Raw genomic sequence first — 432,500 nt, forward strand, 5'->3', positions numbered from 1 at the left:
GGCCTTTTTGCTTTACCAACCCCAGCCTTCTGAACGTGTCGATTTTCCCCTACAGCAAAGCGAGGCGTGGGCGCGACACGTGGTGTGTCGAAAGAGAGGCGTCGACACCAACGAGGTCGACCTTAGGGGCTTCAGGGCCAACGATGGCATAAGGCTTCAGGAGCTGACCCGGGCAGCAGTTCTGTGCTATCGTTGGAGAGCAGTATGGAGCCATGTTTTGAAGGAACTGAGATCATACAAAGGTAAGAGTCGAGGGATAGAGTACATGCTTGGATGCCTGTATCTCTGTCTACCTGTATCTCTGTTTACCTCTATCTCTGTCTACCTGTATCTCTGTTTACCTCTATCTCTGTCTACCTGTATCTCTGTTTACATCTATCTCTGTCTACCTGTATCTCTGTTTACTCTATCTCTGTCTACCTGTATCTCTGTTTACATCTATCTCTGTCTACCTGTATCTCTGTTTACCTCTATCTCTGTCTACCTGTATCTCCTGTTTACATCTATCTCTGTCTACCTGTATCTCTGTTTACATCTATCTCTGTCTACCTGTATCTCTGTTTACCTCTATCTCTGTCTACCTGTATCTCTGTTCTATCTATCTGATCTCTGTCATCCTGTATCTCTGTTTACTGTCTTTGTATCTCTGTTTACCTGTATCTCTGTCTACCTTTATCTCTGTCTACCTTTATCTCTGTCTACCTTTATCTCTGTCTACCTGTATCTAAAATCCAACCATTGTTCTCTGGTTTTGGGTAGTGCCATAGCCTCTGTACCATGGTCTTCCACTATCTTGGGTTGGAGTTCTCTTGCTTGAGGGTACACTCGGACACGCTATTCTATATTATTTCTCTTCCTCTTGTTTTATTAAGTATTTATAATATATATATATATATATATATATATATATATATATATATACAGTATTTATATATATATATATATATATATATATATATATATATATATATGAAATATTTATTTCAATGTTGTTACTGTTCTTTAAATATTTGATTTCAATAGCTAATTGTTTTTTTTTTGTAGTTTCCTTTCCTCACTGGGCTATTTTCCTTGTTGGAACCCTCTGGCTTATAGCATTCTGCTTTTCCAACTCGGTTTGTAGCTTAGCAAGTAATAATAATAATAATAATAATAATAAGTAAATTTTATAAAGGAAAAATTAGTTTCATTAATTCTCATTTGTTTTTGAAAAAGAATTTAGTATCTATCTGTGTGTGTGTGTGTATGTGTGTGTGTGTGTACCGTCATGCACCTGGATTGCATGTGTGAAATTCCGGGAGCAATTACCGTGTTCAGTAGCTCGCTTGATCGGTGCACGTGCTCTTCCCCAAAAAAAAAAAAAACCACTGAAATAGGAAAAAAAATGTAAATGTGAAATTATGAAGAATTAATGATAATGAATTATGATGAGAGAGAATTTTCGTATATAAGTTTTTGAAAACTTTCTAAATTGAATAAAATAGGAAAGAATAGCTGCTAAAATTCTTTCCTAGAATCTCGCACCGAGCCGTATATATTATCTCTCTCTCTCTCTCTCTCTCTCTCTCTCTCTCTCTCTCTCTCTCTCTCTCTCTCTCTCTCTCTCTCTCCTTTTGTAGACCCAGAAAGACAAAGTAGGAAGGTTTCCAAATTTTCCTATAATGACACACGTAGTTTGGAAATCTCTCTCTCTCTCTCTCTCTCTCTCTCTCTCTCTCTCTCTCTCTCTCTCTCACACCTAATTACTTGAGAGTGGTTTTACCATAATAATGCCAGGCGTTATTAACTCAAAGTAGCGTAGAGCATGTTTTAACATTTTATTATTATTTATTATTACCTGCTAAGCTACAACCCTAATTGGAAAAGCAGGATGCGATAAGCCCACCAAAAGGGAAAATAGCCCAGTGGGGAAAGGAAACAAGGAAAAATAAAATATTTTAGGAATAGAAACAACATCAAAGTAACTATTTCCTATAAAAAAACTATAAAAACTTCAACAGAACAAGAGGAAGAGAAATAAGATAGAATAGTGTGACCGAGTGCACCTTCAAGAAAGAAAACTCTACCTCAAGCCAGTGGAAAACCATGGTACAGAGGCTATGGCACTACCCATGAATAGAGAACAATGGTTTGATTTTGGAGTTTCCTTCTCCTAGAAGAGCTGCTTACCATCGCTAAAGAGTCTCTTCTACCCTTATCCTTAAGAGGAAAGTAGCCACTGAACAATTACAGTGCAGTAGTTAACCCCTTTTGGGTGAAGAAGAATTATTTGGTAATCTAAGTGTTGCCAGGTGCATGAGGACAGAAAAGAATCTGTAAAGAATATGCCAGACAATTCGGTGTTTGTGTAGGCAAAGGGAAAGTGAACCGTAACCAGGGAGAAGGATCCAACGTAGTACTGTCTGGCCAGTCAAAGGACCACATAACTCTTTAGCGGCAGTATCTCAACTATTTTGAGCTGAATTCAGACTTGAAGTCACTTTCGTTTCTTTGCTAAAAGTTTCGCTTTTTTTATTTTACCTCCAAAATATCTTTTCCATCACTCATACTAAAGGTTGTTAGTCCTTAATGGGATCCATCACTATTCCATGACTTGAAAGTTTTACCTTCAACTTGAATATCCTTCTTCACATACCATCTCTTTATTCCATCTTCGTCTCCATCACTGACAGAGATGAATAAACTTAAATCTAAATCTGTTTTATTTTAGTTTTAATTGATTATGGTGAAACTCGTCCCGTTGAGATACTACCGCTAGAGAGTTATGGGGTCTTTTGACTGGCCGCACAGTACTACATTGGATCCTTCTCTCTGGTTACGGTTCATTTTCCCTTTATCTGCACATACACCGAATAGTCTGGCCTATTCCTTACAGATTCTCCCCTGTCCTCATACACCCGACAACACTGAGATTCCCAAACAATTCATCTTCACTCAAGAGGTTAACTACTGCACTGTAATTGTTCAGTGGCTACTTTCCTCTTGGTAAGGATAGAAGAGACACTTTAGCTATGGTAAGCAGCTCTTCTAGGAGAAGGACACTCCAAAATCCAACCATTGTTCTCTAGTCTTGGATAGTGCCATAGCCTCTGTACAATGGTCTTCCACTGTCTTGGGTTAGAGTTCTCTTGCTTGAGGGTACACTCGGGCACAATATTCTATCTTCTTTCTCTTCCTCTTGTTTTGTTAAAGTTTTCATAGTTTATATAGGAGATATTTATTTTAATGTTACTCTTCTTAAGATATTTTATTTTTTCTTGTTCCCTTTCCTCACTGGGCTATTTTCCCTGTTGGAGCATCTGTTCTTATAGCATTGTGCTTTTCCAACTCGGGTTGTAGCTTAGCAATTAATAATAATAATAATAATAATAATAATAATAATAATAATAATAATAATAATAATAATATAGTAACCAGCATAATATTTGTTGTAGCATCAAAACTCCATTAGATTAATCCTCTTCATTACAGCAATGCAGAAACAGCGATGCCAGAGATGTGTCGGCAGTGATAACATATCCACCCTAACCTACATAACAAACAATAAGTGCTCCGTCCAAGAAAACCCCAGCGACCTGTCCTACGCCTCGCTGTCACGGCAGAATACTCCTTCTCCGCGGTTCAACCAAGAGACCAGGGTTCCATACCAGTACCATTCGGCGACAAGGACCTACGAAGTCTACGAACGATCCCCGCCTGGTTCCCTCTCACCCAACTACCGAGAGCCGAACATTTACCCGGAAGTCTACGCTCAGCGGGTGGAGATCGAACACGCGCCCCACGAACCTCCGCAATTGATCTGTCTTGAGACTAATCACCGGAAAGTTGCATATCGCAGTGACCTCCACCACTCGCATCCTACACCTCGGCCGTTAAAACCCCTTCCGGCCCTCATCTCCATAGACGAACTGGAATCTGGCACCTTCATCGATCACGACGAGGGTCATAATATTCATTATTCTCACTCGGAGAAGGGTCCGGAGATAGAGGAAGATCTGTATGAGAAGAAGCCCTCCTACACTCCCCCTCCCATCACGATATACACCCAAAGTCACACTGTTTACTCACCTTATTCCAACGCCTCTGAAGGCAATGGCGGCCACTCCCTTCATACGAACTTGGATGTCAGTGACCGATATCACACTCATGTCATCCAACACTCGCACGACTCGCATGACCAGTACCCGGGAGAAGTGTATGTGCAATCGCAGCACTGCCCTGAGTATCGTAACTTCAGTCGTCCCTCCATTATTCCTTCCAAGAATTCCTCGGAATCCGATGATGACGAAAACGAGCCGGGAAGACTTGTAATTGATATCCCAGAAGATACCCCGGAAGATCATGAAATGGGTAAGTTAGATTCTCTCTCTTTCCCCTGGGGGCTGTTGTGTTGCTCTCCTCTCCAGCACCTTCCTGCTAGGGGAGACATCTTAATGATATATAGCTTACATATATATAAACAAAGCAGGAATTACCACCACATTTCTTCTTTTATAGCTGTTTATTATGGACGAGTCCCACGGTAGAATGTTTTCACATTAAACACTTAAAAGTGATGCAGATAAACCTTATTAGCAACTTGCCGAGCCTTTTCACTGAGCAGACCCACATGATCTATCCCATCCCATCAATTAATACTACCTTGGTATCCTCCTGGGTTCATCTATTATCCTTACAGGTCCAAACCATCTCACAACGCTGATCCATCTCTTCACCTAAGCTGAAATTTAAAATGCCTTTCATCTTCTGTTTCTATTAATGCTCTTATCCGAAAAATACTTTGCAGAGTTCCTGCTACCTTGTGTGTCTGACTTATTATGTGACTAGTCGCTTCTCCTATCTTGCCGTACACTTTCACATATTCTTACCATCGCTATAATTTCATGATTCTCCAGTCCATATTGACGTTCATTTCAACATCTTTATCACTCATAATTTACATTTATACTAGTATTGTGATCAGAATTTGCTTCTTGCATATCTCCAAAATTCTTTCATTAAACTCTTCAGCTCCTCTTCACTATCACCAACCAATTCCATACTCCCCCCATAGCCTCATGATTTTGCTTCAAGATTTAACCTACATTCCTTGGGCTCAATTTGACTTTTGACATCACTTCATCCTTAAAAATGGTGTTAGATAACACGCTTGTCTAAGGGTAATTTTTATTATAAAAAATGCCTTTCTATATATCTAAGGGCTTCATTATAGCAACCATTCCTATTCAAAACTCCATTTGTCACTTTTACTAGTCACTTCTCTTCTCGACCCTTGTGATATCAAACAATTACATTAATGTCTGTTTGGTGGAACATTTGTGTTTTACTCATATGCGTCTACTGAATAGTCATTTAGTTCTTTTAAAGAAGATGGAAGCTTATTTGACTTATATTTTTCCTTTCCTGCAATACTATTTCTTAAAGATCCAGCTGTGAACAAGTTGTGGAATGATCTTCCTAATCAGGTAGTTGAATCAAGAAATTTCAGAAGTCTGAACTTGCAGTGAATGTTTTCATGTTGAACAGGCTGACACAAGTCTCCCTTTATAATTTATATATGAAATATATGTTTTAATGTTGCTACTGTTCTTAAACAATGGAACTTTAATTGTTAATTACTTCTCTTGTAGTTTATTTATTTCCTTATTTCCTTTCCTCACTGGGCTATTTATCCCTGTTGGAGCCCTTGTGGTTATGGCAGCGTGCGTTTCCAATTAGTGTTGTAGCTTAGCTACTACTACTACTACTACTACTACTACTACTACTACTACTACTACTACTACTACTACTACTACTACTAATAATAATAATAATAATAATAATAATAATAATAATAATACTCATTTCAGAAGCGGAAGACTCCAAGTCCCCCCAGGAGGGCAACAGAACCGTCCCCCACCTCAAGAAGATCCCAACCAAGAGAAAAAGAGGTGAGTTTCTCTCTCTCTCTCTCTCTCTCTCTCTCTCTCTCTCTCATGGATGCATTTATCTCCACTAAAAAAGAACCTCTCTCTCTCTCTCTCTCTCTCTCTCTCTCTCTCTCTTTTCCTCCACCTTGGGCTAGAAAAAGGAGGCTCCTCTCTTGCCATTGGGCCCCTCTCCATCCTTGAACCTAACACACGTCCCTTATCCTACAGATCGCGGCCCAAAGTCCTGGGAGTTCCTGATGCGCCTCCTGGCTTGCCCCAGGACCAATCCTTCGATCATCCGTTGGGAGAACGAAGTCGAAGGAAGCTTCAGGCTGGTCCAGCCGCAGGAGATAGCCAACATGTGGGGACTCAGGTCGAACAAGGAAGACCTCTCCTACAATAATTTCGCCAGAGCTCTTAGGTAAGAAGGACTCTCTCTCTCTCTCTCTCTCTCTCTCTCCTCTCTCTCTCTCTCTCTCTCTCTTAGATTATTTTCATTATGTCTTTATAATGTAACTCCTTAAATAGTTTAGTTATTAGCCAGCATGACCTTCCACTGTCTTGGATTAGAGTTTTCTTGCTTGAGGGTAGCCTACACTCGAGCATGCTGTTCTATCCTATTTCTCTTCCTCTTTTTTTATCTCTTTATAGTTTTTATTTGAAAGATTCATTTTAATGTTGTTACTGTTTTTAAAATATTTTATTTTAATTACTAATTCTCTTGTAGTTTCCTTATTTCCCTTCCTCACTGGGCTATTTTCCTTGTTGGAACCCTCGGGCATATAGCATCCTGCTTTTCCAACTAAGGTTATAGCTTAGCAAGTAATAATAATAATAATAATAATAATAATAATAATAATAATAATAATAATAATAATAATAATAAAATATGTCTAAACACGTCCACACTGCAATTCCTATTAGGTATTCTTAACTCAACAACCAATTCTACTACACATTTCACACACGTCCCTCCTTCTTCCCAGGCCTGACCTACAAGGTGGTTAAGTAGAGGTGAATTCGGTAGGTAGGCAAACTTTCACTTCTAGGAAAGGGAATGAAATTATTAACGGATTGGAGAGTTCGTGTGATCTCTTCAGATTACGTGGTGAAAGGGTTTGTGTAATGCAGTGATCAGCAAGGCAGTGCTAAGTTAGGGCCAGCCATACTAGGTAGGTTTGCTGCTAATGATCAGGCTAGAGTATCCCACCATCACCAGTCCTTTTCCACACTGGGTTATATTCCTTGTTGGGGCCCCTGGGCTTATAGCATCCTGCTTTTCCATCTAGGGTTGTAGCTTAGCAGGTAATAATAATAATAATAATAATAATAATAATAATAATAATAATAATAATAGTGACTAAGGACATGTCTGAGGCCTTTGTCTTCCAAAGCACTAAAAATTAGTGCATTTGTAGTGTGTGTGTATATATATATCTATATATATATATATATATATATATATACACGTTTTTTAGTTTTTGACGTTGTTACTGTTTTTAGAATGATTTATTGTTAATTTTTTCTCAGAATTTATTTATTTCCTTATTTCCTTTCCTCACTAGGCTATTTTTCCCTGTTGGAGCCCTTGGGCTTATAGCATCTTGCTTTTCCAACTAGGGTTGTAGCTTTGCTAATAATAATAATAATAATAATAATAATAATAATAATAATAATAATAATGTGATCAATGAGTCATGTTTAATACTTGGCTTTCATTTGATATATTCACAAAAATAATGACATTTATTCATCTTGTTACATAGTTCAATATCAGCAAAATGAAGATTTATTTAATTTAAAGAAAACAAGAGGTCTACAGTATGTGCAGTTTTGTATTCATTAATAATTTCATTTTAGATTCTATGAAAGAACTTTAAATCTACATTGTCTTGACTATGTTTTGTTTTCGATTTTTATAATTAATATCAAAGTCTTTTTAGACTAAAGGTAGAAATCACAGAGATGGAAATATTACAATATGTTTTATGTTAAATGATTAACAAGAACAGTCTTTTCTTCTCTCTCTCTCCCACAGGTATCACTACAAGACGAAACTCCTTTTCAAAATTTCCGAGCGACAGCTGGTCTACGGGTGCGGACCAGTCGCCTTGTCCTTCTACCGAGAGTTGCTGAAGGAGCAAAACACCTCGCTAGATGGCAGCAGCAGTATTGGGTGACGAAGAAGTTAAAATGAACTAAAAATTCAATGAACTTTCTTCAGATTGAAGAGCTTTTGCACTTACTACTAAAGCTTCTAGTAGTAATGTGCAATGAGGAACTTAGAATAGTTTGGGTGTTAGAAAAAAACACCGAAGAAGATGAGTCTCTCGTATATCGATAGAAGAAGAAGAAAACAATGACTCACAGATTGTGATGTTAGAGACTATAAACTATTCTTCATCACGTTAAAGACAAAATGAAAAAGACGTTATGAATAACAATAAATAATAAAAATAATTCTTTTCAAAGCTTTCACATTTGTCTACTCAAAACTGCCTGTTATATACGATTTTTCACACTTTAAACTCTCTCTCTCTCTCTCTCTCTCTCTCTCTCTCTCTCTCTCTCTCTCTCTCTCTCTCTCCTCTCTCCCTCTCTCTCTCTCTCTCTCTCTCAGCTAATTTATTACGTCCATATTAACCCGAGAAATTTTCTTTTTCTTCAGAAAATTTCAATCTAGTCAAACGATTATCTATAATATTTAAGGAGCCATAATATATTTCTGCTATTAACAAAATACTTTGAGTTGGTATCTGGAGAAGCCTGCGTTGGCCGGTAAATAATATATGTATATAAATGCATAACAAATATATGAAAATAAATCTTTGAATACACTAGTGTTTCCTTAATAACCAACTTTATGAAAGAAAATGTTCTTCTTCTTCTTCTTCTTTTCCATCGTTGATAGCACATCCAGTGTAAGTTTGACAAAGAAGGCAGGTGTAGGTTAGGTAAGGAGGGCAAATATGGTCACTAATAACAAAATGATCAACAAAAGAAACTATGGGAAAGATGGATTGAAAGTATGTAGAGATTATGTGAACGGTGCCTGCAAAAGAGGCCAAAAATGCTCATTCAGGCACTACAACATTAGAAATAAAGAAACCAGATCAGAATTTAGAGGAAACGAGGAGCAGTATAAATATACAAAGGAGGGAAAAGTAAAGAATCACGTAAGCAACGGTCCAAGTGAAAAAGGTATGGAAAACCAAATAAATTTTTTAAGTTCAAGAATGGAGGAAATGGAGAGATTGATACAAGAAATAAGGTACGAGAAAACGTACAACCCGAGTCAACACAACTTGACGTGGGCAGAAAGGGCAGTGGGAAACCCCAACATAGCCCTAGGAATGGACCACATGATACCACAGGGGGTCAAGGAAGAACAGGCCGTTGCCTGTAAAAAGGGAAGAGAATAGAAGAAATAAAATGAGAAGAGGAAAAAAGAAAGCAAAATTTTACAAAGCTTTCAAGATCTATTACATTAACATAAGGGGCATAAAATCAAAAGTGGACTCGCTAGAGGAAATAATAGAAAAAGTTAAATCAAGTGTTATTAGCGTCCCAGAAACCCATCTGAAGGAGGAAGAAAATTTGGAGATAGCTGGTTATAGGGTCTTTAATAATAACAGAAAATCAAACGGAGGAGGAGTGTTGATTGCAATCAAAAAATGAATTGGAAAATGTAACGGTGAAAATAAAAAGCGAAAACCAGGGTCATGAGTCTCAGTGGGTAAAAATTGATAATGGGAAGACTAAAGTTAGATTAGGAGTAATTTATGCCCCACAAGAAAATAAAACAAAGTCAAGCCATTTAGAAAAGATGTACAAGTCTATAAAAGACAATATAATGATAGCAAATGGCAGAGAAGAAAAAGTAGTTGTAATGGGAGATTTCAACTGTAAAGTAGGAAGCATAATAAAAAACAATAGTAATGAGATTACAAAATCAGGCAAAATGTTAAGAGATTTGGCAGAGGAGTACAACATGATATTTGCAAATAGCAACCCGAAATGCAGAGGGACTTGGACGAGAATTGAAAAAGAGAAGAAATCAGTGATAGATTATGCTCTAATTAGAGAAGAAGACGAAGAAGGTATTAGTAGCATGGTAATTGACGAAGAGAAAGTGATAACACCCTACAGAATATCAAAAGAGATGGTGTATTCTGATCACTGTGCCATCCTACTTGAAATGAATTGGTTGATCCTAAACAAGAAAGAAAGAAAGGTTAGATACAAAATAGTCTGGAACCATTTAATAGTCCACAAAGCTAAAAAGGAACTTATAAAGATTGCCAAAGAAAAAGCTAGTGTAAGAATAAAATATTCAAAATGGCAAGAAAAAAGTGCAAGAAATAATAAGAAAATGTAGTGTAAAAGAGACAAACAAAAAGTCCTAAGAATTAAGGAAATTAATGAAACTTAAAAGAACCTTAAAGAAGAATTGTATTAATCTTGGAAAGGAAAACAATGAGGTCAAGAGAAGAATTAAAGTAGAGGAGAGCCTCGTAGACCTATACATACAAGAAAAAAAAACAAAAAGAGGAAGGTTTAAGAATAATCAAGCAAGTAGAAGAGATCAAAGCAAAAGGAGGTATGAACAACACAGCCTTCTGGGAATTCAAGAAGAAAGTCGATGGAAAAAATGCCAGCAAATGTAGAGGGAAGGATGGAGAAATAATAGAGGATGTTGAAGAAATAAAGAAAGAATATGAGAAATTCTACAGTGATTTATTTAAGCTAGAAAATCCCTAAAGTGAAGAAGAGTCCCTGGCAGAAGAAATCAACAACATGTTTGATAAATGGCTGTCAGGAAGTGACAGAGTGAGATCCAGCAAGGAAGAGAAAATAACATATCAAGAAGTAGAAGCCATCATAAAAAGCCTGAAAGACAAATACACAATGGACAGGCAAGGATTGAACAATGTTGTGATTAAAATGATGGGGAAAGAAATAATAGAAAGTCTAAAGCTGATCCTAACAGAAATTGACGAAAGCATATGTGTAATAATTATTATTACATGTTTAAAACACATGACGTAATATGTCATTTTGGATGAAGATGCTAGCCGTGGGACTTGCTGTAGTCACTCAAATCATAAACAGGATGTACAATGCAGTCTCAACAATGTAACATTTTTCTTAAACGTCAACACCAATGCATCAGCGTGTGAAAGTTTATGACGTCACCGGATGCAGGTGTCTTCCGAGTTTGTGACAAAATTACTATATCAACTAAGCATACGATATCTGTGATATCGATAATTTCGTCAGTTCATATCTATACTTCACCAGAATTGGTCATCTGACCAAACCAGCTCCCTCCTGAGATGGAGATGTTTAACTCTGATGTTTTTAACAAATAAATACTTTTAAAGCTAATAAGATGTACTTCGTTATCCAGCTTTACACATCTTAAACAACACATACTCAATGTGTGCTTATAAAAGTAGCACACTTATAAATGGTGGCAGCGGTTAAACTCTAAGAATTAGAGAAAGATCTTCAAGACTTCAAAATAAAAGCTGTAAAACCAGAGAAAGATCTTCAAGACTTCAAAATAAAAGCTGTAAAACCAGAGAAAGATCTTCAAGAACTCAACGTTATCTACATATATCTACAATTTTGACTAAGTAATATAGTCCATCGAAATATTTAACATTAATGAATGTTATGAATACAAGAGATGAACTGGATCTTCAATCAACATCCTAGGAAACCCAAGGACTGACGTTCAACGTTTGCAAAACATATCCAGGAAGCACTACATTCAACAAGAAACTCGAACGATACATCGCTAACAAAACATCAAGAGAGAGAGAGAGGATGTGTCGACATCACACAGAACCATATATAAGCTAAGTACAAATTTTTGAATTCATTCCAGTTTAGGCAGTGAAGTGTAGTTATCACGAGTCGTTAGTCGACTATTACTGGGGTGAGTGAATTGCTAATCTTTTGTTTCCGTTCATTAAAGGAAACTGTGTTCAACTCCGAATTCTCATCTAGAATTTTTCTCTCTTTGTGCTAATTCCTTTTTCTTTCAGAAATTCTCGGGAAATGTCTTGGGATTAGTAACATTGTTTGGGGAATTATATTATACATATGCGTTTACGCAGTGGACGTCTGTGCTCATATAGATATTTTGATAGAATTGCAAGGGGTCGAAGAGATAGGAAAAGAAATACAGCAGTCATGACTCCCCCTGTGAGCCCTACCCCTGGACCTAGTGGCGTAGGCCAGACTAATCCTCCTCCAATTGTGACGCTTGTAAATGCCAGGTCAGCAATCCTTCCTTTTCAGGGTCGGGTCAATGGGTTCTTGCCACAAAATGTGGAGTCATGGATTTCATCCGTCGATGCCCATTTAAATGCCAAACAAATCGTAGACCCTTTTGTATAATTACAAGAAGCTAAAAGTTTTATAGATTTTTCTAAGGGGGATGCGAGTGCGTATTTAAGAGGTGTTTCATTTCAAGAAGCAGTTACCTGGGATGATTTCAAAGTTAGGTTACGCGCGGTCTATGGGGGTGAGGAAGCCTTGGATGTAGTATTAATGTTACGAAATACACTTAATCAAGCCACTATGAATCGGCTTAATGTTATTGAGAGAGCAGCTCTCATAGCTGATAGGCTTAATGAATATCAGGACATTTTAGGTAATTCCACTTGGGTTACTAGGGATAACATCTCCGTGAAAGATTTTTTACGATTAATGTATTTAACTTGCATGACACTTATGTTGCCTGAAGCTTTAGTGCGGTGTTTTGATAAGAAGTTAACGCCTGCAAGTACGGAATTGGATGTATATAAACAGATAAAAAAACACATGTCCAAGTGTCCAGATCTTGATCCCGTGTTAACTCAAGTTTTTGCAAAGAATGAAACAAAGCCACAAACAGTGAACGTAGTTAGTAGTCAAGTAGTGGGAATGACGTGTTATAATTGCAAACGTCAAGGTCACTTAAGCGCGGACTGCAGAACGAAATTCTGCTCGATTCATAACAGTGCAACTCATTCATATAGCCAATGTTACTCGTGTAAGACACAACAGAATCCCAGAAATACACAGTCAATTCCACAGTCAGTTCCATATGGAAATAAAAAGAAAAATCCTCATTTTAACAATAAGAAGAAACAACCAAATGTCAATGCAGTTCAGAGTCCAAAACAAACAAACACTTCTTCGAATATAGCTGAGCCTGGGTCGTCAAACCAGACCTCGCAAGGTCAGACTAATTTTCAGAATGTGCAGAGCAAAGCAAATACCACATAGTTAACTCCAGAGGGGAAGAGAGTGATGTTGGGTCAAGGTCATTCATGTCAACATCAATAGTATTGAATAATCAATTTAATTTTTTATCAGATAATTGTGAGACAATAGATTTTCCTATGAAACACACGGCCGAATTAAGTAAAACAGTGCATGCTCCCGTAGATTTGCAACGAATTCATACAATAATAAGCCAAAATGAGTTACTGCCAACCTTATATGCTGTAAATTTAGAACACAAATCCTTTACGTTATTTTTTGACTCTGGTAGTCCACGTAATATCATGGATTTGAAGACACATCATTTGTTGTTTTCGAACTTTCCGATTGAAAAATCCGGAATTAGACTTTCGGGTATAGGAAATAATGAATTAAATGTCATAGGCATAACTCATGTTCAGTTCAAAGTCGGTAAACGCACGTTTGCCGATACATTTGTTGTTGTAAAAAACATTAATATGTATCCAGCTGTAATTATAGGATACCCATCTATGGGAAATCAAAACATTATCTTAGCCCCTGCCAAGCACGGCGTGTATATCAAAGGGAAATTCTATAAGTCTTCTAATACCTTAAAATCATGTTTTGGATAAAAAGGAGACGACAAATGTAACCGTAACGTACGTTGAAGAACCAATAACTTGTCTCACTAATAAAGAAATAATATACGCGACCCAGCAGAATTCTCGTTCACCCGTAATATCATCTTGCACGCAATCTATCGAACCAAATGTACCTTCGAATTTAATAGTGCAAATAAAGAAAACATTACCGGGATCTGAAATATTAATCCTTTCCCACACTTTGAAAACTAACGGATTGTCTGTCACACAAGCTATTTATACAGTAGGCTCACATCAACAATGTAATATTGAAGTCTGTAATCATTTAAATAACACTTTAGTAATTCACAAAAATCAACATATCTTGGATGTAGAAGTTTATAAACATCGTATTCTTACCGTTGCTGAGATCAATCACTCTCAATCAGTTGCGGATGAATCTCTTTTGCGATCTATTAAAAATAAAATCAATAAAGACATTCAAGACGAAGAAATTCATCAGAAAATTTTTGAACTTTTAACTAAATATCATGATGTTTTTTCCACTACGGATGGATCCTTAGGAAAAACAGATGTGATCGAGCATCAAATAAGGTTAAAGGACAAGCAGAAAATTATCTATGTACCCTCGTACAGACTCCCTATGAAATTCCAGAATGAAATAAATGATGAAGTAGGTAAAATGCTAGAAGAAGGAGTCATTAGGAAATCAAACAGCCCTTATAATTTTCCTTTAATAGTTGTACCGAAAAAAAGATCGAACATGGCGTATCTGCGTCGACTTTCGTCGTCTAAACGAGGAGACGATCCCTGATCGATTCCCAGTGCCATGTACTGACGATATTTTGTCTTTGTTAGGTCAGAATAAATATTTTACCAGTTTGGACTTACTTAAAGGCTTTCACCAGATATCATTAGAAGAAGATAGTATCCCATACACAGCCTTCAGCACAGCCAGGGGACATTATGAATTTTTACGGATGCCTTTTGGTTTACGTTGTGCTCCTATAACATTTACAAGAATGATTAACATAGTGTTTGGAGACTTGTTAGGGGATATATTGCATGCCTATATGGATGATCTTTTAATCTTTTCCAACACCTTAGAAGAACATCTACGTAAGTTAGAACTAGTACTACAGAGATTAAGACAACATAACTTAAGGGTAAAGATTAGTAAGTGTGAATTTTTCAAAACAGAATTAATATATTTGGGTTTCATGGTGTCAAGCCAAGGTCTTAAAGTAGTCCATGATAAGGTGTCGGCTATACGTAATTTTCCCATACCTACTAATGTCAAGGGAATACAGCAATTTCTGGGTTGTAGTGGATATTACAGGCGTTTTATACGCAACTATTCAATAATAGCCGCTCCTTTAACTGATCTTACGAAGAAGGGCGTAGATTTCATATGGTCTGAGCAACATCAACAGGCGTTTAATACTTTGAAAGATGAACTGTGTAGTTCTCCTATCTTAAAATTTCCTGACTTCGGTAAGGAATTCTTCATTGCAACAGACGCCTCAGACTTAGGAGTAGGAGGGATATTGCTTCAGCAATATGATAAAAAAATTTTCCCGATAGCTTTCTATTCTCAAAAATTGAGAACTTCCGAAAGTAAGTATGCAGTAATAGACAAGGAAGGGCTAGCTATTGTTAATTCACTAGTGCATTTTAAGTTCATAATTTACGGTTATCCCGTTAAGGTTCTTACTGACCATAAACCACTAACAGAGTTCTTTAAAGGCTTCAACCACAGCCCTAAACGAACTCGGTGGCATTTGATCATTCAAGATTTTGGCGCAAGAATCGGGTATTTACCTGGGAAAGCAAATACCATTGCGGATGCATTATCACGCAACCCCGTGTCATCTTGTACGGAGCCTTTAGCTGAATTAATAGATATATCAACATCCATGCCTATTGTAAAAACAATATCTGAACAAGAAGATTTAGGCTGGAGCGCTGAATTGTTACAGACTGAGCAAAGAAAAGATCAGAAAATAGAAACAATTATAAATGCTTTGAAAGGCAATCATAAGGAAAAGGAATATATAAAGTATAAGCAGCAGAATTATATAATCAAAGATAATATTCTGTGTAGGACTGTGACAAGGAAAACCCGCAATACACCACATGTAACTAACGACCAGGTAGTAGTACCAATCTCACTTATTTCCACTGTCCTGAATTGGTTGCATTCAAATCCATTACATGGACACCCGGGGTTCTCATTAATGTCACAGAAAGCCAAATCATTGTTTTATTGGCATACGATGCTTACAGATATAAAAAGACACATAGCTAATTGTCGCACATGTCAGGAAAACAAAGGGCATACGAAAACACCTGTCAGCCTAGGAGCTTATCCTGTGCCCAATCAACCCTTTGAAAGAATACATTTAGATTTGTTAACAGGATTTTACGAGTCAGACAGAGGAAATAAGCACCTCTTAGTAATTATAGATGCTTTAACTCGATATACAGAACTAATAGCGCTTAAAACTAAAACTGCGATTGAATGCGCTAGGAAGTTTTACGAGTGTTACATTTGTAAACATGGAATTCCACACATGATAATCTCAGACTCGGGTGATGAATTTAATAATCACTTTCTTACCTCATTGTGTAAATTCCTCAGCATAAAGAAAATAAATACCATGATATATCACCCAGAGTCGAATGGGCTAGTGGAAAGAGCAAATAGGAAGATATTAAATATATTAAGAGTAACACTAGGGGGATCCGACCCCAACTGGGATATTGCAATACCGGCGGCACTGAGTACTCTGAATCATTCATATCATATATCAATTAAAATGTCACCGCATGAAGCATTGTATGGTACCCCAGTTAGAACGCCTTTCCATGTATTAACGCCTACAACTAATCTATCAAATCCTTTAAAAGAATGTATAAATGCAAGTATAAGTCGATATGATATCCTTCGAAAGAATTTAGAAGAATCACAAATCATAATGAAAATGAATCATGATAAAACAGCGAAACCAACTAAAACATATACCGTGGGTGATAACGTATATATTCAAATCAATGTACAAAAAGGGCTCAATTATAAACTAACACCTAAGTTTGAAGGCCCATTTAACATTTTGGAAACATTAACGGCCAATAGGTTTAGAGTTCAAAACGTATCCCAACCCACGGATGAGAGAATAGTACCATTGGCTCACATAAGAAATCAAAAAGAAAAGAGAGGGAAAGAAGTGAGGGAATTTTTTTTTTTTATTTTATGTGATTAAAAGTTTTCTTTTTAATACAGGAGTAATTACATATATTTTTCTCGTTACAGGTTTCCAAGATGAATTTTTTGTTGTTGGGAGTGATATTGTTCGCTCAGACATTTTTCTCGTGTGGGATGAGCTCTAAAACTAAAAGTATAAATTTTAAATATGGCACTATAGTTGAAAGACAAGAAGACGTTTTTATTAAATCAACCAACGTAGTTGTAGAAGTGAATATGCAAGCAATTTTTCTTCAAGAGAATGATGTCACTAGCTTAAGAACTGCCATTTCAAGGTTTTCTGCCTCATTGGATGAGTTGCATAGAAGACATTTTCATTTGACTACAGAGAGTTTGCTTGGATCAACATTAAAAGTTGCAGAGATGCTATCTGATGACTTGAAAAATAAGACTGACGAGACAGGATCTTTGGCTTATGACCTTTTGATGTGGACTGTAGGACACAAACATAAAGAAAGACGAAATCCGTTTATTTATGCTGCATTAAACATCTTTGGGTCTATTGCAAGTTTAGGTTTAGGAATTTCCAATCGTATTAAAATTAGTAATCAAAATAAGAAAATTGAGTTCTTGACTCATGAAGATGAATTGATTATGTCAGAACTAAGGAATCAGTTAGCTTCAATCAATAAAATTATGGATTTAGTAAATGAACATTCAAATAATATCATTCAGATTATGGAAGTACAGGATTTGTTGGCAACGTTAACGTATTATGATTCAAAGATAGATCACATACATAACAGAATTGCACATTTCATTGAGAAATCCAAGGATTATGTAGAAGCTATCACGTTAGCAACTAAAGGTGTACTGTCGCCCCATTTGTTGCCTATAAATTACTTAAAGTTAATTCTGGAGAACGGAAGGGATAAACTAGGCTATGTTCCTTTGTTAGACGAACATAGGTTAGAATTTTATTACATTCTAATTACAGTAAACGTTGATAATAACAAGATTAGGATTACAATTCCCTTTGATTCTTCTGATGCCTGGCAATCTTACAGGATATCACCATTTCCGACTTTCATGACGAATCACTCAAATCCAGTAATATCCAGTTTGACAGGACACGTATTGATTTCCCCAGACAAGGAAACATATACGGTCATTAAAGACTTAAATCAATTAACTCACTGTTCAGACGCAATGGATAGAAAAATATGTACAGCTGACTCATTTGAATTCCATAAAAACTTAATGGATTCATGCGAGTTAGGTATAGTGCTAGACGGTGCTCTCTCCCATACAAGTGAAAATTGTCTGGATAAGCTTTATCCCTTTGACAATAATGAGTTCAATTGCAGACTGAACAATGGCTCGTGGATACGATACGACAAGGACGGCTTCAATGTATCATGCCCTGACGGATCCACGTCCTTCGCCCACATCTTCGTTGCAGCAGATGGTTGTATCGGGACTTCCCCTAATTCCATGGTGACTGGTCTACGGACACTCATCAGAGAACGAGCCTACTTCGCGAACTTCACGTGGACCTCTAAAATGCCAGCACTACCTCTCCCGTACAACAGACAGGTTGCCAAGCGGTTGATGAAGCTAACCGAAATGGACTACCTGTCACCGACTTATAAGGAAATCCTTCACCCCATACTACTAGCAGGACTGGTTCTCACGGTGATGATATTTATCGCCGTGAACATCCTTGTTTGGCGTAGGTTACGGCACAGCAGGCAGCTACAACAGAACGTTTCGCCATGTCCAGACAAAACTCCTTATTTAATTCAGTTTAAAGCCGTTTGAAGTGGCCACCTCATTTGCTAAAGGAGTAAATTGCTCTGGAAAGTGTGTTTGTAAGAAAAGCTGTTAGTACGCTAGTAATATGTAATTGAAGAAATTATCTACATTGCATTGTTAAAAATACATTTAAAACAACATTTAAAAAAAAAATATATATATAAATCATTTTTTCTCTCGGCATCTAATAAAATATATAAGCCGGAATGTTAAAAAGAAAAGAGAAAAAAAAATTAAATTAACAGAATCTATGGGCATCTAATAAAATATATCAGCCCTATATATATATATATATATATATATATATATATATATATATATATATATATATATATATATATATATATATATATATATATGTACGAAACCGTGGTACGTGTACGTACCAGGAATTCGTGTTTGTGCACTAAAAAATTAAATTTTTACCAAGGTAACAAATATTTTTATTAGTTACCGTATTATATTAATCTATGTTTCTGACAAAGGTAACAATTATTCTTTAACAAGTTACCGAATCATATGTAAGTCAGTAGTTTTTTTTTGGTACCATATAATCATTTGCTAGCAATGTACCATATATGTGATCTTTATTTTATCATGCATTTTTTTTCTTGGCTTTGGTAATATCTTTTCATATGCATTATTGTTATTATTTTTCAATGTGCCTATTTGGACATTCGTCCTCGTTTGATTATGGCTAAAGTTAAACAAAGAATAATACATATGTCCAGTCACGCCTAGTAAACATGTTTTGGCTTGTTGTTAAATTTTTTTTGAAAAAATTGAGATAGCTGGCCGAGCTTATGTAATAATTATTATTACACGTTTAAAACACTTGACGTAATATGTCATTTTGGATGAAGATGCTAGCCGTGGGACTTGCTGTAGTCACTCAAATCATAAACAGGATGTACAATGCAGTCTCAACAATGTAACATTTTTCTTAAACGTCAACACCAATGCATCAGCGTGTGAAAGTTTATGACGTCACCGGATGCAGGTGTCTTCCGAGTTTGTGACAAAATTGCTATATCAACTAAGCAAACGATATCTGTGATATCGATAATTTAGTCAGTTCATATCTATACTTCACCAGAATTGGTCATCTGACCAAACCAGCTCCCTCCTGAGATGGAGATGTTTAACTCTGATGTTTTTAACAAATAAATACTTTTAAAGCTAATAAGATGTACTTCGTTATCCAGCTTTACACATCTTAAACAACACATACTCAATGTGTGCTTATAAAAGTAGCACACTTCTATATGTATCCCTAAAGAGTGGGAAGAGATGTGGATACTTTCAATCCACAAAAATGGAAATAAAATGGAACTAGAAAATAAAAGAGGCTTATTGATCACAAGCATAATTAGTAAAATATACGAGAAAATAAGGATGAAAAAATATAAGGACAGATTCAAAGAAGAGATGAGTCGATTCCAGTGTGGAGGCATTGAAGGAAGATCTACAGCCGATCATCTGCTTACACTAAATGCAGTAATAGACTATAATGCCTATTTGGGAGGGTCGACATACGTATGGTTCTGTGATGCGTATAAGTGCTTCGATAAGCTAGACCTAAAGGATTGTATGAAAGAAATGGGAAAAATGATAGGAAGGAAGGAAGCATTGATGGTTAAAAAGATGAATGAAAAAGGTAGAGCAGCCATCAACTGTCCAGCAGGTACAATAGGAGATATAAAGATTGAAGGAAATGTGAGACAAGGAACAATATACGGACCCAAGCTATGCAGTATCGCAACTGACAAAGTCAATAGCATTAGTAGAAAAAATATCACATTGATAAGAAATATTGAAATAGAATCACTGGTATTTGTAGATGATATAATGTTTCCCACAGGAAGGAAAGAAGGTATAAAAAGTGCCATAAATAATTATCATATCTTGGAGACCCTAAAGCAATTCACTATCAACACCAACCCCCAAAAATCGGGTGTATTAAGAATTAACAAAAGAAAGAATGAGAAAGAGGAGGAGATTGAAACAAAAGTGAAGAACGGACAAGTAAGTTTAGTTAAGGAATATAAGTATCTGGGTGAATGGTACACAGAGAAGGGAAACAAAGAATTGAGTATCAGTAAAAAAAAAAAAAAAAAAAAAGCCAGAGGGTCGCATATATGACCCAAGAAATAAGAAAATATCGGGATACGAGAAAAGTAGGAAAGATGGCATTGGAAGTCAGAAAGAAAATATATGAAACAGTAGTAGTACCAACAATATTTGCCAACGTGGAGACCTGGAGTGTAATAAGGGACAAAGATATGAAAGATCTGGAAAACCTCCAATATAAGATAATAAGAAACATGTATGAACTACCTGCGAGTACTCCATATTGGGGCATACTTGCAGAAACAGGAATATGGTCGGTGTCTTGCAGACTAGAGTATAATAAATTAATGCTTTTCCATAATATCATAAACTCCGAGGAAAAAAGATTAGTAAGAGAGATAATTGAGGATCAGTTGAAGAACCCGTATGGGAAGTGCTGGAGCAAGAGCGTAGAAGAAATCTGCAGTAAATATGGGATGGAAGTGGAAGAAATAAGAAGTTGGGGGAAAAGGACCCTGAAAAAAGAAATCAAGAAAAGAATTACGGAAAAAATAGAAGAAACTACTGAAGGAAAAAAGAAAGTAATGAAAAAAATTAATATTTATTAAAGGAAATGGCCCACAGCCTTACATCAGAGAAATGAATCTGGATAAGGCATCCCTTGTGATGAAAGCAAGATTAAATATGCTCAACTTAAAAGCAAATTTCAGGGGAAAATATGATGACAATTTGTGTGACTTGTTCAAAGAGGAAGAAGATACTACCGAACATTCATTTTTATGCCCAAAATTAGGACAGCTAATGAATGTAGACATAAGTTTAGGTACGCTGAAAAATCCTAGCATGGATCTGGCTGCATTTATAGGTAGGGCAATGCATATAAAAGAAGAATTTAAGAAGTCCAAACTGATTACCACAATAGGTTGCCAAAACTGACGATAGCAAGGTGTTATCATATCCAATTTCAAGGTAGAAGGGAATAAAAGTAAAGATTGAGAACCTAATTACGATATTAATTTATTTAAGGCACAGGTAATATAAACTTAATAACAATAATAAGCATAAGCTTAGAAGCTTTGCACCTATCTATAAAGAGATAGAGTGCCCGCAAACTTATTTTGCGGAGTGAGCAATAAGGAACCAGGAACCAGGAAGGGGTCGGTTGCCTGATGCGCCCTCTACAATGCCATCTATCAAAGACATCCTCTTCCACCAAATATCTTCTCTCCATATCATCCTCCACCTTATCTCGCCATCGAATTCTTGTCCTCTCTCTCTCTCTCTCTCTCTCTCTCTCTCTCTCTCTCTCTCTCTCTCTCTCTCTCTCTCTCTCTCTCTCTCTCTCTCTCTCTCTCTCTATATATATATATATAGGCTATATATATATATATATATATATATATATATATATATATATATATATATATATATATATATATAGATAGATAGATAGATAGATATATAGATATATATTGGTAATAAGAAATTAGTTGACCTAGAATATGCTGATGACACTGTCCTTATTAGCAGAACACCACAGAACTTGCAAAGCTTGCTTACCAGAATGCATGAAATAACTCACGAGGTTAAGAACGGAATGTGCAATGGGAGATGGAATATCATTGGAAGGAGAAAGGATTAACGAGGTGGAATCATTTAAGTATTTAGGAACTATGATCTCCTATAGGGAATCATTAGAATTCGAGTTTAGTGAAAGATTGAAAATAAGAAAATCAGACAATGGCAAAGTTAAGAAATTTGGAAATCAAATCGCCTGAAATTACATTTAAAAATCAGACTATATATCAGTTCCACTGAGATCAGTGTTACTCTATAGACATGAGTCATATTATGACAATGAAACAATCTACAATAGATTTAGTAGATTTGAGAACAAATCCCTCAGAAGGATATTGGGAGTTAAATGGCAGGACAGCATTAGAAATGAAACTATAAGAGAGATTACTCGAGTGCCATATGGGGGTGAGATCATGATGATGGGTGGGTAGATGGAGATGGTTTGGGCATGCTCTTCGCACTCCAAAAGAGAGATTAGTTCACTAAACGTTCAGCTGGGCTCCACAAGGCACTAGAAGAATTAGAAGACCCAGGCCTATATGGCTGAGAACTATGAAACGTGACATGGGAGATGGTGAGTGGAGAAGTATTGAATTAAAAGCTCAGGATATAGACGACTGGCAAACTCTAACCGAGGCCTTTTGCGTCAATGGGCGTAGGAGGTGATGTTGATGACAACACGAGTCTCTCTTCATAGTCTATATAAGGTAGGTCTATTTTAAGATATTATATATTCTCTATTCATTACTTCTCATATATAGTTGTTTCCTTCCTTTCCTCACTGTGCTATTTTTCCTTGACGGAACCCTTGGGCTTATAGTATTCTACTTTTCCAACTAGGGTTGCAGCTTAGCTTGTGATAATAATAATAATAATAATAATAATAATAATAATAATAATAATAATAATAATAATAATCCAATTCCCCAAATCAAGGCAAATTCATACACACTGCAAATGAGCAAGCGATATTAACCACCTTTGACTATTTCAAGGTAATGTTTCTCGTGCAACAGACGAGGATTTATTTCTGATCAGTGAGATCTTAAATACTTGGGTTGATTAAACAAGTGTCCCGAAGGGGAATATTATTATTACTACCTAAGCTACAATCTTAGTTGGAATGTAAAACTGCTACAAGCCCATGAACTCCAACAGGGAAATTATCCCAGCGAGGAAAGGAAATAAGGAAACAGATAAAATAGCATGTCAGGGTGTACCCTCAAGCAAGAGAACTCTAGCCCAAGACAGTGGAAGACCATAGTACATTACATGGCTATGACACTACCCAAGACTAGAGAACAATGGTTTGTTTTTGGAGTGATCTTCTCCTAGAAGAGCTGCTTACCATAGATAAAGAGTCTCTTCTATCCTTACCAAGAAGAAAGTAGCCACTGAACAATCCACTTATCAATTCCCGAAGGCTCCTATAAAGATAAAACAAGAGGGTTTATGATAAATTTTACAAAACGACAAGGCATAAAATGGATAAAAAAAAGAGATTTATAGAAGGGAATAGATGAATATTGATAAGGCAATCCATGTAATGAAGGCTAGGTTGAATATGCTAAAAGAACATTTATTTCTATGCACAGAATTAGGAAAATTAAAAGGTATCATCCCAGCTAATTTCAAGGGAGAATTGGATGAGATTAAAACTTAAGCTTTTCTTTAAGACTGTTGTTTAGGATAACAGGAAAAAGCTGAATGTTAATACTCAGTGTAAGCTTAGACCCCTTGCCCTCAAACTTATCTTGCGTAGTGAGCAGCTATGAACCGGGAACAAGTGGAGGTGACAATTTTGAAGCAGGTAAATTTCACTTGGAAATTCACACTAAGATCTATAACTTGACAATTCTACTTATTTTGTCAAATCTCTCTCTCTCTCTCTCTCTCTCTCTCTCTCTCTCTCTCTCTCTCTCTCTCTCTCTCTCTCTCTCTCTCTCATTTAAGTCGCCTGAATTTTTATCACAAATGAATCTGGCTAAGAATTTTTGAATTTCTTTATGATGACGACCTATTGGTAAAATGAAAATTTCATTCAATATCCCAAATAATTCTTGTTCATCTTAATTGTGAGAATTATCATAAATTCCATAACTAATGTATATTGATTTTGTTTTTGTTTTCGTCTAACCAAATGGAACGAATAATTGGAATGTATCAATTTGATAACACAAATTTCGGACAAAATATGCAACACTATACCAATAAATTTCACTTTTCCTTTTAACGCAGGAAAACAAGTTTTAAATTTTACGTTCCCTACGTTGAAACATCCCATTTTCCAAATATAAACTATCACAGTAATTTATTTATATTATAAAGAGTTATAGAATAAAATTATAAATGTATTATATACAGAATTACAGTTATATACAGGAAATATGACATATATCAGACGGAATAGACATTGTAAACCGCAAAGACCAACCCCAAGAGCAATCCAGCCACCAGTCAGTCAGTGTGACACGCCATCTACGGGTGATCCAGGACACACGTCTTATGAGTGCCAAGTGTGGTCCAGGCACTCTGTTTAACCATGGCAGAACTGGATGAGCAGGAGCGAAAGGTCGTCACGGAATTCTGCCATCTGCTGGAGAAGTCGAAACAACTATTTAATGGCCTTCGGTAAGTGGCAGAGGAACCCCATTTTGGAGTCTCCCGTAGATTTCGTCTGCTGCAATGTTTACATTTTGACAGCGCGGGAAAGCAGACGACGCAGACGCTTCCCTGTGTAAAATGACAATATTTAGATGCTTATTAAAGTTTCTGATGATTAATTGTGCCTGAATTAAGTTTCTTTGGTTTATGAATATCCTCTCTTGCATTTTGAGTTTGTGCGTTTCCTCCATTAGTTGTTAAGTGCTTATCTTTGCTCTGGGCGAGGACCGTTGGCCCTGCCCATCCCTCTTGGCTAAACTCGGTACAAAAGTAGACGTGGACGAATACGGAATTCTTTCCCTTATTTGTTTTTATGAATGATTTGTTTGATATGTCAGTCTATAAAGGTCAAACCTCGTTAGCTCTTCTCGATGATCAAGCTAGTAGACCTATTAGTTGGTTAACCACACCCACCAACACTGGGAATAGCTATTAACTCTATCTCTTTTGGGACTTTTTTGTGAACTTTGTCTTCTCTTTAACCTTCTTCATTTATAGCTACTGGTTTATCAGGTGATGTTAGTGGTTGGTCATGTAGTGGGCATGGGTTAGGGAGCCTTTGTATATCAGCGGCCAGTTCCTCACACGTTCATTAAAAGTGGACATCAACTAACCTAAACTTTCCCCCCTAACCTAACCTACAAGCCGTGTCCTTATCTATTTACCTAACGGGGGGCTAACGCTCCCCTGCAACCCCCCTTACACTGCTGTATTCTAAGTTAGACAATAATGCTTACAGGTGGCCATCATCATACATACACCCCTGGGTTAGTATCATTAACATTGAGAAAATAATGATTAATAAACAAAACCATGCAATGTTAAGCTTAAACAGGTTTTTCTAATGGTGCGGGAGAAAGAATAATATCATTACGATGTATGAGCATGTATGAAATTCACGTGCATTGGATAAATCTGATCCCATAGGTCTATTAAGTTTTCAATATTAATCTTACCCGATAATCATGTAGCTGTCAACTCTGTTGCCGACAGAAATCTACGGTCGGGATACGCCAGCGATCGCTATACAGGTGGGGGTGAACACCACAGCGCCATCTGTGGTCAGGTACTCCAGTACTTCTTGTCAACACCACCTCAATTTTTCCTCTGTCGTGCCTCCGGCTAGACCTACATGGATACGCTGTTGATTCTGGAGTTATTGCTCACGATTTGGTGATGTATTTGCTCTAGAGTTTAGCCTTCGCTATTCAGGAAGCTTTATCATTAGCTATAGCAAGTTTTTGGAATTAATTTGATTTAATTTTGGTGACGAAGAGAGTATGAACTCTCTTTCACTTTTAATGGCCGACCCTTCCCTTAGACGGAAGTGTTGGTGTCGAAGAGAGTATAGACTCTCTTTCTTAATTTTGCTTAACAAAAGTTATAGATTTATTTTATATCTCTCCGCCTTTTATAGGCCTCTTCGATTAACTTCCTTTTATTATAAACTTATTAAAATTAATTTTTATATTTGTTTATATTCGACCTTTCCTAATAGTAGGCGGTCTTTTCTTGGAACCGAAGTTAATTAACATTGAGCCCGTCATTTCGTTTTTACCTGTTAACATATTATGCTATTTTAATGTTTTTGAAAGAATTTCTTTGATAGTCTCGTACTGTTTTCAAAGTTGAACTAACGTTTTGTTTTGTCTCTGCAGTTGTTGACGTTCAGAACGTTCAACTTGCGCTCTATCGTTACGATAGAGAGAGAGTATTCACGGTGTCACGTTGCAGTAAGAGTAGAACGATTCTATCGTTTTGTTCATTCTTTCTTAGCTTAAATGGTTTTAATTCTAATAAAGGAACTTTTTATTTGGGAAATCTTTCAGTTTTTTTCCTTTAACAATAATATGTTTTAACGATATATATAATTGGGCTCATCTCTCAGGTTCTAAGTCAAGAGAGAGAGAGAGAGATAGAGACGGAGGGAGAGAGAGGAGGATAAACGTTTCGTTCAAGCGGGTAACGTTGTTATCGTTTTTGCTCTTCTCCCTAGTCTCTTTAGGGGAAGAAGGTAAACGTTTCTAGAGTTTTATTCTTGTTCTCAGGCTTTATGCGGTGAGAGATTTTAAACGTAGTTTATTTGATCTAGTGTTTAGTCTCTTTTCCAGCCACTGAATTATTTATCTTTCATTATGTTTTTCTGTTACATTGTAATACTGTTTTCGCAATTACTAACTTTTAATGAAGGATAGAATTGCGTGTTTCAGGTACAAACCACTTAAAGTTTCGAGTTCAGTGAAATAAGTGCAAACAGAAAATCAAAAGTGATAAAGTGATAAGCGCAAAGTGTTACAGTGTTGCGTTCGAGGGTTCGTCTGTTCGTGCCAGTTGTTCGCCTAGTCTGGGACCTCTTACAAGCTCCCAAGCAGGGGAGAAGTAACGTCGAAGGACTTATGGGTTCATCAGGCCTTGATCGACGAACAGACGTTTCCCTCCGTGGTTTCGGGTGTAACCAACTCACGTAGCCGACGTGATCACCCCACCCACACAAAGACGAGAGAGCCCTTTTATTCCTCGTCTGCGGAAGAGGTTTCTCGCAGAAACCATGGACCAAATCTTGCAGCTTTTAAGTGCAAGTCGGTCCCTTCCGCGCAAGTCCAACTCCTAGGTGGTGCCATTAGCACTGGGTCAGTTCGGACTTGCTGCAGTACGACAACTGCACACCTCCCAGAGAGGCAAAGTGGTATCGCAACAGGCAATAACTCCGTCTTTTGCCGCACCAGCGGTTTTAGACGCTCAGTCTCAACGGACAGTAGCTCCGTTTGTTGTTGTCTTTCTTAAACTCTAGTGGTCTATGCTGCAGACAATGCAGTCTCAGCTTGCGGTGTTGATGCAGGAGTTTCAGGCAGAGAAGGTTAGCACAACTCCTCCTGCGAGCGCTCCTCCACCTCTGCGCAGTCCACCCTGCCAGACGTATGATGTTGAGGCTCCTCCTGCCTCCATGCGTGAGCTGCCGCATTGGGAGTTGCCAGGTACCAGCGCTATGCAGCAACCTCCACTTTCCTTGAGGCAGGAGCCTCATGCTATGCGGCAACCGCCTCAACTCTTGAGGCAAGAGCCTCAACTCTTGAGGCAAGAACCTCAACTCTTGAGGCAAGAGCCTCAACTCTTGAGGCAAGAACCTCAACTCTTGAGGCAAGAGCCTCAACTCTTGAGGCAAGAACCTCAACTCTTGAGGCAAGAGCCTCAACTCTTGAGGCAAGAACCTCAACTCTTGAGGCAAGAACCTCAACTCTTGAGGCAAGAGCCTCAACTCTTGAGGCAAGAACCTCAACTCTTGAGGCAAGAACCTCAACTCTTGAGGCAAGAACCTCAATTCTTGAGGCAAGAACCTCAACTCTTGAGGCAAGAGCCTCAACTCTTGAGGCAAGAGCCTCTCTCTGCGCAGCCACCTCCTCAACCCTTGAGGCAGACGCAACTCTTGAGGTAGGAACCTCATGCTATGAGGCAGCCGCCTCAACGCATGCAGCAACCGCATTCTTCACAGCATGAGCCTCTCTCTGCGCAGCTACCTCCTCAACCCTTGAGGCAGACGCAACTCTTGAGGCAGGAACCTCACAGGAGCCTCATGCTATGCGGCATCCTCCTCAAACCATGAGGCAGGAGCCTCATGCTATGCGGCATCCTCCTCAACCCATGAGGCAGGAGCCTCATGCTATGCGGCAACCTCCTCTACCCATGAGGCAGCCTCATGCTATGCGGCATCCTCCTCAACCCATGAGGCAGGAGCCTCATGCTATGCGGCATCCTCCTCAACCCATGAGGCAGGAGTCTCATGCTATGAGGAGCCTCATGCTATGCGGCATCCTCCTCAAACCATGAGGCAGGAGCCTCATGCTATGCGGCAACCGCCTCAACCCATGAGGCAGGAGCCTCATACTATGCGGCATCCTCCTCAACGCATGCGGCATGAGCCTCATCCCTTGCAGCATGAGCCTCATCCCATGCAGCATGAGCCTCATACCATGCAGCATGAGCCTCATCCCATGCAGCATGAGCCTCATCCCATGCAGCATAAGCCGCACGCCATGCAACATGCTCTGCTTACCTTACAGCATGCTCTACATACAGCATGCTCTGCATACCTTACCGCATGCTCCTCAGTCACACATCTTTGGTTGTTGCCAACTCACTAGACTGTCAAGCAGTTTCATAACGTTGCCTTCTAGTCTGCTGCTTTTGCACCAGTGAAACCCTCACTGAGAGAACTTAGCTTTTCTCGGATATGGTTCCTGTAGATGAGAAAGTGCTATTCTCCCTCCTTCTGATATTCCCTTGAGGACTCTGTCATTTGGAGAGGAGCCTTTAGCTGCTTAGCCTCCTATGGACTTTTATTTAAGCATAACATGCTTCCAGGGAGGGTAATGGTTCCACTTCAGTCGCTAACCCCGTCTGTTACCACACCTGCTCCCATAGACCTTGAGCTTTGTTGCAAGACATGCAGTCCAAGCTTAGTCCTTGTTAGAGGATTTTTTGTTTACGGAGTCAGTGTGTCACTGGGAAGACGTTCAACAACCAGCAGAAGTGACTTGTTGTGACGCAGTGCGGCAACCTCAGCAACCCGATAAGGAGTTGTCTGTACGACCCAGACAGTCTAGACAGCTTCGGGTTGTCGCTGTACTTCCTCGCTTCCCCATGGTTGACAGTTCACAGACTGTGCAGCAGTACCATGATCTTGTGTCCGGCTCCGTCAGACGACTAGCTTTTAAGAGCTCCCACAAGTCGTCGCTGTCTGGAGATTCTCAGATGGACTATGGATCTGACCAAGGAACTGGGCCTCCTGGTCAATTTTGAGGAGTCCCAGCTCGTCCCATCCCAGACCATTGTCTACCTGGGTATGGATCTTCAGAGTCGAGCTTTTCGGGCTTTTCCGTCGGCCCCAAGGATCTACTAAGCCCTAGATTGCATCCAGAGCATGCTGAGAAGGAACCGATGCTCAGTCAGGTAGTGGATGAGTCTAACAGGGACACTTTCATCGCTGGCCCTGTTCATCGAGTTAGGGAGACGCCACCTCCGCCCCCTTCAGTATCATCTAGCGGCTCACTGGATAAAGGACATGACGCTAGAGACGATCTCAGTTCCTGTTTCCGAAGAGAGGAGGTCTACTCTCACGTGGTGAAAGAACAGCTTTCTTCTCAAGGAAGTCTACCTTTGGCTGTTCAGAAACCCGACCGCCGTCTCTTCTCTGACGCATCAGACACGGGCTGGGGTGCGACTTTGGACGGACAGGAATGCTCGGGAACATGGAATCAGGAGCTAAGGACACTTCACATCTATTGCAAGGAGCTGTTGGCGGTTCATCTGGCCTTGATAAACTTTAAGTCCCTCCAGCTTAACAAGGTGGTGGAGGTGGACTCTGACAACACCACAGCCTTGGCTTACATCTCCAAGCAGGGAGGGACTCATTCGTGGAAGTTGTTCTAGATCGCAAGGGACCTCCTCATCTGGTTAAAAGATCGAAAGCTCACGCTGGTAACGAGGTTCATTCAGGGCGATATGAATGTCATGGCAGATCGCCTTAGCCGGAAGGGTCAGGTCATCCCCACAGAGTGGACCCTTCACAAGAATGTTTGCAGCAGACTTTGGGCCCTGTGGGGTCAGCCAACCATAGATCTGTTCGCTACCTCGATAACCTAGAGGCTCCCGTTGTATTGTTCTCCGATTCCAGACCCAGCAGCAGTTCACGTGGATGCTTTTCTGCTGGATTGGTCCCATCTCGACCTGTATGCATTCCCGACGTTCAAGATTGTCAACAGGGTACTTCAGAAGTTCGCCTCTCGCAAAGGGACACGGCTGACGTTGGTTGGCTCCGCTCTGGCCCGCGAGAGAATGGTTCATAGAGGTACTGCAATGGCTGGTCGACATTCCCAGGACTCTTCCTCTAGGAGTGGACCTTCTACGTCTACCTCACGTAAAGAAGGTACATCCAAACCTCCACGCTCTTCGTCTGACTGCCTTCAGACTTTCGAAAGACTCTCAAGAGCTAGGGGCTTTTCGAAGGAGGCAGCCAGAGCGATTGCCAGAGCAAGGAGGACATCCACTCTCAGAGTCTATCAGTCTAAAGGGGAAGTCTTCCGAAGCTGGTACAAGGCCAATGCAGTTTCCTCATCCAGTACCACTGTAACCCAGATTGCTGACTTCCTGTTACATCTAAGGAACGTAAGATCCCTTTCAGCTCCTACGATTAAGGGTTACAGAAGTATGTTGGCAGCGGTTTTCCGCCACAGAGGCTTGGATCTTTCCACCAACAAAGATCTACAGGACCTCCATAGGTCTTTTGAGACCTCAAAGGAACGTCGGTTGTCCACTCCAGGCTGGAATCTAGACGTGGTCCTAAGGTTCCTTATGTCATCAAGATTTGAACCTCTCCAATCAGCCTCTTTTAAGGACCTCACATTAAAAACTCTTTTCCTCGTGTGCTTGACAACAGCTAAAAGAGTAAGTGAGATCCACGCCTTCAGCAGGAACATAGTTTTCACATCTGAAACGGCTACATGTTCCTTGCAGCTCGGTTTTTTGCTAAAACGAGCTTCCTTCACGTCCTTGGCCTAAGTCGTTCGAGATCCCAAGCCTGTCCAACTTGGTGGGGGACGAACTGGAGAGAGTACTTTGCCCAGTTAGAGCTCTTAGGTACTATCTAAAAAGGTCATAACCTTTACGAGGACAATCAGAAGCCTTATGGTGTGCTATCAAGAAGCCTTCTCTTCCAAGGTCTAAGAACTCAGTTTCTTACCTATTCAGGCTCCTGATTAGGGAAGCACATTCTCATCTGAAGGAAGAAGACCTTGCTTTGCTGAAGGTAAGGACACATGAAGTGAGAGCTGTGGCTACTTCAGTGGCCCTCAAACAGAACCGTTCTCTGCAGAGTGTTATGGATGCAACCTATTGGAGAAGCAAGTCAGTGTTTGCATCATTCTATCTCAAAGATGTCCAGTCTCTTTACGAGAACTGCTACACCCTGGGACCATTCGTAGCAACGAATGCAGTAGTAGGCGGGGGCTCAGCCTCTACATTCCCATAATCCCATAACCTTTTTAACCTTTCTCTTGAATACTTTTTATGGGTTGTACGGTCGGCTAAGAAGCCTTCCACATCCTTGTTGATTTGGCGGGTGGTCAATTCTTTCTTGAGAAGCGCCGAGGTTAAAGGTTGTGATGAGGTCCTTTAGTATGGGTTGCAGCCCTTTATACTTCAGCACCTAAGAGTCGTTCAGCATCCTAAGAGGACCGCTACGCTCAGTAAGGAAGACGTACTTAATAAAGGCAGAGTAATGGTTCAAGTCGTCTTCCTTACCAGGTACTTATTTATTTTATGTTATTTTTGAATAACTAATAAAATAAAATACGGGATACTTAGCTTCTTTGTTAACATGTATGCGGGTCTCCACCCACCACCCTGGGTGTGAATCAGCTACATGATTATCGGGTAAGATTAATATTGAAAAATGTTATTTTCATTAGTAAAATAAATTTTTGAATATACTTACCCGATAATCATGATTTAAATGACCCACCCTTCCTCCCCATAGAGAACCAGTGGACCGAGGAAAAAATTGAGGTGGTGTTGACAAGAAGTACTGGAGTACCTGACCACAGATGGCGCTGTGGTGTTCACCCCCACCTGTATAGCGATCGCTGGCGTATCCCGACCGTAGATTTCTGTCGGCAACAGAGTTGACAGCTACATGATTATCGGGTAAGTATATTCAAAAATTTATTTTACTAATGAAAATAACATATTTGGCCTATATTCTTTAATGGCTGAAAGTTTCGGTTTAATTATAAAATGGTACAATATTAGTTTGGACATTTGGGTTGTATGTATGATAGCGGCCACCTGTATGTATTATTATGTCTAACGTAGAATATGGCAGTGTAAGGGGGGTCACAGGGGGCCGTAAGCCCCGCCCCCGTTAGGTAAGTAGGTAAGGACACGGCCTGTAGGTTAGGTTGGGGAGGGGGAAAGTTTAGGTTAGTTGATGTCCATTTTTAATGAACGTGTGAGGAACTGGCCGCTGATATACAAAGGCTACGGTTTTTCTAATAGTGCAGAAGAGAAAGAACAATCGCACTGCAATGCATGAGGATGTAGGAAATTCACATGCATTTAACAAATCTGATCCCATAGGTCCATTAGGTTTTGACCTATATCCTTTATTGGCTGAAAGGTTCGGTTTGGTTATAGAATGGTACAATATTAGTTAGGACATTGAAACTTGCATAATTGAGTAGCTCTTTGCAAATACACTACAGTATTTTGAATCCCATATACTACTGGCAGAAATCTCTAGGAACCTTTGTATATCAGCGGCCAGATCCTCATGCGTTGATTAAAAATGTGCATCAACTGACCAAAACTTTTCCCCCTAACCTAACCAACAAGCCGTGGCCTTACCTACATACCTAACGGGCCCATGCAACCCCCCTTACACTACCGTATTCTAAGTTAGCCATTATAATACATACAGGTGGCTTCTATCATACATATACCCCAATCTCTTAAGTAAGTTATAGATTTTATTAAAAAAAATACCTGTTTTGCTCCATTTGTAATCTTGGCACAGGCCACAGGAACCTTCTTCCACCCGGTAGTTCAGAAAAACACTGAAAATTGATGCTTCTGTCCTAAGTTACTTGTTTGAACAGCATAAGAGGCCCAACGTTTTATAATCTGAGCCTTCTAGTTATTTCTAGTCAACGTTGGATTATGCAATAAAATCATAGGACTTTTTTTTATTCATCATGTTAATAAAAGGTTAAGGTAGAAACATGCGTTTGATATATTTAGTCTGATCATTGAAAATGGAAGCCAATTTCATGTTCGAACAGATGCTGGAGCACGAAGCTATAGTTCACCCCTGTATTCACCCCTTTAAGTGTGTGTAATTGATAATTAATGCCGAGATACTATCCTAAGGGGCTAACGCACGTAGCAAATCATGTTCCGCTTGCCAGATAATGTTTAATCTCGAGCGAAGTGAGTATACGGCATGGCAAAAACCAATAAATCATCAGCTCAATTAAGTAAGGAGTTGCAGTATTTGTAATAATATTATGATGAACACACCTACGAATGACTCTATAGAAAATGGGATGGAAAATCCCGTTTTCTATGCGTCCGGAAGAAGTCCTGGCAAACAAAAGCTCCAGTGGCTCATTACCTGTATTGTTACTCAGTTTTGATTACGGTGACTTTTTTTATTACGATGACTGTTTATATGAATATAAACACAATTACTGTAGACAGGTACACTGTATTTTAGGGTGTTTCAAATGTAATTGATGACAATATCTAGTGCAAAGCCATAGCTTTTTCAGTTATGGTAGTCGACCCAACATCATTCATAAACTGTGTATTTCCGCCAGGAATCATTATAGAAAACGTTTAAAACACCACATATTGCACTAAAAACCAGTCATATGTTCTACAAACTGTTTATTGGACCATGCTATAAATTTGCCGGCCTGAAATAAGTTTCTTGTAAAAAAGAAAATTAAAATATTAGGTTTAGACTCTTTTTTTCAGCTAATTTTGACGGATCAGATACAGCACACGTTTAGTCAAATCTCCAAGTAGATAACGATGCATTCACAAAGTTAGGTTAGGATTTGAATTGTTTTAGATTTGTTACTTTAGAATGTGTATAGAATACAGAGCTGATAACCTCTGATCATCAGACACTCATAAAATTCGTTTCTCAGGGGAACTTGTAAGCCACAGGTACAAAGTATAAATACCATATAAGTGCCACGGTACACCTCTGTTGTGATTACAGTCAGCCCTCGCTTTTCGGGGGTCGTGGGAGGTAACAGAGACAGGCATGAAGATCGAGAATCTGCGAATATTTGCTGCCTTAGGGTAGGGTAACTCCTAACACTACCAATGTCCATTGCCTACTCGCTGCTGATTAACACACCAAGTACAGTACTGCCTAATATTGTTGGTTTCTATCACAGTATAAGTATCCTGTAATTGAATTAAAATATTTCTGGAAGTGTACAGTACATGTGCACACATGTACACTGTGTACTGGACACTATAAATCTTCAGTACAGTACCATACATAACACTATGGTAGTCACCAGGACACTTACAACAACAAAACACTGTTGTTGCTATTTGATGTCACACTTGCCGATACTGTAGTGTGTATTACTGTTTTATTGTACGGTAATATTTCTATAGTACTGCTTAACTTTACTTTGTTCCGACGCTATATACATACCTTACGCTCCTTACATAGCAGTGTTATTTCTGCGATAGCTGAAACCAGCCGTTAAAGTTTTGTGAGGTATTACTACCCTCTGTTGGTTACCAGAGGGGGTAGACCAACCACCCCTCTTAACCAAGCACTAGTAAACAAACATCACTTTTCATCTCGGCCCGGCAGAGTATTGACATAGTGTTTCTCGCCTGTGTACTTTAAAGTTTAAAAATTCTTTTTCTTTCAGAGCTACCTTCCTTGGGGCTTACCGGTTCCCTGTGCAAGGCAAAGTAGCAATAGTGGTTGATTTTTCCCTCTAAGGCTCCGAAGGTCTTGCCCCACTCAACTGTTTTGGCCTCAGCTTCTGCTCATCCCGGCGCTAGTTCTGTTTGGCGGGCGGGCATGAGCAGTCGCTGACAAGGACTCCTCAGAATGACTTGTCGGGTAACCCCTTCAGGGAGTACCCATAAATGAGCTTCGGCTACGTTTTACAGGAAACATTTGATGCCGATTATCAACATAAACAAAGCAGTTTGTCCAGGTGTTGGACAATTTTCTCTTCCGAGGGAGAGTTGCCCTCCACCAGCTGCTGTCTAGCAAGCTTTCCGCAAGCTTGCGGGGAGAATTGTCAACAGGGGTTGGAGGCCTTTTCTGTCTACGGGAGAAACTGTCATTGCTTGAGGGGGTTTTCCACTCGGGGTATTCCTCTGGCCGGAATTGGATTCGTCTATGCTTCGCCCTTGCTCTTTGGAGCAAAGCCCTTCCGAACTTGGCAACGAAGGAGTTAGGTTACTTCTTGCACTTCCTGCGCATCGCCGCTGTGCCCTCAGGGTTCAAAATGATGGTGATGACTGATGACTGCAGTCACTGCCTGTCTCATCAACGAGTCTTGTGGGCTTTAACTCTTTGGGGTTATTGCCAACATCATGCCTTTGGACACAACAAAACTCTTAGTTTTGTGAGACCAGGTCCTTCGGGATCTGTGCCCCATGGTTTCCTCCTCTTTCGAAGGAGAAACTACTTGTAGGCTATAATTCTTTGGAGTTATTTTCTACATTATGCCTCCTGGGGTACAACAAATCTCTTGGAGCTTCATGAGGCAAAGCCCTTCTTGACTTGCACATCAGGGTTTCAACCTCTTACGAATACAGCCTTTTTTCGTTCCCTTTTGAGGGGACGACATAAGGCTACTCACCAACACTCTTTGGGAGTTAGAATGAGTGTGAGTACAGTCAGCTCCTGCTTTACGCGAGCTTATTCTTTGCAATTTCGCTCGATTGCGACATTGAGAACTGTATAACCTAATAGATAAAAAATAAAATATTTGTGAGAAATATTCTTGTGTCGCGACGATTTCAAACAGCCCACGCTCCTTTACACTTGTCTCATTTCGCGCAACAAACCACTCCGCGCTGTACAACATCCCATCTCACTCTGACTAATCACCAAAGTTACCATTTCAGTCCCTTTCGAGTTGCGGTGAATTGTCAAATAGTCAAATCTTCCAAACGAAAACTGGACACTTAGTACAGTTAAGCTGTATTGTAGTGATAGCACTGTACATTTATTACAGTAATATACACTAGAGTATCAGCGAACGTTATACAGTATTACTAGATAGGAACAACAGTGTTTTGTTGTTATGTTGTAAGTGTATGGTGTCTACTGGGAAAATTTATAGTTCCAGTCATGGCAACAGCTACTGTAGTGTTTTGTATTGTACTGTAGCCTTACTGTGTCCAGTACGTAGTGTACATATGTGCACATGTACTGTACACCTACTGATATGCCTTCATTTGATTATAAACTACTTATACTGTGAGAAGAACATTAGGCAGTACTTGGTGTTAGTTATCTAAGAGTAGGCAATGGTCAGTGAGTTGAGGTTAGTTTAGGATTTATCCCACCCTAGGTCAGTAAATATTCACAGAATTGTGCTTTTCGTGCTTGTCTCTGTTGCCTAACTCTTGCAAAGAATGGTGCTTGACTGTACTTCGCCCAACTCTCCAGCGTGCAGAGCTTCTGCTTAGTGTTACCTTAAGTGTATGGTAGCACACACTTACTCACATTACCTGTATCCATATCTACAGGTGAGATGACCTTTCTCCTGCAGGAGATACGGCAAACGGGAGAGTTTATCTCCTGAATGCACTCCCGAGGGAGTGCACAGACCACTCTTGGGTGGACAAATCACGCGCAGTATTGCATGCCTTACCTTCTTGCCAGTAGATAGGGCGAGCCCGTCTGCTTGAGTCGGACAAGCGTGCCACACCTTATTAGCGCGATGCTCCTATTCGCGAGTCATTCTGTCGGGACTTATGAATTCTAGACATCTGTTCTGGTACAAAGGCAAGCTTTAGCTCAGGTAGAAGAGCACATTCACAGTGAGCGCATACAGGTATACACCTTACCTGGGAGAGCTGAGAAAGGCTCACATTCTTAGCTCTCACCTTGCGAGCGCGCACAGGTAGATCAGTTACCTGTACGAGCTGAGAGAGGCGCAAGCCAGTGGGCTTTTCCAGCTCCCACCTCGTGAGCGTGCGCTCAGCTGGGCGAACTGGGACAAGTGCGCAAGCCACCGCACTCTACCAGCCTTCACCTCGCCAGCTTGCACATGTTGGTTATACCTCACCTGTATGGTGTGAACAAAGCGTCCATGCCAGCGCACTCAATCAGCCCTCCCCACCATTGCGCACAGGGAAGGTGGAGAGGCAAGGGATGAGCCAGTGCGCGCAGCACTGGCTCATCCCTTGCCTCTCCATCGTCCTCGATAGGTTAGACAGCGCTCTCTTATGTCGAGAGCAAGTGCGTGGCGCAATCAGGAACTACTTCGTTTTCAAAAGACCCCCTTGGTTTCACGATCTAGTTCTGGCAGTGAAGCAGGCAGTCGTAGTTCTGACTGACCTACCACCTAAGGTTCCTTCTCCGGGGATTCCCCGCATTCTGTTGGAATCCTTACATCGAATGCAATCTACCCTTGCCAGACAACCTCCTCCAGTCCCTTTCAGGTCTCTGAGGATGTGACCAGGCAGGATGCCCATTGGGAGATGTTAGGCGTGATTTCTATTTGCTCCACTGCGGACACGTGTCCGGAGTGCGTAAGCTGGGACAACATACAGTGGGTACGGTACAGTACCAAAAAGAAGAAGTCGTCTAAGCGTTCCCCCAGGAAAGTGAGTGGCGTGTCTTCTTTACCGTCGGTCAGTGATCGGTGCGACGAAGCCTTGGCTTCTCCGTCTCCTTCGCAGAGGAGTGGGCAGCAAGCCCCCAGTGTTGTGATTAGCCATAGCGTTCTTCCCGGTGAACCCAGTGTGAGGGAAGAACCAAGGGCAGGCCCCTCTAGAGATAACGGAGGGTCCGGTAGTGCTTCGGGTGAATCAGGCCACGTGGCAGGGGATCACGCGTCCTCAGAAGACCCCGTATGGGGCAGTGTCGTTATTTCGGAGTCCCCACCGCCCTCGTGGGCCGGTGCGTCGGGCTCTCCCCCGCCAGAGGACAACCACTCTAGAGTTCGCCGCCCGAGTAGCGATGCTTTCGGGTGGAAGCTGCCGAAAACTCCGGGGAGGTCACCGCTAAAGATGGACGTGACCCTGGACCTCTGGCCCCTGGCATGGATAGAGTAGACTCAGTACCCACGATCTCCACAGCGGTCCCCGAAGACTTCCTCCAACATCCAGTCTCGGCCGCCCGACGGCGAAGAGCTTCCCCCATGCATCACGCGGGCAGCCGTTACGCGAGGAACGTGGCGCCCTCAGACTCGTCAGAGGTGGATTCATCCTCCGGGGGAGAAACGGCACCGGAAGAGAGAGCGGGCCGAAAGCGATCGTTCCCGCTCCAGGTCAAGGTCGCGACACAGCAGGAAGCGCCCCCGCACTCACTCCCGTAAGTATAGGAGAGATGCCTCTCCCGGCGGCGAATGGGTCTTCAGGAGAGTCCAAGAGGCTCCACTCTCCAGACTCTCGGTCCAGTGAACGAGCCTCTAGGCTGCCGCTCCCTACGCACAGCCTAGAACCGCTCGACCTGCCACGCAGGAAGGACCTCGCTCTTAAGCATAATTCCTTGAGGCCTTCGGTTCACCCCGCCCAGCGGGGGGAAACGCGCTTCCTTGAAGGCAGCCTGACCGAACCAGCCCAGCTGGTGCGGTCATCGAGCAAGAAGGACCGGTTCCCGTTGTCGGGTCATCCCACCGGGACCGTGTCCTCGGCTTCCAGAGCCTTGGGGCAGCCGAGGGCCCTCCCTGAGCCGGTGGCACACGCCTTACGGCGAGATCCACCCTCTTACGGAGCGCCCTACGGTTACGGGTCGACCTCCCTGGACCCAAGAGGAGGACGCCCGGTCTACCGTCCAAGCAACCCTGCTCCCCCACGCCAGGCCGAGGGCTCGGCCGACGGAGGCGAGGCTCCCCCGTCGGAGGACTCCGCGTACAGAAGGGTGGTAGGTCTCATCAGGAGGCTCCATGGGATCGCAGAACCCTCGACTCCTAAGGTGAATTCCTGGAGGTCGAGCCTCCTGAGATTCACTCACCACGACGCCCTTCCGAAGTCCTCCCTGGCCCTTCCTCTTGCCCCAGACCTAGTACTGGGACAAGAGTACATAGATAACTTGGTGGCCAGCAATGCGGAGGCCCCCAAGTCCCAGAGTGCCTCCAAACTACTCCAGGGCCTCAAGACGCAAGGGAAGGTGTATATTCCTGAGGGGCGGCGCCCAGGTCCCTGTAAAGTGGACCCAGCCTTAGACATCCTGGGACAAGGCGGCTCGGACGAAAGGGCCTCTTCAGCCCCTGTTTCCTTCTCACCCACGGAAGCCGCCATGATGGCGGAGATGTCAAGGGACCTGGTGAACGTCTCCTCATGGCTGGACTGGTGGGCCTCCACAAGCCTCCACAGACCCCGAAGATCCTGAGCAACAGAGTCTCCTGACGGACCTTCTCACCTCCGGGGGGAAAACCCTCAAGTTTCTGGCTTACCAAGCACTCTCCTTGACGGCCAACTGGGTGCTTAGAAAACGGGACACAGTGCTCTCTAAGTTGTCAAGGAAAATCCCGGACAGGGAAGCCCGAGTTGTGCGTAGCCTACCCTTAGGGGGTGAGTCTCTGTTCCCTCTGAAGGAACTGGAAGTGCTAATGGAGAAGGTGTCCAAGAGGAGAGAGACCAACGTCCCCAGACAAGCATCTTCCAGAAGGCCGCCATACAGGAGATCAGTCTCGGATAGCGCCGTGACTCCTCAGGCCGCCCCCAGCTCTTCGAGGAGGGACGCCCCTTCCTCCTCCTGGACAACAACCCCGCAGCCCTCCAGCAGGGGAGCACCAGCTTCTGCCAGCTCCTTCAGGTCGGGTTACTCCGCCTCGAAGAGAGGCAGATCAGGCCGCCCCTCTAGGAGAAGGTAGAGGGAGAGGCCCCCTACTCCCGCCCAAGCCTCGGGTTGGGGGATGCCTCGGACCTCATTGGCAAGCATGGAAAACACAAGGGGCGGATACTTGGATGGTGTCCGTCCTGAAAGAAGGCTACAGGCTCCCCTTCATAGCGGACCCACGCCCTCTTATTCCAGCCACCCAGACAGAATGGTTGGCTCCCAGGGACCCGTTGAAAAGGGCCACCCTTCAAGGAGAGGTTTCCTCCATGTTAGAGAAGGGAGCCATGGAAGAAGTCCTTCTCCCAGGCCCAGGCTTCTACAGACGCCTGTTCCTGGTACAGAAAGCAACGGGGGGGTGGAGACCCGTGATAGACCTGTCGGCCCTCAACAAGTTCGTCAAGAAGACGGACTTCAAGATGGACACCCCGAAATCCGTCCTGATGTCCTTGAGGGAGAAAGATTACATGATGACGGTCTACCTCAAGGACGCGTATTTCCAGATCCCTGTTCACCCGTCGAGTCGGAAGTTCCTCCGGGTGAAATGGGGCTCCCAGATCCTGCGGTTCAAGACCCTTTGCTTCGGCCTGTCGACGGCCCCTCAAGTGTTCACGAGGGTCTTCGCGACGGTCTCAGTGTGGGCTCACGAACGGGGTATCCGTCTCATCAGATACCTAGGCGACTGGTTGCTCCTTTCCAACTCAAAGGCCCTCTTGGAAGAGCAAGGGAGGAACCTCCTCCAGTTCTGCAGGAATCTGGGAATCATTATCAATCTAGAAAAATCGAACTTAACGCCATCCAACAGAATGGGGTACTTGGGTATGACGTTGGACACCGTGCAGGGGAAGGCCTTCCCCTCGGAAGACAGGATACGGAACCTCAATCACATCATTCAGCCGTTCCTGTCAGAGCATTCCAGGAGGGCGAAAGACTGGCAGAGGCTAATAGGTCACCTGGTCTCATTAGAGAAACTGGTTCCCCAAGGGAAGATGCGGCTCAGACCCGTGCAATGGAACCTCAAGGGCCTCTGGTCCCAGACAGGCGCTCAGAAGGCGTTGATTCCTGTCCTTCCGGACACGAGAACAGCCTTAGAATGGTGGCGCTGCCAGTCGAACTCCCTCAAGGGGATGCCCCTCGGGTCCTGTCCCCCCGAGTACCTCCTGTTCACAGACGCCTCCAGCCTAGGGTGGGGAGCCCACCTTCGGGAGGAGACAGCAAGCGGTACCTGGTCGGAGACAGAAAGACATCTCCACATCAACGTCCTAGAGCTAAAAGCAGTCCAGAAGGCATGTCTGCACTTTGCAAGTCGGTTGAGGGGAAACACCGTGGCCTTAATGTGCGACAACGCCACGGTGGTAGCCTACATAAAGAAGCAAGGGGGCATGAGATCGAAGGAACTGTGCGACCTCACCATAAACATCCTGCATTGGGCGGACGAGCAACAGGTGGTACTGCTAGCGAGGTTCATCCCCGGGAAAAGAAACGTGCTAGCCGACGGCCTCAGCAGAATGGGTCAGATAGTAGGGACAGAGTGGTCCCTACACCCAGAAGTAGCCAGACTCATCATTCAACGCTGGGGCTCCCCTGTGATGGATCTCTTTGCAACAAAGCTCAACGCCAAGCTACCGGTCTATTGCTCCCCGGTGTCAGACCAAAGAGCAGCCCTAGAAGACGCCTTCCAGCACAAGTGAGACAACTTGGACGTACAGTATACGCTTTTCCCCCCTTCACGCTGTTAAGGCAGGTACTCAACAGAGTAAGAGCCTCCCAATGACTTTGGTAGCGCCCTGGTGGCCGGAGAGGGAGTGGTTTGCGGATCTAAAAGACCTGGCAAGCCAACCGCCTTGGCCTCTGCCCCCCAGGTCAGATCTGCTGCGTCCACGACAACCCTCTCTCTCTTCGCCTTCACGCCTGGAGACTATCGAGCGGCTCTTGAAGAAGGAGGGGTACTCCTCCTCCACAGCTAAGAGGATGTCCCTATACCTAAGAAAATCCTCTACCGTGGTATACCAGGCGAAGTGGGCCGCCTTTACGAAGTGGTGCTCAGAGAAACGCATAAGACCTCTTAAAGCTTCAGTCCCTGACATAGCTGAGTTTCTCGTGTACCTTAGGGATGAAATAGGGATGTCAATCCCAGCCATTAAAGGAGTACGGGCAGCCTTAGGCCAAGTCTTCCTCCTAAAAGGCATCGACCTGGGGACCTCAAGACACATAGCGATGCTGATTAGGAGTTTCGAGCAGTCCTGCCTTCCTCAAGGTAGGAGAGTGCCCAGATGGGACCTGGCCAAGGTCCTGAAAATGCTAAGTCGTCCTCCCTTTGAACCCCTCAAAGATATCGGGGACAAAGACCTCACCCTCAAGACCGTCTTCTTGCTAGCCTTGGCTTCAGCTAAGAGAGTAGGTGAGATCCATGGTCTGTCTTACGACGTTGCGCACTCCAAAGGGTGGAAGGAAGTGTCCTTCAGGTTCGTACCCTCCTTTGTGGTGAAGACTCAGAACCCAACAGTCTGGGACCCGAAGTTTGAAGGTTTCTCAATTCCGGCCATTCCCAGGACAGGTAATACGGAAGACTTGAAATTATGCCCAGTAAGGACGCTCAGGAAGTACCTGGAAAGGACGGCTCATCTCCGACCAGGTGCCAAGAACCTCTTCGTCTCCACAGGTGTTAATAAGAAGCAAGTCTCCAAGAACACCATTTCCTTCTGGCTGAGACAAGTCATCGCTAGAACTTATGAAGAGGATAAGATGGCAGTGCCAGGCACTCCCCGCCCCCATGACATCAGGGGCCTGAGCACTTCCTTGGCCTTTGAGAGAAACATGGCGGTGGGACAGATCCTACAAGCTGGCACTTGGTCGCACCAGTCGACCTTTACTGCCCACTATCTCAAGGATTATTCAAGAAAATCCTTGGATGGATTCTCCATTGGGACAGTCATCGCCGCCCTCCAATCTGTGTAGCGGTAGGCTAGAAGATGTCCCCAACGGAGAATAAATTCTTCGCTACTTCATCAGGAGAAAATTCAGCAGAGAAAATTTTAAGAGGTGAGTCTTAAATAATAGCGTAAGGTTCCGCAGTTACCCTCTCTCCGCTCTCTGATAGACCCCGCATTCCTTAGCCCTCTAGGCACTATGTGCCGAACCAAGTGGCAGAATGGCACTCCCGCCTCCTAAAGTATAAGTCTCCACAGGAAAGTAGTTCTCGGTGAGTATTTGTGTCGGAACAAATCAAAAATTTTAAACAATTTTTATTTTTCCTAACATACTCACCGAGAACTACTTTCCGGGTAATGGCCCTCCCTTCCGTCCCCGAGTGCCATCCTTCCATTGCCAAGTTGGGCTAAACGTCGAACTTAATGGCGATGCTGACCCGGAGAGGCAGTGACCTGCCCTCAGGGCGCATCCTGGCGGCGGGGGTAAAACCTATATAGAGCGGGGTAGGGGGGTAACGGCGGGAAAACCTTGGTCGAGATTGAGAGGTCACCAAGTGACTCCACAGGAAAGTAGTTCTCGGTGAGTACAGTATGTTAGGAAAAATAAAAATTGTTTAAAATTTTTGATTTTTCCTATGCAAACCTGGAGCTCTTTACAAATACTGGTCCACGCTTCGCCTATCCTCGAGAAGTCCTGCCACAATTGCAAAGTGACGGTCAGTCGCTAGTGCCGGTGTGATCGGGGAGGTTAGCCTATCCTACTACTCCCCCCCCCAAACTAGCGAAGGTTAGTTAAACCTCACAAAAGCTTTAACGGCTAGTTTCAGCTTCACTTGAAATAAATGCTCCTATGTAAAGAGCTCCAGGTCTGTATAGCTAGGAAAAGTACAAATTATCTACAGATTTTTCATTTCTGAACACCATTCTTATTAGCCAGGGTCTGGTAGAAGTGATTCTCCTCATCCTCCCTTTACAAGGGAGAGTGGTGCAATGAATGCCAAAACATTGCCCTTTTTTGTGGTAGGTATTTCATTCCATAATGCATCTCCCCTGTAGGGAGGAAAGATTCCTACCAGGTACTAATCAAGTACTGACCAGGGCCTAGGAGATTGCTGAAGTCATCCCCTTTGCTCCTGTATAGGACAAGGAAGAAAAATAACTGACCAGTTTGGTTTTAGGGTGACTTCCTGCCCCACTAATAAATGAGTCTCCCTATTATACAGGACAGAAAGTTTGTATGCAGTATGAGTAGGAACAAATAAATATAAAAGTGATTTGTATTTTTCCCAACTATACAAAACCCGAGTCCTTTAAAGTTAAACCTCCTACTTCAAACCAACCCTCTCAGTCTTTGAGCCAATGATCACAAGTGAAGGGCCTTTGAATGGAATGTCGACGGTGGCGTGCCTACACTCGCCACCTGTCATTAACTACCTCGTTAACAATTTCAGCAGCCGCTCCGTCTCTGCTGAAGACTATCTTTATTTTGAAGCCATTAGGTTTTTACAGTTAGGAAATATAAGATTAATTTTTGAAATTTGTTATACTGTATTTGCAATATTTAAAGTTAAGTCGTATGTACAGTGTTTTAAATTAAGAGGGTGAGAAATAGTGTTAGTTAATGGTAACATAGATGTGAAGTACTGTATAGTAGAAGCTCACTTTTGAATTGTTTCTGGTATTACAGATTTAACCATTGCAAAAGTGGATATGTCATGGCTTGCTTTTACTTGTATTTTTCAAATTGATGATGAATTATTGCATTTGAACTATCACAGTACATTTTGAAGGCTAGTGGAATGAAGACTGTACTTAATATTGCAGTTGCACTAATTCTAAGACAGTACTGTAGATTAATTATACTGTACTGTATAGTAAGAACTTAGCCAGCTTAAAAGCATGTATGGTAGAGAAGTAGAGAATTTCTTGTGGATTCTAGGTATTAGACAGGGATAGTTCTTCTGACTTTCGCTTTGGTTTCTCATGTTTGTACATTCCATGCTTTGCTTTTCCTTTCGACCCACAAGATACCCGAAAACTTCAACTTTTTCATTTGAAACCACAAACAAATCCAGCTGATGATAACAAGTCAGTAGTAGATTGCTTTGCACTTGAATTTGTTCCAACACAAATACAAACCTGAGGCCTTTACTTAAAGGAGTAGAATAACAGTGAAAACTGGAATATGGCAGTTGAAACTTTAACAAGGTGTAAACAACCAGCAGATAATTACCCTGGTTGCAGTGGGGAGGCAATGGCCATCCTCCCAGTGGGTACTGTGTGGCAGGAGTAAGAAGAAGGTCAAAAGGTATTCTTCGCCTTCGGGGTCTTCCTCGAAGTCTAAGAAATCCCAGCCAGTTCTCTCTTCCCCCGGGAACTATCCCCTCAGACTCCACTTGCGGCCTCCTCCTCCTCCTCCGGAAGGCACTCAGAAGAGTGATTGTCCTTTATCACTTGGCTAGGCCCAGGTGTAGGGAGACCCCATTGTTTCCCGTGAAATGATGATGGCTCCTCCTCTTGGAAATTTATTCACCGATTCTACCTTTCAGAAAGATGATGCCCTTTGCCCACATCACCTGCTAGCAGATGCTTCTGGTGGTTCTCTCCCTCGTCAGTCCATCCCTGCGGCAGCTAATGCCTCTGCAGATCACTCTTTGACGCATGCCCCTTTTGGAGTCGCTTCCTGTCAGAGGTCTCCTTCGGATACCGCTCGTCTGCCTTCAAGGTTATTATCGAGGGAACCCAACAGCTCGTCGAATTGTTGGCGCTATATCTCCTCTTTGGAGGGAGATCCCAGCCCCTCTCGCAGTCGGCCCCTTGGACTCCTCCAAGTCAACACTCCTCGCTCTTCACGCATTAGGCTCTCACCCTTAGGGGATCATCATTCCTTGAACAGAATCGGACCTTCCTCCTGTTGCAAGTCTGCTTCATCCTTGCTACCTTGATGGCCTTCAGTCAGGGACCCTTGCCCTTCATGCATGTGCTTCGGAACATCCCCAGAGAGGTCACCACTGCGCTGTTTGGATTGTAGGATCACAGACGGTACACATACGCCTCATTGCAGTACAGCCGTCCATTTGCCTTCTCTCCAGACGCTCCTTGCCGTCACGCTCCAGATGTTCTATGCCTTTGCGATTCAGGCTTTTGTCTCTTGTGCATCACCGGCATTTTCCTTTGTCTCATCGTAGGTGGCCGTCAGTATGATCCTTGCGCTCTAGACTTTGTCTTCATTACTCTCTAACCGCACCATTCCATTTTGCTCCAGACATGCTTCTTCCAGGGCTTTGTGGTCTCTTTCATTACGCAGAGTTTGCATTGCCTTCTCACGCTAATCAGGTTTCACCTTTGCACACTACTCCTCCTCGTTACGAGACAATCAGGGATCTGTCAGCTTCGAGTTTGACCTCCACTGCCACGTCAAGACCCGCTTCTTGCTGCCCCATTTCCCCTTGCTTCAAGGAGTGTTCATCGTCAGGTGTAGGAGGTCCGTAATTAACCTCCTCTGCCACTCCCTTCCCAGTGCCAAACCCAAGTTGGAGCTTCTGTGTACCTTGATGGCCAAGGATGTCCTGTGAACAGTGGAAAAACAGGTCTCAGGGGGAAAAAAGACCCTCTAAGATCAATTAATTCTTCACATTTGGTCCTTATTCCCTTACCAAAACAGAAGAAATACTACTGCATAAGGTCCTCTAGGCCAATCCATTGCCTCTCTTGGTGGATCATGCTGTGGCCAAGTTGACGCTAGGCTGTCTTACATCAAAGTCTCCTATTCTCAAGTAGAGGCGGCCAATATGGAAGCGGTCACGATGAACTCCATGCAGAGAGCCTCTTAGATAAACAACTAGTCGGACGCAGTAGGATACCTGGCGAACATGAGGACCTCTCGGACTCCAAAAAGAGAGAGACACTGAAGGACATCTTCCTCACAGTTACCAGAGCTGTCGAGTACTTGATGCTTCAAGTTACTGCTGAGTGGGTGTTCAAGCAGCATGAGGCCATCACTTACATACTGTATGCACAAGAGGATTAGCAAACAAGATCACTCATGCCTAAGGAACGCCCTATTGCTTCAACCATCGCTGTTTCATGTGGAAGCCATAACTGCTGCCACTGAATAGGGGGGAATAAAATGCAGAACTCAGTAATGCAGAGAGTAGTGTCTTTCAAACAGCCGCAGCCCTCAACATCGTCATAACCTAGATCTTCGGGTACAGCGAAGCCCTGCTCCAGCACATTCCATCCTGAAAAGGGCCTCCCTGTCTTTCCTGGGCTGCCAGAGTCAGGGTCACACCAGAGGAAGAGTGAAGGGGAAAGGAAGATGTCTCCGCTAAGACAGGCATTCTTCTGGTCAACCACTAGTGGGGGGATGCCTTTAGACGGGATACTTCTGTTAAGAGAATCAGGGGGTCCTTTGATTGCCCAGACAGTACTACATTGGATCCTTCTCTCCTGATTACGGGTCTTTTGGTCCTTGCCTACACATACAGCGAATAGTCTGGCCTATCCTTTACATATTCTCCTCTTTCTTAATACACCTGACAACATAGATTACCAAACAATTCTTCATCGCTTAAGGAGTTAACTACTGCATTGTAGTTGTTCAATGACTACTTTCCTCTTATTATTATTATTATTATTATTATTACTAGCCAAGCTACAACCCCAGTTGGAAAAGCAAGATGCTATAAGCCCAAGGGCTCCAATAGGGAAAAATAGCCCAGTGAGGAATGGAAATAAGGAGATAAATAAATGATGACAACAAGTTAACAATAAATATAAACTATTTAGGTATGGTAAGCAGATCTTCTAGAAGGACACTCCAAAATCAAACCATTGTCTTCCACTGTTTTGGATTAGAGTCCTTTTGCTTGCTTGAGGGTACACTATTCTACTGTATCTTATTTCTCTTCCTCTTGTTTTTTTTCAAGTTTTTATAGTTTATATATTAAATATCTAATTTAATGTTAATACTATTCTTAAGATATTTCATTTTGATTGTTCATTACTTCTCTTGTAGTTTATTTATTTCCTTGTTTTTTTCCTTTACTGGGCTAATTTTTCCTGTTGGAGCCCTTGGTCTTATAGCCTCTTGCTTTTCCAACTAGGGTTGTAGCTTGGCTAGTAATAATTATAATAATTGGAGGTGATGTTGGTTCCATGGGACAGAGGACTGGACTATCTAGGTCCACCGATCCGGGTACCACCACCTGCTCACCAGCTCTCCCCCCTCCTGTAATTCGTCCACTTATGATATTGCCATCCTATTGCCAGAAGCACCAAGCGCTGTTTCAGGAAGTTTGTAATATGGTCTACATGGATGCCCCGGAGAAAGTAGAAGTCAGGTCTCCCGGCTTCTTGTAAAGAAGACGTATGGAGAATGGAGACCTGTCATTGATCTCCCATCTCTGTCAGAGCTGGGAACTTCCTGATTACAGTACTGTATTGTTATTATTATTATTATTATTATTATTATTATTATTATTATTATTATTACAAGTTAAGCTACAACCTCAGTTTGTTAAAGCTGGATGCTATAAGCTCAAGGCCTCCCCGCTGCAAATAGGTTACAGTAATTACCTGTCAGTTGTTTACACCTCGTTAAAAGTTGCAACTGCCCTATTCCAGCTTTTGCTGTAATTCAGCTCCTATAAGAAAAGGACTCGGGTTAGTATAGTTAGGAGGAAATACAGATTATTTAAAAATATTATCATGTTCATGAATTATATTAAAGAAAATTATCTTGAAAAGTAGTACATTACAAAGTAATTGATGGTTGAGAATTGGCTGTATAGTGTTTGATGGTTCATATTCTTTCAGACTTGTTGCTGCTAGTGGTTTGTTTGTGTACCCTTTCTGATAGGGTGTTTCCACTGTACATTATATAACATCTTCAAGAGCTGGGCTTGATTAATATCTTTGCATTCGTGATTTGTGCATGCGTACCTTAAGATGTACAAAAATCTTATTTGACTTGAACTATACTTCTCAGAATAGTATGGTCTTACTCTTAGCCAGAAATTGAAACATCAGCTTTTGAGTTTTTCTTTTATTAAAGGTGATGTCACAGTTGTTTGTAGCTGCTTTGCCTAACATGTGCATTAGCTCTTCTTTTAGACATTTTAGATGCAGAACAAAGCTGAGGTTCTGAAAGTTTAACTTTAGGTTAGGGAGCTAAGCATAGCTTTTTATTTACGTAGTCATAGATGCTCACTATTTTCAAGAAGATTTTGTTTTCCTCTCTCATTAGGTACATATTGTCTATAGTATCTTATTATCTTGTTAATGTAAATAGATAAGGGTACGGAAATATTTATAGTGATTTGAATGCTAGTTTCTCATTTGTGCTTGATTATCATTGAGATTGATCAGTGTATATATACTTTGTATATGAATATATATTTTTCAATATTAATCTTACCCGATAATCATGTAGCTGTCAACTCTGTTGCCCGACAGAAATCTACGGTCGGGATACGCCAGCGATCGCTATTCAGGTGGGGGTGTACACAACAGCGCCATCTGTGGTCAGGTACTCTAGTACTTCTTGTCAACACCACCTCAATTTTTCCTCTGTCGTGCCTCCGGCTAGACCTACATGGATACGCTGTTGATTCTGGAGTTTTTGCTCACGATTTGGTGATGTATTTGCTCTAGAGTTTAGCTTTCGCTATTCAGGAAGTTTTATCATTAGCTTAGCTAGCTTTTGGAATTAATTTGATTAATTATGGTGACGAAGAGAGTATGAACTCTCTTTCACTTTTAAATGGCCGACCCTTCCCTTAGACGGAAGTGTTGGTGTCTAAGAGAGTATAGACTCTCTTTCTTAATTTTGCTTAACAAAAGTTATAGATTTATTTTATATCTCTCCGCCTTTTATAGGCCTCTTCGATTAACTTCCTTTTATTATAAACTTATTAAAATTAATTTTTATATTTGTTTATATTCGACCTTTCCTAATAGTAGGCGGTCTTTTCTTGGTACCGAAGTTAATTAACATTGAGCCCGTCATTTCGTTTTTACCTGTTAACATATTATGCTATTTTAATGTTTTTGAAAGAATTTCTTTGATAGTCTCGTACTGTTTTCAAAGTTGAACTAACGTTTTGTTTTGTCTCTGCAGTTGTTGACGTTCAGAACGTTCAACTTGCGCTCTATCGTTACGATAGAGAGAGAATTTTCACGGTGTCACGTTGCAGTAAGAGTAAACCGATTCTAGCGTTTTGTTCATTCTTTCTTAGCTTAATGGTTTTAATTCTAATAAAGGAACTTTTTATTTGGGAAATCTTTCAGTTTTTTTCCTTTAACAATAATATGTTTTAACGATATTTATGATTGGGCTCATCTCTCAGGTTCTAAGTCAAGAGAGAGAGAGAGAGAGATAGAGACGGAGGGAGAGAGAGGAGGATAAACGTTTCGTTCAAGCGAGTAACGTTGTTATCGTTTTTGCTCTTCTCCCTAGTCTCTTTAGGGGAAGAAGGTAAACGTTTCTAGAGTTTTATTCTTGTTCTCAAGCTTTATGCGGTGAGAGATTTTAAACATAGTTTATTTGATCTAGTGTTTAGTCTCTTTCCAGCCACTGAATTATTTATCTTTCATTATATTTTTTCTGTTACATTGTAATTCTGTTTTCGCAATTACTAACTTTTAAGGAAGGATAGAATTGCGTGTTTCAGGTACAAACCACTTAAAGTTTCGAGTTCAGTGAAATAAGTGCAAACAGAAAATCAAAAGTGATAAAGTGATAAGCGCAAAGTTTTACAGTGTTGCGTTCGAGGGTTCGTCTGTTCGTGCCAGTTGTTCGCCTAGTCTGGGACCTCTTACAAGCTCCCAAGCCCAGGGGAGAAGTAATGTCGAAGGACTTATGGGTTCTGCAGGCCTTGATCGACGAACAGACGTTTCCCTCCGTGGTTTCGGGTGTATCTACACACGTTGCCGACGTGATCACCCCACCCACACAAAGACGAGAGAGCCCTTTTATTCCTCGTCTGCGGAAGAGGTTTCTCGCAGAAACCATGGACCAAATCTTGCAGCTTTTAAGTGCAAGTCGGTCCCTTCCGCGCAAATCCAACTCCTAGGTGTAGCCATTAGCACTGGGTCAGTTCGGACTTGCTGCAGTACGACAACTGCACACCTCCCAGAGAGGCAAGGTGGTATCGCAACAGGCAGTAGCTCCGTCTGTTGCCGCACCAGCTGTTTTAGACCCTCAGTCTCAACGGTCAGTAGCTCCGTTTGTTGTTGTCTTTCTTAAACTCTAGTGGTCTATGCTGCAGACAATGCAGTCTCAGCTTGCGGTGTTGATGCAGGAGTTTCAGGCAGAGAAGGTTAACACACCTCCTCCTGCGCGCTCCTCCACCTCTACGCAGTCCAGCCTGCCAGACGTATGATGTTGAGGTTCCTCAAGCTACCTCCATGCGTGAGCTGCCGCATTGGGAGTTGCCAGATACCAGCTCTGTGCAGCAACCTCCACTTTCCTTGAGGCAGGAGCCTCTTGCCACGCGGCAACCTCCTCAACACTTGAGGCAGGAGCCTTATGCTTTGCAGCAACCTCCTCTACCCTTGAGGTAGGAGCCTCATGCGTTGCGACTACCTCCTCCATCCTCGAGGCAACAACCTCTTGCGGTGGACAACCTCCACCATCCTCGAGGCAGCAACCTCAACTCCACCTCTGCGCAGTCTACCCTGCCAGACGTATGATGTTGAGGTTCCTCAACCTACCTCCACGCGTGAGCTGCCGCATTGGGAGTTGCCAGATACCAACGCTTTGCAGCAACCTCTTGCGTTGCGGCAACCTCCACCATCCTTGAGGCAGCAACCTCAACTCTTGCGGCAGCCACCTCCACTCTTGAGGCAAGAACCTCTACTCTTGAGGCAAGAGCCTCAACTCTTGAGGAACCTCATGCTTTGAGGCAGCCGCCTCAACGCTTGCAGCAACCGCATTCTTCACAGCATGAGCCTCTCTCTGCGCAGCTACCTCCTCAACCCTTGAGGCAGACGCAACTCTTGAGGCAGGAACCTCACAGGAGCCTCATGCTATGCGGCATCCTCCTCAAACCATGAGGCAGGAGCCTCATGCTATGCGGCATCCTCCTCAACCCATGAGGCAGGAGCCTCATGCTATGCGACATTCTATGGGCTCTCGTGGCATGGTTGGTTTCGACCTGGCCTTTCATTAGAAGGGGCTAGTGTTCGATCCCAAGTATGAGGTAGAAATTTATTTCTATTTTGAACACGATGTTGTGTTGATATTTATCCATATTGACTCATTAGGGGTAATTTGAATGAATTACTACCAATTGTGTCACGTGGTGGCCCGGGGAAATCTGGTAAAACTCGCTGGTAAAGAGACTGATGTCTCACCAGGTAAATCCTCGGACAGCTAGATTAGTGTCAGGTTCAGATTTCTTTTAAGCAGCATGAGCCTCATCCCATGCAGCATGAGCCTCATCCCATGCAGCATAAGCCACACGCCATGCAACATGCTCTGCTTACCTTACAGCATGCTCTACATACAGCATGCTCTGCATACCTTACCGCATGCTTCTCAGTCACACATCTTTGGTTGTTACCAACTCACTAGACTGTCAAGCAGTTTCATAACGTTGCCTTCTAGTCTGCTGCTTTTGCACCAGTGAAACCCTCACTGAGAGAACTTAGCTTTTCTCGGATATGGTTCCTGTAGATGAGAAAGTGCTATTCTCCCTCCTTCTGATATTCCCTTGAGGACTCTGTCATTTGGAGAGGAGCCTTTAGCTGCGTAGCCTCCTATGGACTTTTATTTAAGCATAACATGCTTCCAGGGAAGGTAATGGTTCCACTTCAGTCGCTAACCCCGTCTGTTACCACACCTGCTCCCATAGACCTTGAGCTGTGTTGCAAGACATGCAGTCCAAGCTTAGTCCTTGTTAGAGGATTTTTTGTTTACGGAGTCAGTGTGTCACTGGGAAGACGTTCAACAACCAGCAGAAGTGACTTGTTGTGACGCAGTGCGGCAACCTCAGCAACCCGATAAGGAGTTGTCTGTACGACCCAGACAGTCTAGACAGCTTCGGGTTGTCACTGTACTTCCTCGCTTCCCCATGGTTGACAGTTCACAGACTGTGCAGCAGTACCATGATCTTGTGTCCGGCTCCGTCAGACGACTGGCTTTTAAGAGCTCCCACAAGTCGTCGCTGTCTGGAGATTCTCAGATGGACTATGGATCTGACCAAGGAACTGGGCCTCCTGGTCAATTTTGAGGAGTCCCAGCTCGTCCCATCCCAGACCATTGTCTACCTGGGTATGGATCTTCAGAGTCGAGCTTTTCGGGCTTTTCCGTCGGCCCCAAGGATCTACCAAGCCCTAGAATGCATCCAGAGCATGCTGAGAAGGAACCGATGCTCAGTCAGGTAGTGGATGAGTCTAACAGGGACACTTTCATCGCTGGCCCTGTTCATCGTGTTAGGGAGACTCCACCTCCGCCCCCTTCAGTATCATCTAGCTGCTCACTGGATAAAGGACATGACGCTAGAGACGGTCTCAGTTCCTGTTTCCGAAGAGAGGAGGTCTACTCTCGCGTGGTGTAAGAACAGCTTTCTTCTCAAGGAAGTCTACCTTTGGCTGTTCAGAAACCCGACCGCCGTCTCTTCTCGGACGCATCAGACACGGGCTGGGGTGCGACTTTGGACGGACAGGAATGCTCGGGAACATGGAATCAGGAGCAAAGGACACTTCACATCAATTGCAAGGAGTTGTTGGCGGTTCATCTGGCCTTGATAAACTTCAAGTCCCTCCAGCTTAACAAGGTGGTGGAGGTGGACTCTGACAACACCACAGCCTTGGCTTACATCTCCAAGCAGGGAGGGACTCATTCGTGGAATTTGTTCTAGATCGCAAGGGACCTCCTCATCTGGTCAAAAGATCGAAAGCTCACGCTGGTAACGAGGTTCATTCAGGGCGATATGAATGTCATGGCAGATCGCCTCAGCCGGAAGGGTCAGGTCATCCCCACAGAGTGGACCCTTCACAAGAATGTTTGCAGCAGACTTTGGGCCCTGTGGGGTCAGCCAACCATAGATCTGTTCGCTACCTCGATAACCTAGAGACTCCCGTTGTATTGTTCTCCGATTCCAGACCCAGCAGCAGTTCACGTGGATGCTTTTCTGCTGGATTGGTCCCATCTCGACCTGTATGCATTCCCGCCGTTCAAGATTGTCAACAGGGTACTTCAGAAGTTCGCCTCTCGCAAAGGGACACGGCTGACGTTGGTTGGCTCCGCTCTGGCCCGCGAGAGAATGGTTCATAGAGGTACTGCAATGGCTGGTCGACATTCCCAGGACTCTTCCTCTAGGAGTGGACCTTCTACGTCAACCTCACGTAAAGAAGGTACACCCAAACCTCCACGCTCTTCGTCTGACTGCCTTCAGACTTTCGAAAGACTCTCAAGAGCTAGGGGCTTTTCGAAGGAGGCAGCCAGAGCGATTGCCAAAGCAAGGAGAACATCCACTCTCAGAGTCTATCAGTATAAAGGGGAAGTCTTCCGAAGCTGGTACAAGGCCAATGCAGTTTCCTCAACCAGTACCACTGTAACCCAGATTGCTGACTTCCTGTTACATCTAAGGAACGTAAGATCCCTTTCAGCTCCTACGATCAAGGGTTACAGAAGTATGTTGGCAGCGGTTTTCCGCCACAGAGGCTTGGATCTTTCCACCAACAAAGATCTACAGGACCTCCCTAGGTCTTTTGAGACCTCAAAGGAACGTCGGTTGTCCACTCCAGGCTGGAATCTAGACGTGGTCCTAAGGTTCCTTATGTCATCAAGATTTGAACCTCTCCAATCAGCCTCTTTTTAGGACCTCACATTAAAAACTCTTTTCCTCGTGTGCTTGACAACAGCTAAAGGAGTAAGTGAGATCCACGCCTTCAGCAGGAACATAGTTTTCACATCTGAAACGGCTACATGTTCCTTGCAGCTCGGTTTTTTGCTAAAACGAGCTTCCTTCACGTCCTTGGCCTAAGTCGTTCGAGATCCCAAGCCTGTCCAACTTGGTGGGGAACGAACTGGAGAGAGTACTTTGCCCAGTTAGAGCTCTTAGGTACTATCTAAAAAGGTCTTAACCTTTACGAGGACAATCAGAAGCCTTATGGTGTGCTATCAAGAAGCCTTCTTTTCCAAGGTCTAAGAACTCAGTTTCTTACTATTCAGGCTTCTGATTAGGGAAGCACATTCTCATCTGAAGGAAGAAGACCTTGCTTTGCTGAAGGTAAGGACACATGAAGTGAGAGCTGTGGCTACTTCAGTGGCCTTCAAACAGAACCGTTCTCTGCAGAGTGTTATGGATGCAACCTATTGGAGAAGCAAGTCAGTGTTCGCATCATTCTATCTCAAAGATGTCCAGTCTCTTTACGAGTACTGCTACACCCTGGGACCATTCGTAGCAACGAATGCAGTAGTAGGCGGGGGCTCAGCCACTACATTCCCATAATCCCATAACCTTTTAACCTTTCTCTTGAATACTTTTTATGGGTTGTACGGTCGGCTAAGAAGCCTTCCACATCCTTGTTGATTTGGCGGGTGGTCAATTCTTTCTTGAGAAGCGCCGAGGTTAAAGGTTGTGATGAGGTCCTTTAGTATGGGTTGCAGCCCTTTATACTTCAGCACCTAAGAGTCGTTCAGCATCCTAAGAGGACCGCTACGCTCAGTAAGGAAGACGTACTTAATAAAGGCAGAGTAATGGTTCAAGTCGTCTTCCTTACCAGGTACTTATTTATTTTATGTTATTTTTGAATAACTAATAAAATAAAATACGGGATACTTAGCTTCTTGATTAACATGTACACTGGTTTTCACCCACCACCCTGGGTGTGAATCAGCTACATGATTATCGGGTAAGATTAATATTGAAAAATGTTATTTTCATTAGTAAAATAAATTTTTGAATATACTTACCCGATAATCATGATTTAATTGACCCACCCTTCCTCCCCATAGAGAACCAGTGGACCGAGGAAAAAATTGAGGTGGTGTTGACAAGAAGTACTAGAGTACCTGACCACAGATGGCGCTGTTGTGTACACCCCCACCTGAATAGCGATCGCTGGCGTATCCCGACCGTAGATTTCTGTCGGGCAACAGAGTTGACAGCTACATGATTATCGGGTAAGTATATTCAAAAATTTATTTTACTAATGAAAATAACATATTTCTATTTATTTTATACAATACCAATACTCAGAATGAAGTATTTTCCAGCTCCCCCCAAAAAAGTCACAGCAGGTCACTGCCCCATTCATACTTACACATTAGAATTGAGAGTGAAACACTCGGGCCGATGTACAGAAAACTTCCTCGGCCACTTTGTATTCCTATCGACTTTTTCAACTTACAAATCTCGACTCACCAACATTCTGAGATACAAACGCAATTCTAACCAAAATCATAAATACCAGATGATGCTGTAATAAAACAATATTATATGATTTAAAGCAGTAAGACGACATTTGCTATGTGAAATAAGACCATCCGTTGATTTCTGCAGCTTAAGATCAAGAGGTATGCGAGTTAGGTGAAGTCTACCATAGGCCAAAATATAACAAAATTTGACTAACACAAACAACTCAACATACAAACAATTCGGTTTACGGGAAAAATTTGACTTAAAAACATTTAAACTTAAAAATTTGACTTACAAACTTTCCAACTTACACACAATTCAATTTAAAAACAATTTGATTTACAAACAATTCGACTTGCAAATATTTCAACGTACAAACAATTTGTCTTACAAACAATTCGACTTGCAAATATTTCAACCTACAAACAATTTGTCTTACAAACAATTCGACTTGCAAATATTTCAACGTACAAACAATTCGACTTGCAAATATTTCAACGTACAAACAATTCGACTTGCAAATATTTCAACGTACAAACAATTTGTCTTACAACCAATTTGACTTAAAAACAATTTGACTTACAAACAATTCAACTTAGAAACATTTCAACTTTGAAACATTTCAACTTACAAACAATTTGGCTTTCAAACAATTCAACTTACAAACAATTTGACTTTCAAACAATTCAACTTACAAACAATTTGACTTTCAAACAATTCAACTTACAAACAATTTGATTTACAAACAATTCAACTTAGAAACATTCCAACTTTGAAACATTTCAACTTACAAACAATTTGACTTTCAAACAATTCAACTTACAAACAATTTGAGTTACTAACAGCTTGAAACTGATTAAGTTTGTAATTGGAGGACCTTTGATACACAGACTTCACACACACAACATTTTTCACCTCAATCTTGCACATGGTCCCTTGCTTCTTCTTGGTTATCAATGTTTTATTTATCCAGCTCTTTCTGGGTCTACTTTTCATCCTACCTCATTAACACTTCTGAAGTGCACTTTCTTTTGACCAGTTTACCATTCTTTCTACTTGACCAAACTATCTTGAAGTACTGATTCAGCCTTTCACTAGTGCTACCCTCTGTACCCCCTTCTACGTATCTTCACATCTGCTGCCTGTTGAAACATTTTTTATATTATGAAATATATACTGCTCAAATAGAATACTTTAATAGCTTTCATTTTTTTAATCAACATCCACACTTTACTGCTCTAAGGGTTAGTTGGCTCACCAATCTTTTGCTCTAAAGGTTAGTTGGCTCACCAATCTTTTGCTCTAAAGGTTAGTTGGCTCACCAATCTTTTGCTCTAAAGGTTAGTTGGCTCACCAATCTTTTGCTCTAAAGGTTAGTTGGCTCACCAATCTTTTGCTCTAAAGGTTAGTTGGCTCAACAATCTTTTGCTCTAAAGGTTAGTTGGCTCAACAATCTTTTGCTCTAAAGGTTAGTTGGCTCACCAATCTTTTGCTCTAAAGGTTAGTTGGCTCACCAATCTTTTGCTCTAAAGGTTAGTTGGCTCACCAATCTTTTGCTCTAAAGGTTAGTTGGCTCAACAATCTCCATAAATTCCAACCAGGACTTTCATATCAATTGAATTTTTTTCTTAATCTTTTGAACATATCTTACTACCTCTGTGGCTTTGCATATTCTATGACACAGTTCATCTAATTTGTCATATTGTTCCATGTAGTTGGTTTCTATTAACCTTGTAATCTTACTCATTTTCATATTTACTCTTGAATTCTTCCTTTGCACACATTTGGGAACTATTGGAGCTGATGTATATTACATGCAAATATCTATTGTTTCATGATTAATTTTAGATATGTTTATTTTATTCCACAACTTTTCACTTATACATCTATTCTTTTTCTTACTTAAATCCTCTTCTGCGTGAAACAAATTACGCTAATCAACTATGTATTCTAAAACCTGCTTTATTCTCAAAATCTTAACTATACTGTACCATATATTCTCAACACTTTATAATGCCCAGCTATTAATTCTGTTCTTAGATTTTCCTAGATTTATATGTTCTAATATAGTATAGTTATTTCCCTTTACCTTTTCCAAACTTACATTTCTCTTCTATCTACTAATCTCTCCTCTGTCAATTTTTCAATCAGAATTCCACTACACTATCCATGGTTTAATAGTTTAAACCTTTCTCATCCAAACCCTGATCAGCTGTTATATCTTCCTATCGCAAGCGTAACACAGCATATCGTGTAACTCCGTCAACGTCTGTTCTTTCTCTAAATTGTTGCCTTTGTTTCCTCATCAGTATCTTCTCTAAGCATGACACTAACCCTTTCCACTCTTGTATCGTTCATCTCTATTTTGCCTCTCTCTTCCATATTCAAAAAATCTTCAGGATACCCACTATGTTAACCCAAGACTATTCGCTTTGGACACCGTCTTTTAATCTATCTACTTAATTGCGAGGTCCATCACTTCATAAATTTATTTTCTTTCTTTCTTAATAACTTTTTATTATCCCTAAAGTTCTAGTTCATCTTGATCACTTTCTCCCGTCTTTATTATTTAACTTTCCGTTATCTCTCAATTTCTTTTTGGTTATATAATTCATCATCCCATATCATATACCTGCACATAATCGCTTGTTATACAGCAGAATCTCAATTGGACTGTTTTATTTGTTTCCAAGCGCCCTTTTCTGTCCCTATGACCTTACCCTAGAAATTCACAAGGTCTTCATTTACCCTTTCTATTACAGTATTTGTTTCTACACAAATGCAAACCATTTAACGAGATAGTTTACTACTAGAAGGTAGTGAAGAAGCCCCTGTCACTCAGCTAGACATTCACTTTTGATTTCGCCTTTTCCATCATGAGGCTCAATACTATACAGTATTCTAGAATTTTCAATATTAAACTTAGCCGGTGATTATATAAGCTGCAGCTCTGCTGCCCGACAGAAAAACTCTACGTTCAAAATACGCCAGCGATCGCTATGCAGGTAGGGGGTGTACATCAACAGCGCCATCTGTCGAGCAGGTACTCAGTACTCAATGTAAACACAGAACTCAATTTTCTCTCTGTCGTGCCACCGGCAAGACCTACTAAATTCGCTGTTGCTTACTGGATTGGTTTTCACATATTTTGGTGAAGTACACATTTCTAGTTTTGAGCTTTCGCTTTGCAGACGTTATCTTCAATACATCCTTGCATTCTTTTATTGATTTTGGATTATTTGTTGACGACTTTGGATAGATTTTGAATTCCCCTTTGACTAATTCAAGATGGCTGACCCTTCTCAAGTCCCTAAATTCAGGAAATGTAATGCTAGGGACTGTTCAAGGCGTCTTCCGAAGGCCTCTATCGATCCTCACACCGTTTGTTCCAATTGTCGGGATAAGACCTGTCAATTGGAAGATCGATGTGAGGAATGCGTTGGGCTTATCGAATTCCAGAAATACACACGTAGGCTAGAGAGAGATAGAGTCAGGAGAAGTTCATCTCGCTCCGTTGATTTTTCCTCTCCTCATGCCCCACAACCTATTCCTTCCCCTGTAGTGGTTGCTCCTGATCCCCCTTCTAGCACTCAACAACCTTCGATGGCAGATATGATGCGTGCCATCCAGGCTCTGGGTGAGAGAGTCGAGTCATTGGCGAGTGACCGTAACCAACTCATGGCAGACGTCAAGGAGTTGAAGTGTAAGAGTGCAGTGGGTAGTGACAAAGTGAGTGGTAGTGTTGTGGAAAGTGTTGTAGATAGTGTTGCGCTTGAGGGTTCGTCTGTTCGTGCCTGTCGTCCTCCCAGTCCGGGACCTTTTGCAAGCTCCCAAGCCCAGGGGAGAAGCAATGTCGTACGACCAAAGGGTTCGAGAGGCTTTAATCAGCGAACAGACGTTCCCTCCGTGGTTTCGGACGTATCTAACCAAGATCGCCCCACCCACACGAAGACGAGAGAGCCCATTTATTCCTCGTCTGCGGAAGAGGTTTCTCGAAAGAAACCATGGACCAAGGTCTCGCGGCCTCTTAAGCGCAAGTCGGTCCCTTCCGCGCAAGTCCAACGGCCCAGTTGTAGCCACTGGGTCAGTTCGGACTCGCTGCAGTCTTCCGATGACTGCACACCTCCTAAGAGAGGCAAAGCGGTACCGCATCAGGCAGTAACACCGTCTGTTGCCGCACCTGCTACTGTAGACCCTAAGTGGTCTTTGCTGCAGACCATGCAGACACAGTTAACGTCATTGATGCAGGACTTTCGTGCGGAGAAGGTTGACGCTGCACCAACCGCTAGCCTACAACCACCCACGGTTGTGCGTCCAGTGGACGCTGAGGCTACCTTCTCCCGCACTCCAGCTGTGAGAGTCCCGCCACCCATGCGTTCCAGTGTACCCTGCCAGCCGCATGTTGACGTTCAGCGACGCACGGAACCTTCCGTTGACGTTCGCGAGTTACAACAACATCCTAAGTTGTTTTGTTTTGACGCGGTGCGTCAACCTCCGCAACCCAGTGTGGTTATCACTACTCGCCCACAGCAGACTAGACAGTCTGGAGTAGACGCTTTGCGCCCCCGCGCTGCTATGGTTGTTGCCAGTTCACAGACTGAGCAACAGTTCCATGACGTTGCGTCCGGTTCAGTCACGCATGCACCCGTGCTGCCGGACTCAGCTGACCAGCCGATTCCTACTCCTTTGCCGCTTCCTCCTCAGTTTTCAGATGATGGACTCTCTGATGATGACGACGCTGCACACATTGACGACCCGCATACGGACATCGACGAACCCAAGACCACGCAACCCTCCTTGGACTTTAGGAAAGTTCTTGCACTGTTCAGGGAGATGTATCCTGATCAGTTTGTTTCTGCGGCCCCACGCCCTCCTCCATCTGAGTTCGCTTTAGGCACGCAGTCATCCGCGCCTGCCTTTACGAAGCTCGTCCTCGCCCGCTCGTCTAAGAGAGCTTTACGATTGTTGGGAGAATGGATGCAGTCCAAAAAGAACCTTGGGAAGACAGCATTCACGTTTCCCCCTGCAAGACTCTCTTCCAGATCGAGCGTCTGGTATGCCACGGGAGAAGTTCTCGGCTTGGGAGTTCCTGCCTCTGCCCAGGGCGACTTCTCAAGTCTAGTAGACTCTCCCCGCAGGCTAGCCATGAGACGCTCTAAGATTTGTTGGTCTCCTTCAGACTTAGACCATCTGTTGAAAGGAGTGTTCAGAGCCTTCGAGGTTTTTAACTTTTTGGATTGGTGTTTGGGAGCGTTGAGCAGGAAGATCTCCCCTTCTGACAAGGAAACTTCCATGCTCATTATGTCCTGCATGGACAAGGCCATACGGGACGGTTCCAGTGAGCTTGCGGCTTCGTTCGTTTCCGGGGTCCTCAAGAAACGGGAAAACCTTTGCTCCTTCTTGTCAGCTGGAGTAACACCGTGTCAGAGATCGGAACTTATGTTTGCTCCTCTCTCAAAGTGCCTTTTCCCAGAGGAGTTGATAAAGGAGATTGCTGCCTCCTTGATTCAAAAAGACACTCATGACCTGGTTGCGTCCTCTGCCCGCAAAGCCACCCCTTTGCCTACCTTGTCTAGACCCAGGATGGACACTCCAGCGTCCAGATTCATTCCGCCCTTTCGTGGCAGAGCCTCCAGCAGAGGAGGTGCTCGTGCCGAAGGGAGACGTGGGAAGAAGAAAGGTACCAAGTCCTTTAAGGGCAGAGTCTGACTGCCACCTTCTTCAGACAGCAGTGGGAGCCAGACTCAAGAACTTCTGGCAGACCTGGGAGAAAAGGGGCGCAGATGCACAATCTGTGAAGTTGCTCAGAGAAGGGTACAAGATCCCGTTTGTACGCAAACCCCCTCTAGCAACGTCTCCCATCGATCTCTCTCCCAGGTACAGAGAGGAGGACAAGAGACTAGCTTTGAAGCAAGAGGTGTCTCTCTTACTAGAAAAGGGAGCGGTAGTCAAAGTCCGGGACCATCAATCCCCGGGCTTCTACAACCGTCTCTTCTTAGTGGTAAAGAAGACAGGAGGGTGGAGGCCGGTGCTAGACGTCAGTGCGCTGAATGTCTTTGTCACAAAGCAGACGTTCGCCATGGAGACCACAAAGTCTGTTCTAGCAGCGGTCAGGAAGGAAGACTGGATGGTCTCTTTAGACCTAAGGGACGCTTACTTTCACGTTCCCATCCACCCAGATTCCCAACCTTTTCTGAGGTTCGTGTACGAAAAGGTTGTCTACCAATTTCAAGCCCTGTGCTTTGGCCTAAGCACGGCTCCTCTTGTCTTTACGAAACTGATGAGGAATATTGCCAAATTCCTGCATTTAGCGGATATCAGAGCCTCCCTCTATTTGGACGACTGGCTTCTAAGAGCTTCTTCCAGTCGTCGCTGTCTGGAGAATCTAAGGTGGACTCTAGATCTGACCAAGGAATTGGGTCTCCTGGTCAGTATGGAAAAGTCCCAACTGGTCCCATCCCAAACTATAGTGTACTTAGGGATGGAGATTCACAGTCAAGCTTTTCGGGCTTTTCCGTCGGCCCCCAGAACAAGTCAAGCCCAAGGATGCATCCAGAACATGCTAAAGAAGGACCAATGTTCAGTCAGACAGTGGATGAGTCTGATAGGGACGCTTTCATCCCTGGAACAGTTCATTTCGTTAGGGAGACTGCACCTCCGTCCCCTTCAATTTCACCTAGCTGTTCACTGGAAATAGGACAAGACGCTAGAAGCGGTCTCGATCCCCATTTCCGAGAAGATGAAGTCATCACTGACTTGGTGGAAGGACAACATCAACCTCAGAGAGGGTCTGCCCCTGGCTGTTCAGACCCCCAACCACGTTCTCTTCTCGGACGCATCGGACACGGGCTGGGTTGCGACAATAGACGGTCGGGAATGCTCGGGAACTTGGAACTCGAATCAAAGAACGTTACATATCAACTGCAAGGAGCTACTGGCAGTTCATCTGGCCTTGAAAAGCTTCAAGTCCCTCCTTCTAGGCAAGGTGGTGGAGGTGAACTCAGACAACACCACGGCCTTGGCGTACATCTCCAAGCAAGGAGGGACCCATTCTATGACGTTGTACGAGATCGCAAGGGACCTCCTCACCTGGTCAAGAGATCTAAACCTTTCTCTAGTAACGAGGTTCATTCAAGGCAACATGAATGTCATGGCGGATTGCCTCAGTCGGAAGGGTCAAATCATTCCAACAGAATGGACCCTACACAAGGATGTGTGCAAGAGACTATGGGCCACATGGGGCCAACCTACCATAGATCTCTTTGCAACCTCGATGACCAAGAGGCTCCCAATTTATTGCTCGCCAATCCCGGACCCAGCAGCAGTTCATATAGATGCCTTTCTACTGGATTGGTCCCATCTAGACCTTTATGAATTCCCCCCGTTCAAGATTGTCAACAAGGTACTGCAGAAGTTCGCCTCTCAGGAAGGGACAAGGTTGAAGTTAGTTGCTCCCCTCTGGCCCGCGAGAGAATGGTTCACCGAGGTACTTCAATGGCTGGTGGACGTTCCCAGAACTCTTCCTCTAAGAGTGGACCTTCTACGTCAGCCACACGTAAAGAAGGTACACCCAGGCCTCCACGCTCTTCGTCTGACTGCCTTCAGACTATCGAAAGACTCTCGAGAGCTAGAGGCTTTTCGAAGGAGGCAGCCAGGGCGATTGCTAGAGCAAGGAGGACATCCACTCTTAGAGTCTACCAGTCGAAGTGGGAAGTCTTCCGAAACTGGTGCAAGTCGGTATCAGTATCCTCAACCAGTACCTCTGTAACCCAAATAGCTGACTTCCTATTATACCTGAGGAAGGAAAGATCTCTTTCAGCTCCCACGATCAAAGGTTACAGAAGCATGTTGGCAGCAGTCTTCCGTCACAGAGGCTTAGATCTTTCTAACAACAAAGATCTACAGGACCTCCTTAAGTCTTTTGAGATCTCGAAGGAGCGTCGTTTGGCTACACCGGGTTGGAATTTAGACGTGGTACTAAGATTCCTTATGTCAGTAAGGTTCGAGCCACTACAATCAGCCTCCTTTAAAGATCTCACTTTAAAGACTCTTTTCCTCGTTTGCTTAGCAACAGCTAAAAGAGTCAGTGAGATACACGCCTTCAGCAGGAACATCGGATTTTCATCTGAAACGGCTACATGTTCTTTACAGCTTGGTTTTCTAGCCAAAAACGAGCTACCTTCTCGTCCTTGGCCGAAATCGTTCGATATTCCAAGCCTTTCAAATTTGGTTGGAAATGAACTAGAAAGAGTCTTATGCCCTGTTAGAGCTCTTAAGTTCTATTTAAGACGAACTAAACCTTTACGAGGACAGTCAGAAGCTTTATGGTGTGCTATTAAGAAACCTTCTTTACCTATGTCAAAGAATGCAGTTTCCTATTATATCAGACTGTTGATACGAGAAGCTCATTCCCATCTGAATGAGGAAGACCATGCTTTGCTGAAGGTAAGGACACATGAAGTTAGAGCTGTCGCAACTTCAGTGGCCTTTAAACAAAATAGATCTCTGCAGAGTATAATGGACGCAACCTATTGGAGAAGCAAGTCAGTGTTCGCGTCTTTTTATCTTAAAGATGTCCAGTCTCTTTACGAGAACTGCTACACCCTGGGACCATTCGTAGCAGCGATTGCAGTAGTGGGTGAGGGCTCAACCACTACATTCCCCTAATTCCATAACCTTTTTTAATCTTTCTCTTGAAATGTTTATTTTTTTTTGTTGTTTTTTGGGTTGTCCGGAAGGCTAAGAAGCCTTTCGCATCCTAGTTGATTTGGCGGGTGGTCAAATTCTTTTCTTGAGAAGCGCCTAGATTAGAGGTTTTGATGAGGTCCTTTAGTATGGGTTGCAACCCTTGATACTTAGCTCCTAGGAGTCGCTCAGCATCCTAAGAGGATCGCGAGGCTCAGTAAGGAAGATGTACTTAAAAAAGGCAGAGTAATTGTTCAAGTCGACTTCCTTACCAGGTACTTATTTATTTTATGTTTGTTATTTTGAATAACTGCTAAAATGAAATACAAAATACTTAGCTCATAATAATGTAAACAATTAATGCTGGTCTCTACCCACCCCCCTGGGTGTGAATCAGCTTATATAATCACCGGCTAAGTTTAATATTGAAAAAAGGGATTTTGACGAAGGAAAAATCTATTTCTGGGGAGAGACCTGTGGCGCCCGGTGAAAAGAGTCCTTCTTATATACCTTTTCTGATAAAACCTTCCAATTATACCAGAGAAAGATAAAAGCATGGAATGCTGAGGTTACAACCCTCGCGCGAGCACCTTTAGGGTGTCGTGTATAAAGCAAAGGCGCGTGAAATCCACTATTCACAGGTTGTCTTCCATTTAGTTAATTCCTTCGTCAAAGGGATGGGCCGATACAAAGGCCCTTGCCAACCACCAGCGCCACACCACCCACGCCACGACGCGAGCGCCATCTGAACAACATCCTTCTGTATTGGCCATGATGGCTTGGAAAGGAAAGGGTGGGATTGTGTAAAATAAAGGGGAAGGGTTTCACCGGGCGCCACAGGTCTCTCCCCAGAAATAGATTTTTCCTTCGTCAAAATCCCTTTTCTGGGTCGATCTGTGGCGCCGGGTGAAAATGTACCAGAGAATGCCTTCCAAGCCCAACAATAACTAATTTAAAGAGGGGAGAGAAACAACACCATGTAAAGAAAATCATAAATAATTAAGGTAAACAAACATGATAACAGGGAAGCCTCCGAGTATCAGAGGAAACATGCTACAAAACTGACATGGCTAAGAATATCCCAACCCTGTAACAACGGTAATCAATAATAGTTACAAACATAACCTAATATGTAATAAACTTAGGGCTAACGAACCACCAAGGAAGCGGCGTCGTGGTGCGAGTGGCGGGTAGGAGGGAGAAGAAAAGAGATGGATGAAAGGAAGAACAAAAGATCACTGGGGAGAGATACGGCTCCCAGCTGCAACTGTTGGGTATTTAAGAGCCTGTAAGTTCATTAGATAGTGGCGTTTGAAGACCATAGGAGATTCCCAACCCGTGAACTTTATAAGGTCATCAAAGTCCATCTTCTGGGGGAAATGATCCCGGATTGGCTTGTCAAACGAAGTATAGGATCTATAGCCTAATACCACGTATGGGAATGGTACCTCCTTGTTCCCTGATAAACAAGGGGCCAGACGATCGGGTAGCAGTCGTGGCTAAAAAGGCCCTGAGAGTGGTGACCGGACATAGAAAAGTATCTTGGAGAAGAGGAATAACTTTCCAAGGGGACCACCTATTTTGGGGGTTAACGGCCGAATCATATTGGCGAATTGTCGAGTCCCTTTTGACTGATTCGAGTAAGAAATCGTTTTCCGGTTCAATGTTCGAGTCTCTACGAGCTGCCAACTTCCTGTAGTCCACAAAGTTAGGGTTTTGGACATCCTTGAGTAACCTGACACAGTGAGTTTGGAATACTCGGGTCAGTTTGAGGAACGGAATCCGGATGGGACGGAGTTTCCAACCGAGGAGGAGAGGAAACCAACTGTTCTTGGGCAGTGAGGTGGTACTAAAACCACTGCGCCCCGGAAGGAGCGCAGTCGGTGTTAAAGTTTTTAGAAGATTCACTGGGAGAGATAGGGAAATCTTCCTCTAATGATTCCAATCCCGGGGTAATGCGTCCATGGCATGAGCCCGAGGGTCCAGGATTGGGGTCACATAACAAGGAAGTTTGTGATTGATCTGAGATGTGAATAGATCTACCTGGATGCCTGGAACGAACCTGAGTATCCACCGGAGTGAAATTCTGACTCCAGGGAACTCGTCCTGGATAGTGAGCCCGTTCTCACATCCTGGCCTCCCGCTAGGTGAGGTGCTGACAGGAACCAGTTCTTTTCTGTTGCCCAGGCGAAGAAAGTGACCAGGATCTGATTCAGGTTGGGTGACTTGGATCCTCCCCTGTTTCCGTAGTGTACCTCGTCTGTGTTGTCTGACACTACTCTGATGTGGGTCGACCTCGGAGGAGTCTCTCTCTTCAGGGTCAAGAACACTGCCATGGCTTCGAGAACATTGATATGGGACTGTTTCATGGCTAGTGACCAAGAACCTGAAACATCTGATGTTCGGAGAAATCCCCCCATCCACTTAGAGACACGGCTGAATGGAATGTCACTTGTGGAGGTGGGAATTGTAGAGGAACCGCTTTGGAGAGGTTCTTCGGTTCGGACCATGGGCGTAGTCTCATTTTCCCGACAGAGGGGATCTTCGAGACCTTGTCTTCTTATAGGTACTGTAGCTCTCTTTCTCCAAAATCGATTGATGTCTTGAGTTTGGCTTTTATTAGGAGATCTGTTACTGAAGTGAATTGGGAAAGGCCGAGGATACTTTCTAGGCTCTTTGGACACCTGTTTGTGCTTGAGAAATTCTTGATCTTGGAACCTATTCCTCTTACTTTTGGAAGGGAGAGACAACGTGTGCTTCGAAAGGTCCCACTGAATGGCTAACCATTCTAAGTGGCCTGATGGTCGCAGGCGAGACTTATGGAGATTGACCCGAAATCACAGGTTGTCGAGCGATCGAAGAAATTCCTTCGTAGCTCTGTTACCTTCTATGGCCGGCCGGGCCCAAATGAGCCAACCGGCCAGATAAGCAATGATCTGTATCTCTTGGTTCCTGAGTTGTTCTAACACTGCCTCTCCCAGTTTCGTGAATATCCTGGGATCAATGTTGAGGCCGAAGGGCATGTCTTGAACACAAAGGCTTTCCTGCTTAGGTGGAAACCCAGATAAGAAGAGAAGTTTCGAGCTATAGGCGCAAGCTAATAGCGGTCGGTAAGATCGACAGAGGTGGTGACGGTCCCACGGGGAAGTAAGGTCCATACCTAAGAGATAGTCGTTTGATTGCTTTTTCTTGAGTAACCCTGTGGTGTACTCTTTCAGGACGGGAGTGTATTTCTGGGAGAAGGTCACTGGCGGAGGAGGAGGACCTTGAGGCCATTTTCATCTCAAACCGTTAGAGACTATGCTATGATCCCACAGACCGAGTCCAATGGTCACGAAAGTGGTAAAGTCTTCCCTCTACCAGGACCACCGCGTTGTGAGGGAGTGAATCTAGGTCCTTCCCTTCTCCGAGCCCCCTTTTTCCTAGGTCCGCCTTGATGTCGGGACTGTCTTCTACTCCTGTAGCTTCCTCTCTGGTGTCCATGAAAGGAGCCTGAGGGTTCGGATCTAGGGCTGCATGCAGGCAAAACATCCCAACGGAGTTGGACTGTGTACCTGGGGAATCAGTGAGGTAGACCACCTGATGATGGGGGGTCAGATACAAAATCGTCGAACCAGAGGAAGGCTGTGATGACGAGTGGGAAACTGACTATCAATTCCTGTCTGATAGAGGTCTCAGACAGAACGTACTTCCCACAACTGACCCGATCAGACCAACAAACGTGTAGGTCGAACTGGAAGGGCAGAGCCTGGAATTATCGTACCCCCCAGCTGACAACATCCTGGTCCAGACAGATCGGGCCTGCCCTTTAGGAAATAATACCGTTACCTTCGGTACCTTGTCTAAGCTAACCAAGGCAATCTCTTTCAATCGAACGAATCCGTTGAATGGGAATTCTAGTACCTGGGAGTAAAATCTAGGTCCCCCAGAGGGAGGACGTCTATGCCCTCCAGATTTATGGTACCACCTATATCCGAGTTCCTGAACGGCACTGACTCACCACCCTACCTTAGAGCTCGTCATAGCCCCTTGGATTTCCTTAGAATGTGTTGCTTTTAGCCGTCACAGTCTATGCAGGGTAACATGAACATTAGGATCCTTTAATGGTCATAGGTCGGTGACGTAGGTAATTGCAAAGCTGAAGGCTCAAAACTCATCCCCACATACCTGCCCGTCCATGGGGTCGTTGTCCAACCTTAGAGAGGACACTCCGAGGAGATAGGGACCTCTAGATGGAGCATTCCTTCCCAACTTCGATACCCAAGGGTGGAGAGCCTCTCTTTGCAGGCCAGAGAGAATCATCATCATCCTGATGGGAACCATGCAGGCGAACCTTCTGTAACACAAAGGGGACATAAGTCTGGATGTTCCTTGAACTTTGGTTAGCGATCCTATTCACAGGCTGGGATCAGCTGTATACTCTTAAAAAGCCATTTTAAAGACAAGTTATTTAATGTATTATCTTCTGGGGTATAGTGCGACACTTGTATTCATGAAATGTGACACTGTTGGCGCATTCGCCACTGGGTGGAAATTTATTTCTATATGAACACTATGTTGTATGGATATTTATCCATATCTAGACATAGTTAGAATTGACTATGCATAAATATAGGCATAATTAATGTATTTCTATTTGAACACTATGTTGTATGGATATTTAGCCATATTTAGACAGTTAGGATTGAATATGCATAAATATAGGCATAATTAATTTAATTCTATTTGAACACGATGTTGTATGGATATTTATCCATATTTATACATAGTTAGAATTAAATACATGCATAAATATAGGCATAATTAATTTAATTCTATTTGGACACGATGTTGTATGGATATTTATCCATATTTATACATAGTTAGAATTAAATACATGCATAAATATAGGCATAATTAATTTAATTCTATTTGAACACGATGTTGTATGGATATTTATCCATATTTATACATAGTTAGAATTAAATACATGCATAAATATAGGCATAATTAATTTAATTCTATTTGAACACGATGTTGTATGGATATTTATCCATATTTATACATAGTTAGAATTAAATACATGCATAAATATAGGCATAGTTACGTTCATAAATAATTTTTTTTTTTTATTTATTTTTTTTTTTTTTTTTTTTAGGTAAAACAAAAGATTGGCCACCCGTGGTCTGAGTGATCTCCGACTGTACCGGATCTCCGGTAACCATCCCCGGTACAAACAAAGGTCCGTCATAGTGACAACGTGAACCAGAGGAAATCTAATATTAACCTCAATGCTGATCGCCTGTACGATATCCGGTTAAGCCGGAGATTCGATGAAAAAGAAACCGTAATAATGAAACTGTGAAATCCTCATCGGTATCACATTGTTAACTCCGGTTCTGGACGTCTGCTTGATCACTGTTTGTATGGGAGATCCGGTAGCAAAGGCTAGTCCCCGTGAGATCGTGACCGTCACCGGTACGATAACATTAACCTCAATGAATGTTTGAGTTATCTCCAGCGTAGCCGGAGATTCGATGAAAAAAGGGGCCGGAAAGGTGTAATTGAGATCAAACATGACAAAGGTTCGTGTGCAAAAAGGTCTCAGCCGGAGTCTGAGTGCCGGATTTCACCGTTGCACTCCAAATATCTGACTAGTTCTCACCCAATGAGTATCCATTATAGCGGCGTATAACTCAAGGCGGAGCTAAACATAACTCAAGGCGGAGCTAAGGGTGTCGGTATAAATCGAACCCAATTAATGACTCATACACCAACGTTCCTACTAATAGTGTTAGCTATATTAACAGTAACCACATCAATAAAACGTGTATAACATTAAACGTACTATCATCAACTCTGATAATAAGAGGAGGCCTGAATAACTCGTGAACGTATAAAAACGGAGAACGGGAAAATCACCTCCCTTACTCGAGCTAATAAACGAGCACCCTATGTTCTCACTCTCAAGGTTACATAATAAAAGCTAACATCACACAATAATATAAGGAAAGTAAAATAAAACTGATTGTTTTTATTTTATTTTTATTTTTCCTTTTTCTTTTTAATTTTTAGTCATTGTAATAACCAAAAACGAAGAATAACGACAACGTAACCAATAAATAAGGATATAGTCTAAATCGAGCCTTCCTGGGGCGAGTACAAACTAACAGACTAAATCGCAAACGTTTAAATCGCTATTCGGCCAAAACCATTGTTGGCACTATAATATCCAAATGTTTGTATATTTGTAATTTACCTAATGTCTGATAATGACATAAGGATAAATAACTTAAAGCAATCTGCCGACCTGCAAGGGTCGGGGAAGCAGTGACATGCCCTTAAAATAAATATAAACACCAGCCTTAGCTAAAGGCAAGGCAAATATAAGTGTTAAGTGTATGGGCGACCTCCGGTGAAGCCGGAGCGTAATGAGATGTCCTGAATAATGCCGTCTTAGCCAAAGGCAAGGCAAATATAAGTGTGAAGTGTATGGGCGACCTCCGGTGACGCCGGAGGATAATGAGATACCCTGAATAATTCAATTGTGGCTAATAATTCAATTGTGAAGATATAAAAGCCAAGCCGCAGCTAAAGGCTAAGGCTTAGATCATAGCAAAGCGTATTTACAACCTCCGGTGAGGCCGGAGGGAGAAGAAAGGTCCTGAATAATTATTGTGAATAAAAACACAATTGTAATAACAATGGCTATTGTGGATATGGCCGTGGCCTGAGACCGCAGTAAGGGCCACCGGAGGGTCGTATCTAAACAATATGAAGCCCGTCCCATGTAGTAAACAATATATAAATATAACAATAGAACGAAAGTCATTGAGAATCCCTCAAGCCGGAGTAGAACTCAAGGCGGAGTGGAAAACGTTCATAAACTACTCCCGAGCCGTAACGGGGAGAGGACGAACACGGACCAAAATAACGCTAACAATTGAAAAGTCACGAAAAATAAATAACTCGTAAGTTATCATCCACCCCGAGGGGGAGAGGTGAGGGAGGGAGAACCCGTTGAACGCACAAAACGGAAAACGGGAAATCCGCTCAACCACCAGAGCAAAGAAAGAAAACGAGATAAAGGGGTAACTCGTGACTGCGAACAGAAAACGGGGACCCCAATCTCTCGCTCTCTTGGACACAAAAACAGGACTAAAAATCACACAACACTATTATAAACGTATAAAATAAAAATGTACATCCATATAACACTACGATCGAAGAATAGCATCTGCTAAAACTTTAAATAAATAGCACAGTCGAGTGACGAACGCCTCGGGCGGTTACTAAACAAAAACAAAGCTAAATCGCTATCTCGTTCGTAGGCTGGACTTACTAGCAAAAAGTACCATGAGCATAAATACACAAAAAAATAAAAATAATAACGGTTCTAAAGGCATAAGGCCAGGGACTTAACCAAGAACCTAAGTGACAGAGTACTAAACGGGCAGATAAAGATGAATTCCCAAACAAGTGAACAAACAATGGCCGCCATGAAGGCCAGACGGGAATAATAAAACAGACTATACTGGATATAAAACAAAAGCCCGGTACAATAAAATACTGTCAAAACAAACTATGGTACTTAACATTGGAATGTGTGAAGATGGAGCTTCGGACATGACAAAATAAATCCATGACTGTTAAAAACGATCGAGAGCACCACAAATTACACACTATTCTATCAGTCCAAAAAGAAGGATGTTGTTCAGATGGCGCTCGCGTCGTGGCGTGGGTGGTGTGGCGCTGGTGGTTGGCAAGGGCCTTTGTATCGGCCCATCCCTTTGACGAAGGAATTAACTAAATGGAAGACAACCTGTGAATAGTGGATTTCACGCGCCTTTGCTTTATACACGACACCCTAAAGGTGCTCGCGCGAGGGTTGTAACCTCAGCATTCCATGCTTTTATCTTTCTCTGGTATAATTGGAAGGTTTTATCAGAAAAGGTATATAAGAAGGACTCTTTTCACCCGGCGCCACAGATCGACCCAGAAATGTTATTTTTATTAATAAAATAAATTTTTGAATATACTTACCCGGTGATTATATATTAAAGGACCCTCCCTTCCTCCCCAATAGAGACCCAGTGGACCGAGGAGAAAATTGAGTTCTGTGTTTACATTGAGTACTGAGTACCTGCTCGACAGATGGCGCTGTTGATGTACACCCCCTACCTGCATAGCGATCGCTGGCGTATTTTGAACGTAGAGTTTTTCTGTCGGGCAGCAGAGCTGCAGCTTATATAATCACCGGGTAAGTATATTCAAAAATTTATTTTATTAATAAAAATAACATGTTTTATTCCGGCTGTGACCAAGTTGTGGAATGATCTTCCTAATCGGGTAGTTGAATCGGTAGAACTTCATAAGTTCAAACTTGCAGCAAATGTTTCCATGTTGAACAGGCTGACATAAGTCTTTATCGTTTATATATGAAATATCTGTTTTGATGTTGTTTCTGTTCTTAAGATATTTTATTGATTGTTAATTATTTCTTATATTTATTTATTTCCTTATTTCCTTTCCTCCCTGGGCTATTTTTCCCCGTTGGAGCCCTTGGGCTTATAGCATCTTGCTTTTCCAGCTAGGGTTGTAGCTTAGTTAATAATAATAATGGAAAAGCAGTACACTCTTACTCTTGCTGCCTCTCTAATTTTGGCCGTATTAATTTCTTTGCTTTCTCTTTCTTGAGTGAATGGACAATTATGAAAACAGGATGATTTGTTTGATCAATAAATTAAAGGAGAAGAACAAGGATATGTAGTTGTTTCTGGATAAAGCCACAAATGTGTGACACCTTTATGTGCAAACATGTCTTTGAATTTATCCTCTTTTTGTTCCGACAAGATACAAACTCTATGATCTTTACTATGGATATAGATGTTAGTGCAAGCTGTCAAACGGCTAGAAAGCTTTGAACGAGGTGTCAACAACCATTCCGGTTATTACGAGTGTTGTCCCCCCCCCTTGTCTCACTCATACCTTCTTCAAATCACTGACTATGGCAAATGAAACTTTTTCTCTAGGGATTTTTTCCCGTTGACACTTGCATCTTGTGGAATTTTTACTTGAGTTGGAGACTTCATTAACCCTTTGGTTGGTGACAGGAAAGTAACTGTTACCCAGGTTTACCTTTACCACTTTGGAATTAGACTTCTCTGCAGTCTTGGGATCAGAAATCCTCTAGAGAGAGGAAGTCTGTTCCATCTGTGCTTGCCAATTCATCGGTGGAAACATGAGCAACTTGCATCCCAGGGAATGGGATTGATTAGCATTTCAGCCTCGCTTCTTGGAAGCAGTTGCTTTGCGACCGATCCCCTGACTTAATTGGTGAGTTAAAATGTTCACATTTTAAGCTACGTCTCGGTGCTCTCCACCACCGAAGTAAAACTTAGTCTTTCACTTGAGAGATATGCCTGCCTTTTTCTCCCTCTGAACCCGCCAACCCTTCAGGGTTTTCGGTAGAGGCAGTCGCCAGCATGATCTGCTGTCATAGCCTAGTAACTTATCTATCCAGGCAGCTCAGAGGCATTCTAACGTTTTTGACACAACTGCACCCTGGCTCTTCGGAGTTATTGGGAGAACTAGGTGGCTGTCTCAGTGCCCGTTGGCGTCAAGGTGAAAGCTGGCCTTTCACTTGAGAGTTTGCTTAATACAAGTGATCTCTCACCTCCTCATGGAGATGTTGGCGCCAAAGGTGAAAAACCTTCTGGGAGTATTATTTGGAACAAGCGAACACGGCATCTTGTAAGATGGGCTCGCAGTGAGCCCAGATTGCAGCACCAAAGACACGGAATAGTTTGGTTTAAAACAAGTAATGTACATTGCATGCGATCCAGTCTAGTACGCAACTCAGAATCGCAGCCTGATCCTGACTCACAGCAAACCTAGATCACACTGCTGCTCTTTAAGCTAGTGACTGTTGGACTAGGCCCCTAACATTCATGAAGCAGATACTTAGGAATCTAAAATAAGTGGTTTTACCGCTACACGGACATCACTCAAGCCTTTGAGGTCAAGGTTGTTTTTCTTACGAGAAACTTGTGTTCCTGCGATAGCTAATTGTAAGCTTGCATACGCTATCCATTGTTAACATTTTAAGAAAGTGTTTATGGGATCAAATTCCTTTGAGAGCCTGAATCTCGACTGTCGCAAGGCAGGAATAAATTTTTTGGGGATTTGTCTTTTTCTATTAATATCTTTCTCTCGTAAGGTTGCAATAAAAATCCCGGGTTAGCCTGTAAAGGTTCCAAAATTTTTGGATGGATTGACTCAGGAATTCAGAATTCAGTTGTATGAAGGAATACATATTGCTCTAGATTTGTAATGTGTCTTTTCGTGAATGCATGATTATGATCGTGCATTTGACTATCTTAGAGAAAGCAGCAAGAATTCATACTGTATGTACTTGTGTAAGACAGTAGCTGCCTTCACAGAGTTTAGAAACAATAGAACGCACAAGTACAATGGATCACATTTGCCTCGCATTACTCATGGCATGAGATCAACCGTGTTTCTATCTGCTACTTCTCTTTCATTCAGTTTCTTGAAAGTTTTATGCAGACAGATTTCTTTTGGACAAACTATTGTTCGCACATCAAAGTTACCTGCTCATTGAAGTCTCTGTCAGTTGATGGCGATTGAACTGAAGAAAATGGGTCCATTTTCTTTTGTGTAAGTATATACAGTAGTCTTTAAAGACCGTTCTGTCAGAGGTTCAATGAATACTCTTACTGTTCTTTTCTTTTTCATTTGAAGAAAAAGGTTTAACCAGCCCTTCATTGAGTTGGAAGAAACTATATTAGTTGAACGCTGTTGAGTTTTCTTCTTAAACAATCCGCGATTGCGATCTTTTAGCTCTTGCCACTCTTACTCCGGGCGAGCGAACATTGGATCGATACTGCGCGACAAGCAGTTCTGGAATATTTATATGCAACAGATAGTACCATTGTCATCGGAATGTTTTCCACCTGTGTCGTTTTCACTAATCTGTTTAGTGGTTTACCACTATTTTTGTAGCTCCTTCTCTAGTTCGCTTTCTCAGAAGAGCTACACTAGATGGGCTGGTAGGGTTCACATGTTTTAAAGAGAATGGCATGACAGTAAATGTTCACAAGTTTTATTCCCTCCCCTGTCTGCCCGTGGGAGTGATCCATCCAACACCTCTAAGCGGGTTAATTAGTGGGTGAAAAGTAAATTGATCCTAAAAGTACAGACCTGACCAGGTGCTTAGGTTAGCAATGCATTATTGAAGGCAATGCATTTACTTCCCAAGGTCTCTTAACAGGAAGGGAGCTAATAGAGTAGAAATAGGAGCTGGCACCTTGGGCACCAACAGATCCTCTTCCATTCAAGGATCTGCAGGATAGTGCTTACGAGAACGCTCCTCTCAGAATGAGTGCATTCGGTGAACTTTCTTAATGTGAGGATAGGCACCTTTATCCTCACCCCTCTGAGCTTGTCAACCGTTCGGGATCCTTAGCAGACACTGGCTCACATTCTCAGCCCAGATTTCGTGGTCTCTTTCATGGCCTCTGTTTTACGAGGTAGAAAGGTCTCATTCAAGAACATGTACCAGTGGCGAATTTCATCCATTAGCTTGTGCCAGGGGCAAGTCTCGTTTCGCAAGCGCTCACCACGAGGGAATCTTGTGTCACGAGCGCATAGTAAAGGCGAGACTCAAGCAAGATTGCGAACTAATGGTGAGTCGCAATCCTGATCTATTTTGTCTCCAAGCATGATGGCTCCTCAAGAGCTAAACTCTCAGGAGCTCACAGTTATTTATACGATCCTCATGCTACCCAGTGCCTCCTTACTGGGGTCAGCCTGGTTCACCATCCAAGCTTGTTCTCTGCCCTCAAGGAAGTACTAAAGTCTTTTCTACCCGGAAAGATATTGTCTCCATTATCGAGCATGCTTCTCGAGTTTTGCCGCGATCCACCGACCCATGGTAAAACTTGGAGAAATCCTTTTTCGAACCCAGAAGTGACTTAGTATTTCTTGAAATGCAGACAAACACAAGGGAAAGTTTTCTCGTTGCTGGTAGAATCGTAAAATTCAAAGAAGTGGCTCGTCAGTTATTGGTGCAAAGCTCGCTACGAGCCCGTCTGTGGCAGTTCCTGCTGGGTCGGTCACCTGGCCCAGTCAATGTGTTTAGTGGCCAACAGTATCCTTTGCATGCGGTCACTGCAGTGGCAGCTGAAGACCTTTGGGTGTCAGGCCAGGTATTCTGGAATGCTAATTCTGGGGGCAGTTGGAGCAAGGGGAGACCTGAATTGTTGGATCTTGGATCCAAACCTTTTCAGAAGGGTGGATCTTTCTCCCTCTCTTTAGTTGATGCTCTTCATGAATGCATCAAAAGAGTTGAGGGGGGTTTGCCCACCTGCTGCAGTACAGGTCCTCCGAACTGTACCAAGTCAGATCGGCACTGGCACATAAACCTCCTGGAGTTGAAAGCAAGTGACCTAGCTTCTTAGCAATACCATTTGGGTTACATCCAGACAAGCAAAGAGATTTTGTTTCACAGCATCTTTGCATCTAACCATTGAAATGCTGCAAAGGACAGATCTTAGCTGATAAACTGAGCAAAAAGTATCAGGTAGTTGGTTCTGAGGGCTCAGTGGACCTTCTGATAGCAGACAAAGTTTTGACTTTGATTGGTTTGCTGATATAGACCTGTTCTTGACGTCCCTCAACCGGGAGTTTTCAGCACAGTATACTGTCTGCCAGTACCGTACGCATAGGTAGCGCTTCAGGCAGCCTTCCAACTTCCATGGGACATCAGGGATATCTACTTATTCCCATGGTTCTGCCCAATGAGGAATTCCTCATCAGGATAAAATCTGTAAGTAACCTATCCTTGATGTGGATAGTCCTGTTACTGTATAGCTATGTGCAGAATTTTACCTGACCTTCTTTTACTGCTAACAGAGGTTCTAGGTAAGCTTCCTTTCTCCCCACGACTTGTTACACCAACCACATCTTTATATTTACAATCAAATAGTGGGATCCCTACAACTCCATGCATGGAGGTATCCAGCATCTCACTTAGGGAGGGTTTTTGAAACTAGTAGTGAAACAGATGTCTTGTCACCTCGGGAGGTCCCTGACCTCAGTCTACCAGGCAAAGTAGGCAATCTTGTGTGTGGTTAGCATTACGGAAGGGTGCCCTCTCTACTCTAAACCATGCTGCCCCTAATCGTGGAATTCTTACCTTTTTTCTCCGAGAGGAAAACTCTGCTCAGTCTCAGCTGTAAAAGCTATTGTTCAGCCTCAAGCCAAGTCTTTGGACTGAGATGGGTTGCTAATTTCTCCTTGGTAGAGCTGTCCAAGCTCATGTGGAGTCTGAACAAGCTTGTCCTCAGTCGGAAAGAAGAGCATCTTTAAGGAACTTTATCCTTTCCTAGAAAGCAGCACTTTCAACTGATATATAACTCACAAAATTGTTCGTCTTGCTCTAACCTCTGCTAAGGAGTTAACGATTTGCATCGTTTCCCCCATGACATCCCCCATACAGTGGAACCTCTACACACGAACGTATCTACATCTGAATTTTCCAACATCCGAAGTAAAATTCGAGCAAATTTTTTACTCTACACCCGAATTTTATTTCGACACACGAAGTAAGCAATTTTCGTCGTACCGGTTGTATGGTTGTATCCGAATTTTTCTACACGCGAAGTACAATTCGAACACGTTCCTACTCTACACCCGAATGTTTTTTTCGACACCCGAAGTAAACAATACTCGTACGCATAGTCGGTCCTCATAGCGCCTGAAGTGTTTTTTATTTCCGCCGATAGAAGGCAGCACTTCGACCTCGGAGGGACCCTCAATTAGCGCGGCTTGGGTCAGTCCTCTGTGCTCGTCGGCTTCTTGCGGTTGTGCTCTGTGCGTTCTGCTATTAACTGTTTTAATCGTGATTTTTTACGTGCATCCTTTAACGGTAATTTACGTAAAGTATGGGTCCTAAAATGCTAAGTTTTGCCAGTGGTAGTGGTAGTGGTGAGAAAAGGAAGAAGGAAATGCTTTCTTTAGACGTTAAGCAGGAAATTATTGAAAAACATGTCTGTGGCGTCCGCGTGAGTGAACTTGCTAAACAGTATGGCCGTAATATGTCGACGATCTCGACAATCCTTAAACAGAAGGAAGCTATTAAAGCAGTGAAACCTTCTAAGGGGATCACCATAATTTCAAAACGCCGTAGCCCTATCATAGGAGAGATGGAACGACTTCTGCTAGTGTGGATCAAGGACAGAGAGATCGTTGGCGACACCATCACCGAGACCGTCATCTGCGAGAAGGCGCACGCCATCTTTACGGACTTGAAGGAGGAGAGCTCTGGGGGTGATGCTGGGGAGAGTTCAACCGAGCCTTCCTCAGATGATTTCAAGGCATCTCGTGGCTGGTTTGAGAAATTTAAGAAACGGTCCGGGATTCATTCAGTTGTTTGCCACGGAGAGGTTGCTAGTGCGGACACAAAGGCTGCAGCTGACTTTGTCAAGAACTTCGAAAAGATCGTGCAGGAAGAAGGCTACGTAGAGCAGCAAGTGTTTAATTGTGATGAAACCGGGCTGTTTTGGAAGAAGAGGCCGAGTCGAACCTACATCACCACCGAAGAGAAGAAATTGCCTGGGCATAAGCCAATGAAGAATCGGTTGACTCTTGCCCTATGTGCCAACGCTAGCGGGGACTTTAAAGTCAAGCCCTTACTGGTTTACCATTCAGAGAACCCTAGGGCCTTTAAGGCACACAACGTCGATAAGGATCAGCTTCATGTTTTTTGGTGATCCAACTCGAAGGCCTGGGTCACTAGGCAGTTCTTTGTGCAATGGGTTAACCAAGTTTTCGGCCCTTCTGTGAAGAAGTATCTTCATGAACAGAAATTGCCTTTAAAGTGCCTGCTATGCCTTGACAATGCACCCGGACTTGAAGATTATATCTTCGATGAATTTAAGTTCATAAAGGTGCTGTATCTTCCACCGAATACCACCTCTATCCTCTAGCCCATGGACCAGCAAGTCATCTCTAATTTTAAGAAGCTGTACACCAAGCACTTATTTAAGCAGTGCTTTAATGTCACGCAAAGCACCAACTTAACTTTGCGTGAATTTTGGAGGAGCCACTTCAACATCGTGCACTGCTTGAAGATCATAGATCAGGCTTGGGTGGGATTAACTCGACGGACCCTCAATTCTGCCTGGAAGAAGCTGTGGCCTGATGCAGTTTCTTCCTGAGATTTTGAAGGTTTTGACCCCGAACCTGATCCCGTGGTGGATGCAGCGTAAGCCGTAGAGGAAATCGTCTCCCTTGGCAAGTCCATGGGTCTGGAGGTCGACGCAGATGACGTTACGGAACTCGTCGCCGAACATCACGACGAACTTACCACGGATGAGCTCAAGGAACTCCATGCTATGTCTGAGCACATGAGTGATGACGAGGAAGGGAGCTAGGAGGTAGAACATGTGTTAGGTTCGGCGCATATAAAAGAGGTGTTAGGAAAATATCAAGACGTGGTCGACTTCATCGACAAATACCATCCAAAGAAATTGCAGGTTTGTCGTGTAGTTTCGCAGTTCGATGATGTTTGCCTAACTCACTTTCGAAACATTCTGAAAAGCCGTACCAAGCAATTATCTATCGATAATTTCTTTAAAAAAACTGCGAAGCGAACTCGTGATGAAGAGGATGTAAGTGATTCGAAGAAAACGGCAAAGAGTGAAGCGGAAGAAAGTGAAACAAAGAAAACGGAAAAGAGTGAAGCGAAAGAAATTCAGTCAATTTTAAGTGTAGAGAGTGAAAGTGATTAAAATTACGGAATCATCAAAAAGAAAAAAAGAAAATGTAAAAAAAATATAAAATATTAAAAAAAAGAAAAAAAATAAGCTAAGTTATGTTAAAGTTCACTTAGTGTAAGTTGGAATAAGTTACGGTAGTGTATGTTTATCGTAGTTAACCTCTCTACCTCCTCGCCGCCCGTCCGTCTCCTCTCTGCGTAGCAAGACTAACAACACTTGCGCTGGAGTTTCTAAGGTAAAGTGACTCTAAAAACCCGTTTCTTATTTATAATTTTTTGCTAATTCTTCTTATTTACATGTCTATTATCTAATTTAGTGTGCATTATTCTCATGGGAAAATTATGTGTAGTAGTTTATTAAGAAGTTATCATAGGTTTTTGGGCTCAACCACGGATTAATCCTATTTCAATGTATTCTTATGGTAAAATTCGTTTCTACATCCGAACATTTTCTACATCCGAACATTTTCTACATCCGAAGTTGGTTCTGGAACGGATTAAATTCGTATGTAGAGGTACCACTGTACATGGGCATGGGGATAAGTCTCTCAAATTCACTCCTGAGTTCATTGTTATACTCAAATTCAGAGCCGACAATCTTTGTCGTCTGCTTTTGTGTTCTGTAAGAACTCTGTGGCGCTACTTAGACAAACTCAAGTATCTCTCCCACGAATCAAGCAGATTCAAAAAGAACTTTTCTGTTATGCACGTGCTTCTGATGTAGCCCTGGAAGGGTCAGTCTCCCCTCACTACCCACTACTTACAGACGTACACATAGGGCCCTATTTTGATTGGACTTATGGTAGCTGCATAGTAAGTGGATTAGTTACCTTAGCTCCTATCAGGACTATTAGTAGTCGTTCGAGTACCAAGGTTACGTTGTTAGTCTGGGATGAATGAAAAGGCATTGACTATCCTTTTTCTTTTCTTCAATCTTCCCCGCTTTTGGGGTACAGCATCCAAAGACCCTGTCAGACAGTACTACATTGGATCCATCTCTCTGGTTACGCCTTAATTTTTCTTTGCCTGCACATACACCGAATACACTGGCCTATTCTTTCCACATTCTCCTCTGTTCACATGCACTTGACAACACTTAGATTACCAAAAAATTCTTCTTTACTCAAGAGGTTAAGTACTACACTATAATTTTTCAGTGGCTACTTTCCTCTTGGTAAGGGTAGAAGAGACTCTTTAGCTATGGTAAGCAGCTCTTCTAGGTGAAGAGCACTCTAAACTCAAACCATTGTTCTCTAATCTTGGATAGTGGCATAGCCTCAGTACCATGATCTTCCACTGTCTTGCGGTAGAGTTCTCTTGCTTGAGGGTACACTCAGGCACATTATTTTATCTTATTTTTCTTCCTCTGTTTTATTCAAGTTTTTATATTCTATAAATGGAAGATCTATTTTAATGTTGTTACTGTTATTAATATATTTTATATTGTTCATTATTTATATCGTAGTTTATTTCCTTATTTCTTTTCCTCACTGAGCTATTTTCCTTGTAGGCCCTTGGGCTTATAGCATCCAGCTTTTCCAACTAGGGTTGTAACTTAGCAAGTAATAATAATAATAATGATAATAATAATAATAATGCCTCATATCACCAGAATATATGCTTTTCTGGGCTCCGACCTGTGCCGCCCAGTGAAATGCTCCTTTTACATCATTTCTAAGGTAAAAACTTTTATAGCAGTTTTTACCTTAGAAATGATGTAAAAGGAGCATTTCACTGGGCGGCACAGGTCTCTCGCCCAGAAATAGATTTTTCCTTCGTCAAAATCCCTTATTTATTCCTTGTTATGTCCCCAATCTCCTTACGAGGGTGAGTAGGGACATCTGGTCCCTTTTGTGTATATTCAAATACCTGTGAATCATACAAAGACCATGACAATCGCAGTTACATTCTTATGCTCATAATCACTTTCACATGTGCCTTTAACCCACTGGTATTGTCAGGCCATTGGTGTACTAGGTGTTAGGATGCTCATGCCTTGCATCATCATGCTCGGATGTAGCGATCCAGGGGGAAAAAGTTTCTGGTTTCCACTCATCTAAGAGGTGAGTCTTCATAGTAAAGATGCGAATGGTTTGTATTCGTGTCAGAACAAATGAAAAATTAGGAAGTCATTTGTATTTTTCCTAACCACACAAACCTGAGTTCTTTACTCATACTTTACATGACTTCACCTAACCCCGAAGAAAGTCCCGTGTGCGATCAAAGTGAAGAAGGTATGAGTGAGCAGGGTGTCATTCCTTCCCCTTACTACCAACGGTTGGCATCTCGTTAAAAGTTTTGTAGCCATTTGCCAGCTTGCAATAACATCCATACCCATGGTAAAGATCCCAGGTTTGTATAGTTAGGAAAAAATACAAAGTACCCCCAAATTGGTCATGTTTCTGTTTCGATAAGTATGACTGTTCATTCTTGAGTCCTTGCTATATGAGGCGATCTGATGATGCCAACCTTAATCTTAGTGACTTTGATTTTCTTAGGACATTGTTGGTGTTCCGTCTGCATGAAAAGGTCTATCGGCTGCTGTCAGTTTCTCTAAGGCTACCCTTACAATGTCTTCCAATTCCTGCTTCACCTATGGAGGCACTGAAGGATGTGACGCCTGATTGTTTTGTCTCTGTTGCTGTGGCTTCTTCCTCTGTGGGAGTGTCGCTTTTGGTTTCCAGTACTCCAAAGAAGGGGAGCAAGAAGTGCTCTATTTTCCTCTGCCTTTGTTAGATTTTTTATATGCTGCTACTTATAAGTAGAAGAAGCAGATGATATTATTAAAGAATTTTTAGGAAGACAGGGAGACAGGCAGTGCGGTACCAAGAACCAACCCAAACTGGGAAGGTTTCTAGGTATGCAGTACAGTAGTGTTGCTATCGGTACTTGGTCTCGTACTGAACATAGGCGGGCACTGTCAGTCGAGATGAAGGGATGTCAGGATGCCAGAAAACTTCAAATCAATCAATCAATCAATCGAGATGAAGGGCAGTGTCTTTTTTTTCCCTCTTTATGGACAAAATCTCTCTCTCTCTCTCTCTCTCTCTCTCTCTCTCTCTCTCTCTCTCTCTCTCTCTCTCTCTCTCAGTCCCAAGAACCAACCCAGACTGCGAGTGTCTTGGTAAAGGGGCTTATGTCTGGCTATTGTTGCTTGGTTTTGTACCCAATCTAGCACCCGCGCTATCGGTTGGGATGAAGGGTGCTACCCTTCTCCCCTTCTTTTTGTGCAAATGATTGAAGTACAACTCAGTCTCTCTCCTTAAGGTTACTAAATACTTTATTTCTGAAAAGAGAAAAATTTGCTCGCAGTGAAGTGAGAGGAACCACTGATAGGTAGCCTTTCTTTTACGAGCGACAAGACATTCCATCACGTAAGGGTGATTGGGAATACGATCCTCAGTTCCCTTGTGATCAATCCGTGACTTTCTACTGGTCACTCCCGAGCCACCACCTCCCGAGTATGGGAATGAGATCCCCTATCACCTGTTCTCTCTCTGAGAAGTTAGTCAATGGGGAGGGACATTTCCGAGCACTCATGCTTCCGGAAACAAGAGCAATTGACCATCCAGTATCACGTAATTGGTGGTGAGGTTCTCCATTATCAAGTAACCAGAATACATGTGACGTAACTGTTTGGCTCCCACTACCACGTGCTCTTTTATGCTCCAGTGGCTAAAGTATACAATTCACTACAAAAGTCAATGGTATTGTGAGGGCTAAAAGTAGTTCTGCTAATATAAGGAAGGGTGATCAATGATTGGACCTCCATTCATTCTCTTCAGGGTACACTCTTGGTTCCCTTCCTGGTTCAGATGGTGTATGCTTTGTGGGAAAAAAGGCCAACAACATCAACACCTCCCCTGAGACTCCTTTGGAGCTTGTGCAAGCAACCTCAGCCCTCCATCCGCGGGATCCTCCTCCGAAGATGCTTATACGACCAACCCTTAGCTTGACCTTGGTGTTGTCCGTCAACCCTCTCACAATGACATTCTCCCTCATCCTGAGCTCGCCCATCGGCCGATGATCTTCTCTAAGGATAACTCCTTTCTCGTCCTAAGTTAGATTTGCCCCATAGTGGGTAATCCCCCCCTAAGAGTTTGGAGTACTCATCTCTTTTCGACAAGGACAGAGACTCCACTGCTCATTCACCCACCTGTTGAGGTGTGAGGGTGGTTCTCTAATTTACGCAAATCCAAACATCTGGTCAGACTCTCAGACTTGGGCCTTACGTATTTTTGGCAGAACAACTTGTTTCATCAAGGTATCTCCGAGCTTCTATAGTAAGTTCTTTCCTATAGAAGTCTCCAGTTTTCATCCTCTCCGGCTGGAACAAGTTAATTCATCAAACTCTGTTTGGCAAGAAGGCATACAGTCAAACAATCAGTTAGTCCACAGGACTTCCTGAATATGTTCGACCACTAGAACTCATACTCCTGGATTCCAGGACATCCGTCATTAAGGAAGTATCTTCGATCATACAGGCATACCATGTGAAGGTGCAGTGCTTTGGTTTCGACAGCACCTCAGGTTATCACGAGAGTTTTTACCGTACTGTTAACCTGGGTCTACAGGATTGGCTTCATTCTTCGAAGACTTCGGGACGACTGGCTGATCCTAACAGACTTGGTGGCTTACCTTCGTCACCACCGAGACAACTCCTTGAGTTTACCGTGATCTATGGATTGAAGTAAACTCGAGAGATATCCCTGCTTTATTATCAGAGACGGTTATTTTTAGACATGTTCATCATCATCAGACTGCAGCAATTTTTTGCAGAACAACGGGGTCCAAGGTGGAAGATGGCGGTAGTCTCTTCCTTCTACAAGGTGCACTTTCAGCCAGCAGTGGTTACGTCTCATAGGTCACCTTTTCACTCTGGTTTGTCAAGCCCGCATCGGACTCTTTCAAATCCAACTTCTTCTGGGGAAGCTAGATCCCAAGTGGTTCAGCTTGAGGGATCTATTTTTTCTCTGGTCTCTACGGGATACGGGCTGGAGACATAGCTAAAGAAGATGATTGACAGACTAGAATCTCCGCCAAGGAGGGGTGCCACATGCTGTACCTCTCGGCCTCCAGCCTCTGGTCAGAGTCCGAATGGTACCATCATTTGAATCTCCGGGAGATGAGGGCACCCTTCCTAACCCTACAGCAGATACCTCAGTCCCTGGTGGGTTACTTGGTGGTATTGGCAAACAACAACATCAGGGGAGTAGCTCACGCAAAATAGACAGTGCGGTACCTGTTTTTGAAGCTCCTGTGTTTTCTAGCATGGGAGCTACTCAGATAGTGGTCCCCGAATGGTCTTTGTATGATCCAATGACCTACAAATTCCTGACTTTGAGGGGTTTCTCGACAGTGGATCTCTTTGTGACGTCCCTTAATAACGGCATCGGCTTTACTGTTCACAAGCCCCGGATCCCCAGACTCTACGGCAGGAGGTATTCAGGAACAGTGGGTCATTGGCGTTTTAGCCCTTTTCCCCCATACTGCTTAATAATAATAGTGCTTAACTAGGAAAAATCATCTGCAACCGGGCAATGATCCTCTTAGCTCCACTTATCATCTGCGGGATGGTTCCCGTACCTTCTTCAGCTGCTGACGGAAATCCGGAGCGAACTCCCTCCCTGACATGGTCTATTCAGACAGCCACATATGATCATCTTCCACAGAGCCGTAGGTCCCCTACATTCTTCACACCTTGACATTTTCTAACATCTTACACAGAGAAGCTTTCACAGCAAATTGCGAAAGGGTGTTCCAGATACCGTACCTGCGGAATTCTCCAGTTCCAGGCTAACAGGCTAGTGGGCTACGTTCGGTGGTTAGTGTCGTGGATGGGTAATTCCCCCCCTTTGTTGCCACTTTCCAGTGTTGCGGAGTTTTCTTGGATACATTCTGGGGGAAAAATCCTCTCAGTCTCAGCGATGTATAGCTACCACTTGTCTCACTTCGCCTTCAAGACAAAAGGAATTAACCTTTCCTCTGTGTCGGTAGTCTCTCCTCATACGGAGTCTTGAGCCTACCTGCCCTCAGTCAGAAGTTAGACCTTCTCCACGGAGCATAGTTCGCATCTTCCGATTCTTAAAGGGGGCCCGCCAAGGAGCTAGTACACCAAACAGCAGCTCTTCACCTGACCTTGCAGACTGGTCTCCCGTTCGTGTTGGCTGCAGCTGAAAGAGTTGGTGAATCCCATGGTTTGCCTTGGATGTCTCATTTACGGCAATGGGCAAGGTAATACAGTACTCGACTTTGTTCCTGGCAGCTCGGATCCCAGATTTGTGCCATTCAGATTGGGAGTCCTTCATAGCGTGACCAATAATCCAGATCAACAGCTACTATGCTGAGTAAGAACTTTAGGTGCTACCTTAAGAGACCTGCTGGAGCTTGCTCCCAAGTGTCAGCACTCTTTGTCAGCTTAGGGAAGGTAAAGAGAAAGACCACTAAGAACACGTTTTCGGCTTGGATTTGCAAGTTCATTGACTGGGCATTGAATTTTGATCCTTCCCCTCAATAGAGGAGACCTAGAGCTCATAACGATATGTACAGGAGTAAGTCCCTAGCGTTTAAAAGGAACTACTCTGTGACGCAAGCTTTGCGAGAGAGCTTGTACAGGAAACGTCAAATGACCTTCACCGCCCACTTCTTGCAAGCTATTTATAGAGATGACTCGGCCAATCAACTGGCTGATCTTTGACCCGAGGTTTTCCCGCAAATGCTCCGCACATAATAGGGAGAAACCTTAACACCTCGCTAAATTTGTGCATAGAACGGTTAGCGGCCTGAGCAATCTGTGTGATTGTGTGACTAGTCTAGCTAAGGCTTCTCAGAAACGAAGGAATCTTTGAACCACCCATAGATGGTGCCATAAAAATGAAGATATTGTTAATGAAAATCAAGAATAATTTTGGATAGCTCCCAGTTGTCCCTTCAGTTCCTTATTTTTTGAGGGCAGTCAGCTGTCTGTTTAAGCACTACCTTAGTTTGTATTTACTACCAATGAAGGATTTGAAAGCAAAATTTAACCAGAGATCGGACATCTTCAAAAACACAAAACATCACAGAGCTATGAAAAACATGTCTGAACCTTCGCTGGTGCTAAGGAGGAATGAGGGAGGGAGCGTGGGGAGGGGTAAGGGTGAGGGGAGGATGGTCGTAGTAGAAGGCAGCAGTCGGGTGTAGATCGGCACCTCGTAGTTCCGGGGGATGTTGAAGAAGGAGAGGTCTAATTGAGGGACCTATGGTCGTGGTTCTAACACACCCCAGTTACTATACCGACACTCATTAGAGTGAGCGAGCTGGGTTTATTCCTGGCATTCCATGCAACTTTTTCTCTGGTATATTTAGCAATATTTATACCTTAGAAATGGTGCTATAAGGAGCATTTCACTGGGCGACACAGGTTCCTCGCCCAGAAATAGATTTTTCCTTCGTCAAAATCCCTTTTTTAGCTTTGTTGCTGATACCCCTACCCCACTGTTATGTCAAAGGTGTCATAACTACACAAGAAGTGTGGCACTTCGTTACAGGGAGGTTTTGAAGGAGGAACCATTGAAGCATTTTTTAATCTACAATGGTTAACAATAAACTCATTTATTCCTGGATATTTTAGAGTGCCTGGTTTTGAAAAATATGTAAGAATAGTCTGTGCAAAATTTAATGAGTCTGTGTAGTAAAATTAATACAATTATTTAAAATTATTTTTTATAGATTTTTTATGGGTTCTGTGACACCATTCTTTTCAATTACTGTCCCCTCCCTCCTCTACTGATTGAATCAGTCAAACACTGCATAGCTTTACTATTGAAAAGAGTAAGAAAATATAGACTGATCATATTTACTGAAAAAATAAATTTGCTTTATATGGGTATCGGTTTAACCAGCAAAGAATACCAGCGAGTGACATAGCAATGATTTTTATCTAAGGAACATTATATTCTAAAACTGGATGTACTGGACTGTATATTAGAGTTTTGTTTCAAATAAAGTTTGATATGAGGTTATTATGCATTTTTTGGTATTAAACATGATCTGCTCTTATCAGGCAGACATTGGCATAAGACTTGGACTTTTGCATTATGACTTTGTACGTAGGCTTATCTACTTAGAATAAAGATCTGTTTTGTACACTTAGAACAATTTAGCAAGTAGCACAATTCATGATGTGCATTTTATTCTTTAGATTGCATTATTATCAAGTCAATCTCTAGCATGTCGTAGCAGTAGACGATGCTTAGCAACTATAGGCTATTATAGTCTGCCATTCTCCTTCTGTCAGGCTCTCTTATTTTAGGTATGTCTACTCTACCTTTCAGATCCTTTTTTTCCAGGGACCTTCCTCAGTATGGTCACAAGCAGTGGCAAGCTTATTTTGGTCGCACATTTGATATATATACAAAACTTTGGAAGTTTCAGCAGCAACATCGGCAAATTCTAGACTCGAAGTACGGGTTGAAGCGATGGCAGATTGGGGAAATTGCCTCCAAGATTGGACAGCTGTATTACCATTATTAGTAAGTATGATAATACTCTTACTGCAGGACTGTAATCTAAACAATAACTTAGTTTTCATTATGTTTCTTATTGTAATACTTAATGTAAATCAATATTATGATTTTAATTAGGAAAAATATATTTAGTTTAGCTGAATGATCATTGCAGAATAATCATGATTTTAGGCTTAATACTTTTATGTATGTACTGCATATTTTATATTTTTGCTCTTTACAGCTTGAGAACAAGTGAAACAAATTACCTCAATGAGGCATTTTCGTTCTATGCCGCCATCAGAGGCCGGGCTTACTACAGCAGAACCAGCAAAGATGATCGGTCTGTACAAATGTAAGAACGTGTCTACTTGTAGAGCCTTGTCACATTCCAATTTAGAATAGTAAAAATTAATTACCCTTTTCTTTCTTCAATCTTCTCGTCACAAAGATGGGAGCTTGGTCTACATATGCTTTATTCAATTGGTAACTTACTTTACTTACTTTGATGGCTGCTTTTCCGGTCCCATATAGCAGGGGAACCCCACTCTCTACAGGACCTCCATTGTCATTTTACCTTGTTCGTTCAGAGTATTTAACGTTTCATGTCTCATATTCTGCATTTATTGTTAAATCGTCACTGTCAAAAGACTCATGAAATAAGAAAGTCTTCAGTTTCCTCTTGAAAGCCTTAATGTCTTCAATCATTCAAATGTTTCGTGGGAGCTTATTATATAGTCTCGGGGCTGCATATTTAAAGGCTCTGGAGCCTACAGTAGACATATATCTAGTTTCCAATAATGAGAATTGATGGAAAGCCAGAAGGGACCCAAGATTTTTTTCTAATTGGCCTTTAAACAGAAATATTACGTTAATCATAATTTATCTTAGCTTTGCCAAGACCATTTGGTTGTGGTTCTGTTTATGAAACAATGTGATATGGAAATGTATTCTTAAGAAGTGTAAACTATTTTACGACTAGAATCTGTTACCATGGAATTTGAAGGGCATTTTAATATACAATTTACCTATATGATGTAGCTCTTTCAAAGGGAATTGATAAATTTCCCTATAGTGGAGTATAATCCTCACACCACTTTCCCCCAACACTCTCAGTCTGATGATTTTGCTAAAGCCTTATCTTTCAATTGGTTGAAATACAAATTCTATTCCCTTCTTATTAGTCATTGTTAATATTCATCTGCTTTTGTATATTTGCTGATTGAAGTTTGAACATTTTACAATTACTGATATGATTCTGCTGTGATAACAGTAACCACCAGCTCAGTTTTGGGCTTTAGTGTTTGGTCAGTCATATTTCATATAGTGCAGAGACTTTACCTGCCGTCGATTCAATGTTCTTGGAAACAGTGATGGCTCCAAATCCTGGGATCCATATTCAGGAGGTTCATGGTAATCTTAGTTGGTGGGTGGATGACAATAACTAACCATTTGGAGATGCTTCTGTTCTCGATGGCATCAAAAGAGGTATTGTTCTATTGTTGATAGGTAAAAATATCAGCGTTACTTCTACCATCGTAAGTACCTGAAAGAAAAGAAATATCGAAACGTAAGAATACAGAAAAGCTACCTTTAGAGACTTAGCAGTTTTTCTCTTAACGTTAAATGAAATACAGTTTGTTCCAATACCTAATACAAACCATTTCACTCTTTATTACGGATATATATTTCAACGAAAGCTGAAACTAGCCATAAAACTTTTAGCAAGGTATAACTGCCCGCAGCTAGTAAGTGGGGCTTGGGCTGGGAGTAGACCAGCCACCCTCCTCACACACACACACTGATGATATGACGTCACTTCATTTTGGCTCGGTAGAGAACAGACATGCTGTCTCTCTGTCCTTAACCCTTATGTTGTTCAATATAAACTGGCTGTTTCTTTATTTCATTTTCTCTTGCTGGAGCATATGTGATTCGTGAGGATCACTACGATACGGATTTGTCCTGTCGTGAAAGGTTGCCCTTGTAGCACCTTCATGTTGCCTGCAGATACTGTCCTTGTGCCCTTTTCCTGCGTGCAGAGGCCATTCTTGCTTGCATGAGTCTCCTTGTAAAGAATGTTGAGAGTGTCCATCCCCCCATTGAGTGATGGAAGAAACCCAAAAGGGATTCTTCTCCTTTGGGGTCTTTCTCGAAGGCGAAGAATTCCCGACTTCTTACTCCGGTGTCTCCTATCCTCCCTGGTGACTGCTCGGTTGGTCTCCAGAGGATGATTAAGAGTGGTGGCTGTTTAACCCCCAAACAAACGTTAGGTTCAGAGAACTCTGTCACTTCCCCTTACGAAGCGTTGCCGCCCATGGCCTTAGGGGAGTCTTTTACAGAGTCGGCTTTTGCCTTCTTAGGGATCTCGGGATCCCCCTCCAAGTAACAGTCTTTGGAAGCACTATAGCTAGGGACACAACAGGAGTGCACATCTGCTTTCCCAGGGGTCAACTATGGTCTTCCTCCTCGAGACACTGTGGTAGGTGACTTGCCAGAGCTTCTCGTGCCTTTAGCTGCTGCTGCTGCCTCCGCTTCTGCTCTTCCATCCTTCGTTTGTGCAGCTCTGGCGTACAAACGAGAACAGTTGCAGACTGTTTTTGCCTGTACATACACCAAATAGTCTTTATATATTTTCCTCTGTCCTCATACACCTGACAACACTGACATTACCAAACAATTCTTCTTCCTTCAAGGGGTAAACTAATGCACTGTAATTGTTCAGTGGCTACTTTCCTCTTAAGGGTAAGGGTAGAAGAGACTTTAGCTATAGTAAGCAGCTCTTCTAGGAGGACACTCCAAAATCAAACCATTGTTCTCTAAGTCTTGGGTAGTGCTATAACCTCTATACCATGGTCTTCCACTGTTTTGGATTAGAGTCCTTTTGCTTGCTTGAGGGTACACTCAGGTACTCGGTTCTATCTTATATCTCTTCCTCTTATTTTTGAAGTTTTTATAGTTTATATATGAAAGGTCTATTTCAGTATTGTTACTGTTCTTAAAACATTTCATTTCCATTGTTTATTACTTCTCTTGTAGTTTGTTTATTTCCTTATTTCCTTTCCTCCCTGAGCTATTTTTCTCTGTTGGAGCCCTTGGGCGTATGGCATCTTGCTTTTCCAACTATGGTTATACATTAGCTTGTAAAACTAATAATAATGATACAGTAGACCCCCGGAGTACGGCATCCCCAGCTTATGTTTTTTTCACGTCCCCTCATTACGACATTTATCCCCACCTAACGGCATCGAATTCCAAAACTCAAACTTGGCGGTTTTTACGCGTATGACTGTGCGAGTCACTAGCCTACCACCACGCTCATACGTCACTGCCTACGTCACTAAGAAGCTGGTCTGCTATTGGTCGGTGTCACGGCGTCACTAAGATGCCGATACTGTACGCTATTGGCCAAAATTCCTCCCACAATGCCTGAGAGAGATGCTGCCTCTCTCTCTCTCTTTGTTATATGCGCCCCCAGTTCAGAATCTCGTGTGCGTTTCGTAAAGACTTGATCTCGTGTGAGTGCTTACGATATTGTATTTTTTGTGCATTTTAGTGCTTAATTATAACTTTAATTCGTTAGCCAAGGGTCCCAAGATTGCTAGTGATGCTAAAGGGAGAAGTAAGAAGATGATTACTATGGAAACGAAGCTGGAGATCATAAAGAAATACGAAGAAGGCATGCGCATCGTTACCCTCGCTAGTATGTATGGCCGTAACCAGTCTACGATTGGTATAATTATCAAGAACAAGGAAGTCATTAAAGCAAGTAAGTCTTCTAAAGGCATGACTGTCCTTGCCAGTGGAAGGACCTCAATCAATGACGAGATGGAGAGACTCCTTCTTCTATGGATTAAAGAGGAGGAAATCGCTGGTGATACACTCACGCAATCGGTAATTTCGCACAAGGCGAGCGCCATCTTCGTCGATCTTGTGGAAGCCCAGAGAGACGGTGGAGACAAAGGAACGTCGCAGAAAGCTCCCCAAGAGTTCAAGGCTTCTCGTGGGTGGTTTGATCGTTTTAGGAAGAGGACTGGTATTCACTCAGTCGTCAGGCATGGAGAGGCGGCCAGTTCTGACTAGAAAGCAGCAGAAGAATTCCTCAAGAAGTTTGAGAAAGTAATTTCCAGAGAAGGCTACATTCCTCAGCAAGTGTATAACTGTGATGAAACTGGCCTTTCTGGAAGAAAATGCCCCGCCGTACATATATCACAGCTGAAGAAAAGAAACTTCCTGGCCATAAACCGATGAAGGACAGACTTAACCTCGCATTTTGTGCAAAGGCCAGTGGGGACTTAAAAATTAAGCCCCTACTGGTATACCACTCAGAGAATCCTCGTGCCTTCAAGGCACAAAATATCACAAAGGAGAGGCTCTCGGTAATTTGGAAGTCTAATGCCAAGGCCTGGGTCATGAGGACCATATTTATTGAGTAAGTAAACGTCTGCTTCGGTCCTGCTGTCAAGAACTATTTAGAAGAGAACAATCTTCCTCTCAAATGTCTCCTGGTACTGGACAATGCCCCTGCTCACCCTCCTGGCCTCGAGGACATCATTCATCCTGACTTCTCCTTCATCAAGGTTTTCTATCTGCCACCAAACACCACCCCTCTTCTCCAGCCTATGGACCAGCAAGTGATTGCCAACTTTAAGAAGCTTTACACGAAGCATCTGTTCAAAAGATGCTTCGAAGTGACCGAAAGCACTCAACTCACCCTGCGTGAATTTTGGAAGGGGCATTTTGACATCGTTCAATGCCTGAAGATGATCGACAAAGCTTGGAATGAGGTTTCACGGTGCACCTTGAACTCTTCATGGAAGAAACTGTGGCCAGCTGTTGTGGCAGAACGAGACTTGGAAGGTTTCGATCCCTCAACCGAAGACGAGGCCATTGATGATCCTGCCCCTGAGGGTGATGTTAAGGAAATAATTTCAATTGGGATGTCCATGGGGCTTGTTGTCGATGAGGCTGACGTCCATAACCTTATCGAGGAGCACAGGGAGGAGCTTTCGACTGAAGACTTGAAGGAGTTGGAGGCAATGCAGTTGACCATCATTCAAGAAGAGCACAGCTCTAGTGGTGGCGAGGACGGGGGGGAGACTGAAGAAACGACATCGGCAGAAATAAGGGAAGCTATCGGTTGGTATGAAAACCTTACGAGTTTCACTGAAAAAAAAAACACCCAGAAAAACTTCACACAGGTCGTCCTATGGAGAGTGTTAATGACTAGAGTATGAGTCATTTTAGAAATATGTTGAGGAATCGTCAGAAACAGGCTTCTTTGAATAGATATTTCTCCAAAAGAGAAGTGTCAGAAAGCAAAGATGATAATAGTGATTCTATTAAAAAAGCTAAAAAAGAGTAAATTTTAAAGTTCCAAAAAAAAAAATAAAAAAAATTTCAAAAGACAAAAATAATAAAAAAAAGCATTTTGAATTTTAAGTGTTTAATAGTAAGAATAAATTTATTATTAAGTGTACATAACATAATTAGCATTGATACGTTTTATATCTACCGTCTCCTCCCCCCCTCTGCCTCCACCCACTACCAGCTCAAGTCACGTCACTCCAAAGGTAAATAAAATTTAATTTTTCCTTTACAGTACAGTATATAATTTTTATTTATCCTGTAATGTTTTTGATTATATATTGTACAGTACATGTATATTATATATAAGTATACTGTAGTACAGTGCTTACTATACTATTTTGTTACATACTAATTTTCAGTGTTTTTACCAGGGGTTTTGCACGTACAGTGAACCCTCGTTTATCGCGGTAGATAGGTTCCAGTCGCGGCCGCGATAGGTGAAAATCCGCGAAGTAGTGACACCATATTTACCTATTTATTCAACATGTATATTCAGACTTTTAAAACCTTCCCTTGTACGTAGTACTGTTAACAAACTACCCTTTAATGTACAGAACACTTAATGCATGTACTACAGTACCCTAAACTAAAACAGGCACAAATATTAAAGGTGATTTTATATCATGCATTTCCTAAACATGCTAAAAAGCACGATAAAAAATGGCAACCAATGTTTTGTTTACATTTATCTCTGATCATAATGTAGAAACAAACTGGAGGTAGAGCTTTGCTTATTACCCAGACATATTTCCCATACTTTTCCCTTAGAACTACATCACATCTTCCTACTTTAGATATATAGATATAGATATATATATATATATATATATATATATATATATATGTGTGTGTGTTTGTGTGTATATATATATATATATATATATATATTTATATGTATACACATATACATACCAACATATATACATAAATACATGCATACATATATATATATATTACTGTATATATATGGGTTATGGAAAAAATCCGCGAAGTGGTGAATCCGCGATGGTCGAACCGCGAAGTAGCGAGGGTTCACTGTATAGGCTATCCTATTGCCCGCCATACGACATTTTCACCATACGATACCAACTCTGGAACGGATTAATGTCGTATGGCGGGGGCCTACTGTACTAATAATAGTCCCACAAATCTAAAACCTAGCTTCTGGTTGAGTCGAGCTGGGGATATCCCTTCGCATGATGTTCCCAAGTTTCAACCAATGCTACTTGGCCGTTAAGTCACTGAGGTGCCGAATTTGTACGCGTGCGTCGTCACCCATAATATGTATGTGTGCATCTGTGTGAACACCACATATTGTTATAAAGTACATGATGTGAATTGATTTATAACATGGACATCAACAGTAATTTTCCATGCTCTCTCTCTCTCTCTCTCTCTCTCTCTCTCTCTCTCTCTCTCTCTCTCTCTCTCTCTCTCTCATTATAAGTTTATTTTTCTTTAATATGCTAAGATATTTACGTTCATGTTGTATCAGTAATGTCTTTGACCTAAATCAGATAATTGGTGCATCACTAGTTTAGAAAGCAAGGCAACGGTGTATGTGGGTAAATCCCCGCCTTAACTCCATCAGAACCTTGGTTTTAGATTGCTGAGTGCGTTGGGGGACCCGCAGTATTTGAAGCACTGAGGTTCTCCATCCTGTGTTGACTGCCTTTCTCGTCTGCAAGCAAGGCCCTCCTCACCCAAGTAGTTGCCCCTCGTAGGGCTTTAGGAAATGAGTGCTGGATTTGTCCATGCGTCGTTCCAGATCTTGGCAGTATTGCTTCTTAGGGCATAACATATGTGGTACGGAGACTGTTTACAGTCCCAGCCTCACGCCGTCGTGTCCCTAGGACTCAAAGTGCTTTGTGAGGCCAGGACCTTCAGGACCAGCCCCTCGGGCTTTTTTCTCTCATGAGTAAGAACCTGTTGTTACTGTTGCGCTTTAGCCTTGGTTGTCACCATACGAGCGCACGCCTCTTCCTCTAACAGTGTACAAGGTTACTCCCCAACCTTCTGCTGGAGCGCTGGTGAGGGATTTTGCTTTACCTCACGTCGCTTCGGTACATGGGTGCATAGGCCCTAGGGTCACAAGTGAGTCTTGTGCATTGTTGCGCACCCAGCCACTAAACATTAGCGAGGGGGGTGTGCAAGTTCCTCTTGTTGACGAAGGTCTGTGCGCTACTTGGTCGTGAACTTGTAGCGAGTTTCCAGCATCCTCACACTCCCAAGCTCGCTATGCTTTGGCTGCTATACAGCAGTCACAGATGGGCGCAAACAATCTCCTACTTGCCCCACCATGGTAAAGTGGTGGCGCTCAATGGTGCGGGCCACTTCGGTTGTGTGCCAACGATCTCCTATTCGTCACTGATCTCCTACTTGTCAACAATCTCATACTCACCAATGATCTCTTACTCGCTAACGATCTCTTACTCTCCCTACTGTGGTAAAGTAGTAGTGCTCCACTTCGGTAGTGCACCCTCTTTCACCTATTCACACTACTTTGGTAGTTCACAAGAACGCTTCAGCTCGCGTTACCTCAATGGCGTGCGGTCACCCTTGGAGCGTTCATATCTCTCTAGCGAGTGCGACTTCTGGTCATGCTCACCATTTCCTGGCTACATGCAGAAAAAGAACATTAGCACTCACTCCTCACTCTCACAGCACTTCAGTGAAGGCTTTTTTGTTTACGAAGGATGGTTAAGACAGTTCAGCAGGTGGTTTCCAGATTGTCCCCATTATCACCTGTTGACCGTTTGCTGGTACCTCTCTTATCCCTCTCAAGGCATCATAGTCATATTGGAAGGGTAGTCCACCCTGATACCTGAAACATAGAACTATCGCGGGGATCCTCTGCCTACTGCTTGTCGCTCTCCTCTTCAACAGCGGTCATCCAGATATCAGGGGTACCAGACTCTAAGGCCTCCAACACAACCCTTGACCCTCTGTGGGAAAAACTGGGGATTGTCCCGATCAGCCCACAGAAGAAAAGAAGAGGGCAATGACAGCCAACGCATCCCCTAGTGGATACTCTGTAGCCGAGAACTTGCAGGGGCTTGAGGTTTCGTGAGAGATCTCATTCACTGGCAGTTTCTGGCTCTCATCAAACGAAATTGTCTTGTCCAAACCATCCTTTCCTCCCTCATATGCAGTGGTTCCTCCTCCTGTACCCCTGAAAGTCTCATGACCAAAGGACGTTATGAGGAAGGAATCATACTCACTCCTTGAGGGTTTTACAGCTTACCCCGAGAGTTGAAGTACACGAACACTAAGACCCTTCCGATAAACTAGACCTCAAGACCCGAGGCTCCAGATCTGTGGAAGGGCATTTTTGGTTCGGCGTCAGCCTCAGCAAAACCAGGGGACAGGGGAATGTGGTTTACCTCCCAGGTCTTAAGCCCCTGTTAAGGATTTAGCTGACAACTTTGACCCAACCCGGGCTCCTATGGATGCAAGCTTGTAAATGGATGACCCTTTTGACGAGAGTTCAGACCATTCTGATGGCATGCTCCCCATGTCTGCCAGCCCTAAAATTTCCCCCTTAGAACTGGAGTCAGATCATGTCTTCTTACAGGTCCTATCCTGTATAAGGAAAATTAGTTCCTTAGGCAATCCAGCTTATGTTCCTCCCGATAGAAAGGATACTGTCCTGGACCCCTTCTGTGACATTCCCTGACCCTCAAAGACTAAGTTAGCCTTGTCTTAGTCTAGGGGTGTTAAGGGAGCCAAGAAGAAGGTCCTTGCTTAGGTAGCAGGAGTGTCCCTGTCCCTCATGGTAATGAAATCGTCTAATCTGCTTCCGCTGCCGTATGTTCAACAGAGGAAGTATTACGAGATAGTTGATAATGATCCGTCTCCTCTGCCGTTAAATCCAGCTATTCTGGCTCTGACGCAGAGCACGACCCATGAGAAGCTGGAAGCATTACCAGGGATTTTCTCAGCGGGGGATGTTGCAAACATGAAGCAGGTTACAAAGTGTTTTTCTGGTGCCAGGACAGTGGAGTTCATGACACATAACATGGTGAATGAGTGGATCAACTGAATTCTGAGATGACGTGACTCTGTCGTTCCAAGATTCCAAAGACGTGCCAAGGAGAGAAGCCCTCATGCTGTGCAATGCTTCGATGGAGGGTCCTTCCCTGTTTTGAAGAGGTTGCCGAATGCTAGAGTAAGGTGAGTCAATACTCCTTCCTCCACAGGCTGATGGTATCACGCCCTTACTCCTCAGCACCACCCCCACAGATTGTCTACAGCAAGATGACAGGGACATAAGAGAAGGTTGCATGCCCCAAAGCAATCATCTTTTAAGAATCAAGGCCCCAAGGAGCCCTTTCATGCTATTGGGTCACGAGGCAGAGGAGGTAGACGGGCTGCCCGCTAGCGGTGGGCATTCCTGCTCCCTGTCCACCGATTGGAGGATGCCTACAGAGCAGGTAGCAGTGGTGGATGATACATAGAGCCGAACCTTGGTCGGTTTTCTGTCCTTTGCGTGGGCTACCATGTCCCGTTCACTCTCTCTCTCCTCCCTTTGACTCGTCATTCAATGACATCATGCTCCTACGCTAAGGAATCCACGAAGGAATAGACCTTTCAGGCCGAAGTCCAAACCATGCTGGAGAAAGACGCTCTTCAAGAGGTTCTAGACAAGTCCCTAGACTTCTACAGTCGACTCTTTCTTGTATTAAAGGCGTCTAGAGGCTGAAGATGAGTCATCGATCCCTCTGCCCAGAATGCGTTTGTTCAACAAATTCCGTTCAAGATGGAGGTGGCAGAAACGGTCAGACAGGCCCTCTAACCAAAGACTTTATGATAACACTGGACCTGAAAAATGCATACTTCCAGATCCCAACCCATCCATCGTCAAGGAAGTACCAAAGATTCATCCTGAATGAAAGAATATATTAGTTCAAGGTGCTGTGCTTCAGCCTGTCAACAGCCCCCCAGGTGTTCACTAGTATCTTTTTCCTTGTATAAACCTGGGCTCACAAAAATGGTATTTGTCTATTACGTTACTTAGACAATTGTCTGATTCTAGCAGACTGTGGAGAACCTTCTCCTACATAGAGGCAGGCTGCTTGAGTTTTGCTTTGATCTGGGGATCGTCGTGAATCACGAGACGTCTTCTCTGCAACCAACCATCTTGGAAACTGGTATATCTCAGGATGCAAATAGATACCCAACTAGGCAAAGTTTTTTCCGTCCACTAGCAGAGTAGAGAGACTAAAGCGGCAGCACGCACCTTTCTAATGTAAATTGCTACCAGCACATCAGTGGCCTCCTTAGAGCATCTGGTGCCCAATGGCTGTCTTTGCATCTGTTCTCTCCAGTGGCAGCTGAAGACCAAGACCTTTTGGTTTCACCACAACGACCTCGCCAGAGCAGAAAAGAGACCTGGGTTGGTGGGTGCTAGACACGAATTCCTCAGGGCAGTAGACCTTCTCTCTCCTCCCCCAGATTTGATGCTCTTCACAGATGCATCAAAGAAGGGTGAGGACTAGTCTGTTGCAACACACGGCAGTCGGACTGTGGTCTTATTCCAAGCATCATTGCCACATAAACCTCCTGGAAAGGAGAGCAGCCTCTCTGGCTCTCAAACAATTGCAACAGGTCTTTTCAGGACACAGCATGGTGCTGATGAGCGACAATACTACGGTAGTGGCTTATGTAAACAAGGAAGGCGGTACCTTTTCACAGCAACTATGCCGTCTAGCTGTAGAGGTTCTAAGACAGACGGAAGACAATGTGGTAGCCCTATCAGCTTGTTTCATTCCGGGCAAAATAAACATCCTGGTGGATAAACTGAGCAGGAAGATTCAGATAATTGGCTCCGAGTGATCTTTGAATCGTCAGATAACTAACAAAGTCTTAACTTTGTGAGGTTCGCTGATAATAGACCTGTTCACAATGTCCCTCAACCGGAAGCTTCTGTTGTACTGCTGACCAGAACCAGGTCCTAACATGCCTTCCGACATCGGTCGGACAATCTAGACGTCTGTGTGTTCCTCCCTTTCTGCCTAGTAAGGAAGCTTCTGAGCAAAGTAAGGGCATGGCAAGATCTGTTGGTGACCCTCATAGCTCTAATGTGGCAACATGCAGAATGATTTCCAGACCTTCTACATCTAATCACAAAGGTGCTGAGAGAGCTCCTTCTACTTCCAGATCTACTCAAACAACCACATGCAAAGATTTACCACAAGGCTGTGGCTTCGCTATGTCTTCACTCCTGGAGGTTATTCAGTGTCTCCTTTTGTCGAGAGACTTTTCACAAGCAGTGACAAAAAGGATGTTTGGATACCTCTGGGAGTCATCTTGCGCCGTCTATCAGGTGAAGTGGACAATCTTTTGTGTTTGGTGTCATGGAAGGGGTATCGCTCTTTTTGACGCCACCCTCCCTGTGATAGTTACATTTTTGTTATACCTTCGGAAGGAAAAACTGCTTGATCTCGGCAGTAAGAGGTCACTGCTCAGCCTTGAGCCTTGCCTTTAGATTAAATGGAGTCGACATTTCCTCTTCGACGGAACTGTCCCCCTCTCATACAGAGTTTTGAGCGTACTTGCTTTCAGCTGGAAATCAGATTACCTCCTTGAAATGTAGATCCTGTACTACGAACCCTGAAAGAAGCACTTTATGAGCCATTGCGTCGATCATCAGACCACGACGTGACATTTAAGACAATCTTCCTTCTCTTACTGACCTCTGTGAAGAGAGTCAGCGACTTTCATGGTCTTTCTAACAACGTCGCCCATTCAAGGGTATGGGTAAGGTTACACTCGACTTCATCCCTGAGTTGATGTTAAGACGCAAAATCCGTCTGTAGCGAATCCTAGATTGGAGCCCTTCTGGGTTGAGAGTCTTCGTACTTCAGACTGGTGTTTGGAAGAGTCAGACGACCTTCACAAGATATAGCCCACAGGAACCAGGATAGGTCCTGAAGTGGCTGCACAACAAGTGGTTTAAGACACCTCAGCTCCCGTAGGACTAGTAGCAATCAGTCGAGGGCAGATGTTACCTGGGAGTTAGTCTGGGATGAATGACTGAGTGACTGGCCTCTTTGTTCTTCATCGTCCCCTCTCTTGGGGCTCAGCATGTACAGAACTCTGCAAGCTAGCCTCTTCCGTCTGTAGGTAAAAACCATATCCCATGTGAACCTGATTCATGAAATTTATTCATGTCCCCGTCTCCCGTACAATGGGGAGTCAGGCAATGTCTAGGTTAAGTTAGTGGAGTATATCACTCCAAAAATCCTTACCTGGTCAAGTCACAATGCTTAGTTCTCCCACAATCACATGGATTGCCCAGGCTGTCAGCGCTCCCACACATTCCAGAGTTAGCGAGGTGTTGATGCCTCTATTAAGCTTGTGCAAAGAACAGAGTCACCCGGGTCATTGTATGAGCCAGTTGGTTAGGACTTTCACCCTCCTAAGGGTGAGTTTCCATGGTAAAAAGTAAAATGGATTGTATAAGGAGTTGAAGCAAATGACAAATTTGAAAGTAGTTTGTATTTTTAAACATACGACTTACCTGGTATATATATATATATATATATATATATATATATATATATATATATATATATATATATATATATCTATCTATCTATCTATCTCTCTTACGTCCCTGACGTCACGGCAGAAAATTCAAAGCTTGCGCCAATCGCCGATTGGATAGCCAGGTGTACCACCTGTGCGCCCTAGCGAGGTACCTAGGAACCATTCCAGGATTCCTCATATCTTCTCTGCCGCCGCTAGCGGCAACATCGTTGGATATTCTCCTTGCTTATTACCTGATATTATTGCTGTCCCTTTGGTGAAGTACAATAATTTGATTTTTGATTCTCGCTTGATATGGATTTTCTATTGGATACTCTTGATTTATGTTTGGATATTGATTTTTTGACCCTTGCTGGTTGATCTCTCTATCAATTTTCAAAATGGCCACCCCCCCTTTAACGTTTAGAGTGTGTGTGAGTGGGTGTAAGACCCGTTTGGTAAAGGCCTCCATTGATCCACATTCGCTCTGCGTTAAATGCAGAGGTAAGGTATGCGAGCTGAATGATAGGTGTGACGAATGCATTCTATTATCTGAGCATGAGTGGCTAGAATTAGATCACTATACGCATAAATTAGAAAGAGATAAGTTGAGGCATAGTTCTTCTCGGTCTTCTAAAGATTATTCCTCTTCCCATGTCACCGAACCTATTCCTTCCCCTGTAGTGGTAGTTTCTGATCCCACAACAGTTACCGCTAATGAGCCTACACTTAAAGATATTATGTTGGCTATTCAGGAGTTGGGCGCGAAGGTTGAATCTATCGCTGCTGACAGGACGCAATTAATGTCCGGGGTTAAGCAGCTTAAAGGTGAAAGTGCGAGAAGTGCAGTGAACGTGTTTAGTGCAGTGGAGGGTACGCCTGCTCGGGCTTGTCGTTCTGCTAGTCCTAGACCTCTTCCAAGCTCCCCAACCCCTGGGAGAAGGAATGTCGAACGACAAAAGGAAACGAGAGGCTTTAGCTCCCGAGCAGATGTCCCCTCGAGCGTTCCTGTTGACGTTTCCCAGGACGTTCACCCTCACCATAGGAAAGGTGAGGTTAAGGTGTTTTATTCATCCTCGGATGACGCGGTTCCTAAAAGAGGCTGGCGTCAAGCATCCAGACCTCTTAAGAGGAAGTTGGATGATGTCAACCAGCGTCCTTCCAGGACACCGCAACTTCCGGGTTGTAGCCATTGGAGCAGTCCAGAGTGTTTTCCTTCCACTGAAGAAAGCTCGCCTGCCAAGCGTCCTGCTAGGACGTTAGATTCTGTAAAGAATCGACCAGTTGTTGGGCAGTTGTCTGAACCGGGCATGACCTCGGTTCATGCTCCTCCTCCACCATCAGATTGGTTATCACCCTCTGGATGTTCTGAGCGGTCTATGAGTGGCGTGGAGAGCGAACCTGTGATTGACGTAACGTCGCCTGTTTCACAAGTTAACCCGAATCTTAATATGTTGCAAGAGATGCAGCAAAGACTTTCGTCGTGTATGCAAAGCTACCAAGCTACAGATGGTAAAAGAGTAGCGTGCCTAGATCAAGCAGCTAGTCGTGACAGTGAGTGTCAAGTGTCTAGGCGCGTTGAGCGTTCAACAGCGCGTAGTGCCGAGCGTCCTGGTAAACGTGACGTTAAACGTCCTACAACACGTGATGTTGAACGTCCTGCCATTCGGGAAGTCGAGCGTCCTACAAAGCGAGGCGCTAAACGTCCTGTTAACAGTGATAGTGAACTTCCTACAGGAAGTGCTTTCGAACAGCCAGCAAGACGCGATGTCGAGCGTCCTCCAGAGCGAGGCGTCGAGCGTCCTTTTTGTAGCATTGAACGTCCTTCAGGACGTGTTCTAGATCATCCAGCAAAGCATGACGTTGAGCGTCCTACTATTCGTGACGTCGAGCATCCTAAGATCCAGGACGTCGAACGTCCAGCGAGGCGGGAGGTCGACCGTCCTCCAGGATGCTACGTCGAGTGGCGAGCAGCCAGGCAAGACGTTGAGCGTCAAGCGATACGTGGCGTCGAGCTCCAAGCAGGACGCGTTGTCGAACGTGACACTGAGCATCGAGCTTCCTTACATGAAAGTCCAGAAAGGACTTATGACTTTCATCAGGACGTTCTCAATCAAATTAAGAATCGAGATCTAGAACTCCTTAGCTCTGATCGCGTGGATTGCGAGCGTTTCCCAGAGCGTCAAGGGACTTTGTCAGAGGAAGAAGTTGATGATCACCTTTCTCCTGTCAAACTTTTTGAGGAGTTATCTGAAGGAGAAGACACTAAGTCGTTTTGTCCTTCAGTGGACTTAAAGAAACTCATGAAAGTCTTCAACGATGAGTTCCCAGAGTCTTTTGTTCCCGTTGCTCCACGTTCGCCTCCATCTGAATTCACGCTTGGGAAAACGGCGAAGAAGTCTCTGTTTACCGAAATGGTTCTGTCCCGATCATCGAAAAGAGCTCTTAAGATGATGGGAGACTGGATGGAGTCCAAAAAGGACCAAGGGAAAGCAGCTTTCGCGTTCCCCCCAACTAGATTAGCATCTAGATTCAGTATATGGTACGATACGGGAGAAGTTCTCGGCTTGGGAGTTCCTGCCTCTGCCCAGGGAGATTTCTCAAGCCTAGTAGACGCTCCCCGTTGATTGACCATGAGGAAGACCAAGATTCTCTGGTCTACGTCAGAGTTAGACCATCTGCTCAAAGGTATCTTTAGAGCCTTCGAGGATTTTAATTTCCTCGATTGGACTCTGGGAGCCTTGGGCAAGAAGGTTGCTGCACTTAAAGAAGGGGACTCTTCTAGTTTAATCCATGTCATGTCCTGCATGAGTTGGCAGCAATTTTCACAGCAGGCATCCTTAAGAAGAGAGCCCAGATGTGTTCATTTCTGTCGCTGGGGGTTACTCCCTTCCAGAAATCGGAATTACTTTATGCCCCGCTGTCTTCCTCTCTTTTTCCGCAAGATCTTATGAGAGAGATTTCTTCCGCATTGACTCAGAAGGCCACCCAAGATCTAGTATCGAAGACGGCAAGAAAGGTCTTACCATCTTCCTTCTCTACCCGCAGGCCTAAAGATGATATACCTTTGACTAAGTTTTCTCAGCCCTTTCGAGGAAAAACTTCCAGCCGGGGTAGCTCTAGACCCGATGGAAGGAGAGCAAAGAGGAGAGGATTTAGGACAGGGCGAAGCAGAGTCTGGCTGCTTTTGCCTTCAGGCAGTAGGAGCCAGACTACACATCTTTTGGCAGGTGTGGGAGAGGAGGGGTGCAGACCTATGTTCAACTTCTAAAGGAGGGTTAAAAGATCCCCTTCATAGGGAAACCTCCTTTGATTTTAACCACAGTGGATCTCTCTCCCAGATACAGAGAGGAGTCAAAGAGGCAAACATTACAACTTCAAGTGTCTCTCTTGTTGGAGAAGGGGGCCATAGAGAGGGTGCAGGACTTGCAGTCACCAGGGTTTTACAACCGCCTGTTCCTGGTTCCCAAGAATTCGGGGGATGGCGTCCAGTTCTGGACATAAGTGTTCTCAACACATTTGTCCTAAAGACGTAGTTCTTGATGGAGACTTCGAAGTCAGTTCTTGCAGCAGTAAGAAAGGGCAACTGGATGGTCTCACTAGACCTCCAGGACGCTTATTTTCATATCCCTATCCATCCGAGCTTCAAGCATTATCTGAGGTTCGTATTCAAGGGGGAAGTTTTTCAATTTTGAGCCCTGTGTTTTGGCCTCAACACCTCCCCTCAAATTTTTACAAAACTATGCTCAATGTAGCAAGGATTCTCCACTCAAGAGGCATCAGAGCCTCCCTGTATCTAGACGATTGGCTTCTCAGAACTCGCTCTTACGATCTCTGCCTGAAGGATCTTCAGACAACATTGAATTTGACAGAAGAATTGGGTCTTCTTGTCAACAAGGACAAATCTCTTCTGACACCATCACAAGAGATACTATATTTGGGGATGGTGATTTGGAGTCGGAGTTTTTCGGGCTTTTCCGTCTCCCTTAAGGACGGAACAAGCCATCTTGAAAGTACAATCGTTTCTAAAAGAGCAGAAGTGTTCCGCGAGGAAGTGGATGAGCCTGTTGGGAACCCTCTCCTCGTTGGAACAGTTCTTCTCTCTAGGAAGACTGAATCTTTGGCCTCTCCAATTTCACCTCAATTATCACTGGAACAGGAAGAAGGATTTAGAGACGATGTTTATTCCAGTCACGGAGTTCATAAAAAAATTGCCTTCAGTGGTGGAACGATCCAGTCAAGTTTCAAGAAGGTTACCCATTAGAACAGAAGAACCCGGAACTTGTGTTGCGTTCCAACACCTTGGACTCGGAGTGGGAAGCAACACTGGGCAAGTTGGAAGTTTCGGGGTTGTGGACGGAGGCTCAAAAGAACTTCCACATAAACCAAAAGGAATTGCTAGCAGTCCTGTTGGCCCTAAGAAGCTTCGAAGGGTCAGTTCTGAACAAAGTAGTGCAGGTCAATGCCGACAACACCACAGCATTGGCTTGCATTGCCAAGCAAGGAGGAACCCACTTGATTTCCGTTTACGAGACGGCGAGAAATCTCCTCATCTGGGCAAAGGAAAGAAATGTAGTTCTGATTACAAGATTCATCCGAGGGGAGAAGAATGTAATGGCAGGCAGCCTCAGCAGGAGAGGTCAAATCCTACCCACAGATTGGACGCTCCATCTAGAAGTTTGCAAGAGTCTGTGGCGACTTTGGGGTCACCCTTGCATAGACCTTTGCGCGACCTCAAAGACCAAGAGGCTAGAGACGTATTGCTCCCCAGTGCCAGATCTCGAAGCAGTACACACGGATATCTTTACAAGGTGTTACAAAAGTTTGTGTCAAGCGAAGGGACCAGAATGACCCTAGTAGCCCCCTTTTGGCCCTCAAGAGAATGGTTCACAGAGGTACTGGAATGGATGGTGGACACTCCAAGAAGCCTTCCATTGAGAGTAGATTTACTCAAACAGCCCCACTTGAAAGTCACCATCAAAGTCTCCCAAATCTTCAGCTAACTGCCTTCAGACTATCGAAAAACTCAGAAGAGTTAGAGGTTTTTCGAAGGAGGCAGCTAGAGCTATTGCAAGAGCAAGAAGGTCTTCGACCATCAGGGTCTATCAATCCAAGTGGGAGGTTTTTAAAGAATGGTGCAGAGTCAACTCTGTTTCCTCTTCCAGTACCTCTGTGACTCAGATTGCTGACTTCCTTTTATTCCTGCGGAGGAAGTGCAATTTTTCTTCATCCACTATCTAGGGATACAGGAGTATGTTGACAACTGTATTCAGGCACAGAGACTTAGGTCTTACGAATAATAAAGACATACAGGAACCTCTCAAATCTTTTGATACATCAGAGCAACGTCACCAGGATACACCAGCTCGGAATCTGGATATAGTCCTGAAGTTCCTTATGAGTGACAGGTTTGAGCCCTTGCACTCTACATCTCTTAAGGATCTCACGATGAAAACCCTTCTCTTGGTTAGTCTGGCAACAGCCAAGAGAGTTAGTGAAATCTATGCGTTCAGTAAGAACGTGGGTTTTCGAGATAACAAAGCTATCTGCTCATTGCAGTTGGGTTTTCTCGCCAAGAATGAGCGCCCTTCTCAACCTTGGCCTAAGGCTTTTGAGATTCCGAATCTTTCGGATGTGGTTGGCGATGAGTTAGAGAGAGTCCTATGCCCAGTAAGAGCCCTGAAGTTCTACCTGACAGAACGAAGGAATTGAGAGGCAAGTCGGAAGCCTTGTGGTGCTCGGTCAAGAAGCCCTCCTTGCAGATGTCAAAGAATGCCCTGTCATTCTTTATCAGACTTTTGATTAGAGAAGCTCATACACATTGCAGTGAGACAGACTTTAGACTTTTAAAGGTCAAGACTCACGAAGTTAGAGCTGTAGCAACCTCAGTGGCCTTCAAACAAAATAGATCGTTGCAAAGCATTATGGACACAACCTTTTGGAGGAGCAAATCTGTGTTTGCTTCACACTATTTGAAAAGTGTCCAGACTCTTTATGAGGACTGTTACACTCTGAGACCGTTCGTAGCAGCAAGTACAGTAGTGGGGGAAGGATCCACCACTACATTCCCATAATCCTAATACCTTTTCTTCTCTTGGAACTTTTAATTTGTTTTTTATGGTTGTCTTGTGGAGATTGCGACAGTCTTCCACAATCATTGATTGGTCAGGTGGTCAATTTTGTTCCTTGAGAGCGCCTGGAAGTGGGTATTAGAGGAAGCTCTGTCACAGAGAGGTGTGGGCACCGGTTTGACAGCTCCTAGAGAACCTCATCCCCCTGAGAGGATCGCTGGATCTCATAAGGAAAGTGGACATAATGGCAATCATTGAAGTCAGCGTCCTTATCAGGTACGAACCCTTAAGCTTGTTTTTTATTAACTCTTAAGCAGAATTCCAACTAGATTGGCTATCTCTAACCCTCCACCAAAGGTGTTAATCAGCTATATATATATATAACTACCAGGTAAGTCTTATGTTTAAAAATGTTATTTTCATTATAAAATAAATTTTTTGAACATACTTACCTGGTAGTTATATATAATTGAATTCCCACCCTCCTCCCCTCTAAGAGACTAGAGGCATGGAATATATGAGGGTTCCTGGAATGGTTCCTAGGTACCTCGCTAGGGCGCAGGGGTGGTACACCTGGCTATCCAGTCGGCGATTGGCGCGAGTTTTGAATTTTCTGCCGTGACGTCAGGGACGTAAGCTATATATATAACTACCAAGTATGTTCAAAAATTTATTTTATAATGAAAGTAACATTTTTCCTAACTATACAAACCTTGAACAATTTATTCATACTTGACCTGCCATCAATTGCAACCCTGTGAGTCTTGCCTGCAATCAAAAGTGATGTCATATCACTGGAAAGTGTGTCTACCCCCCCCCCCCCCTGCTACCACCGTTGACTAGCGGCAGGCAGTTGTACCTTACTAAAAGTTGTATAGCTAGTTTTAGCTTCTGCTGAGATAAATATCAATAGTAAAGAGCTGAAGGTTTGTATACTGTAGTTAGGAAAAATGCAAATTACTTTAAAATATGTGCTTTTTTCTTGTAAATACAAATTGCAAAGAATATGAAAGCAGTAGAATGATAAAGAAAACTTAATTGACACTGTGCATGATAAGTTATTAAAGTAATAACAGATTGTCAGTGGCCATTATGCTCGAAAGTGATGGCCTTTCTCCTCACATCCAACTTGCAACCCACTCCTGAGATATAAACAATGATACATGGGTAGTGATTCTGCCTAAAATGGGGTATGAAAGTGTATTACCAGCTAATATTTGACTAAGGTGATTAATTGAATGCATTAACACAATAGTTATAAATATATAAAGGTAACAAATAGAAACAATGAAATAACTAACACCATATTTTGGGTATGACCATAAAGAAACATTACACAAAATAAACAAAGTAATCTATGAAAGGGAGGATGGGGCACTTCACTTTTATTCAGCAAAAGAAGTTTGCTATAAAGAGAAAAAATCTGAAATGCATAACCATCACTTAAAGCAACATACATACACTTTACATATGTGACAGCACATCTATAGAGCGCATTCGTAGAAGACCCAAATACCTTAGCCGCGTGGACCACAAATGACCTTGATCCGCACATCAATGTAGTACTTGAAATGTGTTCAAGGACACAGATTCCTTCAGAATTCATGAGGTAATCAGATGAGAATAATAATCACCTATCAAAAGGTCAATCCTCTGTACCTATTTCAAGAGCCCACAAAGCCAGAGGAGTCACTCTGTGCCTCCTATCTAGGAGAAACTTCTCAGTTGCTTTGGCACTGGAAACACCTAACTATTATTTCCTCATACTTGAAGAATGATAGCCTCAAGTATTAGGACATGTTCTTCCTATGACTTTTGATGGCAGTTCAGCATGTTAGGGAGCTACTCAAGCTCATTTTGGAAAGGAAAGCATCTTTCTGAGGCTCTCAGTGGTGGTATGAAGTGAAAGTGTTGGCTTCTTTCTCTTTTACTCTTTTCCACCTCTTTTCTGTAGGCAGCCTGTTGCCATGGTTCCTGTTGATTTGGCTTGATACAGGTCATTTATGTAACATATTAACCCATTTAAAGGCTGACTCCTTTTGATGCATTTCTAATCTCCATTAGGCTACCATTTAAGTAAGCATTTATTGCTAGCTCAGGATCATCATATATTATTGCGCCAATGTCGAACCCACAGGAGGGCACTGTCATTCGCCTCTCTGAGGGCTTGATCTGAGCAATGAGGGCCCACTAGGCACCTTTGTAGAATGCGTTCCTTTGTTTGTAGTGTTACCCCACAGGGGCATTCAGGGTTACTGGCTAATCCCCATTTGTAGTGGTTCTCTCCAATTTTGTCCACTTTTATCCTTGCTCTGTTTAGGGTTACCCAATCCTTCCTGGTGAGGGTTGCTCCACTAGGCAGGCCTTCGGTTGGGCTGGGCAGCACCTCATTGGATGGCCATTGTTCACTTTCTCTAGCCTGTGAGCAATTGCCTATATAGTTTTAGTTCTTCCACTGGCATGAAGGTTTTGCGGGATTTCAGTCTTCACCTTGCTTCCTGATAATTGTGGAGTGAATGCCTTGGGTCTTTAATTTCTCCATTCTTATCAGATTTAGCTAGCATTTCTCGTTGAATGTCGGGTGGTGGGATAATGGCTATTTTATGTAAAGATGGTAGAGGTGTTGATTTTAAGAGTACCAGTATTAATCTGACAGGACTTACTTAGGTCTGGGTCTACCTTATGCACATGGCAGGATCTTGCCCTCACTGGTGCACAATACTCTACAGTAGATTAACAAAGTGCTAGGGATGTTTGTCTTCTTTAGAGTCTCAGGATCTGTTCCTCAGGTGGTGTTGGCAAGTGTGCTGAGGAGGTTGTATCTAATTGCTACTTATATTTGCTTTTATTTTTGTGCTCTTTAAAGGAGAGTGTTCTGTCAAGGGTGACACCTAAGTAGACTGCCCTTGTACAAAGACAGACAGATCTGCTATCTTTCACAACTATTATTATTCTTACTTACTAAGCTACAACCCTAGTTGGAAAAGCAGGATGCTATAGGCCTAGGGGCTCCAAGAGGGAAAATAGCCCAGTGAGGAGAGGGAATAAGGAAAAACTACAAGAAGTTTGAGAACAATAACAACATTAAAATAAAAATTTCATATATAAATTAGTTGGAAAAGCAGGATGCTATAAGCCCAGGGGCCCCAACAGGGAAAATAGCCCAGTGAGGAAAGGAAACAAGGAAAAATAAAATATTTGAAGAACAGTAACAACATTAAAATAAATATTTCCTATATGGGACTACCCAAGTCTAGAGAACAATGGTTTAATTTTGGAGTGTTCTTCTCCTAGAAGAGCTTCTTGCCTTAGCTAAAGAGTCTCTTCTACCCTTACCAAGAGAAAAGTACACTGAACAAATTGCAGTAGTTAACCTCTTGAGAGAAGAAGAGTTGTTTGAAAATTTCAGTGTTGTTAAGTGTATGAGGAAAGAATAGGCCAGACTATTCTGTGTATATGTAGGCAAAGATGAAACAAGCCGTACCCAGAGAGAAGGATCCAATATAGTACTTTCTGGCCAGTCAAAGGACTCGATAACTCACTAGCGGTAATAAACAACTCAAAATTATCATATATCCTCAATGGTGTAATCACAGTAGGAGAGCTCTTTTCTACTTTGGTGGTACTTTGTGATAAGGCAGTGGTTGGCAGAGAAGTAGCTCCAGAAGGTCCTTGCCTTCAACCAGTGTGTGCCCCAAGTATCGATTAACCCTCAACACTGCCTCTGTCCGTTCCATATTTAGATTTTTGTAAGTCCATATATGCCATGTACTTATTTATATCCTTCATGTATGAAATCTTTACAGACTAATGATATGTTTTATAGGTATATAAGGGGGTTTGTATCCCACTTCCAACTGTTTTGATTTGAGAAAGACGGGATAAGATAGGGAAGGTTACGTGTCATTTGAAGAGCATCTTAAATCTTGGTGGATCCTTTGTCAGTCGGTAACATCAGCAGATATGACAAGACCAAAGTCACAAGTAGTTTCAAACAGTAAGAAGTCAGGAAAATTAAGAAAGTAAATAAAGTAATGCTGAAGAAAATTAAGAGTTGGATAAATTATGGGGCTCTCTCTGCTAGGTTACCTGGATGTGCAAAAGGTTGATTTGTTTACTCAAGTAGCCCAGAGAGGTAGCTCAAGTTACCAGTGTCATTATTGCTTCTTCTTTTAATTTATATTTAAGGTCTAATTGATGGTCAAGCAAATTAGCTCCTGAATATGTACATGGAACTATAGCAGTTTATTCCCCTAAGCTTGTAGATCTGCAGTTGAAAACCAATAGGTATTGATGCTCAGAATACATTTCACAAGATGGTAACACTGATGATTTATATCGAACTAAACCCCACTTATCTCTCTGATGAAAATAGGATTTCTTTTCAGTTATTATTTTAATAACTTTATAACCTGTGTTTGTGGCTTGGAAAGAGTTTTCAATATTTCTATGAACCTCCCATGTTCATATTACTTTGTCCTTGAGGCTGATTCAGTAGTGACAGTACCTCCCATAAACTAAAGCTTTCCCATTCTTCCTTTTAAGAGGCATTAACCCACCAAGGTAGATCTGGTGACTTAAATAAAATTGTAAATGAAAGTGAGGCCAGGTCACACACACACTTATCAGTCTCTTACATTCTTACATGTCTGTGTCTGAAGAAGTTGATGTTTACCCCATATTAGTGGCTCTGTGAATTTCCAAAAGATTTTAGAAACCATGTTCTCAATCATGAATTAACATGTCCATTTTGAATGGAAGTTTATTTCTATACCTATACAAACATTTGAGTCAGTTGAATTTACTGTACTCCTATGTCAATTTTCTATGACCAGACAAAAAGAAAAGAGGGTTCAATTAGTAACTATAATAGGTTACTTGGTTACTCTACTCCTGGACAACGCAACGTACTGCTATAATGCAAGCTCGATTCTTCTGGTTGAGATTCTTTCCCTCTTCTGCTGCTTTATGACCAAGACTTCACTCCACAGCGGATTCAGAGCATGCCAAGAAGTTTTATAAAATGTAGGGTGGGAAAATGTAGGAATTAACAATAATGGGGAATACCTTAACAATTTGAGATTTCCTGTGATGATTGCCTTTGTGGCTCCTTCATGAGTCAAGGTCAATCAGCATCATCTCTGGCCTTTATGCCATAGTAAACGATGTTCTGTAGAATCTCCATGTGAGTATTATGGGAGAAACATTGTTCCCGTCGCAAGAAAAGAGTTAAAAGGGATCATTCCTGTTCCATGTATTCTTCTTTTGACAGTAAGAAACGTAAGCTCTTTTCTTCAGTGACGGATATTCCGTATTCTGATACTGTTTCCTTTGCCTGCAGGGACTCTGGTAATTGAGGGAAATTCCCATGATTTACCATTGGTTATTGATGATAATTTGTTGAATGAATTATCACCCCATGGGTGAGTAATCACGAGTCACTCCCAAGCTACGCTTCCGGTGCGTGATCCAGTCCCAGTGTCCTTCACCTCCCACTAGCATGCTTAGTGGTGAGTTTTTTATGGCAAGAGTTTCTGCAGAATAACTTTTCGCTTCTTGAGACATTGCCCGTAAAAGCGTCAAAAGTTCCCGCGCACAAATGACACACTCTCGAGTCGAGGTTGCCATCTCCCCACATACAGAGGCAGTCCCGTTAGAAAATCAATATCTCTCTCTCACTCGTCCCTACGAGCCTGGCTTGCCTTGTATGCCCAGGGGTCCTCAGCTTTGCTCTCCTCCTAGAATTCTCTGGGCTCATCCCAGAATTCCCCTACCACTAATGTTGACATTGTTCAGACCGCTTTGACTGAATTTTCTGAGTACCGTTGCTTTCTCTCCTTCCAAGGAAGCTAATCAGAAAACTAATGCAACAGCCATTGCTTCTCATGCGTATTACCTATTGTGTCAGCAACCAAATCACAGTTCCATCGCGTACACAGGCTGACATATCTGTATTTGCCGCCATTCCTATGCTTGCTGACATCACTGAAAGTGCCACCACTTCAGCACATGAGTGTATCCTTCCTTGCAATGGCTATGAAGCCATTTAATATAATGGAGATTCATACCCTCACCATGCTATCACTGCCCAACCACATAAATGAATGAATGAATCCTCCTTATGGAAACGTTTCCTTGTCAATTCAGTCTGACTATCAGGTAGTTTCTACCTCTAGACCTCAATTATCTCGTTTGGATTCCAAGTATCCAACAACCATTCATCATAAGAGTGACAAACCTGTCATTTTATTGCAGTGTGTGCAAACTATTACCTTGCCTATTGTTTATAATGCTTCACAGCTTATATACATTCTATGGAATAGCCAAGATATTCATTTTCACATAATTCCTCAATTCAGGTTTAGGATTTGTTTATATTAGGAAAAAGGGCGCCAGAGCCTTTACCTCCTTTTCCTTGAGTGGTACCCCCTTCAACTGCAAACAAACTTCCAGCTGGTAAACACCGTAGACACTGTCCTCGTAGGAGGTGACCTAAGGGGCCTTCTTCAGAGATATCATACTCGTCCCTCATGTAAGCTATTTATATTTACTGGGTAATGTAGTCCAGATGTATGATTCCCTACAGTTTTGCACAAAAGACGACACATCAGGAGTTGCGTCGTTCTTCAAGATTGCGTAGAACTCCGTACAAAAATTATTAGTGGTCTGTATGAAATATGTACACTTTGTTAATTTTAAATACAGTATCATTGTTTACATATTTTACAGTATAGTTTTACAGTAATATATAGTATTGTTTATTAACTATACTGTACAGTACAGTACTGTACATAAATTACTACTGTACTCTACAATATGAAAATGTAGGCTACGTGTGCGATAAATGTCAAACAGTGCGAGTGGTCCGAACAAAAATAGTGAACACTTACATACAATATAGTTAGCTGTACTGTACTGCAGTGACAGTACTGTGCATATATTACATAACCAGGTCATTTGTAAATACTCAACATCAGATTAATGAGACACCAGGCACACAGACAAAATTAATACGATTTAACATAACACAAGAGGACATCAGCAGAATGATCAAGAGAGCAAAGAAAAAGAACTGTGCGATCGATCCAGTGCCAATATCTGAAGTAATTGGAGAGAGAGACTTTTCTAGTCTAGCTGAAATAATAATGAGAATAGCAAATGCAAGCATTGATGAATGTAAGTTTCCTAAATCTGAGAAAATGGCTATAGTCACACCAGTTCTGAAAAATGCACTGAACTACCAGGAATTAAGCTCATATAGACCTATTTCAAATCTATCCTTTGTCTCAAAAGCGCTTGAATATGCAATTCTTAAACAACTAGTCAGCCACTTAGAAGTAATAGAAGCTTTGCTTGACAACCAATCTGCTTACAGAAAACTATACTCTACGGAGACAGCCATCTGCTTTGTTGTAAATGATATGCTGGAAATGATGGATGAAAATAAATGTGGTATTATATTACTCAATCTTAGTGCTGCTTTTCATACAGTGGTGCATAAACTCCTACTAAATGATCTACGGTCCATCAGCGTTGAAGATCAAGCCTTCGAATACCTAAAAGACTATTTGGTTGGTAGAAATTACTGTGTTCAAATTGGAAACTCTTATTCATCATATGAACCCTTAAACAGAGGGGTACCCCAGGGGAATGTACTTGTCCCATTCTTATTCTGCATCTATACTATTGGTCTATCGAAAATGCTACAAAGGCATGGTGTGAAGTTTAAACTATTTGCAAATGACACAGTTTTATTTATCCATAAATGAAATACATGACACTACTGAAACTCTAAATCGAATCCTTGATAATGTTAGAGAATGGATGACATTTAAACAACTAGAATTAAATGAGAACAAAACTGAATTCATGGTGGTGGGCAAGAGAAACATCGTGAGAAACTTAGGTGATATTCAAATGAACATAGATAATGACTCGGTGCCGATATCTAGTAAAGTTTGAGATCTAGGTGTATTTCTTGACTGTAGCCTGTCTCTAAATGCCCAAATAGGTAATGTAATAAAAACTGCTGGTTATCATCTAAGAAATATTGCTTTTATAAAAAAGTACCTGGACGAAAATTCTGTAAAGAAACTTGTGATAAACTGTGTTATTATCAGGATTGACTACTGCAACTCTATCTACTACAATTTACCAAAAGTGCAACTTAAGAAATTACAAAACATAATAAACAGAGGAGCAAGACTGATAAAAGGTGTCCGACCTAGAGAAAGGATCACCCCTATACTAATTGATTTACACTGGCTGCCGATTAAAGCGAGAATTGAATTTAAAATATGTACAATAACTCACCAAGTTATAAGAACTGGGCGTCCAAAATACTTAAAAGAATTGTTACACATTGCACAGCCAACAAATCGTGTCGACACGAGAATAGTTACAGATGTCTTCAAACTGTTGGAACCTAGATAAATGTCTACTTTAGGCTCCAGAGCCTTTAAATATGCAGCCCCAAGACTATTTAATAAGCTTCCACGAAACATTCGAATAATTGAAGACATTAAGGCTTTCAAGAGGAAACTGAAGAATTTCTTATTTCATGAGTCTTTTGACAGTGACGATTTAACAGTAAATGAACAATATATGATATGAAATGTTAAATACTCTGAACGAACAAGGTAAAATGACAGTGGAGGTCCTGTAGAGAGCAGGGTTTTCCTGCTGTATGGGACCAGAAAGCAGCCATCAAAAAAAAAAAGTAATATACACTACAGTATCAGCGAGTGTTATATTAGATTAGAACAACAGCGTTATGTTATTATAAGTGTCCCGATGACTACTGTAGTGTTATATACTTTACTTCAGAGTACAGTACAGTATTGTACCTTTGTGTTACTTCTAATTTGCCAGTCAGTAAGGATGTAATACGAACTTGAAGTGTGTAAAGAAATAAAAAAAAAATTTGCATTAAAATTCTATTTCTGATATGTTGCTAAATTATTTTTTTGAAGGTAATCTCAATCACTATAACTACTTATGCTAAATATGTCAGTACTGGACAGTATTTGGAAAATATTTACTTGCATTTTGTTTTATTTTACATTTATCTACTGCCTTTTAATAATGAACCTCTTCTTTTCAGGTCTGATTTAATGGTTAAGAAACTACGTTATTATGCCAGATTTATTGTTGTTTGTTTGTTACTGAAGAGGATGAAGTTGGTTCGGGATCTTGTCAGAGTACGTATAAACTTGCATTATTTAAAGCTTTAATGTATTTTTTTTATCATTAATACGCACGATAATATTTTGTACATTCTTATATGGCAGACCAAGGGATATTAGAATATCCTAAACAAATGGGTACAGTCTAATGGATGAAACCAGTGAAGTTTAAGCATTAGATGCAATGGTTTTCACAATAGCTGTCTCCTTCATAGAAATTCATGCGCATGATGTACCCATAAGTTTTCTTTGCACACTGCACATTTATTAACTGCTCATGTACTCCTAAGTGGATACAAACCTCCAAGTCATTTAGAAGTGTTACTCCTTGTTCAGTTTTCTATGCCGAGATAAAAAAAAAATGGGGTTCAATTAGTAACTATAACTGGTTACTTGGCAACTCCACTGCTGGGCAGCATTATGCACTGTTGTGATGCGTGCTCTATTCTTTACTGTACATGGTCACAATCCTGTTAAGAGCTCTCTTCTTATCTACGATCATGACTTCACACTCCACACTGGATTACCCTTATATTGCTGGGTGCTTTTATGTATTTTCTTGTGCTTATGTCTAGTGTCACTAGTGTTATGCAGACCTGCCCTTTCAGTGATGGTCGCCCTTGTGGCACCTTTATTGGTCGTTTGTTCCGTAACTGGAATACAAACCACGCTATTTAATAGGGGTATTACTTTCGGCGTAGCTTAAATGACGAGCCATTAATTTTTAACGAGGGTTTACTACTCACACCGCTAGTTAGCGGGGGGTAGGGGAGGGTAGCTTGTTACACCCTCCCCCCCCTCTCACACACCTGTGGTTGAGCTCACTTTGCTCTCGGCTCGGATGGTAGTCGGACGTGTCCGCTATCATCCTCGGCGTCATTTGGCAGCCATTTAATGCTTTTTTGCTTTTTCTTTTCTAGTTTTGTGTGTGAAGTTGGCCTCTGCAAATATGCGCACCTGCCCTGGATTTCTCGACCTCCCCTGTGGAACATTCATGTCAGCGGTCGAGACCGATCCTCACGCCCTTTGCCCTTCCTGTAGGGGCCAATGATGTGATAGTAATAACAGGTGTAGTGAGTGTAGGGAGTGGTCTACCTCCCAGTGGGAGAGGTTTTCGCGACGACGGAAGAAGAAGTCCAAACGGGATATTTCTCCTTCGAAGGTTTCTTTGAAAGGAGAAAAACTAAAGGCCTCTTCTTCCATTGCCCAAACCTCCTCCGAAGCTCCCACTCGATCGGTCTCTTTCGAGAGACCGTCAAGTGGTAGCATAGACCGATGTACTGTTTACCAAACTCGGGGCTCGAGAGATGATGTTGCTTCCCCTAGCAAAGCAGCTCCACCTCTCCCCCCGGGGGAGGATATGTCATTAACCTCCCTTTTCCAGCTTTGGTCCTCCTTGGGGCATACGGGTTCGCCCTCCAAGGAGGTTTTACTTGACTACATCTGATTCGGTGCCGCTGTCAAGCAATCGCCGTCACCGACAGAGGTTGATCCTCTGTCTCTTGTCGACGTTGTGGTGTCAGAGGTATCCAATGCGGTATCACCCATCACCTCTGCCTCTTCAAACCCTACGGTAGCTGACGGCTTAGTTTCTCCAGTTCCTGTTCAACCAACGAGGGAGAAACCAAGTCCAACAGTCTCTCCTGCAAGTGTTTCTTCCCCTGGAGGGAGTTCACTTACAGAGACTCCTCTTCGGAGGACTGCTGAAGGTCAGCTCGCTGATCCTACGGCCCCCAGAGGGTGCATTCGTCGCAAGACTCGCCTTCCTCTTCGCTAGAGAGGCCTTCCTTCACCTGCGGTGAGGAGGCGCCTCTTCGGTTCAACATCTTCGATGCAGTCCCCCGCAGAGGAGCTTCGACATCGATCACCAATCACTGTTCCTGTATTGGTCCTGGACCTTTCTGCAGATCGTTCGCGATCTCCTTCGGTGGAAGGTCGTCCTTTTAAAGGACACGCCGACCTTCCACTCGATAGACCTGCCGACCTGCCGTCACTGTTCTTATACAAACCTAATAAGGTTTCATCTGAGCACGCTAAGGCGCGCCAGCCAGATACATAGCTGACGAGCGCGCTATAGTAGCTCGTCAGGCCCCGTCAACAAACCCTAACACAGGGCATCAAGGGCGTATGTGCCAACACGCTCATACGTCCCAACAGGAGCCCAGCTCTTCTACGCGCTATGCACGCACTCTTGCACATAGGCACCCACGTTCTCCTGCGCGCCAGGCCTTGCCTGAGCCTAAGCATACGCGCCAACCCTCACCTTCACGCCAGCGCTTTCCTGCTCGTCGTCAACCTTCTGCGCGCCAGTGCTCTCCCACGCGCCAGCGCTCTCTTGTGCACCCACGATCTACTGATCTGGGCGCTACTGGGAAGTCAACTAGAGTGACTTCTCCCACGTTCCAGCTCTCGCCATCGCGCCAGCACTCTCCATCGCTCGCACGCATCCGCGAGGATACGCGCGCGCACTTTCCCATCCTCTCCTTCGGATTCGCGCCCACATTCTGACGCGCGCCCACGAGCAGCACAGACTTCAACTGCGCGCCAGCGCGCTAGGGGTCTTTCTCCTGCGCACGCGCGCCCTACGACTGGTACAGGCACGAGCGAACTCTCGCCCGCGCACCCGTGCGCTCAACGCCTGGATCCTGCGCGCCCGCGCGTGCGAATACTCTCCCGTGCGCGCGTACACGCCAACAGTCTCCCGCATGCACTCCTGTGCGCCCACAGTCTCCCGCATGCGCTCCTGTGCGCCATCCCGCGCGCCCACGCGCACGCCCGCAGTCTCCTGCGTGTGACTCCCGGTATTCTCCCCCGCGCGAGCACCATTACTCTCCCTCGCGCGAGCGTCAATATCCTCCCGCGCGCGAGACTGCTGAACTACGAACAGCAAGGTCGCCATCACCTCATTCCCCTTCCCGCAAGCGCATACCAGCGCGCATTGTGGGAGAAGGGAAACATCTAGAGGGGTCTAGGATCCCAAAGCCTTTTCAGGCAAACCCACCAATGATGAGATCTCCTCCCAGGGATCCCTCAATTCCTGTCCCTTCAAGGGGTATGTCTGACAGTGCGTCTGTCGGCCAACAGCCCTGGTTCGGTGCACTAATCTGAGCCGTAACGCAGGCGTTCAAGCCTGTCTTCTCTGAATTGGGGCATAGATCCTTGGCTGCTTCTACCCCTTTGAAGAGAAAAAGAGGAGTTCCGGACGCGGTTACTTCTCTAAGGGCAAAACTGACTCCACACATGCCTTCAAGGCAGGTTCCTTCTTTCCCCCAGACTGTCTCTCCTTCCCCTTCAGACGAAGATTTCCCGTCCTCGGGAATCACGCGAGGAGAGTGTTTCCCCCATCACACCAATGAGGGAAACCTCTCCTCGCGCCGAGATGTCTTCTCAGGTGGGGACTGAAAGGAACATGCCATCCTCGTTAATGTTGGAGTCCTTCATCCTTCCCAGGAAGGAATCTAAGGACTCTAAAACATAACCGAAGTCCTCTACTAGGACTAGGATGGAGCCAGCTAGCCACTCGGAGAACGTCCGCGACTCTCCCCAAGAAGAGCTTTTGGGGACAGGAGACTTCGCTGCAAGTCCTACATCCGGAGGAGACCAGCAAGAGTCAGAACATGCGTTTTGGCAAGTTCAGACTCTGATGAGGGCTCTCAACGGGTTTTCCAACCCAGAGATCCCTCCTCGAGAGGGCAAGAACACGGTCTTGGACCGTGTCTTTGGTACTCAGAAACCCTCCAAGACCAGTGCAGCACTGCCCTGGTCTCAGGGGGTTAAGAGTACCAGGGACAAGATCTCTCTACAGCTTTCCAAGATGTCCTCCTCCAACCGTTCCAGTGCCACCAACAAGCTCCTTCCACCTCCTCGCGTACAGCAGACGAGGTACTTTGAGATCCTTAAGGAGCCTTGTTTAGCTCTTCCTCTTCACCACTCGCTGGAAGAGCTTACCAGGGGAGTCCCTCTTGAGAGACTCTCCAACCGGCAGGTCTCATTCTCGGCAACCGAGATCCTTAACCAGGAGAAAGTTGTGAAGCGTGCTATGCAAGCCACTTCGTGGCTCGGCATCTGGTTGGGGACCTTAGGTATCCTGATACGTTCTGAGGATTTCTCCAAAGAACGTACCAGGAAAGCTATGGAGACTTTTCTTCTCTCAGGTACTCGCACGATCGAGTTTCTGGCCCATCAAGTCTCGAACTTGTGGGCAAATACCATTCTGATACGTCGGGATGCAGTAGCTGAGAGATTCCATCAGAAGGTCCCCAGCACCGATATCAATAGGCTCAGACATTCTTCTCTAGAGGGATCCATCTTGTTTGAGCCTAAGGATGTGGAACAGGCCGCTGAGAGGTGGAGGAAGTCTCATCAAGACTCCCTCCTTCATAGGGCTTTAACATCTAAGCCCTATAAGCCTCCAGCATCACAGCAGTCCCGTCCAGTCAAGATCGCTAAAACGACAACAGCAGCGAAGACCGTGGTGTCTAAGCCCTTTCCTGTCAAAGGAAGGAAAGACAAAAAGTCCTCCAGGGGAGGCAAGAATCCTAGAGGGAGCAGCCGAGGCCGCAAACGCTAGGATAGGCAGTCCCCCTGCATGTCCACCAGTGGGGGGATGCCTACAAAGTTGCTTAAACAAGTGGAAGCAACTCGGGGCCGATTCCTGGACAATCTCCGTGATCAGTCTAGGATATCGCGTCCCATTCATAACATCTCTACCTCCCCTGACGACGAATCCAGTGTCATTGAGCTCCCTTGCCATGGGATCGGAAAGGGGGCAAGCCCTTCGGGCAGAAGTCCAGACCCTGTTGAAGAAGGGCGCTCTCCAAGAGGTCCTCGACGAATCTCCAGGCTTCTTCAGTCGACTCTTTCTTGTAAAGAAGGCATCTGGAGGCTGGAGACCAGTCATCGACCTCTCAGTTCTGAACAAGTTTGTCAAACAAACTCCGTTCAGCATGGAGACAGCGGACACGGTCAGACTAGCAGTAAGACCGCAAGACTTCATGTGCACACTGGACCTAAAGGACGCGTACTTCCAGATTCCAGTCCATCCGTCTTCAAGGAAGTACTTAAGATTCAGCCTATACAACAGAAAGTACCAATTCAAGGTGCTGTGCTTCAGTCTCTCCACAGCACCACAAGTTTTCACCAGTGTTCACCCTAATATCATCTTGGGCACACAGGATTGGCATCCGTCTCCTCCGTTAACTGGACGACTGGTTAATCCTAGCAGACTCGGTATTGACCCTTCTTCAACACCGAGACAAACTTCTGAGACTTTGCCAGGATCTGGGGATCATGGTAAATCTCGAGAAGTCCTCACTGCTTCCCACTCAAAGACTGGTATACCTAGGCATGATTATAGACACCAATCTCCACAAAGCCTTCCCATCAGACGACAGGATAGCAAGGATGAGGAAGGTCGCAAGACCTTTTCTCAGACGAGAAGAACTTCCAGCCCAATTGTGGTTACGTCTCCTCGGTCATCTGTCATCGCTGGCCCGTCTAGTTCCCAACGGTCGCCTCAGGATGAGATCCCTCCAGTGGCGACTCAAGTCCCGGTGGAATCAAGGGTACGATTCCCCGGACATCCAGATCCCCATGGGACCTGCGGAACTGATGGATCTCCGGTGGTGGGTGGCAGACGAGAACCTACGAAAAGGAGTGGATCTTCTCGTCCTCCCCCTGGATTTAATGCTGTTTTCGGACGCTTCAAAAACAGGGTAGGGGTTCCACGTGCTGCACCACAAGATCTCAGGCCTCTGGTCAGAGTCAGAAAAGTACCTCCATATAAATCTCCTAGAGATGAAGGCCATCTTTCTGGCCCTTCAACAGGTCCAACAGTACCTGGCAAGTCACTCTGTGGTGGTGATGAACAACAACACAGTAGTGGCCTACATCAACAAACAAGGAGGTACTTTTTCGCAGCAACTATCCCATCTAGCAGTAGAGATATTGCGATGGGCCGAAGTCCACTCGATACCACTATCGGCATGCTTCATTCCGGGCAAAAGGAATGTGTTTGCTGACAATCTGAGCAGAGCTTCTCAGATAGTGAGTACCGAGTGGTCTTTGGATCATCTAGTAGCCAACAAAGTCCTGACTTTGTGGGGTTCTCCGACTGTGGATCTTTTCGCAACGGCCCTGAACTTCAGGCTCCCGCTGTACTGTTCCCCAGTCCCAGACCCCAAGGCTCTCTGGCAAGGTGCTTTTTAACAACGGTGAGACAACATCGACGTTTACGCCTTTCCCCCGTTCTGTCTGATGAAGAGGGTACTCAAGACCAGAACATCGGTCAATCTTTCAATGACCCTTATAGCTCCTCTATGGCATCACGCGGAATGGTTCCTGGACCTTCTGCAACTCCTAACGGAGCTACCAAGAGAACTTCCTCCACGACACAATCTACTCAGACAACCACATGCCAACATCTTCCACAAAGCCGTAGGTTCACTACAACTTAACGCCTGGAGACTATCCAGCATCTCCTCTCTGAGAGAGGATTTTTGCAACAAGTTGCTGTCAGGATGTCTGGAGACCTGCGAAAGTCTTCGGCAGCAGTCTACCAGGCTAAGTGGAAAGTCTTTTGTGGTTGGTGTCGTGGAAGGGGTATCTCTCCACTCGATGCCACTATTCCAACAATAGCGGAGTTTCTCATGTATTTGTGGGAAGAAATGCGCCTTTCAGTCTCGGTAGTGAAAGGCTATTGCTCAGCCTTGAGTCTAGCCTTCAGGCTGAAAGGAATGGACATTTCTTCATCGCTAGAACTGTCCCTACTCATACGTAGTTATGAACTTCCCTGCCCTCAGTCGGAAGTGAGACCTCGCGCATGGAACGTGGTTCGAGTTCTCAGGTCTCTTAGGAGACCTCCCTATGAACCATTACGCCAGGCATCAGATCGCCACCTAACTTGGAAGACATTATTCCTGCTAGCTTCGGCCTCGGCCAAGCGAGTCAGCGAACTTCATGGTCTCTCGTATGACATCGCCCGTTCAAGGGGATGGGGGGAGGTAACGTTCAGCTTCGTCCCTGAGTTTATTGCTAAGACTCAGAATCCTGGAGTGGCGGATACTCGATTCGACTCCTGGATTTCTAGTCTCCGTACTGTAACAGATGACCCATGACCATCTCTTACTATGCCCAGTACCTCAAAAGAACAGCTGCAGCCCGTCCTCATGTACCAGCTCTATTCGTCAGCACAGGAAGGACTAAGAGGAGGGTCACCAAGAACACCATCTCGGCATGGATTCGTAGGGTGATTCATTTGGCCCTGAATCCAGACCCTCCTCCATCACGTCGCCCTAGAGCACATGATGTAGGGCATAGCTACGTCCCTGGCCTTTAAAAGAAATTTTTCAGTGACGCAGGTTCTTCAAGCTGGGGTGTGGAAACGTCAAACAACATTCACATCCCACTACCTGCAAGACGTGACCCTCAGGAGACTCGATACGTTTGCTATCGGCCCTGTGGTGGCTGCATAACAGCTGGTTTAAAACCTCAAGCTCCTTATTGGACAAGTAGCAGAAGGTTGAGGGCATTGTTACCCGGTCTTAGTCTGCATGAATGAAAAGGTTCGACTGGCCCTTATTCTTTTCTTCATCATCCCCTCTCTTGGGGAAAGCAGCATCCTGGGTTCTCTGCATAGCTGACCTCAAACCACTGCAGGTAAACCGTGCTCCCTTGTGTTCCTAGTATTAAGATTAATACTTTTACGTCCCCATACCCTAACGAGGTGGTGTTGGGAGAGTCCTAGTCTACAAGTTTCCATCTAAAGAACTTCAGAAAAACTTCCTAGGACGAGTCACACTTCTTCATACCTTCACACACAGCTTGTGTAGGCCGCAGTCCTTGCGTAGCAAGGTTCTAGCGAGGTGCAGGGACTACTTATTTCTTGGGTGCTTAGACACTCAAATAACAAGCCCCCGGGCAAAGCCAAAATCCAGACTGGCTGGGACGTCCACCTTTCCTAATGGGTGAGTCACCCCCTATTAAATAGCGTGGTTTGTATTCCAGTTACGGAACAAATGACAAATTCGTAGATAATTTGTATTTTTTCTAACTATACAAACCTTAGCAATTTAACCAAATTTGCCCACCAGCCCTATCCCCCTTGAAGTCCTACCTCCAAGCAAGGTGAGCTCAAGCACAGGTGTGTGAGAGGGGGGGGGGGTGGGGGTTGTAGCAAGCTACCCTCCTCTACCCCCGCTATCTAGCGGTGTGGGTAGTAAACCCTTGTTAAAAATTAATGGCTCGTCATTTCAGCTACACCGAAAGTAATACCCTTATTAAATAGCTAAGGTTTGTATAGTTAGGAAAAACACAAATTATATACGAATTTGTCATATTGAGGTTGATCTGTCTCCCCATTACACCTCATGCCATGGCAAACGATATTATGTGGAGTCTCAATGCGAGTATTGTAAGGAACGGCCGTCCTCCGATTGGGAAAGATGTTCCCGTCATAAGAAACAACTTGAACGGAATCATTCCCCTTTCTCGTCTTTTTCTAGTAACGTAGACTTTGTTTTACCTCGATGACTGATATTCCCCATCTTGCGCCTTTCTTTTTTGAGTCCACTGGAGCTTCAGTTACAGAGAGTGACAGCCATGATTTAATTATTGATGATAATTCTGTGAATGTGTTATCAGCCCATGGGCCGAGCGATCATGAGTTACTTGAGACAGATCCCCTGACTACAGCAACTGCACTTCCAGTGCCCGATCCAATGCCAGTGTCCTTGGTCTCTGCTTATTTTGAATTACAAAGCATGCTGAGTGGTGAGCCCTTTATGGTGAAGTTTTTTTGGGATGACTCTTCGTTTCGAAAGGTTTCACCTGTAAAAGTGTCAAAAGTCTTCACTCGTTTCCATTCACATGCAGCACACTTGAGTTGAGATTGCCATTTCCCCCATTACTGAGGCAGCTCTATTGGAAGGTCCGTATCTATCACCCACTCGTACTTATGAGCTGGACTTGCCCCATACACCCAGGGGTATTCGGCATTGCACTCCTCCGGGGGAATTCTCAGGAGTCGTCCCAGAATTCTCCAACTGATTATGATGATGTTGTTTGGACTGCTTCAGGAGTGTCCACAACTGGGACTTCGGTTTGACTGAATTACCTTATTGTTGTTTCTTTACCTTCTAAACAAACTGCTATGAAGATGAGAGAGACAACTATGCATAGTGTTGGCTACATGTTCAGAAGCCCTGTCACATCCTTTGACTAACATAGCTGTACGCGCTGCTGTTTCTGTGTGTGCTGACGTCACTGAATGCGCTGCGATTTCAGATGGCGATGGTATTCATCTGCTCAATATCCATACACCAGTTGTGTGTGACCTATAAACTATCTTGCTAGAATTACTTTTTTCCCTTCTTTATGTACTGAAGATTCCAATAGAGAAACAATTTGCTTTATTTCTTTTATCTTATTGTTATCAAATTCATTATTCCACTGAGCTTGCCATTTTGTGGCCAAGAAATGCTTCAAGTGGGTTATATAATCCTTCCCGGGTAGTTTAAAAGTTTATTTTGGTAATTCGATTGCTGATTTAGCCGCAGCATCTTCTTTTGCATCACCCAAAACCCAAACAGAGGCAGGAATTCAACATATGTCTATATTTACCCCACGGGAGTAAAGTATGTCAAGGAGCTATTTAATTTTCAATACCAATTGATTCTTATGAATGTAACCATTTAGGGCTTCTATGGTACTTCTTGAATCAGTATAAATCACAAACTTATGCTTGTCCTATCTTCAATTATTTTAATAATCTCAGTTACTAATATAATGGCTGATAGTTCAGAGAATTGACTAATTTTGTCTGGGGACACTGCAGCACTCCCAGCATCCATTGAAGATTTAGAGCCATCAGTATAAATAGTATAATGAGGTCCTTTCCTTTGAATATGTTCTAAGGTATGTTGTTTATGGTGACTCAGAGTATATCTATGTTTCATGGACAAATAGAAAAGGTGAGAGCATATTTTCTTTTCTTTAAGGTCCAAGGTGGAGGAAATAGAGATGGCTGAATAATGTTCATTCTGATATTGATGGATTGTAATAGCTTGTTTGCTCTTATTGGGAATGGATGTTCATGATAGTGTATGAATTTGTCACTAACTTTGTTGGAGAATTGGTGGATTAGATGTTTAATGCACTCCGCATGGTTACAATATCTTGATGTAGGTGCAAGGTTGGTTCCCCACTTTCACATAGCACTGAGATATTTGGGGGAAGATCTAAAGGCTCCACTACTTAGTGTTAGAGCTCAAGTGTGTCTTGGATCTAAAGATTTCAAATTGGCTTCAGATCCTGATCCATATATTGGCCTCCCATGATCTATTCTTAATAACACCAATGCTTTATAGATCGTCAGTAAAGACGATCGCTTTACACCCCATATTGCATTAGACAACTTTTTCATAAGGTGTTGAGCATTATTACATTTGGGTTTGATGTAGGATACTTGAGCTTTCCAGTTGATGTGAGTATCAAATATTAATCCCAAAATTTTACCTTCTCTTTGAATAGGATTTGAGTGTTGTCTAATGTGAGGTTTATTTCTTGGTTTTGCTTCCATCTGATATTCTTGTAAAACATTATTGCTTGTCTTTTTGGCAGAAAGTCTTAAACCAACGGACATAGTCCAAACTCCTGTTTTCTGAATGGAATTGTTTAAAATTCTTTGTAGGTGACAAAGACTGTTTGACATGTAGGTTATTGGTAATCAGTGATTCATGATAATTGCTTGTTTTTAAAATCTCAGAAACTTTATCCCTCTTGATGAGTATCTGCCCTAATAGTTGTCTAACATTCACTCAGAATGGTGGTCTCTTACAGGGACTTTTATCTTATGATGGCCAACAAGCAGACCCTTACACTATACAGTATATTGGATGGTTTGAAATCCCTCTTGCCAGAGACTGTTTTACTGCATGTTTCAATACTGCTTTGTAGAATAATCAGAAGTCTCTTTAAGTAACTATAGTTACTGGATTGAATAGCATAAGTAAAATAAGATAACATTGTTGCATTTTTGGAACTTGATAATTGAGTTTTTTATTTAGAATGAGACTGCAGTTTCTCCCATTAATTCGAGTTCAATCTATTCCAGGAGTTGAGTAAACAAATAGACGAGTATACAACTACCTATGAACCTGAGGACCAGCTAGAGTGGTCTCTCGTACTCGGGGAGATCAAGTCGTTTATAGACGCTGATAATTCGGTTAACGTTTTAGACATGGATTCAAACACCATCGTTCTGTCGCACAGGTAAGGCTTATGCCCGTGACCCCTAATTGGTCAGGTGTGTTACATATGGTTATCCAATATCCTGTAGGATTTTTCTATTGAGAACGATTTCAGTAGGCTACTTAAACACTATAGGAAAAGTTTGATGAGCTTCCACCTTTGGGATTGAACTGTTACTGAAAATTCAAACTTTTTGTGGGATTTCCAGCGAATGTTTTTTTGATGAACAGGCTGACATGTCTTCATAGTTTATATATAACAGATCTATTTTGATGTTGTTACTGATCTTAAAATATTTTAGATTAATTTTTTGTTCCCTTTCATGTAGATTATTTATTTCCTTTCCTCGCTGGGCTATTTTTCCTGATAATGTGAGCATTGTTCGAAAATAAATATTCAAAAAGTATTTATTTGGATGGAGCATTGTTAGAATGAAATTTATTCGCAAAGACAATTACTGTATATGAAATGATAATTATTTAAAATACAAAACATATAAATGGTAAGAAAGAATATTACCTGTTTTTTTCCATGCCATAAGATGCTAAAAGTTGTAAAACGCACCCTATAATTAGCTTAGTAGTTTTCGTGAAAAAAGAAATATGATATTTTAATTATAAAATAAATTTTTGAATATACTTACCCGGTGAATATATAATAGCTGCAACTCTGTTGCTCGACAGACAAAAAACAGTAAAAACTCGCCAGCGATCGCTATACAGGTTGCGGGTGTGCCCACCAGCGCCAACTGTCGGCCAGATACCACTCTCTCGATGTAAACAAAGACTCAATTTCTTCTCATCCCACTGCGTCTCTATTGGGGAGGAAGGGAGGGTCGTTTAATTTATATATTCACCGGGTAAGTATATTCAAAAATTTATTTTATAATTAAAATATCATTTTTAAATATTTAACTTAGCCGGTGAATATATAATAGCTGATTCACACCCAGGGTGGTGGGTAGAGACCAGTTAAATATGTTTACATCGTATAAGCTAAGAGTTTTTTATTTCATTTTGACAGTTATCAATATAACCAAACCAAAATAAATAGGTACCTGGTAAGGAAGTCGACTTAGACGATTACTCTGCCTTGTAAGTACGTCTTCCTTACGGAGCCCCGCGATCCTCTTAGGATGCTGACAGACCCCCAGGAGCTGAAGTATCAAGGGCTGCAACCCATACAACAGGACCTCATCAAACCCCTAATCTGGGCGCTCTCAAGAAATGACTTTGACCACCCGCCAAATCAACCAAGATGCGAAAGGCTTCTTAGCCTTCCGGACAACCCATAAAAACATTAAAACATTTCAAGAGACAGATTAAAAGGATATGGAATTAGGGAATTGTAGTGGTTGAGCCCTCACCCACTACTGCACTCGCTGCTACGAATTGTCCCAGTGTGTAGCAGTTCTCGTAAAGAGACTGGACACCTTTTAAGTAACATGACGCGAACACTGACTTGCTTCTCCAATAGGTTGCGTCCATGATACTTTGCAGAGATCTATTTTGCTTAAAGGCCACGGAAGTTGCTACAGCTCTAACCTCGTGCGTCTTAACCTTAAGCAAAGATCGGTCTTCCTCACTCAAGTGTGAATGAGCTTCTCGTATTAACAATCTGATAAAACATGACAAAGCATTCTTTGACATAGGCAAGGATGGTTTCTTAACCGAACACCATAACGCTTCAGATTGGCCTCGTAAAGGTTTTGTACGAGCTAAGTAGAACTTAAGAGCTCTAACAGGGCATAAGACTCTTTCTAGTTCATTGCCTACGATCTCCGATAAGCTGGGAATATCGAAAGATTTAGGCCAAGGACGAGAAGGTAGCTCATTTTTGGCTAGAAAACCAAGTTGCAGAGAACAAGTGGACTTTTCTGACGAAAATCCGATGTTCTTGCTGAAGGCATGAATCTCACTGACTCTTTTAGCTGAGGCTAAGCATACCAGGAAAAGAGTCTTAAGAGTGAGATCTTTCAGGGAGGCTGACTGTAAAGGCTCAAACCTGTCTGACATGAGGAATCTTAGGACCACGTCTAAATTCCACCCAGGAGTAGCCAAACGACGCTCCTTAGTGGTCTCGAAAGACTTAAGGAGGTCTTGCAGATCTTTATTGTTGGAAAGATCTAAGCCTCTATGCCGGAAGACCGATGCCAACATGCTTCTGTAGCCCTTGATAGTGGGAGCTGAAAGGGATCGTCCTTTTCTCAGGTATAAGAGAAAATCAGCTATTTGGGCTACAGAGGTACTGGTCGAGGATACAGAAACTGACTTGCACCAGTCTCGGAAGACTTCCCACTTCGATTGGTAGACTCTAATGGTAGAAGCTCTCCTTGCTCTAGCAATCGCACTGGCTGCCTCCTTCGAAAAGCCTCTAGCTCTCGAGAGTCTTTCGATAGTCTGAAGGCAGTCAGACGAAGAGCGTGGAGGCTTTGGTGTACCTTCTTTACGTGTGGCTGACGTAGAAGGTCTACTCTTAGAGGAAGACTTCTGGGAACGTCTACTAACCATCGAAGTACCTCGGTGAACCATTCTCTCGCGGGCCAGAGGGGAGCAACTAACGTCAACCTTGTCCCTTCGTGAGAGGCGAACTTCTGCAGTACCTTGTTGACAATCTTGAATGGTGGGAATGCGTAAAGATCCAGATGTGACCAATCTAGGAGGAAGGCATCTATATGTATTGCTGCTGGGTCCGGGACTGGAGAGCAATAGATTGGAAGCCTCTTGGTCAGCGAGGTTGCAAAGAGATCTATGGTGGGTTGACCCCAAGTCGACCAAAGTCTCTTGCACACATCCTTGTGGAGGGTCCATTCGATTGGAATTACTTGACCTTTCCGACTGAGACAATCTGTTAGGACGTTCAAGTCGCCCTGGATGAACCTCGTTACTAGGGAGATGCCTCGATCTTTTGACCAGATGAGCAGGTCCCTTGCGACCTCGTACAAAGTCAGTGAGTGGGTACCTCCCTGTTTGTAAATGTACGCCAAGGCCGTGGTGTTGTCCGAGTTTACCTCCACCACCTTGCCTCGAAGGAGATTCTCGAAGCTTATCAAGGCCAGATGAACCGCCAAAAGCTCCTTGCTGTTGATATGCATGCTCCTCTGACTCGAGTTCCACAGACCTGAGCACTGGCTGCCTCCTTCGAAAAGCCTCTAGCTCTCGAGAGTCTTTCGATAGTCTGAAGGCAGTCAGACGAAGAGCGTGGAGGCTTTGGTGTACCTTCTTTACGTGTGGCTGACGTAGAAGGTCTACTCTTAGAGGAAGACTTCTGGGAACGTCTACTAACCATCGAAGTACCTCGGTGAACCATTCTCTCGCGGGCCAGAGGGGAGCAACTAACGTCAACCTTGTCCCTTCGTGAGAGGCGAACTTCTGCAGTACCTTGTTGACAATCTTGAATGGTGGGAATGCGTAAAGATCCAGATGTGACCAATCTAGGAGGAAGGCATCTATATGTATTGCTGCTGGGTCCGGGACTGGAGAGTAATAGATTGGAAGCCTCTTGGTCAGCGAGGTTGCAAAGAGATCTATGGTGGGTTGACCCCAAGTCGACCAAAGTCTCTTGCACACATCCTTGTGGAGGGTCCATTTGATTGGAATTACTTGACCTTTCCGACTGAGACAATCTGTTAGGACGTTCAAGTCGCCCTGGATGAACCTCGTTACTAGGGAGATGCCTCGATCTTTTGACCAGATGAGCAGGTCCCTTGCGACCTCGTACAAAGTCAGTGAGTGGGTACCTCCCTGTTTGTAAATGTACGCCAAGGCCGTGGTGTTGTCCGAGTTTACCTCCACCACCTTGCCTCGAAGGAGATTCTCGAAGCTTATCAAGGCCAGATGAACCGCCAAAAGCTCCTTGCTGTTGATATGCATGCTCCTTTGACTCGAGTTCCACAGACCTGAGCATTCCCGACCGCCCAGCCCAAGTCCGATGCGTCCGAGAAGAGAACGTGGTTGGGTATCTGAACTGCCAGGGGAAGACCCTCTCGTAGGCTGATATTGTCCTTCCACCAAGTCAGACAAGACTTTATCTTTTCGGAAATCGGGATCGAGACCGCCTCTAGCGTCTTGTCCTTTTTCCAGTGAAAAGCCAGATGGAATTGAAGAGGACGGAGGTGTAGCCTTCCTAGCGAGACAAATTGCTCCAGGGATGATAGCGTCCCTACCAGACTCATCCACAGCCTGACTGAGCAGCGTTCTTTCTTCAGCATCTTCTGGATGGAGAGCAGGGCTTGATCTATTCTGGGGGCCGACGGAAAAGCCCGAAAAACTTGACTGTGAATCTCCATCCCTAAATACAGAATAGTTTGGGATGGGACCAGCTGTGACTTTTCCAAATTGACTAGGAGTCACAATTCCTTGGCCAGATCTAGAGTCCAATTGAGATCCTTCAGACAGCGATGACTGGAAGAGGCTCTGAGAAGCCAGTCGTCCAAGTACAGGGAGGCTCTGATCTCCGATAGCTCGAAACTGGTACCCCACATTCCTGTGAACAAACCTCAGAAACGGTTGGGAATCCGGGTGTATAGGAATGTGGAAGTATGCCTCCTGAAGGTCAAGAGAGACCATCCAGTCGCCTTCCATAAATGCTGTCAAGACAGCCTGGTAGACTTCATCGTGAAGTTTGTCTTGACAATGAACACATTGAGCGCACTTGCCTCTTACGTACTCCTGCAGTGAACATGGCTGCCAAATCATGGAGCCATCCCTGAGGGACTTGTCCCTGCAGAGAACGTGGCTATCAGATCATTGGAGCCATCCCTGAAAGCCTTGTTTATGCATGACATAATTGTACAGCAAAACTTCAAAGGCTCGAAAACAGCTGTGAAGTTGACCTGTAAAATCTTGGAGCGTCTCCTGGCCAGGCGCCAGGGAGAGTCTACGAGATTTGAGAAGTCTATCTGGGCAGAGGCAGGAACTCCCAAGCCGAGAACTTCTCTCGTGTCATATCAGACTCTCGCTCTATAAGCCAGTTTAAAAGAAGGGAAAGCAAAGGCTGTATCCCCCAAACTCCTCCTGGTGATAAACCAGTCGCCTAGCAAACGTAAAGCTCTCTAGGAGAGCGAGAGAGCACTAGCTTATAAACAACGGCTTCGAAGTAGCTAGGCCTAGTGTAAGCTCTGACGTTTAGGCGAACGAGGAGCAGCAGTTACAAAAAGATCCGGACAAAGATCCTTAAAAATCAGCATGATTTAATTAAAGTCCATAGAGGGCTAAGCAGCTTTAGGCTCCTCTCCGTCTGAGAGTCCTCAAGGGAATATCAGTAGGAGGGGGAACAGCAACTTCCTCATCTAAAGGAACCTTGTCCGATAATAGCTGAGTCTCAAGCAAGGGAGAGACCTACCGTGGTGGCAATGCTTTACAAGCAGAGTCCACACGCACTGGTGCATTAGTAGCGGACCAGGACGCAACGTCATGTAACTGCTTGACAGTCTGTGAACTGTCAACAACAACAGGTGCGAGAGACCAGGACGCAACGTCATGTAACTGCTTGACAGTCTGTGAACTGTCAACAACAACAGGTGCGTGAGGACGCACAGCGTCCACTCGAGACTGCTTTGACTGCCTAGACTGAGCAGTCAAAACAACTCTAGAATGCGGAGGTTGACGCACAGCGTCAAAATAAGTCAACTCCGATTGTTAGCGAACGTCCTGAACGTCAACAGGAGCATCAGCAAGTGGCCTAACGTCCAAATGTGGCTGAAAATCCACACGAGACCGCATCGAGTGTGGTTCTAAACAACCTGACTGACGTGACTTAGCTACGCCAACGTCAACAGGACGCACAAAGGAACGTTAGGTTGGCTGAAAGCCAGGATCTCGATGAGATAAACGGCTAGGCTCATCGGACTAATCGGCAGAATAGTCTTCCATAAGGGAGGCAAGCTTATTCTGCATGTCTTGCCGTACAACCCATTTAGGATCAACGGAAATGGTTGCGGTAAGAGACGAGGGTAACGTCTGTGACCGCAACACTTTGCCAACAAAAAAGACTCTCGGAGTCTGTGTTACGCTTTTGTTAGGCGGCGAGCAGTTTTCCGATGACTGCATAGGGTCAGAGCTGTCCTAATGGCTGCAACCAGGACGCTGGACCTGTCCTGAAAGGACTGACTTTTGCTTAAGGGCCTCGAAACCTTGTTTCAGGTTTCTTATGCGAAAAGCCTTCGGATGACGAGGAGAAAATTGTCTCTCTCGCCTTATGGTAGGGGAGATCTTGGTAAGATACACCCGATACCATAGAGGGAAACGTCTGTTCGCTGATCAAGGCCTCTCGAACCCATAAGTCGTACGACATTACTTCTCCCCTGGGCTTGGGCGCTTGCAAGAGGTTCCGGACTAGGTGAACGACAGGCACGAACAGACGAACCCTCGGACGCAACACTGTAACACTGCGCAATATCACTTTATCACTACGATTTTCTGTTTTGCACTTATTTCACTGAAATCGAAACTTTTACTGATTTCTACCTGAAGCACGCAATTCTACCCTCATCAAAAGGTAGTAAATGCGAAATCAGTCGTATAATGCAAGCACATTAATACCAGCAAAAAAACAGTAAACATCTTTTAAGATAAAAAAATTCAGTGGTTGGGGAAGAGAATAAACACTAGTTCATTCAAAACTACGTTTTCAATCTCTCACCGTACGTTGCCTGGGGACGAGAATAAAACTAAAAACGTTTTATCCTTTCTCCCCGTACAGAGACTAGGGACGAGAGTAACTCGAGAACAACGTTACCCGCTTGAACGGAACGTTTTCTCTCCTCTCTCTCCCTCCGTCTCTATCTCTCTCTCTCTTGATTTCGTACCTAAGAGAAGAGCCCAATTACGTTTCGTCAAAAAAACATGTTATTTGACCAAAGGAAAAAACTGAAAGGTTTTTCAATTAAAAAGTTCCTTTAAAATAGAATTTAAAACATTTAAGCTTTGAAAGAAGAATGAACAAAACGTCAGAATCGATTTACTCTTTCTGCAAAGTGAAACCGTGATACTCTCTCTCTCTATCGTAACGATAGAGCGCAAACTGCGTAGCATAAATAAACTAAACGTTAGTTCATCTTTGAAAACAGTACGAAGACTATTCAAAGAAATTCTTTCATAAAATATTTATTAAAAATATTCATTTAAAAAGTTTTAAATCATTAGCTCTTTAAAAGCTATTTACGATTGAAAGGGCTCAACGTTGTTTAACTTCGGTTTCCAAGTTAGGACCGCCTACTCTCAGGAAAGGTCGCATATAAACAAAACATTAAAATTTATTTTTTATGTTTATTATAAATGGAAAGCTAATCGAAGAGGCCTAATAAAGGCGGTGAGATATAAAATATATAGAGGAAAATCTATAATTAATTTATAACGTGATAAGATAATTACTAAAAGCCTAAACACACTTCCGTCTAAGGGAAGGGTCGGCCATTTAAAAGTCAAAGAAAGTCCATACTCTCTTTGTCACCAAAAATTAAATCTATCCAAAACGAGTTCAAGATTTAAGATGAAGAAAAAACACCTGCACTGCGAAAGCTCAAACCAAAATGAAGTACTTCACCAAATATGTTGAGAAAACTCCAGGTTCTACAGCGAGTAAAAGTACGTCTTGTCGACAGAGAAGAAATTGAGTCTTTGTTTACATCGAGAGAGTGGTATCTGGCCGACAGTTGGCGCTGGTGGGCACACCCGCAACCTGTATAGCGATCGCTGGCGAGTTTTTACTGTTTTTTGTCTGTCGAGCAACAGAGTTGCAGCTATTATATATTCACCGGCTAAGTTAAATATTTAAAATGAGGATTTCTCAACATACCAGCAGTATTTCCTAGTCATCATCTCCACAGTGTAATTTTTCATCTGTCACAGTCAGTTTTTATATTTTGGATGTATTATGAAATGTATATTAATATTGATTGGCTGTACACTAGATATCCCATTTTTTTACATAACCAGTTTATAAAAAACCACTAAATCATAGTTGCCTCTACAATGGGTAACACATAACATGATGTTCAGGGTTGAGGCATAGCTTGTGCAACAGGGCCTCTAGTAATCTAGCAGTTTGCGTTAATCCTATTATATTCTTTTTCTTTTTCTCCGCTTCAGTTTAATATTTCTTTTTCTGCTATATATTTTTTCACTAAATAGAAGTGATCCTATTATTTTCTTTAGGTCTTCCTTGTAAGGTTGTTAAAGCTCAAATAATTTTTTTTTTTTTTTTTATATTCCTGGCAAAAGAAAAAAAAATGTGTCAAATAATCTTCCTCATTTATATTGTTTTGTTTAGCATACTGTATTAGTTTTAGCTCTGAAGTATATTACTTATGCAAATGTATTGTCATATATTTCTTCTTTAATTCATTTCTTCAACTTTCTCTATATTTCTAAGCTCCTTTACTTGACTTTCTAGTCAAGTGTCCCAAGCTCTGGTTTTGGGATTTTATTTCTGTCTTGGTCATTCCTCATATCTGCCATATATCTCAATTTAATTCCTCTAAGTACTTTGCTGGTTGTTTCCACCAAATACCTTCTTTTTCTTGACTGCCCAGGATTATTGTTTTCAGTATTAATTTCTTCCTATTAACCCTTTTACCCCCAAAGGACGTACTGGTACGTTTCACAAAAGCCATCCCTTTACCCCCATGGACGTACCGGTACGTCCTCGCAAAAAAATGCTTTAGAAATTTTTTTTTTCATATTTTTGATAATTTTTTGAGAAAATTCAGGCATTTTCCAAGAGAATGAGACCAACCTGACCTCTCTATGACAAAAATTAAGGCTGTTGGAGCAATTTGAAAAATATATACTGCAAAATGTGCTGAGAAAAAAATAACCCCCTGGGGGTTAAGGGTTGGAATTTTCCAAATAGCCTGGGGGTAAAAGGGTTAAAGTACCTTTAATGTACTGCAGCTTCCCATCCATCACCCTTGTTTACATAGAGGATGCCCTTATCTCTCACCTTATAGCATTAGCTGTACTTTCAGTGGCACCTAATATTTTCCCATGTACCCCATTCTCTACCCTTGTGGTTTCTCTACTTCTGTTTCCGTCAAGTTTATACTATTTGATCCATACAGAGTAGGTGGTAATGGAATACTTTTCCAAAACATTTTTATATGTTAATACTTGATGACAACTTTTCTCTATAACTGAATATGTTGACTAGTTTTTGTGCTTTTTTATCATTACCTTTTTCTAAGTTTTAAATATGTTCCTATTACCATGTTAAATTTTCTACAACTTTCATTCCTTCTATGTGATCTTGTTTTTCTTTCATGTTGTACATAACATTTTTATTTTTATTTTTTTTACCCACATTTTTACCAGTTTCTACTAAAAGTTGAATGTTATTCTCTATATCTTCTGCAAAGAATTGTGATCCTATATATACTGCCTGATTTTTAAAACCACATCTTTCCTCTTCTAGTATCTTCATAACTATATATGTAATTAGCTTAAAAAGTGAAGCTGAGCCTGGTTAACCCTGTTTTATTCCACTCGTAACCTCTATTCCTTGTTCTATATCTTCCCCTAAGTCTGTGTTTGTTGAATCTCCTTGGTAAATGTTTGCAATAGCATCTATAATTTTGTTGTGGGTTCTGTATTTAAAAAAAAATAATATTAATACCTCCCTATTTATTGAGTCAAAGGCTTTACTAAAATCTATAGCAGTTATTATAAGGGGTTTATTATTTTTATAGCTCTCTTCTACACAGTACTGTAGTATTAAAATGTCTTCTATTCTACCTCCTCTTGTAAATCCAGCTTGGCATTCATACCTTCCTCATTCATTCTTAGGTGATTTTCTATTTCCTCTTTCATCATCATCATGAATATTTTAAATGAAATATTCAATAGGGCTATAGGTCTTTGGCCATTGATCTTCTTTTCCAAGTATTTGTTTTTTCTTCATCTAACTTTTTTTGATAATATTTCTATAGGGTTTCAAGACATGTTTTGTTCTTTCCTAGTGCCTTATAGAGCTTGCAAAGCAGAACCCAGTTGCAATGAGTGCGACTGTATTTTAACTATAAAAAATATGTTTAGTGTTTGCAAAGCTTTTAAAAGAGATTTATATTTTGGTGAGAAAAATTTTATTGACATTTTTTCAGACTTAGTTTTTAGGATTTTAACTTTTTTCTTAAGAAAAATAAAATATGTTTTAAAAGCAAGATTTAAAGTTCAATATATCACATTATTTTACCTTGATTTATTGATTCTTATACATCATATTTGATACAAATTTAATTTATTCATTTATTTAACATTCGTATAATCAATATTTTTTCTTCCCGATGTTAATCAGGCAAACTCAGTAAGAGTCAAGTTTGACTCGTTGGGCTGGTTAATCTCTTTCCTTTTAATAATAATATAAGACCATCCGATCTTGCTGTTTTTTTTTTTTTTTTTTTTTTTTGGCCTTTATTTTTCCCAGACAATTCTTCATTTTTTTTCTACTGTGATTGTTGGATTTTCCATTGGTTTTATTATCCATTTGGTTGACTGACTAGACAGTACTACATTGGATCCTTCTCTCTGATCATGGCTCATTTTCCCTTTGCTAACATGCACACACCGAATAGTCTGGCCTATTCTTTACATACTCTCCTCTGTCCTCATACACCTGACAACACTGAGATTACCAAACAATTCTTCTTCTCTCAAGGGGATAACTACTGCACTCTAATTGTTCAGTAGCTACTTTCCTCCTGGTAAGGGTAGAAGAGACTCCTTAGCTATGGTAAACAGCTCTTCTAGGAGAAGGACATTCCCAAATCAAACCATTGTTCTCTGTTCTTGGGTAATGCCATAGCCTCTGTACCATGGTCTTCCACTGTCTTGGGTTAGCGTTCTCTTGCTTGAGGGTACACTCGGGCACACTATTCTATCTTATTTCTCTTCCTCTTGTTTTGTTAAAGTTTTTTATATTTTATATAGGAGATATTTATTTTAGCGTTGGGCGTTTGTCAGTGCGTATGGGCCAGGTAGTGAGAAAAGTGAAGAAGAGCGGAATGAGTTCTGGAATGAATTAACTAGGTGTGTAGAAGGACTGGGTAGAAGGAATTATGTAGTTGTCATGGGTGACTTAAATGCTAGAGTGGGCTCTGGAGAGGTAGAAGGTGTCATTGGGAAGTATGGCGTACCAGGTGAAAATGAGAGTGGTGAGAGACTGGTAGATATGTGTGTTGAGCAAGAGATGGTGATAAGTAATAACTTTTTCAAAAAGAAAGATAAAAATAAGTATACATGGGTAAGAGTGGCAAATGGAAGAGTAGTAGAAAGGGCATTAATGGATTATGTGTTGATAACTAAAAGAATGTTTGGAAGATTGAAAGACGTGCACGTGTTTAGGGGTATGGCTAACGGTATGTCTGATCATTTTTTGGTGGAAGGAAAATTAGTTGTAGCAAAAGAGTGGGGGAATAGAGTAGGTGGATGTAAAAGGGAGGTAGTGAGAGTTGAAGAGCTAATAAAACCGGGGTTAAAAGTAAATATCAGGAAAGGTTGAAAATGATATATGACGTAGTGAAAGTAAGAGAAACTGGCAATTTAGAGGAGGAGTGGAAGTTAGTAAAAGAAAATTTTGTTGGGATTGCAAGTGATGTGTGTGGAAAGTAGGTTGTTGGAGGCAGCATGAGGAAGGGCAGTGAATGGTAGAATGAAGGAGTGAAGGTAAAAGTGGAAGAGAAAAAGAGGACTTTTGAAGAATGGCTGCAGAGTAATAGTATAGAGAAGTATGAAAAATATAAAGAGAAAAATGTGGAAGTAAAGCGCAAGGTACGTGAGGCAAAGAGGGCAGCTGACCTAAGGTGGGGTCAGGGATTGGGTCATTCATATGAAGAGAATAAGAAGTTTTGGAAAGAAGTTAAGAGAGTAAGGAAGGCTGGCTCAAGAATTGAAGAGACAGTGTAAAATGGAAATGGAAGGTTGTTAAAAGGAGAGGAGGCAAGGAGAAGATGGGCGGAATATTTTGAAAGTTTACTGAATGTTGAGAATAATAGGGAGGCAGATATAATTGCTGTTGCAGGTGTTGAGGTGCCGGTGATGGGAGATGAGAATGAGAGAGAGATTACAATAGAGGAAATGAGGAGAGCACTAGATGAAACGAGAGTAGGAAAAGCATCTGGTATGGATGGTGTGAGAGCTGAGATGTTGAAGGAAGTGGGTGTGACTGTACTTGAATGGTTGGTGACATTGTTTAATATGTGTTTTGTGTTGTCAATGGTACCATTTGATTGGGTTTGTGCATGTATTGTACCACTATATAAGGGTAAGGGAGATGTGCATGAGTGTTGTAATTAAAGAGGTATTAGTTTGTTAAGCGTAGTTGGAAAAGTGTGTGGTAGAGTAATGATTAATAGGATCAAGGATAAAACAGAGAATGCAATCTTAGAAATACAGGGTGGTTTTAGAAGAGGTAGGGGTTGTATGAATCAGATTTTTACAGATAGGCAGATATGCGAGAAATATTTAGCAAAAGGTAAGGAGGTGTATGTTGCGTTTATGGATCTGGAGAAAGCGTATGATAGAGTTGATAGGGAAGCAATGTGGAATGTGATGAGGTTATATGGAGTTGGTGGAAGGTTGTTGCAAGCAGTGAAAAGTTTCTACAAAGGTAGTAAAGCATGTGTTAGAATAGGAAATGAAGTGAGTGATTGTTTTCCGGTGAGAGTGGGGCTGAGACAGGGATGTGTGATGTCGCCGTGGTTGTTTAACTTGTATGTTGATGGAGTGGGGAGAGAGGTGAATGCTCGAGTGCTTGGACGAGGATTAAAACTGGTAGACAAGAATGACCATGAATGGGAGGTAAATCAGTTGTTGTTTGCGGATGATACTGTACTGGTTGCAGACACAGAAGAGAAGCTTGGACGATTAGTGACAGAATTTGGAAGAGTGTGTGAGAGAAGGAAGTTGAGAGTTAATGTGGGTAAGAGTAAGGTTATGAGATGTACGAGAAGGGAAGGTGGTGCAAGGTTGAATGTCATGTTGAATGGAGAGTTACTTGAGGAGGTGGATCAGTTTTAGTACTTGGGGTCTGTTGTTGCAGCAAATGGTGGAGTGGAAGCAGATGTACGTCAGAGAGTGAATGAAGGTTGCAAAGTGTTGGGGGCAGTTAAGGGAGTAGTAAAAAATAGAGGGTTGGGCATGAATGTAAAGAGAGTTCTATATGAGAAAGTGATTGTACCAACTGTGATGTATGGATCGGAGTTGTGGGGAATGAAAGTGATGGAGAGACAGAAATTGAATGTGTTTGAGATGAAGTGTCTAAGGAGTATGGCTGGTGTATCTCGAGTAGATAGGTTTAGGAACGAAGTGGTGAGGGTGAGAACGGGTGTAAGAAATGAGTTAGCAGCTAGAGTGGATATGAATGTGTTGAGGTGATTTGGCCATGTTGAGAGAATGGAAAATGGCTGTCTGCTAAAGAAGGTGATGAATGCAAGAGTTGATGGGAGAAGTACGAGAGGAAGGCCAAGGTTTGGGTGGATGGATGGAGTGAAGGAAGCTCTGGGTGATAGGAGGATAGATGTGAGCGAGGCAAGAGAGCGTGCTAGAAATAGGAATGAATGGCGAGCGATTGTGACGCAGTTCCGGTAGGCCCTGCTGCTGCCTCCGATGCCTTAGATGACCGGGGAGGTAGCAGCAGTAGGGGATTCAGCATTATGAAGCTTCATCTGTGGTGGATAATGTGGGAGGGTGGGCTGTGACACCCTAGCAGTACCAGCTGAACTCAGTTGAGTCCCTTGTTAGGCTGGGAGGAACGTAGAGAGTAGAGGTCCCCTTTTTGTTTTTGTTTCTTTGTTGATGTCGGCTACCCCCCAAAATTGGGGGAAGTGCCTTGGTATATGTATGTATGTATTTTATTTTTCCTTGTTTCCTCTCCTCACTGGGCTATTTTCCCGTTGGAGCTCCTGGGCTTATAGCATTCTGCTTTTCCAACTAGGGTTGTAGCTTAGCAATTAATAATAATAATTATTTCGGGCTTCCTTCAATAGGACATGCTACGGTTCACTATTGAATAACAAAAATATGATCTTTAGGGACCCAGCTGGTATGCTAATATATAGGAGTATAAAGTAAAACACAAAATAGTGAAAAAATTCACAGAGCTTCGCATGGCAATGGAGAATGCGTATACGAAATATTTTGTCAAAATTCCTCTTACTTTCATTGTTACAGGGTAATTAGTAAAAGTAATTCAATAAACCAAAAACATTGTTCCCAACAAGAAAATGCAGTATTTCTTCTTCTGTCATTGTAAATTTTGATAATTAACGGATTTTGAGCGAAGCGAAAAATCTATTTTTGGGTGAGATGGCCATGTCGTCCTGATGGAAGTTCTTTAAAGTAGCTTCCTAAGGGATATATGTACTACAGTGATATTCCCAGAGAATTTTACCTTTAGGTATCCAGAATTCTAACTCCTGGCGCGAATATCCTTAAAATTTCTCCTAAGGATTTCACAATATCAGCGGACGCATTCTTGACACGCCTCCATAGCAATCTGCACCCCTAATAGCGTTTTCGCTTCGAGGAGGATGTGGCAAAATAAAGGGAGCCGTCCCAAGGCTATCCCCGCTCTCGTAATACTATTGGGAATACAACAGCGCCATTTCCACGATGGAGGATATTCCTTGTAGCATTGAGCGTGGTGTTACAGATACAGTACCACGGGAGGGATACTGTGAAGATCTTTTCTTTTAGAAGAGATGGGTGGGTCCATCAGGACGACATGGCCATCTCACCCAAAAATAGATTTTTCGCTTCGCTCAAAATCCATTTTTTGGGCTCAAGCCATGTTGTCCTGATGGAAGCATACCAGAGCATTAGTGTATCTGTGGATTTTTATCAGGGCCTTAACCTTATAGCAGCCTTTTCTATGGTCATGGGGACCACATGAGACAAGTGACGGTACCGTTATTCGTCATCATCACAAATCATAACCAATGTTAATGCTTCCTGCCTCCTACAGGGAAGAGTCATTCTAGACAGTAGAAAAGCGATCTTGAGGTTAACATACATAGTACGACCAAACATAAGTACACACTGAATATAAAAATAGTCTCATAGTTGTATATTTGCTAAAATAACATCAGTGTCTCTTATATCTATTATTTGATGCATACAAATATATGAGGGATACTTACTTTGGTAAGTTGAAGAACTCTGGCATGTATACATACAATTGTCTGGAGAAGGTGGACGCACTACATTCTAATAGACATTTATTACTAATAAATGACTAAAAGAGATGTTTAGTAAAACGAATGTAGTATGACAATGGGATTATACCTGTAACGAGTACAGAGACTATATTTCCTTCTTGAAGGAAGAAATGATGAGTGCCACTCTCAGACTGAAGAAAAATTATAAAACAATTTCTCTTCATAATTCCTGTACTGGTTACTTCTATCTGCACTGTGTACTTCGTACACCGGCACTAGTGCTATCTGTATAATTCCACACCTGGGATTTTGAACAGAGCTAGTGTTATCATGGTAACACTTAATCAAAAAAAGTCACACCTAAGAAGGATGACCTCTTCTCCCTTAAATTGACAGTCCCAGTCAATTAGCTGTTCATTGTAGCATTAGACGGCAGGTTAAATATTCTACCTGGCATCACCACATATTGCTTCAGATCATGGATTTGTCTAGCATAGTGTATGTAGAACACACTTGTTTTGCATAGTGTTTGTAAAACACTCTGGATGATTTCCATCCAGTGTATGAACGAAGGCGCTCAAAGTCCATATACTGAAAGAAGTTCAGTGATGAAGCAATCTTTCTCGGATCATGACCTGCGGGAGTACTGTCTGGATCCGCTCTACGAATAAAGCAGGTGAGCTTCGCCCTTATTTGTTTTAGGGAAAATTTGATCCAGAAGTTTCTCCTTTAAAGAGCTATCCTCCCCTGAAGTCCGAAGTTCTACGAAGATAGACCTTTAGACACTACAGGACATAGAGAGACATCTTCCTTCAGAGGGCAGATTCTCCAGGGACCCCACCTCTTAATGGGTAGCTCGTTTTTAGCGAGAAAGGATGGATCAGGAAAGAGATTCAGTTCTCCCACTTCCGTGAACTGAATGTGACCCTCATCTCTGGATAGGGCCACTATTTCACTAACTCTAGCCCTAGAGGCGATAGCAAACAGAAAAATAACCTTTTGGGTTAGATCCTTAAGAGAACAATCTTCATTGTTCACAGATGAGGCATAGTTTAAGACCTTGTCCAAAGACCAAGAGATGGGCTTTGGTGGTACTGCGGGCTTTAGCCTATCACATGCCTTCGGAATCTTATTAAAGATTTCATTTGCCAGATCCACTTGAAAGGCATATAGGAGAGGCCTAGTCAAGGCTCACTTTCACGTATTTATCGTATTGGCCGCCAGACTTTGACTATGAAGGTGGACAAAGAAGGACAGACAGAAGTTCATTGAAATTTCTTTCGGTCCTTTTGCTTTGACAAACGCAACCCACTTTTTCCAGGAAGACTCATATTGTCTTCTAGTTGACTTGGCCTTGTATTCTTCTAAGAATTCTATATTGTAGTGCCTTTTGAGATCCCAAACCTTTTTCTAACCGCTAGAGCGAGAAAATCATGAAATGAAGGGTTTGGGTTCTCTGTGATAAAACGAAGGCAGTTATTTTCTGAACCTTCGGAAATATACCTAGGATCAGAGCTAGGACCAGCCTCATCTAGTCTATCAGCCCCACTAGAGGATCTTCGTATGGGGCTATATAGCGAGGTAGTTTCTTGAAGACGCTCGTGATGAAGAGGTCGAATTGCAGTTCCGGGACTAGTTCCCATCTCGGAGAGAATATGTCTGCGTCCATGGACCATTCCAACTCTGTCGGTTTGGATCGAAATAGAGTATCCACCATCACATTGTGGATCAGTTGTAAATGAACTGCTGGTAGGTGCCATCCCTTTAAGATAGGGATGGGTAACTTCACCAAGACTGTATGAGACGTTCAAATGTGACGTCTTATTATCGCTTCGGTGTCCCAGATCAGTCGTAGGGAGCCTGATCTGTGTGGAGGGGGCTTCCCCACCCATGAAAGGACCAGCAGAGTCTTGGGACTTTCGTGCTGTAATTTCTGTTAGAGAAGCGATTAAAGAGGGACCGATCTCAGTCTTTTTTTATCTCTTCAAGCGTTTGATGCGTGTTTTCTCCAAGCTCTTAACGCATCTTTCCGTTGTGCCCTTAGCACCAGGTCTGTCACTATAGCGAACTGGGGAAAGTTTAGCGCTTTTTCCTGTTGGCGTTTTGGAAATCTGACTGAATACCTGAGTCTCTTGACAGACCTCACGAGCTCCTTTTATATTTCCAAAGGAGAAGAGAGTTTATGTGACTGAGGGCTTCGATGGTTTTTTAAACATCGAAACCCCTGAGCTGGAGAAAGTCGAGACTTCTAGAAGCTTATCTTGCATCCGTGATGCCCCGGGAACCGGGTCATCTCTTTGAATGCACATTGGCCGGACACTTCGGGTGCTGCCCACTCCAGCCTCTCGATCAGGTATATTAATACCTGAGCTATTTCTAGGCTTGACTTTGACGTGACTAAGTTCGTCAATCCTTTGAAGATACTTAGGACTGTGAGTCCGACACGTATCTTTCCTAAGATGGATGTTACTCTCTGTAACATGAATTCTAGATAGGAGGAAGAGGGGTGGTTGACTGGAAGGTTCTGAAGGACACCTTTCAGGTCTGACACGACTACGAACACCCCTAATTGGAACAAGGTCCATATGTTCAGAAGGATTAACATTCAGAACTTGCTGTTTTTTATGAACTTGTTGAGTGGCGACAAGTTCAGAATGACTCATTGATATCTTGAGTCCTTCTTGTGAACACAAAGCAGCCTTCCCTGGAACTCGATGAGCTATAGTTTTCTTACTACCTGTATGCTCTATAGCTCTCAGGTATACTCCTCCAGGAGGGTTTTGAACTGTAGGAGAAGGTAAGGAAATGATGGTAGGAACATTTCTGTTTCCCATCAATGGCTCATCTTGAATAGGCTTTGGACCGAAGGATCGAAGGTCCTGCGATCCTGAGGGAAAGTTCCTCCTAGCCGAAGCGTCTTTATGCTTCGAGTAGTCAGTAGGCTTAGACTTTTGACCATCTGCCTGTATCATTGTGGTCACTGGAATAGTGGGATGTTGTTGAGCAGCCCGGATATTTCCAGCATTTCCGATCTTCTTTTTAGGTTGGGGACCCACAACCACAGATGATTTTCTCTTTGAAGGACTGCCCCATTTTTGGAGAAGACCTATGTTCTCCATGGTGGCGTTCTTAATTACTTCCTTAGTGACCTCGTGTGGGAAGAGGTCTTTACCCCAGATGTTGGAAGATATTAGCTTCCTTGTTTCGTGTTTCACTGTTGCATCAGCTAACACAAACTCTCTACATGCTCTCCTAGCCTTCGTAAAGGCATGATCTTCCTAATCGGGTGGTTGAATCAGTAGAACTTCAAAAGTTCAAAGTTGGAGCAAATGCTTTTTTGTAGACCAGGCGGACATAGTCTTTTTATAGTTTATTTATGACATATTTGTTTTTGATGTTGTTGATAGTTTATTATATGACATGTCTGTTTTGACATTGTTTCTTATTTTAGAATGATTTATTGTTAATTTGTTCTCTTCATTTATTTATTTCCTTATTTCCTTTCCTCACTGGGCTATTTTTCCCTGTTGGAGCCCCTGGGCTTATAGCATCTTGCTTTTCCAACTAGGGTTGTAGCTTGGATAGTAATAATAATAATAATAATAAAGGTCCTTCACTAAGGTAGCCATATGCATTTTGGCTATGACCATGAGCATGTCTGGGGTATTTTCGTAGGTTGAACACAACTCTATGTAGTTTTGTAGAGAAAGGGATGTCGTAAGTCTCTCCTTTGACTCCTGTTCATTACACAAGAGCAACTCAGACAATTTAGGGAGACATACCTTGGATTGTCGACTTGCGACGTCCTTGTCTAATTTTCCTACTGAAAATGTCAAATGGACTTCCTTCCAATCCTTTTCCTGTCCGAGAAAAGCTGGTGACAAAGGCTTGCACTCATCGAGTGTGGGACATAGCTTACCCGCCTCTACCGCTTTGGCAACAGAAGTAAAAGCCTTCCCCATAAAGGGGAATGAGAATGAAGTAGGAGCAAGAAAGGAAGGATGTCTGTTATTCAGTGAGAATACCTTCGACTCTGAATAACCTGCCCTTTTCAGACTACCTGAATGGATAGTCTGTGCCTTATCATGGTCGAGAATCAAGACCTCCTTTGGTTCCGTTCCTTTTCTTGACTTTGGTTCGTACTTCAGTCGAACCCAACAATTAGGGAAAGCATCAAAGCTTGGCCGAAATTGAATTTTGTCCAAAGGAACAGCACCTATTTTCTCTGAGATGTAGAGATAGCCATTTGAAATCGGCATCTGCTCCGCAAACCTCCAGGGATTGGTTATGGAGCATGTTGGTAGGTCTTGATTCATGGGTCGTTTGACTGACCCCTGGGAAGTTACAAGAGAAACTTTACGAGGCTCTATCTTGCATTTTACTTCCTGTTTTTCGTTTTGTTTACGAAAGCTCTCTATTTGATTCTTCAGCTGGATACATAATTGTGCCACATTATCCAATAGAGGGGTAGAAGACGAAGATGTCGACATCGATGGCTCTAAAGCCGGCATAGGCGGAGGAAATTCCGACGCAACATTTTCCTCTTCTACCCTGAGGCACTTCTTGCCCGTAATCCTAAAGGTTTTCTGGCTGTCAGGGGATGTAGTTGGCTCATGAGGCACTACTGTTTCCTCACTTGCTTCCGAAAATAGTAGCTTACGCTTCCCATCATTAGATAGGAAAGGCCCCAGAGAGATCTTTTGAAAGCCTCTCACCCAGTTGCGTAATTTATATTGAGCTGTATCCCTAGTCTCTGTAGACTTGGGATTTTCAAAACCTTCGGACATTAATGTCCGACATATATTGCAAACCTGTGGGTTCCAATAATGTAGGGATCCGGAAATAATATTGCAGGAGGCATGAAACCTGCAAGTATTATGACCGTAAAAATACTTACTCTTGGCCTTGCAGAGGACTGCAGCACAAGGTATCTGGTGTTCCTCCTGTAAAGAAAGGAAAACCAAATGAGTATACAATGGATTATCTCCTTGACAATCAACATGCAAATGTCCTTTACAATAGAGTAGCTTAGGATAGTAAGCTATAAAGGGATAGTAGGAGATACATACTTGTGTACCCCTGTGAGCAAATACTGTTGCCTCCCCTTAGTATTAACTACATGGAGATTTCTCTATTGAGTAACTCCAAGTAAAAGGAATCTTACCCCTAGGGGTAGAGAAGTATCAAATCACTGTACCAAAATAATGTTAATACTGTGAGGTCAGGATGACTGATTCTCGATCAGAATATTGAAGAAAACTATTCATTCAATATATGAGCGGTACCAGCGGAATGCTCGTACAAGGGTACCCAAGGTATGTCAGAAATTACTACTGTATAATGGTACTGTAGTTTTCTAATTGCAGTAAGTCTATATTGCAATTTACTGGCTACTGTACATCATGTATTGTAGTCTAGTCATTATGCTGCCTTCATAGTAGCATATGACAGTACGGTCCATCTAGCATGAAGCCAGCTGGACTAGGAAAATAAAGACATATTTGTAAATCCCACTCAGCCTACTTGCTGTAGTCTTCCTATTATATTAAAATATAGAGTTTCCTGATCAGGGAGACTCAAGGAAAAAGGCTCCACCCTTCAAGGGTTAGGAGTGTATTACTCCTGCCTTGAAGTGTTTAATATTGTAGGGTAATCCTAATACTGATTTCTAATCAGGATATTGAAGAAATAATATTCATTCAATATAGGATTGGGCTCAGCAAATGCCTGTGTTGGATATCCAAAATATATTGGAAATAACTACTAGTATAAACTATATAGTAGTTTTCTATCTGCAGTATATTCTATACTGCAGATATACTGGCCACCTGTATAATATATACAGTAGTTCAGCCGACATGTAGCCGGCATACCCGGCATGCTAGCTAGAGAGAGAGAGAGAGATAGCATGGAAAAAAAGGCTACTCCTCACTGTGAATGTATACAGTAATTAAGGATGTAAAAGTCTAATTTGACTGCCTTTCTCCAGAAAGAAGGTTCTAACAGAAGGGGAGAATGTACCATTCAGGCTTCCATGCAGCTACAGTACTATTGCCGACAAGGTACTGCCGATACACTGCCGGCCGGCAAGTCCAGCAGTACCAGTACAGTCGGCATGCTGCCAACTGAGTCAGCACTATCTGTGCCGGCCTGGCCGGCAGTACTCCGGCAACAGGACCTGCAGCAGCAGTCCAAGGGAGGACTGAAGAACCTTGGGAACAGAAGGGACTTCCCACTCGCAGCCATCATGGCCGCCGGCAGCCGGCAGCCATCTTGGCTGCCGGCTTGGCCGGCAGTTGCCGGCAGATGATGTGGTTGGCGGCAGTATGCTCTGCCGTCAGCCAAAGTCATGGCTAGAGAGGCAGTCTGGCTGGCTCCGGCAACCTACCGGCAAAGAAAGACAATGGCTCAGCCATCAAAAGTGGACAGAGGGGTAGGGAACAGGGTCCTGTAACGAGTGTGAAAGGAACTGGCAAAAATTGTCAGTCCTACCACCTGTTAAAAGAAACTGTTTCGGTATCGGCAGAATCCCAGGGAACTGGAGAGACTCAGTTCTCCATCCCAGAGATTGCCGACACAGTTCAGGGGATGGCACTGCCGCCTCCTCTCAACAAAGAAGAAACAGAGTTCCAGTGCCACGTATCCTAGGCTAAAGAAAATTACTCTTCAGCCCAGATTACTGAGGCACAGGACCAGTCTTTTAGTTGCAAGGAGAAGATGGTATCCTACCATAACTTCAAGTGCGGCTAATGATGGCTAACCTCCATTGCCGGCCACCTAGCCGGCAGGGGAATGATGGTATCCTGCAACCCATTCGCCCTGCCGGCAGGTCGCCGACATAGGACTAAATACTCTGAGATTCTGACTACATCCCAAAACCTGCTGGTATACCACAACCAACGGTTAAGGGAAGAGGCAGGACAAACCCTAAGTTAGCCATGTCTGAATAAAATTCAAGGCACGGCCATTAGGATTGTAGCCTGAGGCTACACTCAGAGGGAAAGAGATTACCCTTAAATCTACTATTGAATACTTGTTAAAGGTTGCCAGTAATGTTTTTAGCCTTTCATTTAACATGGTATTTCTTTGAACTATTTCTAGTTGGGCTCCCAGCTTTTAATTTTACAATGTGCATGTTTTGCAAGTCCTGCTCTCTTATAAGAGCATCTAGGAACTTCCGTATTTTTGGATGATGCGATGACACAGTGTTAAAAAACTCTCAGCTGTCCTCTTAAGTGCATTTTTAATCCTAAGCAAATCATTTTTTATTTAATCAAAGCAAGAGTACATACTTATTTAAAATATAGGACTTTTCTATCCCTTCTTGCAGGATGACCAACACATGACTTTAAATCAATCCAAAACAGGATATTTACTATCAAAAGATTTATAATGACCAATACATGTCTTCAAAATTATTCAAAACAGGATATTTACTATCAAAAGATATATATTTAAATCTAATAATGTTTCAAATTATTCAGTAACTTTGTTTACAGGGTCAAAAGCTAGGGATAACACCATTAGAATTTTTAAAGTAAATTTGGAATCTGTATCATATTTTATCTACACAACACAATCACAAATCTTTTGATATAGGCACTGACCTAAGTGAAAGAGACATCCATAATGAGAAGTTGTGTTGAATTGTTCTCTATCCGCAGTTATAGTTATAAGTTAGTGTAAACTCGTAAATTTGGAACCATAGACTTAATTTTAGCAAGCAATGTTCTATAGGTTATAGCCCTTTTTTCTGGAATTAAGGCACAAGCTACCAGAATGGTAACATTTCTCTTTAGAGCATGTACTCAATATAATTGTTCAAATAGCTGAGAACCAGTTTTAAATGTCCCATCTTCATGTAAATGTTCACTGTTCTCAAGGACTGTACTGTTTACTCAAATTATTCCGAGTTGAAAAGATGAGTATCCTATCATCGTAAGGGCCCGAATCACAGCAAACATTGCTTCCCTTTATTAGTTTTATTTTGCTCATTAGTAAAAACAATTCCCATTCTGTGAACTGTTCTTTTCATAGAACTCATTGTTGGTAAAGCTTGCGTGGCACTTTCACTCAATTGGGATGTAGCTGTAAAAATGACATTATGAGCAAAATCAGAATTTTTTAGCACCATTTTTCACTATGTTGATAAAACTATGCACTTCGACATTTACAGCATAACCAGAATGCATATGTTCATGAGAAATTTTAATCCCTTCACCGTCATTAGTAATTGCTCTACTTTTGCAATACTATGCAAACTTATTTCACTTTCAGTATATCTTGGTATAGACTAGTTTGTCTTTCATGAATAAGAAACCATAAATTTAAAAAGAAACTTGCTTTTTTCACTTAACAGGCAGGTTTTAGAAGTAGGTATTCAAGAAGAAGAAGTTGATACTTGTAAGTTCAAGAGAATTGTATTTGGCCATCTTTGAAGGGTTGAAATATTCCAAGGAAATGAAGTCCTTGGCGCCGACAGGATGTCTGCTGCGGATAAAGTTCATTATAATTTCAAACAACAATTCAAATAATTATCACTTTAAACAATTACCCATTATAGCAATATTTTTTGAAACAATTTTCTATTCAAATAATGGTTTTCAAAATAATTGTTTTCAAATAATTCTCATGATACAACTTGGGCATATAGTATCTTGCTTTTCCAACAAGGGTTATTGGTTTGTCAGTAATAATAATGATAATCAAAAGTAATCAAGTTAATTAAATGTCATAGACATTACATTATACTTCACTGTCCTTTTACTTGCTATTAGCATGCAGTGTCTAGTTGTATAAACCTGCAGCTGAAATATATATCATAATGCTCCAGCCAAACACTGGACTTCAGTTATGACTGCTCCCAGTTTTTTATGACTTTGTTGATTGAATTTCTAGGTTTTTATTAGAAAGAATTCATCATAAAAGATTTTCATTACTGTACAATTACTGTACAATATTTTTTATTTTGTCCTTTTCTCAATTACAGGTTGAGTGGGCACAATACACCTCCCTTAGAGAAGACGCCTATGATGAATTTAACGTTACAAGAAATATTGATAGTTGGCAATTGTAATGACCAGGTAAGAATTTAGATTTTACTGTTTGCAGTCTTTGCTCTTCACATTTATTAATGTTTATTTCATAATTTTCTTTCTAAATAAAATCTGCCCTTTTTAAATCTTGTTAAAAGATGAAAGGGACATAAGTATAAATATAGAGGTTATGTCTTTGTGGATGTAGACAAGAAAAGGCAGTTGATGGAGGAAAGAAATAAAGGATAAAAAAGAATATAAAGGGAGAAGGAACGGTGATGGTCCCTTGTCAGTGATAGATGTAAAGTATTTAGTTAAAAAGATAGAAACAAGTTTACAAAGTGAATGTCTATACCTCTTAGGAGAAAGTTTGGTTAACAGAGTTCAATGTCAAACACTCTTAAGAAGGCCTTGGGGATATCAGGGGGATGACATATGGTTCTCTGAAGTCCTGCAAACAAAATGACCAAATATGAGTTCAAGAGTAGAAAAAAATAACAGCATAAAAGTCTTAGTAGCCAAGTTTATCTCAATAACTGTGGTTAGAACCTTGTTGGCTGGAATTCTCAAATGCAAATCAAAGAGAAATGTTTTTAGATTAGTCCATCTACATTTGACAGCACATAGTTTAGAATAACTCACAAATTGGAGGCAGTGGTCAAGATATGTGAGGAGGAGGAAGATTTGTAACAAAGATTCAAGCACAAAATCAGGACATAATCACGAACATTTGTTTGGTTACGCTTACGTTAGGAGTTTATTGAAAGATCATAGGTTAGAAAGCTCAATGTGTTGGTGGCAACACACTTGGCAAAGCTGAAAGAAAGCTGATAAAAATGTTCTGATACAAATGTTTTCAGGTATGCAGTACCTTGAAAAGAAAGACTAGTTAGTGAAAGAGTTTAGAACAGATAGAAGAGCAAGTTGAGATACATATGGTGAGAAGGGGAATGGTCATTATATGGTTGAAGTGAAAAAAAGAAGGTAATTTTGAAATGGAAGTGAGAATGATAGATATGAAGATTGAAGAAATTCTTTTAAAAAGGCACCACCATGTAAGGAGTACCTTATATGATGAGGTCACAAGGTCGGTTGGGAGTATTTGTAAATAAAGGCAAGCCAGACTAGAGAATAAAAATGTAGAATGAGGACATGGAAAGTTCAGTGAAGGAAAAAGGAAATTTTAATGAAGAAATCTATTTCTATATTTGATGATCATATTGCTTTGTTCTCCAAGCTTCACTTTTGTCCCCGCTATTCCAAAAGGCTAAAAAATGTCCTATTTTCTTCCCTTCAAGATGCCATGCCTCTTGCCCATCAAGGCAATATCTGGTCATTAATGGCCACCCATCTTCAGTCTTGAAGTCAAAACTAATATCCTATCCTGACATCATTAGTCAGTGGTGGTCATATATACATAAATATATATACATATATATTATAGCCACGGGAGGAAAAATAAAAAAGACTTATTGGAGTTCGTTCTTTTGTTCATTAGGGACATTAACAAACTCAACAATGAGAATACATATGCAAAGACATCGTATTTATACAGGAGAAGGGGATACCACAGCTGTCAGTTTTCCTTCCGAGGCTATTATGTATTTTATATTCATCACATGTCATCTTTCGTGATTTCTACACATATAAATATGTATGTAAAAGAACCTTAGGAAAAACAAAAAAGAAAATATAAGTTTAAATCCTGACTAGTTTAGTGTTCCTTCTTCAGAGGACTGATTTATTAAGAGAGGGCTTTTTACATTTTATATGGTACAGTGAGAGTTCAAACATATGTGCAGGTGATTGCAGAACAATATTTCACTGACAAACAAACTACCAGGGTTTATATTCTCAAGTGTGTGTATGAGTGGAGTTTTTTTTTATCATTAGCCAAGTGTCAGTTGGGGTAATTTAAGATTGCAGGTAATTTTTTTGTCTACCGATTGTTTCTTTTGCCTTGTCCATATAAATGCATAAACGTAATCATACATATATACCTGTTTCCATGCAAATGCATATACATAGATGTATGCACACCCATATACACGTTTACACACATGATTATCAGGCATATACATACTTATGCATATATAACCCTATCAGCATAAACATATCATTACATGTATATATACATATCAATGCATGTGTGTGTGTGTGTCATGAAGACTTTTTTTTCTATAAAGGGAAACATTTAAAATGGACATGGAAAAGCACAATGGAGAAATGAAAAACCAAATAGATTTTATTATCAGTGAAAAAGATTTAGTTGAAGATGTAACAGTGTTAAATAAGTTAAAGTCGAGAGACCGTAGAATGTTGAGAAGCAAAATTTTGTTTAGATCTAAGAAAAGAGTAAATTCAATTTTAAGAAAGAAAATAAACACTCCTGTAATAAGATAACAATTCTGATGAGTTTACTTTAGCAAAACAAAATATGTACCCCCAGCTACATTATTATTATTATTATTATTATTACTTGCTAAGCTACAACCCTAATTGGAAAAGCTGGATGCTATAAGCTCAGGGGCCCCAATAGGGAAAATAGCCCAGTGAGGAAAGGAAACTAGGAAAAATCAAATATTTTAAGAATAGTGACATTAAAATAAATATTTTCTACATAAACTATAAAAATGTAACAAAACAAGAGGAAGAGAAATAAGATAAAATAGTGTGCCCAAGTGTACCCTCAAGCAAGAGAACTCTAACCCAAGACTAGAGAACAACGGTTTGATTTTGGAGTGTCGTTCTCCTAGAAGAGCTGCTTACCATAGCTGAAGAGTCTCTTCTACCCTTACCAAGAGCGTAGCACTGACAATGACAGTGCTGTAGTTAACCCCTTGGATGAAGAAGAATTGTTTAATAATCTCAGTGTTGTCAAATGTATGAGGACAGAGGAGAATCTGCAAAGAATAGGCCAGACTATTCAGTGTATGTGTAGGCTAAGGGAAAGTGAACCATAACCAGAGAGAAGGATCCAATGTTGTACTGTCTGGCTAGTCAAGACCCCATAACTCTCTAGCAGTAGTATCTCAATGGATGGCTGGTGCCCTAGCCAACCTACTACATGATGAAATGGAAGCAAATAAAGAAGTAATGAACAGTAACCTAACAAAATTTGTATTGGAATCAATACAAGAGATTGGTGGAAAAGTTCCGAAACAAGATCAAGGAAAACTATTAGAAAAGACCAAAATCTTTATAAAGTCAAATCCAAGAGAGGTGAAATAGAATTAGCAGATTTATTCAAAACAATAAACTAAAAGCCCAGCACATTCGAAAACACAATCAGACCCAAATTGAGGAAGCACCAAATGAAGGAAGAAGCATCAAATTGATGAAAAGAGGACTTGGAACATTTATTTGCTTTAAAGGATGAAAGTAGAAATATTCACAATAGAGATGGAGTGATAAAAATGGCAGAGGATTTGTATACAATAGTGATATAAGAAATAACTTTGCCAATAAAAATAATGAAACTTTATACTAAGTAATTAAAGTTTCGTTTTATAAAGCTTGCAGATCTCTTTGCATATAGCCTAAATATAACAAGTTTAACTATAGAATTTTTCACATGAATTACATGTGATATTATATATATATATCCCTTTGCACTGTCAGGGAAATTTTTGAGGGCTATTTTTATTGTTACTCTTAAATAGTACATTGACATTAGTTTTTTAACAACTGGGGAATTTCTTTAAAAAAATTATTATATGGAAGTACATGTAGGTTCTGTGTATTATAGTTTTCCCTGTTATTACTGAAGGTCTTTTTTGTTGTTTTTAATGCAATATCAGGGTACTTCAATTTCTTGCCTATATTCTTAATTTCTATTATTTCATCTTCAATATATTCAGTTACAAACTTGTAATGCTCTTAGAAACATAGAAGTGAATTCAAATTTTGTAAGTTTGTTACTTTGATTTGAGTAGTAATGGTCATATACAGAGATATTCATTGGTTTTCAATATTTACTAGGCTCAAATATATTATTACATCCGAGGTTGCACCTTTCTATGACTCCTTTCTTCAACATCTTGGTCACTTCTCGTCTACCCAAGTCCTATGGCACTGGTTTTTGGCCTTGTGGTGGCCGTTCAAGTAGTTTTGTAGCCAACACAGCTGCCACATGGGACAGAAAACATCTTTTCTGAGTCTGGAGTGAAAGGTAGAATGATTGTCTCCTTTGATCTTTCTTTCTTTCCCATACCTTGTGGATAAATCAGCTGTACTTTTATATACACTGGATCTGACATTGATGTTGGTAGGCTATATTTTTTAGCACCATTCTTATTAGATTTGATCTGTAAGAAGCATTTTCCCCACATTTTCCCATAACAAGGGGGAGGGTTCTGGAATGAATACCAAACCTATTTGTCATCATACACTATTTACTTCATTTCAGACACCAGGATGCATCTCTCCTTCTGGGAGAAAGATCCTTTCATTGACTGAGTACCAAGTGCTAGTCAGACCCTATCAGCCTACTTGTCTCTATAATGGCCTGATAGGAGGCTGCTGGAGTTATCTCCCTCACCCCTGTACAGGACCAGCAAGGTCCTGTGCAGGGAAGAAACAGAACCAACCTGTTTTGTTCGAGGGAGAATTCCATCCACATAGAAGTCTTCCTATTTTATAGGACAAAAGTTAAGGAACAAATAATACATTTTACAAATCTTAGTCCTTTAAACTTGAACTTCTCACCACAATCACCCTTCTTAGTCCTGAGCTGAAGGTCAGAAGTGTAAAGTAGGCAGAGCTAGAAGCCCACGATCACCACCTGTCATTAAATACATGGTTAACAAAATCAACGGCTGTTTCAGCTCCTGAAGCTGATGATGAATCCTCACTTTAAAAGACTCAGGTTTGCATAGTAAGGAAAAATACAAATTATATACATTTAAAATTCTTAATATATATATGTAATTTTCCAGCCTTTCTTTCTGGTCTCCTCTGTTACTACCAATTATGCTACATTAACCCTTTTTATTGAATATCTAAACGAAATAAGGCTTTCATATCTTTTGCTGTTTTTTCAACTGTTGTATGCCATATCATTACACAACTTTCGCATTTGATAGCCATACCCTTTCAGAATCTGCGCTGTTTTCTTTGTTTTCTCAGCTCAAAATGCCTTCTAAAAAGAATCCAATGTTGAGATAAATTGTAATCCAAAGTTAGCAGAGCTAAACGGAAGTCGGCATTAAAGACAAAACTCGTATCATATTACATTCTAACACCTTATAACAAATTATGAAATGCAGAGAATATAACGAAAGTAAACCCATCACCTAACTTGAGGCCAAAATTTTTTGTTAGAGAAGCTAGAAAGCCAGATGACATCAGATGCAAATGAAGAGGAGGGGAGTATTAGAGTGATGACTATCATCTGAACAGAGGTAGTTTACTAACTAGCTTCCATAGCAGGAACTGATGGAAAATACTTATTGTTGTGGAGTTCCCTTGCTTGAAGGTATACTCGGGCACACAATTCTATCTTGTTTCTTTTCCTCTTGTTTTGTTAAAGTTTTTATCGTTTAAATAGAAAATATTTATTTTGGTGTTGTTGCTGTGCTTAAAATATTTTATTTTTCTTTGTTCCCTTTCGTCACTAGGCTATTTTCCCTGCTTTTCCAACTAGGGTTGTAGCTTAGCAAGTAATATTAATGATGAGGATAATAATAATAATAATATAGACTAAAAATTATACTGTACTGTATTGCATAATGAATCTGCAAATAAAGAAAGAATTAACAAGGACCTCAAAAAAATATACTGTGCAGTACTACTGGATGACTGCTATTATTCCTAAAAGGGAGTGAAGTATCGGAATTAAAATAAATTAGCTAATTTTAAGTAATAGGTTTGCTATTAAACAAGTTAAATTTTAATTTAGTGTTCATTCATATAAAATGGATTTTGAGCGAAGCGAAAAATCTATTTTTGGGTGAGATGGCCATGTTGTCCTGATGGAAGGTTCCTTCAGTAGCTTCCTTTGGGTATATATGACTACAGTAGATATTCCCAGAGAATTAAACTAAAGGTTTCACAGAATTCTAACTTCTGGTGCGAGTACCCTAAAGGTTTCCCTCTAGGATCTTATATATCAACAGGGGACGCATGCATCAACATGCCACATGGCTATCTGCACCCCACATAGCGTTTACGCTTCGAGGGGGAAAGGTGGCGAGGTAACTGAGGAGCCGTTCCAAAGTTACCCTCCTTCGTTACTGTTACGGTACTCGCAACGTAAACAAACAGTCCGCCATACTGTGTGACGTCACGTCCGTCCTCATTCCTAAGTCCAGCTTCCTACCGGCTTCCGTGATACAGTATAGCAAGGAGGGGCCTGGCAGTCTGAACTGGAACAGTTGGGCGGGTCCATCAGGACGACATGGCCATCTCATCCAAAAATAGATTTTTCGCTTCGCTCAAAATCCGTTTTTTGGGCTCAAGCCATGTCGTCCTGATGGAAGTGTACCAGAGAATTAATGTATCGTGGATTTTTTCCCATTTCAAGTGCCTTCTACTTCGACTAATATTCCAGCGGTCTGGTGACCGAAGAGACCGTGACATCTCCGTTAAATGTCACTACCAGTGGCATTACAATGACCTGGCTTCCAGCCCCCCTGGCAGGGAAGTCCTAATTGGACAAGAGGAACATCTCGAAGTAACCTGACGAAGATAGACTCACCTGGATGAAGAGATCGTGCCGGTCTCGAAGACAGATCAGAAGGTTAAATATTTGTATAGGAACAAATTTATACCATTAGGTGAGTGTATATCAGGTAGTAGGTACATTAATTATAATTAACCATGGAAATAGGATCAATAAAACAATAACAGCAATTTATTTTCATATGAAAGATAGGAGCGAAATAAGACGTGTATGGTAAATAAAATATTTTATTTGAAAATTGCATGGAAATATGGAAAATTATGTACAATAATAATATTGGATAATAGACATAGATTTTCAGTAAGACGGTGATGTGGAATCTGAAAGGGAAATATTTTGCCTTTAAGCACAAGTTCCCGGAGGAACGCCAGTCTTTAAAATCATTATACACTTCATGTCCAAGAACATGTGGCACACGTGTAAGAATCTATGTCACTTCACCTTGATGAAGAACAGTCTATTAGTGACACTAAGTGTCCTGTAAAATCACTGTATCGCACTAGGGTCAACACAGGCACCCGTTTGAGTTAAAGTCCCGAAAAAACTCACTGTTCTACGCAGCACTAAACAGCCCGTTTCATCACGCTACCTGCTGCCACCATGAATCGTTTCACTTCGTGCACCTGCTTCGCATAGTGTTTGAAGAATACTGTAGGTGACCTCCAGCCTGTGAAGGATCGGAGGCTTTCAAAATCCATTCCTTGGAAAAAGTTCAGGGAAAAGGCAACTTTCCTAGGATCATGACCTGTGGGTGTTCTGTCAGGATCCGCTCTGCGATTAAAGTAGGTGATTTTCGCTCTTAGTTGTTTTAGTGACAGGTCACTACCCGAAGTTTCTCCTTTGAATAGTTGTCCTCCACCAAAGTCTGAAGTTCTTTGAAGATAGACCTTAAGGCTCTCCACTGGGCATAGAGAGACATCTTCCTTCAGTGGGCATATTCTCCAAGGGCCCCATCTTTTGGTGGGAAGTTCATTTTTAGCAAGAAACGTGGGGTCAGGGAAGAGGGTAAGTTCCCCCGTGTTGGCGAACTGTATCTGGCCCTCTTCTCTTGATAATGCCACTTTGTTCCAACACGGAAACTTACCTCGAACTACTTTCTTAGGAGTACCTGGAAATCTCCTCTCATCCGACCAGAGTTTTGTGTAGTTTACCCTACTTCCGTTTTCTGTGAAGGCTAACCTCAGGCGGAAGGATACGTGCCCTGAGGCTAGTCCCGGGTCAGGGAGCATGCTAGCTTGGGTCTCGACCCTCAGTAAGTTCTCTGGTCGCGTCGTGATATCATCTCGACGCTCTCCTTATCTCAGTGCGACCCTTTGTGTCCCCGACTCCATTGTGTCCCGCGTGGTTCCCACGTGGTATCCCTGTGCTTTCCCTTTGTGTCCCCGTGCGGTTACCTTATCCTTCCCTTGTGTTCTCATATGTTATCCTTGTCCTTATTACCCTTTCTCGCTGCGTTCCTGTGTCTTGCGGTGTTGCGATAGTGCATGATGGAGCATCCCCGCCGTTGTCCTGGGCCTAGTGCCGGGAAGTCGTGTGGTGCGTTTCTTTCTAAGCCGGGGGTAGACCCTCATTCCTTGTGCTCGTCGTGCAGGGATAGAGTGTGTTCTCCGTCGGACACTTGTCCGGAGTGCGTTTCTTGGAGTGAGGTCCAGTGGGTACGATTCAGTGCCAAGAAAAAGAAGTCTGCCAAGCGTTCGCCCAAGAAGGCTAACACCTCTTCGCCCTTTACGTCTCCAGAGGGACTGTCGAGTAGGGTTTCCCTTCCATCTTCCCCTACCCAGAGTAGGGGACGAGGTAAGTCCGTGGCGGGGAAGAAGCCAGAGGTTCTTCCCCAAGAGTCTTTTATCCATGATAGTGGTGTAGCAGCATCTTTCCAGCCAAGTAGGGGGGCTGAAGGTGAGTTTAGTGGCGGTCCTAGAAACGATGCCCTGGTGCACGCGGGTCACGTCTCTTCGGATGACCCCATGTGGAGTAAAACTGTCCCTGTCTCTTCGCCCGCATCATGGGCAGGTTTTTCAGGTACCTCCGCAGCTGAAGGCGCCCCAGAGAAGGAAGACTCACCGGCGGCGGATCCCCTTGAATGGGTCCCTCCTAGGATGCCCTGTAGATCCCCGTTGAGGTTGGAGGAAGGCCTCGGATCCTGGTTCCCCAACGTAGAACTTCCACGCTCTCCCCCAGCACTGCCGTCGTCAGTTCCGGAAGTTTTCCTGCAGCACGCGCTCCCCGTAGGACAACAAGCCGTTCAGATGACCACTCTCCGGGCCCCGGCCCCTCGGACGGGTTATAAAGAGTCCTCCAATTCATCGGTTGCTACAACCCCCTATTCCTCGGAAGGAGAAAACCGGAGGAATTCCTGACGGAAGCGTGAGAGATCCCGGAGGAGGCACTCCCGTTCTTGGTCACGTTCCAGGTCTCGACATGGGAGGAGGCGCTCCAGGTCTCCTAGGAGAAAATTCAGGAGGAGCAGATCACCAGAGGAGGAATGGGTGGTCATCCCCCGCAGTAAGCTCGTGGACCTTACTTCGGTCCCGAGCACTTCAGGCTGGCGACCCAGAGACAAGTCTCCAGGAAGGTTCTTCTCCAGCCACAAGCTAGAACCACGGAGGGACCCGGCCTCGCGGAAATTCTACAACAGGCGTAAGACCGCGAGGGTTCCGACTCAATCCCCCCAGCGGAGGGAGTCGACCCCTCGGACGGGCAGCCTCGTTGTGCCCTCGAAAGTGGCACCACGGACCCTGGAGAAGGAGAGATGGCTTCCTCCGTCGGGCAAGCCCACGGAAGCCGCGTCCTCCATGACTAAGGACAGACGGAGGACGGAGCCCCTCGTCGCCACGGCAATGCCCGTTCTGCGTCCAGAGCCTTACGCGGAGGCATCCGCCTGTGGGATTCCCTCTAGAGAAGTAGGCCGCCAGACGGAGGACATCAACGACGACGTGGAGGTCGCCCCAGCGGAGGACTCGGCTTACAGGAGGGTGATAGGCCTCATTAGATGACACCATCGTATTGAGGAGCCTGAACCCTCAGACGAGGATCCCTGGCGCTCTAGCCTCAATAGACTAATGGAGGCCCCCGCCCAGCGGAGGGCTCCGTCGGCTCTTCCAGTGGCCAGAGACGTGAGGGTCGGTAGAGCTCACGTCAACAAGATTGTGTCTGGCAATGCCGAGGCCCCCAAGTCTCAGAGCTCCTCGAAGTTGCTCCAGGGACTGAGGTCCCAGAGTAAATTCTACCTTCTGGGGGCTCAACGTCCAGGGGCCTGCAAGTTGGAACCCTCCCTCGAAGTTTTAGGCCAAGGGGCCCCGGAAGACAGGGCCTCATCAGCCCCAATCTGCTTCTCCCAGTCAGAGGTGACTATGATGAAGGAGATGGCAAGAGACCTAGCGAAAGTTGCCTCTTGGCTAGATTGGTGGGCCTCCACTCTCGTAAGTGTTCAATCCTCCTACGACCTTTCAGTTCCGGGGAATCAGGTTCTCCTGAAGGAGCTAATCATCTCGAGAGGTAGGGCATTAAAGTTCTTGTCCTACCAGTCCCTAGCCCAATCAGCCAACTGGGTACTCAGGAGGAGAGACACTGTCCTGAGCAAGCTGTCGAGGAGGATACCGGACAGGGAAGCGAGGGCCCTGAGAAGCCTGCCCCTATGGGAAGACGTCCTTTTTCCCCTGAAGGAGGCAGAGGAGATCATGGAGAAGGTCTTGAAGAGGAAGGAGGTGAGTGTTCCTAGACCTCAAGCACCGAGGAGACCCATCCACAGGAGGCCCGCGTCCGATGGTCCTGCTACTCCTCGAGCCTCGTCTAGCCAGCACAGGAGACACTCCCCAGCTGCTCCTTGGTCACAGCCGTCTCAGCCCTCCCGTAGGGGAGCAGCATCAGCCCCAGCCTCCTTTAGAACTTCCTTCTCGGCCTCCAGGAGGGGCCGTACAGGTCGTTCCTCTAGAAGAAGATAGGAAGAGAGGCCCCCTACTCCTGCCCAAGCCTCAGGTGGGGGGATGCCTCAGACTTTTTTGGCAAGCATGGAAAAACCACGGAGCAGAACCGTGGACAGTAACAGTGTTGAAGGAGGGGTACAGGTTACCGTTTCTGGCAGAACCTCCGCCCCTGATCCCGGCCATTCGGGCGGAGTGGTTGGCTCCCTAGGACCCCTTGCAGAGAACAGCCTTGCAAGAGGAAGTTTCCACGATGCTGGCAAAGGGACCAATGGAAACGTTACGGGACCCGGGCCCGGGCTTCTACAGTCGGCTCTTCCTGGTTGAGAAAGCAACGGGAGGTTTGAGACTGGTCATAGACCTCTCGGCTCTCAACAAGTTTGTGTGCAAAACCGACTTCAAGATGGACACCCCGAAGTCGGTCCTAGAGTCCTTGAGGGAAGGGGACTTCATGATGTCCATAGACCTCAAGAACGCTTGTTTTCAAATCCCAGTCCACCCCTCCAGCAGAAAGTACCTTCGGGTGAAGTGGGGTGCCCAGACCTTGCAGTTCAGGTCCCTCTGCTTCGGACTATCCACAGCGCCTCAGGTCTTCACGAGGATCTTCGCGACAGTCTCAGTGTGGGCTCACGAACGGGGCATCCGCCTGATTCGTTACCTAGACGACTGGTTGCTCCTTTCATTCTCAGAGGAAGTTTTGAGGGATCAAGGCGTGAAGCTTCTGCAGTTCTGCAAGATTCTAGGCATCACCATCAACCTGGAGAAGTCTCATCTGTCACCCTCCACCAGGATGACTTATCTAGGGATGGTCCTGGATTCCCGTTTAGTGAGAGCCTTTCCGTCAGAAGAGAGGCTGACCAACTTGGACAAAATCCTCCGCCCCCTCTTGGCGGGACAACCCAGGAGAGCAAAGGACTGGCAGAGGTTAATAGCTCACCTCGTGTCATTGAAGAAACTGGTTCCCTAGGGGAGACTCAAGCTCAGGAGCGTCCAATGGAACCAGACGGATTCCCCCAACAAGGTGGTTCCAGTTCTGCCGGAAACGGAAGAAGTCCTAGTGTAGTGGCAAGACCGGACAAACACCCTCAAGGGGATGCCCTTCGCAGCTGAGCCCCCCAAGATGCTTCTCTTCACAGACGCTTCCAAGGAGGGATGGGGTGCCCATCTCCTCGGAAGGTCAGCAAGAGACAGTTGGATGGAGGAAGAAAAGGCACAACACATAAACATCCTAGAGATGAGGGCGGTTCGAAAGGTGTGCCTACAGTTCTTCAACCTTCTACAGGGAAACACCGTGGCGGTGATGTGCGACAACGCCACAGTAGTAGCATACATAAAGAAGCAGGGAGGACTGAAGTCGAGGGAGCTGTGCGATCTCATGTTGGAACTTCTGGATTGGGCCACGACAGAACAGATCATGATCGCAGCGAGGTTCATTCCAGGGAAAAAAAACGTCCTGGCCGACGGACTCAGCAGGATGGGTCAAGCGGTGTGAACCGAGTGGACCCTGCACTCAGAGGTAGCCAAACTCATCATCCAGAAATGGGGTTCGCCAGTGATGGATCTCTTCGCAACAAGACTGAACGCACAACTCCCCGTATTCTGTTCTCCTGTCCCAGACCCAAAAGCGGCATTGGAGGACGCCTTCCAACACCGGTGGGACAATCTGGACGTATACGCCTTTCCCCCTTTCGCGTTGCTTAGACAGGTGCTCAACAGGGTGAGGACGGCCCACAACCTAAAGATGACTTTGGTAGCGCCCTGGTGGCCGGAGAGAGAGTGGTTCGCCGACCTAAAAGAACTAGCGTGTCTTCCCCCGTGGCCTCTTCCAGACAGACCAGACCTGCTGCGGCAACCCCACTTTCAAAGGTTCCACGACAATCCTCGATCCCTCCGCCTTCACGCGTAGAGGTTATCGAGCATCTCCTGAGGAAGGAAGGCTATTCAGCTAGAACGGCCGAAAGGATGTCGGGATATCTGAGGCGTTCATCGGCAGCGGTGTACCAGGCTAAGTGGACCACCTTTACGAAGTGGTGCTCCTCCAGAAACATAAAGCCGTTGAGGGCCTCTATTCCGGACATTGCGGACTTCCTGGTACATCTCAGGGATGTAGTCGGTATGTCTATCCCGGCCATCAAAGGAGTCCGTGCAGCTTTAGGACAAGTCTTCCTACTGAAGGGCATAGATCTCAATGCTCATCAAGAGCTTCGATCAAGCATGTCCCCCTCAAGCCGTCAGGGTGCTGCAGTGGGATGTGGCGAGGGTCCTGAAGATGTTAAGTGAACCCCCATTCGAACCCCTGAAAGACATAGTGGACAGGGACCTCACCCTCAAGACTGTCTTCCTGTTGGCACTGGCATCAGCTAAGAGAGGGGGTGAGATTCACGGGCTGTCTTACGAGGTCTCACATGCGAAGGGTTGGCGTGAGATTTCCCTCAAGTTCGTCCCGACTTTTGTGGCTAAGACCCAGAATCCAGCAGTTTGGGATCCCAAGTTTGAGGGCTTCTCAATACCAGCAATTCCTCGTTCGGGCAATCCGGAGGACTTGAAGTTGCGTCCTGTCAAAGCCATAAGGAAATACCTGGAGAGAAATTCTAATCTCTGTCCTGGTATCAAGAGCCTTTTTGTCTCCACAGGTACAGTGAAGAAGCCGTTTTCGAAGAACACTATCTCCTTCTGGCTAAGACAGGTGATTATCAGGGCCTATAGCAGTGCGGGCGTTCCCCTGCCGGGAAAGCCCAGGCCCCATGACATTAGGGGTCTATTTACCTCCCTAGCTTTCGAAAGGAACATGGCAGTGGCGCAGATCCTAAGAGCAGGCACCTAGTCTAACCAGTCTACCTTCACAACGCACTACCTGAAGGAATGCTCAAGAAAGTCCCTAGACGGGTTCTCTATAGGAACAGTCATCTCCGCGCTCCAAGCAATTTAACGGTGTAGCCCCAGGTACAATCGTGGGCAGTAAGACCAAGAGAGACAGGTTCGTTTCCTTAAAAACCCCCTTGTTCTTCCTTCCCCCTCTTTCCCTTGGAGATAGACTCAGGTAGAGTCTGCACAAGACCTCAAGTCACAACATCATCAAAGGATACGTCTCCGAGGAATTCTTGCACAGGTGAGTTACTTAGACACTAACATGAGCTCTTTGTGTAGTTTTCTCCTACGTTTCGTTTTCTGACTGTCTCTGAACCTAGCCCCCTATCTAGGTTCCATTGCATCCTGCTTAGCTAGATCTAGGGGTCAAGAAGGACACTCCCACCTCCTAAAGTGTAAGTCTCCTAAGAAAGTAGTTCGAGGTAAGTTTCCGTGTTGGAACAAATCACAAATTTTAAGTAATTTGTATTTTTCCTAACATACTTACCTCAAACTACTTTCGGGTAATGGCCCGCCCTTCCGTCCCTGAGTGTCTTCCTGACCCTTTAGGTAATTAAACAACCAAGAACTTACTGATGGTCGAGACCCAAGCTAGCACGCTCCCTGACCCGGGACTAGCCTCAGGGCACGTATCCTTCCGCCTGAGGTTAGCCTTCACAGAAAATGGAAGTAGGGTAAACTACACAAAACTCTGGTCGGTTGAGAGGAGATTTCCAGGTACTCCTAAGAAAGTAGTTTGAGGTAAGTATGTTAGGAAAAATACAAATTACTTAAACTTTGTGATATTTCACTGACTCGGGCTCCCGAGGCGAGAGCAAAAAGGAAGATCACTTTTTGAGTCAAGTCTTTCAGAGGGCAAGATTTGTTGTCCAAGTTAGAGGCAAAATGGAGCACCTTATCCAGGACCAGGTGATGGGTCTCGGTGGAGGTGCTGGACAGAGTCTAGCGCACTCCTTTGGGAGTTTATTGAAGATTTTGCTGGATAAATCTATTTGGAAGGCGTACAGAAGTGGTCTAGTCAAGGCCGATTTGCAGGTGGAAATCGTATTGGCTGCTAAGCCTTGTCCATGAACGGGAATAAAGAAGGACACGCAGAAATCTATAGAGATTTCCGTAGGGTTTTTCGCCTTGACGAAGGATACCCACTTCTTCCAGGATGATTCATATTGCCTTCTGGTAGACTTTGTTTTGTATTCCTCTAGGAAATCTAAACTTTTCTTCGAGATTCCAAACCTTTTCTTTACGGCTAGGAAGAGAAAATCATGAGATGAAGGTCTTTGACTTTCTTTGATGAAGCGAAGACAGTCGACTTCTGCACCTGTTGGGAGAGAACTGGGCCTGGCAGGGGAATCAGCTTGGGCTGTAGCTCCAGGACTAGGGGGAACCAGTTGCTGCGGGGCCACTCGGGAGCCACTAGGGCTGCTGTCCCTTTGAAGGTTCTCAGTTTGGAGAGGACTTTCAGCAGAAGGTTGAGTGGAGGGAACAGGTGAATATTGGACCATCTGTTCCAGTCCAGGGACATGGCGTTCACTGCTTCCGCTTTGGGGTCCTCGTAAGGGGCCACATATCGAGAAAGTTGCTTGTTGTCGCTCGTCGCGAAGAGGTTGATCTGTAGTTCCGGGACTTGACGAGAGATGAAGGAGAATGATCTTGCGTCTAGGGACCATTCCGACTCTATGGGACTGCAGATAGGTGCCACTTCTTCCTGTCCGCCAGGCGGAAGATGGGTAATAGCACCTGGTTTATGTGGGGCGATCTCGAGCCCTGACGGTTGAGACATCTGACTACTACCGAGCTGTCCAGAGTTAGACGGATGTGTATCGAGGGACGCGGGGATAATTTCTTCAGGGTGAGAAGAACTGCCATGGCCTCCAAGATGTTGATGTGAAACGTCTTGAATAGGGGAGACCATGTTCCTTGAACTTGCCGTTGATGGGAGTGACCCCCCCAACCCTCCAGAGAAGCGTCCGTTTGGATGTTTAGCGATGGAGGTGGAGGTTGGAGAGGGATGGATCTTTTCAAGGTCCTTGCTTCTGACCACGGTCTTAGAAGGGAGCGAAGTCTGTTCGGTAGGGGTCTCTTGAGATCTCTTCGAGCGACGGATGCGTTTCGTCTCCAGACTCCTGAGGCATCCTTTAGCTGTGCTCGTAGCACTGGGTTTGTCACTGAGGCGAACTGTTGGGAGCCGAGTACTTGCTCCTGCTGTCGTCTTGAGATCCGTTTGGATTTGAGAAGTCTTCTGACAGACCCGGCTATTTCTTTCCTTTTCTTCAGTGGGATGGAAAGGCGGTGTGACTGAAGATCCCAATGGATTCCTAACCATTGGAACTTCTGAGCTGGAGCGAGGCGAGACTTCTTGGTGTTTATTTTGAAACCCAGATGTTCCAGGAACTGGGTCACTTTGCTGCAAGCTCTCAAACATTCTGGCGGTGTCGACCAGACCAGCCAGTCGTCGAGGTAGGCCATCACTTGGACGCCCTGAAGGCGTAGCTGGTGGATGATTGTGTCTGCTGGCTTGGGGAAGATTCTCGGAGCCACGTTGATCCCGAAGGGCATGGCTCTGAAGGCGTAGCTTCTTCGTTGGAGCCAGAATCCTAGGTAGGTCTATTGAGACCGTGTAGGCCTTGTGAGGCAGTAGGGCTCTTATTTGTTGAAGGGTCAGCATCTTGAATTTGTTGTTCGCAATGAACTTGTTGAGGGAGGACAAGTCAAGAATGACTCTGAGTTTGTCTGAGTCCTTCTTTGGAACACAAAATAGTCTTCCTTGGAACCTGGTGGACTTTACCCTCTTGATCACCTTCTTGTTCAAGAGTTCTAGGACATATTCTTCCAAGATGGGGGTTGAAGGCTGGAAGAACTGGTTGAAGGTTGGCAGTGGTTGTGTCTAGCTCCAACCCAGTCCCTTCTTGATGATGCTGTGTGCCCAAGGATCAAAGGTCCAACGATCCTGAAAGTGGCGGAGTCTTTCTCCCACCGGAAGCACTTCATTGCTTCTGGTTTCCCGAGGGTTTGCCACCTTGGCCGCTAGCTCCCCTTCCTCCTCTGCCCCTGGAGGGGCGGCGAGAGGAATCTCTGCCGGAGCCTCTACCTCTGGGACGAAAGGTAGTGGATAGTCGTTCATAGGCAGGGCTGAAGACCGGTGATTGGGACACCACCGGCTGGGGAACCAACTGAAAGGTCTGTTGTGGTTGTGCAACCACTTGGGGAGTAGCAGGAGCCGGAAACTGGCGTTTGGGTTGACGCTGCTGGGGTCGTGCTTTGGAGGATTTCCTCTTAGGTTGAGGGCCTTCTTCCTGAGAGGATTTCCTCTTGCGGGACATGCCCCATTTGTTGAGAAGGTTCCAATTCTCAGAGGCGGCTTTGTCCACGATCTCTTTCACCAGAGCTGTTGGGAAGAGATGCTTGCCCCAGATGTTGGAGAAGATTAGCTTCCGGGGTTCGTTTCACTGCCGCGTTGGCAAACACGAATTCTCTGCAGGCTCTCCGGGCCTTGATGGAGCTATACAAGTCCTTCATCACGGTCACTAGGTGGGTCTTTGCGAGAACCATATACAAATCTGGGACCCTAACGTCCTCGGCCATGACCTCAAGCTGAATTTGATGAGACAGGGAGGCGGCTAGACTCTCCTTGGTCTCCTGCTGCCGACGAAGAAGGTGGTCGTTCAGCTTTGGAAGATCCTCATTGAACTGACGGCCAGCCGCGTCAGGTTCCAGTTTCCCAACCGTAAAAGTGAACTGGATATCTTTCCAGAATCTGTCGTCGGGGGGAAGGGCGAGGGAGAGAGGCCTACACTGCTCCAAGTTAGGGCATGGTTTTCCTTCCTCCACCGCCTTCATGACCGCATGGAAGGCCTTTTCAACAAAGGGAAAGGTCGCAGAAGGGAGAGCAAGAAAGGACGGGTGCTTCTTGCTCAATGCTGGCATTTTAGAGTTGTAAAACCACGACTCTTAAGACACTCTGCCAGCATGGCTTGGGCTTTCGAGTGATTGAACACAATCACTTCTTTGGGTTCGGTCTCTTCCTTGGAGGCCGGTTCGGACCTGAGCCGGACGTAACAGTCCGGGTAAGCCTCAAAGCTGGAGAAGAACTCCACCTCTTCCAAGAGGATGGACCCAAGCCGATCATTAATAAAGATTTTACCAATTGTAATTGGCATATGCTCGGCGTACCTCCAAGGGTTAGACTCCGAGCAGGGGGGAAGATCCTTAACCGAAATCTGTTTCGGTTGCTTCCAACCCATGAAATGACGTTTGAGGTCCTCTTGATTCTTTCGGAGCCTTTCGTCCATCAGTGCCACCAGCGCCTGGATGGCATCTCCAGTGGCTGGTAGCACGGGCAGCGAGGCGGAGGAGGTAGAGGGGACTGGCTCCTCGACCACAACAGGGGTTACTGGAGGTGTTTGGGCGACCTCGTCCTCCAAATCAGGGAACTCCACCTGATCCTCTTCATCCTCCAGATCCTCACCCATGAGGGTCCTCTCAGTGTTGTCAGAGACTTCCGACATCTTCTCCACTTCGTCAAGATGACACTTTCGGAGTGTAGCCGAAATGTCGGGTTCAACAGTTAGTTGGACGCAGGGGATCTGATCCTGGGGGATCACAGAGTCCGACAGAGCTTTAGGGAAAAGCAAGGCCCTCATCTTCTCGTTTGGGAGATAAGGCCCAGTGGCGTTCTTCTGGAAACCGCGCACCCACTTGCGCAGTTTCTCTTGAGCATTGTCCCTGGCCTCCACGGACGGAGGGTTGTCGATTGCCTCATCAAGAAGGCCTTTGCAGGTTGAGCTGGACTGCGGATCCCAATACTTAAGGTTGCCCTTTTTCGCTGCACAGGGGGCGTGGGTGGGCACGCCTTATGCCCGTAGAAGTCCGGGCGGCGAACTCCGTAGAAGGAGCTCTCACACTTCACGTTCTCCTCCTGTAAAAGAAAGAGATCATGCGTACATGGAAGACATAGTTATGGCTTACATTACTCTTAAGATTAAGATTCACTAATCTATAGAATTGGTTTTTTATGTGAGCTCAGGATAGGTGAGCTAGAAAGGAAGTAGGAAGACACATACTTGTGAGTCCCGTCCAGCCAGTTACCCTGACCTTTCCTGCAGACAATTCCTTAGGACCTGAGGTTCTAGGGAAGGGAATGGTATCCCTATGGGTGAGCCAAACTTAGGCTCCCTTATAAAGAAATTGTCTACAGAGTGGAGAGGGTCTGAAATTGTTCAGAACCCAGAGAAAAGAAGGGGGAAAATGGGATAAAACCCCCTTTTATTTGGGTAAGTCCCGGCAAGAGACTGCACTGAGAAGCACAGAGTATGCTGTTTTTAAGGTATGAAATACCAAAGAAAGAGCGGTCAGGCTATCCAGCTGTATTAGATCGACTGCTGGCACGGGGCCGGCAGCCGGGGGAAGGGGTGCTTGTCCATGGAAGACACAGGAGCGTCGCCGGCAGGCCGGCGTAAAGCCGGAGGCTGGTCCGGCGGAGTGAATCCATCTAAGGCTACACACTGAGCAGCAGAGAGGTAGGAGACACCTATAAGGGCGACCGCCGGCACGGCGGCGGGTCGCCGACAGGGCGGTGGCCGGCGCTGGTGAACCTAGCTGGGTACATAAGATGGATGGTTGTCTGAGATGTCGGCGGCAGCGGCGGCAAGGGGCGGAGGCCCCCGGCAGCCGGCAGACTGTTGCCTTAGGTAATCCTCAGATAGGAACATCCTATGAAGTAGGAAGGTCACATGGGGTGCTGGCGGCTAGTGCCGGCAGGCGGAGGCAGCAGTGGACAGGCACCATGATAGAAGAGAGAAAGATAAGGAGGGAGTGGGGAAGGGTAATGTCCGATACCCGACCGGCTTCCCTCCGGAAGGAGTGCTCTCATGATAGGAGGGGATACGCCTATCATCCGGCGGCAGAGGGAAGCTGTTAGATGCTATACTACCCAGGTAGGAGAGAAACGCTCTCCAACCCTAGGGTAGGTTAGCTCAGAGTAGGCACAGCACTGGTGTACTGTCCTAAACTCTAATGAAACAGAATCCCCCAAAGTCTTCTCCTAGATTAGGGAGGGCTGGGAAGACATATCGCTAGGCCACAGGAGGAAGGGACGTGTCCCAACCAAGAGCAGTCTAGGAGGAAGGGCAGAGCCCTTCCACCTTCAGTCTCAGTCGATACCTAAAGGGAAATGCGTTCCCTAAGGGTGGCCTGGGATGAACGATAGGTACTCTGGGGTTCTGTCCGAGGTCCCCCCATATACTATGGTAGGGAAGAGGGAATAACGATCTAGCCTAACCTACCCGAAAATTATTCCGGGTAAGGGGGCTAAGATATAGCAAAGCTACCCAGAGGGAGGTTACCCAAAGGTAACGGGAGATAAGGAAGCATACAAGGGCCCCAACGTTGGGTTAGGGGATGTGACATGGATGGACCAGGCACGGTCCCTTGTATGGTCCCTAGAAGGCGAAAGACATATGCAACACTGAATCTTGTATATGTTTAAAAATGCCTATATCTTCATTAACATTAATAATAGGAACACTTATTATATCATGCAGAAGTAAACATGAACACTAGGCTGCGGCCTAGGCTAGGCTAGAAGTCTAGTATGGGGTCGGCTAACTAAGAACGCCGAAGAATACCATCGGCATAATATAACTAATTCCTAGCAATGAAGACTAAATAACTAATGATATTTAATTAGTTATAAGGCCGGGAAGGCTGTTCTGGCTAACTAAATAAATCATGCAAGGCGAACAGCGGCGTCATAAAATGGTGCCACCGGGCAAGGCACAGCTCTGCCACAAAACACAAGATTTGAGCGTAAAAAATCGTTACTTTACGGCCAGAGCTTATTTAAACAATACAAGAACCTGGTACTCAACTTTCCAGAAGAAGGCGAGGCTGAAGGTTGCGACATGGCTAAGGATGCAAAAGATAATTGGTGATCACTGGGAAAAACAAACCAATGTTGGAAGCCACAAGCTTAGGAATGAGGACGGACGTGACGTCACACAGTATGGCGGACTGTTTGTTTACGTTGCGAGTACCGTAACAGTAACGAAGGAGGGTAACTTTGGAACGGCTCCTCAGTTACCTCGCCACCTTTCCCCCTCGAAGCGTAAACGCTATGTGGGGTGCAGATAGCCATGTGGCATGTTAATGCATGCGTCCCCTGTTGATATACGATATCCTAGAGGGAAACCTTTAGGGTACTCGCACCAGAAGTTAGAATTCTGTGAAACCTTTAGTTTAATTCTCTGGGAATATCTACTGTAGTCATATAAGCCCAAAGGAAGCTACTGAAGGAACCTTCCATCAGAACGACATGGCTTGAGCCCAAAAAATATTAATACACTATCTACATAAGATATTTCTTTTTTAATTTGAGTTTTACATGATGTATATTTTTTCAACCCTATCTATCCTGTGATCGATATGGAAGATAACTTTAATGTACACAGTATTTTAAAAGAATTATTTACACACACACTTGAAAAACATGGTAAAATTAACGTGATGTCTTTTGACAGGTTAAATTCAGCGAATTGACGATTGACATGTTCCGTATGCTACAGACACTGGAGAGAGAACCACAGGAAGATGTCGCTCAGATATATGACGCCTCTCCTGCACCAAGCAAAATCCCCTTTGTATGTACGATTAGTATGTTCTCCAACTGATTAATTGGTTAAAGCAACTTTGAAACTAATTATTTGACTGTATGTTAATAAGAAACTGTATTTGTAGTTAGGGTTATGTGGTTGTTTGCTAACAGAAATATGTTCATACAAAGACAAAACCTATGCCTTTAATTAGACTTTGTGTCATTGCTTAGCCCCAGTCAGTGGAAATCAATCACAGTGACACACTCATACAATTTTTTAACCAATAATTTGCTTGAAAGCACCAAGTTATATTTCTTAGCTTGAGGGTGAGCTCCTGAACTGTACATCATTGTCTATCATTCATTGAGTCCTGTGCAATTACAAACATTCATTTGTCTTTTAGATAAATTGAGGTTTAATTTGTTTATATTACAACAGTAAGTTATTGTTATGAAACTCTCTAGGTGTTCATGTTGCTTCTATCTCGAAGCTGTTCAAATGTCAACACTTACCCCTAAATAGAAATTTCCCTTTCTGCAATCGGTGTCAATGACCTTCGATGTCAGGATGCCAGAGAACTTCAAATCAGTCAATCCCTTTCTGCAAAATACCTCCTCCTTTAGAAACCATTGCTCCTTCTGGCAGTTGAGGGCGACTAACTAGTCTATGAGGCCTTTCTGCCTTTCAGTTTTCTAATTAGCTGTTTTGATTCACACTTCTGTATTTCACGATGCGATTCAAATTGAGTTTTCAATTTATTTCCCTCAACTGGAGGTGTCTTTCTGATTTTCTATAAATACTGATTTCAGTAGTTCAGTATGAACTACTATAATCACAATGTGATTCTAGTTATCCCTGACTTTGTGTAACATGCTAGCCACAGTTTTTTTTTTTTTTTTTCCTTTTTATGAAAGAATGTTGTTCACTTGCATTCCCCCTTTATTTGGGTTATGTCAGTAGTTAGCTGATTGCTTTGATTGTTCAAGTGTGAAATAAATTAATGTTTAGAATACGCCTTTAATGTTTTGTATTGTTTGCATTTAGTTCAGGGAAAGTCCAGACAACACTGAGAACCTTATTCTAACTTGAAAAATATTCCTAACTTTTGCCGAGCAGTTGTGATTTCTCCTTTCATAATCTTTGCTAAGTTTCTCACCCTGTCAGCCTTTTAGACCACAAGGTTCTTGGGTAGTAAGTGCTTGTGTCCAAGCTTTTTATACTGTACCTTTATTATTGTATGAATGTTTTATAGATCCTGTTGTGTAGACCTAATTTTCAATATAACTTCAGGAAGCTAAATGTTGAATTAAGGGATTTTGACGAAGGAAAAATCTATTTCTGGGGAGAGACCTGTGGCGCCCGGTGAAAAGTCCTTCTTGTATATCTTTTCTGATAAAACCTTCCAATTATACCAGAGAAAGATAAAAGCATGGAATGCTGAGGTTACAACCCTCGCGCGAGCACCTTTTGGGTGTCGTGTATTAAGCAAAGGCGCGTGAAATCCACTATTCACAGGTTGTCTTCCATTTAGTTAATTCCTTCGTCAAAGGGATGGGCCGATACAAAGGCCCTAGACAAACCCCCAGCGCCACACCACCCACGCCACGACGCGAGCGCCATCTGAACAACATCCTTCTGTATTGGCCATGATGGCTTGGAAAGGAAAGGGTGGGATCGTGTAAAATAAAGGGGAAGGGTTTCACCGGGCGCCACAGGTCTCTCCCCAGAAATAGATTTTTCCTTCGTCAAAATCCCTTTTCTGGGTTGACCTGTGGCGCCCGGTGAAAATGTACCAGAGAATGCCTTCCAAGCCCAACAATAACTAATTTAATAAGGGGAGAGAAACAACACCATGTAAAGAAAATCATATATTATTAAGGTAAGTAGGCATAAAACCTAAACTAGCCACAGGGCATAGTGAGAGTAAGGTTAAACAAACATGATAACAGGGAAACCTCTGAGTATCAGAGGAAAACATGCAACAAAACTGACATGGCTAAGAATATCCCAACCTTATAACAACGGAAAACAATAATAGTTACAATCATATTAACCTAATATGTAATAAACTTAGGGCTAACGAACCACCAAGGAAGCGGCGTCGTGGTGCGAGTGGCGGGTAGGAGGGAGAAGAGAAGAGATGGATGAAAGGAAGAACAAAAGATCAATGGGGAGAGATAAGGCTCCCAGCTGCAACCGTTGGGTATTTAAGAGCCTGTAAGTTCTTTAGATAGTGGCGTTTGAAGACCATAGGAGATTTCCAACCCGTGTACTTCTTAAGGTTATCAAAGTCCATATTCTGGAAATAGTTGATGGAGGTAGCTATCGATCGGATATCATGAGCATGGGGAAATGATCCCGGATTGGCTTGTTTAATGAAGTATAGGATCTGTTGCCTAATGCCACGTATGGAAATGGTACCTCCTTGTTCTCTGATAAACAAGGGGCCAGACGATCGGGTAGCAGTCCTGGCTAAAAAGGCCCTGAGAGTGGTGACCGGACATAGAGAAGTATCTTGGAGAAGAGGAATAATCTTCCAAGGGGACCACCTATTTTGGGGGTCCTCGTTCTTAGCTAGGAACGCCCTGTCTGGTGAAAGAAGTACCTCACCTGAAGGGAGGAAATCCATGTTCTCTGAGTTTCGTGAGAGAGCTGCTAGTTCTGAGATTCTGGAACCCGAGGCCAAAGCTGTTAGAAATAAAGTCTTCCTAAGAAGAGTGATATAAGAGCAGGATTCGTTGTCCGTGTCGGAGGCCAGTTTGAGGACATCATTTAGAGACCAAGAGACCTTTTGAGGACGAACCGAAGGTCGAAGCCTAGCACATGCTTTTGGAATAGATGAGAAATAAGACTCCGCCAGGTTAATGTTAAACCCAACCAGGAAGACTTTCCTCAGAGCTGACTTAATGGTGGTTATAGTGCTAGCTGCTAGGCCTTTGTCAAATATGGACCTAAAGAAGGAGATGGCTAAATTAGGAGTCATAACCGAATGGTCTGAAGTCCTTAAGAAATCCGCTAGTTTCTTAACCGCCGAATCATATTGGCGAATCGTTGAGTCCCTTTTATCTGATTCTATAAAGAGGACATTATCTGGGTCGATGTTTGCGTCCCTACGTGCCGCAAACTTCATGAAATCCACAAAGTTAGGGTTTTGGCTATCCTTGAGGAATCTGACACAGTCCGAGTTTGGACCACCTGGGTCAGTTTGGGGAATGGGATCCGGAAGGGACGGAGTTTCAACTCGAGGAGGAGAGGAAACCAACTGCTCTTTGGCCAGTGAGGTGCCACTAAAGCTACTGCCCCGTTGAAGGAGCGGAGTTTGTGCAAGACTTTCAGTAGAAGATTCACTGGAGGGAATAAGAAGATCTTCTGCCAATGGTTCCAATCCAGGGTTAATGCGTCCATGGCATAAGCCTGAGGGTCCAGGTTCGGTGTCACATAACATGGGAGTTTGTAATTGAGTCGGGTCGCGAATATATCTACCTGGAGACCTGGAACCAGCCTGAGTATCCACCGGAAGGAGTGCATGTCCAGGGACCACTCCGATTCCAGTGGGCTCGTCCTGGATAATGAGTCTGGTATCACATTCTGGACTCCTGCTAGGTGAGTTGCTGACAGGAACCAGTCTTTGTCGGCTGCCAAGGTGAAGATAGTGACCAGGATCTGATTCAGGTTGGGTGATTTGGACCCCCCCCTGTTGAGGCAGTGGACTACGGCCGTGCTGTCTGAGACTACTCTGATGTGGGTCGACCTCGGAGGGGAGATTCTCTTCAGGGTCAAGAACACCGCCATGGCTTCGAGAACATTGATATGGAACTGTCTCATGGCGGGTGACCAAGAGCCCTGAAACATCTGATGTTGGGAGTAACCCCCCCAACCACTCAGAGACGCGTCGGTATGAATTGTCACTTGTGGAGAGGGGAACTGTAGAGGAACCGACTTGGAGAGGTTCCTCCGATCGGACCATGGTTGTAGTCTCATTTTCAAGACAGAGGGGATCTTCAAGGTCTTGTCTCTTAAAGGTATTGTCGCCCTCTTTCTCCAAACTCGATTGATGTCTTTGAGTTTGGCTTTTAATAGGAGATTGGTCAGTGAGGCAAACTGGAGTAGGCCGAGGATTCGTTCTAAAGCTCTTCTGGACACCTGTTTGTGTTTGAGAAAGTTCCTGACCTTGGAAGCTATCTCCCTCACCTTCTTGGGAGGAAGGGAGAGCTTGTGCTTTGAGAGGTCCCAACGGATGCCTAACCATTCGAAGAGGCTTGATGGTTGTAGGCGGGACTTCCGGAGGTTGACTTGGAAGCCCAGTTTGGCGAGAAAATGGAGTACCTTCGACGTAGCTCTGTTGCATTCCTGGTGCGACTGGGCCCAAATGAGCCAATCGTCCAGATAGGCGACGATTTGTATCCCTTGGTGTCTGAGTTGCTCGAGCACCGTCTCCCCCAGTTTTGTGAATACCCTGGGGGCAATGCTGAGACCGAAGGGCATGACTTTGAATGCGAAGGCTCTCTTGCCGAGACGGAAGCCTAGGTAAGGAGAGAAGTTTCGAGCTACTGGGACATGATAATAGGCGTCGGTAAGATCAATAGAGGTGGTGACGGCCCCACGGGGAAGTAAGGTCCGTACCTGAGAGATAATCAGCATACGGAACTTGTCGCAAAGGATGTAAGAGTTGAGCTTCGACAAGTCCAGAACTACCCTCAACGCCGACGAGTCTTTCTTCGGGACTGTAAACAGGCGGCCTTGGAATTTCAGGGATCGAACCCGCTTGATTGCTCTCTTCTTGAGTAACTCCGCCGTGTACTCTTCCAGGATGGGAGTGGGTCTCTGGAAGAAGGTCACCGGTGGAGGAGGGGATCCCTGTGACCATTTCCAACCCAAGCCCCTTGATATTATGCTGTGAGCCCATAGACTGAAGGTCCAATGGTCTCGGAAGTGATAAAGTCTCCCTCCTACCGGCATCACATCATTGGGAGGGAGTGAACTTAGGGCCCCTCCCTCCCCGGGAACCCCTTGCTCTAGGCCCGCCTCGTTGGCGGAACTGTCCTCTACCTCTGAAACTCCCTCTTTGGTATCCACGAAAGGAACCGGAGGATTCGTAGGCAGGGTTGTATGCAGGTGAGGGTATCCAAGAGGGGTTGGGCTGTGTACCAGGGGGAGCAGCGAGGTAGACTACCTGCTGAGGAGGCGCCTGTTGTCGAGAAGTCGAGGCCGCGGAAGGCTGTGGGGACGAGGTACCCCGGGCCGCCTTGTAAGGACTAAACCTCTGCTTCTTCTTGAAGAACGTGTGTCTCTGGGGTTCGAACCTCTTTTTGGCTGAGAGACCCCACCTTACCTGCAAATTCTGGTTTGCCCTCGCTGCGTCCTGAAGAACCTTATCCACCTCGGTCTGAGGGAAGAGGGTCTTACCCCAGCAGGAGGACGCTATCAGTCTGTTCGGCTCATGCCTGATGGTGGCCTCCGACAGAACGAACTTCCTGCAACTAACCCGAGCTGACCAGAAGTCATGGAGATCTATTTGGTAGGATAGCAGCTGGTTCTTTGTGGCGACTCTGAACAGCGTTTCCTCTGGGTAAAGAGATGCTAGGGACTCCATGGAGGTGATGGATTGGAGGGACCTAGCAAGTCTAGTACGGGTCTCGAACTCAGTTTTGAGAAGACTCTCTATTAATCTGGGAAGCTTCTCAGAGAAAAGAGTAGAGGCACAGTCCGGGTCTAGTTTCCCCACCGTGAAGGTAGAAGCCGCAGCATCCCAGGCTGCCGAGGTACCCGGAATAAGCAAAGAGGTGGGGTCCGTCTCCTTGAGAGCCGGCATGGAAGAGCCTTCCTTGATGGCCTGTATAGTCAGCTCTGTGACTTTGTCTATGAGCGGCAAAGAGATGGAGGCCGCTGTCGTAAAAATAGTGTAGGAACCTTTGTGTGGGGTGAGCTTGGAGTTAATACACCCCCACTTTGATAGTGTTCTGGCCCAGATAGCCTGGGCCTGCTCTTTTGGAAATATGACCGTTTCCTTCGGTACCTTGTCCATACGGACCAATGCATGTTCCTTTAACCGTACAAAACCATTGAACGGGAATGCTAGGCCCGGGGGATAGAACTCCAGGTCCTCTAGAGGGCGGGTGCCCATGCCCTCCAGAGTTAGGGAACCATCTACGAATGGAGCATGCAAGGCAAACCGCCAAGGATTGTTTTTATCGAAGGGCGGCAGCTTCGATGCGTCTGGGGCAGAAGGGGGAGGAAACTGAGTTCCGGCGCGGATCAGAGTAGCCATCATATCCTTAATCTCTGTTATTGCACCAGAGTGATGTTGAACTTGATCCCTGACCAATCATTTGATCAGTTGGATGGGGAGGAGATCAGCTCAGGGTACCTGAAAGTCACCCGTTGGTTTTTTCTTGAATTTGGTAGACTTAGACTTCTTAGGAGTAGTGGTTTTACGAGGAGCAATATGAATATCAGGAGCTGTCGAGGGTCCGGGGACCGGTGACGTTGATACTGGCAAAGCTGAAGTCTTATAAGTTCGAAGTGGCTTCACCTTGGGTCGTACGGAGGCAGAGGGATCCCGAGGAGAAGCCTTAGAGTTATCAAAACCTAGAAAGGAAGAGGTAGGAGAGGGAGTAGGAGAGAAAAGGGTTTCCACCAACTCGGCACCACTTACCTGCTCGTCCCTGGGTTCTACGTCTATATCCAGACCCGCCATGTCCATCGGTACGAGGGGTTCGTCCTCCACGGAAATGGTAGCCCTGACTTCTTCAATTAAAGGGGCAGCAAGGTCAAGGGAGACTGCAGCAGTAGTCGAGCCTGGGAAGAGACGGGAGGCCATGTCCCCATCGAGGAGATAGGGTGCGCCAGACGGGGCATTCCTGCCAAAGCCCAACACCCACGGACGAAGAGTAGCCCTTGCTGAACGAAGAGAGACATCATCGGCCTGTAAGATTTGCAGTGATTAGTGATGGAGGAGGGGTTTTGCCCTACCAAATATACTGTGTATATCATATTCATGTCTATATTAGTGTCTGCCAACGAGAAATAAGGAACAAAGGGAAAACCCACTTACATCATCATTCAGCAGAACTGACGACAGCTCGTAACAGAGCGAGCACAAATCCGGGAACCAAACTGGGTATTGGGCCTGTCCCGGTTCCTGGATAAAGGGAATGGAGCAGTGAGCATGAGACCGGCAGAGGTCATGCCCAACGGGGTCGCTGAACGAGGCAGGGCATCCTTCAGCAGTACAACGGGCCTTCTGTAAAAGAAAGGAGACATGAGTCTGGTGTTGCTTGAAACTCTGATAAGGGATAAAAAACCTATTTTTTAGAGTTCCGGCACTCACTGAATTCCCTAAGCACCCATATTGCATTGACCAAACAACCGAACATTAACTTTAAGATGATACCGCCCCATACCATTGTTGGCACTTTAATATTCAATTGTCTGTATATTTGTAATGCACCCAATGTCTGTTAATGACATAAGGATAATTAACTTAAAGCAATCCGCCGACCTCCAAGGGTCGGGGAAGCAGTGACATGCCCTTAAAATAAATATAAACACCAGCCTTAGCTAAAGGCAAGGCAAATATAAGTGTGAAGTGTATGGGCGACCTCCGGTGAAGCCGGAGCTCCGGTGAGGCCGGAGCGTAATGAAATGTCCTGAATAAAGGAGCCTTAGCTAATTAGCTAAGGCAACTATAAGTGTGAAGTGTTTGGGCGACCTCCGGTGATGCCGGAGGATAATGAGATGCCCTGAATAATTCAATTGTGGCTAATAATTCAATTGTGAAAGATAAAAAGCTAAGCCGCAGCTAAAGTCTAAAGCTTAGATTATAGTAAAGCGTATTTACGATCTCCGGTGAGGCCGGAGGGAGAAGAAAGGTCCTGAATAATTATTGTGAATAACAAACACAGTTGTAATAACAAAGGCTATTGTGGATATGGCCGTGGCCTGAGACCGGAGTAAGGGCCACCGGAGGGTCGTATCTAAACAATATGAAGCCCGTCCCATGTAGTAAACAATATAAATATAACAATAGAACGAAAGTTATTGAGAATCCCTCATGGCGGAGTATAACTCAAGGCGGAGTGGAAAACGTTCATAACTACTCCCGAGCCGTAACGGGGAGAGGACGAAACACGGACCAAAATAACGCTAACAATTGAAAAGTCACGAAAAATAAATAACTCGTAAGTTATCATCCACCCAGAGGGGGAGAGGTGAGGGAGGGAGAACCCGCTGAACGCTCAAAACGGAAAACGGGAAATCCGCTCCCCCACCGGAGCTAAGAAAGAAAACGAGAGAAAGGGGTAACTCGTGACTGCGAACAGAAAACGGGGACCCCAAGCTCTCGCTCTCTTAAACACAAAAACAGGACTAAAAAACACACAACACTATTATAAACGTATAAAATAAACCTGTACATCCATAAAACACTACGATCGAAGAATAGCAACTGCTAAAACTTAAAATAAATAGCACAGTCGAGTGACGAACGCCTCGGAGGGGCGGGTACTAAACAAATACAAAGCTAAATCGCTATCTCGTTCGTAGGCTGGACTTACTAGCAAAAAGTACCATGAGCATAAATACACAAAAAAATAAAAATAAAAATAATAACGGTTCTAAAGGCATAAGGCCAGGGACTTAACCAAGAACCTAAGTGACAGAGTACTAAACGGGCAGACAAAGATGAATTCCCAAACAAGTGAACAAACAATGGCTGCCATGAAAGGCCAGACGGGAATAATAAAACAGACTATACTGGATATAAAACAAAAGCCCGGTACAATAAAAAACTGTCAAAACAAGCTATGGTACTTAACATTGGAATGTGTGAAGATGGAGCTTCGGACATGACAAAATAAATCCACGATTGATAAAAAAGACCGAGAGCACAACAAAACAATTCAACACTTTGGATTCCAAAAAGAAGGATGATGTTCAGATGGCGCTCGCGTCGTGGCGTGGGTGGTGTGGCGCTGGGGGTTTGTCTAGGGCCTTTGTATCGGCCCATCCCTTTGACGAAGGAATTAACTAAATGGAAGACAACCTGTGAATAGTGGATTTCACGCGCCTTTGCTTTATACACGACACCCAAAAGGTGCTCGCGCGAGGGTTGTAACCTCAGCATTCCATGCTTTTATCTTTCTCTGGTATAATTGGAAGGTTTTATCAGAAAAGATATACAAGAAGGACTTTTCGCCGGGCGCCACAGGTCGACCCAGAAATATATTGATTGGCAGTGAGCCTGGCCCATTTTATATTTTTAACTAGTTTACTTTTCTCAGCTACTATATGCATTAATGTAAGTCTAGTACATTTTCTTCTGCGTGTGTTGCTTGCCTAGATAGGCTTAAAGTATACAGAAACTTACTTTGGTTGTAAATTATATCCAATTAAGTTACTTGAAGTAAGTTTTGGTACAGAATTTCTTATTGTTCCAAGTTGCTTGTAGATGTTCTCTAAGACAACTTATTTTCACAGTTTCAGTGATTTTATAAACAAATTGGCTAGGTTTTTGCATCAAGTGCAATGAAAGGTTTCTCCCTCTGTTCTCATTTAGGATTGAGACCTTGTTCATGAAAAGTGGAATTTCTTTAATATATTGCATGTAGAAAATCTTTGGGAATAGGCAAATTGAAAATGAAATAACTTGAAATTATCTCCCTCGTCTGTTAAAGGTGATGATGAATGCAAGAGTTGATGGGAGAAGCACTAGAGGAAGGCCAAGGTTTGAGTGGATGGATGGAGTGAAGGAAGCCCTGGGTGATAGGAGGATAGATGTGAGAGAGGCAAGAGAGCGTGCTAGAAATAGGAATGAATGGCGAGCGATTGTGACGCAGTTCCGGTAGGCCCTGCTGCTTCCTCCAGTGCCTTAGATGACCGCGGAGGTAGCAGTCGTAAGGGATTCAGCGTTATGAAGCTTCATCTGTGGTGGATAACGGGGGAGGGTGGGCTGTGGCACCCTAGCAGTACCAGCTGAACTCGGTTCAGTCCCTTGTCAGTCTGGGAGGAACGTAGAGTGAAAAGGTCCCGTTTTTTTCATTTGTTTGATGTTGGCTACCCCAAAAATTGGGGGAAGTGCCTTGGTATATAGATAGTAGATTTTAGAGGTATAAATTTACTATTATTTTGGATATCTTTAGATATGAATAAATCAACAAGGTGATTATGAATTATTCTGAGAAATTACTAGATTTGTATTACTAGTTACCATGAAGAATTCAATTCCGATTTTTCAACTTACTGTAGAGTGTATTTTTTCAAAATAATTAATTTTGCATTTATGCAAGATGAAATTTACTTTTATTTGTATTGGAAATCCAATTTTATATGATAATTCGATTAGTAGCGTATTGTCCAAATAATATTTTTGCAATTTAGTGTTATAGGTCCCAGTGCCAGGTCCTATGTCCCAAATCTCATATCACTCGTAAGCGTATTAGTCATTTACATGACTACAATATTTTGTTACATATTTAGATTTAGTTGTAATATCATTGGCATAATATACAGTAATAATTGCATTTACTCTTGGTAAGAATTCTCAGTTAATTTCTGCCATGTTGATAAATGAAAATTGGGAACAGATTGAAAGGGCAAAACAAAGAAGAAACTTGCTTTTAAAGGAAAATCCAAAAAGATCAGACTATTTGATAATACAATACAGTAATACCCTTCTTTACGTTGGTTCAGCATATGTAAGTGCCGTCACTTATCCTGAAATATTAAATACAAGAATAAGATCTGCGTCACGCTGTTTTACGCAACCTTATGTCAGTTTTATGTTGCACAATTGCAGTAGTACCCAGGGTTACGAGTTTAATTCGTTTTGGGTGTGAGGTTGTAACCTAAAGTGCTCGTATCCTAAAACCGTTTTTCCAATAAGAAATATATGAAATTGACTCGATGCATTCCACACGTTAGATGAAAATATACTGTACTCTAAATTTTAAAGGGTTTGTAATTGAAAACTATTTTTCAAATTATAATCACTAACAAAAAAATGAATAAAAATTCATAATTTTCAATTAAAAATTGAAATTATTGGAAAATTAACTTGCTCTTTACCTTTGAGAATAGTCATGGTTGGTGCCAAAGACACAAGAGAAGAGGAGGAGGAATTATTGGGAGTTCTTTCTTTTGAATGAGCTCCACTAACACTAACAGAATCACTTAATTCAAACTTTATGGACATTTGGTTGTGTTTATTTACACAGGTTCAATTTTCCCAAGGAACCTATCTATTGATGAGTTCTTTTACCTTTCCTTTAAAAAGCCATGGGAATGAGCTGCCAAATTCCTATCGGGGTGAACGCTGAGTTAGTGGCGTATCAGGACCGCATAACTGATTTCTGGGCTTCGCGTGATAGTCTAGTTTGTACTTGTTCACGAGAGATGCTGGAAGGCAGATGCAATACTTGTAATCCAGTTGAAAATTGTATGTTCATATTTAAATATAAACAAATTTATAGAATTAGTAGCTTTATATTTGTACTGCAATATCTATAATTGGTACAGTTACAATTCTGAACAATAAAAAGAATATAAAAGCATTAGATGAAGTGGAGCATATGCTGAGATTGACGGATCAAGGGCTACATGATCTTAACACTGAAAGTAACGTGTTTAGCTAGATTGATGAGAAGTGGTTAGAAGGTTGTATGGTTACCACAAAACACTATCTATGATAAAGCAATGATATTGGAACTGAATAAGGAGCATTACTGTATCTAGAGAATGCGGATATTTCATGTGAGGAGGAAGAGATGCTAAGTATGCAAGAAAGCACACAAAAAGTTATAAAAAAGATGCAGTTTTGTATGGGCAAGTACTGAATCTATTTAATAATACTGACAATAAAGGACAAAGCAGTGAACTATATAGAGGCTAGAGGCTCCTTGTCAAAACTTGACCTAATACAGTACAGTAGTGTAAGAAAAGATGACCAAGTGTCCAGAAAGTGTAACTTGAGTGATTCGGTTAGTGATAGTGAACACCAATCAAGAGAGAGAACTATTGATATTTTATCCAAAGTTTTCATTCAGGGAGATTCTCCCTCTAAGCAGTAACCTCCTCCTCCTCCTCCTCCTCCTCCTCCTCCTCCTCCTCCTCCTCCTCCTCCTCCTCCTCCTCCTCCTATGAAAATGTTATGATGGTCTTTCTCGACTTCTCCCGGTAAAGGAAATTTTTCGCTCTTTATCGGATCTGGGAAAAACTCCAGAAAATAGATTCCCAAGATATCTATACAATTCAATAAAGATGGAGATTAGGAAGCAAATCAATGAATTTTTTAGTAATATGAATGGATTTGAATAGTTTATTGAAATTTTGATTTCCTTTTGAAGAAATTATATCTGAAGGCTACAGACATTTAGGCCTTAACTGAGAAGCTAGTCTTACCAAGTATCCAGGTGAAACCCATTCTCTTCTGGGTAGAGGATATATTCATGGATTCTTACTTATAAAATCTTACAGTTGTTAGGTTAGTCTAGGGTAATCTAAGAGGTAATATTTCTTTTTAAAAAAGTTCAGTTATGGAATTTTTGAAGTTTACATTTTAAAGATTTCATAGATATAACAGTTTCCATTTTACCATTAGAAAATTGGTTATTAAAATCAGTACAGTATCTGATAAACATCTTGATAAACTACAGATCTTTTCCTGTAATGTGATTTTTAGGATGGGAGGAAGATTTTATCTGCAAATTTCAGCACTAATTATTTTGACACTAGATGTTAGAATAGTGTTCTACATGCACTTTTTGGGGAGGAAAGTCAGGGATACATCAGAGAATGTTTCCTTTGTTCTGTGAGAGCTGCAAAGTTATATGCTAAAAAGCCTTGAAATGTTGAGAGTAAAAGTTCTTAATTGGTTTATTAATTTAGACTTTCAGATCATCTTTTCTAAAATTACATTTGGTTTTTAGTTAACCCCTTCAGCACTGGTATGTATACACGTACGCGTTTTACCTTACAGTAAGAAAGAGAAGCAACGTACATGTCTACATAATTTTTTGTTCCTTAAACCCATCCAAATGTATAAAAACTGCTTTTCTTGGTTAGGAACAGAATATTATGTAGACATGTACGATGCGTCTCTTTCTTACAGTAAGGTAAAGTATGAACACGTATATGCAGCATTGCTGAAGGGGGTTTAGTAACAAGGTCACATAATGAGTTAGATTCCAGTCAGAGGAAGGACGTCAGGGTTCAAATTAACAAAAGAGTAATTCAGCTCCATCTCTTTGTGGAGAAACCTTTTTCTTTGGAAGGAGTTTTATCAGAAACTTTGTTATTCACAAAATCAGTTTTTGCAAGGCTTTGTGCAGAAAACGCCTGGTTATTGAAATTTTTTCTGGCATTAGTTGCTGTGCTAACAAAGATATAGTGTAAATAAGAATTTGTTGTGTATAATTAGTTCAAATTACACCTTTATTTTGCTCAATTAGAAAGTTCAAGGGTTTAATTATTATACAGTATAAGACTTTAGTTTTGAAAGGTGGATAGTTTTTATAGGTTTGGAATCCAACTGGGTAACTTGGATGATTACGAGTTTTCCCGAGTCTTTCACTATCAGACCTCCATCAGAGTGTATGATTCTGAAAGACAAATAATAAGAAATTTGTGTCATAGAAATCAACAGCCAGATTGTGCATTGGCCTCCATAAGGAAGAGGTATTTTACAGGGAGAGAGAAAGGGAAATATTTCTTTTGGCAGAGGCATTGTCTTTTGAACAACTTTGAGATAGAAGCAGTGGACATCAGGCAAGTGCAATAATAGTAAATGTTATCATTAATATGAGGTTGTTACAATGTTTTGGTTATTAATGATCATGATTCTAAGAAGTTACGTTAGGTAACCCAGAATCAGAAGGGCCAATTACCTTTTTTATCCTCAATTCCTTTAGGAAGGAGATCCTGAGGATTGTCAAAGCCTTGAGAGGTCACAGGAGGAAGTGATGGAATGGACAGGACGACTGTTTCCCCTGGACGCTGTTAGCAAGACCATGACTCCAATATGGCAGATACTTTTGACATTCTGGCAGCAGGTTACAGTCCCTCCTACTAACCTGAGGAGAACATCATAGGTACTTTCCCTCAAGACTCAATTTTCTCTGCTTCGGCAAGAGAAGGTGAGAAGAAGAGGTACCATGGTATTGTGTCGATCTCTCTTCCTCGTGGGAACAGTCCATACTCATAGGGAGGTTCGAGCAGTCTTGCCTATCCTGGGATTTGGGTCCAGGTGTGAGATAGTCTTGGTTGAGGTGGGTAGGTTCCCTGCCTCAACTGCCTTTGAGGCTGCCTTAAGCCCTTTGTCCATAAAGGGAAAGGCACGTTTGGGGTCAACAATGAAGGACGGGTGTTTCTTGCTGAGAGCCGGCACCTTAGAGCTAGTAAAGGCCCTCTCCTTTAAGGTGGTGGCATATAAGGCCTGAGCCTTAGAGAGTTCAAGGACAATAGTTTCCTTCGGCTCTGTCTCCTTTTTGGATGCAGGTTACGTCTTAAGACGGACATAGCAATCGGGGTAGGCCCCTTTGCTGGGCCAGAACTCAATTTCCTCCACTGGGACAGTGCCCAGTTTTTCTGAGAGGAAGATCTTCCCCCCCGACATGGGCATGTGCTCAGCGTACCTCCAGGGGTTAACGTCAGAGAAGGCGGGGAGATCCTTAACGTTTAGCTTCTTCAGGGCCAAACGTGTTGCAACTAGCTGATGCATTTCTGTCCGAAGAGAGGCCTCCTTCTCGGATGATTTCTTTTGAGTGTCCTGCACCATGGACAACAACGAGTGCAGTGTACTCGTGATAGAATCTAGTTGGGGTGCAGTGGAAGAGGTCGAAGGCACCGGCTCATTCACTGTGGCCGATGATACCGAAATCGTTTCGGGTCTCTCGACTTCTGTCTCAGGTGGAAAGTCATCCGCCTGATCCAATTCCTCCACTAGGAGATTGTTCAAGGTCTCCTCTGAGACAACTGACATGTTGTCCTCTAATTGGATGCTCTCTAAGGCATCCGAAACTTCAGATTCAACCGGAATCTGAACCAGGGGAATCTCAGGTTGAGCCTGGGGAATAACCGCATCCGAAGATGCCCTAGGGAAAAGACAAGCCCTCATCTTTTCGTTAGGAAGGTATGGGCCAGAAGTGTTCTTCTGGAAGCCCCTAACCCATTTTTGCAGCATTTCCCTTGCTGCGTCCCTTGACTCAGTGAACTTTTGATCGTCAAAAGCCCCTCTTACCAGTTTTTCACAAACGGTACATACCTGCGGGTCCCAGTACTTGAGAGCCCCCTTGGTGACTGCGCAGCGAGCATGGGCCCTGGGCCCTGCACATGCCGTGTCTGTAGAAGTTCTTACTACGGACCCTGCAAAAACTGTTCCCACACTCTGGATGCTCCTCCTGTAAAGAAAGAAAAGCATATAAGTATTCGGTGAAATTCTCAGATTTCAGCATACATAATATTAATAATATTAGCTTGGATAGGGTAAGCTAGAGATAGGAAAGACACCTACATGTGTTTCCTGTCCAGCCAATTGCTATGACATCCTCCAATATTGAAAGTAGAATTCTTAGGGGAAGATGATATCCTTTGATATAAAGTGTTTTCTTGACACAATCTTCCAGGTTCAATATTGGGGATTAAGGATAATAATGGATAATAACCATTAATGGAAGAGAGAATTGCTCTCTTATATGTGATGGTCTCACAATAGGCTGCCCATGAAGCACCTTGTAGGCTGGAAAAACTTTGGGCTACAGCACTGACTGTTGGTAACAAGTTGCCAGTCCTGTCAGGCCTGCCGGCCTATTCTGGGCTATTGAAGACAATTACTGTCTTCATAAAAATGGGTGGCAGGCCGCCGGAAACGGCTCTGCCGGCTGCCGGCGGCGGCACTGCCGGCCGGCAGCCGAGGATCCTTCCATCAAGTAGGATCCGGTGGCAGATGACCAGGTATGGGTGGCCGGCAGCTCAGCAGTCGGCAGCCGGTCCCTGAATGTCTATTGTCTTTGGGTTGTCGATCAACGACGTTCACAGTAAGCGGCGGCAGGGTAACTGCCGGCCGGCAGACAATTGACAAGGCCCAGTAACGAGAGTAAGAGAGAAAGAGAGGATGGAGGAAGACAAGGGCTCAGCCTTGCCGGCCTACATCCAGAATGAGGGTTCAGGTGGAAGGGGGAATTAAATTCGGGCTTCCACCCAACCATATCCCAGTCATAGGGGCTATGGAAGGCAGTCCAAGGGAGGACTGAAGAACACACTAAAGAATATGAGGGCACCCGCCGGCAGCCAGTCCTACAATAACCCTTAGGGTCAATGTAGAATGACAGCCAGGAGGGTGTTGGTTCATTCAACACGAAAAAGATAGAGGGGAGGGGGTAGGTGTCCTACAGGTAAGGTAATGCCCGAAGGCACTACTTAACCTAAGGGATTCTGGTCTCATGGAGTAACCTCAGGTAGGATAAATCATTTCCCCAGGTTGGGTTAGTCAAGTGAGAGAGCGTCCGTAGGATACCATCTCACAAGAGAACAGAATCTCGTGCCAGAGACCTTAGGCAGTGAAGAAGTCGTTTCTTTGGTCTAAGGTCTACCAGCACAGGACTGTCTGCTAGGCCAAAGAAGGGGGAATTGTCATACAAAAGCCCCCAAGTATGGATTAGGGAGGTCTAGCCTCCTGTAAGAGCAGCTTAACCTGACATGGGAAATCATTTCGCCAAGACTGGAAGATGCCTAACACAGACTTATTACTCTGATGTCCCGTTCTAAACTCAAAACCGACTCAGTGGTTAGGAGAAAGAAAACGGAACGTCTCGGTAAAACTTTGCCAGAACTCGGTTCACAGCAAAGAAAACTGAGAATAGCCTAGGCTAATCAGAGGGAAGGGGGATTGCTCTTAAATCTCCTAGGAGATAGTATCGACTTAAAAGGTATAGGAGGTGTCAGTCTCCCCTTAAAAGACAATACAAGAGAAATAGGGACATGTATGAAAGTATACTAAAGCCCCTAGCCTAGTAGCCTAGGAGCATTGAGAATCGTTCACCGAAACTCTGTATACTATCTTGGAAGAGGAAAGCATAATAAAGTAATATCATAAATGTGTAAAATATTGCCTGTGCTTCAATAAAACTTTACCAGGAAGGTTATATCATGCATGAAGTGTGTAGGTGCCTAGGCTAGGAAGCCTAGCACTCGTGAGGCTCGAAATAATTAGCCAAATCCACGACAACAATGACATAATATAAGAATCCCTAGCTAAAATTCTAAATAGCTAAAGTTATTAAAGCGAATCATACCGGGAAAGGGTCGTTCTGGCTAACTAAATTTACAGAAAGAATAACCGCGTCCATGACGCCATCCGGCTGGCAACAGCTCTTGTTACGTTAATTACGATCTCAATCGAAAAGCAAAAACTGGCAAGAGCTTACATTTACACAAAATAAAGATATTACTTAACTTTTCAGAAGCTGATGAGGCTGGTGAAGACATCATAGCGTTAAAAAAACTCCAAAATAGTTCGAGAGAACACGGGATAACTCTGGTCAACGAAGCTACGAGAGAAAGAATGGCTCGGTGGCGATTTGGCACACTATTTACAGTACAATAGGAGTGTCGCCTCTTTAACGACTCTCCTTATTATTGCTTCTCTTGCCCCTCAAAGTGAAAGCTCTATTGGGGGTGTAGATAGCCATGAGACGTGTCAAGAATACGTCCTCTGATATTACGCGATATCCCTTTTTAAAATTTTAAGGGATACTCGCTCCAGGAGTTAGAATTGTGGATACCTTTGGTAAATTCTCTGGGATATATCACTGTAGTCAAATATACCTAGGAAGCTACCTTTGAAGGAACTTCCATCACGACGACATGGGCTGAGCCCAAAAAGTCCTGGTTGAGGTGGGTATTATAGGGTTTTCCCCAAAAGACTGTCTCTCTTCTTTGCATTGGCAAAAGTGTAAGAAAGTTTCAGGTTCTTGATGGTGCCAAACATTTGAGAGATGGGATTTGTTTCCTTCTTCCTCTCACTGACTGTGTGATGAAGCTCCAGTATCATTTGCTCTTGAACATCAGTTTGGAGTTTCTTGATCATATCTCCTTGTGTAAGTTGACGTGAATTTGCCTGGTGTTACATCAGATCACTGCAGACTCGACACCTCTCATGCAAGTGTCGCACCCTCTCATTAGCCCAAGGAGGATCAAGAAGGAAATGTCCATACGCTGATCGTTCTTGCTTTCAGATGGGACTTTGGTCAGAGCGTACTTCTACCATCTCGAGTAAGAACTTGCAAGCCTAGGCCTGTTAGGAGCTTTACTTTAGGAAGCTGAACACAAACCTGTGGTCCCCTTTTTCTTTGGTCCTGAGGTGGCTGTTCAGTAGTTGTGGTACTTAATCGGCTACCTTACTCAACTTAATGTGCATTTCTTCTAAGATATGTTTAGCATAAATCTTGAAGATAGGTAAAATGACCGGCTCTCTTACCTCTTTTCCCCTCTCTATGGGATGCAGCAGCTGCAACAAATAAGTACTGATTATGTGTCTAATGTAGGTGAGTTACATGAAAAGATCTTTCTAGCAGATTATGTCTGCTAAGAGCAACTCCTCCATCCTCCTGGCAAGGGGGAGGATGGGGTGTCTCATCAGACCTTCTATGGATTCAACAGGAAAACAAGTTTTCTGTGTCCCACTCCTAGCTTCCTTTTAACCCAGTACTTCATGAAGCCATTACATCTTTTACATCCCTATGATTATCTGTTAGGAGATTGTTGGAGTCTTCTTTCTTACTCCTGTTTGTTAACAGTAAGGATTAATACATGTCCAGGGAGGAAAGGAACCTTCTAGTTTGGTTCTAGGGACTTCTTCCCACCAAAGAGTGCATCTCCTTTTTTCTAAAATAAGAGGTTTGTATTTTGCGTAGGAACAAATAACAAAGTTTATAAATAATTTGTACTTTTCACATTTATACAAACCGAAGTCCTTATGTAAAATTTCTCACCTAACCATGCCTCTTATTTCCAGACCCAAGGATAAAAGTGATAATTTGTGGCAGGTCTGTGGGCAGGTCTTATCTCTTGCTCCGCCTGTCATTAACTAAGAACCTTGTTGATGATTCTATGGCCACTGCAGTGCCGTTGAGGATATATCCTATGTTAAAGGACTCGGGTTATTATAGCTAGGAAAAACACAAATGAATAAACATTGCCTTGAGATAATTTATCTAGCCCTGAATCAAAATAACCTGCCCAATGTTTTACTGCCCCTTTTGTGAACCAGGACATGGAGTAGGCCTAGGAGGGGACAGGTCTGGGCGGGTGCCTGATGTTAAATTACCTAACAAATCCCCTTGTGTTCCTGTACAGTGCCAGAGAGAACCTATGCGGAGATAGAGGGTTTTGGATTAATTGTTAGAACTAAGTTTGTCTTCAATTCATAGCAGGGGGACTGAGAGGTTCTCTTTTGGGTCTATTGGGTTCATGGATGAATGATGAGGTTAGGAAGATTTGCGAATTAGTGTAGAGTTTATTCCTCAATTATGCTTTAGTCCAGTCTTCCTCCTTCCTTCTTTTGTTTATTTTCATAAGGGATTTTCTTGGAAGTTTCCTTTCAATTACTAATCTGTTATGCTTGTATTTATGCTCAAGAGATTCTTTGGTTGAACGTCTTATAAGGTCTCTATTTTCCCGCCATAGTGTTGTCCAAATGCAGGGGTTTGGAAAATTGGTCTTCATGATCTGTACCCAAAAAAAGTTTGGCTCATGCAATAAATATTTAGTGCTATTTGGTCCAGTTTCTAACAATTTCATTGACACCGGTTCATTTTGAATGTGTAATAGCATTATAACGATTGTCATAAATGCTTCGAAGAGAGAGTTTTGAAGCTTTCTGAGCAAATTTTTTCATCATTAAAAAGAGTTTTTTTATATATTCATCAAAATACAGTATATAGCCTCTTTTTCCCATTTTAATATTATCTAAAATCTGTTTACTTTACAAGGATTACAGTTCTTACCAACATAGGAATGAATCTTCCTATTGAGTGAGCAGATTCTAGTTAAGGATCATGTCCCTATAATTAAATTAGGGCTTTTTTAAGCTGGTGTGTGTACTATGAAATATTAAAGATATTTTAATAATTTATATATATATATATATATATATATATATATATATATATATATATATATATATGTGTAAAAAATTGAAAATTTGGATACCATTAGGATATGGAAACCTAAGGTAAATGAAGTTGTCTCTTCCCTTTTGCCATAGCATCTCATCTTGACTTTGTAATCGTTATTGAATCTTCATTGGTTATTTAGGTTTAGTTTTGGATGGCTTATTTATATGCTGTTGTCTAGGGAAAGTACTTTTAAAATACGGTTTGTATGTTATAAAATATTTGACTGACGTAAGCAGTGAAAAATAATATTTTGCAATAATTGAACCAAACGGTAATTAAAACTTTGACTATTGCCAATTGTGAATATATATATATATATATATATATATATATATATATATATATATATATATATATATATATATATATATATATATATCAAGGTTGAATATTCAGAGAAAGAGTTTAGTTGTACATGAGTGTGAATAATCATAGCTGTAATTAATCCTTATAACCAGTATCTAATGTGTCTGAAATTTGAGTTTCCCTTTGGGCCTGGGAAGCCAGTAACTATCATATCTCGGGCGAAATCCATGTTTGATATAAAAGGGTCTAAGTACGCATGGCTAGAATTGACAAATGTTTCCTTTTTTCTCTTGGCCATGTGAGAAAGGTTAGGATGTTGCATTTTTTTTTATACAACACACATCATTTTCTCATTTCTGCACCTTTTCATGTTTAATGTGAGATGTATTTTGACTGCAGACATAAATAAGGTTTTGCTGTTATTTTAAATACGAAAAATGTTAGGTACATGGGAGAAATGATAATCAAGAAGAGTTAACAAAGAATTATCAATAGGGACCTGAAGTCGTCACGTCAGTTACCATGGCACCGGTGAATCTGGTCCATGCACAAACAATTTTCGGAAGGATCCTCGTGCGGGATGATTGCGTTCAACATAGTGCAATTAATTTACTACTTTTCTTATAACAAAAAATACAAAGGTGTGTTAAAAACCACTACAATTCAGATCACGTACTGTCCTTTTCTTATTTAAATTGGATCATGACTGGAAAAGTCAAGTTAAAGAGTGCCTGTGTTAGAACACTGGCAAGTTCCTAGTTCCGTGAGCCCCTGAAGCAGTTGTGAACCTGCTTGTGGTAATTTGATGACCGACTTTGCCTCCCCATTGTAAGACCAGTGCTTTGGCTGTGTTGACCTTCAATCTACTTATGTGTTGAGGAAATGCCATGACTTTAACTCTTGGGACTAATCAAACTGAGCCCCTCTATGTGTTGAGGAATTGCCATGACTTTAACTCTTGGGAATAATCAAACTGAGCCCCTCTATGTATTGAGGAATTGCCATGACTTTAACTCTTGGGACTAATCAAACTGAGCCCCTCTATGTGTTGAGGAATTGCCATGACTTTAACTCTTGGGACTAATCAAACTGAGCCCCTCTATGTGTTGAGGAATTGCCATGACTTTAACTCTTGGGACTAATCAAACTGAGCCCCTCTATGTGTTGAGGAATTGCCATGACTTTAACTCTTGGGACTAATCAAACTGAGCCCCTCTATCAAGAACTACCATCTATAGTCACTTGATATAATCTGACTCAATCTTCTTTTTTAATCTGAATTTTAGATGTTATTGGTTCTTGGTCCTTGTGTAGCCCTTACTTCGTGTGTTACCAGTGATAGATATTTTCTTTCTTCAACCTTCACTTAGTGTTTCTGGATATTTTAAATTCCTTAGTGATGTAAATACATATTTTTTTTATTTCTTTGGTAATGAACCTCAAATTTCTGTAAAGTCTAAGTTGACATTAAACTTATTCCTTTTAATGAGCTAGTAATTAATTTCCCATGATTACTGTCTTGGTAATTTATCATGTTATAGCAATATTATTTTTATGCTGCTCAACGTCTGTTTTGGCCAAGAATTTAAGTCTTGCTTATGACCTGGTAGACTTTCCTGAAAAACATGACTCTAATGTCTTAAGAGCCAGGGATTGAATATTTGGTGGGCTCATCAATTTACTAGAGCTATTGCATAATCCCCTTGGTTAGTTTGAGTCGTGGCATTGGTCATATATGTACAGTATCTGTTTAGTCTCTAGAACATCAGATAGTGTAATGACCTGCCACTTGCCACTTCTGTTTTTGAGGTACCTTTAAACTTTGCTCTTGGTAAAGTTCACTGATCTTACCCTGTGGTAGGTGTGTAACAACACTACCATCGTATGTCCGGCGTTTCGTAGGAAGTGACTTAAAGGACAGCTGCTGCCTTGCAGACTTTCTATTTAGCAAAAGGTTAGAAGGTCCACTGCCAATAACTGAGGGAAATGGTGCCTTGTAGTTGAACTATTTAGTCAAAGGTTAGGCCCACCACCAATAACTGGGGTTGATGCCTGTAAGGGCACACGATCGTAAAAACCCTCTGCCAAATTGCAAACCGTGCCTCGTGCTATTAGAGGGTACATCAGGCACCCGACTCCTTAATGTAAGGATAACGGCCAGAAAGAAGAAAAAAGTTCACTTTAATCTCTTCCTACAATACTCTAATGTTTCTGGGGTCATCAATATTGGCTGTGCGCCTCACCTTTCCATTAGGTAATAGAAATCTTCTTTCTTCTGATGTTTTATTTGTATTTCTCTGTGGTGTAGCTGTGCTGCAGTGCAGTCTGACCAACCTTTTTATCCACAGATCCACTTATACACAGTTGACCTTTTGGCACAACAGTATTTTAGAAAATTATACACGAAAATTCACCTACACTGCCAAAAAGAAAAGTTGGCAAAAATAAAATATAAACAGATTTCAGTTTTCCGAGAACCAAAGAAAAGTCCTTGCCCTTATTGTCAGAATTATGGTATTTAAGAAAAGTAAAATTATCTGAAGTGAAACAAAAATTGAATCGAGTTTAATGTATTTAATCATCCTTCTCTATAAGCTTTTCTTTAAAAAAAAAAAGTGCAAGTTTTTTATTGATAGTTGTCTGATTATTAGAAATTTTATATAAATTCTAACTTCATTATTTTTCAGCCTGAGAGAGAGAAAATAATTTTATCTATGCATTTTATATTTTCAAATACAATATTGCATAAGCACATTGTATGTATTGGAAGTCTTTTTCAATAATTTTCATTGGTACCATCGTTATACAATATGGGTACGATATGACGTGACAGACCTAGCGTTGAAGAGTTTGTAAGTGTTGATGATAAAAGTTATTGTTTGGTTTTTAACTTATGTATTGTTAATATCATCATTATACTGGATAGTATCTTGTTATTACTACAACGATACGTAGTACAGTATACACTACTTGTATTCTTCATACTTAGCAAGTTAGCGTTGTACAGCTCATTAAAAGGCGTATATGTTTTGGGACACAATATGGCCAGTATAAGATTTACATGTACAGTACTGTTATCATCATTACAGTACAATAAATTCACTTCAGTGTAATATATAATCAAAATACAATTACAGTATTTGAAATACAAATACAGTTCTTGGGTAAATATTTAAAAGTTAAAAAAACATCTATACAGTTTACTTTACCTAATGATTAATAATTACGCAACCATGCCCTCACCCTACCGAAATATAATGACCGCAGATAAACAAGTCTTTATTTTTACTATACCTTTATATTTTCTTTAGTTTTTCATGCTTTGATGTTAACAATAGTCATGAGCCTTTATTTGAGATGAGTCAATCCAGCAGTGGAAAGACATTACCCTTTTTCTTACCTCCTTGATATTTGCCTACGTATCCTCATTAGTCGTAACTTCCATTCCCTTTTCCTCTTCCCTGCCGTCTAGCAGCGGTGTCATCCCCTCCCAGATGTGGGCATAATTTAGTCACTCTACGAGTGCTGCTTTCAAGTATTTTTGTCATCTGTATATGAATTTTTCCGGAGATCCGTCCGTATTGTCATAGCATTTATATAGACGACATGGTGGTGGTCAGGGTTATTTCTTGTTATTGTATGCAGAACGTCCTTAACCTACAAACATTTAGAGATACGAACACAAATCCAACAGAAAATAACAAAGATAAGATAAAGAAATACTGTAATAAAGCAATATTATTTATCATTTGATACAGTGAGCGAAACAACATTGTAATAACCTGATATCTATTTCATATGTAACCTGACAATTTGTAGACTTTGGTAGCTGGAAATCATAGGCATGTAATTCAGGTTAGGCTTAACCCAGGTTAAAATTTAACAAAATTGGAACCAATTAAGTTTGTAGGTTGAGGACTTTCTGTATGACAAATTCTAGAGATGAATTTTGTTGCCTTATTTCTCTCAAAGTGAATCTCAGTTTTCCGGGACCAGATTTACAGTACTTTTTGGTTACAAACTCCAAGTGACTAGTTTTAGATACCGCCAAGCTAGAGAAGATTCAAAAGGATATTTTATTCTAATTGTTTGGCAAACGACATTACTTACTGCTAAGCTAGAGATTGTTATTCATGATACTTTAGTTATATATAAATGCATGATATTTAAAAAGCGCCAATAAAAAAAATATAAGGATCTTTTAATTTACTCTACTTAAAATATCAATTACGGCCAAGTTAATTTCATATTTATATGTTTATATTTAAATAAGACAAATTTGAGATTATTCATATTAGGAAATCTTTATATTTTTTCATCATATAGCATCTAAATACCACCGAGCTTTTGAAGGTCATTGGTTATAATGGTGTTGCTTTTACCTCTCTCCAACCCTTATTTTAGATCATAGTCCAAATCTAACTTATGTGTCTTACAGAGACACTAAATGTCAAGCACTTACATGAGCCCTTTAGTTTGACTTAAGTTCTTCCTACATTGTGTCCCAAAACATTTCTGGGATCTGTTTCAACAGGGAAAAAGATTACTTTTTGAGTGAGAGAGAGTGTGTGTGTGTAGTTGTCCCTAGTAAATACATTCCTGGTAGTGATGGCAGCAAGAAGTAGACAAGGTATGCAAAACATCACAACATTTAATCAACCAAAGGAAAAAAAATGTTATTTGTTGGAGCAATATGCCTGGGCACTCAAACAAAGGTAGTACGAATGTCAGGTAGTGGAAAATATATTGTATAATAAACCATTTTTTCTAATTACATTTCTCTTTCAAGTAATGCTTTTAACATCACTCATGAAATGTTCATAGCTATCACCAGCAATCATGAAATTACTCTTGAACTTTTGTGTTCTCTCTCTGCTTAATCAGAACATGTGCATAAACAGTGACTGAGAAGAACATAGCCAATATCAATAGTCTAACCTTTCCCACATGACAGCCATTTGAAAAGGTGTGCTAATTCTAGTTTCTATTACCCAAAAGACTCGGAGTTTGTTTTAACTAGTATACGTTACTTAGCGAAAATTGCCTTTGGTAATTTAGAACGTCAGTCCTTGTGGAGTTACATATTTCACATGGTTATCCAAGTGTCATAAGTTGGAGCCCTTGTATGTGTCAGGAATAATTGTGGATTCATTCAAGTGTGAATTATGACGGTATAATTTTAATGACCAAGTTTACATTTATGTTAAATTTACCAATATTGTATTACCCTTGATAAAGGCTATCTTAATGTTGTGTAGGAAATAGAATTATATCTTTGCATAGTACCTGTTCATTGAGAAACTGTTATTCTATTATGTGGAAATGTTGTACTGTATACCAATTGACATCAGGTTATTAATGGACTGTCAAGATATAAGCTTTGTATTTGGTACCCAATTTTAAGAAATATATTTTGCAATGTCACAATTGTACCTTACAATTTAGTTGAGTAACTACAATTTTTTGATAAATGAAATAGCTTTTTTTCCACTCACACATTAGTTTAGTGAATATTTAAAGAAAATGTGAAAAATAGACTGTAGTGAAAATTCCTTCTTTTTTTGATGTTACGTGAGTGTTATTTTTCCCAGGAGAATGGAGATACCGGGGGTAGAACGTTAAAGAGAGAGAATCCTCACAAATATCTCCTCTACAAGCCAACTTTTTCTCAGTTAATGGTTTTTTTAGCTTCTGGGTTTAAGGAATTACCAGCCAATGGTGCAATGCTCCTTTATATCTCAGCCGATGGGGCTTTCACTTCGTCAAAACATCCTCAGGATCGTTAGTATTACTTTTACTTGCCAGTTATGTTGTTGGTGTTTTAGTTTGCTCATCAGAGAGTCTTTGATATGTGAGGACAGAAGATGGCTGCCTTTTTTTTAATAAATAAATCTCCTACTGTAGAATATAAATCTCTCTCTCTTTATTATGCTGCTATATTTTTGTACCTGTATAGTTTTCAGTGCGATATTCATTATGAGCTCCTTAAATCTGTCTTGGACACTGGGCTCACCCATGGCTTTAATGCAGCACAGATACTTGTGAAAGTGAAGGTTGTGATCAAGTTTAACAGTCCTTGTATGATTTTCCTTTGCTTGTTGTGGCTTTTATTTCATGTGTTACTAAATCACAGAAAGGTGTTCAAATTGTAGCTTCAGTGTACATTACTTGTATAAGATTATACATATTTTTTGTGTGAGTGTATGTGTCCTGTATAAGTTCTCTCAGTGATTGTTTTATTGTTTGGTTTGCCTTTTCTGCACTGTAGCTGTTGAAAGATGAAACACATCCACTATATGCTTTGATTTTCTATTGATGTTAGCACTGTATTATATTTCTAATATGAGGGTATCAGTAAGAATGAATTAAAAATGGAATATGATACCTATAACTGTAAATTACTTTAACTTGACAAGATATAGGATTGTATTTTTATGTTTATTATTTTTGCAAAGTATATCTAAATCATATCTCAATATCTCGATTTGATTCCAGTGAAGAAGAGTCACTACTATCATAGTTAATGTCTATAAATTTAATTGTTGTGACTTATTTAATACATCTAAAATTCTCTGTATTGGGTTACAGCCGCTTACGATTTTGGAGGTGTAGTCACTAATAGCAAAAGAGACTCAGACCACACAAATAAGCGAATAATGCAGCTGAAAGACATGCACTGCTTTTATCCGGGAGATTTGTACGCCTTCACGCGGAAGCCCCTCTTCATTGTGGTGGATTCTGACAACTCCCCCGTGTTTGCCAACATGCCACATTACTTTGGCCAACCTCTAGTTGTACTTATGTCAGCCCAGGATACACCATCGAGTTTTCAAGGTGAGGTACTACTAAGTTTCTCATAATTTCTGTAGTAATTACACAAAAGCACATGCCTATATACTTATTCTCTGCTTCATGGGTAAAGAGTTTACATCTCTTTACTTAAAAAGGTATTAGTTACATCATCATCATCTTTTAGATGTTTGTATCAGGTTTTCCTTCCTCAAGGATAGATATTAAATGGGATGCATCTATTCCCCTCTGCCATGGGCATTTTCTTTTACACAAATACAAATCGTTGTACTTTACTGTAGGAGATGATTAAGAGCAAAGGCTGGAATACGGCAGTTAAAACTTTTAACGAGGTGTAACATCCAGCAGGGTAGTTACAGGACGTCTAGCTCGGTGTAACCTCTCTTGGATTTCTGCTGTTAAGAGAGTGAACTTGTTCCCATCTGTCTGGATGTTTTTTTGGAAGTTTCTGCTTTTGAATTTAACTTGGAAAATTAGCTTAATGTTCTTTCTCTTTTCTGGCCTTGTTTGTTTGCGTGTGTCATCATACGGACATGTACTGGTTTGCCGCCCAGGGATTGCGGCATCTTTATGAGTAATGTGAATGATGATCCTCCTAGGTTGTGCCAGTCATGCAGAGTACATGTATGCTCAAAGGCTTCTCTTAGTGAGTGGCCATCTTCCCAATGGGTGTTGTTCAGCAGAAAGAAGAAGGCCAATAGGGATTTTTCACCTTTTGGGTCCTCCTCAAAGTCTAAGAAGTCTCAGCCTGCTTCCTCTTCCCTTGTACTCTTCCCTAGAGGCCTCTTCCAGAAGGCGTTCGGGAAAGAGTGATGGTTTACTTTACCTGGGGGTGGGAACTCTGCTGTTTCAGCTGTGAAAGGCTAGAGTTGCTAGACCAATAAAGATTTCCTCTACGTTGGACCTGTCTATGCTCTTATGGAGTTTTGAACAACCTTGCCCTTAGTTGGAGGTGAGGCATCCTCCCAGGAATGTGGTGAAAGTCCCTCTGTTCCCTGAAAGGAGACCATACAAGACTTTATGTCAGACTTCAGATCGTGACCTTACCTTAAAATGGTTTTTCTTCTCACCTTAACTTCTGCCAAGAGGGTAAGCGAGTTGCATGGGGTCTTGGTTGACGTAGCCCATTCGGTAAAATTATGGAATGGTGCAATAAACGGTTTGTAGAAAATAAGACGGATTTTTAATGTATTGAGTGATGTTTTGAACAATTTTGATAATGACTTTTGGAGGAAATCCATAGTTTTGAGTTATGGTGGGTCGACTACCATAACTGAAATGCTATGGCTTTGAGCTAGGTATCGTCATCAAAACTCCTTAAAATATAAGGTATTTTTTTAAACTTGTTTTCCACCAGTCATCATCCTAAACAAACAGTCATCATGAAGAAATAGTTTCCAATACAAAAACTGAGTAACAGTAATGAAACACTGGAGCTTTTGTTTGCCCGGACTTCCGGACACATAAAAAATGTGACTTTCCATCCCATTTTCTATGGAGTCGTTCATAACAGTTTTCATCATACTACCAATACGTCCTTACTTAATTGAGCTACAGTGGAACCTCTACACACGAACGTATCTACATCCGAATTTTCCAACATCCGAAGTAAAATTCGAGCAAATTTTTGACTCTACACCCGAATTTTATTTCGACACACGAAGTAGCAATTTTCGTCGTACCGGTTGTATCCGAATTTTTCGACACGCGAAGTACAATTCGAACACGTTCCTACTCTACACCCGAATTTTTTTTTCGACACCCGAAGTAAACAATACTCGTATGCGTAGTCGGTGCTCATAGCGCCTGATGTGTTTTTTATTTCCGCCAATAGAAGGCAGCACTTCAACCTCGGAGGGACCCTCAATTAGCGTGGCTCTGGTCAGTCCTCTGTTCTCGTTGGCTTTATGTGGTTGTGCCCTGTGCGTTCTGCTATTAATTGTGTTTTAATCGTGATTTTTTACATTCATCCTTTTACGGTATTTTACGAAAATCATGGGTCCTAAAAGGCTTAGTTTCGCAAGTGGTAGTGGTAGTGGTGAGAAAAGGAATAAGGGAATGCTTTCTTTAGAAGTAAAGCAAGGAATTATTGAAAAGCATGAGCGTGGCGTCCGTATGAGTGAACTTGCAATAAGTTCCGCGCAAATAAAAGAGGTGTTAGGAAAATATCAAGACGTGGTCGACTTCATCGACAAATACCATCCAAAGAAATTGCAGGTTTGTCGTGTAGCTGCGCAGTTTGATGATGTTTCCCTAACTTATTTTCGAAACATTCTGAAAAGCTGTACCAAGCAACTTTCTATCGATAGCTTCTTTAAAAAAACTACGAAGCGAACTCGTGATGAAGAGGAAGGAAGTGGTTCAAAGAAAACAGCAAAGAGTGAAGAGAAAAAAATTCAATCAATTTTAAGTGTAGAGAGTGAAAGTGATTAAAATTAATCATCAAAAAGAAAAAAAGAAAATGTAAAAAAAAAATATAAATTATAAAAAAAAAAAGCTAAGTTATGTTAAAGTTCACTTAGTGTAAGTTAGAATAAGTTACGGTAGTGTACGTTTATCGTAGTTAACCTCTCTACCTCCTCGCCGCCCGTCCGTCTCCTCTCTGCATAGCAAGACTAACAACACCTGCGCTGGAGTTTCTAAGGTAAAGTGACGCTAAAAACCCGTTTCTTATTTATCATTTTTTGCTAATTCTTCTTATTTACATGTCTATTCTTCTTATTTACATGTCTATTATCTAATTTAGTGTTCATTATTCTCATGGGAAAATTATGTGTAGTAGTTTATTTAGAAGTTATCATAGGTTTTTGGGCTCAACCACGGATTAATCCTATTTCAATGTATTCTTATGGGAAATTTCGTTTCGACATCCGATCAATTTCTACATCCGAAGTTGGTTCTGGAACGGATTAAATTCGTATGTAGAGGTTCCACTGTAATGGTTTATTTGTGTGTGCTCTGCCGTATGCTTGCTTCCCTTGTGATTAAACATTATCTAATGGCTCCTTTGTTATGGCAAGCGGAACATGTTTCACTTCACGCATTAGCCACATAGGCTAGTGTTTCAACGTTGATTATCAATTATACAATCTTAAAGGTTTAAATATACACTTAACAAAAGGATGAGCTGTAGCTTCGCGCTCCACCATCTGTTTAGACATGGACTTGGCTTCCATTTCCAGTGATCAAACTAAATATATCAAATGCACATTTCTACCATAACCTTTTATTATTAATATGATAAGGGAAATAAGAGCTATGATTATGTTGCATGTTCCAATGTTGAAAATAAATTAAAAGTGGTTTAAAATATAAAACATTGAGCCCTTTATTCTGTTCGAACAAGTAACTTTAGACAGAAGCCCCATCTATCAGTGTTCATCTAAACTACTGGGTAGTAGGAGGCTCCTGTGGCCTGTACTAGATTACAATGGGAGCAAAATAGGTTTGCTCCGTAACCGAAATACAAACCACGCTATTTACATAGAGTTTTCTTTCGGTGTAGCTAAAATGACGAGCAATTAGATTAACTCCCCTCCCGCTAGTTAGCAGGGGGTAGGGAAGGGGTAGCTTGCTACCCCTCCCCCCCCACACACCGGTGAGTTGTCTCACTTCACTTTTGGCTCGGACGAAGTACAAACGTTGCTGTTTTCGTCCTCGTTAATGACAGCGTTAATTTTTTTTTTTTTTTTTTTTGCTTTTTCTAGTTTCTGTGTGTTTGCAAGTTGGCCTCGACCGTTATTGTCGTTATGCGCAAGTGCCCTGGACTCGCCGGCCGCCCTTGTGGGACCTTCATGTCTGCGGAGGACACCGATCCTCACACCCTTTGCCCGCAGTGCCGAGGCCGACGGTGTGATAGGGAGAATACTTGCAGTGAGTGTAGGGAGTGGTCTGCCTCCCAGTAGGAGAAGTTCGGCCGTCTGCGCAAGAAGAAGTCCAAGAGAGACTGTTCTCCTTCAGGGGCAACCTTGAAGAAGGAAGGCTCTAAGGACTCCTCTTCCGCCGCCCGAACCTCCTCCGAAGCTCCCACTCGATCGGTCTCTCCTGTGAGACTGCCGAGTGGTAGCGCAGGCCCTAGTGGTGTTTCCCGACCTCGGGGTGCGGGAGAGGGCGTTGCCTCCCTTAGCGTGGCAGCTCCCTCTTCTCCTCCGAGGGAGGATAATTTGGAATTTGATGAATATGACCAAACTGTATCTAATAATGATTTGTTCCAGCTTTGGGCTTCCTTGGGGCTTAAGGACTCACCCTCCAAGGAAGCCCTGTTTGACCTGATCCAGTTGGGGGCTGCGGTCAAACAGTCGCCGGTAATACCGGAGGTATTCCCTTCGGATTTTGTCGACACTGTTTTGGCCGAGCCTTCCGACGGGTCTGGTCAAACCCATAATACTGCTCCTGTTGCGGACGTTGCTGAAGGCTCTCCGCCCCCCTCCGAAGATCCTCCGAGGGGGGAGGGGAGTCCCACGGTCTCTCCTGCGGGCGGGTCTTCCTCTCGGGGGAGCGTGCTGACAGAGACTCCTCTTCGGAGGACTGATGACCCGGACTCCCTTCTTCGTGGTCATATTCGACGTAAGGCCCGTCGGCCTCTCCACAGCAGAGGACTTCCTACTCCCTATAAGGTAGTTAAGAGGCGCCTCTTTGGGTCGTCCTCTCCTGTTCCTCCCCCTAAGGAGGAGCCTTCCCGTCAGGAGCAGACCGTCGCAGCAGCGCCCCTTGACCTCTCCGCGGATCGTTCGCGATCCCCTACGCCTGCCAGACCTTCCGACCTGCCTTTTCCGTTCCTGGCTGCAGTTGCGCTTTGGGCGCCTTCTCACCCTGTTATCCAACAGGAACCGATCCCTTCGGGGAAAAAGGACTCTACTCACGGTGTGGGTAAGTCTCTTGCGCGTCAGGGTTCCCCTGCGCGCCCACCTGCGCATTCACGTGCAGTAGCGCACAAGCGCTCCCCAGAGTTACAGTCTTCGGACTTAACTCTCCAGTGCTCTCCTGTTCGGCAGCGATCTCCTGCTCGCCAGCGCTCTCCTCCTCGCAGGTCTCCTGCGAAGCAGCGCCCTCATGTTCCTGATGTGCACAAGGCGCACCCACGTTCTCCTGAGCGCCCTCGTTCTCCTGTACGCAGCCGGGCTACTGCTCAGCCTGTGCCTGATGCGCGCCCAGCGCGCCAACAATCACCACCGCGTCCACGATCGCCAGATCTGGACTTAGGCAAGGGTTCCATACCGTTGCCTCGCCCACGCGCCTTTGCGCGCCCTTCTGCTCCGGCGCAACAGCGAGCCAAAGCTCCTGTTCGCGAGCGTTCACCTGCGCGTTTGTCTCCGTCCACCTCTTCTGATGTGCGCAGTAATCTTACTACGCGCCAACGATCTCCTGCGCGCCCACGCGATCACTCGCCTGTGCGCGAACGCTCTCCTGAGCACCATCGCCCTCTTAAGTCTGATCGCCCCAGGTCTCCGACTCGCCTGTGCACAGTCGTTCGCCCGTCCGTGGTACGCGCCGTCGTTCTCCGGAGCACACGCGTCATCGCTCGCCAACGCGCCAGCGCTCTCTGCCTGGCAAACGCTCGCGACTTGTTTCGCCCGAACATCGCCGGTCTCCTACGCGCCGCCATCGGTCGCCTAGTGCTCAGTGCACTCCTTCACCTACGCGATCACGTGCTCCTTCACGTGCGCGCCAACGCGACCGGTCGCCAACGCGCCATCGTGTCTCTTCGCCTGCGCGCCCCCTCGCCCGCGAGCCCACGCGCCCCCTCGCCCGCGAGCCCACGCGCCCCCTCGCCCGCGAGCGAACGCACCCACGCGCATTCTTCCACACGCGATTCCTCGAATGCCTTTTCGCGTGAGAGCCTCCGCGATCCCCATTCTCGCAGGGACCATCAGCGCGGCCAACTGATAGGGACGCGGACTTCCAGATCAGCCTCTGGATCACCACCGCGCAAGGACACGGTGCTAGACCAAGTCTACGGCACCTAGAAACCCCCTAAGTCCAGCGCAGCTTTGCCTTGGTCCAAAGGGGTGAAAGGGGCCAGGGACAGGGTCGAAGCCCAGCTCTCCGAGCTCGCCTCCTCCGGTTGTTCTTCTGCCGGGTTCAAACTTCTCCCGCCTCCTCGAGTACATCAGAGGAGGTACTTTGAGATCATGGGGGAGTTCAGTATGGCCCTTCCGCTCCACCATTCCGTGGAAGAGCTGACCAGGGGAACTCCTCTCGAGAAGCTCTCCGCCCGGCAGGTGACGTTCTCGGCGTCGGAGATCCTGAACCTTGAGAAGGTCGCGAAGAGTGCCATGCAGGCAACTTCGTGGCTGGACGTTTGGCTGGGATCTCTGGGCATCCTTTTGCGCTCTGAGGATCTGTCCAAGGAGAGCAATAGGAAGGCTTTGGAGACTTTCCTCCTCTCGGGCACGCGTTCGATCGAGTTCCTCGCTCACCAGGTTGCTAACCTGTGGGCTAACTCAATCCTCAAGTGTCGCGAGGCAGTGACCGATAGGTTCCATCCGAAGGTCCCCGCCGTGGACGTCTGCAGGCTCAGGCACTCCTCCGTCACTGGGAGGGATCTGCTTGAGCCCAAGGACATAGAACGAACAGCTGAGAGGTGGAGGAGATCGAATCAAGATTCTCTCCTCCAGAGGGCCCTGACATCTCGGCCCTACAAGCCTCCGGCGCCTCAACAGCAACAGCAGCCTCGCAAGACTCCGAAGCAGGCTCCGGCAGCTAAAGCAGGGGTGTCTAAGCCGCAGCCCTTTCAGACCAAGGACAGGAGGCGCGGTAAGTCCTCTAAGGGAGGAAAGAATCCTAGGGGCAGCGGCCGAGGCCGCAAGCGCTAGGAGTGGCAATCCCCCCGCGTGTCCACCTGTGGGGGGATGCCTTCAAAGTTGCGTGCACAGGTGGCAGCAACTTGGGGCCGATTCTTGGACGGTCTCTGTGATCGGCCAAGGTTATCGCGTCCCATTCACGACATCTCCACCTCCCCTGACAGCGAATCCAGTGTTGCTGAACTCCTATGCCATGGGATCGGCAAAGGGGTTAGCCCTTCGGGCAGAAGTCGAGACCATGCTCAAGAAGGATGCTCTCCAGGAGGTCGACGACGGCTCCCCAGGCTTCTTCAGTCGACTCTTTCTTGTAAAGAAGGCGTCTGGAGGCTGGAGACCGGTCATCGATCTCTCAGCCCTGAAAAAGTTTGTCAAACAAACTTCGTTCAGCATGGAGACAGCAGACACGGTCAGACTTGCAGTGAGACTGCAAGACTTCATGTGCACACTGGATCTGAAGGACGCGTACTTCCAGATCCCAATTCATCCGTCTTCCAGGAAGTACTTGAGATTCAGCCTAGACAGCAAGATCTACCAGTTCAAGGTGCCGTGTTTCGGTCTCTCCACAGCACCCCAGGTGTTCACCAAAGTGCTCACACTGATTTCGTCTTGGGCGCACAGGAATGGCATACGTCTCCTCCATTATCTGGACGACTGGCTGCTCCTGGCAGACTCGGAGTCGACCCTTCTTCGACACCGGGACAGGCTTCTGGAGGTTTGCCGAGATCTGGGGATCATGGTAAGTCTCGAGAAGTCCTCTCTGCTTCCTACGAAAAGACTTGGTATATCTAGGCATGATATTAGACACCGATCTCCACAAAGCCTTTCCATCAGACGACAGGATAGCAAGGCTGAGGAGGGTCGCAGAACCTTTCCTCAGGCGGGAAGAGCTTCCTGCCCAATCATGGTTACGTCTTCTAGGTCACCTCTCCTCCTTGGCACGTCTAGTTCCGAACGGCCGCCTCAGGATGAGATCCCTGCAATGACGGCTAAAGTCCCGGTGGAATCAGGGCTCCGATTCCCCGGACTTTCTGGTTCCTATAGGACCCACGGAACTGACGGATCTTCGGTGGTGGCTGAACGACATGAACCTTCGAAAGGGAGTTGATCTTCTCGTCCTCCCCCCGGATTTGACTCTGTTTTCGGACGCGTCAAAAGAAGGGTGGGGGCCCCACATTCTGTACCAAAGGATCTCAGGCCTCTGGTCAGAATCAGAAAAGTACCTCCACATCAACCTGCTAGAAATGAAGGCCGTTTTCCTGGCTCTTCAACAGTTCCATCGGACCCTGGCGGGCCACTCCGTGGTGGTGATGAGCGACAACACCACTGGCTTACATCAACAAGCAGGGAGGTACCTTTTCTCAACAGCTATCCCATCTTGCAGTAGAGATTCTGAGGTGGTCCGAAGCCCACTCGGTCACACTTTCGGCTCGCTTCATTCCGGGCAAGAGGAATGTGCTCACCGACAGTCTGAGCAGAGCGACGCAGATAGTGAGTACCGAGTGGTCTTTGGATCCTCAGATAGCCAACAAAGTCCTGACTTTTTGGGGTTCCCCGATAGTAGATCTGTTCGCGACAGCCTTGAATTTCAAGCTGCCCCTGTACTGCTCTCCAGTCCTGGACCCCAAGGCTCTCTGGCAAGATGCTTTTCAGCAGAGGTGGGACAACATCGACGTTTACGCCTTCCCACCATTCTGTCTGATGAGAAGGGTGCTCAACAAGACCAGACTATCGGTCAATCTCTCCATGACTTGTAGCTCCGCTGTGGCATCACGCGGAATGGTTCCCGGACCTTCTGCAGCTCCTGACGGAGCTTCCGAGGGAACTCCCCCCACGACACGAGCTACTCAGACAACCACATTGCAACATCTTCCACAATGCGTAGCGTCACTTTGGCTTCACGCCTGGAGACTATCAAGCGTCTCCTCACGGAGAGAGGATTTTCGCAACAGGTTGCGGACAGGATGTCTCGCCGCCTGCGCAAGTCCTCTATTGGAGTCTACCAGGCGAAGTGGAAAGTCTTCTGTGGTTGGTGTCGAGGGAGGGGTATCCCTCCGCTCGATGCCACTATTCTAGCAATAGCGGAGTTCCTTATGTATTTCTGGGCTCCGAGCTGTGCCGCCCAGTGAAATGCTCCTAAAGCACCATTTCTAAGGAATATAACTGCTATATATTACCAGAGAAAAATTTGCATAGGAATGCCAGGTTGAACCCAGCTCGCTCACCTATATAAGGTGTCGATATAATATACTGGGGCGTGATAATTCACAACCAGAGGTCTCGCACTATTTAGATATCTCCTCTTCAAAATCCCCGCCACAGCGAGGTGCCGATCAACACTACTACCACTAACCTAACCCACGCCAGTGATGTTACTCCTTTATAGCACATATTCTATGAACATTTGTATATTTTTCTCTTCGGTTTTTTCGTTCATATCTCATTTCTTTTTGCCGATGGCGGATTCCCTGGTCTCCATATCTAAGTTAAGTACCAGATCTATGAGTTTTGAGCTTTTGGGGGTAGCATTGCCATTAATTTTAATTTTATTCGAGGTTTTATTTTTTCCTCTTGTCGGACCGCTTGCGGCTCCCTTGCTGGCTTGCTACCGCCTTCGCTCGTTCTTAACGTATTACAATTGGTCTTCCATACTGATTGTTTTTCGTTTCGAACCTTATTTTGGAGGTTTTTCTCACCGATTACACCTCATCATTGTGCTTTGGATATTATTTTGATGTTATGATGATATACTACGTATCATAGTTTTGAACTCGGTTGGCAAGCCTGCCTTCGGGCACGGTCTAGTTGGTTTCGCTACCGCATTAAGTGTTTATATTATTATATTATTGATATTATATTGATCTTATTGATAATTATTGCGATTACCGTCTAGTTATCGCTTAGTTTGAGTGGGACTCTCGCGGGGCAGTTGTTATTTTATTTGTTTCCTACCGTTCGGCATCTACCCGAGGTAGAAGTTATGTTGGTATCCCTGTCCAGCGCGACTCCTCCCGCTCTGGAGGGCTGCCAGCTATTATCCCCCTGCCATTCCCTTGCGTCCTTCTCTTACTAATTTTATTTTAAGTTACGCATGCCTATAAACCAGTTCAATGTGTTACATCATTTAACATTATTGTACATTATTTTACACTATTTTATTGCTCATTCCGTTTATGATCATTCCGTTTTACTTATGTGGTTTCATCGGTCAGGTTGGTACTCCTGTCCTCCCTCATGCCCACGTGATCGCCTCCTGCCCTCTCATTGGTTAGTTCTCGTTGCCTCCTTCCCCCCCCCCCCCCCCATTATCCCCATTCAGGGATTCCTCTCGTCTCTCATGTTGCGTGAGCGGTTTGGCATTACGGATCGAGTCCTTCTCGTACCTCAGCCTTGCCACCACCTCCTCCCCCCCTCACACCATCCCTTCCTGGGATACCTTATGACTCACTAGTTGGTACCGAGAACTTCCACCGGGGTTTCAGTCTAGTACATTCATTCTCATGCCTTGTCGTAGCCTTTTTTCCCCTCCGCTCTGATTGGCCATCGGTCGGCTGGGGGAACTTGGTTGTGTATTGGTTATGTTTCGTTATGTAATGTATTATTTTAGTTTCTACTATAATGTAGAAATTTTTGTTCGTGGGGTATCACGGAGGAGCGGATATTTGTTGTTATATTATTTATTGTCGGTGTTCGTTTGGGTTCTTGTGGCTGGCGGGGAGTCATTGAACCCCTTCCTCCCTCCCCTTTTGACTCCCCCTACCCCGGTAGGCATGTTACGACCCCGGGGTCTCTCATAATTGTCTCCCCGGAGCCAACAGGTAGCATGTTATTATAACATTTTTATCCTATACTTCCCCAGTAACGACGGGATAGTATATCTCCTACTATGACAATATTATTTCATTGAATGATCATATCTAATTACAGAATTTTTTAACAGGGAACATGTTATTATAAGGTAGCATGTTATTATAAACCCTTTTTTATTTTATACCTCCCTGGTAATGACGGGATGGTATATTCCTCGCTATGACAATATTATTTCATTGATAATCTTAACTTATTACGGAATTGTTTCAACAATGTCAGTTAATTTTTGATCATTTTTTCCCCGGTTACTATACCGGTCCAAAATTTTGATCATAGCCTTTTGTCCCGATTTCATATCGGTCTATTTTAAGAATCCGGAACACCCGGATCTTTTTAGGTTATTAACCTATTATGGGATACTCATGTATCTTTATTTTATTCTATACTTCCCAAGTAGCGATGGGATAGTGTATTTCAAGCTATGACAATATTATTTCATTGATAACCTTAACTTATTACGGAATTGTTTTAACAATGTCAGTTTATTTATAAGTTTTTCCCCGGTTACTAAACCGGTCCTAGTGTTTGTTCATAGCCTTTTGTCCCGGTTTCATATCGGTCTACTTTAAGAACCCGGAACACCCGGATCCTTTTAGGTTACTATCCTATTATGGGACACTCACGTATCTTTATTTTATTCTATACTTCCCAAGTAGCAACGGGATAGTATATTTCTCGCTATGACAATATTATTTCATTGATAATCTTAACTTATTACGGAATTGTTTTAACAAAGTCAGTTAATTTATGATAAGTTTTTCCCCGGTTACTGTACCGGTCCGAAATTTTGTTCATAGCCTTTTGTCCCGGTTTCATATTGGTCTAATTTAAGAATTCGGAGCATCCGGATCTCTTTAGGTTACTGACCTGCTATGGGATACTTATGTATCTTTATGTTATTTTATACTTCCCCAGTACCGACGGGATAGTATATTTCTCGCTATGACAATATTATTTCATTGATAATCTTCACCTTTTATGGAATTATTTTAACAATGTCAGTTAATTTATGAAAGGTTTTTCCCCGGTTACTATACCGGTCCGAAATTTTGTTCATAGCCTTTTGTCCCGGTTTCATACCGGTCTATTTTAAGAATTCGGAGCACCCGGATCTTTTTGGGTTACTACCCTACTATGGGACACTCTGTAGGTGCCCCTGTCGTTACTATCTATAATTTTAACTTCGGATATAATCTTTTGGGATTTTCATTTTATTTCCTTTGTGATTGATCGATTTAAACATTTATTCTCGATCTAGTTATTTTACATTCCCAACGGAGTTACCTTGTTCATTAGTAACCATATACCCTCTTTCGGAGCTCGCAGTCTTCCATGACTTCTACCTTGGCGACTCTTTAGATCTTGGTTGGCGGGTTCGCCCGGAGTGTCAGGGCAAAGAGACCCTGTGTCTCTTCCTTTTAGGGGTTTTCAAGGAAGCAAGTGGCTGATGTCAGGCCACGTCCTGTTGTCCCTAAAGTTAAAGCTACCCGCCAGCCCCTATCAAAGACTCACAGGTCTTCCAAATCACCAAACCAGTTAAGACTTCTCTTGGGTCGAGAGCGAAGCCCGGCCTGAAACCTACGACCCCGGAGGCTCCCTTCGATCCAGCAGCCCTTTCAAGATTGATGCAATGGCCTCTCGTGGCATGGTTGGTTTCGACCTGACCTTTCATTAGAAGGGGCCAGTGTCCGATCCCAAGTATGAGGTAGAAATTCATTTCTATTTTTGAACACGATGTTGTGTTGATGTTTATCCATATATATATATATATGTATGTGCATGTGTATGTATATATATATATATATGTATATGTATGTGTATATATATTATATTGCAATGGGTTCTCTTGTTAGCACCCACACTGAGAGAGTGCTAAACCAGATAGCCTCGTACAGGGTCTCATTCGTTATGGGCTACCTCAACAGCAACAATACATCATCCCGGATGCCTCTAAGCTCCCGGAATTCGTCGAAAGCAATCCGTGGAAGGCGGCCTTGCACTCTCCCTTCAAAGATGGTATGTTAACCATCGAAGGGTTTGGCACCCGGCCTGGAGAAGATTTTGAATTCTACCCGCCGGGTCTACAGTTCCCTCTCTCTGGTTTCGCATGCCTTACTGAGGAGACACTCGTAAGGTTTGACAAGGTCCCCAAAGAAACCGAAATGTACCCGAAGGGGCAGGCTCAGTCCACCTGGGTCCGGCCCTTAAACGGGTGGGAGTGTGTTAACACCTCACAAGAGCCCGTACACGATGTTTGTAGTGGAGGAGTAAACCCCTACTCCGTGTGTCACTAAGATAGTGGACCTTGCTCAGCAGGCAATAAATGAGGACAAGCCGTTACTGCAACTGAAGGAAACGGATCCGACTTCCCTCCTGTCCCCGGGGGATCACGATTGCTGGACTAACGCCCCGGCGACCTTCACATCGGGTAAATTAGGCGCTGACTGTGCTTCCATTCAGTTCAGTGAGTGGCTACCCAGGCTTCCGGAATCCCTGATATTCCTCGAGTTCGAAGCCTGTATGCGCCTGAGTAGACCTATCAACTCGGCTACAATGGCAGAAAAGACCTCTTTAATGTATGAAGAAGAACCACCTTTTAAGGTCTTGCCGAAGTCATTACTTCAAACCTTACTGTCTGATTCCTACGACTTCTTTGCGGCCAGACGTCGTTGCTGTAGGCATGTCTTGTCTGAGGCCACTATCAGACATGAGCCTAACAAGCTCATTAAAGCCCCAGTCTGGGGCCCTGACTTATTCCCTGAGGATTTAGTCAACAACGTCGTCAGCGGAGCTGCTAGGGTCAATCAGAGCCTCAAGGTTCGATGGGGCTTAATCCCCAAGCGCAAGTTCGAACCGGCCAGCAACCAATCTCGAGGTAGAAAGAGTCTGAGATCTTTCCATTCCTTCCAAACCGGCCGTCCCAACAGGTGGTTCAAACCATCCCGGTGGCACAAGGGAGTCAACCTTTCACTTCGAAGGGTCAACCCCAACAGCAATACGTGCTGGTTCCTCAGTCCCAAGTAGCAACTACCTCCTATGCTACTTCCCCAGCCCTTAAGCCCACCTTTGAAACTCAGGGTGCTTTCCAGGGTTACCAGCGCGCCAGAGGCGCTAGCTCGAGAGGAACTTTTCGCAACAGCTACTCTCGAGGCCGAGAATTCCGCGGAGGCCGAGGAGGTAAATCCGCAGCAAATCATTGGGAGTTCTCAGGTAGGGGGAAGACTTTTCATCTTTCGGAACCGTTGAACGTTCAACATTTAGGCTTCCAGCATAATTTCATCAATATCCAACGGAAGAGCTAGTCTTATATGAAAACGATCTATTGCAAAAGAAAGCAATAAAGAAAGTAAATCACGTAATTTCAGGATCACTTGTTCAGCGGGCCAAAGAAAGACTCAGAATAGCGAAGAGTAATCCTGGACCTGTCGCTTCTGAATTCTTACATTCAATGCGACAAGTTTCACATGCTGACCATCTCTCAGGTGCGGACCTTGCTTCTCTGTGGGGCCGTCACCTCCTCTATGGATCTTGCAGACGTTTGCTATCATGTTCCGAAAGCAAGGCATTTTCGTCCGTTTCTAGGCTTCAACTAGGCAAAACTGCCTCACAGCAACTACAGAGTGATAATCTCTTACAACAGTTTTGGTTCCAAATCAACTTCGAGAAATCTCGTCTGGTCCCGAAGATAAGTTTCAATGGCTAGGATTCAATGGGGTCTATGCTCCCCCACACTGTGTCTCCCAACAGCCAAGAGGAACGATATAGCAAAACACAATACGTTTTCTCAAAGACAAATTGTCTTCCAGGAGAAATCAAGAGAGAATCCTGGGTGCCCTCCAGTTTGCCTCAGTAACAGATATACTACTGAAGGCCAGACTGAAAGATATAAGCCGAGTATGGCGCTCCAGGAAAACGAGTAATATCGAGACAAAGGGCTCGACTCCAACCAATTCTGAAGAAAAGACTTCAACCATGGACAAAGGTCAAAATCTGGCAAATCCGTTTCCTTACAATATCCACCCCAAGCTGGTCATTCACACAAACGCCTCCTTAACAGGGTGGGGGGGATACTCTCAGTACAAGAAAGTCCAGGGACTATGGTCGACAATATTCCGCCAACTTCATATCAATGTTTTAGAGGCCATGGCGGTATTTTTGACCTTAAGCAACCGGCTCCAGCCAAAAACCAACATATCAGGTTTCTTCTAGATAGCTAGTGGCGGACGCACTTTCGAGGACAACTCCGCTGGAGTCGGAGTGGTCACTAGACCCAAAGTCCTTCAGTTGGATTCTTTCTCAGGTTCCGGATCTCCAGATAGATCTGTTTGCAACAGAGTCCAACTACAAACTAGAGTGCTACGTAGCCCCCAACCCGGATCCTCGGGCTTACGCCACAGACGCAATGTCATTAGTCTGGAACACTTGGGAGAGAATTTACCTATTCCCACCAATAAATCTGTCACTGAAAGTGTTAGACAAGCTCAGGACTTTCAAAGGCCAAGTTGCTCTAGTAGCCCCCATCTGGCCAAAGAACAACGGGTTTCCCCTTCTGGTGGAACTGGGTCTCCACCTCGACAGATCCCCAATCCAATACTAACACAAGCAGTACAACTCGCTGTGTGTTAGCTTCCTCAAATTCAGAATGCCCTAACTTTATGGACTTTATGATATTTGCAGCTCAAGAGGTACAGATATTGATCCTCAAATATGCTATTTTTAGAATCAGATAAGAGGTGATCCACCCTTCGACAGTATGATTCGGCTGTTATGAAACTTGCCAGTTTTTAAGGGACTCAAAGGTTGAGACGATGACTATGAATCTGACAGTAACCTTCTTCAGAATTTTATTTGAATCAGACTTAGCGACTTGTACTATTACCACAAATTAAGTCAGCCTTGAAGATTTTACAATTGGTTTTAATATTGCCCTTACAGATTCATACTTCTCATCCATCCCGAGAACCTGCGCCAGATTGAAACCATCAACTCACCCTAGCTCAGTTTCCTGGTTTCTGAATGACGTACTTAAGTTGGCTTCAGACACTCTTAACGAGACTTGTCATTATATTCCATTGTTTAGGAAATCCTTGTTCTTAATGAACCTGACTTCTGGCGCCAGAATATCAGAACTTTCAGCCTTGTCAAGAGATCCAGGTCATATTGAATTTCTCTCGTCAGGGGAAGTACTCCTTTCCCCTGACAAAAGATTTTTAGCGAAAATGAGGACCCCCAGGACAGACGGTTCCCCTGGAAGATTGTCCCACTTCCGCAGGACCCATCTTTATGTCCAGTAAACACTCTGGAAGCCTACTTAAACATATCTCCCGTTCAGTCCTCGGGGTCCTTACCCATTAGAGAAGGTGAAGAACCATCATCCTGAAAGGACTCAGACAGAAGATTCTGCATTTCATTAACGGGCTACCTAGAATCATTCCCACATCACTCCCTCACGTCCATGATATATGAGCTGTAGCTACCTCAGTTAATTACTATGAACTTCACTGGACTTACTAAATATACAGGCTGGAAGTCTCCAACAGTATTTAAACGCCACTGCTTAAAACCTCTGGAAGCCTTATATTTGCTACAGTGGCAGCAGGGAATGTGATTCCTCCTGAACATAGTGAATCTTAATCAACTATGTCTTGCTATCCTCTTACCTGTTATTTTGGATTTTATTTTACTTCCTCAGGTATTGTTCCAAGTTTTGGGACCATTTCTCTTGTACAATTTCACTGGGCGGCACAGCTCGGAGCCCAGAAAAGGGATTTTGATGAAGGAAAAATCTATTTCTGGGCGAGAGACCTGTGCCGCCCAGTGAACCCTCCCTTGATTTCCCTCCCAACATGGGCCCCAAACCTTGGGTGCTATGAGGAGTGACGTCACTGGCGTGGGTTAGGTTAGTGGTAATAGTGTTGATCGGCACCTTGCTGTGGCGGGGATTTTGAAGAGGAGATATCTAAATAGTGCGAGACCTCTGGTTGTGGATTATCATGCCCCAGTATATTATATTGACACCTTATATAGGTGAGTGAGCTGGGTTCAACTTGGCATTCCTATGCAAATTTTTCTCTGGTAATATATAGCAGTTATATTCTTTAGAAATGGTGCTTTAGGAGCATTTCACTGGGCGGCACAGGTCTCTCGCCCAGAAATAGATTTTTCCTTCGTCAAAATCCCTTTTACGGGAGGAAATGCGCCTTTCAATTCCGGCGGTGAAAGGCTATCGCTCAGCCTTAAGCCTGGCTTTTAGGCTGAAAGGAGTGGACATTTCCTCTTCGTTAGAACTTTCTCTACTCATACGCAGCTATGAGCTTACCTGCCCTCAGTCAGAAGTAAGATCTCCTCCTTGGAACGTGGTTCAGGTCCTCAGGGCTCTGAAGAGAGCCCCATTTGAACCATTACACCAGGCGTCTGATCGCCACCTGTCTTGGAAGACGGCTTTCCTGCTCGATTTGGCCTCAGCCAAGCGGGTCGGTGAACTTTATGGTCTTTCTTACGACGTCGCCCATTCAAGGGGATGGGGGGAGGTAACGTTCAGGTTCGTCCCTGAGTTTGTTGCCAAGACTCAGAATCCTGGGGTGTCAGACCCTAGGTTCGACTCCTTCGGGGTAACGAGTCTTCGTTCTGTAACAAGTGACCCAGACCATCTGTTACTTTGCCCAGTGAGGAGTCTGAGGCATTACTTGAAAAGAACAGCTGCAGTACGTCCTCATGTGCAAGCGTTATTCGTAAGCACAGGAAGGACGAAGAGGAGGGTCACCAAGAACACCATCTCGGCCTGGATCCGGAAGGTTATTCAACACGCCTTGAATCCTGACCCTCCTCCGTCACGTCGCCCTAGAGCGCACGATGTCAGGGGCATCCCTACGTCCCTGGCTTTCAAAAGAAATTTCTCTGTGACGCAGGTCTTGCAAGGTGGGGTGTGGAAGCGCCAAACGACCTTCACAGCCCACTACCTGCAGGACGTGACCCACAGGAGCCTCGATACCTTCTCTATTGGCCCTGTGGTGGCTGCATAACAGCTGGTCTAACCTCAGGCTCCTTAATGGACAGGTAGCAGAATTGGGGGCATTGTTACCCAGTGTTAGTCTGCGTGATTGAAAGAGTATGTCTGGCCCTTACTTCTTTCTTCATTCTCCCCTCCCTTGGGGAAAGCAGCAGCCTGGTCTTTGCATAGCTGACCTCAACCTCTGCAGGTAAACCATGCTCCCTTGTGCTCCTAGTATTAGCTGTAATACTGTTTGCGTCCCCCATACCCTGACGAGGTGGTATTGGGAACGTCCTAGCCTAGATTTCTATCTAATGAACTCCAGGTCAACTTCCTAGGATGAGTCACAACTTCCTCCACACACAACTTATGTAGGCCGCACGTTCATAGCAAGCAACGATAAGTGCGAGGTGCAGGGACCCCCTTTCTCGAGTGCTGCTCACTCGGATTTCGGGTCCCCCGGGTAAAAGCCAAAGCCAGTAAGGCTGGGGACTTTCCGCCCTTCCTAAGGGGTAATTCACCCTATGTAAATAGCGTGGTTTGTATTTCGGTTATGGAACAAATGACAAATTCGGAGATAATTTGTATTTTTCCTAACCATACAAACCTTAGCTATTTACACATATTTGCCCGCCAGCCCTGTCCCCCAAGTCAAGTGTCACCTCTAAGTGAAGTGAGACAACTCACCGGTGTGTGGGGGGGGGGAGGGGTAGCAAGCTACCCCTTCCCTACCCCCTGCTAACTAGCGGGGGTTAGTTAACCCTCGTTAAAGATCTAATGGCTCGTCATTTCAGCTACGCCGAAAGAAAACCCTATGTAAATAGCTAAGGTTTGTATGGTTAGGAAAAATACAAATTATCTCCGAATTTGTCATATTTTTCTATTAAAACCTGTAACTTTATTAGTAGAGGTTTCTGCCAGTAGGATATGTGATTCAAAAGTATATTTGCAACGATCTATTAATAATGCGAGTTTCAATGTCCTAACTAATATTCCACTGTTCTATAATTGAACTGCCCATTCAAGGGGATGGAGACAAGTGACGTTCAGCTTCATCCCTGATTTCTTGGCAGAGAATTAGAATCTGGCAGTTTTTGAGCCCAGGTTCAATTCCTTCCAGATTTCGAGTCTCCGAGAAGTAACTTGTAACCTGGAAAAATTGTTGTTGTGTCCTGTAAGGGTGCTAAGGCGTTATCTCAAATGAACTCGAGTAGCTCGTCCTTAGGTCAGACACCTGTTCATTAGCGCTAGCAGGGTCAATAAAAGGGATTTTGACGAAGGAAAAATCTATTTCTGGGCGAGAGACCCGTGTCGCCCAGTGAAATGCTCCTATAGCACCATTTCTAAGGTATATAACTGCTATATATTACCAGAGAAAAAATTGCATGGGAATGCCAGGTTGAACCCAGCTCGCTCACCTGTATAAGGTGTCGATATAATACTGGGGCGCGATAAATCACAACCAGAGGCCTCGCACCATTTAGATGTCTCCTGTCAAAATCCCCAAACAGCGAGGCGCCGTTCAACCTCATACTACTACTAACCAACCCACGCCAGTGACATCACTCCTTTTATAGCACACAGTTTTTTAACAATACTTTGTGTTGAACACCATTTACCCTTGGAGTAGGCAGATTATTGACCGTGCCAGTAATCCTTCACCTTCGTCTCAAGGATCACAACCTAGAGTTCATGACGTCAAGGGCATCAGTACGTCCCTGGCATTTAAAAGGAACCTTTCTCTGACTCAGATTCTACAAATAGAGGTGTAGAAAAGAGAAACTACCTTCACTGCCCATTACCTACAAGATATGACCTACAGGTCCCTAGACCAGTGGTATTGCTGCCTTAGCTCCTCATAGGATCATCAACAGTCATTTGAGGACAGTAGTTAGTGTTAGTCTAGGATGAATGTAAAAGAAATGAGTGCCCTTTATTTTCATCATCTTCTCTTCTCTTGGGGCATAGCATCTGGAGACTTGTCAGCTAGAACTCTTACGACTGCAGGAAAGCCCAATTTTGACTTGGAGCTAAAATATATTGCATATATTCAAATCATGTTCCCAATCTCCTGGAGGAGGGGGAGTTGGAACATCGGTTCTCGGTATGTATAAATGTAAACTCGTTATTATATGTAGCCTTGATGGTCACAGTTGTGCTCTAACACTTGTACTCACTTCGCTTGGGTTGTGAACTCTTTTGATTTAGGCCACTGGTTAACGAGGTGTGGATGGATGGATATTGTAATCCCGGAAAACTTTTTAGTCAGTTAAAGGGACTTCACCCACCGAAGTGCGAGTCTTCTATTGTAAATAACTTGAGGGTTTCTATATTTTGGAGTAATTTGTGTTTTCTCTAACCATACAAACGTGTAGTTTTTTACACGTGCTTTTACGTGCCATCACCTAACCTACCGCTTGTTTACACCTCGTTAAAGGTTTGTATAGCTGTATTATAGCTGATTTGTTTCATATTGTAAAGAACTACAAGTTTGTATAGTTAGTAAAAACAAATTAGTGATTTTAGTTACTTTGGCTCCCTTACGGGACCAATATCTAGATCAAGGGCTAAGGTTACCAGTAAGTCTAGAATGAAAGGGAAGAGTGACTGGCCTTCTTTTGATTTTCATTTTATTCCCCTCTCTTGGGGTACAACTTGGAAAACCTCACCAGGTGGACTTGATCGTAGATAGGTAAGCTCATTTTGCTTTCGGCATCTGAGTGTGCAATCAATTTTGAGTCTTTTTCTACATTCCTTATGACGGGTGAATGTTATGTGATCAAGCAAACCTTCTACACTACGTTTTGATTGACCATTGACTTCATCTCACCTTCAGACTTTAGGTTGCAATGCAGTGTGTTCTAGCTTTCGCTCAAAACAACTCGTTGCTCGGGCTGTGATACCGGATATTTCATTGGTTCACGAGGTGTAGGAGCACAGGTTCAAGGATTCCCTCCTAAGGATGAATCACCTCTTATAGGTAAAGGATGATATTTTTTTAAGATAATTTGTATTTTTCAATATTTAACTTAGCCGGTGATTATATAGCTGCAACTCTGTTGCCCGACAGACAACTCTACGGTAAAAACTCGCCAGCGATCGCTACACAGGTTGCGGGTGTGCCCAACAGCGCCATCTGTCGTCCAGATACCCAGTACTCAATGTAAACAAAGACTCAATTTTCTCTCTGTCGAGCTATCGACAAGACGTACTTACTCGCTGTTGCTAAACTGGAGTTTTTTCACAACTAATTGGTGAAGTACTTTATTCTAGTTTTGAGCTTTCGCTATGCAGGTGTTTTATCTTCATCTTAAATCTTGAACTCGTTTTGGATAGATTTAATTATGGTGACAAAGAGAGTATGGACTTTCTTTCACTTTTAAATGGCCGACCCTTCCCTTAGACGGAAGTGTGTTTAGGCTTTTAGTAATTATCTTATCACGTTATAGATTTTCCTCTATATATTTTATATCTCTCCGCCTTTATTAGGCCTCTTCGATTAACTTTCCATTTATTATAAACATATAAATATAATTTTAATGTTTTGTTTATATAGACCTTTCCTGAGAGTAGGCGGTCCTAACTTGGAAACCGAAGTTAATCAACGTTGAGCCCTTTATATCGTAATTAGCTTTTAAAGAGCTAAGGATTTAAAACTTTTTAAATGTAATATTTTATGAAAGAATTTCTTTGATAGTCTTCGTACTGTTTTCAAAGATGAATTAACGTTTAGTTATTTATGCTACGCAGTTGTTGACGTTCAGGACGTTCAACATGCGCTCTATCGTTACGATAGAGAGTGTATCACGGTTTCACTTTGCAGTAAGAGTAAATCGATTCTGACGTTTTGTTCATTCTTTCTTAGCTTAAATGTTTTAAATTCTATTTTAAAGGAACTTTTTATTTGAAAAACCTTTCAGTTTTTTCCTTTAGTCAAATAACATGTTTTTTTGACGAAATATAATTGGGCTCTTCTCTTAGCTGCGAAATCAAGAGAGAAAGAGAGAGAGAGATAGAGACGGAGGGAGAGAGAGGAGAGAAAACGTTCCGTTCAAGCGGGTAACATTGTTCTCGAGTTACTCTCGTCCCTAGTCGCTGTACGGGGAGGAAGGATAAAACGTTTTTAGTTTTTTATTCTCGTCCCCAGGCTATGTGCGGTGAGAGATTGAAAACGTAGTTATATGAACTAGTGTTTAGTCTCTTTCCCAGCCACTGATTTTTTTTTTTATCTTAAAATATGTTTTCTGTTTTTTGCTGGTATTAATGAGCTTGCATTATACGACTGATTTCGCAATTACTACCTTTTAATGAAGGGTAGAATTGCGTGTTTCAGGTAGAAATCAGTAAAAGTTTCGATTTCAGTGAAATAAGTGCAAAACAGAAAATCGAAGTGATAAAGTGATATGCGCAAAGTGTTACAGTGTTGCGTCCGAGGGTTCGTCTGTTCGTGCCTGTCGTTCACCTAGTCCGGGACCTCTTGCATGCTCCCAAGCCCAGGGGAGAAGTAATGTCAAACGACTTATGGGTTCGAGAGGCCTTGATCAACGAACAGACGTTTTCCCTCTATGGTATCGGGTGTATCTTACCAAGATCTCCCCTACCATAAGACGAGAGAGACGTTGTTTCTCCTCGTCATCCGAAGGCTTTTCGCATAAGAAACCTGTCACAAGGTTTCGAAGCCCTTAAGCGAAAGTCAGTCCTTTCAGGACAGGTCCAGCGTCCTGGTTACAACCATTAGGACAGCTCTGACCCTATGCAGTCATCGGATAACTGCTCGCCGCCTAACAAAAGCGTAACACAGACTCCGAGAGTCTTTTTTTGTTGGCAAAGTGTTGCGGTCACAGACGTTACCCTCGTCTCTTACCGCAACCTTTTCCGTTGATCCTTAATGGGTTGTATGGCAAGACATGCAGTATATGCTTGCCTCCCTTATGGAAGACTATTCTGCCGATTAGTCCGTTGAGTCTAGCCGTTTATCTCATCGATATCCTGGCTTTCAGCCAACCTAACGTTCCTTTGTGCTTACTGTTGACGTTGGCGTAGCTTAGTCACGTCAGTCAGGTTGTTTAGAACCACACTCGATGCGGTCTCGTGTGGTTTTTCAGCCGCATTTGGACGTTAGGCCACTTGCTGATGCTCCTGTTGACGTTCAAGACGTTCACTAACAATCGGAGTTGACTTGTTTTGATGCTGTGCGTCAACCTCCGCATTCTAGAGTTGTTTTGACTGCTCAGTCTAGGCAGTCAAAGCAGTCTCGAGTGGACGCTGTGCGTCCTCACGCACCTGTTGTGGTTGACAGTTCAGTTGTTGACAGTTCACAGACTGTCAAGCAGTTACATGACGTTGCTTTCTGGTCCGCTACTAATGCACCAGTGAGTGTGGACTCTGCTTGTAAAGCATTGCCACCACGGTAGGTCTCTCCCTTGCTTGAGACTCAGCTTTTATCGGACAAGGTTCCTGTAGATGAGGAAGTTGCTGTTCCCCCTCCTACTGATATTCCCTTGAGGACTCTGTCAGATGGAGAGGAGCCTAAAGCTGCTTAGCCTCCTATGGACTTTAATTAAATCATGATGATTTTTTTAAGGATCTTTGTCCGGATCTTTTTGTAACTGCTGCTCCTCGTTCGCCTAAACGTCAGAGCTTACACTAGGCCTAGCTACTTCGAAGCCGTTGTTTTTAAGCTAGTGCTCTCTCGCTCTCCTAGAGAGCTTTACGTTTGCTAGGCGACTGGTTTATCACCAGGAGGAGTTTGGGGGATACAGCCTTTGCTTTCCCTTCTTTTAAACTTGTTTATAGAGCGAGAGTCTGAACATGCCTCTGCCCAGATAGACTTCTCAATTCTCGTAGACTCTCCCTGGCGCCTGGCCAGGAGACGCTCCAAGTTGTTTACAGGTCAACTTCACAGCTGTTTTCGAGCCTTTGAAGTTTTGCTGTACAATTATGTCATGCATAACAAGGCTTTCAGGGATGGTAAACGGTACCGCCTCAGTCGCTAACCCCGTCTGTTGCCACACCTGCTCCCGTAGACCCTAAATGGGCTTTGCTGCAAGACATGCAGTCCAAGCTTGCGTCCTTGATAGAGGACTTTAATGCGGAGAAGGTTGCTACCGAACCTTCTGGCCAACAACCTTCCAACCGGTCGGTTGTGCGCCCTGTTGACGCTGAGGTAACCTACTCGCGTCTGCCAGTTGAGGTGGTTCCTCCACCGATGCGACCCAGTGTGGGTTGCCAGCCGCACGTTGACGTTAAGCGACGCTCGGAGGTGGTTGTTGACGTTCAGGACGTTCAACAACCAGCAGAGGTGACTTGTTTTGACGCAGTGCGTCAACCTCAGCAACCCGGTAGGGTGTTGACTGCACAACCCAGACGGTCTAGACAGTCTCGGGTTGACGCTGTGCTTCCTCGCTCACCCATGGTTGTTGACAGTTCACAGACTGTGCAGCAGTTCCATGATGTTGCGTCCGGCTCCGTCACGCATCCACCAGTGCGACCGGACTCAGCGAGCCAGACGTTGCCCACTCCGTTGCCGTTTCCTCATCAGTTTTCGGATGAGGAACCCTCTGATGAGGACGTTGCTGAACAACAAGACGATCAGCCCCCAGAATAGATCAAGCCCTGCTATCCATCCAGAAGATGCTGAAGAAGGAACGCTGCTCAGTCAGGCTGTGGATGAGTCTGGTAGGGACGCTGTCATCCGTGGAACAATTTGTGTCACTAGGAAGACTACACCTCCGTCCTCTTCAATACCATCTAGCTTTTCACTGGAAAAAGGACAAGACGCTAGAAGCGGTCTCGATCCCGGTTTCCGAAAAGATAAAGTCTTGTCTGACTTGGTGGAAGGACAATATCAACCTAAGAGAGGGTCTTCCCCTGGCTGTTCAGACTCCCAACCACGTTCTCTTCTCGGACGCATCGGACTTGGGCTGGGGCGCGACACTAGACGGTCGGGAATGCTCAGGACTGTGGAACTCAAGTCAGAGGAGCATGCATATCAACTGCAAGGAGCTGTTGGCAGTACATCTGGCCTTGAAAAGCTTCAAGTCTCTCCTTCGAGGCAAAGTGGTGGAAGTTAACTCGGACATCACCACGGCCTTGGCGTACATCTCCAAACAAGGAGGTACCCACTCACTGACGTACGAGATCGCAAGGGACCTGCTCATCTGGTCAAAAGGTCAAGACATCTCCCTAGTAACGAGGTTCATCCAAGGCGACTTGAACGTCATAGCAGATTGTCTCAGTCGGAAAGGGCAAGTAATTCCAACCGAATGGACCCTCCACAAGGATGTGTGCAAGAGACTTTGGGCCACTTGGGGTAAAACCATCCATAGATCTCTTTGCAACCTCGCTGACCAAGAGGCTTCCAATCTATTGCTCTCCAGTCCCGGACCCAGCAGCAATACATATAGATGCTTTCCTCCTAGATTGGTCACATCTGGATCTCTACGCATTCCCACCGTTCAAGATTGTCAACAAGGTACTGCAGAAGTTCGCCTCTCACGAAGGGACAAGGTTGACGTTAGTTGCTTCCCTCTGGCCCGCGAGAGAATGGTTCACCGAGATACTTCGATGGTTAGTAGACGTTCCCAGTAGTCTTCCTCTAAGGGTAGACCTTCTACGTCAGCCACACGTAAAGAAGGTACTCCAAAGCCTCCACGCTCTTCGTCTGACTGCCTTCAGACTATCGAAAGACTCTCGAGAGCTAGAGGCTTTTCGAAGGAAGCAGCCAGTGCGATTACTAGAGCAAGGAGAGCTTCTTCCATTAGAGTCTACCAATCGAAGTGGGAAGTCTTCCGAGACTGGTGCAAGTCAGTTTCTGTATCCTCGACCAGTACCTCTGTAGCTCAAATAGCTGTTTTTCTCTTTTACCTGAGAAAAGGACGATCCCTTTCAGCTCCCACTATCAAGGGCTACAGAAGCATGTTGGCATCGGTCTTCCGGCATAGAGGCTTAGATCTTTCCAAACATAAAGATCTGCAAGACCTCCTTAAGTCTTTTGAGACCACCAAGGAGCGTCGTTTGGCTACCCCTGGATGGAATTTAGACGTGGTACTAAGATTCTTCATGTCAGACAGGTTGGAGCCGTTACAATCAGCCTCCCTGAAAGATCTCACTCTTAAGACTCTTTTCCTGGTATGCTTAGCCTCGGCTAAAAGAGTCAGTGAGATTCATGCCTTCAGCAAGAACATAGGATTTTCGTCAGAAAAAGCCACTTGTTCGCTACAACTTGGTTTTCTAGCCAAAAATGAGCTGCCCTCTCGGCCTTGGCCTAAATCTTTCGATATCCCCAGCTTATCGGAGATCGTAGGCAATGAACTAGAAAGAGTCTTATGCCCTGTTAGAGCTCTTAAGTTCTATTTAAAGCGTACTAAACCTTTACAAGGCCAATCTGAAGCTTTATGGTGTTCAGTTAAGAAACCATCCTTGCCTTTGTCAAAGAATGCTTGGTCAGACTTTATCAGATTGTTAATACGAGAAGCTCATTCACATCTGAGTGAGGAAGACCGAACTTTGCTTAAGGTGAAGACGCACGAAGTTAGAGCTGTAACAACTTCCGTGGCCTTTAAGCAAAATATATCTCAGCAAAGTATAATGGACGCAACCTATTGGAGAAGCAAGTCAGTGTTCGCGTCATTTTACTTGAAAGATGTCCAGTCTCTTTACAAGAACTGCTACACACTGGGACCATTCGTAGCAGCGAGTGCAGTAGTTGGTGAGGGCTCAACCACTACAATTCCCTAATTCCATACCCTTTTAATCTTTCTCTTGAAATATTTTTATTGTTGTTTTTTGGGTTGTCCGGAAGGCTAAGAAGCCTTTCGCATCCTGGTTGATTTGGCGGGTGGTCAAAGTCATTTCTTGAGAGCGCCTAGATTAGGGGTTTTGATGAGGTCCTGTTGTATGGGTTGCAACCCTTGATACTTCAGATCCTAGGGGTCGATCAGCATCCTAAGAGGATCGCGAGGCTCCGTAAGGAAGACGTACTTAAAAGGCAGAGTAATTGTTCAAGTCGACTTCCTTACCAGGTACCTATTTATTTTGTTTTTGTTATTTTGATAACTTCTAAAATGAAATAAAAACTCTTAGCTCATAAAAGTGTAAACATATATTGCTGGTCTCTACCCACCCCCCTGGGTGTGAATCAGCTATATAATCACCGGCTAAGTTAAATATTGAAAAATGTTATTTTGATAATAAAATAAATTTTTGAATATACTTACCCGGTGATTATAAATTAAAGGACCCTCCCTTCCTCCCCAATAGAGACGCAGTGGGACGAGGAGAAAATTGAGTCTTTGTTTACATTGAGTACTGGGTATCTGGACGACAGATGGCGCTGTTGGGCACACCCGCAACCTGTGTAGCGATCGCTGGCGAGTTTTTACCGTAGAGTTGTCTGTCGGGCAACAGAGTTGCAGCTATATAATCACCGGGTAAGTATATTCAAAAATTTATTTTATTATCAAAATAACATTTTTCTCAACTATACAAACCTGAGTCCTTCCCGCCATCACCAGCCCCCAACGTAAAGTCCCGGCTCCAATCCAAGTGAGGTACAGTTAGCTACAGGGTGGAGGAGGAGGGGGTGATAGCCTTTCCTCTACCAATAGGTATCTACCCTTCCAGTTATTATCCTTCGTTAAAAGTTTTAACTGCCGTTCCGTTGAGATGCTATCTCTAGAGTGTTATTGGATCCTTTGACTGGCCAGACAGTACTACATTGGATCCTTCTCTCTGGTTGCGGTTTATTTTCCCTTTGCCTACACATACATCAAATAGTCTGGCTTATTCTTTACATACTCTCTTCTGTCTTTGTACACCTGACAACACTGAAACTACCCAGCAATTCTTCTTCATCCAAGGGGTTACTGCACTAATTGTCCAGTGGTTACTTTCCTCTTGGCAAGGTTAGAAGATACTCTTTATCTATGGTAAGCAGCTCTTCTAGGAGAAGGACACTCCAAAATCAAACCATTGTTCTCTAGTCTTGGGTAGTGCCATAGCCTCTGTACCATGGTCTTCCACTGTCTTGGGTTAGAGTTCTCTTGCTTGAAGGTACACTGGGGCACACTATTATATCTTATTTCTCTTCTTGTTTTGTTAAAGTTTTTTATAATTCATATAGGAGATGTTTATTTTGATGCTGTTACTGTTCTTAAAATATTTTACTTTTTCTTGTTTCCTTTCCTCACTGGGCTATTTTCCCTGTTGGAGCCCCTGGGCTTATAGCATCCTGCTTTTCCAACTAGGGTTGTAGCTTAGCAGGTAATAATAATAATAATTCCATCATTTGCAAGTCCTCCATCTTCTATTGTAAAGGACTCGGGTTTTTATATTTAGGAAAGATATAAATTATCTTTTAAAGTTGTCATTTTTATCTTTTACATACTTTGCACTTTTGATATTGTTTCTATTTTCCTTCAGAATGTCTTGGTATCCTGAAGATTTCTTTGTTATTTTATTATTGGCTGTGTGGGAACTGTATTTCCACCCGACCAGCTCCTCTCTCTGTGTTTCTTAGCCTCCCTCCTCTTCTTCCTGTATTCATTGTTGTTTACTTCCCAATTACAGTGATCCCTCGTTTATCGCGGTAGATAGGTTCCAGACCCGACCGCGATAGGTGAAAATCCGCGAAGTAGTGACACCATATTTACGTATTTATTTAACATGTATATTCAGACTTTTAAAACCTTCCCTTGTACGTAGTACTGTTAACAAACTACCCTTTAATGTACAGAACACTTAATGCATGTACTACAGTACCCTAAACTAAAACAGGCACAAATATTAAAGGCGATTTTATATCATGCGTTTCCTAAACACGCCAAAAAGCACAATAAAAAATGGCGACCAATGTTTTGTTTACGTTTATCTCTGATCATAATGAAGAAACAAACGCATTTAGTGTACACATCTGTGTATAGTTTAGTTTTTGCATTGATTATATTGATTATACAGTATGTTGATTTTGTTATTACCAATGTTTTACTTAATTTTTCTTAGAACTTCCAAATGAAATGTTTTTCTTTATGACGCCGCCTGAAACGCCGGCGTCATAAAGTACGCTCCATCTTCGATCGTAATAAACAAACGAAGGCATTTAACGCGCATGATGAAAGTGATAAATTATGATATTACAGTAAAAGCTTTTAGAAAATGTTATTACAAATATTATTTACCGTATCTATATAAAATCATACATACGTAGCAAAGCATGAAAACAATTTACCAGAGAGAGAGAGAGAGAGAGAGAGAGAGAGAGAGAGAGAGAGAGAGAGAGAGAGAGAGAGAGAGAGAGAGAGTTTTTTTTACGTACGTAAATGTAAATTTTAAACAAAAAAATAGCCCCATTTCATATAAAATAGGTTATTACAAATATTTTATTTTATCATATTACAGTAGTCTGTATAATACTGTAAAGTTCAGTACAGTATGTTGTTGTTAGTCGTGGCGATGAAATTCTCACGAAACAAAAACACGGCATTCGATTACAGTACAACAGCTGATTCATTCTCTCTCTCTCGCTCTCTCTCTCTCTCTCTCTCTCTCTCTCTCTCTCTCTCTCTCTCTCTCTCTCTCTCTCTCTCTTCATGTTATACAATACTTACATATAGATGACGAAACTAAAATTAGTTTTCTTAGTGTCAATTAAATACAAAACGAAAAAATTATGCAGAGTTTACATCCATTTCAATCGATGCTAAAAATACGGCATCCAATTTCATCAGCAAACCACTATTTTTTGGGAAACATCATTTTATTCTAGAAAATTGCTACTCTTTAAATAGTTAATTGCACATTAAGAAAGCTTGTACTTTCGTTTTTAAATTTCGGGTGTGTTTTAAAAATCGAGTATTGTTGACTTCTTTTTGTTTTATTTTTGGCTGTGATCAGATCAGCTGACGTCTAGCTGCTGCTCTTGAGAGCATACGAATACACTAACAAAGTATCGTTTATACCATTTCTTAACTTATTCAAACCGTCTATACAGTTGATATTACATAAGCACCAATGTGTTATAACCTATCAAATTTTTTTGTTTATTACATTTAAAACAACACTCTCTCTCTCTCTCTCTCTCTCTCTCTCTCTCTCTCTCTCTCTCTCTCTCTCTCTCTCTCTCTCTCTCTCTCTCTCTCTCTCTCTCTCTCTAACAAATGATATCTTTGTTGCTTCCGGAAAATCCGCGATATATGTATATACATGCGTTATGAAAAAAATCCGCGGAGTGGTGAATCCGCGATAGTCGAACCGCGAAGTAGCGAGGGATCACTGTATCCATACCAAAGCTTGAAAACTCTCTGTCAATTCAGTTGTTTAAAGCAATTTTTGGCACAAGGTCATGTAATTTCTGACAAGTCATTTAGCTCCAGACATGACTTCTGTAGCACAATGTCAGAGGAACAATATATGATGGATTTGAGATGACAGCTAAAGTGCTGGATTAGGGTTCGAGACCCTCTCAAGGTCAATAGTTTCTTGTAGCGTCAGCAACCTCGCCATCCATGTGGACTAAGGATGATGGGTTAGAGAAAGCCTATAGGTCTACCTGCGGCCATTGACTGTCCCTCCCTGGTCCTACAGTAGTTTGAGTGGAGAGCGGTCTTGGGTGCTGGTCATATTATATATGGTCAGTCTCCATGGCATTGTCAGTGTCCTCTGATATGCCATGTATAAATGATTTTAAAAAACTTTAATGGGATACCTATAAGTACAATCTATCTATCTATATACCAAAGCACTTCCCCAATTTTGGGGGGTAGCCAATATCAAACAAATGAAAAAATGGGGGCCTTTCCTCTCTACGCTCTTCCCAGCCTGACAAAGGACTCAACTGAGTTTGGCTGGCACTGCTAGGGTGCCACAGCCCACCCCCCGTTATCCACCACTGCTGCTACCTCCGCGACTAGAGGAAGCAGCAGGGCCTACAGGAACTGCGTCACAATCGCTCGCCATTCATTCCTATTTCTAGCACGCTCTCTTGCCTCTAGAAATAGGAATGAATGGCAAGCAGCAGGAGGGGATTCAGCTTATGAAGCTTCATCTGTGGTGGATAACGGGGGAGGGTGGGCTCACTAAAATACTGCTAAGATATTCTGACAAATGATCTGTATCTTTGCCTACAAGGTTGAGGCAGGCAGAAATTGATGAGCTAATTACCTAGACTCCTTTTGATTGCAAAATCTAGAAGTTAAATCAATAGCCCCTTCCTCCTTTCAGCTGCTTTACTGTTTTCAGATTCTTGTATGACCAATTTACTGTGATGTGATACATTGAGGTTTTAATTCTATTTTTCAATATTTTCTTAGTACTTAGGCTTTCTCTTGACTTGACTGTAATGAGCATTGAAAAAGATGCACATTATCAGTTTTATTATTCTTTACCACAGTTCAGACTATGTTCATGCAAGATGAGTGGGAAGAAATTAGGTGGTTCTTGTTTTATTTGGACCTTACTTTTTCTGAAGGTTGATCTGAATGCTATCCTTAGGGTAAACGGAGTCCCTCTCATCAGTTTACCTTTGAGCATCTGGAAGCTTTGAATACCATTTTTGTATTTTTATTATTGTTTATTTTTACTATCATTTATCTCTTTTCTTTTATGCTTGAGTGAATTTGTTTTCCCTTTTTCCAGAATATTTATTATAGGTGACAAGCAACACTTATTCACTAACTCACATTAGAACTAACTATGGTTAGGTAATTCTTCTTTTCTTACATATCTTTCCTGTGCAACCAGACTCAGGAGGTGTAGTGGTAGAGTTTGTTCGTGACTGATCAACTCGCCTTGTTTTTACTTTGCTTCATAACTATGTGGGCCAATATTTTTTAGTGTAATTACTTTTACAGGATTATTCTTGTTTGTCATTACAACCACACTCAGCACCACTTGCAGTTCACCTTTTTCAGGTATTGGGGGTTCAAATTGACAAAATAATCCATGGGAACACAATTCTCCTTCCCAGCTTCCAATTACTCCATTACCATACTGTATTTGTCACTCTTGAAGTGTCCTTCCAGATATTTCAGTGGTTTCATGTACCCTGTCTTCACTATCATAAGCTAGTACTGTATCATGTGCAGACACCTGTCAATGCTCTGTTTATAATTCATGCTCTATACCCTTAACTCTCCCCACACTGCATCTTTAAGTGAACGTGTACCCTTCATCTCTCGGCCATCAAAGGCAAAGTATTCTTTGTCGTTTTCAATCACGAACACTTATCAGTTTTGTTTTCAGCTATAACATATTACTACTTTTCCACACAAATTCCACATATCTAAACATCCAAAATTGAACAATCAGACTCGACATTTTGTTATGAATATTCCCGACCATTTGGTGCTCCTCCAGGTCTCACTGGAGTGGAAAGGGGTTTGGTGGACGGTCGTACGTTTTTGTGTTTTGATTTCTGTGCATTGTTTCTGCTGCTCATTAGAGTTTGAAAATCTTCCAAATCAGGTTACAAAGGAAGCCCTTAGAAAATTGCAAACATTACCATGTTAAAATCATGACTTGAAGATTGTATTCTTCTTTTCCGCTGTCAATATCCCTACTTAATTGGTCGGTTGTTGCCTGATGTACCCTCTCCAATGCCTTCTATCAAAAGCATCCTCTTCCACCAAATCTCTTTTCTCCATATCATCCTTCACCGTATCTCGCCATCTAATTCTCTGCTTTCCCCTCGATCTTCTTCCCCTGACTGGTTCCTCCCAAGTCCTCCTCACTATCCATCCTCAACATGTATCCACATCATCTAGGTTGTGACACTCTTGGATATCGTATTCATTAAAATCTAAACTGGTTCTTTGTGGTATATATTTATATGAAATCACGTATGATTGTCATTGACGGATATTAAGGAGATAATTAGATCTATTGTCAATATTGTATACAGTAGCTAAAATTTAAAGCTTACGCCATTCGGTGGTGTTCCAAATGAATGAATCAAAATGGAACTACTGTACTGTAAACATTAGAAAGAAAAATGTATATTAAATGTTAAGACATTACATAAGGGATATTAAGAACTCTCAAGTAATCCCTGAAAGTTTTACTATTCTACGAGTAAAATTGTGGCCAGGAAGATGTTCATATGGGTAATAGTTAATAAGATTTTGTATTTTTAATGCGTTCATGCCATTTACGGGATTTCCAAGGTGTATGAAGTCATATTAACATGTAAAAGCCTAAAGTATACACATCCATTAACTAATCCAATTTATTACTTTCCCAGATGAACATAAATGCTTTGACTGATCCTCGTTTTATTCTCTCTAGCAGATCAGCACCACCGGGGCAACCTCTTCACTCTCTTTTTGCATTCGCCTTTGATGGGGATGTGTCTGGTGAGTCAGATATGTGATGTTCCTATGAACTTGTGGGAAAAGTGCCAAGGTCTTGTTGACAGATTTATCGCTGAAGCTTCCCGATTAGTCACCCGCGGTAGAAACGTTGGTATGTTGAATGGAACTTTTGAGTTTTCTCTCTTGTTACATTTCAAGGTTTTGTGACCAGAAGCCGTGCAAGTTATAGTATATGTCTGTGCATGGCATTTAATCAATAAGCTTAATTGCCTTTCAAACATTCTATTATTGAATTTATTTCATTTTAAACTTTTGTGTGTGAAATTAGTTTGATTTGAAATATTTGTGTATGACATTCACTTCATTTTAAATTTTTGTGTATGAAATTTGTTCCAAGTTAAACAATTGCATATCATATCAACTTCATTTTAAACTTTTGCATGTGATGAGAATGAATTCAAGTTTGTTCCGTAACCAAAATACAAACCACGCTATTTACATATTGTATTACTTTCGGCGTAGCTGAAATGACGAGCCATTAGATTTTTAACGAGGGTTAACTACCCTCTTGCTAGCTAGCGAGGGGGTAGGGGAGGGGTAGCTAGCTACCCCTCCCCCCGCACACACCGGTGAACTGCTTCACTTCGCTTTTGGCTCGGACAGTGGGCAGACGTCTCTGTCCCGTCCTCCCATGTCAGCCATTAATGTTTTGTCTTTACTTAATTACTTACTTTTCTTATACTTAATATATATGTAAACATTCTTATGTTTATGTATATATTTGAGTATATAAATACAGTAAGTTTCCTTTTCAGTGTTTGTGCTGTGTGTGTGTGTGTGTGTGTAGGAAGTCCACTCAATTGTACGACAACATCTCCGTGTGGTTCCAGGCCCCCACGGTGACATTTCATGGGTCGCGATCTCTCCCTTGGTCCTTTGGTCTTCCCTTCGGCGGGCGCCGTGGGGAATCATCATTGCTGGACTTTATTTATTAATCTGTTTCTCCGCTGTTCCTCCTTCCCTACGGGGATCTTAGTCTTCGGCGTAGGGAACATGGGAGTTTAGTTTGACTACGGTCTCTCTCTCTCTCTCTCTTGAGGTCGTTCACCCTTTTATTACTACTATGTATTACGGTAGCTTCCTTCCCGTTGCGGGTTGAGTTGCTACTCCGTTTATTTTGTCTCAATTATTTTTAATCAAATCTATTTGTATTTGTTAACTAATCAGCTTCTGTGTAGAACGCTTCCCTTCGGGGTTCATTCGTTCGTACTATTAGTGAACATTCTTAGATGAATTACATAATTATAATTGTTATAATTCTGTTTTTGTTACAGTTTTCCGCCTTCCCCCCCTTCCCGTGAGTGTCAGTGGGGGAGGAGGGTGCATTCCTGGTGCGTAATTCTTATGTTCTTTTCCCTCGAGGTTCCTCTTCGGAGTTCCCCCGGGGGAATAAATGTTAACTAATTATTTTATTTTCACAGTTAACTATCTAATTTTTTCGTTTGCCTAATGTGCCAACGAAGCAGAGCTGTCGTGTTTGGGCCTGGGGAGTCAGCTGTTGCCGCCGCCTCTACGACTTCGTCGTGGGCGTGTTCCCTTCTCCTAGAAGTTCTCCCGTGACAACTGTCAGCTCCTTAGTTCATTTAGAACGCTCAGGAGGTTTGCCTCCATGGGTGGGTAACTTCCCTTCCGAGGGAGGTTCCCTTCCAAGGTATGAGTTTTTTCCCCTTCAGGGGGGGGGGTGCAACTTCTCTTACCTTAATAATTCCTGGTTGGTTTTTCCTGGTCCTCGGGCGGTTATGCTCTTGGTGCTGAGCGACCGCTTTTGTAACCATGCTCTAGGGGCTGAGCGGTTGCAAGGCCGGACCATGGAATTTGTGCAATTATGCTCTTGGTGCTGAGCGGTCGCACTTGCAGCTACGCTCAAGGGGCTGAGCAGCTGCAGGAGCTCCTCTTTGGAGGGTTTCTCTTTATGGTCAGCTTGCTGATCCAACAGCCCTAAGGGGCGCCTTCATCAGTTCTTCTGGTCTCTTTTACGAAGTGTTCTCCTCTCTCGTTCGTGAGAGAGTCTCTCGTTCGCGAGAAGGACACTCATAGAGACTCCTCTTCGGAGGACTCCCCTGCTGTTGTTGCTGATGTTGCTGAAGGCTCAGTTCCCCCCTCCGAACATCCTTCGAGGGGGCAGCTGAGTCCAACGGTCTCTCCTTCGAGTGTCTCTCCCTCTCGGGAGAATTCACTAACAGAGACTCCTCTTCGGAGGACTGATGATGGTGCTCCTGTTCGTGATCGTCTTCATCTTCAGCCGCAGAGGATCCTCCTCGACGAGAACAGACCGTTACAGCTGCTTCGCTAGACCTTTCGGCAGATCGTTCGCGATCTCCGACACCTGCCAGACCTTCTTGTCTTCCATCTCTGTTCCTGGACGCAGATGCGCAGTGGGCGCCACTCCACCCCGTTTTCCGACGGGCACCGGTCCCTTCGGGGCAAAGGGCTTATCTCACAATGTGCCAGGTTTTTACCTGTGCAACCTCGTTCTCGCAAATACTCTCCTGCTGTGGACCAGTCTTCTGCTGAATCAACACTCCAGCGATCTCCTGTAGCTGAGTCTCGCCGTAGATCTCCTGATTGCCAACGCTTCTGGGACCTTCTGTGCGGCTACTCGCCTTGTGCACCAACGGTTTCCTGAACGCCACGATCGCCTGCTCGCCGGCGCACATCTGATCACCCTTTTCTGATGTGCGCAATGCGCGCCAACGTTCGCCCTCGCGCCCACGATCTCCGGATCTGGGCGCAAGCAGGTAGATTATTTCTTTGCTGAACTCCACGTTCACCTGCTCGCCAGCGCACATCTGCGCCCCCTTTCCTGATGTGCGCAATACGCGCCAACGTTCGCCCACGCGCCCACGATCTTCGGATCTGGGCGCAGGCAAGGAGTTTATTCCTTCGCCTCCTCGCCGACGATCTCTCTGGTTCTGCACCCTTGCTGATATCTTCTGGCCTCGCATATCTTCTGGCCACGCAACTACGCGCCTACGATCTCCCGGTTCCCGCCTCGTCGCGCACAGTTCAGGAAGTTCCTATGTTAGCTCACAGGCGCTCACAGGTTCTTCTGGACTCGCAGCGCCCTTCTGGAGTTTCGCGCCAAGCGCGCGGTTCAAGTTCCAGCGCGCCAACGCGCCAGCACGTTTCCACTTCACACCGCGCCGCCCAGGAGACACCTAAGCTAGCGCACGGGTGCTCACAGGCACCCCTGGGGTCTCCTTGCGCGCTAGCGATCTCCTAAGCGCCCGCGCAATTCTTCGCCTGCGCGCAAGCGTTTTCAACGCGCCCACGCGTTTACTCTCTTGTACGTGATCGATCGCTACGCGCCACCGCTCGCACACGCGCCATCGCTCGCCAACGCGCCTTCGCCCGCCTACGAGCCATCGCTCGTCAACGCGCCATCACACGCTTACGCGCCATCGCTCGCTTACGCGCCATCGGTCTCCCGGCCGCCTACGCTCTCCCTTACGACCACGCGTTCACGCGGGCGCGCACCCATGTTCACCCGCGCGCAAACCAACGGTTTTCCATCGCGCGAGCGCCAGCGCGATTTCGTCTGCGATTCCCGTCGGGTTTCGCAACACGGGCAACCTGGCGAGTCTTCTGGAGCACGTACCTCCAGATCATTGTTGGCACGATCTCTCACCTGTAGACGCAAAGCAGCGCATGTCCAGGAGCAGAAAGAAGCTTCAGAGAGGTCTGGGCAACATTCTTCTCCTTCTTTTCAGGCAGGCCCCATCATCTCTACTCCTCAGGATCATCCGATCCCCTTCCCTCCAGCGGGAGTCGCTGACACTGCGTCTGTCAGCTGTCAGCAGAGGAGGTACTTCGAGATCATGGGGGAACCTGGTTTAGCCCTTTCTCTCCACCATTCCGTGGAAGGGTTTTACCAGAGAATTTTTCTCTCGAGAAACTTCCGCCTGGCAGGTGACATTCTCGACTTCGAAGATCTTAAGCCAGGAGAAAGCCGCAAAGTGTGCCATGCAGGCCACTTCGTGGCTGGTCGTCTGGCTTGGATCTCTGGGCATCCTGTTGCGATCCGAGAATTTGTCCAAGGAGAGCTCCAGGAAGGTCATGGAAACTTTCATCCTCTCAGGCACGAGCACCATCGTTTCCCGGCTCACCAAGTTTTGAACTTGTGGGCAAACTCGATGTTGAAGCATTGAGATGCAGTGACCGAGAGGTTCCTCTCGGAAGTCCCAACCATGGATGTCGGCAAGCTCAGACACTCTTCCATCCTTGGAAAGACCTTGTTTTGAGCCCAAGGACGGGGAACGGACAGCTGAGAGGTGGAGGAAGTCGAATCACGATTCGCTCCTCCAAAGGCGCTTACATCCAGACCCTACAAGCCTCCAGCGGCTCAACAACAACAGCCTCGTCAGCCTAGGATATCGGAACCGGCCCCGGCAGCTAAGACAAGGTGTCTAAACAGCAGCCCCCTCCTGTCAGAGACAAGAAGGGCGGGAAGTCCTCCTGGGGAGGCAATAATCCTAGAGGGAGCGGCCGAGGCCGCAAACGCTAGGATTGGCAACCCCCCTGCATGGTCCCCAGTGGGGGAATGCCTAAGATTGTGCGTTCAGGTGGCAGCAACTCGGGGCCAATTCCTGCACGATCTCTTAACATCTCTACCTCCACTGACAGCGAATCCAGTGTCGCTGAGCTCCTATGCCATGGGATCGGCAAAGGGGCTAGCCCTTCGGGTAGAAGTCGAGACCATGCTTTAGAAGGATGCTCTCCAAAAGGCCATCTACGGCTCCCTCCCTCCGGCTTCTTCAGTTGACTCTTTCTTGTAAGAAAGCGTCTGAAGGCTGGAGACCTGTCATCGACCTCTCAGCCCTGAACAAGTTTGTCGAACAAACTTCGTTCAACGTGGAACAGCTGAGGTGATCAGGCTTGTGGTGAGACCACGAGACTTCATGTGCTCACTGGATCTGAAGAACGGGTACTTCCAGATCCCAATCCATCCGTCTTCCAGGTATTACTTGAAATTCAGCCTAGACAACAAGATATACCAGTTCAAGGTGCTGTGTTTTGATCTTTCCACAGCACCGCAGGTGTTCACCAGAATGTTCACCCTGATATCTTCATGCCCACACAGGAGCGGCATCCGTCTCCTTCGCTTTCTGGATGACTGGCTAATCCAGGCAGTCTCAGAATTGACCCTTCTTCGACACCGAGACAAGCTTCTGGGACTTTGCCAAGATCTAGGGATCATAGTAATTCTCGAGAAGTCTTCTCTGCTTCCATCTTAACAACTGGGATATCTAGGAATGATATTAGACTCCAATCTCCAAGCCTTCCCATCAGATGACAGGATAGCAAGGCTGAGAAGGGTCGCAGAACCTTTCCTCAGACGAGGAGAGCTTCCAACCCAATCTTGGTTACGTCTCCTAAGTCACCTTTCCCTCCCTGACCCGTCTAGTTCCAATCAAGACGATTCCCCGGACATTCTGGTCCCTTTGGGACCTGCAGAACGAATGAACCTGCAGTGGTAGTTGACCTACGGAAACCTTTGTAAGGGAATGGATCTTCTCGTCCTTCCCCCGCATTTGATGCTGTTCTCGGACTCGTCAAAAGAAGGGGGGGGGGAGGGGGGCACGTTCTGAATCAGGCCTATGGTCAGAACCAGAAGGGTACCTCCACATCAATCTGCTAGGAATGAAGGCCATATTCTGGCCCTTCAACACTTCCAACAGACCCTGGCGAGTCACTCCGTGAACGACAACTCCACGGTAGTGGCTTTTTTCAACAAGCAGGGAAGTACCTTTTCATAACAGCTTTCTCATCTTGCAGTAGAGATACTAAGATGAACCGAAGTCCACTCAATACCTTATCGGCTCGCTTCATTCCGGGCAAAGGAATGTGCTCTCCGACAGTCTGAGCAGAGCCTCACAGATAGAGTGTACCGAATGGTCTTCGGCCCCCCCTGGTAGCCAACAAGTCCTGACCTTGTGGACCTGTTTGCGACAGCCTTGAATTTCAAGCTGCCGCTGTACTGCTCCCCAGTCCCAAACCCCAAGGCACTCTGGCAAGATGCCTTCCTACAACGGTGGGACAACATCGACGTCTACGTCTTCCCACCGTTCTGTCTGTTGAGAAGGGGACTCAACAAGACCAGACTATCGGTCAACCTGTTGATGACTCTGATAGCTCCGCTGCGGCATCATGCAGAGTGGTTCCCGGACCTTCTGCATCTCCTGACGGAACTCCTGAGAGAGCTTCCCCCACGACACGAGCTACTCAAACAACCACACTGCAACATCTACCACAAGCCGTAGCATCGCTTCGGGTTCACGCCTGGAGACCATCGAGCATCTCCTCACAGAGAGAGGCGTTCCACAGCAAGTTGCGGAGCGGATGTCTCGACACCTGCGAAAGTCATCCGTAGGGGTCTACCAGGCGAAGTGAAGAGTCTTCTGTGCTTGGTGTCGTGGGAGAGGTACCTCTCCCCTTGATGCCACTTTTCCAGCATAGCGGAGTTATTGTATATCGGCGAGAGGAAATGCGCCTTTCGCTCTCGGCGGTGGAAGCCTATCGCTCAGCCTTAAGCCTGGCCCTCAGGCTGAAAGGAATAGACATTTCCTCCTCGCTGGAAATTTCTTCGCTCATACGAAACTACGAACTTACCTGCCCCCAGTTGGAAGTGAGACCTCCTCCATGGAACATGGTTCGGGCTCTTAGGGGTCTTAAGAGATCTCCTTGAGAACCATTACGCCAGGCTTCTGATCGTCACCTGTCTTGGAAGACGGTGCTCCTGCTCGCTCTGGCCTCGGCCAAGCGTGTCAGCGAACTTCATGGTCTCTCGTACGACGTCGCCCATTCAAGAGGATAGGTGGAAGTAACGTTCAGGTTTGTCCCTGAGTTGGTTACTAGACTCAAAATCTTGGAGTCCCGGACCATGGGTTCGACTCCTTCATGATTTCGAGTCTCCGTTCTGTAACAGATGACCCAGACCTTCTCCTACTATGCCCAGTAAGGAGTCGGAGGGGTTATCTTAAAGAACAGCTGCAGTTTGTCCTCACGTGCAAGCCCTGTTGGGAGCACAGGGAGGACGGAGAGGAGGGTCATCAAGAATGCCTTTTCAGCCTGGATTCAAAGGGTCATCCATCACGCCCTGAATCCAGACCCTCCTCCGTCATGTCGCCTTAGAGCACACGATGTCAGAGGTATCGCAACGTCCCTGGCCTTCAAGAGGAACTACTCTGTGACGCAGGTGCTACAAGCTGGAGTCTGGAAGCGTCAAACGACCTTCACAGCCCACTACCTGCAGGACGTGACCCACAGGAGCCTCGATACGTTTTCTATCGGCCTTGTGGTGGCTACACAACAGCTGGTCTAACCTCAGGCTCCTTAATGGACAGGTAGCAGAAGGTTGAGGGCATTGTTACCCAGTTTTAGACTGCATGAATGAAAGAAGTATGTCTGGCCCTTACTTCTTTCTTCATCCTCCCCTCTCTTGGGGAAAGCAGCATCCTGGGTTCTCTGCATTGCTGACCTCAAACCTCTGCAGGTAAACCTTGCTTCCTTGTGTTCCTAGTATTAAGTTAATACTGTCCCATACCCTGACGAGGTGGTATTGGGAACGTCCTAACCTAGAATTCCAGCTAAAGGACTTCAGGTCGACTTCCTAGGACAAGTCACACTTCTTCCCTCCACACACAAGCTTATGTAGGCCGCACGTTCCCTGCAGAGCAAGGAACTTGCGAGGTGCAGGGACTCTTTTTCTCGAAGTGCTGCTCACTCGGATTCTGAGTCCCCGGGTAAAGCCAAAGCCAGTAGGCTGGGGACTTTCCTTCCTTCCTAAGGGGTAAGTCACCCTATGTAAATAGCGTGGTTTGTATTTCGGTTATGGAACAAATGACAAATTCGGAGATCATATGTATTTTTCCTAACCATACAAACCTTAGCTATTTACACATATTTGCCCGCCAGCCCTGTCCCCCAAGGCAAGTCCTACCTCTAAGCGAAGTGAAGCAGTTCACCGGTGTGTGCAGGGGGAGGGGTAGCTAGCTACCCCTCCCCTACCCCATCGCTAGCTAGCGAGAGGGTAGTTAACCCTCGTTAAAAATCTAATGGCTCGTCATTTCAGCTACGCCGAAAGTAATACCCTATGTAAATAGCTAAAGTTTGTATGGTTAGGAAAAATAAAAATTATCTCCGAATTTGTCATATTTGTATATGATGCTGAATCAGTTTTGAACATTTGCTTATGGCACTAACTTTATTTTCAAATATTTACTTATGACACCAACTTCATTTCAAACATTTGCTATAACATTAACATCATTTCAAACATTTACCTATGACACTAACTTCATTTCTAATGTTTGCATATGGTATTAATTTCCTTTTTTGAATAATTTCATATGATATTGACAATTTTATACATTTGCATGAGAATTTTCTTATTTGAAAATAATACTGATTTTATTTTGAGTAATTTTTTTTATATAACCTTCATTCTAAACCAATTGACTAGACTTCAGAAAAGTGTAGGTCTTGTATATGTTCTTTCCTAAATGTGTTTGTTATGCATTTGCGTTTACATTAAAATGCAATGATTTATATTATACTGTTTATGTACTTATTTCTTTGTAATTGAAGGACTCATAGATATACGTAATGGCGGTCTTTAGATTCAAATGCTTGAAGAGATACACAGTTAATAACTGTGGCTGTAATCTGTTACTAACGGCTCCATTGGTTTATGCTATTTTGATTGACATTACTTTATAAGTCCTTATTCTCACTTTCTTATTTCTATTTTAAATGTTTGTTTTTTATATAAGCTAAAAAAATCCAGTTTGTTTGAATGTAGTTAGAATGTTTTTGAAGTGTAGGGCAGCAAAAGGTTGGTGTAATATTTTTATCTAATACAAGTACATGTGCACCAGCATTCATTCAGTTTTATAATTAATACAATGAATGTAAACTAAAGTGGAAAAAAGGGATTTTGACGAAGGAAAAATCTATTTCTGGGCTCCGACCCGTGTCGCCCAGTGAAATGCTCCTGTAGCACCATTTCTAAGGTATATAACTGCTATATATTACCAGAGATAAAAATTGCATAGGGATGCCAGGTTGAACCCAGCTCGCTCACCTATAAAAGGTGTCGATATATAATACTGGGGCGTGATAAATCACAACCAGAGGCCTCGCACCATTTAGATATCTCCTGTCAAAATCCCCGAACAGCGAGGTGCCGTTCCACCTCCCACTACTACAGTACCAACAATCCCACGCCAGTGATGTCACTCCTTATAGCACCCCAGATTGGGGCCCAATTAGGGAGGGACGGGTGGGTTCACTGGGCGACACGGGTCTCTCGCCCAGAAATAGATTTTTCCTTCGTCAAAATCCCTTTTCTGGGCTCCGACCCGTGGCGCCCAGTGAAATCTTACCAGAGAATGGGGACCCAATATGGCTAACTACCTGAAGAGAGAATAACACAAAATAACAGAGCTGATGAGTTTAATATAAAAAAAGAGGGATGTGGAAACCCGTAAAATTAGATGAACATGTATATGACAGTGATAAAAAGACATGGGAAACAATCAATAATGAAACCCGTAGGTAAAATGCAACAGATATGAATAGTGGGAATCCAGCTTGGTAATCAAAAACGCAAAATAAAATTAGCTCGGGGATTAAGAACAAGTGTAATGAAAACAATTCGTGAAATTGAACAATTGAATAATAAAATAATACATCATAAGGGTGTCTAGTAACAAAACAGGTAGGAACAACAGGTAAGCCAGGCAGGAGGGAAAGAGGACAGAGCAAGACGTTGTGATTAGGACTCAGTACCTTCAGGAGGAACTATATTCCCTGCAGCTACTGTGGCAAATCTAAGAGCTTCTAAAGGTTTTAGGTAGTGGCACTTGAAAACTTTAGGGGACCTCCAACCCGTATATTTAGAGAGCTCATCAAATTTCATAAGGTGGAAAAATTTAAATGAGGTAGCCACAGCTCTAATATCATGGACAAGTGGGAATGATGCAGGATTAGTTTGTTTAATAAAGTAAAGAATTTGTATGATTCCCTTAAGGGTAATAGTTCCTCCGTGTTCTCTAATAAATAAGGGCCCTGTGGTTGTAGTGGAAGTTCTACCTAAGTAGGCTTTCAGGGTGGTAACTGGACACAGGGATGGATCCCGAGGAAGTGGAACAATCTTCCAGGGAGACCACCTGTTTTGGGGGTTCTTCATTTTTAGCCAGGAAAACTTTGTTAGGAGAGAGAAGAACCTCACCCGAAGAGAGAAACTTTATATGACCAGGGTCACTAGATAAGGCTGACAATTCTGAGATTCTGGAGCTCGAGGCGAGGCTCAAAAGAAAAAGTGACTTTCTTAATAATGCCCTATAGTTATAGGATCCAATTTGGGTGTCAGAGGCTAGCTTAAGAACAGCGTTCAAAAACCAGGAAACTGCGCTTGGGCGAGTTGAAGGTTTTAGCCTGGCACAAGCTCTCGGAATGGATGAGAAATATGAATCCGTTAGATCAACGTCAAAACCAATATGGAAGGTATTTCCCAAGTCTGACTTGATTGTAGTAATGGTATTGGCTGCCAGGCCAGATTCGAAGAGAGTTCTGAAGAATGTCACAGTTAGGTTCAGCGTCATTGTCTCAACTTGGGAATCTTTCAAGAATTCATCTAATTTCTTGACAGCTGATTCATATTGACGGAGAGTAGAGTCCCTTTTGTCAGATTCCAGGAAAATAGTATTCAAAGAATCGATGTTTGTACCACGTTGGGCTGCAAACTTCATGAACTCCATAAAGTTAGGGCATTCAGGATCCTTGAGGAAGCGAACACGTCGCGAGTTTGCACTGTCTTTGTTATCACCGGATTGGGAATCCGCTGGGGGCGGAGACCTAGTTCTAGCAACAAGGGGAACCAAGTGCTCTTGGGCCAGTTGGGGGCTACGAGAGCCACTCGACCTTTGACGGATCTGAGTTTGTGCAGAACTTTCAGCATAAGCCTGAGGGTCCAGGTGACAGATGCCACTTGTGCATTGCCGCCATGGGAAAAAACTTCAACATGATGTGGTTTATCCGGGCTGATCAGGAGCCCTCTCTGTTGAGGCAGTGTACTATGCCTGCACTGTCGAGAACCAGTCTGATATGGAGATTCCTGGCTGGGGTGAGACGTTTTAAAGTGAGGAAGACTGCCATGATTTCTTGGACGTTGACGTGTATTTGTTGAAAGACCGGGGACCATAACCCTTGGACTTTCTTGTGTTGTAAAGGAACCAACTTGGAAAGATTCTTGATCTTTCCAAGTCTGCAGACTTTTTCTCAGGGTTGGGGAAAGGCGAGCACGTCTGTCTCGGCGTATTGCGGTTGCTCTGGAGCGCCACACCCTGTTTATGTCCCTGAGTTTGGACCTCAGGATGGTGTCTGTCACGGAGGCGAAGTGTAAAGAACCTAGGATCTACTCTCGGCTTCCTCGGAAGGCCAACTTTCCCCTGAGAAATTTGTTTGTATTCCTCCCTATCACCTTCCTTTTGGCTTTGGGGAGGCACAGCGTATGGGAGCACAGGTCCCCTTGTAGTCCCAGCCATTGAAACTTGGTCTCCGGGACCAGGTGGGATTTCCCGAGGTTGACTTGGGATCCCAGTTGCCGAAGGAAGGTGAGGACTTTGTCGTTGCTACGCCGGAAATCTGGGCATTGTCTGACCAGATTAGCCAATCGTCTAGATAGGCCACTACCTGTACCCCTGAGTCCCGAGCTCTTGAATTACTGTCTCTGCTAATTTGGTGAAGATTCTGCGTGGTATGTTGATGCCCAATAGCATCAGTTTGAATGCATGGGCTTGTTTGCCTAGCTTGAAGCCCAGACAGGACGAAAATGCCTTGCTATTGGAACGTGGTAGTAGGCATCTGTAAGATCGATGGAGGTGGTGACGGCCCCACGGGGAAGTAAGGTCCACACCTGCGAGACGGTAAGCATATGGAATTTGTCGCAACGAATGAAGGAATTTAAACGAGACAGATCCTGGATTACTCTCCGTTTGTCTGAGCCTTTCTTTGGCACGCTGAACAAGCGTCCATGAAATCTTAAGCGACGTATACTTTGGATTGCATTCTTTAGTAGCAGATCTTTTGTGAAGGAACGCAGTTCTTTCGTGAACTGAGACCGGTTGAACCACTGGCAGAGGTTGCCTGAATTGGGAAGATTGGAAGGGCCTCAATCTCTTCCTACCTCGAATTGGGGTACTAGTAGGCTCATACCTCCTCTTTGAAACCAGGCCCCACCTAACCTTGAGGTTTTGGTTGGCTCTAGCTGCCTCGCTAAGGACCGAGTTAACTAAGTCCCCTGGTTGAAAAGATCCGGACCCCAGACTGGAGCTTTGATGAGCCTATTAGGTTCGTCCCTAATCGTGGCTTCGGATAGAACGTGTCGTCGACGATGGGTCCTGGCATTTGCAAAATCATAGGCGTCAGCCATAAAGTTTTGCAAAAGTGACTTAGTGAGGACCTTAAGGAGGTCCTCCTCATTGTAAGTGGCGACAGTCAATTCCGAAAGGGCAACTGAATTAAGGGATCTGCTTAATCAACACCTCGATTCATATTCCAATTTAATGAGAGACTCCGGGAAGTTGGGAAGCCGTTCGCTGAAGTGCGTCGAGGCACAGTCTGGGCTCAACTTACCTACCGAGAAGGTAGCTGGGACGTTCCGCCAACATTCACCGTCTCCCGGAAAGAGAAGGGAGGGTAAGTCGGTCTCCTTGAGGTGAGGTAAAGGCTTCTCTTCCTTGATAGGCTGAAAGACCGTCTCTATGATCTTGGTCGCACATGGGGTAGGGGTCTGGTCGTCGGCCACAAACCTAGTATATGAACGTTCGTAGGCCGTAATCATAGTGTTCAAGCAATCCCACTCATTGAACACGCCGACCAAGACAGACCGTGCCTGTTCTTTAGTAAATTTAACAGTTTTCTCTGGGCCCTTAACCAATCGAATCAGAGCCTCTTCCTTGAGGCGAGTGTAGCCGGGGAAGGGGAATTCAAGACCCAGCGGGTAGAATTCATAATCCGCAATAAGCCGGGTACCGAAATCTCCGATGGACAACATACCCTCCGAGAAGGGGCATGCACTGCCAACCTCCAAGGGTTATTCTTATTGAAAGGGGGAAGCTTGGAGGCGTCGGGAATGGGGTATTGCTGCTGTGGCGGTGGCAGCCCCGAGCGCATGAGTCCCTTAACTAGGCTCTTCATAGAAGCTATCCTCTCTTGTGATTGTCGCGTATGAGACGATAGTATCGACTCAAAACGAGCAAACATCTTCCCGGAAAATACTCCGGCCAGATGATTCCGCTGGGGGGGGAAACAGGTGCCAGAACGGAGATACTCCGTGAGAGGTTGAAGGCACAGCAATTGGGTCTTAAGGGACTCTGGTGGAGGAAGATTTAGCCTTCGAAGCTGATGATTTCGAAGACTTGTGTTCCTTGGAAGACTTGTGGGTCGTATATAAATTCTTATGATGAGCCTTCACCTTGGGGATAAAAGGCCGGGGATTGAGACCAGTCCCGGTTGTCCCTGGAAAACCTCGAAAAGAAGAGTGTTCTGAAGGAGAAGAGAAAGCCGGGCTAGGGATAAGAATCGTAGCCCGGGAACCACTTGACTCACCTACGTCCCTACCTGCATCGGGATCGTCAAGAGCCATGGATTCCACATCGAGGTTGAGGGTAGAGACGTCTTCAGTTAGGGTGCCGCCCGTCTCTTCTTGGTCCGGGGCCGGAAGGAGGGATTCGAACTTCTCGATGAAAGGATCCGCCAATTCTTAGGGGACCGCAGGTGAAGTTTTAGCATGTGGTAGAGACAGGAACACCATTCCCAGGAGGATATAAGGCTGTGTGGCCTTCAGGTTGCGAGCGAACCCGTCAATCCAGATCTTGAGGGTAGCCCGAGCTGTATCTTTCTCAAGTTGGGAGCACTGAAAGAGAACAGACTATTAGCGAGGGATATTTGTGCCAAAGAAAATGAAGAAGTCCAAGGACTTCGTAGACACTAAGTGAAAGGCATGCGGGAAGTCCAGAGGACTAGTGGCCTTAAAATTAATATTTAGAATTAATGTTAACTCCCTAAAGTCTGCATCAATGAAAATGTACTCACCGAGTCAGATGTTAGAGTGGAGGTCATTGTATAGCAGACTACACAAGCGTCTGGATGCCATACAGCTAAGTCATCCACTCGGACAGAACAGTGGGCGTGTGAATGACACATGTCATGGCCGCAGGGTTGGAAGATGACAGCGGCACATGCCGTCAATGCACAGCATACAGTCTGTAAAATAAAAGATACATGAGTATCTTAAAGGAAAGCAAATTAGGGGCCTGGAGGCCCCGGTGCTTAAAATATATATATATATATATATATATATATATATATATATATATATATATATATATATATATATATATATATATATATATATATATATATATATATATATCATGATAAAAATGTTTTATATGTATTCATCAGGAATCCTGAAGGAAAGCAGATAGGGGCTCAGCCTCGGGTGCTTAAGTGATATCAATATCATGATAGAAGATTTATATATCAATATCATATCTTTTATATATAGCCATAAAGTGTCTTGAATGTAAGCAAATCGGGACCGTGGGGTCCGGATTGTTCAAGTATCAATACCAAAATAATGATATAAATCTATTATATATAGCCACAAAGTATATTAAATGTAAACAAATTGGGACCGTGAGGTCGGATTGCTTAAATATCAATACCAAAATAATGATATAAATCTTCTTTATATATCAAATAAATGATAAAAACTATTCATATGTAAGTGCCTTAAAAATTGAATGAAGGCAAATTAGGGGACCCCCCAGGGGACCCCGGTGTTTAAAAAATCAAATAACAGCTGTACTTGATTATAAAATTATTAAATTAAATTAAATTAATGAATTAAATTAAAGTCAAACCTTAGTCGTGATCTTATCATGAAAGGCAAGGTCGAGAACTAGGATCGTATATAATAGATAAACGTGACTAAAATATTAAGGGAATCCAAGTAATAATGAATAACGTTGGCTCCGGGGCTCAACTAAAAAACTCGACCAAATGGTAATGAATAAAAGCTACTCCCGGGGATCCCGTAAAGGAAGTCTTTAAACATATATATATATCTTTATGAGGTCCGTGAGGTGCGTGACAGAGGGGGGGGGGGGGGATCTTAAAAGGGTCCGTGAAGTGCGGGACCAAGAGGGAGAAGCCCGTACACAACTTAATATTAAATAACATAACAAGGTACCACGGAACGAATCGAAAACTCCCCGCCGATCGTCGGCCAAACGAGCGACGGAAAGAAAACGACTATGAACGGGTAGAGTAGTGGGGAAAAGTAATGTACGTTAATGAATAATATGCCTCACAGAACAACGGGAACCGCCTGTGTAAAGCGGATGCCCCCGGGAGGGGTACATTGCGCTATAAAGTGACTCAAACTCGATTGGAGGGAGAGAGGGGGGGAACCCTGGGGTGGGGTAACGGCGGGAGGAGGCTAGGAGTGGGGCGATAGCAGGTATACCAACCTGCCAGACCCACGATTGATATGATCACTCGGAAGGACTAATAACACTATAATAAACATAACGTAGGGTAAAATAAGGTAGGAAGGCATGCTGGATGATAATAATAATAACATAGTTAAACATCAATCGTAAAACAAACAAGGGAGCAAACACGAGACAGGAGAAATCAAGCCTGACAGCGCTGGGAGTAGGCAGGGCTACCAACGTAACATAGAGCCCCTGGTAGTAGGCAGGGCTACCAACATAACATAGGGTCAGTGAAGTTCTAACAAAATGAAAACTAATATGTAAAATCTGACTCATGAAAACCCCTCGAGCTAATGCAAGCAAACGAATGACGTTAAAAAGATAAGCAAGTCCGTGCCGTGCGAACGTAAGTAAACTAAGTAATGAAATGTGAAATAGAACGCCGAAGGCGATCAGGCATGCCAACCTACCGAAAATACGCACACGTATATGTAATTACTGTTATCATAAAAACCAGGTAATAAAAATTAAAAAGGTGTGTAAACCATGGATATCCGTAAGGTTCATAACAAGAAACAATCAGTATGGAGGACTTATTGAAAATCGCTAAGAACGAACGATAGAGAGAGAGAGAGAGAGAGAGAGAGAGAAAGGAGCCGAGCCCATCTGAGAGACCTACGAAAGGTCGTGAATAATAAAACTGAATACTATAAACAAAAAGGGGCAAGGCCCCCTCCAAAATCTCAAAACTCATAGATCTGGTACTTAACTTAGATGGAGGGACAGTGGAGTCTGACATCTTGAGGTAAATCCAGAAAAAACCCGGTAAATACACACACAAGGTAAATAACGGTTATCATAATTGCGTGCTAAATAGGAGTGACGTCACTGGCGTGGGATTGTTGGTACTGTAGTAGTGGGAGGTGGAACGGCACCTCGCTGTTCGGGGATTTTGACAGGAGATATCTAAATGGTGCGAGGCCTCTGGTTGTGATTTATCATGCCCCAGTATTATATATCGATACCTTTTATAGGTGAGCGAGCTGGGTTCAACCTGGCATCCCTATGCAATTTTTTTCTCTGGTAATATATAGCAGTTATATACCTTAGAAATGGTGCTACAGGAGCATTTCACTGGGCGACACGGGTCGGAGCCCAGAAAAATATATTTATATTAAATTGTGACTAAAGACTGCTGTCACATATTCCATTCATACCAAACCCATTTTTCATATAAATCTCTAATTTATGATTTTAATGTCCCCAGACATATATTCTGAAATCTTGATGAGGAAAGAAGTAAAAAGAAGAGTAGTTTAAAAGCCAATCTTTGTGCAATTACACACACGACCCCTTTGTAGGTGATGATTTCTACCTTTTTGTCTTGTGTGTCTGTGCTGTTAACATCAGTGGGAGAACAGTCCTATCTTAGTACTGGACTTTACCTCTGAAACACAGGAACAAGAATTGGGAAGCAAAGGAGAGCCTAAGGAAAGGTATCTCAAGGAAACTACTCTATGAAGCCAAAAGATGTTATTAACAGGTGCATGGCTGCCGTTTTTCTAAATGGAAACGCCAGTGACATCGAATGGGAACATCTTGAAGAGGGTGGCTACTTAGGCTACAGAATCACATCCAAAATTTTTTGGGATAGTGCAGTATTAGAGCCACTGGAATGGGACCCATCCACTAGGTAAGACAAGGGAGAAGAAAGAACCAGTTATTCCTCACTGTATCACGGAAGTACAATAAACCCTCACCTATCGCGGTTAATGGGGACCTGAACCGACCGCGATGGGTGAAAAACCGCGAAGTAGGTTCCCTCCCTATTTTTTTAATATGTACATTATTGTTGTGTACATGTACTTATATATATGATAACAATAAGTGTATATTAACCCTATAAATGCATATGTTATCATTAGAACATTAAAGAATCATGTAAATAAATATTGATGATATAGATTATATACTGTACATAAAATTAAGTACTGTACTGTATAAATACTGCAATATAAATACAGTATTTAATACATTACGTACACTGTATGTACATTTACACATAAATAATGTATAAGTAATATAAATAGAGTGTAAGTGTACATGTACATACATATGTATATATAAATAGTGTATGTGTATATACTGTAGATATGTTTTTAGAACTTTCATTCTTATAACAAGATACGTAACTCACCTCTAACAATGACGATGGTCTTGATAAATGGCGATGAAACACCTGTGCACTATGATGGAGGTGAAAAAGATGAAGATGATTTACTGCACAGGTTAATGAGAGCTTTACTGAGGTGACGCCTCATCGTCAGTTGATAGAGGCAGTGGATCGTCAACGACAGCTTCCCATAGAGCTGGAGAAACTGCAGGAGGCGGCGTAGTGGCTCGGTGGGAAGCCGGAGAGGCAGCAGGAGGAGTATCTGATGCTTCTGCAGAAGGTTTTCAGTGCACTAGGAACATCGTGATGGGAAGTTGACATTTTTTCATCTGAGCAAAGATGCTCTTGTACAACGCCATTACACCATCAATACGGTTACTAAATTCGATGGCTTTGACCATATTATCGTCGATTTCCTGCGCCCTTCGTTGCATAGCCCGTGCCATATTGCAGAGCTCTTGCAGGTTTTCCAAGGTAAAGCCACGTTCTTCAGCTTCGTCGTCATCGCCGATGTCGGCTGCCTCTTCTTCTTCCCCACTCGCTGATCTTGTCATTTCGACAAGGTCCTCGTTGGCTAGGGGCTCCAAGTGGCACTCGATCAGTGCGTTGACATCTTCCGTTGTCATGTCAGAGAAACCTTCGTTGGGAACCGTGCCAGCCTCACAGCCTTATCTACGGCGGAGTGGTGAACTTCGTCTGGCGTAAATCCCTCATAGTCATGAACAACGTTTGGCCACAATTTTCTCCAACTTGCATTCAGTGTTTGCTCTTTCATCTCATTAAGAGCTTTCTGAATGTTGGACAGGCATGTTGCAACATTATATTCCTGCCAATATCTCTTGAGGCTGAAGTCCTCGTCGCCTTCGTTGATGGTGGAGAAGAGGCCCTCAGTCGTGGACCTCGTGTAGAGGGCTTGTATGAGGGAAGTGGTGTTGGGGTGCAGGAACACCACTTGGACCCCGTCATAATGGAGATCTGTTGCATGTCCTCCAGCACAGTCCATCAAGAGGAGGGCCTTAAAGGGCAGCCCATTCTCCACGAGGTACAGCTTCATCTGCGGGATAAAGCAGTTCACAAACCATTCGAGTGTGAGGGCTTTGGTTATCCATACCTTTTTATTACTCATCCAGTAGACGGGCAGCAAGGCTTTGTTTTTGTTTTTCAAAGCCCGAGGATTCAATGACTTGTAAATTAAGCCAGGCTTGAGCATGAAGTCCGCGGCGCGATCTTTATGGGCGTTGAACCCTGCCTTCTTTACTTCGTCCTTGTAAAGGAACGTCCGGGACGGCATCCTCTTCCAGAAGAGGCCAATCTCATCCATATTGAACACCTGCTCCGGGAGATAGCCACCTTCTTTAAATAATTTCGGGAACTCGTCCTCGACGTAATGAAGAGCTGCCTTTTGGTCTGCCGAGGCGGCCTCCCCTATACAGTACAAAGGAACGCTGCAAAGGCCAAACCTCTTTAATTTCTGGAACCAGCCCTTGCTAGCAACAAAACCACATTTTTTCTCATGGGGCAGGATCATCTTCGTCGTCATCATCACCTTCGTCGTCTTTGTTCGATTTTCCTTCAGGAACGAGGCTATCATACAGGGTTTTGGCTTTGGTTCGAATCATGTTGGTATCGAGACTAACCTTCTTTTCCTCACAGTCCGACATCCACATTGATAATGCAGTCTCCATTTGCAAAGTCGTCTTGTTACGAGGAGTCACAACGCACTTAGTGTCCTTGGAGAACGTTTTTGAGGCAGTATGTAGCGAACAGTCGATTCATTCACTCCGTAAATGTGGGCAACAGACGCATAGCTACTGCCTGCCTCAAGCATGTCCAATAATTTCACTTTCTCGTTCACCGACATCATTTTTCTCTTCTTCTTGGATTCACTAGAGGATGTAGAAGGTAGGGGACATTTAGGAGCCATTTTCAAGGGCGTCTTAAGCACTATTTTACACTAAAAAAGCACAAGAAAACAGCTAAAAGTTCCACGCGGCAAGACTAAGTAACACAAGCGAAGCGAGAGAGAACAATAATTGCGATCTCCCTTCGCGGGGCTCATGGCAGGGAAAGACTCTGGGTAAAGCGTCTCGGCCAATCAGCTTGCGAGATTCTCTAGCCGAGATGGCCAGCGAATCAGAGAGGTGGATTTTGATTTGCACGCCATCTCTGTGTTGATACCTGATGTTCTACCGTACTCTCCCTGCTTTCTGCAAGCGCCCCCGTAACTTTCACACCATTTTTTTCTAATTTTTTATGAATATTCTTTAAAATCCACGATGCACTAAGGCCCCGAAACTTGAGCCGCAAAATGGCGAGGGATTACTGTAGTCTTTTCATAAGAATTAAAACAATATTCCCCATGGCTGCACAAATACCTGTCCTACTTCCGCTGATGTGAAACAAACTTGGATATCACGTACCTGAGTATCAAATCAAAATTTTTAGAACTAAAATGGTTATTTCGATACTTAACAGGATTTTACGTTCTATTCATTGTCAAAATGAAAAGGTTCAGACAAAATGAAAAAACAATTCTGCTTTGACATGTAAAAACCTTTTATTCCCACCAGAAAGATGCACTGGAGAGTAAAGCTCTCTTGCATACAATACTCTTTCCCAATCCACACCATTTTGCTCTCATTCTTTTACAGTCCAGAGGCTATGCCACCTGTATCGATGACAGCGGGGATAAAGATAAGTTTTTTTCTGTTCACTTCCTTCTTGAGAATTAGGCCAAGAATTTATGCAGGAAAATATATCCTCAATCAAAATGTGTTCATTGCCAAGCATTTGCATAATTTATACTTTCGGTTTACGTCTTTATTTGGAGATTTAATGCTTTTTCCATCTGAATCTAGTTGAATCCAAAAACAAAAGAAGCAGAAGCTAAACTGAAGATAGAGCAAAAATTATTACAAGGTCAGATTCATAAGGCAGGCTGCCCTCTTCCCCACCTATTGGGTCACCTACAGATTGTGAGAACCAATTGGAAGCATCCCTGACTGGTATTCTGCTGGACAGCAGTTCGGGACCATCTTAAGCTCGATGCTAATTATCAGGATTTTGATCTAAATTTTAACTTCCTTATTTTTCAACCTGAAATGATATATCGTACTTTCTGCAAATGAAAATTATTTAAGCATATGATAAATTATGAATGATTAAATTCCAGCAACTTTTACTTTTATTCCAAAGAAAAAGAGGGAAAGAAAAATGGCAAATCTTTTCTTATAGCTTATCACATAATGCAATAAAATCGATCTTGCATTTTATATTCTCAAAGATTACATGATTTGATAAAGAATTGTGTTAGGCTTTAGAGCCTCTTTTAATAATATTCATTGTTAATCTCTTCTTTTTAATATGGGTATCATAGGACATGAGCACCATATAGTTAGCAGGTGTTGGTGATGAAGGTACTATGTAGGTTGGTTTATTTATTACTGTTTACTATTATTATTGTTTTTATTATTATTATCATACAGTTTATTATCATGTTATTACAACAAAGCCTTCAGAAGGATATTGGGAGTTGAATGGCAGGACAGGATTATAAAACGGATTTTGAGCGAAGTGGAAAATCTATTTTTGGGTGAGATAGCCGTGTCGTCCTAATGGAAGGTTCCTTTAAGTAGCTTCCTAGGGTATATTTGACTACAGTGATATTCCCAGAGAATTTAACTTAAGGTCTCCAGAATTCTAACTCCTGGCGTGAATATCCTTAAAGTTTCCTTTTAGGATATCGCATAATATCAGGGGACATATTCTTGATATGCCACATAGCAATCTGCACCCCGCATAGCGTTTACGCTTTGAGGGGGAAAAGTGGCAAAATAAAAGAGGAGCCGTCATAAAGTTCCCTTCCTCCGTTACTGTTTGAATACTCAGATGGCGCCATAATCGCCGCCATCTTTATTCCTTGTAGCGTTGAGCCGGTACTTATACAGTATTATTGGGAGGGATCCTGCCAAGGCCTTTCATAGAACGGAGGGTGGGTCCATCAGGACAACATGGTTATCTCACCCAAAAATAGATTTTTGGGCTCAGGCCATGTCGTCCTGATGGAAGTTTACCAGAGTATTAATGTATGCGTGGATTTCCCACTTGTGCCTTAAACCTCAAGACAATATTTCCTTGGTTATTTAGACCTAGAGACCTATGACATTGCCGTTATATGTCATTTCTTCTAATCATATACTATGTTAGTGCTTCCTGCCCCCTACAGGGAAGAGTCGTGCCACACTCGGGAAAAAGTCTCGAAGTTTGCATATTTCATAAGACCAACCTAGTAACCAAAAGGGCGTACAGGTCTTACTGTATGCTTCAAGCCAAAGTTTGTATTTATAAACCCTACATGGGTACATGTAAGCCACCATAGCATCCAAGGTATATCAGCTTAGCTGTATACCACAGCAGACACATTTCTATCTGTATCAGAACAAGGTAAGCCAGGCCAGAAAAGGTTGGTTTACGTATAGGAACAAATTTACTATATTTGTTCGATGTAATTATGCAGAATAGTAAGGAATAAAGGTAATGCTCAGACATAACTTTATTTATATCTAAGTTTATATATATTTAGGGCGAAATAAGATGCCCAAATCCATTAGACATTTATTGTTAAACAATAAACCAAAATTCAGCATAGATTCCATACTAGTGTAAAAAATGCAAGTGAAATAGAATTTACAAACATAGATCAAACAAAATCAAATCAGATAATACTTGTTTTACCTGAAAACAAAATTTTTATGCCACTCATTTGAAAATTTTTAAATAATTTTCTAATGTCTTTCTGAAAAGTCTGTTTATTTACACTTGTGTAAAAACACACGGCACTAGTGTTAAGTCTGTTTTTTCACCTATATACACTGGAACAGTCCATAATGTCACTATGATGACATCTCACTTACCATGCTGCACCATAACGTGCCAACATGTACACCCTCTAGAATTAGAGTCCCAAATAATTCACTGTTCCTCGCAGCACTAAGCGACAGGTTTTCGTACACTACCTGCCGCCACCACGTATTTCTTTAATTCTTGGACTTACTTCGCGTAGTGTTTGAAGAACACACTGGATGATTTCCATCCAATAAACGAGCGAAGGCTCTCGAAATCCATGAGCTGGAAAAAGTTTAACGACGAAGCAATTTTCCTAGGATCATGACCTGCGGGTGTACTGTCAGGATCCGCTCTGCGAATAAAGTAGGTGATCTTCGCCCTTAGTTGTTTCAGGGATAAGTTTGAGCCCGATGTTTCTCCTTTAAAGAGCTCTCCTCCCCTGAGGTCTGAAGTTCTACGAAGATAGACCTTTAGACACTCAACTGGACACAGAGAGACATCTTCCTTCAGAGGGCAGATTCTCCAGGGACCCCACCTCTTAGTGGGTAGCTCATTCTTAGCAAGAAACGTTGGGTCGGGAAAGAGATTCGGTTCTCCCGTTTCAGTAAAATGGATATGGCCCTCCTCCCTAGAGAGGGCCACTATTTCACTAACTCTAGCCCCTGAGGCTAGAGCAAACAAGAAAATAACTTTTTGAGTCAAAGCTTTCAGAGAGCAATCTTCGTTATTCAAACTTGAAGCCAAATGTAGTGCCTTATCCAGAGACCAAGAAATGGGCCTTGGAGGTGCTGCCAACCTAAGTCTAGCACAGGCCTTAGGGATTTTGTTAAAAATATCATTAGACAAGTCTACTTGGAAAGCGTAAAACAAGGGTCTAGTCAAGGCAGATTTACACATTATCGTGTTGGCTGCTAATCCTTGTTCATGAAAGTGAATAAAGAAAGATAAGCAGAAATCTGTTGAGATTTCCTTTGGTTTCTTTGCCTTGACGAAGGCCACCCACTTCTTCCAAGATGACTCGTATTGCTTTCTGGTAGATTTTGACTTATATTCCTCTAAGAAGTCTATACTCTCTTTCGAGATCCCAAACCTCTTTCTTACTGCTAGGGAGAGAAAATCATGAGATGAAGGTCTTGGGTTTTTTGTAATGAAGTGAAGACAGTCGACTTCTGTACGTGTTGAGACAGAACTGGGTCCGGCAGGGGAATCAGCCTCAGCTGCAATTCCAATACTAGAGGGAACCAGTTGCTCCGGGGCCACTTGGGAGCCACTAGGGCTGCTGTTCCTTGAAAAGATCTCAGCTTGTTGAGGATCTTCATTTGTAGGTTGTATGGAGGGAACAGGTAAATCCTGCTCCAATTGTTCCAGCCGAGGGACATGGCGTCCACTGCTTCCGCTAGAGGGTCCTCGTATGGGGCCATGTATCGAGGAAGTTTCTTGTTGTCGCTCGTCGCGAAGAGGTCGATCTGCAGTTCCGGGACTTAATGTAAGATGAAGGAGAATGATCTTGCGCTAGGGACCATTCTGACTATCGGGGTTAGCCTGGATAGAGCGTCCGCCGTCACATTGCGGAACCCTTGAAGGTGAACTGCTGATAAATGCCATCTCTTCTTTTCCGCCAAGCGGAAGATGGCCAACATTACTTGGTTGATTTGAGGTGATCTCGAGCCTTGACGATTCAGACATCTCATTACCACCTCGCTGTTCAGAATCAGACTTATATGGACTGCAGGGTGAGGGGATAATCTCCTCAGTGTTAGGAAGACTGTCATGGACTCCAAAATGTTGATGTGGAAGGTCTTGAATAGAGAGGACCAAGTTCCTTGAACTTTCCGATGATGAGAGTGACCTCCCCATCCTTCCAATGATGCGTCCGCGTGGATGATGACTGAGGGTGGAGGCGGTTGCAGAGGTATTGACCTCTTCAAATTCTTGGCCTCCGACCATGGCTTGAGAAGTTATGTAAGTCCGATCGGTATTGGTCTTCTTAGATCTCTTCGAGGGTTTGATGCGTATCTTCTCCAGACTCCTGATGCATCTTTTAGCTGTGCTCTTAGCACTGGGTCTGTCACTGATAACAAACTGGAGTGAGCCAAGCACCCTCTCCTGTTGGCGCCTTGAAATCCTGTTTGATTTTAGTAGTCTCCTGACAGATCCCGCTATCTCTCTCCTCCTCTTTAATGGAATGGTGAGGCGATGTGACTGTAAGTTCCATTGTATACCTAGCCATTGGAACTTCTGAGCTGGAGACAGTCAAGACTTTTTGGTGTTGATTTTGAATCCCAGATGTTCCAGGAACTGGATCACTTTCTTGGATGCTTGCATGCATTTCGTCTCGGATGCTGCCCACACCAGCCAGTCGTCCAGGTAGGATATTACCTGGACACCTTTTAGGCGTAGTTGTTGAACGACTGCTTCTGCAAGCTTCGTGAAGATCCTTGGGGCTATGTTTAGTCCGAAGGGCATGGCTCTGAAAGCGTACTTTCTTTTTTGTAGCCTGAATCCCAGGTAGGAGGAAAGTTGGCGATTGATCGGAATGTGCCAATGGGCATCCGCCATATCTATGGAGACTGTGTATGCCCTTTTGGGCAGCAAGGCCCTTATGTGCTGAAGGGTCAGTATCTTGAACTTGTCGTTTTCTATGAACTTGCTGAGTGGCGACAAATCCAGAATGACTCTGAGTTTGTCTGAGTCCTTCTTGGGAACACAAAACAGCCTTCCTTGGAATTTGATGGACTTTGCCCTCCTTATTACCCCATTAGCTCAGGAGCTCTCGGGTGTATTCTTCCAGGACGGGGGTGGAGTGTTGGAAGGATTGAGGGAATGATGGTGGAGCTGTCCTCCAGCTCCAACCCAGTCCGTTCTTGATTAGGCTGTGGGCCCAGGGATCGAAGGTCCAGCGATCCCGAAATAGCTGGAGTCTTCCACCTACCGGAAGTATCTCATTGCTTCTGGTTTCCGGAGGACTTGCCTCCTTGACCGCGTCCTCCCCTACCCCCTCTTCCTCTCGAGGGACGTCTAGAGGAACCTCTGTTTGACCCTCTACCTTTAGGGTGAAAGTTAGTGGTCTGCCTCATAGGCGGGAGTGAGGGCTGGTGACTGAGTCACCACCTGGTGGGGAACCATTTGGTAGGTGGGTTGGGGCTGTGCCACCATCTGAGGCACCACGGTCATGGGAAGTTGTTGTTGTCTAGCAGGGCGAGAAGGCAACCTTGGCCTCTTTGTCTTCCGTTTCGGTTGGGGACCCTCATCCGGAGAGACTTCCTCTTGGCCGACACGCCCCACTTCTGGAGAAGATTCCTATTCTCCGTGGCGGCGGCTTTGTCGACTATCTCTTTGACCACTTCATTTGGGAAGAGGTCCTTCCCCCAGATGTTGGAAGATATCAACTTCCTAGGTTCGTGTCTTACCGCAGCCGAGGCAAACACGAACTCCCTATAAGCCAGTCTAGCCCTAACAAAGCTATAAAAGTCTTTAGTTAGGGTTGCCAAATGTGTTTTGGCTATGACCATGAACATATCTGGGGACTTATGTTCACTGGCCATTGCCTCCAGGGTCACCTGGAAGGACAGAGAGGCAGCAAGCCTTTCTTTTGTGTCTTGCTCCCTACGCAGGAGGAACTCGGACAACTTGGGGAGGTTTTCGCTAAACTGCCGTCCAGCGATGTCGGCCTCCAACTTCCTGACTGAGAAGGTAAGCTGAACATCCTTCCAGTCTTTCTGATCTGTCGGCAGGGCTAGGGAAAGGGGTCTACACTCCTCGAGTGTAGGGCAAAGTTTCCCAGCTTCCACTGCCTTGAACCCTCTTTCCACAAAGGGGAAGGCCATTGTTGCTGGAGCAAGAAAGGAAGGGTGTTTCTTACTCAGGCCTGGCACCTTAGAGTTGGTGAAGCCCCTGTCCTTCAGACTGCTGGCTAGCAAAGCTTGAGCCTTTGTATGGTCAAGCACTATGACCTCCTTGGGCTCTGTCTCCTCCTTGTAGACGGGTTCCGTCCTTAGACAAACAAAGCAGTCAGGATAGGACTCAAAGCTGGGCCAGAACTCAATGTCTTCAATAAGGACAGCTCCCAGCTTTTCTGAAATAAAGATCTTGCTGTTTGTTATTGGCATGTACTCGGCATGCCTCCATGGGTTTACCTTGGAGCACGAGGGAAGATCCTTTACGTTCAGTCTCCTATGAGACCCACGGGTTGCTGCAAGCTGGTGAATCTCCTTCCTTAGCGCAGCTTTCCTTTCTTCGCTCTTCTTCTGAAACATCTCCATCATTGCTTTGACGGCAGACAGGGTGTCTTCCGACTTTTCAGGTGGAGGAGCGGAGAACATAGAGGGGACTGGTTCTGGTGCAGGAACCGACGAAACAGACACTGTTTCGACTTCATCCTCTTCCGTCTCTGGAGCCAACGTAGACTCCTCTTCTTGACCTTCAGCTAGAAGGTCCATTTTGGTGTCCTCTAACACCTCTGACATCCTCTAATCATCTAGATAGATGTCCTTCGTCGCATCAGAGACATCCATGTCCTCGGCTGTTTGGACGCAAGGGATCTCAGGGTGAAGCTGAAGAATGACAGCATCCCCAGATGCTTTGGGGAAAAGATGGGCCCTCATACGCTCATTGGGGAAGTAAGGCCCCGTGGCATTTTTCTAGAAGCCACGAACTCATCTGCGCAGCTTGTTCCGAGCTGCATCCCTTTACTCTGTTGTCTTGGGGTTCTCAAAAGCCTCATAAACCAAGTCTTTGCACACAGTATATACCTAGGGGTCCCAATATTTGAGAGGTCCCTTGGTGATGGAACAATGGGAGTGTGTCCTACACTCCAGGTGGCCACAGAAATCCATGCTACGAACGTTGCAGAAGATGCTGCCGCACTTCACGTTGTCCTCCTGTAAAGAGAGGAAAATAAAATGAGTATATTGTAGTTCATCTCACTAGATAAAGTAATAAATATTATTACTAATATTTTCCATTTTATTTTATTGCATATGGCTTAGGATAGATAAGCTAGAAATGAATTAGGAAAGACACATACATGTGTTTCCTGCCCAGCCAATTGTTGTGACCTCCCTCAATATTAATCCTAGGGTTATCCTCCTCAGGAGGCCCGGTGGAAGAATCTAGCCTATAAGGATAGAAGAGTGTAGCCAACACCCACTTCCAAAATGATTAATAATGAGGGTCATTAATAACTGATCATTTATCAGTATATAGCAAGGGAAATCCTTTCCCAATCTTATAAGGTCTCAACAATAGACTGCGCCTGGACACACAGAGTATGTTAGAAAATTTAACTACTGTATACTTTTATACCATAGTTTTCTGTCTGCAGTATGTTCTATACTACAGATTTACTGGCTACTGTATATACATATACTGTAGTTGTCGCCGGCATACAGCTGGCAAGGCTAGTACCTAAGGGCACACTAGCCCAGACAGCAATCTATGTGACAGGGTAGTTGCCGATAGACCAAACTCGGCCGGCTCTTGCCGGCTGAGTCAGTTATGTCAGTGAATCATTGGCTGGCGGTCCACAAGTCTAGCCAGCATCTTGCCGGCTAGGTTAGTGGCCGGCAGCCACCAGTTATGTTAGTACCTGGCGGCACTAGCCAAGAGAGAGAGAGAGAGAGAAAGCAAGGAGTGAAGGCTGATGTAAGAACACTGTCTCACTTCCTTCCTCCGGAATGAATGTTCTAATGGAAGGGGAGAATATAAGATAATCAAGCTCCCACCCATCCACCTCCGTTGCCGGTCCCTGCCGGTCATAGGATGTGAATGGCAGCCCAAGGGAGGACTGAAGAACATTCCAAAGTTAATGGGTCTTCTGCCGGCAGCTGGTCCTGCCGACACAGCTATCCCGGAGCACTGTGTCCGATAAGGAAGCTGAACGACTAGGCCTTACAAGCAGAAGCCCAAGCCGGCCCTACAACCTGCCGGCAAGCGGCGAGATTGCAGGACAACGCCCAAAGGGATGTGATGGCTAGGCTATCACCAAAGGACAGAATGGGGAGGGTAAAAGGGTCCTGTATAAGGTGTGAGAGGAGCCGGCAGTAAGCCGGTCCTACCACACCTCGAAGAAACTCTTTCAGTATCGGCGCCATCTTAGGCGGACTGAGAATTCATTCCCCAGCCTAGTGTCTGCCAATACAGTAAGGGGGCCGACATCATCTAGCTGCCACCCTTTATCATAGAGAAACAGAGTTCCAGAGCCGGCACCATCCTAGGCAGCAGAAAATCTATTCTGCAGCCTAGGGTCTGCAAGCACAGGACTAGTCGACTAAACCGCAGGGAGAAGGGGGATCACATGACCCCTTCAAGCGCAGTCTATGGAGGCTAAGACTCCTATGCCGACAACCAAAGCCCAACAGGGGAATACATTCACCCTGTCGACCAGCTGCCGGCACACGACATATACTCTGAGGTTCTGACCTAAACCCAAAGCTTACCATCTGTAGCTAGGGGAAGGAGCAGAAAAACCCTAGCCTAATCTTACATGGATGACAACTTGAGGCAAGACCAACTAGGATTGTAGCCTTAGGCTACTGTACCAACCGTGTTTCACACAATTGTACATAATTCCTTTTGTATATATTATGCTTGTATCTTCGCTCTTCCCTCGCACTAAAACGAACATGAAAATTCATGTCTGGTTTTTCCTCTGTAATATTGTCTGTCTTGTGAACTTGTTATGTCCTGTTGCCTTGAGGTTTTGTATATAAGGAGAGTGTTCTACAATAATATAACTCAGTCGATTGCTTCCTGCCTTTTGAGTTCACAACCCTCTCTCGGCTCCGTCACATTGGTGACCCCAGAAGTCGACTCGCTCCCACTGCCTTCCACCCCCACCTCCCTCGCCCCTCCATCGTTAGTACTATGGCGGACTCTACTACAGCAGTTGGCGCTGCGGCCGCCCCATTGAAACTTTCACCGTTCGCCAAGAGAGAAGCATTTGCTTGGTTTCAGCGCGCAGAGGTCCAGTTTCGCATCAACGGCGTGACTCACTCAACCACCAAAGCAGATTATGTTCTCGCGGCGATACCCGAGGACACCTTCCCGGAAATATCCGACTGGCTTTGTGAACAAGGAGACACGCCAATAGCGTATGACGCCCTCAAAACATACCTTCTGCAGCAGTACTCGCCGTCGCCAGCCGCCCGTGTAGCAAAGCTTTTTCAGCTCTCGCAACAACCGTTGGGGGACCAAAGGGCTTCGCTTGCCCTCAGGGAAATGACCAGTATCGCTCGCCTTTAACCTGCCGCAGACGGCTCTCCTCGTGAGGTGAACCTACTTCGTGCCCTTTGGATACGCCGTTTACCCGGACCTATACGCGCTGCCATACCCGATGTCGATAGTTTACCCATAAAGGACTTGATGACCAAAGCCGACGCCCTTATGGAAAGCCACTTCAAGACCTCCATCAACGCCTCCACCCCTGACGAAGAGGATGCCTATTCAACGTCAACTGAAGCTGACATGAATGCCGTAGGACATACACGCCCACACCGTGACGTGCCGAAGCAGAGACAAAGCCGCCCACCACCCACCAATCGCTCGCGCCCCAACAAACGACTTCTACAGCCACTTACTACCTCCCATCCGCCGCAGTTTTGCTACTACCACTTCAGATTTGGGGCAACTGCGAAGAAATGTGCCGAGGATTGTCAGTGGCCAAAAAAACGTGTAAGTAGGCCATCGCTCGTGGCGATGGCCTCCCGTGTTTCTAATCTTTTCTTTTTACAGGATGCAGGAACGGGCGTGCGATTTTTGGTAGACACGGGTGCTTGTCGTTCTCTTTTGCCAAGGAAACTCTTCAAGACACGACGTAGCCTGTCTACATCTGCCGACGTCTGCTTGGTAGCTGCCAACGGATCTGCGATACCCACCTACGGTTACGAGAACCTCACATTATCGTTCGGAAACGGTAAATTCAATTGGAAGTTTCTCATTGCTGACGTCACATTGCCAATCCTCGGTGCGGATTTCCTCTCTCATTTCCACCTTCTGGTCGATGTCGCCCACCGACGATTGGTCAACGCAGACTCGTACTTGTCGACACCTCTTCAACCCGCCCCCTCTAACCTCGCTCTCCACATTAGCGCACCCACGGATGCCTACGCCCACCTCATCACGTCGTACCCAGAAGTTTTCCGTCCAGAACTTCGCCAAACGCCCACGGTTCCTGCCAAGCACGGTATTTATCACCATATCACGACGACGGGACCCCCAGTCTTCGCAAAATTCAGACGTCTGGCACCGGAACGATTGGCAGCCGCCAAACAGACGTTCGCCGAAATGGAGGAAATGGGCCTTTGCCAAAAGGCCTCCAGCCCATGGTCGTCACCCTTACACATCGTTCTGAAGAAAGACGGCTCCCTCCGTCCGTGCGGGGATTACAGGCGCCTGAACATGCAAACAGAACCGGATCACTACCCCCTCCCAAACATTGCCGACGTGACCTCCTACCTGCACAAAGCGAAGGTTTTCTCTACGCTCGATCTCCTGAAGGGGTATTATCAGGTGCCAATGAACCCAGAAGACATCCCTAAGACTGCCATCACCACTCCGTTTGGTACATACACCTTCAATTACTCCTGTTTTGGCCTTCGTAATGCTGGGGCGACGTTTCAACGTCTCATGGATGGCATCTTAGGGGACCTCCCTTTCTGTGTATGTTATGTGGACGACATACTTGTGTTCTCCTCCTCAAAAGAGGAACACCTCCGTCACCTGCGCATCGTGCTCGACCGCCTGCAACAAAACGGCCTTGTAGTCCGGTACGACAAGTGTACCTTTGGCGCCAACGAAGTATCGTTCTTAGGGCACCGCATCACTCCTGAAGGTGTCCACCCCCTCCCTGAGAAGGTAGCAGCTGTTCAGAACTTCCCTGTGCCCTCGACCGTCAAAGCTCTGCAGGAATTCTTGGGCATGATCAACTATTATCACCGTTTTTTGCCAGCCATTGCCGCCACTCTTGCTCCCCTCTACGCCTCCCTCAAGGGCAAGCCGAAGGACCTGAAGTGGGGTCCCCTTCAAGAAGCAGCCTTCTGCAATGCAAAGAAGGCCCTATCAACTGCTGCGGCTCTCACTTTTCCTATCCCACACGCCCCTCTCCTTCTCTCCACCGATGCCAGCGACGTCGCTATTGGTGCAGTACTCGAGCAGGTGGTCAACGGCTCGCCCCGCCCATTGGCCTTCTTCAGCAGAAAACTGTCCAAGGCAGAATCGGGTTATTCTACCTTCGATCGAGAATTGCTGGCGGTGCACTTGGCTGTCCGTCACTTTCGCCATTTCTTAGAAGGTACCCCCTTCGTCATTCGCACAGACCACATGCCTCTGGTGCTCGCCTTCACTCGACAGTCTGACACCTGGTCCACCCGTCAACGCCGACATCTCTCCGCCGTGGCTGAATACAATTGCACCCTCCAATACGTCCCTGGGAAAATGAATCCCGTTGCCGATGCCCTGTCAAGAAACACGTTGGCTGCCGTTCAACTGGGATTGGATTACAACGCCCTGGCTGAAGCCCAACGACAGGATCCAGAGTATCAAGCTTGTAGGACATCCTGCACGTCCCTCCGTTGAGAAGACTTTCCCTCGAAGACTCCAACACCACCCTCCTCTGTGACGTCAGTACTGGTAGACCGCGACCTTGGATTCCTGCTCCCATGCGCCGACAGGTGTTTGATTTCATTCACGGCCTTTCACATCCCTCGTGCCGTTCTACTGCACAGCTGCTGAAGGCAAAGTTCATTTGGCACGGCATTTCTAAGGATGCTAAGGATTGGGTCCGCGCTTGTACTTCTTGCCAAACTTCCAAAGTACATCGACACACGGATTCAGGAGTGGGCACCTTTCCTCAACCTCAGCGTCGTTTCGCACACATTCACGTCGACGTTGTAGGCCCCCTACCCACATCACAAGGACATCGTTACCTGTTTACCGTCATCGACCGCTCCACTCGTTGGCCTGAAGCCATTCCCATGGAAACTGCAACGTCCGCCTCATGTACATCTGCCTTACTCTCTGGATGGATTTCAAGATTCGGTATCCCTGAGAATATTACTTCTGACAGGGGAACCACTTTCACCTCTCAATTGTGGACGTCATTAGCGAATCTCCTGGGCATCACCCTACATCAGACAACGGCCTACAACCCCGCTGCCAATGGAATGGTTGAACGTTTTCATCGCACCCTCAAAGCAGCTTTGATGTCCCGCTGCAAGGATTGCAACTGGTTTACTCAGCTTCCCTGGGTCCTCCTGGGACTAAGGACCACTCCTAAAGACGCCCTCGACGTCTCGGCAGCTGAAATGGTGTATGGCGACCCGTTGGTCGTCCCTGCCGAATTTTTTCCTTCTACAACCTCCTCCGACGATCTCCAGCGCATACGCCACGTCGTGGGAAAATTTACTCCGTGCCGCCAGACTTACAAGCCCCCAGCGAAGCATCACATACCAACGGACTTGCACTCTGCAACGCACGTCTTCCTGCGCAACGACACCAGCAAGCCACCACTAATGCCCCCTTACACGGGCCCTTTCCTTGTGATCCGACACAGTCCGAAAGCATTCCTCCTAAACATTCGGGGCAAAGAAGACTGGGTCTCCATTGATCGTCTAAAACCTGCTTATCTTCTGCCAGATGACCCGCCTACAGTTCGCCTCTCTAGATCAGGGCGCCCTATTTAACATGTACAGTATGTCATTTTTAGGGGGGGAGCCATGTACCAACCGTGTTTCACACAATTGTACATAATTCCTTTTGTATATACAGTATTATACTTGTATCTTCGCTCTTCCCTCGCACTAAAACGAACATGAAAATTCATGTCTGGTTTTTCCTCTGTAATATTGTCTGTCTTGTGAACTTGTTATGTCCTGTTGCCTTGAGGTTTTGTATGTAAGGAGAGTGTTCTACAATAATATAACTCAGTCAATTGCTTCCTGCCTTTGAGTTCACAACCCTCTCTCGGCTCCGTCACACTACACTCAGAGGGAAGGAGGGATTACCCCATACATTAGGGTAACCGGGGAGATTGTATGAAAGTATACTAAAGCCCCTAGGCCACTAGCCTAGTGACAGTGAGATCAACTACCTAACTCATCGAAGCTCTCGTATACTATCTTGGAAGAGGAAAATTTTATATGCAATCAATATATCTTACATGTATAAATTGCCTAATATCTTCATTTAAATTTTATTAAGACCAGGAACACTTATTATATCATGCAAGAGAGTAAACTAAAACGCCTAGGCTAGGAAGCCTAGCGTAGATCGGCTACCTAATTCGCCGAACTAAATGAATACTATCGGCATAATAGAATTCATTCCTAGCAATGAAGACTAAATAGCTAAATAATTATTTAAGCTATTATACCGGGAAAGTCGTTCTTGCTGACTAAATAACTCATGCGTTACGAACAACAGCATCAAAGACGCCTCCGGTCCAGGCATAAGCTCTGCCAAAAATTATGTTTAATTCCTTCAGTTTTTTACTTTACGGCGAGAGCTATATTTGTACAGCATAAGAATTAAATACTCAACTTTCCAGAGGCAGAAGAGGCTGGAGATTGCATAATAAATCCAAAATCACGAGAGAGCACTGGGAAAACCACTGAGCGATATCGCTACAGAAAAAAGAATAAAGATGGCAGTGATTATGGGGCCATTTGAGTACTCAAACAGTAACGGAGGAAGGGAACTTTATAACGGCTCCTCTTTTATTTTGTCACTTTTCCCCCAAAAAACGTAAACGCTATGCGGGGTGCAGATTGCTATGTGGCGTGTCAAGAATACGTCCCCTGATATTATGTGATATCCTAAAAGGAAACTTTAAGGATATTCGCGCCAGGAGTTAGAATTCTGGAGACCTTAAGTTGAATTCTCTGGGAATATCATTGTAGTCAAATATACCCTAGGAAGCTACTTAGAGGAACCTAACATCAGGACGACATGGCCTGAGCCCAAAAATAAAACTATAAGAGAGATTACTTGAGTGCCATATGTGGATGAGATCATGATGATGGGTAGATGGAGATGGTTTGGGCATGCTCTTTGCACTCCCCAAGAGAGATTAGTTCACCAGACTCTCAACTGGGCTCTACAAGGCACTAGAGACCCAGGCCTATGTGGCTGAGGATTATGAAGTGCAAAGTACATGATGAATGGAGAAGTATTGATTTAAAAGCTAAAGAGAGAGACAACTGGCGAAATCTAACCGAGGCCCTTTGCGTCAATAGGCTTAGGAGGAGATGATGATGAATATATAATATACAGTACTGGTGAGTTTTATACTCAGCAGTTAGTGTAGTTAAGTACACTAAAAGGCCTATACTGTATGTATATGAAAGGGAGAAAAGGGATATGGGGAAATTAATGAGCAAGTTTATGATTTTAATGTACTGTACCATGTTATTATAGTACGATACATTGACTATTGATATTACCTTTTTAGCAACAAGTTTCCTTTTGCACTTAAAACTGCTAAATTGATCAGTAACCATCAAGACATACTTTTCCATGAGTGGTACTGAGAGTAAAATGTGGATTTTTTAATGCCATTGCTATCCTCAACTGTTTGTATATACAGTAAGCTTGTGTTGTGTTAATAAAACCAGTTCTGTGCAGCCCATCTTTCAGTTACGATGCTATGCTGCCTGCCACATTGGTGACCCCAGAGTTACCAATGTGGCAGGCAGCACAGGGTCTTGACAAAAAGACGGGCTGCACAGGACTGCTTTTATCAGCAGAACACAAGCTGAGTGTATATACAAACAGATGAGGATAAGGACATAAAAACTTTAACAATATGAAACATGCAATGGCGAGGTTAAATAGTTTTTCTATTATCAGTGTGGGAGAGAGAGATCAAGAGCAAGCGCATTACAATGTACGTATAAATCCTCTATCTATGAGCGTGTTTGAAATACATGTGCATTACAGAATTGCCGCTTACACAATAAACAAAGGGAATGTGGTTCATACTTGGGAAAAAAATCCTGGTTGGTGGCCTGTTATACACATGGAGTCTGTGCTTGTTGATCACTTAAAACAATGTGGAGAGTGCGGGATAGCAGCCAGTCAACAGATAACAGAAGACAAAGACTACCCTGAGGCGACAATCAGGCTTTTTGGTAACGATTCTAACTTTACAATTCAATACACAGTATTTCATTCTGTTTTCTGGCTCAAAATCTCTACAAAGCAATGTTTCCGCAGAGTTTGTTACTTTATCAACCTCTTCATTGCAATGTACAGTCCTCTATTCTGTTTGGTGACTTAAAATCTCTATAAACATGATGTTTATGCAGAGTTTGTTAGTATTTCTTCCTCTTCATTGCATTGTACAGTACCCGAATATCTGTTCTGCCTTGAAATTTCTATAGAAATTATTTTTCAGTAGAGTTTATTACCTCTTATTGCTAGAAGGTTCAGTTTCTTTGTCAAGGGCATGCATTTATTGAAGCAAAAGAAAATGGGAAGATTTTAACATTTTGAAAAATTTTACAGGTAAGTTTCAATTAAACCGAGCTTCTGGGGAAGGGCCAATATGGACATTCGGTGAATATAGAAATAAGGAATTTTATTATGAAACCCCTGTATCTTCTTATATTAATAATTATATGGTTATGAGGTGTAGGAACATGTATAGGTTCTGTATATGCAAACTGTATAAATCTTACAGCTGTACATTATATTTGAAACTAGTGATAATAAATCAGTCATAACAAGAGTGCCAAATTATTTCTAAATAGACCTTAAAAGATTAAGAGGAATAAATAATTGTTTGATTACCTTTCCATTGTTTTGTGCATCTCTCTGTGCAAATAATAACGGATAAAATTATTTCTTGTTAAGAGATTTATGGGGTCTTTTGACTGGCCAGACAGTACTACATTGGATTCTTCTCTCTTGTTACGGTTTACTTTCCCTTTGCCTACACATACACCAAATAGTCTGGAATATTCTTTACATATTCTCCTCTGTCCTCATACACCTGACAACACTGAGATTACCTAACAATTCTTCTTCACCAAAGGGGTTAACTACTGCACTGTAATTGTTCAGTAGCTACTTTCTTCTTGGTAAGGGTAGAAGAGATTTTTCAGCTATGGTAAGCAGCTCTTCTAGGAGAAGGACAATCCAAAATCAAACCAATGTTCTCTGGTCTTGGGTAGTGATATAGCCTCTGTACCATGGTCTTCCACTGTCTCTTGGGTTAAAGTTCTCTTGCTTGAGGGCACACTATTCTATCTTATTTCTCTTCCTCTTGTTTTGTTAAAGTTTTCATAGTCTATATAGGAGATATCTATTTATTGTTGTTAGTCCTCTTATAATATCGTATTTTTCCTTTTTTCCTTTTCTCACTGGGCTATTTTCCATGTTGGAGCCCCTGAGCTCATAACATCCTGCTTTACAACTAGGGTTGTAGTTTAGCAATTAATAATAATAATAATGATAATAATAATAAAAGGGAATGGAACATGTATCTAGAAGTACAAAAGTTAATATGAAACTGTAAAGAAAGGTTTTCTTGTTTGTACGTCCCATTAAATAATCATATTTAATTAAATAGTAGTTAATTACATTGAATTTTATCTTTCCAGATCCTTCATTTTTACAGTTCTTTGGTGACGACTTCCTAAGGTTATTGACATTACGGTTTATCTTCTGTTCTACTGTCTTAAGAGCGCATAGAGCATTCAAGGTATGTCTTGATACATGTGGAGGTCATTTCTTTCAAGATCTGGGTGAACTGTAGAGAGATTAACTTTTTAATTTTTATATCTTATATTTCATTTCTGAACCAAATATAATTAGATTAAAGGTGTTCAGCTTCAAAATGCAATCATAATTAGCTTTATATTATGAAAAACTACAAATTTTGAAAGTAATTGGTATTTTTCCTAGCTGTACAAACCTGAGTCATTTAATTGGGGTAAGCTTATGGTGCAAAAATAAAAGTAATTATTTCTTGTATGGAGATATCCTAATTTTCAGCTGGTGACTACTGTATGTCATGCATCAAAATTTCAGAGAATATGAATATCTGTTAACCATTTTACCCCCAAAGGACGTACTGGTACGTTTCACAAAAGCCATCCCTTTACCCCCATGGACGTACCGGTATGTCCTTGCAAAAAAATGCTATAAATTTTTTTTTTTTTCATATTTTTGATAATTTTTTTGAGAAAATTCAGGCATTTTCCAAGAGAATGAGACCAACCTGACCTCTCTATGACAAAAATTAAGTCTGTTAGAGCAATTTAAAAAAAATATACTGCAAAATGTGCTGGGAAAAAAATAACCCCTTGGGGGTTAAGGGTTGGAAATTTCCAAATAGCCTGGGGGTAAAAGGGTTAATTTCAAATCACTTTTGTAAAAAAAATCCCAAATGTCATGCAAGTTTCTATCTGATTATATAAAAATTTGAGTACATATCAATGCTTCGAGATATTTGGAGAGGTGTCCAAATATTTGTCTGTGGGAAATAACAATGATTACTTTTAGACAGCAATGTTTTTCTTTTATTGCTCTCTGAAAATGTATTGGCTCCTACGCAGATACAAGCCTGAGTCATTTTGGGTTAGCTTTTAGCACACCTTGTTATGACTATAATGATAAATAATGACAAATTATTCCTAAATTTGTAGTTTGTTCTTACGTGGATCAATCAGTGTAATTTCCTACAAACAAATATTTTGACACCTCTCCCAATATCTCAAAGCTTTAATATATATATTCCATTTTTTATATAATCAGATAGAAACTTGCATAACATTCTTAATGGTTTGGGAATTTTTTTTACATTCGTAACTTGATATAAAACAATATTTATATTCTCTGAAATTTAGATGCATGGCATGTGGGAGTGACAGGCTGAAAATTAGGATATGTCCATACAAGAGTTAACTACAGTACTTTTATTTTTGCCAAAACACACCAAAATGTTGAAAAGCCGAGTTTGAACTTATAGATTAAATAAAGTTGGGTGTTTTTCAGATAGAATCTCTGCTCTCACCTTGTGGAATTATTCTATTTTACAATAGATGACTATCTCATTAAGTAGGAGGCGAGGGGTAATTCCACCAACTGTTACGAGTATATTGGAATTTCTCTGGACAGACTTCTTTATTATCCTAAAGTAGGCGAACAAAACTATTAGATTAAACTTCTAAACACCTGCAACTCTAATGATTTTCTCCTCGATTAAATGGAAATTTAAGCAATTTGAAGTCAGACAGCTATATGGGAAAAGACCAAAGGAATAGAGAGAAGATCAAAAGCAAAAGGAACTTACTTTACTTTGACGACTGCTTTTCCGGTCCCATACAGCAGGGGAACCCCACTCTGTACAGGACCTCCACTGTCGTTCTACCTTTCTCGTTCAGAGTATTTAACGTTTCATATTGCGTATTGTTCTTTTACTGTTATATCGTCAATGTTGTATGACGGTTGAAATAAGAAAGTCTTCAGTTTCCTCTTGAAAGCCTTAATGTCTTCAATCATTCGGATGTCTCGTGGGAGCTTATTATATAGTCTCGGGGCCGCATATTTAAAGGCGCTGGAGCCTACAGGTAATGCATTTTGGGGTAAGGAAAGGCAGCAAAGAGCCTTCAGTACTGTCTATAAGGTATATGATCATCAGTTCATCTTTTTATGGTGATTACTAGGTTTTCCCGTTTGATCGTACACATTTGAGAATACAAACACAAATCTGACAGAAAATAACAAAAGTATGATTAAGAAATATTGTAATAAATCAATATTATATCATTCGATATAGTAGACAAAATAACATTTGTAATAACCTGATATTTATTTCATATGAAACCCAACTATTTATTGACATTTATAACTGAAAATCATAGGCATGGAATTCAGGTTAGCCCTAAACCAAAATTTAACAAAATTCAACTTCTTGGTACCTATTAAGTTTGTAAATTGAAGACCCTCTGTAATGATATAACTCAAAACGGTAATATTGACGCTAAGGGCTTCGGTTAGATTTCGCCAGTCGTCTCTATCTTGAGCTTTCAATTCAATACTTCTCCATTCATCATCATCTACTTCACGCTTCATAGTCCTCAGCCACGTAGGCCAGGGTCTTCCAACTCTTCTACTGTAGTGCCTTGTGGAGCCCAGCAGAACATTTAGTGAACTAATATCTCTGTTGGGGAGTGCGAAGAGCATGACCAAACCATCTTCATCTACCCCTCATCATGATCTCGGCGTCAATGACCTTAGATGTCAGGATGCCAGAAAACTTTAAATCAATCAATCATCATGATCTCATCCCCATTTGGCACTTAAGTAATCTCTCTTATAGTTTCATTTCTAATCCTGTCCTGTCATCTAACTCCCAATATCCTTCTAAGGGCTTTGTTCTCAAATCTACTAAATCATTGTCATATCACGACTCATGTCCATAGAGTAACACCGACATCACTAAACTGATATATAGTTTATGTACAGGGTACTTTAATTGGTTTGTTGATTTCAGCCTTGTTAAAATCCTACTCATTATCAAAGGACTATTTTATCAGTACTGCTCAGTACATTACAAACAGGGTTTACGAGAGTCTCAAAGTTCAAGTCATTGGTTTTAAGAAAGTACAGTACTTCATGAGTAAATGCTCTCATTTGGGATTCATGAAATGCCTGTGCAGCATTCTTAGTAGTAGCTCTGCTAGACTCCAGGATGGTCTCTCCCTGAAGGGGCTGTGACTCAGCCCCATTAAAACAATGTAATTTTCATACTACTTTTTGGTTCCTCGGTCAGTTTTTATTTAAATTCAAAATGTTATTTTCATTAGTAAAATAAATTTTTGAATATACTTACCCGGTGATCATATAAGCTGTCAGCTCTGCTGCCCGACAGAAAAACCTAAGGACAAAATACGCCAGCGATCGCTATACAGGTGGGGGTGTACATCAACAGCGCCATCTGTCGAGCAGGTACTCAAGTACTCCATGTCAACACAGAACCAATTTTCTCCTCGGCCCACTGGGTCTCTATTGGGGAGGAAGGGAGGGTCCTTTAATATATGATCACCGGGTAAGTATATTCAAAAATTTATTTTACTAATGAAAATAACATTTTTCAATATTAAACTTAGCCGGTGATCATATAAGCTGATTCACACCCAGGGGGGTGGGTAGAGACCAGCATTATATGTTTACATTTATGAGCTAAGTATTTTGTATTTCATTTTAGCAGTTATTCAAAATAACAAACATAAAATAAATAAGAACCTGGTAAGGAAGTCGACTTGAACAATTACTCTGCCTTTTTAAGTACGTCTTCCTTACGGAGCCTCGCGATCCTCTTAGGATGCTGAGCGACCCCTAGGATCTGAAGTATCAAGGGTTGCAACCCATACAACAGGACCTCATCAAAACCTCTAATCTAGGCGCTTCTCAAGAAATGACTTTGACCACCCGCCAAATCAAGTAGGATGCGAAAGGCTTCTTAGCCTTCCGGACAACCCAAAAACAATAATAAAACATTTCAAGAGAAAGATTAAAAAGGTTATGGAATTAGGGAATTGTAGTGGTTGAGCCCTCACCCACTACTGCACTCGTTGCTACGAATGGTCCCAGAGTGTAGCAGTTCTCGTAAAGAGACTGGACATTCTTAAGATAAAAAGACGCGAACACTGATTTGCTTTTCCAATAGGTTGCGTTGATTATACTTTGCAGAGATCTATTTTGTTTAAAGGCCACGGAAGTTGCGACAGCTCTAACTTCGTGTGTCCTTACCTTCAGCAAAGCTTGGTCTTCCTCATTCAGATGGGAATGAGTTTCTCGTATTAACAGTCTGATAAAATAGGATAAAGCATTCTTTGACATAGGCAAAGATGGATTCTTAACTGAACACCATAAAGCTTCAGACGGGCCTCGTAAAGGTTTTTAAATAGAACTTAAGAGCTCTTACAGGACATAAGACTCTTTTTAGTTCATTTCCAACCATACGATAAGTTTGGAATATCGAACGATATTGGTCAAGGCCGAGAAGGCAGCTCGTGTTTGGCTAGAAAACCAAGTTGTAGAACATGTAGCCGTTTCGGATGAGAATCCGATGTTCTTGCTGAAGGCATGAATCTCACTGACTCTTTTAGCTGTGGCTAAGCATACCAGGAAAAGAGTCTTTAAGGTGAGATCTTTCAGGGAGGCTGATTGTAGCGGTTCGAACCTGTCTGACATAAGGAATCTTAGTACCACGTCTAAATTCCAACCAGGTGTAACCAAACGACGCTCCTTCGTGGTCTCAAAAGACTTAAGGAGGTCCTGTAGATCTTTATTGTTGGAAAGATCTAAGCCTCTGTGACGGAAGACTGATGCCAACATGCTTCTGTAACCCTTGATAGTGGGAGCTGAAAGAGATCGTTCTTTCCTCAGATATAAGAGAAAGTCAGCTATTCGAGTTACAGAGGTACTGGTCGAGGATACGGATACTGACTTGCACCAGTTTCGGAAGATTTCCCACTTCGATTGGTAGACTCTAAGGGTGGATGTTCTCCTTGCTCTAGCAATCGCTCTGGCTGCCTCCTTCGAAAAGCCTCTAGCTCTCGAGAGTCTTTCGATAGTCTGAAGGCAGTCAGACGAAGAGCGTGGAGGCCTTGGTGTACCTTCTTTACGCGTGGCTGACGTAGAAGGTCCACCCTTAGGGGAAGTGTTCTGGGAACGTCTACTAGCCATCGAAGTACCTCGGTGAGCCATTCTCTCGCGGGCCAGAGGGAAGCAACTAGCGTCAACCTTGTCCCTTCGTGAGAGGCGAACTTCTGCAGTACCTTGTTGACAATCTTGAACGGAGGGAATGCATATAGATCTAGATGTGACCAATCTAGTAGAAAGGCATCTATATGAACTGCTGCTGGGTCCGGGATTGGTGAGCAAAATATTGGGAGCCTCTTGGTCATCGAGGTTGCGAAGAGATCTATGGTTGGCTGGCCCCAGGTGGCCCAAAGTCTCTTGCATACATCCTTGTGGAGGGTCCATTCTGTTGGAATTATTTGTCCCTTCCGACTGAGACAATCTGCCATGACATTCAAGTTGCCTTGGATGAACCTCGTTACTAGTGAAATGTCTAGACCTTTTGACCAGGTGAGGAGGTCCCTTGCGATCTCATACAATGTCAGAGAGTAGGTCCCTCCTTGCTTGGAGATGTACGCCAAAGCCGTGGTGTTGTCCGAGTTCACCTCCACCACTTTGCCTTGAAGGAGAGACCTGAAGCTTTTCCAGGTCAGACGTACTGCCAGTAGCTCCTTGCAGTTGAAATGCATTGTCCTTTGACTCGAGTTCCATAATCCCGAGTATTCCCTACCGTCTAATGTCGCACCCCAGCCTACGTCCAATGCGTCCGAGAAGAGAACGTGGTTGGGAGTCTGAACAGTCAGGGGAAGACCCTCTCTAAGGTTGATATAGTCCTTTCACCAAGTCAGACAAGACTTTATCTTTCCGGAAACCGGGATCGAGACCGCTTCTAGCGTCTTGTCCTTTTTCCAGTGAAAAGCTAGATGGTATAGAAGAGGACGGAGGTGTAGTCTTCCTAGTGACACAAATTGATCCACGGATGACAGTGTCCCTACCAGACTCATCCACAGCCTGACTGGGCAGCGTTCCTTCTTCAGCATCTTCTGGATGGATAGCAGGGCTGGGGGTTGATCGTCTTGTTCAGCAACGTCCTCATCAGAGGGTTCCTCATCCGAAACTGATGAGGAAACGGCAACGGAGTGGGCAACGTCTGACTCGCTGAATCCGGTCGCACTGGTGGATGCGTGACGGAGCCGGACGCAATATCATGGCACTGCTGCACAGTCTGTGAACTGTCAACAACCATGGGTGCGCGAGGAAGTACAGCGTCAACCCGAACTGTCTAGACTGTCTGGGTTGTGCAGTCAACACCCTACCGGGTTGCTGAGGTTGACGCACTGCGTCACAACAAGTCACCTCTGCTGGTTGTTGAACGTCTTCCTAGTGACACACTGAACGTCAACAACCACCTCCGAGCGTCGCTTAACGTCAACGTGCGACTGGCAACCCACACTGGGTCGCATCGGTGGAGGAACCACCTCAACTGGCAGACGCGAGTAGGATACCTCAGCGTCAACAGGGCGCACAACCAACCGGTTGGAAGGTTGTTGGCCAGAAGGTTCTTCTCTGCATTTAAGTCCTCTATCAAGGACACAAGCTTGGACTGCATGTCTTGCAGCAAAGCCCATTAGGGTCTACGGGAGCAGGTGTGGCAACAGAGGGGGTTAGCGACTGAGGCGAAACCATTTACCATCCCTGGAAGCCTTGTTATGTGTGACATAATAGTACAGCAAAACTTCAAAGGCTCGACAAAAGTGAGAAGTTGACCTGTAAACAACTTGGAGCGTCTCCTGGCTAGGCGCCAGGGCGAGTCTACCAGAATTGAGAAGTCTATCTGGGCAGAGGCAAGAACTCCCAAGCCGAGAACTTCTCTCGTGTCCTATCAGACTCTCGCTCTATAAGCCAGTTTAAAAGAAGGGAAATCAAAGGCTGTATCCCTAAAACTCCTCCTGGTGCAAAATCCAGTCGCCTAGCCAACGTAACGCTCTCTAGGAGAGCGAGAGAGCACTAGCTTAACAACAACGGCTTCGAAGTAGCTAGGCCTAGTGTAAGTTCTGACGATTAGGCGAACGAGGAGCAGCAGTTACAAGATCCGGACGAAGATCCTTAAAAAATCATCATGATTTAATTAAAGTCCATAGGAGGCTAAGCAGCTTAAGGCTCCTCTCCAAATGACAGAGTCCTCAAAGGAATATCAGTAGGAGGGAGAACAGCACTTTCTCATCTACAGGAACCTTGTCCGATAAAAGCTAGGTTATCTCAGTGAGTCTCTCACTGGTGCATTAGTAGCAGACCAGAAGGCAACGTCATGTAACTGCTTGACAGTCTGTGAACTGTCAACAACTGAACTGTCAACCACAACAGGTGCGTGAGGACATACAGCACTGGTGCATTAGTAGCAGACCAGAAGGCAACGTCATGTAACTGCTTGACAGTCTGTGAACTGTCAACAACTGAACTGTCAACCACAACAGGTGCGTGAGGACATACAGTGTTCACTCGAGACTGCTTTGACTGTCTATACTGAGCAGTCAAAACAACTCTAGAATGCGGAGGTTGACGCACCGCGTCAAAACAAAACAACTTAGGTTGTTGTTGTAACTCGCGAACGTCAACGGAGGGTTCCGTGCGTCGCTGAACGTCAACATGCGGCTGGCAGGGTACACTGCGCATGGGTGGCGGGACTCTCACAGCTGGAGTGCGGGAGAAGGTAGCCTCAGCGTCAACTGAACGCACAACCGTGGTTGGTTGTAGGCTAACGGGTGCAGCGTCAACCTTCTCCGCACGAAAGTCCTGCATTAAAGATGTTAACTGTGTCTGCATGGTCTGCAGCAAAGACCACTTAGGGTCTACAGTAGCAGGTGCGGCAACAGACGGTGTTACTGCCTGTTGCGGTACCGCTTTGCCTCTCTTAGGAGGTGAGCAGTCGTCGGAAGACTGCAGCGAGTCCGAACTGACCCAGTGGCTACAACTGGGCCGTTGGACTTGCGCGGAAGGGACCGACTTGCGCTTAATAAGCTGCGAGACCTTGGTCCATGGTTTCTTACGAGAAACCTCTTCCGCAGACGAGAAGTAAATGGGCTCTCTCGTCTTTGTGTGGGTGGGGTGATCTTGGGTAGATACGCCCGAAACCACGGAGGGAAACGTCTGTTCGTTGATCAAGGCCTGACGAACCCATAAGTCGTTCGACATAACTTCTCCCCTGGGCTTGGGAGCTTGCAAGAGGTCCCGGACTAGGTGAACGACAGGCACGAACAGACGAACCCTCGGACGCAACACTGTAACACTTTGCGCATATCACTTTATCACTTCGATTTTCTGTTTTGCACTTATTTCACTGAAATCGAAACTTTTACTGATTTCTACCTGAAACACGCAATTCTACCCTTCATTAAAAGGTAGTAATTGCGAAAACAGTCGTATAATGCAGCTCATTAATACTAGCAAAAACAGAAAACATATATAAAGATAAAGAATTCAGTGGCTGGGAAAGAGACTAAACACTAGTTCAAATAAACTACGTTTACAATCTCTCACCGCACATAGCCTGGGGACAAGAATAAAACCCTAGAAACGTTTTACCTTCTTCCCCGTACAGCGACTAGGGAGGAGAGTAACACGAGAACAACGTTACCCGCTTGAACGGAACGTTTTTTCTCCTCTCTCTCCCTCCGTCTCTATCTCTCTCTCTCTTTCTCTCTTGATTTTCGCACATGTTATTTGGCTAAAGGAAAAAACTGAAAGGTTTTCCAAATAAAAAGTTCCTTTAATTTAGAATTTAAACCATTTAAGTTAAGAAAGAATGAAAGAAACGTCAGAATCGATTTACTCTTACTGCAAAGTGAAACCGTGATACACTCTCTCTCTATCGTAACGATAGAGCGCATGTTGAACGTCCTGAACGTCAACAACTGCGTAGTCTAAAAAAACTAAACGTTAGTTCATCTTTGAAAACAGTACGAAGACTATCAAAGAAATTCTTTCATAAAACATTAAATTTAAAAAGTTTTAAATTCTTTAAAGGCTAAATACGATATAACGGGCTCAACGTTGATTAACTTCGGTTCCAAGTTAGGACCGCCTACTATCAGGAAAGGTCGCATATAAACAAAACATAAAAATTTATTTTTATATGTTTATAATAAATGGAAAGTTAATCGAAGAGGCCTAATAAAGGCGGAGAGATATAAAATATATAGATCTATAACGTGTTAAGCAAAATTACTAAAAACCTAAACACACTTCCGTCTAAGGGAAGGGTCGGCCATTTAAAAGTGAAAGAGAGTCCATACTCTCTTTGTCACCATAATTAAATCTATCCAAAACGAGTTCAAGTTTTGAGATGAAGATAAAACCCCTGCATAGCGAAAGCTCAAAACTAGAATAGTGTACTTCACCAAATAGTTGTGAAAACAAATCCAGTTAGTAACAGCGTATTTAGTAGGTCTTGCCAGTGGCACGACAGAGAGAAAATTGGTTCTGTGTTGACATGGAGTACTTGAGTACCTGCTCGACAGATGGCGCTGTTGATGTACACCCCCACCTGTATAGCGATCGCTGGCGTATTTTGTCCTTAGGTTTTTCTGTCGGGCAGCAGAGCTGACAGCTTATATGATCACCGGCTAAGTTTAATATTGAAAAAACCCTTTTTTAAGAGAATTTTATTTAAAGGTTGTAGATGAGAAATTTTCTCAAGTTTCCTAAATTTTTTTATACATGAATATAAGAAAAGGATGTTTTAATCATAAAACAAGTTGTTTTCATTAAAAAAGAAATAGCCAAAAATGCTATAATCTGAATTCTAAGGTTTCCATCTCTTGTGTCATGTCCTCCTATAGTAGACAAAAAACCACCTCTTTCTCTTCCAGTAAGTCATTGAAATCTGTTCCACAATAGTTATCATTATTATTATTCAAGTTTTCCCTGATTTTTCAATCGGATCGATAAAAACTCATACTGTGACTTTTTAAAGTACATCTCTATTTCCTTTATGCACAGGGCTGCTTTTCCTCTTTAAGTCTTGGGGAGTAGAATTCTACTTTTCCACTTGGGGATGTGGCTTGGCTAATAATTATATTAATGATAATAATAATACTTGAGTAGCAGACCCTCTTTTATGCAAGTTATTGAAGATAATGGCTGCCTCATTTTCTATTAATAATTTTTCTTCTTTTCAACAGCACTGAAACTATCAGGAACTGTGCTATTCACATTCTCAGAGAGGATATATATTCATTAGTCAAGGAATGAATTCTTTACTTCAAAAGAATATATCTTAACACAGGTTGATGTACAAAGTGTAGGGGCATTCCAAGGTCCAGTGATCTACTGTATCTTTCTTCATTGTTTTCAGGACTTGAGTCAAGTTTCAGTGTGTTTCAAGCAGCAAGGTAATTCTGCTTATCCTCATGCTTTTAGTTTAGGTGATAAATGAGTGCTTCCTGACTGTATTTACACGAATTCCGGTTGGTTTCATTCCGGGGTTTCGAATTCCCACTGGCTGTGAATCCCCCATTTGGCGAAGGTAGTAGCTGTGCCAGGAGTCGCACTCTAGGCCAAGCAATGGGCCTGGTGAGTCAGGTGTGTGAGATTCCCAGTTAGAGGAATCTGTTCTCTGCTTGGCCGTGGGGCTTGCTGGCAGAGACTCTGTCACAGGCAAGCTACTGGTCTGCTACTCATCAGTGTTATGACTGTTATGGCTGATCATAGTTGGGAGGGCAGTGCTCCTTCGGCAGGTAGTTAGGAGAAACATTTCCTGCTTGGTATTGATGATAGGTTTCTCATGCTGGATCAGTAGGTTTCCAGGATTCTAAGCCTCTTGCTGTCGAGGGTACTGCCCATGATTTTGGTATTCTTTACAACGTGTTCTTGCAATATGGAAGTATTGAGGATTTAATGACCTGTCCTAATGGCTCCTTTCTGGACGTGACAGGCGAGGCATTTAGAAACTGCATGGGGATCACCCTGATGTAATTGCCGGGGCATCCTCGGACAAGGCATTGGTATCGGAAGACCACATTAGTCGTCTTCAGACTGTCCTGCATGGTTTGGTGTGTGTACTTGAGGCATAACTCTTTCATCTCTGCCAAAACTAGTCATTCATCCAAATAAGTAATGACCTGAATTCCATGCAACTGAAGGGTTTGATCAGTGACTTTGCTTGTTTTGTAAAAACCCTTGGTGCAATTTTCAACCTTTACGAACCCCTCCTGAGCAGAAACCCCATAGGTAAGCTTGGAAGTAGGGAGCAGTAGGGACGTGCCCATAAACATCTCTGGAATCTATAGTACAAGCCCCTCGGTGTAATAATTGGTGGACATGGATGATGGTCGTCATCTTGATTGTCGCATGTGGTTATGCAGTGGTTAGCAGGCTGTTGCTGGCAGTCTATCGGGATGTCGACATCATTCCTCCTACTATACATTCTTCAAGGATCCAACCTCCCACTCCCACGACTTACTACCAAGAGTACACAGCTGCACGTACGTCAACTTGTTTCGCAAATACGACCGTACTCATGGTCAATGTCTCGCAAATACGACCTTACTCTTGGTCAACTTGTCTCGCAAATACGACCGTACTCTTGGTCAACTTGTCTCGCAAATACGACCGTACTCTTGGTCAACTTGTCTTGCAAATACGACCGTACTCTTGGTCAACGTGTCTCGCAAATACGACCGTACTCTTGGTCAACTTGTCTCGCAAATACGACCGTACTCTTGGTCAACTTGTCTCGCAAATACGACCGTACTCTTGGTCAACGTGTCTCGCAAATACGACCGTACTCTTGGTGCTGCTGATGCAGTAGTTGCTCAGGGTTCAGATGGGGCAGGCCAGAGGCTCTAACATCATTACAGTTTCCAAGGATGTGCTGCCTTCCCTGACAAAGGTAGTTGTGCACTAACTACCGCATTGCTACCACTACTGCTGCTGCTCCAACAGTTGCAGTTGCTGCTAAGGTTCAGATTATATACAGTGGCCACAGACAAACCCATCAGGAAAAGGAAATCAAAGCAAAACAGTGTCTTTCCAACAGGGAGTACTGTCTTGTTTTGGTTGCAGGTAAGGGACCCAACAGTAAGCTTAGAGCTTCCCTAAGATTTCTCCATTGGAACAGATATGGCAACTCGGGTAAGATTTTGTTTTTTATTTGAATACTTCGACTCAAGTTTAAAACATTGCAAAGGAATGGGTGATCTATGCAAAGGTGACCAGAAAATGCTAAATTATATATATAGAAATATTTATTTATAACAGCAAATTTTAAAGAAAAACAAAAGTAATGTCCTGTTATGGAAAAAAGAAATAAAAGGTACCAACTTATTTGATATAAAACTACAGTTTGGCAAAACTTCAGGATTCAGTGGTGTCTAATGTACAAGAAATTTAATTCATCACAATTTTCTTTACAATACTTTCAGTTTTCTAAATAGCTTATCGTTATCTAAATTCATTAGGGCACAATCAGATTAATACAGTCTCACATAAAATGTACACTGAATCAAACCCACAGTAACCCAAATTTTCTGAGCTAGCCTTCAAACCACATATTCACGGAGGTTTAAAATCATTCAATGCCTATGAATGTAACTGTGCGACACCACCAACTAGTCTTTGTATACCTTTGTGCTCTGGCTTTCACAACCCTATATTAGTCCTGAGACGGGAAGATTTAATGCCAACCCTAAGGATGGATTATCACTACCACCCATCAACAATATGCTAAATTTTGTTCACATTTTATATCCTGACCTTAAAATTAAACAATTTGTCTTTATAAGAATCAGTTACAAAAATTGAGGTGATATATGCAAACCAAGTCTTCTCTATAATCTTCAAGAAGTCTTCACTCATATGATGGGACTTCTCTGAGGTACCATCGTTCCTCTCACAATCTTCAAAGAAACACAGAAATAATGTGTTTACAGCAAACTTTCCACTTGAAAAACCAGTCTACAATTCACTAACATTGGGTGTGTCATCTTTCACCCTCTTGTACTAAGGGAATTTAGAATTAATAATTCTTACATCTTTTCAACTCTGTCCAGGTACCCTACAGGGAGTAGGGCCTTATGCCAGTCTGAAACAGTCAATTTTAAGATGATTTAAACATAAGTTATATGGGCAAATGAGGTTTTAGCAGAACAACAATTGAAAAAATATTTATAACAACACTACAATAAATTAAAAACAATTTATTTCCCCCAAATTAACATGGTCATTTCTACATTCTCAAGATTGGTAACATCACCCTATTCCACAACTATACATTCAAAATTTGCACTACAGAGTTTATGTTAATGACGCATTTGAAAACCTATCCATTACTGTGTTATAGTCCGCAGAAAAAAAACAATTACAGTGAGAGGATTGGATGACGAGATAAAAGGAAATGATTTTGTACATGAATAAACTGGACATAATTTATCCTCCCTGCCTTTGGAAACTGTGCAAATAAGCTTTACAGTCATATACAGTACATAAGTTCCTACAGAAAATGAAATACAAATAATACTCATTGTATTACAAATAAATTAGTGGAAGGATATATTAAAATGAACTAAGAAAACCTAGTTACTGTCATGGGAATAATACAGTACTGATGACAGTTAAACCAACATCTCTCTTCAGCATGTGTTAGACATAAATGACAGAAATATTAACCTAATAGTTTTTCATCACATAAGATGACACATTCCTTACTTTCAACAAATCTAATGTGGGAATTGGAGAAAAAAAAGTTACTAGTATATGAATAAAACTTTTAAGGTAAATAATGCTTCTGTACTTAATTCATTGGGAGATTTGTAGATCTTCCGAGTCTCAAGATTCTGTATCGGGGACACATGCCGGAATTCAGCAATCTGCTGGTGAGCAATTCTCCAGATACAAACAGGGTGTCTTTAACCGGTCGATAACCTTGCACAGGAGTTGGTATTTGCAGGTTAACAACATTCTCTGACATGGTCTGGAGACAGAATTCGTAGACTCGTAAAGAGACAGTACAGATCCTGAGAAATCAGATGATGATTCAAGGGATAGGTCTGGTGGAGAAGACCCAAACAGAGCTGTCACGTTCGTATTAGGTAAATCCGACTGTGCTACTTCAACCTTGAGTTCTGACCTGTTTCAGGCTTCCATCAAAATGCTGGAAAAGGTTAGAATTATGAGGAATCTCAGGAGTGGATGACAATTCCTCCTCCGCAGTTTACGTCTGATTCAAAGTGAGATGAGGCCTCCACTCCATAACTCAACGTTGAACTTTCAGGCAAGTCAAGAACGGGACCTTTGGACCTAGTCCAAAAGGGGACTGAATTTCCTTGAGATGGAATTTTCAGTCGTCAAAATAGGGTGGCAAAAAGCCAGAGAAGTCATAATCCGAATAAAAGGGCACTGCTGAGTCAGAAACAGGGCTTTCTATACTAGCAGGTCTTGACAAGTCTTGGCTGGAACTTTTGGAACCAGCATAGGGTTGTTCCAACAACAAAATACTGGGCATTTCCCAGAATTCCCAAATCCCTGAACAATGAATGACACCCTTCTGGACAGAGGACACTTAAAAAATGTGGTGCTGGGAATTCTGACGGAGTGAACCACCAATTCAGGAATTCAAAATTGGCATGTCACACATTTTATTAGAACTGTCCTCACACAGTTTGAGGTCCTTACAATCTTTTTTCTGGTGGATACAGTATAACCAAGCATCCAGTGCCCTCTTTCTCTCACTAGTCCTGGCTGACTCAAGGATGGGCTTTGGCTGAGTAAGACTTCTCGTAGGACTGTAACTTTGTCGTCGAGACTTGTTATGATCTTGAGACAAAACATATGATGCAACTATTGCAGCCACAACAAACAAGTTGCTATCACTACTGGAATCAGAACTATCAAAGATATCAGATAAAGTCATACTATTATCAACAAGTCTTGAACCATTCTGAGTCTCGGTTACCTGATCAAGACCCTTCGAATACCAGAGAAAAAACCTCCTAAGATAGACTGGAGCTTCAAGAAATGCTTTTAGCTGGATATGGTCAGCTTTTACCAGTTCATCATCAGACAGTCTCTTCAGCTTATAGGTGACATTATTCTTGTGTACTTTAGTTACACCGAGTACCCCCTCAAACAGGTTAACCTTAAGAACCAGAGAACCCTCCCTAAACGCTTTGTACCGAGGATGATCTTCAGCCTATAAGTCTCTCGTTTCTGCTGACAGCAATGGGATGCTATCAACATTGTGCGCACCTTTCAGTATGTTCTCAATTGGAGTACAACCATTCTGTGTGGTGGGAATGGTTGTAGCAGAGAACTGCTTGGAATAAATACTGGTCCCATTTCTGAGATTCCCCAGAAATCACCCTCAGTAACTCACCAATGGTATGTTTCACCAGCTCCACTGCGCCATTACTAAAGGGTTTATATGGAGTTGTTTTCAAATTGTACGGCTCCAACTTGGTAAATTCCTGGGAAATAGATTCAGAGCCGTTGTCAGTCAATATCCAGACTAGAACATGCGGAATAACAGGAAAAACAGTCTTCAAGCGCTTGGCATATTTTACTGCTCCTCTTATTCCTTACTTTAAATCATTCAATCAATCAATCTTATTCCTTATGGGTACTGTCGTCACCCACTTACAATAATGGTAGACTACCATCAGACACCCAATAAAACCAGTACTGGTTGTTGGGAGACTCACAAGGTCCATAGAGACCTTTCAAGGTTGTCAGGGCAACAACCTCCCTTGAAACCTTTCAAGCCTACCTTTCCCAACATGTTCAGCACATATCCCTGATTACACTAATCAAGGATTTGTGGCAAATGAGTCATTGGAGTATTGCAGTCATTTTACCAATTCCCCGGTGAGCATTATGCAAGTGTGTGTCTGCAACTAGGTCAATCAGGACATTATTATTATTATTATTATTACTTACTAAGCTACAACCCTAGTTGGAAAAGCAGTATGCTATAAGCCCAGGGGCTCCAACAAGGAAAATAGCTCAGTGCGGAAAGGAAAAAAGGAAAAATAAAATATTCTAAGAAGAGTAACAACAATAAATATCTCCTATATAAACTATAAAAACTTCAACAAAACAAGAGGAAGAGAAATAAGATAGGAGTGTGTGCTCGAGTGTACCCTCAAGCAAGAGAACTCTAACCCAAGACAGTGAAAGGCCATGGTACAGAGGCTATGGCACTACCCAAGACTAGAGAACAGTGGTTTGATTTTGGAGTGTCCTTCTCCTAGAAGAGCTGCTTACCATAGCTAAAGAGTCTCTTCTACCCTTACCAAGAGGAAAGTGGCACTGAACAATTACAGTGCAGTAACCCCTTGGGTGATGAAGAATTGTTTGGTAATCTGTGTTGTCAGGTGTATGAGGATAGAGGAGAATATGTAAAGAATATGCCAGACTATTCAGTGTGTATGTAGGCAAAGGGAAAATGAACCGTAACCAGAGAGGAGGATCCAATGTAGTACTGTCTGGCCAGTCAAAAGACCCCATAACTCTCTAGCGGTAGTATCTCAACGGGTGGCTGGTGCCCTGGCCAACCTACTACCTTAAAAGGTAGTAGGTGACTACAGGGCCTACTGAGCCATTTGAGCTCAGTTTCAGTGCACCTATATGGCAGATAGGAGGGTGGAACCCAAGATACAGGAACTCTGGCGTAGATAATCTTAATGACAGTTTTGATCTGTCGATGATCTCTCTGGATCTTAACCACCTGACTAAAAAACAGGAGAGCAGTGCCAGTCACCTTCAGGTTAATGGTCTCGGTAGGCAGCGATGAGACTTGAGAGTACCTTGAGAGACAATTGAAGAACAGCAGTGTTGTCATACACCAACTGTTCTCAGGGTGAATCCAGGATCAGGTAGGCTGCGTCCAGCAGATTTCTGCCAAAGGTACCACCCCATAGATAACACTGGAATTTTCCACCCACAGGGACACTTTACCTCTAACTGGAAGTAGCCTAGAATGCTAGTGCAGGTACCAGTCAACCCCTTTGTTTTCTGGTCTCCAGACAGTACCTGGTACTTTATGCCAAGCTTGCCCAGTACAGTCTCACTGACAAGGCAAACCTGTGCTTTGGTATCAACAAGGGCACAATACAAAATTTCTTATATCATTATTAGACCTCCTACCGAGTGTTGAGACACATGGCTACAACTGGACTAGTGAGGTGTCTCTTCAGTCGCGTACTGGATTACGGGACAATCCTCTGGTGCTTCATAATCATCAGCAGCCAAGTCTTCAGTATCAGACAAACGAGCTTTCACCTCCAGTTTATGTCTCAGAATCATGTCTGTTGGAGGAATGTTTTAATGGAGCTCACAATCAGACGATTAAAATGCACTCCAGATAAACACTGAAGATGCACACACTGAAGCTCACTGAGGGATCATGATAAACTACTGGACAAGTGAGACCAAAATGGACCCAGATTACCAAGTTTAATATCTCAGAAGCTGCCAAAAGCAACTCCAAAACTGGGAACAGTACCTGGAAACCACATTGCCTTCATACAGTTCCTATTAGTCTTGTCCAGTTTGAAACCTAGGCTACTGGTATTTTTCAGAAACTGCTAAACTAAAGCATCCCGGAGCTTGACTCCCTTCAGCTGAGAGTCAAGTACAACACCTGACCCTTCCATCCAGCAGCTCACAACTAGCTCCAAAGATTCTATGAGAGAACTGGACCACCACGAACCTCCTTATACAAGGCCAGTCCAGTAGGCAACTTGGGAGTGGTGGGTTCAGTAGCAACCAGACAGTCAGTTAATGCGGGCCAGCGGGATAACCAGTCTGCTGCGGCATTCTGATCACCTGGACAGTAGTTAACAATAAAGTTAAATTCGAAGAGGTCCTCCAGTGTCCATGCTAGACACCATCTTCATGTCTTGGAAGATACATGAGCAGATGGTGATCAGAATAGATCACAAGGAAATGGTCATAGAGGAAATCCCTAAAGGTTCTCACTTGCCATTGCAGCAGTAGTCAACTCACGCTCTGTGGTAGAGTCAAGAGTCGCACAGTCAAGGAAGGTCGTGAAGTCATAGGCTATCACTCGACACTCCCCTGGAGGCTCCAAGGACTCCTGGCACCGACAAGCACCAGCATCCTCATCTGAAGCATCAACAAACAGCTCCATGGGTTTTGCATCAGCGGAGTAGTCATGGTTCGACAATATACAGTAATGCCCTTGATCAGTAATTTCAGGTGTTAAAAACCACAGTCCATTTCAGTTTTCTGGTCCCTTGGGATGTGTCCTCCAGTTTTCATGGATAATGGTTTGAGTAGTGATCTTATTAGGATAAACTTCTGTTGGAAATTTACCAGTCCCAAAAAACCCCGTAGCTCACGTACAGTGGTAGGTTTAGGGAAGTCCTTCAATTTCTGAATGTATTTGGGTAGTTTACGCATGCTATAGCATCTAACCAGATGGCCCATATATCTAACCTCGGCTTAAACCTAAGAAGACTTCCCGAGTTTTATCTTGAGCCCGTGCTTCTGGAGAGTAGTCAAAACTCGTTATACCAGTTTCGTGTGTTCTTAGGAAGAAGCCCTAAAGATCAAGATGTCATCAGTGTAGACATTCTCCTTGGCTTTTGGAACACTGCAGGTGCCTCCTTTTTCAGTCCAAACAATAGGCTTCTAAACTGCTAGTGTCCAAAGGCGGTAGAGAAAGCCGTGTACTCTTTACTGCCCTCCGCTTACGACGGTAACTGGTAGTATCTGCTATGTTTGGCATCGGGAACTTATCAGCGACTGTCACCTTATTCAGTCTATGGTAGCCTACACACAACTGTATAAAATACTGTTGTCCTTGCAGAATAGAACAATGGGTGAAGACCAAGGACATATGCTGGTTTTAACTGAGCTTAGACAATAATGCCCAAGCTAACGAATGTAAGCTGCTTATATAGTAACCATGTAATGTCATATTAATTGAGAAACATCCTTATATCAGGCTATTGGATGCTAAAAACATTAGGCTATGCTAGCGGAAATGTCAACTAAAAGGGATTAGCAATTTAAGCCACCCGTTGAGATACAGTACTACCGTTAGAGAGTTGTGGGGTCCTTTGACTGGCCAAGCAGTACTACATTGGATCCTTCTCTCTAGTTATGGTTCACTTTCCCTTAACTTACACATACACCAAATAGTCTGGCCTATTCTTTGCAGATTCTCCTCTGTCATACACCTGACAACACTGAGATTACCAAACAATTCTTCTTCACCCAAGGGGTTAACTACTGCACTCTAATTGTTCAGTAGCTACATTCTTCTTGGTAAGGGTAGAAGAGACTCAAGAGGACTCTTTAGCGATGGTAAGAAGCTCTTCTAGGAGAAGGACACTCCAAAATCAAACCATTGTTCTCTAGTCTTGGGTAGTGCCATACCCTCTGTACCATGGCCTTCCACTGTCTTGGGTTAGAGTTCTCTTGCTTGAGGGTACACTCGGGCACACTATTCTATCTAACTTCTCTTGCTCTTGTTTTATTAAAGTTTTTATAGTTTATACTGGAAATATTTATTTTAATAGCACTGTTCTTAAAATATTTTATTTTTCTTATTTTTCCTTTCCTCACTGGGCTATTTTCCCAGTTGGGGCCCCTGGGCTTATAGCATCCTGCTTTTCCATCTAGGGTTGTAGCTTAACAAGTAATAATAATCCATCTAGGGTTGTAGCTTAACAAGTAATAATAATAATATTACTTGATAAGCTACAAGCCTAGTTGGAAAAGCAGGATGCTATAAGCTCAGGGGCCCCAACTGGGAAAATAGTCCAGTAAGGAAAGGAAACAAGGAAAAATAAAATATTTTAAGAGTAACAACATGAAAATAAATATCTCATGAATTAAAAACATTAACAAAACAAAAGGAAGAGAAATAACATAGAATAGTGTGCCCGAGTGTACAACACTATTAAATGGGTTTTGTCGTAGGAACAACCTGTTTTGGGTAAGTGTTGTGTGGTGTTCAAGATCTTTCCTGTGAAAGACTAGAACAGGGAATCCAATACGCCGTGATTATACCGAAGAAATACTGTACCAGGGCCAGTAGTATTAGGAAGGCTAATGAATTTAGGGTCTATTGAATCCATCACAGAATCTCTTATGCTGAAATACATCTGAAACATTTTCGAGGCCACCTGGTCGCTAGTATGTGCTCAACTATCTTTTTTAATTTTTCCAGTAAGGCTGATATACCTCACTTACCTATAAGTATGATTCTAGTGGTCTCAGAGGCCACACAACATTTCTCCACAAACAAGTTTTCCTTCATCAAAATCACTTTTTTGGGGTTTAATGTGCAGTGTGGTTGCCAAGAACTAACAACAGAGAAACAGAGCACAGTAGGTTTGTGTACCCTAACAGACAATTGTCTCCAACCAATCAAACTACTACAGTAGTTTGTGCATACTTGGTGAGCATAAAAGGTTGAAACCCAGCTCATAGGAAAAGATCCCTGGGAGGGGAGCTATATGCCCATCACGGGCCATCTGTTAACCCCACTGGTACGTTTCACAAAAGCCATCCCTTTACCCCCATGGACGTACCGGTACGTCCTTGCAAAAAAATGCTATAGAAATTTGTTTTTCTTATTTTTGATAATTTTTTGAGAAAATTCAGGCATTTTCCAAGAGAATGAGACCAACCTGACCTCTCTATGACAAAAATTAAGGCTGTTAGAGCAATTTAAAAAAAATATACAGTACTGCAAAATGTGCTGGGAAAAAAATAACCCCCCCGGGGGTTAAGGGTTGGAAATTTCCAAATAGCCTGGGGGTAAAAGGGTTAAGGGCCAAATTCAAAGGTTTCCTCTTCAGTCTGTTTACCTCTTGTAGGTGTCACATCCTAGCCGAGCACCATTCATGCACATTGTACTGTTTGGATTTGTTTCAAGTAATATCTTATCAATACTCCATATCCAGACCAACCCATGAAACTATGGCTTTTTTCTGGTATGCAATTTCAGGACATAATGTACAGTGAGGAAGAAATTTTTCTCGCATTGAGGGGTTTAGAGATGGATAGAGGGTTGGCCTTTTTTAAGAGGGAGGTCATTGGTATACAGATAACACCTGTTGGCTTGAGTATTTTGAAGCACACTACCTTCTGCAGGTGTGAATCTCTGCAGGTATGCCTGCAGGGTAAATACTGGACAGAGGTTACCATCCCACAACTGTAAAGCTGAGATATAGAGGATCCCACCTCTGGAGATGCTTTTCATTTTTGGTTAAAAATACGAGACTAGGAGTCAGAATCAAGAGGTGTCCAGGAGTGATAGTGAGGAACTCTTGTTCTCGGAAGGGGAACAAAATGCTATCCCTGATATGTAAAGGAAACGGCCTTGGAGAGAGAGAAGGCCATCTCCATCCAGTGTATATAAAATAAAAATTTAAAAAAAAGGCTAATGAATAAGTTTAGGATATTCAGTTATGAATTAAATCCTTCTTGCAGGTTAATTCCCCCAAGTAACCCATTGATGTGTGTAATCTATAGGTTCAAGGCACAAAAGTACTGTATTCCAAACCCTTGCTCAATGTAACTGAAGTTGGTCTTCAAGTGTTTATGTAATAAAATGTTAGCCTGCAAGGTAAATTGAATAAGTCCAATTTCCACAGTTATTTCATATAGGAATCAAAATGCAGTCATATCAAATGAAAGGCAAGGTCTCTATGAATCCTGCCACCAGAAGCTAAGGAGGTAATAAAATACTTGAACCTTTTATGTGGTCACAACATATGCAGAACATGAGTATGGTATACTTTGATAACTGTTAAGACTGGTATTTAGCCTAAAACGTTACCTCAGAGATCAGTCTTAGATTATCTAATAGATATATGACAAAATTGGAACATTCGTAAGTGAAATGGAGATAATATACTAAACCTAAACACTTATGAAACAGGCGTGAAAAAGAAAAAATGTAAATTGTTCCCAGCTATGACAAGTTCAAATCTAAAGACTGAGACTTACTCAAAAGAAGTAAAGAAAATGGACAAACTTTTAAAGCTAAACCCTGTCAGTTGCTACTTTCCTCTTAGTAAGGGTAGAATAAACTCTTTAGCTATGGTAAGCAGCTCTTCTAGGAGAAGGACACTTTGAAATCAAACCATTGTTCTATAGTCTTGGGTAGTGCCCTAACCTCTGTACCATGGTCTTCCCCTGCCTTGGGTTAAAGTTCTCTTGCTTGAGGGTACACTTGGGCACACTTTTCTCTCTTGTTTCTCCTCTTCCTTGTTTTGATAAACTTTTTATAGTTTAGATAGGAAATATTTATTTTAATATTGTTGCTGTTCTTGAAACACTAAATTTTTTCCCTGTTCCCTTTCCTCACTGGGCTGTTTTCCCTGTTGGAGCCCCTGGGCTTATAGCATCCTGCTTTTCCAACTAGGGTTGCAGCTTAGCAAATAATAATAATAATATGGTGTTGTGGAACAACCATCTAAGTGACTTCACACTGTAAGTAACAAAACCTGAAAGTAAGGAGAAGAATAAATGTGGTATATTTGTTACATTAACTGTATTGCTAAGAATAATGAATAACAAAATTGAAAGTTAACCTACTCTACTGTATTTGACTTATGGGATGAAGAGGATGTTCATCTGTCTGGTACCAGGAGAGTGCAGGAAAGAGCATCTTCGCATACTCAGTGACAAATTCAAAAGATGATGGTCGGGTGCATACTACCGACTAGGTATCCTAGGCTCCGATACCAGTCTTGGTTCTTGGCAATATATCATCTTCTGTCTGGCGTATTTCAGCATGAGAGGTACTTTGACAGATTCTATCGAGTCTGAATTCGTAGATCTTCCTCATACTCAATAAGTCCATGCTGCCCAACCTGATACACTAGCTATCGAACAGGAAAGACAATATCTCTGATATTTTCTTATCATATTGGATTCCCTATTCTAGACTTTCACAGGAAAGTTCTTGGAGACCACGTATCGCATTAATCTAAAAAAAGGAAATGATGAAGTTGAACACAAGAAATTAACTCCTTAAAGCACAGTACATAACTGGTGGAAAAGGAGAACTTTTTAATCTTCAACCTTGTTTATATAAGTATGAAATTCCTTTGGACTCTGAAATAACCCCCCTCTAGGATAGCTAATTATCCCCAAAGGGAAAAAGGCCATCAAAACGACAGTCTTAAGTCTTTTTTTTTTCATTTTCAATTAAATAAATTACATATAAAATGAAAATGATAACTTCATAGTACTGTAATGTCCCTTTGGCTTATTCATCACAAAGGTAATAAGACAGGAAACCCTAATTGTCTTGCATAGATTTTAGAGCTTAGCCCACAAGTACATCATAGAAGTAATGAAATATCCAGTTGATTTTAGAAATGCCTATGGTACACAAAACATAGCCTCAATTTAAGATGTCAGATATGCTTTAATTATTTTATAGTTTACTTTAAATATATTATTTAATCTCTTGTAATTTAAGGATAAAGCAGAAAAGCTTAAGGTAGGATCTGATAACTACTGTAGTTTGGTAAAATGGAATTCATTTTTTCATCAATATGTGTTGGTATCCTATCAACACATTTTGCTGGTCAGGGTTTGAACAGAAAGGCTAACTGGTGCAAATTAGATTATTTGCACAGAAATCTGACGTGAAGCCACTTCCTACTAGCAGAAAGGACAATTTAAAGCAGATAGTAAATATAGTTTCAGCATATGCCCCTCAGATGGGTTGCCAAGAACAAGAAAAGTAATTATTTAAACAAGTGTTTGAGGCAGCTAATAGAACAGTGAAAGAGAGGAGGAGGAGAAGCTAATCATAGGAGCAGACATGAATGGCAGAGTGGGGAAGAGAAGGGATGGATATGAGGAGGTACATGGAGGCCATGGGTTTGGAATTAGAAATGAGGATAGGAGTATGTATTAGAGATGTCTCAGAGTTTGTAATTGTCATGTATGAACACCTGGTTTCAGAAGCTGGATAAGCATCTGATAACCTATGAAAGTGGATTGGAAGGCCAAATTGATTCTATCCTGGTTAGAGGAGGTGACAAAAATAATGTGATGAACTGTAAAGTGATTTTGGGGGAAGCATGTGTTGAACAACGTAGACTGGTAGTGGTGGATTATAAAATGTGAAGTAGAAAACTCAAGAAGATAAAGAGGAGATCTAGAATTAAGGTTTGGGACCCTAAAGGAGAAAAGAGAGCAATTTAGGAGGATTGTGTGTGTGTGATAGAGACTGAAAGGAGAGTCTATTGGTATCTATACTTCAGCTGGTAGGGGATTTCATGGAATGCAGTAACTATAGTGGAATTAAACTAACAGAGCATGGTTTGAAAAATTTTGAGAGGGTACTAGATGAGACATTGAGAGAGGTTATAAAGATTGGGAAACAGCAGTATGGATTCATGAGGGAGAGAGGAACTGTGGATGCCACCTTTATGGTAAGGCAGTTACAGGAAAAGAGGCTAGAGAGAAACCAGAGGCTAATCTGTGCTTTTATAGACCTTTGAAAAGGCTTACAAAAGAATACTAGAGAAGGGATATTTTGGTGCTTGAGGAAGAGGAAAGTCCCAGAGAAGTTGGTTAGAATGGTAGAGATGATTTACAAAAGAACAAGGTCAAAAGTAATAACAGCTCTTGGAAAATCAGAAACCTTAGAAGTTAGTGTTGGATTACATCAGGGGTCAGCATTAAGCCCGTTTGTATTTGTAGTGGTATTGGATGTATTAAGTGAAGGGATCAGGAATGAAGAGTTGTGGGAGTTGCTATATGTGGATGATTTGCTGAAAATAAGGAAGACCTACAGAGAAGTGTTGTGGAGTGGCAAGAGACTTTGAAAAGGTGGGGGGGAGGGTCCTTGAGGTAAATGTGGACAAGATGGAAGCTATGGTGAGCAGTAAGGAAGGTTGGGATAAGATAGTTATACATCCAAGTAGAGGACCGGTTATAAAACAGATAGAACAGTCAAGGTACCTGGGATTTACTATAAATCAGGAGGGAGGATGTGAGGCTGAAGTTGAGAATAGGATGAAAGCAGCCCTGTGGAAAGGAGGAAGATAGCAGAAGTGGTATGTGATGAGAAAATGCCAATCAAGCTAAAAGACAAGATAAATCATTATTATTACTGGCTAAGCTACAACCATAGCTGGGGCCCTAATACAATTACAGTACAGTAGTTAGCCCCTTTGGTGAAGAAGAATTGTTTTGGTAATCTCAGTGTTGTCAGGTGTATTAGGACAGAGGAGAATATGTAAAGAATAGGCCAGACTATTCGGTGTAAGTGTAGGCAAAGGGAAAGTGAACCGTAACCAGAGAGAAGGATCCAGTGTAGTATTGTCTGGCCAGGAAAAGGACCCCATAACTCTCAAGGGGTAGTGTCTCAACGGGTGGCTGGTGCCTTGGCCAACCTACTACCTACAGTAATAATACCATTGTTAATATATGGATTGGAAATGTAGGGTCTAGGACAAAAAGAGGAAGCAAAGCTTGAGAAAACACAGATGAGAATTCTGAGGTGGATTATGGGAGTATGACTGCTTGAGAGAGATTGGAAAATGATGGAATGCAAAGGATGGCAGGTGTAGTAAAGATTACAGAGGTGATAAGAGTGTCACGACTGAGATGGTGTGGGAATGTATTGAGGATGAATGGTGAGGACGACTTGGGAGGAACCTGTTAGGGGGAGAAGATCAAGAGGAAGGCAGAGAATTAAATGTGGAGATAAGGTGAAGGATGATATGGAGAGAAGAGGTTTGTTGGAAGAGGATGCGATGCTTTTGATAGAAGGCATTGGAGAGGATGCATCAGGCAACTGACCCCTTAATGTAGGGATAAAAACAGTGGTAAAGAAGTAGATATAAGGCAGTGGTTTGTTTGTTGAAATTTATTTTGTATAAATCTTTATGTCTTTTTGTAAAAATGTTAAATCTGTATCGAGTACACTGTACAGTAATGTCTAAAATTCTAAAGATATTTGGTGAAGCTAAGAATTTGTTTTGTGTTTTTAATATTTCAGTACATGTACTATATGTCTCTTTTGTGTTGTAGGGTCGACAGTTTTACCCCCGCTGCCATCCGAGCTTGCCTGAAGGTGAAGTATTAGACCATCCTAGTTTATATGCCATTATCTTAGATTTAGCTACTACTCTCGATGTGTCACACTTATACTACGATACACATGACCTCCAATGACCTTCTGCCACGTGCTGACCCTCGGCTAGAGAAGGAATGCGACAAGGTGCAGCTTTTATCAGTGAGGTCACCAGATTAACTAGTTGGTTTGGATCTCTGTTAGTGAATCAGTCACAAGTGGAACAAAGAATGATGCACTACGCCACTAATCATGTCGCACAAGTTGGTGGCGATTGCAGCTATGTGGCTCATTCTAGGGTGCAAGGGAGTGTTGTGGCACGTGGCAGAACTGAAAATCATGTGGATTTCCATGCACAAAATGATGTTAAATTTATGACAAGAAGTCAAAGCAGTCCAGTTTCTTATCAGATGACACAACCCAAAGGAAAGCAGACAAAGAAAAGTAAAAATTCAAAAGTGAACACTGCCTCAACATCTTTGAGTCCTCCTCAGGCAGCCAGTTCAGATCTCAACTGGAGTCCCATCCCAAGAAGGCATTCATCTGCTCCCAGCAATCTCTGCGTTGCCCTTTATTGCGATGATGGATGGGATGAAGAGTGTGAAGACATACCAGTTAGGGTAGAAGCACAAGCATCAACTAGTCAATCTGTTCGCCCCCGCTTACCAAGTTTCAGCTCTCCAAAATTCCACCGGCCATCTTTACGGAGCCTTACGTTTGCCGACGAGCAAATAGACGACGAGATTCCAGACACCACTTCCCTCACGCCACCTCTAAGTCCTGCGTTACAGTTACGTCCGTACACCAACCCGAGGGACACTCCAACCCACCAACCTTCTCTGCTTCATAGCCCTTCTCATCGTATCGCACCTGTCCCGGCACACGATCTCACACTAGACTCCCTGCACGATCTCAATTGGTTGCATGAGATGGAGCCTGACGATCAAGTGATTCTTGAGGTTCACGTAATCTGGTCTATCTTAACTCTGATGGTTGTGCTGTTGGCCTGTTACACATTACATCATCAGCCTCTCACAGGGTGAAGAGAGAGAGAGAGAGAGAGATAGCTATATGCAATGAATTGGGGGGTAAATGGCTCTGTCTTTCCTCAGTGATGCCAACATTTGATAAAATATTCATCCAAATAGAAATATCACATAACAGTACTTGTTTCTACTTGTATAGTTCTGTATGTAAAGTTGCATACTGTAATTATAACATACAGATGAGGACTACATTTGACTGCCCATTTTATAACATTGATTAAGTAGTAGATAGTAAATTTCCTACTGTAAGGCAACGGTTGATTTACAAACAATATGTCACTATAACAAGGAAGACTTCTAAAAATCTCTCATTGGAAAGTATTGATAAAGATTTAAGCTTTTCAACAAAATAACACTTAAATTCTTAAGTAGTATAGTAGATTGATCTGTAAGATTTGTAGCTTAGAATCATAATTGGGCACTTTTTAAATCCTGTACATTAATGTGAACTTTAAAAACAATTAATTCTCTGCTTCTGATTTTATCGGGGAAAAATATTCTAATGTGACAAAACAGTGCAGCATGAAAGGGTTGAAAGAGTTATTATTATTATATCATACAGATGCAAACAAAGGTTTATTTTCCATATAATTCTTAGTTTAGGTAATCTTAGGGAGAATCTGGGACGCTGCAAAAGATGGCTATTGTCAATATGCTTAGAATTGGTATTATTGGAGGTACCGATATACTTAAGCAAGTGCTTTTCCTTCATTTCATTGGAAATCAATGTAGAATTTGGCAACTGCTTTTATTTTTGTGATTAATGCCACTGAGTTCTCACCTGGTGTCATTAATGAGCGTTATAGGTTACATGATAAATGTGGTCTTTCTCAGTGATATTTTAAGGACGCCTGTATTTTTCCCCAAGTGGCCAGTACAGATTACAAACAGAAACCAAACCAAATAAATGGCTTTCATGTAATATATAATTTTTTATATGCTTTATAAATGTCATGGGGTTTGGATAAAGTGAATAGTTGAGATTCTTTAAAAGTATCTTCTGTTAGTAAGGTTTTGCTCTTAGATTTAAGAGTCACGATAGCTGCTCTTGTGCAAGTGGGGGGTGCCAAGCTACCATCTCTTTATTTCTACAATTCCTCAGAGGACAATGTAGAGGTACATCTAGTCATTAAGAATAAGGGAAAAAAAATCTGCAAAATCTTGTAAAGTTCAATTTAGAATTGGACTAATTTATTGGTAATTTATTAAAGGAAAGAATTTTTGGCAAGAATATTGTTTTGGGCTTCTCTTGCAAACAGACTTTCCATACAAATTCTTTTGTTATACCTGAAAAATTTTAGAATGTATAATGCCTTCACATACAGTACTGTATTTAACCCTTTTACCCCCAAAGGACGTACTGGTACGTTTCACAAAACACATCCCTTAACCCCCATGGACGTACCGGTACGTCCTTGCAAAAAAACTGCTATTTACAATTTTTTTTGCATATTTTGGATAATTTTTTGAGAAATTTCAGGCATTTTCCAAGAGAACGAGACCAACCTGACCTCTCTATGACGAAAATTAAGGCTGTTAGAGCAATTTAAAAAATATATACTGCAAAATGTGTTTGAAAAAAAAATAACCCCTGGGGGTTAAGGGTTGGAAAGTTCCAAATGGCCTGGGGGTAAAAGGGTTAAGATGCACATTGTTTTATCTTATTCCTCTTCATTTACATTTGGCCCTCCTTATTTTGGATACTATGTTCAGATAGTAAAGGAAATGTTATTCTTATATTTAGGTTACAGTTATATTAATTGTATGCAAAAATTTCAGTACAGTACTGTATAATACTAATTATTCATTCTCTCACTCTCTATTGCCCTCTCTCAAAGCTTAAGCCTTTTTGTAAGTTTTATTTACTATAGATACCATATAAGAGGTTTAGATATATAAGGCACTGCACTAAATCGACTTAAACCACTTAATTTGAAACTAATCTAAAACTGATAATTTGTCATAACCATTTTCTTTGTTGCTGTAAAATTGTCCATTTTTTTCTTAAAATGAAACTAAACATAAAGTGTAAAGTAACTTACACTAGGATCATCAGATATGCCCAAATCTACCTACAATTTTTGGTATTTGACTCTTAAAGAATTATCTTTTCATAAAACTTTGTCACAACTCTCAAATGGAGTATATCCCTTATTCTCAAGGTAGTAGCTGCCTAGCTAACCGTCTGCACCGATAAGAACTATGTAAATAGACTTCAAAAAGACACTAGAAATGGAAATAATGTAATTAAAAGAGCCAATGTACATACGGTATATTACATTTATGTAACATTTTATACCATTATATTATAGATTTAAAAAATTCTGTATTAATAGAGTAAAAAGAGCAAAATTATTAATGTAACTCCTGTATTTTTGGTTGAATATCAACTGGTAAGATCGTAGTGGGGGATAATTCATAGAAACATAGGCTATAAAAGGCAATGATCCGATGATACAAATTTCTACTAATGCAAGAAATTTTAGATGTTAAATTTTACTGTCTCTTTCCTTTTTGCGTTATTACGAATATAAAATTTGATCGTTCTTTTGGATATTGTGCCAATGTGGTCTTATTTTGACAAGAGAATCTTAAAATCTTGACGGTCAAGCCATATGTTTATTGGCTATGAGGTTTAGACGTTTTCAAAGTAAATTTTCGTTAAAATTTCTTTTAATGGCCAGAATTGTTTTGTCAGAATTGATGGTACATTTTGTTAATTGATCTTTTATTTTACTGTACTTAAAAAATCTATATTTTAAGAACTATGTCAGAATTGATGGTACATTTTGTTAATTGATCTTTTATTTTACTGTACTTAAAAAATCTATATTTTAAGAACTATCACTAAAATATTTCTATTCTGATATTCAGTTAAGTAACATAGGCCTGAAGGCGTTGATCTATCTGTTCACATAAAATGTTCAACTTCTTTTTAGTTGTGTTCAAACTCATAGAATATATCTTTTACCAAGAGGCAGATTACATGAGAAGGGTATATTACTTATAAATTAATTTTATTATACAGATTCACTTCTGTGTATAAGAAATTAGTGACAACCATCTTCTATGTCGATCTTTTCTTAACAAATTAATTGTATACCTTTCAGTATAATGATCCCTGTGAAAGTTGAAGAAGTCAGAAATATTGTTGAAGTGTTGAAAGACTTATACCGGTGAATTTATTATTCAAGTAAATTTTATTTTTTGCAGATCCTGAGTCTGATGGCTGATTTTATTCATTTAATTAGAGCATAGACATTTTGTATCAAGGTTTTAGGGTTGAAAAGAATGATATATAAATAATATATATATATACAATATATATATATATATATTATTGTGTACAGTATGTATATACTTTAAGTAAGGTATTTACTGTACTGTTAGCTATAAGGTCTTGATGAAACTAGTTTATGTATCTATATATTTAAAAGAAAATCTTTTAATTATTATCAAAAAGTCTTTTTTAAGAAACTTACGAAGAAATTATTTTGAATATTTAAAATTGTATATTGGCATAAACTCAATTGTATTCAGCTTCTTAAAACTGGCGTTCAAGAACCCCACCTTCCCTTAAAATCAATTACTGGCAACCTTATCTTTCTTTAGTCTATAGTTGGGGCAATTTGTGGAGTTCCTCTGTACACTGTAACTTAAATGAATTTATTTACATTTATTTTCATATGGTTCTAGGGATTTAATGCAACATTTCAAGTTAGACTACATGCGGACAGTGAAGGTAACACTTTTTTTTTTTATCTAGAGCCGACAGGAATCGATTATGATATCTGCATTAGTCTGAGACTTTTTCCCTACTCTACCTGACTTATATTGAGAGCAACATCTTAAATTTGATTTTCGATACGTGATTGTTCAAGTTGAATAAGCTGTTGTAGCCTATCAGAGCCTATAGTCTATCTGCTGAGTTATCAGCAGCCATTGCCTGGCTCTCCCAGGTTCAAGGTGGATGGAGAGGGGCTCGGGCACTGATCAAATATATACATGGTCAGTCTCTAGGGCATTGTTCCTTCCTTCCGCCATTCATGAGTTGTAAAACCTTTAAACCCAATTTTTGACTCGCCTCTCAAAAAGGGTTCAATATTTAGCTACTTCCTATCCAGGACTTGTGGATAAACTAACTATATTAAACTTGAGTTGCTAGTGGAGATTAATGAAGACACATCTGTGTTAAAAGTGAGTTAAGTCACTGTACTTAGTTCTTGGTCACCAGTCATATTTTCTAAATACTGAATGTTCTTTTAAGAGCATGTTGGGTCTTATGTAAAAGACACAGCCACTTGAAATTTAGAGGAAAAATACATTACTGTACTGTATATCTATTTTCACTGTGTTTTCATACAATTAAGCCGACTGCACAGAGACTAAGGTGGGCAGGACATGTGGCCAGGACCGATGAGGATAGACTGATAAGCCAGATTACTAGAGGACAACCAGAGGGCAGACGACCTCCAGGCAGACCCCGTATGAGATGGTCTGATAATATAAAAAGGGACATGACAAAGCTTGGAGTGGATGATCCAGGGGATTGGTGGGATTTTGCGCAGGACCGTGGTCGTTGGAAGCTTCTTGTAGCGGCGGCAAAGAGCCATGGAGGCCCGCAGCCAGTGGAGACAGACAGACAGACAGGCATTTGAGTGGTACATATAGATTATCATTTTTATTATTGCTCACGGATCTACAACCCTATTTGGAAAATTAGGATGCTACAAGCCCAAGGGCTCCAGCAGGGAAAAATAGCACAGAGGAAATAAATAAACTATATGAGAAGTAATGAATGATTGATATAAAATACCCCAAGATCAATAAGAACGTTAAAACTGATCTGTCATATATAAACTATGAATAGAGAGACTCGTGTCATCCTGTTCAACATCAAAACATTTGCTGGAAGTTTGAATTTTTGAAGTTCCACCTATTCAACAGCCCAATTAGGAAGGTCATTCCACAATCTAGTCAAAGGGGAAATAAAATCCTGCTAGTCTTCGGTTAAGCCATTTGATAAGTTAGTCGTTCAAGTAAAATATCTTTCCATCAAAGTCTGTATTTCAAATAATCCTACACTTTGAACTACCAGTATTTGTCACATAGCCAAGGCCCTGATGTTTCTAACTGCAAAAAGTAAACAATGCCATTCTCAAGATCATGGAAATAGTTTCGTCCTAGAAAATTCACTTGGTAACTGCCAACGTCTCTTTACTTACTCTGGGGATATTTCCTCTTTGCAAATACTTTACTATCATGATCCTTGACAAGAAGTCCTGTATGTAGCAAGCCAGCTAGCTCTCTCTCATCCCAGACCATCTAAGACTGGAAGATGCATTAGCAACTCTGGTGGTAAGGCAATAAGGTGCTCTCTCTCTCTCTCTCTCTCTCTCTCTCTCTCTCTCTCTCTCTCTCTCTCTCTCTCTCTCTCTCTCTCTCTCTCTCTCTCTCTCTCTCTTCTCTCTCTCTCTCTCTCTCAATACACGAGAAGATGCATTAGCAACTTTGGTGGTAAGGCGCGCTCAATCTCTCTCTCTCTCTCTCTCTCTCTCTCCATCAGACAAAAGAGATGTCACTCATCACACTGTTGCCACATTCTTGATGGGATTAATGGTTGTGGGTACCAAGATTGGTATCAACTAGCATAGTACTGTCCTTGCTGTCCTCGTCTTTCTTTAACAACTCTCTTCCTGAGCAGTTGGTCCTAAATATCCTGAAAATGGCCTACTTTGGAATAATCATATCCTAGGTATTTACACCCCAGAGTGTACTATTCACCTTTGAAATAAGATATTCTCTGAATCTTTTGCGGGATCAACTTCTGACAACTCATATATTCACCTTTGAAATAAGATATTCTCTGAATCTTTCGCGGGATCAACTTCTGACAACTCATATATTCACCTTTGAAATAAGATATTCTCTGAATCTTTCGCGGGATCAACTTCTGACAACTCATATATTCACCTTTGAAATAAGATATTCTCTGAATCTTTCGCGGGATCAACTTCTGACAACTCATATATTCACCTTTGAAATAAGATATTCTCTGAATCTTTCGCGGGATCAACTTCTGACAACTCATATATTCACCTTTGAAATAAGATATTCTCTGAATCTTTCGCGGGATCAACTTCTGACAACTCATATATTCACCTTTGAAATAAGATATTCTCTGAATCTTTCGCGGGATCAACTTCTGACAACTCATATATCTCTCTCTCTCTCTCACAAAGTCTAATCTTTATACAAACATTAACTAAGTACAGTGTACAGAATTTATTTTATGTTGTATGAATATCAATGACTTACTTTTACTAAGGAACTTCTCAACCCCAAAATTGTATCTGATGTTAAAGTTTAGAGGCACAATTAACATCATCTCTTGGTTAAATGCTTAGATAATGTAAAAAGTATTTTGTTTTACGAAAAAACAAATTATTTTCCATTTTGTTATAGAGGTTGAATATAATTTATCTTAGAAAGTGGATAGAGACAGTAGAAGAACATTGCTGCCAGTAGCCTAGTAGCATCTACTAATAATTCTGTAAAGTTAGGCCTCAAAATAGGTGTATTTTGAAATAAAGGTAGAACAGCAAGTAGATGTACCTTGTACTGCCAAAGGGTAAAAGACTAACTCTCATGATGTTTGTCATATATAATAAAAAGAGGTTGCCAAAAACTGTTTACGCCTTAGTTTCAAAGGTAATTTCTGGCCATTCAAAAATAGGACAACTTGAGTTAGACTTTATATTACACCACTCTACTACTGACGCAATTTTCGTCTGAATTTTAACGTGGAAAAATAATTTCATGTCTCGTTAATCAACATTTCAGGTCGTGACAAGAATTATGAATAAATCAACTGGATTTAAAATTTCTGCCATATAGCTCTCTCTAACTTGCCAGAATGTAGGGAAGGTAGTAATGAAGTAATTAGCCAGTGTTGATAGATGCAGTAAAGTGAGTATTGATAGAAGTCTAGTGAAAGCTTAGCTAGATACTGAACTCTACTTTATCTCGGGAAGTATTGTAGGTCTATTTTGTGACGTGGCAATATCTCTCTCTCTGTAGGCCTTTGTGCCATGTACATGATAAGGAGATGGGTAATGCCTAAGCTTGTTCACATCCCCATTTAGGCGAAATTGGCTCTTTGCTTCGCTCAAGCCCTAAAGATTTTAATTGCCAGTCATCAGTTACACAGAGCATTTCCTGTAAGCTCTTTGTGATATTTTCTTTTATTTTCTGCACTGTGTGTGTGTGAGATATGTGATAATAGTAATATTTTCTGTAAAGTGCAATATGAGATGCACCCATTGTGTAATGTATGATACACCTTTTGCTCAGCAATTTTTTATTTGGACTAATTTCATTTTCATTACTTGTCATGTTTTTTTTCTGATGTCAATGCAAATATGAAGATATTTCTCATTAGTGTATTTTGCAATACAGTACATAGTAGCACTATATTATAATTAGTCAAATATATTTTTATTGCCATATTTCTCCTGGATGTTAAATTTAAAAGGTCGTTTTGTAAATACAAGAATCTCAAACGATAACTTTACTAAGTCTTCTGATATTGTTAATCACAGGAACACTTTATCATTTTGTTCACATTCTAAGACACTTTCTTGATGGTTTGCAAACAGAGTCCATTAACCAGGGTAATGTTCTGGATGATGTCTGACTTATACAATTCATGCAATATGTTGCTGCCATGTTTGTCTTACAAAGGATAAGACAGCGTACCCTCCGGGCGATGCACCGCTGCGTCCTAACCAGCAGGAAATTCATCTATTTTTCATTCAAAAGAAAGTAGTCCTGACCAGACAGCCGTGCATCTCCCGGAAGCATTGTAGAAGTAAAAGTGAGCGAAAGGCTTTAGACGCACGTTGTAGCCAAATGCAGTCTTTGAAATTTTTATTTTTTTCACAACAGTATTTCTCTTCAAATAAAAGACAAAGAATGCAACTACTAGTCATTTTTCTCTCAGTAAATGAGGTTGGCCAAACAATATAAGCTTTATATTTTGTGCCAAAAACCTTATTGTTATGTCTGTCTTTCCTGTGGCGAAGGAACCTTTGATCTTGAGCAATGAATTCTGTGAATACATTTGTGTACGATGTGTAACATTTAAGTTTTGCTTTTATTTGTTCCAACTTCCATTTTTTTTTTTTTTTATTATCTTCTCAACTACCTCTGATACTAATTTTTAGAGTGGAGACACTGTTGGGCAAGCTTGAGTGTGTTATGTTCACATTTATATTTGTAGATTTTAAGATAACATGAGAATTATAGTTTTTTACTTCTCGTTTATTTGGTGCAATTTTGTCATAAGTTCAAAGGATTATTTCTCTATTCGTATGTTCATCTTTATAGACTTGTTTGCCATTAATTTTCACAGATACCTTTTAGGCTAAGCTACTACAGTATAATACAGCATATTTTCAACTGAAATGTCTCTCTTTCTTTTTTATAATGACAGTGCTTTGGTAATGCTGTTTATTTTATACCATACTCTAGTTCCCAGCACTTGCCCTTCTAGACAGTGAATATATCATAGTATTACGGAGGTAACGTGACCCTTAATAAGATACAGGAGAAGACCCTGAGTTCTAAAACAGGACATATTTTGGCACAGGTGAGCAGCCAAGTCTGAAGGTTTAGAATTTGGACTCCGATCTGCCTTGTGATGGCCAAATGAGGCTGACAAAAATTGTGCAATAAGACTAAGAAATGAAAGCCCGAATAATAAACATGAGCCGGAAGAGTTTTCATAAGAGAACTGCCTTTTCCTTCACCTCAGTGTACCGGCTGTGCTCACGTGCCATCTTTCAATAGGGGAACCAAGCATTAACCTCATTCATTTTAAGAAGGTACAAAATATCAGAAGTTTTTAATTACATTTAGTGGATCAATTTTGTTGTAAACTAAATTGCAATAATAGGGTATAGCATATGAAAGACATAGTAGTAGTAAGATGCTGTCCCCGTCAAACTAAAAAAGACGTTTATAAAATTCCCTGGATCCCATCATTGCTAATGTCCAAACTATTATATACATGTGAATTACAGGCATTGTATAGCACAGGTTTAATGTTAGGAGCTAAGATCTAAAGCTCAAGAAACTGATATCTGACTCGACAACAAAAGTGTGGGAACTCATGAAGCTTCTCATCTGTGGAAGGGTTTGGAAACTTATTTCATTTGTACTAGCTCATGAGGAGGGGGTCAGATTTTTATTGATTTGTTCGCTGCCTCCAAGGCAGATTTACCGATTATTCTAAGGCTAAGTTAATATTTCTATTTCTGTATGTAATTGTTTGGTGACAAGATATTAAATGGAAATAGCAATGAGAGAAGGGCTCAAAATATATTAAACATGTTATTTTCATTAGTAAAATAAATTTTTGAATATACTTACCCGATGATCATGTAGCTGTCAACTCTGTTGCCCGACAGAAATCTACGGTCGGGATACGCCAGCGATCGCTATACAGGTGGGGGTGTACACAACAGCGCCATCTGTGAGCAGGTACTCAAGTACTTCTTGTCAACAAGAACTCAATTTTCTCCTCGGTCCACTGGTTCTCTATGGGGAGGAAGGGCGGGTCCTTAAATTCATGATCATCGGGTAAGTATATTCAAAAATTTATTTTACTAATGAAAATAACATTTTTCAATATTAATCTTACCCGATGATCATGTAGCTGATTCACACCCAGGGTGGTGGGTGGAGACCAGCATACATGTTAACAAAGAAGCTAAGTATCCCGTATTTCATTTTATTAGTTATTCAAAAATAACATAAAATAAATAAGTACCTGGTAAGGAAGACGACTTGAACCATTACTCTGCCTTTATTAAGTACGTCTTCCTTACTGAGCGTAGCGGTCCTCTTAGGATGCTGAACGACTCTTAGGTGCTGAAGTATAAAGGGCTGCAACCCATACTAAAGGACCTCATCACAACCTCTAACCTCGGCGCTTCTCAAGAAAGAATTGACCACCCGCCAAATCAACAAGGATGCGGAAGGCTTCTTAGCCGACCGTACAACCCATAAAAAGTATTCAAGAGAAAGGTTAAAAAGGTTATGGGATTATGGGAATGTAGTGGCTGAGCCCTCACCTACTACTGCACTCGCTGCTACGAATGGTCCCAGGGTGTAGCAGTTCTCGTAAAGAGACTGGACATCTTTGAGATAGAATGATGCGAACACTGACTTGCTTCTCCAATAGGTTGCATCCATAACACTCTGCAGAGAACGGTTCTGTTTGAAGGCCACTGAAGTAGCCACAGCTCTCACTTCATGTGTCCTTACCTTCAGCAAAGCAAGGTCTTCTTCCTTCAGATGAGAATGTGCTTCCCTAATCAGAAGCCTGATGTAGTAAGAAACTGAGTTCTTAGACATTGGAAGAGAAGGCTTCTTGATAGCACACCATAAGGCTTCTGATTGTCCTCGTAAAGGTTTTGACCTTTTTAGATAGTACCTAAGAGCTCTAACTGGGCAAAGTACTCTCTCCAGTTCGTTCCCCACCAAGTTGGACAGGCTTGGGATCTCGAACGACTTAGGCCAAGGACGTGAAGGAAGCTCGTTTTTAGCAAAAAACCGAGCTGCAAGGAACATGTAGCCGTTTCAGATGTGAAAACTATGTTCCTGCTGAAGGCGTGGATCTCACTTACTCTTTTAGCTGTTGCCAAGCACACGAGGAAAAGAGTTTTTAATGTGAGGTCCTTAAAAGAGGCTGATTGGAGAGGTTCAAATCTTGATGACATAAGGAACCTTAGGACCACGTCTAGATTCCAGCCTGGAGTGGACAACCGACGTTCCTTTGAGGTCTCAAAAGACCTAAGGAGGTCCTGTAGATCTTTGTTGGTGGAAAGATCCAAGCCTCTGTGGCGGAAAACCGCTGCCAACATACTTCTGTAACCCTTGATCGTAGGAGCTGAAAGGGATCTTACGTTCCTTAGATGTAACAGGAAGTCAGCAATCTGGGTTACAGTGGTACTGGTTGAGGAAACTGCATTGGCCTTGCACCAGCTTCGGAAGACTTCCCATTTAGACTGATAGACTCTGAGAGTGGATGTCCTCCTTGCTCTGGCAATCGCTCTGGCTGCCTCCTTCGAAAAGCCTCTAGCTCTTGAGAGTCTTTCGATAGTCTGAAGGCAGTCAGACGAAGAGCGTGGAGGTTTGGGTGTACCTTCTTTACGTGAGGTTGACGTAGAAGGTCCACTCTTAGAGGAAGAGTCCTGGGAATGTCGACCAGCCATTGCAGTACCTCTGTGAACCATTCTCTCGCGGGCCAGAGGGGAGCAACCAACATCAGCCGTGTCCCTTTGTGAGAGGCGAACTTCTGAAGTACCCTGTTGACAATCTTGAACGGCGGGAATGCATACAGGTCGAGATGGGACCAATCCAGCAGAAAAGCATCCACGTGAACTGCTGCTGGGTCTGGAATCGGAGAACAACACAACGGGAGCCTCTAGGTCATCGAGGTAGCGAACAGATCTATGGTTGGCTGACCCCACAGGGCCCAAAGTCTGCTGCAAACATTCTTGTGAAGGGTCCACTCTGTGGGGATGACCTGACCCTTCCGGCTGAGGCGATCTGCCATGACATTCATATCGCCCTGAATGAACCTCGTTACCAGCGTGAGCTTTCGATCTTTTGACCAGATGAGGAGGTCCCTTGCGATCTAGAACAACTTCCTCGAATGAGTCCCTCCCTGCTTGGAGATGTAAGCCAAGGCTGTGGTGTTGTCGGAGTCCACCTCCACCACCTTGTTTAGCTGGAGGGACTTGAAGTTTATCAAGGCCAGATGAACCGCCAACAACTCCTTGCAATTGATGTGAAGTGTCCTTTGCTCCTGATTCCATGTTCCCGAGCATTCCTGTCCGTCCAATGTCGCACCCCAGCCCGTGTCTGATGCGTCCGAGAAGAGACGGCGGTCGGGGTTCTGAACAGCCAAAGGTAGACCTTCCTTGAGAAGAAAGCTGTTCTTCCACCACGTTAGAGTAGACCTCATCTCTTCGGAAACAGGAACTGAGACCGTCTCTAGCGTCATGTCCTTTATCCAGTGAGCAGCTAGATGATACTGAAGGGGGCGGAGGTGGAGTCTCCCTAACTCGATGAACAGGGCCAGCGATGAAAGTGTCCCTGTTAGACTCATCCACTGCCTGACTGAGCATCGGTTCCTTCTCAGCATGCTCTGGATGCATTCTAGGGCTTGGTTGATCCTTGGGGCCGACGGAAAAGCCCGAAAAACTCGACTCTGAATCTCCATACCCAGGTAGACAATGGTCTGGGATGGGACGAGCTGGGACTTCTCTAAATTGACCAGGAGGCCCAGTTCCTTGGTCAGATCCATAGTCCATCTGAGATTCTCCAGACAGCGACGACTTGTGGGAGCTCTTAAAAGCCAGTAGTCTGACGGAGCCGGACACAAGATCATGGTACTGCTGCACAGTCTGTGAACTGTCAACCATGGGGAAGCGAGGAAGTACAGCGACAACCCGAAATACAGACAACTCCTTATCGGGTTGCTGAGGTTGCCGCACTGCGTCACAAGTCACCTCTGCTGGTTGTTGAACGTCTTCCCAGTGACACACTGACTCCGTAAAAAAAAAAAAATCCTCTATCAAGGACTAAGCTTGGACTGCATGTCTTGCAACAAAGCTCAAGGTCTATGGGAGCAGGTGTGGCAACAGACGGGGTTAGCGACTGAAGCGGAACCATTTACCCTCCCTGGAAGCATGTTATGCTTAAATAAAAGTCCATAGGAGGCTAAGCAGCTTAAGGCTCCTCTCCAAATGACAGAGTCCTCAAGGGAATATCAGAAGGAGGGAGAACAGCACTTTCCCATCTACAGGAACCATATCCGAGAAAAGCTAAGTTCTCTCAGTGAGGGTTTCACTGGTGCAAAAGCAGCAGACCAGAAGGCAACGTTATGAAACTGCTTGACAGTCTGTGAACTGTCAACCACAACAGGAGCGTGAGGACATACAGCACTGGTGTATAAGTAGCAGACCAGAAGGCAACGTCATGTAACTGCATGACAGTTTGTGAGTTGGCAACAACCAAAGATGTGTGGGGAAGCCTCAACTCCTGCCTGACTAGTTTGCTGCTGGCGAGTGGCGGTAACCACAGTGTGTTGCGGAGGCTGACACACCGTGTCAAAACACGGCAGCTTGTGGTAGCTCCCGCACGGCAACGGAGTGCTCTGTGTGTGGGAGTCATCATACATCTGGCAGGGTTGACTGTGCATGGGTGGAGGAGCTCTCACAACAAGAGTGTGAGAGCATGAAGCCATGCCGGGCGCACAACCGTGGGAGGTGTAGGCCCACGGGTGCATCGTCAACCTTCTCCGCAGTCGGAGTGTGGGAGCTGGCAACAACAAAAGCAGAGTGCTGGTGCGTGGGAGGGGCTGCGGTGGGTTGAGGAGCATGCGGTATGGTATGCAGAGCATGCTGTAAGGTATGCAGAGCATGCTGTAAGGTATGCAGAGCATGCTGTAAGGAATGCAGAGCATGCTGTAAGGTATGCAGAGCATGCTGTAAGGTATGCAGAGCATGCGGTATGGTATGCAGAGCATGAGGTAAGGCATGCGGCTCATGCTGCATGGTATGCGGCTCATGCTGCATGGTATGCGGCTCATGCTGCATGGTATGCGGCTCATGCTGCATGGTATGCGGAGCATGCTGTAAGGTCTGCAGAGCATGCTGCATGGGCTGAGGAGAATGCCGCATAGTGCTGGAACCCGGCAACTCCTGATGCGGCAGCTCACGCATGTTAGCAGATGGTGCAGCAAGAACATGCGTCTGGCAGTGAGGACTGCGCATCGGTGGAGGAGCTCTCACAGGTGTGGTGTGGGAGCAGGCAGCCGCAGTATCTGCTGAGCGCACAACCTCGGCGGGTTGTAGGTAAACAGGCTGCATTGTCAACCTTCCAGCATGATACTCCTGCATGAAGGAGCAAGCTGAGACTGTATAGTCTGCAGCATGGACCACAAGGGTCTATGAAAGACAACAACAAACGGAGCTACTGTCCGTTGTGACTGAGGGTCTAAAACAGCTGGTGCGGCAACAGACGGAGTTACTGCCTGTTGCGGTACCACCTAGCCTCTCTTAGGAGGTGTGCAGTTGTCGTACTGCAGCGAGTCCGAACTGACCCAGTGGCTACACCTAGGCCGTTGGACTTGCGCGGAAGGGACCGACTTGCACTTAAAAGTTGCAAGATTTGGTCCATGGTTTCTGCGAGAAACCTCTTCCGCAGACGAGGAATAAATGGGCTCTCTCGTCTTTGTGTGGGTGGGGTGATCACGTCGGCAACGTGTGTAGATACACCCGAAACCACAGAGGGAAACGTCTGTTCGTCGATCAAGGCCTGAGGAACCCATAAGTCCTTCGACATTACTTCTCCCCTGGGCTTGGGAGCTTGTAAGAGGTATCGGACTAGGTGAACAACTGGCACGAACAGACGAACCCTCGAACGCAACACTGTAACACTTTGCGCATATCACTTTATCACTTTTGATTTTCTGTTTGCACTTATTTCACTGAACTCTAAACTTTAAGTGGTTTGAACCTGAAACACGCAATCCTATCCTTCATTAAAAGGTAGTAATTGCGAAAACAGTATTACAATGTAACAGAAAAACATAATGAAAGATAAAGAATTCAGTGGCTGGAAAAGAGACTAAACACTAGATCAAATAAACTACGTTTAAAATCTCTCACCGCATAAAGCCTGGGAACAAGAATAAAACTCTAGAAACGTTTTACCTTCTTCCCCTCTATCGACTAGGGAGAAGAGCAAAAAAAAAAAAAAAAAAAAAAAAAAAAACGAGAACAACGTTACCCGCTTGAACGAAACGTTTATCCTCCTCTCTCTCCCTCCGTCTCTATCTCTCTCGCTCTCTCTCTTGACTTAGAACCTGAGAGATGAGCCCAATATATATATCGTTAAAACATATTACAGTATTTGTTAAAGGAAAAAAACTGAAAGGTTTCCCAAATAAAAAGTTCCTTTATTAGAATTAAAACCATTTAAGCTAAGAAAGAATGAACGAAACGCTAGAATCGGTTTACTCTTACTGCAACGTGAAACCGTGAATACTCTCTCTCTATCGTAACGATAGAGCGCAAGTTGAACGTTCTGAACGTCAACAACTGCGGAGACTAAACAAAACGTTAGTTCAACTTTGAAAACAGTACGAGACTTATCAAAGAAATTCTTTCAAAAACATAAAATTAAAATAGCATAAATTCTTAACAGGAAAAACGATATGACGAGCTCAATGTTAATTAACTTCGGTTCCAAGTAAGGACCGCCTACTATTAGGAAAGGTCGCATATTTTTTTTTTTTTTTTTTTTTTTTTAAGGAAAGTTAATCGAAGAGGCCTATAAATGGCGGAGAGATATAAAATAAAAAGTGAAAGAGAGTCTATACTCTCTTCGACACCAACACTTCCGTCTAAGGGAAGGGTCGGCCATTTAAAAGTGAAAGAGAGTCCATACTCTCTTCGTCACCATAATTAATTCAAATTAATTCCAAAAGCTTGCTAAGCTAAAGATAAAGCTTCCTGAATAGCGAAGGCTAAACTCTAGAGCAAATACATCACCAAATCGTGAACAATAACTCCAGAATCAACAGCGTATCCAAGTAGGTCTAGCCGGAGGCACGACAGAGGAAAAATTGAGTTCTTGTTGACAAGAAGTACTTGAGTACCTGCTCACAGATGGCGCTGTTGTGTACACCCCCACCTGTATAGCGATCGCTGGCGTATCCCGACCGTAGATTTCTGTCGGGCAACAGAGTTGACAGCTACATGATCATCGGGTAAGATTAATATTGAAAAATAAAGATATAATCATAATGTGGAGGGTATGAAACCTATTGAGGTACAGTACTCAAATAGGAATAGTGAGAGGAACACAGAAAAGGTAATGAAAACTTAAATATGAAAATTAAACACTATTACATTACAGTTTTTTATGTTTGGTTCCTGTACTATACTTGTATTTGACTATGAGGTCTATTAAAATATTTTTGTCGCAGCAAATGAAACAGATCGTAAAATATGAAGCAATAGCTCTGTGACAAAGGATGATAAATGCAAAGACGGAATAATGTGATGGGACCCTTAGCAATTCCAATGATGTGTTCAGCTTAAAAATTATAACATAGCTAATTTTATAGCTTGTGAATGCTATGAAATTATTTAAATTTCCTCAGGATGCCTGTGTTGAATATATAGAGAAAGAAACATATAATAAGGAGTAGAGGAAGGTAATGATATTTACTGTCTAGTCACTAATTCATTTTGAGAATTAACTTTTTTTTTAACCACAGATATATATGAATTTAAAATTATTTTCATACAGTATAAAACAGAATGAATAAATGTTATGTGGCCTCCAGCTTATGTTGCTAGGTCATGTTGGGTTATTTCCAGCACGATTATCCTTTCTTACATGACTCATAAGGATTACGACGATATAAAAAGTTTATAAAGTGATTAGTCTGAATGATTAGGAAAGGTACCGAATAGAAATAAAAAGACGTAGGGTGATTGTTCAATGGCGTACACTACAAAGTATTATTTTAAAGTTAGTCATATCAATGAGCTTTACCTAAAATTCAAAATTATTTTCCTTCCTGTCCTTCCAATTTCCTGGTGACGAATGTCTCCGCATCAGAAAGACTGATTTGATTATTTTTATCTTTGTATGTTGCCATTATTTTTAGAATTATCTGTCCTCATGTTTATTTATGGTATTTATCTGCACGTAAGGTTCCTTTTTTTTTTGGCAATCTTAATAAACGAAGAGTAGACAATGAAGAATGGTGTGATATTAAGAACATATATCAGTCAATCGGTAGTGAAGTCATGGGACACAAAGTTACTCGGAGAAAGCTATGGATATCGAATGATACTTAGGATACTATAAAAAGGAATCAAAGACAGAAATTGATTGTTGAAAGTTTTCAAGGAAGTAATGAAAATTACAAGGTAGAGCCTGCTAAGTATTCTAGTATTGATTGATAGTGAGGTCCAAAGAAAAGCCAGGAATGACGAGAGATTATTTAGATAGTAAAGCAGATGAGGCTGACTATGCTATGAATTCAGGAAGTGGTTATGGTGTAAGAATTTCTCATAGAATTATTAATGAAATCTCGACTGGCAAGAAAGAAGAAGCATATACCCAGTATCTGAGTGTGTCAGCACTCAACAATAAGGAGTCCCTACACCTCGCTAGAACCCTGCTGCGCAAGGGCTGCGGCCTACGTAAGCTGTGTGTGAAGGTCTGAAGTGTGACTCGTCCTAGGAAGTTGACCTGTAGTCCCTTAGAAGGCAACTTTAGGCTAGGACTCTCCCAATACCACCTCGTCAGGGTATAGGGACGACAGTATTATCTAAATACTCGGAACACAAGGAAACATGGTTTACCTGCAGTGGTTTGAGGTCAGCTGTGCAGAGAACCCAGGATGCTGCTGTCCCCAAGAGAGGGGAGGATGAAGAAAAGAGTAAGGGCCAGACAAATCTTTTCATTCATGCAGACTGAGACCAGGTAACAATGCCCTCAACCTTCTGCTACTTGTCCACTGAGAGCCTGAGGTTTTAAATCAGTTGTTGTGCAGCCACCACAGGGCTGATAAAAAACGTATCGAGCCTCCTGTGGGTCACGTCTTGCAGGTAGTGGGCTGTGAAGGTCGTCTGACGCTTCCACACCCCAGCTTGGAGCACCTGCGTCACTGAGAAGTTTTTCTTGAAGGCCAGGGACGTAGCTACGCCCCTGACATCATGTGCTCTAGGGTGACATGATGGAGGAGGGTCTGGATTCAGGGACAGATGGATCACCCTATGAATCCGTGCCGAGATGGTGTTCTTGGTGACCCTCCTCTTAATCATCCCAGTGTTAACAATGTTTGCACCTGGGGACGGACTGTAGCCGTTCTTCTGAGATATAACCTCAGACTCCTTACTGGGCGCAGTAGGAGAAGGTCTGGGACATCTGTTACAGAATGGAGACTCGAATCCGGAGGGAGTCGAACCAAGCCCCCGGCCCCCCTGATTTCGAGTCTTAGCACCAAACCCAGTGACGAGTTTAAACGTAACCTTCCCTCTGTACCCTTGCATGGGCTAAGTCATATGAGACCATGAAGTTCACTGACTCCCTTGGCCGAAGCCAAAGCTAGAAAGAACACCGTCTCCCAAGTTAGGTGGCGAACTGAAGCTTGCGTAATGGTTCATAGTGAGGTCTCTTAAGAGACCTGAGAACCCGAACCACGTTCCATGGAGGAGGTCTCACATCTAACTGAGGGCAGGTAAGCTCATAAGCTCGTATGAGTAGGGAAAGTTCCAGCGAGGAAGAAAAGGTCATTCCTTTGAGCCTAAGGCTAGGCCGAGCGATAGCCTTTCACCGGCGAGACAGAAAGGGGCCTTTTCTTCCCACAAATACACAAGGAATTCCGCTATTGCTGGAATAGTGGCATCTAGTAGAGAGATACTCCTTCCAAGATACCAACCACCAAAAACTTTCCACCTTGTCTGGTAGACAGATGCGGATGATTTCCGCAGATGTCTAGACATCCTAATCGCAACTTGTTGCGAAAATTCCTCTCCAAGAGAGGAGATGCTGGATAATCACCAGGCTCGAAGTCATAGCGAAGCTACAGCTTTGTGGAAGATGCTGGCATGTGGTTGTCTGAGTAGATCGTTTCGTGGAAGGAATTCTCTCGGAAGTTCCGTTAGGAATTGCAGAAGGTCCGGAAACCATTCCGCGTGATGCCATAGCGGAGCTATGAGGGTCATTGAAAAACTGACCGCTAATCTGATCTTGTTGAGTACCCTCCTCATCAGAGAAGGGGGGAAAGGCGTACACGATGTTGATGTTGTCCCCCCGTTGTTGGGAGGCATCTTGCCAGAGTGCCTTGGGATCCGGGACTGGGGGGAAGTACAGTGGAATCTTGAAGATCAGCGCTGTAGCGAACAGATCCACAGTCGGGGAGCCCCACAAAGGCAGGACTTTGTTGGCTACTAGATGACACAAAGACCACTCGATACTCACTATCTGAGACGCTCTGCTCAGATTGTCGGCGAGCCCATTCCTCTTGTCTGAAATAAAACGTGCCGATAGTAGAATTGAGCAGACTCCAGTCCATCTCAGTATCTCTAGTGCAAGATGGGATAGCTGCTTCGAAAAGGTACCTCCTTGCTTGTTGATGTAAGCCACTACTGTGGTGTTGTCGTTCATTACCACCATAGAGTGACCTGCCAGGTATTGTTGGAACTGCTAAAGGGCCAACAAACCAGCCTTCATTTCTAGATGATTTATATGGAGGCACTTTTCTGATTCTGACCACAGGCCTGAGGTCCTGTGGTACTGAACGTGGGGCCCCCCTTTCTTTGAGGCATCCAAAAACAGCATTAAATCCGGGGGAAGGACGAGAAGATCCACTCTTCTTCGTAGGTTCTCGTCTGTCACCCACCACTGGAGGTCCATCTGTTCCGCAGGACCCATAGGGATCATGACGTCCGGGGAATCGCAACCTTGATTCCACCGGGACTTGAGCTGCCACTGGAGAGAACTCATCCTGAGGCGATCGTTGGGAACTAGACGAGCCAAGGATGAAAGGTGACCAAGGAGACGTAACCACGATTGGGTTGGAAGCTCTTCTCGACTGATGAAAGGGCTTGCGACCCTTCTCAGCCTTGCTATCCTGTCGTCTGATGGGAAGGCTTTGTGGAGATTGGTGTCTATAATCATGCCTAGGTAAACCAGTCTTCGAGTGGGAAGCAGAGAGGACTTCTTGAGATTTACCATGATCTCCAGATCCTGACAAAGTCCTAGATGTTTGTCTCGGAGTCGAAGAAGGGATGACTCTGAGTCTGCTAGGATCAGCCAATCATCCAGTTAACGGATGATACGGATGCTGATCCTGTGTGCCCACGACGGATATTGGGGTGAACACTTCTGGTAAAACCTTGTGGTGCTGTGGAGAGACCGAAACACAGCACCTTGAACTGGTACCCCTTGTGGTCTAGGCTGAATCCTAAGTACTTCCTTGAAGACGGATTGACTGGTATCTGGAAGTACGCGTCCTTCAGGTCCAGTGTACACATGAAGTCTTGCGGCTTCACTGCAAAACTGACCGTGTTTGCGGTCTCCATGCTGAACGGAGTTTGCTTTAATCTGGACCTCTGCCCTAAAGGCCCACCCCCTTGCTGATCCCATGGCAAGGGAGCTAAATGACACCGGATTCGTCCTCAGGGGAGGTAGAGATGTTGTGAACGGGACACGATTTCTGGAGAGGGAGGTCTCAACCTTCCGGACTCACCAGTGGTAGTTTATACACCCCCCCCCCCCCCGGAACCCCCCCAAGCGACGGCGCGAGCCCTAAACCACGCCCCCTTGGGCGGAGTTACCAGGGACGAGCGGGTTGACTCGGCAATGGAAGTCACATTTCTGAAGTTGACTTCGGCATAGAACGTTCTCCTCTTTTCCCTCCCGCTGCTCCCAACATATATTTGCCGGTTTTCATTATTCTGCACTCAGCAACCAGAGTAATATCTCAGCCCTCGGCTTAATTATGGCTAGGCAAATTCTTACTTCCGTGGAGGTGCATCGGCTTAGCGAAGACTCCAGCGAAGAGGAGAACGAAATCAGTAACGAAAAACGAACACAATCGACTGCAGGAAGTGATATGCCTTCTAATTCTGATATCGTAAATATGTTACTCCAACAGAATCAAACACTCATGAAAATCATTCAGAAAAGGTAAGGTTTTAAATTCTGTTTACAACGAAAACGTCATATAGAAAGCAGCTGATTTAGACTAATGACGTCACAAATGCAAATGGCGGCCCCCATACGTAAGTTTGTTATGATTTGAATGCTTAGAGCAGGCATTTCCGAACATAGCGTAAGTAGCTTAAGCAAAGCATGTGCATGATTACAACACGAATAATTGGAGTAAACAAACTAAATACTCCAATTTATTTATATAACAAAATTATAATTAGGTATACAAAACTAATTGCTTGCCTGACACATCAAAGCACGCAGCTTAATAGGCAGTAGGCTAGACCGCAGGTAAGTTTGAGTTTACATTTCTCGCTTTAAACCTATCGACACTAGCCTAGGCCCTGGGGGGCGATCTGATAAGGGTTACATATGAGGCAGGTCTAGATTATTAATAATAACATATAAACTTATCATTCACTTAAATATGGCACTGAATTAACCTAAGAGGGCTATTTGAGTCGTGAACCCCATTGCCTGACTTCAGCCTTCTAGGTCCGCTGCTGTCCATATTTACTATACCTGTTGAACAAACATTTAAATTAATCTATGGTAAATAAATCACTGATATTAAAACATTCATCTCGGCAGAAGTGGTTCACCTGCTAAGAAGAATGAGGCTCCCCCTCCTACTAAGCGCTCGAGACGATCACCTGAATTACCTGTGAGTGCAAATGTAGACCTCTTTTCCTTTTATAATAATGGAGATGAAAGTGATTACGAGGATTTCAACCTTCTTACCTTCCATAAACCCATTCCTTCATATATTTCCACCAATTTTTCAAAGCTGAACCATCTTTTCATAGAGAAGGGAAAATTCAATTGAACAATTCACTAGTAGCATTAACTTTCAGTGAAGGCCATAGTGATAACCGGGATAAATTCTTTGTTAGTAGTCAAAATAAGGAGTTCTCAGACTTTTTTAAATTAATTAATACTCCAAAGTTGAATTTCTGGCCTGAAGGTAAGGTATTTGATGACAGCTATAAGAGAAAATTTTTTTATGACATAGAAAATATTAAAATGAGTATTTCTGCCTTTCAAGGGTATGCAGCACTGGCACACATTGTATACCCCTCCAAAGTAAATGACATTGATTTTTTGTCCAAGATTATTATTGGTCCCCTAAGAAGGAGCATAGACCTCATACAAAATTTGATAAATTTCAGAAGCAGAGCACTTCCTAGATACCTCAAGGAAGAGATAAGAGATCTTATAATCAAAGCAGACATTAAAGAAGTTTGGAATTTAACTGAAGACCAAAAATCAGCCATTGCTGCCTGCTTTCACAAGGGTCCCCTCCTCAGAGGAGGGGCAGCAAACTTCAGGGGTAGGAAATTCAACTTTGGGGACAGATTTCAGGGAAGAAGGTTCAGTTTCCTCAAAGGTAACCCTAACTTTAGATTCAAGTCTCAGCCGCTTAGAAGAGGTAATAGTCGAGGTGGGTACAGGGGGGGAGGTCACAAAATGGACAAGCTAATAGTTCAGGAGCCAGAGAAAAGAAAGACCCTAGAAATTGAGCCATGCTCCGCACCAGTTCAAAGAGAGATTTTTTCAGCACCAGTTGATAATGATGTTTACTCTGCACCAGAGCTCATTAACTGGTGCTGAGCAAAGCTCATTATTAAATGAGCTTTGCTCAGCACCAGTTAATGAGCTTTGCTCAGCACCAGTTAATAACGAGCTTTGCTCAGCACCAGTGGTTAATGAGCTTTGCTCAGCACCAGATAATAACGAGCTTTGCTCTGCACCAGACCATCATGACATTGGGCCAAATGCTATAAATCAAGATAGAAGTAAAGAGACCTTGCCTTTGGCCTCAAACCCAATGAATAACTCCTCCCAGAGCCCCCCAGAGATTAGGATAGGTAAGTCATTACTAAAGAATATTGATAGTTGGAGAAAGCTTCCCAATGCCTCTTTTGCTTGTAAAATTATCAATGAAGGGGTGAGAATTCCATTTAATAATAAGCTTAAAGCCCAGAGGTCATTAAAAAGAACAGGTAAAGATAGATTTTATTCAATTAACAAGCGTAAAATATTGGAAAGAGAATGTGACAGACTGCTAAAACTAGGTGTCATAGAACAGATCCCCAGAACTTCCTTTTACTACTCCAACCACATATTTTATAAATTCAAACCAGATGGAACAGTACGACTAATCTTTGACATGAAGGTGCTCAACACCATGATTAAAAAACCTTTTACCATGCTCAAGGCCAATACTATATTTCCCTATCTACATCTAAACTCTTGGGCCTGCAAACTAGATTTAAAAGATGCTTATTGGCACATTCCATTACATGCAAGTAGCCAGAAATTTCTAACCTTCAAACTAGGTAAAAGGAAGTTCAAATGGACTGTGATACCCTTTGGACTAAAGACAGCGCCTTATATTTTTTCAAAGATAATGTACAGGGTGATCAAGTATATTAGAACTTCATATAACATCTTAATATTCAATTATCTTGATGATATTCTTATATTAGCAAAAGATTATCTAAAATGTAAAAATCACATTCAGCTAGTCATTAAGATCTTGTCAGACTTAGGATGGAATATCTCACTTAAAAAATCTACAATTGAACCGACTCAAAGAATTGAATTTTTAGGAGTGCATTATAATATGATTAAGAAAACTATGAATCCCATTTGGAAAAACATAGAGAAGTGTGTCGAATTGGCCAAAGCTTTCTCCAACTCTGTTAAATCTGACCTGCATTCCTATCAAATGTTAATCGGAGCTTTAAATTTCAGTGCATCCTATACAAGCTTGGGAAGATTCCATCTTAAATATCTCCACAGATACCACAGTTATTTTAATTCAGGGTACAAAATCATTCCCCACACCTTCAAAAAATACCTAAAGCCATGGGACCAGAGACAAATGTACAGAGAGGTTAACATTCCAAAACCACAAATAGATGCAGAACTTTTCACTGACGCTTCCAACCAGGGTTGGGGAGGTGCATTAGTAATAGCGGGTAATATGCTCTCAATAAATGGAACTTGGACAAATGAAGAATCCTCCCTTCACATCAATGTAAGAGAGTTATTAGCTTGCTTCTATTCTTTGGAACACTTCACCACAAGGTTATACAACAGGGTAGTCTTAATACATGTTGATTCAAAGGTTACTAATTGTTGGCTAAGGAAACAGGGTAGTATCAGAAACAAGTTAGCTCATGAACTGGTCAGGAAAATACTTAGTACCATGAAGGATCACAACATACAGATAAATTCCAGATGGATCAGGGGAGTAAGTAACACCATCGCAGACTCACTTTCCAGGGACCTGGGTTCCATTCACACAGAAACTTCCCTCAGTGACAGTCTATTCTCCTTAATCTGCTCTGACTTCAATTTCACCCCGGAAATAGATCTGTTCTCAAATGGCTTCAATACTAAGTGCAAAAAGTTTTGTTCATCTCTTCCAAACCAAAAAGCCATCAGCAATAATGCACTTACAATTAGCTGGAAGGGATCAACACCTCTCTATGCCTTTCCACCAGGATTCTTACTACACAAAGTAGCTTTTAAAATCTATAAAGAATGCAATAATAATATGCTTTTCTGCACCATATCGCAGGGGACGGAACCATGGATTCCATTAGTGATGTCAGTCGCGAAGCAGCACAAATGATATATTGTGAAGATCGAAGACTACCAGATAGTTCTCAAGGATTGTATCTCACCCTCAGCAAAGCTCCTATCAACTTTGATCACCTTCAAAATTTAAAGGATCAGCTCCCTAACGTCTTTCCTCTTGAGGTTTGCTCCAAAATTGCTATCAGCTTGAGGGACAGCTCCTTGCACAAGTATGAAAACTTATATAACATTTTTAAAAGTTTCATTCACAAGGAGTATGGAAGAGACAACAAATTCCCCCTGTTAGCAATTATTTTATTTTTCAATCACCTTATAGACAAGGGACTGTCTTACAACACCCTGAAGAGCTACAGAGCAGCCTTAGGTCCTATCTTGTCAGGTTATTTCCCAGGTTACTGTCTTGCAGAAGACAAATATGTCAAAGCAATGATATCGGGAGTTAATAGAAGGGAACCTAGAAATTCTCACCAGTTCCCTGGCTGGGATCTAGACAAAGTAATCTCGTTTCTCAACACCACGAGAGATAACTCTACCTTACTACTGACACAGAAAACCTTGTTCCTAGTAGCCTTAGCTTGCCCTTTAAGAGCAAATCAATTTAACAATCTCTGCATTTCCAGGAGCACCTTCACCCCAGAGCACATTGTCTTACGGAACCACCTTTCCTTCATGGCCAAAAACCAAAAGAACAACTACACGCCAATAGAGATCAGCTTTAGGAAGCTTCCTAACAGACCAAAAATATGTCCAGTCAGACAATTGAACTTCTATTTGGAATACACAAACAAAGTCTGTATGGAAAGAAACATAGACAGGAAAGACCACATATGGCTAGATGAACACTTCAAGATAATGTCTCTACAAAAAATGAGACAACTTTTTAGGGAGTGCATTTTCAGAGCCGACCCAAATGCAACTAAACAGTCAACGAATTTCCACTCTATAAGGGGTCAAGCTTCATCAAGACTACTATACAATGGAGTATCTATACAAGAAATCATGTCCAGAATGAATTGGAGAAGCGACTCTGTCTTCAGCTCTTACTATGCTCTCCTCGGCTTACAGGGAGCTTTCGATGCTGTGGTCGCTGGACTTCATCTTCAAGCCCCCTGAAGCATCTGCCTAGCTACCACTGGTGAGTCCGGAAGGTTGAGACCTCCCTCTCCAGAACTGTAAGTTTACTTGTGAACGAAGGTTCTGGAGTGGGAGGTGAGACCTTCCGGACTCAAAGTCTGGGTCACCCTCCAACCCTTCCCCCGTGAGCCGAGGAGACCATGTACTTAGGAGGGAATATTCTAACAACTTCATAATTCAGCAGAGTAGGTTATATACAAGAACACACACATACAATCACTATTATTCCACAGAAAACAAACTAACTGGAATCTTTCAATATTCATATCAACCAAGAGAGCACAAGAAGATTGAATGTACTAGTAAAAAGACCTTTATGTCCAACAATTTGCACCTTCACAGTAATTCCTTCATAACTTGCACAACCAAGGTAAGCTCAACCACTTCTGTGTTATTTTTTGTTCTATTACAACTTCAAAAATGTGACTTCCATTGCCGAGTCAACCCGCTCGTCCCTGGTAACTCCGCCCAAGGGGGCGTGGTTTAGGGCTCGCGCCGCCACTTGGGGGGGTTCCGGGGGGGGGTGTATAAGCTACCACTGGTGAGTCCGGAAGGTCTCACCTCCCACTCCAGAACCTTCGTTCACAAGTAAACTTACAGATCCCTGAATGATTACGGAAATCGTCCAGGAATTGGCCCCGAGTTGCTGCCACCTGTCTGCGCAACCTTGTAGGCATCCTCCCACTGCGGACCTGCAGGGGGACTGGCAATCCTAGCGTTTGCGGCCTCGGCTGCTCCCTCTAGGATTCTTCCCTTCCCTGGAGGACTTCTTGCCTTTCTTGTCCTTGACCGGAAAGGGCTTAGACACCACTGTCTTCGCTGCCGTTGTTTTGGTGGGATGTGGCTGCTGGGGTGCTGGAGGTTTATAAGGCTTGAATGTCAAAGCCCTATGTAGGAGGGAGTCTTGGTGACTTTCCTCACCTCTCAGCAGCCTGCTCCATGTCCTTAGGCTCAAACCGGTTCGTTTCCATAACAGAAGAATGTCTGAGCCTGTAGATTCTAGTGCTAGGGGCCTCCCAGTATGGTCTTGGAGTCCTTTGACTCCCTCCTGGGAGGGATGCAGGACTCCAACAACGACGGAGGCAGGCTCTTCTCCACCCTTATTCGAGAATGCTTTACCCCGCGAGGTGGGGTTTCCCTCAATGGTGTGATGGGGGAACTTCTCACCTCATGTGATTCTCCTGAGGATGGGAAATCTTCGTCCGAAGGGGAGGAAGAAAAGTCTGAGGGGGGGAGGGTGCCTGCCTTGAAGACTTACGAGGAGACAGCTTCGTCCTCTTTCCCTCTTCAGGGGAGTAGATGCAGCCAAGGATTTGTGGCCCAACTCAAGAGAGAACAGGCTTAAAAGCTTGTGCTACCGCTCTGGCTAGAGCCCTAAACCAGGGCTGCCGGCTGTGCTGTCAGACCCTCCCTCTGGAGGAGTCGCCTGTAAGAAGGAAAATAAGGAAGAAATGTCCCTGGACCTTTCTGGAACCTTCCCCCCTACCGTCAAGCGCGCTGTTCTGTGCTTGCGGGGGGGGGGGGGGGATGCGGTGATGGCACCCTTACCGCTCGTTGTCCGGCAGTCTCGCGCGTGGGAGGGTATTGAGACACACAACGGAAATAGCAACCTAACCCGCAACGGGAAAGGAGCTATCGTAATAGTACGTAGTTGTAGTAAGGGGTGAACGACCTTGAGTAGAGAGAGACCGTAGTCAATCTAAAAAAGGCCACATTCCCTTCGCTGAGAATCCAAGTTTCCCGTAGGAAAAGAGGCAAAGCGAATATAATAGATGAATGAAGGGCGTCCAGGTATAAGAAAAAGTAAGTAAAAAAGACAAAAGCATTAATATGGCTGTCAAAGAGTCGAGGGTGAGAGCGGAAACGTCCGACTACCACCCGAGCCAATAACAAAGTAAGCTCATCACAGGTGTGTGTGTGTGTGTGGGGGGAGGGGGTAGCAGGCTACCCTCCCTAACCCCCCTAACTAGCGGTGGGGTAGTAAACGCTCGTTAAAATTCTAATGGCTCGTCATTTCAGGTACGCCGAAAGTAATAACCCGTATTAAATAGCGTGGTTTGTATTTCAGTTACAGAACAAACAACGTTGGATGGAACACTTTAGTGAGGTTATAAATAGGAGATATGAAGGGAATAATTTAATTGATATACAGTACTTCAAGCTGATTTAGACCTTGGTGTGCCCATGAATGAATTCAGTGTCTTTGAAGTCGAAACTATCATTAAAAAACTCAAGAGATGGAAAGCCCCGGGATACAATGTAATAACTGCCGAGATGATATTGGCCGAAAATGAAGTGACTCACAGACTACAGTACTTGCAAAATTACTTTGTAGATCGTGGGATGAAAAGGCAAAACCTGATGAAGGGGAGTTAAGAGTGTTGGTGAAAATGACAAATTCGTAGATAATTTGTATTTTTCCTAACGATACAAACCTTAGCTATTTACATGGGGTAATTACTTTGGCGACAGCCGATGACGAGCCATAAAGTTTTAACGAGGGTTTCCTACCCCACCGCTAGGGAGGGGTAGCTAGCTACCCCTCCCCCCTCACACACACCGGTGATTGATCCACTTTACTTAGAGGTAGGACTTATCTTGGGGGACAGGGCTGGCGGGCACACAACTGTAAATAGCTAAGGTTTGTATCGTTAGGAAAAATGCAAATTATTTACGAATTTGTGATTTGTTCCGTAACTGAATACAAACCACGCTATTTACATGGGGTGACTTAACCCTTAGGAAGGGAGGTAAGTCCCCCTGCCATACTGGCTTTGGCTTGCCCGGGGGCCCCGAACCCGAGTTCATAAAGCAACTCAAGGGTTGGGGCCCCTGCGCCTCGCAGACAGCTGAGGGGCTGCTGCGGCCTACGTAAGTCGTGTGTGAAGGTGAGCAGTGACATGTCCTAGGAAGTTGACCTGGAGTTCTTTAGAAGGAAATCTAGGCTAGGACTACCCAATACCACCTCGTCAGAGTATGGGGACATGACAGTATTACAACTTAATACTAGGAACCCAAGGAAGCATGGCTTACCTGCAGAGGTTCGAGGTCAGCTGTGCAAAGGACCCAGGATGCTGTTTTTCTCCAAGGGAGGAGAGGATGAAGAAAAGAAAAGGGCCAGACAGATCTTTTCATTCACACAGACTAAAACCGGGTAACAATGCCCTCAACCTTCTGCTACTTGTCCAATAAGGAGCCTGAGGTTAGACCAGCTGTTGTGCAGCCACCACAGGGCCGATGGAAAACGTATCGAGCCGTCTGTGTGTCACGTCTTGCAGGTAGTGGGCCGTGAAGGTGGTCTGACGCTTCCACACCCCAGCTTGCAGGACCTGCATCACCGAAAAGTTCTTCTTGAAGACCAGGGACGTAGCAACGCCCCTGACATCATGCACCCTAGGGCGCCGTGACGGAGGAGGGTCAGAACTCAAGACCAGGTGGATCACCTTGCGGATCCAGGCCGAGATGGTATTCCTGGTGACCCTCCTCTTTGTTTCCCCGGTGCTAACAAACAGGGCTCGTACCTGCAGCTGTTTTCTTCAGATACAACCTCAGACTCCTGACTGGGCACAGTAGGAGATGGTCTGGGTCATCTGTTACAGAACAAAGACTCGAGACCTGGAAAGAGTCGAACCTAGGGTCCAGCACTCCCGGGTTCTGAGTCTTAGCAACACACTCAGGGACGAAGCCGAACGTTACCTCCCCCCATCCCCTTGAATGGGCGACGTCGTAGGAGAGACCATGCAGTTCGCTGACTCACTTGGCCGAGGCCAGAGCTAGCAGGAACACCGTCTTCCAGGTAAGGTGGCGATCAGAAGCCTGGCGTAATGGTTCGTAGGGAGGCCTCTTAAGAGACCTGAGAACCAGAACCACGTTCCAAGGAGGAGGTCTCACTTCCGACTGAGGGCAGGTAAGTTCGTAACTCCGTATGAGAAGAGACAGTTCCAGCGAGGAGGAACTGTCCATTCCTTTGAGCCTGAAGGCAAGACTTAAGGCTGAGCGATAGCCTTTCACTGCCGAGACTGAAAGGCGCATTTCTTCCCGCAGATACACAAGGAACTCAGCTATTGCTGGTAAAGTGGCATCGAGGGGAGAGATACCCCTTCCACGGCACCAACCACAGAAAACTCGCCACTTCGCCTGGTAGACTCCTGCGGATGACCTGCGCAGATGTCCAGACATCCTTTCCGCAACTTGTTGCAAAAATCCTCTCTCTTTGAGGAGATGCTGGATAGTCTCCAGGCGCGAAGTCGAAGCGAAGCTACGGCTTTATGGAAGAAGTTGGAGTGTGGTTGTTTGAGTAGCTCGTGACGTGGAGGGAGCTCCCTCGGGATCTCCGTGAGGAGCTGCAGAAGGTCCAGAAACCACTCTGCGTGATGCCATAGCGGAGCTATCAAGGTCATCGAGAGATTGACCGATGTTCTGGTCTTGTTGAGGACCCTCCTCATCAGACAGAACGGGGGAAAGGCGTACATGTCGACGTTGTCCCACCGTTGTTGGAAGGCATCTTGCCAGAGGGCCTTGGGGTCCGGGACTGGGGAGCAGTACAGCGGAGGCTTGGTGTTCAACGCTGTAGCGAACAGGTCCACAGTCGGGGAACCCCACAAAGTCAGGACTTTGTTGGCTATCCGAGGATCCAAAGACCACTCGGTACTCACTATCTGCGTCGCTCTGCTCAGACTGTCGGCGAGCACATTCCTCTTGCCTGGAATGAAGCGAGCCGCAAGTGATATCGAGTGGGCTTCGGACCATCTCAGTATCTCTACTGCAAGATGGGACAGCTGTTCCGAAAAGGTACCTCCCTGCTTGTTGATGTAAGCCACCACCGTGGTGTTGTCGCTCATCACCACCACGGAGTGGCCCGCCAGGACTTGGTGGAACTTTTGAAGGGCCAGGAAAATGGCCTTCATCTCTAGCAGGATTATGTGAAGGTACTTTTCTGATTCTGACCACAGGCCTGAGGCCCTGTGGTTCAGAACGTGGGCACCCCACCCCTTGTTTGATGCGTCCGAAAACAGCATCAAATCCGGGGTAGAGACGAGAAGATCCACTCCCTTTCGCAGGTTCTCGTCTGCCACCCACCATCTGAGGTCCGCTCGTTCCGCAGATCCCATGGGGATCAAGATGTCCAGGGAGTCGAGTCCTTGACTCCACCGAGACTTGAGTCGCCACTGAAGGGATCTCATCCTGAGGCGACTGTTGGGGACGAGACGGGTCAGAGAGGAGAGGTGGCCGAGGAGACGAAGCCACGATTGGGCTGGGAGTTCTTCTCGATTGAGGAAAGGTTTCGCAACCTTCCTCAGCCTTGGTATCCTTTCGTCTGATGGGAAGGCTTTGTGGAGATTGGTGTCTATGATCATGCCTAGATATACCAGTTTCTGAGAGGGCTGCAGAGAGGACTTCTCAAGGTTTACCACGATCCCCAGATCCTGGCAAACTTCGAGGAGCTTGTCTCGGTGGCGAAGAAGGGATGCCTCCGAGTCTGCCAGGATCAGTCAGTCGTCCAGGTAACGAAGGAGACGGATGCCGATCCTGTGAGCCCATGAAGAGATGATGGTGAAGACACTGGTGAACACCTGAGGCACTGTGGAGAGACCGAAACACAGCACCTTGAACTGGTAGATCTTGTTGTCTAGGCAAAATCTCAGGTACTTCCTTGAAGACGGATGGATTGGGATCTGGAAGTACGCGTCCTTCAGATCCAGTGTGCACATGAAGTCTCGTGGTCTCACTGCAAGTCTAACCGTGTCTGCCGTCTCCATACTGAACGGAGTCTGCTTGACAAACCCGTTCAGTGTCGAGAGGTCGATGACTAGTCTCCAGCCTCCAGACGCCTTTCTCACAAGAAAGAGTCGACTGTAGAAGCCTGGGGACCCGTCCACGACCTCCTGGAGAGCGTCCTTCTCCAACATGGTCTGGACTTCGGCCCGAAGGGCCTGCCCTTTTGCCGATCCCATGGCAAAAGAGCTCAACGACACTGGATTTGCTGTCAGGGGAGGGAGAGATGCTGTGAACGGGACGCAATACCCTAGGGATATCACGGAGACCGCCAGGCATCCGCCCCGAGTTGCTGCCACCTTGCTCCGCAACTCTGCAGGCATCCCCCCACTGGTGGACACGCGGGGGGATTGCCAACCCTAGCGCTTCCGGCCTCGGCCGGAGCCTCTAGGGTTCTTGCCTCCCCTGGAGGACTTCTTCCCCCTCCTGCCCTTGGCAGGAAAGGGCTTAGACACCTTGGGCTTCGCTGCTGCGGTAGTCTTCTTCGTATCCTTGACGGGACGGGGCTGCTGAACCGCCGGAGGCTTATAGGGCCTCGATGTCAGGGCCCTATGGATGAGGGAATCCTGGTTGGATTTCCTCCACCTCTCGGCAGAGAGCTCCACGTCCTTAGGCTCAAACAAGCTCTTACCGAGGACGGAAGAGTGTCTGAGCCTGCTCGACTCGGCGCTGGGAACCTTATGGTGGAACCTCTCGGCAACAGCGTCCCTGCATTTGAGGATCGTGTTGGCCCACAAGCTCGAGACTTGGTGGGACAGGAACTCGATGGTCCGAGTGCCCGAGAGGAGAAAAGTTTCCAGCGCTTTCTTGGTTCTTTCCTTGGAGAGATCCTCGGACCGCACCAGGATGACCAGAGACCCCAGCCAGATGTCGAGCCATGAAGTGGCTTGCATAGCGCACTTGATGACCTTCTCCTGGCTCTGGATCTCAGTGGCTGAGAAGGATACGTGCTGGTTGGAGAGCCTCTCAAGAGGGACTCCCCCTGTGAGTCCTTCCACGGAGTGATGTAAGGGGAGGCTCAGCGAAGACTCCTCAAGGATTCCAAAGTACCTCCTCTGATAGACACAAGGAGGAGGGAGGAGCTTATTTCCGGCACTGGATCTACTGGAGGAGGCAAGCTCCGCGAGCTGGCCCTCGATCTTGTCTCTGGCGCTCTTCATCCCTTGGGACCAGGGCAATGCTGCGCTGGCTCTAGAGAGCTTCTGAGTGCCTCACGATGTGGGACCTCAGGGTCTGGAATCCCATTAAGGTTCCTCATGAGAGTCAGGACCTGCCAGAACGCGTGTTCTGACTCCTGGTGCTCGCCTCCTGTTGGACTTGCAGCGAAGTCTCAGGACCCCAGAGGCTCTTCCTGGGGGGAAACGTGGGCATCCTCTACGGCTCTGGGCTGTTCCTGTCTGATCCTAGTAGACGACTTTGGAATCGTCTTAGAGTCCTTAGGTTCCCTCCTAGGAGGGATGCAGGACTCCAAAAGCGAAGGGGGCAAGTCCTTCCCCACCTCGGGACGAGGAGACCTCTCGGGAAGAGGAGGAACATCCACCATTGGTGCGATGGGGGAGTATTCCTGCTCAACCGACTCCCCTGAGGAGGGGTAATCCTCCTCCGCAGGAGAGGGCGAGAAGGTCTGAGGGGGAGTAGGATCCTTGCGCAAGGATCTACGCGGGGACAGCATAGGCCTTGGAGGAGGATCCACGGGAGAGACTCCTCTCTGTCTTTTCAGGGGGGAGGAAGCTGCCGTTGGTTCGCGACCCGAATCAGAGAGTATTGGCTTAATCGCCTGCACGAGAGCTCTGAGTAGGGTGTCGAACCAGGGCTGCTGACTGACAGCAGCGCTGTCAGACACTCCCTCTGAAAGGAAGGGGATCGAGGGATCCCTAGGAGGAGTCGACACACGAGGGTTCGCCTGCAGGGCTGTAAGAGAAGAATCCCTAGACCTGTCCGAGGAGCGTTCCCCCTCTGGCGAGCGCGCTTGCGGGGGAGGGGAACGCGACAAGGAAGAAACCGCCTGCCAGCGATCGCGCTGGGACTCGTATGACGGGCCCAGATCAGAGTCGCCCGCGAGAGAAGGGCACGAAGCTGGAAAATCGCGCGCGCACCCGCGTGGGCGGGCGCGATGGTGCGCAAGACGATGGTCAGGAGCGATGGCGCGCTGGAGACAGAGCAGGAGCGTGGCCGTGGGGGCGCACGGTAGCTTGAGCGGGAACATGCCCGCGAGCGCGAGTGGGCGATGGTGTGGGCATGCGGTGATCAGGAGCTGGAACAGGAGGCGGCCGAACGCGCGGGCGTGCAGTGACCTGGTGCAGCCCCGGAGGGCGAGTGATAACAGGAGCGCCTGAGCGGGTGTCCGGTAGGACTGGCTGAGGGCGCGATAGTGCGGGAGCAGGGTCGCGAGCGACCTGGGAACGAGAGGTTTGATGACGGTCTGGCTGGACCGGTTTACTCGCCTGTGCAAGCGCTAGATGCGCTGGCGATCGTGGGCGCGCATGGCACGTATCAGGAACAGGTCGCGTCGGGGTTCGCTGCTTCGGAGGTCGCGAGGTGCGAGCCGCGTGAGGGCGTTCTGGAGTTAGTTGCGCCACCACCGCTGTCTTAAAGACAGGCACGGGGCGTTAAGCAGGAACAGGGCGCGATTTGGGCGCGTCGGGCGCGATCGTATCAGTGGTAGATTTGCGCGGTTCCAGAGGCGGCCGTGAGCGCCCGTGCGCTAGCTTGGCAACCTCTGGGGCGACGAGCTGAGTCGTCGCGACGCGTGGTCGCGGTGGTGCTGGAACAGGAACTGCGCGCGGGCGCGCATCGCGAACCCCTCTCGTATCGTGAGCCTCCCTTGTATCGCGAACCTCCTTAGGTGGGCGCAATGGGCCCAAAGCGGCACGTGGGCGCGTTGGGGTGCACGTGAGCGCTGGAGCTGGAGTCGCGCGGGGACGCGTATCGCGTCTCTCCCCCGCAGGGCGCGACGAGTCCGTAGGAACCTGTGGGCGCCTGTGCGCGTGAGCACTGGAGGCCGCTGGGGCACCGGTGGACGTGTAGGCGCCTTATCAGGAACTGGCAGCAAGTGCGCAGGAGAGCGCGGTGGCGCTATAACAGGAACAGGGCGCGTTTGCGCAGTTGGGCGCTTGTGCGCTACTTCAGGAACTGCTGGAGGGCTACGGGGCGCCGATGGGCGTGGGCGCGCATGGGAACCCTGGCTAGCAACAGGAACAGTGGCGCAAACGCCTAAGGGTGAGCACCGAGGCGCTTTGTCAGGAACGACAGGAACAACAGCAGCAGGGTGCGCAGGCGTAGCCTTACGCTTAGGGGCGAGCAGCGCAGTTGCGCGCTCAAGTCCCTGAGACCCCGAAGGGTCAGGAGGTTGCGCAGTGGCAGTCTCCGGCACGTAAAGCGCGTCAGCAGCTTTAGATGTAGATGGTTGAGGTGACAGCTCACATTGTCCCGAAGGACGACCATCCTCCGACGGGGATCGCGAACGATCCCTGGAGAGGTCAAGGTTGGTAGCAGGTACTGTAGATCAGGAGAACAGCGAGTCGTCTCCTCCGCAGAGGACTGTGGTGACGACGAGCCGAAGAGGCGCCTCTTAACCCCTTTGAAGGGGGAAGGAAGGCCTCTACGGCGAAGGGGAGGGCGAGCCTTCCGCCTCATACACCCACGAGGGGCCATGGGATCAGCAGACTGACCATCAATAGGCCTCCGAAGAGGCGTCTCTACCAGAGAACTCCCCCGAGAGGGAGTCTCAACGGAAGGAGAGACCGTGGGACTAAGCTCCTCCCTCGAAGTATGTTCGGAGGGGGAGACAGAGCCTTCTGCTACCGCAGCCACAGGAACAGGAGTTTGGTCAGACCCACGGGATGTTTCCGACACAACAACGTCAACCACAGACAGGGGATCTATGTCTGCTGAGGTTGACGATTGTTCGGCAGCCGCACCCCGTTTGATCATACCAAATAAGGCTTCCTTGGAGGGCGAACCCTGTAGCCCCAAGGAAGCCCAAAGCTGAAAAAGGTCATTGTTAGAAACAAATACCTCCTCCTAGGGGGGAGGGGCAGCCGCCTCGCTATGGTAGGCAACGACCTCTCCCTCACCACGGGATCAGTTAATGACATCAACATTACGGTCCACGCTACCTCTCGCCGGCCTCTCGGAAGAGGCCGCCCGAGCGGGAGCTTCGGAGGAGGAATGGGCGGCGGAAGAAGACGACTTAGGATTTTCTCTCTTCCGAGAAACCTCGGAAGGAGAAATATCCCTTTTAGCCTTCTTCTTACGTTGCCGGGCAAACCTCTCCCACTGGGAGGTAGACCACTCCCTACACTCAATGCACAAATTAGAACTATCACACCGTTGGCCCCCACACTGGGGGCATAAGGAGTGAGGATCCGTTTCCACGGCCGACATAAAGGTCCCACAAGGGCGGCCGGGAAGTCCAGGGCAAGTGCGCATAAGGAGAGTAGAGGCCAACTACACACACAAACACTGAAAGAAAAAGCAGACAAAAATTATGGCAGTCAAAAGAGAGGAGAGCGCTGACAGGTCTGTCGTCTCTCCGAGCCAAAAGTAAAGTGGATCAATCACCGGTGTGTGTGAGGGGGGAGGGGTAGCTAGCTACCCCTCCCTACCCCCCGCTAACTAGCGGTGGGGTAGGAAACCCTCGTTAAAACTTTATGTCTCGTCATCGGCTGTCGCCAAAGTAATTACCCCATGTAAATAGCGTGGTTTGTATTCAGTTACGGAACAAATAGCAAAATAAGGAGACCTAACTGATTGCAATAATTACAGAGGCATAACACTTACGTCAGTTTGTTAGAAAAATATACAGTATGCTGATTCTAAAGAGACTAGGAGAAAGATTGATGAAAAGCTGAGAGATGAACAAGCAGGATTTCGAAAAGGTTGAAGTTGTACTGACCAAATTTTCATTTCAAGACAATTTGTATGACAATGCGTAGAATATAGAGGTCAACATTTGATGGCATTTGTGGACAATGAAAAAGCCTTTGAGAGTGTGCACCGGCCAATTTTGTGGAGAGTCTTCCATTATTATGGAATTCCTCTTAATATGACAAATTCGTAGGTAATTTGTATTTTTCCTAACTATACAAACCTTAGCTATTTAATATGGGTTATTACTTTCGGCGTAGCTGAAATGACGAGCCATTAGAATTTTAACGAGGGTTTACTACCCCACCGCTAGGTAGCTTGCTACCCTCCCTCCCTCACACACACCTGTGCTTGAGCTCACTTTGCTTAAAGGTAGGACTTCAAGGGGGATAGGGCTGGCGGGCAAGTTTGATTAAATAGCTAAGGTTTGTATAGTTAGGAAAAATACAAATTACTGTACCTACAAATTTGTCATTTGTTCCGTAACTGACATACAAACCAAGCTATTTAATATGGGTGACTCACACGTTAGGAAGGGTGGAAAGTCCCAGCCAGTACTGGCTTTTGGCTTTGCCCGGGGACTCAGTATCTGAGTGTCAGCACTCAACAATAAGGAGTCCCTGCACCTCGCTTGAACTTTGCTACGCAAGGGCTGCGACCTACGTAAGCTGTGTGTGAAGGTCTGAAGTGTGACTCTTCCTAGGAAGTTGACCTGTAGTCCTTTAGATGGAAACTTTAGGCTAGGACTCTCCCAATACCACCTCGTCAAGGTATGGGGACGTGACAGTATTAGCTTAATACTAGGAACACAAGGAAACATAGTTTACCTGCTGTGGTTCGAGGTCAGCTGTGCAGAGAACCCAGGATGCTGCTTTCCCCAAGAGAGGGGAGGATGAAGAAAAGAATAAGGGCCAGACATACCTTTTCATTCATGCAGACTAAGACCGTGTAACAATGCCCTCAACCTTCTGCTACTTGTCCATTAAGGAGCCTGAGGTTTTAAACCAGCTGGTGTGCAGCCACCACAGGGCCGATAGAAAACATATCGAGCCTCCTGTGGGTCATGTCTTGCAGCTAGTGGGCTGTGAAGGTCGTCTAACGCTTCCACACCCCAGCTTGCAGAACCTGCGTCACTGAGGAGTTTTTCTTGAAGGCCAGGGAGGTAACTACTCCCCTGACATCATGAGCTCTAGGGCAACGTGACGGAGGAGGGTCAGGATTCAGGGACAGATGGATGGCCTTGCGAATCCATGCTGAGATGGTATTCTTGATAACCCTCCTCTTCGTTCTCCCAGTGCTGACAAACAAAGCCCGCACTTGAGGACGAACTGCAGCTGTTCTCTTCAAGTATAGCCTCAGACTCCTTACTGGGCACAGTAGGAGATGGTCTGGGTCATCTGTTACGGAACGAAGACTCGAAATTCGGAAGGAGTCGAAGCGAGGGTCCGGTACTCCCGGGTTCTGAGTCTTAGCAATAAACTCAGGGACGAATTTGAACGTTACCTCTCCCCATCCCCTTGAATGGGCGATGTCATACGAGAAACTGTAAGTTTACTTGTGAACGAAGGTTCTGGAGTGGGAGGTGAGACCTTCCGGACTCACCAGTGGTAGCTTATACACCCCCCCCTGGAACCCCCCCAAGCGGCGGCGCGAGCCCTAAACCACGCCCCCTTGGGCGGAGTTACCAGAGACGAGCGGGTTGACTCGGCAATGGAAGTCACATTTTTTTAAGTTGTAATAGAACAAAAAATAACACAGAAGTGGTTGAGCTTACCTTGGTAGTGCAAGTTATGAAGGAATTACTGTGAAGGTGCAAATTGTTGGACATAAAGGTCTTTTTACTAGTAAATTCAATCTTCTTGTGCTCTCTTGGTTGATATGAATATTGAAAGATTCCAGTTAGTTTGTTTTCTGTGGAATAATAGTGATTGTATGTGTGTGTTCTTGTATATAGCCTACTCTGTTGAATTATGAAGTTGTTAGAATATTCCCTCCTAAGTACTGTACATGGTCTCCTCGGCTCACGGGGGAAGGGTTGGAGGGTGACCCAGACTTTGAGTCCGGAAGGTCTCACCTCCCACTCCAGAACCTTCGTTCACAAGTAAACTTACAGTTCTGGAGAGGGAGGTCTCAACCTTCCGGACTCACCAGTGGTAGCTAGGCAGATGCTTCAGGGGGCTTGAAGATGAAGTCCAGCGACCACAGCATCGAAAGCTCCCTGTAAGCCGAGGAGAGCATAGTAAGAGCTGAAGACAGAGTCGCTTCTCCAATTCATTCTGGACATGATTTCTTGTATCGATACTCCATTGTATAGCAGTCTTGATGAAGCTTGCCCCCTTATAGAGTGAAAATTCGTTGACTGTTTAGTTGCATTTGGGTCGGCTCTGAAAATGCACTCCCTAAAAAGTTGTCTCATTTTTTGTAGAGACATTATCTTGAAGTGTTCATCTAGCCATATGTGGTCTTTCCTGTCTATGTTTCTTTCCATACAGACTTTGTTGGTGTATTCCAAATAGAAGTTCAATTGTCTGACTGGACATATTTTTGGTCTGTTAGGAAGCTTCCTAAAGCTGATCTCTATTGGCGTGTAGTTGTTCTTTTGGTTTTTGGCCATGAAGGAAGGGTGGTTCCGTAAGACAATGTGTTCTGGGGTGAAGGTGCTCCTGGAAATGCTGAGATTGTTAAATTGATTTGCTCTTAAAGGGCAAGCTAAGGCTACTAGGAACAAGGTTTTCTGTGTCAGTAGTAAGGTAGAGTTATCTTTCGTGGTGTTGAGAAATGAAATTACTTTGTCTAGATCCCAGCCAGGGAACTGGTGAGAATTTCTAGGTTTCCTTCTATTAACTCCCGATATCATTGCTTTGACATATTTGTCCTCTGCAAGACAGTAACCTGGGAAATAGCCTGACAAGATAGGACCTAAAGCTGCTCTGTAGCTCTTCAGGGTGTTGTAAGACAGACCTTTGTCTATAAGGTGATTGAAAAATAAAATAATTGCTAACAGGGGAAATTTGTTGTCTCTTCCATACTCCTTGTGAATGAAACTTTTAAAAATGTTGTATAGGTTTTCATACTTGTGCAAGGAGCTGTCCCTCAAGCTGACAGCAATTTTGGAGCAAACCTCAGGAGGAAAGACGTTAGGGAGCTGATCCTTTAAATTTTGAAGGCGATCAAAGTTGATTGGAGCTTTGCTGAGGGTGAGATACAATCCTTGAGAACTATCTGGTAGTCTTCGATCTTCACAATATATCGTTTGTGCTGCTTCGCGACTGACTTCACTAATGGAATCCATGGTTCCGTCCCCTGCGATATGGTGCAGAAAAGCATATTATTATTGCATTCTTTATTGATTTTAAAAGCTACTTTGTGTAGTAAGAATCCTGGTGGAAAGGCATAGAGGGGTGTTGATCCCTTCCAGCTAATCGTAAGTGCATTATTGCTGATGGCTTTTTGATTTGGAAGAGATGAACAGAACTTTTTGCACTTAGTATTGAAACCATTTGAGAACAGATCTATTTCTGGGGTGAAATTGAAGTCAGAGCAGATTAAGGAGAATAGACTGTCACTGAGGGAAGTTTCTGTGTGAATGGAACCCAGGTCCCTGGAAAGTGAGTCTGCGATGGTGTTACTTACTCCCCTGATCCATCTGGAATTTATCTGTATGTTGTGATCCTTCATGGTACTAAGTATTTTCCTGACTAGTTCATGGGCTAACTTGTTTCTGATACTACCCTGTTTCTTTATCCAACAATTAGTAACCTTTGAATCAACATGTATTAAGACTACCTTGTTGTATAACCTTGTGATGAAGTGTTCCAAAGAATAGAAGCAAGCTAATAACTCTCTTACATTGATGTGAAGGGAGGATTCTTCATTTGTCCAAGTTCCATTTATTGAGAGCATATTACCCGCTATTACTAATGCACCTCCCCAACCCTGGTTGGAAGCGTCAGTGAAAAGTTCTGCATCTATCTGTGGTTTTGGAATGTTAATCTCTCTGTACATTTGTCTCTGTTCCCATGGCTTTAGGTATTTTTTGAAGGTGTGGGGAATGATTTTGTACCCTGAATTAAAATAACTGTGGTACCTGTGGAGATATTTAAGATGGAATCTTCCCAAGCTTGTATAGGATGCACTAAAATTTAAAGCTCCGATTAACATTTGATAAGAATGCAGGTCGGATTTAATAGAGTTGGAGAAAGCTTTGGCTAATTCGACACACTTCTCTATGTTTTTCCCACTGGGATTCATAGTTTTCTTAATCATATTGTAATGCACTCCTAAAAATTCAATTCTTTGAGTCGGTTCAATTGTAGATTTTTTAAGTGAGATATTCCATCCTAAGTCTGACAAGATCTTAATGACTAGCTGAATGTGATTTTTACATTTTACATAATCTTTTGCTAATATGAGAATGTCATCAAGATAGTTGAATATTAAGATGTTATATGAGGTTCTAATATACTTGATCACTGTGTACATTATTTTTGAAAAAATATAAGGTGCTGTCTTTAGTCCAAAGGGAATCACAGTCCATTTGAACTTCCTTTTACCTAGTTTGAAGGTTAGAAATTTCTGGCTACTTGCATGTAATGGAATGTGCCAATAAGCATCTTTTAAATCTAGTTTGCAGGCCCAAGAGTTTAGATGTAGATAGGGAAATATAGTATTGGCCTTGAGCATGGTAAAAGAAGGTTTTTTAATCATGGTGTTGAGCACTTTCATGTCAAAGATTAGTCGTACTGTTCCATCTGGTTTGAATTTATAAAATATGTGGTTGGAGTAGTAAAAGGAAGTTCTGGGGATCTGCTCTATGACACCTAGTTTTAGCAGTCTGTCACATTCACTTTCCAATATTTTACGCTTGTTAATTGAATAAAATCTATCTTTACCTGTTCTTTTTAATGACCTCTGGGCTTTAAGTTTATTATTAAACGGAATTCTCACCCCTTCATTGATAATTTTACAAGCAAAAGAGGCATTAGGAAGCTTTCTCCAACTATCAATATTCATCAATAATGACTTACCTATCCTATTCTCTGGGGGGCTCTGGGAGGAGTTATTCATTGGTTTTGAGGCCAAAGGCGAGGTCTCTTTACTTCTATCTTGATTTATAGCATTTGGCCCAATGTCATGATGGTCTGGTGCGGAGCAAAGCTCGTTATTATCTGGTGCTGAGCAAAGCTCATTAACCACTGGTGCTGAGCAAAGCTCGTAATTAACTGGTGCTGAGCAAAGCTCATTAACTGGTGCTGAGCAAAGCTCATTATTAACTGGTGCAGAGTAAACATCGTTATCAACTGGTGCATAAAATACTGGTGCTGAAAAAATTTCTCTTTGAACTGGTGCGGAGCATGGCTCAATTTCTAGGGTCTTTCTTTTCTCTGGCTCCTGAACTATTAGCTTGTCCATTTTGTGACCTCCCCCCCCTGTACCCACCTCGCCTATTACCTCTTCTAAGTGGCTGAGACTTGAATCTAAAGTTAGGGTTACCTTTGAGGAAACTGAACCTTCTTCCCTGAAATCTGCCCCCGAAGTTGAATTTCCTACCCCTGAAGTTTGCTGCCCCTCCTCTGAGGAGGGGACCTTTGTGAAAGCAGGCAGCAATGGCTGATTTTTGGTCTTCAGTTAAATTCCAAACTTCTTTAATGTCTGCTTTGATTATAAGATCTCTTACTTCTTCCTTGAGGTATCTAGGAAGTGCTCTGCTTCTGAAATTTCTTATCAAATTTTGTATGAGGTCTATGCTCCTCCTTAGGGGACCAATAATAATTTTGGACAAAAAATCAATGTCATTTACTTTGGAGGGGTATACAATGTGTGCCAGTGCTGCATGCCCTTGAAAGGCAGAAATACTCATTTTAATATTTTCAATGTCATAGAAAAATTTTCTCTTATAACTGTCATCAAATACCTTACCTTCAGGCCAGAAATTCAACTTTGGAGTATTAATTAATTTAAAAAAGTCTGAGAACTCCTTATTTTGACTACTAACAAAGAATTTATCCCGGTTATCACTATGGCCTTCACTGAAAGTTAATGCTACTAGTGAATTATTCAATTGAATTTTCCCTTCTCTATGAAAAGATGGTTCAGCTTTGAAATTGGTGGAAATATATGAAGGGATGGGTTTATTGAAGGTAAGAAGGTTGAAATCTTCGTAATCACTTTCGTCTCCATTATTATAAAAGGAAAAGAGGTCTAAATTTGCACTTTCAGGTAATTCAGGTGATCGTCTTGAGCGCTTAGTAGGAGGGGGAGCCTCATTCTTCTTAGCAGGTGAACCACTTCTGCCGAGATGAATGTTTAATATCAGTGATTTATTTACCATAGAATAATTGAAATTTTGTTCAACAGGTATAGTAAATATGGACAGCAGCGGACCTAGAAGGCTGAAGTCAGGCAATGGGGTTCACGACTCAAATAGCCCTCTTAGGTTAATTCAGTGCCATATTTAAGTGAATGATAAGTTTAAATCTGTTATTATTAATAAACTAGACCTGCCTCATATGTAACCCTTATCAGATAGCCCCCCAGGGCCTAGGCTAGTGTCGATAGGTTTAAAGCGAGAAATGTAAGCTCGAACTTACCTGTGGTCTAGCCTACTGCCTATTAAGCGCGTGCTTTTAATGTGTCAGGCAAGCAATTTGTTTTGTGTGCTTAATTATAATTTTGTAATATATAAAAATTGGAGTATTTAGTTTGTTTATACCGATTAATCGTGTAGTAATCATGCACATGCTTTGCTTAAGCTACTTACGCTATGTTCGGAAGTGCCTGCTCTAAGCATTCAAATCATAACAAGCTTACGTATGGGGGCCGCCATTTGCATTTGTGACGTCATTAGTCTAAATCAGCTGCTTTCCATATGACGTTTTCGTTGTAAACAGAATTTAAAACCTTACCTTTTCTGGATGATTTGCATAAGAGTTTGATTCTGTTGTAGTAACATATTTACGATATCAGAATTAGAAGGCATATCACTATCTGCAGTCGATTGTGTGCGTTTTTCGTTACTGATTACGTTCTCCTCTCCGCTGGAGTCTTCGCTAAGCCGATGCACCTCCGCGGAGGTAAGAATTTGCCTAGACATAATTAAGCCGTGGGCTGAGATATTACTCTGGTTGCTGAGTGCAGGATAATGAAAATCAGCAAAAGTTGGGAGCAGCGGGAGGGAAAAAGAGGAGAACGTTCTGTGCCGAAGTCAACTTCAGAAATGTGACTTCCATTGCCGAGTCAACCCGCTCGTCTCTGGTAACTCCGCCCAAGGGGGCGTGGTTTAGGGCTCGCGCCGCCGCTTGGGGGGGTTCCAGGGGGGGGTGTATAAGCTACCACTGGTGAGTCCGGAAGGTTGAGACCTCCCTCTCCAGAACCATGAAGTTCGCTAACTCGCTTGGCTGATGCCAAAGCTAGTAGGAACACTGTCTTCCAAGTTAGGTGGCGATCTGAAGCCTGGCATAATGGTTCGTAGGGAGGTCTCTTAAGAGACCTGAGGACACGAACCACGTTCCATGGAGGAGGTCTCACTTCCGACTGAGGGCAGGGAAGTTCATAACTACGTATGAGTAAGGAAAGTTCTAGCGAAGAAAGAAGAAATGTCCACTCCTTTGAGCCTGAAGGCAAGACTTAAGGCTGAGCGATAGCCTTTCACTGCGGAGACTGAAAGGCGCATTTCTTCTCGCAAATACACGAAGAACTCCGCTATTGCTGGAATAGTGGCATCGAGTGGAGAGATACCCCTTCCACGACACCAACTACAGAAAACTCTCCACTTCGCCTGGTAGACTGCTGCGTATGACTTTCGCAGGTGTCCAGACATCTTTTCCGCAACTTGTTGCGAAAATCCTCTCTCTGCGAGGAGATGCTGGATAGTCTCCAGGCGTGAAGCTGAAGCGAAGCTATGGCTTTGTGAAAGATGTTGGCATGTGGTTGTTTGAGTAGCTCGTGTCGTGGAGGGAGTTCTCTCGGAGGCTCCGTAAGGAGTTGCAGAAGGTCCGGGAACCATTCTGCGTGATGCCACAGCGGAGCTATGAGAGTCATCGAGAGGTTGACCGATAGACTGGTCTTGTTGAGTACCCTCCTCATCAGACAGAACGGGGGAAAGGCGTATACGTCGATGTTGTCCCACCGTTGTTGGAAAGCATCTTGCCAGAGAGCCTTGGGGTCCGGGACTGGGGAACAGTACAGCGGCAGTTTGAAATTCAACGCTGTCACGAACAGATCCACAATCGGGGAACCCTACAAAGTCAGGACTTTGTTGGCTACTTGACGATCCAAAGACCACTCGGTACTCACTATATGAAACGCTCTGCTCAGACTGTCGGTGAGCACATTCCTTTTGCCCGGAATGAAGCGAGCCAAAAGTGGAATCGAGTGGACTTCGGTCCGTCTCAGTATCTCTACTGCAAGATGGGATAGCTGTTGTGAAAAGGTACCTCCCTGCTTGTTGATGTAAGCCACTACTGTGGTGTTGTCGCTCATCACCACCACAGAGTAACCCGCCAGGTGCTGTTGGAACTGTTGAAGGGCCAGAAAAACTGCCTTCATTTCTAGCAGATTTACATGGAGGCACTTTTCTGATTCTGACCACAGGCCTGAGGTCCTGTGGTTCAGAACGTGGGCCCCCCCACCCTTTCTTTGAGACGTCCAAAAACAGCATCAAATCCGGGGGTGGGACGAGAAGATCCACTCCTTTTCGTAGGTTCTCGTCTGCCACCCACCACTGAAGGTCCGTCTGTTCCGCGAGACCCATAGGGATCAAGATGTTCGGGGAATCGTGTCCTTGACTCCACCAGGACTTGAGTCGCCATTGCAGAGATCTCATTCTGAGGCGACCGTTGGGAACTAGACGGACCAAGGATGAGAGATGGCCGAGGAGACGTAACCACGATTGGGCTGGGAGTTCGTCTGGTCTGAGGAAAGGACTTGCGACCTTCCTCAGCCTTACTATCCTGTCGTCTGACGGGAAGGCTCTGTGGAGATTGGTGTCCAATATCATGCCTAGATATACCAGTCTTTGGGAAGGAAGCAGGGAAGACTTCTCGAGATTGACCATGATCCCTAGATCTTGGCAAATTCCCTGAAGTTTGTCTCGGTTTGACCTCGAGTCTGCTAAGATCAGCCAGTCGTCCAAATAACGGAGGAGACGGATGCCGATCTTGTGTGCCCACGAAGATATCAGGGTGAACACTCTAGTGAAAACCTGAGGTGCTGTGGAGAGACCGAAGCACAGCACCTTGAACTGGTAGATCTTGTTGTCTAGGCTGAATCTTAAGTACTTCCTTGAAGACGGATGGATTGGGATCTGGAAGTACGCGTCCTTCAGATCCAGTGTGCACATGAAGTCTCGCGGTCTCACTGCGAGTCTGACCGTGTCAGCCGTCTCTATGCTGAACGGGGTCTGCTTGACAAACCTGTTCAGAGCTGAGAGGTCGATGACTGGTCTCCAGCCTCCAGACGCCTTCTTTACAAGAAAGAGTTGACTGTAGAAGCCTGGGGACCCGTCGACAACCTCTTGGAGAGCATCCTTCTTCAACATGGTCTTGACTTCTGCCCAAAGGAATTGCCCTCTTGCCGATCCAATGGCAAGAGAGCTCAACGACACTGGATTCGCTGTCAGGGGAGGAAGAGATGTTATGAACGGGACGCAATATCCTTGGCTGATCACGGAGATCGTCCAGGGATCGGCCCCGAGTTGCTGCCACCTGTTCGCGCAACTTTGAAGGCATCTCCCCACTGGTGGACATGCGGGGGGACTGCCAATCCTAGCGTTTGCGGCCTCGGCCACTACCCCTAGGATTCTTGCCTCCCCTGGAGAACTTCTTGCCTCTCCTGTCCTTGACGAGAAAGGGGTGTTTGGACACCGTTGCCTTTGCTGCTATTGCCGTTCTTGTTGTCTTTGCAGGGCGAGGTTGTTGGGGTGCTGGAGGCTTATAGGGCTTTGATGTTAAAGCCCTCTGGAGGAGGGAGTCCTGGTTGGACTTCCTCCACCTCTCAGCTGCCTGCTCTACATCTTTCGGCTCAAACAGGCTACTCCCCAAAAGGGAGGATTGTCTGAGCTTACTGACCTCGGTGTTGGGGACCTTCGAGTTGAATCTTTCAGACACCGTATCACGGCGTTTCAGGATAGTGTTAGCCCACAAGTTCGAGACTTGGTGGGCCAGAAACTCGATGGTACGAGTGCCTGAAAGAAGGAAGGTCTCCAAGGCCTTCCTGGTACTCTCCTTAGACAAGTCTTCGGATCGTATCAGGATGCCAAGAGATCTTAGCCAGATATCCAGCCACGAAGTGGCCTGCATGGCACACTTCGCTACCTTCTCCTGGCAAGAGTCTCCGAGGCCGAGAACGACACTGGCCGGTTGGAAAGTCTCTCGAGAGGGACTCCCCTGGAGAGCTCTTCCACCGAGTGGTGGAGGGGAAGAGCTAAACAGGACTCCTCGATGATTTCAAAGTACCTCCTTTGATGGACACGAGGAGGTGGGAGGAGTTTGTTTCCGACGCTGGAACGGCTGGAGGAGGCTACCTCGGAGAGCTGGCTCTCGACCTTATCTCTGGCACTCTTGACCCCCTAGGACCAGGGCAAAGACGCGCTGGTTTTAGGGGGCTTTTGAGTACCAAAGACTCGGTCCAGAACCGTGTCCTTGCCCTCTCGAGGAGGAATCTCCGGATCCGAAAATCCGTTAAGGTTCCTCATCAGAGCCAAAACTTGCCAAAAGGCATGCTCCGACTCCTGCGGCTCTCCTCCTGATGGACTAGCAGCAAGGTCTCCAGTCCCCAAAGGCTCTTCTTGGGGGGACTCGTGGACATTCTCCGCGGGCTTGGCTGGTTCTGGTTTGATCCTCGACGAAGATTTCGGAACCGTCTTGGAGTCCTTCGACTCCCTCCTGGGAGGGATGCAGGATTCCAACAAAGATGGTGGGGGCTCTTCTCCGCCTCCACCCGAGGTCCACCCGAGGAGACTTCTCGGCACGAGGTGGGGTTTCTCCTATTGGTGCGATGGGAGAACGCCTCACCTCACGAGAATCCCGAGAACAGAAAACCCTCATCCACGGGGGATGGAGAGAAAGTCTGGGGAGGGGAAGGAGCCTTCCTCAACGGCTTCCGAGGAACCAGTTTCGCCCTTGGAGAAGTAACCACGTCGTCCACTCCTCTCTTCCTCTTCAGGGGGCCCGAGATAGCCGCTGATTTGAGGCCTAGTTCAGAGAAGGCGGGCTTGAATGCCTGCGCAACCGCTCTGATCAAGGGCCCAAACCAGGGCAGCTGACTTGACAGCAGCGCTGTCAGAGACACCATCTGTAGGGAAGGGGATCGTAAGATCCCTAGGAGTGGAAACTACAACTGGGTCTGCCTGAAAAGAAGAAGCTGTAGAAGAGATCCTGGACCTGTCCGGAGATTTTCCTCCCTCCGTTGGGTGCGCTGTCCTGCGTTTACGGGGGGGAGGGGAACGCGATGAAGATGACCTGACGCGTACAGCCAGATGCTGTGTGGGCACGCGCTGTGGTTTGAGCTGGGCATCGCACTGAGCGCGCGATAGGCCATTGCCTAGCTCGGGGGGTGATTGCTCACTCGCGCGCGCAGGCGGGCGAGGGAGCGCGCGGGCGGGCGAGCGGTGGCACGTCAGCGAGGGGGCGCATTGGTGCGCAGGCAACAGGGCACGTGGGCGCGTAGGTGACGGGGCGCGTGGGCGTGTTCCTGAAACCTCGGAAGGAGTGCAGCCACAGAATGATGAAGGGCCCGTAAGGGCGAAACCGTTGGGCGCGTGCGTGCATGGGGAATATCCCTAGCGCTCGGGCACGCAGAAGGGCGCTCGTCAGGAACCAAAGTTCTGGCAGTGGGCGCGCGATAGAGACTGCGGGGGATGGCGCGTAGGCAAGGGATGGCGAGCAGGCGAGGTCTAATGGCAAGACAGCGATCGTGGAGGAGAGCGCTGGCGAGCAGGAGAGGAAGGTTTTTCCTTGAAGCCCTGATCCGAAGATCGAAGGAGAGCGATGACGAGCAGGCAAGCGTTGGCGAGCAGGAGAGCGCTGGCGAGCAGGAGAGCGCTGGCACGCAGGAGATCGCTGACGAGCAGGAGACCGAGGGCGTCCATGGCGTGTATCAGGCCGAGGGCGAGCAGGAGATCGTGGGCGCGTAGTCTCTGGGACTGCAGGGCGAACAGGAGATTGTGGGCGTGCAGGAGGGCTCTGGCGAGATGAGGCAGCAACCGGTGAGCGCTTGCGCGTAGGCGAACGTTGGCGCACAGGGAAAACCTGGCGCTTAAGGGACTTACACACAATGTGTGAAAGCCCCTTTTGCCCCGAAGGGACCAGTGCCTGTTTGAAAACGGGATGAGTGGGTGCCTATAGCGCGTCAGCAGCCAGGAAAGGTGAAGGCAGGTCAGCAGGTCTGGCAGGCGTAGGAGATCGCGAACGATCTGCGGAGAGGTCCAGGTCCAAGGAAGTAGTAGGAACGGTAGCTGAAGGACGAGGTTCCTCTGCGGGGGACTGCGAGGATGAAGATCCGAAGAGGCGCCTCCTAACACCCTTGTGAGGAGAAGGAAGACCTCGGCGACGAACAGGAAGGCGAGCCTTACGTCGGATGCGTCCTCTGGGAGCAGCAAGCAAACCATCGGCAGTCCTCCGAAGAGGAGTCACTGTCAGTGAACTCCCTCGGAGGGGAGAATCACCCGCAGGAGAGACCGTTGGACTTAGATCCTCCCTCGAAGGATGTTCGGAGGGGGGAGCTAAGCCTTCAGCTACTACAGGAGCAGGGGTTTGAACATGACAAATTTGTAGATAATTTGTATTTTTCCTAACTATACAAACCTTAGCTATTTACATGGGGTGATTACTTTGGCGCAGCCGATGACGAGCCATAAAGTTTTAACAAGGGTTTCCTACCCCACCGCTAGTTAGCGGGGGGGTAGGGAGGGGTAGCTAGCTACCCCTCCCCCTCACACACACCGGAGAATACTCCACTATACTTAGAGGTAGGACTTATCTTGGGGGACAGGGCTGGCGAGCACATAACTGTAAATAGCTAAGGTTTGTATAGTTAGGAAAAATACAAATTATCTACGAATTTGTCATTTGTTCCGTAACTGAAATACAAACCACGCTATTTACATGGGGTGACTTAACCCTTAGGAAGGGTGGTAAGTCCCGGCCATACTGGCTTTGGCTTGCCCGGGGATTCCATATTCGAGCGATCAAGTACTCGGACAATAGGGAATCCCTGCTCCTCGCTGGCGGTTGTGAAACTGACGCGGCCTACGTAAGGTATGTGCGAAGGTGAAAAGTGACTTGTCCCAGGCAGTTGCCCTGGAGTCCCTCAGAAGGGAATCCAGGCTAGGACTCTCCCAATACCACCTCGCCAGCTAACGACCGTGGCCGGGTTGACGATCGCGAGCGGAAGGGCCTTGAAGGACATCAACGCTTACGCGTTAGCGCGAACAGAAGATCGTTGGCTAACGATCGCAAGATCGCGCGCGGGAAACCATCCCGCGCGTGGGCGATCATCAACGCTTACGCGTTAGCGCGAACAGAAGATCGTCGGCTAAATCGTCGACGATCGCGGGCGGGAAATAATCCCGCACGCGGGCGGGAAATAATCCTGCACGCGGGCGGTCTTCAGCGCTTATGAGTGAGTGAAGATCGTAGACTCCTGCACAACAGAAGATTGTCGGAAATGGTTGAAGGATCGCTAACTCGTAGATCAGGAACTGGGATGTGTCCCTAAAAGGGAGAGCATCCCCTGAAGAGGACCAGGAGGTCTACTTCAGTGCCGACGATCAACTGAGGGACGGCTAAATACTCCGAGGAGTGGTCTCTGTGAGGTACTTTTCCCGCGAACGGGAGAGGTGGCCTTCGTAGAAGAGACTTAGACACCGAAGGCTGAACTGCTGGTGAGCGCCAGTGCGCTATCTCAGGAACCCCAACGATGTGCGTAAATGCCCAGGGAACGTTAGTAGCAGCCTAACTGAATACTGGAACAGGGTGTCTCTAAGGCAGTCTCAGGAACAGCAGTCGAGCGCTAGCACGTAAGGGAATGTTGGCGCGCAGGTGATACCTGGCACTTAAGGGACTTACTCAGGGTGTGAGAAAGTCTCTCCTTCCCCGAAGGGAGGAGCCCGTTAGATAACGGGGGCGTGGACGCCCAAGGCGCGTCTGCAGTCAGGAACGGATACAGCAGGCAACAGGAACACTGAGGGACGAGAGACCAAGGGTCTAACGTAGCCTGAGTAGCGAGGCCCTGAGGGGATAGTTGCAAGATCCCGAAGGGTCAATGCAACGAGAAACCGAAGTTTCTCCGTCACTAAACACCGAAGTGTAGAAGTGACTAAAGTTACGAGAGCCCGAGGGAACTGCGTAACTAAGATCCGAGACCACGAAGGGTCAGGGAAAAAGAGAAACCGAAATTTCCATGACACTAACACCGAAGTGCTAGTGACTGAACAGCAAGCTGTTGACGACAGGAACAATCCTCCGAAGAGGAGTCTCTATGAGTGGCCTCTCTCGCGAACGAGAGAGGTGAGCACTTCGTAGAAGAGACTGGTGAAGGAGCCCCGAAAGGCCGTGAGATCAGCAGACGTAAACAGGAACAATCCTCCGAAGGAGTCTCTGTGAGTGTCCTCTCACGCGAACGGGAGGAGACACTTCGTAGAAGAGACAAAAGGAGCGATCCTCCGAGGAGGAGCCCTTAGTGCGGCCTCCCTCACGAACGAGAGAGGGCCGGACTGAACCTGCAGCTGCTCAGCCCCTTGAGCGTAGCTACAGAAGCGACCGCTCAGCCCCGAGAGCATAGTTGCTAGTACCATGGTCTAGCCTTGCAACCGCTCAGCCCCTTGAGCCTGTCACAAGGGCGGTCGCTCAGCCCCAAGTGCATAACCGCCAAGGACCAGGGAAAAGTAAAAGGGAAGTTAACTAACTACCCTGGAGGCGAACCTCCTCATCGTTCTAGGATGCAATGAAGAGCTGGCAGTAGTCAAGGGGGAACTTCTAAGAGAAGGGAACGCCCCTTGAGAGACGGCAGCGAAGCCGATTCCCCAGGATAAACAGGACAGCTCTGCTTCGAAGGCACACACAACTGGCACGAAGAAACAGCATCGTAAACTGAAAAATAAAACAGAATAATTATTTAACAGAAATTCCCCCGGGTGAAACTCCGAAGAGAAACCCCGAGGGAAAGAACATAAGAGTGAAAGAAGGTATGCGCCCCCCCTCCCCCATCCGGCATGCCCAGGTGAAGGGGGGGACGAAAGTTAACAAAACAGAATTATAACATGATAATTATGCAACTGACTTTGAATGTTCCAAGGATCACCGACCCCCGAAGGGACGTGAGCCCTGAGCTGAAAAGTTAAAACACAATTATATTCGTAAAAATACTTGAGACAAATAAGACGAAATAGCGACTCGGTTCTGAGAAGCTTTAGTAGGCGTAGTACGGAGTAAGAGGTGAACGACCTCAAGAGAAGGGCCGGTCTCCACGAAAGGCAACCATGGTGCCTAGGAGTGAAAGGCCATGATCACGAAAAGATCGTGGTGGCCTGCAAAGCCGGCGAAACTCTAGTAGACGTACACAACACACACCGCACAACACCGAAAGCAAAGGAAACTTACTATTTTCTATACACAAAAATATACATAAACATCAGTAATGTTTAAATATATTAAGTATAAGAAAAGACAAAACAATAATGGCCGTCAAGTGAGGATAGGAGCGGAGACCTCCGATCGCTATCCGAGCCAAAAGTAAAGTGGAGTATTCTCCAGTGTGTGTGAGGGGGAGGGGTAGCTAGCTACCCCTCCCTACACCCCCGCTAACTAGCGGTGGGGTAGGAAACCCTCGTTAAAACTTTATGGCTCGTCATCGGCTGCGCCGAAGTAATCACCCCATGTAAATAGCGTGGTTTGTATTTCAGTTACGGAACAAACTCTCATTGGAAGCGTCTGCCACAACAGCCTCGACAATAAACAGAGGGTCGGCCTCTGCTACCGCCGGTGACTGTTTGACAGCTGCTCCCAACCTGATCATGTCAAACAGGGCTTCCTTGGTGGGCGAACCCTGAAGCCCCAAGGAAGCCCAAAGCTGCAAAAGATCATCATTAACAGGAGAAATAATTAAATCCTCCCCCGGGGAAGGAGGAGGAGCTACCTCGGTATGGGAGGCAACTCCCTCTCCCAAACCCCGAGATCGGTCAACAACATTACGGCCTACGCTACCACTCGACGGCCTCTCACGAGAGGCCGACAGAGTGGGAGCTTCGGAGGAGGTTTGGGCTACGGAAGAAAAGTCCTTAGGATTTTCCTTCTTCAAAGCAACCTTTGAAGGAGAAATATCCCGTCTGGACTTTTTCTTCCGGCGCCGAGAAAACCTCTCCCACTGGGAGGTAGGCCACTCCCTACATTCCATACAAACATTATCACTTTCACACCGCTGACCCCTACAATAAGGGCATAAGGTGTGAGGATCCGTCTCGATGGAAGACATGAAGGTCCCACAAGGGCGGTCAGGTAACCCAGTGCACTTCCGCATTGTAGAGGCCAACTTCACAACACTCTGAGAAAAAGAAAGAAAAAGCAATGATTAATGGCTGTCAAAAAGGCAAGGGTGAAGGCAGACACGTCCGATCACCACCTGAGCCAAAGTAAAAGTGGAGCTACAACACAGGTGTGTGAGGGGGGAGGGTAGCTAGCTACCCTCCCAACCCCCCGCTAACTAGCGGTGGGGTAATAATCCCTCGTTAAAATTTTATGGCTCGTCCTTTCAGCTACGCGAAAGTAATTACCCACTTTAAATAGCGTGGTTTGTATTCCAGTTTCGGAACAAAAGAAATTTAATAGACCGTAAGTTTCTGTCCAACAAATTAAGATGAGAATCAGCAGCTGAACACCACACAGGAGAACAATACTCAAAACAAGGTAGAATGAAAGAATTAAAACACTTCTTCAGAATAGATTGATCACCGAAAATCTTGTAAGGCTTTCTCAATAAGCCAATTTTTTGTGCAATTGAAGAAGACACAGACCTAATGTGTTTCTCAAAAGTAAATTTGCTGTCGAGAATCACACCTAAAATTTTTAAAGTCATACAAATTTAAAGAAACATTATCAATACTGAGATCCAGATGTTGAAGAGCCACCGTCCTTGACCTACTTACAATCATACTTTGAGTTTTGTTAGGATTCAACTTCATACCCCATAATTTGCACCATGCACTAATTTTAGCTAAATCTCTATTAAGGGATTCACCAACCCCAGACCTACATTCAGGGAATGGAATTAATGCAAAGAGAGTAGCATCATCTGCATATGCAACAAGCTTGTTTTCTAGGCCAAACCACATGTCATGTGTATATAGTATGAAAAGTAATGGGCCAAGAACACTACCCAGTGGAACACAGGATATCACATTCCTATACTCACTATGGTGCCCATCAACAACAACTCTTTGAGATCTATTACTTAAAAAATCAATAATAATGCTAAGAAACGACCCACCCACTCCCAACTGTTTCAGTTTGAAAACAAGGGCCTCATGATTAATACGGTCAAAGGCAGCACTAAAATCAAGGCCAATCATACGAACTTCCCGACCACAATCAAGGGATTTCTGTACAACATTGGAGATTGTAAGAAGGGCATCACATGCTCCAAGGCCTTTACGAAAACCAAATTGCAAACTAGGGAGTAGATGATTACCTTCAGCAAACCTATTAAGACGTTTTGCCAGAAGACGTTCAAAAACTTTAGATAATATGGGAGTTATGGAAATTGGGCAGTAATCAGTGAGACTTGAGCTAACACAAACACATTTACATAGAGGAGTAACATTACTATTTCTCCAACAAGTGCTAAAAGCTCCTCTTCTTGCTAACTTGCGCAAAATAACAGATAACTTTGGAGCTAAGAAATCTGCTGTCTTTATAAAAAATAAAGGAAAAATACCATTTGGGTCTACACCTCCATAAGCATCAAGGTCCATCAGCAGAGCTTTAATCTCATGAGATCGAAAAGCTAAACTAGTTAGTTTAGCCTCAGGAAAAAATGAATGAGGAAGTTCAAGTTTTTCATTACTCTGTTTACTGTCAAAAACATCAGCCAAAAGGGTTGCTTTTTCCTTTGGACAGTGAGTGACTGAGCCATCTGGATTAAGTAAAGGAGGAACTGTTGCATCTACACCAAAGAGTGCAGATTTAAGGGTAGACCACCATTTATGTTCCTGAGTTGTACCAGAAAGGGTTTCTTTTATGGTTAAATTGTACTCCTTTTCAGTTGAGGCATAAACTCTCTGAGCAAAAGCTCGAAGCTGAGTATAGTTGTTCCAGGTCAAATCTGATCTGTTACCCTTCCAAAGGTGATAGGCCTCCTGCTTCTCCAAATAAGCACGTCTACAATCCTCATTGAACCACAGTTTGTCCTTCACTCGGTACCTTAGCACACGAGAAGGGATACGCCTATCAATTATTTTGACTAGGTTCTCATTCAAAGGGACAACAGGATCTACATTACTATATAATTGTGACCAATGCAAGCACAAAAGATCATGCAAAATCCCATTCCAGTCTGTCCGCTTGGGATTTCATATAAATTTTACAAGAGTATGATATATTAGGGACAGGCTGCTCAGTCTTCACTACTAATGAAATCAAGGCATGATCAGATGTCCCGACTGTAGAACCAACCTTACTAGTTATAACGCCAGGGGAGTCAGTGTATACGAGGTCCAAGCAATTACCAGACCTATGAGTAGCTTCATTTATGATTTGCTCACAGCCTGATTCAGAGGCAAAGTCTAAAGCTCTTAAGCCATGGCGATCGGTAAGAGATAGAACTTAACCACTCCCTATGGTAAGCATTAAAATCACCAACAAAGACAAAAGTAGCCTTTCTATCATCTTCTTGTATCTTAGCCATAATGGAAAGAAGACAATCGAAGATAGAATCATCCATGTCTGGATTCCGGTAGATCGAACACAAATAAAAGTTGTTATGCCTGCCACAAACTTTTATTACCTGAATCTCATGACATCCACATTGATAGCAGGACTTATGAGAAGCAGGATACTTGGTCCTAATATACACCGCCATTCCCCTGGCCCTAGGGATGGCATCACGTTTCAACATTATTGGCTTCTTAAAACCAGTTATAAGGAGCTCAGATGAGTGCCTCATATTAGAAACCTAAGTTTCTGAGCACAAAAGAATATCATACTGTCTGGATGCAACTGTAAGGTCTTGGATATTTGCATGAAGACCACGAATATTGCAATACAGAAGACGACATTGACGAAATCTAGGACGTACTGGTCCCGGATTTCGCTCAATGTCTCCAGACAGCATAAGAATTAATAGAAATAAAAAAAGAGACATTATACTTAAAAACTAGATTAACAAGAATTATAACAAAAACAATATGTACAGAATCATAAATATGATATTTTGATTATAAAATAAATTTTTGAATATACTTACCCGGTGAATATATAATAGCTGACGTCTCCGACGGCTCGACAGATTCCAAAAACTCGCGAGCGATCGCCGGGAAGGTTGCGGGTGTACCCACCAGCGCCGACTATCGGCCAGATACCGCATATACTTGTAAACATCTCCAGTTCTTCTCAGTCCCCTAGGTCTCTATCGGGGAGGAAGGGAGGGCCTTTAATTCATATATTCACCGGGTAAGTATATTCAAAAATTTATTTTATAATCAAAATATCATTTTTAAATATTAAACTTAGCCGGTGAATATATAATAGCTGATTCACACCCATGGTGGTGGGTAGAGACCAGTATTAATACAATAAAGGCGTATATGCTTAGAGTTTTTGACAATTATATCATAACAAAACCCAATTAAATATAGGTACCTGGTAAGGAAGCTGACTCTGATGATTACTCTGCCTTATTAGTCCGCTTTCCTCACGAAGCCCAGCCATCCTCTCAGGATGCTGAAAGACTCCCAGGAGCTGTTATATCCAGGGCGACCACCCATACAACAGGACCTCATCAAAACCCTTAATCTGGGCGCTCTCAAGAAACGACATTTGACCACCCGCCAAATCAAAAAGGATGCGAAAGGCTTCTCAGCCTTCCGTACAACCCAAGACAAGATTAAAAACATTTCAAGAGAAGATTAAAAGGATATTGGGATTAAGGGAATGTAGTGGTAGAACCCTCACCCACTACTGCACTCGCTGCAACGAATGGACCCAGTGTGTAGCAGTCCTCATAAAGAGTCTGGACGTCTTTTAAGTAAAATGAAGCGAACACTGACTTGCTCCTCCAAAAGGTCACGTCCATAATGCTTCGCAGAGATCTGTTTTGCTTAAAGGCCACGGAAGTTGCTATCGCTCTTACTTCGTGCGTCTTGACCTTAAGTAAACAACGATCTTTTTCACTTAAGTGAGAATGAGCCTCTCGGATTAAAAATCTAATAAAATACGATAAAGCATTTTTAGACATGGGCAATGAGGGCTTCTTAACGGAGCACCATAAGGCCTCAGATCCATCTCGTAAAGATCTGGTACGAGCTAAATAAAACTTAAGAGCTCTAACTGGGCACAGTACTCTTTCAAGCTCGTTGCCTACGATCTCTGATAGGCAAGGTATATCAAAAGATTTAGGCCAAGGACGAGAAGGCAGTTCATTTTTGACCAAGAAACCAAGCTGAAGCGAACATGTGGCTTTATCTGTAGAAAAGCCGATGTTTTTACTAAAGGCATGGATCTCACTGACCCTTTTAGCCGAAGCCAAGCACACCAAAAAAAAGTGTCTTGAGGGTAAGATCCTTCAGGGAGGCTGAATCTAATGGTTCAAACCTGTCTGACATAAGGAACTGTAGGACCACGTCCAAGTTCCAAGCAGGAGTCGAAATATAACGCTCCTTGGAAGTCTCGAAAGACTTAAGCAGGTCTTGGAGATCTTTGTTATTAGAAAGATCCAAACCCTTATGCCTGAAAACAGAAGCTAACATGCTTCTGTAGCCTTTAACGGTGGATGCAGAGAGGGAGCGACCGTTTCTCAGATAAGGCAGAAAAATTCACAATCTGCGCTACAGAGGAACTTGGAAGAGGAAATAGAGGAGGACTTGCACCAGTCTCTAAATACCTCCCATTTCGACTGATAGATCCTGATGGTAGAGGATCTTCTAGCCCTCGCGATCGCTCTAGCTGCCTCCTTCGAAAACCCTCGAGCTCAAGAGAGTCTTTCGATAGTCTGAAGGCAGTTAGACGAAGCGTGGGGAGGCTTTGATAAAATCTCTTTACGTGAGGCTGTCGCAAGAGATCCATCCATAACAGCAGACTTCTTGGAACGTCTACCAGCCATAGAAGTACCTCTGTGAACCACTCTCTCGCGGGCCAGAGTGGAGCATCAATGTCAACCTGGTCCCTTCGTGAGAGGTGAACTTCTGCAGCACCTTGTTTAGGATCTTGAAAGGTGGACAGGCATAAACGTCCAGGTGAGACCAGTCCAGCAGGAAAGCGTCTATGTGGGCTGCCTCTGGATCTGGAACTGGAAAGCAGTAAGTCGAGAGCCTCTTTGTCAGAGAAGTCGCAAAAAGATCTATGGTAGGTTGACCCCATGTCATCCATAGCTTCTCGCACACAGTCTTATGCAACGTCCACTCCATGGAGATGACTTGTCCTCTTCTGCTGAGGCAGTCCGCCAAGACATTCATTTTTCCTTGCACAAATCTCGCCAAAGGAGAGATGTTACTTGCCTTAAATGGAGTTCCTTCTGATCCGTGGATCAAAGACCCGAGCATTCCAGACTGTCCAGTGGAGCTCCCTAACCCAAAACCGATGCATCTGAATACAACACATGGTTTGGGTTCTTGATCGCAAGAGAAAGACCTTCTCGAAGTCTGATGTTGCTGTCCCACCAAGTCAGACATGTCTAGACTGGGTTGGAGATTGGGAAAGAGATACTCTCTAAGCCCTTCTCCTTGTTCCAATGGTTTAGGTGAAATTGGAGAGGGCATAGGTTGAGTCTCCCCAGAGAGATAAACTACTCCAGCGATGAAAGAGTTCCCACGAGGCTAGTTCAAACTCTTACAGAGCAACTGTTTTTCTCTTGCAAGTGAAGGACTTTTAACAGAGCTTGTTCCATTCTTGTGGGAGACGAAAAGGCCCAAAAAATCAGACACTGTATCTCCATTCCCAAATAAAGAATAGTCTGGGATGGGGTACTGTAAGTTACGACTTCTCTACGTTCACTATGAGACCTAGCTCCTTGGTTAGGTCTAATGTCCATTAGAGGCTCTCCAGACAGTGATATAATGACGACGCCCTGATTAGCCAGTCGTCAAAATAAAGGGAGGCTCTGAATCCTCAAAAAATGTAGAAAGCTTGCTACATTTTGCAAGGGCCTTGTAAAAACAAGAGGAGCAGGAATGAGGCCGAAGTACAGTGCTCGACATTGGTACATTACTTTCCCGTCCACAAACCTCAGATGTTGTTGAAAGTTTGGATGAATCGGGATGTGGAAGTATGCATCCTGAAGGTCGAGAGAGACCATCCAGTCGCCTTCCCTTACTGCTGCCAAGACAGATTTGGTAGTCTTCATCGTGAAGTTTGTCTTGACAATGAACACATTGAGCGCACTTACATCTTAAGTACTCCTGCAGTGAACGTGGCTGCCAGATCATTGGAGCCATCCCTGATAGCCTTGTTCCTGCAGTGAACGTGGCTGTTAGATCATTGGAGCCATCCCTGATAGCCTTGTTCATGCATGACATAATTGTACAGCAATACATTGACAGCTGGAGAGACCTTCTTACTTAAGGCTCCCAGGGACCAACCAACAAATAAAAACTTCAAACGCTCGAAAAAACTCCTAACAGGAGATGGTCTAGCTCTGAAGCCGACCATAAAATCTTGGAGCGTCTCATGGCCAGGCGACGGGGAGAGTCTATGAGGCTTGAGAAGTCTCCCTGGGCAGAGGCAGGAACTCCCAAGCCGAGAACTTCTCCCGTGTCATACCAGACGCTCGCTCTAGAAGCCAGTTTAAAAGGAGGGAAAGCAAAGGCTGTCTCCCCCAAACTCCTCCTGGTGATCAACCAGTCGCCTAGCAAACGTAAAGCTCTCTTAGAAGAGCGAGAGAGCACTAGCTTAGAAAACGACGGCTTCGAAGTAGCTAGGCCTAGCGTAAACTCTGACGAAGGCGAACGAGGAGCAGCAGTTACAAAATGGACCAGAAAAAGATCCTTAAAAATCAGCATGATTTTTTTAAAGTCCATAGAGGTCTGAGCAGCTTTAGGCTCCTCTCCGTCTGACAAAGTCCCCAAAGGAATATCAGTAGGAGGAGGATCAGCAACTTCCTCATCTGAAGGAACCTCGTCCGACAATTGTCTAGTCTCATGAAAAGGAGAGACCTGCCGCGGCGGCAATGCTTGACAGGCAATGTCAACAAGCAAAGGAGCAGCAGTAGCAGTAGAGGAAGCGACGTCACGTCGCTGCTGAAAGGACTGAAAACCTTGTGACTGTCCAACAACAACAACAGGAGTTGATGGACGCTCGACGTCACGTCGGAACTGCATTGACTGCCTAGACTGAGCAGTCAAAACAACCTTCGACTGCGGTGACTGACGCTCAACGTCAAGTCGAGGCAACTGAGCTGGTTGGCGAACGTCCTGAACGTCAACACGAGACTGCGGCAGCGGCTGAACGTCAACACGAGACTGCGGCAGCGGCTGAAAGTCAACACGAGACTGCAGCGAGGGAGGATCCATGTCACGTGACTGACGTGAAAAACTACTGACATCACGTTTCAAAGTACAAGAAAACGTCAGCACTAACGTCAAACGGACGAGTAAATGCTCGTTTGGGCGGCTGACGGCCAGAATCTCGTTTAGCGTAACGGCGACTCGAAAGCGAAGGTTCATTGTGAACCTGCTCAACGTCATGCTTCTCCATAAGGGAGGCAAGCTTAGTCTGCATGTCCTGCAGGACAACCCATTTAGGATCAACGGGAGTCGGAATGGGCCGAGACGACGGTAACGTCTGTGTTGGCAAAACATTGCCTTTACCGCGACCCTCGGACCCCGTGTTACGCTTGCGTTTAATAGGCGAACAGTCTTCCGACGACTGCAAAGGATCAGAGCTGTCCCCATGGCTACAGCCAGGATGCTGGACCTGTCCTGAAGGGACTGACTTTCGCTTAAAGGGTCTAGAAACCTTGCGCCAAGGTTTCTTTTGCGAAAAGTCTTCGGATGACGAGGAGAACACAGTCTCACCCCTCTTATGGTAAGGGCGATCTTGACGAGAAACGTCCGATACCAAAGAGGGAACGTCTGTACGTTGGTTAAAGCCTCTCGTCCCCTTAAGTCCTACGACATTACTTCTCCCTGGTGCAGGGGAGCCTGAAAGAGGTCTCGGACTAGGGGAGCGACAAGCACGAACAAACGAACCCTCCGCAACACAGAACATGTTTTTTGCACTTACTTCACTGATATCGTATTTTTCAATAATTTCACATTAGGCATGAATAAAACTGATATCTACCTGAAGCACGCAATTCTCCCTTACATCAAAAGGTTATAATTGCGAAATGAGTCGTATAATGTAAGCACATTAGTACAAAACAAAACACACATGCAAAAATCAAAAAACGGATTTTGAGCGAAGCGAAAAATCTATTTTTGGGTGAGATAGCCATGGCGTCCTGATGGAAGGTTCCTGTTTGGTAGCTTCCTTGGGTATAAGACTACTAAGATATTCCCAGAGAATTTAACCACAGGTTATCACAGAATTCTAACTTCTGGAGCGAGTATCTCAAAGGTTTCCCTTTAAGACATCGTAATACAACAGGGGACACGCATGTCTGAACGTGCCACATAGCTATCTCCACCCCGAACAGAGTTAATGCTTCGGTGTGTAAGGACTGAGAATAGCTGGGAGCCGTTCCACAGCTAATCTCACTCGTGGCTACTACTGATACTCGAGACGTAAACAAACGGACGCCATTGCTCTAATGACGTCACGCGCGTCTTTATCCTGGCGCCAGTTGCTGCCCATCACCATGATACAATTGTGTAGGGTGGGAACAAACTGAACGAAGTAGTAGGGAGGGTCCATCAGGACGCCATGGCTATCTCACCCAAAAATAGATTTTTCGCTTCGCTCAAAATCCGTTTTTTGGGCTCAAGCCATGGCGTCCTGATGGAAGAGTACCAGAGAATCAATGTATCGTGGTAGATTTTCCCCCAGAGTTAAGTGCCTAGGCATTGACAAAACAGCAAAGTAATCTTAGGTAAGAACCATAGGAACGAAGTATCCTGCCCCCCATTGGTAGGAAGTTCCATGGGCTATGCCGACGTCAAAGTGGTATTGAAGGGCTATTCATCTTGACAGAAGAACTTTTAAGAACTTAGAGATGAAGCAGAATGTTTGATATTTGTATAGGAACATTCTGAAGTAGGCCAGTGGTGGTTGGGCACTGTGTATAGAGTTCATCTCCTGATTATCAGAAGTAAGTATTCGTGTAGGAACCTTACTGAGACAAGGTGAATATAATTTAGGATTAGACATCTTAAATTCTTCATGACCATAAGAAAGGAGGAATAAATAAAACTATGACAGTATGTATTTCATAGTAAGTAGGAGCTGAAAGAGACGCATAAGTAATAAAATAGAAATTTTATTTCACAATGCAGAAATTAAATAATTTACAGCAAAAGTAAAGTTCATTTACAGTAATAATAATGTACATAGAAATAAAGGCTTGCTCTTGAATCTGAAAAGGAATTTCAGGATTAGTAGGTACTCGTTCTCGAGGAACGCAAGTCTTTAAACAACACATCATGCTCAAGGCATGCGGCACTTGTGTGACACTATGACATTTCACCTGGGATAAGAACAGTTATAAAAGCACTAAGTGTTTTTAGACATCACTATGAATCACTCGAGGGTCAACATAGGCACCCGAAGAGTTAGAGTCCCAAGTAACTCACTGTTCTACGCAGAGTTAGGTGCAGGTTTCATAACACTACCTGCGGCTACCACAAAATGTTTGATTTCGTGCACTTGTTTCGCATAATGTTTAAAGAAAACTCGCGAGGACTTCCAGCCCGTAAAGTTTTTAAGGCTCTCAAAGTCCATGCTCTGAAAGAAGTTCAGAGAAGATGCCACTTTTCTAGGATCATGACCAGCGGGTGTACTGTTCGGATCCGCTCTGCGAATGAAGTAGGTGATTTTCGCTCTTAATTGTTTCAGTGACAGGTCGCTGCCCGATGTTTCTCCTTTGAAGAGTTGGCCTCCACCAAAGTTCGAAGTTCTGCGAAGATAGACCTTGAGACTCTCTACTGGACATAGAGAGACATCCTCCTTCAGGGGGCATATTCTCCAAGGGCCCCATCTTTTGGTGGGTAATTCATTTTTGGCGAGAAACGTCGGATCAGGGGAGAGGGTCACTTCTCCTGAATCAGCAAACAGGATGTGTCCCTCTTCTCTTGATAATGCCACTATTTCGCTGACTCGAGCTCCCGAGGCGAGAGCAAATAAAAATATAACTTTCTGAGTCAGATCCTTGAGGGGGCATGAATCATTGTCCAAGTTGGAGGCGAAATGGAGCACCTTGTCTAGTGACCAGGAGATCGGTTTCGGAGGGGGTGCTGGGCGTAGGCGAGCACATGCTTTCGGCAGTTTGTTAAAGATGTCGTTGGACAGATCAATTTGGAAAGCATATAGAATTGGTCTAGTCAAAGCCGATTTGCAGGTTGAAATCGTATTGGCTGCTAATCCTTGTCCATGAAGGTGAATGAAGAAGGACATACAGAAATCAATGGTGATTTCTTTAGGATTTTTTGCTTTAACAAAGGAGACCCATTTCCTCCAGGATGATTCATATTGCCGTCTCGTGGATTCGGTCTTGTATTCCTCTAGGAAGTCTAGACTTTTCTTCGAGATCCCAAACCTCTTCTTTGCGGCAAGGGAGAGAAAATCATGAGATGAAGGTCCTTGATTTTCGATGATGAAGCGAAGACAGTCGACTTCTGTACTTGTTGAGAGAGAACTGGGCCCGGGAGAGGGATCAGCTTGGGCTGCAGCTCCAGGACCAGGGGGTACCAGTTGCTCCGGGGCCACTTGGGAGCCACTAGGGCCGCTGTCCCTTTGAAGGTTCTCAGTTTGGAGAGGACTTTCAACAGAAGGTTGGTGGGAGGGAACAGGTATATCTTGGACCATCTGTTCCAGTCCAGTGACATGGCGTCCACCGCTTCTGCTTTGGGGTCCTCGTACGGGGCTACGTACAGAGGAAGTTGATTGTTGTCGCTCGTTGCAAAGAGATCTATCTGAAGTTCTGGGACTTGATGAGAGATGAAGGAGAATGATCTTGCGTCTAGAGACCATTCCGACTCTATCGGGTTTGTCCGAGATAGAGCATCCGCTGTCACGTTGCGGAATCCTTGTAGGTGAACTGCAGACAGGTGCCACTTCTTCTTCTCCGCCAGACGGAAGATTGGGAGAAGCACCTGATTTATCTGGGGCGATCTTGAGCCTTGGCGATTGAGACAACGAACTACCACCGAGTTGTCTAGGGTTAGACGGATGTGGATCGAGGGCGGCGGGGATAACTTCTTCAGAGTAAGAAGGACCGCCATGGCCTCCAAGATGTTTATGTGGAACGTCTTGAATAGTGGAGACCAGGTCCCTTGAGCTTGTTTCAGGTGGGAGTGACCTCCCCAGCCCTCCAGTGAGGCATCCGTGTGGATGTTGAGTGATGGAGGAGGGTGTTGGAGAGGAATGGACCTTTTCAGGGCCTTTGCTTCCGACCACGGCTTTAGGAGGCGTCGAAGTCTGTTTGGAAGCCGTCTCTTGAGGTCTCTTCGAGCGATGGATGCCGATCGTCTCCAGACTCCCGCGGCATCCTTTAGCTGTGCGCGAAGCACTGGGTTTGTCACTGAGGCGAATTGTAGAGAGCCTAGAACTCGTTCCTGCTGTCGTCTTGAAATGCGTTTGGATTTCAGTAGTCGCTTGACAGACCCTGCTATTTCCTTCCTTTTCTTCTGGGGGATGGAAAGGCGGTGTGACTGAAGATTCCAGTGGATTCCCAGCCACTGAAACTTCTGAGCTGGAGAGAGGCGAGATTTCTTCTCGTTGATCTTGAATCCCAGGTGTTCTAGGTACTGGGTAACTTCGTCGCAAGACTTTGCACACTCTTCGGGCGATGGAGCCCAGACTAGCCAGTCGTCGAGGTAGGCCATCACCTGGACGTTTCTTAGGCGGAGCTGTTGTACTATGGCATCCGCCAGCTTTGTGAAGATCCGAGGGGCCACATTGAGGCCGAATGGCATGGCCCGGAAGGCGTAGCTTTTCCTTTGGAGTCGAAATCCTAGGTAGGAGGAAGCATGATGGTTCATTGGAATGTGCCAATAGGCATCCGCCAGGTCTATAGAGACCGTGTAGGAACCTTGAGGCAGAAGGGTCCTTATTTGTTGAAGCGTCAGCATCTTGAATTTGTTGTTCTCTATGAACTTGTTGAGGGGGGATAAGTCCAGAATGACTCTGAGCTTGTCTGAGTCCTTCTTGGGAACGCAAAACAGTCTCCCTTGGAACCTGGTGGACTTTACCTTCCTTATCACCTTCTTGTTCAAGAGGTCTAGAACATATTCTTCCAGAATGGGGGTCGATTGTTGAAAGAACCGCTGGAAGATTGGGGGTGGTTGCACCCAACTCCAGCCTAGACCGTTCTTGATGATGCTGTGTGCCCAGGGATCGAAGGTCCAACGATCCTGGAATTGGCGGAGTCTTCCTCCCACCGGAAGCACTTCATTGCTTCTGGTGTCCCGAGGACTTGTTGCCTCGGCCGCTAGCTCCCTTTCCTCCTCTACCTCTGGAGGGACGACGAGAGGCGTCTCTGCTTGCACCCCTGGACGAGCCTCTACCTCTGGCATGAAAGGTAGTGGATGGCTGCTCAAAGGCAGGGGTGAAGACCGGTGACTGTGACAACACCGGTTGGGGGACCAATTGAAAGGTCTGCTGTGGTTGGGCAACCACTTGGGAGGTAGCGGGTCCCGGAAACTGACGTCGTTGTTGACGTTGCTGGGGTTTTGGCTTCTGAGGTTTCCTCTTAGGCTGAGGTCCATCGTCCTGAGAGGGTTTCCTTTTTCTGGACATGCCCCACTTGTGGAGAAGGTTCCTATTCTCCGTGGCGGCTCTGTCAGTTATTTCCTTGACAAGGTCAGAAGGAAACAGGTGCTTTCCCCAGATGTTGGAGGAAATCAGCCTCCGGGGTTCGTGTTTCACGGTGGCACCGACAAACACGAATTCACGACAGGCTCTACGAGCCTTTATGAAATGGTACAAGTCCTTCATTACTGTAAGTAAGTGGGATTTGGCTAGTACCATGTAGTGATCAGGTACTCTTGTGTCACAGGCCATAACTTCAAGTTGGACTTGATGAGAAAGAGATGCCGCAAGCCTCTCCTTCGTGTCTTGTTCCCGGCGAAGGAGGTGATCATTGAGCTTAGGGAGGTCTTCATTAAACTGACGTCCGGCGACGTCAGGATCGAGCCTACCCACGACGAAAGTATGTTGAACATCTTTCCATTGTCTAGTGTCGGGGGGTGTCACGATGGAGAAGGGTCTGCACTCCTCCAGTGCAGGGCAGGGTTTTCCTTCTTCCGCCGCTTTAAGGCATGCAGCTAAGGCCTTTTCCAAGAAAGGAAGAACCGCAGTGTCAGGTGCGACATATGTAGGATGCTTCTTGCTCAAGGCAGGAAGCTTAGAGCAGGTAAAGCCCCTGCTCTTAAATGCGGAGGCTAGCATAGCCTGGGCCTTTGCGAGATCGAACACTATCTCTTCTTTAGGTTCGGTCTCCTCCTTCGAGGCAGGTTCGGAACGAAGCCGGACGTAACAGTCCGGGTAGGCCTCGAAGCTTGGGAAGAACTCCACATCTTCCAACGGGACCGTGCCGATCTTGTCACTAACAAAGATCCTGCCGGTCGCAATAACCATATGCTCTGCATACCTCCACGGGTTGGCATGAGAGCAAGCTGGGAGATCCTTGACCGAAATCTTCTTCGGTTCTCTGGATCCAATCATTGACCTGATGGACTCCTGGTTCTCCTTCAGTCTGTCGTCCATGACAGCTCTAATCAGCCGGATCAGTTCTTGGGTAGAAGAGGAAGGATCCGGGGTCGAGGAGGTAGACGGAATGGACATTTCCGTCGGTGTAGGAGTAGGCGGAGGGATGGACGAGGGAGCAGCTCCAAGCTCCGACTCGGTGTATTCCACCTTGTCTTCGTCCTCTTCGGCTCCTTGAGCCATAAGCGTCTTCTCCGTGTCTTCCGAGACGTCTGAGATCTGTTCATCATCCTCGGAATCTAAACGACACTCGTGCATGGACTGAGCCATGACCACATCAGGTTCCACCGTAATTTGGACAGTGGGGATTGCTTCTTTTGGAACCACTGAGTCAGGGGAGGCCTTAGGGAACAACAGGGACCTCAGTTCTTCGGTGGCCAGGTACGGTCCAGTAGCATTTTTCTGAAAGCCACGCACCCACTTGCGCAGCTTTTCACGAGCAATGTCTCTAACCTCCGCTGAGGGAGGGTTATGGAAGGCCTCAACTAGGTGGGCCTGGCAGACCGTACAATCCAGTGGATTCCAGAACTTCAAATCCCCTTTCTTGTCTGCACAAGGGGCGTGAGTCCTGCAAGCCGTATGCCCGTAAAACTGCGGGCGTTTCACAGCGCAGAAGGCGAAGTCACACTTCATCTGCTCCTCCTGTGGAAGAAAGAGAAAATGAGTATGGGGGAGTCATAGGAATGGCTCTTAAACTAAGTTAATATTAATCATTAATTTTAACTTAAAGAAGGTGTGATGCATAGAGAATGAAAACAGTAAAGGAGAACACGCTCCATGCATCTCGCCCGGCTGGTTACCATAAGCTTGGTCCTGGGATAATCCAAATGACCGAGATCATTGGATATAGTTTCCTAGGATTCCCATTATATTGGAACTCCATGGAAAGCCAAGGACAAGGTTGGGATCGAATTCATTCGGTTCCCAGTTAAGAGCCAGAAGGCCTCATTAAAGGTAACTGCTTCTGGCAACCAGCCGTGCTAAGATGCACATAGCATGCTGGAATTAGAAGAATGCAAAGAGACAGCATGATCACTAATAGAGCAGTACTAGGTACTGATCTTAAAAGCAAAGCAGCTTATCTATTTGCTATGTAGGGCTATCTTAGTCTTATGATAGCTACAGTGAGGGGGTGCAAGTATTCTTGACGCCTCCGGGGCATCCGGCAAGCTGCCGGCATGCCGGAGCTCGCTCCAGCATAGATTCTGGCATTAGAACAGACAATTTTCAAAAGTCAGTTAGATACCAGGATGGCGGCCGCCGGCACAACGGCGGCACGCCGGCAGGGAGCGGCGGCTCCGGCAGCCGGAGGATGCCAGGTTGGTGACTGGGATAAGGATGGTACAGGTAGTATCGGGTTGCCGGCAGTATATGCCGGCACTCCGGAGATCGACCGGCAAGCGGACGATTAGATAGGAGTAGGAGAGCCGCCGGTAGTAGCCGGCGGCAGCCGGCAGTCCCTCGGTACACGGGGGGCTGGCGGCAAGGGTAGGGAAGTCACCAAGAGGGAGGCAGGTATTGCCGACAGTAGAGGCGGCAAGAGACCGGCACCCGGATAGATAGAGAGACAGGGGGAGGGGGGAAAGGATGCAGGAAGTACCGTCAGGGTTCCAGACATCCCTCCCCCTCCCTGAGAGGGTGTACCCATGATAGAGACAGGCTCTAACATCCATAAGCAGGGGTCACTAGGGACCGGGAGCAGGTAGCCCAAGGGAGGGCTAGGGAACACCCAAGAGGGGGGGGAGACTCCCCTATGCAGAACTACACTAGTAACTAACCTTATAGGACACTATGAAGGTATATGTACCAGAGCGGACTGCACAGGGAAGCTCGGGTAGCCCTACTCATCCACCCTAAGGAGGATTTGTAGGACAGGGGACAGATGAGTATAAACTAACCTAAGCATAGGCTAGGCTATACAAGAGATAGGTGGGGAGGGAGAAGAGAGAGGTCTTCCCAGGAAGGGTTTCTGTACCAGAGCGGCCACTAAGGGAAGGGAGGACACTCCCTAACCTAAGATCAGGCTGATCGGCTAAAACGGTGCAAGAGTACAGTTTCAGCATGGAACAGAGAAACCTTCCTAACCCGACCTAGAGCAGGGCTAAAAGTCCTGAACTAGGCAAGGAAGAAGACATATCGCTATCGCAGGAAAGTCATAGACTATCCTAGCCATAGAGGTAGGCTAGCCTAACCTCACTCTCAGACGCAATCCTAAAGGGGGTTCATTCCTTTAGGGAGGACTGAGAGGCGATATATATACTCTATTAGACAATTAATCCCTTTACTCAGAAAAGGGATCAAGGCTAAATAGAGGGAATGCCAAGGCAGGGGATGAAGGAAGCATATAGGGGTCCTAAGGTTAGGTTAGGCTAGAAAGAATCACTGACTAGCCTATCCCCTATATGGTCCCTGAAGGCGAAAACATTTGCATCACTAGTCAAAAGTATTGTAAAATAATAATGCCACTATCTTCATAACTTAGTCTAGGATCACTAATAAATCATGCATGAACACTTGTATGTAGGCTCCTGGCCTGGGGGCTATAGTAGCCGACTGGTATGAGGTCAATCGATGACCGATAAAAAGCGTCTAAACACGATATAAAAGTTCCTAGCTATGAAGACTAAATAAACTAATGTATTCGATTAGTATATAAAGCCGGAAGCGTTGTTGTGGCTAACTAAATAAGATATGCAAAACAACAACGACGCCATAAAATGGCGGGTCCGGTAGAGGCACAGCTCTGCCACAAAACATCAATTATTTCGCAAAATAATATTTACTTTACGGCCAGAGCTTAATTAAACAATACTGGAACCTTGTACTCAACTTTCCAGAAGAAGGCGAGGCTGAAGGTAACGACATAGCGAAGATGCAAAGCGATAAAGTTAACACAAGGGAAAATCCGTCTAAGTAGGGCAGCTACTAAACAAAGGATGAAGACGCGCGTGACGTCATTAGAGCAATGGCGTCCGTTTGTTTACGTCTCGAGTATCAGTAGTAGCCACGAGTGAGATTAGCTGTGGAACGGCTCCCAGCTATTCTCAGTCCTTACACACCGAAGCATTAACTCTGTTCGGGGTGGAGATAGCTATGTGGCACGTTCAGACATGCGTGTCCCCTGTTGTATTACGATGTCTTAAAGGGAAACCTTTGAGATACTCGCTCCAGAAGTTAGAATTCTGTGATAACCTGTGGTTAAATTCTCTGGGAATATCTTAGTAGTCTTATACCCAAGGAAGCTACCAAACAGGAACCTTCCATCAGGACGCCATGGCTTGAGCCCAAAAAACATATACATATATATCGAATAAAACGGAAATATATAAAGTTAAAAAGGATCAGTGACTGGGGAGGAGACTAAACACTAGTTCACTACACTAAAGACTACGTTTTCAATCTCTCACCGTACAGTGCCTTGGGACGAGAATAAAAACTAAAAACGTTTTATCCTCTCTCCCCGTACAGAGACTTGGGACGAGAGTAAAAAACTGAATCGAGAACAACGTTACTCGCTCCCAAACTCCTTACTTGGGACGAGAATAAAGATCGGATCGTTCTCTCTTTCTCTCTCTCTCTCCGTCTCTCTCTCTCTCTGTCACACACAAGAGAATTGCCCAATCACCCTTCGTCAATAAACAGGTTATTTGACCAAAGGAAAAAACTGAAAGGACTAAGAAATTGAAAATTAACAAGCTCCTTTAAATTAGTATCTAAAACACTTCAGTTTGAAAGAAGAATGAACAAAACGTCAAAATCGATTTACTCTTTCTGCAAAATGAAACCGTGATTCTCTCTTTCTCTATCGTAACGATAGAGCGCAAACTGCGTAGCATAAATAAACCAAACGTTAGTTCATCTTTGAAAAAAAAAAAAAAAAAAACAGCACGAAGACTATTCAAAGAATATATTTCTTAAAATATTTTCTAAAAAATATTCATTTCATAACTCTTACAGAGCAATTGATTTAAACTTAACAAAAATAAAAGTTGAATGGGCTCAACTTTGTTTAACTTCGGTTTCCAAGTTAGGACCGCCTACTTCTCGGACTAGGGGAGGAATAGGTAAAGGCCGCATATAAACTGTACGTGTTGATAACTTCCTTAACCTTAATTGGTGGGGCAAGGATACAACTTAAAAAGTAGGTTCTCAATGTCTATTAGAGTAAATACATAAGATACGTGGGACACGAGGAAAGATAACTTATCAGCTAAGGGGACAAAGACGAACAGACTGCATCATGGCAACACAACAGATAAGTGTTGCCAATGCTGACTTAATGTTGCCATATCATATCAATGACATTACAGGAATTAATCTAATGATATGCAACATCTGAAATAATGGTTGAAAGTACATAATACAGTTAATAGTACGTACAATAATGGTAATCATGATAATGCAGTAAATGATACATACAATAATAATAATCATGACAATACTCGTACATGTGAAAAATGTTATTTTTATTGATAAAATAAATTTTTGAATATACTTACCCGGTGATCATATAAGCTGCAACTCTGTTGCTCGACAGAAAAACCTACGGTCAAAATACGCCAGCGATCGCTATGCAGGTGGGGGTGTACATCAACAGCGCCATCTGTCGAGCAGGTACTTAGTACTCCAAGTAAACAAAGAACCAATTTTCTACTCGGTCCACTGGGTCTCTATTGGGGAGGAAGGGAGGGTCCTTTAATATATAATCACCGGGTAAGTATATTCAAAAATTTATTTTATTAATAAAAATAACATTTTTCAATATTAAACTTAGCCGGTGATCATATAAGCTGATTCACACCCAGGGGGGTGGGTAGAGACCAGCATTACATGTTTACATTATTATGAGCTAAGTATTTTGTATTTCATTTTAGCAGTTATTCAAAATAACAAACATAAAATAAATAAGTACCTGGTAAGGAAGTCGACTTGAACAATTACTCTGCTTTTTTAAGTACGTCTTCCTTACGGAGCCTCGCGATCCTCTTAGGATGCTGAGCGACCCCTAGGATCTGAAGTATCAAGGGTTGCAACCCATACAACAGGACCTCATCAAAACCTCTAATCTAGGCGCTTCTCAAGAAATGACTTTGACCACCCGCCAAATCAAGTAGGATGCGAAAGGCTTCTTAGCCTTCCGGACAACCCAAAAACAATAATAAAACATTTCAAGAGAAAGATTAAAAAGGTTATGGAATTAGGGAATTGTAGTGGTTGAGCCCTCACCCACTACTGCACTCGTTGCTACGAATGGTCCCAGAGTGTAGCAGTTCTCGTAAAGAGACTGGACATTCTTAAGATAAAAAAACGCGAACACTGATTTGCTTTTCCAATAGGTTGCGTCGATTATACTTTGCAGAGATCTATTTTGTTTAAAGGCCACGGAAGTTGCGACAGCTCTAACTTCGTGTGTCCTTACCTTCAGCAAAGCTTGGTCTTCCTCATTCAGATGGGAATGAGCTTCTCGTATTAACAGTCTGATAAAATAGGATAAAGCATTCTTTGACATAGGCAAAGATGGATTCTTAACTGAACACCATAAAGCTTCAGACGGGCCTCGTAAAGGTTTTTAAATAGAACTTAAGAGCTCTTACAGGACATAAGACTCTTTCTAGTTCATTTCCAACCATACGATAAGTTTGGAATATCGAACGATATTGGTCAAGGCTGAGAAGGCAGCTCGTGTTTGGCTAGAAAACCAAGTTGTAGAGAACATGTAGCCGTTTCGGATGAGAATCCGATGTTCTTGCTGAAGGCATGAATCTCACTGACTCTTTTAGCTGTGGCTAAGCATATCAGGAAAAGAGTCTTTTAAGGTGAGATCTTTCAGGGAGGCTGATTGTAGCGGTTCGAACCTGTCTGACATAAGGAATCTTAGTACCACGTGTACCAGGTGTAACTAAACGACGCTCCTTCGTGGTCTCAAAAGACTTAAGGAGGTCCTGTAGATCTTTATTGTTGGAAAGATCTAAGCCTCTGTGACGGAAGACTGATGCCAACATGCTTCTGTAACCCTTGATAGTGGGAGCTGAAAGAGATCGTTCTTTCCTCAGATATAAGAGAAAGTCAGCTATTTGAGTTACAGAGGTACTGGTCGAGGATACGGATACTGACTTGCACCAGTTTCGGAAGATTTCCCACTTCGATTGGTAGACTCTAAGGGTGGATGTTCTCCTTGCTCTAGCAATCGCTCTGGCTGCCTCCTTCGAAAAGCCTCTAGCTCTCGAGAGTCTTTTGATAGTCTGAAGGCAGTCAGACGAAGAGCGTGGAGGCCTTGGTGTACCTTCTTTACGCGTGGCTGACGTAGAAGGTCCACCCTTAGGGGAAGTGTTCTGGGAACGTCTACTAGCCATCGAAGTACCTCGGTGAGCCATTCTCTCGCGGGCCAGAGGGAAGCAACTAGAGTCAACCTTGTCCCTTCGTGAGAGGCGAACTTCTGCAGTACCTTGTTGACAATCTTGAACGGAGGGAATGCATATAGATCTAGATGTGACCAATCTAGTAAAAAAGCATCTATATGAACTGCTGCTGGGTCCGGGATTGGTGAGCAAATTATTGGGAGCCTCTTGGTCATCGAGGTTGCGAAGAGATCTATGGTTGGCTGGCCCCAGGTGGCCCAAAGTCTCTTGCATACATCCTTGTGGAGGGTCCATTCTCTTGGAATTATTTGTCCCTTCCGAATGAGACAATCTGCCATGACATTCAAGTTGCCTTGGATGAACCTCGTTACTAGTGATATGTCTAGACCTTTTGACCAGGTGAGGAGGTCCCTTGCGATCACGTACAATGGCAGAGAGTAGGTCCCTCCTTGCTTGGAGATGTACGCCAAAGCCGTGGTGTTGTCCGAGTTCACCTCCACCACTTTGCCTTGAAGGAGAGACCTGAAGCTTTTCCAGGTCAGACGTACTGCCAGTAGCTCCTTGCAGTTGAAATGTATTGTCCTTTGACTCGAGTTCCATAATCCCGAGCATTCCCTACCGTCTAATGTCGCCCCCCAGCCTACGTCCGATGCGTCCGAGAAGAGAACGTGGTTGGGAGTCTGAACAGTCAGGGGAAGACCCTCTCTAAGGTTGATATAGTCCTTTCACCAAGTCAGACAAGACTTTATCTTTCCGGAAACCGGGATCGAGACCGCTTCTAGCGTCTTGTCCTTTTTCCAGTGAAAAGCTAGATGGTATAGAAGAGGACGGAGGAGTAGTCTTCCTAGTGACACAAATTGATCCACGGATGACAGTGTCCCTACCAGACTCATCCACAGCCTGACTGGGCAGCGTTCCTTCTTCAGCATCTTCTGGATGGATAGCAGGGCTGGGGGCTGATCGTCTTGTTCAGCAACGTCCTCATCAGAGGGTTCCTCATCCGAAACTGATGAGGAAACGGCAACGGAGTGGGCAACGTCTGACTCGCTGAATCCGGTCGCACTGGTGGATGCGTGACGGAGCCGGACGCAATATCATGGCACTGCTGCACAGTCTGTGAACTGTCAACAACCATGGGTGCGCGAGGAAGTACAGCGTCAACCCGAAACTGTCTAGACTGCCTGAGTTGTGCAGTCAACACCCTACCGGGTTGCTGAGGTTGACGCACTGCGTCACAACAAGTCACCTCTGCTGGTTGTTGAACGTCCTGAACGTCAACAACCACCTCCGAGCGTCGCTTAACGTCAAAGTGCGACTGGCAACCCACACTGGGTCGCATCGGTGGAGGAACCACCTCAACTGGCAGACGCGAGTAGGTTACCTCAGCGTCAACAGGGCGCACAACCGACCGGTTGGAAGGTTGTTGGCCAGAAGGAGGAACCACCTCAACTGGCAGACGCGAGTAGGTTACCTCAGCGTCAACAGGGCGCACAACCAACCGGTTGGAAGGTTGTTGGCCAGAAGGTTCTTCTCCGCATTTAAGTCCTCTATCAAGGACGCAAGCTTGGACTGCATGTCTTGCAGCAAAGCCCATTTAGGGTCTACGGGAGCAGGTGTGGCAACAGACGGGGTTAGCGACTGAGGCGGAACCATTTACCATCCCTGAAAGCCTTGTTATGTGTGACATAATAGTACAGCAAAACTTCAAAGGCTCGACAAAAGTTGAGAAGTTGACCTGTAAACAACTTGGAGCGTCTCCTGGCTAGGCGCCAGGGCGAGTCTACCAGAATTGAGAAGTCTATCTGGGCAGAGGCATGAACTCCCAAGCCGAGAACTACTCTCGTGTCCTATCAGACTCTCGCTCTATAAGCCAGTTTAAAAGAAGGGAAACCAAAGGCTGTATCCCTAAAACTCCTCCTGGTGCAAAAAACCAGTCGCCTAGCCAACGTAACGCTCTCTAGGAGAGCGAGAGAGCACTAGCTTAAAAACAACGGCTTCGAAGTAGCTAGGCCTAGTGTAAGTTCTGACGTTTAGGCGAACGAGGAGCAGCAGTTACAAGATCCGGACGAAGAACCTTAAAAAATCATCATGATTTAATTAAAGTCCATAGGAGGCTAAGCAGCTTAAGGCTCCTCTCCAAATGACAGAGTCCTCAAGGGAATATCAGTAGGAGGGAGAACAGCACTTTCTCATCTACAGGAACCTTGTCCGATAAAAGCTAGTTTATCTCAGTGAGTCTCTCACTGGTGCATTAGTAGCAGACCAGAAGGCAACGTCATGTAACTGCTTGACAGTCTGTGAACTGTCAACAACTGAACTGTCAACCACAACAGGTGCGTGAGGACATACAGCACTGGTGCATTAGTAGCAGACCAGAAGGCAACGTCATGTAACTGCTTGACAGTCTGTGAACTGTCAACAACTGAACTGTCAACCACAACAGGTGCGTGAGGACATACAGTGTTCACTCGAGACTGCTTTGACTGTCTATACTGAGCAGTCAAAACAACTCTAGAATGCGGAGGTTGACGCACCGCGTCAAAACAAAACAACTTAGACTGTTGTTGTACCTCGCGAACGTCAACGGAAGGTTCCGTGCGTTACTGAACGTCAACATGCGGCTGGCAGGGTACACTGGAACGCATGGGGGGCGGGACTCTCTCAGCTGGAGTGCGGCAGAAGGTCGCCTCAGCGTCCACAGGACGCACAACCGTGTTGGTTGTAGGCTAGAGGTTGGTGCAGTGTCAACCTTCTCCGCACGAAAGTCCCGCATCAATGACGTTAACTGAGACTGCATGGTCTGCAGCAAAGACCACTTAGGGTCTACAGGAGCAGGTGCGGCAACAGACGGTGTGACTGCCTGATGCGGTACCGCTTTGCCTCTCTTAGGAGGTGAGCAGTCGTCGGAAGACTGCAGCGAGTCCGAACTGACCCAGTGGCTACAACTGGGCCGTTGGACTTGCGCGGAAGGGACCGACTTGCGCTTAATAAGCTGCGAGACCTTGATCCATGGTTTCTTACGAGAAACCTCTTCCGCAGACGAGAATAAATGGGCTCTCTCGTCTTTGTGTGGGTGGGGCGATCTTGGGTAGATACGCCCGAAACCACGGAGGGAAACGTCTGTTCGTTGATCAAGGCCTGACGAACCCATAAGTCGTTCGACATTACTTCTCCCCTGGGCTTGGGAGCTTGCAAGAGGTCCCGGACTAGGTGAACGACAGGCACGAACAGACGAACCCTCGGACGCAACACTGTAACACTTTGCGCATATCACTTTATCACTTCGATTTTCTGTTTTGCACTTATTTCACTGAAATCGAAACTTTTACTGATTTCTACCTGAAACACGCAATTCTATCCTTCATTAAAAGGTAGTAATTGCGAAATCAGTCGTATAATGCAGCTCATTAATACTAGCAAAAAACAGAAAACATATATAAAGATAAAAAATTCAGTGGCTGGGAAAGAGACTAAACACTAGTTAAAGTAAACTACGTTTACAATCTCTCACCGCACATAGCCTGGGGACAAGAATAAAACCCTAGAAACGTTTTACCTTCTTCCCCGTACAGCGACTAGGGAGGAGAGTAACACGAGAACAACGTTACCCGCTTGAACGGAACGTTTTCTCTCCTCTCTCTCCCTCCGTCTCTATCTCTCTCTCTCTTTCTCTCTTGATTTCGCACCTAAGAGAAGAGCCCAATTATATATCGTCAAAAAAAAACATGTTATTTGACTAAAGGAAAAAACTGAAAGGTTTTCCAAATAAAAAGTTCCTTTAATTTAGAATTTAAAACATTTAAGCTAAGAAAGAATGAACGAAACGTCAGAATCGATTTACTCTTACTGCAAAGTGAAACCGTGATACACTCTCTCTCTATCGTAACGATAGAGCGCATGTTGAACGTCCTGAACGTCAACAACTGCGTAGTCTAAAAAACTAAACGTTAGTTCATCTTTGAAAACAGTACGAAGACTATCAAAGAAATTCTTTCATAAAACATTAAATTTAAAAAGTTTTAAATTCTTTAAAGGCTAAATACGATATAACGGGCTCAACGTTGATTAACTTCGGTTCCAAGTGAGGACCGCCTCTATCAGGAAAGGTCGCATATAAACAAAACATAAAAATTTATTTTTATATGTTTATAATAAATGGAAAGTTAATCGAAGAGGCCTAATAAAGGCGGAGAGATATAAAATATATAGATCTATAACGTGTTAAGCAAAATTACTAAAAACCTAAACACACTTCCGTCTAAGGGAAGGGTCGGCCATTTAAAAGTGAAAGAGATTCCATACTCTCTTTGTCACCATAATTAAATCTATCCAAAACGAGTTCAAGTTTTGAGATGAAGATAAAACAACTGCATAGCGAAAGCTCAAAACTAGAATAGTGTACTTCACCAAATAGTTGTGAAAACAAATCCAGTTAGTAACAGCGTATTAGTAGGTCTTGCCGGTAGCCCGACAGAGAGAAAATTGGTTCTTTGTTTACTTGGAGTACTAAATACCTGCTCGACAGATGGCGCTGTTGATGTACACCCCCACCTGCATAGCGATCGCTGGCGTATTTTGACCGTAGGTTTTTCTGTCGAGCAACAGAGTTGCAGCTTATATGATCACCGGCTAAGTTTAATATTGAAAATGTTATTTTGATAATAAAATAAATTTTTGAATATACTTACCCGGTGATTATAATAGCTGCAACTCTGTTGCTCGACAGAAAAACTCTACGGAAAAATTCGCCAGCGATCGCTACACAGGTAGGGGGTGTACTCAACAGCGCCATCTGTCGTTCAGATACCCATTACTCATTGTAAACAAAGAACTCAATTTTCTCCTCGGTCCACTGTGTCTCTATTGGGGAGGAAGGGAGGGTCCTTTAATTTATAATCACCGGGTAAGTATATTCAAAAATTTATTTTATTATCAAAATAACATTTTTCAATATTTAACTTAGCCGGTGATTATAATAGCTGATTCACACCCAGGGGGGTGGGTAGAGACCAGCAAAATGTTATTTTCATTAGTAAAATAAATTTTTGAATATACTTACTCGGTGATCATATAGCTGTCAGCTCTGCTGCCCGACAGAAAAACCTAAGGACGAAATACGCCAGCGATCGCTATACAGGTGGGGGTGTACATCAACAGCGCCATCTGTCGAGCAGGTACTCAAGTACTCCATGTCAACACAGAACCAATTTTCTCCTCTGCCCACTGGGTCTCTATTGGGGAGGAAGGGTGGGTCCTTTAATTTATGATCACCGGGTAAGTATATTCAAAAATTTATTTTACTAATGAAAATAACATTTTCCAATATTAAACTTACCCGGTGATCATATAGCTGATTCACACCCAGGGGGGTGGGTAGAGACCAGCATATATGTTAACATTAAGAGCTAAGTATTTCGTATTTCATTTTAGCAGTTATTCAAAATAACAAACATAAAATTAATAAGTACCTGGTAAGGAAGTCGACTTGAACAATTACTCTGCCTTTTTAAGTACGTCTTCCTTACTGAGCCTCGCGATCCTCATAGGATGCTGAGCGACTCCTAGGAGCTGAAGTATGAAGGGTTGCAACCCATACTAAAGGACCTCATCAAAACCTCTAATCTAGGCGCTTCTCAAGAAAGAATTTGACCACCCGCCAAATCAACCAGGATGCGAAAGGCTTCTTAGCCTTCCGGACAACCCAAAAAACAACAATAAAAAACATTTCAAGAGAAAGATTAAAAAGGTTATGGGATTAGGGGAATGTAGTGGTTGAGCCCTCACCCACTACTGCACTCGCTGCTACGAATGGTCCCAGGGTGTAGCAGTTCTCGTAAAGAGACTGGACATCTTTAAGGTAAAATGATGCGAACACTGACTTGCTTCTCCAATAGGTTGCATCCATTACACTCTGCAGAGATCTGTTTTGTTTGAAGGCCACTGAAGTTGCGACAGCTCTAACTTCATGTGTCCTTACCTTCAGCAAAGCATCGTCCTCCTCATTCAGATGGGAATGAGCTTCTCGAATCAAAAGTCTGATATAATAAGAAACTGCATTCTTCGACATAGGTAAAGAAGGTTTCTTAATGGCGCACCATAAAGCTTCTGACTGTCCACGTAATGGTTTAGTACGTCTCAAATAGTACTTAAGAGCTCTTACAGGGCATAGTACTCTTTCTTGTTCATTTCCAACCAAATTAGCAAGGCTTGGAATATCGAACGATTTGGGCCAAGGACGAGAAGGAAGTTCGTTTTTAGCTAAAAAACCAAGCTGTAAGGAACATGTAGCCGTTTCAGATGTAAATCCAATGTTCCTGCTGAAGGCGTGTATCTCACTGACTCTTTTAGCTGTTGCTAAGCAGACGAGGAAAAGAGTCTTCAAAGTGAGATCTTTAAAAGAGGCTGATTGAAGTGGTTCGAACCTTGCTGACATAAGGAACCTTAGTACCACGTCTAAGTTCCAACCTGGTGTGGCCAACCGACGCTCCTTCGAGGTCTCAAAAGACTTAAGGAGGTCCTGTAGATCTTTGTCGTTGGAAAGATCTAAGCCTCTGTGACGGAAGACTGCTGCCAACATGCTTCTGTAACCTTTGATCGTGGGAGCTGAAAGGGATCTTTCCTTCCTTAGGTATAAAAGGAAGTCAGCTATCTGAGTTACAGAGGTACTGGTTGAGGATACTGATTTCGACTTGCACCAGCTTCGGAAGACTTCCCACTTCGACTGGTAGACTTTGAGAGTGGATGTCCTCCTTGCTCTAGCAATCGCTCTGGCTGCCTCCTTCGAAAAGCCTCTAGCTCTCGAGAGTCTTTCGATAGTCTGAAGGCAGTCAGACGAAGAGTGTGGAGGCTTGGGTGTACCTTCTTTACATGCGGCTGACGCAGAAGGTCCACTCTTAGAGGAAGTGTTCTGGGAACGTCTACTAGCCATTGCAGTACCTCGGTGAACCATTCTCTCGCGGGCCAGAGGGGAGCAACCAACGTCAACCTTGTCCCTTCGTGAGAGGCGAACTTCTGCAGTACTCTGTTGACAATCTTGAACGGGGGGAACGCATAAAGGTTTAGATGGGACCAATCCAGAAGAAAGGCATTTATGTGAACTGCTGCTGGGTCCGGAATCGGTGAGCAATAAATTGGGAGCCTCTTGGTCATCGAGGTTGCGAACAGATCTATGGTAGGCTGACCCCACAAGGCCCATAGTCTGTTGCAAACATTCTTGTGAAGGGTCCACTCTGTTGGGATGATTTGACCCTTCCGGCTGAGGCGGTCTGCCATGACATTCATGTCGCCTTGAATGAACCTCGTTACTAGGGATATGTTTCGATCTCTTGACCAGGTGAGGAGGTCCCTTGCGATCTCGTACAACGTCATCGAATGAGTCCCTCCTTGCTTGGAGATGTACGCCAAGGCTGTGGTGTTGTCGGAGTTCATCTCCACCACCTTGCCTAGAAGGAGGGACTTGAAGCTTCTCAAGGCCAGATGAACTGCCAGTAGCTCCTTGCAGTTGATGTGCAACGTTCTTTGATCCGCATTCCACGTGCCCGAGCATTCCCGACCGTCCAATGTCGCACCCCAGCCCGTGTCCGATGCGTCCGAGAAGAGAAGGTGGTCGGGGGTCTGAACAGCCAGTGGCAGACCCTCCCTGAGGAGAATGTTGTTCTTCCACCAAGTCAGTGAAGACTTCATCTTCTCGGAAATAGGAACCGAGACCGCTTCTAGCGTCTTGTCCTTTCTCCAGTGAACAGCTAGGTGAAATTGAAGGGGTCGGAGGTGGAGTCTCCCTAACGCGATGAACTGGTCCAGTGATGAAAGCGTCCCTATCAGACTCATCCACTGTCTGACTGAACATCGGTCCTTCTTCAGCATGTTCTGGATGCATTCTTGGGCTTGACTGATTCTGGGGGCCGACGGAAAAGCCCGAAAAGCTTGACTCTGAATCTCCATTCCTAGGTATACTATAGTTTGGGATGGGACGAGTTGGGACTTTTCCATATTGACCAGGAGACCCAATTCCTTGGTCAGATCCAGAGTCCACTTTAGATTCTCCAGACAGCGACGACTTGACGCAGCTCTTAAAAGCCAGTCGTCCAAATAGAGGGAGGCTCTGATGTCTGCTAAATGCAGGAATTTGGCAATATTCCTCATCAGTTTGGTAAAAACTAGAGGTGCCGTGCTTAGGCCAAAGCACAGGGCTTGGAACTGGTATACCACCTTCCCGAAAACGAACCTTAGAAAAGGTTGGGAATCTGGGTGGATGGGGACGTGAAAGTAAGCGTCCTTTAGGTCTAACGAGACCATCCAGTCTTCCTTCCTGACCGATGCTAGAACCGACTTTGTCGTCTCCATGGTGAACGTCTGCTTTGTGACAAAGACATTCAGAGCACTGACGTCTAGCACCGGTCTCCACCCTCCTGTCTTCTTCGCCACTAAGAAGAGACGGTTGTAGAAGCCCGGGGATTGATGGTCCCGGACTATGACTACCGCTCCCTTTTGTAGTAAGAGAGACACCTCTTGCTGTAAAGCTAGTCTCTTGTCCTCCTCTCTGTACCTGGGAGAGAGGTCGATGGGAGTTGTTGCTAGAGGGGGCTTGCGCAAGAATGGAATCCTGTACCCCTCTCTGAGTAACTTCACAGACTGTGCGTCTGCGCCCCTGTTCTCCCAGGCCTGCCAGTAGTTCTTGAGCCTGGCTCCCACTGCTGTCTGAAGAAGGTGGCAGTCAGACTCTGCCTCTAGAGGACTTGGAACCCTTCTTCTTGCTCCCACGTTGACTTTCGGCACGAGCACCTCCTCTGCTGGAGGCTCTGCCACGAAAGGGCGGAATGAACCTTGACGCTGGAGTGTCCATCCTGGGTCTAGGCACGGAGGGCAAAGGGGTGGCTTTGCGTGCGGATGACGCCACCAGGTCATGAGTGTCTTTCTGGATCAAGGAGGCGGCAATCTCCTTGATCAACTCTTCAGGGAAGAGACACTTCGAGAGCGGAGCAAACATAAGTTCCGACTTTTGACATGGGGTGACTCCAGCTGACAAGAAGGAGCAAAGGTGATCCCGCTTCTTGAGGACCCTGGACACGAAAGAAGCCGCAAGCTCACTAGAACCATCCCGTATGGCTTTGTCCATGCAGGACATAATGAGCATGGAAGTTTCCTTATCAGAAGGGGAGGTCTTCCTGCTCAACGCTCCCAAACACCAGTCCAAGAAGTTAAAGACTTCGAATGCACGGAAAACTCCTTTCATAAGATGGTCCATATCCGAAGGAGTCCAGCAAATCTTGGAGCGTCTCATAGCCAGCCTGCGGGGAGAGTCTACCAGACTTGAGAAGTCGCCCTGGGCAGAGGCAGGAACTCCCAAGCCGAGAACTTCTCCCGTGGCATACCAGACGCTAGATCTGGAAGCAAGCTTGGCCGGGGGAAACATGAAGGTTGTCTTCCCAAGTTGCTTTTTGGACTGCAACCACTCTCCCAGTACCCTTAAAGCTCTCTTGGACAAGCGAGCGAGTACGAGCTTCGTAAAGGCAGGTGCTGCTGACTGCATGCCTAAAGTGAACTCAGAGGAAGGCGAGCGTGGTGCTGCAGACACAAACTGATCCGGATATAAATCCTTGAACAGCGCAAGCACTTTCCTAAAGTCTAAGGAGGGAGGCGTGGTCTTGGGTTTGTCGATGTCCGAGTGTTGGTCGTCAAGATGTGCAGCTTCGTCATCATCAGAGAGTCCATCGTCTGAATGTTCAGGAGGAAGCGGCAAAGGAGTAGGTAAAAGCTGGACGGCTGAGTCCGGCAGCACGGGTGCATGCGTGGCTGCACTGGACCCAACGTCATGCAACTGTTGGTCCGTCTGAGAACTGGCAACAACCATAGCTGAGTGGGGGCGCAAAGCGTCTACTCCTGACTGTGGTCGGATAGCGGAGACCACCGTGGGTTGCGGAGGCTGAAGCACCGCGTCAAAACACGGCAACTTAACTCCACCCTCCTGTTGTTGTGGTAGCACACGAACGTCAACGGAGGGTTCCGTGCGTCGGTGAACGTCAACATGCGTCTGGCAGGGTCGACTGCGCATGGGTGGAGGAGCTCTCACAGCTGGAGTGTGGGAGTAGGCAGCCTCAGCGTCTGCTGGGCGCACAACCGTGGTTGGTTGTAGGCTAACGGGTGCAGCGTCAACCTTCTCCGCACGATACTCCTGCATAAAGGAAGCTAACTGAGTCTGCATAGACTGCAGCAAAGACCACTTAGGGTCTACAGCAGCTGGTGCGGCAACAGACGGAGTTACTGCCTGTTGCGGTACCAATTTGCCTCTCTTAGGAGGTGTGCAGTCGTCGGAGGACTGCAGCGAGTCCGAACTGACCCAGTGGCTACACCTGGGCCGTTGGACTTGCTCGGAAGGGACCTTGCGTTTAAGAGGCCGTGAGACCTTGGTCCATCGTTTCTGGCGTGAAACCTCTTCCGCAGACGAGGAATGAACGGGCTCACTCGTCTTCTTGTGGGTGGGACGATCTAGGCAAGATACGTCCGAAACCACGGAGGGAACGTCTGTCCGCTGATTAAAGCCTGTCGAACCCTTTGGTCGTACGACATTGCTTCTCCCCTGGGCTTGGGAGCTTGCAAGAGGTCCCGGACTGGGAGGACGACAGGCACGAACAGACGCACCCTCATGCGTAACACTGACACTTTTCACTGCACAAACACTCACTTCACTTCCCACTGCACTCTTACCTTTCAACTCCCTGACGTCAGCCATGAGTTGATTGCGGTCATTCGCCAATGACTCGACTCTCACCCAGAGCCTGGATGGCACGCATCATATCTGCCATCGAAGGTTGATGAGAGCTAGCAGGGGGGTCGGGTGCAACCACTACAGGGGAAGGAATAGGATGTGGGGCATGGGGAGAGGAAAAATCAACTGAGCGAGACGAACTCCTCCTGATTCTATCCTTCTCTAGCCTACGTGCATATTTCAGGAATTCTTGAAAATCGAATTCCGAAAGCCCAACGCATTCCTCACATCGATCTTCCAATTGACAGGCTTTACCCCTACAATTGGAACAAATGGTGTGCGGATCGATAGAGGCCTTCGGAAGACGCCTTGAACAGACCCTAGCGCTACACTTCCTGTACTTGGGGACTTGAGAAGGGTCAGACATCTTGAATTAGTCAAAGGGGGGAATTCAAAATCTATCCAAGTTGTCAACAAATAATCCAAAATCCAATAAAAGAATGCAAGGAAGTATTGAAGATAACTTCTGCACAGCGATAGCTAATAACCAGAAATGAATACTTCACCAAATAACGTGAAAATCAATCCAGAAAACAACAGCGTATTTAGTAGGTCTTGCCGGTGGCACGACAGAGAGAAAATTGGTTCTGTGTTGACATGGAGTACTTGAGTACCTGCTCGACAGATGGCGCTGTTGATGTACACCCCCACCTGTATAGCGATCGCTGGCGTATTTCGTCCTTAGGTTTTTCTGTCGGGCAGCAGAGCTGACAGCTATATGATCACCGGGTAAGTTTAATATTGGAAAATATGTTTACATCATATGAGCTAAGAATTTTTATTTCATTTTAGAAGTTATCAAAATAACTAAACAAAATAAATAGGTACCTGATAAGGAAGTCGACTTGAACAATTACTCTGCCTTTTTAAGTACGTCTTCCTTACGGAGCCTCGCGATCCTCTTAGGATGCTGAGCGACCCCTAGGAGCTGAAGTATCAAGGGTTGCAACCCATACAACAGGACCTCATCAAAACCTCTAATCTAGGCGCTTCTCAAGAAATGACTTTGACCACCCGCCAAATCAACTAGGATGCGAAAGGCTTCTTAGTCTTCCGGACAACCCAAAAATGATATTTTCATAATAAAATAAATTTTTGAATATACTTACCCGCTGGTTATATAAAAGAGCTGAAGTCCCTGACGCCAGGGCAGAAAATTCAAATCTCGCGCTATCGAAGATACGCCAGGTGTACCAACCGCACCCTAGCGGTAGAACAGGTGGAACTACACACCAACTCCAGTTCTTCCATGCCTCATAGCCATACCATAGGTAGTCTCTAGAGGGGAGGAGGGAGGGTGTTAAATTTATATAACCAGCGGGTAAGTATATTCAAAAATTTATTTTATTATGAAAATATCATTTTTAAATATAAAACTTACCCGCTGGTTATATAAAAGAGCTGATTGACACCCCTTGGTGGCGGGTCAGAGACAGCTACATACAGAAAATTCACTTAAGGGTTACATACAATAAACTTAAGCAGTTCTCACCTGATAAGGAAGCTGACAGCAATGATACTCTGCCTCATTTCGTCCGCTATCCTTAAGAGATCCAGTAATCCACTCGGGCTGAAAATCTCTAGGAGCTGTCAAACGGTACAAACACCTATAACATGACAGGACCTCAACCAATACCCTTGTTCCGGGTGCACTCAAGGAACAAATTGACCACCTAGCCAAATCAAAGATTGCGGAAGACTGACGCCCAATCTCCACAAACAACCATAACAAACGAGTTCCAAGAGATAGAAAAGGGGTATTAGGAAAAAAGGGAACGTAGTGGTAGATCATTCACCTACTATCGCATTAGCAGCTATAAAAGGACCCAACGTAAAAAGATCCTCATAGCGAGTCTGAACATTCTTCAAATAATGGGATGCAAAAACAGACTTACTTCTCCAAAATGTTGTATCCATCAGACTTTGCAGAGAACGGTTCTGTTTAAAGGCCACTGAAGTCGCTACCGCTCTGACTTCATGTGTCTTGACTTTGAGGAGCCTCTGATCCGACTCATCACACTGAGCATGAGCTTCTCGAATCAACAATCTAACGAAAAAAGACAAGGCATTCTTGGACATGGGCATCGAGGGTTTCCGAACTGCACACCACAGAGCGTCTGAGTTACCTCTCAGATTCTTAGTTCTGTCCACATAACACCGTAGAGCTCTAACTGGACAGAGAACCCTTTCCAATTCATCGCCAGTCAAATCCGAAAGGTTAGAAATCTCGAAGGATTTGGGCCATGGTCGAGAAGGGTTTTCGTTCTTGGCCAGAAACCCCAGTTGCAAAGAACAAATGGCTTTCCCATTCCGAAAACCAATGTTCTTGCTTAAAGCGTGAACTTCACTAACTCTTTTCGCAGTGGCGAGAGTAACTAGAAAAAGGGTTTTCAAGGTTAAGTCCTTAAATGAAGCCGAGTGTAAAGGCTCAAATCTGTCACTCATGAGAAATTTAAGGACAACATCCAAATTCCAGGCGATGGGAGCCGTTTGAATCTTCTTGGTCGTATCAAAAGACCTAAGTAAATCTCGTAGATCCTTATTATCAGAAAGGTCTAGGTTCCTGTGTCGAAAAACCGTCGCCAACATACTCCTGTAACCTTTAATAGTTGATGACGAGAAGTTATGCTTAGTTTTAAGGTCCAAGAAAAAATCTGCTATTTGGGAAAGCGATGTACTGGAAGAGGAAATCGCGTTAGTTCTACACCATTCCCTGAACAACTCCCACTTGGACTGATACACCTTGATGGTTGAAGACCTTCTTGCCCTTGCAATTGCCTTGGCTGCCTTCTTCGAAAATCCTCTAGCTCTAGCGAGTTTTTCGATAGTCTGAAGGCAGTCAGACGTAGAGCTCGGAGGTTTTGATGATTTCGGGCCAAGTGAGGTTGTCTGAGAAGATCGGGTCTCATGGGAAGGCTTCTCGGGACATCCACCATCCATTCCAGTACCTCTGGAAACCAGCTCCTTGACGGCCAGAACGGAGCTATCAGTGTCATTCTGGTCTCCTCGTGTGAAACGAACTTCTGAATCACTTTGTAAAGGATCTTGAACGGAGGAAAGGCATAAACCTCCATGTGTGACCAGTTCATCAGAAAAGCGTCTATGTGAAAAGCTTCGGGATCTGGAACCGGAGAGCAGTAACACTCTAGTCGTTTGGTCTTCGCGGTGGCAAAGAGATCCACGAGGGGTCGACCCCATAACCGCCACAGACTCTTGCAGATGTCCGGGTGCAGAATCCATTCTGTGGAGAGAACCTGACCTTTCCTGCTGAGTCTGTCTGCGCTCACATTGTTGACTCCCTGGATGAACCGCGTCAAAAGAGTCACCTTCCTTTCCTCCGCCCAGATGAGGAGCAGTCTTGCAATCTCGAACAGAGGCCAAGAGTGGGTCCCGCCTTGTTTCGCAATATAGGCCAGAGCTGTCGTGCTGTCCGAATTGACTTGGACTACCTTGCCCCTGATCTGCTTTTCGAAGCCGATGAGAGCCAGATGAATAGCTAAAAGCTCTTTATGATTGATGTGGAGAGAGGTTTGCTCCACCGTCCAAGTCCCCGAAAGTTCCTGCTTCTCTAGAGTGGCTCCCCACCCCGAGTTGGAGGCGTCGCAACACAACACGAGGTTTGGGTTCCTCTGAAGTAAAGACAAGCCTTCTTTCAGTCTGGGCTCGTTGTTCCACCATTGAAGATGAGACTTGATGGAAGTCGAGATGGGAATGCAATCCCTGTCGAGGCTGTCCCCTTTCTTCCAATGGCGGTTGAGATGAAACTGAAGAGGACGCAAGAACAACTTCCCCAGGGTCACGAACTTCTCTAACGACGAGAGAGTCCCCAGAAGACTCATCCAATCTCTCACGGAGCAAAGATCTCTCTTCAGGAACGTTTGTACTTTTAGGAGGGCTGCTTGGATTCTCACCGACGACGGAAAAGCCCGAAAACTCCGACTGTGAATCTCCATCCCCAAATAAAGAATCTCCTGGGATGGAATGAGTTGTGATTTTTTCGAGCTCACCAGGAGACCCAGTTCTCTGGAGAGATCCAAAGTCATCTTGAGGTCCTTCAAACAACAATCGGCTGAGGAGGCTCTTATCAGCCAATCGTCCAGATACAGAGGCCCTGATTCCCCTCGAATGCAGCATGCTTGCCACGTTCAGCATGATCTTGGTGAACAATAGAGGAGCCGTGCAGAGTCCGAAACAAAGAGCCCTGAACTGGAAGACCTTGTTTCCGTCCATGAACCTCAGATAACGTCTGCAGCTGGGATGAATCGGAAGGTGGAAATAGGCATCCTGAAGATCTAAAGAGACCATCCAATCGTCCTTCCTCACAGCTGCCAGAACTGTTTTCTGAGTCTCCATGGTGAACGTCGAGTTTTGGACGTAACCATTGAGCACACTTACGTCCAGAACCGGTCTCCACCCCCCGGAACTCTTGGGTACTAGAAAAAGGCGGTTGTAAAACCCCGGAGACGTAACATCTTGCACTTCCTCTATTGCTCGTTTCTCTAATAAAAGAGACATCTGTAGAAGCATGGCTTGTTTCTTGGGACCCTCTCTGTATTTGGGCGAAAGATCCACTGGATCTGTGACTAAAGGAGGATTGGTCAGGAAAGGGATCTTGTAGCCTTCCTTTAACACCTGGACGGACCAGGGGTCCGCTCCATTCCTCTCCCAAGCCTCCCAAAAGTGAGTCAACCTGGCCCCCACTGCTGTCTGAAGGAGAGGGCAGTCAGACTTTACCTCGGCCGGACTTGCCCCCTCTGCCTCTAGGTTTCCTTCCTTCTGGTTTAAAAGAGCCTCTTCCAGAGGGCTTCCCACGAAAGGACTGAGGACGAAACCCAGAAGAAGATTCCTTAGGTTTTCGAGAGGAGAATGACGGAGGCAAAACTTTCCTAGACGAATGAGTAACTAAGTCATGTGTGGCCTTCTGAGTGAGAGCAGTAGCCACCTCGCCCACTAATTCCTGAGGAAATAAAGAATTAGACAAAGGTGCGAAAAGAAGGCCTGTCTTCTGATAGGGAGACACTCCTGCGGAGAGGAAGGAGCACATCGTGGCCCTTTTCTTGAGAATTCCAGCTGTAAACAAGGCAGCAAGTTCGTTGGAGCCATCTCTCACACCTTTGTCCAAGCAGGACATCAAATGAACTAAACCACTAGTGTCCGTTTCCGTCATATCAGAGACCCTCTTACTCAAAGCCCCCAAAGCCCAGTCCAAAAAATTAAAAACTTCGAAGGCCCTGAAAAGACCTTTAAGCAAATGGTCGAACTCTGGAATGGACCACCAAATCTTCGTCTTCCTTAAGGCAAGACGACGAGAAGCATCTACCAAACTTGAAAAATCCCCTTGTGCAGAAGAAGGAAAACTCAAGCCCAACACTTCACCAGTCTCATACCACACACTAGATTTAGAGGCTAACCTAGCGGGAGGAAAGGCAAAGGCCGTCTTGCCAAAAGCTTTCTTGGAGTCCAACCAAGAACCCATTAACTTCAAGGCCCGCTTAGAAGATCGAGAAAGAACCATCTTGGTGTAAACTGGAACCTTAGTAGCTTTACCTAAGATGAATTCAGAAGGCGGAGAACGAGGGGCCACAGGGGTAAAAGAATCCGGGAAAATTCCAGTCAAGATAAGCATAAACTTGCGAAGGTCCACAGCATGCTGATAATGCTTCTCCTCCTCATTCTCAGAGACTTCCTCAATAGGATTATCCTCATCCGACTTTTCCTCTGGTTCGTCTTCTGGCAGTGCAGCAACAGCCGCAGCCTGAACCGAAGGAACAACGTCTGGATGGGACTGCCTGTCAAGGCCAACATCTGAGTCAATTTGGTGGGGAGAAGTAGAAGTAGATTGATGCGAAACACGGACATGAAGACGATCATCCTCAACCAACAACTGCTTAGACCGCTTAGAATTCGACTGTTGTTGAACAGAAGAACGCTTGAAATCAGAAGGTAACTGTTGAAGATCGCCGCGAGGTCGCGTAAAGTCCGAGGAATGTTGCTGCGAACGATCAAAGTAGTCAGGATGTCGCCGCTGTAAACCAATGTTTTGACGCGCAGCGTCCAAAAGTTGTTGCCGCGGGCGATCCACTACTTCAAATTGTTGCCGCGTCTCGTCCACTTGTCGACGCCGATGCTCTTCCCCGCGACCAGAAAACGCAAACTGGTCAACCAAAACTCTCTGACGCGACTCATCAAAATCAACCTGGCGTTGAACACTGTGAATGGGAGACCGTCTAAGTGATAACTCGTCAAGGCCATAAACCATCGAACGTTTGTGCGATAACTGGTCTGACATCGAACACCCAGACACAACGCCAACACCTGGTTGATAAGAATCCATCAACGACGAGAGTTGTTCCTTCATAGACAAAAGCGCAGTCCATTTCGGATCAACAGAACTCCTAGAAGGAAGATTCGCACTAAAGTCACCACGCATTTCAGGGGAAGAAAGCCAATCCGATGGAAGAGGAGGTGCATGAATAGTTACAAGGTCCGAATCGGAAGGAATCATATCCGCACGAACACGGTGATCTGAACGTTTGGCCGGAGTGCAAGCGCTGGGAGAACGGAAACGTTCCGGTGAACCCCACGAACTACATCCTGGCCGCACAGGCGATTCCCGACGCTGTGAAGCAACATGGGAGCGTTTAAGCGGTCTCGACGCTCGCCGCCAGATCTCACTTCCCGACCCTTCATCGGAAGACGGGGATAACGTATGAACCTCACCTTTCCTACGATGAGGGTGAACGACCTGAGCTACGGCAACAGGAACGTTCGAGGGGACGTCTGCACGATTGATGACGCTTCTCGTTCCCTTAAGCCGTTCGACATTACTTCTCCCATGGGTTCGAGAGCTCGAAAGAGGTCTAAGGCTAAGTGAACGACAAGATCGTGCCGACGCACCCTCCGCAACACTAAACACATTATCAACACTTGTCACAACACCGAGAGAGTCACGATTCTTCGGTACCACATCAGACACTCGTGTCGACGCACCTTCCGCAACACTAATCACATTATCAACACTTGTCACAACACCGAGAGAGTCACGATTCTTTGAAACACTTTCCACAGTTCCGATAGGATCACGGTTTTTCAATACCTTTAACTCTGAAAAGATAGTATTTCTATCGGCTGCTAAGGACTCAACTTTCTCACCAAGAGACAAAATAGCAGTAAACATGTCCTTCATAGTAGGTTCCTGATCTACCACCACAGGGGAAGGAACAGGATTAGGAACAGGTAAATTAGGTAAGGTTCTATCCACAGATCGGGAAGAACTACGCCTAACTCTATCTCTCTCTAATCTCCTAACATAACGATCGTAAGTAACAAAATCATCATTAGTTAAGGAAAGACACTCATTACACCTATCATCTAATGAACAAAATTTACCCCTACATTTTACACAAATAGAATGAGGATCAATAGATCCATTAGGAAGTCGTGTACGACAACCCTCACTAACACACCTACGCTGAGCAGGGGAGGAGTCGGCCATTTAAAGTTAACGTGAGAGACCGACAAGCAAAAAGTAAGGGAAAAAACAATAAAGAAAATCTCAGCAAAAAGATTTCAAGATAAGAACCAAGGAAAATTAATCCACGATAGCTTAAACTCAAAAAAGAACGTTGTACATCACCAAACAACTTCCCAAGAGAGTAAAAACACGAGAGCGAACTTCTGTATGTCAGTCAGCTATGACGGCAGAGAGAAGAACTGGAGTTGGTGTGTAGTTCCACCTGTTCTACCGCTAGGGTGCGGTTGGTACACCTGGCGTATCTTCGATAGCGCGAGATTTGAATTTTCTGCCCTGGCGTCAGGGACTTCAGCTCTTTTATATAACCAGCGGGTAAGTTTTATATTTAAAAACAACAATAAAAACATTTCAAGAGAAAGATTAAAAAGGTTATGGAATTAGGGAATTGTAGTGGTTGAGCCCTCACCCACTACTGCACTCGTTGCTACGAATGGTCCCAGAGTGTAGCAGTTCTCGTAAAGAGACTGGACATCCTTAAGATAAAAAGACGCGAACACTGACTTGCTTTTCCAATAGGTTGCGTCCATTATACTTCGCAGAGATCTATTTTGTTTAAAGGCCACGGAAGTTGCGACAGCTCTAACTTCGTGTGTCCTTACCTTCAGCAAAGCTTGGTCTTCCTCATTCAGATGGGAATGAGCTTCTCGTATTAACAGTCTGATAAAATAGGATAAAGCATTCTTTGACATAGGCAAAGATGGTTTCTTAACTGAACACCATAAAGCTTCAGACGGGCCTCGTAAAGGTTTAGTTCGTTTTAAATAGAACTTAAGAGCTCTTACAGGGCATAAGACTCTTTCTAGTTCATTTCCAACCATACGATAAGCTTGGAATATCGAACGATTTTGGCCAAGGTCGAGAAGGCAGCTCGTTTTTGGCTAGAAAACCAAGTTGTAGAGAACATGTAGCCGTTTCAGATGAGAATCCGATGTTCTTGCTGAAGGCATGAATCTCACTGACTCTTTTAGCTGTGGCTAAGCATACCAGGAAAAGAGTCTTTAAGGTGAGATCTTTCAGGGAGGCTGATTGTAGCGGCTCGAACCTGTCTGACATAAGGAATCTTAGTACCACGTCTAAATTCCAACCAGGTGTAACCAAACGACGCTCCTTCGTGGTCTCAAAAGACTTAAGGAGGTCCTGTAGATCTTTATTGTTGGAAAGATCTAAGCCTCTGTGACGGAAGACTGATGCCAACATGCTTCTGTAACCTTTGATAGTGGGAGCTGAAAGAGATCGTTCTTTCCTCAGATATAAGAGGAAGTCAGCTATTTGAGTTACAGAGGTACTGGTCGAGGATACGGATACTGACTTGCACCAGTTTCGGAAGATTTCCCACTTCGATTGGTAGACTCTAGGGGTGGATGTTCTCCTTGCTCTAGCAATCGCTCTGGCTGCCTCCTTCGAAAAGCCTCTAGCTCTCGAGAGTCTTTCGATAGTCTGAAGGCAGTCAGACAAAGAGCGTGGAGGCCTTGGTGTACCTTCTTTACGTGTGGCTGACGTAGAAGGTCCACCCTTAGGGGAAGTGTTCTGGGAACGTCTACTAGCCATCGAAGTACCTCGGTGAACCATTCTCTCGCGGGCCAGAGGGGAGCAACTAGCGTCAACCTTGTCCCTTCGTGAGCGGCGAACTTCTGCAGTACCTTGTTGACAATCTTGAACGGAGGGAATGCATATAGATCTAGATGTCACCAATCTAGGAGAAAGGCATCTATATGAACTGCTGCTGGGTCCGGGATTGGTGAGCAAAATATTGGGAGCCTCTTGGTCATCGAGGTTGCGAAGAGATCTATGGTTGGCTGGCCCCAGGTGGCCCAAAGTCTCTTGCATACATCCTTGTGGAGGGTCTATTCTCTTGGAATTATTTGTCCCTTCCGACTGAGACAATCTGCCATGACATTCAAGTTGCCTTGGATGAACCTCGTTACTAGTGATATGTTTAGACCTTTTGACCAGGTGAGGAGGTCCCTTGCGATCTCGTACAACGTCAGAGAGTAGGTCCCTCCTTGCTTGGAGATGTACGCCAAAGCCGTGGTGTTGTCCGAGTTCACCTCCACCACTTTGCCTTGAAGGAGAGACCTGAAGCTTTTCCAGGCCAGACGTACTGCCAGTAGCTCCTTGCAGTTGAAATGCATTGTCCTTTGACTCGAGTTCCATATTCCCGAGCATTCCTGACCGTCTAATGTCGCACCCCAGCCTACGTCCGATGCGTCCGAGAAGAGAACGTGGTTGGGAGTCTGAACAGCCAGGGGAAGACCCTCTCTTAGGTTGATATTGTCCTTTCACCCAGTCAGACAAGACTTTATCTTTTCGGAAACCGGGATCTTTTTCCAGTGAAAAGCTAGATGGTATTGAAGAGGACGGAGGTGTAGTCTTCCTAGTGACACAAATTGATCCACGGATGACAGTGTCCCTACCAGACTCATCCACAGCCTGACTGAGCAGCGTTCCTTCTTCAGCATCTTCTGGATGGATAGCAGGGCTGGGGGCTGATCGTCTTGTTGTTCAGCAACGTCCTCATCAGAGGGTTCCTCATCCGAAACTGATGAGGAAACGGCAACGGAGTGGGCAACGTCTGGCTCGCTGAATCCGGTCGCACTGGTGGATGCGTGACGGAGCCGGACGCAATATCATGGAACTGCTGCACAGTCTGTGAACTGTCAACAACCATGGGTGCGCGAGGAAGCACAGCGTCAACCCGAGACTGTCTAGACCGTCTGGGTTGTGCAGTCAACACCCTACCGGGTTGCTGAGGTTGACGCACTGCGTCAAAACAAGTCACCTCTGCTGGTTGTTGAACGTCCTGAACGTCAACAACCACCTCCGAGCGTCGCTTAATGTCAACGTGCGGCTGGCAACCCACACTGGGTCGCATCGGTGGAGGAACCACCTCAACTGGCAGACCCGAGTAGGTTACCTCAGCGTCAACAGGGCGCACAACCGACCGTTTGGAAGGTTGTTGGCCAGAAGGTTCTTCTCCGCATTTAAGTCCTCTATCAAGGACGCAAGCTTGGACTGCATGTCTTGCAGCAAAGCCCATTTAGGGTCTACGGGAGCAGGTGTGGCAACAGACGGGGTTAGCGACTGAGGCGGAACCGTTTACCATCCCTGAAAGCCTTGTTATGCGTGACATAATAGTACAGCAAAACTTCAAAGCTCGGCAACAGCTGTGAAGTTGACCTGTAAACAACTTGGAGCGTCTCCTGGCTAGGCGCCAGGGAGAGTCTACCAGAATTGAGAAGTCTATCTGGGCAGAGGCATGAACTCCCAAGCCGAGAACTTCTCTCGTGTCATATCAGACTCTCGCTCTATAAACCAGTTTAAAAGAAGGGAAAGCAAAGGCTGTATCCCCCAAACTCATCCTGGTGAAAAACCAGTCGCCTAGCCAACGTAACGCTCTCTAGGAGAGCGAGAGAGCACTAGCTTAAAAACAACGGCTTCGAAGTAGCTAGGCCTAGTGTAAGCTCTGACGTTTAGGCGAACGAGGAGCAGCAGTTACAAAAAGATCCGGACGAAGATCCTTAAAAAAAATCATCATGATTTAATTAAAGTCCATAGGAGGCTAAGCAGCTTTAGGCTCCTCTCCATCTGACAGAGTCCTCAAGGGAATATCAGTAGGAGGGAGAACAGCAACTTCCTCATCTACAGGAACCTTGTCCGATAAAAGCTGAGTCTCTCACTGGTGCATTAGTAGCGGACCAGAACGCAACGTCATGTAACTGCTTGACAGTCTGTGAACTGTCAACAACTGAACTGTTAACCACAACAGGTGCGTGAGGACGCACAGCGTCCACTCGAGACTGCTTTGACTGCCTAGACTGAGCAGTCAAAACAACTCTAGAATGCGGAGGTTGACGCACAGCGTCAAAACAAGTCAACTCCGATTGTTAGTGAACGTCTTGAACGTCTACAGGAGCATCAGCCAGTGGCCTAACGTCCAAATGCGGCTGAAAAACCACACGAGACCGCATCGAGTGTGGTTCTAAACAACCTGACTGACGTGACTAAGCTACGCCAACGTCAACAGTAAGCACAAAGGAACGTTAGGTTGGCTGAAAGCCAGGATATCGATGAGATAAACGGCTAGACTCAACGGACTAATCGGCAGAATAGTCTTCCATAAGGGAGGCAAGCATATACTGCATGTTTTGCCATACAACCCTTTAAGGATCAACGGAAATGGTTGTGGTAATAGACGAGGGTAACGTCTGTGACCGCAACACTTTGCCTACAAAAAAAGACTCTCGGAGTCTGTGTTACGCTTTTGTTAGGCGGCGAGCAGTTATCCGATGACTGCATAGGGTCAGAGCTGTCCTAATGGCTGTAACCAGGACGCTGGACCTGTCCTGAAAGGACTGACTTTCGCTTAAGGGCTTCGAAACCTTGTGACAGGTTTCTTATGCGAAAAGCCTACGGATGGCGAGGAGAAACAACGTCTCTCTCGTCTTATGGTAGGGGAGATCTTGGTAAGATACACCCGATACCATAGAGGGAAAAACGTCTGTTCGTTGGTCAAGGCCTCTCGAACCCATAAGTCGTTTGACATTACTTCTCCCCTGGGCTTGGGAGCTTGTAAGAGGTCCCGGACTAGGTGAACGACAGGCACGAACAGACGAACCCTCGGACGCAACACTGTAACACTTTGCGCCTCGGACGCAACACTGTAACACTTTGCGCATATCACTTTATCACTTCGATTTTCTGTTTTGCACTTATTTCTACCTGAAACACGCAATTCTACCCTTCATTAAAAGGTAGTAATTGCGAAATTAGTCGTATAATGCAAGCTCATAATACCAGCAAAAAACAGAAAACATATTTTAAGATAAAAAGAAAAATCAGTGGCTGGGAAAGAGACTAAACACTAGTTCATATAACTACGTTTTCAATCTCTCACCGCACATAGCCTGGGGACGAGAATAAAAACCTAAAAACGTTTTATCCTTCCTCCCCGTACAGCGACTAGGGACGTGAGTAACACGAGAACAACGTTACCCGCTTGAACGGAACGTTTTCTCTCCTCTCTCTCCCTCCGTCTCTATCTCTCTCTCTCTTTCTCTCTTGATTTCGCACCTAAGAGAAGAGCCCAATTATATATCGTCAAAAAAACATGTTATTTGACTAAAGGAAAAAACTGAAAGGTTTTTCAAATAAAAAGTTCCTTTAAATTAGAATTTAAAACATTTAAGCTAAGAAAGAATGAACAAAACGTCAGAATCGATTTACTCTTACTGCAAAGTGAAACCGTGATACACTCTCTCTCTATCGTAACGATAGAGCGCATGTTGAACGTCCTGAACGTCAACAACTGCGTAGCATAAAAAACTAAACGTTAGTTCATCTTTGAAAACAGTACGAAGACTATCAAAGAAATTCTTTCATAAAATATTACATTTAAAAAGTTTTAAATCCTTAGCTCTTTAAAAGCTAAAGACGATATAAAGGGCTCAACGTTGATTAACTTCGGTTTCCAAGTTAGGACCGCCTACTCTCAGGAAAGGTCTATATAAACAAAGCATTAAAATTTATTTTTATATGTTTATAAAAAATGGAAAGTTAATCGAAGAGGCCTAATAAAGGCGGAGAGATATAAAATATATATAGGAAAATCTATAACGTGATAAGATAATTACTAAAAGCCTAAACACACTTCCGTCTAAGGGAAGGGTCGGCCATTTAAAAGTGAAAGAAAGTCCATACTCTCTTTGTCACCATAATTAAATCTATCCAAAACGAGTTCAAGTTTTAAGATGAAGATAAAACACCTGCATAGCGAAAGCTCAAAACTAGAATAGTGTACTTCACCAAATAGTTGTGAAAACAAATCCAGTTAGCAACAGCGAATTAGTAGGTCTTGCCGGTAGCCCGACAGAGAGAAAATTGAGTTCTTTGTTTACAATGAGTAATGGGTATCTGAACGACAGATGGCGCTGTTGATGTACACCCCCTACCTGTGTAGCGATCGCTGGCGAATTTTTCCGTAGAGTTTTTCTGTCGAGCAACAGAGTTGCAGCTATTATAATCACCGGCTAAGTTAAATATTGAAAATGTGTCTTTTCATGTACCTACACCTCCCTCCCCCTCACGCTCGTAGTGCATTCTCGAGCGGACTCCTTTTCTATGAGTCTTTGGGAACGACGTGGATTCACTGGAGGAATGGTGACTAAGGACTCTCTTTCTGGGTCCTGGCAAGGGGCCACTGGGACAGGGAGAGAGGGGTCACTAATGGTGGGTGGCACTGGACGAAGAAATACGAAGGATCTGTTCTCGCTGCGTCACGAAGATCCTGAAGTATTCGGTCGGCATCCTGAGCTGAAGACTCGTCTGAGAGAGTAACGGTGTTCATGGCTATAACAGTCCGAAGATAAGCAGCAGAAGAAGCACCTGAGATTTCGTCCTCCTGTGTGGGGTGGCTGACTGGGGCTCGAGACAATGCGTCTGGAACACAGAGCAACTTCCCAGCACGCCACACAGCTGTAAAGATGTAGGGCGAGATCTTCTCCTTAAGGCGCTGGAGACGAGAGTTCTCGATGGCATCCAGTGTATAACTGTTCAGAATAGGGATGAGGGGTCGGTGATCCGTCATCAAAGTAAAGTGCTGTAGGCCAGCTAGGTATAGCCTACACTTTGACATTGCCCAGACAACGGCTAGCATCTCGAGCTCAATGGTAGCATAACGTGTCTCTGCATCGGCGAGAAAACGAGAACCACACTGAACTAGACGCAGGTGTCCATTACCGTGGTCCTGCAGGAGAGCATATCCAATGCCATTGAGGCGTGAAGCGTCCGTCTGAAGAACGACGGGTAGGTCTGGGTCAAAGAGGGCGAGAACTGGTGGACTGGTGAGGGCTAACTTGACGCGTTGAAAGGCTTCATCATGGTCAGAAGTCCAGACAAATGTTCTCTTGGGACTCATCAGGGGGCGTAGAGGTTGGGCTGCAACGGAGATGTCAGGCGTAAACTCTGCTAACTGGTTGACTAATCCCATGAACGATCTGAGGTCCGTCAGGTTAGCAGGGGTCGGAAAATCCTTGATCGCACTGACTTTCTGGTGGTCAGCCGAGATGCCGTCTCCTGAGAGCGTGTATCCGCAGAAGTTCACAGATGGGGCAGCGACCACAAATTTGTCCTTGTTGAGTGTGATCCCGAACTTGCGGCACCTGGTGAGCACTTCGTGGATACGTTGAAGGTGGGTAACGTAGTCTTCGTCGTAGAGAAGGAGGTCATCTATCACCTTAACACAGTTTTGGACACCTTGAAGGGCCATATCACCTCGCAGGCAGAAGGCATCTCCAGTAGCTGCGAAGCCCATCGGTCCTCTGCAATGTATGAACCGACCATATGGCGTAATAAAGGTGGTTAAGTGACGATCCTCTTCAGCCAGTTCCACCTGCCAGTACCCGTAAAGAGCATCAGCTGTGGTGAAGAAACGAGACTTCCGGTCCACACTACGAATAGCCGTGTAGGGTGTGGGTGAAGGGTGGGCTGGACGAGAAACTTGGCTGTTCAGCTTTGTTAGATCGACGGTGATACGTACAAGAGGGTGGCACCAAGCTGAAGGGTCATCACCAGCTGGTTTGATTATCCCTTGGGCCACCATAGAATCAAGCTCTTCTTTGACTTGGTCCTTGAAAGCAAATGGAATCTGTCTTGGGGTGTGGATGGCAAAAGGCACTGCACCATCCTTTAGGTGGATTCTAATGGGAGGACCAGCCATGAGCTTGAGAGGAGCTGTCTTCAAATCTTCTTTCGAGACCAACACATCTTTAAATTCCCGAAGAAAGTATTCCTTGGCTGCTGAAGGTGACGTAGTTGCTGAGATGGGCAGCTCCTTGCATCTATTAACATGTTTGACTTCTAAAATGGGTTTGGGGAAGTCTGGAGATATTATGGACAGTTCTTGACAATGGCCATAGGATAAAAGTGGAACTTCCACATTTTCGTGAACCTGAATCCTGGCAAGACATGATCGCTTGCCTAAGGTAAGGGTAGCTTGCAATATACCCAGAGCAGGTGACATCGGAGATCCATCCGCTGTGAACGTCACATTCAGCGGGGGTGGTTGCAAGCAGCTCTTGGAGATACCCATGGTGTCCAGGTGTTGCTGTCCTATAACGGTGACGTCGGCACCTGTGTCAGGTAGCATCTTGATGCGAGAGTTAACATCGCCAGATGACAAGAGGACACAGATAGGTTTGGGCGTCTTGGAGATGGTGGAAGGTGATCCTAAGCGACGACAGCTGGTCCGTGAGTCTTGTTGTTTGTTGGAGACTGCAGAGGCACCACTGTTGCTTGAAGATCTGTCTCGATGACCATTTTTCTTGTTATCCATGCAGCATTTATCGAAGTGTCCAATACGGTGACAATGACGGCACTGGACTTTGCTGGCAGGACACTTCAACGTCCTGGACCAATGGCCAACACGGTCACAGTTTTTGCAGGTACTGTACTGTTGGCAGCACGGCATTTATCAGGTTCGTGCTGACGGGCACAATACTGGCATAAAACGGCAGGCTTAGAGGACTTCGGCGAAGGTGGAGGCTTCCCGCTTGATTTCTTGCTTCTCCTGTAGGCTGAAACGGCACACAACTGGCTGGGTGGGCCACGTATGGCAGAAGTTGCAGTTTTAGCTGCCTCATACGATCGACAGGTTGTGACGAAATCTTGTAGAGGAGAGTTGGCGTCCAAGGCAATCAACTTCTGAACCAACTCTGCATCTCGAATACCCATCAAGATAATCATTTTCAGTTGGGTCTCTTCACATGCAGCGGCATTACCTGGGCACAAATCAACTTCTGCGATGCGTCGAAGTCTCACATAGAAATCAGCAAAAGATTCTCCTTCCATTTGCTTACAGCTAAGCAACTCTCTTCGGCGAAGGACTTCATTCCTTAGTTCCTTTATATGCAACTGTAGAGCATCCAGGACTTCGTCTACAGACTTATCTGTAGAGGGAGAAATCTGCAGTGTGTGTTCTAAAACACGCTGTGTTTCAAGGGTTAAACACATCCTCATCTGGATCATTTGTTTTTCACGTGGAAGCTTAGAAAGATCCACCATAACAGCATAGTCATCCCACCGGCGTCTCCATTCCCTGAACATTTGGAATGTTGCATCTGCCTTCAGTGGAGGTGGCGTTTGGGCTGTTGCCTTCTGTGGAGGTGGAAGGGCAGGTTGATTGGAGTTAGAATTCACCTCTGTGTCGGGCGTATGGTTGCCTGTATGAGAATGGATGATCGGGGCAAGAGTTTGAATGAGAGCTGTAAATCTTGCATTTTCTTCTTCTCTTCTAAGATCATCCTCTCTTAGGCGAATTGCTTCTTGTTCCCTTCTTCTTTCTTCTTCACGTTGTCTTTCTTGTCTTCTTGCTTCGTCTTCCCTTCTTCTTCTTTCATCCTCATACAAGCGAGATTCCTCTAAAAAACGAATTAAAGCGAGGAAATCAGTCCCGGTAGCTTGAGAGGCAGACGGGGGGTAGTAGTGGGGACTCAAGAGTGGTGGGGTGGGAGAGGCAGCGCTCTCCATCACTCCCCCAACACTGTGGGCGTGGGCGGCATCGACGCTGTGGGCACCCGCATCGCTGAATGGTCCCTCTTCTGTGGGCTCTTCTAACTGTTCAGCAAGTATATCTTTCGAGGCCATTATTACTTTCGATGTGCAGTGGGTAAAAATACAGTTCCAACAAAGTTATAAAAAACAACACGAACTGTTTTAAAACACTAATAATAAGAAAAGTTTAATGCAAGCAAGTGTGTGCGCATGTGCATGAATACGTCCGCCAGCGACTCTGTGGGTTGAGGGGAGCAGCAACTCTGCCTCAGGCAGTCACCCCGTGACTAGGAATGAGACTGGATGCGGTCACGCATGCTCCAACAGAGTCCCAAAAGACTATTTGCTTGCTTCTTGAAATAGCACAGCAAAAACACTGGGACGTAAAAAAGAGAGCACTATAAAAGCACAATGCACTGCACAACACTTCACTGTTAACTTGCATCACCACACTGCACATGAAATATGAGTAAATCGAATTACAACGAATTCACATTTGAACTGAGAGTCCATTAATGGCGTCGGCTGGTTCCCGTTGTCCACGTCTTAAAAAAGTTCTCATAATACGACACTGTAAGTTCACTGCGCCATGTACGTGTTGATAACTTCCTTAACCTTAATTGGTGGGGCAAGGATACAACTTAAAAAGTAGGTTCTCAATGTCTATTAGAGTAAATACATAAGATACGTGGGACACGAGGAAAGATAACTTATCAGCTAAGGGGACAAAGACGAACAGACTGGATCATGGCAACACAACAGATAAGTGTTGCCAATGCTGACTTAATGTTGCCATATCATATCAATGACATTACAGGAATTAATCTAATGATATGCAACATCTGAAATAATGGTTGAAAGTACATAATACAGTTAATAGTACGTACAATAATGGTAATCATGATAATGCAGTAAATGATACATACAATAATAATAATCATGACAATACTCGTACATGTGAAATATGTTATTTTCATTAGTAAAATAAATTTTTGAATATACTTACCCGATAATCATGTAGCTGTCAACTCTGTTGCCGACAGAAATCTACGGTCGGGATACGCCAGCGATCGCTATACAGGTGGGGGTGAACACCACAGCGCCATCTGTGGTCAGGTACTCCAGTACTTCTTGTCAACACCACCTCAATTTTTTCCTCGGTCCACTGGTTCTCTATGGGGAGGAAGGGTGGGTCAATTAAATCATGATTATCGGGTAAGTATATTCAAAAATTTATTTTACTAATGAAAATAACATTTTTCAATATTAATCTTACCCGATAATCATGTAGCTGATTCACACCCAGGGTGGTGGGTGGAGACCAGCATACATGTTAACAAAGAAGCTAAGTATCCCGTATTTTATTTTATTAGTTATTCAAAAATAACATAAAATAAATAAGTACCTGGTAAGGAAGACGACTTGAACCATTACTCTGCCTTTATTAAGTACGTCTTCCTTACTGAGCGTAGCGGTCCTCTTAGGATGCTGAACGACTCTTAGGTGCTGAAGTATAAAGGGCTGCAACCCATACTAAAGGACCTCATCACAACCTTTAACCTCGGCGCTTCTCAAGAAAGAATTGACCACCCGCCAAATCAACAAGGATGTGGAAGGCTTCTTAGCCGACCGTACAACCCATAAAAAGTATTCAAGAGAAAGGTTAAAAAGGTTATGGGATTATGGGAATGTAGTGGCTGAGCCCCCGCCTACTACTGCATTCGTTGCTACGAATGGTCCCAGGGTGTAGCAGTTCTCGTAAAGAGACTGGACATCTTTGAGATAGAATGATGCGAACACTGACTTGCTTCTCCAATAGGTTGCATCCATAACACTCTGCAGAGAACGGTTCTGTTTGAGGGCCACTGAAGTAGCCACAGCTCTCACTTCATGTGTCCTTACCTTCAGCAAAGCAAGGTCTTCTTCCTTCAGATGAGAATGTGCTTCCCTAATCAGGAGCCTGAATAGGTAAGAAACTGAGTTCTTAGACCTTGGAAGAGAAGGCTTCTTGATAGCACACCATAAGGCTTCTGATTGTCCTCGTAAAGGTTATGACCTTTTTAGATAGTACCTAAGAGCTCTAACTGGGCAAAGTACTCTCTCCAGTTCGTCCCCCACCAAGTTGGACAGGCTTGGGATCTCGAACGACTTAGGCAAGGACGTGAAGGAAGCTCGTTTTAGCAAAAAACCGAGCTGCAAGGAACATGTAGCCGTTTCAGATGTGAAAACTATGTTCCTGCTAAAGGCGTGGATCTCACTTACTCTTTTAGCTGTTGTCAAGCACACGAGGAAAAGAGTTTTTAATGTGAGGTCCTTAAAAGAGGCTGATTGGAGAGGTTCAAATCTTGATGACATAAGGAACCTTAGGACCACGTCTAGATTCCAGCCTGGAGTGGACAACCGACGTTCCTTTGAGGTCTCAAAAGACCTAAGGAGGTCCTGTAGATCTTTGTTGGTGGAAAGATCCAAGCCTCTGTGGCGGAAAACCGCTGCCAACATACTTCTGTAACCCTTAATCGTAGGAGCTGAAAGGGATCTTACGTTCCTTAGATGTAACAGGAAGTCAGCAATCTGGGTTACAGTGGTACTGGATGAGGAAACTGCATTGGCCTTGTACCAGCTTCGGAAGACTTCCCCTTTAGACTGATAGACTCTGAGAGTGGATGTCCTCCTTGCTCTGGCAATCGCTCTGGCTGCCTCCTTCGAAAAGCCCCTAGCTCTTGAGAGTCTTTCGAAAGTCTGAAGGCAGTCAGACGAAGAGCGTGGAGGTTTGGATGTACCTTCTTTACGTGAGGTAGACGTAGAAGGTCCACTCCTAGAGGAAGAGTCCTGGGAATGTCGACCAGCCATGCAGTACCTCTATGAACCATTCTCTCGCGGGCCAGAGCGGAGCCAACCAACGTCAGCCGTGTCCCTTTGCGAGAGGCGAACTTCTGAAGTACCCTGTTGACAATCTTGAACGGCGGGAATGCATACAGGTCGAGATGGGACCAATCCAGCAGAAAAGCATCCACGTGAACTGCTGCTGGGTCTGGAATCGGAGAACAATACAACGGGAGCCTCTAGGTTATCGAGGTAGCGAACAGATCTATGGTTGGCTGACCCCACAGGGCCCAAAGTCTGCTGCAAACATTCTTGTGAAGGGTCCACTCTGTGGGGATGACCTGACCCTTCCGGCTAAGGCGATCTGCCATGACATTCATATCGCCCTGAATGAACCTCGTTACCAGCGTGAGCTTTCGATCTTTAAACCAGATGAGGAGGTCCCTTGCGATCTAGAACAACTTCCACGAATGAGTCCCTCCCTGCTTGGAGATGTAAGCCAAGGCTGTGGTGTTGTCAGAGTCCACCTCCACCACCTTGTTAAGCTGGAGGGACTTGAAGTTTATCAAGGCCAGATGAACCGCCAACAGCTCCTTGCAATAGATGTGAAGTGTCCTTAGCTCCTGATTCCATGTTCCCGAGCATTCCTGTCCGTCCAAAGTCGCACCCCAGCCCGTGTCTGATGCGTCAGAGAAGAGACGGCGGTCGGGTTTCTGAACAGCCAAAGGTAGACTTCCTTGAGAAGAAAGCTGTTCTTTCACCACGTGAGAGTAGACCTCCTCTCTTCGGAAACAGGAACTGAGATCGTCTCTAGCGTCATGTCCTTTATCCAGTGAGCCGCTAGATGATACTGAAGGGGCCGGAGGTGGCGTCTCCCTAACTCGATGAACAGGGCCAGCGATGAAAGTGTCCCTGTTAGACTCATCCACTACCTGACTGAGCATCGGTTCCTTCTCAGCATGCTCTGGATGCAATCTAGGGCTTAGTAGATCCTTGGGGCCGACGGAAAAGCCCGAAAAGCTCGACTCTGAAGATCCATACCCAGGTAGACAATGGTCTGGGATGGGACGAGCTGGGACTCCTCAAAATTGACCAGGAGGCCCAGTTCCTTGGTCAGATCCATAGTCCATCTGAGAATCTCCAGACAGCGACGACTTGTGGGAGCTCTTAAAAGCTAGTCGTCTGACGGAGCCGGACACAAGATCATGGTACTGCTGCACAGTCTGTGAACTGTCAACCATGGGGAAGCGAGGAAGTACAGCGACAACCCGAAGCTGTCTAGACTGTCTGGGTCGTACAGACAACTCCTTATCGGGTTGCTGAGGTTGCCGCACTGCGTCACAACAAGTCACTTCTGCTGGTTGTTGAACGTCTTCCCAGTGACACACTGACTCCGTAAACAAAAAATCCTCTAACAAGGACTAAGCTTGGACTGCATGTCTTGCAACAAAGCTCAAGGTCTATGGGAGCAGGTGTGGTAACAGACGGGGTTAGCGACTGAAGTGGAACCATTACCCTCCCTGGAAGCATGTTATGCTTAAATAAAAGTCCATAGGAGGCTAAGCAGCTAAAGGCTCCTCTCCAAATGACAGAGTCCTCAAGGGAATATCAGAAGGAGGGAGAATAGCACTTTCTCATCTACAGGAACCATATCCGAGAAAAGCTAAGTTCTCTCAGTAAGGGTTTCACTGGTGCAAAAGCAGCAGACTAGAAGGCAACGTTATGAAACTGCTTGACAGTCTAGTGAGTTGGCAACAACCAAAGATGTGTGACTGAGGAGCATGCGGTAAGGTATGCAGAGCATGCTGTATGCAGAGCATGCTGTATGTAGAGCATGCTGTAAGGTAAGCAGAGCATGTTGCATGGCGTGCGGCTTATGCTGCATGGGATGAGGCTCATGCTGCATGGGATGAGGCTCATGCTGCACGGTATGAGGCTCATGCTGCATGGGATGAGGCTCATGCTGCAAGGAATGAGGCTCATGCCGCATGCGTTGAGGAGGATGCCGCATAGTATGAGGCTCCTGCCTCATGGGTTGAGGCGGTTGCCGCATAGCATGAGGCTCCTGCCTCATGGTTTGAGGAGGATGCCGCATAGCATGAGGCTCCTCATAGCATGAGACTCCTGCCTCATGGGTTGAGGAGGATGCCGCATAGCATGAGGCTCCTGCCTCATGGGTTGAGGAGGATGCCGCATAGCATGAGGCTGCCTCATGGGTAGAGGAGGTTGCCGCATAGCATGAGGCTCCTGCCTCATGGGTTGAGGAGGATGCCGCATAGCATGAGGCTCCTGCCTCATGGTTTGAGGAGGATGCCGCATAGCATGAGGCTCCTGTGAGGTTCCTGCCTCAAGAGTTGCGTGTGCCTCAAGGGTTGAGGAGGTAGCTGCGCAGAGAGAGGCTCATGCTGTGAAGAATGCGGTTGCTGCATGCGTTGAGGCGGCTGCCTCATAGCATGAGGTTCCTGCCTCAAGAGTTGCGTCTGCCTCAAGGGTTGAGGAGGTGGCTGCGCAGAGAGAGGCTCTTGCCTCAAGAGTTGAGGCTCTTGCCTCAAGAGTTGAGGTTCTTGCCTCAAGAGTTGAGGTTCTTGCCTCAAGAGTTGAGGCTCTTGCCTCAAGAGTTGAGGTTCTTGCCTCAAGAGTTGAGGTTCTTGCCTCAAGAGTTGAGGCTCTTGCCTCAAGAGTTGAGGTTCTTGCCTCAAGAGTTGAGGCTCTTGCCTCAAGAGTTGAGGTTCTTGCCTCAAGAGTTGAGGTTCTTGCCTCAAGAGTTGAGGTTCTTGCCTCAAGAGTTGAGGCTCTTGCCTCCAGAGTTGAGGTTCTTGCCTCAAGAGTTGAGGCTGTTGCCGCATAGCATGAGGCTCCTGCCTCAAGGAAAGTGGAGGTTGCTGCATAGCGCTGGTACCTGGCAACTCCCAATGCGGCAGCTCACGCATGGAGGCAGGAGGAGCCTCAACATCATACGTCTGGCAGGGTGGACTGCGCAGAGGTGGAGGAGCGCTCGCAGGAGGAGGTGTGCTAACCTTCTCTGCCTGAAACTCCTGCATCAACACCGCAAGCTGAGACTGCATTGTCTGCAGCATAGACCACTAGAGTTTAAGAAAGACAACAACAAACGGAGCTACTGTCCGTTGAGACTGTTGCCTCAAGAGTTGAGGCTCTTGCCTCAAGAGTTGAGGTTCTTGCCTCAAGAGTTGAGGCTCTTGCCTCAAGAGTTGAGGTTCTTGCCTCAAGAGTTGAGGCTCTAGGTGTGCAGTTGTCGTACTGCAGCAAGTCCGAACTGACCCAGTGCTAATGGCACCACCTAGGAGTTGGACTTGCGCGGAAGGGACCGACTTGCACTTAAAAGCTGCAAGATTTGGTCCATGGTTTCTGCGAGAAACCTCTTCCGCAGACGAGGAATAAAAGGGCTCTCTCGTCTTTGTGTGGGTGGGGTGATCACGTCGGCTACGTGAGTTGGTTACACCCGAAACCACGGAGGGAAACGTCTGTTCGTCGATCAAGGCCTGATGAACCCATAAGTCCTTCGACGTTACTTCTCCCCTGCTTGGGAGCTTGTAAGAGGTCCCAGACTAGGCGAACAACTGGCACGAACAGACGAACCCTCGAACGCAACACTGTAACACTTTGCGCTTATCACTTTATCACTTTTGATTTTCTGTTTGCACTTATTTCACCGAACTCGAAACTTTAAGTGGTTTGTACCTGAAACACGCAATTCTATCCTTCATTAAAAGTTAGTAATTGCGAAAACAGTATTACAATGTAACAGAAAAACATAATGAAAGATAAATAATTCAGTGGCTGGAAAAGAGACTAAACACTAGATCAAATAAACTACGTTTAAAATCTCTCACCGCATAAAGCCTGAGAACAAGAATAAAACTCTAGAAACGTTTACCTTCTTCCCCTAAAGAGACTAGGGAGAAGAGCAAAAACGATAACAACGTTACCCGCTTGAACGAAACGTTTATCCTCCTCTCTCTCCCTCCGTCTCTATCTCTCTCTCTCTCTTGACTTAGAACCTGAGAGATGAGCCCAATTATATATATCGTTAAAACATATTATTGTTAAAGGAAAAAAACTGAAAGATTTCCCAAATAAAAAGTTCCTTTATTAGAATTAAAACCATTTAAGCTAAGAAAGAATGAACAAAACGATAGAATCGTTCTACTCTTACTGCAACGTAACACCGTGAATACTCTCTCTCTATCGTAACGATAGAGCGCAAGTTGAACGTTCTGAACGTCAACAACTGCAGAGACAAAACAAAACGTTAGTTCAACTTTGAAAACAGTACGAGACTATCAAAGAAATTCTTTCAAAAACATTAAAATAGCATAATATGTTAACAGGTAAAAAACGAAATGACGGGCTCAATGTTAATTAACTTCGGTTCCAAGAAAAGACCGCCTACTATTAGGAAAGGTCGAATATAAACAAATATAAAAATTAATTTTAATAAGTTTATAATAAAAGGAAGTTAATCGAAGAGGCCTATAAAAGGCGGAGAGATATAAAATAAATCTATAACTTTTGTTAAGCAAAATTAAGAAAGAGAGTCTATACTCTCTTCGACACCAACACTTCCGTCTAAGGGAAGGGTCGGCCATTAAAAGTGAAAGAGAGTTCATACTCTCTTCGTCACCAAAATTAAATCAAAAATTAAATCAAATTAATTCCAAAAACTTGCTAAGCTAATGATAAAGCTTCCTGAATAGCGAAGGCTAAACTCTAGAGCAAATACATCACCAAATCGTGAGCAATAACTCCAGAATCAACAGCGTATCCATGTAGGTCTAGCCGGAGGCACGACAGAGGAAAAATTGAGGTGGTGTTGACAAGAAGTACTGGAGTACCTGACCACAGATGGCGCTGTGGTGTTCACCCCCACCTGTATAGCGATCGCTGGCGTATCCCGACCGTAGATTTCTGTCGGCAACAGAGTTGACAGCTACATGATTATCGGGTAAGATTAATATTGAAAAGTGTCTTTTCATGTACCTACATAAACAAAACATAAAATTTATCTTGATGTTTAGTATAAATGGAAAGCTAATCGAAGAGGCCTAATAAAGGCGGGTGAGATATAAAATATATAGAGGAAAATCTATAAATATCAACAATAATTTATAACGTGATAAAATAATTACTAAAAGCCTTAAACACACTTCCGTACACTGAGGGAAGGGTCGGCCATCTTTACTCTATGGAAAAACCAGAGATAAAAAAGCAAGGGCAAAACACTTTTCCTCTCCTTTCAAAAGCATTTCTTTTGAAGATAGTATTGAATAATCCAACACGGTGAAAGCAATAAAACCAAAACCAAGTACTTCACCAATTCGGTAGAAAACTCGAGGTCATAAAGCGAGTGGAACCAACTTGTCGACAAGACCGACAGAGAAGAACTGGAGATGTTTACAAGTATATGCGGTATCTGGCCGATAGTCGGCACTGGTGGGCACACCCGCAACCTTCCCGGCGATCGCTCGCGAGTTTTTGGAATCTGTCGAGCCGTCGGAGACGTCAGCTATTATATATTCACCGGCTAAGTTTAATATTTAAAAAAAGTGATTGATGATACCCATAGACTATAGTAAAAAGTCGGAAAAACTGGTCAACATGGAGGAGCCGATACACCATGCAAGGCTAAATACCCTCCAGGATAGCCACTTCAACTGAAGGGAGGACAGTAAGGATGGTTTTGAGAAGAAAAAGAATCAGAAAAAGGAAAAGACAACCTCTTGATAAACCACCAGGCATCCATGGCCCTTCTATTAAGCCTGCCCAACACACCATTTCAAAAAACAAGAGGAAGAAAAAAAAATAATAATAAGACAAAATAGTGTGCCCAAATGTACCCTCAAGCAAGAGAACTCTAACCCAAGACAGTGGAAGACCATGGTACAGAGGCTATGGCACTACCCAAGACGAGAGAACAATGGTTTAATTTTGGAGTGTCCTCCTAGAAGAGCTGCTTACCATAGCTAAAGAGTCTCTTCTACCCTTACCAAGAGGAAAGTACACTGAACAAATTGCAGTACAGTAATTAACCCTTTGGGTGAAGAAGTGTTAAGTATCTCATTGTTGTCAGGTGTATGAGGAAAGACGAGAATATGTAAAGAATAGACCAGACTATTCTGTGTAAGTGTAGGCAAAGAAAAAATAAGCTGTGACCAGAGAGAGGGATCCAATGCATTACTGTCTGGCCAGTCAAAGGATCCAATACCTCTCTAGTGGTAGTATCTCAACGGGCGGCTGGTGCCCTGGCCAACCTACTACCTCAGGGGGCTATACCGGAGACAGGAACAGTGACGGAAGGCCGATAAGGAACCGGGATGTGCCCTTTAGAAGAGTGAACATCCACTGATCGAGATCGCAAACGATCCACACAAGAGTCCAGGACCGAAGTCCAAGGACTAGCAGTAGCGTCATCAGAAGAAGGCCCAGGAACGGAAGGTCGAGAGCCAGGAGACGACTGAAGCGGAGACTCCTCTGCGGGGGACGGCAGGAGATCACGAACGATCCACAGAAGAGTCCAGGACCGAAGTCCCAGGACTAGCAGTAACATCATCGGAAGAAGGTCCAGGAACGGGCGAAGGTCGAGAGCCAGGAGACGACTGAAGCGGAGACTCCTCTGCGGGGGACGGCTTCGATGACGAGGCTTTAGAGCTGAAAAGGCACTTTTTCACCGATGGTGAAGGACGACCTCTAAGGCAAACCGGGGGCTGAGCTCTGCGAAGAAGACGCAGAGCAAGCTGACCATGAGCAGCAGCAGTCCTCCAAAGAAGAGTCTCTATGAGAGAACTCCCCCGAGGGGCAGAAATACTCGCAGGAGACAGATGTAGGACTAATTTCCCCCCTCAAAGGATGATTAAGAATGGGGGAAACTAAGTCTGCACCAACAGCTGGAGAGTTGGGAGGGGCAGGGGCGTCGGCAGCAACAGCTGGAGAGTCTGTAGGGGCAGGGGCATCGGCAGCGGCCACAGAAGATGCCTCTGACACCACGACGTCAACGAGCGCAACAGGATCCACCTCCGACGTCGATGACAGCTGCACACTCGTACCATGAAGGATGAGCTGCAGCAAGGAGTCCTTGGAGGGCGGACCTAGAGCCCCACGGACGACTACTTCTGAAAAACAGAAGACAGACATAGACAAGGCCTTACCCTGGGGAGGTGGGGCCGCTTCTCTCGAGCACCGGGGTTGGCCACAAATAAAAGGGTCTACGCTACTACTCGATGGTCTCTCGGACGAGGGCAAACGAGTAGGAGCTTCAGAGGAAGGTTGGGAGACAGAAGAAGAGGTCTTGGGTTTCGAAGGAGAAATATCCCGCTAAGACTTCTTCTGTCGTCGCCCAAACCTCTCCCACTAAGAGGCAGATCACTCCCAACACTCACTACACTGATTACTACCATCACACCATTGATCTCTCCAGGCGGGACAAAGGGTGTGGCGATCGGTTTCCACGGCCAACATGAAGGTCCCGCAGGGCCGGCCATCTAGTCCAGGGCAGGTGTGCATGGTCGCAGAAGTCAACACACACACACTAACACAAAGAAAATGCACAAAAGAATTAATGGTAGTCCAATAATAACGTCAAAGGATGAAGAACAGCAACGACCGTACACCATCTGAGTAAAAAACAAAGTAAACTAAATCACTGGAGTGTGAGTGGGAGCGATAGCAAGCTAACCCCCCTACCCCCACTAATTAGTAGGATGGGTAGGTATCCCTGGCTAAACTTTAATGGCTCGTCATTTCAGCTTCAACGAAAGTAACACCCCTAAATAAATAGCGTAGGTTTGCATTCCAGTTACGGAGCAAAAAATATCTTAAAAACAGTAACATTAAAATAAATATATCCTATATAAACTTATAAAAACAAGAGGAAGAGAAACCACATAGAATAGTGTGCCCGATGTTACCCTCAAGCAAGAGAACTCTAACCCAAGGCTGAAATGTATCGACAAAAGGGAGTTCTAAGCACCTATGCGTTGCTGTTTGAAAAACAGCAGCGAATTTAGATGAAATCACATTCAAACGCTCTAGCTACAGGGGACAAAGTTGAAGAATTTTTGTTTCTATGGAAATTAGAGTTATTGTTTTCAATACATACAGTACAGTCCCTTCTAAGTTGTTCTTTATTACAATCTATCAGAGGAATAAATTCTTATTACCAAATCATTATTTTCATCAAGAATATGTCTTTCGGACGTCATAAGAAGTTTAAAGGTTTAAAGGTTTTTTAGCCCTACCAAGCAGGACAATGCCCTAGAGACTGACCATATATGCATATGATTGGCACCCAAGCTAGGACCAGGGAGGGCCAGCCAATGGCTGCTGATAACTCAGCAGATAGACCTATAGGCTCCCCCAAATCCTTAGCTCACAAGGATTGCGAGGTTGTAGTGATCAAAGGAACTAACGAGTCTGACCGGGACTCAAACACCGGTCTGGCGATCACCAGGCTATTTGTCTAAATAACTGATTAATCTGTTTGCTGGTTTGAGTGAGGTATTGAATAAAACGCTGTTAATATTCGATATTCAAATAACTTTAATTAGTATTTTGTTGCATTTCAAGTATAATTTAATTATTCAAAGAAATAAAAGAATGTTTTAGGGGTAAATACTGTATATGATAGTGAACACAAAGTAACAGTAAATATATTATAATCTTTTGGTAAGATATAAATTTATACAACAGTACCCAAAGTGCTACTGTCCTCAGCAGGTTGTGTCCCCAGTGGGCACCTACCCACTGAAGCTAAACATGTTATATAGGGAATATGCAGGGGTGACCAACACCCCTTTTTTACCTTTTTATATATTGTGTAAAGTGTGTATGGAACAATTCATTAAAATATACATGATAATATTACTGTAGCATTGCTACCATTAGCAATACCTTTGTAACGTTGTTAACACTGTGTATCATTGGTAACGTTGCTTATTTGGTTTCATTGTAGTGTATTACAGGGCAATGTAACCTAGGAAAACAACTACTTTTTCTTATAGAAAAAAATGTTATTTTCATTAGTAAAATAAATTTTTGAATATACTTACCCGATAATCATGTAGCTGTCAACTCTGTTGCCGACAGAAATCTACGGTCGGGATACGCCAGCGATCGCTATTCAGGTGGGGGTGAACACCACAGCGCCATCTGTGGTCAGGTACTCCAGTACTTTTTGTCAACACCACCTCAATTTTTTCCTCGGTCCACTGGTTCTCTATGGGGAGGAAGGGTGGGTCAATTAAATCATGATTATCGGGTAAGTATATTCAAAAATTTATTTTACTAATGAAAATAACATTTTTCAATATTAATCTTACCCGATAATCATGTAGCTGATTCACACCCAGGGTGGTGGGTGGAGACCAGCATACATGTTAACAAAGAAGCTAAGTATCCCGTATTTTATTTTATTAGTTATTCAAAAATAACATAAAATAAATAAGTACCTGGTAAGGAAGACGACTTGAACCATTACTCTGCCTTTATTAAGTACGTCTTCCTTACTGAGCGTAGCGGTCCTCTTAGGATGCTGAACGACTCTTAGGTGCTGAAGTATAAAGGGCTGCAACCCATACTAAAGGACCTCATCACAACCTTTAACCTCGGCGCTTCTCAAGAAAGAATTGACCACCCGCCAAATCAACAAGGATGTGGAAGGCTTCTTAGCCGACCGTACAACCCATAAAAAGTATTCAAGAGAAAGGTTAAAAAGGTTATGGGATTATGGGAATGTAGTGGCTGAGCCCCCGCCTACTACTGCATTCGTTGCTACGAATGGTCCCAGGGTGTAGCAGTTCCCGTAAAGAGACTGGACATCTTTGAGATAGAATGATGCGAACACTGACTTGCTTCTCCAATAGGTTGCATCCATAACACTCTGCAGAGAACGGTTCTGTTTGAGGGCCACTGAAGTAGCCACAGCTCTCACTTCATGTGTCCTTACCTTCAGCAAAGCAAGGTCTTCTTCCTTCAGATGAGAATGTGCTTCCCTAATCAGGAGCCTGAATAGGTAAGAAACTGAGTTCTTAGACCTTGGAAGAGAAGGCTTCTTGATAGCACACCATAAGGCTTCTGATTGTCCTCGTAAAGGTTATGACCTTTTTAGATAGTACCTAAGAGCTCTAACTGGGCAAAGTACTCTCTCCAGTTCGTCCCCCACCAAGTTGGACAGGTTTGGGATCTCGAACGACTTAGGCCAAGGACGTGAAGGAAGCTCGTTTTAGCAAAAAACCGAGCTGCAAGGAACATGTAGCCGTTTCAGATGTGAAAACTATGTTCCTGCTGAAGGCGTGGATCTCACTTACTCTTTTAGCTGTTGTCAAGCACACGAGGAAAAGAGTTTTTAATCTGAGGTCCTTAAAAGAGGCTGATTGGAGAGGTTCAAATCTCGATGACATAAGGAACCTTAGGACCACGTCTAGATTCCAGCCTGGAGTGGACAACCGACGTTCCTTTGAGGTCTCAAAAGACCTAAGGAGGTCCTGTAGATCTTTGTTGGTGGAAAGATCCAAGCCTCTGTGGCGGAAAACCGCTGCCAACATACTTCTGTAACCCTTAATCGTAGGAGCTGAAAGGGATCTTACGTTCCTTAGATGTAACAGGAAGTCAGCAATCTGGGTTACAGTGGTACTGGATGAGGAAACTGCATTGGCCTTGTACCAGCTTCGGAAGACTTCCCCTTAGACTGATAGACTCTGAGAGTGGATGTCCTCCTTGCTCTGGCAATCGCTCTGGCTGCCTCCTTCAAAAAGCCCCTAGCTCTTGAGAGTCTTTCGAAAGTCTGAAGGCAGTCAGACGAAGAGCGTGGAGGTTTGGATGTACCTTCTTTACGTGAGGTAGACGTAGAAGGTCCCCTCCTAGAGGAAGAGTCCTGGGAATGTCGACCAGCCATTGCAGTACCTCTATGAACCATTCTCTCGCGGGCCAGAGCGGAGCCAACCAACGTCAGCCGTGTTCCTTTGCGAGAGGCGAACTTCTGAAGTACCCTGTTGGCAATCTTGAACGGCGGGAATGCATACAGGTCGAGATGGGACCAATCCAGCAGAAAAGCATCCACGTGAACTGCTGCTGGGTCTGGAATCGGAGAACAATACAACGGGAGTCTCTAGGTTATCGAGGTAGCGAACAGATCAATGGTTGGCTGACCCCACAGGGCCCAAAGTCTGCTGCAAACATTCTTGTGAAGGGTCCACTCTGTGGGGATGACCTGACCCTTCCGGCTAAGGCGATCTGCCATGACATTCATATCGCCCTGAATGAACCTCGTTACCAGCGTGAGCTTTCGATCTTTTAACCAGATGAGGAGGTCCCTTGCGATCTAGAACAACTTCCACGAATGAGTCCCTCCCTGCTTGGAGATGTAAGCCAAGGCTGTGGTGTTGTCAGAGTCCACCTCCACCACCTTGTTAAGCTGGAGGGACTTGAAGTTTATCAAGGCCAGATGAACCGCCAACAGCTCCTTGCAATAGATGTGAAGTGTCCTTAGCTCCTGATTCCATGTTCCCGAGCATTCCTGTCCGTCCAAAGTCGCACCCCAGCCCGTGTCTGAAGCGTCAGAGAAGAGACGGCGGTCGGGTTTCTGAACAGCCAAAGGTAGACTTCCTTGAGAAGAAAGCTGTTCTTTCACCACGTGAGAGTAGACCTCCTCTCTTCGGAAACAGGAACTGAGATCGTCTCTAGCGTCATGTCCTTTATCCAGTGAGCCACTAGATGATACTGAAGGGGGCGGAGGTGGCGTCCCCCTAACTCGATGAACAGGGCCAGCGATGAAAGTGTCCCTGTTAGACTCATCCACTACCTGACTGAGCATCGGTTCCTTCTCAGCATGCTCTGGATGCAATCTAGGGCTTAATAGATCCTTGGGGCCGACGGAAAAGCCCGAAAAGCTCGACTCTGAAGATCCATACCCAGGTAGACAATGGTCTGGGATGGGACGAGCTGGGACTCCTCAAAATTGACCAGGAGGCCCAGTTCCTAGGTCAGATCCATAGTCCATCTGAGAATCTCCAGACAGCGACGACTTGTGGGAGCTCTTAAAAGCTAGTCGTCTGACGGAGCCGGACACAAGATCATGGTACTGCTGCACAGTCTGTGAACTGTCAACCATGGGGAAGCGAGGAAGTACCGCGACAACCCGAAGCTGTCTAGACTGTCTGGGTCGTACAGACAACTCCTTATCGGGTTGCTGAGGTTGCCGCACTGCGTCACGACAAGTCACTTCTGCTGGTTGTTGAACGTCTTCCCAGTGACACACTGACTCCGTAAACAAAAAATCCTCTAACAAGGACTAAGCTTGGACTACATGTCTTGCAACAAAGCTCAAGGTCTATGGGAGCAGGTGTGGTAACAGACGGGGTTAGCGACTGAAGTGGAACCATTACCCTCCCTGGAAGCATGTTATGCTTAAATAAAAGTCCATAGGAGGCTAAGCAGCTAAAGGCTCCTCTCCAAATGACAGAGTCCTCAAGGGAATATCAGAAGGAGGGAGAATAGCACTTTCTCATCTACAGGAACCATATCCGAGAAAAGCTAAGTTCTCTCAGTGAGGGTTTCACTGGTGCTAAAGCAGCAGACTAGAAGGCAACGTTATGAAACTGCTTGACAGTCTAGTGAGTTGGCAACAACCAAAGATGTGTGACTGAGGAGCATGCGGTAAGGTATGCAGAGCATGCTGTATGCAGAGCATGCTGTATATAGAGCATGCTGTAAGGTAAGCAGAGCATGTTGCATGGCGTGCGGCTTATGCTGCATGGGATGAGGCTCATGCTGCATGGGATGAGGCTCATGCTGCATGGTATGAGGCTCATGCTGCATGGGATGAGGCTCATGCTGCATGGGATGAGGCTCATGCTGCAAGGGATGAGGCTCATGCCGCATGCGTTGAGGAGGATGCCGCATAGTATGAGGCTCCTGCCTCATGGGTTGAGGCGGTTGCCGCATAGCATGAGGCTCCTGCCTCATGGTTTGAGGAGGATGCCGCATAGCATGAGGCTCCTCATAGCATGAGACTCCTGCCTCATGGGTTGAGGAGGATGCCGCATAGTATGAGGCTCCTGCCTCATGGGTTGAGGAGGATGCCGCATAGCATGAGGCTCCTGCCTCATGGTTTGAGGAGGATGCCGCATAGCATGAGGCTCCTGTGAGGTTCCTGCCTCAAGAGTTGCGTCTGCCTCAAGGGTTGAGGAGGTAGCTGCGCAGAGAGAGGCTCATGCTGTGAAGAATGCGGTTGCTGCATGCGTTGAGGCGGCTGCCTCATAGCATGAGGTTCCTGCCTCAAGAGTTGCGTCTGCCTCAAGAGTTGAGGCTCTTGCCTCAAGAGTTGAGGTTCTTGCCTCAAGAGTTGAGGCTCTTGCCTCAAGAGTTGAGGTTCTTGCCTCAAGAGTTGAGGTTCTTGCCTCAAGAGTTGAGGCTCTTCAAGAGTTGAGGTGGCTGCCGCAAGAGTTGAGGTTGCTGCCTCAAGGATGGTGGATGCAAAGCATAAGTCTCCTGCCTCAAGTGTTGAGGAGGTTGCCGCATAGCAAGAGGCTCCTGCCTCAAGGAAAGTGGAGGTTGCTGCATAGCGCTGGTATCTGGCAACTCCCAAAGCGGCAGCTCACGCATGGAGGCAGGTTGAGGAACCTCAACATCATACGTCTGGCAGGGTGGACTGCGCAGAGGTGGAGGAGCGTTCGCAGGAGGAGGTGTGCTAACCTTCTCTGCCTGAAACTCCTGCATCAACACCGCAAGCTGAGACTGCATTGTCTGCAGCATAGACCACTAGAGTTTAAGAAAGACAACAACAAACGGAGCTACTGTCCGTTGAGACTGAGGGTCTAAAACAGCTGGTGCGGCAACAGACAGAGTTACTGCCTGTTGCGAAACCACCTTGCCTCTCTGGGAGGTGTGCAGTTGTCGTACTGCAGCAAGTCCGAACTGACCCAGTGCTAATGGCACCACCTAGGAGTTGGACTTGCGCGGAAGGGACCGACTTGCACTTAAAAGCTGCAAGATTTGGTCCATGGTTTCTGCGAGAAACCTCTTCCGCAGACGAGGAATAAAAGGGCTCTCTCGTCTTTGTGTGGGTGGGGTGATCACGTCGGCAACGTGTGTAGATACACCCGAAACCACGGAGGGAAACGTCTGTTCGTCGATCAAGGCCTGCTGAACCCATAAGTTCTTCGACATTACTTCTCCCCTGGGCTTGGGAGCTTGTAAGAGGTCCCAGACTAGGCGAACAACTGGCACGAACAGACGAACCCTCGAACGCAACACTGTAACACTTTGCGCTTATCACTTTATCACTTTTGATTTTCTGTTTGCACTTATTTCACTGAACTCGAAACTTTAAGTGGTTTGTACCTGAAACACGCAATTCTATCCTTCATTAAAAGTTAGTAATTGCGAAAACAGTATTACAATGTAACAGAAAAACATAATGAAAGATAAATAATTCAGTGGCTGGAAAAGAGACTAAACACTAGTTCAAATAAACTACGTTTAAAATCTCTCACCGCATAAAGCTTGAGAACAAGAATAAAACTCTAGAAACGTTTACCTTCTTCCCCTAAAGAGACTAGGGAGAAGAGCAAAAACGATAACAACGTTACCCGCTTGAACGAAACGTTTATCCTCCTCTCTCTCCCTCCGTCTCTATCTCTCTCTCTCTCTCTCTTGACTTAGAACCTGAGAGAAGAGCCCAATTATATATATCGTTAAAACATATTATTGTTAAAGGAAAAAAACAAAGATTTCCCAAATAAAAAGTTCCTTTATTAGAATTAAAACCATTTAAGCTAAGAAAGAATGAACAAAACGCTAGAATCGGTTTACTCTTACTGCAACGTGACACCGTGAATGCTCTCTCTCTATCGTAACGATAGAGCGCAAGTTGAACGTTCTGAACGTCAACAACTGCAGAGACAAAACAAAACGTTAGTTCAACTTTGAAAACAGTACGAGACTATCAAAGAAATTCTTTCAAAAACATTAAAATAGCATAATATGTTAACAGGTAAAAACGAAATGACGGGCTCAATGTAAATTAACTTCGGTTCCAAGAAAAGACCGCCTACTATTAGGAAAGGTCGAATATAAACAAATATAAAAATTAATTTTAATAAGTTTATAATAAAAGGAAGTTAATCGAAGAGGCCTATAAAAGGCGGAGAGATATAAAATCTATAACTTTTGTTAAGCAAAATTAAGAAAGAGAGTCTATACTCTCTTCGACACCAACACTTCCGTCTAAGGGAAGGGTCGGCCATTTAAAAGTGAAAGAGAGTTCATACTCTCTTCGTCACCATAAATAATCAAATTAATTCCAAAAGCTAGCTAAGCTAATGATAAAACTTCCTGAATAGCGAAAGCTAAACTCTAGAGCAAATACATCACCAAATCGTGAGCAATAACTCCAGAATCAACAGCGTATCCATGTAGGTCTAGCCGGAGGCACGACAGAGGAAAAATTTGAGGTGGTGTTGACAAGAAGTACTGGAGTACCTGACCACAGATGGCGCTGTGGTGTTCACCCCCACCTGAATAGCGATCGCTGGCGTATCCCGACCGTAGATTTCTGTCGGCAACAGAGTTGACAGCTACATGATTATCGGGTAAGATTAATATTGAAAATTACGCTCTCTTCGAAAATGACACTCGTTCCCGTCGCAAATTAATAGTTTCAGAAATATATATATACATCTATATCCTCCAATAATGGGGGACCCCCAGCGGGAACTCGGGGTTTTGGGTGGGGAAAACATACTGGGGAATCGATATATAAACGTAAAACAAGCCTTTTCTTCTCTATACATTACCTTCTTGAAATTATAATAACCGGAGGAAAATACAAAACGGTATATCTGGATAAACTTTGGAGGCGCTGTTACAAAGATTGTGTCATGAAAAAATACAGTAACCAGTGCTGCCAACGTCCGATGTAGATCAAATGTTATTTTGTGACCTGTCATACTACTAGGCTAGGTTAGGTGGGATTGTTAGGTTCTGTGCCCTTCTTGTACTTTTTATATATTGAGTGAAACTTATATGGAGATTATTTAAAATACATATGGAAATATCTATCATTACTATCTTTAGTAATGTCAGCGTGCCGTTGGTAACTTTGTGTACCATACGTCAACGTTGGTAACACTGTATTATTGGTAACGTTGCTAATGTTATCGTTCGTTCGTAAGAGACACCGTGCAACTCAAAGTTATCCGAATTGGTTGATCTGTTTGTTTCCGATTGAAATGAACATCAAATTCGGTTAATTCATGTTATTTACTATAGGAAAACAATTATATATCATTTCCCCAGTATGTTTTCCCCACCCAAAACCCCGAGTTCCCACTGGGGGTCCCCCAGGTTATAGATGTATATATATTTCTGAAACTATTCATTTGCGACAGAAACGAGTGTCATTTTTGAAGAGAGCGTAATTTTTTCTATAAGAAACAGTAGTTTTTTTCCTAGGTTACATTGCCCTGTAATTCACTACAAAAATACCAATTGGTACTTTGGTATAGCTACCAAACTGAAATAGGCCAATTTTTGAGAATTTACTTAGAAGTAAGTCAATATTTAAACGACAAACAGCAAATCGAGAAGTTGTTCACATAATGAATAATAATTTATTAAAAAAAAAAAAACATTATATATCTACTGTGGTGTATGAAAACATTCTCGTAAAACAAAGATAACTTTTATTACCGTAGCTGTATTTCTAAATAAAGGCCGTAATTAATTACGATATGTTATGTGTTCATTAAATTCATGTATATTGCGATATAATATTGGTAATTCACTTACTTTATTCTGATATAAATGTCGGGGGCACTGTAAAAATTCGTAAATGGCGCCCGTTCTGACACACACTGGTCTGACTGACTCGCTGAGTGACAGACCAATGACCAAAACAATAACAACTCCGAGAAAGTTCCACACAGTAGAATGAGAGAGTAATGTTTCTCACTTACCTTGCTCGTTTGGTGAATGTTGTAAGGTTAGTAGTTCAATTACTTTATTCTGGCATGTCAATTATATGTACGTAAACATATGCTAATTCTAGTATCACAGCTCATGCAATGCGGGTAATACTCATAGACAACAATGACAACAATTGCGAGGATTCCACACAGTAGATTGAAAGAGTAGTGTTTCTCACTTCCCTCTCCGCTCTTGGTGAGCAATTGCAGCTGTGGTTGGAAGTTATAAGCAAAGCGTTATCAATTAAATTAAAGCAATACACAATATTTAACATTTGGCTAATTATTCATATTTTGAGAATATCTAGTACTTTGTAAATTAACCTAACCTTATATGGTGTATACATGTACATTCTGCATATTGATTATTATTTTTTTAAAAATCGTTATTCAAAATATCATTTTATTTCTTCGCACTAATGAAAATCATATACAGTAGAGATATAAGAATCTTAATATTTCTTGCTAGGGTTGTAGCTTAACTAGTAATAATAATAATAATAATAATAATAATAATAATAATAATAATAATAATAATAATAATAATAATAATAATAATAATAATAATAATAATAATAATAATAATAATATTATTATTATTATTATTATTATTATTATTATTATTATTATTATTATTATTATTACTAGTTAAGCTACAACCCTAGTTGGAAAAGCAGGATGCTATAAGCCCAGAGGCTCCAACAGGGAAGTAGCCCAGTGAGGAAAGGAAAATAGAATATTTTAAGAAGAATAACAACATTGAATTAAATATCTCCTATATAAACTATGAAAACTTTAACAAAACAAGAGGAAGAGAAATATGATAGAATAGTGTGCTCGAGTATACCCTCAAGCAAGAGAACTCTAACCATAGACAGTGGAAGACCATGGTACAGAGGCTATGGCACAACTCAAGACTCAGAAAACAATGGTTTGATTTTGAAGTGTCCTTCTCCTAGAAGAGCTGCTTACCATAGCTAAAGAGTCTCTTATGCCCTTACCAAGAGGAAAGTGGCCACTGAACAATTAGTGCAATAACCCCTTGAGGGAAGAATTGTTTGGTAATCTCAGTGTTGTTAGGAGAATATGTAAAGAATAGGCCAGACTATTGAGTTTGGATGTGTCTAGGCAAGGGGGAAATGAACCGTAACCAGAGAGAAGGATCCAATGTAGTACCATCTGGCCAGTCAAAAGACCCCATAACTCTCTAGCGGTAGTATCTCAACCGGTGGCTGGTGCCCTGGCCAACCTACTACTCTAATTCAATTTTATTTTGTTTTGTCCAGCTCATGCCAAATTCTCATTAAACACAACCTAAGAAATTCTTAATAAATTTTTAGGAACATATTTTTATGAAACAATAATTTTAAACTCCAAATCCATCACCAATTTTCCATCATTCTTTGATGCTGTTAAGATCTTCATTATTATAAAAAAACGAAATGAGAAGTTACCGTGAACTCTATCAGTTTCTGTGAAATGATTCTTACGAGCAAGGCCACGTTTTGCTTCAAAATGGCAAATTGGTGACTATATCTTCCAACTTTGAAAAGACAAGAAAAATTTTTTTGTATTGCGACCAGAGTTAGTGCAAATAATTTTTAAATATTCCAAAAGTGATTTCATACTTACTCGAGTGCCATATGTGGATGAGATCATGGTGAGGGGTAGATGGAGATGGTTTGGGCATGCTCTTCGCACTCCCCAAGACAGATTAGTTCACCAAATATTTAACTGGGCTCCACAAGGCACTAGAAGAGTTAAGGTACCCTGACACTTGCATGAATTTGTGGCACGCATTGTCACGACTTGAGTCGTGAACTGGCATGAACTCGTCGTGAACTGGAGTGAACTCGTTGTGAACCTGTCGTGACATAGTGGCATGTCGTGACGAGAATTTTGAAATGTTCAAAATTTTGGTCACGACAAAATTTCGTGAACGCGGCGTGAACTATGCGCGAACTGTTCGTGAACTCGTCGGGACGATGGGGGAAGTGCGCAATCTATGCTAAAACTATGGATTAACTCGTCGTGAACTCGTCGTGCCAGTTCGTGTCAATGTGGACAGGTGAGCTGTGATTCTGAGGTAATTTTTTTTTTTTTTTTATTTTCCAGTTCGTGCCACAAAATGTCACGGCTTGCCACGACAAATTCGTGGCAAAAAGTCGTGCAAGTGTCAGCCTGGCATTAGAAAACCCAGGCCTACGTGGCTGAGAACTATGAAGCGTGAAGTAGATGGTGATGAATGGAGAAATATTGAATTAAAAGCTCAAGATAGAGAAGACTGGCGAAATCTAACCGAGGCCCTTGGCCTCAATTGGTGTAGGAGGAGATGGTGATGATAATGATTTCATGCTATCTACTACTGACTAAAAGTAGTCTCTTAGCTTGTAAAATAATATTAACATATGGCCAACTCTTTCTAGTATATCTTCCTTCCCACCAATATGTGTATATATATATATATATATATATATATATATATATATATATATATATATATATATATATATATATATATATATATATATATGTATGTATATATATATATATATATATATATATATATATATATACATACATATATATATATATATATATATATATATATATATATATATGTATGTATGTATAAATATATATATATATATATATATATATGTATATATATATATATATATATATATATATATATATATATATATATATATATATACATATGCCTTCAAACTTGCACAAATGCACCACAAGTTGTTCTGCCTCATTTTGTGTGTCCTTACTCCGATCAGCATCCTCATGAAGTGTTCCAAAAATTTTAATAGATCAATTTTAACGATCTCACAGCAACATTCCTTGCTGACCAACGGCTCATTGAGACAAGGATTTCACCACACAACTTTTTCTAGAACTATCCAAGTTGTATATTTTTTTAACTACACCAAAGAAAGAAACATGTTGAGTGAATGACTTTTTGGACTCCATTATATGACCCTGATATATCACTAGCATTATCGTAACTTTGTGATCTGTAGTTCACCAGACAGAGTCCATAGTTGGACAAGCATTTTATAGGTAGTAGGTTGGCCAAGTCACCAGCCACCCGTTGAGATACTACCGCAAGAGAGTTATGGGGTCCTTTTTCTGGCCAGACAGTACTACATTGGACCCTTCTCTCTGGTTACGGTTCATTTTTGCCTTGCCTACACATACGCCGAATAGTCTGGCCTATTCTTTACAGAATCCCCTCTGTCCTCTACACCTGCCAACACTGAGATTACCAAACAATTCTTTTTCACTCAAGGGGGTAACTACTGCTCTCTAATTATTCAGTGGCTACTTTCCTCTTGGTAAGGGCAGAAGAGACTCTTTAGCTATGGTAAGCAGCTCTTCTAGGAGAAGGACACTCCAAAATCAAACCATTGTTCTCTAGTCTTGGATAGTGCCATAGCCTCTGTACCATGGTCTTCCACTGTCTAGGGTTAGAGTTCTCTTGCTTGAGGGTACACTCGTTCACGCTATTCTATCATATTTCTCTCCCACTTGTTTTGTTAAATTTTTTATAGTTTATAAAGGGAAATAATTATTTTGGTATTGTTACTGTTCTTAAAATGTTTAATTTTTCCTTGTTTCCTTTCCTCGCTGGGCTGTTTTCCCTGTTGGAGCCCCTGGCTTATAGCATTCTGCTTTTACAACTAGGGTTGTAGCTTAGCAAGTAATAATAATAATAATAATAATAATAATATGGCACAAGCAAAAATCTTTGACCACGTGACTTGATATTAGAATCAATTTCAAGAATATTTCTTGATCTTCATAGTTATTGGGATCAACATATCTCAATATCAATGTGAGCTGATCAACTTGTTGAATAAATTCAAATTCAATAGTGTTCTGTAGTCATCACTTCAGCGATCATAGATTCTAGAATTTGCTTACCTTTAACTTCAATGAACGCCTCACACATTGCGTGACATGTATATATGAAACATGACCCTGACCACAGCCGCCAAATATATCTAAATGTGATGCTAAATACATTATACTTATCCAATAATTCCAGAATTCCTAAAAAAAAAAGAGAGAGAAGACAATGCCATTTTCCTTAAATCCAACGAGCGTTAGCATTGGGGTCGTACTTTTCTCCACTGATTTTTGAGGTGTTGAAACTTTTGATCAGTTACTTTCGACCGACTTACATTTAAATCATGACTCTCCATATAACTACTGAATTTTCCTGTCTTTCAGCTCTAGAATTTATTTAATGTTGCCTCAATATCAGCTAAGCTTGTGGGCTAAATACTGTATTCTTTTTTTGTTGGGGGGGGGGGTTAGTCATACCAACATTTCAGAGTCAGCGAAGTAAATTTTCTGTGTTGTTACTGTTTAGGAAGAGTGTGTGTGGTTGGTAGCCCTGATTATATCGTTCATATTTCATAATGTTTCGTTTTATTTAATGGCACGATATCGAAAATGGCGAAGCTTTTACCAGTGAATATCTATTTAACACTTTATATTAGATGTACGTGATATATGTACTGAACAACTAAAATGTGGCTATCATCGGTTTGAGGTTTAAAGATATCTCACGAATGGCAAGGACAATGCTCTAACCTTTTGAATAGTCAAGTAGCCTAGCCAAAGTCTGTATTTAGCTTAAAAAAATGGTTCACTGCTGATTTCATGTTAGAATAGTGCAGCATGTGTTTTTTAAGTGTCAAGGCAGGGGAAGTCTAGTTCATCTTGTTGGACATTGTAAATTTGGATGGTACAGCCGCCATGACAGTTTCCAAGATGGCCGCCGTCAGAATTTGTTTTATTCATACTGTAGGTTGTAATGGACAGAAATTTGTGATGTTTGTGACAATTACATCATATTTCAACTCGAGAAACATGTTTATGTACTTTATTTTTGTTTTGGACCACAAAAATTTCGTATTATTGCCAGTTTTATGAGGAAAATGAAGAAAATGGGGTAAAAATGAAATGAGAGTAAATGATATGAAAAATAGAAGTAGCAGAACAATCACTACGTGTATTGAAGGAAACATTGAAGGAACAAACAAACATTTCACAAATGCCTATTGAACTTGAAGAGTAAATGGATTTCTGCAAAGGCTTTTACATCTACATGCTTGTGTGCATATGAGTCCATTATGTGTACATTTGCAATGTCGAGTTGCACAAACTGCTCGACATTTGCATGATGTGAGCTCCAAACAGAATGCAGTGATTGACTTCCCAGTCATCAGTTGTGGCTGAAGCATCCCACTACCAGGTGACTACCTTCTTTTACCACCAGTTCCCACCCACTTTCCTCAGGTGCAGGAAGATGTGGTTCAGCTTCCAAGGCTCTTCTCCACACTAGGGACTGATAATGTGTTGTGAAGAATCGAAGCATCATGGGCTGGAGGCAGATTCTCAATTGATTTGGTCAACCCAAGAAATAGATCACACCTGACTTTCTGGATCGAATTTTCTTGGTCTTGCTTCATTCTCATGGAACCAAAATCTTTATGTGCAAATTCATGCTCATCATCGTCTTCTTCATTGCCCGTTACACTGAACATCGTCTTAGAATCTACCTTGCCGGCCTTGTTAACATGTTCAATAGCCTGGTCGTCAGGTATTTCGTTGAACTTGTGCTTTGTTTCTTTTGTTACAAAGTCTCCTGCAATAAAGCCTCTGTGCACCTCTGGAGCAGTTGTGGGTAGCATATGCATATCAGCGAGGAAGACAGCTCCCCAGCGTGAGTAATAGAAATGATCAAATGCTCCAAACCAAGGCAGCATTTCAGAAAAAGATGTAAGGAACAGGCCCCAGTCTCCCTCACGAAGAGAGCGAGTGAACCTCAGGAGGATGGAGATCAACTTCATGTAGGTTCTCCAATAACGAAAAGTGTCATTCTCTGAACAAGAATCCTCAAACTCACTAAACAGGACCTGCACCTCTTCAGTTTCTGACAAAGATCTTCAAGGGAAGAATTGATTTCTCCGTCATCTTTGTTGGCAAAGGCATCTGAAACTCTCTCAGCTGCAACTTTTAAGTCATCTCGGACGAACTTGTCATTTTCCTCTGTCCACGTTGTGAAGCTTGCCCACAGGACTGACCAAAGCTCTTCTAATGTCATTGTGAATGCGAATGACGTGGCTCCATCCTTTCCCTTTCATAACTTGCTCACTTGCTTTTTCACCGAGGACTCCACTTTCAATCGAAATGTTTTCCAGGCGTGAAGAATCCATGTACTGCCCCAAACACAACCGAAACACGACGATGCACAAAGATTGTATGTAACAGGTCAACCACAGTTGAATCTGATTACTATTATTAGTAAACATAATAAAGTTACCAACGCACTAAAAATATCAAATACAATACAAAATTAAAGCAATTTATTCAATACGAGCTCATTACAACTATATGCTAGGTTTAAAAACCCATGCATTGCATTTTGTATATTAAGTGTTCTAATTCTTAGCTATGTAAATTAGGAACCCCTACAAATTTTGTCAAATATTTTTGAAAAATAACTTTTGTTGGAGAATGTATACACCAAGGTTTATCTTAATGCCAGAATCAACTTATACAAGATGAAAAACATAGGAATTGATTCCAACATTGTGAGTTTATTGCAATCAGAAGCTGAAATATGACAAAAAGTTTAGAAATTGGCGGCCATTTTGAAAACTGTCATGGCGGCCATACTATCCATATCTATAATGTCCAACAAGTGGATTCATATTTATCTGTATATGAACCATCTATTGAGATTTGTTGGACTATTCTAACATGCAATCAGCAGGGTGTTGCACATTTTCTGACTTTGGCTTCTTGACTGGAAGGCCATCTTGCAATTCCTCAGTGCTCCTTAAGGCTGCTTAGAATTTTGTTGGTTATTTTATCCTCTAAGTAATTTATTAGTAATCTATAGTAAGAGTGACAGGTTTATAAAAATTTAAAGCATTATAATTTCAAATATTTGAATTAGGTACTTTTTATACAAGTAATCAGTAAATGAATTAAATGGAAAACTAAATTTTAAAATATTTCATTCAAGTTTGGGTAGTTTTCAAACTACCGTAAGTAAATGAATAATATCGAAAGCATGTCATTTTCAAATTACTTTAGTTAAGAAAGTGGGTTCTTTGTACTGAAGTGATAAATAAAATAATATTAATCTTTTTGAAGAAATAGCTTATAAATATCAACAATATAACCTTTTCAAATATTTTATATTGGCAAGTAGGTACTTTTTAAACAATCACATCTCATAAAAATGCAACATCCCAGTAAAAAATTGTATCGGTTTAAACACACTTAGCTGTTTTCATTGAAAAAAAAAAAATCCATTATTTGCTTTCTTAAGATGTTCAATAAATCCCTAGTTTTTAGCCATCATAGTTGGAACACCATCAGTGCATAACTTATTATGATAAGGAAGTAAAATTTAGTCCTCCTTTGTGACATTGCTTATTGAAGTTGTTAAAATGTCTGTTCCTCTTGTCCTTGCATCAAGGTGACCCAAGGAAAGCTGTTTTTCATACAATCAAAACTCATCAGTGAAAGCACAAATAAAATATTTTTTATGCCCAAAATCAGGAACCTGTTGACTCATCTAAAACTAACCTAGATCACAGTGAGGAGATGGACAAAACAGGAACTCTCTCGTCCATTATACGTTTAATCACTCACTCATTGCAACTAGCAGTTGTTTCCTTGTCAGCTACAACAGCAGTTGCAGCTGACAAGGAAAAATTACTAGTTGTATCAAATTAGGAATCATTGACTTCAAGGAAAAATTACTTCCATTCTCCGGGAGGTACATCACTGAACACAACTTTCCTATTGTATGTGTGTACATACAGTAAAATGATTTCAAACACACAATATTCAGTGTCAAAGCAGAAATATACTACACATACTCTATATATATATCAAAGGCCGTAGATGGCCGGACTTGGTGGTCCAGAAGGCGCGGGTTCCCCATCCCTGCTCTAGAGTCCCCTCTCCGCCAACCTAGAACCAGGGAATGCCAGGCAATGGCTGGACCTAGAACTCTACCAAGTGGCGCATTGCTGCCTGATTTGTTGTTCAGGAATTGTTTCGGAAACGGATGCTCTGAAGGACAAATAGGATGTATTACTCCTGTATTCCTGGCTAATTTAGGACCATGACTGACCACCCTCACCTATTGGAAACATCCCTGCCTTGCGATCTGTTAAGGGGAGTTCGAGACATACTTAAAATCGATAGTTCCCTAGTAGTATTTGCAACCACACACCATACTTGCGTGCTAATCTTAGTTCACCGGAGCTTTAGGTCTACCTGTTGAGTCATCAGCAGTCAGTACCTGGCTCTCCCTGGTCCTAGCTTGTGTGAAGAGGGGGTTTAGGTACCGATCATGCACGTAAATATGGCCAGTCTCTAAAATATTGTCCTGTTTCATGTCTCTGCCATACACGAGGGACCTTGAATAGGTTAAACAATAAAATGGTTTCTTAGTTATTTTTCCTTGTTGGAGCTCTTGGACTTATAGCCTCCTGCTTTTACAACTGGGGTTGTAGCTTAGCTTATAATAATAATAACAATAATACAACTACTACTAATACTAATACTACGTCTACGACTACTACTACTACTACTACTACTACTACTACTACTACTACTACTACTACTACTACATAATAATAATAATAATAATAATAATAATAATAATAATAATAATAACAATAACGATAACAATAACAATAATAATAATAATAATGATAATAATAATAATAATAATAATAATAACAACAATAATAATAATAATAATAATAATAATAATAACAATAACAATAATAATAATAATAATAATAATATGTCATAGTCATCCTTTTCAAATCTCTCTACAATAGGGGCTTTATACACCTTTACAAAGGGCTCACCAGTTGCACGTCAAACCCTTGCACATGAAGTGCCTTAACATTTGTGAAACTCTTTGTGGATTACAAATCTTGCTCTCATTCGAACTCCTCTTTTCAGCCAAATCTTTAGCATTGACCCAGCTGCCTTCCTTATAGGGTGGCTTATGTTGTAACGTCCCTGATTGGTGATTGCCAGACTGGGGTTCGAGTCACGCTCAAATTCATTAGTTCTTTTGGTACCTGCAATCTCACCATCCTTGTGAGCTAAGGATGGTGGGTTGGGGGGGAGCCTATAGGTCTATCTGCTGAGACCTCATCACCCATTTCCTGGCTCTCCCTGGGCCTACCTTGGGCGAAGAGCGGGTTTGGGCGCTGATCATATATATGCTCCGTCTCTAGGGCATTGTTCTCCTTGATAGAGTAATGTGACAGTCCCTTGCCTCTGCCATTCATGAGCGGCCTTTAAACCTTTAAACTTTTATTTTTTTATCCAACCATTGCAAACTTATTTCATTGTGACAAAACTTACCCCAAACTAGCTAAAATTTACCCGTTTTCTTCATAACTTATCTATTATTATTATTATTATTATTATTATTATTATTATTATTATTAATTGCTAAGCTACAGCCCTAGTCAAAAAAGCAGGATGTTATAAGCCCAGGGGCTCCAACAGGGAAAATAGCCCAAGGAGGAAAGGAAACAAGGAAAAATACAATATTTCAAGAACAATAACATTGAAATGAATATCTATATTAACTATAAAAACTTTAACAAAACAAAAAGAAAAGACATAATATAGAATAGTGTGCCCAAGTGTACCCTCACGCAAGAGAACTCTAATCCAAGACAGTGGAAGACCATGGTACAGAGGCTATGGCACTACCCAAGACTAGAGAACAATGAACAATTACAGTGCAGTAGTTAACCCTTTGAACGAAGAAGAAATGTTTTGGTAACCTTAGTGTTCTTAGGTTTGTGAGGACAGAGGAGAATATGTAAATAGGCCAGACTATTCGATGTGCGTGTAGGCAAATGGAAAGTGAACCGTAACCAGAGATAAGGATCCAATGTAGTACTGTCTGGCCAGTCAAAGGACCCAATAATTACTCTCTCGCGGTAGTATCTCAACGGGTGGCTGGTGCCAATGCCAACATACTACCTATGATAAGATATATCTTTTTTTTCTTCAAGTATTTAAATAATCTCTCTCTCTCTCTCTCTCTCTCTCTCTCTCTCTCTCTCTCTCTCTCTCTCTCTCTCTTTCCAGGTGTAATGGCACTCTATTCATGTCAAGCAAGGTAACAGCGTTCGATCCCCAAAAAATGATGTCAAAAGAATATTTCTTGACGAGAGAGAGAGAGAGAGAGAGAGAGAGAGAGAGAGAGAGAGAGAGAGAGAAGAGAGAGAGAGAGAGAGAGAGAGAGAGAGAGAGAGAGAGAGAGAGAGAGAGAGAGAGAGAGAGAGAGAGAGTTATTAACATACGTCACTGACCAGTATTCAATACAGTTGTATACCATCAATGTAATTGTTCAATGGCCACTTTCCCCCTTAAGGGTAGAAGAGACTCTTTAACTGTGGTAAGCAGCTCTTCTAGGAGAAGGACAATACAAAATCAAACCATTGTTCTGTAGTCTTGGGTAGTGTCATAGCCTTTGTACCATGGCCTTCCACTCTCTTGGATTAGAGTTCTCTTGCTTGAGGGTACACTCGTTCGCTATTCTATCTTGTTTCTCTCTCTCCTTTATTTTAAGTTTTTATAGTTTATATATGAAAGATTTAATTTGATGTTTTTACTGTTCTTAGACTATTTCATTTTGATGGTTTATTACTTCTCTTGTAGTTTTTTTATTTCCTTGTTTCCTTTCCTCACTAGGCTATTTATCCCTGTTGAAGCCCTTGGGCTTATAGCATCCTGCTTTTCCAACTAGGGTTGTAGCTTAGCAAATAATAATGATAATAATATAGAATAAAAAGAAACATAACATGGGATATGTAATCTCTTTGAATAGGGATGGAGTTTCTCTCTCTCTCTCTCTCTCTCTCTCTCTCTCTCTCTCTCTCTCTCTCTCTCTCTCTCTCTCTCTCTCTCTCTCTCTCTCTCTCTAAGAATATTCCTACCTTACATCCGGCCCTATGCAATACTTATTAAAAATCAAGGCTATTTTTTTTTGTGCTGAAGACTTGTCTTCAGACTTTCTTGATACCTGGGTATTTAATGTATAATTTTTTCCATACATCCTTTATTAATATCTCTATCATGGTGTAATATTAAAAAATTCTTTCATTGTATCAATACTTCTCTTTTGGTGGAAGCAATATAAACAAAACAAAACACATCAGCTGAATTATGGTCTCTGCTTAATGCCCATCGCGTACCTTCATCTGAAATGTTAATTTCACACTTTCACTACTCTGGCTTTTAGAGATTCCATGATATGCGTTTCAGGATATGCTGTACCCTAACAACCTCTCTCTCTCTCTCTCTCTCTCTCTCTCTCTCTCTCTCTCTCTCTCTCTCTCTCTCTCTCTCTCTCTCTCTCTCGCTGGCGAGACGAGTTTGATAACCTTTGGACCCCACTTGGCCAGCCCATTTAACCTTGGGTCTGCTCAGACCTAAGCCAATTTTGTCATCTTTCAAGAACTACATCCTGTGGGAAATGGTCATTAATTACTGCTGGACCGAAGAACTTGATCCTTGTGGAATAGGAAACATTTACATCTCCCCATGAGAAGAGGAGAAGGTTGAGTGGGCGGGTCGTGACGTTGGAAAGTGGGAGGAGCTAAGAGAGGCCAAGACCAGTCAAGGGGGAGGAGCCTATAGTGACCTTGACTCCTTTCACTCCTCGCGACGTCGTCATGTCTGGCAAGGCGAGGGCTCGTTTGTTTAGCGGGAAGAACGAAGAGATTGAACAGAGGAACTCGAAATCGAAGGGAAAGTTAAGAGAGGCTGAAATTGGTGGTCATCCATTAGTAGGATATCTTTCGACGGGGAATGACAGACTCCTTGCTGAGAAAAACACGGGGTCCTATAAGTATAACTTTTACGTCCTTCAGAGTCTTTTTCTTCTTCCTTCCATGCAGTCGGGGACACATACATACACACATACACATGGTCTACACCCAGCTGATCAATCCGGTCCCCCTCTACAGTCGAACCTAGGGGGAGAGTCCCTATATAACAGACTTCAGATAAGTCTCCGTAGAGCTAGTTTTGGCTTTACCTTCCCGACCAGAGAGACAGAGAGAGAGTGAAAGAGAGAAACGCACAGAGGCAGACATATGGCACTGTGCAGTCAAAGACATCTCGTGGAAAAAAGATAATTAAGGTTTGTCTCAGAGGGTCGACTGTGGTGGTGATTGGCGCAACTCGCGGTTTGCAAAGTGGAGAGACTTTCGCTCAATCTTCTTCTTTGATTTTGTTGTGAGTTAAAGTTTTAACTATTTGGAAAAAAAAATAAGAAGCTCTCAGTGATCGCCTGTGCGGCAGCCGAAGCATATTCTTAAATGAACAAAGTGTAAAAACTTATTCTTTGCGACGTTGAATCACAGTGGGTTGTCGGATATAAAGTCTTCAAATCGCAGAAGATCGGAGAGTAATATTCATCGGATTATTTGAGCAAACGAGAACTCGGATCGACGTCGCAAACAAGATTGGTCAAGGTTGCAAGGAAGACATTAAGGTAAGGACCACAAAGTTAGCAAGAAATATATCCGATACTTTCTCCCTGTAGTAAGAGAGAAATATTAGTATTATCATTATTAATAGCTAAGCTACAACCCTAGTTGGAAAAGCAAGATGCTTTATATAAGCCCCAAGGGGTCCAATAGAGAAAAGTAGCCCAGTGAGGAAAGGAAATAAGGAAATAGATAAACGATATGAGAAATAATTGAAGAATAAAAAATGTGATATGAAATGTTGAATGCTTTCGAACGGACATGAATGAAACGATTGTGGGAGGTCCTGTGGAGAATGAGGACCGGAAAAGCACTAACCCTTAAAGTTAGTTAGTTAGTTAAAAGTCCTTCTACTCACAGTTCTCCTTCCTCTTCCTTCAGTGTGTTATGTAAACATACCTTTTAAGATCCGCTGTGTTTGATCATGACCTAATTTCCATGACTGAGGGGCGAGTGGACAAGGCTTCACACATTGCATTGACCCCAGGTACGATTCTGGAATAATCTCCTGGAGTCTTAAAGCAGTATTATCATTCTGAGGGCTTGAAACGACCGAGGTCTTAATTGTGGGG

At 43.9% G+C, this 432,500-nt stretch overlaps 2 protein-coding genes and 1 pseudogene across 5 annotated transcripts; all 3 read left to right on the forward strand.

Moving 5' to 3' along the window:
• Positions 1–8,490, forward strand: part of LOC137625789 (uncharacterized) — a 13,237-nt pseudogene extending 4,747 nt beyond the window's left edge.
• A 16,390-nt stretch (positions 8,491–24,880) lies between these two features.
• LOC137625394 (protein SCAI-like) lies at positions 24,881–298,133 on the forward strand. 4 transcript variants are annotated; one of them, XM_068356266.1, is made up of 12 exons: positions 24,881–25,049; positions 89,720–89,917; positions 90,135–90,245; positions 117,965–118,061; positions 129,157–129,314; positions 153,431–153,524; positions 174,461–174,580; positions 200,601–200,790; positions 201,598–201,843; positions 234,763–234,936; positions 271,967–272,067; positions 297,990–298,133. In XM_068356266.1, the coding sequence occupies exons 1-12, from the start codon at positions 24,961–24,963 to the stop codon at positions 298,131–298,133; spliced, it is 1,722 nt and encodes a 573-aa protein (XP_068212367.1). In that variant the 5' UTR covers positions 24,881–24,960. The 4 variants fall into 4 exon arrangements, with proteins under 4 accessions (XP_068212367.1, XP_068212368.1, XP_068212369.1 ...); XM_068356267.1 differs by having other exon boundaries at positions 200,604–200,790; XM_068356268.1 differs by having other exon boundaries at positions 89,735–89,917.
• Positions 298,134–298,169: 36 nt separating this feature from the next.
• Positions 298,170–301,451, forward strand: LOC137625396 (uncharacterized). Its single transcript, XM_068356270.1, has one exon. The coding sequence runs from the start codon at positions 298,170–298,172 to the stop codon at positions 299,073–299,075; it is 906 nt and encodes a 301-aa protein (XP_068212371.1). The 3' UTR covers positions 299,076–301,451.
• Positions 301,452–432,500: the final 131,049 nt, after the last annotated feature.

This window comes from Palaemon carinicauda, chromosome 32 (assembly GCF_036898095.1).
Source record: "Palaemon carinicauda isolate YSFRI2023 chromosome 32, ASM3689809v2, whole genome shotgun sequence".
Classification (NCBI taxonomy): domain Eukaryota; kingdom Metazoa; phylum Arthropoda; class Malacostraca; order Decapoda; family Palaemonidae; genus Palaemon; species Palaemon carinicauda.

Excerpts from the sequence above, each read along its gene's own strand:
- LOC137625394 (XM_068356266.1), top strand. The coding sequence starts at position 24,961 with ATGGCAGAACTGGATGAGCAGGAGCGAAAGGTCGTCACGGAATTCTGC. Across the intron at positions 89,918-90,134 it reads CAGCTGTATTACCATTATTA|CTTGAGAACAAGTGAAACAA; the intron begins GTAAGTATGATA and ends TGCTCTTTACAG. Across the intron at positions 200,791-201,597 it reads GTCAAAACATCCTCAGGATC|CCGCTTACGATTTTGGAGGT; the intron begins GTTAGTATTACT and ends ATTGGGTTACAG.
- LOC137625396 (XM_068356270.1), top strand. The coding sequence starts at position 298,170 with ATGCGACAAGGTGCAGCTTTTATCAGTGAGGTCACCAGATTAACTAGT.